Source organism: Oryctolagus cuniculus, chromosome 7, assembly GCF_051225735.1.
Source record: "Oryctolagus cuniculus isolate XC-2025 breed Fujian yellow rabbit chromosome 7, ASM5122573v1, whole genome shotgun sequence".
Taxonomy (NCBI): Eukaryota; Metazoa; Chordata; class Mammalia; order Lagomorpha; family Leporidae; genus Oryctolagus; species Oryctolagus cuniculus.
In genome coordinates, this window is record NC_142873.1 from 58,877,915 (window position 1) to 59,381,268 (window position 503,354).

The window sequence follows — 503,354 nt, forward strand, 5'->3', positions numbered from 1 at the left end:
CTTTGGGTGGACATGTGAAGCCATTTCTCACAAGGGAAAGACAATAATAGCAATAATTACCAAGGGACATGTCTGCCAAGCACCTTCCTAAACCTTGCTTTATTACAGAGAACCCAAGCAAGATCTTGGAGGTGCTGGAATTATTTTACTTCTCATGCTGAATGTTGGTTGCAGAATTGTGTTCAATTTATTAAAATCCATTTCACGCAGACATGAAACTTTTCTCTCTACATATTTGAGGGTACTTCAAGAAGCTCATGGGAAAAGGAGATTTAAAAATAAGTTTATTTTGGTTATAATAATTTTTTGAAATAAAATTTACCAAATTTTATTTAATTTGTTTGAAATCTATTTAATGAAGTTTTCATGATACTCATTTTTCTGTGAACTTTTTGAAGACCCTTCATGTATTATTTCAACAGATTCTTTTTGTGAAAAGGTGACTTTATATAATCCTCCCAAGCATCTCAGTGCAGGTGCTACTCTCCTCATTTCGCAAAGCATGCCCTTGAGGCCTAGGAAGGTCAGGAACCAGTTCGAAGGTACCCACCTAGGAGTGGCAGCACCAGCCCTGCAACTGAGGTCTATTTGCCTTCAAAGCCACACCCCATACTGCCTCCTATTCCTCACTCCAGACTGTGCACAGGAGGGCTAATTCCCCGAGCACTCCCACCCTGGGGCACACTAGTGTGCACAAAGCTAGTACTAAGCCAGAGAAGAGCCAGGGGAGTAGGAGCAGGTTCTGGGTGGTCACAAAGATCCAAGGCACAACCCTGTCCCCCAGAGAAGCTTCCAGTCTTACGGGGGAGGGGTGTGTGCCACAAGAACGCAGAAATGTGTGTGCTGGGCATGGGCTGCTAGGCATGGAAGCTGTCACTTTGGCATTCCGGGTGCTCGGAGGATGACCTATTAGCACAGCCCTCTGGTGGAGGGAGGCTGGATCTGGGGTAGGGCTCTTTCAGCTCCTCTCTGCTCAGGGGTGCTGCGAGGTGGTCCATAGGCTCTGCTTCCTGAAGGCACAGCAGGGTGGCCTGCCTGGATAAATTAGGCTTTCTTAACAGGCAAGCACGTCATGATGTATAATTAAGCATACATGCATCTGGTGGCGATGGTGGCTGAGGGCGGGAAGATGTGGTTCTGGGAGGCATGGAAGCACCATCCAACAGCAACACCTCAGTGCAGGGTCCAGCGAGAACCTAGCTCAGGGGCCATCGGCAAACAGCCTGCCAAGTGCCCTAGTGATATCAGCAGTGATGTCTGAAGTTTACTACATGCTCTGCTCTCTGAGGGAGACAGAGCTGCAGGCAAGGGTGCAGAGGGTGGAATGGACCACTTGTCCAGATGTCTCAGGAAGCGAGGGGGAAGCCAGTGCTGTGGTGTGGAGGGCAAAGCCAAAGGTTGCGACACTGGCATCCAGATCTGAGTGCCAGGTTGTGTCCCAGCTGCTCTGCTTCCATCCCAACTCCCTGATAATGTGCCTGGGGAAGCAGCAGGTACCAGCTCAACTGCCTGGGCCCCTGTCATCCATGTGGGAGACCTGGATGGAGTTCCAGGATCCTGGCCTTGGCCTGGCCCGCTGGCTGTTGTGAGAATTTAAGGAGTGAACCACTGGGTAGAAGATATTCTCTCTCTCTGTCTCTCTGTCTCTGTCTCTCTCTCTCTCTCTCTCTGTCACTCTGCTTTTCAAATAAATAAATCCTTTAAAAAAAGGAGACAAGAATATGATAAGGTTGCTGTAGGGGTAGGGACAGAAGCTTGTAGCAACTGCATAAAAGAGCTGCCTCTTAGGGGTTGCCCTTGGTGTGGTGGTTAACTTGCTGCCGAGGACACCACATCCCAAATTGGAGTGCCTTGTTCAAGTTCCAGCTCCTCTACTCTGGTCCAACTTTCTGCCCCTGTACACCCTGCGAGACAGCCAACAATGGCTCAAGATCTTGGGTCCCTGATACCTACATTGTAGATCTGGATGGAATTCTAGGTTCCTGGCTTTGGCTTGGCCCAGCCCTGGCTGTTGCAAGCATTTGGGGATTGACCAATCAGATGGAAGACCTCTCTCTTTCTCTCTCTCTCTGCTTTTCAAATATGAAAATAAAGAAATTTAAAAATTAAAACATTTTTAAAAAAGGACTGCTTTTTAAATCAGTGAATTTCTTCCTGTCCTACCTCCTGCCTGCCCCCACCCTTGTCCTTTCTCTCCCCCCTCCCCTTCTCTGCTTGGCATTTGGATGCCTCAGGGCCAGGGCAGCCTGACCTCCAGAGATGAAAAAAGACTGAGCCAGGCAAGAGATCTTTTTGTACCAAGGGGCTCCAAGGGCCACCCCAGCAGACAGCTGCAGAGGCCAGAACAGACACAGTTGGAAGCAAGCCAAAACCCCACACAGGGTGCAGCCAGGGAGATGGAAAAGACAGGTCGCTCGGCAGTGAGAGGAGCCTGGAACCAAGTGTTTAGACAGGAGAAGGCATATTTAGCTTATGGAAAAACAGAGTGCAGAATGATAAAGTGGATGATGGAAAAAGAGGTCTGAACAGAGAAAGCCTCCGTGTCGCTCGTAGCCCTGACAGCATGACAGATGCCGAGGATAAACTTCCATCTGGCCTTTGCTCAACCCGTCCTGATTTTCCATTTGGTCTCAGAGAAATATCCCAGAATCGCTCTTTGCCCTTTGGAGTTTTAGGATGTTTGCAATGTACCTCCCTTCTGCCTTGCAAACGCATTTTCCTCTGCACCCTGCGACATAGCATGCCAAATGAGGCTACCTATGGGCTAGTCTCTGCACCTGCCTATGGGCTAGTCTCTGCACCTGCCTATGGGCTAGTCTCTGCACCTGCCATCCCGGGCTTTGGTCATGCTGCCCCATCATCCTGACATGCTCTGTGGAGCTCAGTTCACAGTAACCCCCTTGGAGGAGCTGTCCCTGGACCTGCCAGTCCTGCTGAGCTACAGACAGCTGCTTCTGCTTTCCTGGGCTGCAAAGGGGAGAACCCTTTGCATTGAAGGCATAGGTTCAAGTCTCGGGTCTGTTCTTCGGACAATAGCTCTTAGCCTTGGTTTTCCAATCTGCCAGATGGGAACAAGGATAGCCCCTTTCCCAGAGGATAGCAAAAATGAAATTAGATGGGGTGTTTGTGAGAAAGCCCGATAAATGGAGAAGCCCATGTCCACATAAGAGCCCACGTAACACTTTGTATTATTGATGACTTGTCTTTCTTTTCCACTTGGCAGGAAGTCCCCCCTCTTACTTCTCTGTGTCCCCAGCACCTAGTCTAGCAGCAGGGGCTCATTGTTTGGTAGTTGCATGAAGAAATGGATGAATGAGGTGGAAGATCCACGCTTCCAGTTAGCTGGTTATGCCTGTGGTTTCTTTCTGTAGGGTCTTGGGGGCCTGTGTCTGGGCCAGGCAGTCACCCAGACAGAGACAGAGCGAAATGAAATGTTTGGGGTGGCACGGATGTGTGTGCCAACCTCGAAGACCCATGTGTTTTAATTAGTGTAATTAATGATGGCACCAACTGGCTCATTACCTGATGGAATTAATGGGGCTCATTTGTCTGCCTAAAACAGCCATTCGGCGTGGTGGAAGCCGTGGAGGGACGGCGAGATCCGCCCATTCTCTGCCCTGGGGTGGACTCCTGATCCTCAGCTGGGACCCCCCTGCTCTCAGACCTCGTGCCTGGTTTTTCCCCACAGAAGCCCCCAGCTCAGGGCTTTTGCCACAGTTCCTTAGCCTTGACTTGCTATTCTTTAGGCTAAGTGATTGCTGTCTAAGCACAGTGTGTACAGGGATTTACAATACCATCGCTGCAAGACCACCAGCTCTTCCCTAAATCTTTCCTTTTCTCCCCCCTCTGCCAGCCAGTGACCAAGGGCACACACCTGCCCATGGTCAGCCTGAGCCGGCCAGGTCTGCACAGCCCTCTGGGAACTCCTAAGGACTCACCTGAAGGACATCCGGTCCCCTGACACCAAGGCCACGGTAGGGTTAAGTCTGAGGCAAAGCACCAGAGCTCGGGGATGCCAGATTCCATGTGGAGATGCATGGGCTGTCTCTTCGACTCTACAATTGCACGCCTCAGTTCCAAGCCCTTCTCGCCTTCAGCCGCGAAGAATTACCTTCTGCAGCCAGGGCCTGGATTCTGAGAACAGAATCCTTATCTGTGAACAGAATCAGAGTTCCTGGGCCTATCTCCTTTCTGAGAAGCCCAGAACACACATTCTGGGCAAAAGAAAATATGTTCTGCCCACGATCCCTCGGCCCCTGGAGCACACAAGTTGCACGCAGCCGTTTGTAAGATCCTGAAACTGCTGACCCCTTGCAGGGAATGTGATGGGCAGATAGGAGCTGGGGCCCCTGTGGGGAGTCAGGCAAAGTCCCATAAATCACCCTCCAAAAGCTCTCCACGGCCCTGCATGTTTCTAGCAAAAAAAAAAAAAAAAAAAGTGTCAGCAGGCCACCCAGAAAGGAATGCCTGCTGCAGAGCTGGACCCAAAAGCGATGGTGATAAAATGATGGAATAAACTTTCTAGCACATTCTAGGGCACATTTACAGCCCCAGATTGTTGGCCATGTGGCTGGGTCCCTATAGCTGCCTTTCTAGGTTTACATATGGATGTGTGCCTGTGAGACATCAGGGCGTGCTTTGTGGGTTTTGCATGGCATCGTTTGTGCCTGGCAGAGGGTCCCTGTCCAGGGTTGATTGCCTCCGAGAAGGTAAGTGTGCCCATGGGTGCTGCATTTTCTGCCTCGGGAGCTGCCTCTGTCTTGTGGGTAGATATGCATAGCTTTCAGTCTATGCGTGTGTGACAATGAAAATCGTGACAGCAAAACTTCTGCGGAGCAGAGAACAAACTCTCTGTTTTCCCTTCATTAGATCTTAGAATTCAGGAGATTGAATACTGGCTGGATTCATGCACTCACACTGCGTGGAGCTGTAGTCTGGAGTGGTGGGTACCAGGCATGGCATTATGATGGCGGAGGTAACCCAGGGGGACATTCATGTTGTGTGTGTGCTATGATGAGCTCGGGAATCGTATGCTGTGGTGCTTATTAGAGCAGAAGTTGTCCTGGTGGGCCGTTTCATGCATGAATGCCCCCAACAGCAGACAGCCTGGGGCCTGGAAGGGCCAGAGCAGCTCTGGGAGAAGGCAGAGGCGCAGGGTGTGCCTGTGTGACATCAGGGCCACCACGTTGCCCAACTCCAGGGGTGCCATTTGCTGTGTCTTCTCTGGAATTCCAGGAGGCATTGTGCATGCTGACTACAGCATGAATGGCACCCCCTGGAGTTGTGCACCACAGAGGCTGTGAACAGGAGCACAGATGCAGGGTTCCTTCTCACCGAGCTCCTGTTGCTAGTCCTTGCAGCTCTCGCCCTGAGCCAGGGCTGCCACCCCAGGCCCTTTCTGGTTAAAGCTCTCAGATCTGAGGTTGGTGCAGAGGAAGACCAGAGACCCCTGCTCACTGGCCTGGTTCCCCAGAGTATGGGAGCCAGCTCGTAACCAAGGCCTCTGCCCTCGGAAGACTGCAGTGACTCGTCAGAAAAAAGGCTTTTACTGCTCAATGGGGATGGAAATCAGATGGAAAAGATGGAGAAGAATGCAGAAAACAACTGAAAATGGGAGTCTTGCTTTGGAAAGGTGGGCAGCAGGAACCTGTCTCCTCACCAGCACAGAGCCGGGGCCGGTACCCGGCAGTTCGTCCCTAATCGATGCAACACACTGATCATCCCGTAAGCCGGTGTGGAGGCACCAGGGGCCAGGATAGACGCTGCTTGAGGGAACTGTGCCTGCCACCAGCACAGAGCTCCCTGGCGAGGACTGCTGGCTGAGCCCACATGGCCAGCCTGCCCTGCCCCCATCTCTCCTGCCACCCCTTAATAGCCAAAGACGGCCCACTGCCCATTTCCCAGGGTGCTACTCCACGGAAAGCTGTGCTTGCTTGTCCTTGTGACTTTGACAGCATGCTTCCTTGGGTGGCCTTGGCCTCTGTGCTCGGGCACCCCTCTGAGGCTTCCAAGGCTCAGACCACTGCTGAGCAAGGTGGATGGGACCCAGGTAGCCCCCAAGAAGGCTGGAACTCCAGAGGGAGAGGCAGGGCCTTTTTCCATTGATTAGTGGAGCCACTTGCAAATTCTATTATTTTTCCATAAGTGGCAGAGGTGGAGTTGAGGGATAGAGATGTTGGGAGGGGGCCAGGAGGAAGCAGTGACCTTCATTCCAGGAAACGGCATAGGCTTGGCCTGCACGCGGGCCATCTGGTAAACCCTGCACCCTCCGAGGGTGCCCGGCATTGACATCTTCAGCCATAAGGCACAGTGCAGAAGAGTCCACAGGCTTGGAGGCGTGAGGGGCAGGAAAGGGAGACAGTGACACTTTCAAAGAATGGAAGATGCTGTTAACATGTCAGTCCAATTATGGTAATGTGCTGGGGTAATTGGCCCTCCAAGGGCGCAGGGGGTGCACATGAGTACAGTAATTGTAGGTTCACTTTGCTCCGCATTCTTTTTCCTGCTCCGGTGACTAATTATTAGTATTTAGCAAGTGGATATTGTCATCGTCAAAGCAGGTGCAGCTGTGGCTCAGGCACTGGCGCTGGGGCCAGTGAAAGGTCAGCTTCTGCTTGGGGATAATTAATTTGTCTTTTATGGATCTGAGATGTGTTCCACGCTTGTCTCTCCTTCTTCTTCTTCTTTTTCATTTTTTTTTTTTTTGCTTCCCAACAAACAAACACACCAAAGGGAAGGGTAGTATACCTTGCAGTTTATTTCTGTGCACTTTTCATTAAAAAGCCAGAATGAACAAATCTGGGAAAATGACTAGAGAGGGTCACCTGTGAACCTCCAGCCTCTCTAGGGGAGGAGTCAGACATTCATCTTGCAGCTGGGACCACCCACACGGGTAGGGAGGCCTAATGGTCAGGGCTGACTATCAACAGGTGAGTATGGTCTACAAGCTCTTGATAGCCTATGTGTTTGCTTGCTTATTTCCACTGTATATTGGACACTAGGACACTGTTCCTAAAAGGATTAATGTCTTGGAATTCTAGAAAGAAAGGGAGTAACCACTGAGTACCTACTATTCATCAGATACTGTTCATGCCCTCAAAGTACTTACTTGGTTGCATCTTCACAACATCTCTAGGAAGCAGGTACTTTTGCAAGGTACTCATTTTATCCCCATTTTATAGTTGATTAACTGAGGCTAAGAGAATTTAAATATGTTGTTCAAAGCTGGGGGAAGGGAACAGACACTCATTCCCAGGCTGTCACATGTCTAAGAAAGCCCCTTCACTTGGTGCGGTACTGTGCTTAGCTCTCTGCAAGGGCAGTGCTCACTAACTGTCTTCATGGAAGACCAAGGACACTAAAATCTTTTTTTTTTTCCTGCATCAGCAGGGCCTCTGGTATACCTCAGGAAGCCCAAAGTATGAACTGAGCTTTATCCCATCGGAATGATGCTCAACAGAGTTGTAGCAGAGACAACTAGAAATCAGAGCAGATGGAGAAAATAGGAAAGGAAATCGTCCCATCCTAAGTCCTGCCTGCTTTTTGAGTCTCCTGGACTACACTGGGCCACGAAGCCCTTGCCCTCCCTGTCTCTGCTCCTCGTGTCCCACCACTTAGAGCCCTGCCTGTTCTCGTGAACTGTCTGGCACGGTTCTCTAACGCTGTCGTATGCATTTGTCTCTCCATCAGGGACCCAAATGCATTCAAGGTCAGGGAACTGGCCCACAGGTAGGTGTCTTGGTTTTTGTTATTGTTTTGCTCCTGGGGCAGGTGCTCGTTAACTCCTGATTGAATCACACTGAGGTGGAGAGGGATGGTGGACAAGACTCCTTCTCTGATACTTGGTTTGCATCCACGATTTCTTGTTGGCTGGACAAGGAGGGGATGGTTTATGAGAGGAATGTGTGTCAGAAGACTGTATTAGAGGGGCTGGCACTGTGGCATAGCAGGTAAAGCTGCCACCTGCAGTGCTGACATCCCATATGGATACCAGTTTGAGTCCCGGCTGCTCCACTTCTAATCTAGCTCTCTGCTATGGCCTGGGAAAGCAGTGGAAGATGGCCCAAGTCCTTGGGCTCCTGGACCCATGGGAGACTCGAAAGAAGCTCTTGGTTTCGGATTGGCGCAGCTCCAGCTGTTGCAGCCATTTGGAGAGTAAACAGCGGATGGAAGATTTTGTCTCTCTCTCTCTAGGCCTCTGCCTATCTGTAACTCTGCCTTTCAAATAAATAAATCTTTTTTTAAAGACTGTATTGGCCGGCGCCGCGGCTCACTAGGCTAATCCTCCACCTTGCGGCGCCGGCACACCGGGTTCTAGTCCCAGTCGGGGCACCCGATTCTGTCTCGGTTGCCCCTCTTCCAGGCCAGCTCTCTGCTGTGGCCCGGGAGGGCAGTGGAGGATGGCCCAAGTGCTTGGGCCCTGCACCCCATGGGAGACCAGGAGAAGCACCTGGCTCCTGCCATCGGATCAGTGCGGTGCGCCAGCCGCAGTGCGCCGGCCATGGCGGCCACTGGAGGGTGAACCAATGGCAAAGGAAGACCTTTCTCTCTGTCTCTCTCTCTCACTATCCACTCTGCCTGTCAAATAAATAAATAAATAAATAAATAAATAAAAGACTGTATTAGAGACTTTGGAAAGTTTCTTAGGACTCCCCCTGCATTCCAGAACGGAATCCTGATCTTACAGTGTCATTCGAAGGCGTAGCTGGCAAGGCAAGAGAAATGAGTGTACAGAGGGACTTGCAGATACCCAGGGCTGGCTCTGATGGCAGGGCAGCAAAATCCCAGCCTGTGGTTTTGCTGCAGCCTACATATTGATGCAGCCAAATGAATTCTCCTCCTTGCAACCTGACCTCCTTCTTACTGTGAAGTGATCTCATTTCAAGGCTAACCACAAGAGGTTTGGCTGGGCACCCAGCATGCCAGTGTGCCTCGCATTTGCAAATCTTCATGCAAAGTGCAAAGTTTTTTTTTAAGACAGTAAATAATCCTGTTCAGGGAAATCTTGGGAAAGTCTGGGCCTAACCACGAGGTGAAAAGCAAAGCAATCGCTCTCCCCACCCTCACAGCCATTATCTGCCGCTCTTCTTGAATACGAAGGCTTAAGTCGCTTTTAATTTTAGATCAGGAACAATCTGATTTGGGGCCAAGGTCTTTTTTCACTGTCCTTCAAAATGTATTAAGCTGTAGTGTTTTTCCACCTCCAGTCTGTTCTGTTTCAGTTTTTTTGGAGTGCCAAAAGCTGAAGCTCCACCAAGAATTCCACCTGCAGCCGGGATGCATTGAGACTGCGCTCTGCAGAGAGCATCCCCCTCCTGCCTCCAGCAGGAAGCCCAGCAATCCGGGGAGACGGGGCTGTCACCTGGCTGGGTTGGGGATACTCATCACCTCCTTGGCTAAGCATACTCATGTTCACGTCATCACCCAGGCACATGCTACAGACTTGGCAAGGAGGAGGAGTTCCCAGAATCTCAGGCCATTCCTGCCCACTTCTTGCACATCTTACCTCTCTGGGTCTCCTTCCTTAATCCCAAGCATTACCATAGAAAAGAGTGGGCCTTTCTCAGACCAGGCTGTTGGCAAGCCAGTGCTGTCTCACTCGAAGTCTCCCATGCCATCACTGGACCGTGAGTCACACACAGGCACCAGGCCTGGGCTAGATGCCGAGTTGTGTGTACTGAGGCCCTGCTGCCCACTCGGCCTGGTCTGTGAACCCTTAGCTCTGTCTCCTGGAGTGTTAGGCTTGCAGCCTGGACCTCCTTCCAGGGTGAGATGGGCACAGACACGCTGGGGGCTGAGGCCCAGAGCCTCACTTTCCCTCTGCTGACTCCGCCTTATGGAGGACACCAACATTCAGCTGCCTCTGGTTGGGTTCCTTCAAGGTCCTCCCCACCCAGAGAGTGGATCTGGTTCATGAGACTTTGACTCATTCCAGACTCCCCCAGTGGTGTTCCTAGGCCAGGCCCCAAGGCGTGATCCTGGAGGGGGCTCCTGTTCTTCATGGCCTGGGCCCTGCCTGGACCTCACGCCTGTCGGGGTCTCCCTGACAGCAGAGCTGAATCTGGAGCAAGGCTCCTGAAGCTTAGGGAAACCAGCTGCCATTTTTGCTGGAACCAGGGTGCCCTCCCCCAGCCTCCTGCAGGGGGAGCATGCCACAGGGAGCAAGGAGTTGAGGAAAGGAGGTGGAGTTAACGGAGAAGACAGAAGCAGGAAGAGCTTCTCTCTGACACTGCCAGGCCCCTCGGGATCCCAGGCTCTGAAGAGCCCAAGGGGGCGACAGATATTTTTGCTTTCCACTTCCTGCAGCACAGAGTTCCTTGGAAACATCAGACAAGGTTGTGGGATGCAGCCGGCAGGGCGGGCAGGGCGCTAGGAAGAGCAGCCGAGGCTGCCACAGCACCCATGTGTGGGGCCACGCTGCCTACCCCTGGGCCAGCCAGCCTCTGCAAGGAGAACTGCACTAAGAAAACACCCTGACCCCAGTCTGAAGGCTGCTTGGGTAAGGGTGGGGCGGGGTCAGGATGGGACTGATCCAGGCAGGAGACCCGCCTTCCCAGTGTTAGATTTGGCAGGATTTGGGTTTGAGGGGATGAAACTCGGTCTTTGGCAGGACCTCAGGAGCCCTCCGTTGCAGAAAGGTGATTAAAGATTCGAAGGCTGGGAAGCCTTGCTCCCATGGCGGATGCGTGCCCGCAGCCCTGGCTCCATGCGGGCACTGTGGGGAGTGAAGCAAGGCGAGATTCCCTGGGCTGATCTTCATTTGAACTGACATGCCGTCCCACACACGGCCCTGCCTCTCCTCCCCATCAGCCTTTGTTAGACTCAACGAGGAGTAGAGGACAGGGCAGCGGGACAGAAGAAGGAAGGATGTGGACGTGGTCCCCTCCCCACCTGGACAGCGGCTCTTGACAAGCAGCTGCCCTCCGCTGTGCTGCATCTCTGTTTCTGTCTCCTGGTTCCCTGCTCCCAAGACTCAGAGCCCGGATCTCGTTGCCTGCCTCCCCGTTGGTCAATATGGTAGGAGGGTGCTTCAGAAGGGAGGTGGGGAAATGATGCTCGGCGCTAATGCTCCTTTCCCACGAACTGTCTGAAGACCCCAGGTATTTCCTAGAAACATCTCCTTTGTCTGGAGTCCAGAGCTCCAGTTAGGGCACCTTAAATACTGGTGTGTTTTGGGGGTGGGAGAATTTGAAGTTCTCCCCTAGGTGACTAAACTCTGTCTTGAGTCTTTTTTTGGGTGGGGGGCATTTTTTTTTAAATTTTTGACAGGCAGAGTGGACAGTGAGAGAGACAGAGAGAAAGGTCTTCCTTTGCCATTGGTTCACCCTCCAATGGCCACCGTGGCCGGCACACTGCGGCTGGCGCACCGCACTGATCCGAAGGCAGGAGCCAGGTGCTTCTCCTGGTCTCCCATGGGGTGCAGGGCCCAAGTACTTGGGCCATCCTCCACTGCCCTCCCTGGCCACAGCAGAGAGCTGGCCTGGAAGAGGGGCAACCGGGACAGAATCCGGCGCCCCGACCGGGACTAGAACCCGGTGTGCTGGCGCCGCAAGGCGGAGGATTAGCCTAGTGAGCCGCGGCGCCGGCCGGGGGTAGGGGGCATTTTAAAAAACTATTATTTATTTGTTTGTTTCAGAGAGAGAGAGAAAGAGAGGGAGAGAGAGAGAGGGAGAGAGAGAGAGAGGCAGCTGCCATCCTGTGGTTCACTCCCCAGGAGGTGCCCATGGTGATCAGGACTGGGCCAGGCTGAAGGCAGGAGCCTGGAGTTCAATCCGAGTCTCACACATGGATGGGAGACTCAAGGACTGAATTTCTTGGGTAATCATTTGCTGCCTTCTAGGGTGCCCATTCGTAGGAAGCTGGAATAGGGGGCAAAGCTGAGACTCAAACCCAGGAATTCCATTATGGGGTGTGGGTGACCTAATCCACGTCTTCCCTGCTGTGCTACATGCACATCACTAGCATGTGTCCGTAAGGCTCTCTGGGCTCTTCCTTCCTGCTACACTTTCCCTGGCTCACCACTTCCTTTTTTCCTGGCCTATCAGCTTCCAAAGTGCCCAAGAGATACCCTGTGCACGCTCCAGCTTTTGACTCCTAACAAAGGAAAGTGTTTCTTGTATTCATTCCAAGTGTTCACAGCGTGCCTGCCCATTTCTCCTGTTGGCCCATGTAGCAGTCAGCTGTTGCCATTGCAATGCTAAGTAAGAAACTACCCCCAAAGTTTCAGTGACTGCCAACGGCATGCACGTGTTCTTCCTTCTCTCGGAGCCACAGGCTGGCTGGGATGGCTCCTCTTCAGGGTTCGGGTCTGCTGCTTCTGCTTTCTTGCCGGCCTTGGGAGGAAGGACCCACAGCTATGTGGGGAAGCTCTTCTCATGGCAAAGAGAAGTCTTTCCCAGACTTGAAGCCAAACCCTGCAAGCAAGCCTGATGCCTCTGGTCGGATGTAGTGCACTTCCCTTCTGCTAACACACCATTGGCCAAGGCAAGTCACAGAGCCAAGCTGAAAGTCAGTGAGCTGGGGGAGAATACTCGGCCCTGCTGCTAAGCCGCGCAAGTGCAGGAACAAAAGGGAAGTTGTGACCCAATGGTGCAATATGGTATGGAAAATTTCCACTTTGATAAAGTGGGAGATAGATATTAAACTTGCAAACAAATTAATATACTCATACAATAAACTGGAATGAGTGTGATGAAGAAATGAATAACATGAGAGACCTAATGAGTAGTCTGAGACATTCTCCATGAGATGGTGCCGATCAAGCCAAGGTTGGAAGGATGAAGAGAAGTGAGGTATGCAGACAGGGGCAAAGAGCTTTGCAGCCAGTAGGAGCCACTTATGCAAAGGCCCTGGGGAAGCAATAACCTTGTTGTGATTAAAGAACTGGAATAAGAACTCCTGTGGCTTGAGTGTAATAAGAGAGGATAAGAGTGTGAGGTAAGATTGATGAGGCCTGTAGACGCTAAAGCATGTAAAACCCAACTTGTTACTGTTTTCCCTCAAATCTACCAACTATTGCTCTTCCATTTATTCAGCTGCTTACAGCACACACATACACACACACATACATACACACACACCTCCACCTTGAAGCCTCCTGAGGCTGATCAATGTGTTGAAGTCATTTTATATTTCCCTAAACCAAAACACCCTTCAATCTGGCAAGAGCTTATGTTGGGCCAGGATTCAAATTATCTGGGTATTGGTTCAGAGGTTCCTGCCCTGAAGTAGCGATGATGGGAGGAGAGGACTCTCCTGGCTAGGGGTCTGCCCCGGCACGTTTTGGAGTGATGGGAATGGCCTTTGTCTTGATTAGGGTGGTGTTACATAGGTTTGCACTTCCCAAGAATCATCATCAAGCTATATACTTAAATGGGATGTATTTTATTGTAAGTAAATTATACCTAAATAAAGTTAACTTTTAGGTGAACAATAAAACAAAAAGCAAATCAAACAAAGCAAAGTAAAAACTTGACACCATGTTTTCTTGCAGAAGTGGTAGTAAATAAAAAAAAAGAATAAAGAAAGAAAAACTTTCAATGTACCCTAGGATACTCAACCATAGACACTTTCTGAGACCCTCTGAACAGGAGCCCAACTAGGGAAGGCGGGTGCTCCATCCCCTCTTGCTTAGGGCGATGGGCTACTTCGAGACTCCGAGGACTCAAGGGTGCTGGTGGTACCAGGTGGGGGTCGAGGGCGCTGCAGAGGGTTTGGTGGTTGGGCCTGGTGAATGGCCAAGGGTACAGAGACCCTATCTGGGAGAAGTGGCAATGGCGCCCAGCGTTTGGAAATGCATAGCAGCACACAGGTGCACAGGCCTAGTAGAACACAGGAGAAAGGGCAGCAACCAGCCACAGTGCACACCCAGATGTTACTGCAGGTGCTCTACTAGCCTTGTGCCCATGTGCAAATTGAAATTAATTCAACTCGGTATCCAGAATACTCCCGTGTCAGCATGTAGCCAATGTTTCTAAAAAGGATAGTACATTTTTTGTATGAAGTCTTTGAAACTCAGCAAGCATTTTACACTCTGATGTGTCTCAACTCAGATGGGCTGCATTGCTACTAAGGCATGTGGCTACTGGCCATCATTCCAGGACTGTGAGAACAGCAGCGTGCAGGTGACCAAACTGATTACATTTGAAGGTTCTCCCTCACTCCTCTCCACTCAAGAAAAAAAGCCAACAACCTGAGGGTCTCTGGGCGGTGGCAGGGAGTAAGAAGTCTGCAGGGTGCTGAGTCACGGGGAGGCAGGGTGAGGCGACAGCACAGAAACAGGAGCCACTACCGTGAGTGAGAGAGCCAGGGGCTGGCTGGGCCGAGGGGCTCAGTTTCCATGTGTATGGTTAAAAGCCAACTGTAGGTTTAAATCTCCTTTTAACTCAGGACATCACAGGAGAAAAATCAGTTGTATCTTGTCAACCGCTGGCCCTTTTGCTTCTATTCACCTGTAGTATGAATGCTGCATTTGGGGACCTCATTTTCATTCAAACCACCTATAATTCTCTCTTATTCCATTTTTTTTCATCACAGTCCAACTAGCAAAGCAGAGTATTTTAAAGCTCAACATCTGTTACTTGTATTGTAAAAGCAATTGGCATATTGAATCTGTTCCAAACTACGCGTACCCTCCCCTTCTTCTTCCAGCCCTTCTCCCTCCTATATGGTGCTGGTGACCAGTTTCATCGGCTTGGGAACCACTCGTAAAATCAGAAGGTAGCATTTCACAGCTTTAACTCTCAGCAAACGGAGTTCATCTCATCTCCAGAAGCCGAGGCACATGCCAGGGACAGAGTGTGTGCTCACAGAAATGTCAGTTCCAGCTTGTCTATGACCTCAGTAACTGAACAGGTCAGCTCAGCAGGTGTTTCCTAGGTGGCTGCTCCATGCCGGGCACTGCTGTAGGTGCTTGGCAACAGAAGGGATCAAAACTGGATCCCTGTTCCTTGGGCAGTTGCCATCCTTGCTGGGAAGATAGACAGCAGACCCCCACCACAAGTAGGTAGATTTGATAGAATGTTAGAAGTGGGTAGAGGAGTGTATGGTGAGGGGAGGAGGGATACTAGAGCAACTTAAAGGGATTGAGTACAGGGGAGGGGGCAGGGGGTATGTTCCACAGGATGCCCATGGCGCTCTGTCACCACTGAGACAGTATGATTTGAGCAAAGGCTTGAAGGAACGGAGGGGACTGGCAGAGAGGCCCTGCGCTGGGACGTCTGGAGGGGTTGCACACCAGTGCCCTGCTCTGCTGGGGCTGCTGCAACAAAATGCTGCAGACTGGAGCTTCCAAACAGCAGAAACGCATTCCTCACCGCAGTCCAAGGTGGAGGCTCCAGAAGACCCAGTCTCTGGTGAGGGCTCGCATCCGTCTTCCCGGCAGCCTCCTTCCTAAGGGCACAACCCTATCCATGAGGGTTGTGCCCTCGGGGCTTAATCAGCTCCCCCAAGTCACACTTCCAAATACCGTGACACTGGGCATTAGGACTCCACATAGCAATTCTGGGGAGGAAGAGAATACCCCCCTGTCCCCGCCACAGCAAATAGCAGAGGGAGCACCGAGGGGGAGGGCAGAGGAATGATTTATAGAGATGAATATCAGCCAATGTGCAAAGCCAGAGGAGCAGGGCTAAGTGAGCACCACAGAGGAGCTCCAGGCCGGTGGAAAGACGTGGATTCCTCCAGGGCAGGTGTTGTGGTGCAGTGGGTTAAGCCTCCGCTTGGGATGCTCACTGTATGGGAGTGCCTGGGATTGAGTCCCTCCTCCTGCCTCTGCTTCCCATCGTGCTTCCCGCTAATGCACAGCCTATTGAGAGGCAGAGGTGCATGGGTCCTGCCATCTGCATGGGAGATCCTTTTGGAGTTCCTGTCTTCTGTCACCCGCTGTTGTGGACATTTAGGGAGTGAACGAGCGGATGGAAGATATTTCTCTGTCTCTCTCTCTGTTTCTCTCTGCCTCTCTTCTATTACTCTGCCTTTCAAATAAATTTGTAAAAAAATTAGAAAGATTTTGGCTCTCACTCTGAGGATGGGAGACATTGCTGGGGAACTGGGGCTGAGAAGCGACAAGGTCTGCATTTCATTGCAAATGGACCCCGTGGGCTGCTGTGCTGGGAATCCATGGTGGGGCATACAGACAAGGAGGGAGCAGGGAGACCGGCAGCAATGAGGCTCTTCAGTCATTCGGACAGCAGCTGGAGTGGCTCAGCCCAGAGGGGTGAGAAGTGGCATTCCCATCCCTGATCCGGCAAGCAACTCTCCATGACTGCATGTCCCCATGGGACTGCCCGTCAGGCAGACAGTGGTGTCTCCTCCCTCTGGGCGCTCCTCGGTGAAAGGCATCCATCCGCTGGTATCTAACCCAAGTTGGAGATGCATCTCTAAGGACACGTCCCTGAGAAAACCGATGGGTTGTGTTTGAATTGCCAGTGAATATAGAGCAAAATCGGCCCCATCAATAGCAGAAGTGTTCATGAAGCAGGCGGAAACTTGGGAGAAGGCAGATAAGGAGAGTCTCTGCAGAACAGGAGCATTGGAAGAGGGGGAGGGGCAGAGAGCAGAGCACGTGGTTTTTAATTGCAAGCTCCAGCAGCCCAGGAGAGAGATGACCTCTCTGTGTCTGAGAGGAGCCAGGAGCTAAGTCAGCAAGCCGAGTAGAAGTGGAAATCTCAGGCCAGGTTCAAGATCACAAAGCTGAGAAATAAGGATCAAGATGAGCAGAAAGAAACCTTCCACTGAAGCTTGAGGGAAAGAAATCAGGTTGGGTTAAAATCCGTAGTTAAGGGCCGGCGCTGTGGCATAGTATGTTAAGCCTCACCTGCAATGCCAGCATCCCACATGGGTGTTAGTTCGAGTCCCAGGTGCTCCACTTCCAAGCCCGATCCCTGCTAATCCACCTGGGAAAGCAGTAGAGGATGGCCCAAGTGCTTGGGCACCACGTGGGAGACCCAGAAGAACCTCCTGGTTCCTGGCTTTGGATCAGCCTAGCTCTGGCTGTTGCGGCCACTGGGGGAATGAACCAGTGGATGGAAGTTATCTCTCTCTCTCTGTCTCTGCCACTCTCTGTCTGTAACTCTGCTTCCCCAATAAATAAGTAAATAAATAAATAAATAAATATTTTTTTAAAAATCCATAGTTAAGGGTTAATTAACATAATAAATTGTACTTAGATGACATTTTTTAGGTTTACATTTTAATGCACCCTCTTAATTCTTAATGTTATTTTAAGCATTTTTTAAAGAAGTATTATTTCAGTGAAAGAAGGAAAAAAACATGTTGATGGCATAGTGGAAAGAGCAAGTGTTGACGGCAGGGTGTGGGGGTCCTTAGCTTCACTCTGTCGTTGATCATCAGTGTGACCCTCAGGAAGTTGTTTCTACTCGCTGAGCCGCAGTTTCTGAGACTATAGAGTTAAATGATTTCTTCTGGCTCTAAAATTGTGTGGATTTTTAGCTGAGTGGTAAATGCATTCATTAATACCCTTGGCTCAAGGTCAAGGGTGAAAGCAAGGTTCTCCGAAATTGTCAGTGGACCCTGACTGCAGGCAAGCAGAGCTCTCTGAAGAGCTGGATTTGCACCCTGAACCCATACCGTGATGAGTGGCTCACTCAGAGGGGGTAGGGGTCACACATACACCCAGGCTGCCTCTCAGGGCTCAGGGTGAGCCTGGCCTTGGCCCCTCCTGGGAACAATGTCCATCCCCCATTTCTATATTCAACTACTGTTTGTGGATGCCTGCTGTGCGACGCTATGGTGAGATCTCACCACGTATTTAAGCTTTAATGGGACACTTAAATCCCATGTTCTCGCAATTGTCAGCTGCTCCTCACCCAGCATGCATGCACGCGTGCCGAACCATGTGCTGTGTCCAGGAACCCAGCGGTAAGGAAAGATGAAGGCAGTCCCTGCCCAGTGACATTCACAGCCTGGTGGGGAAAATAGACATTAGACAATCGCTATGAGTGATTTATTGTAGAATTGTGAGCGTGCGAAGTGCTACGAAAAGGAATACCCGGAACTATAGACGCATGTAACAGAAGAACCTAATTTAGTCCCCTTGGCTGCAGAAGCGATATTTAAATGACCCCTCAAGGAGGGGTTGCTAGATGAAGAGAGAGAGTATTCTGGACTAAGAGTGGCTGTGAAAGGGAGAAGATAGGACCTCGCTCTGGGACTTCCCTCCCGTTAGGCCACTGTGCTCACATGAAGCCCCAGGCAGCAGCTGAGGCTTAGAGGGATCAGGGAACCCTTCCACGTGTCCGCCCACTCGTGGTCATTGTGCCCCTAGTATATGCAGGGGTGTGGCAGTGAGCAGGCAGGCTCCACACCCCAAATGCTGCCTGATTAGAATTTATATTCTAGTGGAGAAGGCAGACAAATGTACAAATAAAATGCGATTGCAATAATTATGGAAAAGAGAAGGCAGGGAATGGGTATAGGGAGCGTCACTTCTGGGGGTGGGGGGATTCACTAGTTGAGGTGCTCAGGGAAGGACTTGGAGAAAGACCTAAAAGCGTTTAGGGTGTCAACTTTGCCATACTCAGGGGAAAAGCATGCCCTGCAATGGGAACAGCAAGTGCAAAGGCCCTGAGGCAGGAGTGTGCCTGGCAGATTGAGGAAAAGCAAGCAGACCAGGGTAACTAAAACCAAGAGAGCAAGGGAGGATGAAAAGACGAGGCCAAGAAAGCCACTGGGGTTGGGTTTTGTGCTACCTTGGAGGCCACTGAAGGACACAGGGCTTTCCTTGAGTGAGGAGTTTGAGCAAGGTTATGACATGATCACCCACATATTTTCAAAGGATCCCTCTGACTGGCCACTGAGGACCAATGGTAGGAGTTGGGACAAGTGTGGACACGATCAAGTAGAAGACTGGTGACTGAGGTCCTGAGAGTGCTGGTTGCTGATGTATTCTGAGTGTGGAGCCAGAGAGACCGGTTGGTGGACTGGAGGTGGAGCATGAAAGAGAGTGCCAAGATTATGGTCATGAGTATCTGGCAAAGCAGAGTTGCCACCTGCTGAGATGGGAAAGTGTGGGGAGCAACTCGGACTAGACTAAGTTACTGGAATTAAGACTTATTCTATGCATCTGCTCTCCCACAATATGGCGCTGAGAAGGGAGAAACAGCTTCTACACAGCTGCCTCCAGTTCAACCAATAAACTGTAGGACCTGCTCCTGATTGGAGGAGAGCAGCGTACTCGGCGTGTGGGTAGCAGAGTTGGGATTGGTGGAAGAGGACTATAAAGGAGGAGAGAGACAACATGCACCGGGAACATCTATCTGAAGGAACACCTGTGCAGCCCCCGAGAGAGCCGGCCGGCGGTGTGCCGCTCACCCGCGGAAGTGAGGAAAGTGGCAGGGGGAACCACCCTTCCACGGAGGTGGAAGGGACGGTAGCCAACCCGGGAAGAACCAGCAGCAAACCCGGGGAGGGCCGAGCAGACAAAAGAACAGCGCAGGGTCCTGTGTCATTCCTCCACGAAGAGGGGGAGCGACAGGAAAGGATGTAGGAGGAGCAGGGCTAGCATGGGGACATGTTTCACTGGAGAGTCCCACTGACGCCCAATGGAGATGAGAGCCATAGATGGCAGGTTTGAGGTCTGGAAGGAAGCATCAGAGCTGTCAGGGATTTGGAGCCAGAAATGAGATGAAGTCATCTCAATGGTGGGGGAACAGAGGCGCTACTTCCACCCCCAGCACCTGGGGGGAGCCCGGGGGGACGACCTCAAAAGAAGCCCTGGCCAAAGCTCCCTTGAGCAGACCGTGTTTTGTTCCATATCAGCTCTTCCCCGCCTCCCCTCTCCATGCCCAGCCTCCTCTACATCCCATGTGCTTGAGTACACACACTCAATGCAATTTCCTGTCGCCTTTGGCCTCTGTGCCTCCGAGAAGAGCTGGAGGAGTGTGGAGCACCTTCCCCAGCCGTGGGCAGGGCCAGGAAAGCCGGCTCCCCAGAGATCAGCTCCCTGCAGTGCTATTTTCATATCCTTTTCTATTGTTGATTCTACTGATCACAGATAACAGTGCTGTCCTCACAGAAGAATTACAGAGAAGCGGTTTCCTATATAAATCCAGAACAATGCAAACTTGAAAAATACTATTTGGTCTTGAATACCGTAAAAATGCCAGAACTCTCACTCCAAAGAAATAAGTCACCTCATCCAACTCCGGACCTCTGAGGAAGGACACCCGGGCCTGTCTCAGGTGATCAGGTGCTGTCATGTCTGTTTCTAGGATCTCAAGGTGGGGTTAGACAAGAGGCCCTGGTGACCTTGACCACCTGCCACGTACTAGCTCTTGACCACAGCCATAACCACTTTCATTCTCACACAGTTCCTCCTATCTTTTTTTTTAAGATTGATTTTATTTATTTGAAAGACAGAGTTACAGAGAGAGGTAGAGACAGAGAGAAAGGTCCTCCATCCGCTGGTTCACTCCCCAGATTGCCGCAACGGCCAGAGCTGTGCTGATCCGAAGCCAGGAGCCAGGAGCTTCTTCCGGGTCTCCCATGAGGGTACAGGGGCCCAAGCACTTGGGCCATCTTCCACTGCTATCCCAGGCCATAGTAGAAAGCTGGATTGGAACAGGAACAGCCAGGACTAGAACTGGTGCCCATATGGGATGCTGGCGCTTAACACCAGGGCTTTAACCCACTGCACCACAGCACCGGCCCCCCTCCTATCTTTCAATGAAGGTTCTCCTGTTGTGGGCTCAAGCCTCCTTGTCTAATAAAAGAGCCTGTTGGATGATGACTGGCCATGCTATCATCCTGCGGCCTGGCAGGCTGGCCATCCATGAAGGAGCACCATCCTGGACATCACCTGCTCTCCTGTGTACCAGTATCCCCAGTTCCCAGCAACACACAAAATGAACACGTGAGGGCTACCAACAATTTTGCATTCAAAAATCTTTTCTTGAAGAGCACAGCAGTGCTTTCACAGGGACATCGACAAGTGGAAAGGGACACAGGAGTGGCTTGATTTGCTGACAAGTTGAGGGCTGCCCAGCATTAAGAGCTAAAGGTGCCATTCCTGGAGAAAGCTGCGGGGGAGTGGCAGACAGCCTGGGCCTCTCCTCTCTGCAGAGAAGCGACCAACACATGCCCTCCAAATGAAGCCCCAGGGGAGGGAGAGCCCAAACTCCATCAAGTCAGACAGAGTGAACATGAGCCGCCAAGGAGCCCAGATGCTTGTCCCGACATGCCATGGGAGCCCCCATTTAGTTTTTGTATCACCACCATGTGCCCATAAAACACGGGGTTTGGAAAGCAGGGAACAGCTGACAAAGGTGTCAATAAGCCAATTTGTGGCTTGTTAGAGTGTTACACTTGTTTATCGGCATTTAACTAGACAAGACATTGATGTTAACACAGTGGGAGGGAACTTGCCTGGACCAATAGTATCCCTTGCTGAAAATTAATTTAAACCGTCTTTTCTTTGTGCCAGCAATGGTAGAGCTAATTCATTACCAAAGTGTTGAAATGCCACTGAAAATGAGTTAGGGTAATAACAAAGAGTCGGCAGCCGCTGAACAAAATCCCAATTTAGCTTTCTTTTGGTAACCTCCAGCAAATGAGACCTCGTGAAATAATATGCTTTATGTCCGGGAACACAACAGCAAAAGTCTGTTGAACTTGGGAGATGGGGAGGGTTGCAGTGGGGAGGGGAAGGTTCAGGTGCAGATTTTCAGCTGCTGTCACCACAGGCACATTTGCAGTCACTCCATGCTGATGGAAACTCAATGGTCTGCATTTTGGACCTGTTGGCTTGAAGGGCCCAGGGTTTTAGCAAGGCCAAACTCGTTGATCCAAATTCTGTGAAACCTCGGTCTGGTCTATTTGCAAGATCTGGGCTCCACACAGGGTCTCTGGTTGGGGTTGGGCACAGCCTCAGTTGCTCAGTCCTGCAGCCCAGACTCACGGTGCAGCGGTGATGTGGTCACATGACACAAGATGCTCATGGTTCTTGTTTCTTGCTCCTTGCTGTGGGTTCCTTCAGCTGCTTTATTTTCTCAGGGAAATTTCAGAGGCAGAAACTACAGCTCATCAGGACCTAACCACGAATGAGGTTGAAATTGTTGCTGGGCTCAGCATAAGTTCTCTGTTCTCCCATTCTTCACGAGCCCCCATTGTAACCGGCACAGGAGAGACAGGGAAGGAGTCCCAAGGCTGAGGGACTGCTGGATGACTGGGTCTTCCTTCAGTGGCTTCCCCACCTCTCGTTCATCCCAGGCCACAGGGGTGGAGAGAGGGAGAGCAGAGCTCCAAGCAAGGCATAGGATGCCGACATCTTTCTGGATTGTGAAGGCTTGTGTCGTTAGCCCAAATTCTTCATCCCTCTGTCTTTACACCCTTTACTTATGACATTGCAATTCCTCCCATAGTGGAATGGAGTATCTTTCCCTACCTTTTGGTTTGGTCTTTGGCTATGTGATAGTGAGACAGTTCTGAGGCTGGGTTTCAAGAGGCATTGCATAGTACTTTCAGGGGCCTAGGCCATCCCCACTGGTCCCAGAGGAGAATGAGAGAGACTTGGTGCAGATCTGTGGCCCCAACCATCCAGCTAAGTCTGGCCAAGGTCAGCTAATGGATTGCAGGTGGCCCAGAAACCCTGTGGGCTAAATGAATGCTTCCTCTTGTTCACTTCTGAGTTCTGGTGTGGTCTGTGACACAGCAATAGCAAATGACAGTGCCCCATTCAAACCAGGAAAGAGATGTCTTTTTTTTTCCCTTTGAGAGACAGAGAAAGAGAGAAGGAGCTCCCCGAATTCTCTAAACAGCTAGGGCTGGGCCAGGCAGAAGCTGGGAGCTGGAAGCTCAGTCTAGGTCTCCCACGTGGGTGGCAGGAACCCAATCATTTTAGCCCTCACCAGTGCTTCCCAGGGTCTGCATTAGCAGGAAGCTTGAGTGAGGAACTGAGCCAGGAACTGAACCCCATATGGGATGCAGGCATCTTTTTAAATTAAAGATTTATTTTTTCATTTGAGAGGCTGAATTACAGATAGAGAGAGGGAGAAAAAGAGAGGTCTTCCATCTGCCGATTCACTTCCCAAATGGTTGTAATGGCCAGAGCTGGGCCAATTGGAAGCCAGGAGCCAGGATCCAGGAGCTTCTTCTGGGTATCCCATGCAGGTTCAGGGGCCCAAGCACTTGGGCCATCTTCTACTGCTCTCCCAAGCCGTAGCAGAGAGCTGGATCGGAAGAGCTGGGACTTAAACTAGTGCCCATGTGGGATTCCAGCACTGCGGGCAGAGGCTTAACTTACTGTGCCACAGTGCTGGGCCCTGCAGGCAGGCAGGGGTCTTAACCAGCATCTTAACTGCTAGGTCACATGCTGGCCCCAGAAGGAAGACAAGACTGGTGTGCATGTGGGGAATTCTTTAAAATTAAGAGAGTTGGGGTTTTCCCTTCTTAGCATGGACTGAGGACTGAGCCCCTGCACAGTCACTAAGGGCTCCTCTCAACCTCTGCCACGGGGCCTACTGGTTAGAAGCCTCAGTTTCACACAGAGATGCTCTGGAAGCATTCCCCCCCTCCCTCTATGGTCCTAGTACCTGTTTGTCCCATCTTCCTGTTAGGTAGGAAGTCAGTTATGAGCTTATGTGTGTGTGACATAAAGGCCTAAAGAGAAGACATCTATGTCCAGCATATGCATCTGCATCTCAAAGTCATCCTGACAATGTTTCAGGGGCAGCCCGGTATTCACATCCTGCCCTGCCCCCTTCTACCTGATAACCTGCCAGGTGGAGGTCCCCCCACTTCTGCCTGACAAATCTTCCACAATCTCCCAGGTGCAGCCCAGTATCTGCATTTCAAACACCCTGCTCCTGGATCCCTATTCTCCAGGGGTCTTGTGCACCATCCCTCTAAACTCAGGATGGCGCCAGCTAGGCTTCCTCCTGTCTGATACCTTCAGGTATAGAAATTTTTCTATTTATATCCAAAAAGCCCTTTGTTCCAAGAGGAGCAGAGGTGGGGAAGCAAGACCCATCTCCTTAACACGCTCCCCCCGCCCCCAGCCCCGGCCTCAACTGGACTGTGCGTGCTCAGCCCTCTGCCTCTATGCTGAGTCACCCGCCTGGTCTGGCCAGGTGTAATCTCTCCACCCAGCCATGCAACCTCGCTCCTTCCCCCCACCCCCAGTCCGAGCGACTGGGCCCTCTCAGGCTTGTCTGGAGAGGTGCCCATCCATCCTTACGGATGTCCCTTCCCTAATAAACCTTGCTATTTTACCTCCCACTACTCTCTGTCTCATGCCTGAATTCTTTCTTGCACAAAGACAAGAACCCTGCAATTTCTCCGGTAACATTCCCACGATCTCAAAAGAAAAAAGAATCCACCGTGTATCCGTTAGGGACTCATTCCAAGCAATGGTCTTGGAACCTGTCAGACCCCTTACCCCACTCATGGCAGGCAAATAGGTCTCTGGACCACTACTTCCAAGTTCCAAGGGCAAGAGACGTGGGGGAATCTTCTCAGGGCAGTCAGCTGCCCAGAGGTCCTGTCCTTCCACGCCTTCCAGCCCACTGCGTGCTCCATGAGCTCAGACCAGCATCCCCACTGGCTCCAGAAGGGTGACATGTCTTTGTGAAAATCTTCACAATGTGTGCACACGTCCCAGGAGCTTGGATATGAGTGTTTGGGAATAAATACCTCAGCTACTCATTTTCTGGTTTACGAAAGGCTGGTGATTCCTAGGTCTCCACAAAATGTAGCTGCCATATAGCACAGAGCTGCCTTCTTCCTGCGGTTTATACAAATGCACTCACCCTGCCCAGGCTTCCCGCTGCAAATGTGTGATTAAAGGATTACAAAGGTGATGGAAATAGTAACCACATCTGTTTTCAGGCGGAACCTTCCCCCAAGGGACCCCAAATGGCTGTGCTCTTATTCTTGTCTGCAAAGGAAGGGAACCTAGGAGGCCCTAGCCCAGAGGGGCCAATAGGGTCTCCAATAGGGTGGCAATGTGCTCCAGGCTACCCAGCCCATCAGCTTCCAGCTTTGATGGAAGGCAGCAAGAGGAAGCTATCAAAACAGATTTTGTATCTTGCATACAAGCAGACCAGCAAGACCACTCAGACCACACAGCCTGGAGTTGCAACTTTACCCATTGTAGGGGGTTGAGCAGCTTAGATGCAAGCCTAGCAGTAATAGGAGTGGTTCAGGGCGGCCTTAGAGTAGGGGTCTAGAGCAGGACTGGGTTCCCAGAGAGGAAGGATCTGGAAGAGCAAGGCCAGGCCCGGGCTCTGAGGAGCGAGGGGCTGAGGCAGGCTGTCGTGACCTCAAGGTTCAGCCTGATTGCAGCTTAGCCAAAGGCTGAAGTGGTCCAGCAGGTGGATCAATTGGCAGTGAGTCGCGAAGCCCACCTCGTAGACTCCTTCAGTGGACACAAAGGTCTGGCGCCAGCACTCAGGGGAGGGTGTATTATGCTTCTGGGAGGTTGGTGAGGGGGGTGGGGCTGGCAGCACACAGGCCATTGCAGCGCAGCCTTCTGGGGGACGTGGGGATGCTAGATTGCTCCCCACCAGAATTAAGCCTTCCATATGGAGCCAGAGTTACATAGGGCAAAATCCCAGATCCGGCTCAGACTGTGCCATTGCCTCACCAAGGCATTTAGGCTGAGTAGCCCACCATGGCTCTGCTGCTGCTTCCTGACTCCAGCAGAGACTAGGACCTCCCCACTGCCCTCTCCACAGCGCCGTTGAGGAGCCCATGAGCTCATCTGTGACACCACTGTGGAAACAATGTGCCAGTAAGTTGCTGTCAGTATTGTCCTGTATGTGACGTTAGCAGAATCTTCTCTCAACAGCACAATTTCCAAGGCTGATTTGCTAGTCTGAGAACCGTCTGCTTTCCCTTGGTTCCCTTTATCCCCAGCAAAGGCTTAGAGATCTCAGAAAGAAAAGGGGTCATGGTGTGTGACAACTGGCTGGAGCTGGGAGTCATCTGGTCAACCGTTCTGTTTCAGTAGTAGGCATATCACATACTTTCAAGATGTTACCCATGTAAGGTCACACCACTGGGGAATGGCTGAGCAAGAAGGCACAACACCAGACACATGGAGGGAGCTCCGTATATGGCAGCCTTTATGATGGTTATTCCAATTTTACCATGCTTTCAGCAAGCAATTAACTCTGCCGCTTATTAATAATTTTGATAAAACATTTGGGGAGGGAAGTAGTGAGGGCTGAAGAAGAAGTAATTCATAATGAATGCTACAAAGGACATTTTCAAAAAAGGTTTATTTATTTATGTGAAAGAGTTACAGAGAGAGAGAAGGAGAGACAGAGGGAGAGAAATCTATTTACTGGCTCACTCCCCAGATGGCTGCTGGGCCAGGCGGAAGCCAGGAGCCAGGAGCTTCATCTGGATCTCCTATGTAGATGGCAGAGACCTAAACACTGGGCCATCTTCCACTGCTTCTCCCAGGACATTAGCAGGGAGCTGGATCGGAAGTGGAGCAACAGGGTATGCACCAGTGCCCAAATGGGATGTTGGCATCACAGGCAGCAGGTTTACCGGCTATACCACAACGCTGGTCCCACAAAGGACATTTTTAGATGAGCTAAGGTTGTTTTAAATTCCTCCTCTTCCAGAAAGCCAAGGGTGACTGTGGTCTTGTTGAATCTCCTTGTGTCTTGTCACCATGTTTAATGGAAATTGCTTCTTGAGTTGAGTCCTTTTCCTTCTAGGCTGCAGCTTCCTTGAGAGCAGTGATTGTGCCCTTTTCCGAGTTGAATCCGCTGTGCTCACTGTCGATTCTTCTGCAATAGTATAGTTCAGTCATCTGTACGGTGCTTTCTTTGATGCTCCCGATTTCTTTGGGCCAAGAACCAAAAGACCTCAGTTTTCATCCCAGTTGCTTTACTTACAATTTTTGCAACTTTAGTCAAGTCACTTACCCTCTCTAAGCTCCAGTTTTGTCATCGAGAGAGAGAGAGAGAGCAAGCTATGCATGGAAGGCAATTTTTTGATAACTATCAAATATAAAAGCAGATAAAGTCTTGAATCCAATGATTCCTCTTCTAGATATTTACTTTCAGAGACAATCACACATCCCACAGTTATGCTTACCCATGGGTTATTGTCACAGCTTTATTTGTAAAAATTAACTATTAGAGACAATTTAAATGGGATTGCTAAATAAACTAATATCTATAATACAATACCATTGTGGCTACCAAAAAGAATGAAGTAATTCTATATATACTGATATAGAATAAGTTCCAAAATAAATTACTGAAAAAAAAAGTAAGGTGCATATCAGTCTATAAAGCAGCCTTCCACTTGTGTAGAGAACGGAGAGAATATACGCGTGTGTTTGCCTGTATTTGCATAAAATAGCTCTGGAAGGTTACTCAGGGAAGTGGGGACATTTGGTTGGACCGTGTGAAAATAAGGAATATATTTTCAAAGAATGCTGAAAAAGCGAAGGAGGGAAGGAATGAAGGAAGAGGATTAAGGGTCCCACCCCACCCGCTCATGGGAAGCACGTGGGATGACAGCTGTGCACGAGGGCCTCCGTCAGTGGCAGGGCTCAGCACCAGTCAGGGACTTGCAGCCCTTGGTTCACTGAGGTTCACTCTAAACTCGAAAGGAATAACAGGTTTCCAATCCAGATTCTCTCCTGATCCCCACAGTGGATTCATCGCACAACCATCCAGTGATATTCGGATGTAATATTTCCGTCCTCCACTCCCTGGAGTCTCTGGTGTGGTGTAGAAGGAGTCACGGTTCCCCCAAGACAGCCGAGGACCTGGGGCTGAAGGTGCCTCCTTAGGACAGGCTCAGAGGCGGACTGCCTGTCGTCCAGAGTGAGCTCGACACAAATACAGACTGTAGGGACTGGGACTGCAGGAAGGACCCAGGAAACGCTGTCTGTATTGCCAGTCTCCGTTGTCAACTTTATCTTCTGGCAGGCACTCTTGCTGAGCTTTTATTGCTTTAAGAGCTCAGAGGGAGATCCCACCTGGGGAACATAGCTGTGAGCCCTGGCTGACTGACCGACTGTGTTTCTAGAAGTGACTGTCACAAAGGATGCTGACTCTCCATCCCTTCCCCGTAGATGCCTAAACCATTCCACTAGCATTTGTGTGCAAGCTTTATGTCATCATCAATATGGACATCCTCTCTTGAAATTTTCTTTGGAAGAATGAGCTTAAAAGAGCATCCATTCACTCAATAATTGAGTATTTATTCATGCTACATATTCTGCCAAGTACCCTGACATATAGGCAAATAGGACAATTATGAACTTTAAAAATCTATTTATTTATTTATTAGAGAGACAGAACAGAGAGAGCTCCCATCTGCCGATTCACTCTCTAAATGCCTACAATGGCCAGGACGGGGCCGAAGCTGGGAGCTGGTACTCACTCCAGGTCTCCCATGTGTGGAAGCCAGAAGCCAATCACTTGAGCTATCGCTGCTGCCTCCTGGAGTCTGCCCCAGCAGGAAGCTGGAGTCTGGAGCTGGAGCCAGGGATCACAGTCAGGCACGCCTCTGTGGGAGGTGTGTATCTGGTCTCAACCAGAGGCTTAAAGGCTAGGCTAAATTCTTGTCCTGATAATTGACTTTAGTGATATATATCATAGCAGTAACAACCATAGCTAACAAGTTCTGAGTCTGTATTGTGCGGCAGGCACTCTTCCAAGCTTTTGGCATGCATTGAATGTGATTTTTTTTTTTTTTTTTTTTTTTTGACAGGCAGAGTGGACAGTGAGAGAGAGAGACAGAGAGAAAGGTCTTCCTTTGCCGTTGGTTCACCCTCCAATGGCCGCCGTGGCCGGCGCGCTGCGGCCGGCGCACCGCGCTGATCCGATGGCAGGAGCCAGGAGCCAGGTGCTTTTCCTGGTCTCCCATGGGGTGCAGGGCCCAAGCACCTGGGCCATCCTCCACTGCACTCCCTGGCCACAGCAGAGGGCTGGCCTGGAAGAGGGGCAACCGGGACAGAATCCGGCGCCCCGACCGGGACTAGAATCCGGTGTGCCGGCGCCGCTAGGCGGAGGATTAGCCTATTGAGCCGCGGCGCCGGCTGATTTTTTTTTTTTTTTTTTGGTCAAAAACCTGAGGCAGATAATGGTATCTTCATTCATCAGATGAGAAAACCAACGCACAGAGAAGTTAAATAACTGGACCAAGTAGGGCGCTGAGCTGGCCCACACATTTTTTATCTAACTGACATTTTTCTAGGAAGTGCAGTGCCCGGGAATGGTGGGCCTGGCTGCTGTCTCCCTGTGGTGTGGAGCGGGGAGAGGTGGTCCAGGATGACATCACAGCTGATCCTCAGGCCCTGCCCTGGAGCTGCGGAGCTGCGCTCATGGCTGCATCAGGATTTGAGGAGCCAAGAGGGACTGACAAAGCCAAGAGGAGAGTGCGCACAAAGCAGCCAAGGTCACTGCAGGGCCGGGAAGCAGGCGAGGCCAGCCGAGGAAAAGGCCTGAACAGGGATCCTTGGGACTGCGAAGAAAGCAGTTTTCACCCAAACCAGCAGGAGTCTCGGGGCCTGGGAACCCCAGGGTGAAAGGGCAATGAGAGAAACCAGTCTGTGGTTGACGGCAGTGTGGAAGTCGAGCAAGCGGGCAAGGCAGGACACGGTGCCCGAGAGGATCGAGCTCCGCGCGGACTCAGCCACGCAGGGAGTGAGACAGGGCTGGCCGCCACATCCTCAGCCCGGCTGCTCAGCCAAGCTCAGCCAAGTGGGAAGGGACTGAGAACACACGGCTTGGGCCTGGCTGGGTGTCCCCCAGCCACGAGTCTTAAGTGGTTTGCAACTTTTGGAGCTGGATTGACTTACAGGCCAGAGACTCAGACAACACCCGGAGCTCAGGCTGGCCAAGGGATGCTTCTCTGGCCTCCTTCCCGCCTCGTAAAATTCGGGGTACGCTACGGCGAGGGGAGATAGTGCTTTCCTAACGTGCTCTCTGGGACGGGGACTCGAGCCCTGGCTAATCTCTTCATTCACGTTCCAAGTTCCCTGCCAGTTCTCCTTGGCTGCAGCAGAAGCTGTGTGCTCACAAGGCACAGCCAGCCTCCGTCCCCGTGGGCTGGAACTTCTAGGAACTGGGCGTTTGGAACAGTGGAAGTGTGGAGAGGCTGGGAGGGGGCCAGAGTGGTGCCACCCGCCCCCCTCACACTCAGGCCCCGGGCTTGTGGCCCGCATTGTGGGGCTGGGAAAGGAGGAAGACGAGATGAGCTTTAGCCTGTTCTAGAAGAAAATGAAGCCTGTTTTTTTTTCCCTCCCTGATTAGCATTTTTATTGCGTCCCCCCTATTTGCTCTGCCTGCTCATAATTAAATACTGCCCATGGTGTCTCGTCTATCTTGGTAATGTTCTCTTGGACACCGATGAATTGGATTTTCTTTATGGACTCGCTCCACTGATAGAAAATAAGGTTCAAGCTCCGTGTGTCCCCTGGCAAGCCGGTCCGCCTAGGAGGGTGGCTAGCACTGAGGTCAGCAGGCTTCGCCCAGCACTGTCAGGGTCTCAGCTGAGGTCTTGGCAGGAGAAGGAAGACAGTAGCAGGTCTCTGTGTCCTCGGAGCCTCTCCAGGATACAGGGTGGCTGCCTGGGAAGACCACGAGGCCCGGAGGTTGGCAATGACCCTGATAGGGTAGGAGAGAGAGCTGAGATTTGCTGGGGCAGGGAGACTCCAGACTTCCAGCCAGGACTTGAGCCCTGAGGCTGGTGCCAGGTCTCAGGCTGCTATCTGCCTAGTGCACCGTCCTCCTGTCCATGTGATCCATAGGCCCAGCCACTGCCCTTCCTGTGTCACCACAGCCCCCGCCAGGCCTCCTTCCACCCCACCTGTGCTCCCTCCCTGTGTTGTCAGCGGCATCCGTTCCCTTCCTCACAGCGGCCTCCCCTGTACCTTCTCATCCAGCTGCGCTCTTTCACCAGCGCTCAGCTGTCTCCCCTCATCGTGTCCAACCTGGGCCGTGAGAAGGAGTAAATGAATTTGAATTTGAACCCCCATCAGTGATTCACACAGTAGGATGCAAAAATCAGTAGCATCAACTTGCACCTGGGAATCTGTCACCACAGCAAATCCCTGGGCTCCACCCCAGACCTGGTCAATTTAGCAGCTCTGGAAGAGGGGACGGGCGGGGGGGGGGGGTCTGCATTTTGATGAGACCCTCCCCCCTCCTGCAGCGATTTAGACGCTCACAGTTAAGAACCACTGCGTCTACCCAGCTCCCCAGACTTTCCCTGGGCGGCATCCTCCCCGAAGCCCATACCCTGTGTGTGCTTGCCTTTTCCTCCCAGCCACCCCCGCCTCCTCTCACACCCTCCTCTGTGCCTCTCCCCTCGCTTCAGCTGTCACCACTGCACTGGGGATGCTCTCCAACGAGTAGCTCCCTCCCAACTTCCAGAATTATGCTTTCTTCTGCCCATCAGACACTGAGTACAGCGGATACCCCAAACAGGACTCCCGCAAGCTTATGACTGGGTTCATGCTGTCCCCCCACCCCTTGCCTAGAGACTTCTCTCTCTCTCTCTGGTTCTTCTGTTTCCTTCGCCTCTTGCTCCCCCTCCAGCACAGGCACTCCCGCAGCAAGCGCCAGGGATCCTGCACTTTGTTGAGTCTTCACCGCTATTCCACAGCCCCGGCTCAGTGCCCCGCCCCCACCTCCCGCCACTGCCCACCCTTCCCACTTCTGCCACGGTTGTTTTGCTAAAACATGGTTCTGCCCATGACAGATTCTCATGGCCTACAGAGCAAATTGCGCTCTCCGTCACCTGGCCTTTGCTGCTTTGCTCCCCGCCACCGCCTCGCTCAGCCGGCACTCTGGCCACTAGCCACGCCATCCACTCCCCCACCCCTGCGCATTTGCTGGGCTCTCATCTTTGCAGAGAAAGGCTTTCTGCCTCGAGAACTCCTTCCTAGCCCTGGTAAAGCAGCTCAAAGCACCTGCCTGGCCTGGCCGGACACCCCTTCCCTCTTCTCCCACCTCTGGCTGCCCTCCCTACAGGACACGCCCCTTTGTCCTGCTCATCCGTTCTCCTTCCTGAATTGCGAGCCTTTCAAAGACTCTGCTGTGCCTCAGTCGTGAGGATGGTCAGGTCTTCCTAGCCCGTAGCATGACTCCTGGCACGTGGTTGAAGCCGTGTGCATTCGTTTGCTTGCTGCATCCAGCTACCACTAAAAGACTGTCACCTGCAGACTCGCAGTTACCCGTGATCTACCGTAACCTTCTTATCCCCTCTGTCTCATGACCCAAGCAGAGCAGGGTGATCGGGCCAGGCTTGGTCCCTCCTGCACACCCTCGCCAGCTCTTCACATTGGCTTCCACCTCCACTGTTGTTGTCAAGCTTTGTCCCGCACCGTGGCAGCGGGGGATTGAACACAATTTGTCCATCAAGTTCCCTGTAGGGGTTGCCCATTCCTCTGCAGCTTAGTCTTGAGAAACCCCTCTTGCTCTCTGCAAGCTCTGGGCTGCATGGATCTCCCTCCAGGTGGGTAAGGAGGAAAAGAATTTCCCACAGTCCCTAAACTCTCTGTCAAGACCTGAGCCTGGCTGCCTTTCTCCGGAAATCTCAGAATGGAAATGTGTGGTCAGGGGACCTTGTCCTGCGGCTCTAAAGCTTGAGCTGCTCCCGAGAGACCTCCACCTCCAGAGGCAAGCAACAGTGCCAAGAAGAGTCAGCTCTCAAGAAGTGTTTGTTGAATGAGTAACAAAATGCTGAGGAATGGTGGGTGTCCTCGGCAGGCCCTTCCATGATGGCCAGTCCCTGCCGTGCCAGCCTTGTTCCAGAGTCTCTGTGCAGAAGGGAATTGAGGCAGCTCAGAGGAAGGAGGAAAGGACATTTCTCTGTGAATCGCTCTTCTGTGTGCCTCTGGGGAGGACTCTGAATCAGGAAAAGGCAGCAGGCTTCCCAGGACACCATCCCTCCTCCTTCTTGTCCTCGGTCCTAGGCCTGTGCCCTGCCAGGCTGCAGGCAGAAAGAGGTAGACAGACCAGCTTAGACACAACCTTAAGTGATTCAATTACCATAGCAACCAAAACCACCAAATGGAGATGAGGCCCCTGCAGCAGCTATCCAGGCATCCAAGAGAGGCAGCCAGCCAGGGGCCAGCACCTCCCAGTCCACCTGTGCTGTCCGGGACCCGCAGAGCTCAAACCAAGCAAGGAGCCGGCACCCATCCCGAGAGAGCCTGGCAAGGGTGTGAGGTTAGAACAACAAGCAGCTACGGGCCTCTTGTTCTCCAGAGTGTCCCTCTGTGAGTGGTCAGGAGACCGGCCTGACTCCTCCCCCTCCCCCTCCTCCCCCTCCCGCAGTGTAATATTTAAGAGTGGGGGCTCTGGCTTCAGAATGTTTGGTTTCAAATCCCAATTTGTTGAAATCTCTTGCTTCCAGTTTTTCATCTGATAAATGGGGATGATCATCCGTGCTTTGTAGAGTGATGTGAGGATAACAAAAGAGAACACACAGGAAGCTGCAGCTCAGCGTGAGACACACAGCAAATGCCAGGGAAGGACTCGTGTCGCTCTTGCTGCCGTTGCTGTTCATTTCATCATGATGTTGCCAACGCCACACACTGGCTCCCCCCCGCCCCCCCGCCCTTGTCTGCTGCTGTGCTGTGCTCACGACCAGCCTCTGTCAGGGAAGGTTCCTGAGGGGCTGACACAGTGGTTCAGAGTGGTCAGCCCCCTCCACTTCCGGAAGCCAGTCAGAAACCCAGAGATCTGCCCGGGTCACCCGCCAAACAGCCAAAGGCCTTGCTGTCTGGATGGCTTCCTCTGGGTCCTCCAGCTGGGCTCATCCTGGGATTCTCGGCAAGGACAGGACCCCAGGTGGCCCACGGTTTCCGTCAGCTCCTCGTTCTCCTCTGGGGGTGTTAAACAAATCTGTGATCACGCGTGCACGAAAGAGCGGAAGGTGGAACCCTCCCCTGTGAATGTGGAGAGAGGAATCAAGATTTAGAGAACTCACATAGAAGTGAGCATGGGAGTAGGCGTGGCCATCACGGGCCTCGCCTCCAGGGTGGGCAGGCTTTATTTCCCAAGTGGTGCGTGAGCCTCCGGAGAGCAAAGATGCCCCTCGTCAATCAAGCCAAGCCCCCTCGTGGGGGAGTGCTCATTCATTCCTATAGCAACACAGCGATGGCCTTCTGGGCTAGCGGCTTGGGGTATGCCAGTGCAAACAACAACTTCAGGAGTTCAGCTTGGCAGTAAAGAGAGAAACACAATACAATGTGCCACACGAAGGGGAGGACACTGGGAGCGGAACCGCTAAGCCCATAACGGGCAGCGGGGCTGGACATCAGAAGGGTCAGGTGTCCGGACTGGCTTGTAAAGAAGACAACGTTGCCTGGTGGAGAACTCAGAGGAAGGACTGCAGGCCGGGGGAACAGCAGGTGCCAAGAGGAAGTGTGAAAGGCCTGGTGTGTCCATCTGGGAGAAGGTGAGAAGTTTAGGGCCAATAAAGCACGCAGACACGCGCGTGTGCATGTGCACACACGTCCGTGCCTGCTGGGGGATGATAAGGGGGTGGGAAGAAGAACGGCAGGGGATGAGACCCGAGAGTTAATCTCTCCTCTTATCTCTCAAACGATCAGCAGTTCTATAAGCCTCTAGATACCGTGGCCTGCTATGCTGGGATTTGTTCAGCTTTATTTTGAAAATTCATTTCCCTATAGCCAAAGGAGTTGCTGAGCTGTTTCGGGTTAACCCCAGACTCTTTCTGTAGGCTGGCCTTGCTCTCAGGTCTTGAATGTCTCCAGCTGCCAGCTTCCTCCATCCCGGCAAGAATAGCTCTGGCTAGAAAGGACCAGAGAGAGAGAGAGAAAGGGGGGGTGGACTCAGCCCCTTCTTCGTGCGCCGACACCCCCAGCCAGCCCTGCCTTGTGCCCCAGACTGGCATTGTGACCTGCCCCATCAGCACAGCCCGACCTGGCCCCTCCCGTGCTGCTCCATGGCCAGCCAAGCAGAGTCCTGAGCATCTTGGCCTCCGATTTATTTCTCTCATGCCCCTCCTGTCCCTGCCCAGTGCCGCTGCCTCGCGGAGGCCTCCTCGTCTCTTCCCTGGAATACCGCACTAGCCTGCTAATTGGTCCCCCTGCTTCCCATCTGCTCCTCTCGAATCCATCCTCCACTCTGCTGGGCCAGAGCAGCTTTTCAGACATAGGGCTGGCTGCACCATGCGTCTGCCTGAAGCCCCTGTGACCTGCAGCTTAGAGCCCAGCTCCTGAGCTTGCCACTGGGGCCTCTGGGGGCAGGCTTCCCACTGCGAGCACACGCTGAGCTGTTCAGTGCCCTGGTGCTTTTGCTCTGTCTGCTGCTCACGCCATCTCCACACTCATTTCCCCGATCCTGCATTCTTTCCAGATACAGCTCAGCGGTGGGCACCTCCAGGGCACCTTCCCTGACTGCTCAGGATGAACCAGGCGCCTTCTCCCGACGCTGCCCCAGGACACACACACGCCCCATGCTCCGACGGGCAGATGGGGCCTGTGTCTGTCTTGCCTCCTACCCCATGCCCAGCACAGCAATTAGTGTGAAATGAATGAAGCGACTGCTTCATAAATGTGTGCTGAACTAGTGTGAGTGGAAAAAGACACAGGGAATGACAGCTCTCCTGTTAACAAGCAGGCGGGGCAAGGGACACAGACAGGAAGAGGTGCAGCCACTTGGCCAGGCTCAACAGCACCTGGAGCTGGGGCTGAAAGTCAAGTCAGCAACATTTGAAGAGGCAGGAATGGGAAGCCAAAGGACTCTCCCGGGGAGGGAGGGTAGTGGGGTGAGGGGCGGGGATGGGGGGAGCTGTACAGCCAGCCTATAACTCACTCCCTTCCTTGTCCTCACCACCATCCCACCCATGCAGGCAGACAGCCCTGCTGGAACTCACCAAGGAGGTAAGGAGGCTGCTTTGTGTTTCCTTTTTTGTCCACTTCAGAATCAGGAGCAAAGAGGCAGCCTGCTAACACTGAACGTGTATTTGCAAAATTCCTTACTTAAGACGTTGCCAGTCTGGGGACTCCAATCTGGGCGGGAGGAGCACACCTCCATAGAGGTATCAGAGAGGGTATTCACTCTCTCATCAACAAAAGACAAAGAATTCTCTAACTTCTTGAAGCATGTGGGGTTTTTTTGTTGTGTGTGTGGTATTTTTTTTTTTTTTCACACTGAAGCTGGCTGTCTCCAATCTTTACGACTCTGGGCATGATTTAACACATACACTTAAAAAATGGAAGAACAACTTCTTAAATTTGCAGTAAATGTATTGTTCAATAGATTTGATTTACTACTTATGAGCCATGGAAGAGCCGCCATGGCGATTTATCGTGATGTTGTCTCCGGCGTTGGAGTCACTGCCTCTATCTGCTCTGATGCCCATAAAAATCATCCAACGGGGAGGGCCACAGCGCATCTTGGCACTAGCCTGGACTGTAGGGCTACACCTTGTCCTGTCCATCAGAAGGTGGGTGGAAGGGAAGGGGCGTGGCCCAGGAACTCGGTGGCACTTGTTTCTAAGTTGCTGGGTTGGGTCCAGGAGCAGAGGTTTCGGGGCATCCCAGTTTGTGAGAGCCTTGCAGGGCTCCACTTGCCTCCCTGGTGGCCATGCGGAGAAATTAAGTAGGTGGAAAAACGTGAGTGTGTGCAGGGGAGAGAGGGACCAACAGGCATGAAGTGGAGGAATTCAGGAGGGTCAGGTTCTTGAGACAAACCCCCAAAAAGATAGTCTCTGCTTTTGCTTCCTGCACTGAAGCCATCTGCTGTTCCCTGGGAAGCGTGGCAAAGTCTCTAGCGGGTAAGGGAGTGGGGGTGGGGAAGACGTGTTTCCAAGCTGAGCCCTACATGTAGGTGTTAGCTAAACAGAGTGGGCAAGAGGATAGAGTTCCTGTGAAGGAACAGCCTGAGCCAACTCTCGGGGGTAAAAGGAAACCCAGAGATGCGAGAGCTGCAGCTCTTTCAATATGGCAGGAACATCAAGTGCAAGGCCCAGGAGCAGAAAGTGGCAAAGCAGAAGCCAGCAAGTATCCACACGAGACAAGACATGTGGAGGTGTGTTTACTCAACACCCAGGCCTACCGGGACTTGCAGGGTTTCAACCAGGAGGTGATAGGGTTGGGCTCGTGTTTTGAAAAATGGCTCTGCCTGCTGCATGGAGAATGGATCGGAGTGGTCACCGACTTCATTACATTTTCTTTTCTGGAGAAATGTTTCTCTGCCTACTTCCAAGCCCAGGCCAGGGAGCACAGCCCTGGGTCCTTTCTTGGTGTCTGACGCTCAGCACCTGCACAGGTGCTAAGGTAGGGATGAGAGGCTGGCTCTGCCCTCAGGAGGCACAGTCATTGTGATTGAGGAAGTCATAGCCAAAGCATGTTACCAGTGAGTGCAGGAAAGCCACAAGATTATAGCCAGAGGACTATCTAGGGATGGCAGGAGCAAAGACCTAGGGTTTGGGTCAAAGGAGAGGCCTTTACGCCTGTGGCAACCTGCGTGCTGGCTAGACCATGCCCCGTCTCCTTGCAAGCAGCATCCAGCTTTTCTGTGGGGATCTGTGAACACCGGGCTAAGACCTGGAGTCCAGTAGAGCTTTCTGATGGTGGCAGTGTTCTCCATCTGCATCGTCCAAGGTGGTGGCTGAGAGCTACGTGTGGCTACTGAGCACTTGAAATGTGACCACTGCAATTAAGATATTGAAGTTTAAAAATTAATTCAAAGTAATTTAGCATTTAAACAGCCCCGTGTGGCTAGTGGCTATCATATCAGCACAAGTATAACCTGTGAGGTCCTTGGAGACAGTTCTAGTGAATGCTGAGTATGTAGGAGATTCTATACACAACTCTTCTTTATTGTGCCTGGAGGCTGTGTGGTGCTAGAGAAGATTTTGAACGTTGTCACAGTCAGGCTCAAGGTTTAAATCCTATCAGTGACTTGGTATTGGGCAGGGTAGGTTTATACTTTAATATGTCGCCCAAATTTCAACAGCTTAACATTAAAAAGTTTAGTTTTTGCTCACTGCACAGTTGCACGAAAGTTCAGAAGGATCTCTGCTCCACAAAGTCATCCAGGGATCCAGGCCTTGGTCCCAAGGAGCCTGAGAAATGTGATCAAGGTGTGTCCATGGAAACGAGGCCCTGAGTTTGATTAGCATCCAATCTCTCATCACAGGTACCTACTAGCTGTGGGACTCAAGGTCTTGGTTTTCTTATCTGTAAAATGGGAATAAAATAAGACTTGGTGAAAGCTAAATGCAGTAGCACATTTGAAGAGTGAGCAGTCCCGTTGAGATTCATGACTACAAGTCTTTCCTCTCAGTGGGGGCCACATCACAGCTGTGGGACAGCAGCCCGGTTGCCACCTAAGCACTCGCACACCAGGCACCCCTGCTGGGCCTTAGCTGCATGCCCCCCTCTTCCCGAGGATCAGGACAGACTGGGTAGAATTCAGTGAGCCCTTGAGCTTGCCTAAGCCAGGGACTGCTCAGGAACACAGATGCACGGACTAGATAAGCATTTTCAGCCTCCCAGGAGCAGTGGAGAAGGACTTCTCCCCTGCAGAGATGGCTTTTGTTGGCTACCATAGGGCGCAATTACTGACATAATACAGGTGAAATTACGGGCTGGGTGGAATTTGCCTCAAAGTTATGGGCGGGGTGAGTAGGGTATAGAAGAACCACGATTGGCCATGAATTGGTAACGATGAAAGCTACGTGAGAGTTCATGGGGGTATATTATATAATTCTCTCATCTTCTGTCTATGTTTGAAATTTTCCACAATAAAGGCTTTTCTAAGAGCCACGAGGACTCATCTCTAACGAGGATTTTGTGGAGAGGTCCAGAAACCTCTTGTGACCTTGCAGCAGGAGGACTGCAGCCAGATCGGCTTTGTTTACTTGTTGACTCACCAAAGCACTAAATGGTTTTTGCAGCTGGGTCTCCCACAAACCTGGTGAGGCAAAACAAAACAAAACAAAACAAAACCAACCACCCAACCTGAGCCTCGAGCTCTGAATTTAAAAATACACTTGAGTACCATAGATGTGCAGTGCAGGCAGGGGCCTTGGCGCTTGGGAGCTGCATCTGTGTCTCAAGCGGAGGTTGGCATATAACATGGGTGCACAAATCCCCCCCTCATTATAATCCTTTTGCAAAAGCTGGTGGCTTGATTTTTCCAGCTGCAGAATTCAGAAGCAGCTCGCCATTTTGCTTATAATCACATCGGTGGGGAGAGCCTCTGGGGACCCTTAATCCTTAAGTAATGGGGATCCTTTCTCCATTACTCTGATGGACGCCTCAAATCCTAGCCACCCTGTCGTTTAAAAGGTGAATGCTGTGTCTCTGCTCGAGGTAGTCACTTACACATGAGTCTAAATGATCTGCTGGGTTCTTGCTGATGAGGAGGAAATGGGGAGAAGTGGGCTCCTGAAGCCTTCTCTCAAGGCTGCAGAAACGGGGTGCCACGGGAGAGGTGAGAAGCCAATGGAAAAAGAGTCTCAAGGCAGAGTTCTCTGACTTCACACATTCCCAATGTGAACACCTCATGGCAAGAACTCAGCTGGCCTGTCTAAACTTCTTCACAAACCAGCGCTGCTTAAAGTTTAAGATTTGAAAGAGTGAGTTTGGGACACATGTAGACTCAGCTACAATATTCTCACTGCCAACAGTTTTTATTATTGTATGTGCAACCTGTCATATGCCGTATCTAATGGCATCCTCCTGAATCCTATGAGTTGATGCCATTTTTATAACCCAATTTCTAGGAGAGGGAACTGAGCATTAGAGAAAGTAAGGCAGCTTCCCCGACATCACAGAACTGGTAAATGACAGAGCCAAGATTTGAAGTCAGGTCTATTCAGAACCCATGTTCTTGTCACTGAGCCTCCACAGTCCCCAGATTTGCTCTTGTGACTTCTGCACAATTTTAGGCTTCAAGCCCTCCTGCCCCCAAGCCTTTGGCGTTGCCGGCTCCTGCCAGGATTTTGGCTCAGGGCAGTGTGGCTGGCTCCCATGCCAGTTTGGGTGATGAGCACAGTCACAGTACCAGCAACCAGGGACGTTTCCAGCTGACTGTGTCCTGGCTGTTCCCAAGGAGGTGATATTCTGGAGACGTGATTGACATCCCGCCAGGAAGGAGAGAAAAAGAGTTCCCTGAAAACCAGTCTGGTTCAAGAGAAGAGCACTGGCCAGGTCCCTGCAGGCAGCATCGACTGAAGCTCACTTTGTAGATCCGAAAAGCCTCTCCTCCCCTCCCACTGGGGCAGGGGGCTCCGGGGCTCTTTTCATCTGGGCTCAGGCAAAAATCAAACACCTCTGTCCTTTCCCTCCGTCCTCACGCTAGCGCTCAAGATCAATCAGATAGCACCCGCAGACTGACCAGCTGGCGGATCTACCACCTATTCTCAGTCACACACGACCTAGGAGTCGCGTGCACGAAGGTTAAAATAAATTCATAATGCAAACGGACTGAACATCCGCACTGTGCCCAGCACTGAGCCGGGATGCAGAAAGGACTCAGATGGGGTCCTCGTCTTAAACAGGGGCCAGCGAGGGATTCCCCCCATGCACACAGCCAAGGGAGCCCTGTGGAAGACAAAGGTAGGGGGCGGTTAGCTCTTCTTGGGGTGCGGGGAAGACTTGACTAGTGCTTCGTAAGGGACCCTGGTGCCGGCGCTGAGTGGAAGTCCACGAGGAAGACAGAGGGAAGCAGGAAGTCGTGGAGAGCATTTCTGGAAGGAGGTTCAGCAGGTACAAAGGCATGAAGAGGGGCGAGGGTGAGGTCTTGCCAGGTAACAGAAAATGTCCGTGTGCCAGGAAGAAAGGCGTGGGTGAGGAGGTGGAAGGGAAGTGAGGGAGGCATGACCAGAACGGGGTGCTTCAGAGGAAGCAGTCACTTTCAGAAGATGGACGGCAGGAGGGTGGTGAGCTGAAGCGTGGAGACACCTGGGTACCAGGGCAGATGCAAGGGGTGGTGAGGCGTCAAGGAGCAAACAGGAAGACCTGACACCATGAACTCTCCAGGGAAAAGGGCAGAAGGAGAAGCACGGAGGCCAGCAACATGACCCTGGGAAACACTGGCACGCGGGCCAAAGGAGCCACAGAAGGGGAGAACAGTCACTGTGCATGAGGCTTTGAGGGGCACTTCAAATAGTTTCTTGGAAAGTGGAACTCCAAGACAGGTTTATTTGGGTGCAAAAAAATTTTGAAATCTATGCATAGGAAGATCTTCCAAAAGTTCATGGAAAATGCATATTATGAAAAAAAAAAAACTATTCAGAATTTTTTTTTTTTTTTTTTTGCACCAAAACAAGTATCTTTGAGTTCCATCTTCCATGGACTTTTTCTTCCTTTCTTCCTTCCGGTCCCTCTTCTTCCTTCCCTGGCTTTTCCCACCCCCCCAGGGCATGCCTAGCCCAGAATCTGCCTAGGCTCAGCTGTCAGGGCCACCAGCCTTGGATGGCACATCCTGGCCTGCCCAAGCTGGGCAACGTGGAACAACACCCAGCAAACTTGCTCTTGACCTTCCAGGACTGAGGCAATGGTCCTCAGCACCAATGACACCACGGCCTACTTCACCTTGGAAAACTAGGGAGCGCTGAGTCACCACCAAGCTTTGGAATTCCTCAGGCAGACTTTGCCCAGAAGAAAACCCAGAGGGTGCAACCTCTAAGCCCCCCACTCCACACCCAGCCCTTCGAAGACCAACACAGCCAGGTCCATAGTGTACCTCAGGGGCAGCCCCTCCACTCTGCTCTGGAAACTGGGAAGAACCAGCATCCTGGGATGGGCTGCGAGCTCAGAGGGAGAACTCAAATCCAGCTGTGCAGCCTCTGGAGCCTCCTTCTCCACCCAATACCCTCTGACTTCTAATCTGTAAGATGGGCGTATCTACAGTGCAAGCTTATGGAAGGTCTAGCAGGGAGCCCAGCCAAGGACGGCTCCTTCAGTAAGGCTGAGGTAGTTGAAGGATTACCGTGCTGCTCTGGACCCCCTGGGCAGCCTTCCTGGTTTCAGTCCTTCGGGCTCCTCCTCCTATTGGTGGTCTCCTGGGTTCCCGTCCTCTTTGTCCTCTTTTCCATCATGGTCACAGAGTAAGGTGCAATGAACTCTGCTGAGTAAATGCGCATGTGCCCAGCTGCAGGAATAAGGGCTGGGGCAGCAATGGCAGGATCAAAGGGAGAGGATCCTGAGCCCTGGAGGAGACTCGGGGCCGCCCTTCCTGAGTGCCTCACTGTGACTCCACGTTCAGAGAGCCTTGCCTTGTGTGGTTAGGAAATCCGGGCGGTTGGGACCATATGGACAGTGAGGGTCCGGTGGGGAGGGGGGGACTTACTCTTCCAGCATAAAACTGGCCCCAGGGACATTTCCCATGGGCTGCAGACATGGCCCAGCGCCCTCCTCTGTGCCTTCACCAGAAATCTCCTTCTTCTGGGGCTTATGGAATCAGCTACCTCCTCCAGGGGAACTTGACTCATTGTGAGCTATGCCTGGCACTTTTGCTGCTACTTGAACGAATGTGTGCATGTGCATGTGTGTGTGCAACCCACAAGTTCTACCTCCCTCCCCAGGCATCTCTCTTTGCACCTCCTGCCTGTATCATTCCTACCTTGAATGGTCACCACCAATAATTACATGAAACTCCCCAGGGTCTAAGCACTCTTGTAAGTGCTAGATCTATGACAGCTCATTTAATGTTCATAACAACCCAGATGGTGGATAGTGCTAGTGATTGCCCTTTAAGAGATGGGGAAATCATGGCCCAGAGATGTTAAGCAACTTCCCCAAGATCACACAGCTTGTTAACAGCAGAGGCAGTTTCTGACCTAGGCAGTCTGACCTCAAAATCTGTGCTGTTTACCCCCAAGGTACCCAGCATCCTGAAACAGAAGGCCTGTCACCCTCAGAGTGCAGCCCCGCCTCCCAAACTCCCAGCCCAGCATGGGACATTTCACCAAAATAGGATAGCCACACATAGTGAGGGTGGGAGCCATCCATAAGGACACAGCCAGGTGCAGCTTCCTGGAGCAAGCCTGAATGGAGCCACCGTAGGAAACAGCCGTGCAGTCACAGCAGCTGGCATGTCAGCAAAGAGGCAGCCGGCTTGGAGCGAGGCTGCCTCTTCCCCTCACAGTCAGCACGGGGACAAGCTCTGCAAATAGTGGCCAGAGCCACGGGACTGGAGAAGAATCCTCATGTGCACAGCTTGGAGCGGACACACGCGCACACACACACACACACAGAGAACAGTCATCCATAGGAGCACTGTCTTTAAATAGAAAAGATAGCCTGAAATACACTCGGAGCGCGCGGGCGCTCACGCACACAGGCACACAAGGCCAGGGCCAGCGGAGCCACCGAGCGAAGGCTTCAGCTGTGCTGGTGGCAAGGGGAGGAAATCCAGTGCCCTGGCAGCTCCTGACTTTCAGTTCCTATTTAAAATGTCTGAATTGGGAGCATCGACAAGCTCCCAAATTAGCTTTTTAAATAGAAGCTGAGAGTTAAAGGAAAAGCGGCCGTGTCATGGGGGAAAAGCAAGCAAAATCCCGGCCAGGGCTGGGCCACAGACAGAGGTGGGGGAAGGTGGTGCGGACAGGCGGTGCTGGAAAGATGGGATGCGCAGCGGATGGGGAACGGGGTGGGGGGCAACTCCTGGGCAGAGGCTCCTCCAGCTGCCCCAGGAAGGGCCTTCCCTCTCCCCATCATTGACTGCTATTTGCTGGGTCACCTGGCAGAAGGGGAGGACTGAGAAACCAAAGCTGTGATGGTATAGACCAGAAGCCAGGGGTTTCATATTTTCCTTTGGATCTTCCAGACCCAAAGGAGGGAGCCATCTAGGGACTTCAATGAAACTACGGGACAAGATTCTGGGGGGATGGGGCAGGGAGAAATGGGGGGGGGTGAGGTCTGAATGGTGTCCTGGCTTCAAACAGGGCATCTGCAGCCCAAGAGGCCACAGTGGTCCTATTAGTTGACCCCTCCAGGGGAGAGAAGATGGCTCCAGTGAGACAGACCCAGCCCTTGAGCTACCTGCCAAGACTCAGAGCAATGGTGGGAATGTATAGTTCAAACCCCGGCAGAAATAAAACGTTTTAAAACTCTCAAGTTTGATGTGGAGTAGAGGGCACAAGAATAGGGCCCTCCTGCCACCTGCCCACCCAGAGTCCCAGGTGCCTTCTCCCAGGGGTCGGGTCTGCTGAGACTAGCAACTGTGTGAAAATCAGCCCTTGCCCAGAGGGGAAGGAGGAGGACGGTGGGAGAAGCGCCAGGGCCTTCCCTGAATTCTTCCCCTGTCTGCCAGGGAGTGGCAGTGTTGTTAATCATTATTACTGTATGCAAATCAGTATGCAAATCCCACACAGCTCTGGGACTCCTGGCAAATGCTAATGGGGCCCACGCCCACCTCCTGAAAGGCCAATTGTGCACCTTTCAGACTGATGGGCTCAAGGGGACTCTGGGGAGAACAAGAGAGCAGATGGTTGAGGGGCTCCAAGCTGCCAGGGGTCCTCAAGGGCTCAGATCACCAGGCTTGCGCAGGAAACGGGGCTAGGAGTTCTCGCATGCCAGAAGTGCCTCTGGATCCCTAGAAGCTAGAAGCACCCTTGCCAGTTCATCCGGGCCGGCACCGCACTCTTGGGCTTGCCCAGCTCTCTGCCTCCACAGCACACACCTCTCCACAACCAGAGCCGGGATCGCTCAAGCCAAGCGTCCGGTCCCTGCTGAGGCACGCTGCTGCCTCGCCTCCAGAGCGCCGGGCTGAGACATTGGAAAAGCCGGAGCCAGAGTCTGGACCAGGACTGCGCCCTCCACGCGCCGCCGAGCTGAGGGTGGGAGTCTTGGCCGGAGAGCCGCACCTGTGGGCACAGGTCCACCTCCCTCTCCCTATCCCGGGTCGAAGCACCAGGCACTAGGGATTTCTGAACATCAGGGAGGGTCCGAGGGGCAGGACCTACTCCAGGGAGAAAGGGGTCGGTTCCGGTGTGACGGCTTACGCTCCCAGGTCCAGACTCTTGGTTCTGGGCACTGGGTACACGTGGCGGGATAGGAGGGCGAGTCCCGACATCCCGGTGGTGCCCTGGGAGGGGAGCGCGGCTCTTACGTGGGGTAAAAGGTTGTGTGTCCCCTCCTTGGACCTCCGCAGCCTTGGCACTGGCAGTTGAGAGCCCAGGGTAAGCCGGGAACCTTGCGCGGTGGCAAGGTCCACCGAGCCAGGTGGCCCGTCTTGGCCTCCAGCAGGTGCTGCTGCCGCGTGGACAGCGGATGCGAAAGACACCCAGCTAGATGCACACACAACCTATGAGCACACTCGCCAGCGCTCCCTGCCACCACTCCCCGGGTCCCCAGCCACACACGCCCCCGAACTCACGCGCACGCCGCACTCCCCGCTGCTCGCCCAGCCCCCAGCCGAGCTCACCTTGCCACGCTCACCCCCGTGCCCACCCTCTCCGGCACACGCGCTCACACCCGCGTCGGCACACTCCGCCACCTCCAGGCACACCCTAGGATTCCTCCACTCGCCGGGGAGACGCGCCGGGCTCGGCCTCGTCTCCCCGCCCCCCCCCCGGCCCCCGCTCACGCGCGTGCCCCTCTACACACACACACACACACACACACACACACACACCCGCGCCCAGTCACTCCCCCTCGCACGCCCTCGCCCCAGGCACCCTCCCACGGCCAGGCTCCGGGTCCTCCTCCTCGCTTCCTCCGCGGCCAGGCGGCTCGGCGCTCTCCGGCGGGGCCTGGGGCCGCTCGGCCGGCGGGGATCGGAGGGAGCCGAGGGCGCAGCCTCGCCGCCTCCGCCGGACTCCGCTCTCCGCCCCGCCCGCGCCGCGCCCCCACCGCCTCCTCTGGAGAGGGGCCTGGGGAAAAGCAGCCCTCGGCCGGCCGGGCTCCGCTCCGCGCGGCGCCGGTGGTGGCGGCGGCTGCAGGGAGCGAGCGAGGGAGCCCGCGAGCCCGCGAGCCCGCGAGCGGAGTGGCGAAGCGGGGAGGGGACGCGCTGCCAAGCGGGGCTGGAGCGGCGGCGGCGGCGGCGGCGGCGGCGCGGGAGGGAGGGCCCCACGGACGGACGGACGCACGAACCGATCGAGCGAGGGAGGGCGCGAGCAAGACTTCGCCGGCGAGGAGGAGCTCTGCGAGCGGCGGCTGCTGGGCGCTTCCCCGCGCGCCTGGGCGCTCGGCGCCTCCGCGGCCCCCAGCTCGCGGCCGCAGCTCCCTCGCGCGCGCGGGGCGCGGGGCCTGGGGCTGGCTTCGCCGAAGGTAAGAAGGACGCGACCGAGCTCTCTGGAGCCAGCAAGTGCGAGGAGCGCGTCTCCCACGCCTGTTGCTCCAGCTGCCCACGCGGCACCCTCCCACTCCCGCGCCCGGGTGGGTGGGCGCTGGGTCGCCGGAAGGATTGGGGGTGGGGCCGGGGCCGTGGGGCGCAGGCAGCCGGCCCGGGGGTGTCGGTTCGCTCCGGCTGAGAAGCCACCTCCAGGCGGCGGAGGGGCTCTGAGAGGTTTGGGGGTGGGGGTGTGAACCCCTGTCCTCTTTCCATTGGCCGACCTGGCCTCGGGGTGCCCGCGGCGGTGCCCTGGGCTCTGCTGCAGGTGGCGGCGGCGGCTTGCTCCAGCCCCGCTGTTCCGGAGAGGAGAAGGAGAGCAATGGCTGAGTGGAAGGAAGCCGGGGGCGGTTTGGGGCGCTTCGCAAAGTTCTCCAGCCCGGCGAGCTTGGCCGTGTGCCTCCCAGAGGCTGGGGCCGGCGCCTGCGGTCCTCCCCGACGCCGCGTGCACGCCGGCCAGTTCTGGGGCAGGTCTCCAAGGGACCCCGGAGGCCGCTTCGGCCCTGGGGAGGGGGTTTCAAAGACAACTTTGCGAGGTGCTTACACTTGGGGCGGCGGACAGAAAGGTTTGGACAGAGAAGTTACCTGGAATCAACTAAATTCCTGCGCTTGCTTAGTGTGGACGTTGGAGACAAGTCCACGGTGCTCTTTCTCCCGGGCAGCCCCTGATGATAAGGCAGCAACAGGCTGAGGTTGCAGACCCCAGGATCTTAGAGCAGAGGGAGGGCGCTGCGTCTTTCCTAAGAGAGCACGAGGTGAACTTTCTCGGGGCCCTAGGCACAACGTGATGTTGCTAAGCCCCAGCTTGCGCGGCCGTGTTTTGCATGAATGTACGTGATGGTTTAATTCATGCCTTCTTGACCGTTACTTCAAGGGAGCCTGGATGTTTGATGTCTATAGAAAGGCTGCTGGGCGTGCGTGAATTCCACGCAAAGCGTGTGTACATCTCCCCATGTGGACATCCTGGCGCTGGGAGGGGAGTCAATGTTTCTCTTTTTCCTTGTCACTGTTTGAACGCAACAAGATGCAATACTCAAGGGACCCTCAGCAGAAGGTTAGCAGCATGTACCCAGCTGTAGGAAAGGAGTTTGGGAAAGTGTGTGTGTGTGTGTGTGTGTGTCCCGGGCCTGTGACCCACCGATCCACAACTTGCTTCATGATGTCAATGTTATGCCTGCTACCCAAATCCTGTGGACACAGAAGAAACCCCCAGGGCCATGGGAAGCCTCTGCTGCCCCCAGACCAGCCCCTTTCTGGGATAAGGGACGCCGTGCAATGTGAGATTGTGGGGAGTCTGTTTCCAGATGCTCTCCCCTGAGGTCATTGAAGGGCAGACCTTGGTGACGTGACACTTTTGCTGCGTGTGACACTTTTCCTGCCTCGCGTCCGTGCTCAGGGTAGGTGTCCGACCCCAGGACGGGCTGTCTGATCACTTTTTGGTCCTCTGCTCCCCAAACAGAAGCTCTTTAATAGTTGACTCGCTGCAGCAGAGCAAGATGGACTTCCCACTTGCAGTACTGTTTGCCTCTGTCATTTCGGAGCTCACCTGTTTGGGATGTCTCTTCCTCGGCTTCCCTCCCCCCTCCTCTTTCCCACTGTCAAACTCTTCTGCCAAAAACAAAAATAGCTTCTGATTTTTCATTTGTAAGGCGTCCACGTCCTAGTAAAACCTTGGCATCTGAGGCATGTGCAGTGCCATTGGCTGGAAATGGGGCCGCACTGTTGTGCCTGTTGCAGGAATTCACAGTCAGGCCGGCTCCGGGAGGTGTCGGTGCCTGTCAGGGCCGAGTGCTGTGACAGGAGCCATGGAGAAGCCCTACTTGAACCAGGTCAGGCCTGTGTGGTTGTGTGGTGGGCACGGCCAGTGTGGCCTTGGGCATGGTATCCCATTCAAACTCCAGGTGCTCTCTTTCTCTCACATGCACACATACACACAGAATCTTGATGGGGCAGTTGCCCTGCTTTGGGAACCTTTTCCAAGGGGGACAGGTTCTGAGCCTCTGGAGACAGCCTGGTGCCTGCTTGGCCCTCTTTAGAGAGATTGTGCTAGCTGGCACCGTGGCTCACTTGGCTAATCCTCTGCCATGCGGCGCCGGCACACCAGGTTCTAGTCCCGATTGGGGCGCCGGATTCTGTCTCGGTTGCCCCTCTTCCAGGCCAGCTCTCTGCTGTGGCCAGGGAGTGCAGTGGAGGATGGCCCAAGTGCTTGGGCCCTGCACCCCATGGGAGACCAGGAGAAGCACCTGGCTCCAGGCCTCGGATCAGCGCGGTGCGCCAGCTGCAGCGCGCCAGCCGCAGCGGCCATTGGAGGGTGAACCAACGGTAAAGGAAGACCTTTCTCTCTCTCTCTCTCTCTCTCTCTCTCTCTCACTGTCCACTCTGCCTGTCAAAAAATAAAAAAATTAAAAAAAGAGATTGTGCTGGATTAATGCATGAGGCAAAGCTTTGGCCTTGAGACCAGAGAACTTGACGATAAAGAAGAGATTTCTTTTGCCTTCTCCTTGTGTTCTCAAGTATCCCTATGTCAGTCGTGTGTTAAACACTCAGGGCCCTTGGAGAGAAGGAGATTGGTGGAGAGGAGAGGCTGGGGCCCAGCTTGGCAGGGGTAGGTCATGGCATTGAGACGGGACTCAGGGTGGAGCAGCCCCCGAGAATGGCCTGGGAAGGGCATCCTCCGGTTGGGGCACAGGGTGCCTGTTGAGTCAGCAGTCTTTTGCTCTTTGCCACTTGACACCTTCAAGATGTGTGACTCTGGGCCCCATTCCCGGACACCGCAGGGTTGTAAAGGCAGAGGTCCAGGGCCCAGCATCTGGGAGCCTGGCCCCCTCAACTCCCCAGAAGGGTAGGGTTCTGTGGTTTGGACAAGGCCTTGGATTGCCCTGGGTTCCAAGTGGTGCAGGTAACATTCCCAGTTCCGCAATGCCCAGAATTCCCTTTGCTGAGAAGAGGTGCAGGCTGACTATATCCGCACAACAACCAGCCCAGATACTGCCCACCTTGCATAGGCAACTGTCATGACAAGGGCTCCATGAGACCGGAGCTATAGCCTTGATGTCTTGGATCCAGCAGAATCAGGGATCATTTGAACCAGAAGATTCCTTGCCACTTTCTTGTCCAGTTCCCTCATTTTACAGTTGATGGCCCAAGGCCCAGAGGGTGACAATGATTTGCTTTCACAAGTTCAGGATCGATTGGAAACTGGAATGCAAGGCCTCCTGAGCCCTTGCTCCTGGCTGCCTGGGGAAGGCGGGAAGGGGAGTCTCTGCAGCCTGCTCTGTTTTGTCCGGAACATCAGTACTTGGCTATACATAGATCAGAAGAGCCATTTGGCAGGGAGCCAATCGGTGGTCTCTTTGAAAATCATCAGCTGCTGAATCCCAATGGAGGTAGCCACTTGGAAGGAAGCTCTCCGAGTCTCCCTCTCCTTACCTGTAACCTGTGTGCAGGAATGCCTGCATCATAGGGTTCTTACGGAAGTACATTAAATGTGCGTAAAAGGTACCTAGGACAGTGCCCAGAGTATTGTCAGTGCTTACTAAACATTAACTACACCCGAATTGCAATCATTGGTGACAGATGTTCAAATTGGGAGCTTGCTTTCCCGATTTCCCTTGCCCCGTGAAAATTCAAGCTGAGTGTGTGCTGAGGCACTATAACATCTCCTGGTCCTAAAGAGGCATAATTAGCTATAAGGGTAAATTTATTTTTCCGCCAGGCAGAGTTAGACAGTGAGAGAGAGAGACAGACAGAAAGGTCTTCCTTCTGTTGGTTCACTCCCCTAATGGCTGCTACAGCCGGTGCTGCACTGATCTGAAGCCAGGTGCTGGGTACTTCCTCCCGGTCTCCCATGCAGGTGCAGGGCCCAAGCACTTGGGCCATCATCCACTGCCCTCCCAGGCCACAGCAGAGAGCTGGACTGGAAGAGGAGCAACCGGGACTAGTACCCGGCGCCCCGATCGGGACTAGAACCTGGGGTGCGGGCACCGCAGGCGGAAGATTAGCCAAGTAAGCCACTGCACCGGCTGGGTAAATTTCTTAAAGATAACATGCAAGACATGTTACACGCACCATGGACTCCATTCTTTCCCCAGTCCCCTTGGTTCCCGGAATCAAGAAGTTGATCAGGTCTGTGTTTTTCTATTCTCTGAGTGGCGACACTTACGGGAAATGTCACTGTCATTTCTGCTGTCTCTGTGGCATCTAAATCAACCTTCCCTCATCAGATCAGAGGGACCTGTAGAGCATTTCCTGCCGCAAATGGAGGATACTCAGGCAGAGATCAACTCCCCGGGAACACCTGAGGATACAGAGTCAGAGCAGACACTCGGATGGGAGTCTTCTGATTCAGACTCGTCTTCAGAGGTTACTGTCTTTTCGGAGTGAGAAGGTTCACCCTTGACAGCCCCCGAAATACATGACCATAGCACGGATTAAAGTTCATGGGATTCAAATAGTACCATTAAGCTGGGGTTCCCGGTCAGAGCACCCCCTGATGAAATACCTTGTGCTACCTTGGAGGTCATGAGACAGAAGTTGAGGCCTCATGGCCTTTGCTCTTTTTTTGGTCATTTTTAACGATTTATTTTATTTATTTGAAAGGCAGAGTTACAGAAAGAGAGAGACGTATATAACTTCCATCTGCTGCTTCACTCCCTAAGTGGCTGCAACAGCCAAGGGTGGCTTAGGCCAAAGCCAGAAGCCAGGATCAATTTCCAGGCTCCAACATGGGTGCAGAAGCCCAAGCACTTGGGTCGTCCTCCGCTGCTTTCCCAGGCGCGTTAGCAGGGAGCTGGATCAGAAGTGGAGCAGCGGGGACTTGAATAGCACCCATATGTGGCTTATCCCGCTACGCCACAACACCGGCCCCATGGCCTTTGCTCTTAAAGAGCTTAGTCTAGGATGGGGACAAGCCAGGGAGTGGCTGGTTGCATTCTTGAATCCTCAGTGAGACTGCCTGGGTTTGCATCTCTTACAACACCATCATTACAATGCCTCATGCTGCAAAGCCAGACCGCCAGTGGTGTGTAGCCACAGGACTGCATGTCGGGTCCGCTGGGATGCTCCACGGAGCCTGCAGCACCGGGCCTGACATACAGTCAGTCCTCAGGAAGCTGCCTGAGGCAGAAGCCTTGCTCTGCTGCTTTGGAGTATTCAGATGGCTACATGTCACCTTACTTTTCCTTATCCACGAAATGGGGCACACAATGCACTCTTCTTTCTAGGGCTGCTGTGAGGATTAAATGAGATATCTGTGGTGGACGGCGGCATGCCTGGCAGAGTAAGTGTTCTGCAGTTGTTAGCCATTGTTGCTGATACACTGTGGATGGAGCATTTGTAATCCTGGACAGAGGGTGGCAGGGGCTAGAGCAGAGAGGCTGCCCACAGGGAGGAGACGGTCTCACAGTGAGGAGAGGAAGAGGCATGCCTCGAAAGGAGACCCCGCCAGGAAGGGTTAAAGGGGAGCATAGTCCTAGCAGGAGGAGGAATGGTCCAGAGGCATACACCCCACGGGCTGTCATTGAGCCAGTCCTTGGCCCTGCATTGGAGGCCGGGATGCATGCATGGGATCCTGGGCTGGCATGTTAGGCCAGGATCCATTTGTGGACCAAAGGAGTACGGACTTTGTTTTGTAGGCGGTGGGGCAAAACACAACCTGAACCTTGCTCTGGGGAAGGTTTCAGGGGATAAGGAAAAACTAGGTGGCAAGTGAGTGTTGGGGTCCAGCAGGCCAGTGGGAAGGGGCCCTGAGGGAGTCTGGGCCCTCACGGAGGCAGTAAGAGTGACCGTTCCCTTACTTGAAAGCTCTGTGGCTGGAACAGTGAAAAGACTGATCAAGGTGACGGGCCTGGGGTTAGGGATGCTGTGAGCCAAAAATGAAGAACAGCTTTTTGCAAGGAGATAGCTTCTGTGTAAGCCTGTCTGGCTTCAGAGGCATCAAGGTGGAAAAGTCCAGTGGCAGCTCAGGAGCCAGAGGAGGCAGAGATCTGGAAACCCTGAAAACTGGGAGTCGGGGACCGTGAAGCAGGGTTACAGGGTGAGATGAAGCTCAAATCCTGTTACAAGTTTTTGTGTAACAGAGGAGGAAATGCCAAGACTCACCTCTGTCTTATTTATTTAAACCCAGACTCAGGCCAACTGGATTCCAGAGGATCCCAGTAATTCCCAGTTGGGATTTGTTCTGTGTGATCCCTTTAGGATGAGTGAGAGGAGCGTGCCAGCCCCAGACTATTTCCCATTGCTGTTGCGTGTGTTTCTGTGTCTCTGCATGCCTTCCCACAGATGGCACACATTTGGGGAGTGTAGAGTCATTTCACTACCACCTTTAAAACGTTAACTCTGTTTCCCAAAGCCAAATATAATTCTCTGTGCCATTGTGCCTTGCATCCATGCAGGGCGTGGCGAAATGTAGACACAGTGTGGTTCAGAGAGCTGTGGGGGAAGGGACAAGGTGGTCCGGCTCTGGAGGAATGTCCCCAGGGTGGAGTGGGGACTAGGTGAGAGGCTGGCATGGCAAGGAGTAGTGTTGCATAACCACAGGGGGCCATGGCTGGTGGGCAAATGGTGGTGGGCGAGGACTCTATGGATGGCAATGTGGATCAGTTCCTTTTGGGGAGGGAGAGACAACGTGTGGACGGCAGTGAATCCAGACCCTGAGACCCTCTTCACCAATGGGAAGAGACCCTTCCTAGCCTTAGTCTTTCCCATGTCTTCCCACCATGGCTCGGAGAGGTGCACTTGGACATCTGGTGGACTCTTTGTGGGAGTTGGGGACAGAGCATCGCTATGCCCCAAGCCTCCTGTGGTCACCTGCAGTCTCAAGGAATGTTCCAGACAAGGGCCACTCCCTCCTCATCAGGGTAGAATGAAAGGAACGCACTTACCTGATCTCCCTCATCCACACCCCATTACTGATTACCCTGGTGGATGAAGAGTGAAATAAAAATTAGCATGTTTACCCCACTTTTAAATTCGTTTAATGAGAACTCATTTACCCACTCCCAATTTAAATCCATAATAACTCCATAACCTTTCAGAGCTGATGATTACCCGCGTCTTCCCAGGTCTTCCTGCGAAAGCGGCTTTCGCTGTGCACGCTCCTGAGCCCCTCGGAACTTGGCAATTTGTCAGCCTGTGGGCAACATTTGGCGGCCCCGCCTCCTTGCCGCTTGCTAGGCGCCCTCCCCATGCGGAGCTGGACGCGGATGAACTCGGCGCCCTCTCCACGGTGGTGGTGGTGGTTGCGCGCGCTGCTGCTGCACTGGCCTCGGGCACTTGGCACACGAGCCTGGCCTGTGCTGTCCCGTTTTGGTGGCCGCGGCAGCAGAACTGACCCCTTTCTCTGCTCTCTCCTCCCGCCCCCCAGGGGTCGCTGGACTGACTCCAAGCTGGTGTGCCGAGCGTCCGCGCAGCTGCTGGCGGCCGGAGCGCGGGAGTCAGCATGGCGGCCGGCGTCGCGGCCTGGCTGCCCTTTGCCCGGGCGGCGGCCATCGGGTGGATGCCGGTGGCTAACTGCCCCATGCCCCTGGCCCCGGCCGACAAGAGCAAGCGACAGGATGAGCTGATCGTGCTGAACGTGAGCGGGCGCCGCTTCCAGACGTGGAGGACCACACTGGAGCGCTACCCGGACACGCTGCTGGGCAGCACGGAGAAGGAGTTCTTCTTCAACGAGGACACCAAGGAGTACTTCTTCGACCGCGACCCCGAGGTCTTCCGCTGCGTGCTCAACTTCTACCGCACCGGCAAGCTGCACTACCCGCGCTACGAGTGCATCTCGGCCTACGACGACGAGCTGGCCTTCTACGGCATCCTGCCCGAGATCATTGGCGACTGCTGCTACGAGGAGTACAAGGACCGCAAGAGGGAGAACGCCGAGCGCCTCATGGACGACAACGACTCGGAGAACAACCAGGAGTCCATGCCGTCGCTCAGCTTCCGCCAGACCATGTGGCGCGCCTTCGAGAACCCCCACACCAGCACCCTGGCCCTGGTCTTCTACTACGTCACGGGCTTCTTCATCGCCGTCTCGGTCATCACCAACGTGGTGGAGACGGTGCCGTGCGGCACGGTGCCCGGGAGCAAGGAGCTGCCGTGCGGCGAGCGCTACTCGGTGGCCTTCTTCTGCCTGGACACGGCCTGCGTCATGATCTTCACCGTGGAATACCTGCTGCGGCTCTTCGCCGCGCCCAGCCGCTACCGCTTCATCCGCAGCGTCATGAGCATCATAGACGTGGTGGCCATCATGCCCTATTACATAGGTCTGGTCATGACCAACAACGAGGACGTGTCCGGGGCGTTCGTCACGCTGCGCGTCTTCCGCGTCTTCCGCATCTTCAAGTTCTCCCGCCACTCGCAGGGCCTGCGCATCCTGGGCTACACGCTCAAGAGCTGCGCCTCGGAGCTCGGCTTCCTCCTCTTCTCCCTCACCATGGCCATCATCATCTTCGCCACTGTGATGTTTTACGCCGAGAAGGGCTCCTCCGCCAGCAAGTTCACGAGCATCCCGGCCTCCTTTTGGTACACCATCGTCACCATGACCACCCTGGGGTAAGTCAGCGCCTGCGCGGTGCACCTGGGAGGTTGCAGGTGAGCCCGGGATGGGGAGGGAGTTAGGGATTCCAGGTAGGTTGCTGCAAAAGGAGAAAGCCCAGGAGGGATGGATCAGGGGCCTGAGGCTTTGAATCGAGTGTTTCTCTTTGGGGCAGGGCCTTGTGTGTTGTAGAACTTGACAACTGTGACCGCTCCTTCTTCCAGCCGCGCTCTGCTTGGGGCTGTGAAGTACCGGGGCAGGCGGCTGCATCATAACCTGCAGTGTGTATCCGGTGACCATGGGGAGGAAGAGGGCTGTGGGGAGAAGGGAGAGTGCTGTGAGGAGTGTGCAGGTGTCCACGGGCAGGGGATGCTTGCTTCGCGATTCTTCTCCGTATTGCATCCGAAGGCTGTTGTCTCTTTGGCCCGACTTTTCTCCTCTGCCTTGCCCGCAGAGGCTCCAGGGTTCCGTGGCTCTGAGCAGGCTTCCTCTAAGTGACTCTGCAACTGGGCTTTCTGCAGAGCAAGGCGCCTGGTTGGGTTTTTTCTCACCGCAGGGGGAGCAGGCTCCATCTCTCAGCCCGAGTTGGTGATTTAGTGACCCGGCCGACCTGGGTGACTGTGAGAAGGTCTGAGTGCAGTCAGACACAGGAGCAGGTGACAGGTGCTCAGAGCGGGGACGGGGGCCTCTGCCGGGTCCCTCGCTTCCAGGCCCCCTCTCCGGCGGAGGTCCCAGACCCCTATGCTTGGCCCCCCGGGTGAGGCAGGAGTCTCAGGAGGGGAGATGACAGCCTTCACCCTAACAGGGTCAGAGCCCATCAAAGCAGCTCGATGGAGACGTAGACTTCCTCGGGGTTGCTGCTTCCACCGCTGGGCGCCATCACGGCTGATGTAAAACCCTCTACAATTCACGAACTGGGCCTGTGTTTGCTTAGACCAGGAAGCGTTATATGGTGGATGGGGAATTCATGAAGCTTTTTATTTGGTCTTTGACAATTCAGTTGGTGGCATCCTGGTGATTAGATTTTTCCCTGGCCGCAGCCCCGTGGCGGTGGTGTCGGTTTTTCCATGGTGCTGTGTGCGCTTATTGAGAGTGACTGAGCAGGTGACAGGACCTTTTAAAATGATGGCATTTGTCATTCTGCCACACAGGAGGGGGAGGGAGGGACGGCGGTGTCCACATCATTTCCGAAGGCCACGCTTGCTCCCTTTGCCTCTCAGCTGTCTGACAACACGCGTCCTGCCCCTCCCTCCCACTGCAACACTTCCAGTAGCTGCTCACCCAGAGTCGGAGGAATGTGATTCTGACTCCCCGGTGCTTTCAGGTGCCCCTGGAAGGGACACACGACAGCAGAGGGACACCTCTGGCCTGCTGTGGGGAGAAAAACAGGGCACGTTGATGGCTATCAGCGTTAAACTGGGATCATCTCAGGAGATCAATGGGAACCTCGCTGGCCAGCTGCCCGTTACTTTTTATTATTAGTATAACAGCATATGGGTGTCTACTATGTGTCAGCAGTGTGCTAAGCACGTTGCATATATTATATCTTTAAGTCTTCACAGAACAGCCCTGCAAGGTAAGAAAAAGTCTGTACCCTTTAAACACGCAGAAGCAAGGCTCAGAGAGGGTAAGTACATTTTCTGTCATCACACAGCTGATAAGAGGCACGGCTGGTTTTCAGATAACAGTCTGGCTGCCTCCAGTGTCCTTACTGCTTTCATTCAGCCAGCCAACTTGATCCCACGCCTTCAGGAACCCTAGACAGAAGTCAGACTTCAGGGCTGTAACTTTTTTATTATGGCCTCTGGGTGTGATGTTCTGTCCTGGTCATTTTGCGAGTCAAGACAGCATCAGGCCAGGGAGTACAGCCTGCTGTGCTCTGTGCTAGGCACACAGCGTGTTATGAACAAAACACTTCCTTATGGCAGATACTGCCTTAGAAATGAGTGGTTGCTCAGAGCCAGAATCCGTGTTTTACTGCCACTGACGAAGCTGCTGTCTTCCTTTGGCATTCGTTCAAGAAGCGAGTCTGACACCAAGGGGCAGTCGGTCTTGACCTCAAACTTACTTTCTTGGAGATGGGGACAGGCTGAGCATGGCGAGGAAGCGCAGGCTGCCTGCGCTGGGGATGGCCATGCTCCCCTGGACCATGAGCCCCTAGCCTCCACCCTGGGCCAGAAACGAGCTTGCTTCCCCTTCCCTGCGCATCAGAAGGCCTGTGGGAGCACGACCAAATGGACAAGAAAGGGACCCTGAGCAGTGACTTCCCTGAGTTCAGAGGAGTAATAGGAAGGCAGCCTTTCTCTCCCCTTCCACCCCAGTGCTGCAGCTCCGTGCCGGATCAGGCTGCTTTGACTCTGACCTGAGTTGGCAGTCGGCACCATTACCAGGCTCGTTGCTTGGCTATACATAGCAGGTGCTTGGCAAAATGCTTTTTAATGGATGGGTCAGTGTAAATGGGGCGCCTTCTCCATTTGCTCGGCCTGATGCTGTTTTCGGTCCCCTCTAGACCTGCCCTCTCTCGGGGCTGGATCCAGGATTTGAGCCTGCAGCCCCTGCAGCCCCTGGAGCCCCCTTGGCCCTTGTGTTCTGCCCTTGCCTGGGCCCTTCGGAGAGAAGCGAGTGGCTTCTACTTGCTGTCTGATCCATCACCAGGCGTAACCTGCAGGACTGTGGGAATCTTCCAGCCTTTACTGGAGGTCTTGCTGGCCTGACCCTGCAAACCTTTCCCTCTCCCCTGGCTGGTTTCTGTTCTGACCGCATCACTGGCTGGTTGGAGACTTGTTCTACCGTTGCAGAAAGCCTTCTTTCTTTCTTACTGTTACACTGGCATTTGAGACACGGTCCAGCTGCCTCCAGCAGCTCCCCACAGACCCCCACCTCTTCCTCTCCGCAGACCCTCCCTGCCCTGCACTTTCCCTGAATTCCCACTTCTGGTGCGCAGAGAGGTTGCCCTCTGCTCATTGTAGAGCAAGACTGGCCGGCCGGCCGAGAGCCCATGTGCCCCGTGAAGGCATTTGCTCTTCCCGGCTCTGGTTGCCATCTCTGCTTTCCCGGCACCTTGCTGATGAGTTACTCAGGTATCCTCCAGCGAGGGATCTCCCAGAGCCAATTATTACCGTTTATTTAATATCTCAAAATACCTTAAGCACGGAAGAGCGGTAGCAGCCCGACCGCTGTCAGGGCTGGATGATGGCTTTCCCGCATGTTCTCCGACGCTGGTGGGCCCCGTGCTTCCCACCCAGGTTTCCCGGGTGCCCCGTTGACAATTGTGTTCCCAACTGCACCATTCAGGATTAATTTCTGTGCTTGTAATTGATACTATAAATAAAATAAATCCGCAATTATCTCAGTTAACAGAGGGAAGGGCTAACACAGAAACTTCCAGTATTAAGTAACACCAACGGAACTGTATGGAGATGTGTTCTATGATGTAAACGACTCGAAGCAGACTTTCCTGTGTGGTTTTCCTTGGGATCACAGTGGGCCCCGACTGCATAAGTCGGGCTGGGGAGGAAGCTCCGGTGGGGGCGTGGGAAGCATGAGTGAGGAGAGCCTTAGGAGCCCGTGGCCAAGGAGCGCCAGCTGCGATGTGGATGCCCCTTGGTCCTCTGGGCTTGGGGAAGTCACAGGGCAGTGCCAGCTGCTGCCCTGTCGGCTCAGTGACAGAGTTGAGACCAGCAGCCCAAGTGTCACCTCGTGCTCTGAGATGAGAGAGTTTGACAGTGCCCCAAATCACTTTCAACAAAAACAGAATCTATTTTCCCTTCTTCCAAGCACGAAGCAGCCTCCAGGTGATTTGCATTTCCCTTTAAAATATAATCCTGGAAGGGCCTGCCTGAGGTTCCAGGAGGCCTGGAGCCTGGCCTGCGAGATCAATACAGGCAGCCACAGAATGGGGCATTGGGGCTCCCCCCAGGGCCCCAGCCTGGTTTTTGTTAACCCTTCAGTTCCCAAAGTCTCTGCCCTCATCCACTGCCTCCAGGACTCATCAGCTCCCCTCCCAACACCCAAGTATCTTGTCCTGAGACATTGGCCAGCAGTTCCTCCTGCATGGTGGGTCTCCTGCCCACGGGACTCTGATCGTGGGATACTTAACTGGGAACAAGTGACATCCAAGTTTTTTCTTTGTGGACATTTCCTAACTGACAATTCTCTGATGCCAAAATTCCCGAGAGAGGATGCAGACCTGTGTTCCTTTGTTTGTTCAACATTTACTGAGTGCCTACTGTGTGCCTGGCAGTGCAGAAGGCTCTGTGGGTCCACAGACACTGTGATCACACATCAGCCCAACATAAGGCACCTGCTCAGTTCTTCTCTTTTGAACCGGAGCACGCTTCCCACTGTTCCTGAGAACACCCCCTGCCCCACATAATCTCATCCAGGAACTGGGTACCCCCTCCTGCCTCCCATCACAGCCCTTGCATTCCTCTTTCTTGCCATTGCCACATCTTGTTAGCCTGAGCTGCTTGTGGTTCTCTCCTGCAGGTTGTGAGCCCTCTGATGGCAGATCTCCAATCCAGAGATCATTGCACGTTTCATGCCTAGCCCAGGGCTGGGCTGTGGTGGGCCTCAGTAAACATTCATCCAGCCACTCGGCTTGGTTGGCACCCTGGCTTCCCCAGCTTCAGTTATAGCCACACTGTCATGTCGGAGGGCATTTGTGGGCAGGGAAGGAGTAAGGAGGCCAAGCAGGGTGTGTGGCAGTTCTGACTTCAGCTGTAGCAGGCTGGGGGCCTCTTCTCTTCTCCTCTCTTCTTTTTTTTAAGATTATTTATTTGAGAGGCAGAGTTACAGAGAGAGAGAGAGGAAGAGTCAGAGACAGGTCTTCCATCCACTGGTTCATTCCCCAAATGGCTGCAACGGCCAGAGCTGGGCTGATCCGAAGCCAGGAGCCAGGAGCTTCTTCCAGGTCTCCAACGTGGGTGCAGGGACCCAAGCACTTGGGCCATCTTCTGCTGTTTTCCCAGGCCACAGCAGAGAGCTGGATTGGAAGAGGAGTAGCCGGGACTCGAACTAGTGCCCATATGGGAAGCTGGCACTGCAGGCGGAAGCTTAGCCCACTGTGCCACTGTGCTGGCCCCATGGGGGCTTTCTTGCGGAGGATCTTTGTCACTGCTTTTGGCTATTTGACCATGCGGCTCCCCTCCCCATGACGCTCCCCTTCATTCAGCAGATAGCTGCTGAGTCCCCAGTAGGCGTTGGGACTACAGGGCTGAAGAAAGCACTCTCTGATCTTGTGGAGCTTTTGCCCTGGTGGATGGGACCAGACAGTGAACAGATCAACAAGCAGGTGCATCAAGCCAGACTACAGAGAACAGTGAAGCCTAATGTGACAGATAGGGAGTGCTGAGTGTGGGGGCCGAGCGGACCAAGGGACACCAAGCGCACGGGGAGGGCCTCTTAGAACAGGTGGAATTTGGGCAGAGTCCTGAGGGAAACTGGTGAGCTTGGGGGAACAGCGTTCCAGGAAGAGAACACACAGAGGCCTTCAGGCAGCAGGGCCTGGGGGTACTGTTCTGGGAACAGCAAGAGTCCCAGTGATTGAGCCCCGTGAGCGGGGGCAGAGGAGAACTGGGAGGCCAGAGAGGTAACGGAGGGAGCCACTCATGCAGACTCTGCCGTAGGAAGGGTTTTAGGGCTCCGGAGCTGTCCAAGGAGCACCTAGCTGCTGGGTAGTATCCGTGTTACTCACGGGAGCTGAGGGTGGCGGCAGGGGAGGTGGGAGAAGGGTGAGACTCTGCACATACTGGAGGGTTGGGGTGTCAGGAGCTTTCCCAGGAAGCTCTGGCTGGTCCTGCTCCCGCCCAGCAGGCTGAGAACTTCCGTGGCTCCGCCAGCAGCAGGGCACGGCATTGAAGGCACAGCCAGGAGGGCCTTCTCCACCAGGCACTGGGAGAGGCTTCCAGGCAGCCGAGAGCTCACTGAGCAGTGAGCGAGCCCAGAGAGCCTGAGCTGCAGCACGGGCACCTCACAGAAGGCCTGGCGCTGGGAGCTGGGAGCAGACGAGGAGCACCGCACCTGCCTGGAACTTGCCTTTCACCGCAGGCACCGAGATGGGCACCTGGCGAGGGGTGGGGCTTGTGCTCACTGCCATGAGCGGGACCCAGGCGCCACGCTAACCGTCTGACACAGGGGTGGACAGGGCTTCTGGGCTGCGGGGGAGGGGAAGAGGAACTCCCACAGTGTGTATGTGTGTGTGTGGATGTGGGAGCGTGAGCCTTCTGGGGGCTTCACACCGGGACCCTCACGTTGGCTGTGTCTTCCCATCCGGCAGTGAGTTCCAACGGCTGCAACTTCTGGAAGGAGATGTTGAGAGCGGCACCCGCTTCCCCACTCTCTTCTGGAATCTCTCAAAGTCAATCTCAGTGCTCCCCACCCAGCCCCAGCTCTCTCCTTTTGTGGGCTTTTGTTTGGGTTTCCCTCTGGAAACACACCAGTAAACACAGAGTTCTTCCCCAGGAGCAGCAATTGTTCTGCCTCACCTTGGTGTAAACAGAAGGCAGGAGAGGAGGAGCCCCAGCCCCTCCGTCTCCCTCACCTGCCCCAGGGCTCTGGCCCCTGCTCCATCCTGGCTGGGAGCTCTTCCTGGCCAGGGAGAGGAGCAGAGCCTCTCTCTCCGCCTGTGCCCGTCCTGGGGCAGGCGGACCTGCACACAGCTGACCTCCTCCCGGAAGCTGATGCCCTACGTGTTCCTCCCACCTGTCTCTGGCGATGTCCAGGGCACTTTTGCTTTTCTGGGAAGTGGGGACTGGGTCTCCGCCAGTCGCTTTCGGAAGCAGTGTACAGGATTGACTTCAACCCAGCTTTCTAACAGGAACCTGGGCGTGACAAGGACGAAGGAGTTCCCACTGTGCTTTTAGGCATCCTAAGTTCTCTGCGCAGAGCCTCAGCCCTCACGGCCTCCAGGTTGTGTCCAGCCTGCTTTTCTCCCTACCTCCACCTGCCTCTGCTGGGCCCCATGAGAATGAGGGGGGTTTGGCAAGGTGGGGGACTGGGGAGAGAGGACAGCTCAGTCGTTGCCGACCACGGCTGCCTGGAAGAAGATTGCATTTAGCTCGTGTAATCGTATTCCGGGTGTCAGGACTCGAATGAGTGTCATTAAACAGAATCAGAAAAATCGTTTTAATATAAGTGCCACCTCACACTCAGGCTAGTTGATGGAGAGATGGATGAGGCTGGAGACGCCTCCTTTGTAATGTGATGCTGTAAAACCCCATCACCTTCATTATTTCCTACCGAGCCAGCGCATCATAATACCCGTGAGCGGCAGAACAGCTTGAATTTAATATACAGAAAGTCCAATCAAACAATAAATGGATGGAACTATATAAAGAAACCATTTTCTGGGAGGCTGGCTCCATTCTCTGGGATTCAGCTCCCTGACACATGAAATGTGCATCAATTTTCCCCAACTAATGCAGCTGCCGAATCTCCATGTGTGATATTTGTTTGCTTCCGAAGTGGGAAAGGGGAGCTTCTTCCCCCTCCCCCCTACATTATCTGGCTATCAGTGCAAAGTTGCAAATCTCATTTCCTTTGATTTGCATCCAGTGGCTCTGGGTGACACAGCAGGGCAGCCTCAAATGCCAGGACTAGAGGCAGGGCCCGCCTGCCCGACCGCCCTCCCTCCCTCCCTCCGTTCCAGAACCTCAGCGGTTTCGGCAGCACTTTGTCGTCCTCTTTAAGGGAATCAAGTGCTGGCCACCAGAGCGGGTTGGGTAGGGGGTCTGGAAGTCTACCATTGGCAGTCCCTGGAGCGGGAAGGCCACACCATAGGGCTGGCTGCCGTACCCCGCCCCCCCGCCCGCAACCCCGTGCCTGTGAGGTTGTGATGGTGCAGAAGCTTCATCCCGCATTGGGTTCCTCCCGCCAGTGAAGTCACCCCTTCCCCTTCCGTCCCCATGCTCAGCCTGCTATTGAGACGTGGTGAACCCAGACACCAGCTGATCAGCCAAACAATTAAAAAGGCAAATGCTTAAAAATGGCACATGTCAAAGGCTCCTGGAGGTACTGTTTTTCTGCTTCTGATGTGGGACTGTTTCCTGTGCTATTTTTCCAGTGCCGTGGATAACTGAGAGTTAAGCATAATTACAGGCTTATAGCTGCTGAGAAGTATCATTGGTTTATTTTTACTTCTTTCTGGACATGCTTACTTAGAAAAAGATAGGAGAGTTAAACTGAACAAGATAAAAAAACCATGGCCAGCATACATCTTGATTCAATTCAGCAAACACGGAACACCCAGCATTTGCAAGGAACATTATTAGACAATGTGGAGGATATAGAAACAAATAAGGTACTAGCCAGGTCCCTAAGAAGTTTGCAATATAGTGAGTGAGCAGAGTATGGTCATGAGAGTGGATGAGAGAGAACGGGGCATTCGCCGAAATGGTCAGGAGGTGCTGATACAGCCTAAATGCTTAATAAATATTTGCTGCTGGATGCATGACGAGGTGACATTTCGGCTAGACCAGCAACGGCAAGTAGGATTTTAATATGTGAAAATGGGAAGTCCAAGTAAATGGCAAAAGGGCATGGTGTTTAGGGAGCTTAACTAATATGCTGGTTTTCTAGTGTTTAGGGTTTATGAAGACAAAAATAGCTCTAGATGAGCAGGAATAAAACATTTGCTACAGATGTACAAGGTCTAAAATATTAGGCTAAAGAATTTGTTTGGTAGGCACGAGGGAGCCTGATGCATTGATTAGGCAGATTTATTTGGCATCTGTCTAATGCATGAATGTTAGAAGGGAGCCCTTGGACACAGGGTAGTTGGCCAGAAGATGGATCCAAGTAAAAGGTAAAGAAGGCCTGACCTGGGATGGTGGCAGTGGAAAAGGAGAGGAAGGAGTGGAGTGGAGAGAGCAACAAGAGGCGGCGGAGTCAGAAGCATGCAGGAGTGATCAGCCTGGGTGATTAGAGGTATGGAGTTGGCAAACACTTGAGGAGGAACAGGTGGGCAGGAGGACAGCCGATGCACTTGGCTTTGGATCCATGGTGTTTACAGTTAACCCTGGGTGTCCTTGAGGTGGCCGGCAGCCAGATGGCAAGACGGCCCTGGAGCCCAGCAGGAAGAACAGGGCTCAGAGGCACTTTCCAAAGCCCTCGGCCGAGGCAGGACAAATAGATGTGAGCAGCCAAGGAAACACGAAGGGAAGGCAAGGAGCGAGGGCCCTGCAGAACACTTCCTGCCCCATGTGCTGGTGCTTGGGCCGTGGCCCCCGCTAGGAACGTTGCTGCCACCTGCAAACAGCCGTGCCAAAGCTTCCAGCCAAGGCCTGTGCCGGTTCCCTTTCATGCTGTGTTTCTGCTGGAACTAAAAGGGAAGATTGGTTTTCTGAGGAAAACAAGAGGGTGTTTTTTTTTTTTTTTTTTTTTTTTTTTTTGTAGTCTCCTACAATGATAATTAACCAGCACCCGCTCAGGAAAGCAGAATTTGTTTATTGGCTTTGCTAAATGTAAACAGACACAGGGCCACTTGCAATGACACGTGGGTGGGAGATGGGGTCTGAATGATCACAGACCAAGAGCCGACCCCGCCTGGCCTGGAATGGGGCTGACTGAGCGTGGTGCAGCCTCCGTGGGCCTCTTGGGGCCGGATCCTTAAGTAGAGTTCCAGAGGCTCAAGAGGCTGTTCCTCTCCTTGGAGAAAAGGGTGCACCCTTGGCATCACTGGGAGCACCCTCTGATCCATCACCCCTAGGAGACTTCTGGGGCCCCTGGTGAGCAACTAGGGCAGGCGACGGTTCAATGATTCAGTAAACATGCGTGGAGCTGCAGCTGGCACTGTGAACAAGACACAGACCTAGTTGGCGGTGAGGGGCTCCAAAAGAGAGAGCAGATGGGGACTGAATCCTTGGAGGCAGGCGTGAGGTTCACGTTCTGCAGATGAGAAGATAGACAGCATGCCCAAGCTCCCACATTATAGTAGCAATTACTAGACTCATGCTGAGGTCCTTTGCCTCCATTGGAGTCCGGTAGCTTTATAAGGAGCCCCAGTGCAACAACAGACTTACCGTGAGCTATGTTCCTAGGCTCAGGAAAGTAAGAGATGAATAAAAGACTGGAAAGTGTGAGAAGAATGTGGAGCTGGCAGGAACCAGGGAAGGCTTCTTGGAGGAGGTGGCATTTCAGCTGACCCTTGAAAGAAGATGGTGGGAAAATTAGATGCCTCCATTCATTTGATCATTTTCTCAACAACTGTTGTTCTGCTGGAGGCTGAGGGTGTGTCTGTTAAGTGAACAGACAGATGCTCTGGAGCTGACATTATAGTGGGAGTCGCAGACAATAAACAAATGAGCGCACACAATGAAATGAATAGTTGATCTAAAAGCTGTGAAAAAAAAGAGGCGAGACTGGCGAGGGGAGGGGAATGAAGGCCATTAGCCTGACCTGTGCTGAGAGCTGAGGGTCGCAGCCCCCTGAGGATGCGAACAGCCGGTCCTCCTGCTGTCCCTGAGCAGAAGCATGGTGGGCACAGTTGGTTAGCCTCAGAGGGAGGCCGTCTCCAGGCCGGAAGTGACGCACTTGAGTCTCTTCAGGGCAGCTCCCCAAAAGGTGGGGAAGCGGCTGTTTGCTGTATCTGCTGAGGATGAGTGAGTAGAAGTGGGTTCACCCTGACACAGGAGACTCCTGTCGCTGTCCTTATCAGCAACCATGGCAATACCACGACACAGTTGGGGATGGGTCAGGTGGAAGCCAGGAGCCTGGGACTCTACCTGGGCTTCTACAAGGGTGCAGAGGCCCGATTGGGCCGTCTTCTGCTGCCTTCCCAGGTACACTAGCAGGGAGCTGAATCAGAGTGGAGCAGTGGGAAACTCTAACTGGCACTTGTATGGGATGCTGGCATTGCAGATGGCAACTTAACCCACAGTGCCGCCACGCTGGTCCCTTAAGTATAAATTGCTGATATGCACTTAATCCTGCTGCTAATCATGCAAGAGAGGCATTGCTGATCTCTGTAGACGAGGAAACGGAGGCCTGCTCAGAGCCTGCTGCTGGTGCCTGGAGGTGCTGGAGTCCGCGGGGCACTGGTTGGAGCAGGGTCTGCTCTTGTCCCCGCACTAAGCCGCCAGATTTCCCTGGGAGAGTTTGGGAGGCTGAAGTGTGCTCCCTGGGAGACGAAGGAAGCTCCTTCTGCAGCTTCTGCCTTGCACAGAGGAGAGGAAGACCCAGTGCCCCACTCAGGAGATGGGGACTTTTCAGGGTGCTAAAAACTAGTGGAGGGGGCCAGCGTTGTGGTGCAGTGGGTAAAGCTGCCACCTGCCACTCCGGCATCCCACAAGGGCGCCGGTTTGAGTCTCGGCCGCTCCACTTTTTTTTTTTTTTTTTTTTTTTTTTTTTTTTTTTTTGACAGGCAGAGTTAGACAGTGAGAGACAGAGAGAGACAGAGAGAAAGGTCTTCCTTTGCCGTTGGTTCACCCCACAAGTGGCTGCTACGGCCGGCGCATTGTGGCTAGCGTACTGCGCTGATCCGAAGCCAGGAGCCAGGTGCTTTCTCCTGGTCTCCCATGCGGGTGCAGAGCCCAAGGACCGGGGCCATCCTCCACTGCCTTCCTGGGCCACAGCAGAGAGCTGGACTGGAAGAGGAGCAACTGGGACAGAATCCGGCGCCCCGACCGGGACTAGAACCTGGGGTGTCGGCGCCACAGGCGGAGGATTAGCCTAGTGAGCCACAGCGCCGGCCTGCTCCACTTTTAATCCTGCTGCCTGCCAATGGCCTGGGAAAAGCAGCAGAAGATGGTCCAAGTGTTTGGGCCCCTGCACCCACGTGGGAGGCCCAGATGAAGCTCCTAGCTCCTGGCTCTTTACTTCAGCCTGGTCCAGCCCTAATGGTGTGGCAGTCTGGGAAGGAGTGAACCAGCAGATGGAAGATCCCCCCCCCACTTCCTCTCTGTAACTCTTTAAAACAAAACCAGCAGGGTTTGTGGTCTCTTCTCCGCCCCCCCCCCCCAAATGTAAGGAAGAGGGGAAATGGTACATCTGCATATTCTGTGAATATCCAACGCGGATGTCTCCGAAAACTTTTGGAAATCTCATGCTATCTCCTTCGCTGGAGAGCTGGTCCCAGGTGCCCTTGTTGCTAGCATCCTAGTCTGGGTGCCCATGGCACCTGCCCCGTGCCACAGCCAGCACAGAGCTTCAGGGCTGGTCGCCACAGCTTTGGAATCGAGGAAGGGAGCCCCCCTCGCCGGGTGGGGTTCTGACAGGCCTTGAAGTGATCTGGGACCGCTGCAGGAGATGGCGTAGGCAGGGGAGGCGGCCTCCTGGGGAGTGTGGACCCCAGGTGTCAAAGGCGTGCCCCGCCCCCTCCCAGAGGAAGGCATCCTAGGCGCCAGGTGCCGACCTCTCTCCCCCTTTGCCCCTCTAGTGGCCACTCTGTGCTGTGGCTGTTGGGCTCACGGTGCCCAGAGAGGTGAAGGGGAGCAGTGTACCACACGTGAGCCCAAACACGTGCTCTTTTCTCAGCCCCCCCACCCCCGCCGGCCTGTTGCTCTCCTGCCTCCAGGAACTGCTGAGCCAAAGCCCCTTGCCTCCCCTCTCCCCACGCCCACAGACGCCTGTCTCAAGCCAGCAAAGGGCGTTGTGCTGATTAATAAAACATTTTCCTGCAGCCTGGCTGGCAGGCTCAGGGTCTGGGCAGGGCTTAGAGAGAGATGCTGAAGCGAGCGTTGTGCCCCCTCCTCTGCCCCCACCCCCACACACCATGCTCGACTTTCTCAATATTTCCATGTAAGGTCAGCTTCTCCTCGGAGGCACACAGGCTGCTGTGTCCCCGCTCTGAGCTGGGTGCTTTGTGCCTGGGCTGGCTTACGTGTGCTGACCTAGTGCTTTGCTGGAGTAGGGCCAGGAAGGACCCCTGGATTGGGGGTCAGGAGAGCTGGGTGTGGGGCCCGCTTTCACAGGCTGCGTGGCCTCAGGCAGGCCACTGCCTCTCTCTGGTCCTCGGTAGCCTTAGCTGAATGATCAGGGATTGGGCTGAGTGAGCTCCTGCCTCCTAGCCAGTCGCGCAAGCCTTGTGTCTCTGGCTCTTCCAGGGAAAGGAGGTCATTAGCCTAGTAGCCTGGATACTCTGCAGCCTAGAGAACCAGCCACGGATGGTAGGGCGCCGGGGACCTTCCCATTCCCGTTTCCTCTTCTCCCCAAAGACAGAAGTTAAAAGAGTCCTTGGCCAAAGCGGCCGTCGGAAACGCGGGTCCGTGGAGAGGCCCCTGGAGGTGCTGCTCGCAGGAACCTCCGGAGGTCTTCAGGGTACTTGATGGGGACCCGGGAATCCAGAGCAGGTCAGCAACCTCCGGCCCCGCAGGGCTGGGGCCCTGTGCTGAGAGACGCCAGGGCACTGCGAATTCGGCTCTCTGGGCCCCTCTGGCTGGGCCAGGTGAGAGGGAAGCATAAGATATCATCAGCCCTAGAGTTGGTGCTGTGGCTCAGTGGGTTAAGCTACCACCTGCTACGCCGGCATCCCATAGGGCACCAGTTCAAATTCTGGCTGCTCTACTTCTGATCCAGCTCCCTGCTAACATACCCAGGAAAGCAGCAGAAGATGGCCCAAGTGCTTGGACTCCTGCACCCACGTGGGAGGCTTGGATAGAATTCCAGGCTCCTGGTTTTGGCCTGGCCCAACCCCAGCCATTGTGACCATTTGGGGAGTGAACCAGCAGATGGAAGTCTCTCTCTCTCTCGCTCTCGCTGTTGCTCTCTCTCTCTCTCTCTCTGTAATTCTACCCTTCAAATAAAATAAATGTTGAAAATAAGAAAGATGCTGGTCCAGGGACCAAGAAGAGTCTTTGAGGATGAGGGCAGGGATGGATGTCAGCCTGGTGGAGTCTGAATTTACTCTGGTTTGCTGTCCCCCTTGGGACTGGTCCCCTTCAGCTGTCTCCCCAGCAGATGGCAACGGGTCTGCCTGAGCTTTTCTGGGGGTGAGGGCCGTACCCGCCTTGATGCAGTCTGTTCTGTTGCTGGAGAGGCTTGGCGATCACACCCCTCCCCTTTGTATCGGACCCAGGTCCACTTCCACAAGGACGAGGGCTTTGAGAACCCGGCAGGTACTGCTAGGATGTGGCTCTGGAAGGCAGGGATTGTTACAATCAGAGAAGTCCCTGGTGGACTCAGTGTCACGAACATTTCCAGGGTATCTGTCCTGGCTCTGACTTAGCGCAACCCATGCACAGCCCTGGCAGATCCAAGCCCATCGCGGGGTGGAGCCACCACCAGGAGAACAGTGGGGACCTGTGTGAGATGGACGGGTGGGCTCTGGGACTGCATGGAGCCCTCACCCATGCTGATGCTTCCATCAGGAGCTGGCTTCCTCCAAGCCCCACCCATCACCAATTTACATTTCTCCCCTGTTGTCCTGTTGGTCTGTAAATGGCCCTTCCCTTCTCCATCCCCATTATTTTATTACCTGAGTTCCCCACAGGAGTGCAGGGGGATCTGTAGATTGCTATTAGCATCCATGTGGGCAGCCTGGCTTGCATTACCTTGAATTATGTGAATGAAACCAACCATTAAATGATCACAGAGGACCGGGGAGAGGGTAGACGTGTAGGCTCTCTCAGGCTGAGAGTCTCCCTGGCTTTCTTTCTAAGAGGCAGAGGGGATGAGGACCAAAGGAGCCGTGGGATGGTGCCTGGGAAGGGTCAGACGAGAGAGTTTCTCCTGGGGAGGCCCTCTCGCCGGCTCAGCCTCTGGAAGCTGGAGTCCACAGCCCCAGCCCGCACAGGCAGCCCTGCTCCTCAGTCAGGGCCTCCAGTCCGCACCCCAGCTCCTTACAGAATGTTTGGCTCTGGGGCTACCCACTGGCCTGTCGCCGCCTCCTGGTGGTCTTGCAGGCTCTCTCCAGAGTGAGAAGCACCTGTATGGGTCAGTCACACTGAAGGACAAAACTGTGAGACAGACAGGAGTGGGCAGTGAGTCAAGTGCAAGGTTTGTGTATTTCATGGCAAACAGTGAGGTGGGGATGAGTCCAGACAGGATGGGGTCCGTAACTCTGGGATGCTACCTGTCCAGACAGGGCGGGCTCAGGGGAATGGTCAGATCTGCCCCTCCTGGAGGAATCACAGAAGAGGCAGGACTTGGAGGAGTATGCAAATCACAGAACATTGTGGGTAGGAAGGGACAGTGCTGTGGGGATAAGGTGCAGGAGGGACTTAGAACAGGCCCTGTGCTCGTGTGTGTGTGTGTGTGTGTGTGTCCGAGTGTGAGTGTGTGAGACAGCCTGGGGAGGGGGAGCCTCAGGTCACCTGGGCCGTTGTTGACACTGAAGAACTTCTAGGTACTTATTCTCTGTTTGCTACCACCAGGCCCTTCGCTCTTGGGAGATTTGTGTGCTGAGAGGTGACCCTGACCCAGGGCAGTGTCTTCTGCCCCTTAGATAGGCCCTCACCCATCCGCTCCTTTTTCCAGAAAGTGACCTGGTGGGAGAATCCAGGCAGGATTGCTGGGGAATCTTTCCCAAACCAGAGCAATCTAGCAATTCTTGGATCAATCCTGTTTGCACACACATACACACATACCTGCATGCATGCATGCACACCACACATGTGCACACCCATACACAATATACACCACACACATGAACACATACCCACATGCATACACACACCACACCATGCACACACACATGAATGTACACCACACACATGCACACACAGACACATACGTACATGCACGGCACCACACATGTGCATGCACACACATCATACATGTGCATGCATGTATATAGTGCACACCACACATATGCATGCACACACATATACACAGCACACAGGCGTACACACACATTGTTGGGGTGGGGGCAGGGAGCAACAAAATTTCCTGCTGCAGGCGCCCACTTGAGTCTGCTGTTGCCCGTTTCCAATATTCATTCAGCAAACATTCCTGGTGTGCTGACCGTGGTCCCAGCCCCCTAGCGTGAGGAGCAGCTCCCCAGGTGTGGTTTGGAGCAGGACGCCTCCAGTGGGGCTCCCTGGAGAGTGAAAGGCTTCAGTCTAGGGGCTGGGGAGGAAGCTGAAGGGCGCAGCCGTCCCAGCAGCCCAGCCTGCAGGAACCCTCTGCCTCGGCAGGGAGGATCAGATCCCCGCCTTTTTCTGACTCTGGAAGAGGGAGAGAGCCTGTTCCGCTGTCTGTGCCCTTCTTGTGTTTACCTCCAAGTGCAGCTAGAATTTTTAAAACACAAACTTTGTGTTGCAAAGAGGCACCCTCTGTATTGTGCCACCCTCCCCTGTTTCAAGTTTACTGATATTTTCCCTTTGAGCTCCACAGTGTGGTACCCTGGCTGCACCTTTGACCTTGCTCTGTGGCCTGGGGCTGGCCTTGAGGCAGATGGTCACCTACCAGGTGCTCTGCCTACAAGACCACCTGGGGAACCGTGGGGCTCTGCATCTGTCTGCCTGCCTGGAGCCCATTCTAGTGCACCTGTGCTCTGGCCACAGATTGGGGAGCTCTGCCTTGGCATCTTGGGTTTGGGCTGCCCAGGAGCCACCCCTACTCACCTGCTGCTCTCACAGTCCCATCTGGGCCCTCCTCTGTGAAGTCTGCTTTAGTCCAGCACCACGTGCCAACCCAGGGAAGACAGAAGGATCAGAGCCTGGTACTGGGGCCCAGGAGGAGGCTTGGCCCTTCTTCCTGCCCTGCCTTGCCCCAGCCGGGAGCCAGGCTACCATGCAGCTATGTAAGTGTCTGTTTCACTGCTTCTGCTGAGTTGCAATAGAGTTATAACCAGGAGGCAATTCAGAGACCCTGGCCAGTGGTTGGGATTAAGGAGTGGGATAAAGGATGCCTCTCCTCTTCCTTTCTGTGGAGAACTGATTCCCTCTGAATGCCGAGGGAGGCAGAGAAGCTGAGGCCTTGCTTAAGCAGGAAACCTCGGGAAAGGGAGGAAGTCCCTGTGTGTGTGGGTGCAGCGACAGGAGAGGCCATCTGGCTGGAAGCAGTGCTCCCTGGCAGGAAGTTTTTCCTGAGGTCTGTCTGCCATCCCTCCCGGCGGCCTCAGTTCCCTGCCTCAGGTCGGCTCTCACTGGAGCTGGAGATGTGCTGGTCAGCCCCCTCTCCTCCACGTGAGAACTCTGACACTTGGGGCTTTGGCCAGGCTGTTTATCTGAGTAGCAGTGGTAGGAAAGCCCCCATAGAGCCCCCTAGTGCTCTCAAATGGGGTTATTCTCCCCACTTTACAGATGAGCAGACTGAGGCACAGTGAGGGTGAGGAACTCGGCGAAGGTCACATCACTACTCAGCATCAGGAAAGGGCTTCAAGGTCAAGCTCTGGCTGCAGAATCCCCTGCACCACAGCACTAGATGGACCCCTCTGTTCACTACACTCCTTCGGACTCAGTTTCCCACAGCTTCTTCACTTCCTCCGTGGGGCTCCGAGTCAGTTAGCTTTTACCGCGTAACAGATGACTCCGACAGCCAAAGATGCAAAGCATAAACATTGGTCATTTCCCACGATTCTGCAGGCTGGCGTGGCCTGGGCGGTCGGGGCTGGCTCGGCGGGCCCTGCAGCACGCTGTGACCAGCAGGGGTGGCCTCACTCGCACATCTGTGGATGGGCCTGCCCTGGGGCAGCACAGGTGGATGGCCTGGCGGTCGTCCCTCATCGTCCAGCAGGCAAGCACAGACCCTGTCAATAGTGGCAGGTGCCGGGTTTGAGGGCACAGCAGGAGGCGTGGTCAGAACCTAATGTGCAAGTGCTCTCCGAGCCTCTGCTCAGGTCATATTTGCTAATGTCCCAATCACTGCCGGAATCACACGGCCAGCCTCAGATTCAGAGCGGAGAGGAAGGGACTCCGGCTTTTGCTGGAAGGAGCTGCCACATCCCATTGCGTGGGAATACAAAAAGGACGGAAATAATCGGGGGTGGATTTTGCAACCTCCCCCAGGCTCTTCACCGTGAACCACATGGACTGAATTGCATAGTGGGAAATGGTAGGGGGGTGTCCCTCAGCCTGGGGAAAAGTCCAAGCAGCTCCCACCAACGTCTTGCGTGTGGGATGGAATGCAATGGAGTGGCCGTTTGGGTCAGGCTTGGGGCAGGCAGTGAACCGGCAGAGAATGGGTTTTCTTCTCTGGCACACTACCTTCCTCCCATCCCTATGTTTCTACCACTTGCCCCAGGACAAAGGGGACGAAGCCACAGGCTCGTTCACTGCCGTGATTGCGGTCGGAGCCTGTGCAGAGTACCCCAGGCCTGGCTCCTCCCAGGGGCCCCTGCTGTGGAGTGGGGGTGAATCAGGGCCCGGGATTCTGTGGGCAGACACACCTGTGTTCCCTTGGCAGCTCTGCCACTTCCCTGCAGTGGAACCACGCGGAAGTCCATCTGGGACCCTCAGTTTCTCCTTTGGCAGTGGGCATGCACGATGATGTTGTCATAAAGTGCCTAGGCCAGGACCTGGAGCGTGTGAGCACCCAGTATTAGCCATCCTTGGGCCTTGGCCGAGCTCTGCTGCCCTGGTGCATGGGCGGCAATGGCCAGATGACAGAGCCGTCCCTGGTAAATAACTCTTGGCTCACCCAGGATCACCAGATGGTGTGCCAGCAACTTGGGCCAGGGAAGCACGGGGCAGAAGCTGCAGGGGGAGCAGAAGTGGGACTGGAGCCGCCCAAGGGCTGGGCTCTGTGGGCATTGCTCAGCTAGGCACACAAGAATCTAGCGAGGCTGTTGTCTTCCACATGCAGAAGCTGGGATGACGGCACCAGTGTCAGCCTGGGACCCCCATCTTCTCTTCTCAGGGCCTCCTGCAGGCCCCCCTAGAATACAGAACAGTCCCCCTCCGGCTCCCATTTCACATCCCATCTCGAGATGCCCATCTTTGCATACGGGAGGGCATGAGAGGGTGTTCCTACTGTAGGTGAGGAAGGAGGTAGAGAGGGAGGGGCTTGGTAAATGCTGGCAGCCGCCATGGGAGCAAGCTGTGACCCCTGCACTAAGCGGAAGTCGACCTTGGCTTTCAGACACCAAGAAAAAGGAAGGATAGTCCCCCCCCCACCACCCAGCATCTACCCTTCCTCTCATGGAGCTGCCCAGGGTATATCAGGAACGAGTTGGTCAGGAAATTGGACACATTCAACAAAGGCCAGCAAACGCCACACCACGCAGGTCTGGCGCGGGCGAGGAGGCTGCAGGGGCACGGTGGCCTCACTGGCGCCGGTGCTTGCTCTCTGAGGGACAGCTGAGGATGTCCAGCGCATATGTGATGAGCGCAGGTGGGCAGGCCCCTGTGTGGCCAGCCGGAATCCTGGCTGCTGGGCCAGGCAGGAGCAAAGTGGGCCAAACAGAGAGAGCTTTGCCCCTGAACTGTGCCTCCCTCCTCCTGGACAGGAGCCCGGGCAAGGCCACCCCTGGCTGGGCTTCTCCCCACGGCTGTGGCAGGGATGCCAGACGGCACGACTGCCCAAAGCAGGGCTTTGGTGGTATGGAAAGTGGTGTTCAGATGCGGCTCCTGGCTGCTCCCCAGCGCTGGGCTGCCCTCAGGCTCCTCCTTAGGAACAGAACTATGGAAACAGCCAGCTCTGCTTTACTTCCCCCTACCCCCACCGCAGGACTGAAGCTCATTCCCATCTTAGCAGGAGACCAGGTTAGAGAGAAAACATCCTCCCAGCCCCCGGCCCCCCAGAGTGAGGCAGGTATGCCTCCATCCAGCTCCTCTGCGTCTCAGCCTGGGTATTCAACCTGAGCTCCCCACTCCCATTCCGCCTCTGTCCCCCAGTTTTCCAAGGATCCTCCCTGGCCACTTTCTGGGTTGGTGGCAGGTGCTACAGAGGCTGTGATCTTGGGAACCCCGCTGGGTCTGGCCCTTGCCGTGGGGAGGGGAGGGGAAGAGAGGGAGGGCCCCCAGCCCTGGCTGCTAGCGTCCCCTACCCCCAGGGGGCCACCCTGTTTCCTGGTTTGGAGGGTGACTGAGGGCTGTGAGCCGTCCTCAGTGTTGCTAAGTTGCTAAGGCTCCTTGAGTAATCACGGCAAAGGTGGCTGAGGGTTTTGTGGAGTGCAGAGGGAGCGGGCAAGCTTTCGAAGGTCTTGGGGAAGCAGGGGCCGAGCTCCCGCCCCCTGCTGCGTCGCTGCGACACGCAGAGGCAGTAGCAATGAGCCCAGCCTGGCGCCCAGGCTGTTTGAGCACGTGGACAGAGTCCAGCTCTTGGAATCTCAGAACAGTTCCCTTGCTGGCCGCCGTGCAGCCTGGCTTGCTCTGGAAGTGTGTGTGTGTGTGTGTGTGTGCGCGCGCGCATGTGTGTGTGTCTCCCTTCTCCTGTATGGATCTGTCACCGGGTGATAAAATAGAACATGATGAGTGTCATTCTAAAGTAATTACCAGCAAGATGCATAATGGCAGAGCTGGAGAACACGGCATATGGCCTCCGGCAGCCTCCGTGTGACAACTAATCGGGAGATTTTGTTCCCCCTCAGCACCACCACCTATCCCGGCCACCGCCCTGCAAACCAGCTCCGGCGTCCTGGGGAGGAAAAGATAACCAACGCCCCTGCTCCCGTACCTTCCAGGAGGACGCTGGGGCCCCTGGTGGAGAGGCGGGGCTGTCGAGTGATGCTCTCTGCCAGGACGGATGTTCAATGGGGGGGACCCAGCAGCTGCAGAGCGGGGAGAGACGGGAGCAGCGGAGCAGCCCGCCCAAGCCTGGAGAGCCTTGGGGGAGTGGAGGCTGCAGCGAAGTGTTTTCATTTGATTTCATCAGCTCAGACTCTGCTTAGCGTCTCTGTCGTCCCACTCCCGCAGCTTCCGGCTCCCGGCTCCCGGGCAGCTCCTCTGCCCTGCTCAGACGTCAGGGAGCGAAGCGAAGCTCCCAGGGCCTCCACTCTGCTGTCTGTCAGGGACCAACTTCTCCAGCTCTTCCCGGAGGACGGCTCTGCTTCTGAGCACTGAGGCTCTCTCCTACCCTGGCGTTGGGGACCAGGGCTGTTTTCTGGAGTAGATGAATGGGGGGACCTGCAGAAGTGAGCCCAGCCTGGTCAGGACAGGCACCCTTTATGTAAAAGTTAAATCAGGACCTTCCGTCTCTCACACTTAGGGTGAAAACACCTCTTTGCTGCACCCTACCCTGGCTGTGTGTGTGTGCGTGTGCGTGCACATGCCTCTGTCTCAGCATGTGTATGTCAGGTGGGTTGGGGACAGATTGTCTGTAGGCTGCCAGGTCACCCAGCACAGTGCCCAGGGGCCTACAGGTTTTACCCATGTCTTCTGGAGGCCTGCCAGTGACCCTGTTATGCCCTGATTGGCAGGACAGACACTAGGCAGTCTGCCCTTTGCAGGATCCCGCTCCACCCCCTTCCGCAAGTTGGCCCTCAGCTGGGAGAGTCCTTCCCTACCCCCTCCACTGACGTGCTCCCCTGGGCGTTGGCAGACTTGCTTTGTAAAGACCCAGAGAGTGAACGGTTTAGGCGTCAGGGGCCGTAGATTCTCTGCCGTTGTGGCACAGAATCAACCACGGACAACAGGTCAACGAATGAGCCTGCTGCTTACAACAACTGGAGGTGGGACAGAGCTGGCCAAGGGCACAGCTGTAGATGCCCTCCTTCGAGGCCACAGCAGCATCTTGCTTTAAAATCAAAGTGGAGTGAGGCTCCTCCATGCTCCCTTCCTGGCACATGCACGCATGGGCTTTTTTTTTTTTTTTAACCTGGCATCACACCCTTGTAGAACATGGTACTGAATGAACTTTAAAGGCACTTTCACTTGACTCACTTATATAGGGGGAAAATTGAGGCCTTCAGCAGGGAAGCTATTGGCCTAGGCCCACACTGCTGATCGGAGGCAGAGGTGGGATCTTACCAAGCCTGGCAACTTTAGGGCAGACCCCTTCTCTCTGCCACTTTGCCTTGTGCCCAGCCATTCTTGTCCCTGGGGTAGACAGAGAGATACAGAACCAACCACCAAGATGTCACAGGTTGGGCTACGGTGTGTGTCTGTGTGTGGTTGTGTGCATGTGTGTGGTGTTAGGGAGCTCTAAGGAACTGGAGGGTTTCCCCCAAGAAAGGGAATTGCCCCCTCCCATTGTGGTCCTGGGCCTTGTAGGCCCCAGGCCCCTGCTCTCATTCTCTCGTAGACGCGGCATTGAGGACAGCAAAGCAAGACGGTAACACTTCTGGTAAGGAAGAGAAAGAGCAAGGGACCCCAGTTGCAGGCTGGCTTCTTCCCCAGACTTCTGAACAAGACCATCATTTGCCCAGCCTGTTTTCCCTATTAGTCTAACAGGGAGCTGTCCAGGCACAGTTGGGAGAATAGGCATTTTGTCCTCATTGGCGGAGAGAGGGAAAGCTCGGGTCCTGAGTGGGCCTGAGAGGAGAGGCCGGTGCTTGGTCTCTGTGGAGCTAACCTTGGAGTGACTTGTGGGGCTGGGGGAGGGTTGGGAGAAGGAGCTGAACCCCAGCCTGGTGCTCAGCTGCACCTGACCTTGAGATGAGGAACATGGCCTATCAGGAAGAGAAAAAGTGGGCCTCGAGAGCCCCGGCCAGGCCTGGAAGGGCTCCCGGAGGGTGCTGAGCTCACAGCCCAGACCCTCCAATCAATAGGGCATGGCTATTTTTAGCATCAGCCGGAGAGAAACTTAATTATGATCAAAAGGAGCTATTTAATACCGTGCTTGCCGAAGACGCAACCTCTTGTCAGTGGAAATTAATCAGCGGCTGCTGTGGGCTCCTGCCCCCTCGGGCTCCGGAACTGGGGAGGCGCCCGGCAGGAGTGCTGATGACGCGGGCGCCCTCTGCAAGGCGCGCGGTGGGCAGTGGGCTCCCCAGGGTGGCAGGGAGGAGAAGGCTGCACCAGGGGCTCCTGGCTCAGCTCAAGCCCCGCCTCTCCCTGGAGCGAGCCCTGGCTGTTCCACCCTCCCGCGTCGCCCAGCACCTGCAGTGTGTCCCTCGTGCTCCCTGCTCTGGCTGGGGCTCCGCATGCCACTTGCTGGCTGGGTGGCTTGAAGCCTCACTTTGCTTATCTGTAAATTAGGGACAGTAACCGCACACTCCTTCCGGGATGGTTGTGAGGATTGAAATGAGCTGCCTGGCGCGTGGCGAGCCCCCCATCCTGCAGACCGCTGTTACAAGGGGGTCTGCAACAAGGTCTTGGGAAATGCACCTTAGGAGGAAACGATGCATGGATGTTTCCTTGAATTCCATTTCCTGTAAACTGTTTGGAGTCCCCTCGTGCCCCTGCCGCCACCACCATTCCCTGTGTGTCACCTCTGTCTGCCCTCAGACCTCACGTTTCTCTCACTTGGGGTGACCCCTCAGCGCCTAGCACATGCTGCTGTGAACAGGGTGTGCAATAAACATTGGTCCTTTAGTCTCTGATTCAAAAGCTGAAAGACTGATGATGTCACTGATTCATTTATTAATTTTTTTCTAAAAGCCCTCTGTTAAGCCCTCATGTGTCAGGTGGTGAACCAGGCAGACATTGAAGGTACAGAAACCATTCAGTGTAGGTGAACTATGTGCCAAGCTGCTCCCTGCCTGGTGATGAGTGACACGTGTGTAAGTGGACCATTATGATGCCACATGAGAGCAGTAATCCATGTGTGGCCAAGGTGAACAGAGGCACACAGGCACCAAGGATGGTGACAAATGCCGCCAGAGACTTCCTGGAGGAGGTGGTATTTAGAGTAGCACTTGGATGAAGACTGCCAGAGCTGAGGGCAATACAGAGTTGGAGGAAGAGTGATGAGCACATGCAGAGAAAGGCCTGGGGTTGTGAAGGTTAGTGTTCTGATCGCTCGTGAACATCTTTGCCGGAAGCCAAGGACAACCCGCCCCAGGGCCACCAGCAGGCACGGCCGTCTAGACTGGCAGCACAGGAATAGCCGGGGCATGAGCTGTGAGAGAGGAGGCTCCTGTCACAAGGTGCCCTCTGAGTGCTTCCAATTCCCTCCCTAGAGAAAGCCAAGGAGATGCCCCGGTGATGGGTTTAAGTTAGAAATGCAGAGGACGGGGGTGGACTTCTGAATGAAGCCTGGGGTCTCCTTGGAACCCACCCTGAGGATCAGAGGGACTTTCACCTTTCAGATTGCCTGGGCAGGAGCCCCAGCTCCGGCGTGTAGGAGCCCTGAGCCAGTGCAGCTCCTCATGTAACCAGAAAACAGCTTTACTTTCATCTCCCAGTGTCCCCAGGAATTTCTTGGGTGGAGCCATTCCTGCTGCCCTGGGTGAGATCCGGGCCAAGTCCCGTGACTTGCCAGGTCACTTTCCTGTGGCACAGTCGCAGTTCCGGACATCCAGATCGATAATCACAGCTCTGAGCTCCACTTTCTGTCCCTGGCTCTGCTGATGCAGACAGAGGGGGCAGGGACACGGGGAGAGGGGGAGCGCCCTCGGTTCCTCTTCTCTTCCCCTTCTGTGTCCATCAGGGTCCCCCCAGGAAGCAAATGACCCACAAAACCTGGACAGTGAGGAGAGATCCACTCAAGGACTGCCCACGCAGGTGTGAACACAGTCAGAGCTGAGAGCATGCCAGGCCTGCAGGTGCGAGGGGAAGGAGAAATTGCTGGAGCCAGGAGAGGGGAGACAAGAAGAGATGGATCCCCCAAGGGCTGCTGTCGGGCAGAGCAGAGGAAGCACTTCCTCCCAGGCTTGCAGGGCGGGGGCCTGTTCATGGGGGCCACAGTCAGGGGTCAGCCCCACTGTGCTCAGGGCTGGGGAGGGAGAGCACACCCTGGATGAGGCCCTCCTCCTCTCCTGGTTTGCTCACCCTGGACTCCCTGCAGCAGTGGGGGAGGGGGCAGAGAGGAGAGCAGGATGTGGAAGTTGTCACTCCAGTGACGGTGTCTTTAGTGTGCTGCGGAGCTCTCTGGGCCTGGCAGAGGGGCAGAGCTGAGCCCTCCCCTCTCCTGGAATTCCTTCACCAGGAAGCCCCTGCAGTGGCCTGGGTGCCTGACGCCCTCTGCCTAGGGCAGGCTCCCCACTCTGTTGGCAGTCCCTAGCGTTGAGCAGACTCTAAACTTCCTTCTGGGGACCGCCACCTGTCAGGCAGCCTGGTAGGCGTGCTGGCTGCCGTGCGAAGTTCAACTCGGGTTCACAGGAAGCAGATCTTTGCCCGAGAAACCAAGCTTACCCGGGGAGGCCGCATGTGTGTGCCCTGTCATCCCAGCCACCTGTGAGCACGTACGTCCCTTCCCTGTTAAATATTTCGGGCCAGAATCAGACTGGTATCTGCCTTTCAATGCGGGGACCCACATACAACTCGGGGTTGGGGGGCTTCCTGAAGGCGGCTCGTTCTCAGCCTGAGCTGCAAAGAGTTCGACTCACAGTGCAGTAGTCTTCCTCCGGATCCGGGGGGGGGGATGGTGCAGACCCCCTTCAAGTACCCAAATCTGCAGATGCTCAAGTCTCTCAGGTTGAATGGCGTACGTAGTATTTGCACACAGGCCACATGCACCCTCCCAGATCCTTTAAGTCATCTCATAATACAATGTGTTTGCCAATGCAAACAGCTGTTACCCTGCATGTTAGGGAGTAATGACAAGGAAAAAGTCTGCATGTTCAGTAGAGATGCAGTCTTTCCCTGATATTCTTCGGGTGGCTGAATCCACGGAAGCAGATCCTCTGTGTGCGAGGGATGCCTGCTCACCAGTCTTTCTCCCTCTCCCTGTCTTCGACCACCTTTTCTTGGCTCTGTCCAAGCTCACCGATGGGTGGCAGTGGGTGGGCAGCTGTGATCCTGCACGGGGGCCTCGCGCCTCCCTGGAGAGTGCTATGGTTAGTGATACAAACCCTCAACTGAAACATGAAAGTGAAATGACAGAAGTCTAAGAAGTAGTCATACTGGCTGTGCGATGTTGAGTAGGTTGTTTAACCTCTCTGTGCCTTGCTTTCTTTGCCTGGGTAGAAAGGTCATGACAGGCACCTGATCCAGTGAGACCATTCAGAGAAAGTGTGTAGGATAATGCCCAGAATAGAGTCAAGTGCTCAAGCAAATGTTGTGGATATCGGCGTTATTTCCTTTATCTGATTAGGAAATGGTTTGGGGTGAGGGTCTCCTGCTCCGCACCCCCCCCCCCCGTCTCTCTGTAACTCTGCCTTTCAAATCAATCAATCAATCAGAAAAAAAAAAAAGGTAGGAATCAGATGTTCTGGGTTCTCTCGTGTTTAGTACTAAGGGTGACCTGGGGCACGTTTCTGTCCAGCCATCAGCATCTCCCTCACCTCCCCTTTGCGCTGGCCATGTGGGCAGTTGTCACTGTGGGTCTTTACCAAGCTGTACTGGGTGGGCAGACACAGGCTGTCTGTCACAGAGGACATTCTGCCTCCAGGCCAGAGATGCGGGCTCCTCTTGGCCACTCATTCTCTGCCCTCTGGAGCCCTCTGCTCTAAAGTCAGATCACCTCTCCCTTCTAATGGCCTCCAGGAAGGGCCTTTCCTCTTGGCTACTGCAGCCAGTGCCCAGGGCCAGGTCTTTCTCCTCTGCTACCCGGGATGCTGCCCCGGCCCTCACATGCTCTCATTAAACCCACTGCACCTGCCTGTTTCGCAAGGCCCTTCTCCGGCTATCCCACTCTTATTTCATACTCTCGGCTCCAGCCGGACACCCGCCACTCAGTGGTTGCTGTACTCTTCTGTCCGAGCACCTGCTGGCCACCAGGCATGGTGCTGGGGGTGGAGCTTGGGGAGAGTTCCAGGTGGGGGAGGGGGAGTCTGCTGGCCTGTGTACCAGGCAGACACATGCCTGGAGCCCCAGCGTCGGGAGTGCGACAACTGGGGTAAGCAGAAGGCAGTGTTGTCAAACAGCAGGTTAGCAGCCCATTAGTGGGTCATGAAATTAACTTAGTGGGTCACGACCAGCATTTAAAAACATTAAGTAGAGCAGAATAGAAATACCACAGAATGCATCGCATTTATAATAAGGGAAAATGTTCTTTCTTCAAAACTTGTGTTTCCATTTGATGTATTGATTGTGTGTGTGTGTGTGTATGTCTGGTTTTGAGTCAGAGTGACAATATTTGGAAAGCACTGACATAAGGCATCTGGGAGCACCATGCTTGGGAACCAGGAAAAGCTGGAATGCAGAAGTGGCATCCAAGCAAGACCTGCACTGCTGGAGAAAGTACATCCAACAGGAGGGGGGGATGGAGCCTGCTTTTAGGCAGAGGAGTCACATACAAAGGCCAGGGCTGGGGCAAGGGGAGAGAGAGCGAGCAAAGGAACAACAGAGAGGATTCTTTGATTGTCCAAAACCAAATCAGCCTTTCTAGCTTCCATGTTTTGTTTTTTTTTTTTTTTTCTTGCTATATGTCCCCCCCCCCCTTGACTGCCCTCTCCTCCTCCTTGTTCCTTCTGACGCTCATCTTGCCCAGCCCGACCCTCAGGCCTGTCCCCTGGGACTTCCCTAGGCTCTGCTCCTCCCTCCAAACCCTTCTGAGTGGTTAGCCCTCGCTTGCTTGCTGTTCCCTGCATTTCTGCCAGGTTCTAGAATTCACAGTGTGTGTTCACCCACTGGCCAGGTAAGGTCTGCAGGGCGTGCTGTATTACCTCTGTTTTATGGAAGGGAAACTGAGGCCAAGGGCAGGCCATTGTAGGTGCAGGCTCACCCAGCCCCAAGTGACGAAGTCAGAACCACCACTGTCCCTTGCACTCCAGCAGAAGCATCTCCTCTGCGTCACAGCGGACTTGGGCGTGCTATGCTTGTGTCAGCCCTCCAGACCCTGTCACAGGCCTTTTGGGAATGACAGCTACATCTCAGATGAGCAAGTCTGTGGAAGCTGGCACTAGAAGATGTGCTTATTTAGGTACAAATATGTTTGAAGGCCATGCATATGAGGGATGTTCAGAAAGTTCATGAAAAAATGATTTCAAAGCTTCTGCGCTCCAATAAGCTTAATCTTTTAATTCCACTTTCCCATGAACAATGCCCCAGACTTGGACGTCTCCCACAAGGCTCTACACCCAAGTGAGAGCCGAGTTGTGACCTTGTGCCCACAAAGAAGGAGCACTGTAATGTCAGACCCCTCTCCTTTCTGGATTCTTCTCCATTGGCACATGCCCTCTCTTTTCTGCTGCTTCCTCCTCCTCCTCCGCTCCCCTTCTAGAAGCCCTCTCCCCTCTCCCCTGCTGCCCCCTCATCTCTTCCCCTGGCCCTCTTCTTCCCGCTCTCCTCCTCACCTTGTCCCTCACGCTTCTGTCTGCACGGTCAGCTGCTTGCTGCTGGGACCAGGGGACCTTGCCTTGACCCTCCATCCAGCAGTGGGAGGGCTGCGCTGGATCCATTCCCCAGAGAGGGGCAGCAGGGCAGCGGGCTGAGGTGCGAGAGCAGAAGGATTGGTCCAAGGGTCCCCATGCCTTTCTGTGGAAGAGCCCTTTATGGCTGCAATGGACATGGTTTCCAGCCCTGTGGGAGGAGTAGACAACAAGGCAGAATAGCCCTACAGCTGGGGTAAGAGAAGAAACCGATCTTGTCCGGCAGCATGTGCACAGTGGGCCGGAGTCCTGAGCACCCCCGGCCGCCGCCCAGGGCTGCTGCCTCCCTGTGCCGCCTCGAGAGGCTGGCGCTCTGCCCTGTGCATCTCGGGCTCTGCAGGGACTGCTCTGTTTGCTTCTGAGCACTCGTCTGTGGCTGCTTTTCCAGGAGCTGGAGCCACTTACAGAGGGGAACCGCATCCTCTCTGGTGGGGAAGCCCCATGTCCAGCCCGAGCCCAGTGGTTTGAAACATATCTTTCTGTAGAGGCTGGGCTGGGCAGGAGCATGGATGAGGCCCTGCAGAGTCCACACCATTTGTCCAATGGCCATGGGCAGGCAGCCTCTCCCCAGCCAGTGGACAGGGCATGCCTTGGCCTTCCTTGAACCCCAGCTACCCTAGAGACTCACTAGATGTGATTGGAAAGTGGAGGAACAGGGTTCTGGGCCTTCTGCTGTTCCTTCCTGGGGCTGCAGGTCTTGAACAGTGGACAAGAAGTCTGGCTGCTTCCTTCCAAGAAAGACATGGAAGGCACTGTCCTTCCTCCCCATCCCTGTCTGCTTACTTCCTTCCTCTCTCTCTCTCTCTCTCTCTCTCTCTGTCTCTCTCTCACACACACACACACACACACACACACACACACACATACAGAGTCCCCATTGGAATAGTGTCATTGTATCAAAGTCAAGAGTGACAAAGCAAAGCAAAATAATGCCAGCAAATAAACAAGCACCAAATCAAACAGCAATTACTATCCCACCCAGATTGTATAGGTCCTGCTGACAGCTATGGCGTCCCGGGGTCAGCCAAGCCCAGACGTCCCTCTCACAGGCCCAGGGCAGAGGAAGGAGGGTACCCCCCGCCCCAGCCGCACACCCCTGCCCCCACGAACTGCTCAGCTGGCTGTGGTCCATGACCTCATGTGTCTGAGACCTGGGCTTCGAGCCCCGGTCTCCCTGGTTACCAGCTGTGTGATTTTGGTGACGCCCTTTGGCCTCTCCGCACCTGGATTTCTTCCTCTGTGAAATGGAATCGGCAGAGATGTAAGGATGGCGGGCGGGGCATGAAACCAGAGATGGTGGCTGAGAAGGCACGTCACTGCCTCGTGCTCCCTGGCCTGGAAGCAGGCCCTGTGGGGGCGGGACCCTGGCCTCTGTTCACGCCATGTTTCCAGCCCCTGTCTCACACGGTGAGTAAGCTGACACGCGGATGGCGAGTTATCCCGAACACAGGAACTGGGGACGTTACTTCACCTGTGTGGCATCAGCCTCATCACCCTCTGGGGAGAGAGGGCCTAGTCCCACAGCCAGAAACCCACTCACACAGAGGCACCCCTAAGTCCTTAGCGGTCAGTAGTGACCTTGAAGGCAAATAGATGAAATTCCCCAAAGGACAGAGAGGGATTGGATGAATGAAAAATGTAGAAGACCCAACTCTGTGTTGCCTACAGGAGACACCACATCACCTAGAGAGCACTCATAGGTGGAAAAAGATACTGCAGGCACGTGGAGACCCCAAGGGAGCTGAGACAGGGGCTGGTTGTGAGCCCACCCCTTCTGTGTAGCACTTAGCTGGGTTCCTGACCTGTCCAAGCCCCTCTGCGCATTCATTACCTGCACCCGTGGTGGTGGGCACGCTGTGTGCATTCTCCTGCCTGTGCCATGGCTCTCTCCCTGGCCTTGCCCAGCCAGCAGGGCCCCTGTGCAGTTGAGTGGGGAGGGAGGAGGATATGGACGAGTCCTTCGCAAACAGGGAGAGCACGCTGACCTTCCTAGTTCTCCCTTCTCAGTCTCTCCTAATACTCTGCCAGTCTCTGGGGGAGGGTCACAAGGAGGACGTGTTGGTTCTCAGTGCCCTGAGGTCAGAGGAAGAGGAGGGAGGCACAGGCTGTGGGAGAGGGCCTGGAGAGGTGGGAGTGAGCGGGCCCTGGGGCTGGAAGCCTTCAATGGTGGGCTGGACAGCTGGCTGCCCCCTTGCAGGGATGGCGCCAAGGGCTGGGTCAGTGCTCCCAATCCCATGCAGGGCGCCCAGGAGCAGGTGGGGCGCTCTGCCTGCCACACCATCTGCCCATGCTGCTGCCTTTCCTCTCTCCACCAGGGGCCCATGTATGCCAGAGGGTGGGGCTCCTACAGTTCAGGGCTGAGCCTGGGCCCTGCCCCCTGCCCTGGGTACATCCACAAGCACCTATGACATGGGGCATGGCCACTATTGGGTCCCCGCCCTGTCATCACAGAGCCCGTAGCTGCAGGACAGAGGCAGGACACAGACAGCTGCAATGAGGCATAGTGTGGGCCTGGGGCAGGCTGGGCCCGGGCTCAGTGCCGGCAACACTGCCTGACTCACCTCAGGCCTCCTATAAAGGTGATGACTGCCATAGCCTCCCCTCGGAGTATCCCTACCTCCAGGGACTGTATTCACATGTGGGAGAAGGAACATTGACTGCGTTCCTTGTATGTGCCAGGTGCCACAGGGGATACACAAAGGCCAGTGGAGCTAGTGTCGTGGCAACAGAGGGCAGTGGGAAGTGGTCCATGAGCAGATCCATGGCAGGGCAGCCATGGACATGACCTCACAGACCGCAGGCAGGTGTCCAGGAGGGGTGGCTGGGCTCACCCTGTGCGTGGGGGGCAGGGCCGGCTGGACTCCAGCCCAGAGAGGGCCCAGGGAGGGTCCTACTAGGCTACTCTCCCGTTGTCGCAATCAAGAGTACCACTTGGCTCTGGAATTGTGTCCCAGGGGTTCATTAACTGCAGGTGGAATGACAATGGCCGATCCATAGGCTGTGCTGCGCAACCCTTGCTGGCTCTGAGCAGTCTGGCAGGGCCCGTACCCCACGGCTCCCAGGCTCCCACACAGTCAGGCCTCCCAGATGGGCCTCCACGCGGGACAGAGGATCCAGGCCAGCCACCTCCTTCCCTGCCATCTTGCCCCCGCGCACATCCACACACAGGGCCAGCCCACCTGATTGGATTTTTAATGCAGCTTTCCCCACCTCTTCCGTATTTACATAATAATAAGTCTAATAAATAGATGTCAAGAAGATGGATGAGGGCCCTGTCTTCCCCTCTTCCTGACAGATTTAGTTCTTTATGAAACTCACCAAAGCAGGGCTTCTCGGAAGCTAATGAGAGGTAATCACTGCAAGGCCCCGGCCGGGCTTAGCTTGGAGTCACTGGAAAGAACATGAAACTGGGAATTGGAGTTTCTGGCTTTGGGTCCTAGCCATGTTACTCCTGGGCTGCTTTATGAGCCTCAGTCTCATCCCCCTGTAAAATAGGTGAGCAATGCCTGCCCTGCTCGCTGCACAGGGCACAGTTCACAAAGTGCTTTATTGGGAATCCGCACCAGATTCCCAAGAAAGCACTTTGTGAACTTGACCGAGTGCTGAATGCTGTGAGGGCCTCTGGATGACCACTAGCTGTCACTGGCTTGTTCGCTTCCAAACTCTGGCCTGTCTGGTAATGCCCAGGAGGCACAAGCAGAAAACATACTGCAAAAATAACCCCTCTTCTGGGAAAAAAAATAAAAAAAGCAGGCCTGGGGCCTGGCCTCAGTTTTGTGCCTGTCTCGCTGTGCAGCTTGGCACTAGTCACTTGCTATCTCTGGACCTCTGCCTCCTCCCCTGTACAATGAGAGTATTCCCGGAGACAGCGGAGGTTCCCTCCAGCCTGAGGAGCAGGGGAGGGGACGCGGTGCTGTAGGTCCCACGCGGTGTTGGGGCTGCACCTGTGGGCTAGGGGAGGCCGGGCCTGCTCCCTTCCATGGAGAAAGAGCCACAAGGAAGCAGAGGCGGTTGGGGCTCCTCTGCCCTGTCTGCAGCCTGCTCCGACAGCCAGGAGTTGGCCAGGGCCTGTGGCTGCACCTAAGCTCACACTGGGGTGTGGCTTTCTCACTACTCCCTTCTCCAACAGAATGGTCTCCCCTGCAGCTGGCCTGAAATGTGGGCTCCCTGTGCCCACACTGACATCTACACAGGTGTCCCTGCTCTCCACAGCCTGCCCTTCCCTGCCCTTACCCGCTCCAGAACTCACCCTCCAGGCACGCCAGCATGCGCCTCAGCCCTGGTTCTTAGGCCAGATGCGAGAGCATTTTCCACCTTGGGGTTAGAAGCAAGGCAGGAATGTCCGAGTTCTGTCCCTCACCAGCTGACCTTGAGATAGACATTTCATTCCAATAGCATCAGAGGCCCGTCTCCTCGTCCGGCACCTGGAAGCGTAGTTTCTGCCTGACTTAAAATGGAATCTCTACCTGTCATGCATCACCTGTGTCTTAGGATGCTGAGGCCACAACTTGGGCCTGGTGATCCCAGGTGGCAGGAGTGAGCGAGACCAGACCAGAAGGCCGGCAGTGGGGGCCTCATGACGGCCAGCAGGGGCTCAGCTTTGAGGAGCTAGGTGGGCTTGTCTCAAACTGTCCCCAAAGGACGCAGGGCCTGGAATGCCTGACCCCTCACCTGCCAGCTGCTCCCTGTTTTTTTGTTTGTTTGTTTGTTTTACTCGCTCTACCATCCATCATCCTCCCCCACCGCACACAGCATCAACCCCGCAAAGGCAGGGATTTGTAGCTGTTCACTGCTCTGCTGGGACTGTGCCTGGGACATAGTAGGCAGTCAGTGTGTGTGGATGAATGGAGTTGCAGATGAAAAGCAAAGATACACTTGAAATTCTTGCAGGTTCTGGCTCAAGGTCAGTGCACAGAGAGTATTCACCTGTTTCCACAGTCACATTTCTTGCTGTGGCTTGTACCCCTCCCCCACCCCCGGGGGGTTGGGGACAGGGGCGACCAGGCAGGCAAAGGGCCAGAGAGCGTCTTCTTGCATACTCTCGAGTTCCTGGGGCAGGGTAAGCTGACAGATTGCAGCAGGCCTGCACCAAACCAGGTGATCTGATGGCTACTGGCAGCAGGTCAGAGCTCCATGACTGGCCGGGCCTCCGTCTGCATGGCCCCTGATAGACTGACTGATGGGGTCTCCCGGGTGCAGCCCCAGGGAACACTTGTCCTTGGTAATCGTGTGTCACGGAAGAGCCATTCTTGTGTCAAAGGCACTTCCTGTTCTGTCTGAAACCCGAGCACCGCTTCCCAGGAGCAAGCAGGGGGACAGCGTGCCTGGAGGTCTCCGGACCAGAACCAGGGCTGCAGGGTCCCCCACAACGCTGGTCAGCACCCCGAGGCGCTGACGGAGCAGGCCCGCCCTGGCTGCCTGTCTTCTGCTGGGGACAGCGATGCCATTTGTTCTGATTCTTGTTGACATTTCATTTCACACACTATTAGATGAACGTCTCCAGAAGGGATGGGAGAGAGAAGTTGGCTTTTGCCAAAGAGCAAAAGTCATGTGTTCTGTGGGGGAAAGCAGGGCCCTGGTTTATTTCAGTGGTCAAAACCCCAGCAGATGTGGAGCAGGGCACCCCAGGCCCCAGGGGGAACTTGGGCACAGGGTTCTGGGCAGGGTTGTCCCGCACGTGTTTCCCCGAGGACCTGCTCAGCTCTGTGGTGTGCATAGGAGGTCAGGGCAGGACTGGGGCCACGAGCAGGGTAGACAGGAAGCACTAGACCTCCTCCCCTGCAGACTTGATGCTAGCCACTCCCTCTGGGCAGCCGCAGAGCCGAGCCCTGCCATGCTGTCGGCCCTCCTGAGCCCGGCACGGCGGTGAGAAGAAGCAGAAAATGTCAGGTTTTACGTGCGAAGCTGGGCAGTAGCGTTGCAGGGCCCCTCATCTTCTTGTTAACCCTGAAGGAGCAGTGCCCAACATGAGAGCAGGACACCCTTCCCCTGCTACTTCCTAGCTTGTCTTTAAAAAGAAAAAAAGGGGAATTTTTATTTATTTACTTGGCAGGCAGAGCAGCAGAGAGAGAGAGGGAGAGACAGAGAGAGATAAAAGTGTCTTCCATCTTCTGGGTCACTTCCCAAATGGCCACAACAGCTGAGCCAGGAGCCAGGAGCTCCAGCCAGGTCTCCCATGTAAGTAACAGGGGTCCAAGTACCCAGCCCATGGTCTGCTGCCTTCCCTGAACATTAGCAGGGAGTTATATCAGAGCAGGAACAGCCGGGACTCACATCGGCCCTGATCAGGGGATGCAGGCATCCCATTCGCCTGCTGTGCCACAGTGCCTGGCTTGCCTTGGAGAGGTACTCATGGAGCACCTGCTTTGTGCCAGGAGCTGTTTGGGAAGCCGAGAGCAGCAGTGCAGGAGGCGAACACACGCCTGCCCTGTGAGACTTGGGCAAAGAAGGGAGGCATGAAGCCTTCGGCGACCGCAGGTGCATTCGTTGGGTGGAGGAAGGGGGAGGCAGAGCATGCACATCCTGAGACCCGGCCCCCGGGGTGCTGACGCCATCAGGGAGGGGATTGCAAGTTGCAGGCATTCTGAGAGAGACCGCATGACCGCGCGGTGGATGCTGGGAAGGAAGAGTCACGGTGGCTTTAATTTTTTTTTGACAGGCAGAGTGGACAGTGAGAGAGAGACAGAGAGAAAGGTCTTCCTTTGCCGTTGGTTCACCCTCCAATGGCCGCCGCGGCCGGCGTGCTGCAGCTGGTGCACCGCGCTGATCTGAAGGCAGGAGCCAGGTGCTTCTCCTGGTCTCCCATGGGGTGCAGGGCCCAAGCACTTGGGCCATCTCCACTGCACTCCTTGGCCACAGCAGAGAGCTGGCTTGGAAGAGGGGCAACCGGGACCGAATCCGGTGCCCTGACCGGGACTAGAACCCGGTGTGCCGGTGCTGCAAGGCGGAGGATTAGCCTAATGATCCGTGGCACCGGCCCACAGTGGCTTTAAGACCTTGTGCATGGGGGGCTCAGGGAAGGATTTTTGAAGTGGTGTTAGGCCAGAGACCAAGAACCAGACTTTGCGAATTTTATTTTTCTTGTATTTTGAAAGATTAATTTATTTGAAAGGCAGAGTTGCAGAGAGGGAGAAGAGGAGATGGAGAGAGAGAGAGAGAGAAATCTTCCCTCCCCTGGTTCTTTCCCAAATGGCTATGATGGTCAAGACTGGGCCAGGCTAAAGCCAGGAGCCTAGAACTCCATCTGGGTCTCCCATGTGGGCAGCAGGGGCCATCTTCCACTGCTTTCCCAGGCGCATGAGCAGGGAGCTGGATCGGAAGTGGAGCAGCTGGGACTTGAACCTGCAACTATTTGGGGATACCAGTGCAGCAGGTGGTGGCTTCACCCACTGTAGCCATAACACAGCCTTAGGCTTCATGGATGTGAGTGGTTTTGCCATAAACCTGAGAGTTGTGCTCAGAGGAAGGCTCTGACTTGACTCAGCAGCTCCGGAGGACAGAGGCCTGTGGTTCTGCTAATAAGCCCATGGCGATGCCAGTTTCATTGGACTGGCAGTCATCCTTGGAGTTGCCATGATCTGGGAAGGGATTAGACATTTCTGAGGCTGTTGGGGTATGGGGCAGCATCGGGACCTGCAGGGGATTGGCTGGCCCCACCCTGTCACTCCCCAGGGATGACGTGTGACCCTGTCAGTCGGCACATGGCACTCTGATGCTTCCCTCGACTTGGGCTGTCCTGTTCAGGGAGAGAGGCCATGTCGGTGCCCTCTGCTCTGTGTGCCTGCCCAGCCCCATGCCCTCTCGGGCCCCCTGCTTTCCCTGGAGCACTTGCACTCTGAGCTGCCAATGCTGCAGGGTGGTTGGAGGTACATATTCTGGGGCCTGACTGCTTCTTGTGCCAGCTCTGTTACCACTAGGAGAGTGGTCCAGCAAGCTGCTTAGCCTCTCTGTGCCTCAGTTTCTCCTTTTGCTAAGTGAGAGAGTGGAATCTGAGTTCATGCCTGTAAAACATTTAGCACAGTTCCTGGCATATACCACGTCCTCAGTCAATGTTGGGTATTCTTTTTAGCTTTATTCTCTTCTCCTTTCCTTCTCACCTCACACACACTCACAGGTGCATGTGCACACACACACACTTCTCTCTCCTGCCCATTCACCTCCAGTTACCTAGTTGGGGTGAGTTCCCTGATCCCATCCCATGTGACCCACCATGACCCACACACTCTACTGTGTCTGCCTGGCTCTCTCCTCCTTTGTGGAAATCAGTCACGTACGTCCTCTGCTCAGGACCCAGCGGTGCCTCGTCTCACTTGGAATAAAAGCCCAGGTCCTTACCCCTTCTGGAATGTTCCTCTCTGACATCATTGACATCATGCATGCTTGCTCCACTCAGTTCCAGTGGCCTCCCTGCTGCTCTCATCTGCTAAGCAAGTTCCTGCCCCAGGACCTTTGAAGCTGCTCCATCTTTCAAGCTTCTGCTCAAATGCCCACTCAGCAAAGAGGCCTTCCTTTAGCACCTGTCTCCCGTTGCTCTGCCCGCACCCCTGTCCTGCGTTCCCCGTGTCCTGCACTCGTCACTGCCTGGTGTGCCTCTTCTCCACTGCCCAGCTGCCCACCCCTCCACAACCCAGGGACTTCCTGTTGCATCCTGACTCTCGGCCTGGCATACAGAACATGCTTAATAAAAATATTCAGTAAGTGACTAAGGACCGGTTCCCTGTTCTTAGGTGAACTTGGATAGCGTCCGGCAGGAATCAGGCGTTTACCGCATGTTCAGTGAGTGAATGAAGGAAGGAAGGAAGGAATGAACATCCCCTAGCCTCACTCGGACACTGGCTGAAGCAGCGCTCACCTCCCCGGGCCTGGCGCCCCGTCCGCACAGCACAGGGTCCCGTTTGATCTGTAGTTCCTTTCCTCCCCAGCCGTCAGTGAGTCTGTGTTTTCACGAGGACGATGTCCCTGAGTCCTTTCTGGCAGGTGGGAGACGGCTTCAGGGTGGAGAGTGAGCTCAGCTGTGGGAAGACAGGTTGGGGTCACGTAAATGGAGCTTTCCCAATGCTGGGGCTTTGGACTTTGGCTTCATTCCAAAGGCATTAGGGAGCCAGTGAAGGGTGTGGAGGGGGAGAGTGGCGTGATGAGTGTGGTGCATTAGAGTCCATTTTGAGCAGCGCCACCTGGGTGGAGGAGTTGGGCCCTGACTCTAGACCTGTGTCCAGCCCCACTCTGTCCCAGCCGGCCTTCTGCCCCAAGTGTGTTTGCGGGCCTGCCCAGGACGTGGAGGGAGGGGCGGCTCAAGCTGCTTGTAGGCTGGAGACGAACCCCAGTGGAGGCCTGTTCTTTGTCCCTGAACTTTCCCCGTCCCGGGGAAGCGCCGCCCTGCTGCTGCTGGGCTCCTGTTGTTGGATGGCTGCACAGCCAGCCTCGGCTCCTGCCTCCAGGTACAGGCTTGTCAGAGAGCCGGGAGGTGCTGGGGCTCCATGTGGACAGCACGCACGCTGTACGTCGTACTGGTCGGACCAGCAGCCTTGGTCAGCCCTGCCTCCTGGGCCGCCTCCGGGGAGTCTGCTGGGTGGAAGGGGAAAGCACGGGGGGCAGGGGCTGCTCTGTCTCCCGCGGGTCAGCGCCGGGGCTCCTGCTGCCTGTGGCTCGGGTCTGCAGCCGGCCAGGGCTCACTGTGCTGCTTACACGAAGGGGGGGTCCTGAGCCTCTGGGAACTTGGACTCCAGCTCGCGCTGTCCCTCCCTGCCCCCTCCCCGAAACCTCGTGCCCCAGGGGTGGGGCTCTCTCCCCACACCAGCCCAGCTGGGCCTCAGGCACTGCCTGCTCTCCGTCAGACCCTTCCCATCTCGTGGCCACTGGCCTTTCCCAGCCATCCCAGCCCCCAGGCTCGCCCCATCCAGCCTTCATGATGAGCTGCGAGAGCCCTTCATTAGCGGGTCATTCATTCATTCATTCATTCAGCTGTCAAAGGTACCGGGAACTGTGCGAGGTGCTGGAGACATAGCAAGTGTACAAGCAGAATGGGGAAGCCCCCGGGGTCCCTGATCTCACGGAGGAGGTTGGGATCGTGGTGAGGTTAGACCTGCCATGACATGAAGGGAAGGAACACCCTCCCCCCCGGGTGTTCTAATCTGATTGGTGCAGGGAGCAGGGAAGGTCTCCTTGAGTGACACCTCAACAGGCCACAGGGCTATAGAACCTTCTGTGGCTCCTCCCTTCCTCGCCCAGAGAAGCAGCCACATTCCTTGGTGGGATGGTCAGGGTCTGCCCTTCTGTGGCTGCTGTTCACGCCCCAGCCTCAGTGCGTGCCTGCCCCCACTGCATGCCTCGGTGATGCCAGACCAACCCTGTCCACCTTCCCCATGCCTGGAGCCCACCCTTCCTCCGCTGGCCACTGTCCTTGTACTCCTTCTCCTTTAAGATTCAGACCCCTCCTCCTGGAAGCCCACCTGAACCTCCAGCTCAGCATTGTGATCCCACCGCCTTCTCCCATTATCTGCTCAGGGGTCTGATTCCTCTCGGGTACCCTTACTCTTCCCTGGGAGCCCTTTGCTCCCAAGGCCCAGTGCATGGCAACGACTTGGTTAAATGCAATGCTGTCCAAGCCCGCACGGGGATCAGCTCCTGGAATGCACAGCCCGTCTTCAGCCTTGGGCTCCCCGCCTCGCTTCACTGAAATGCCGGCTGCGTTACCCAAATACAGGGGGGCCTCAGAGCGTTCGTGGAAAACATGCATTGTCTTTTAATTCTGTGTTTCTACATTTTGGCGCCACCCCTCTCTGTACTGGCAAGGGCAGTCTGTGGAAGCAGGTGTGTGTGTGTGCGCGCGCGCATGTACGAGTGTATATTCAGCAAGTTCGTGGGAACCACAAAAAGCGCAGTTTATCGGGATGAGATGTTTCCATGTTTTCTGCATGAATTATCCAGAACAGCCCTGTGCTGTGCATTGTGCTATTTTTGTAAGCCAGTCTTGCAGAGTTTATTTCCCTTTAGCACATTTGTTGGGATAATTACACAAGGGGCATGTGTGTGCGTGTGTGTGTGTGTGTGTGTAATTGAAAAGTGGATTGAGAGTGTTGTGTGCTCCCTGTGGATTGCAATGGGGCCAGGATTCCAGGAAGCTGCTCTCCCACCCGGACCTGCAGCTGGGGCAGGCTTACTGCCCCCGGGAACAGCGGCCATTCCGCTCTGGTGCCAAGATGAGATGAACTGGCACCTGTATGGACGTAGCCCAGCTGCTGGTGCACAGAAGTGCTCAGCACGAGACGGGGCTGTCACCGTCTTCATCCTTATTATGCTTAGTGTTGCTGCCACTTTCATTATTTAATAGTTGGTTATTACTGTCCCCAAGTATATTGCCAAAATACTGACCATGTGCATCTCCCGGGGGGAAAGGACACGCTTTTCTCTCTCTGAGCAATTAGAGCCGAATACGGATAAGAGGTTACAGTGATTTCATTTATGAAGCTATCTCTCTATGTAGCCAAGTAAAACCAGGCGATTCAATTATCTGGGAGTGAGGGAAGCAAGCGGTTACACAGCAAACCCCGAATCTAGGCTGTGAGAAGTGTTCAGCAAGCCCTCAGCAGTCAGGTCAGAGCGTGGTGGGTGTTGGACTGGACCTGTCCTTACGGTCTTGGGCGATGCAGTATCAGAGCGACCTTGTGAGGGGGGTGGGTGGACAAAGGATCCCAGTGGCGTAGACCCCAGGGATGACATTTCAGTGAAGGCTCTCTTCATAAATTTGGGGATCTACTTTTTCTTTTTTTTTAAAGATTTTTGATTTATTTATTTGACAGGTAAAACAGACAGTGTGAGAGAGAGACAGAGAGAAAGGTCTTCCTTCCGTTGGTTCAGCCCTGAAATGGCCACTATGGCCAGTGCTGTGCTGATCCAAAGCCAGGAACCAGTGCTTCCTCCTGGTCTCCCATGCGGGTGCAGTGCCCAAGCACTTGGGTCATCCTCTACTGCCTTCCCGGGCCACAGCAGAGAGCTGGACTGGAAGAGGAGCAACCGGGACAGAACCCGGCACCCATATGGGATGCCAGTGCTGCAGGTGGAGGATTAACCAAATGAGCCACGGCGCCAGGCCCTGGGGATCTACTTTTAAAAGCGTAGGACTTAAAATCCATGCATATGAGGGAGGTCTTCAAAATGTTCATGGAAAATACACATAATGACAAAAACTGCATGGATTTCAAAGTGTTTGGGCACCAGAGTAAACTTACCTTTTCATGCCATTGTCTGTGAACTTTTTGAAGTACTGTTGTGTTCCCTGTTCGAGATGGATTTGGCTTCAAGGCCAGCAACCTCCAGTGATCCCATTGTGCCTCCATTTAGAGTCAAACGGAGATGGCAACCACCAGCCAACAGATCCAGATCAATAAGCAAAGAAGAACAGCTGGCAGTTACTGGGTGTGGCCCACACGCCAAGCATGAATCTAAATGCCTGACAGTACTCTTGCTGTAGTCACAGGGGCTGCCTCAGAAGACCCCCGAGAGTTTCTGAGTAGTACCGAGGTGGCTATGTGCCGGGTTTTATCCTCTACATGTGTGTCGTTGAGCAAGCTTAGTTTAGAAGTTAGGCACAGCCAGTGATGAGCAGCAACTGCTCATAAGGAAATAGGACACCTAGAATAATCTATGTGCTGGGAGTTCCGTGCATGGGGTCTCTCTCCCTCTGCACGTGCTCTGCTGTGCTGCGCTCGCCTTCTCCTTGTGACATGAGATGATACGGTGCCTTCGTGAGTGTGATGTAGCATTAGGCCTCCGAGTGAGGGCCACCTGAACACAAGCCCTGCTGCTCTGATGAGCGAGACAGCCACTAAGTGACTCACGGGGGAGTAGAGTATACCTAGAGGATCCCCGGGGACAAAGGAAGGATTTGCACCCTGGGCTGGGTGGAGCAGAACAGCACGCGATTGCATCGTGTCACTCAGAGTGGCACGCAGTTTGAAATGCGAATTGTTTATTTCTGGAATTTTCTACCACATTTATTTTCCAACCACATTTAACCACAGGTAACTACAGACTTGGAAAGTGATCCTTCCACTAAAGGTGAACTATTGTATACACATCAACTTGTTGAATAATCCTGGCAATCTCATGCATTAGGTACGGTCAGTGTCTCCATTTTATGGGCAAAGAAACTAGGACACAGCAGGTTGGAGCACCTGCCCCAAATGGCCCAACTGGTAGATGGCCAAACCAGAATACAGACGGAACCACAGAGCCTATGCATCCAAGCCTTCCTATCTACAGCACTGCCGGCCGGCACTGTCCACGCACAGGCGCAGGGCGACGCACACAGCACATGCCCACACACAGGTGCACAACCTACCCTCACACGCACACCTGGGGCCATGTTTACATCTCTTGATGGTATCGGCCTTTCCAGAACACACACAAGTCTGGCAGAGTGGTGGCCTGGGATTAGTTTGCAAATTCCCTTGGGCTGCCTAGGACCAGTGCTCCTTGCTGTGGATGGCGTCTCCTAGCTCTGGTGTCTCTGGCCCTTTTGGTCATCTGCCCTGCTCCTCTAGCAGGCAAGAGTTGTTGAGGGATGTGAACCTCGTGCTTGGGCTGAGCCTTAGGCACACGCCCCTCATCAGGCCAGAGATGGAATGGGCTGGGGGCTGGGGGCCAGGGGGTCTGGAGGATGAGTGGCAGTGGGCTCCCTTGGGCGGGCTGTGAAATTGGAGCCTCCACTTCCAGCCCTTCGGAAGCCAAGCCCACCTTGGGTGCTCCTGGCATCGCTTCCAAGCCATCCTCCTACCCAGCAGTGGCCCAATTAAAGGGCCAGGCAGTGCTGGCTACTGGAGAAGATGGCTATGATTATGTTACGTTCCCACCAGCACATAGATGATGTCCACTTGGGCAGAGTGTGCCCCGGGGTCCCGAACACACACTGCTGTTATCACAGCTGCACGGCCTTGCCTGCCTCTGGGTGCCAGAGAAGGGGAGTGGTCCCAAGGGGACAGCTGAGGGGCTCCCCACATGCTGCTCCCCACCCAGGACCTGCCTGGGATGAACCAGGGCAGCCTTGACCTCGCCCTAGCAGTTGTCCCCCCTCCCACCCACTCTGCCCTTTGCCCTTGCCAACTCTCTGCTGCCACAGGGAGGGTATTCCCAGCCGTTTAGTCCCAGCCAGCTCCCTATACTCACAGCAGCGGCATGTGGGCTCAGAGAATGAAAACCCACCTTAATAGCCACCTTCAGACACACGGAATCAGGAGGGTGTGCCTGCCACTATGACATCATCGGGTGTCGTGCACATCAGAGCCACATGGAAGGGCATTCGGGTGGTGACAGCCTCCAGTGACGTGGATCCCTGAGAGCTGGCCATGTTTTCTAAGCCTGGCGCTCCCTAGCCTCAGGTGCTGCAGACAGCTGCCTCCTGTCGCCTGGAGGGAAGTCGGCTGCATGACCTCTGCTCTCCTCGGAGCCGCTGAGCAGCGGGGACAGGTCGTTTGTCTTTCCCTGTCTTTGTGTCTCCCTCGGTAGTGGAGGAGAGACCACTCTGGGATTCTCATGATGGTCCGTGAAAATTTTTTTAAAGATTTTTTATTTATTTATTTGAAAGGTAGAGTTACAGACAGAGAGAGGGAGAGACAGTGAGAAAGATCTTCCATCCGCTGCTTCACTCCCCAAATGACCGCAACGGCCCAAGCTGCGCTGATCCAAAACCAGGAGCCAGGAGCTCCCTCCAGGTCTCCCATGTGAGTGCAGGGGCCCAAGCACTTGGGCCATCCTCCACTGCTTTTCCAGGCCATAGCAGAGAGCTGGATCGGAAGAGGAGCAGCCAGAACTTGAACCAGGGCCCATATGCGTTGCCAGCTCTGGAGGCAAATGCTTAGCCTACTGTGCCACAGTGCCCGCCCTGGTCCATGAAGTTAAACAAAGAGATGGCTGCATTCCATCACAGTGCACCAGGCCTTGCAAGAGCAGCAACACACAAACATGGAGTGAGGGGCTTACGTCTCACATCCCTGAGCCTGGGAGAGCTACGGAGGGGCATGCACAGTGAAGGCTTGTCTGTAATCATGCCAATTTGTTTCTGCGTTCCTGCTGGGGAGTGTGTTGGCAGCCTGATTCCCATTCTGCAGAAGGGTAGGCAGAGGCCTAGGCTGGAAAATGTGGTCAGCTTGCTACAGCCTCAGCGCAGGGCCCAGCTAAGGACACCCAGTAGCTAGACTGGCCTAAATGTTCCTAGAACATTCACCTCTGGACCATGTCAGGGCATCCCAGAAAGATCATGGAAAATGAAATTCTAAGATCAGTTTATTTTGGTGCAAAAACATTTTAAAATTCTGTGCATGTGAGGGTTCTTCAAAACATTCATGGAGTGGCCAGTTTGTGGTGCAGTGGGTAAAGCCACCACCTATGACACTGACATTCATATGCATGCCCATTTGATTCATGGCTGCTCCACTTCTGATCCAGCTCCCTGCTAATGTGCCTGGGAAAGCAGTGGGGGATGGTCCAAGTGCATGGGTCCCTGACACCCTCCTGGGAGACCCAGATAGAGTTCCAGGCTCCTGGCTTTGGCCTGGCCCAGCCCTTGCCATTGTGGCCATTTGAGGAGTGAACCAGTGGATGAAAAATTCTCTCTCTCTCTCTAACTCTGCCTTTCAAATAAAGAAATAAATCTTTTAAAAATTCATAGAAAATGCATATGATGAAAATATCTATGCATGGATTTCATTTTTTCACACAAATAAACCCTCTATTCTTTTTAAGGATTTATTTGAAAGTCAGAGTTACAGAGAGAGAGGGAGACAGAGAGAGAGAGAGAGATCTTCCATCCACTGATTCTCACCAAAATGAGAGCCAGGCCAGGACAAAACCAGGAGCCTGGAACTCCATCCAGGTCTTCTGTGTGGGTGGCAGGGGCCCAAGGGCCATCTTCCACTGCTTTCCCAGGCACATTAGCAGGGATTGGAACTAGAGCAGCCAGGACGCAAACCAGCACTCCTATGGGATGCCAGTGCCACAGGTGATGGGCTTAACCTGCTGCACCACAACACTGAGCCCTGCACAGACTTTCTGAAGCACCCATGCACTTGGGGAAAAGGATCAGAGGGAAGGAGGGAGGAGTTTGCCAGATGCCAGGCTAGAGAGGGTGGAGAAGCATGGCACTGTGGCCGTCACCTCTGGAGGGCCCCAGAATAGCAGCAGGGGCCCTGGGAGCTGGGCCAGCTCCCTGTGCCGTGATGGCTGGCCTGCTACCCACACTATGTCCTTGTCCCTTGGTTGTAATATTTCCCTCGGGCACAGCCTAGGCCTCTGCTGTGAATGTTCCAGCAATGGTGCAGGTAGGTTCAGCACAGAGGGGACTCCACACAGAGCCCAAAGACACTCTAGGTGAGTTCCAGGACCCCCTGTGACGCTGGACCCCCCACTGGACATGACAGTACTTGGAGCAGCAGCTGGCCGTGCCTGGGCACCCATGCTGAGACTGGGCTGTACCTACGACAGGGTGCATTTCCTTTAACCTTTGTGCAGACCCTGTGAGGTCAGGCCCTGAGGAGATGAAGTGTACTGCAGGCTCACAGGCTAGCAAGGTCAAGTGTAGGTGGCTCTGATCACACCCTGGGGTCTCCCTGGAACCCTGGCTGGGAGTGAGGGTGGGCAGCATTCTCTAGGGGGAAGAGCCCTAACCCAGGTCTCCAAGCCCCACTGAGCCATGCAACCAAGCAGTGCTCCTGCCCTCGGCACACCTCTTTGTGCAATTGAAAACCAGAAGCTAAAAATGGAGGAGATTCAACTTGGCAGCCTGGACACCAGAAATGACTTACCAGGGCCACAGAAGGGGAAGCCTGGCTGCCACCCACTTGAACTTGAACTTGAACCTGCCCAGGCCTTGCGCGCCCTTTCCTGAGTCCTCCGGCTGACAAGATAGTGGAAGGGGATAGGAGGAGCAGTGACTCATGTTCAGGGCCATGCACAATTTCAGGGCCTCCAGCCAGAACACAACATCTGGGCTGGGGTCAGTGACGCTGCCGAACTGTGCAGGCGGGTCAGACTCTTCCATCCAGATGACCTGAGTGCCTGTCTGCCATGACTGAAAAACAAGTGCATTTCCCTAGAGCCAGGGTGGGGACTGTCCGGCCTGAAACCCGCGACATCATTTGGTCTGGCCCTGCCAAGGCAGCCTCCAGTGGGGCTTGCAACTCAGTAAATCTGCTGCAGGCTGATTTTTAAGCGGCTCACTTTGTTTGGCCTGCAGATGACGTTGTAGATGTCCAAATGGTCCTTGGCAGAGCAAAGGTTCCCAACCCCTGCCCTGGAGAGATGTAACGGGAATGTCTCAGAAAAGTCACTAGAATTCTGTGGGTTTGAGGCTGCCTGAGGGAGGAGATTTAGAACCAAGGTCAGGAAAACCCATCTGCTTTGAAAGGTGCACCTTGGGCTTGCTGCCTCCCTTCCCACAGGCACCTGCTCTTGACTTGGTCCTGTTCCCCGCGTGCAGCCCCCGTCAGAGGCCCGGCCCCAGAGCGGCCTCCCCTGGCAGCTGATGAAACACCGCTGTCATTCTGTGCCTGCTCGCGGGCCGGGAGTCAGAGCTCCCAACCAGGGCTCCCGAGGCTCCTACAGGAAGCGCCTGTGGACGCTAGGGGGAGGTTTTCCTCCTCTCTCTGCCCCCACCTCTGGGTGACTGAAGACCGGGCCCTGTGCTGGGCAGATCCTGTGCCTCTTATGCCTCCCGCGGGGATGGTGGCACATCCTCATGTCTGCAGGTGCTTGGTGAGGTGTGAAAGTCACCCAGCTAGGAGACGGCTGGGCCCCCAGAGCTGCTCTGAACCCCAGCCCCCACCCCCATCACGCCACTGGTCAGCCTGAAATGCCATTCCCAACGGTGCTGCGGTGGGGGGACGGGGTTGGGGCTGCTCCTCCTGCAGGGCCAGTGGGACGCTTGGAAAACCAGGAGACCACGTGCTGCAGCACAGGTGAGCTTTGTGGCCACTGCCAGGTGAATCAGGCAGTCACTGGGACGGACCCTGGGTTATTCCAGGTACATGTGGTACTAGAGGAGCTGGATTCACAGAGACCAGGCAGACACGGGGGAGTTGGAGGATGGTGGGCACAGAGTCCCGGAGGTGGGCGGTGGCAATGGCTGTGCCAGTGTGAATGCTCTCAGTGCCACTGAGCTGTACGTTTAAGAACAGGTTAAAATGCTAAACCACAGTGGCGGGTTAAGCTGCTGCCTGTGGCACTGGCATCCTGTATCTAAGCACTGGTTCCAGTCCTGCCTGCTCCTCTTCAGGTCGCTGCAGCTCCCTGCCAATGCATCTAGGAAAGCAGAGGAAGATGGCCCAAGTACTGGGGCCCCCACTGCCCATATAGGAGACCAGGATGGAGTCCCAGGCTCCTGGCTTTAGCTTGGCCCAGCTCCAGCCATTGGGAGTGACCCAATGGATGGAAAATATCTTTGTCTCTCCTCTCTGCTACTCTACCTTTCAAATAAATAAAATTAAATAATCTTTAAAGAAAATAATAAATGGTAAAACAAACAGAACTCAAGAAACCATGCCCTGAGCAGAAGTGAAGAAGGAAGAGCAGATCAAGAGTTTACGGTGTAGCAGGTACAGCATCCACCTATGATGTTGGCATCCCGTATGGGTACCAGGTCGTGTCCCGGCTGCTCCACTTTCTTTGTGGTTTTTTTTTTTAAGATTTATTTATTTATTTGAAAGTCAGAGTTACACAGAGAGGAAAGACAGAGAAAGAGAGAGAGAGAGAGAGAGAGAGAGAGAGAGGTCTTCCATCCGCTGGTTCACTTCCTAGTCGGCTTCAATGGCCGGAGCTGTGCCGATCCAAAGTCAGGAGCCAGGAGCTTCCTCTGGGTCTTCCCTGTGGGTGCAGGGCCTTGGGCCATCTTCCACTGCTTTCCCAGGCCATAGAAGAGAGCTGAATCAGAAGTGGAGCAGCCAGGACTCAAACCCGAGGCCATATGGGATGCCAGCGCTTCAGGCCAAGGTGTTAACCCGCTGCGCCACAGCACCAGCCCCCAGCTGCTCCACTTTCAATCCAACTCCCTGCTAATGGCCTGGGAAAAGCAGCAGAAGATGGCCCAAGTACTGGAGCCCCTCCTCCCACAGGGGAGACGTGAAGCTCCTGGCCCCTGGATTTGGCCTGGCCTAACCCCAGCTGTTATGGCCATTTGGGGAATGAACCAGTAGATAGAGGATCTGTTGTCCGCTCCGTGTCTCCCTCTCTCTCTGTAACTCTGACTTTCAAACAAACAGAAAACACAGGATTGACCCTCATGGGAGGCAGAACCATGTCCCCTGGTGATGTCCACACCCTGACGCCCAGAGCCTGTGACTGTACCCTCCCCTGGCACAGGGCACAGGGAACAGGGCAGCAGGTGGTGTTACGGTCGCAGATCAGCCCACTTCAAGAGAGGCCCTTTCAGGAAGAAGCGGGAGGGGGAAGTAGACAGAGAGGGCTGGGATGTGACAAGACCTGTGCTTGCCTGCTGTGGGGACAGAGGAGGGGCCGCAAGCCCGGGGCTGATCTGGGTGAGACCCACCTGAGACCACAGGAGAATTCACTTGGGCTATCAGCCCCTGCATTTGTGGTCATTGTTACCCGATCACTGAGCAGGGCCTTGGGGACACATGAGGGATGTCCTGGGGAAGAGGGGAGCTTTCCTCCAGGGGATAGAAGGCCACTTGCCACACAGGCCCCAGCCCTAGAGAAGGGGTGCCCAGCCCCCCTCAGCCCTCGCCCTGCACTCCCTGAAGCTGCGCGTGGTTACCGTGTGAGGCGGTCACTGTGCGACTCCCCTTACAGATAGGGAAACCGGGTCCCAGAGAGGGTGAGCCACTCGTTCAGAGTCACACAGGCCTGGGAAAGAATGGGCTCTCCCTTCCAGGGGACCGACTGCCTGAGCAGGAGAGTCTGTCTCCAGGAGGAGCTCTGTGGGGTGTCTGGGGGAAGGGGACCCCCCCACACACACACATCCTCTTGGTGTCTGTTTATTTGGGGCTTATGAAGGGTCTGTGAACATTGTGTGTTAAGGTTTTTCAAGTCAAAGCAACACTGAAAGATAATTTCAGATGAGTGTCCTCCCCATTTTCCTCCACCTGCCTCTGTCCCTCCTCTCTTTGACCTCTTTCTCACCTACCTCTTTTGGACAACCAGTCTGAAGTTTCTGGTTTATCCTTTTTGTATTCATTTTGCACATGTGAGCAACCTACCTGTATACTTTCTTGTATCTTTTTTTTTAGAGTTATCTATTTATTTGATTGACAGAGATACAGAGAGAGGGAGAAGTCAAGAGAGGTCTTCCATCAGCTGGTTCACTCCCTAAATGGCCACAAGGGCCAGAGGTGGACTGTTCTGAAGCCAGAAGCCAGGAGCTTTTTCCAGGGCTTCCACGTGGGTACAGGGGCCCAAACACTTGGGCCATCTTTAGCTGCTTTCCCAGGCTATTACCAGTGAGCCAGACCAGAAGAGGAGCAGCTGGGACTCAAACCAGTGTCCATATGGGATACAGGTGCTGCAGGCAGAGGCTTAGCACACTGCACCACAGCACCAGCCCCCATCCCTCTCTTTTGTACGTGGCAGGATAGGACTCTCCTGCACTTTGCCTTTGAACTTCACAGTTTGTGCTGGGATCAGCTTTCTTAAAGAAAAAAAAAAAAAAAAAAAGATTTATTTATTTGAAAGGCAGAGTGATGGAGACAGGGAGAAAGAGAGAAAGCGAGCTTCCATCCTCTGGTTACCTCCCTAAATGGCCACAACGGCCAGGGCTGTACCAGGCCAAAGCCAGGGACTAGGAACTCCATCCAGGTCTCTCGTGTGGGTGGCAGGGACTCAAGCACTTGGGCTATTCCCCTGCTGCCTTCCCAGGTGCATGAGCAGGGAGCTGGATCGGAAGCAGAGCAGCCGGTACGTCAGCTGTCCCTCCACTATGGGATGGCAGCTCAACCTGCTGCACCACAACACCCGTGCCTGGCTCAGCTTTCTTTGTTAAAAAGACAGGGCTGGGGCCCTGGGTAAAGAGCCCACCCTGGGGTTTAAAACAACATAGACTTGCAGTAGTATCAAGACCTTTCTCGTTGCAGTGCTGAGCTGTGCCGGGTGTGTGCCCTGCAGAAGCTGCAGCCTCTCCAGCATTCCCAGCAGGCCACGACTGTCTCGTCATGTCCTTGCCACCCTCATAGCAAAGGCCAGAGCAGGATCCCCTTAGTGCTGGAGTAGAAACTGAGGTTCAGAGGGACTTGTGAGTTGTTCTTCCAGTTACGCGATGGTGCAGCCCAGTTAAGCCATGCCCACTCCTTTCTGTTACACTTGGGTGCACTCCGTGGTGCTTTAAGGAGCTGAGTTTCCTGAGAAAGGGGTGGGCAGAACCCAGCCAGAACCCAGGGCCCAGGGCAGGCTGGGGCCCCGGGGAAAAGGTGGCTAGGAGCCAGCAGCCGCTTGTCTGGCCTGGGGTGCTGGCCAGTTTCCTGGTTCACTTGCTCTGCCCTGTGGTCTAGTCACCCACCCAGGCCACTCCAGTCAGGAGTAGGCTGCGCCTTCCTGCAGAGTGAGAATCTGAACAAACACCTCCCCGTTGCAGGGGCAGGGCTGCCAGCCCAGGGCGGGGTAAGAGGGTGTCTGAATTCAGCAGGCTGTGCAGGGAGGGAGTGGATGAGACCCTCTTTAGGGTTCGTTGACTGTTCACGGGAGACATTCTGTTCACAGGAGACATCTCCATTCATTGTCATCTCACTTTTCAAGCATTTTGCTGGGGGTATGAAACCCAGGCCCAAAACAACTTACTGCTTAACGAAACAAACAAACAAACAAACAAATCACACAACAGCAAATTGTATCCACTCACCTCATGCTGTCCGGCATTCCGTCAGCCTTTTTAAACCTGCCTTCCTAATTAGCTGCTTCTCCTAACCCAAAATATGATTAAATCTGTATTAAAAATATCTGTGCAGAATAGGATCAGACATACCTGAGCGTTTTCTAAATTTAGCAGAAGGCCAAAAGGCTCTGGGTTACTTTGATTGGGCACGGGATGGCTGCAGGAGTACACTTCAATTTGGGTTTCTCTGTTTTCTGCCTTTATATTGCATAGCAGAGGAAGAGGGAGCAAACAGGATCCGTTCATGACCGCAGTCCCTCCCGGCTTGTCTCGAAGCTGAAGGAAGGAGGCACCCTGGCTGGGGAGGGGGCCTCAGTTGTTCCATCTGCTCCAGGCTCCAGGCTCCGGGCTCAGAGCACCGCTTTGACAGGTAGCAAGGCCCAAGCAGGGGGTGGGTGAGGCAGCTGTGGGACCCCCACCACCTCTCGTTATCAGCCAGCTTTTGCTGGGGCCCCCAGTTGTCCCTGTCTTTCTGATGCTGGGGGCTGGGGCGAGGGTGCACTTGCTCAGAGCTGAGAAGCAGCTGTCACTGCACAGGCACGAAGGCTGGGAGGTGCATGTCCACGGCTCTCTGTCAGCTCCTTTACTGGAAGATGGACGGGCACTGCTCTGCAGAGCCATGGATGATAATGGTAGCCCCCCAGGAGGCACCAAGGTGGGCTTCTCACGAGGTGCTGGAATGACTTCCCTGATGGTGCCAGTCACCTTCCAGTGCGGGGAATGAAGCGGCTGGGAGTGTCAGCCTCGGGAAACCACTTGGGTGCACTCAGCAGCTGAGACCCAAGGAGCTGGCCTGGCTGCCCACGCACCAGAGGTGGGATGAGGGGGGCAAGGCCCCCAGGGTCGGGTTCTGGTTCCCCTCAGGGGTCCCAGCTTGCTACTGGAATTATTACACCAGGTGCTTGCAACTGATTTTCAATTTGCAAAGCAAAACGAATTTGCATTAATCAGAAAGATCCACAGGAAAGACTGTTTAGGTTTTCATGCAGCTGCCAGAGCCATTTGGATTCCAAGCGTGCAGGAGGCTCTGCTACCCTGATGCCATCATGGGCTCGTTATCTCTCCAAGGACCCGGTCACGTCTGCAGGCAGAGACTTCCTCCCTGGTCTCAGGTGGCCTCCTCCCCCTGAACACTGGAAGACTCGACAGGGAAGTTGGGATGGAGGCCCTGTTGCATCCCAAGTGGCACTGCTCCCTGTAAGGGCAGTGTCAGGAATGTGTCTTGTCTACATGGGACTTACTGGAGGCCAGGACACTGTGACCCACACTCAGTTCCTCTCTTGGGCACTTGGTCCCACAGTGACTTTTTTTTTTTTTTTTTTTTTTTTTTTTTTATAAGATTCATTTTATTTCTTTGAAAGGCAGAGTTACAGAGAGAGAGGGAGAGACAGAGAGAAAGAGAGATCTTCCATCTGGTGATTCAGTCTCCAGATGACTGCAACAGCCAGTGCTGGGCCAGGCCAAAGCATAGGTTCCACTGGGAGTTGATCACCTAGAGGTGCGGAAGCAGAAGTTGTGTCCAGAGTGGTACGTTGCCATATGAAAAAATGGCAGTAGCGTTAGAGAGTGGGAAGTGACAGGCATGGCGGTTTTTCCATGCAGTGGGTAGGGAAGGCCCCTTTGGGAGGTGATCAGCGAGCAACTCACAGGTCAAGGAAGAGGAAATTCCAGATAGAGGGAGCAGAAGGGCCAGTGGGAGCAGACCTGGGATGTCTGAGGACCATCAGGAAGGGAAGGGGTCCCTGGGAGGCCACCGTAGGCCCCGGGGTCTGTCCCAGCCCTCCTGCTGTGATGTTCCTGCCTTACTTTTCTGCTGAGCTTGTGCCCAGGGCTAAGGCTGCGTCATCATTGGTATCTGTGTCTCTAATGCCCAGTACAGTGCCTGGCGGACAGTCAGAGACCCTGTGGCCACCTCGGGTGAATGAAAGGAGGAAGATGAGGGAGGGGAGGAGGAAGAGCAGGAAGGACAAAGAGAGCAGGCATGAGTGTGAGGAGCAGCATATTGCATCCTGGGAAGCCCACCCTGGGGTTCTGTCCCTTCTCCCACAGGGGACGCAGTGGATGACCCTGCCCTTTAATGGACTCAGCCACATAGAATTCCTTCTCTTGGTAATTTGAAGCACAAGGAAGGAGGTGTGCCCAATCGGGAGCAGTTTCGGCTCTTCTGTACCTGCAGGTAGGCACGCCAGCTCAGGGGAAGTCAGAGTCAGCAGATGGTGTGCTTGGGGGCAGCCCTGCCCAGCCTCCTGGCCTGTGTGTCCCCCCTGCCCCCAGTGCACAGCTGCCACATCTCGTTGGTCCTTCCTGATCTCTGCAGAGGGGACACTCTTGGAAGGGTCAGTAGCTGACCATGGGAAGTGGGGAGGGCCCTGCTGTCAGGCCCACACTCAGGTCACATGACCCGAGAGATGAGAGGTGCTATCTTAGAATGGAGAATGTTCCAGACTCTCATGGAAATGCTGTTGGAAGCCGGCGCCGCGGCTCACTAGGCTAATCCTCCACCTTGTGGCGCCGGCACACCGGGTTCTAGTCCCAGTCGGGGCACCGGATTCTGTCCCGGTTGCCCCTCTTCCAAGCCAGCTCTCTGCTGTGGCCAGGGAGTGCAGTGGAGGATGGCCCAAGTGCTTGGGCCCAGCACCCCATGGGAGACCAGGAGAAGCACCTGGCTCCCGGCTTCGGATCAGCGCGGTGCGCCGGCCGCAGCGCGCCGGCTGCAGCGGCCATTGGAGGGTGAACCAACGGCAAAGGAAGACCTTTCTCTCTGTCTCTCTCTCTCACTGTCCACTCTGCCTGTCAAAAAAAAAAAAAAAAAAAAAAAAAGAAATGCTGTTGGCATGCTCTTCTTCCTGGCCTGCCGATAATTCTAACAGTGAGGAGGAGCAACAGGAAAGTTCTCGGCCGGGGAGCTCTATCTCCTGGTACACAGAGCTGGCACCAGGGCCAGAGGGCCCGCATGTATCTCACAGAAGCACTCCTAGAATCTGACGTGGTCCCCAAAGCATCCACATGGCTGATGAGGTCCAGAGGTTTGGATTGGGCAAGATGCCAGCTGTGGAGCTGCTTTCAATCTTTGAGTTCAATACACTTATACTTGGGTGCCTAGCAAAGTAAAAAAAAAAAAAATGCAAGGGGGGCCGGCTCTGTGGCATGGTGGGTAAAGCCACCGCCTTGGTGCCAGCATCCTATATAGGCACTGGTTCAAATCCCAGCTGCTCCACTTCAATCCAGCTCTCTGCTATGGCCTGGGAAAGCAGTAGAAGATGGCCCAAGTCAGGGCCCAAACAGGTTGCAAGATGGCCCCTAAACCCATGTGGGAGACCCAGAGGAAGCGCCTGACTCCTGGCCTCGGATTGGCCCAGCTCCAGCTGTTTGCGGCCATTTGGGGAGTGAACCAGCAGATGGGAGACCCGTCTCTCTCTCTCTCTCTCTCTCTCTCTCTCTCTCTCTCTTTCTTTCTCTGTAACTGCCTTTTAAATAAATAAATAAATCTTAAAAAAGAAATAAAGAGAAATAAAAAGAAAAAGGAAGGAAGGAAGGAGTGAGGGAGGGAGGGAGGGAGGAAGGAAGGAGGGAAGGAGGGAAGGAAGAAAGAAAGGAAGAAAAAAGAAAGAGAAAGGTAGGTAGGTAAGGGTAGTTGGCCAGCCAGTGAAGTGGTGCAACGACAATTCTGCTGCAGGTTGACCTAGGAGAGCAGGCTCTGTAGCCAGGCGCACGCGGGCCTGTGCTTGGCCCTCACTGGCTGTGCGGCCTGGGGCTTGTCACTGAGCCTCGCTGAGCCTCAGAGTCTTCAGATGGAAAATGGGGAGGCTGGTGCCGCGACTCACTAGGCTAATCCTCTGTCTGTGGCGCCAGCACCCTGGGTTCTAGTCCCGGTCGGGGCGCCGGATTCTGTCCCGGTTGGGGCGCCGGATTCTGTCCTGGTTGTCCCTCTTCCAGTCCAGCTCTCTGCTGTGGCCCGGGAATGCAGTGGAGGATGGCCCAGGTCCTCGGGCCCTGCACCCGCATGGGAAACCAGGAGGAAGCACTTGGCTCCTGGCTTCCGATCAGCGCAGCGCGCCGGCCGCAGTGGCCACTTGGGGAGTGAACCAACGGAAAAGGAAGGCCTTTCTCTCTGTCTCTCTCTCTCTCTCACTGTCCACTCTGCCTGTCAAAAAAAAAATGAAAGAAAATGGGGAGCCAGTGACAGTTCCTACCTCAGAGGTGCTGTGCAGAAGAAGTGGGAAACAGATGTGAAGCCTTGAGCTTAGGAATCGGCCCATAAACACTCAGCAGGTGCTAGCTGGCTGTGGTGCCCAGCCTAGCCTGGGCAGGCCACTTCCCAGCTCTGCTTCCATTTCACTTAGAATAGGAGGAGTGGACTAGATGCCCACCCAGGTGCCCCATGGGTTTGCCTTGTACCTTCCCATGGGGCAGGCACCTATGAGGCAGGGAAGGGGTCAGGCTCACGACTCAGATATATCTGGGTTTGAACCCTAGACCTGCTGGTTCCTAGCTGGATGACCTTGCATGCACTTGGCTACTGCACCCCACTTGCTTCATCTGTAATAACAGGATGATCGTGAATTTCGAATGATATAACATATATATGTGTAGGCGTCTATATCTATATCTATTTCTATATCTATCTATCTATATTCTTAACCTTGTGTCTGGCACATAACTGTAACTCTTTTTAAAAAAAAAAAAAGTTTTACTTATTTATTTGAAAGGCAGAGTTACACAGAGAGAGAGAGTTCTTCTATCTGCTGGTTCACTCCCCAACTGGCTGCCATGGCTGGAGCTGCACCAATCCAAAGCCAGGAGCCAGGAGCTTCTTCCAGGTATCCCACACAGGTGCAGGGGCCCAAGGACCTGAGATATCTTCCACTGCCCTTCAAAGCAACAGCAGAGAGCCAGATCAGAAGCAGAGCAGCCGGGACTGGAACCGGTGCCCATATGGGATGCTGGCACTGCAGGCGGTGGCCCCACCCACTGTACCACAGCGCCAGTCCCAAACTGCTGCCTCTGCTGCCGCCGTTCTTGTTATCATTCTCATGCAGCATCCCAGAGCTGTGTGACCCACCCTGATGGCCCCTCCAGCTCCGCATAGGGAGCTACTCTGCCATGGGAGCCACAGACTGTGGGGATGAACCACGCACGGGCCATTTGGTATGGAAGTTAAATAAAATTCACTGCACACTTACCCTCGTACGTCCTTAATGGTATGCATAATTGTTTCGGAGCTGCACAATAATTAGACATAAATGGTAAGCTAGGCATGTAAATGAAAATAATTAGTGTATGTAATAATTAGGCAAAGAAGGCATTTTTGTGATCAGCAGGGAAGAGAGAGGCTAATGGGCTGGAGAAGAGGCTAGGGTAGGGGCAAGGGTGCCTTGGCCCGATGCATCGTACGGAAGCCCATAGCTTACCCCACATGGGAGAAGGGAGGGCTGGTCCCTCCTCCAGGTTACGGCAGGCCCAGACATTGGGCTTGTGACAGAGAACACCTGGGAGCTTCAACATGCCGAGGTGGGGAGGACTTCTTCCCCCGGAAGGGACCGTCAGCGCCTGAAGTGGCGCATGGCACCGAGACAGCCCCCAGCACGTGTCCGTCAAGTGAGTGACTGGGTGGATGGGAATGTCTCTGGCTGAGGAGCAGCAGGAAGACAGCGAAGTTCCCAGGGGGGCGCACAGGCGACATTCATGAAGCCATGGAACAAAGCCCGTTAGGGGAGCGTAGGTTCTGGCACCACCCGGTGGTTAGCCATTTGGGGCCTGTGTTCCCTGCCCTTTAAATTGGAAACAGTTAGGTTGCGATGAGGACGAAATGAGTGAACGTGGTGAGTACATGTGCCATGCTCAGGCCTGCACAGAGTGCAGTCAGGGCTGAGGAAAGCCGTTCTTAGCCAGAAACGTCTGGGGTCTGGGGAAGCGACTTAGATGCAGAGAAACGGGCGGCAGGGAGGGAGTGGCGGGAGACGGTTCTGACGCCCGGAGACCTTTGTGGAGAAGCTGGATGGGAGCTCTGAGGTCTGTCCGTCATTCACTGAGCACCTCGGTGCTGGGAATTCAGCAGTGACCAAGACAAGCAAGGCCCCACCTCTTGGAGCTCAAGTCTGGCTGGGGAGATGGCTAATGGACGGGCTAGCCATATGCAGGGGGCAGTTGGGGATAAATGTTGTGGAGAGGAAAATAACTGGTGACGGGGTGGGAGAGGATGGATATGAGATCCTGGGTTTGGAGGAGGAGACCATGTTGGCCCAAGAAGAAGCTGAGAGGTCCCAGTCTCTATGCATGCATGTGTGTGTGTGTGTGTGTGTGTGTGTGTGTCTGTACACATATGTTTGGTTTGTGGCTTCTCTGTGACGAAGTTGTAAATCCCAGCTGGAAGCCGCCTCCCTGCTGCCCACCTGGGTTTGCTAGGAAATGTGTTGCCCCACGTCTCCCTTGTTTTACTGGTGGCATGGCCTAGCCGGCGGCACATGGCGGGGATTGGAGCAGTGGCCACGGACACACACTTGGGGGATGGTAACTGCTGACGTTTGGGGGGTGTGTCTCAGCGAAAGACACAGAACTAAGGATGTGATTAGGACTTAGACTCCTGAAAGCAGGTATTCTTAGTCCTTTTCACAGATGAAGCAGCTGAGGCCCAGGGAGATCCAGGGAGCTTCCCAAGGCCACATGGTTAGAACCCAGATCTGCTCCGGTCATAGGCCGTGTCCAGAACCTGCCCTGTTAACCATGAAACAGCCGTGTTATAGAGATGCTGGCGATCCCAGGGTTGAGTGAGGGCTTCGTGCCAGGGCGGAGAAGTGGGTAGGAGCTTGGGCTCTAACTTTGCGTGCCTGGGGATTGAGACAGTGGCCCGGCCTCCCCCTTGCTGAGTGACTGCAAGCAGGTCCTGTGGCTCTCGGTGCCTGCCTGTACAGTGGGAGTGGTACCTGCAGCCTTTGTTGTTGTGAGGAGTGAAGGAGCTACCCAGGGTACAGCACTTAGCCTGGTGCCTGATGCAGCACTCATATAGGACAGGGGCTCTTCGAAAAGTCCATGAAAATGTGCATCGCCTTTTATAAAACTTCTGTTTGTTTGAGAGACAAGGAGAGACACAGGGCGGGTGGTGGTTGGGGTTGGGGGGATCCCATTCACTGGTTTACAAATACCTGCAACAGCCAAGGAGAGGCGGGCAATCCTGGGACCCAGGAACTCAAACTGCCTCTCCCATGTGGGTGACAGGAGCCTGATCACCTGAACCATTGCCGCTGCCTCCTGGCTTCCACGGCATCGGGAAGCTGGGATCAGAAGCCGGAGCTGAGAGCTGCACCCAGGCGCCTCAGCGTGAGACATGGGCATCTCACTCGGCTAGATGTAGGCCGGTGCCGCGGCTCGCTAGGCTAATCCTCCGCCTTGCGGCGCCAGCACACCGGGTTCTAGTTCCGGGCGGGGCGCCGGATTCTGTCCTGGTTGCCCCTCTTCCAGGCCAGCTCTCTGCTGTGGCCTGGGAGTGCAGTGGAGGATGGCCCAAGTGCTTGGGCCCTGCACCCCATGGGAGACCAGGAGAAGTACCTGGCTCCTGCCATCGGATCAGTGCAGTGCGCCGGCCGTGGCGGCCATTGGAGGGTGAACCAACGGCAAAGGAAGACCTTTCTCTCTGTCTCTCTCTCTCACTGTCCACTCTGCCTGTCAAAAAAAAAAAAAAATTGGCTAGATGCCCACCCCCTACCCCTGCATCAGCTTTTAGCTCAGCATTTCCGTGAGCTTCTCAAAGTACCCCTATCAGTGTCGGCTGTAGTTATCAAGAAATGTGCCTGGCCCAGGTGAGGGAAGGATGGCATGGTTGGGATTTTCTGTGTCTGGGGCCCAGCCCTCCCACCGCCGTGGCCGGCTCCCCATCTCCCTCGCAGTAGCCTGTGGGACCCGGCTGGCTGGCTGAAGGCGTGAGGGCAATACCCAAGGCCAAGGCCATCTCTGTGGCTGTTCTGCAGCACGCTGCCTGCCACACTGTGGACACACGTGCCGGGGGTGCTGAAGGCCGGTGCAGCCCAGACCAGGCCCTTGTTGCCTGGGCAGCCCTGGAAGCGCCAGGTGGGGATGGAGGCTGTGAGCCCCTCCCTGGCCCTGCCTGTGGTTCCCTGCCAGCCAGCGGCCCACAGAGGCCTGGGGGGGGGCATTTGAGCTGAGGCCTGAAGCATCCCCTGAACCTTCTTTGATGCTGCTCCCTGGCCGTGTGATGTGGATATGGGAACAGGAACGGAGAGGCCTCTGTTTCTAGACACCTGGGCTGGCCCCACGGCTCCCTGCGTGTGCAGTGCTCTCTTGCAGAGCCTCGGTGTAGGGCTCTGTGCAGGTCTGGCTCTCCTCCCAGGCGGCCGACGTGGTCAGAAAGGAGGATGCCCTGTCCTGCTCAGGGTCGTAGAGAATTAAGGAACCAGGTGCTGGGGAGCCTGTGTCTGAGGGAAGAAGGGCCGGGCTGTCATTTCTAACCCGTGCCATGTTCTGAAGTCTCCCCAAGCTGCGGCAGCCATGATCTCTGCTCCTCCTAGGCTCAGGCCACGCAAGGGCATCCTTGCCCCGGCCCTCCAGGCTGACAAAGTCCTGGTGGGGAGGCCTTGGGCCGCGCAGCGGGAATGGCTCCACCTTGCCGTGGCCCTGCAAAGGCCCCAGGCCCATGCATCCAGTCTGTGCGTGGTCTTGTGCATGTCTGCAGCCACAACAGAAAAACTCCACTGGCTGGAGCACCGACTGGAAATGCTGTTTGGACCATCTGCGCAGGCCTAATGCAACCCCAGTCCCTGCCTCTATTAACCGAGTGTTCTGCAGGGCCTAATGTTCTCCAGAACCTTCTGAGCTCCCCAAGCATCAAGCGTACTGCTTTATTATAGCCCTCGCGGCCCACTCTTGTAATTATCGTTGGTGTGCCCGCACTCTGCCCTTCCAGACTGAGACCTCGCCCGCCGGAGGGTGCGTGTGCTGTCTACCTGTCTGTGCTTCTGCATGCTCAGTGCCTGGCACCCAGGTGCACGTTGACTCTGGGGTAGACGTGCACACTGGAGCGGGCGCAGTGCCCCGTGGCCAGTGCCTCCAGGAGCCATATCTGCTTGTGGCTGCTTGCGTATGAAGAACCAGCCAGTTAGAGTCGTGCGGCTGGTCCTTGCCCAGCCTGTGGGCATGTCTGAGGCCAGTTCACCAATGCTGCTGTGATTTGAAACGCCAGACCATGTCACCTGCCCAACAACCCGACACCCCCATGTCCTCTGCCCAGCCGCTCCCCGCAGTGGTAAGACGTGGTCGTCTACCCCCCAGTGCAGTGGGCCCAGGTCTTCTGACCATGTGCAACCCGAGCACCAAGCTCCCTGCATTTCCACCAAGGAGGTTAGTGTTTCAGAGGAGAGAGTCGGGAACTACTGGTTTTTTTCATTGACACAGAAACATGTGCAGCCTCCTTAACGGGTGGTACAGAAATAAATTGCCAAGATGTTGACCCAGGTGTTTTAGCACCGGAGCTCGGAATCCTGGAGATGGAAGGGAAAGGGCATGCACACGCTGCCGCTTGGTGGCCCAGCTGCCCCGGGGTTGGATCCCTCCCCAGCTTAGACACGACTGCGTCTGCAGGCCCTGAGCCCGGAAGCCTGCCTGCCGCGGTGCCCTGAGCTTGTCAGGGTCCTGGAGGAAGTCGCTTCGGGAGAGGTGGGGCCACAGAAGATAGAAAGGGCATGGGACGATCTGGAGGCACGGCTCAGTTTTTCAGGCTCAGCCCTGTGTGGGGGAAGCCGGCGGCAGTGACGGTGCTGGGCACGGGCTGTGTGCTTGGCACAGTGCTAGGGCGTCACAAGCCCAGGTCGTCCTACTGAGTGGGGCCCGCTCTACTCACCACACTGGTTCTCCAGACTGGGTGGGAGCGGGCGACCCTCTGGGTCCAGACAGTGTTCCTTAACTCTTGGGATGGCGGAGCTGTAGGGGGCCTCAAAGATCATGTGTTTTGACCCTCCCATTTTGCTAGTGGTCAAACTGAGGCCGGGCAGTCCATCAGTTGTCATATGAGCTCATAGACTCTAAGGACAGAACCAGGATGGAGCCAGGTTTCCTGACCGGTGGTCCAGGGTTCAGTCAGAGGCAGCAAGGCTCTGCGTGTATGTGCCTGGCTCGTGCCCTGCCAGAAACCTTAAGGGCAATGTCATCAACAAAGAGGCAGCACTCTGTAAACACTGATCCGGTGCCACACGTTTCTCATTGCCGTCTCAACACCACCCTATAGAACAGGGACTGCTCTCCTGCTGTAGACAAGAAACTGTCTCAGAAAGGTCAGGTAACTTACCTGAGGGCACACAGCTCCTGCCTGCCGGAGCCAGAACTCGAATCCAGACCTGGCTTCTGAGCCCACGTGCATCTAGCAATCTAGCGGGGTCTCAGGATGCTTCCTATATGCTGGGCAGTGCTCCAGTCTCGTACACGGATTGATGTAAGTAATCCTCCTAAACAGCCTGTGAGATAAATGCTGTTATTAGCCCCATTTAAAAGGGAGGAACAGAGAAGGTAAGTAGGTTTTCCAAAGTCACACAGCCAAGCAAGGAGCAGAAACTGAGATTTGGGCCTAGGCTTTGAGACTCGGAAGAGCTCACTCTTAGTCCTGTCCTACAGAGAAAATATAGGAGTGTCTGTTGCATCTCCCACAGTGCTCTTAGCACTCTTGGCGGGGGGGGGGCTGTCTGACGTGGAGACAGAATCCGCCCTCTGCTGACCACAGCCGAGGTACCTGTCCACGCACACAGACAGGAACCCGCTTAGCTGGGCTGGCGTCTCAGGCCTACCTTGAGCTAGAGGCAGAGACTCCAGGCCGTTCCCCTCAATGTCTCGCTCACCTCCCCGCTGCGACGCCGCCCTGCTCATGAATTAAAGATGCTGCCTGTGGCTGTGGGTCAGAGCTGCTTTGCGGCTTCTGTGTGCATCTTGGGCAAATGAAGCCCTCTGGGGCTTCCAGGCAACAAAGAGTTGGAGACAGAAATGTCTCGGAGTGAGGGTCTCCGCCGCCACCTCGAGAGCACTCATGGCCATGGCCAAGTTTAAATTTCATTTTTAATTGCTGCTCACCCATAAGCATTTCCCTGCCATCGCCACCACTGTAATGCCTGGTTCATCCTCTGATCTTCCCAATGGTGCTGGGAGGGGCGAGGCTGGATGCCCCTCTCAACTCCAACACAAGGAGAAATGTTCACTGTGAAAATAAACAGCGATTCTTGTTCTCAGAGGCCTGGAGAGATCAGGTGGCTGATGGTACTAACAAGGACAAATCACTGGGAACAGCTGGGATGCTTGTATACTGGTACCCTCTCCTCTGCCACCAACTGGCTGTGTAACCTCAGCCAAGTCACTCACCCTCTCTGGGCCTCAACAAAATGAGAAGTTAGGGCCAAGATGATTTCTGACTTAAGATGCAGCAGGTGAAAGCAGTGAGGGGCCCTTTATTCAGAGAGCTGGGCTGGAGTTCTAACTGTGCCCTATGCTGCTTGTGCTGTGGCGGGTCTTCTGCACATGGCTTTTTTTTTTTTTTTTTAAGATTTTATTTATTTGAAAGACAGAGTTACAGAGATAGAGACAGAGAGAGAGAGATCTTCCATCTACTGGTTCACTCCCCAGGTGGCCACAATGGCCAGAGCTACGCCGATCGGAAGCCAGGAGCTTCTTCCGGGTCTCCCACGTGGGATGTGGGCCATTTTCTACAGCTTTCCCAGGCCATAGCAGAGAGCTGGATCGGAAGAGGAGCAGCCGGGAGTAGAACCAGCACCCATATGGGATGGCTATGCTTCAGGCCAGGGCTTTATTTTTTATTTATTTATTTTGACAGGCAGAGTGGACAGTGAGAGAGAGACACAGAGAGAAAGGTCTTCCTTTGCTGTTGGTTCACCCTCCAATGGCCACCGCGGCCGGCGCGCTGCGGCCGGCGCACCGCACTGATCCGATGGCAGGAGCCAGGAGCCAGGTCAGGCCAGGGCTTTAACCCACTGCGCCACAGCGCCGGCCCCTACGCATGGCTGTTTTAAAAGGCCGAGTTCAGACTGGGGAGATGGAGGGGACTCATGCAGGGAATCACTGACCAGGTGACGGATGAGTGAGAAGACAGATGGGGGGAAGGGTGGAGACAAGAAGAGGTCAGCAGGAAACCACTACCCCCAGGACCCTTGCCATGGACATCACGCAACAGAAGCTTAAATCATGGTGGCCTTTCTGGAGGAGACACCACACACACACAGCAAAGAAAGGAGAGAGAAACACGCTGGCCTCTCCCTTCTGCCCTTTGTTCTGCTGGTGAGTCCCTCTGCTGAATGTGGCTGGAAGCTGCTGATCTGGGAACCTGGGCATTGCAGAGTGGGAAGAGAGGCCAGGCACCGGTTTGAAGGCCTGGGGATGCAGGACCAGCATACCTATCTTTGCTTGTCCCAATGTGTTGACACGAGCACTGTATGAGATAACAGTGCAGTGTTTGTTACCCATGGACTGATAAGGGCACTCGTTCCTGCGTGCCTCTGCTTCGGCTGTTTGTAGGTGACCAGCTGCGTGTGGACGGTGCTGCCCCTCCTATGGGGAGAGGTCTGTGTTCTCAGAACCAAGTGAGAAAGCCAGCATTGAAAAAGGTCTTTCACTCATTCAACAAGCAGTGAGTGCACACCCCTAAGTAAGACATAAGTTCTGTGCCAGGCCCCAGGGGCACAGGGCTGCAGGAAATGTGATCCTGGCAGAGGCTGAACAGTAGTTTCTGCCGCTGACTGATGTTTAAAACTATTTTTAAGTGATCTGCAAGATTGAGGGTTTCGCCCAAAGGGGCTCCCCAGCCTCGAATACGTATTTCCCAGCTTTCCTGTCCCCCTCCTCTTCCTCGCCCCCCCCCCATTTAGTTGGCGCATCCTTGTAGCCCTGACCCCTGCCTTATCTTGGCCGTGGCTGAATGAGCTCTGAGCATCAGCAGTGATTTTGGCCTGAGCCGTCTGCACATCTGACTTCTTCCAGGTACCGGTCATTCTGTCCACGCCCTCCGTCCTCAGCTGCCCTCAGCTGCTGTGTGCCCTGGGTAGCCTCCCCAGTGCTCGCCTGCCGGCCTAGCATCCACTCGAGTTCACCCAGGGGAAGGCAGCAACAGGAGGCCTGAGGGTGGGAAGCAAGAGGGCCCGGGTCTCCCTTCCTCACCTCCTCAGTGCTCTGGGCATTACTCAGCCCCGACCCAGATCTCCCCATTCCTCCCCTGCCCGCCAAGACTGGGGCAGTCCCAGCTGCCTGCCACCCCGCAGCCCCGGTGCCTGTGCAAGCCTTGTAACGGTCCTTCCCCTCTGGCCTCTGGTGTGTCTCAGGCAGGCTCTGCTGGCCCCTTGGCCCCGGAGAGCCAGCTGCTTGGGCTGGGGTCTGAGGGCCGAGAGGCCACAGAGCAGTGCAAGCTCTCCCAGCCACAGCTGTGCATGAATTACTCCACGCCTCCGAGCCGCTGTCCTCACCTGGCGAACAGGGTGAGAACGAGAGACAAGAAAATGCTGAGAGAGAAGGCTCTCTCCAGGGTGGGGTGCTTGTGGAGGTTGCCTGGGAGGTGAGACAGCGTGCAAGGATCAATTAGCCAAGTGACAGGCATACAGTCAGAGCTTAATCCTGCTAGTGTGTCGCATGCTTTCAGGCCAACGGACCGGAAGCCCCATGCCGGGTGTGCCACCCAACACAGAGCCTGGCCCAGCATCAGCACCAGGCAGATGCAGGGTTCAGGGGGTGCCAAGGAGGGGCGGTGAGAAAGATGCTTCCCGCGTCGCCCTCCTGGGGCCAGGGCGGGAGGCCAGTAAGGCAAGGTCAAGGCTGCGACACACGCTGGGAGAAGGGAAGCGGTTGGTTGCTGGGCTTATCCTGGCACGTGCGGAGCTGCTGGGTGGCCTGGTGGGGGCGAGTGTGGAGCCTCAGCGGGTGGGCGAGAAGAGGAGCAGGCGGGGCAGGAGTGGGGCAGCAGCCTGGGCAGGACCCACGGTGGGGGGCTCCAGCGGCCCCTCCAGCTCACACTTGGCCTGGGCTGTTCAACAACAAGAGACTGTTTCAGAAACAGGGGAGGGAAGAGGAGGAAGCGCCCGGCGCTGGGGGGCTCGAGCGCTGCCAGGCAAGCTGGTGCTGGAATTATTTGCAGTCCATATGCCAATTTGCTTTGTCATTGCCGGGCTATTTTTAGAAGCCTCTGGCGTCTCTAGGAAACCAGAATCTGTTGACTGTGTTTCTTCGGTGCGGGGAGTGTGACTATTTCCCAGAGATGCTGAAGGAATGTGTGAGGTCGGCAGGTGGGAGGGCGACCTGTGCCCCCCGCCCTCCCCCAGCCAGGACTCACATGCAGCAGCGCCCACACCCACACACCTCGCTCTCCTGGTTGGCTGGGAGGTGGGGTCTGGGGGACAGCTCCCAGGTGGGACATCAGCAGTGCGTGGAGGCCTCCAGTTTGGCCTTCTCCCTCCTCCACGCTTCCCAGGACATCAGGTGGACCTTTGTCCTGAGGCCTGGGGGCAGAGCCATCCTGGGAATAGGAGAGGAGAGAGCAGGAGGGGAGACAGGAGACGCAGTTTGAGCCATAGCAGGGGCCCTGGGCTCTCCCCGCTCCTCACTCCGCGCAGGTTGGCTCCCTGGAGAGCAGTGCCTTTCATTCAGATGCTGCCCCGTGCCCCAGAGGAGCAGGGGGCACTTGTTTCCCACCAGTTCAAGTCCTGGCAGTCCAAAGTGGTGTCTTGGGGAGGAGCGGGCGCCAGCTTTGGCCCAGGACTGCTGGGGAGGGAAACTGGAGTTAGGGTCCGAGCAGAAGAACGTGGAGCTGTGAGATTTTGCACTTGTTCCTGTGTGATGAGCCCAGCCTGCATAGGGGTCTGGATTGGTGCCCCTTTGGGAAGGGATGAAAAGAGACACTTGAGTCAAACCCAAAGTCTTTACCAAGACGTCTGCCTCCTCTCCTGACCCGTCTCAGCATGCCCCGCCCCACCCCACCCCCGCCGTGCCCTCTGACTTGTCCTCGCACAGCCGATCTGCTGCCGTCCTCAGGACAGTCATGCTGGCTGTCCTTCCCGCTTTCTGTGGATCTTCATGGAGCTGCCTCTTCTAACTCAGAGGACTCAGGGAAATGGCACCTCCTTGGAGAGGCCCTCCGTGAACACCGTATGTGAAGTTGTCACGCACTCCCACCGTACGCCCACCGTCAGCCTCTCTTGGGTCCTGTTCCTTTCCTCGACTGTTCTCCCAGCACCACTCATGACCTGTGTTTATCTTGCTCGTTTGTTTGCATCCTTGTCTGTTGCACTCGGCTGTCACCAGAGTGAGGACAAGGATTCTCTCTTTACTGCTGTCCTCCCTGCACCTGCAACAGTGCCAGCCGCTTGGGAGGAGCTCAGTAGAGTTCTCTTGACTGCCCAGGGAGAACGGAGCTCCGAACTCGTACATCTGGCCCACCAGTGCCTGGCGCACAGGAGGTGCTCAAGGAAGTCTTAATGACTGAATGACTGACTGAATGAATGAAGCCGTGTGGTGTCAAATGGTCCCTGCGCCAGGTGTGCTCAGGTGGCGGTGACCCCTGTCTTCTGCCACCCCTGGAACAGCCTCCTTCTTCCCTTTTCCTCGGCTACCTTCTCCCCACAGTGCTTTCTGCGCACACAGCCATTTAAAATGCAAGAGGCATTTTGTTAGGTGGCGTGGCAAAATCTTGAGGCTGTAGCCCGTACACAGAAAAATAATCTCATGACTCAGAGAAAGCTGCTCCAGCGTCTCTGGTTGTACTTCTTGGCTCATCGTCGCCTGCCTCCAGCCTGGAAAAGTACTTCCTTTTATTAGTTCCTTGAAACAAGCTGCTGTTTTTGTTTTCATTGGGGTCCCCACCAGCCCCTGCCGCTACTTCCCGGTGATCTCTGCTTAGTGGCTTTGTTCCCCCCACCAGGCTTGTCTGCCCCCCGCCCACCCTCCCAGCGCTCGATTCCCAAGTACAAGGGCCCTTCAGATGGTGTATAGGGAAATGGAATGAAAAGATTGGTGTGTATGGGGGAGGGGTGGGAATCGCTTTGGCTCTCTGCGTGGTCTTTTCGTGGTATGCATTTTCCATGAACAAACAAGACCTCTGGAGGCCATGAGCTACTTAGTGCTGGTACTCTGTCTCGTCTTTTTTTTTTTTTTTTTTTAAGATTCATTTATTTATTTATTTGAAAGGCAGAGTTACAGAGAGAGAGAGAGAGAGAAAAAGAGAGAGAGAGAGAGAGATCTATCTATCTTTCATCCACTGGTTCACTCCCCAAATGGTTGCAATGGCCAGAGCTGGGCCAGTCCACAGTCAGGAGCCAGGAGCTTCTTCTGGGTCTCCCACATGGATCCAGGGGCCCAAGAACTTGGGCCATCTTCCACTGCTTTCCCAGGCCATTAGCAGAGAGCTGGATTGGAAGTGGAGCAACCAGGACTCAAACTAACGGCCATGTGGGATGCCGGCACTGCAGGTTGAGACTGGCCCCTGGGACTGTGTCTTGTTCCTCTGTCTCCCCAGCACTTGGCATGGTACCTCAAGACATGTTAGAGAGACCCTCTCCCCAGGCCCCACCCTGTTCTTCCCTTTATGACATGCTTTCTCACTCCTGTGTTTCTGAACGTTTTCAAGTCTCTGCCCAACTCAGCTCCTACATGCACCCAAACGACAGTTGGCTCGGGCCTCCCTGTTGAGGTCGCAGAGGATTGCTGGCATGAGCAGCAGCATCAGTCCAGCACTTTGCAGTGTACAGAGCAGCTTTTTTGCACATGATCGTTGCGTCAGGATGGAAGCCACTCGTCTTCCCTGTGGGCTGCAGTCAGATTCGAGCTTCTAGGTAAACATTTGCTGAGCACTTACTGTGTGCCGTGATTGGATTTGGGTATTTTTAGTCTTCTAGGAACCTCATCGTGCAAACACTGCCAAGTATGCAGGGTGGGACAGCCTGGAAAAGCAGGGAGGTGAGTAGTCCCCATAGTCCCATTGCCTCGCCCTACCACTTCACACACAGGACCCACACGGTCCTGGCCAGCGGCCTTCTCATCAGGGAGCCACCCAGGTTCATCAGAGCTCAATGCTACTGCTGCAGAAATGGAAAAGCAGGGGCTGGTATTGTGGTGTAGTGGCTAAAGTCACTGCCAGCAATGCTGGCATCCCGTATGAGCACCAGTTTGAATCCTGGTTGCTCTACTTCTGATTCAGCTCCCTGCTGCTGTGCCTGGAAGAGCAACACAAGATGGTCCAAGTGCTTGGGCCCCTGCACCCACATGGGAGATCTCGAAGAAGCTCCTGGCTCCAGCTTGGCCCAGCCCTGGCCTTTATGGCCATTTGGGGAGTGAGCCAGCAGTTGGAAGATCTCTCTTTGTCTCTGTGTCTCCCTCTGTCTGTCTGTAATTCTGCTTTCCAAATAAATAAATCTCTTCATTAAAAAAAGAAAGAAAGAAAGAAAAAGAACAAGAAAGAAATGGGAAAGCAGCCTGAGTGGTGACTCATCCGGGAGAGCAAGGATGGTGGAGTGGGCGGGGCAGCGGTCTGGGCTGGAGCCCTCGGGGCTCACGCTGGGTTTCCCCCTGCCTCAGTCTCCCCATCCTTAGGCTGAGGATGATTGTACCTGCCTTCTCGAGGTCATTAAAGAATTGGTAAGATTTCCAGTCCCAGGGACCCTTGTAAGGAGATATCCAAATGTGAGGGCTTGGTTTTTTCTTGTCCCACCCTGTCTCCATGTGTGAGCGAGCATCTGTCGCCTCCTAGGCAAGCAGGCGTTTCTCACACCGCGTCTCCTGCAGCCAGGCTACCCCCCTATTACGTGGTCCCAGTGCTGTTCTGTAATCATCTGAATTCATAACAATAGCGAATCTTTAATGAGCACTTGTTAGGTGCCAGGAACTATTCTAAGCATCCTGCATACTTGTAGCTCAAGCCTCACAATGCAATCATTGCAGCTTCCCTGGGATGTGGCTACTTTTACAGAAATGAGCGGGGAGCTGCAAATAAAGACAGGGTTATTGCTTCATTTCCAATCAGTACGCTTTTCTATTTCTTTCTCTTACCTTCTTGTACTGGCGGGACTCTCCGTACAATACTGAATGAGGTGCTGAATAGAAATGGTGAAAGCAGGCATCCTTGCCTTGTGAGCCATCCAAGGGGGAGCACAGCCGGTCGTCCTGCTGAGCGTGACGGTGGCTGTAAGGTTTCTGTATAGATCTTCTTTCCAGTTGAAGAAGTTCTCTGGGAGTTTTTTTTTTTTTAACTCATAAATGGGTATCACGTTTTGTTAAAAGCTTTTTATGTGTCTACTGAGGTGATCATAGTGGCTTTATTTTTTACTCTTATCAATATGGTGGATTATGTGGAAGAGTTTGGATTGAATTGGTATCATTTCCTCACTAAATATTTGGTGGAATTTATCAATGAAGCCACGTGTGCCTGCAGTTTCATTTGTGGTGAGGTTTTTATGATCGATATAAGGCTACTCTTGAATAGATACATATACATGCATATACAGATAGTATATACATATACATTCATATACATACATATACAGATAGTACATATACAAGGCTACTCTATGACCCCTTTTTTCTGCCTGAGTGAGTTTTGGTGCTTCGGCAGTTGGTGTCCTTCATGCAGTTTCTCCACTTTGTCTGAATTTTAGCACTAATTGGCATAAGTTGTTGACGATGGCCTCTGTTGCCTTTCTGAGGTGTGTAGAGCTTGCGTGACTGTCATCTTCTTTATATGATATTGTTGGTTTTGTCTTTTTGTTTTCTTGTCCAGTTGGCAATTTTTCAGTTTCACTGATCTTTTTTTAGTAAAGGAGATTTTGGTTTTCTTGAATTTTTCTTTGCTTTTCTGTTTTCTGTTCCATCAACTTCTCTTTTCTTTTTTAGTTCTTTCCTTCTACTTTGGTTTAAAGTCTCTTCCTAGTTTCTGAGGTAGAAACTTAGATCGCTGACTTGAGACTGCTCTTCCTTTCTAGTTTGAACATTTAATGCTATAAACTCCTCTCTGCGGTCTGCCATAGCTACTATAAACTGCTAGGTTTAGTGTGTTATGTTCATTTTTTCCAGTTCAAAATATTTTCTAATTTGTGATTTTTTTTTCTTTTACCCAGGGGTTATTTAGAAGTGTATTATTTAATCTCCTCATATTTGAGGATTTTCCAGATATCTTTTTATATTTTATTTAAATTCCATTATGGTCAAACAAGAGCCTTTTTCTTATTTCATTCCATTATATGAACCGTTTTGAGAATTGTTGATAGCCTAGAAATAGTCTGTCTTCCTTAGTGCTTTATGGGTACTTGAGAGAATGTGTATTGTGCTATGGTTGGGGAGAGGGCCCTGAGAGTACAGAATAGGGCACAAAGGTTAGTGGACTTTTTATGTTTCTACCAATGTTTGGTCTACTTTCTATCAATCACTGAGGGAAGCATGTTTGAATTTCCAGCTATAGTTTTTCATTTAGTCTATTTCTCCTTTCATTCCTCTCAGTTTTTGCTTCAAGTATTTTAAATTTCTGCTATTTAGGGTTGTTGTATCCGTTTCATGAGTGGGCCCTTTTATCACTATAAAGTATCCCTCTTTGTCCCTGAGAATGTCTGCTGTGTCTGTTATAGTCACTGCAGCTTTGTTTTGATCCGTGTTTTCTTGGTGTATCTCCTTCCACCCCCTAGTGTTAACCTACTTGTGTCTTCAACATGTTTTGAGTGCATTTCTTGTAGTCAGCGTACACTTAGGTCTTGTACTTATTTTAATTTGAGGTGACGATCTTAGCCTTTTTCAAAAGGTTTATTTATTTGAAAATCAGAGTTAGAGGAGGGAGGAGAGAGAGAGAGAGAGAAAGTCTTCCATCTGCTGGTTCACTCCCCAGATGGCCACAACAGCCAGGGCTGGGCCGGGCTGAAACCATGAGCCAGGAACTTCTTCTGCGTCTCCCATGAGGGTGGCAGGGGCCCATACACTTGAGCCATCTTCTGCTGCTTTCCCCAGACCATTATCAAGGAACTAGATTGGAAGTGGAGCATCTGGGACTCAAACAGGTGCCCATATGGGATGCCCGGCATTGCAGGCAGCTTAACCTATTATGCCACAACATCAGCCCCCAATCTTTGCATTTTAATTGACGCTTTTAAGCCATTTATATTTCATGTAATTATTGTTGTGGATGAGTTTAAGTCTACTGTCTTTCTATTTATTTTCTATTTGGCCCATATTTACTTTGTTCTTTTCCTCTCGGTTATTTATTTATTTATTTTGTGAGGCAGGGAGAGACTAGGGGTGGGGAGGGTGCTACTATCCTCTGATTTGTTCCCCAAATACCTTTGATGATTGGAGCTAGGCCAGGCCAAAATCAGGAGATGGGAACCCATCCAGTTCCCTCATGTGAATGACAGGGATGCTGCTGCTTCCGTCATCACCTGCTGCCTCCCAGGGTATGCACCAGCAAGAAGTTTATTAGCCACGTATCTTTGTTGTTTGTTTTTTTTTTTTAGCAGTTTCTCCGTGGCTTGCAATATACATCCTAACCTATTAAAGCTTACATTCAAGTAACATTATATCACTTTATATATGGTGTAAAAAATCTTATCCTATATAGTCCGTTTTTAATCTCCTGTCCCTCGTGATGTAGTTGCCATACATGTTATCACTATATTTTGTAAATTACGCAATACTGTGAAATTTTTTGCTCTAAATAGTCAACATTTTTTAAAAGATTTCAAAGTGAGTAAAAATAGATCTACTATTCCCAGGGGTTTTTATTCCTTTGTACAACTCCAGAATTCCATGTAGTGTCATTTTCCTTCTTCCTAAAGAACTTTAATATTTCCTACAGTCAGCAGCAATGAGTTATCTCAGCTTAATGCAGAAAAAGTATTTATTCTGCTTTCACTTTTGAATGATATTTTTGCTGGGTCTAGAATTCTAGGTTGATGGCTTTTCCCTTCAGAGCTTAAAGTTGTCACTGTCTTCTGGTTTGCATAGAGTATGACATACTATGCTGCTTTCCCAGGCACATTAGCAGAGAATTGTATCAGAAGTGGAGCAGCCAGGACTTGAACTGGTACTCATATGAGATGCCGGTGTTGCAGGCAGTAGCTTAACCCACTACACCACACGTGGCAGTTTTAACATTCTTACATGTGAATTCCATCATCATCTCTGCCATTTCTGGATCACTTTTTCTTTTCTTATTTTTTAAGATTTATTTATTTGAAAGGCAGAGTGACAGAGCAAGAAACACACACGGGGAACCATACTACAATGCTGGCCCCTGGATAATTTTCCATTGATTAATTCTCTTCCTGATTATTGCTCTGTTTGTTGCTTCTTTTTCTTATTAGATGCCAGACGTTGTGAATTTCACTTTGTTGGTGGTGAGGTGTTTGTTCTGTTTGTATCCTTTCCAGAACTTTGGAATTTGTTCCGGCATACATAGTCCTTTAGGGTCATTTGGATTCTCTCCAGGCTTGTTGTAAGATTTTTTGGATTCATCGTGCCACCCAGACTAAGATGGCATCTTTCTGAGGCCCCTGCCTGCTGTTTTGGATATTTACTATGAAGTCTGGTTGCTCTAGCTCCTGGGCACACGAGCTCTCCCCAGCCCTGTTTTACTTCTGGCAGTCATTTGGCCTAGGCTTCTGTAGGGGCTCCTCCTCCAGCCTTAGGAAGTTTTGTTCCTTGAATGTGCAGATCAGCATTTAGCTGAACACTTAAAGGGGTCCTTTACAGATGTCCAAAGCTCTGCATTCTGTCGTGATCACTCTAGAACGCCAGTTTTCTTGAACTCTGCTTAGGTTCCTCACCTGTGCTGCACCCTGGAAATTAGATCCTGACAGCAAAGAGGAGAAACTGCAGGGGGTCCTTCCTTGTTGGGTCCCCCTCTCTCAGGTATCATAGCCCCATTCTTCCTACTGTTCAATGTTTGCAAATGTTAGTTCCAGATATTTTGTATGATTCTTCTCATTGTTTAAGAAAGGAAAGTAAATCCAATCTTTGCCTCTGTATCATGACTGGAAGCAGAAGGCAGTATGTACTTTTGTTTAAGATTTATTTATTTATTTAAGAGTCTATTTATTTATTTATCTATTTAAGATGGAAGGGTGTCTTCCATCTGCTGGTTCACTCCACAAATGGCTGCAATGGCCAGAGCTGGGCTGATCCAAAGCCAGGAACCAGGAGCTTCTTCCGGGTCTCCCACGTGGGTGCAGGGACCCAAGGACTTGGACCATCTTCTACTGCTTTCCCCAGCCACAGCAGAGAGCTGGATGGAAGTGGAGCAGCTCAGGCTCGAACTGGTACCCATATGGGATACTGGTGCTGCAGATGGCGGCTTAAGCCTGTGTGCCACAGTGCCAGCCCCAGTATGTACTTTTATTATCCTCATTTTAGAGATGACAAAACTGGAGCCAGTGTTGTGGCAGAGCAGGTTAAGCCTCTGCCTATGCAACCAGCACCCCATATGGGTGCTGGTTCACTTCCTGGCTGCTCCACTTATAATCCAGCTCCCTGCTAATATCCCTGGTAAAGCAGCAGAAGGTAGCCCAAATCCCTGGGCCCCTGCACCCATATGAGAGACTCAGATGGAGTTCTAGACTCCTGGCTTTGGCCTGGCTCAACCCCAGCCATTGCATACATTTTAAGGAGTCAACTCCAATGGATGGAAGATCTCTGTCTCTCCCCTTCTGTGTAGTCCGCCTTTTAAGTAGATCAATCTTTTTAAAAAATGACAAAACTGAGGCACAGAGAGATTAGGCACAGAGTCCAGATCTGAGCTAGGTCAGTGGTCTCCACTAAATTATTAGCTCTACAGGTCAAGGACCTTACCTACCACGTTCACTGCTGTATACAAGTAACAGGCACATAGCATACCACTTGGTACGTGCAGATGGTACACAGTAAATGTTCTGGAGTGAATGGATGAATGATGAATGATTGATTGATCCGTCTGGGACCAATTGGAGATCTTCCCAGGGAGGAGTGAGAGGGGCCTCAGCCTTTCTTATCCCATGCATAGCTTGTATTTAGGTTTACATCGTCCTGCTGGAGTGGTCCACACTGATTAGCAAGTGTGGGGTTTCAGGGCCAACTGATGCTGCTTTACTCTCTCACGCACGCACCTTGCAGACATCCCTGTGTGTAAGCAGCAGCTGCTGCTTTCTAATACCAAACCTGCTGTCTGGCTCCCACATTGAAACATATCATTTTAATCATGTACTTTCAAGTCAGGAAGCCAATCTGCATTACAAAAGTCAGATTCCTTCCCTAGTGGCAGCCAGGCATAAAAGATTTGGCCTCTTTCTCAGCTGTTGTCCGGGGTGGAAGTTCTGGACAAACAGGAGCCCGTCTTGGTCCGAGGCATGGCCACGTGGAAGGAGAAGGGTCATCTGGTACAGCACTTGACCCTCCCAGCCGCCCTGCTCCCAAGCTGCAGGCTTTGGGGTGGAGGAGGAAAGAGAGCCAGAATGTCCTCCCCGTGGTCCCCTTATCCAGAACCACGGGTCTATTGAAGATGATGCCAGAGCCATTGGTTGGAAATTATATGGCCATTTCCTCATCTGCATAATTTTGCATATTGATTTAATGGCCAAATCAACTCATTTGGATGCTCTCATTGTTTCTCTTTCCCTCCTGCTTTTGATATATCATTAGGTCTGGCTCAGCCTGGAAAAATGACTAGTTCCTCTGGTCTCTGTTGCTACAGAGTAAGTGGTCTCTGCTCAGGAGACCTCTACAGCTATCCTGGTCCAGCCTCTCAGAGCTCACTCCCTTGCCACATACCCCAGGTGCTGTGAGCTGGACCATGTCCCTGTGCCTAGCTGGACTGTGTGGCCAGGTGCTGGGGTGGGGTGGGGGAGCTTGTCGGGAAGGTTTCAAGCAGACAGGTTGTCAGGACGCCTTGCCAATGAGTGTCTCCCTGGGGACGAAGCTGCTGTCACCGTGGGTAATTGGATTCCTGCTCCCCAGCAGGACAGACTCCGGTAACCTTTAGGATTAATTACTCCGGTCGACCTCCGCTGCCTGTTCTGGCTGCTGTCTTCCCTGCTGTTGATCAGGAGTCCCCAGGGGCTCCGTGTCGGGCACTGGGTGTTGGGACAGGAGGGTGAGCTGGAGACGTCCTGATCTACGGTCTCAAGAGAGTGCAGAGGCGCCTGTGGATGCTTCTTTCCCATGGAGGAGGTAGAGTGCACTCCATATCACAGACCTTCCCCAGCGCGGGTAAAGGAACCCCTCAGTGGACAGTGGTGTGAAGTCAGTGGCCTCATAGCTGTGGCTACCTGGCCACGACAATGCATTCCCCAGAAGATAGAACCTAAGGTAGGATGCCAGGGAGCCAAGGCAGTGACCCCACCCTCGACAGCACTGAGTACCTGTGCCTGGCGCCAACTGAACGCTCACTCCCAGCCTAGGAGGGAGATGCTGTCATGATCCCCGTCTCATACAGGACATGGAGGCTGAAAGGGGTTAATAGCAGAGGGACCGCGTAGCTGCCAGCTAGCAGGTCCTTCCAGCATGCCGTGGCTGGCCTCACTGCCCTCTGTCCTCAGAGGTCTGGACGGTAGGACTTTCCCTCACCTGTCTCTGGACTGGGGCAGGGGAAGGGCAGTGACCATGGTGACACTGAGTTCTGTAATCTTGGATCTGCGTGGCTATAGAAGAGAACTTGCCCCACCCCCACACCATGTGTCTTTCATGCGAATCATGTGACAGTGACAACCCTGAAGGGCCTTTGCTTTCCATGTTGCCATTTGCTGATCGCACCTCCCTTCTCATTCTCATGCTGATCGATAATCTGCCCGTCAGCACTGACAGCACCTCCCTGTGCCGAGGTCCTTTGGTCACCTTGGCAGCAGGGTCATCACGGTGCCCCATGAGCAGGGTCCTCCCACACTCACCTTCGTTCCGCACAGCACGGCAGTTGGCAGTGAGTGAGCGTGTGTCATGATAAGACTTTCCTGGAAAGCCTGATTGGCCACTCATTTGTTTCCGCTGCCACCTCCCCGCCCCCAGATGGCAATGGGAGTTGCCATGACAACATAATGGGAAGCAATCACACCTATTGTGGGGCAGGAACGTTGACTTGCATGAGAGAGCACGTGTGGGGCTGGGGAGGAGAGGCAAGAAGCTTAGACCCTGTTGTGGCCAGAAAGAAAGTGAATTCAGAACTGGGGAGCTTGCCTTCTGAATGCTAAATTCCCACTGATGCCTTTGGAAACTTGATACTTGCCAGCTCACATCATCCTCCTGCTGTCCAAAAGGAAAGGGGAGAAAAAAATAAAAAGCAGCAGCACGGGACCAGGGCTTTAGACTTCTTTTGAATCAAAACTTAACCTCTTCCATGAAAAACTCCTTGTTGCTCTAGGGCATTTGCATTCTGTGCGAGTGGTTCCTCCTTCCTGTCCTTTTGTTCACTTACATCTCCCCAACCACAGGAAATCCAAAAGTTAGGGAGGAAGGGGTGGGGGCATTTCCATGAGAACCTGGGAGAAGAGTTTCAGCGCTCATTCTTAGATAAAAAGATGTTGAAGCATGAAACGACAAAAACTGGAGAGAAGTGACTCCGTGGTCAAACTGGAAAGTCACTGGCACATGGGGAGTAGTTAGGTGGGTGGATGAGGGGGCAGGGGCAGGGCAGCTCTGGCGGTGGCGGGGGGCGGGGGGCAGGGGAGGGGACCTTAAGCCCTGACTGCAAGTCTCAGTGCTGCTACAACCAGGAGTGTGGGTTACAGTTCTGCAGTCAGACCGTGGGGTTCTGCTGCCCTGCCGCCTGTTAGCTCACGGGTGTCAACCTGGGCAGGTTCCCTGAGAGTTCGCGCTTCAGTCTGGTCCGGAGGGGCAATCAGTGAGCTAATGCAGAGCACGCCACAAGTGTTAGCCCTTGCTAGGCACCTGGAGCAAGTTGTTTTACCTCTCTGAGCCTTGATTTACTTCCTTTTGAACTGGGAATCATATTTGCCTCACCAGCAAATATCTGTGAGGATTAACTAAGCTTGCACCTGGGACAAGTGCTCTGGTGCTTTCTGAACATTCAATGCGTGTTAAATAAACGTCCAGCAAATCCTGAGCCATCCCAAGGGGAGAAGGGACGAGGGTGGGTCTCTCTTCCTCAGTCATTGAGTGTTTGCTGAACACGCCTGGGTTTCGTGGGGAGTCTGACCCCTACCTTAATGTGTTTGCAAGGAAGCTGAGAGGAGAAGAAAGGTGTAGGTGAAATACACGAGTCTACGTTGTGCACTGCAGGATCCCCTGCGCTGTGAGCACACCCAGGGCCACAGGAGGTGCCCTGCAAATGATAGCTGAATTAGCCAATGCGTGAATTTCAAGACATGAGATACCAAGATATCAGTGTGTTCTGGAGATGTCACCCAGAGGCGGAATCCAGTGAGTACTGAAATGGCTAAAAAGATGAATAGAGAAGCCGGGATTCAAGCAGACTTTCATTTATTTATTTTATTTACTTGAAAGGCAGAGAAACAGACAGGCAGAGCTGCCATCCATTGGTTCACTCCCCCGATGCCCACAACAGTCAGGGCTGGGCTGGACCAGGCCAAAGTTAGGATCTAGAAGCTCAGTTTGTGCCTCCCGCGTGAGTGGCAGGGACCCAACCACTTGAGCCGTCATCTGCTGCCTCCTGAAAAGTGCATTAGTAAGTAGCCAGAATTGGGAACAGAGTCAGGACTTGAACCCAGGCACTTTGATATGGCATGCAGGGGTCCCAAGTGGTGTCTTTTCTGCTGTACCAAATGTCCATCCCTCAAATGTGCTTTTTTAAAAAAAAAAAAATTATTTTATTTATTTGAAAGAATTACAGAGAGAGAGAGAGAGAAAGGTGTTCTGTCTTCTGGTTCACTCCCCAAATGGCCTCAACAACCAGAGCTAGGCCAGCCTGAAGCCAGGAGTGGGGAGCTTTCTCCAGATCTTCCACATGGGTGCTGGGGCCAAAATATTTAGACCATCTTCCACTCCTCCCCACCCCAAGCACAATAGCAGGGAGCTGGGTCAGAAGTGGAGCAGCCGGAACTGAAACTGGCACCCATATGGGATGCCGGCCCCATAGGCAGTGGCTTAACCTGCTACGTCACAGCGCCAGCCCCTGAAGTGTGCCCTTAAAGGCACGAGGTCTTCATCCAGGCTCTGCTACTTAGCCCAGAGCTTCCAAAGAGCAGGAGCCACAGTTCCCCCAGCCACTGCCCTGCCCTGGGCCCCAGTCGGTGCCGCTGACCCTTGCCCGTGCCTTGTCTGCCTTGTGCACATAGGTTAGTCAGTCATCTATTGATGCCTAAGAGAGTTTAGACACTTAAACATTTATTACGTCACAGCTTCTGTGAGTCAACAGTCCAGATATGGCTTAGCCAGGTGCCTCTGGCTCAAGAACTCTCAAGGGGTTGAAGGCAAAAATATCAACGGGAGCACAGTTGTGTAAAGGCTTGCCTCGTCGGCTGCCGGCTGCTCTCCATCCCTCTCCACGTGGCCTGCCTCCTGTCATGGCAGCTGGCGGGTGATGCCAGGGCCATTGATCCGAGAGAGCGAGAGAGCCCCAGGATGCATGCCGCTGCCATTTATAATCTCAGAAATGAAATGCCAACATTTCTGCCACATTCAGAGAGTTAGAAGCAAGTCAACACACCCTGCCCACACACGACAGGCAGGACACAAGATAGGAATCCCAGGAGGACCACAGTGCCCTGGGCTGGGCGTTCTTTTCCCTTTGTTAACTTGTACCTACCTAAAGAAAACAGGGTCTTCTGGGCCCCTGGGTCTGGACACAGCACCCAGAACCACAAAGCACACCCCAGCAACAAGCCTGTTCTCACCGAGAACTGTGCCCTGTGAACTGGGGCAGTGCCTGGGCAGATGGCTGAACCTGGGGACCAGGAGCCTAGTGGAGGAGGGGAGAGCTGGGAGAAGCGAATCCAGGGAGGTCATCCCATTGAGCGGATTCTGAGTCCACCCTGACAAGTGAGGAGCTGTGAGTCGGAAGTGAAGAGAAGGTGTTCTGGTCATCAGTGGGGACAAGGAAAGCCTAGTTCAGAGAGGAGATGGGCACCACCTGGGGGGATGACAAGGGCCTCGGGGTGGACAGAGGAGTATGGAATGCTCTGGCGGCACACTGATTCTCTGGTTCCCTTGGGACCCATGCTGATGGCCTTGGCCAGACTGGGTTCAGGAATAAGCCATCAGCACTGGAACCGAGGGGATGTCTCTGAGCACAGGGTGAAGAGAAGCAAGTGAGAAGCAGTGTCCTGAGAGAGAACTAGGTCCAGGCTAGAGTGACATTCAGAACTCAAGTCAGTGGTTTGGTAAGACCAGAGAAGAGTTACTTTTATTTTTTTTAAGATTTATTTTATTTGAAAGGCAGAATTATGGAGAAAGAAAGGGACACAGGGAGAGATAGAGACTGATTTTTTCCATCCACTAGTTCACCCCCTCAAATGGCCACAACAGTTGGAACTGGACCAGACCAAAGGCAGGAGGCAGGAGCTTCTTCCAGGTCTCCCACGTGGGTGCAGGGGCCCAAGCACTTGGGTCATCCTCCACTGCTTTTGCAGGCACATTAGCAGGGAGCTGGATCAGGAGGAGAGCAGCCAGGAATCCAGCTGGCGCCCATATTGGATATCAGTGTCTCAGGCAGCAGCCACAGCATTGGCCCCAGAGTTGAGTTTGTTTGATTGATTGGTTGATTGATTTATAATACCGTGAGGGACTGGCACTCTGGCTTGGGAGTAAGCCCCCACTGGTGATACTGGCATCCCATATGAGCCCAAGTGCTTGGGCCCCATCACCGTGTGAAAGATCCAGATGGAGTTCTGGGCTCCTCTCTTCGACTTGGACTAAGCCCCAGGCATTGCAGCCGGTTAGGGAGTGAACCAGTGGAGAGAAGATCTCTCTCTCTCTCTCTCTCTCTCTCTCTCTCTCTCTCTCTCCTCCCACTCTGCTTTCCAAACAAATAAGTCTTTAAAAAGAAAATAAACTCATACATTGATGTGCCAGGTGTATGTGCCACAGTAAATGACCAGCTGCCAAGTGACTGATGCTGACACTAAATGGCAGATCCCAGAGCTGAAAACTGCTCCTCCTAGAGGCTGTACCACGGGCAGGCTGCTCGCTGTGCTGTTCCCTTGCGAATGTTGAAAGCTGTTTGTGGTCCTGGCTGCTGACCTCAGTGGCCAAGCATCAGATGAACTGATAGGTGGGATCTCTGTCCCCCACGTGCACATTGGGTCTGTCTCTACCCCCTCTCATAGCCTGGTAGCTCTTTCTTCAAACTTAGGATTCTCAAAAAGGAAAATTAACATATCCTCTCCCCTGCCCCTCCCTGTCACACCACCCGTCTGATGATGTGACTGCCAGAGCTGCTCCTGGGCTCACAGTGGAAGCCAAGACACTGGGTGCTCCTCCAGGGAGGGGTGTCCTACAACCTCCTCCCCTCGCAGAGCTGCAGGGTCTCATCCGCAGAGCGGAGCCTAGAGAGCCAGCCACACTAGCTGCACAGTGGGGTCTCCCAAGGAGCTCCCTAACATTGTGACCCAGGCCCCAGCGTGAGGGACTCCACTGAGAACTCCTGGACCACGTGCTCACCCACCAAAGCCACTGAGGAATTGGCCCCCAGAGAGGCTGCACAGGGTGCCCTGGGCGCTGATTAACACCTGCCCTGACTTCCTGAAGCAAACTCCCAGGTGGGCCTGTTGCTGCAGCTCATGGTCCAATGTTGGAGAAACACCCGGTGGCCTTGCCCGAGTACTGGAACCGGGAGACTTGAGGGTGCCCACTGTGCACCCCTTACTGGGGGTCCCCTGTTCTCATATTCGAGTGAGAGCAGTTGCTCCGAGGGCTGCTACAAATGGTGTTCCTGCTTCAGCCCTTCCCCGCTACCGGCGTCTCCCATCGGTGTACCTGCGCCAAGCCTCCTGGGGCACCCAGCACCCGGTGCTGCGCGGTCACGGGTGCCCGATCCAAGGGGTGCGCACGCAGTTCTTGAAGTCCTGGGCCACTCCGGTGCGCGCCTCAGAAATCCGCTCTGAGAACAAGACCACGCAGTTTCTAAATCAGTCATCTGGGCCGCGCTAGCATGAAAGGCTCTGATGAGCCGGGACTGATTCATCCATTCTCGGTGTTCTGGGGAGGCACACAGAAGAGCTCCCTGCGAACGTCGCGGACTTCCGGCGAGAACAACGAGAAAAACGCAGCCTGCCTGCCGCCGCCCCCGCCGGCCGCTCAGAGTGGCCGGGCCAGAGGGATGGACCCCTGCCTGGCCCGCCTGGGCTTGCGTCCTGAGGCCACCTCGCTCAGCTCTGCGCTCCCCGCTGTGCGGGTCGCCATGGTGACCTCCTGTCCTAGGCGCGTCAGGGCTCTGCTGGAGCCAATGGGTGGCAGGTGCCCACAAGGGTCCCTAAGCAGGGGCAGCTGCTTGTACCCGCGCCGCGGGCAGAGGACAGGCAAAGCTGAAGGGGGTTGGGGGTAGAGCACCTTCTATATTTAGCTCGCTCACTGGGGACGTCCCGGTGGACAGCTTCGAAAGGAGCTGCCTTCCTGTCCTGCGTGTGAAGGTTTGACATTGCTCAGATGGGCACACACGGGGCTGTTTTGCCCATGGAGAGGGTTAAAAGCAACTATAGAAACTGCCCCTGAATGGCCCTGCCCGACACGCCCCCACCCCCACCCCCAGACCCCGGAGACAATGGAGTGGGGTAGATGGGTAGCCTTGGAAAGGACAACCGGATATGGGCATGGGGGATCCTCCGGAGAGTTAAGCACTTGGCTGGGTCCCTGCAGTTTGTCCCCCAGAATTTGTCTCCCAGCCCTAAAGTCATGGCCTTTTGGGTGGCTCTACCTTTGCAAGGGTGCAGCAGGGACTTGAGCACTGGAAGTGAAGGTTAATGGCCAGGCAGCCCAGGGATTTGCTGCAAGTGCCACCCCCACCCCTTGGAAGACACAGGAAAGGCTGTGTCCCACACACCGGGTGGGACAAATTGTTTATTTGCCTGAATTCACCAGGTAATTGCCTGTCCCTCTGCTTGCTTCTGCTGCCCAGACTGTGGCCCGTCCAGTGGCCTGGACTGATGCCCCGAGCCTGGGGCACTGTAGAGAGAAGCCAAGGAGAAATTGAAGTTCTTTAAGCTCCAAGGAACGCGGGCAGCAGAGGAGACCGAAGGACAGATGCAGAGTGGCTGGTGCGAATGAGCATGACATGAGCTGGCAGAGGGGCTGTGGCAGGAGCCGCCAAGGGGCCTGGGGGGCCCTGCCCTAGCCAGTCTGTGTGGGCGGTGCCCAGCTGGCCTGGCCTGCTTCAGGGAGACCAGCCATGCCAGGTGAGGGGCTGAGTGCTGAGACTAATGTCATTGCTCAAATTTTGCTCAAATGTGGCAGAAGATGCAAATGACCCTGTTGTTTACCAAGCGAGGTAAAAGATCAGAAACCAATGGCGCCTCCCCTGGATCCTTCCCTCCGCGGCACAGTCGGCTGCGATGCACAGGCGGATGCCATCTCCAGGCTGCTGGGCTCCACGTTAGCAGGCACATGTAGGAAAATCCTCTCCCCACCCACTGCATTCACGGTGAATGTGTCACAACCCCCACCACACCCCCACCCACCTGGCCAGACTTTCCTGCCCTAAATCTTACCTGGCACCAAGGAAGGCCACAGAAAACAGCCAGGTGCTGGGACTGGCACCTCCCTTCTGCTCCACCTGCTGTGGTGGTCACCAAGTTCTCAGGGAACAGTGAGCCAGGCTAAGTCTCTCCCAGGCTGGAGTCAGCAAGGACGGGTCTCACTTCCCTCCCTGGACAACTCAGTGCTGCTCCAGAACTTCCTGGATGAAAGAATTCCTCCTGGCCCTTGGGGTCTCCTTTTAGTCTCCTGCAGCCTGTGTTTGTGCATGTGTGTAAGCTTTTACACGTATATGTGTGTATGTTGTATAACCTTATGTCTGCACATGTGTAAATACATCTATTTCAAAATATGCATCAAAGGCCTCCTGTGAGCAAGGCATACTCAGGTGCACTGAGGATGGGCAGGGGCATCTATGAAGCCCACGATCGTGTGATTTAGTGAGCAGCTAGTGTATCCCAGGCATTATAATAGGTGTTTGACACCCAGTGCATCTCATTAACGCCTCACAACAACCTTGAGGTAGATAGTGTTCCCATATTGCAAATGAGAAAGCTAAGGATCGGTGAGGTTAAGTGTGCCCAGGAGCACAGTGCTAGAAAGTAGCCAGCAAAAGCTCAGACTTGAATCCAAGAGATCTGGTACCAGAGCTGGGAACCTGTAGCTTTGACATTGGTGAGCCGTGAGCCCACGAGACAGGCGTGGTGGTCCCCAGCTGCTGTTACCAAGCAGTGAGGGGCAGGTGGGAGCCCAGTGTTCGAGCGTGTGGTATTGGGGGCCCATCTTACCAGGCTTCCTGCGTCTCCCACCCACACTTTCCCTTGCCCCGGGATGCCTCTTCTCTGTCACCCCAGGTCCTGTTGGTGGCTCTTGGGAGCAGGCGTCCCGCTGAGTTCTTGTTCTCCTTCTTCTGTCCCTCCAGGCCCTGCATGCTGGATTCTCTGGCTTGCTGTACAGAGGGCCCCACACCTGAGTTCCCCAAATGCCTGGGCTCCCTGTGGGATTAGCTTTCGCCTCACTGTTGGCCTCAGCCCCGTACCTGTCTCTGGGCCCCTGTCCAGGTGCTGAGCACCAGGCCTGCCCCCTTCCCTTCACCTTCGGACTCCCGGGTGAGGCTGGGGGGCTCTGAGAGATTCTGAATCCTCAGGCATTTTCTTTTCTTTCTTTCTTTCTTTTTTTTTTTTTTTTGAGGTTTATTTATTTATTTATTTGAAAGGCAGAGTTACAGAGAGGCAGAGAGAGAGAGAGAGAGGTCTTCCATCCACTGGTTCACTCCCCAGATGGCCACAATGGCCAGAGCTGGGCCAATCTGAAGGCAGGAACCAGAAGCTTCTTCCAGGTCTCCCACGTGAGTGCAGGGGCCCAAGGACTTGGGCCATCTTCTACTGATATCCCAGGCCAGAGCAGAGAGCTGAATCGGAAGAGGAGCAGCTGGGACTCAAACCAGCGCCCATATGGGATGCCAGCACTGTGGCGCAGTGGGTTAAAGCCGCCGCCTGCAGTGCCGGCATCCCATATGGGCACTGGTTCAAGTCCCAGTTGCTGCTCCTCAGGCATTTTCATGCTTTAGTAACTACAGCACGGGCCAGAGTCAGAGCCCACGGGCTCTTATTAGTCTGTGTTGCTGCCTAGTGGAGTAGCTCGGGGTCCTGCACTTCCTCAGGCCTTAGTCCTGGCTACAGAACGAGGCTCCACCTGCATTCAGATAGGCTTAGGGCTGCCTTCCGATCAGCGCCAGTGTCCTAGGTTCTTGGAAGGTGCAGGGTTCCTGGGATCCTTGGGGCCGGGGAGCACTGTGGGAGATGCTTTCAGGGCTGGGCGCTGGGGAGAGTGCTGAGGTCCATGTGCTCTCTGAACCTCCAGGAAGGTGTAGGTGAGGCTGGCACTTTGGGGCCCCACCCCTCCCAGAAGAGACAAAGCATTTCTCCTGAGCGCTGTGCCCAGAGCGTCCGGAAGGAGCTTCCGCCCAGTGCAGAGGTAGTACCCTGAGCTCACACCCCGCTTTGGCATTTATTGTCCTGACCCATTTTCAGGAGGGCTCACTCCTGGTCTGAGCAGCTCATTGAAAAATCCATCTTGTTTATCTCAGGGCTGCGGTGCCTAGCTAGGGGGGATTTGTGCAGGAGAAGACCAAAAGAGATACCCTGGCTCTTGGCATGCAGGCTGAGTCCCTGGCTCCAGCAGGAGGGGAGTTAGGCTAACGAGTGTTGCTCTCGCCTCTGCACCTGCAAAAGCGGCTCCTTTGGGACAGTAGTTGGGCTTCATTCTGCTGCTTCTCGCTTAAAATCTCTCCAGTTCTGGGCACATGGGCGTGCCCAGTATAAACTTGTTAGTAGAAGTGGAATAGAATACAGCATATCCCCCTCTGGACTTCAGGGGCAACTGTGCAGGTTCTTTGGGCCGTGTCACTGTTTAGCTTTAATTGCCTGATTTTATATTAGTTCTGGGAACCAATCTGACTGAATGATAAGATTTCGCTCCTGGATAATAACTAGCAATAACTACCTTATAGCCAGTGCTTAATAGGAGACATCGCTGTGATAAACGCGCTACTTTCCACATCTCAGCTAATCCCAATAACAATCCTTCTGCGTTCATTTATCCCCCATTCAGCCAATATATTTTGAGCATTCACTGTCTGCCAGGCGCTGGGTGCACAAGATAAACACAGTTCTGTTTTCCCTGTTTCTCAGATGAGGAAATGAACTTGGGGAGTCTCAGGAACTTGCCTGCCAGGCTGCGTCTAGGTGATCTCTTCTCCTCCTGAGTCAGGGTGAGGGTGTCCCCTTCAGCAGCACAAGTCTGTGGCTGGCTTGCAGGGAACAGGGTGCTACGTGGGTCCCCTGGGAACGACCAGTGATTCACACATGTGGGCGTGTGGCAGGTGAACGCACTTGGTCCCCGACCTTGCCCGCTTGCGTCTCAGGGGCCTGGAAGTTGGGGCAGGGAACTCTGCACCCTGACACAGCAGCAGCATGGGGGCTTTCAAGGGGGAGTAAGGAGGCTCTCTCGCCTGCCGCAGGTAGGGCAGAGCAGGGGGAAAATGCAAGCCGGAGGTTGGGCTTGGCTGGGGAGTCTCCAGAGAGAGACTTGAGAGACCCGGAGCAGTAGGAATGGGGTGGCCATCAGCACTTGTGGCCCTAATGGCTGTTCTTGCTCCATCCTGTTTGAGAGAGTCCCTGGGAGGTGTTCTGTGGATACAATGGTCTCCACCCCACCACATTCCCCTGCCCCACCAGGGACTCCCAGAGGCCCAGTGAAGGTGCCTCAGGTTGCTCCTCTGTGTCACTCCCTGCCCTTCCCCATCCCCCACACCCAAGTGCACCCAGAGGGGCAGGCAGGGCTCACCTGGAGGCGCCCGGCTCTTCCACCACTGCCCCACACTCACATGTATACCTGTGTGCTCACACACATCCCAAGGGGAAATTAGAAAGAAATTCCAAGCCTGAGCAGAAGGGCTTGTCTGTGTCCTTGCCACGTAGACCCGCCGTGGTTGGCCGAGGGAGCAGGAACCACAGAAATTGTCACCTGGACGTGTGGCCAGTGTGGAGCTCAGTGGGCCTTCTTTCACCTAATGCCAGAGGCAGAAGGCCAGGGCCACAGTGTCCTCCCGACCCGGGTCCCAGCCTCAGGCCAAGACACAAACCATAAAACCCTTTCCAGGGTGATGCTGACGGAGAAGGAAGCAACACCCAGGAGGGAAAGGGAAAAGGACTCGCATTTGCAGAGGGCTGGCTGTGGACAAGACCTTGGGTGCTTTGTGTTGTGTGTGCCCTTGAGTCTTTCCAAGAACCACCTGCCGGGTTCCGCAGCGGAGGCTCTCGGGGCTCTGGGGAGTCCCTTGTGGGAACAGCAATGAGAAGGGACTGAGCAGAGCAGACACTGGACAGAGCCTTTGCAGCCACCCCTGCGGTCACTGCAGGGCTGCGCCGCGGACAGATCGTTAGCTTCAGGTGGGTTAAGTGTGAAGCCCTGAGCTATGAGGCTGGTGCCTCGGAGGCAGGTCTGGGGAGTACTCCTGCCACAGCGCTGAGCCCTGGCAAAGCCTGGTCCCTCAATAAGAGCACACAGGGTTGCCAGGGAAGGCTGCTCCGTGGCCCTGCAGCTGAGGGCTGGAGCAGCTGTGTCACAGAAGCATATCCTCTGCCCACTGCCCTTCTGTTTGCATGGCCTCTGCTGCCCAAGCATCTTCCAGGAAGCCGCCCAGGCCCACGCTGTGTGGCCTCTGCTGCTTGCCTCTCTGTTCTCCTCTGGCACCTCCCCTCAGACTCTGAGCCCCTGGCCTGTGTTTGCTTACAGCTGAACACTCTGCAAATCCCAGAGGAACGCACGTGCGCACTGTTCACCAGAGTTTCCATCGGGCCAGGGCCCCAGTGCTTCCCAGGGCGGGCAGCCACGGGCAGCCGCAGCTGTAGTTGTGTGCAGTCACCGTCCAGCAGGGCTCAGACGCTCACTTTCATGTCCCGCCCAGGGGTGTAATCGAGGCACAGAAAGGCCAAGATAATAACGGCTAAAATGAATGGGCCCTTCAGCCATCAGCATTACACATAGATGACTTTCGCAGCCCCCTGAGAAGTGTTAAGGCTCCAATCAAATGGGCGAGAAAGCCAAAACAGACAGTCTAGAGTCACGGGTGAGGCATGAAGCCGGGAGACACAGCAGGGCAGTCCAGCCCCATGGACTGCTCCTGGAAGGAGGCCCACGCACGGATGGGGCTGGGTGGAGAGAGAGCGTGATGGAAGGTGGGTTGTACACGGAGGTGGGAGGGCTCAGCTGTCCCAAGGCGATTAGTGGTTGAGGCGTATTTGGAAGTGAAAAGTGTTTTCTCCTTTAGGGCCGGCCTGTATTTATCCATCCTCCAGCTTCCTTATGGAAATAAAATATGAGGTGCCTCGCTCTGTTTTACCACCTCCCCATATGACATACATGCATGCAGCCCTACAAAACCTGCACCTGCAGCTACACCTGACCACCCCTCACCCAAGCATGGAAGGTCTCGCCTTCTCCCACCCCCTGGCCTCCTGCACACGGACCGTATGCCTTCCACTCGTCCCTGTCCCATCTGCCCAGACCTGAACGCATAGCCCTGCCCAGTCCCACCCAGGCCCCCAGGCCTCACCTGCCCAGCACCTGGCACTCACAGATGAGGCCTGTGTGCCTGACTGCCCCACACGCAGGCATGAGCAGCCACACTCACACCCTCCACAGGGGTAGGAGAAAGCCACAGAATCAGGTGCAGGACTGAGAGGCAGGCCCCTGCCAAGGGCTCAGGGAGGCTCAGCAGTCTTGTGGGGTGAGGAGACAGGAAAGAGAACCCCTTCTCCCCTCTGGGCTGTGAGGACCACCAGGGGGTAGGTAGGAGCCAGACTGGGGGCTTCAGGGTAGTGACCCTATTAGTGTCATAGCAACCGCAGGAAATCCCGCCAATACCAAATGCCGGCCAGGACTTACCAAAGCTTCCTGGAGCGGCAGGGCAGGGCAGGGCAAGTCCCCTGGGGGGGGGGGGGGGTGCTGGTGTGCCTCTTTCACTGAACCAAGTGCCAAGCACTGGGGATGCAGCAAGGGACCAGGCAGACCACAGGCTGCCTCGGAGCCTTGCAGGCTGGTGGTCATCTCCAGGCATTCACTCTGCAGCACGCTCACGACTTACACAGGTATTCCTGTGTCTGATCCTCACGTGACCCCTGAGGGTGGACCACATGGCATTCCCACTTCACAGATGGCTCAACTGTGGCTCAGAAAGGTTCAGTCACTTGTCTAAGGTCTCACAGGTAATAAATGAAGTTGCCAGTATTTGAACCCAGGCAGTCTGAGAGCCCATGGTGTCCACCAGTATTTGAGGGTGATAAGAATAATGAGGATAACTTTAATTGCAGGTGCTTGCTGTGGGCCTCGCACTCCGTGAAGGAGAAAGATGCCGCTTCCCGCTCTTGCATGATGCTCACAAAGCTTTTACAGCTTACTTTCTGTAGCTCTCTTGGAACCTATCAGCAGTCCTGTAGAAAGGGTCACTTTGGGGCCAGCGCTGTGGCGCAGTGGGTTAAAGCCTTGTCCTGAAGCGCTAGCATCCCGTATGGGCGCCAGTTCCAGTCCCGGCTGCTCCTCCTTCCGATCCAGCTCTTCGCTATGGCCTGGGAAAAGCAATAGAAGATGGCCCAAGTTCTTGGGCCCCTGCACCCACGCGAGAGACCTGGAGGAAGTTCCTGGCTCCTGGCTTCGGATTGGCTCAGCTCTGGCCATTGCGGTCATCTGGGGAGTGAACCAGCAGATGGAAGATCTCTCTCTCTGTCTCTACTTCTCTCTGTAACTCTTTCTTTCAAACAAATATATAAATCTTAAAAAGAAAAGAAAAGAAAAGAAAAGAAAAGGGTCACCTCACTCCCATTTTGCAGATGAGGCAAAGAGAGGCAAACATTTGTCGTAACGTGGTATCTACTAGACAGCTGATAGACAACAGAGGAAGGACTCTAGCCCGGCTCTTTCAGGCCCAGGGGGCATCGTGCAGTTGCTGTCAATACCAGATCCCCCCCTCGTCTTTCTGGGCCTCAGTTTCCCCATGGATAAAACAGAAAGACCGTGTCTGCTTGCTTGTGGCTGCCAGAGAATGTGCACCCTGGTGTGCACCAGTGAAGCAGCAGCTGAAGCGAGGTGGGGTCTCCGGGTGGAGGGCCGGCAGCAGGGAGCAGGCCCTCCTGGTGCTTTTCCCACCTGCACCTCAGATACCTAAACCGCCAGGCCTGGAAGCAAGGCGAATAGAGCCTGGACGCCCGCCAGCCTGGGCTCCAGCCTGGCTCCCTATCGTGTTCACTGCCCGCCCTGGAAAGCTGCTTCACGGTGGAGCCACTGCCTCCCCGCCCCGGGCTGGCCACACCTGCTTCCGAGGCCCGCAGCGAGCGCTGGCATCCTGGCAGCTTTATTTTTATCTGTAGTCCTGGAAGTGCTCGCCCGGAGGGGATGGCAGAGCTGCTTCCTGCACTTCCTCCTCTTGGCGCCTACCCAAGCCGTCTTCGAAGAAATTCCTCTTCACTGTGGCACAGCCAGGACGGGAGGAGCGCCTGACCCCTAGGAGGAGGCAGCCCCCACAGGGACGCAGCAGTGAGCCTTCCCGCCCCTCCCCAGCTTCCTGCCCACCCGCTGGGCCCCCCGGGGCCTGTTCCCCAGCCGGCCGCCCCCACGGAGGGTGCAGGAAGGCTTCCTGAGCATATGGAGAAGGGGTTAGTGGACACCCCCTGACTCATCCCGCGCTGAATAATCCGAGAAGGTGACTGATTTAGGGAACATGCCAATCTGATATCAGGGCCTGATCACTGGAACGCAGCTCCCTGGGGAAGAGAAATGAAAAATATGACTAAACTGTCCTCCCACGCGGGCTGTCATTAAAACGGTGTGCGCTATGTCACAGATATTTTTGCTTCACCTCCAAATAATTTGTTCTTCCAACTTAAAAAATTTTTTTAATTTAATTTTTATTACTCCTTCCTCCACCTCCCCATTTGGGTGTGTACTGGGCTCTGCCGGGCCAAGGGAACTCCAAGATGTGTGCTGATGTGGCCCGGGCTGGTCCCCTGCGGCTCCGTCCCCTTCCTACCCCCACCCCCACTCCTTCTCCATCGCCCTTCCCTCCCTTCCTTCTTCCTCTGCCCCTCCTCCCTCTACTTCCTGCTTCCTCTCTCCCCTTCCTCTTCCTTCCTCTCTCCTCCCCAAGCCCCTCTCCCCCCTCCTGCTGCTGCTGCTCTGCCTACAGCTGAGGAGGAGGGGCCGGTGAATCCTCCCGCATGGAGCCAGAGCCCCAGCACCCAGGCGGGGTGTCCCAGCCAGGGAAGGGTCTCCATCGCCACCCACTTGGGACCTGGGTGCTTCCCAGCCCTTGCCAGGGCAGTCAGCACCAGCCCCAGCTGGGAGCTTCCCACTTGCACCGTGCAGCTCCGTCTGCTTACTCCTTCGTGCCGGTCACTTCTGTGGAGTGTAAGGGGCAGAGTGGGCGAGTGGGGCAGTGAGGAGGTGCCAGTGAGCAAACCACAGGGCCTTTGCCGGGAGGCTGGGTCCCCCATGGAGACCCTAACAGGGTGAGTGCGGTGCAGTCTTCTAGCTTTGCTTTACTGTAGAAGTGACTTTGTTTACATTAAGGACTCATCCCACCCCTGCCACAACACACACACACACACACGCACACACACACACACGTACACACACACCCCTCATTGCTCTTGTCTCTCCTCTACTGCCTGCCCCCAGCACTCAGCAGTCCAAGCTCCTTGCCATGGCTCTCATTCCTCAGGTCTTCCTCCATGCCTGCCTCCCCCTCACCCCAGGCCCTTGAACACCCCTTGGCACTCCCCCAGTACCCACCAAACTCCGAGTCATCCTTCAGACCCACCTCACCTTCTCTACCAAGCATCCACAGACCCACATGTCCTCCTCCATCCCATCCCCGACCCTGCCTTCTACCCAGGCAGCATTCAGAGCTACCCGGCGCTCATCTGCAGCCCTCGTGTGTGCATGCTGCAGTATTGTTTATTACAATGATCTGTCCGCCTGTGTCTGCCACACAGAGCCACAAGCCCTTGGAGGGCAAGACTGATTTCTTTCTCCATCTCCCTGTCCCCAGCTAGCTCCCCACAGAGCCTTCCCTAAAAGCCAAGCTGTCAGATCACATTTGCGCATCAAAGGGGAGCAAATCTCACCCCTTTGGGGAAGTCCTCTTAGGTTTTAAAGGATGCACTCTGCTTAAATTCCATACTTCCTGCCCTTTGGGTCAGTGGCTGGTCTGCTAGGTGGTTGCCTTCTAGTCTCAGCTGACTTGTGCACGTGCTTCCCCTGGTTTCCAGTTTCGGGGAGCCCTATCCCTCCCAGCCGCTTTTCTCTATCACATTATCGTTGATGTCCTCCCGTAGCACTAGATTGTCTTCCACTCATGTGCTCATTGGCTTGTGTATTCTTCTCACAAGATCGTAGTTCCAGGGAGTGGAGCCTCATCTTGCCCATGGCTGCTCCCCACTGCCCAGAGCACTCGGGCTCTCCTTTTGCAGAAGTTGTTGCTAAAGGTGACTTGGTCCCATTTGGAGAAGGCAAGCTGTCTGCCTGAGGTGTCCAGACTCATGCCTCAGATAGTTGGCACACAGCCTGGGTGTAACCAGTATGTGATGAATCAGGGCCTGATAGGGTCTGAGCAGAGACAGACAGACAGACAGACAGAGAGTCTGGGGGGCAGCCAGACTTGTGGAAGGCGTAGACTGCAGGTGTGGTCTGGACACCTACCTGGCCCCTGCTGGTGTAGCTCTGCCACCTCATGCACCCTGCTCCACCTGCTTCTCCCACTTTGGCCTCTCTGGCTTGTTCTGGTGCCCTTGTCTAGGAAGCATTTCCCTGTCCCACATGCTCAAGACCTTACCCTCCCCTACACACACACACACACACACACACACACACACACACACTTCATGAGGGCAAGGACGGTATCTGATGCATTTCCAGTTCCAGAACCTACTGCACTTCCTAGGACATAGGACACACTCCAAGAGTGAGTGTGGAATAAATGAAGAAGGGAGCTTGCCTTCCCCGGCAGGCAGGAGACTCCCTGAGAACAGACAGCAAGCCCTGTGTTTACTCAGCAAATGTTTACTGAGCCCTGACCATGTCCCAGGCACTGGCCTGGCCCCTGGAGAAACAGCTGTCAACAAGGCAGACAGAAAGCCCTGCATGGAAGGAGCTTACGCACTAGTGAGGGACAGACAGGACAAGAAATGCGTTAGCCAGTGACCAGAGTGACAGAGCACGGTAAAGCAGAGGAAGGGGGTGGGGAGTGGCGGCTGGTGTCTCGCTGAGCACATAGGGGTGGGGGGTGCCCAAGGCAGGTGAGGGGACACAAGGGAAGCTTGTGCATTTGGGCAGTGGGTCCCAGTGTCACTCCGGCAAGTCGCCCCTCTTGTTTCTGCACCGTGGGATTCTCCCGCCTGTTACCCCGACACTCAGATGCTATGTTATTTCTTTCTTCTTTTTTTTTTCTTTTAATATTTTGAGAGGCAGAGTTAGAGACAGAGAGACAGAGAGAGGTCTTCCATCCACTGGTTCATTCCCCAAATGACCAGGAGCCAGGAGCTTCTTCCAGGTCTTCCATGCAGCTGCAGGGGCCCAAACACTTGGGTCATCTTCCACTGCTTTCCCAGGCCATCAGCAGGGATACTGGATTGGAAGTGGAGTATCCAGGACTTGAACCAGTGTTCATATGGGATGCTGGCGCTGCAGGCAGGGACTTAGCCTTCTACACCACAGGGCTGGCCCCTTCCTCCTTCTTAACATACCTGCCTCTTACCCCTCTCGCGCGTACAAACCCTCCCATGCCTTTGCTTCTGTCTGCAGCACAGAAGGAGTTGGAAGAGCAGCCTGAGTCCTTGCTTCCCCTTCTCCTTCTTGTCTTTAGCTTGATCATCATCCATTGTGTGGCCCATGTGCCTGGCACTTGCCGAACACTTGGTGATTTCATCCCCGAAAGCCCTATGGAGTAGACGGCCCCAGATTAGGAAGGAGAGTGAAGAAGCATTGCATGTCTTGCTGGCAGTCACACGGGTGAGTGGCAGAGCTGGGATTTGAACCCTGCAGCCTGGGGCCCAGGCCTCTGCTCCTAAGCAACCCACTAACAGCCTGTTCTGTGCCTGACCACCCACCCCACTCGGGGTTTGCCCCGCACTGCTCTCCTGAAACTTCTATTTGTGACAATCCCTGTGAACTCTGTGCTACTGGGTCCTACAGGCGGGTCTCCTCCCCCGCCTGCCTGTTAGTGTCAGCAGTTGGTCACTCACTCCTTCAAAACGTGTCCCATTTCCTTCCCTAGGCTCTAGGACACCACACTATCGTGGTCCCGGATCACTCCCCATCATTCAGTCTCCTGCTAGTTTCTCCTCTTTCTCCCCAACCTGTGGGTGCAAGAGAGCCCTGGACTGGTCCCGGCTCCTTTTCCCCATGGCCACTCACTCCTTGGCCACGTCTTCTAGTCTCCTGGCTTTCAATCCTCTGCACACTAACCCTCCAGCCTGTATGACTGCAGCACAGCCTCTTTCCCAGACTCCACACTTGTAGGCGTGGCTGGGTGCTCTGCTTCTCGCTCAGGTGTCTAATAGGCATCTCGAGCTCAATGGATCTAAAACTGAACTTGCACTTTCCCTCCCCGACCTCGTCTGACCCAAACCTGTTCCACCCAGATCTCTTTATGGGTGGAAAACTCCTTCCTTCTGGGGGCTCAAGCCAGAAGCTTAGATCATCCTTGACCCAAACTGTCTGTCTCATGCCCCACATCCAGCCACTGAAGAAGTCCGTGTGCTCCTCCTCCAGAGCACAGACTGACCACATCTCACCGTCTCCTCCCGTCACGCCTGTGCCAGCCACCATCACCCCTGGGTTGCTGTCCTGTCCTCCTACCCAGTCTCCCACTTGCATCCTTAGCCACCTATCTGTCGGTTACAGCAGCTGCAGTGAACCGTGCAAACGCACCTCACGGTGTTTTCCTCCGCTCAGGACCCTCCAAGGGCTCCGCACCTGATCCGGAAGTGCAGGTGACTTCTCTGCAGCGTCCTCCGAGGTCCCGACCCGGTCCGCACAGCCTCCCTCACCATCTGCTCTCCCTGCTGGTATTCTGTCTGCGGTCGCTCGACATTCCAGGGATGCCTCCTCCCCCAAAGTCTTCCTTTGGCTCTTCCCAATCCCTGGAGTGCTCCCCTACCCTCCAGAGCTCCTCACAGCCAACTCCCTCACCTGTCGCTTTCTGCTTGAAGCCCACCCTGGCCTCACCCAGCCTCCCTCCCCCGGCATGTTTCGCTTCCAACACAAGGCCTGGTTCACTCTAGAATACGAGCACTTAGGGAGCAGGACTCTTGCTTTGGGCAGTGATGATCTAAGCACCTGGGATAGAAACAGTACCCTCACTGCCTGCACAAGGCCTGGGTGAGGGCGTCCAGGCAGTGGGACGCAGTGGGGCGCCTGGTCCTCTCCTTCCTCCGGGCTTGAGCAGGGGCAGGGTCTCCATCAGTTGGCACGTGGGGCAGATCCAGCAGCAAGGCTGGGGCACCGGAGCCCCGCATGTCTGGAGCAGGCCTCACTTGTGCTGGGGGTGGCTGTGGTTTGCAGCTTGGTCCAGGGAAGAGCAGCAGCAGCTGCACACACAGTGCAGTGCACGCCAGGCCTGCAGCTGCGTCCCCTGCAGTCACCCAGATGGACTCCTCACATGGTGATAGACACGCAGCCCCGGTCTCAACGGGTCCCAGTGCTAAGCTGACCTTCACCACCTCCCGTTTCCCTGGCAGGCGCAGTGAGGCTGCTGCCAGTGACAACAGGACGCTGGGCTGGAGGGGCCTCCAGGAGGGGCTCCCGTCCCCCTGTCAGCCCCCAGCGGCCAGACCCCCAGGACTCTCCTTTGGTCTCTCTGCTGCTTTCTTCTCCCAATTTGCCACTTCCTGTTCCTCTCCTATAATTGCCCCTCCCCAGCTCCCCTGGCTTCTTTCCTTGGTCTGTGGCCTTTGAGGGCAACACCCTGCCTCCTTGACTCGGTGTCCACAGCAGAGTCCTGCACCTGTACCCCCCTCCACAGCTAGGATTCTGTCCCCCTGCCCACCTAGCTCCTCTGCCCTCTGAGCCCAGTAAATAACTCGGGTGTCCACCAAGCCAGGATGACTGTGACCTTGGCCCACCGTGCTGGTTTGTCTGGAGGCCCAGGGCCTTTGCTGGGACCTGGGGCTTTCCCTGTTGCTCTGGGCTGATCCTGCAGTTGGGGCCAAGGCCCAGGGTTATTCTTCAAGACTTCATCTTCATGCTGGTTTCTCTGGGTCTCCTGTGTAAATGGTACCTGGAGAAGCCCCCTCCCTCTTGCTGGGTCCCTCCAAGGCCCCAAGCGTGAATTCCCCCTTCTTGGAGGCTGCAGAGCGACCCCCTCTGTGCAGGTCCTGCCATCTTGCTCTTTTACAGCAGCAGGACCTCCGAGAGGGGATTGACCTGCCTCCACTCAGCCCGTTGTCAGTCTGGCTTCCTGGCTGGCTCTCTCCTTTTCCAACTGGTTCACACCCACCCCGGCTGCTCCACTGTGGAGGACTCGGAGGATGCGTGCCCTTGCAGAGTTTGGTTGGGAGCCATTGTCCAGTGCTCGAAGGCTGAGCCCCCAGATGAGGGTGGCAGAGTTTCATGGGCTTGTGTCCCCTCTCCTCGACCCCCTTCATCCCCATCCAATCTGATGGACATTTGCTGCCCTTTGCTGCGCTTGCCTTCCAGGTCTGGAGACAATTCTCCCACCCAGCCTCAGGGGTATTTTCCTACAGAGTTATTGATCACATTGGTGAGACGATGACCACATTGGTGAGTCCACGGATGGACTTTGTGAATTGGAGAGTATAGTAAGCAGTGTCCCCTTCCCCGCAGGGATACGCGCCAGGACCCCCAGTGGAGGCCTGAAACCAAGGATAGGACCAGATCCTGGGAACGGTTTTCCCTGTACGCACAGGCACACGTTCTAATGCCTTCTCCATTGTAGCTAAGCACCTGTCGTACACCATACAGTAACTTCTGCAGTTTGGGATGTGACAGCCAAACTTGCACAAATGTGTTTTTCCTTCGTCACAGTTTCGCAGGTAGAAAATTCATCCCTACCATCCATCTTAGCAGCCTCAGCTTATGATGATCCTCCTTCCTTATTGAGGTGAAAGCTCACTTTTCACTTAAACGAAGCACCTTACAGCTTTTCTTTGGCATATCCAAACTGTCAGCATTCACTGCTCCTGTGCTTGAGGCCATTGTTTTGTAAAATAAAGGTTCTGTGAGTGCAAGTGCTGAGATGCTGAGATGGTGATCTGATAACCAAGCTGCCTATGAGTGAGTAAGGAGTGGGCAGTGTATACAGCGTGGATACACTGCGTAAGGGAGGATTCCTGTTCTGGAGGAACAGATGGGATGCTTGGAGATTTCATCTCACTACTCAGAACAGCTTACAGTTTAAAACTTATAAAGTGTTTCTTTCTAGGGTTTTCCACACAACACTTTGGAGCCACAGTTGACTGTGGTAACTGAAACCAGGGAAATTGCAACCACACGTACGAGAGGCACCACTGCACAGGAAGGCTTCCCAGTGCTTTCACGAGCCTCCTTGGACAGAAGGGGCAGCTCGCCAGCTCTGGGGCACTGCTTCTCAGTGGCTGTCCCTCTTGGGCTTTTTACTGATCACTGCTCCCCCTGTAAACTCCACTGTTATCCCCAGGTAAACTGGGCAGGAGCCCGCCTGCCTCTCTCCCCATTGCCTTGCTTCATGCCTGCTGTTCACATACACACACACACAGACACACAGACACATACACACACACATACACACACACACAGCTTCTCTTCTCAGAGGAGTGCTTTGCATTAGGCTTGAAACAGGTGTCTGCCCCCTGCAGGAGTTTGCTGATAGCACTATGACCAGGCAGCAGTCACCTCTCTGTTGAATGCTGGTGGTGGTGGAGAACTCACTACCCTTAGGTAGTAGGGTTAGTGGTGGAGAACATGTGTCCTGAGGTCGCACTCACCCACCTTTGCTGGCTGTGTCACCCCAGGCATGTTGAATGAATCTCTCTGAGTCTGGGTCTTCCCTTTTGGTAGAAGTGACAAGGAAGGAAGCACTTTTGTCAGGGAGTTGTGAGAAGTCAGCGAGATAACGCAAGGAAAGTGCTCATCACAGTGCCTGATGCTATTTTATCATCATCTCACAAGACAGCCTGTGCATGGGTCTGAAGTGAAATTGGCCTCCCAGGAAATGGAAGAGGCCTTGGTCTACAGGCTGGGGCTACACAGAGAGCCGCTAATCCCTCTTGCACAGGACAGGCCTTCAAATGTTTGAAGACAGCTGTCTGTCCCTTCTAGCTCTTCTCTTCTCCAGTTTAAGCCTCCGTGGTTTCAGCACCTGTACTCAGACTTTTCGCGGTCCCCAGGCCCTGTGCCATCTAGGTCACTGTCCTCTGTACTACACAACTTGGCAATGCAGACAGAAGTGAAGGCTGGACTGTGAGTTGGATCTGGCCTGTCTGGCGTGTAATGGGATGCTGCCCCTGTCCTGGATACCGTGATCAGTCTGATCTTCAATTAGCATGTGTTGGTGTGACTGTTGAGTGCTTGGTGTCGTGACCTGTGGCCAACTGAAAACCCTTACCTGATCGTCACATGAACCTCACACGCTTGATCTCATCATGCTTACGAAATAATTTCTTTCAATGAATGCAGGATTGATGTACATCTGGTCAGTTGCATTGTACTTATCTTGACCACTACTGTGAGTTGAGAACTTTTTAAATTCGTGTTGATTTATCTATCTGAGAGGCAGAGAGACAGACAACAGACAGAGAGAATGCCAATCTGCTGCTTCAGATTGGTTCAGTCCTCAAGTGCCCACAACAGTCTGGGTTAGATCTAGTCAAAGCCAGGAGGTAGGAACTCAATGCGCGTCTCCCATCCAAGCCATCGCCCACTGTCTCCCAAGATGCAGGAGACTGGAAACAGGAGCTGATCTGAGATTCGAACCGAGGCATTCTGGTATGGGGTACAGGCATCCCAGTGAGCCACGCAACTGCTAGGCAAATTACCCACCTCTGAGATATGTTTCTCATTTCACCAAATGAAAAGATAATGCACATATGTACTTGGAAATGTTTTAAATGTACCAGAGCAAACTGTGTGAATTCCCACATCATTGTTCTCATCTCTCCAGCCTCCTTCTCCCCCACACAAGTCCTGACCGGGTGGTTCTGAGTTTCTTACGTGTGCTTCTAGAGTTTCCTGATGCAAGTATGAGCAGATAGCAGTCTTGCTTCTTGTATTTCACCCACTTTTTACAAAAAGGCAGCCTATTAGCTGTGTACATAGAGTACACACTGCTCTAAAACTTGATTTTTCCCATCAATGTCGGAGACCCTTTTGAATCTTCGGTCTCCCATCTGACATGGTCTACCAGTCTTGTGACATTTGCACATAGGGTAAGCATGTCATCAGTGTCTCTATGCAAATGAATAGTGCCTGGAGGCCTGTGACCAGGGACATGGGCCAGGCTGCTGTCCATCCACACATCAACACTGCCGTGCACACTGTTCTGCCAGCGATTGGTACAGCTAACGAAGCCGATTCTCAGCACACCTTTCTTCTTCTGATTCACAAGGATAATGCTCATATCCATCAAATAGCTCCCTAAAGAACGAGGCATATAGATGCTTTCTGATTTATCAGTCTAGTGCAGTAGTTTTCAACTAGGGAAGATATGTCCCCAAGGGGACATTTGGCAATGTCTGGAGATATTTTGGTTGTCACACATCTGAGCAAGTGTCAAGGGAGGCTACTGACGTCTATCAGGGAGAGGGGACTGCTAAACATTTGCATAATGTACAGTAAAGCCTCCCCCCAACACACACACACACACACACACACACACACACACTCATCAGGCCCTGTCACCGGTGCCGAGGCTGAGGAATCCTAGTTTAGAACCTCACCAAATGTTTCTAGTTGAAGGATTGATTTGATGTCACCTGCCCTTAAAGAATCCATGCTGGTGCTTGATAATCACTCTTTGGCAAGAGTGAATCCCCTGATTTAATTAAACTCTAGACTCCCTGGTCTCATGCAGAGTCTTCAGATACTCCACTCATGGGGAATAAGTCCCTGCAGGGGTGCCCTGCTCCATGGAGACATCTCAGGGTGCAGGTATCTTTTCTAGCATTTTCTCCCCTGCTTCTCAGGACTGCTCACATCCCTGGTGAGGCCTTCCCCTCAGCCCCCACCCCCGCCAGGAATGTCACGGAGAAACATGAGTAACAAGGGGACAGGTCCAGTAGGGGCGCTCTCCTTCCCTCTGTAAACCTGCCCATCTCCCTCTTAGTGTCCCCAATGTGGCATCTCAAGCATCTTGACAAATGGAAAAACAGAGCAACTTTCCACACCTCTTTAGAAGACAGACTCTAAGAGAATTGAGTTGAAACCTGAACGAAGAAGCCATTAGTCTCCAGCAGAACTCAGATCCCCGGGGTCCCCAAGGAGACTGTGGTGGCCAGTGCTCCCAGCCAGGAATGGCTTGTTTCATATTCACTGAGCTCCTGCCCGCTCTGAAATGCTGTTAGGGTCTTACTCATTCAGGGATAAATAAAGCATGGGCCCAGCTGGTGAAGAGTCTCTAAAAGGCAGCCTGTGTAATGGGAAAAGCGTGAGCTTGGGACAGCTCTGCATCGGAATCCCATGAAGGTGATGAGGTGTGTTAGCCAGATACAATTCTCAATGCTTTGAAGAGTTGTTTCTCATCTGTAAGAATGGTGATGGAAATGCTTACCTCGTGGTCGCCAAAACAAAAAGAATAAGTGTCTGCAATGCCTCGTGCATGTAGTAAGCGGTCAGTGTTGTCATTTCTGGGCACTGTAATATCCTAGTACAGATACTGCACACACAGAGCGTGCTAAGCACTGAACAAAGGCTCCAACAGAGGACAGTGGACACATACAGGAAGGGTCACTGGGAACATTGAAAATGCTCTGCAGAACGATGGCCTCGGCCATCTGGAATCGTGGCTTTGCATCCTTTCGTGTCACACGGTGGCTGTGTGAACACAGACACTTTGCTTCCTTTCTCTGTGCCTCTGTTTTCTTATCTATAAAATGGAGATACCAGGGCCTACCTCAACAGCAGTGAGTAGTAAATGAATGCTTGTTGAGTCTGTGGGCTAATGCCAATCCGGGCGGTGTCTTGAAGTAGGTGGCATTCGAGCTGAGCCCTAAAGAGTGAGGAGGGTGCTCAGAGGGGCAGAGGGGAAAGAGGAGAGCTCTCGAGTGAGTGGAAAGCAAAGCAGAGGTTGATGACTGCCTCTGGACCTCACCAGGAAGCTCAGAACAGAAGCTTGTTATCAGGCAGATCTTCGTCACCGTATCTAACGTTTCTAAGCCTCTGTAGCAGGTTACCTGCACGTGATGTGAAGATCCAATAAAGTCACATAAAAAAGCATTATCCTTGCGGCGCCGGCACACCGGGTTCTAGTCCCGGTCGGGGCACCGGATTCTGTCCCGGTTGCCTCTCTTCCAGGCCAGCTCTCTGCTGTGGCCTGGGAGTGCAGTGGAGGATGGCCCAAGTGCTTGGGCCCTGCACCCCATGGGAGACCAGGAGAAGCACCTGCCTCCTGCCATCGGATCAGCGTGGTGTGCCGGCCATTGGAGGGTGAACCAACGGCAAAGGAAGACCTTTCTTTCTGTCTCTCTCTCTCTCACTGTCCACTCTGCCTGTAAAAAAAGAAAAAAAAAAAGCATTAGCTTGGGGCCAGCATTGTGGCATGGTGGGTAAAGCTGCAGCCTGTGACACCTGCATGCCAGACGGGTGCTGGTTCTTGTCCCAATCCAGCTCCCTGCTGATGGCTTGGGAAAGCAGCAGAGGATGGCCCAAGTGCTTGGGCCTCTGCCACCCACATGGGAGACCTGGACAAAGCTCTCGGCTCCTGGCTTTGGCCTGGCCCAGCCCTGGCTGTTGCAGCCATCTGGGGAATGAACCAGTGGATGGAAGGCCCCTCTCTCTGTCCCTCCCTCTCTCTGTAACTCTGACTTTCAAATATAAAGAAATCTTCAAAATAAAAGAGGCATTAACTCTGTGCCAGGTGCATGTGAGTGCTTAGAAGACAATCGCTGCTGTACCTGTGGTTCAGGGCTGGAGCTTGGGGCTGGAAGGTCCATTGGGCCAATTGTCCAGGGCCTTATATGCCAGGCCAAGGAAGAGGCCAGTCGTTTGGGCAATAGGACGCCAGTGCCAGCTTTTGAGAGGAGTGACTTAATCCAAACTGTTTTGGGCTTGGGCTGACTCTTGGCAATAGTGGAAGGTAGACTACTGAGCAGGACAGTAGGAGGCAGGGAGACCAGTTGGCCCAGAAAACCCAGCCACCTTTGAATTTTACCATGTCTTCCCTCGGGAGTCTGGAGCAGGCCCCAGAGATTCCTCAAGGCCCCCAGGCTCACAGCTGGCCTGGCCAAGGTCCTGGGGTGGGAGTGAAGAGTTCTGGTCCCTCCCCCCTACCCCCACTCTGCTGGACTGTCTTCCCCCACCCTCACCCAGCCTCCCTGTGACAGCTGCGGCTCCCACCCCCAGGCCCTGTTTGGAGCAGTGATTAATACAGGTTTAAAATAATCTTTGTCTTCTCCCTTTGTCCGCCCCCAGCACAGCCCGGCTCTCCTCCCATCCCCCCTCGCCACACCTCAGAAAGCAGCCTCAGGACAACTCCGGGCCTCCTTCCCACCCGCAGACTCCGCCCACACAGCCACCCGCAGGTGCACCTGGGCCAGAGTAGACAACAGTGTCCCTTCCTTGGGCCTCAGCTCTGCAGCCATGTCTGCCTCAGAGGTTCTGGGCCCCGGGCAGGGGACACCAGCTGTGGACCCTGTCCCCTCACTAACACTGACCTGGGGAGGAGCCAGGACCCTGACAAAACATCCAAACCTCAACCCAGAGCGGAGCTGTGGTCAGGACTTTAGCACCCCGCACCTTGTCTCCTCATTGGTCCTCTGGCTTCTCTTCCTTCCCAAAGAAAATTGTTTTCACTTCCTCATTCATATTCATGAGTTGGGAACGTGGGAAATATCACCCCATGAAACAGGCGGAGGAAATCAAAGCCAAGAGAGGTTGAGTAGCCTCCCCCAGAGGTCAGAGCAGAAACTGAGTACAGGGCCTCAGCTCCCAGAGCCAGCGGCCAGTGCATCCTGGAGAGGCCGCCCACCTGCCTGCCTCCCGGCTGTGCCTCTCCGTTCCCGTTTCCTCGGTCCACCAGGGCACCACCGCATGCCCCACTCTCCCTGTCCCGGGAGTAAACACCACACCAACAGAGAGTTGTCACGCAGGAATGTGTGACTGTGAGCCCCGCAGAGTGCTTTTGCTGGGCTCCTGCTGTGGGCATGGGGAAGGCAATGCTGCAGATGGTGGTGGGTTGAACTGGCAGGTCATGGGGCATTAGCGTTTAAAGGATTACAAAGAGGGGCAGATGTAGTGGTCAGGGGTTAAGCCACTGCTTGGGACACTCACATCCCACATTGGAGTGCCTGGAATGGAGTCCCACTCTGCTTCTGATCCAGCTTCCTGATGATGGACACCCGGGGAGGCAGCAGGTGATGGAGCAGGTCCTTGGGTCCCTGATACCCACATAGGAAACCTCAGTGGAGTTCCAGTCTCCTTGCTTCAGCCTGTCCCGCCTTAGCCTATTGGGGGATTTGGGAAGGGAACCAGCAATAGAAGGTCTCGCTCTCTCTCTCTCTCTCTCTCTCTATATATATATATATATATATCTTCCCCTACCCCATCACTCTGCCTTTCAAATAAAATCTAAAAAGGAGGAAACCCTGACCTTTACAAAAAGTTGAATTATCCAAATAAAGAGGGAAACTGAGGCAGAGAAAGGGGAAGGAAGAGCCACCCAGCTGCAGAAGGGTGGGCTGACCACCGGCACAGTTATCTGCCCCACCTCCCCGGAGGCTGCCTGGACTGTCTCTGTGTCACATGTAAAACACCGGCCGCCACCACAACTTCTCCTTCCTGGTGACATCGGCAGTGACATAGCAGAAAGAGAATTGGTAGTCAGAGGCAGAGGGCGTTAGGGAAGAAAGAACTGTGCCAGGTGACAGGGGAGGGTGGCCCACGGTTAGACCTGAGCAACCAGGAGAGCTTGCAAAGCCAGCTGTGGGCAGCTGCAGGGGATTTGGGCCGGTCCGCCTCGGGCAGGTACTCGCTGGCTACCCCGCGCAGCTGTACCCCTGAGAGCATGAAGACGCTGTTTCTGAGGCCTCTGGGGGAGAGACGCCGAGCCCGCGCCAGGCTCTGACAGAGCTGACAAATGCCAAGGAAATCCTGAATAGCTTGCTTGGGATTAAAAAAAAAAAAAAGATGGAGGTGGGGAAATGTGTCACTTTGGGTAGGAAGGGAGACAGGAGTGTGTTTGATGGCCTGGATGGAGTCAGGCTAAATATTTAATGTTCTTGACAGAGACCTGGAGGGGCCGCCTCTCTCTCTAAACAGCGACACACAAGGCTCCCGGGCTGGGAGACAGAGGAGCCAGCAGCAGAGGCCAGCGAGCTGCTTCCAGCTGCTTCTGGGAGGGGCGGCGGGAAGCAGAGGAGGCCGCATTGGGGAGTGTGACGGAGGACCAGTGCAGGCTGAGGCTGGGGTCCCAGGCGCTGGGACCAACCGAGAGCTCCCTCTTTTTTTTTTTTTTTTTTTTTTTTTTAAAAAAAAAGGACCGGTTCATTCTTTACATTTGGAATAAAAACCTGTTGTAATTACCTAGCAGTGGGAAAGCAATTTCCGGGCAGCTTTATTGTTCTGCTCCCCAGCCCAACGTGTGGCGAGGCATCCGCCAGGGAATGGCAGGAGGAGGCGCGCTGCAGTAACTATGATATTTGAATGTTTCCACAGCAGAAACTTCAATAAGGTTTAAATGAGCCATAAGTTGATTTCTCTCTGGATTATTTTTTTCCTCCTCCTCCTTTATTACTGAAGCCATTGTACTCCTAAGCTGTATTTATCTGGCACTAGCAAAGAAGTCCCAGCAGGAAACTTCAGAACTTTGTGTGTTGCCATCCGCAGTGCCCGTCTCCACATCCGGGCCCCAGAGGCCGCAGCACCACTGTCCACTGAACTTTCCGAGGCCCTGGAGGCCTCAGCCCGCATCTCCAGAGTGCCACGGGGAGGTCTCACCTCCGCTGGCTATGCGCTTCTCGGCCCCCGCATTCTGCACCGTCCCTCCTGCAGGAGAAGCCGCCAGCTTACGACCCAGGGAGAGGAGATAACTCAGTTTCAAGTCCTTGAGAACCAACACAGCAGATCTCAGGTGTTCTGCTGGGTGTCAGTTGGCTCCGGAGCCTGGAGAGCTCGCGTCAGAAATCAGAACACTTCACCTCCCCTTATATTGTTATTAGTATGTAATTCTTAAAATAGCAGGCAGATTCTAGCCTAAGAGGGGCAACACACAGGACAAACCAAACCATCAACCTGTAAACATATAATAATAGCTTTATTCACAGCTGAAATAGATGTGCTGTGTCCATAGCTGCCGTGTCGACAGACTCAACCGAAACTATGGACAAAAAAAAAAAAAAAACTGCACCTGTATTGAACATCTCATTATTCCCTAAACAATACAGCAGAGCAACTATTTACATACCCTTGACATTGCAGAAGGTACTGTAAGTAGCCTAGAGATGATTGGAAGTGTGTGGGAGGATGTGTGTAGATCATTACAGGTAAGGGACTGAGCAGGGCGTCCTGGAACCAATCCCTTGCAGATATTGAGGGATGGCTGTCCCTCTGTATAACGTGCCATTTAATCCTTGCAGTAACCCTAAGGAGGTGATTACCACTATAATAATCCCATTTTTTTCAGATGAGAAGGTGCTTAAGTAACTTTCCCAAGCTGTCGTGAGTGGTAAGTGTTGGAGCTAGGACTGAACCCAGACACCACTACTGAACCTCCCTGCCCACTGCACCCTCAGCCTGCCTCTGGATTCACTTCCTCAAGTGTACATTGCAGAAAGCAGCTCCCCTTAGAAATCAAGTGTTTGAGATCCAGACGCGTCCACACTGAGATGGATGAATGGGGAAGCTTGGAGTGGTCCCTGCCTTGGAGACCCTGAGGAACTGCAGAGACCACATGTCTGGATGACAGCGCCTGCTTCTTGCAGGCAGGAAACGAGTAAAGACAGTCCCCACTGTCCTCTCACACCCAAGTGAGCGTCTCTGTGCAAGGCTGAGATAAAGCATGTCCAACCTTGCCTACCATATGGTTCTTTTCAGCCTCATAGCACACAGAGAGCTGGGGAAGAATGACCAAACATGGACCTCAAGCTTGGGAAAGCGGGTCCTAGCTGGGAGAGTTTGGCCCGAGAAGCGCCTTCAAGCTGAGCTTCCTGCTCAAAGCTGTTTCTCAGGGACTGTTTGAGCCACGCCTGGAAGCCGAGAGGCGAGCGTGTAAGTGCATCCACCCCGCAGAAGCCCAGAAATGCAGCCCTCCCCGCTCCCAGCCAGTTTCCCACCAATGAATGTTTATGGTGCTTGTGTGAGTCAGGGTGCCCCCAGAGAAACAGAACCAATAGGAGGTATCTGTGGATGAAAAGGTTTGTGATGAGGAATTTGCTCCCATGATTAAGGAGCCAGCAGGCTCGAGGCCCAAGGGGAGCTGGGGTTTGAGTCGAAGGCCAGACAAGATTCACATCCCAGCTCGAAGCAGTCAGGCAGGAAGAGTTTCCTCTTCTTCGCTAGAGAGCCAGCCCTTTTGTCCAGCTTAGGGCTTCAGCTGAACAGACGAGGGCCCTCCGCCCCGGCAAGAGCCATCGGCCTACTCACTGCGCCAGTTCATCCGGAAGCACCCGCACAGGCACACCCAGAATCGTGCTTGACCAAATATCTGGGCACCCTGTGGCCCAGGCAGGTTCACCCCTGAAACGAGCCATCACAGTGCCCTGCCTGGCACAGCTCACTCTGTTCTCTCTGCCCCTTGCCCCTAGGCAGGAATTTGGGGAGAGTACTGAGAGCACCCCATTAGCTCCACTAATGAGGTTGGCCTTCCCCTTGGCCTCCCGCATCTGTCAGCTTCAGCAGCCAGCTGTGCAGGGTAAAGCACCAGCACACAACGGCAAGAGGGCCTCCGTCCAACCCTTACCCCCACACTACCAGGGGAAGCCAGGAATGGAGAGATAGGGCCCCACCTGGGTGCTGCCTGGCCTGCAGCCTCAGGCTCCAGCCCTGGGAACTCTGGACTGGGGGAGGCTAGGGTGGAAGCAGAGTCCCCACATCTCCCCTTTGCTCAGCAACTGAGCTCCTGCTGACTGGAAGCCAGTGTCTCATTAGGCATAACGAAGCCATATTGTGGCTGGCGGGAGGGAAGTACATTTCACACTCTGGAAAATGGGAATCAGCAGAAAGACAGGAAGAGGTTTCATGTTCGTGCTTCTCTGCCTGCTAGTCTCGAAGTCAGCGGTGGTATCAAGCCAGGGGTGGCCTTCCTGGTGCCCAGAGGCCAGGCAGCATGGAGGGGCAAGGCAGGGCTTCTGTTCCCAGTGCACGTCATCCTCCGTCTGCCGCTCTGTGACCTTGGCCGTGTCACTTCACCTTTCCCCATCTGGAAAAATGAGAGCGCTAACACACCAACTCTGTGGGATTGTTTTTGTGCACATTGGCTGGATTAGTATGTATGAAGTGCTTAACGAAATGCCTGGCACACAGAAGGCCCCAGTAAAGAGTGGCTTAATTGTTGCATGGCAGCCTCCTCCTTTTGCATCCTGGTATTTGGAGGTTTGGTTCTGTGCTGGTGGAATATCCACAGGAGCTTTCAAGTCCAAGGTTGGCTCCCACGAGCAACCAAATGAAGTGTGCCCTGGGGTGCACTCACTTCCAGACGAAGGCAAGGACTCCTTCCCCTCTGCCCCTGCCATGTACATGAGGTTTACGATTGACCATCAGGGGCTTGGGGGATTGAGGACAGTACAGAAGACCCTCTGTTTCTCATGCCTCTCTCTGTATAGACAGTGGCTGCACACCCTAGATGCATGAAGATAGATAATTGTGTCTGCACCATCCTCCTAATTCCCTGTGCCCTCCTCACCCTCCCCAGCGCTGCAGCCCCTGCACCTGCATGGTCCCTGGTTCTGAGCAGGTCAGAAGTGAGTGGACCTCTACTCCCCTCCTACCAGCAGCTCAACGTGTCCTCTCTCTGCCTCTGCAGCCCCAGCCACGCTCCTCAGGTTGTGTGCACACAAAGTGTGGAGGAATCTGGTTTAATGGCGTCTTGAGCGTTTGTAGCTACCGACAAATCCAAGACATAGAGAAAGCTCCTTCTGGCTCCACCATAGGTCGTTGGCATTGCTAACAAGGATTTCCCAAGTGCTTGGTGCTTAGTGGGCTGATCAATATGATTTCCCTGAATAAATGAGCTTTAGGTTCTTTAACAGAATTGACCAGGATAACTGTCTCTCTCCGGATACACAGCGTCTCCAAGATGTCAGTTTCCTGAGAACAGCACCCAGTGTCTTACATCCCCAAGAGCTTTTAGCACCGTGCTTGGCACATAGTAGGCACTTTTCTAAATGTGTTTGAGTAAACAAGAGAGAGGATGAATGACGATGCGCTGAGACAGGATTCTGGTCTGTCTGGATGTGGAGCCATCCTTCCTGGAGGGAAGATAGGCAGGGGCAGGGTCCCCTCAACCCCGGGCCAGTCTTAGTGGGGAGAAAGGACCAGGGACTTGGTCTCATCATCTTTAAGGGGCTCCTCATCTCCTCCCTTTCCGGACAGGAGCCAGCTGCAGCTCCTCCGTCCTTCTTAGCCCTGTAAATTCTCCCCTTTGTCCCCCTTCTCTGCTCTCCTTGCCTTGTCTATCTTGGGGAGTTGGTCAGCAGAAGGGAGAGAGCAAAATCTTTCTCTTGCCCCACCCCAAGGTCATCTGACAATAGTAACTGATTCCAAAATCACTCTTTTTTAGCCTTAGAATAAGTCCTGGGAGTGATTCAGAGCAGATTGAACCTGCCTGGTGTTTTGTTTTGGTTGGGCTGGAGTTAAAATCCACTCACAATTCCTGGGCTGCCACCAGCTAACGTTGGAGTAGGCAGCTTGGGAGCAGAGGTGACAGATTTGGTGGGGCAGGGGGGCTGCATCGGGGCATTGAGATTTGCCTAAAGAGGACCTAGTGAGAGGATTAGCTGCACAGAGGGTGCAGGTCCAGAACAGACACCTGGCAGTGAGAGTCCTTCATAGTCACTTAGTAAATGTGTGCCATTGGGTGGCCCTGGACCTCTGCCTGCCCAAACCAATAGGCTTTGTCTTGTGTCAGTTCCAGATATTGTTTGAAATAGAGAATGTCACAGCTGAAAACAAACTTTTACAGGCATGGAAACTGAGGCAGGGGCATTGACACAGACTAAGAGGGAGGAAGAGGTCCAGGCGCCCGGGTCATTCCAAAGTTTCAGCTTGGTGAACTTGGCCCATGTGCTGTACACTTGACCTCAGGAGGACACGGACACATTAGGGCTGGTTTCCCTGCCGGTTGAAAAGTGAATTCCCCAGGCCTGCGTGTTTCTGATACCTGCAGAGAAGGCCAACAGCAAACTTGCGGGCCCTGTTTGCTGCTGCCTCGGTGAACATCCATCAGCCGCTGTTTCATGCTGAATGGGGCTGTGAGGAGCTTCAAGGCCGTGATTATTACATTTTGTACATTACACTTCTGCCAGAGAGCTAAAAATACCTTCCTGGTGGTTGCTAAGTGCAGGTCTAATGGTTTTCCTTAGAGGAAAGAATGGAATTCTAGTTTCTCTGAATCTGGAGGCCCTGTGTCCAGGGAACTGAAGACAAGGAAATTGTTGGAGCTGACTGTGGAGTGTCCCTGGGGATGGAGAAGCTAAGGAACAGCCCAGAGCTCACTTCTCCCTGGCGTCAGGGGGAATCTCCAGGGATGGGTGTCCTCAGAGACTCTGGGGCTCCAGAAGGAAGGCAGAAGGGGTTTCAGTTCCCACAACAGAGATTCCCCTCCCCCCGCCACCGCCCCACTTTCAGACTCCTGCCCTTCAGGGATTTGGTTTTCTGAACTTTCGTTCCTGGAAATCTCACTCTTCGGTTCACACCAAAAGGCCAGTCTCCACGGTCACAACTCCATCCTAGGTATTTTAAGGGAGAGAAATGGCTTCAGGGAAATTGAAGAGGGTCCTGGGGCACTCCTCTGCCTTCCTAGAGACTTGAAAATGGACCTAGGGTGTCTCTTCCTTGGTAAATTAAGAACAGATTTACCAAACACGTAGCGCTTCAGACACTGCGTACTGCCTCTCCTCCAGACTGCAAGCAAAAACATTTATTATTTAATCAAAACATCCGGAAACTGCCCCCCCACCTACCCACCCAGTGAGCAGTCTTGGTCTCCCTGTGAGGTCCTGGCTGGGGGACCCACGCGAGCCAACCACTGCCATGTCTCAACACCCTTCCTTTGGAAACTCATTCAGCCCCAGGTCACCGCAGTCCACGTCGCACCCCCACCCCCGCCGGAACCAGAATGTCTCCTGGGGACACTTGATTCATCTCCTGGAGGCTGTTGCCATGGTTTCATCCCTGATTACCTTGGACATTGACATTCGTGTGAGTTTGGCTTCCCAGGCTCAGGCTGATCAGTGGCCCCGGGAGGTGGGTGAGGACGGGGCTGGGTGGCAGAGAGCGCTAGCCTGGAGCAAGACAACTGAAGCCAGGTTGTTTCAGCAGCTCCACAGAGAGCCCCCAGGGGCTGGTTAGACACTGCTGTGCCCATGTGGCTGTCCGCGGATTCCAGACAGAGAGCTGCGTACTCGGAGGAAGAAAAGGCACATGTGTCGTTGTTGGGGGGAGCTGGTTTTCTCTTGCTCATTTTGATCAGCGGAACACTGATGAGCTCGGTCCCTGGCTTAGGCTGTGCTAACAGAGTTCGCCTTAAACAGCTTTCCTGGAAAAAGAAAAAGGAGAAAGTAGCAAAACAAATCCTTGTGAGTAAGAAGTATAAGATTGTACTTGACTCATTACGCCCGGCACCAGCACGCTGTGTGCTGTCAACACAGTCAGCCCTGCCGCCTTGCAGACCACCGACACTTTAAAGAATGAACGAGAGGCTGCAAAGGCAGTTTCCAAAAACCAGGCGGAACCTCCAGAAATGTCGCAAGCAAGGCAGCGGCTCAGTCCCAAGGTGACTGTTTTTGAAAGAGCAACACATTCGGATGTGCATGTTCTCCGATGTTTGTTAAAGCAGCCTCCGGGGCTGTGGCTGCTTCTCATTGGTTCATGCTAACAGGGGAGAGCAGAGAGGTGATTAATTCAAAACGGTGGATAATCAAAGAGCTCAGTGTTGTCTGACTTCAAGTGTGTGGGGGGAAATATAGATATTGTACGTATCTTACAGCGTGTTTGCCTTCCTAATTATGTTTGGCTTCAGCCACTATGGAAATGAGCTGCCCGGCTGTGTGCGCGCACCAATTAATGGCTGGGTCAGGCTGTTTGGAAGCTTTCTGAGCATGTGGAGCAAGGGGGGAAATCTCCCGGGACTGAGCGTCTTCCAGACAATTCCTCCAGTACGCAGTCCACCTGAGCATAATTGAGCGTTGGCTGCGATCAGATTCATTAGCCACCCAAGGATCAAACCCACCCCCGACCCCGGCAGCTCCGTCCTCCTCTGCTGGTGCCAGATAGCTCATGAATCTCCAGTACCGGAGGCTGCCAAGCGGGCAGCTTTGCAACAGTAGCAAGGGGGCTGGCTAATCTATATTCGCATATTAACCATACTTCCCAGTGAATTTCAATAACTTGGAAATGGGCATTCAGCAGCTGGGAGGGAGCAGGCATGGTAAGTGCGCAGAACAAGTCTATAATAAGCGTGTGCTGGAGAGAGACCCTCTCCACCAGATGCCCAGGGCCTGACAGGGCCCCCGGCTGGGGCTGCAGCTGCACAGGAAAACACAGTTAGCCCACTTAGCCTGCCTTTCCGGGGAAGAGCGAGCCGTGTGTCCATTCCTGTGGAACAGACCTGGCCCAAGCAGGCCCTCGCTTACTCAGGAATAGAACTTCCGAGCCAGACTTCCTCCAGCCCGTAATCCCCAGCCAGCCCTCCCCCCTCCCACCCCACCCCAGCGGGGCTACTGGTTTAAGACCCCCTCCTTCGGAAGTCTTTGCCCACTGCTGTGGATTGCGTGTGTCATGGTGTCATGCCACACGCCACACTTAGATGACTTGCTCACATGCCGCCAGGCAGTGGTCCTACAGAGAGCCTGTGCCACCTGTGCCCTGGCTAGACCTGTCTCCTAGAGGACCAGGTCCCTTCTTGTCTCCCCACCCCCACCCCTGACACACACATGCACACACACACATGCACACACGCACAGTGCACACCAGTAGAGACCATTCAAGGCCACAGAGACTGGAACTTCACACGACGGGCCTGTGTCAGGGGTGAATGTGGATGACCCAGGCCAAGACTGGATCTGCAGTCTTGTTTGAAGCTTTTCGGGGCATGGAGAGCCAAACAGACATCAGCCAGAAGCTAGTGGGGAAACGGGTCTTCAGCTTGGGAGGCCCAAGCAAAACTTCAAGTCCAGAGCATCAGAGGCCAGAAGGAATCCCAAGGCTGCAGACCCAAGAGTTGAGAGTTGACAAAAGACAGCATCAGAGAGCAAGCAAAGCAATGCCTGACACTGTTGCTGGCTCAGTGTGAGCGCCCAACCTGTGTTTGTTTAATTAATAATTAATGAGGGAGAAGATCTGAATAATCCACTTACTCCCTGAAGCCAGGGGCCATTTGCCTCTGTGAGACCGGCAAGTGTTCTCACCAGGCCCCTGGGAATGGACAGACCAGGGTAAAGAGCCTGGAGTGGGACTGGTGATCATTTTCTCTCTCTGGGTCCCTTTTCCAAGAAAACCAGCTCAGAGCCCTGTTGGTGTGCTGTAGACTCGTCATCTGGCATGAAAATGCTGGCTTCCCATCGCCTCTCACTGTCACCTCCTTTAACTCACCTAAAATCTTACTCCTCTACTATAAAAAAACAAATGCTGTTTCCTCCCAGGGAAGAAGCTGCAGAGCCCCCGTGGCCGCCTCCCACCCCTGTCCACGACTGTATGCAGGAGTCCTTGCCAGCATGTCCCACGCTGTGCCCTGTAGAATGCTACTCCATAGAATAGTCACGATTAAAAAGGTTCACAGGCCAAATAAACTTCAAAAACAATGGATTTAACAAAATTAAACAAGTGTCTTCAGCGTAGGATTTCTCAGTCATCCATCAACTTCCCTGTATCCCAAGCAGGGGAAATGACAGGTTTTCTTAAACCAGGGTCCTTTCATGGGGCGCTTCGGCTTCCAACTGGATTAGGGTTCCGCTGGGCAAGCTTTGGAAATCTGCCATCTTGCTTCCCCCTTACTGTCTCTCATGCCCTGGTTCCTTTTCTGGAAAAATGGGGACAGCAATAGCACTCACCTCAAAGGGTCATCAATGATTTCTGGCGTGTGAAGCGTTTAGAATGTGCCGGTACTTAGTGAGCCTCGAATATGAAGTTGTACTGTTTTTATTGCTGTCCATTATTATTCCTGGTGCTTCTTAGTCTACCTCTGGCCCTCGCCCATCTGCTGGACTTGCTGTGTCACAGCACTGCTCACCTCCCAGGCCCCACATCCTGCAGCCAGTCCTCCTCCCTTCTCCCCTCTGCAGCGGTTAAGTTCCTTCTCGCCTTTCCCTAATGCTTTACCTTCTCTCTGTGCACTTCGTCCACCTGCTCCCTCCTCTTTTTTTTAAAGATTTATTTTTATTTATTTGAAATTCAGAGTTAGAGAGAGAGAGGTCTTCCACCTGCTGGTTCACTCCCCAGATGGCTGCAATGGCCGAAGCTACGCTGATCCGAAGCCAGGAGCCAGGAGCTTCTTCCGGGTCTCCCATGTGGGTGCAGGAGCCCAAGGACTTGGGCCATCCTCTACTGCTTTCCCAGGCCATAGCAGAGAGCTGGATCAGAAAAGGAGGAGCCGGGTCTCGAACTGGTGCCCACATGGGATGCGGCACTTCAGGCTAGGGCTTTAACCCGCTGCGCCACAGCGCCCCCCACTCCCTCTTCTTGTCTCTGCACCTTGACCATTGCTCCTCCGAGTCCTGGTCTTCTCTAGTTGGCACACTCAGGCTTTATCCAAGAACCAACTTCTGGCTCCTTTTCGGCCTTTCTCAGTACTTTCTCCTCTGGAAATCAAGTCTGAGTTCAGAGTGTCATCTGCTAACCTTGGTGAAGGCAGATGGTACCCGAGTTACTCTCCCCATGCCAGCTTCTCTCCTAAACCCCTTGCTGCCCCTGCATGACAGCTGTGTGCTGGCCATCCGCCTCCTCATCTCTTGCAACCCCTCAAACTCTGCGTGTCCAGAGCAGAGCTTGCAGCTTCCCCCTATAACTTTGCTCTTCCCTCCGGCTCTCTGCTCCCCTGAGTGGCATGGCCGTCCCCCACATCACCCAGTCTTTCCTCCCTGCCATTCATCAGGTCCTGCTGACGGTGGTGTTATCACCTGGCTCAGAACCCCATCTCCATGGCCGCGTTTTCCCTCTGCCTCTTCCACAATTCACCCCGTCGTCAGCCCTGTGTTGCCCTGACCATCGTAAGTTTCCCCACTGATGTCCGCAGCACAGTCCATTTTCCACCGTCCTCCTAGAACACTCTCCCAAAAGACATTCCCTGCTTGAAACATTCCATCACTCTACTTTGTACAGAACAGAGTTGCTGCTCAAGGCTGTTGTCGGGCTGGTCTCAATCTGCAGTGTCTTTCTACTCTTCCCCCTCGTTACTTCTCCTCACACACCTTGTGCCACAACCCGCTGAGTTTCTCCGTGTGTTCCCCGGATGCCTCCTAATCCCCCCACCTCTGCCATTTCCACAACAGCTTTCTTCACGGAGTCACAGGATGGCCCCAGCTGAAGGGTGCCTTTTCCTCTTGTTATCTCCCATTGCACGTGTGGGTAAGTGTGTCTCCATGTGACACACTGTCCCCCTGCTGGGACCAGGTCGGGATCCCAGACAAATCTGTCTCCTGTCCCTGTCCCTCATCCACTTTGCACCAGATAGTAGCTCAGTACAAACTTGTTAAATGAATGAATAAATTCCTAAACTGATGGTTGCATGGATGGACAGGTGGTTGGAGGGAGGCCACCTCTTTCTTCTTGTGGTATCTTTTTCTTCTTTCACGACTGCAGTCTCCTGTACTGCCCTACAGAGAGACCCTGCAGCACCCACCTCATTGGCTCCTATGACTGCCACTCCAAACACTGGGCTTGGTGCTCCCCTGCCTGGATCCAAGCCCTCTTCACCAGGTACCCTGCTGAGAGCTCTTCAAGCAACGGCCCCCCACCCCACCCACTTTCACCCTCGATGTTCATGTCTTCAAAATAGTCCTGGCGTCAGCTGACCTGCTAATTAAAGCCGTAAGCCTTTATTATCCCCAATAATTTCCCTCCGTGTCAGAGGGATCATCTGTCCTCTTAATTGAGGTTCAGTCAGTCCCTGTGGCAGAGTGACTGGTGCTCAGCATCAGCAGAACAGTCAAGGTCAGACTGGCGCTCGGCGTCCAGCATGCCCAGGGCCCCTGCCTGAGGACTCCCATAGCTGAAAACACGGCCAGCACCCATGGCCTGCTCAGGAATTGTGAATGTGTATTTATGAGAAGTTAACTCAGTGCTGGGGTGGTACGGGGGGTGAGGGGAAGGCACCTGAAATAATTAATGCCTGCTGGGGTTGGAATTCACGGAGAAGTACGCACGACCCTAGGGCTTAGATGTGCTGTGGACACGAGCTCCGTGTGCTGCAGTAGTCAGGGGATACTCAGATGGGAAACAGGAGCCACCCCAGGTATTCGGCAGAGATTTAAACAGGCAGGTGGCTACACAGCGTGGGGCGGGGGGCACGTGGAGGAGCTGAAAGGGAGCATTGGAGATGCCCAGAGATGACAGATACAAGGGACAGCAACCATCTGAGTGTGAGTGACAGGGAGGACTGGAGAGTGGGGCTTTCAGAACCCAGCACTCTGGGAAGCCTTTGCTGACGTGGGGGAGGTGCTTCCACCCGGCTGCTGCCAGTGCTCTGAGGAGCACAGGGGCTGGTTCTGGGATGCCCAGGAGAGCTCGCGGCTGGGGCCCGAGAGCCACTGCTAGAGCCACAGGGACAGAAACCAGAGAGACATCCCCTTCCCCTGCCTCCTGCTTTGCAGTCTCCTGCAAAGCCTGATAGAAAGTCATTTCTCCAGGGAACCCGCAAGTCCCAGCTCAGAATAGAGGACAGAAATGGGTACTAGGTACAACTTTTATATGTCTGTTAAAATCTTTCTAATAAAAAAAATTGTAAAGAAGGTGTTTGGGGCTGTGGCAGAGACAGGTAACCAGTACAGGCATTGGCTGGGGCTGGAACCTCCTCTGTGCTCCCACTTTCTCATCTTTCCGTGGGACTGATGGTCGCGCCTCCTTCACTGGTTCATCGTGAGGCTTTACCGAGGTAACACGAGCGCTCCATCAATCCTGCCTGTTGTCATTCTACCTGGATGCATCTCCAGGGTGTCTTCGCTTCCCTCCCCACTCCCTCAGAGTACACACAGCATGCACAGTTGATCTCAATGCCTATTTGATAGAAACATTGGTTTCAGTGCCTAACTGTGTGCAAGTGTGCACGTGTTCACACATACATGCAAAAGTAGACTGTATCAGATTTGAGTGCCACACCTGGATCTCACTGGCTGCAAATCAACCTTTGCAAATTCCAATTTTGTCATCTGTAGAAGCAAGCTAATAATATTATGAAATGATACAATGCACATGAAACTGTCTGGCACAGGGTCTGGGCCACACTGGGTGTTCCCTGGGTGGACTTTGCTCCTCTCTTCCTTCCTGACTGAGCACAGAGGGCAGCTGTCTGCTCAAAACCTTGTCTTGAGAGCACCCTGTGGCTTTCCCTGTTCAGTGTCCAGCCCGGCCAACACTGATGCCAGTGGGCCCTCACCAGGGTCATCATGCAGACTATGGGCAGGGATAAAAGAGATCTCAGAGCAGTCCAGGACAGGGCTGAGCTGAGCAGAATTCAGGCTCTGACCCCAGCCCTACCTGCTGCGTGTTCAGTGATCTTCATTCAGTTGCCATCTTAGCTTCTGTTTCACTAGAGGCGTATGTAGACTAGGAGATAGGATGGGGCTGTAGTGCCAACTCATTCAGGATCCAGAGGGTGAGGTGATGCTGGGACCAAAGGAGGGGCACTGGCTGGTGACAACATTTGGAATGAGGACAAGGACAAGGCTCGTGTCCAGGATTCCTGGGAAGTTCTAGGGGCTGGGGTGTGGATCCCCTAGGAGCTCTGTTTCTGTCTCATTTTAACCACTTGTATATTTTTTTAAAAAAAGATTTATTATTTACTTTGAAATAGTGACAAATAGCAGAGAAGAGAGAGAGAGAGAGAGAATATCTTCCATCTGCTGGTCCACTTCCCAGATGGCCGTGACAGCCAGTGCTGGGCCAGGCAGAAGCCAGGAGCCAGGAGTTTCTTCTGGGTCTCCCACCTGGGTGGCAGGGTCCCCAGCTGTGTCTCATGAGCTTTTTTAATGGCCTAAAGTCTGAAAGGCAGAGGTTTTGAGAGGAAGCATTCTAACAAGGAGATGGGAAAGGGTAAGGCGGGCTCTGGTTTCAGGCAAGTGCTGCTGGCATCCCTGTGGAAGGTGGCACAGCACTGAGCTTAGGAACACAGGCACACCAGGTTCAAATCCTGCCCCACTACTTACTGTTTGTATGATTCTAAGCAAGGTAAAGCCACTATAATTTCCTGGCCTCAGTGTCTTCAACTATAAGATAAAAGTGATCCTTCAGAGAGTTGTTGTGGGCTCAAAAAACCATACATGCATTAAGCACTGTGTCAAGATATCTAGTATACACTAAGTGCCTAATAAACGCTAGCGATTTCTGTAGCCCACAGCTTAATATCACAGTGTCGACCAGGTACAAGCGCAGGGTGTGCTGGGTACTCTTAAGTGCTGTGTGGGGCTTACGTCACTGAACTCTCACAGCAGCCCTAAGAGGTCGATGCTAGGATTATCGCCCTTTGGCAGAGGAGGTGCTGCGGTCCTGGCAGCTTCCTCCAGATCACCCAGTCTGAGTGTGTGGAGGTCTGTGTGACACCCTGGCCTGTGCTCTTACCCAACTAAAGCACTACTGTGCCGTACACAGTGCTGGTGTCCTCTCTGTGCCCACACGAGTTTCTCCAGAGATCCTTCTCCTGTTCACGTCTGTCAAGGTGCCTGCTATACCCTAACTGGCAAATCCACTCTTGGAGAGGGGGCATGAAGTCTCATAAATAAACACTTCAGCAAGATCTACTCTCCAGTGTGGGCAGACAAACTCAGAACCCAACCCTACCTCGCCCCCACTGCAGGGCCAGAGCAGTGAGAAGTGTTCTTGGATGGCAAAGAGGAGCCCCAACAGGATCCTCAGGCAGGTGTTTCCTTCCAGCCTCACCCAGACAGACCCTGGGGTACTCCATCCGCATAACAGAAAATATCCAAAATGTATTGGTCTTGGGAATCAACCCATTTTCAGTAAATCCTAGTGCAAGGCCTCCAGCTCCTAAAAGAACCATGTTTTATTCTGTTTGGGTCAACACCTATCTGATGAGCACCTGTCTGATGTCAGGCCTTAACCATCTTGATTTCCCACCCAGGGCTGTGCCTCAAAGATGAAGGGCAAGAGTGTGTATAGCATGAGCAATGCAAGTGACCATCAGCTGAGGGCCTCCGATGGGCTATGCATTGTTCTGAGCACATTTGATTTCTGTCACCTCATTAGCGACGATTGTTATCCTGTTTCTGCAGATGAAGGAACAGAGGCACAGAAAAGTTAGGTAATTTGGCCAAGGTCATAGAGGTGACTGAGCAGCAAAACCAGGGCTTTGAAGCAATGCCATTTTTTTAAATTAGCATATGCAGGATTCTTTCCATTGCTTGCACTTAAAAGATTGCAGTGTACTTCCAAGGACTTCCCTGGGAGGCTGCGTATTTAATCCAATGGTGCTAGCATTGCTGATTGGTTGTGGGATGCCTCTCTGAAAATGGCCATTAGAGTCGATTTAGGAATCAAATAGGATAGTCAGCCTTAACACATAACAGTCATACCTTGGTTTTGACCAAAAATAGCATTGCTCAGCTTCTCAGCTGAGGGGTGTGTGTGTGTGTGTGTGTGTGTATGGATGTGTTTAAAGAAACAAACCCAATCAGAGAAACAAGGACAGGAAAATAAGACTGTGTCTAAGTTTTGCTGGGAACCTAAAAGTGCTCTAAAAATGTCTATTTTTAAAAAATCTAAAACTGGTCAGAAATATTTTATTTAAAAAAGTTTGTGCCCACGAAATGAAAAAATGTTCACGATTGAAAAATATGTAAGTAAATGTCTTTAGGGGAACACCAAAAGAGGACTCCAAAACTGTTTTTGAGCAAGAGCAGCGTAATTGGAATGGATGGGGTTACTGGGTGGTGCACATTCCTGACAAGATCCACGCTGGCTCACTCTGTAGCCGTGACTCCTCTGTTATCATCTCAGCGTAACCAGGGGCCAGCTCTCTCCTCTCTGCCCTTGCTCTTTAAAAGATCTTCATAAAATAAAGTGTCTTCAGTCAGGGCCTACCCCTACTACAACTTGGTGTGGGTAATGAACCTAAGACCTCTGGCAATTCCTTGATTATTATGTTAGGAAGTTATTGCATGATTAAAGAAGACAATATGTGTGCAAGCAGGTAGTTCAGTACCGGGCTTACAGTGGATATGCAACAGCCGTGCTGCAGAACCTGGAGAATGTAACCATCTAAAGCCATGGTGGGCTCACACACCTCGCCCTTAGAGTTCAGCACCATGGCCAAGGACACTTTCAGGCTAACTGGGCACTGGGTTGTTGAATTCCTGGCTGTTCCTAGTCCTTGGCTTCTCCTACCACCTTTGCCCCATGTCTGTTTCCCGTTCACTGTTTCCCATCTTTTTCCATGCCTCCCTTGTATGTGAGCATTGTCTCTGTTGCTATGAAACTGGCTTTTCATCTATGTCTTCTCTCCCTTTCCTCCCCCCACCACACACATGGCATGGACACAACACACACACACACACACACACACATACACACAAATGCTATCCTTTGTGCCTTGCAAAGTCCTGATGTGCCCTTCTATGAGGGCAAGGCTAGGAAGAGCATAGTTTGGGTAACTGCTTGATTTTGCTGCATCAGCAGCTCCTCTGGTGATGCCTGCTATGGTCCCAAGAAATGTCCTAGCAAAGGGCAAAGGATGATTGGGATCTGGAGGGGATGGGGACGGTTGGGAAATATTTTCAAGCGACATGAAAGGAAGGCTGGGTCCAAGGAAGTCCTTTTTTTGTTCATCATCTTCATCCCTGCAGCCTTCAAAAAGCCAGCATAATTAACAGGATTTACATTGTACTGAAATTTGTTTTAAAAAAATGAATCTGAAAGTGGTTCACACCAAACTTAGGTTCCTGAGAAGAGGAAATTCTCATCCATGGTCTTCTCCTTGGTCCCTCCCCTAAAGCAAATGCAGAGCAGACAGTGGCCCTGTCATGGTCCCCCCAAAGTTGGTGCCCCAGGTCTGATGGGTAGGCCGTTTCTCAGTTGTGCCTGGGGATACACAGCAGGTGAGAGAAAGCGTGTCCTCTCCCCACCCCACCCCTCTTCCCAGCCATCCCCAGCAGCCCAAGGCCAGACTCACTGGGTATACCCCTGCTCCCCTCCCCCTCCACTCCCCGTGGCATTCCAAGCTGCCCTGGGTTTCTCATCACCCACGGCAAGCCCCAAGCCATCCTGGGCTCCATCCTTTCCTCTCTCCATCACCCTGGGTGGCAGTCGTCACCAGGTAAACAGCACCTGGCAGACCAGCCTGCTCCTCGGTATCCTGCCACTTCCTGCCCTGGGTGTCTCCACTGCCTTTCAGGCAGTCCCCCTGCAGCCTGCCTCACTCCCCTTCCAGTCCAGACCCCATTTCCAATTTCTAAAACACACTCGGTTCTCTTGCTACCCAGTTTATAGCCTCTGAATGTCTCCCTGGCACCTGGAGGATCAAAGCCTTCATCGTGGCCGTGAAGGGCCCCCTGGACCTGCCTCTGCACCCTCACTGCCCTCTGCTTGTCCTGGCAACCCTCCCAGAGCGAATGGATGACTGTTTTGGAAAGCATGGTGTTACTTAATGCCTCTGCGTGTCTGCTTGTGATGCTGCTTCTCCTTGGACTGCCTTCTCATCACTCCCGTGTTCTCCCAGTAGACTCAGGCATCCTCAAGACTCAGACTAAGTGTCTCCTCCTTCCTGCTTCCCCAAACTTTCCATTGTAACTGTGCCTTAATGGTTGTTTACATTCTCATGGCCCCCATGTAGATCGCCTAGACCGTGAGCTGGTCTTCTCTTGCTGCTTCATAAACATGTAGGATAGTTAATTTCTGACACATAATTGGTGAAAAGGAAAATATTTGATGAAAGAATGAACTTGCCACTGGGCAATCTGGATGACCTTGAACATGTCATATAACCTCTCAGACTTAAATTTCTTTGGCCACAAAATGAGAATGAGAATAAGAAGATCTGCTTTGCAGGATTGTTGTATGATTTTATGAAATAAAATATCCAGAGCCCTTAGCCCTGCCCAGCCCATTATAAAAACTCAGTCAATCCATCCTCCTTGTCTTATCTGTTTGCTGTAATTAGTTCAGTTCCTATTGCAATCAAAGTGGGCATAGGTAAAGGAAAAATCACAAAAGCCACAGCCAAGGTGCCTACATGGGAATGGCCCACCTGCTGCCCATCTGGTCAGAGTAGAATGACCTCTCACCCCAATGTCTGACATCACCCAAGGTCAGCCAGCAAGGTCAGTGTTTACTGAAGGTTCACTGAGGTCTGGCTGTGGCTGGGTGTGAGTACTGAGCACGCACCAGGCACCCTGCCAAATGCTTCACTTCTAATAACTCAAATTCAGTTCCATGGTAACCCTGTACAAGTAAACTGTTATCGTTCCCATTATACAGATGAGAAAACTGAAACAAGGGAGGCCAGGCACTGAGCTGGTAAGCAGTAGAGTAAGGAAAGATCAGACTCAGATAATACTAGGGTTCTTCAAAGAGTTCATGAAAAAATTGAATTAAAAAGTAAGTTTATTTTGGTGCAAAAAATTTTGACATCCATGCATGGTTTTTTCTTGTTATACATTTTCCATGAATCTTTTTAAGATCACTCACACACATTGATTTCAAGATTGTTTTTGCACGAAAATAAACTTACTTTGTAACTTCATTTCTCGGGAATTTCTTCAAGTGTCCTTGCGTGTGTGTGATGGCAGAGCCTACATTCTGAGCTCCCACGTACTTCTGTCCACTCCTGACCGAGGATGTTGTGAGAACCAATGGCTCTAGACCCACGAAAGAGCAGGTCTCTTGGTTTCTGAGGCTCAACCATAAAACTGACAGACTCACCATGCTGGCTTTAGGGTAGACTCTGATGGCCCCATTGCAGAATTACCATTATTATTATTAACTGATAAATCTGGTGAAGCGGGTGAATGGCCTCCAAATTCCCAAGGATGTTGGGTCATTAGCATTCAGCCTCTGGACCATTCACCTGTTATGGGTTTTTGGTTTTTTTGTAAATAAAGTTTTATTGGAACATGGCTGTGCCCATTCATTTATTACACATGGCTGTCTTTGCTCTACCACGGCAGAGCTGAGTAGTGTCCTGCAGGCCTATACAGTGTACTCTGGCCCTTTGTAGGAGAAGTTTGTCAGCCTCTTCAGCTAATATTGTGCTTGTAACCAACACCTTCTTGTCAAAACAGGTGGGACACTCCCAGTGACCCCGGCTATCTGGACAGAGTCTGCAGGTGCCACTCCCTTCCCAGCCATCGCCAGGCACTTGGGAAGGCCCGGCTTCTGCCGCTGTGAGCAGATGCACTCTCTCCTCCAGGGAGTCTGTGCAGCCCAGGGGAAGAGAAGGGGTTGCAGCTCTGTGGATCGCTTTGGGTGGCGTTCCTTCTACAGGTCTGGGTGTCTCTGGCATGACTGAAGCCCGAGGAGGGCCCCGAGGGAAGTGGCAGAGCAGTGCCATCCAGACGAATTCCCTGGCCCCACGGAGGCTGCTGGAGGCGGCCCCCTGATGGATGGCGTGAGGAAGAATTTCTCGGTTGCCGTCTAATCTGTGCCTGGGAAATAAATTGCTCTTGTCACTGGTGTCTGCCCTGGCCCTGCAGGACCCCCCTTCCCGCAGAGCGCTCCCTGCCTCCCCATCCCTGCGCTGCCGCCTCAGGCCTCAGAGTCCTGGGGAAGGCAAGGACGAGGGAGGGACCAGAACACATCCTGTCCCCTCCTGGCGCCCCCTCACCCCGCCTCCGGCTCCCCGCCAGGAGCACCACACATGGAGCAGAGCCCTGCAGTGAACTGAGGCCAAGTCTTGCATCTCCAGTTTTCTTCTCTGCAAGTGGAGAAGGCTTTTAAAGCGATGGCAAAACCCTTATTGCTCCAAGTCCCTGGGACTGGGCTGGGGGAACAGAGGGAGGCGAGGGAGCTATGCAGCTGACATCTGGAAGGATCCCCAGATCAAAGCACACAGAGCCTCTGGGTGCCCACATCTCTGAGCCTGGGGTCAGAGTCCATCTTTGCTGAGACCCAAGAAGAGGCTCGGCTTCCTATGGGCCAGCCAGGGCTGCTCATTCTCGCAGGGCCTCCCCTGGAAATGCACCCTTGCCATCTACCCCTCCCCCAGCTCTCTGGGCCACCCCCCTGCTTGTTCTGGCCCGTGGCTCTCCGCGAGCCACCTCCTAAGAGCCGGTGGGTCTGTCCTGTGAGCGCTTTGGGAGTGGAAGCTAGGGAGATGGGCTCTGGCACACAGCTCCTGCTCAAGAGAAGGCTTCCCCTTGAACCTACTGGGGGCTTCCCTGCTGGGAGCTGAATCTTCACAGCAATGTCGCATCAGTAATCCTATAGGACAGGGACAGGCACTGACGGATCTGGGCTCAAAGCTTTCTCTCTCTGGATGGGAGAAACTGATCCGCCGACAGCTGACATTTGGTCAATCCAGGAGGGCTTAATGGAGGAGATGGTGTGTCAGGAGCTACCTGGTTGATAGAGGAGAGCTCGCTTGTCATGGTGCAAGGACAGGACTGGGGTCATCTCCGTGCAAGGCAAACATAATCACAGGCTGAGCCTGGCAACGAGACCGGGTCTGTCACTACGATTTCACAGCCACAGCTCACGGATGGATGTGGCTGAGGAAGAAGCTGGGGCGCAGGTCATGCATTAGCAGCGTGGACAGGGATAACTCCCAAGCGAGGCCGGTGGGGGTGGGGAAGTCCCAGAGCAGTAGCCAGGCTCCACTCCTCTCCTGCTCCCAGGATACCTCTCCCCTGGGGGCTGTGGGCATGGCGTTGGTGTTGTCATGCCAGGTAGCACCACCAGCCACCTGGCGTGCACCTAGTCAAGCTCCTGACCTGGGACCACATCCCAGCCTCAGCTCTTTTTATTTGTGTAGCTGTGGTTAAACCACTTAGGCTCATTGAGTCACTGTTTCCTTCTCTGCTCAGTGGAATTTGCAGGAGTTTTGTGGGACTTAAATGAGACAAGGTGTGTACATGGTCTCTTAGAGCAGTGGCACTAAGTAGATGCTCAGTGAATTAATTTAGTCACCGCAAGGCACTGCTCAGCTTGTTGCTGGAGCCAAAGACGGAGGAACGTGTGTCGGCTTCAGCTGTGTGTGTGTGTCAGAGGGTGCCTTTGCAGTCATCTGGCCTCCTGACATCATCAGTGGGATGTACAGGAGACAGAAGCTGCAGACTCGCACCGCATCAAGCAGCACCCAGCCCCGCGGCCATGGCGAGGAAAAAGTGACGACATGTGGAGAGCACTCAGGACAGCGGCTGCCACACGATGCTGATGCATCTTCATTTTTTTATTCCAGTAGAAACGAGGGTCAGGGTGGGGCAGGCCACCCTGGCTCTCCTTTTCCACAAGGAGTGAAGTTGGAGCAGGGTAGGCACAAGGAAGTACTTCCTACTGGATCCTCCAAATCCCACCAACTCAGGCTTCTGGAGGGCCCCGTCCAGGCTCAGGCAGCGCCCGAGGGAAAAGAAGGCAAGGATTCCAGGCAGCTTCCTGGCACCACTTCCCTTGCTGGCTGGGCCCAACATCCGTCAGGGTCTCCCTAGCACTTGGAGCCAGGCTCAGGGACAGAGGGAAGCTCCAGCCTTGTGGCGCCGAGCCGAGTCACCCCAGCCACCCCCTCCTTGCCTTGCTGCCAATCCCAGCCCTGCCTGGCTCGCTGAGATCTCTCCCCTCCCTGGAGGAGGAGGTGCCAAGGCTTGGATGGCCTAGAGAGCTGCTCACGAGGCGGCTGGTGCAGGCCATGCCCTGGGACAGCCGGGAGAAGATGGACTTCCAAAGGGTCAGCAACACAGCTCACCACCAGAGCAGGCTCCCAGCCGGAGCCTGAAGTACCACCTGCACCCTCCAGGCCTTGGGTCCTGCTGGGGAGTTTTGCTCTCCTGTGAGAGCATTGGGGATGGAGAAACATTTTTCAATTGGAGACAGGCGCGATCAGATTTGCTTTTTGAAAGGTCACTCTGGCTGCTGTGGGGAGAAGGGACCAGATCTCAGTAGGAGGGAGGGAGAGAAGCCAGTGAGAAAGCCTCTGCCCTGGTGGTCACACAGAAAGTGACACTGACCAAGTACGTTTGAGCGAAGATCTGAATGAAGTTAGCCAAGTGTTTATGGCAGGCAGCAGGAGGAGCCCATGCAAGTGTCCTGAGGCAGGGGCATTGTCGTTGGCCCAAGGACCAGTAAGGGGTGTCTAGGAGAGGAAAGGAGTAAGCCATGGGGAGCCAGGTCATGGGAGCCCCTGTGGTGGAGACTGGTGCCCCAGCCGGAGGGCTCACCTAGGGTATGACACTGTCTGTGCTGGGACCAGCGGAGCCAACCTGTCCACCAGGCATAGAAGACAGTGCTCAGGGCTCACAGGGCTTTTAGGGGCCCCTGAGAATGTTGTAATATTTTTAAATCAGAAGGAAAACTGAATGTAACAAGAATATATGATGATGTATCCACGTTGGAATGGTTTTGTCTTGTTACCGGTGCAGCTGTGACGTCGGGTTCTAATAACTTTTTACAGATGGAGGCTGCTGTGAAAACAAAGGGCCCCCAAACAGTGCCCTGCAGCCCTGGAAAGGGGACAGCAGGGGGCCCACATGGGGGCCTTTCAAGGGCATGTGGCCCAGGCTTGCTTGGACTTCTCCCATTGTACAGGGAAAAAGATAGAGCCATCGAGAGAAGGCAGCCCCTGAGAGACGATGGTGGGAGATCTAAGAGAAGGCGGGGCACACAGGGTTTAGACGGGGTCTGGACATACTCCAGCAGTGGACTGCTGTTCCCTGGGGTGGCTCCAGGCAGGGAGGGCGGAGACCTCGGCCGCTCCAGGCACAGGCATGTGTGTGAAGCCGCCGCTGGCAGAGCTGTGGATTGTGGCAGCCACCAGCCCTGGACACATCTTGGAACTCTGTGAGCTTCGGCTTCCTAATCTCCAAAACAGGTGTGCCAGGCACTACTCGCAGCAGCATTGTAAGGATCAGAAGGTTATTGGAAACAACCCCAGAAAAAGTACCCGGTCCAGAGTAGGAGCTTATCCAGTAGGAGCTGGACCTGCCCAAAGGCCAGGGATGTTTCCTGAGGCACATTCAGCCATTGGGTGCCCTCCCCTCATGGGACTTGTGTTCTTGTAGGAGGGGCAGGCAGGCAGGAAGGAAATCATATATTACCAGGCTTCCTACGTGCTGCTAAGAGAATCCTAGACACAGTCATGGAGGGGAAGGGGTGACCTCTTTAGAAAGGGTGATCTGAGGGGCTGGTGCTGTGGCTCCAACATCATGTATAAATCCCAGCTCCACTTCTGATCCAGCTCCCTGCTAATTTACCTGGGAAAGCAGCAGAGGATGGCCCAAGTACTTGGGCCCCTGCACCCACATGAGAGACGTAGAGGAAGCTCCTGGCTTCAGCCTGGCCTAGCCACAGCCATTGTGGCCATTTGGGGAATGAACCAGCGGATAGGAAACCTCTCTCTGTGTCTCTCCCTCCTGGCTCTCTGTAATGCTGCCTTTCAAATAAAAAGAAAAAAGGTGATCCAAGAAAGCTTCCCTGTGGCACTTGTGGCCAGGTGGATTCTCCTGTAGCCAAGGGAGGCCCCCCAACAAGGAAGGGGCCTTGTCTGGGAGTGCCCTGGTGCCTGCAGCAGGAGCAGAGAGAAGCTGATGGGAGCTCTTTGAGGGCCCAGGCTGGGCAGTTGTCACAGGCGTTGATGTGCAGTGGAGGCAACAGCACCCAACCTATTCTTCCCATGAGAGGTGCCAGCTCCCCCTGAGCCATAAAGCCATGAGTACCACCCAGGGATGCCCCCCACCCTAAGCTGCCCCCGCTTGGAGGGCTGTGGAGCTGGCAGCATCTGTAACATGGGGCTCCCAATCCTGGGAACTGAACAGCATTGCTGGCAGATCTCCCCCCCCTCAAAGCAATGGATGTGTGAAGTGCTTTGTAACCTGTAAGACCTTCTATGGATGTGCCTTGGTGATTTGCAAATGAGTGCATGTGAGAAGGCATCCCCAGGAGCTGGGTGGAGGCAGAGAAAGTTACAGGAGGAGGAGCAGCCACAAAGTGCCCCCAGGGACTGTGAGCACAAGAAGACAGCGTGTCAGGGGGACATCAATGAGCATGAGGTGCCCCCCCTCCCTCCTGACTGCCTGCACTGTGCTCCAGTTCCCGACCTGGACAGGCAGCTGCTGGCGTCCCCCAGCCAGGAAGGGCCCTCCTTTCTCTTCCTGCCATGCTCAGCTGCTTGCAGTGGGGTTGGGGGAGCATGGCCCCCCAGGTGGGTGCACCCCACCTCCCCAGTTTTCCCTCTTCCTCCCCAGTCTGGCCCCCAGCCCCTTGCTGCCGCCTTGGCACCCAGCAATGCAGTCACCTGGGGGCATGGAGCCAGTGACAGAAGCAAAACTGGCCACATACTGGGAAGGCTCAGTGCTGGCAAGTGTCACCCTTGGCAGGTGGGGCTGGCAGCTGTCTTCCTGGAGCTGCCCCAGGCTGGGCAGAGGTGCTGGAACCCTCAGGGAAGCAGAGAGACAGCAGGCAGCAAGCAAGCAGCAAGCCTGAGACAGGAAGAGAAGCTGAAGTCAGCAGACAGGTGGTGGTTGTTGTACACCTCCTGTGCACCCTGCCCTGTGCTGCGAGCGGTCACTGATAGTAGCCCCGGAGTGGTCAGTATCAGCATTGCCACTTTATTTTTTTAAGATTTAGTTATTTTTATTAAGAGGCAGCTACAGAGAGAGGGAGAGAAAGAGAGGTCTTCCATCAGCTGGTTCACCCCACAAATGGCTGCAACTGCCAGAGCTGGGCAGATCTGAAGCCAGGAGCCAGGAGCTTCTTCGGAATCTCCTGTGTGGGTGCAGTGGCTCAAGCACTTGGGCCATGTTCTGCTGCTTTCTCAGACCATTAGCGGGGAGCTGGATCAGAAATGGAGCAGCCAGGACTCGAACCAGCACCCATGTGGGATGCCAGCACTGCAGGTGCAGGCTTAACTCACTTAACCACAGCCCTGTCCCCAGCAGTGCCACTTCAGAGATAAGAACGCTGAGTCTAAGAGGGTGAGCAGCTCCGCCCAGGTCACACACACAGGGCAAAGTCCCAAGGCTCCCGAGACCAAGTTGTGCTCCTTTTCCGGAGCTCCTCCAGGCAGGTACCCACACCCGTGGCTCCCAGACTCCCAGGGAAAGCAGAAACCCCTGCAACTCTCTCTCCTGAGGCAGGTGCAGAGCACAGGAAGGATCCCTTGTTATCCACCAGGGAGGGTTCGGAGAGGAGGAGCCAGAGGGCCTCCCTTCCCTGCCTGGCTTCTGCTTGTGTTCAAGGGCGTGGGGGGAGGGGGAGAGGCAGGAGTGTGAGGTCAGGGTGTTCCCTGGGCTGCCGCCCTGGGGGTCACCTGGACCTGGCTCTGTCCCACAGCTGAAGGCCGTGGCTCCCCTCCAGGGGCCCCTTCTACCTGAGTCTCTTGTCCTGGGCTTGGCTGCCGCCACCCACCGCTTTGGCTCTGGTGGACCCTCTGCCCCTTGTGGTTCCTGCAGGTGGCCTATTTGGAGCCCTGTCGCCCTGCTTGGAGTGTGCCATCTGTCTGGAGTTGAGGGCTGCAGCACGGACTAGAGGAAAGGTCCTGGGCCTCCCCCAGCTCTCATGGCTGCAAGTACACTGTGTCCTGTTCCACAGGGATGTGCACTTCTAAACGTCCCAAATTCCAGTGGTCTGGAAGAAGGCTCCAAAGACCCCACACCAGCCAGGGAAGTGGTCATTTGCATAGGGCACACACACAAGGACCATCAAGATGTCACCAAGGTTTGGGAATTGATTATAGGCTGGTGACTAGAGTCCCCTGGGTTCACTGGCTGGGCCATGCCCCCCTGGCCCCTGGAGGCAGTGAGAGAGTTAAGCTTTGGATATCAGGCACCAAGAACTCTAATAATCAGGAGGGGGGTGGGCCTTGTGGTACAGTGGGTTAAGCTGCTGGCCTGGGGACTCCACATCCCATTGGGAGGGCCTGGGTTCAAGTCCTAGCTCCATTTCACTCCCCAGTTGGCCACAATGGCTGGAGCTGCGCAGATCCAAAGCTAGGAGTCAGGAGCCTCCTCTGGGTCTTCCCACAAGGCCACAGTGGCCCAAGGACTTGGGCCATCTTCTAGTGCTTTCCCAGGCCATAGCAGAGAGCTGGATCAGAAGTGGAACAGCCATATGGAATGCCGGTACTGCAGGCAGCAGCCTCACCCGCTACCCCACAGCGCCGGCCCCCGGCTCCACTTCTGATCCAGCTCCCTGAGTACTACTGCACATCCTGGGAGACAGCAGGTGATGAATCAAGGACTTGGGAGACCTGAATTGGGTTCCAGGCTCCTGGCTTCAGCCTGACTCAGCCGACATCTGGGAAATGAGCCAGCAGATGGAAGATTGTGTGTGTGTGTGTGTGTGTGTGTGTGTGTGAGAGAGAGAGAGAGAGAGAGAGAGAGAGAGAGAGAGAGATGGGGGGATTAATTCTGGGAAGGCCTGGAGGCTGCTGGACTTCATCCCTGCTTCTGATGTCTCAGTCAGGTTTGGACCTCAGCCTGTCTTCCCCCATGTGCGCAAGGATCCCAGCTTCTCACAGTAGCCCCCAGAGGTGGTGAGAGCGGCCTGCCAGGCCGGGGGTGGGGACTGGGGTCAGCTAGTGAGCACAGGTGCAGCAGCACTGGCCGAGCCACAGAGGTACCGGCGCCCACTCTGCCTGCCACCCCGTGCCAGGGGCGGTGAGGCCCCGAGGACTGTTAGTGGGATTCTCCAGGTGCTTCGCAGGTCACCAGTGACAAAGGCTAGGCAGTAGGGCTGAGGCTCACGCCCGTCAAGTGGGAATCCTGAAGCAGCAGGCCAGGCTTCGAGCCCCAGCTCCACAGCTAACCAGCTGGTAAGACAGGCAGTGCTTTTGGTAATTTAAGGCCTTAATCTGTTCATCTCTCAAATGGAAAGGACACCCACCCTGAGATTAAGGATGAGGCATTTGCAAGTGTGGGAGGTGTTTTAGTAACAGCCACTGAGGGCTGGGATGTCTGATGCTCTGAACTCTCACCCTTTTCCACCCACTCCCCAGACAACCAGCATCTCATCCAGTGTCAGCCTTTCTGTGCCCCATGACCACTGCACTGGACAAGGAACAGTCCACCCATACACGCATGCACGCATGCACATACACATGCATGCACACATATACACACATACATATACATGCATGCACACATGCACACATATACAAACATGCACATCACATGAACATACATATACATATGCACGTGCACATACACATACACACATACACATGCACGCACACATACACATACACCCACATACATGTATGCAAACATATACACATGCACACATATACAAACACGCACATCACATGAACACACATATACATGCATACATATACATATGCACGTGCACACACACATACACACATACACATGCATGCACACATATACACACATACACCCATATACATGCATGCAAACATATACACATGCACATATATACAAACATGCACATCACATGAACACATATACACGCATACATATACATATGCACGTGCACATACGTGCATACATATACATGTATGTGCATACACACATGCACAAACACATACACACATACACATGCATGCACACATATACACACATACACATACACCCACATACATGCATGCAAACATATACACATGCACACATATACAAACATGCACATCACATGAACACACATATACACATACATATACATATGCACGTGCACATACGTGCACACATATACATGCACATACACTCACACACATACATGCATACACATGTGTGCACATACACATGCATGCACACATATACACGTGAGCACATACACACATACACATTCATACACATGTACACACATGAAGATATACTTACACAAACATACACGTGTGCACATACACACATTCACACACATACATGCATGCACATGCATTCATACACATGCACACACATATACATGTGTGCACATATACACATACACATGCATGCACACATACACACATGCACTCACATACATATGTACACACATATACACATGCACATGCGCATGCACGCATTACACAAGCACACATGCACACATATACATGTGTGCACACATATACACTCGTGCATATACACACATACACATGTACTCACACATACACATGCTTATACACACATGCATGCACACATGTGCAAATACACATGCATGCACACATATACACTCATGCATATACACACATACACATGTACTCACACATATATACACGTGCTCATACACACATACACATGTGCACACATGCATGCACACATATGCACGTGTGCAAATACACATGCATGCACACATATACACACGTGCACATACACACACTCACACACACCCTGGCTTCTTCTGTGTCTCCCTGCCTCTGAGCGCCCCCAGCCATAGCAGAGGGGAGACGTGCTTGCAGCCCACGGGGTCTTCCCAAAGCTTGCACTGTCTCAGCATGCCTCAAAAACATCCACAGCTCGGGTGCCAGGTTTGTTTTTTAAGATTATTTATTTGAAAGGCAGAGTTACAGAAAGAGAGGGGAAAAAAACAGAAAGATTTTACATACACTGGCCTGATGCTCAGAACGTTTTGGATTTGGGATTTTTAGATGAGGGATGTTCAGCTGCTGACGTCTGTGCTACTACTCCAAAATCAAGAGAACTCTGACGTTTGGAACACTTCTGCTCCTATGCATTCAGAAAAGGGATACTCGACCTGCACGCATATGTCGCAAAAATCTTCACGTTTATCTGAAATTTGCATTTAACGGGGCGTCCTGTGTTCCCTCTGGCTTCCCTGCCCCCAAGAAGGTTCCCAGATAGTCAGCTGCCCAGGGCCTGAGCTACCGCATGGTCCGGGGTGAACAAGGCAGCTTACCCTGCAGTGAGCAGCCCTTGGCTAAAAGCCATCCCAAGGGCAGGACCATCAGGGGTCTCCGGCTGTAACAGGTCTTCTGTGCCTTTCCAGATTCACCAAACTGTCAAACAATGCGCTTAGCAGGTAGTTACTGAACTTCAGCCTTCTGCCAGTCACTGCCCTGAGCCCTGGAGTTAGGAGGGGATACAGAAGCAAAGTCCCCTCTCGTAACCATCATGTTTGGAGCAAGTACCAAATGCCAGCCACTTTAAGCACTTAAGAAGCTATTTCATGTCATCCTCACGAGAAATCAAGAAGGTAGCATTTTGCAGGTGCGGAAACTGACGTTTATTGACGTTAACCAGTTGTTTGTTCACACAACACTTTCAAAAATTTGTTCATTTTATTTTAAAGGCAGAGAGATGTAGGGAGAGAATCTTCCATCTGCTAGTTCACTCCCCTAAATGACAGTAATAGCTGGGACTGGGCCAGGCCAAAGCCAGGAGCCTGGAACTCCATCTGGGTTTCCCATGTGGGAGGTAGGAACCCAAGTACTGGAATCCTCACCTGCTGCCTCCCAGGGTGTGCAGAAAGCTGGAATTGCAAGTGGAGATGGAACTTGAACCCAGGCACTCCAGTATGGAATGCTAGCACCCCCAGTGGCAGCTTAACCGCTGTGCCAAAGACCAGCCTCTGTGCAACGAATATTGATGGAGTGTCCAGTGGGAGCCAGGCACTGCCCTCAGTGCTGGGAACACAGTAGTGAAGACTCACCCCTGCCTGCGTGGTGTTGACACTCGGGTGAGAGGCAGGGGAGACGGGAATAAAGACATAGTAACATGGGCGGTGTGGGGAAGGTGATGAGCGCCAGGAGAGACGGGGAGCAAAGCAGGCAAGATGCTGTGGTGTGCCAGCGTGCACGTTGTGACTCGAACTGGGAGTCAGGGAAGGCCTTGGCAAGGTGGCGTTTGAGCAGAGCGGAGGGAGGGTCGGCTCGGGGCGCCGAGAGCAGCATCATCCCCAGGTGGTTCCCAGTCCCTATGCATTTCTACCTGCCTGACCTTGACTGAGGCTGCACCTCTGCATATCCCTTTCAGGTTCATGATTGCACTTCATCCCCACATCGGAGCAACCTGGGGGTGGGTTTTATTATCGCACTTTCCCCGGACACGGAAGATGAACAACATAAAAAATTAAATGACTTGCCTGAGTGGTTCCATTTCCAGGTGCCATGAGTGCAATGTGGGGGGGGGGGGATCTGGGTCAGACTCTGGGCGGCCTTGCACAGCCTACTGAACTTCCTGAGCCTCAATTTCCCCACCCGAAAAGCGGGTTCATAGGTAGGACGTACCTCGTGGCATTGCTGTGAGGATTGGTAGATAACAGGTAAAGTGCCAGGCTCCTGGTTCCTGTTATTCTGAGAATAATGCCCTCCTCATCAGATCACTTGGGAGGATCAGAGGTAAGCAGTACAGTGCTCAGAAGGGAAAGGAGGAGCAGGGGACCGGGAAATGGAGGAAACCCAGGCAGAAGGAGGCAGGAAAGACAGGCACAGCCAGGTGAGCCCACCTGCGGGAGAGCAGATGAGTAGCTGTTGCTTAAACCTAAGGGCCGTGAATCAGTGATTATAATTACACGGGCGTGAGGTTATGGCTTTGGCAATTTCATTTTTCTTTTGGAGGCGCTGGCTCATTCTCTATGCATGCTCAGGAACTAATTGCATCCCGGGGAAGGCTCTCGCCTATTGGTCCGGAGGTGCTCGGTGCCGCCATGTGCTCGGTGCGTGCGTCATTAACCCAGTGCAGCGGCGCTCCCCTCTGTGTGGATTATGGATTTCATTTCAGTTTTGCTCGCAGGCAAGAGTCCCACAATTCGTATTTATTAAAATGATCACCCCCTTCAATGAGGTGCTGGCAACAGAGCCCAGCACCAGGCTGGAAGCCTCCTGGGCAGCCTTCTGACAATGACGCCCACTGCTGGCTGAGCGGCCGCGGCTCAGGCTGGGGCTCGGGCTGCATGGCTGCTGGCTCCAGGAAGGGCCTCCAGCCTGCATGGCCCGTTGCTCAGCAGGCTCCCACGGAGGCCTTGCTGCCTTGGAGGTGCTAAGTTTGTTTCCTGGCCTCTATAATTCATCCCTGAACTTGCTTTGCTTGTCCAGGCAGCCCCTAGCACCACCACCACGACCACCATCTCCTTCCTTTAAACCATGAGAGCCACTGCCCACTCAGCCTCTCTGGCCAGGAAAGGGCATTCAGCACCTGGAGGACGGATTTGGCCATAGCAGGTCCCTGGTTAATATGGAGTCAGGGATGGTTAGGCTGCCAAGAAGACGGGACAGTGCTCCATTGGTCCTACGACAGTGGCCTCCACAAGCTGCCAGCAGGTCAGACAGCCAGGGAGGTTGATGGACAGGGACGAGAGGAAGCCATAGGGAGCTCAGTCGAGGAGCTGGCCATGCTTATTGGATTCCCTAACACTTTGCTGCCCTCAGCAAGCAGGTGATGGCTCTGGTAAGACTCTCCCATGAGACTCTAGAACCACATCAGGCTCACTTCAGGGTCCCACAGCTGGGAGCCACCGTTAGTCCCATAGCCACTGCCTCCGTCCTGGTGGTGACTCACTCCACACACAAGCACTGAGCACCCGATCTTGCCAGGTACCCTGCTAGGTGCTGGGATGGAGAGTGCAAAGAACAATGAGAAGCAGGTGTGGTCCCTGGGAGGCGCCGCTCTCATGGGGAAGACAGATACGTACACCAGTGGCCGTGATGCAGGCGGATAAATTCTGGACTGTGGGCATGGTTGCAGAGAGATGAACTCAGAGGAGGAAGCGACTTGATCTGCCAGGAGGAGTCAGCGACATGATTGCTGAGATGTCCACTGAGTGCAGATGAGCTTAGGGCAGAGAGGAAGCAATGGCATTTCATTCACTCGCAGTAATGCTGTGCTGCGCATCAGGCTGGCTTTTAGAAGACATACGGTACCTTAGACTCAAGGAGCCTGCATTCTAGGTAGGAAGACTTACCTTGCCCTCATTTACTCCCAAGCATTTATTGAGCACCTCTTGTATGCCAGGCACTGTGCTGGACTCAGAAGATACAAAGATGATTAGATGCAGTCGCTGCTCTGGTCTACAGGAGAGACAGACAGGATGCATTGCAAACCACTGGGGTATGTCCAACACAAGAAGAGCCTTCTTAGGGTGCAGCGAGAAAGGAACAATGACGTATGTGTAGTGGGATAGTAGCAGCCCAGGGAAGACTTCCTAGGGATGGCTATGTCCAGAATGGGTTTTGAAGGATGGCTGGGGGTTTTCAGATGAAACGTGGAAGGGGTGAGCATTGCAAGGTCAGTGGGCATGAGCATAAAGATAGAAACATTTGGCAACAGGAGCTCAGTAATATTGACACAAAGGAGAGAGACATAGGTACCATTCACTGTGAAGGAGAATTCAACCTGCACAGGGTTGCCCTGTGTGTGACTGACATGCTCAGTTCAGGCCTGGCTGCTATGGTGCATAGGAACATGGAGACAGCCTTCCATGCCCCCACCAGTGTTGTGGGTCAGTCTCCCAACACCTGGGCTCCAGATACTCAGGGACCAGGCCCTGGGCCTCCTGTTAGCTGAAGACACACACGAGAAGGTCGCTTGGTGGGGTGACAGCCCATGCGAAGCAGCCCTTTGAGAATCGTCAGAGGGCCTTCCTAGCACAGGGCTCTTTGCCAGGCCTCCTGGAGTTTCCCCTGGGCCTGGATGTCAGAGCTCCCCAGAGTGATTGCGATGGACCCCCATGTTGACTGCTCTTCCTCCGACAAGGAAAGGAGAGTGGATGACGGGTGTGTTCCACGGGGTGGCGAGGCCGGTCCACTGCCAGGGGGCCACAGGTGATGCTGCTGCATCCTTCCCAGAATTCCCTAGGGAGCACGCCGGGCGGGGAGCTGCGCTGTCAGGCTGTTGAGTCACTGATGATGCTATTCTTAGCATCAGGCAATTTGGGCTTCTCTAATCAGGGAGCAGGCCAGGAGATTTGAAATTCTATGCGGGGCCTGTTAGGGCTGGGCCAGAGAAGAGCAGGTTCTTGGGGTTGGTTGGAGAAGAATCAACTGTTCTCCAGTTTTGCAGAGAGGAGGACCTGGCACGAACAAGCACTAAGACGCAGTGGGCAGGAACGCTATGGCATGGCCATCGCACAGGGCCTCTCGGGTGGGTTGCCTTGCAAAAAGGGGGCCTCCCCTTCGCCTTTAGAATGTCAAAAGCCAAAGCAGGCAGGGGACCTGATGGAAGAACCTCCTGAGCAGGCTGCAGCTCAGGTCAGGGCTCCTCTAACAAGGAGCCTTGAGCACAAGACAGCGAAGTGGGTCCCTAAAGGAAGGGACGGAGGGGCAAGGGGTGGAGCCCAGACACGGAGGAAGTTAGTCCACACAGCACATGGGCCACCAGGCTCTGAGGAGAGCCAGCAAGCAGGGCGGCTGGAGGTTGAGCAGGCTCCATGGCATCTTGTGTGGCTCAGGAAAGTTGCTTCTCTGCAGCCCCATGGGCCTGCTCCCACATGGCTGTGCACAGTGGCCTGGGGGCTGAGCCTCTACGTGGCTGCCCTTGGACTTCCTCTGCTCCCCGCCCCCTTCTAGAGCAGGACTGTTCCCAGAGCTTGGCCCAGGCTTGCTCCTGCAGATAGCACTGCCCACAGGGGAGAAGGGGCTCAGGGACACTGAGCTAAGACTGAAGCCACAGGTGTCCCCTGCAAAGAGCTGGGGCTCCATGACTTGTGCAGGAGCAGAAGGCCTCCAGCAGGGGTAAGGGGAGAAGACTGGGCTGGGGCAGAGGCCCCCAGCCAGGTCGTCTGGGAGCACTGGTTCACAGAGGCCAGGCGCTGGTGCTGGGTGCTGCGGCACAGCCATGGCTCAACAGGTCACGACCTCTGCCTTCAGCTTGCCAGGGAAAAGGGAAATAATTGAGGAGCTTCGGGTGATGTGGTAACGAGCGCCCATTTCGAGGGGTTTGCCTGTCTAGACAGTGTTCGGGTCCAATCAATATGATGCCAGTCTCCAGGGCTGCGTGTGCCTGGCCAGGCAGAGACAAGTGCGCTGCCTGCCCTCCCGTGCCCCTGTCTGGAAGACGGGGGAGTTGCAGAGAACAGGAGGAGGCCAGACCAGAGACTGGAAAACGGGAAAGGGGAGGGCCGGGGGGGCACTTTGGAGCTGCTGAAGAAAGGACGTCCCATGTCCCTTGTCCCCTGTCCTGCATGCCCTCCCCAACCTCTTACAGACAGGAGTGGAAGCAGGAGAGGTGAAGTGATGACCCCAGGCCTCAAGGCTGAGAAGGCAAGGCCAGCACGTACCACGGGGTAGGGGAGCCTGGGTGGCCATGTGCTTACACAGTGCCACAGGTGAGCCAAACTTCGCAGCTGTGCAGACCGGGAGGCACTGCAGGGCAGAGAGCAACACCCGGAGGTGGGCAGGAAGGGAGACGGGCATCAGGCGATGCACCGCTGAAACCCTCGGAGCTCTCCCTCTGTGCCATTTCCACTGGGCTTTCTGGAACATACAAGACACTAGGGAGACCCCCACCCACAACCACAGTGCTCCGAGGACGATCGGGGGCCCCCGTCAGGAACCCCAGCCCTGCGCAGGGCAGACTGCACAGACAAGCACTCCGATGTCAGGGTTGCGTTGCAGATGGACACCGCTGTGCCCCTGGATAGCGTCCCTTTGTGTCCGTGAGAAGCTTCTGCCAGGAGACTGAGTCCCCGGAGCACGCTGAGTGTGCAGCTTGAGCCAGGCATGCGCCCCATGCACCCCTTGGTGCAGGACACAGCAGGCGCTCAGGAAACCCAGGCTGCACTGGAAGGCTGTGCGGAGGCACGCGGCAGAGTTGCTACTTAGCCCCCTGGGTACCTTTTCCTCACGGGTGGCCTGAGGAAGGGCCCAGAGGAGGGCAGGGCCCGCGAGTACAGGAGGGGTTGTGAGTCCAGCAGCCGGGGCCCAGCCCAGTCAGCCTGGGGCGGACAACACGAGCTTGTCCTTGCCCTGCTTTTCCTCCAGCGTTCCCCTTCACCCTCTGGGGTCCCTGCGTGCAAGGGGGAAGCTGGGGTATTCGGTTCCCTCGCCTTCCCTCCCCAGCTGCTGTGTGCAAACAATTAAGTCCAGGATGGCCATTAGCTAGTGCTGAAGGGCCTGTATTGATTAAGGATAATTATATTTACTCTTTAGCAGTGTGAGGCCTGGTAGGAATATTTTTGGTTAATTTGCTGCTGCTTAGCCTCACGAATGGGGACTGATATGCTGATCCCCCCCCCAGTTCACCCCCTCTGTGCATGTGCGCACACACACACATATATATACACATACACACCTATCCACCCATACATACACATTCACATCTACCCACACCCACACTGCACACATATACACATACAGAGACATACATGTGTGCCCTCCCACACATTTACATACACATGCACCCACACCAACACATACACACATGTATATATACCCATGCACGCACATACATGCACACATCCAAACATGCATACACACATCTGCACACACACAGCTAGATGCACATGCATACGCACACTCATGCGTGTGTGCATGCGTATATGCATGCATGTACACACATATATGCACACATGCATACACACCCATCATATATTTACATACATGCACATGTACCCACACCAACACATATATACATGCACACAAATACACACACATCCACATCGACATGTCCATGCACACACATACACATGTACATACATACACCCATATATACATACACACATATACATACCCACAATACACTAATGCGTGCACATCCATACATGCACACACCCACAGTACACAAGTGCACACACACATATATATATACATGCATGCACATACACATGCCTACACACATGTACACACACATGTGCACACACATGCATCTTCATGGTTGTCAAATGACCATCTGAGTGCTCATCTGAGGCCCTTGGCCTCTCTGCTGCCGGTCCTGCCTCTTTTAGTCCAGAAAAGAACGTGGAAATGGCTGAAGGAGGTTTATTTTGTTTCAGCTATTTTTGTCTTGGATAAGAGGCTTAGGGGAGCCCAACTTGCAGCAAAACACACATACTCACTCTCTTTTCCTCCCTCCTCCCCAGGAAATGTATTTTTAAAAATCCGAATTCTGGGAGGCAAGACAAGTCAGAAGTGTATTTGGGCTCTGTCTCTGCGCTGCCAAGCCCAGCCCCAGGGAAAGGCACCCAGAGCCCCACCTGGCCTGGTAGGGGGCCCCGCCCACCTCTCGCCTCTCACTCCTGGCCATACCCGTCTTGTCGGGGTTGGGTGGGAGCCAGCCTTCTCCAGCGGCCAGCTTGTCAGCACCTACCTTCATCCTGGAAGCATTTGCCACAACTGGGCCAGGCACCGGGCTTGGGCTGAGGATGAGGAGGCTGAGAGGCCACCTGTGCCCTGAGGCGGCTCACAGTCTAGGGAGGGAGACCCAGTAGGGAAACAGAGGGCCACTCGTGTTCAGGCCGCCGAGCCTGGGCTCCAGCTGCTGGCCAGCCTTATCCCCCACAGCGGGTGGCTCCTCTAAGACTCGCGGTTCTCCAATTGTAAAGGTGAGGTGATGATGACAATAATAACAGCTACTTCCCAGAAGTGTGCGAGCACCGGGACGTGAGATGGGGCATTGAAGAGCTCGCCCTGCGTGCAGTAAATGCTCAGTAAACCACAGCAGAGGAGGCGGGTGAACTCAGTGTAGACTGTGGCCTCCTTGTGGAACCCTCATGAGGACCTGGTAAGGAAGCAGAGGTGCACAGAGGCTGTCGTGTCACCTCGGCCTGCGGGAAGTGGAGGTTCAGTGCTGGGTGGTCTGACTCCATTGCCCGCGTGTTTCCGCACTTTGCCTTTCTGTCCCCTGGGCCACTCCCACCCCAATGTAACATTGGCTGTGGCACCTGCACAGAGTGTCCTGGGCGTACCTAGGAAAGGTACCTTACATAACCTGGGCAAGTGACAGCAGGAAAGAGCTCCTGGGAAAGCATAAATGGGCTTTTTCTGGCAAGAAAGGAGAACTGTGTGTACAGAGGCCCAGAGGTGAAAGAACACAGCATGTTAGCAGCGCAGCAGGTATGTCCGTCTGAGTGCATGCTAGTTAGGGTGACCATGTATCCTAGTTTGCCCAGGTCTGTCCCAGTTTACTGCTGCCGGCCCAGCTCCATTATAAATAGTGCTCTGTTTGCTCTCAGGTGCTCCCAGTGAGGATGAGAAATTGTACAGTCACCAGGATTCTGGTGTACCGGCAGGTAACAGGGAACGGCGAGGAGTGAGGCTGCAGAGGTGAGAACGGACCTTTGTTTACCTGCTAAGGGCTCTCATTTCAAGGCTCCGGGCATCCTGGGAGGAATGGATACAGGCAGGCGAGGTTGAAGCAGGGGTCTGGGGCATGATGCTAAAGGCATATTACGGAGGAGGAATCCACAGGTTGTTGGTACCAAGAGGCGGTGGGCTGTGTGGGGAAGAGCATGGGCTCTTTGTGTTCCGTGTCCTGGGGTCAGATTCTAGGTGACTCGCTTATGAACAGCATGACCTTGGGTCAATTATTTGATCTCTCTGGGTCTTTCTTTGTGAGTAAGACCTAACATCACAGGGCTGTTGCCAGTGTCCTGCAGGGGTAGGGGTGACACACAGGTACGTGGAGCAATAACAAGTGAGGGATGGTGCCTGGGTCCTGGGCTCCGTAACTGGAATGGAAGCTGGAGACCAGCAGGAGACCCAGGATGGACGCAAGTTGGGTGGGAGATGCTGCATTGGAGGTGTCAAAAGCGAGTAGAGACGCGGGAGAAGGAGCTGGACATGCCACACCTGGCATCTGTGGAAGTTCTTGCAGATGATTGCAACGCTGGCACCATTTACATGGCACTGGGGATGGATGGGGAGCGCCCGCCTTGAGGTTTTCAGTAGAGAAGAGGAGCCTAGGAGCCATCTGAGGTGTGACCTCAGAGGCAGGAGAGGATTATGCCCCAGAAGCTGAAAGGGCAGTGAGTTCTGCACGTGCCAGAGGCCGGGTCGAGACTTTGCTCTTCAAGGGCTGGAGACACCTGCAGGGTTTCTCAGCAGAGGCCCTGGGGGGCTTGGGGGTGGGGGTGGATCGCAGCATTGCGCATGGAGCCAGGGCTTGGAGGAGGAGGTGGGAGGGGATGAGACACAGGGCGGCCCACGAGGATCAGCCCTGGCCCAGGAGGGCTGCCTTCTCTCGAGACAGAGGGGGAGAGATGAGGATGAATGGGGACTCAGAGAACATTACGGGTCGTGTGCCTGCCCAGCACCCTTTTCTCTGGACCCTCAGAGGCCAGTTCTGATGTTTGAAGTGCAGGGATAGGAGTGAGAGGGGCTAGCATGCAAAAAAGCTGTCTGCAGAACAGAAGCCGTGTGTCCTGGGGCAGCCAGGGGATGGCAAAGGAGCAGGTTGGGGAGGGGGACTGTTGTTGGGTGGCCCAAATGGATCCTGTGGTCACCAGACGCGGGTGGCGGGGCTTGGCATGGAGTGACATTAAATGCTGTGGCTTTGAGGGAGCAGAAAGCTGATAAATGACAGAGACCACAAAAAAGGAGCGGATGGCTGGCGTCACAGAAGCAGGGATGTTTTAAAATTTGACGACAGCAGAGTCATCGTGACGTGGCGTTGACCAACAAGGAGGGGCCTCACCCACACGCACACACTCAAGAGAGGCCTACAGGGACCCCAGAAACCCAGAGGCAGAGTCTGGGTCCACTCTGCCTTCTCCTCGTTTTCTTACCCTCCTGACACTCCCAGCACGTGTAACAGGTCGTTTTAACAAGTCGAGTGGCTCAGTGAGGCGAGGGCAGGCCTCCCTCCCATCCTGACAGGTGCTGCCATCTGTGTCTCCTGCTCTGGACCTTGTCCCTTCCTGTCCCCGAGATGTGTCCACCGAGCCTCTGCCACGTGCAGTCCCCTTCTGTTCTCAGAGGAAGGCAGAGAGAGGGGAAGAAGCCACCTTTACTGTCACTCCCAGCATGAGCCGAAGCCCCAGAGAGCCCGAAACCTGCCCACCCCCCCAGCCCCCACTTGTTGCCAACATAAAATGAATGGCTGTGTTATGTGCCAGCCCTCAGGGTGTCATCACCCCAACAGCACTTCTGCACAGAGGCAAAGAAGCAGAGGCAGAGCAGAGGAGGGGAGGCGCGGGTCTGACGCCAGGAGCCCAGGCTCTTGCCCCTGTGACTGCTGTTTCTCCCCTGGACTTAATTCGTCCCTCTCACTCTCTGCCTCCTTGCTTCCCAGCCTCGCTCCGCAGGCTCCAAGCAGAGAGCCTGAAATGCAGACAGAAGGGGCTGTCCGGGCTAAGGGATGCAAACTGAAGCAGCATGTCCCCCCAGGCAAGGGGCACCGCAGCTCTTCTGTCCCCAGGGGCCACCAGACTCCCCCTGAGGAGCAACAACAGACGGCCTTTATTTTTAGTTCCCTAGTGGGCCCCTGAGTCCTGCCCCACTTTCTGGAAACAGAGCTGGGGGCTCACACCATCTGGCCCTGATGGAGGGGCTGGAGGGGCTTTGCCTTCTTTGCCACTCGTGATGGAAGCCAGAGGAACGCAGCCCTCTCCACGTCCACCACTTGCAGGCTGGGAAATCCGTGAGCTGGGGCCTCCACTGGCCTGGAATGGTTCAGCATCACACAGCTCACACCCATGCCTGAGGCTCTGTCTCTGTCTAGGATTCCAGGGGCCTTGCTATGAGAACTCCAAACTCCAAGGACCCTTCGGACTCTATGGTCCCCTTCCAGGAGCCCAGCTAGCGTTTCTTCTGAGCTCAGCTTGAGCTTCCTATAGGACTGGGGACAAATCTATAATGCAGAGGAGAAAGGACAATGAAAGTAAACAAACAAATAAACAAAAGAGAGAGAGAGAGAGACTCCCAGTAGAGCTTCGCCCAGACGGAGCAATAAAGATCATCAGGCATTCGTTCACTCATTCACTCACTAGGAACTCGTGCGTGCAAAGATGCAAAGAGGAACACACATATTCTGGTTCTCTGTCTGATAACTGATTGCAGGGACTGCCATGGTCCGAGGACCCAAAGCAGAGTGGGTAGGGAGTAGAAGAAGCCCTGGGCTTGTTGTTTCTCCTGCATCTGCCCTTCTCGGGCAGTTCCCTGTGGTCCATCCTGACTGCCACACGTTCTCAGCTCATAATCACAACTGAACTGGGAGGCCACCTGCCATATGGACATTGTCCTGCAGGCCAAGTGAGTGCCCCTCGCCTGGGTGGAGTCGCAGCACTATTTGGATGCTCTGTGGAGCCCCTGATGGTCGCTGTCCAAAGTGAAATTCCACTCACTGGTAGCCCAGGCTGCAGCTGAAATCAGAGTGTGCATCCCTTGCACACTCCTCTGGATTGTTTGCAGCCTGGATCCCACTCAGTGACCTTCGCTCCCTGTCAGAGCCTTGCTGCCGCTCCCATGGGCAGTGGCACCCAGTTTCCCACTCTTGGATGTTTGTACAGGGTCCTTCTGCCCCCATGACTGCTCCTCACAGGGGCGCTAAAGTAGAGCAGCTGGGCTGCAGGGCAAGCAGGCATCTTGGTACAAGGGCTTTGGGGAGAGGGGGAGGGAGGAGTCCAGACACCTGGGGCCTATTTGGAGCCCAGGCTGATTCATCCTCCCCTCTCCACTTCTGCCAGGATCCCCGTGAGTCCTGTGTCCCCTGTGAGTGCCCAGCGTGCCAGGAGCAGTCCTGCATTCAGAACACCTGATTCTCCTCCCAGCTGGCACATGGGGCCCAGACCTGGGTCTCCTCCCGGCTGGCAAATGGGACCCACACAGACGCCCACATGGCCGCTCAGGAGCTTTGCTTCCCAGCTGCCCTCCTTCTCTGCAGGAAGTCCCCACGCTGCAGAACCCCAGTGCACCCTGGCTTAGGCAGGGGCTGAGAGTCAAGACTGGAAATGGCATGTCTGGGCAAAGGGTTTTCCCCAGACCCCAGAAACCCTAATCCCAGGGCACCTTGGGCTTAGCCTTCTGCTACCCTGATGTTTGAGGATGTACATCTACGTTCTTTCTCCTCTCCTGAAGAGACCCCAAACAAGCAGACCCTGACATACAACTTTAACGGGAAAGTTTGGGGCCAGTGCTGTGGCAGAGTGGGTGAAACCGCCGCCTGCAGTCCCGGCATCCCATATGGGTGCCGGTTCCAGTCCCAGCTGCTCCACTTCTGATCCAGCTCTCTGCTATGGCCTGGGAAAGCAATAGAGGATGGCCCAAGTCCTTGGGCCCCTGTACCTGTGTGGGAGACCCGGAGGAAGCTCCTGGCTGCTGGCTTCAGATCGACCCAGCCCCAGCCTCAACCGCTGCAGCCATTCGGGGAATGAACCAGTAGATGGAAGACTCTCTCCCTCTTTCTCTTTCTGCGTCTGCCTTTCAAATAAATAAATACATCTTTAAAATAAATAAATAAAGTGAAAGTTTAAGCACAGGAGGTAAAATGCACACAAAAAGCCGAGACCCTAGAGGAAGACAGGAATGACAGAAGGGCAGGTCAGGCGCTGATAGGGATGTACCTGTGGGTGGTGGCCTCGCCGTACAACCAGCACTTCTGCTACGTATCCTCTCTTCATTCCTTCTTCACACCGACCCTTTTTGGCTGAATATTAGGGCCCTCGTTACAGAAATGAAGACACATCTGGGAATTTGCTGTGCCCAAAGTTGTGTAGGGGCAGTGATTCCAGAAATGGAAGGACTTTTCCAGAAGAGGTTTCTGGGAAGCCTCAGGAAGTAGCTGGTGAGGGTCAAGGGCAAAGGAGAGCTCTGTTGGCCACCTGCTGACCAGCAGAGAGTGGGGAAGCAAGCTGCCTTGTCATCTCGAGGGCCCTCCTGCCTGTTGGGTGAAACTCAGGCCTGGACTGCGCAGCAAGGGACGTTCTCCCTGCACACGGAGAGAGCAGCACTACACGGCTGGAAGGTGCGTGTGTGTCTGTACTTGTGCATCAGAGGGGCGGCCCAGGTGAAGGGACCTGACGGGGAGAAGGCCGCAGACTGCGAGCCAGCGGGGGCCTAGGAGTGATGTGATGTCCCAACAGCATGAGACAGCGGGGACTAGCGATGGGCCTCTGACTAATTAGACGACTGCAAATATCATTCTGCTAAAAGCGGAGGAGCTGATAAATTTTTTACTTGACCCACTAATAATTCCATCCCTTAAAAGGTGGAACAGACAAATAGAGGAATTACGTCTAGACTTCCTTGTGAGCCCCCAAAAAGGATGAGTCGTTGATAGCAGGGAAAAAGAAGGGCCTTGCTCAGTTCACTGCAGCCTGCCCTCTGCCTGGAGCACTGCCTGGCCTACTGCACTTGCTGACTGACTTGTGCATGAGCAGGTAGAGCAGAGATGGGAACCTGGCAGAGATGAGCGTGTCGTTGGAGCGTGACTCCCAGCCAGGGAGGGGACACTGAGCATCTGCAGGTGTAAACCCAAAGACGCCTAAGGGGGGACCCTAGAGAGTGCAATGGAACAGCAAGTCCACTTCCATGGACAAAAGGAGCCAACAGGGAACACGATGTGGTCTGGTCAGGGGGATCATAAAAATGAAATGTCTACATTAGACCATCCCTGTCTAAGAATAAAGAGAGATGTCAAAAACAGTGACAAATTTTGCCTGGGGCAAGGGCAGTGGATGATAGATCCCTTTGATGATCTGGTGAAAATTATACACCCTTTGTCCGGGAGGGAGGAGGGGAGCACACATATATACAATACTTTGTGTGTAATTTTTGGAGGGGTTGGAGAGTTCCAAAGTTCTAATATAAAGGAACCAGTGAAGGTACAAAGAACGCGTATGAGACCCTCCGGCTTGGAAGGCATGCAGGGCACGGCAGGGTATGGGAGGGTCCCGAAACAGAAGAAGTGTAGTGGAGGACCCCACACTCTGTAAGAAGGATCTGGAGGTCTGAGCCCAGCTTTGTGTCCCTCCAAATTCCTATGCTAAAACCTCATCACCAAGGCTATCGTGTTTGGTAAGGCATTACATCGTGAGGGCACAGCCTTCGTAAACAGGATGAAGTCCCCTTGAAAGAGGCCCAAGGTCCCTTCCAACCACCATGCGAGGCCTCAGTGAGAAAGCCATGGGTGAGGACTCCTCACAAAGCCTTGTGTTAAGCATGGCCCTCACAGACACCAAGTCCGCTGACTCCTTGATCTAGGACTTCCTAATGTCCAGAACTGTGAGAAGCAGATGTTGGGTGCTTATGCACCACTCAGTCTCAGGTGTTTTGTATAAAACCAGCCCAGACAGATGGAGACACCCAGAACAAGCCATGTTTTTAAAAAAATAATCCCAGTTAAACATGACAATAGGTCTGATCTAATTTCATCATCATTTAAAAAATCATCTATTATTTTTCACTTTATGTTTCTGTGTGGGAGCAAACTGTTGAAATCTTTACTTAATGTATACTAAACTGATCTTCTGTATATTAAGTGAATCGAAAATGAGTCTTGATGTGAATGGAAGGGGAGAGGGAGTGGGAAAGGGGAGGGTTGCGGGTGGGAGGGACAGTATGGGGGGGAAGCCATTGTAATCCATAAATCGTACTTTGGAAATTTATATTCATTAAATAAAAGTTAAAAAAAAATAGAAAAAAAAAACAATCCCAGGGGCTGGCACTGTGGCGTAGTGGGTAAAGCCACCACTTGCAGTGCCGGCATCCCATATGGGCACCAGTTCGAGTCCCAGCTGCTCCATTTCTGATCTGACTCTCTGCTATGGCCTGGGAGAGCAGTGGAAGATGGCCCAAGTCCTTGGGCCCCTGCACCCACGTGGGAGACCCAGAAGAAGCTCCTGGCTCCTGGCTTCAAATCAGTGCAGCTCCGGCCCCAGCCATTGCAGCCATCTGGAGAGTGAACCAGCAGATGGAAGACTGAACTCTCTCTCTCTCTCTCTCTCTCTCTCTCTAACTCTTACTTGCAAGTAAAATAAATAAATCTTTAAAAAAAAAAATCCTAGGGTCTGGCGCTGTGGCACAGTGGGTTAATGCCCTGGCCTGAAGCACTAGCATCCCATATGGGCACTGGTTCAAGACCTGGCTATTCCACTTCTGATCCAGCTCTCTGCTATGGCCTGGGAAAGCATTAGAGGATGGCCCAAGTCCTTGAGCCCCTGCACCCGCTTTGGGGGCCCAGAAGAAGCTGCTGGCTCCTGGCTTCAGATCAGCACAGCTCCGGCCATTGCAGCCAGTTGGGGAGTGAACCATCGAATGAAAGACCTCTCTCTCTCTCTCTCTCTCTCTCTGCCTCTCCTCTCTCTATGTAACTCTTTCAAATAAATAAATAAATAAAAATCTCAAAAAATCCCAGACAGCAAAAAAGCACTTTCCAATTTGGAACTGGACTCAAAGCCGGACTCACCTGGTTTGAATCTCAGCTTTGTTACCTTGGGCAAGCTCTGTACCCTTGCCAAGCCTTAGTTTCCATGTCTCTAAAATGGGGACAATGCCTATTCTCCAAAGGTTATTGTCAAAAATAAAACCAGACAATGTTTGTGAAGTGCTTGGCCCGGTGCCGGGCACATTTGGTTCAGGACCTATTAGCCATCATTGCAGCCATTATCTCCTGCCTGCAGTGCCCTCGCTCTCCTCTTCTATCAAAGCCTCAAATAAAGGTTAGCTTTTAGTGGTTTTGTTATTTTTTAAGTAATGCCTGAAGCAGGAAAGTGGACAAAGTAAAGGACTGTTCCCTGGGGAAGATGATGTAATGTTAGGCTTGTTCAAAAGAAGTATCTGACGAAAGGGAGTTAGGAGAGTGCTGGGGTGGGAACAGAATAATGCACATCCACCTGCGTGTGACCCAAGACCCGTGATTCATAGAGGGGTGGGCGGAGCAGAGCCACCTGTCTGCTCGGCCCCCTCTTCTTCACCAGAGTGAAAGCCTGTTGATCAGTGTGCCCGAGGGTGTGCATCCATCACCTGCTGATGAGGTCAGGACTCCAGACCTGAGGCTTGAAAGAATTTGCAGGTGCAATGGCTACTGACTATTAAGAAGCCATGTGGGACAGAGGAGATGCCCAAAGGTTAGGAATGGCTCTCTCGCCTAAAATCAGGATTCTGGAAGTTCTGGGTGGATCAGCTTGATGTCAAACTGACGAGACTCTGAAAAGATAGGATGTAAATAGATTTATGTGCTTGGAAAACAAATAGATACCTGGGAGCCAGCAAGGGCTCACTCAAAGTAAATCATACAGAATCCAAGTGATTTCCCTTTCTTAATAGGGTACTTTTTCTAGAATATCGAGGGATACAATTAGCATTGATTCAGAGAACCATTTAATGAAGTCATTCCTTATTCCATTGTGGGTAACATGGAGAAATGTGATCTGGGCCATGATAAAATTACAGCTTCCAAGACAGCCCCCCTGAAAGCACTGACTGTTCTCCCCAAGTGTCAGTGGGATCTCTTCAACGGTGGTCTTGGCACAGGTCTCTGTGTGTGGCCTTGGCTGTTCAGTGTTTTTATTGTAAGTGACACAGTTAGAGACAGAAGCCTTGCTTATAGGTGCATAGATACCCCACACTCAGGGAAGCTAAATTACCAGATGGTTACGGCGACAGGATTGGAACAGGCCTCCACCACCTGGGATGTGAGCTTACACTGAATGCACCAGAGTGGGCATGCCGGAGAACTTCCAGTCGCTCATGTCGATGTCCCACCCTCAGCAAGGAGGGGCACAATGCCCCGTGCCTTCCTGGGCACGGCACCCAGTGCCTCCCTTCTGGAGAGGACAGTGTGGAGAGGGTAAGAAGCCTGACACACACAGCCTCCGCCCGGTGACCCAGGTTAGTGGCCCTAACGTGAGCCGTGCTGACGGTTTGCACCCTGGATAGGAAAGCCCAAGAACGGCACCCCTGCAGTGTTCAGTCTCATTATGAGAAAAAAACATGAGACAGATCGCAGCCGAGGGGCATTCTACAGAAGACCTGACTGGTACTCCTCCAAGCTGGCAAGGTCATCCAAAACAAGGCAGGTCTAAGAAATTGTCACAGTCTAGGGGAGTCTAAGAGATGTGACAACCAAATGTCACATAGTCCCTTAGCCAGCCCCTAAGCAAAAACTAAGAAAATCTGAGTGCAGCATGGACTCTGGTTTTTTTTTAAGATTTATTGAAAGAAAAGTTACACAGAGAAAAGGAGAGGACAAAAAAAAATATCTTCCATCCAATGATTCACTCCCCAAATAGCCACAACAGTCAAGGCTGGGCCAGGGCAGAACCAGGAGCCAGGAGCTTCATCTGCATCTCCCACGTGGGTGCAGGGGCCCAAGCACTTGGGCCATCTTCTGCTGCTTTCCCAGGCACATTAGCAGGGAACTGGATTGGAAGTAGAGCACCTGGGACTCAAACCGGTGCCCAGGTGGGATGTGGCTTACTGTGCCACAGCACCAGCTCTGCAGTGTGGACTTTAACATCACCATGGTCCATTAATGATGAAAAGAATGTATCGCACTATAATGAAAGATGTTAATCAGAGGGAAACTAGATGTGGACTCTGGGAATTCTCTACCGTCCTCACAATGTGTCTGTAAATATAAAACTATTCTAAAACCAGCCGGCGCCGCGGCTCACTAGGCTAATCCTCCACCTAGTGGCGCCAGCACACCGGGTTCTAGTCCTGGTTGGGGCGCCGGATTCTGTCCCGGTTGCCCCTCTTCCAGGCCAGCTCTCTGCTGTGGCCAGGGAGTGCAGTGGAGGATGGCCCAAGTACTTGGGCCCTGCACCCCATGGGAGACCAGGATAAGTACCTGGCTCCTGCCATCGGATCAGCGCCGTGCGCCGGCTGCAGCGGCCATTGGAGGGTGAACCAACGGCAAAAGGAAGACCTTTCTCTCTGTCTCTCTCTCTCACTGTCCACTCTGCCTGTCAAAAAAAATGATTCTAAAACCAAAGGTTCTTTGTAACTATAGTAGATATAAGGAGAAACTCCTGCATGCAACACACAAAATGACTTATTCTATATTTCTTCCGGGGCATCTAAAGTCAGCAGAGCTTATGGGAAAGGCGTTTAACTGACCACTAGCTCCATACACAATACTGCTTGTGAAAGAGCCGGTGTAATCCCACTCTACATCAGTGATGTCTCAGTCCAGACCGTGCAACTTGGTGGGACCCCTGTGAGGGGTCTGGGCTCTGGAGTCCTAACTGCTGTGTGCGCGCTGTCTGAATCTGGTCACAGCACAGCCTCCCTGAGTCTGCCCTTTTGCAAACGAGGCTGATGATGGTGACAACCACCTCAGAGACCCAATGGACAGAGCAAGGCCCCTGACCCATGGTGGCTACTCGGTGAAGTGGGTGTAGACCATGGGCTGACTGGAACAGGGCAGGCCCTCTGCCTTCTTTCACGGAGTGAAAGAGCTCAAAGAATAACATCAGATCAGGGAGTGATGAAGACCTCATGATGTTTATCTTGAAGAAAAGACAGGACTGGAGGAAGTCTGGCAAAGTGAGGGCCAGCAGGTGGAAGTGACTTGGTCTTGGTCATTCATTTACTGAAGCCTTAAGGATGTCACTAAGACTGCCTAGGCCTTTGCTTCTTTATCTTTAAAATACAAAGAACAGCTTTTGGTCAATGCTACCAAGCGACAGGATAAAATGAGTTGGAAACATGGGGATGTACTGAGTGAAAAGCACCACCTGTGATTAAGAAGCAGGTGTTGTTGTAAAACCACCCGAAATGCATCTTTCCCTTGTAGGCAGAGGTAGCAGAAAGAATGGGAGACTGCATTTGAAATGCTTACTTTTAAAACCTACAGAGCCACTAGGGCCAAGCCAAGGACACAGGCTTCTCTTCAGGGGTGGAGTTGGGTGTCTTGAGCCCATAGGGAAGTAGAAGTCATACAGGACAGAGTGCACAGGCCTTTGGGATTAAGAGACAGGATCTTGAGGAATTGAGCCTCAGTTTCCCTGTTTGTAAAATGGGATCGCAGGGTTCGTAAGATCAGAGCCCATAGGGAAGCATGCTGCTGGAAGGCAAGGAATTGGGCTGAAGGTAGAGTGGGGAGCCATTTACTGGGGAACTACCTAATGGTGACCATGGTGTGGAAAGAAACCTGGGACGCCCCAAGAAGGCAAGGGACCAAAACCTGCAGTGCACATGCCCAGCACAGCAACAGGGACCCAGCAGAGGGAGCACCAGTGAGCACATCCCCCTGGACTCCGTGCACTGGTGGGGTGTCTCAGGTGAATGGCAGCTCTTGTCCAACTGCCACCCATGTGCTTGACAGCAGCACTCAGAGCTGAGGGCCACACAGTCTGCCCAAATCTGCAGACTCCAGGGGTGCCTTTGAGAAAAGCACAAGGGCAGTGTATTCAGGGAAAATTTACAGAGTCTGGAGTACTGTAGACAGTGACAGATGGATCTGGATTTATGTAAAATGACATAGACACTGATTCTCTGAATATTTGTTGATAAATCAACAACAGCTAAAGTGGATCTTCACCCAACCATTGCCAAGCAACAGAGGTTCCCAGCAGGGAGCAGGGGCTCCTGGGAGCTAAACCCTCTGTAGGTTTGTCTGGTTCCCATCACAGCCCCCTGCCAGCACAGCCTCCAACCCCAAACATTGGGAGGATGGTCAGCCTGTAGTTCCTTTGAGAAACAGCTCTCAGCTTAACCCTTCAATGGACTGAGCAACCCATAAGCCACAGGGATCCAGGCTGCTGCCTGACCTTCCACGTTGGTCCAAACTCATTGGATGCAGATGAGTTGGTTCATCTGTACTCAAATCGAAAGATGCCCACATCTGAGCACACTGGCTACTGAGAGGCATGGGCTGTGTCCTCCTGGGAACGTTGAAAGAAGCCTGCTCTTGTCTTCAGCTACCTGCAGACTTGTCGTACAAAAGAAGTGACAGCCTTCTCTGTGTCCTCAGAAGGCAGAGTTAGGTCAGGTTTGCAGGTTAAAGTGGGGGGGAAGACTTGGGCTCTATTCTGAGGAAGATGTTCTCATTGTTGCTCTCTCTGATAGTCTGATTGCGTGGAAAAATAATTAGTTCTTCGTTCTTGCAAGGGTTTAAAGACGAGATGGTCTGCTGTTCAGATTACTGGTAATACAACCTTTGTGTGAAAGATTGGATTAGAAGATCTCTGTGTTCTCCTCCAAGCTTCAGATTATATGAGAGGGCTTCAAAGCATTCACGGGAAAATGGAGTAAAAAATAATGCAAATCTGCCATGAACTATTTGAAGCCCCTCGTGTGTTTCTACGTTCTCAATAAGTAGAGAGAACAGAGATTAATGATCACGTCTAGCCGGAAACAACTGAGATGGGTATGTAGTATGGAGAGAAAATCTGCAGTTTAGTGAGATCTTGCATTTTATTTTTTAATCTTTTTTACAGAAGGAGCAGCAAATGTAAACCTGAGCCCCGGGACCAGATTTGGCTCCTATTTTTGGTGTTTAAAGATGTCTGTTCCCCATGAGAAAGTTCCCTCTCCCAAATCCCAGGAGGCATCAGGAGATATTTTCACTCCCTGGATCTTAACTTGTTTTTTAGTTTTAGGGAGAGAACCGGATACAGATGCCTATCCTCCTTCATGGGCCAAATTCTTGATCTGATCCCATCTTAAATGGCAGAGTAGACAAATGGAATTAGTCCCATCCAAGTGCCATCTCTGATGATCCAAAGCCCTGCTTCCCAAGGATACACCCATAACTAACTTGGTGACCACTCTTCCTCCTACTCCAGGGCTGCGTGCTCTGGGCCCTCCATCCAGACCCTGGACAATCCAATCCCTTTCTATGATGAACTTGTTTGTTGCCACTACTTGTTATGTTTTCTTTACTCTTTTGTTTTCAGCCCATTTATATTGTTTTGTTCTCACTAAAGATTTCCCAAACCACCACTACCTACCACCATCTTCCCTGAATACTCACCCTTTATCAGCTGTCTATTTGGGGAGACACACCCATATTAAGAAATTGATCCAGGCCGTGATGTTGAGAAAGTCTGTTTTAGACTTCCTGTACTTTGTAAGTGGGCAGCAGAAGGCAGGGTAATTGTGCCAGAATTCAGCACCACCAATGTCTGGACAGCGTCCTCCTTAATTTGTTCTTTTACTTGTCCAGCAAATTCTAACAGGCTTGCTGCTCTTGCCCTGACCTACCTGAATTTCTTATTTTGATCATGACTTCTAAGGAACTGAAGACTTGTTTCTAGCTTGCAGTATAATTTCAAGCAAGTCACCTTTCCTTTCAGGGCCTCCAGCTCCTTGTCATTGAGCCTTTGCCCCTATGGGCTACATTGGGAAAGGCCATTCATTAAGGATATATTTGATGCTGACAAAACAGGTGCAAGAGTTCCAAGCTGTTTGCAAGCAAGGGAAAGGTCTACACTAATCATCCCAGGGTCCAAAAGGTTCCCGGCATCTGTCAAGATCCAAGTGTAAACTAGGTTCCATAATTGGGCCCTTAGCATCTCCAGCAAGTTTACTTGACACACTCTGCAGAGCAGTGGATGGATCAGACATGGTGTCAAGCCATGAGCCTGTGCAAAGCACAAAGGTGTCAAAAGTGGCTAAAAGCAAAGCCTGCAGTCCTCAGTCTCCATAAAAACAAGTGAATGCAGATGCTCAGCTGTCACCAGGAATCGAGGACCAAGGCTAGTTTGGCCACACTGCCAATGAATGGCCCTGCTGCTTTTATGGCTCTCTCCCCCTTGCCTCCCACTTGCCCCTGAGGTGTTCATTGCCTCCTGGATCCAGTGTGATGTCTGCTTGCTGGTAGTGAGCTGCAGGAGGGAGGAGAGATGCTCCCAGAGAAATACAAAAACCCATCAGCCTCCCCGAGAGCCATGGGGAATAGAGTGGCTGATTTTAGTTATAAAGACATCTCGGTGGGAAGATTTACCAAAGATATATTTATACCATTAAAATGACACCTTCCTCTGGCCTCATTATCTCTAGCACCACATTTCACTCTGCCACTGCCTTCTGGGGGGCCACAGAGAGACACTCTGTTGCCTTGAAGCTCTGGGCTCTCAGATGCAGCCACTGTGACTTCAAGAAAGGCAGGATCTGAGGCCTCTTCCATGATCCCTGCACTGGTGGCGTAGCTCCAGCCACCATGGCCTTTAGGGAAGGGTTGTGGAGTTGGAGACCTTTTCAGAAAAGAGAGAGAGAATGGGGAAATCTATGAATATAAATTGTTGAAGTGATGACTGGAGAATTACATTAATGTTTCCAAAGAGGCCTTTGGTTGCCAAAACCCTGCTTGGAAGCCTTCATGGATTTTTTTTGACAGGCAGAGTGGACAGTGAGAGAGAGAGACAGAGAGAAAGGTCTTCCTTTGCCGTTGGTTCACCCTCCAATGGCCGCCGCGGCCGGCGCACTGCAGCCGGCGCACCGCGCTGATCCGATGGCAGGAGCCAGGTACTTCTCCTGGTCTCCCATGGGGTGCAGGGCCCAAGCACTTGGGCCATCCTCCACTGCACTCCCTGGCCACAGCATAGAGCTGGCCTGGAAGAGGGGCAACCGGGACAGAATCTGGCGCCCTGACCAGGACTAGAACCTGGTGTGCCGGCGCTGCAAGGTGGAGGATTAACCTAGTGAGCTGTGGCGCCAGCCTCCTTCATGGATCTTAATCTCCAGAAAAAGAATGAAAGAAGAATTGCCAGGCTTGATCCTCAGTGTCTCTCAGTGTCCCAGGCTCACCTAAGAGTGTAATACCATGAGCTCTGCCTCTTTGTGTCTGTGTGCTTGCACAAGCTGTGGGCACACAGCCTTGGCATGAGCTTCCTGACCATGAACTTGGGAGGACTTGACTTGGCAGTGTGAGTTTGTGTAGAGCATACCGTGTGTCTGTGCTGGTGGCTCCCAGAACACTGCATGAGTAAAGGGAGGCCTGTGGAGTGGCTTTGGGAGGGGCCCAGTAGAGAGGCTGCTCCAACTGGAGCTATGAGTAGAGGAGTGTGTCTTCTGTAATCATGCTTGAAGCTTCATGCCAGCTCTGTCTATGTTCATTGTTCTGGAGATGCAAAAGACAGAAAACATCCTAATTCCTGTGCTCCAGGAGATTCCAACCTGTGGAAGAGAAAGTGTACAACCTGTTGTCTTTCCTTCTGGCTGCAGGGGCCTCCCAGAGAGAATTTTAAAAGTATGTATCCCATCACTTCTTGGCCTTTGGGCTAAGATCAAGTGTAAAAGTACATATGCCCGGGTCTCATAAATCAGTATCTCGGGAGTGGGTTGCACTTGGAGAACCTGTAAGTGTCATGGGGCACCCAGCTGATTCTCAGGGGGCCAGCCCCGTGCAGATCTGTGGGCCCACATTCAGGATCAATGGACTCAGAACAGTGAATACTGCCTGGAGTAGGTGAGACCTGTGCTGTACCTTGAAGGGAAAATAGAATGGGGTGTGTGGTGAGGAGGAAGTGAATAGACAGAGCACAACGTGAGCAAAATGGACCAAGGACGAATGATCCAGTACATTCAGGGCAAGGGATTGGAGCCTGTGGGAGGAAGAAAGCTCCACTGGTTTCCTTCCTCCCTGAGGGTGAAGTGGGGAGTTAGCCTGCCCAGGTCACAGGAAGTGAGCATCAAAACCTTGAGGCCAGTGGGGAGCTGCCTGAGGCAGTCACCACCATCTCCCTTAAGCCCTACTTAATCCTTAAACTCCATGCGAACCATGCTTATTCTAATAGAAACACAAAAATGTGTTCCCACATCTAGCGTAACACAGCAGTTCTCCTACTTTCTGGTCTCAGTAAAGTTACTGAGGACTCCAATGGGCTTTTCTTTTTGTGGGATAAATATGAGGGGTCTTCAGAAAGTGCATGGAAAATGTGCTTTGTCACCAGATGAGTTTCTTGTGTGAGAAAACTATGTGTGAATTTCAAAACTTTTTTTGCACCAAACTAAACTTTATCTTTTAATTCCATTTCCCTTGAACTCATGGTGAGGTTTTAAAACATTTTAAAAATATTTATTAATTTGTTTTAAAGTAACAAATCCCTTGCATGTTAACAAATTTTATAAACAATAACTGTATTTCCAAAATTTAATAAACTTAGAAGAATAGCAATGTTTTACATTTTTGCAAATCTCGTCAACATCTAGCTGAATAGAAACAGCTGGATTCTCACAACTGCAGACAAATGCAATGTGTTGCCTTCTGTGGCTTCGCTGAAGGATGTGGTGGGAAGCCCAGCAGGAAAGGTGGGACAAGTAGCCCAGAATGCAAGGAGGCACCCACTCTAGGGTTGTGTGAGCACAGGACTAGCCCTGAGAGTGAGTGCCTCCTTCAGTCGTGTGCTCTAGGGTGCTCAATTGCCCACTTGCTCAGCTCAAAGATAAGTCCTTTAAAAAGCCAGGAGTCCTTTCCTCGCCTGGCAGGTAGTGCTAGCTATCCTCCCTCTCCCTCCCTCTCCCTCTCTCTCTCTCTTTGCCAAAGAAATCATTTATCTAATGAGTACAATTTTCGTAAGAATAACTTTAGGAATATAGTGATTCTTCCCACCCCACCTCCCCTGTTCTTTGAGAGTCAAGACAAGGGCTGATCAAGTCATTGCTTCTCAAAGTGTCAATTTCACTTCTACAGCTTTCCTTTTAGGTGCTCTATTAGTTATCACAGATCAGTTAGAACATATGTCCCTTTGGGACTGGCTTATTTCACGAGTATGATGTTTTCCAGATTCATCCACTTTGTTGCAAATGACTGCATTCCATTTTTTGACCTCTGTATAGTATTCCATAGAGTACATATGCCATAATTTCTTTACTCAGTCCTCAGTTGATAGGCATGTAGGTTGATTCCATGTCTTAATCATTGTGAATCGGGCTGCAAGAAACATGAGGGTGCAGATAACTCTTTTATTTGATGATTTCATTTCCCTTGGGTAAATTCCCAGAAGTGGGATGGCTGGGTCATATGGTAGGCCTGTATTCAGATTTCTGAGGTATCTCCGAACTGATCTCCATTTTGGTTTTACCAGTTTACATTCTCACCAACAGTGAATTAAGGTACCTGTTTCTCCACATCCTCGCCAGCATTCGTTGTTTGTTGATTTCTGCATGAAAGTCATTCTAACGGGGGTGAGGTAAAACCTCATTGTGGTTTGATTTGCATTTCCCTGACGGCTAGTGATCCTGAGCATTTTTTCATGTGTCTGTTGGTCATTTGGATTTCCTCTTTTGGAAAATGTCTGTTTAAGTCCTTGGCCCATTTCTTAATTGGGTTGTTTGTTTTGTTGTTGTGGAGTTTCTTGATCTCTTTATGTATTCTGGTTATTAATCCTTTATCAGTTGCATTGTTTGAAAATAATTTCTCCCATTCTATCGGTTGCCTTTTCACTTTCCTGAGTGTTTCTTTTTCCTTGCAGAAGCCTCTCAATTTGATGTAATTTCGTTTGTTGATTTTGGCTTTGATTGCCTGTTCCTCTAGAGTCTTTTCCAAGAAATCTTTGCCTGTGGCAATGCCCTGCAAGGTTTCCCCAATATTCTCTAGAAATTTGATGGTATCAGGTTGTAGATTTAGGTCTTTAATACATTTTGAATGGATTTTTGTGTAAGGTGTAAGGTAGGGGTCCTGCTTCATACTCCTGCATGTGGAAATCCATTTTTCCCAGCACCATTTGTTGAAGAGACTGTCCTTGCCCCAGGGTTGGTTTTAGCTCCTTTGTCAAATATAAGTTGGTTGCAGATGTTTGGATTGATTTCTGCTGTTTCTATTCTGTTCCACTGGTCTATCCATCTGTTTTTGTACCAGTACCAGGCTGTTTTCATTATAACTGCCTTGTAGTATGTCTTGAAATCTGGTATTGTGATGCCTGCAGCTTTATTTTGGTTGTATATGATTGCTTTAACCATTCGAGGTCTCCTGTGTTTCCATATGAATTTCAGCATTATTTTTTCTAGATCTAAGAAGAATGTCTTAGGGGCTGGTGCCATGGCTCACTTAGTTAATCCTCTGCTTGCGGCGCCGGCACCCAATATGGGCACCAGGTTCTAGTCCCAGTTGCTCCTCTTCCAGTCCAGCTCTCTGCTGTGGCCCAGGAGGGCAGTGGAGGATGGCCCAAGTGTTTGGGCCCCTGCATCCACATGAGAGACCAGGAAGAAGCACCTGGCTCCTGGCTTCAGATAGGTGCAGTGCCAGCCATACTGGCCATTTGGGGAGTGAACCAACAGAAGGAAGACCTTTCTCTCTGTCTCTCTCCCTCATTGTCTATAACTCTACCTGTCAAATAAGTAAAATAAAATTTTAAAAATATTGTCTGAGTATGTCTGGGAAGATGTATTTTAAAAAAAGAAGAATGTCTGGTATTTTGATTGGTATTGTATTGAATCTGTAAATTGCTTTTGGAAGTATGGACATTTTGATATTGATTCTTCTAATCCATGAACATGGAAGATTTTTCCATTTTCTTATCTTCTTCTATTGCTTTCTTTAATGTTTTGTAATTCTCATCATAGAGATCTTAGACATCCTTGGTTAAATTTATTTCAAGGTATTTGATTTTTTTGTAGCTATGTGAATGGGATTGATCTTATTTCTTTTTCAGCTATGGCATTGTCTGTGTAAGCAAAGGCTATTGATTTTTGTGGATTGATTTTATAACCTACTACTTTACCAAACTCTTCTATGAGTTCCAATAGTCTCTTGGTGAGGTCTTTTGGATTCCCTATATATAGACTCATGTCATCTGCAAATAGGGATAGTTTGACTTCCTTTTTCCCAATTCGAATCCCTTTGATTTCTTTTTCTTGTCTAATGGCTCTAGTTAAAGCTTCCAGGACTATATTGAATAGCAATTGTGAGAGTGGGCATCCTTGTCTGTTTCTGGATCTCAGTTGGAATGCTTCCAACTTTTCCCCATTTAATAGGACACTGGCCATGGGTTTGTCATAAATTGCCTTGATTGTGTTGAGGGAATGTTCCTTTTATACTCAGTTTGCTTAGAGTTTTCATCATGAAAGGGTGTTGTATTTTATCAAATGCTTTCTCTGCATCTATTGAGATAATCGCATAGTTTTTGTTCTTCAGTTTGTTAATGTGGTGTATCACATTGATTGATTTGATAATGTTGAACCAACTTTGCAGGGATAAATCCTACTTGGTCTGGGTGAATGATCTTTCTGATGTGTTATTGGATTCAATTGGCCAGAGTTATGCTGAGGATTTTTGCATCTATTTATCAGGGAAATTGGTATGTAGTTCTCTTACTCTGTTGTATCTTTTTCAGGTTTAGGAATTAAGGTGATGTTGGCTTCATAGAAAGAATTTGGGAGAATTCCATCCCTTTCAATTGTTTTGAATAATTTGAGAAGAAGTGGAGTTAGTTCTTTAAATGTCTGGTAGAATTCAGCAGTGAAGCCATCTGGTCCTGGGCTTTTCTTTATTGGGAGGATCTTTATTACTGATTCAGTTTCCATCTTGGTAATGGGTCTATTTAGGTTTTCTGTGTCTTCATGGCTCAATGTAGGTAGGTTGTATGTGTCCAGGAATCTATCCATTTCTTCTAAATTCCCCAGTTTGTTTGCATACAGCCCTTTGTAGTAATTTCTGATGATTCTTTTTATTTCTGTGGTGTCTGTTGTTACGTTTCATTTTTCATCTCTAATTTTATTGATTTGAGTGTTCTCTCTCCTTGTTTTGGTTAGTTGGGCCAATGGTGTGTCAATTTTTTTTTTTTTTTCAAAAAAACAGCTCTTTACTTTGCTGATCTTTTCTATTTCTTTGTTTCAATTTTGTTGATTTCTTCTCTAATTTTGATTATTTCTTTTCTCCTACTAGTTTTGGGTTTGGTTTGCTGTTGTTTTTCTAGATCCTTAAGATGCATTGAAAGATCATTTATTTGGTGCATTGCCAATTTCTTGATGTAGGCACCAATTACTATAAACTTTCTCTTAATGCTGCTTTTGCTATATCCCATACGTTTTTATATGTTGTATTGTCATATTCATTTGTTTCCAGAAATTTTTTGATTTCTATTTTGAAATCTTCTATGATCCACTGTTCATTCAGGAGCATGTTGTTAAGTCTCTATATGTTTACATATGTTCTAGAGATTCCTGAGTTGCTGATTTCCAGCTCATTGTGTTGTGGTCCAAGAAGATGCATGGTATGGTTTCAGTTTTTTTCAATTTGCTGAGACTTGTTTTATGGCTTAGCATGTGGTCAATCCTAGAGAAGGTTCCATGCACAGGTGAGAAGAATGTGTATTCGGCAACTGTAGGATGAAATGTTCTGTAGATATCTGTTAGGTCCATTTGGTCTATAGAGTTGATTAACTCTGCTGTTCCCTTGCTGATTTTCTGTCTGGTTGGTCTGTCCATTGCTGAAAGTGGAGTATTGAAGTCCCCCATTACTATTGTATTTGAGTCTACATCTCCCTTTAGATCCCTTAACATTTCTTTTAAATATCCAGGTGCTCTCTAATTAGGTGCATATACATTTATAATAGTCACATCTTCCAATTGAATTGATCCTTTAATCATTACATAGTGCCCTTCTTTGTCTCTTTTTAACAGTTTTTATATTAAAGTCTATTTTGTCTGATATTAGGATGGCTACACAAGCTTTTTTTTGTTTCTACTAGCATGGAATATCTTTTTCCATCCTTTCATTTTCAGTCTGCATGCATCTTTGTTAGTGAGATGTGTTTCTTGTAGGCAGCAAATAGATAGGTTTTGTTTTTAACCCATTCAGCCAGTTTGTGTCTTTTAATTGAAGAGTTAGGCCATTTACATTTAAGGTGACTTTTGATAAGCAATGACTTTTCCCTGCCATTTTTCCATAAATATTCCTATTTTTTACTTTGGATTTCCTTTGTACTTTTACTGGGAGCTTTCTTTCCTTTACCTTCTTCCCTAGTGATGACCATGTTTCTGTGTTTCTATGTGCAGCACATCCTTAAGCATCTTCTGCAGGGCTGGACAGGTGATAACAAACTCTTTCAGTTTCTTTTTGTCATGAAAGGTCTTTATTTCACCTTCATTCATAAATGAGAGGTTTGCAAGGTATAGTATTCTGGGTTGACAGTTTTTTTCTCTTAAGACTTAGAATATATCTTGCCATTCTCTCCTAGTCTGTAGGGTTTCTGATGAGAAGTCTGCTGTGAGTATAATTGGAGATCCTCTGAAAGTAATCTGGCATTTCTCCCATGTACATTTTAGAATCTTTCCTATATGTTTTACTGTGGAGAGTTTGATTACAATGTATCATGGCAAAGATCTTTCCTGGTCATCTCTACTAGGAGTTCTATGTGCTTTCTATATTTGGATGCCTCTTTTTTTCTCCAAATTGGCTAAATTTTCTGTTATTAGTTTACTAAAAAGTCCTTCTAATCCCTTCTCTCTTTCCATGCCTTCAGGAACTCCTTGAACCAGTATGTTGGGTTGTTTGATAGTATCCTGTAGATTCCCAACAGTGTTTTTTTAATTTTCTAATTTCTTCTTCTTGTGTGTGGTCTGATTGTAATTTCCTGTGCTTTGTCTTCTAAGTCAGTTATTCTTTTTTCTGCTTCACCAATTCTGTTGTTTAGGCTCTCCACTGTATTTTTTATTTGTTCTATTGAATTCTTCATTTCCAAGATTTCATTTTGACTTCTCTATAAGATCTCAACTTCATGGGGGAAATTTTCTTTCATGTCATGTATGGATTTCATTAGTTCATGCATTTGCTTCTGATTACTTTTAAGTAATTCTATGATCAATTTTTTTTTTATTTTTTGACAGGCAGAGTGGACAGTGAGAGAGAGAGACAGAGAGAAAGGTCTTCCTTTGCCGTTGGTTCACCCTCCAATGGCCGCCGCGGCTGGCGCACTGCGGCCGGCGCACCGGGCTGATCCGATGGCAGGAGCCAGGAGCCAGGTGCTTTTCCTGGTCTCCCATGGGGTGCAGGGCCCAAGCACTTGGGCCATCCTCCACTGCACTCCCTGGCCACAGCATAGAGCTGGCCTGGAAGAGGGGCAACCGGGACAGAATCCGGCGCCCCAACCGGGACTAGAACCCGGTGTGCTGGCGCCGCTAGGTGGAGGGTTAGCCTAGTGAGCCATGGCACCGGCCTATGATCAATTTTTTTAATTCCACTTCTGACATTTCTTCAATCTCACCATCTTTACAAGTAGTATTGAGGTGTTATGTTCCTTTGGGGGTATCATATTGTCTTCCTTGTTTTTGTTTCTTGGATTGGTACATTTGTTATTTGGCATTTGTGGGGATACTTATTGGTTTCTTTGATTTTTTGCTGTGGCAGGTTTTATCTTTGGACTATGATTGGATTAGTGGAGTGTCTGCTTTCAGGGAATAACTAGAGGCGTGTGATGGGAGTGGCCAGGGAACTCTGTTCAGTGCTCCAGAGTGAAGGGTGTGTCTGAGGTGATACACCCAGATTTGGCATAGTAAATCTTTTTTTTTTTTTTTTTTTTTGTCAGAGGAGAGGTTTCTTCTTGTCTGTTGGTGTAGACTCAGGTGAGCTCCTCTCCTCAAAGGAGACCAGTGTCTGGGCACTAGCCCCAGTGAGTATATTATTGGTCCATTCTGCCCCAAGGACCACACAAAGGATCTGTGCAGTCCTCAGTGTAAGCTCAGATTCCCCAGCAATGTCCCTCACCAGGTAACCAGGGAGCCCTGATGGTGTGGAGCCTCCCACAGTGATTGCCCAGTGTCTCAGCCACACCCTGAGTCCTCCCATGCAGCCTCAGTGTTTTCACAGTCCAGGCACACAAGCCTCCCACAGTCACGAGCACCCAGACCCCTGTATGTTCTCCCCACCAGACTCAGGAGTCTCTACTTGGCTCATTGCGGGGCACAGGCACAAGGGGGTACAGCTGTTATATATGTCCAAAATGGCACCTGCTGTCTGTCAGCTTGTTACAGGATGCCTTTGCAGGACAACTGGGGAGAGAGAAAACGTGCTCCCCCTTTGTTTTTTTCTCCTCTAGTCTGAGGGTACGCTATCCCCCATGGAGCTCCAAGCTAGATTCCCTCTCGGCTCTTTCTGCAGCTTTTTCAGTGGTGGCTTGGGCTGCTGCGGTCTGGTCTCACCTTGCTCTCCACTGCTGGTGCGGAGGCTCTCGGCTGATGGGGTCCTAAGTTGTGCACGTCTTTGCCTCCGTGTAGGTTCACTGTGTTCCTCTAATTTACGTAGTTTCCTCTGCTGTTTTCTCCCTCTTTGCTGAGACTGCACTATCTCCACTTTTTTTACACTATCTTCTCCTAGACTGGAGCAGCAAGTCCTCTCCCTGCTCCGCCATCTTAATCCAATCCTGCTATTCTCTTTTGCTATCACATCAGAGCACAGCAAGTAGTGGGTTAATTGTATTGTGAAGTCTGAACCACACCCTGGGACATTAGTCTGCTGCTTAGTTTGGAGGATCGAGTGCAGTGGCACTGGGAAGAGAGGCTCTGTAACAGGTGATCAGGCCAGGAGGACTCGTGCTGTGAGAGGACTGACCTCATGAGACACGGGTGTCACCAGCACCTGGGCGTTGGGGGGTCCACTCAAACCACACTCAGGAACCTCACTCAGAGTGAGGCAAGGGACGCCAACAGGTGTCCACCCTGCTGCAAATCCAACACATCCACCAGATGTGCTGTCTTCCCCTGACCCTGAAGACCGTTCCCTATCTTGGTTAACAATCCCAATAACCATGTTGCCTCCAGAGCTGGCGACCTGAAGTTCATCCCAGGTGCTTGCTCTCACTCAGCCCCATTCACTGAAGCCTCAGGGTCTGCCCAGTTCTCCCTCCCTTGTCCTGGAAACCCCTACACTGCTGCTCTCCAGGCCTAATCTCTGTGTCTGAGAAGCCCATTTGCACCACCCCCATCACCACTCTCATTGGAAATGCATCCTCTGGGAGAATTCCTACTCCGGAGTCCCCTTTCCCTCCAGGTCCTTCCTGGCCCCACCCCAACTATCCACGCCCTCATCCCATCCAGCACAGGTGGTCATTGCACTCTTTAGATTGCTGCCTGCTTCTGTGACTGTGCCTCTGTCTTAGCACTCCGCCCATGCCTGTGGCTGTGCCTCGCCGTGACTCTGTCCTAGCACTCCACCATGGCTGTGCCTCACCGTGACTCTGTCCTAGCACTCTGTCCATGGCTGTGCCTCGCCGTAACTGTGTCCTAGCACTCCACCATGGCTGTGCCTCGCCGTGACTCTGTCCTAGCACTCCACCATAGCTGTGCCTCACTGTGACTGTGTCCTAGCACTCCACCATGGCTGTGCCTCACCGAGACTCCGTCCTAGCACACCATCATGGCTGTGTCTCGCCGTGACTGTGTCCTAGCACTCCATCATGGCTGTGCCTCGCCGTGACTGTGTCCTAGCACTCCACCATGGCTGTGCCTCGCCGTGACTGTGTCCTAGCACTCCACCATGGCTGTGCCTCGCCGTGACTGTGTCCTAGCACTCCACCATGGCTGTGCCTCACCATGACTCTGTCCTAGCACTCTGCCCATGGCTGTGCCTCGCCGTGACTGTGTCCTAGCACTCCACCATGGCTGTGCCTCGCCGTGACTGTGTCCTAGCACTCCACCATGGCTGTGCCTCACCGTGACTCTGTCCTAGCACTCCACCATGGCTGTGCCTCGCCGTGACTGTGTCCTAGCACTCCACCATGGCTGTACCTCACCGTGACTCTGTCCTAGCACTCCATCATGGCTGTGTCTCGCCGTGACTGTGTCCTAGCACTCTGCCCGTGGCTGTGCCTCGCCGTGACTCTGTCCTAGCACTCCGCCATGGCTGTGTCTTGCCATGACTGTGTCCTAGCACTCCACCATGGCTGTGCCTCACCGTGACTCTGTCCTAGCACTCTGCCCATGGCTGTGCCTCACTGTGACTCTGTCCTAGCACTCCACCATGGCTGTGCCTCACTGTGACTCTGTCCTAGCACTCTGCCCATGGTTGTGCCTCGCTGTGACTGTGTCCTAGCACTCCACCATGGCTGTGCCTCACCGTGACTCTGTCCTAGCACTCCACCATGGCTGTGCCTCACTATGACTCTGTCCTAGCACTCCACCATGGCTGTGCCTCAACATGACTCTACCTAGCACTCTGCCCATGGCTGTGTCTCACCGTGACTCTGTCCTAGCACTCTGCCCATGGCTGTGTCTCACCGTGACTCTGTCCTAGCACTCCACCATGGCTGTGCCTCACCGTGACGGTGTCCTAGCACTCCATCATGGCTGTGCCTCACCGTGACTCTGTCCTAGCACTCCACCATGGCTGTGTCTCGCCGTGACTGTGTCCTAGCACTCCACCATGGCTGTGCCTCACCGTGACTCTGTCCTAGCACTCCACCATGGCTGTGCCTCAACATGACTCTGTCCTAGCACTCCACCATGGCTGTGCCTCACCGTGACTCTGTCCTAGCACTCTGTCCATGGCTGTGCCTCGCCTAACTGTGTCCTAGCACTCCACCATGGCTGTGCCTCGCCGTGACTGTGTCCTAGCACTCCACCATGGCTGTGACTGTGTCCTGGCACTCCACCATGGCTGTGTATCGCTGTGACTCTGTCCTAGCACTCACCCATGCCTGTGCCTCGCCGTGACTGTGTCCTAGCACTCCACCATGGCTGTGCCTCGCCGTGACTGTGTCCTAGCACTCCACCATGGCTGTGCCTCACTATGACTCTGTCCTAGCACTCCACCATGGCTGTGCCTCACCGAGACTCCGTCCTAGCACTCCATCATGGCTGTGTCTCGCCGTGACTGTGTCCTAGCACTCCATCATGGCTGTGTCTCGCTGTGACTGTGTCCTAGCACTCCACCATGGCTGTGCCTCGCCGTGACTCTGTCCTAGCACTCCACCATGGCTGTGCCTCACTATGACTGTGTCCTAGCACTCCACCATGGCTGTGCCTCACCGAGACTCTGTCCTAGCACTCCACCATGGCTGTGCCTCAACATGACTCTGTCCTAGCACTCTGCCCATGGTTGTGCCTCGCCGTGACTGTGTCCTAGCACTCCACCATGGCTGTGCCTCACCGTGACTCTGTCCTAGCACTCCACCATGGCTGTGCCTCACCGTGACTGTGTCCTAGCACTCCACCATGGCTGTGCCTTGCCGTGACTCTGTCCTAGCACTCCACCATGGCTGTGCCTTGCCATGACTGTGTCCTAGCACTCCACCATGGCTGTGCCTCACCGTGACTCTGTCCTAGCACTCTGCCCGTGGCTTTGCCTCACTGTGACTGTGTCCTAGCACTCTGCCCGTGGCTGTGCCTCGCCGTGACTCTGTCCTTGCACTGCACCATGGCTGTGTAGCTTCTGTTCCCCTGATTTTATCCCTGGCCGCCAGGAGGCCAGGTACTAGCAGAAAGGTGCTGAGTCATCTTTGCTGTCCCAGTTTGGTTTCTGTGCTGGTTCTGGGCTGAATGTAAAGATCTCAGTCCAATGTGCTTTATGAGAAAGAACGAAAGCAAGGACTGATGCTAGGGAGGTGGCTGCAGACAGCAGTGTACCCAGCCTCGGGGTCCAGGGGAGCCCAGTCTGAGGTGCAAACAAGCCTGCGGAGGGCTGTGCACATCAAGAAACCGGAGGGCAGTGAGGAAGATGTCTTGGTTCCATGTGCCTCATTGACTCAGAGCAGGAACCCAGAAGTAGCCAGGGTGGCCAAGGTGGAGGGCGGACAGGGAGCTGCGCAGTGTGCGAGTGCTCTCTCTCCATACTCCTGCACATTGGGAGCTGTTTTTCGAGTGTGCCCCCCAATTCATGTGTTAGAAACTCAATCCCCCAATGTATATGTTGATGGTGTTTAGAGGTAGGGCCAACAGGAGGTCATCAGAGTTGCATGAGGTCACAGGGGTGCCCCCTGATGGCACTAGTGGCTTTATAAGGACAGGAAGAGGGGCCCAGGCTGGCACACCTGCTCCGTCTCGCCACATGATGCCATCCCTGTTATGGTGCAGCAGGAGGGCCGTGGCCAGCTGAGGCCCCTTGATCCTGGACCTCCAAGCCACCAGAACTGTAGGAAATAAATTTCTTCAGAAATTGCCCAGCCTGTGGTTTTCAGTTATGGCAAACACACAATGGACTGAGACCCCAAGCTTGTGACACACGACTGATCCCAGAGCTCACCTGGCATAGCAGTCAAACAGGCGCTGCACAAGGGAAGCCTCATCCTAGGGACTGCTGAGCCCTCAGGAGGGACCCTGGCTCAGAGCCCTCCAGGCAGAAGGGACTGTCAAGGCAGCAGCTGGCCACACCTATGGCACACAGGTGGCGATTGTTGTTTTGGGGGACAGTGAGGGAGCTGGCCCAGCCAGGGCAGAGGGTTTGCATCAGTGACTAATGCAAGATGGAATTGAAAAAGCCTAAACACACTCTTGTCTGTTCAGACAGGACAAGTTACAAGCAGAGAGGTTGCGAGAACCCTGTAAAGTGAGACAGTTCCTCTGAGAGGGAGACAGAAGTAGAGACTGGGCCCTATCTTTGTTCACATCGCCACAGGGAAATTGTGTGTGTGCCAGGCTCTGGGAGGAAAGGGAAAGCCTTTGTCAGATCTCACTGCCAGGACCGGGTGTGTGTGGCTGCAGCCGAGGTCACCGGGACAGTCGCCCCACTAGTGCCCACTGCTCGAGCAGAGGAGCGAGCCTCAGGCTCCCAAATGCTGCCCCCAGGAGCCCCTAGGCAGAAGGCAGCTGCCTGCTCCTCTCTTCTGGAATCCTTAGCAGGCAGCGGTTTTCATTACTGGGAAGGAAATGGAATAGAGCAGCCTTGAGATTGCAAATATTTCTTCTTACTTGTTCTCTAGCCCAGGAGTCTCGAGAAGGGAGGGCAGGAATCCTGCTCAGGCTCTTGGAGCCCCATTTCTTCTCCATCTGCTCAGCCCTGGGCCACCCAGAACTGGGCCAACAGAGGAATCTGAAATGAAGCCAATGTACAGACGTGGGAGCCGCACAGGCCCTGCCGTGAGAACTGTGTGACCCTTCTAAGCTTCATAGATAAAATGAGGATTGTAGTAGGGTCAGCCTCGTAGGATTTGTGAGGAGTGCAGAAGATAATGCATATGAAGTACTTGGCATGTACTTCATGCTCATTATCAGTTAGCTGTTGCCAGTGTAATCATTATCTATCCTTTGCCTTCACTGGGTTCGGGAATCCCAGTGCTTAACTTGCATTGTAAGCAGATATCAAAATTCTAGCCACTCAGTGTCCTGGGGTCCCTGGAAATAGCCCTGATTCCTGTGCAAGTGAGTTCCTGCAGTGTGAACCCACTGAGGGCCCAAGCACCAAATGCTGGGTCACAGGATACCAGTCAGGGGCAGGTGGAGTAGAGGTGGGAGGGAGCTCACTCCAGCTAAGCCCCCAGGCCAGCACCTGCTGCTTCCTTCTGCACTCTGCACTTCCCGCTTCCTGCCTTGGTTTTCATCCACTGGGAACTTCCAGGTGTGGTCTGCACACACACGCATTCTCTGAGCAGCACACACTGTGTGTGCAAACCTCCCGGCAAATCACTTTGCTGCCCTGTGCTTTAGTTTTCATATCTGAAAACTGGGAATAATCCTGGAGCCAGCCTCATCGGCTCACCAGAGCTTGAACCCAGTGATTCATGAGAAGCACTTGGAAGAATGACTGGAATATTTTAAGTGGCCCCTGGGTGTTAGCAGTTGTCATAGCTGTCATCATTGTTACAGAAGGCCCGGGTGCTCCATGAGCAGGGTTCTTTCTCTGAGATGCCACTGTCCTGCAAAGACCCTGAAAGAACTCCCCAAGCCTTAAGAACCTTCCAGAAACTGTGAACTCCTTGATCCAATAAATCACCTGTGAGCAGCCTTCTGACTCAAGCATTAAAAATAGAAGCAAACCTGAGGGCCTGAGGCCTGAATGTCTCTGTGTGTCCCCAACAGGAGACAGTGGCTGTGTGCACATGCAGAGGAAGAACACATGGAGTGAGAGCAGGCAGGTCCTAGACTTGGAAGTTGAAAGAGAAGCTGGGGTGGGCATTCTGGTATAGCAGGTAAAGCTGCTGCCTACGATGCTGGCATCCCATATGGACGCCGGTTCAAATCCCGGCTGCTCCACTTCTGATCCATTTCACTGCTAATTCGCCTGGGAAAATAGCAGAAGATGACCCAAGTCCTTCGGCCCCTACACTCACGTGGGAGACCCAGAACAAGCTCCTGGCTCTTGACTTTGGTCTGGCCCAGCCCTAGCCATTGTGAAGCAGTCTCTCTTTGACTCTCCATCTCTCTCTGTAACTCTGCCTTTCAAATAAGTAAATAAATCTTTAAAAAAAAAAGAGAGAGAGAGAGAAGTTTTTATGGTCCCAAGGCTGCAATAGAAAAATAAAACATAGCTCATAAGGATTGACAGGCTCTAAAAGTGAAATTACAACTATAAAAATCACAAATAATCCCAATGAGGAAGAGAAAGGGCCACCTGAAGGGATCCGTGTGGCTACCTGGGAAAACTCTGGTGAACCTGGATTTTAAAAGCCAAACTGGGAGACATATATTTGCCGTAAATACTAGGTAAATAGTTAACAGCTTGAACATATAAAGAGCTCATTCAGATCAATAATAAACCCCTACAGCACACTAGAGGAGTGAGCCACGCATGTGACAAAGCAGTCCCTGAAGAAGAAATAAAGCTGGCTTCCCAGCAGATAGGAATCTCCGTCTTACAGGCATCAAGGTGAAAATTCAGAACAGCCAGAGAGCTCTGTTTGCTTTGTAAATCAGCAAAATTTTCAATGTTCATTTTTAATGAGCACCTGATGCTGGCAAGGGTGCAGCAACACGGTCCCGCTGAAGCACTGCAGAGGGCGTACAGTACCCGGGAGAGTCGCTTCCCGACTCCCTCCTAAGGAAACGGTGTTCCTTCTGAACTGCTGTTATTAATAATACTATTTGTACAAGCAAAAATTAGAGGGACTCAAAATGCAGCCGTGATCAATGTTTATGACGGTTTCATGGTAGTGTGGAGAAAAGCAGGAGGCAGAATTGTGCAGATAATATGTTAATAGCTATGATCTTAAAACACAGTAAGACCAGAAGGAAACAAAATACTAATAGTGGTATTTTTGGATTGTAGAATGCCCAGAGATTTGTTTAGTTCTTTCTGTTTGGTGTTTATATTTTTTGCAATGAGTATGAATTACTTTTATTGTGGGAAAAATAAGCTTTATTTATTTCAATGTACTAGAGAGGCCAGCCGTGTGGCTCTGCAGGTTAAGCCACTGCTCGTGATGCTGGTAATCCAAATCAGAGTGCAAGTTCAAGTCCCAGCTGCTCCACTTCCAGTCCACCTTCCTGCTAATGCACCTGGGGAGGCAGCATAAGATGGCCCAAGTACTTAGGTTTCTGCCACCAAGTGGGAGACCAGGATGGAGTTCTTGGCTGCTGTCTCTGGCCTGTCCCAGACCTGACCATTGTGGCCATTTGGGGAGTGAGCCAGTAGATGGAAGATTTCTCTCTCTCTCTCTCTCTCTCCCTCTCTCTCTCTCTCTCTTCCTTTCAAATAAATAAATCTTTAAAATAAAATAAGATGAAAGTGCTAGAAATGTGAGAGGACAGGAAGAAGGCTTACGTAGTGGAGGAAGACTCAACAGAAGAGCATGAACCTACGGCCGACGTCACCCTTCAGGGGGGCCTGGCTGTGGGTCCTGCTATCCTGAGCAGTGTGAGGGACCTGTGCCGTGTTCTCCCCGAGGACGTGAACATGGCAGGAATGGAAGTCAGCATCTACAGGAAATTGAGCAGGGTCAAGCGAGAAGAACCCTGGACACCAGGCCCAAGAATCCTGACGGTGGGGGAGACCTCATTGTTCACCTGTGTGAACAGTTTCCCAGAGCGTGGGCCTTGGGCCCATGGAAGCCCTCAGCATGACTCCAGAGCAGGCTTGAGGTGACTTAGATAGTGTCATGGAATTTTTTTTAAGTTTTTTTTTTCCTTTTCAGTTTTCTTTCAGTATTTCCAGTGATACAAAGAGAACTCCCTCATTTGATGCTAGGACATCGAAGCGGCTCTGCCCCTTGTGAATCTCCCCTCTGATCAAGCAGGAGCGAGCCTCAGCCTCCTGGGGGAGGTTATTTGTGCCTGTGTAGCCAGAATTTCTGCTCTGTGTCTCTGGATGTGAGCCCCTACCCCACACCACCCCACCCCTCCCCACTCCCAGCTCTTGCCTGGCCTTGTCAGGGACCTTGTACAAGCCACTGCAGCTGACAACACTGCCCTGAGGTACTTAGGGATGGGGTTACAGTGAGGGCCAGGGGAGCCGGGTCACAGAAATACTGTGCCCAGCATGATGCCCCCACAGTGACGCATGGTGTCCACCTCCTGTTTCTCTTGCACTCTCCCCATCAAGGAGGATGCTGTTCAAATGGGAAAGAGTAGAACCTGCATCATTACCAAGAGAATTAAAGCTCAAATTAGCAACAAAGAGAAAGGATAGTTCTCTGTTTAGGCCTGGGTGCCTTTGAGCCATCAGGCCTGACCTGCAGGGCTGTGATGTGATTGTCAGGCTATGTCGCGTGGGGGCCAGAGTAGTTCAGTGGCAGGAGACAGTGAGGGTTGCAGCCCCTGTCGTATGTGAGAAACCACTGAGAGAAACTGGGAGGTTCAGAGTGAGAAAAGACTCCAAGGATGGCACACACACTATTGCCTGCTTACAAATTCTAGAACATCTTTGCCCCCTCCAGCCCCGCCCCATGCCTAGCCCCTGGGGCCCTCCCCAGGATCCTCAGGGAAGACCGCCACCTGGCAGTCCTGGGAGGAAGTGGAGAGACCACATTGCCATAAGGACCTCCCCACACTTCTGTGACTGCATCTGGAGCTCAGGCCCCCTCCCACCATCTGGGATCTCCCCACGTACAAACTGCATGACCTTGGGGAGGGGCTGTGGCTTGGCTTCCCCATCTGTGAAGCAGGAATGCTCACGGGCATGTTGCAAAGTCTATACAATTTCACATAAAATTCTCAGCACAGAGTACATGCTCAAGATGTTAGGGGCTTTTTGCCCTCTCTGGTTCCTATACTCCTATTTCTGATGATGAAAAGAGGGACGGTTCCATTAACAAAACAAACCTAAGAGCCAACAATTCCACTGCCAGGTATATACCCCAAAGAACAGGAAGTCGGGGCCCCGGCAGGTGTTAGCTCACCTGTGTTCACGGCAGCCTTACTCACCAGAAGCACGGCTGGCTGGGTGGGAGAGCCAGGTGTGGGCTCTTCACGCTGCATGTTGCCTGTCAGCCTTGCACAGGGAGGAAGTCCTGACACAAGCTACAGCACAGACGAACCTTGACGACATTACGCTAGGTGCAAAGGCCAAATACTGTATGACACTGAAAGGGACCTGGTGTCATCAGACCCTTGGAGGCGGGGGGCAGCATGCTGGCTGCTGGGGGCCGGTGGCAGGGGAGGACCGGGACTTGCAGCAAGCACAGCGTTTCGATCTGGGGCAGATGAGAAAGTTCTAAAGATCATCACCACGTCCTCACTTTTGTACCTTCTGTAACCGGCACATGCTATTGCCACCATCCTCTCCTGGGTGCTCCAGGTCCCGGGGACTGCTGGGAGTCGGGCTCAGCCCCTGCTTCCCTGCACCCTTCCCTGCTGGCAGAGGTGACAGGTGACCAGACTGCAGGACACCTGGCTGTTGCTGCTGCAGGAGCAGAGGACGGGGTGTAGGGGAGAAGCTCACCCCCGGGTGCTACCACAAGGAGTCCTGAGCCCCACAACACGCCTGGAAAACCCAAATCCCCAAGCAACACTCACCCAGGGCACCGAGTCCTCTCTCCAGCACCGCCATGGACCCAGGACAGTTTAAATGGTTCACGGTTGAAGGTGCCTCCATGTGCTTTGAAATCAGCCCAGCTCTTGACATGGCCCCTTGTCCAGGGCACAAGAGAGACCAGACCATAGAGGGAGGTCTCAGAGTGTGACACCCACAACGGAGGCCACACCGGCTGTGTTCCCAGGTGCCACATTGCCTTGCTGCTGAGACCTGGGGATGCCACCCAGGACCAGCTCCGCTGCCAGCCAGCTGTAAGATCACCCACCTTTCTGGGCCTCCAGCATCTGTCTCTAAAACACCAGCTCCTCTTTGCTCCCAGGCCTGTGCCCTTGGACAATGTGAGCTCTGTTGCCCTCCGCAGGGGTAAACTGAGCAGCTCCCACGTGAAGACGGCGTGCCAGCCTCTCAATCGGGTAATGATCTCAATTGGGTAACGATCTAAAAACAGATCCCAAAGGGGAACACGTTTATTTCCTGGGGCTGCTCTAACCAAGTCCCACAAACTGGACAGCTCCAAATAACACATATATTTTCACGGTCCCGGAGGCCAGAGTCCAAGATCAAGGTGCTGGGAGAGTTGGTCCCTTTTGGGAGGCCCCGAGGGAAGATCTGTTCCGTGCCTCTCCCCTGGCTTCCGGTGGCTCCTAGCAACCCTTGATGTTCCTTGGCCTGCAGGTACATCCTTCCTGGGCTCTACCTCTGTCTCCGTGTGGCCATTCCTCCGGTGGCAGCATCCAAACTTTCCTTATCTTTTTTTAAAATATTTATTTCATTTATTTGAAAGAGTTATGGAGAGGAGGGGACAGACATACATGAGAGAAAGATCTTCCATCCACTGGTTCACTTCCCAAATGGCCACAATGGCTGGGCCCTGGGCCAGGCCAAAGCCAGGAGCCTGGAATTCCATCCAGGTCTCTCACGTGTGTGCAAGGGCCACCTTCCACTGCTTTTCCAGGCACATTTGCAAAGCAGCCGGGACTTGAACCAGCACCCATATGGGATGCCAGTGCACGGGCAGCAGCTTAACCCGCTGCGCCACAACACCAGCTACCACCCTTTTCTTATAAGGACACTGACTAGTCCTTAGGGCCCACCCTGCTTCAGGCTGTGCATATCTTAATCCAACTGCATCCCCAAAGAATTGCTCCACCTGGGTAGTAGGATGTCTGTGAATCCTTTGATTTAACACTGTTCAACCCAGGGAGCTTCCGAACCAAGAGTGAAAAGAATGTAACAAGAAAAGTTTTTGCAACACAGAGTTTGGCTTTTGACCTCTCAAAATCTCCATGTTGTTCACTGTCAAACGGAGTAACAAGGTGTAATATATGTGAGACTTGGCTGGGAAGAATCACTACGTTCCTAAAGTTGTATCTGTGAAATGCATTGTATTCCTTAAGTAAAAGGTTTCTGGAAGTAAGTAAGTAAATAAATAAACACCCTCCCATGATTGATCCTTCTTAGCTTAAGGAGGCACCAGCGCTGCCTGTGAGCTGCTTTCCCAGGGCTTCTTGTGGGGTGCAGAGCAGGGTCTTCTGCTCAACCCTTTGCCCCGCGCTTGCTCCCCTCCCTGCACCCCTGGGGGCCGGGGCATCAAGATCTCTTGGGGAGGCGAGAGCCAGGTCAGGCTGCTGTGAGCTGTGAGCAGTCTTAATTGTTCCACATTAGCTTAACGTTCACCTCGATCCTACTTTAGAATTCTGTGAATATTTATGAGCGAGCTCTTGCTTAATGAGGAGGGGAACAGAGGCATTAATGAGCTTTCTTTGCCGGTTGGATTGGAGCTTTTGGGTTTCACGTCTCTGATCTGAATTCCAGCTGCGCCAGCCCTTTGCTCCTCCTGGCTCCTCGGAGGTGAAAGGGCCGCGGGAGGTAACCTTTCCTGCCGCTCGCCACCACGCTCACTGTTGAGGCGTCTGAGCACGCACGTGTGCACATGAGAGGCTGTGCGTGCACCTGCAAGGCCATGCGTGAGCTCTCCCAAAAGCAAGAAGTCCTGACTGGGTTCTGATGCCAGCGGAAAGCTGCTGCTGTCTCGGAGAGGTCCCTCTCTCTTTCCTCGAGTCTCATCTTCACAGGAAAGAGCGCAGAGGGTGGGGTGGAGCCTCCTCTGGGCCCTGTGCCTCTGGGCTCAACCCGAGATCCCCCACAGTGTGTCAGAGCTGACGCTTGTGTCCTGCCAGTGGGAGCCAGGGCAAGGCTCTGAGAGGCTGAGACCCTGTCCCGACCCTTGACCACGAGTTAAGCGAGGCAGCTCTTTGGCCAGGCCAGCCCAGCGCTTTGAACAAGAACAGCAAGCTGGGGGGCCCCTACACAGGCGTCACCTGTGTCCTGGGAGTTGTGAGGACATCAGCAGTTCCCTCCCACCCACGTTCACCTTAGTCCCCACCCCCACTCCACCCCCAGGTCCCCGGACCCTGTCTCTCAGGGGCTTTAGAAAAACCTGGCAATGATGCAACTGGCCAATTAATAAGAAAGAAGCAGAGGAGGCTCTCGGAAGGGTGGAAGTCCCTCCCTGGTACAGCGTGAGGTCATTTCTCCCTGCCTCCTGCCAGCCTTCAGCCACGGGGGACCCTCCAGCCCTCTCTGCCTGACTCCCATCTGCTCTGGCCTCTGGTCCGCCTGGCGTTAGTCACGTTGCCCTTGGGTGTACATTTGGCCAGAGCCAGTGGGAATTCATTCCCAAGGATGCCAGCTGGCGAGAAGCAGACACAGCTTCAGGTCCCAGCACAGGCAGATCCACTTCCGCCTCCCAGCCCTTGGTCCCCACTCCTGTGCCAGAGGCTGCCCTCACCCCACGTCTTCTCCCATCCCAACTGCATCATCACCTGCAGCAGCTTCACTGGTTGCTTCCCCAGCCCTGCATCCTGGCTACCAAGACAGCTGTTTCAGAATGTATGTGTGTGTGTGTACATGTACACATGAGCATGTGCACACATATGTCTGCAGGAGGACCTCACACCTACCTTTAGGCAATCCATCAGCCCCGGCACACTTAGCAGATGCAGAAGAACTAACCATAGAGAGAAAAACTAGGACGTGACTTCAGGGTGTAAAAGTCATGCTGCTGACAGCTCTTTATGAGCACACTTCACTGTTTATGTCCGACCACATGGGCACGGGGCTGTTGTGCACACCTCTGATGCGATCCATCATTTCTATTGTGGGTTTCGCTGGATTACAGCCCTGCAGTCTGGGTCCACGTATTCCGCTCTCTGTCATTGTGGAGTGTTTGCTCCCAAACTTTTCATAAAGTTTAGTTTTATGAGACATGTGAGGTATGGTCCTTAAAAACACATGAATATTTGCCAGCGCCGCAGCTCACTAGGCTAATCCTCCACCTTGCGGCGCCGGCACACCGGGTTCTAGTCCCGGTCAGGGTGCCGGATTCTGTCCCGGTTGCCCCTCTTCCAGGCCAGCTCTCTGCTGTGGCCAGGGAGTGCAATGAAGAATGGCCCAAGTACTTGGGCCCTGCACCCCATGGGAGACCAGGAGAAGTACCTGGCTCCTGCCATCGGATCAGCGCGGTGCGCCGGCCGCAGCGCGCCAGCCATTGGAGGGTGAACCAACGGCAAAAAGGAAGACTTTTCTGTCTCTCTCACTGTCCACTCTGCCTGTCAAAAAAAAATGAATATTTATTTATTTATTTGATGGATTTGAAAAGTAGAAGGACAGAGAGGTCCTCTGTTTCCTGATTCATTCCCCAAATGCCCTCAGCAGTCAGGGTTGGACCAGGCTGAAGCCAGGAGCTCAGAACTCAATTGAGTCTCCTACAGTAGCAGGACCTGCATGCTTGAGCCATCACCTGTTGCTTCCCAGAGTGGGCAGCAGCAGGAAGCTGGAACCAGAAGTGGAGCTGGGACTTAAACCCAGGCACCCTGACCTGGGATCGCGGGATGTAGGCATCTTAAACAACATCTCTCTTTTTTTTTTTTTTTTTTTGAAGATTTATTTATTTATTTGAAAGTCAGAATTTTACAGAGAGACAGGGAGAGGCAAAGAGAGAGGGAGAGGTCTTCTATCTGGTGGTTCACTCCCCAATTGGCCTCAATGGCCAGAGCTGCGCCAATCTAAAGCCAGGAGCCAGGAGCTTCTTCAGGGTCTCCCATGTGGGTATAGGAGCCCAAGGACTTGGGACATCTTTACTGCATTTCCAGGCCATAGCAGAGAGCTGGATCAGAGGTGGAACAGCCAGGACTCAAACCAGTGCCCATATGAGATGCTGGCACTGCAGGCAGTGGCTTTACCCACTATGCCACAGCGCCAGCCCCTAAACAACATCTTAACCACTGTGACAGACTACACCACTCTAGCAGGATATTTTTCCATTGAAAAATACAGGATGGGGAGAGAGTTTTACCTAGTGATTTAAGCCCACATGTCCCGCATACAACTGCTCAGATTTGGAACCTGGCTCTAGTTCATGATAGTATCCTGGCTCCTGGCTTTGGCTACCCAGTCCTACCCATTGTAGGCATTTGATGAACGAACTAGCTGATGTAAGATCCTCCCTCCCTCCCTCCCTCCCTCCCTCTTTCTCTCTCTCTCTCTCTTCCTCCCTCTCTCCCTCCCTCCCTCCCTCCCTCTCAAATTAAAAACAAACCAAAGGAAAAGGCTGGGAAATAAGAAGGAAGAAAATGCGTAGAGTGGGAGGAGAAAATCAGGCATGGTCTGATCACTCATACCCAGCCACAGTTAACACTGTGCTTCTGTGTTTGTCTTCATTTCTCCTCTGTGTCATTTGCTGACCCTCACCTTCTAGTAGAAGTCATTCAGGTCAATGTGCAGGTGCGGCAGCTGCCAACAATGCCATGTTGAGCACTTTCATACATTTACCTCTGCTAACACTCAGGTGAAATTACTGGGGCCAACAGCCCGGTAATGTTGACACCTCTCAATGAAGCTTGCCAAGTGAGAGCTGTCCCAACCAGCAGCGCCAGAGCACGCTCCTAACAGTGCCTCCTCACCACCGTTCTGTCCTCGTTTGTTTCCCAATTCTGGCTACTTTTGTGGGCCAAAATGACAGGACTTCCTTGCTGCCTTGATTCTCATCGTTTTGCACATAGTGGGGTTGGATACTTTTCCATAAGCTTGTTGACTAGTGGCAGTGCTCTCCACATGTGAAAGTTACACCATCCATCTGTGCAGAGACACACGTGTGCAGGCTGTGTGCATGTGTGACTGCACAGGTCGAGGCCTGCCGTGGAGATTGGATACTTCGATTTGTATGTGTGCAGGTGTGAGCATACGTCGCTGTGACACGTGGCTTTGGACGCAATGAGTCCTTCAGAGTCAAGTTCAATGTTAGCAAGTTAGCAGTTGCATGACTCGGGGCAAGTTACTGCCCTTCCTCTTTCGACCTTTGCTTCCACAGTTGACAGCAGTACCTATGACAGCGACAGGCAGTTGCCTAGTGATTAGGCTAGTTGGGACCCCCAGTCCCACACACTCCCACATCTGGGTGCCATGGCTTCAACTCCTGACGGCAGCTTCCTGCTGATCCTGGAAGGCAGCAGTGATTGGCTCAAGCCATCGCTTGGGCCCTGCCACCTGGATGGGTCTCTGTGGGAGACCTGGACGGAGTTCCCAGCTCCTGGCTCCTGCCTGGCTCAGTCCTGGCCATGGCGGGCATTTGGAGGTGACACAGAGGACGAGAGCTCTGTGGGTGTGCATGTCTTTCACTTTGTCTGCTTCTTGAATAAATAAATTTTTGAAAAATGTAAACACCTGTGACAGAATGGGTATAGTAGACACCGAGCATGGAAGTTCCCCTCTCGCCTCCCTGTTTGGGGAATAAGGTGGCATGTCTGGTGTTGGTGAGGCCTCCCTAAGGGGTCCCTCCTGAGGGCCACGCCGCCTCTCCTGCTCCTAGAGTTCGTCCTTCATGTTGTCCAGTGCTTGGAGAGTCGAGCCAGTGGCCCTGTGGCAATGTGAAGGGGGTGGGGGTGGGGTCTCACAGAAGACCGCATCTGAGGCCGTCCCACTGCACGCCCCCTCGTCCCCAGGCACCTGGGCGTGTGCCAGGCCTGGGTGCCCTTTGCAATGCCACCGTTCCAGCTCCTTTCGTGGAATGAGACTCACACGCACACCTGAGAGAGTGGGAGGAGACCAGGCAGGCAGGAGGGCACCAGGAGAGCCGCTGGGGCCCCACCCTTGGCCGGGAGGCAGCGTGGCTGTGTGCAGGCCCGGGGGCCAGGGTTTGTCTCCTGGGCCACCCTTCCAAGCACACAGCCCAGGCAGGTCATGTCACCTCTCTGTGCCTCAGCTTTCTCATCTATCCAATGGGCGCCCCGGTAACACCTGCCTCACTGACCACTGTGGGGACCCAGGGAGGCCTGGCCCAGCCTCCCTCTGTCTCCCTCTCAATTCCTCCCCAGGGTCCCGGGAGTCACTGCTGGGGGCGAGCTGGGGGCTGGCATCCTCTCATGGGGAAGCTTTTTGTGTGGGAACATCCAGGAAAACCTTGAATGCCTTCTCACCTGGCCCCCTGCTGAGCAGTGCCCATGAGCTGCTGGTGTCCATGTCAGAGACAGTGGCATGGACCAATGCTAACGCTGTAGAAACAGCCTGGATTCCAGAACACTGTAGTCAGGGCAGACTGTGGTATAGACCTGGGCACAGCCAAGAAGTGGAAATGCAGTATAACCCTGGGTTGGAGTGGGGTCAGGATGGAAAACCTCCAAGGGAAAACATGGGGTAGGGGGTTCTGGCTTCACTCACCTACGAGGACTCTGGCTGAAGGCAGCCAGGGGTCATCAGACGTCCTCCAGGGGTAAGGAGCGATCCCGTTCCGAGGGTGATGGGCAGCACTTGGCAGGAGTCTTACCAGCGCCCCGGCAATGGCGCAGACAGACAGAGAAGGCCAATGCCTTGGTGCAGCTAGGACAGTGATTCAAAGGAGACACTCTGTTGCATGCAGGAAAATGACCACCCGCTAGGAAGGAGAGGCAGGAGAGGGGAGGGAAGGCAGCATTCCGTGCGATTTGAAAGGAAACCTACTAAGGGCAAAGGGGGTGGTCTGGCCCGCGGGGAGCTGGGGGCGGCCCACGGAGGGCAGGACTTGGGTGCCCTGGATGCGGCCTGGCACCTCGCTGCTCCAGGCTCCAGTGCAGGCTCAGCCACTCACAGGAGCCACTCCCCTCCCTGGACCTCCCCTGCCCTTGTCCAGGGAGGGAGCCTGCTGTTCCTCTCAAGCCAGGAGGCAGCCACACTGACCCAAGGTCTGCCTTTTGCTTTATGTTCTTTGCAACAAAGAGACAGAGGTGAACAGGCATTCGGAGGAAATGTTAGGGTGCTGGGCCCCCCTCACGTGGCTCTGCAGACACATCCTGGGGACTCAGGCAGGGAAGACCAAGGGCCCTGTGGCCGGTAGCAAGCTGAGGGCTGGGAGATAGGTGTCAGTGGAGGGAAGCTGCCCACCACCGCAGCGGCGGGACATCTGGGGAGGTGGGGTGTGGGGGAGTTCTGTTCACGTCAGTTCTCCAGCAATAACTTCCAGGATCCTAAAGCAGATCTTTATCCCAGCGATCGCAGTTTCTCTAGTAATAAGGTTTCTGCTTTAAGCATTTGTTAAAACCAGATTAATCTGAGCGATAAGGAAATAAGAAGATGACAGAGGCACCTCAATTACTCCTCGCTCAGCTAATCCAGCTGCAGCGTGTATCTAGTGAGCGTGGATCACGCCAGACACTGCTGCTGGCCTCACGGCACAGCCCGGCCTCGTGCACGTGGGTGTCCACAGCGGTGCCTGGCATGTGCTGTGCTCTGTCACTGTGTGGAGTCTGCAGGGTTTTCCCCTCCAAGGTCGCCCCTCCCGCACTGTGCCCCAGTTGAGTTTGTGGCTGCCTCTCTTAGGGAGCTGCCCATGCTGCTTCCTAAGCTATCAAGTTGATATGCTGGGCTCCTGCACCAGTCTGCACCTTCCTAGAATAAGCACCATGTCTTGTTGTCCATCTTTCTATGTCCATGGCCCAGCCCGGGGCCTGACACTAGCCTATGTGAATAGGCTCTCTTTGTGTCTGACGGTAACATGTCTGTCTGGGAGTGTGCTCCCTGTGTACCTGGAGACCTACCCCAGCATCCAGCACAGAACACTGTTCTTTATTTGGTCAGAGACTGGTGCTTTGTGCAAGCTGTGTAAAAACCTGGAGAGGTTGGCACTGTGTTGGGGGTAGGGCCCCTCCACAGAGGGAAACAGTGTGTAGAAACTGCTTAGCATGGTGCCTGCAGAAAACAGGCTATCACTGAATACTATTATCACTACCCTGGGCAATCATTAAGTGCCTTTGGGCCTCAGTTTATTCATCCATAAAATGGGAGTGGAGTCCAAGTCCCAGCTGCCCTAAGTTCCTCATGGGAACAAAGGATGGAAAGGTGAGGCCTGCCTGGCCCCTAGCAGATCAGAGTCAGTGTCAGCAGATCCTGTTCAGCCCCTTTGACCCAGCTGGAGAGCCAGCACCTGACCAGGGGAGACACTCAGAGCAGAGCCTGTCCACCTGGTGCAGGTGCACGAGACAGAGCCCTTGGCCCAGCTGTTGCTTGGCAAGCCTGAGACAGCCGGAGCCTTGAGCCGCCACCTCTGGTGCCCCTGCGTCCTGGGTAGCATCGCCACTTCCTGTGTACTGTGACTTGCAGAGAGCCCGGAGGCCCTGACCCAGATGAGCACAGGGGCCTCGCTAAGGGGAAGGAGGCTTGGCTCTGCCTCTGATGCTCAGCCTCCTCGTTGCCATGGCTCCCTTCTGACTCTTCATGTATTTTTTAAAAATGCGTAATTTCCTAAAAGGAAATTAACTTGCATTGTGCATTAATTTGAGGGACAGGATGGAGCCCGCAGGGGCTGACACCTTGAACTGCTGGCTTCTGATGCTTGCTAGGGTTCCTGGGGGTGATGTGGGGGCCCCTGTGGGAACCCATTTGACCTTGTCCCACCACACACATATTCACATACACACACCCACTGGGACACATGTGCCTGTCGGACCCCCAAGTAGCTTCTGCCTGCTCCTCTGCAGCTGGGCATAAGGAGGGCAGTGGTTGGAGCCCCAAAAGCTGAGTTTCCTTCACTCACATGAAGGAGCCACTCCCACGTGCTCCTCCACCTTGCATCTGAGCAGACTGCCCCTGCTCTGCCAGTGTGAGATGGCAGGCCCCACCTTAGTGGGGGTGAGGCAGAGCTTCTGGGAATCGTCTCTCCGGATGCCTCCGGAGCTGAGTAAGAGAAATCAGAGGGATGGAACAACAGGCATGAGGTTCTTGGCCTTCCTGTGCCCAGCACCCAGCTTACAAGGCTCAGATCCTGTGTGAAGCAGGACTGGGCTCGAGGTCTGGTTCTGCTGCCTGCAAGCTGGCTGACTCCAGTTCAGCAAAATGAGTCCTCGTTTCACCCCATTTCATCTGTGAAATGGGGATGATGAGAGAAGTATCTTCACTGGGCTCTGTACAGATTGCAGTGTAACAGGTCCAAGTGAAGAAAGTACTTCGGGCATTGCTAGGTGTGCAGTTGGCACTCACAGAATATGCACACCCCTTCTATTCACCCGGTGCCTACTTGGTGCAGGGGATTTGAACCCTGCCCATCCTGGAGGAAACCACATCACCACGCTCAGCATTTCTACCCTCTCATCGTGCCATGTTACTCATGGTGGGTGCCCAGGGGCCCTACCGCCAAACTGCATTTCCCCTAATAATGCCCAGGGCAGGGTGTGCCACCGGGAAAAGGGGAAAAAGCAACTGAGTTCCTGCCCCTCGCGGTGTGAAAGCCAGCTCCTCCAGCATGACCCATGGATCCAGGGAGGAGGCCAGGTCCACGTCTGCCATGTCTGCCCTCCTCATCAGCAGAGTTGGTAAAGGCCAGGTGATGAGCCCTTCCCTTCACAGCAGTCTCTGCTGCCCACTGAGCCCTGCCAGGTGGGAGGCCCAGCACTTTGTGGGCACCCCTCTCACCCCATCCCCGTTTCCCTGCATAACCCAGAGGTGCAGAATCAACATCATCTCCAGTTGCCAGGTGAGGAAAGTGGAATTCAGGGACGCTGACCTGCCCAGCATGACACTGCGAGCGGCAGGGCCAGGAGTGTCCTCACCTATTCCTGATCACCACTCTGCACTGCCTGGAAGTCCTGGAATCACCTGAGTACTGGGCCAAGGAAGCAGGCAGGTGGGAAAAAAGAGAAAACAATGTCTAAGACGAAATTCTGTAGGCCCCAAACTCTCAAAGAAAAATGCTAATGCTACTCACCTATTGCCAGTGAGTAACATCTCTCCAGGAGAAGTTTAAAATAGAACTTTAGTCATACCTTAATGGAGCCAGTAGATTTTTTTTTAAATAATTAAGGCTTTGTCTTATGCAGCCAAGTCTGACTCTGGGCACTAGTGGGAGAGAGCAGAGGCACAGGTAGTCAATGGCTTAAGAGCAGATGATCCTAAGGACACATTTGACTCAGGAACTCAGCAAGTGACATTGACGCAGGGACCCAGAAGCACATACCCGACCCATATGCAATGACTCCCACTTCCACCCCTTAGCCAGTCCCACTGGCTGAGCCCATTACCCAGGTGAGGGAGGGAAGCACACTCGCCAATCACTGAGCATTCATTCATTCAACTTAGTTCTTTAGTCGTGCAATGTCAGGGTCTCCTGGGTTAGGGAAGCAAGCCTCAGAAATACACCCACTTTCAAACTTGTGTCTTGATTTCTGTTTTTGTGAAGATTCCTTGACCTTTCTTGTTCCATTTGGTCCTCACTGTTAACACTGTTCACTGAGGCAGAGTGGATAAATGAACACCCAGCCCAGGGCCAGGCATAAACCTATTTCTCTTCCCTCGCACAGGGCTCACCAAAGCTATAGAGCAAGTGAGGAAGGAAAGCAGAGAGAAGGGAGGGGTGCTGAGGCACACGTGTCAGCACCCCCTCCCAAGTCACACTGGCCAGACCCTCTCCCCTCACTCAACGTGGGACAAGATGAACAGCTGACTGGCCCAGCAGCTGGTGTGTGCGACAGCCTGCCAAGGCCCGCAGCTGGAGGGGGTGACAGGCAGAGGCGCGAGGGAGCGCACATCCTGAGACCAATTATTTCATCCCCCCTGTCATTGGTTTGCCTGCTTCCACAGCTGCCACAGCCTCTCTCAGCAAACACCCCAATTTGTTGGACCTCAGGGATAGAGCCTGCTCTTTGCACACATACACACACACACACACACACGTAAAAAATAGACCCAGACAGACTCTGGAAGATATGGCTTCTTTTAGGCTACTTAGTGGAGGATTCCTGTGCCTTTTCTGTTATTAAAGCCTTGGGCTGACAGCCGCGAACCAGCTTCCTGGGTCCCCATGGGATGCACCCTACCCTCACCCTTCACCAGGGACGTCTGTGAGAAACACTGAATTTGCTGTTAGCTCCAGGGCTGGAGATAGGCTTTTTCCCTGGGCTCAGCTAATTGGCTGTAGAATCTCACCAAGAAGGGAAGGAATCCTTCCCAGACACCCGCTGTCTCCCCAGCCAGGGTGAGGGACGTGGCAGTAAGGGCAGGATGTGTCAGCTCATTCTTAGGCAGCCTTTGGTGCCACCTGTGGGCAAATGGGGCAGGTGGAGCAGAGAGCACAGCTTCGTACTCTGCCCTCAGAGACCCCAGAGTAGGGCAGCCAGGAGGCTGTGCTCCCACGGTGTCCTGTCCCAGCACCAGGGACCTGCCCTCCTTAGCTAGGCAAAGGCCCTTTCTGCCAGGGCCAAGAATTGGAAGAGACTAAATGGCCACTAAATGAGTCAGGGCGCCTAATCCAGCCCCACATCAGGAGGAAAACAAAAGTAGGAAGGGGCAAGAGACACAGCCACCCATCCAATTTCTTCAAGGTAGAGCCACCCTCACACACTGACCCCCTTGGTCATCTCCTGCCCGGGATCAGCACAGAAGCTGCAAGCAAGATCTGGAAGAAGTCATCCGTCTTTGACCTCAGTAATATCCTGTCCGTGCTGGATGGTGCTAGACCCGGAAGTGGCTTCTTGTTTGAAATTTCCTGTGCTGCCTTTGGGGCCCTGAAGAGGGCTTTGAAAAACCATGTGACTGGTCCAGATCCCAGTCCATGGATGCAGGGAGCCCTGGGCAGGCTGGGCACGGCCAGCAGCAAGCGCACATGCCTGGAGCCCCCTGGACATCCTGCCAGCAGGGCAGGCTGAGGACCTTGTCTTGATCGTTTTTGTGTCCCCAGAACTCAGCCCAGTGCCCGCTACACAAACATCATCCATTCACGTTGTTTTCATCTTTGAGCATATGAGTCAGTTGGTGCACATGCATGCAAACAGGTGCATGTGACACAGAGGAAATGTGACAGAGTTTCCCCAAGTCCAGAAAAATAATTGTCTGCAGTTCAAACCAAGCTGGTGAGGCTGAAGCATTGGATTCTGTAGTCCCCTTGGGCTCTCACTAATCAAAACACAACAACCGACCAACGACCCGGCGACTGGCATTTCTCTTTGTGACCAGCACAAAACCACCTCCCTGGCCTCAGCCCCCATCTCATTGCCCTGCTTAGCCCCTCCATCAGCTTTCCTCAAACCTAGGCCAGCAGCCAAGCTTCCAAAGCTTCGATCTGCTGTCTTTCTTTCCCAGAGCCAATTCCATTTCTTATCCTTTTCCTTCAACCTGTTGAGGGGAGACAGGCCATTCATAGGCCCTAGTTCAGGCCCGGGTCTGAGATGACTAAGATTGGGGGTAGAAGATGTGGTTGTTCAGAGCATCTCTCTCTCTCTGTCTCTCTCTCTGTCTCTCTGTCTCTGTCTCTCTCTCTCTGTCTCTCTCTCTCTCTCTCTCTCTCTCTCTCTCTCCAGTGCTTGGAAATGAAGAGCAGACCAGGAGGCATCCCTGACAAGCCCTGCCTGGGATTCTCAAGTCCTTGGCCAGCTAGGACCTGCAGACTGTTGCTAGCGTCCTCCTTGGGGCTGGTAATTTTGTTGGTCTCATTAGTGGCAGGCACTAGCCACTCCCAGCTTTGCACATCATCAGAATTTGCAGGATGAGCTGAGATGACAAGCTCTGACAAGGGAGGACAGCACAGCCTAACACAGCTCATAGCTCAACAGCTGGGCACCCTGAGCCCAGGAGCACTTAGGGACACCCATGCCTTGACTCAGCGTTGATGGGAGATCAGGGTCAGGAAGCACACTGCATTTTGGAATTCAGCCGACCTCTTTTCCTTGACGTAATACCGCTAATAAGAAAACCTTTGCATTTATGCAACATCATGGCCCAGAGGAGGAATGGGTTTGTGGACCAGAAGGCATTTGACCAAGAGTGACTTTAGCTCTTTCATTCATTGCTCTCAGGAAACAAATGAGATGTCAATGTGAATAAACCAGGTGCAGAGATGCTGAGAAAATCCAGAGTGATGGAATGCTATCAGGCCAAATGAATCCAAAGGGGTTTTCTGGGGGAAAAAATCACTTTTAAAATGTGAAAGAGGAAAAGAAACAGAAGTAACATTTACTGAGTTCCTACATCCAGGCATTTCATAAGACATGTGAGCTCTCGTGTTTTTCTGTGCTCTGCATTCTGGATTGCTCCTTCTAAGATGCAGTGCACTGATTTTCTCTTCAGCTATGTTTAATTCATATTTAAATCCTCCATTGAAGACTTGGTTTTGGTTGTGCTTTTTAGTTCTAGAATGCCTGAATTTTTTCAAAAAATTTTGGGTCACTTTTTAGTTTTTATTCCCTAACAAAATTTGCAAGCTTACCTTTTATTTCTTTGAATTATAAACATTGTCACCTATTTTGATATTCCAATATTTAAAATCTTTGTGGGTTTCTCTTTATTTCATATATTCTTGTTTTCATTCATAGTGTCTTCCTTTCTGTGTGTCTGGTTATCTTTGACTCTGTTCTACTCAATGTATTTGAAAATAATTTGAAGGAATCATTTGTGGCTTAAGAATGAGCTTCCCTCCTCCAGAAAAAAAATTTTAAAAAAAGTTTTATTTACTTATTTGAAAAGTCAGAGTTACAGAGAGAGCAATGGAGACAGAGAGAGACACAGATCTTCATCCCTGAATGGCCACAACAGCCAGGGCTGGGCCAGGCTGAAGCCAGGAGCCAGGAATTCCATCCAGGTCTCCCATGTGGGTACAGGGGCCCAAGCACTTGGCTACCTTCCTCTGCTTTCCAGGTGCGTGGGAAGCAGAGCAGCCAGAACTCAGAAAGTGCTCATATGGGATGCCAGCAACAGAGGCAGCAGCTTAGCCCTCTGTGCCACAATACCAGTCCCCTGAAAAGGGCTTTAGTTTGCTTCTGCCAGACACCTGAGGATGCTATGTGTCCAGGATAATCTTCACCCGAATTCCTTCAATCCAAATCCAAAGTCCACAGAATGGAATAAATGGGATATTTATTTCTAGTTCATCAGTTCCCTGAGAGAGAAACACACAAGACCCCAACTTTGAGTAGGGTGGGGGCTGTTGATTGAGTCTTCCCACCTGGAAGAGAGCTGAGGAATCTGAAAACATCAAAGCTTCCTTTGTCACTGCTACTTCTGGATTAATTTTTTTTAAGACCAGCGTGGTGCTGAGTCCTGGACATACCTCTCTTGAGTTCTTACTTCCTAAGAGATTATGGCCCATGATTCCTCCTGCTTTGTTAACTCTTGGATGATTTTAATAAAATATTCATTGTACTTCACCCAGCTTTCTAAATTGTCCTCAGCAGAAGGTTTATTCAAATGGCTTTGCTTCCAGTTATTGGAAATGAATGCCCCTTCTCTCACTTTTCTCAGAATAACTGTTATGAAGTGAGTAGATATGAATATTCCCATTTTAAAGGTGAGAAAAAAAGAGCATTAGAAATGTTACTCAAGTGGTCCCCCAAAGTGAAAACCTGAAACTTGAATCAAGATTGTTCTGGCCGGCACCACGGCTCACTTGGCTAATCCTCCGTCTGCAGCGCTGGCACCCCGGGTTCTAGTCCCGGTCGGGGCACCAGATTCTGTCCCAGTTGCTCCTCTTCCAATCCAGCTCTCTGCTGTGGCCCGGGAGTGCAGTGGAGGATGGCCCAAGTGCTTGGGCCCTGCATACCATGGGAGACCAGGAGGAAGCACCTGGCTCCTGGCTTCGGATTGGCGCAGCGCACTGGCCGTAGCAGCCATTTGGGGGGTGAACCAACAGAAAAAGAAAGACCTTTCTTTCTCTCTGTCTCTCTCTCTCTCTCTCTCTCTCACTAACTCCGTCAAAAATAAATAAATAAATAAATAAATAAGATTGTTCTGATGGCTTGAGCATCTTTCACATAGCTAAGACACTGCCTGGGACACGAGGAACCCCTAGCAGAGTACCTGGGTTCAAGTTCCAAGTCTGCTTCCAATTCCAGCTTCTTGCGAAAGCACTTCCCAGCAGGCAGCAGATGATGGCTCACATACTTGGGTTTCCAGCTTTAGCCAGGGCCAGGCCAGCCCTGTCCATTGTAGGAACTTGGAAAGTGAACCGGTAGATGAGATTCAATCTCAATCTCTCTCTCTCTCTCTCTCTCTCTCTCTCTCTCTCTCTCTCTCTCTCTCCCTTCCAGATAACAAATTACTAAGAAGATTGTTCTGAGCCCTAGCTCATAGCCTTCCCACTGTACCAGGCCTGGGGGTGGGAAGGCAGAGCAGACAAGCTGTTTGAAGTGTCCACAAAGAGTCAGTGTGAAATCTCCGAGAACAGCAGAGCTGGGCCGTGAGAGCTATGAGTAGGTGCAGGCACGAGAGCAGAAGGAGCTCCTAGAATGGAAGTGGCTGAGCAGATACACTCCCTGGCTTGGAGAGCTCCTGTTGAGAGAGATGTGCCCTTCTTGAGCAACCCTGTTCCTGGGGAGACAAGCATCCCTCTGAGTGCGGAGCCCAGCTTGGAGCAGGGGTGCCCACCAGGACCCATAAGGCGGTTGCTTGGTGGGAGGACCTGGGAGGAAGGCCAGACAGGGCTTAAGAATCAGCGTGATGGGAACTGCTCATGTTTCTCTGTGTCCTTCCCACCTCCTTGTCCTCTTCCTGCCACCAGGAAATGACCCAGCAGCCTTGCCTGAACACCTTGGCCCCAGACCTCTCCCTTTATGGCAACATCAACACATTCTGTGGTTGCTTCTCCCACCCAAGCCACCTGCTGCCTCTTCCATGCAGTAGCAGAGGCTTTCCCCGGTGCCCAGCAAACAACAGACCCCAGTGCTCCATAGTCCCTCCCTCCCCTCCCACTCTAATCTTGTTCTCAAGTTCAGATTTTCCTTCACGTTTAAGGCCTCAGCTGAGCCAAGCTCTTGATTTACTACACCCCTCTAGGAATTTCCTTTGGGGCTTGGTAATATTCCTAAGATTAATTTCCATACCATCCCCACAGGAGGTCCTTTCAAATGCAGAGCGCGTGTTAGTCTGACTGTGGCGGGTCCAGGAACTGGAAGACAGAGAGCAAGCATAGTCAGGGTAGGGATGAGGACAGGGGGGCGAGGCTGGCCCTGGTGACCCCGGTTGTGGTGGCGCATCTCTGGCAGGCTCTGGAAGAGGTCCTCTACACAGCGTCCCCACGCGCCCTGGGCAGCAGACTGGGCCGAGATGGATGCGTCCTCTTCCCGCGCATTCTCTTACTTTTCTTTTCCTATTGGGGTTGATGTTCCACTGAGATTAAGTCAATCGAGTCATTTTAAAAGGGCTCTTTGACAAAGAAAAATCAAATAGATAAGCCCTGCCTGCCAGCTTCAGCCGCCCTTTCCTCCATGCCACCCGCTTCTGCTTTGTCACCTAGAAGCCCTCTGCCTTTTATTCCACCTGCCCATCCCCCTGCAGCAGGCTGAAGGGTCTCCCCACGCCTCACCTGTCCCATCAGCCCCATGCACGCACAGGGGGAAGTGGAGGGGAGGGGAGGGGGGGAGGAGCCCGGGGGAGGCAGTGGCGCTTTCTGGGATGCTGGGGTCACCTGCCCTTGTCTGTCCTGGGTATGGCCCTTCTTTCTCACAGGAGGAGGTAGTCAAGTGCAGAAGCTCTGGACTGAAACCACCTGGGCTCAAGTCCAGCTCCACTGTTAATTAGTTGGGTGATTTTTGGCAATTATTACTTAATCTCTCAGAGCCTTGATTTCCTAATGTGCAAAACGGGGATAATCTTAGGACCTGTCTCCTGGGCTTGCTGGAGGGATTAAATAAAGTAGCACTCACAAAATCCTTGGCTCAGTGCCTGCCTTGTACTAAGTGGTCACCTGTTGGGTACCTCACATTCTTCCCTGCCTGGGAGGGGAGCGGAGCACTCCTGCCCATCACCCCCTATTGGGAGCACCAGTTGTACGTGGGCTTCTGAAAGTTAGTGGAAAAGTGGAATTAAAAGATAAGTCTGTTTTTTAAGTTATTTATTTATTGAAAAGGAAGAGTTACGGGGTTGGGGGAGAAAAAGGGAGAGGCAGAGAGAGAGAGAGAGGAAGAGAGAGGTCTTCTATCCTACTGGTTCACTCCTCAAATGGCCATAATGGTCAGGGCTGGGCCAATCTGAAGCCTGGAGCCAGGAGCTTCTTCAGGCCTGCCAAGCTGGAGCAGGAACCCAAACACTTGGGCCATCTTCTACTGCTTTCCCAGGTACATTAGCAGGGAGCTGGATCGGAAGTGGAGCAGCTGGGACTTGAACCAGCGCCCATATGGGATGCCAGCACTACAGGCAGTGCTTTACCCACTATGCCACAGCTCTAGTCCTGATAAGTCTATTTTGGTGCAAAATAAATTGAAATGCACATGTGGTTTTTTTCCACAACTTGCATTTTCTATGAACTTTTTGCCGAGCTCTTGTCTTTCCCATGGAGGCTGCTGGGAAGCCACTCTGAGCCCTGAACCTGACAGGGGCAATGCAATGCTCCACACTGTAGCCATGTCTAGGCCAGCACATGGAAAGTTAACTGAAGGCAGGGGGCAGAGCTGTCAGAAAGGAGGGTTCCTTCACAACATAATATGTGCACGGTCACATGCAGACCAGGGGCAGCCTGGGTGTGGGGCCTCTGCTGACCCTGCAGCCACCTCCAAGCCCACCTGCCTCCGACTCACTGAAATCCAGATTAAGTTAAATACTGACCAACCAGGAGAGCACGCTCTCAGGGCTGAAGGCAGGCTCTGATCGCCAAGGAGACAAGAAAGTCGTTGGCAGAGCCAGGGAGGCTCTGGGAGTCAGATGCAACAGCATAGACACTAGAAAAGAGGCATCTGTCATCGGAGGGCAGGCTGGACAGTGCCCATCAGAGATTCCTAGATGACAAGACTTATTTCAAGCTGTTGTTATAAAAAGGATTTAGGAACAGGAGTGGGGGGTAGGAGGGTGGGTATGGGGTGGGGGACCACTATATTTCTAAAGTAGTACCTGTGAAATTTGCATTCATTAAATAAAAGGGAGCTGGCGCTGGGACGCAGTGATTAATCCGCTGCCTGCAGCATCCCATGTGGGTGCCAGTTCGAGTCCTGGCTATTCTGCTCCTCTTCTGATCCAGCTGCCTGCTAATGTGCCTGAGAAAGTAGTAGAAGATGACCCAGGTGCTTGGGCCCCTGCACCCACGTGGGAGGCCCGGAAGAAGCTTCTGGCTCCTGGCTTCAGACCTGCCCAGTTCCAGCTCACCCTCTCCCTCTCCCTCTCTCTCTCTCCCTCTCCCTCTCCTTCTCCCTCTCCCTCTCCCTCTCCCTCTCCCTCTCCCTCTCCCTCTCCCTCTCCCTCTCCCTCTCCCTCTCTCACTCTCTGTAACTCTGCCTTTCAAGTAAATGAATGAATGTTTTAAAAAGGATCTAAAGTGGCATGACACCTCCCAGCCTTCATGAAGCTGGAATCTGGCTGGTGAGAGGAGCCCCACGTACATGCAAACATTTAAAAGCAACTAGGGCTTTTGCAGGGCTGTTTGTCATCCTTGCAAAATGAGCAATAGCCTCAGGTGTCTGAAAAATGAGAGGATCAGCTTTGGGTGGTATTTTTTTTTTAAGATTTATTTTATTTGAAAGGCAGAGTTACAAAGAGAGAGAGAGAGAGAGATCTGTAATCTACTGGTTCACTCCCCAAATGGCTGCAACAGCCAGGACTGGGACAGACAGAAGGCAGGAGCCAAGAGCTTCTTCCAGGTCTCCCGTGTGGGTGCAGGGGCCCAAGCACTTGGGCCATCCTCTGCTGCTTTCCCAGATGCATTAGCAGGGAGCTAGATAGGAAATGGAACAGCCTAGACTCAAACCAGCACCCACATGGGATGCTGTAGATGGTGGCTTTACCTGCTATGCCACAACACCAGCCTTAACTTTAGAGTTTTTGGTTCACTTTTTATTATGGAACATTTCAAGCATGTGTAACAGTAGAGAGGGTAATAGCTGAAACTCCGTGTACCCACCCACCTGGCTTCAGAGTGTTGTTCTTCCTTACTTGTCTTTTCTTTTTTCCTAGAATATATTTTTTAAAGATTTATCTATCTATCTATCTATCTATTTATCTGAAAGGCAGAGTTACAGAGGGAGAGAGAGAGAGATCTTCCATCCGCTGGTTCACTCCCCCAAATGACTGCAGTGTTCAGGGATAGGCCAGGCCACTAGTAGCCTGGAACTCAATCCCAGTCTCCCACGACAGTGATAGGAGCCCAAGGACCAGGGCCATCCTCTGCTGCTTTCCCAAGCGCATTATTAGGGAGCTGGATGGGAAGTGGAGCAGTCAGGACTCAAACCAGTGCCCATATGGGATACAGGCATCACAGGCAGCCGCTTTACCCTCTACACTACAACACCAGTCCCTTCCTGCAGTATTTTCAAGCAAATTCCAGAATTGTGTCATTTCACCCACAATATTTTACATGCATGGAACCAGTGAATTTTAAGCTGTCTTCCGGCTCAGACCTGGCATCAATGAATGTGTGATACAGGATGCCAGAGGAGTCTCGGAACAGCTTGAGAAAGGATGTGTCCATTTGGGGGCTTGGTGTACCTGTGGACTTTTTCACACACAAATCACACACACCAGAGAACGCCTCCGGTCATCCCAGCAACTGACCTTACCAAGTCCTCTCAGATGCCCCCGGGCCCAGCTGGCTGGGACCACTTGGCCATGTGGAGCTGAGAGCTCAGTGCCTGGGCGAGAATCAGGTCAGCGTCCGCTTATTCATACAATGATGTCGGAAAACCCTCCTGCCTGCGTCCTCTGTGCTGCGCATTGGAGAAGCAGAGGCGACCCAGGCAGACAGAAACCTGCTGTTCCCAGCTCATAGTGGGGGCAGGTGAGTCTAGAGGGAGGGAGCTGTGCTCGAGTGTCACACCAGCGAGCGTGGCACCGGGACCAGAGGGCAAGAGACGGAAAGTGTGCCAAAGGCCCGATTCCAGGGGCAGATGCTAATGGTGGGAGCCCAAGAGTCCCAGGCTTCTGGGCCTTGCAGGCCGGGTCCCTGCTGCAGACTATGGAAGCAACCTCCTCACCCCACCCAGGCCTCGGGTGAGGCTGCACAAGCCGGAGTCTAGCATATGACCGATTTCCACCATCCAAGAGAGAGGAAAAAAAAAAAAAAAAAAAAGTCCAGGAGAGTGATCAAGTCTCCGTCACATGTACTGGGCTGAATCCAACCCAACCCAGGAGCCCTGAGCCCGAGGCGGGAAGCTTGTAGGCTGTGATAGGATTCAGCTGGGTTTTCCCAGCTCCGTGGAAACATTAAATTGGCCCCAGGCCCTGCAGCGGGATTTCCGAAGCCTGATTTCCGAAGCCTGATTCGCCTGACTCGAGGTGAGAGATAATAGTCTTGGGGACTCAGGAACTGGTTCTTCTGCAGGCTCAAGGCAAAGCTTGCTATAAAAGGAAGAACAGAATTTAGTCCCCTACCTTGAAAGTGCTCTTTTAATAGCCCCCTGTGTGTCCAGGACAGCTAAAGTCAGGCAGAAGTAGAGACCCTGTCTTCAGAATGCTGAGTTCGATTTATGATGCACCTGCTATGCGCCAGGCCTGTGCTCCCAGATGTTACCATCCGGTGGGCGGAGAGCCGGGATGCCGCCGCTGTGTAGCTGCTCACTCGCCGCTCGCAGTCAGCCAGGCTTTGCGAATCTAAGTCAGTGCCACCGCAGCCCCACAGCTGGACCAACAGCAAAGCAGCCCAGCCACCCAGGTCTGCAGACCCCCAAAGCCCACTCTCTGCTGCCCCTGCCTTGTGCTGAACCTGCAGGGGAGGCAGAAGAGGGAGGTGTGAAGCAAGCACCAGCCGTGCAGGCATCGGGAGATGAGGAGCCAGGCACTGCCTCGGGAGCTGGCAGGAGGGTTGTGTGGCCAGGGGGACAGGTGTGCTCCTTACAGGTGCGAGTTACAGGTAAACTGGCAATGGGGGCAGCCCCCCGTGGCCTGAGTCACCACACGCAGAAGAGTGGCTAAGCTCTTTCTGCTCCCTCACAGTCCACAGAGCGCATGTGCAGACCTCACCCTCCTGGTGAGCAGGTCATTGCTGCTCCATTTCTCAGAGGAGCCGACTGCGGGCTCTTACCTGGTAGTGCGAGAGCAAAGTCTTGAGTGCGAGTCAGGCTGGCTCCAAGGCCTGGGCCCACTGAGTCCACCGGGAGGGTAGAGCAGAGGCTGAAAGGCCGCCGGGAGAAGGATTCTTGTACTTGCTGCCCTCTTAGACACCCTGCATGGGTCTGTCAGGGTCGGGGACACACGTGGCTTATTGGCACAAGGACAGGAGAAGAGGGGCAGGGAGAAGCCCTGAGGTGGTGGGGGATAGTACTGGGGCAGTACGAGGCAGAGGGGAGGGAAGATGGTAGGATTTAGGAAGGGCCCTTGGAGGGGCCTAGTGTCCCTGCAGGCAGCAGATGAGAAGAGCAGAGACCCCTGGTGGCCAAATCACTTCGGCCTCTCATCCCAACCAGCAAGCCTCTTGTCCACTTCTACCTCCTGTCCCTCACTGCGTCTGCCACCGTCCCAGCCGCAGCTACCCAAGACAGAACCGCAGGGGTGCCAACAGAGGTGAGACCGGATCTCAGAGACGAGGGGCCTCGGTCCAGGAGAGCTGATCCAGTGAACCTCGTGCCCAGCACAGCTTCTGTGCCCTGTTCCCCATCACCTTCACGGACACTGATGGTGACGCGTCACCCTCCTTGGGAGTGCCCTAGAGGTCTGACCGTGGCCACATCCTGCCTCTGCCACACAGACTTTGTGGAGCCCTCCCTTCTGCGGTGCATGCCCACACTGGCTCTCACCAAAGGCCTGCTTGCCATGGGTCTCGCTGCACGGTATTCTAGTGGACGAAGCTCACCCTGCTCTGAGAAGTGCTTGCTAGCCCAGGGTGGCAGAAGGCTGAGAAGCTGCCCCAGGGAGAAGCGCTGTTGGGAACATATGGAGAAAGAGCAGCAGATGGTGCAGGCCTGCAGGACGAGGGCTCTGAGGGAGCCGTGTGGTTTGACCAGACACGTGTGCTGTTCCTCGTGGCTCTTTCTTGTGTACCCCGGCTCCCTAGAGTCTGAGCCTGGGGAGGAACTGCACAAGGCCCTGTTTCCAGGAGAACGTGCCTGTCAATGCGGCTCCCAGCCCAGGACACAGATGCCCTGAGTCGGGGCAGATACCCTCCCCATATGTGACAGAGAACTGCCCCATGCCAAGGCTGGGTGGCTTCACAGCCTCTGGGGCCTGAGCCCTTCTGCTTCCTTCCAAAGCACAGGGGTCTTTGCAAACCACACTCTGAGCAGGCACTTCCGGAGGACAGGGGTGTTTCGGGTGTGTTGCTGTAAATCACCAAATCCCAGTTTTCTCCCACTGACAGAACAGGAGTGAACTTGAGTCCATTGCTTTCCTGGTTTCCACCTGCAGGCAGCCAGCCAGCCCTTGCCACTCCATCCCTGTGTGGTTTTCACGTGGGTTTGTTGTCTTTATTGTGCTGTCTGCTTACCCTCTGTGGGCTCCTCCATGTCCGTGTATCTTTCCTGCGAGCCGTGGGAGCCGAAGGGAGTGTGCCAGGGCAGGAGCTAAGCCCCATTCAGCTGATGTGGCTGTCAGCCCTTGGCAGGGCCAGGCTGGTGCAGGCAGCCCCCTGGTCTTGACTGCCCTCCCCTTAGTCACGACTGGAATAGACAGGTACAAGGACTTTGGGCACCAAATGGCAACATGAGGGTCCGCACGGATTAGGTGGGGAGAGGAAGCTGAAATGAAGTACAGATAGCCAGTTGGTTTACGGCTTTCTGCGCAATCATAATGAATGTTTGCGTTGGAATTTTTCCCGTCTAGAAAGTGCATTTGTTTCTGGTGTTTCTGGTCGTGTTCTATTACTTTCCCTCCTTGTTGAGCCCATCCTTTGTTTGGAAAACGTTTTCCATAACTGCTCTATCAGTGCTGGTATTTACGATTCTTAGTGGGCATCTATTGTTTGTCTTCTCTGTTGATTCTCACTCCTGGTTGTGTGCTTCCTGTGGGTTTTTTTTTTTTTCACTTGATCTTGATCTGTGGCTATCAGAAGGCCTAGGTTAAGGATGTTTCTCTCTGACAGGGTTTAAATATGGTTTGCAGGTGAGCCAGGTAGAAACTCCCAGCTTGGGACTACTTCCGCAGACTTCTATGGCCAAAAATTAGCAAGTCAGCCCAGGGTTCAGTTCCAGAAATCACAGACCACTAGGCTATTGTCAGCCCAGACCTCATAGCCACGTGGCTGCCCCTCTGCCTTCTGCTTACACCTCCCACCCAGGGTCGTCTGTGTGGGGGGTGGGGGTGGGGGGTAAACATGATGGACAAGCAGGCAGGCTGCCCCTCCAGTGTCTGACATCGCTCATGTGCAGTGACTGGTCTGAGGCCGGTTGCTCCAGCCTCTCTCCCTGACATCCTGTGCCTGAGATCAGTGACCTGTGCAGAGAGGAAGGTTCTGAGCAGTGTTCCTCCAAGCGGGAGTCCAGATCTCCCAGAATGCAGATTCTCAAGTCTCACTCCCGATCTGCAGAACCAGGAATCTGAGCCATCTATGTTGTGGCAAGCCTTCCAGACAGTTCTGATGCATACTCACTGATTCAGAAGAGAAGCTTTGTCACTCACCACAGCCGCCTTTGGGATGGCAAGACAAGGAGATGATTGCCGTGGACCAAGGGCGGTGCAGAGCTCTTGGCCGGCAGCCTGCAGCTCTGACTGGCTCTGACCCTGGCTGACACAGCCATGGCCTGGAAGGGCTGCACTCTCGCTTCTCCCAGGCCTGTTTTGGCACAGCCCAGAAGCACCCCTGCAGGGCAGAAGGGCCCCCGGCAGGGTTTCTGGGCTCGGACTACTTGGAAACTTTCTCCGCCGCCTTGGGGCTCTTCTTTCTGCCGTGACTGTGCCCCGTCCTTCTGCTCATCCTGCTGCGGTTGAACATGGTAGGAAGTGGGGCCGTGGATCAGCAAGCCAGGCTTGGAGTGCTAGTGCGGCTGAGTGCGTGACGCTCACCTCTCTGAGCTCTCGTTTCCTCAGCTCAACAATGGAGCTCACAACCCCTTGGGAAGTTATTATAAAGACTGGCCTGTGGTGACACTAAGTGAAAAATGAGCTATTCCTGAATTGTCACCGTGACAGCACTGCCTGCTCTGAGCCCCGCCTCCCCCTTCCTGATCCACCCCAGGTGGGGTCTTTAGAGGAACTTCAGGGTTCCCAAATGGCAGCCCATCATTTTGGCCCCTGGTGCACTGCTGGGACTGCAGGTGATCCCAGGAGAGCACCTGGCTTCAGGGACCTGAGCAGAGTGGGGTGGAGGGGGCAGCTTTCTTTAATCTCCCAACTCCTGCATCTTGAAGACCCACAGCATAAGGCTGCAGCTGTCTGTAGAATGACAGTGAGCTGGTCCCCTCCGCGTTTTCTCCCTTTGCTTCCTAACAGGGGCTGCTACCTACGATGCTTGGTGCACAGCGGCCACGGCTTGGGGCCAGAGTAACTGGCAACTATGCAAGGGGACTTTGGAATCAAAGAGACTTGGTCCACATCCCACTTCTGCAGTGGGTGGGCCAAGAGACCTTGGGCATGTGAGCCAACCACTCTGCCTCAGTTTCGTCCTCCATAAGATACAGATAATAATACTATCTGCTTCTTGCAGGAGCAAATGTGGTAATGCATGTGTGGTACCTGACACTATGTGAGTGTTTCAAAGTTACAGTGGTGCTGCTCCATCAGGGGAGACTGGGACACACAGAGAGGCTGCCCCGGGGTTTGTCCTGGGGTGAATGCAGCAGCCCAGGCTCCTCCAGGTGGACCACCATTGTCCTTTGTCCCTGAACAGGGTGGTGACCACAGAGGTCTAAGTCCCTGTGACTCAATATGGTGGCCTTCTCACCCTGACCCCACCCAACAGGACAACTTCTGCCTCCCCGCCATTCCCAACACCGGGGTCTCCAGGAAGCCAGGTTCAAGGGCATCTCAGCAGAGACAGTGGAAGTGGGAATGGGTGTGGCAATGAGGCCAAGACATCCTCCTTGCTGACTCACCGAGGTCTTGTCTTGTTGGTTGTGCTCCCGGCGGGTGGGCCCTAAACAGGCAGGGTCCTGGCCTCCGGGAAGGAATGGACCCCTCACCCTACCCCCAAGACAGGCAGCCGTGCCCCTGCCTGAGAGGCAGACAGCGTCAGTTGAGGCGCTTGGCTTGCATTTATCTCGTGGAACCTGGAGGAGGAAATGAAGGCAGCAATTAATTGTACAAGGCGGGTGGTTTGTGCAGCTTAAGTTCAGATAAAAAGTTTAATTATCCCTAAGCCCTAATACAAATTAATTAGCCTTCCTTATTTAGAGGGTAAGCTTCCCCGCTCTGGCACAGCCCAGACATCACTGTGGATTACCGAGGATGTGCTGGGAGCAGGAGGCAGGCAGAGGAGTCTGCAGTCCCTGAGCTCCGCCTGCTCCAGGGCGGACAGCTGCCCCCACGTCGGCCCCGGGTGGGGTCTGGGTGAGTCCTAAGTCTATGGGGCCACCTTACCTCACCTCCAGGAGGGGCTGTCCCCACCAGCAAAGTTAGTATGGGGCAGGGAGGGGGATCCTTACTTGCATGAGGGGAGAAAGACAAAAAAGCAAATAAGCTGTAGGTTTAATTGTTTTTTTCTAGGCTAAGGACTTTTTCTTTTCTTTCCCTCTTCTGCCTTCAAAACTGCACAGAGAAAGCGAAAGCCTGTAGGCCTCCTTTGAGAATCCCTGTCTGTGCCCCCACCTCCGTGTGCCTGCCCAGGGGGGGCCCCAGCAGGGCCCCAGGGTGAAGGACGCTGCCTGCCCATGGTGGTCATCACCGCCGCCGTAACTCGCCACAGTCTGATGAGGGTTGATTGTGCAGCAGGCATTGTCGTCTGCACAGCCTTGCCAAGGCAGGTTTTGCTCATTAGCTCGAACGTGCACCAAACCTCGAAGTGCATTGAGCAGGGATGACATGCTCCAATCTGCATTTTAAGAATGTGCTTCACGGCCGGCGCCACGGCTCACTAGGCTAATCCTCCGCCTTGTGGCGCCGGCACACCGGGTTCTAGTCCTGGTCGGGGCGGGGTTCTAGTCCCGGTCGGGGCGCCGGATTCTGTCCCGGTTGCCCCTCTTCCAGGCCAGCTCTCTGCTGTGGCCAGGGAGTGCAGTGGAGGATGGCCCAAGTGCTTGGGCCCTGCACCCCATGGGAGACCAGGAGAAGTACCTGGCTCCTGCCATCGGATCAGCGCGGTGCACCGGCCACGGCGGCCATTGGAGGGTGAACCAACAGCAAAGGAAGACCTTTCTCTCTGTCTCTCTCTCTCACTGTCCACTCTGCCTGTTAAAAAAAAAAAAAATGTGCTTCTCTGTGAATTAAAGGGGCAAGACGTGCCCGCGAGAAGTTGGGGTATGGGAGAGGCTTTTGTAGAATTCCAGCCTAGAAACAATGGTGGTCTGGGTCCAGGGTTTGTTGACGAAGCACTCATTAAACTTTCACTATGTTGCCAGGTGGAGCCCTTGTACAAGTAGTCACTCATGTAATCCCTCACAACAGCCCTGTGCAGTAGGGACTACTATTTCATCCATGCCAGGAAACCCAGGACAGAGAAAGGAAGCAGCCAGCCCGGAGTCGCCCAGCCCTGGTAGTTCGGAGCTCAGAGTCCATACTTGTGACGGCTAAGCTGCACTACTGCCTCGGAGCACACGGGGGTGGCTCCCAGGGCCCTGTTCCAGGCCAGTTCTCTCCCCTGGCCCCACCACCTCCCCAGGAGATACTGGTTGTGAGGGATGGAGCAGGGGCCGCAGAATGCAGACCGACCTGGGCTATAACCCAATGGTTCTCCCTCTTAGGGTGGCCTTGAACAAGTGCCTGTCCCTCTGCACTTCAGCTCCTCCCAAATTTGGGTTAGCCCCGCCTGATGGTATGAGCTTCCCTTACACCTGCTGATAGGGAGGACGCTTCTTCTGCTGCTGCTGCTTCTTCTTCTCCTTCTTCTTCTTTGAGAATTATGTTATTTATTTGAAAGACAGAGTTACAGAGAGAGAGGTAGAGCCAGAGAGAGAGAGGTCTTCCATCTGCTGGTTCACTCTCCAAATGATCGCAGTGGCCAGAGCTGAGCTGATCCAAAGCCAGGAGCCAGGAGTTTCTTCCAGGTCTCCCACACAGGTGCAGGGGCCCAAGGGGTTGAGCCATCTCCTACTGCTTTCCCAGGCCGTAGCAGAGAGCTGGATGGGAAGAGGAGCAGCCAGGACTCGAACCAGCGCCCATATGGGATGCCGGTGCTGCAGGCGGGGGCTTTAACCCACTGCACCGGCCCCGGGAGGAAGCCTCTAGCGTAGGTTCCAGCACATTGGTCTCTTCGGGCTTTGCATGCCCTGTCCCCTCTTCCTCAGGCCGAGCAGTTCCATATCCTGGATTGTTTCCCTTGGGAGGATTTCCAGCTCGCTCACCATCCCAGCCTCCCTCTGTGATCCAGGTGTCCCAGAGGATAGACAGTGTCAGACCCCAGCAGGGCTGCAGTGGAGAATGGAGGTGACCACTCACTCGCTTTTCCTGGACACTGGCCTCCCAGCAACCCTACCTAAGACAGCACCAGGATTTTAGCAGCCGTGCTATGGTCTTTGCTGCAGTTAAATTTCCTGGTGCTTTTGAACATAGACTCCTTTTAAGCCAGGTCTCTCCCACTGGTTCTTTGGGTCAAAATTAATCAGGTTGGCTTCCCCTGTGATTACAGCCTGATAAAAATCCTTTTGACTCCTGAAGACCCCAAATCATCGTGCCTCTGTCATTCAAAACTTTGAAGAACTTACCTTATTTTTTATAGAAAGTTTTTATTCAATAAATATAAATTTCATAAGTACAACTTTTGGATTAAAGCAGTTCTCCCCCCTCATACCCGCCCTCCCACCCCCAAACCATCCCTCCTCCTACTCCCTCTCCCATCCCATTCTTCATTAAGATTCATTTTTAGTTAGAAGAACTTACTTTAAAACAAGTGGCACCAGCAGCTCCCTCATCCTCATCTTCATAGGATCCAAATGGAAGGTCAAGCAAAACTGATCAGTTGTTAAGCAGTCAATGCTTATTTTTTAAAGATTGAATTTTATTTGAAAGAGTTATACAGAGAGAGAAAGGGAGGCAGAGAGAAAGAGAGAGAGAGGTCTTCCATCTGCTGGTTCACTCCCCAATTGGCTGCAATGGCCAGAGCTGAGCTGATCTGAAGCCAGGAGCCAGGAGCTTCTTCTGGGTCTCCCATGTGGGTGCAGGGGCCCAAGGACTTGGGCCATCTTCTACTGCTTTCCCAGGCCACAGCACAGAGCTGGATCGGAAGTGGAGCAGCCGGGACTCAGAACAGTGCCCATATGGGATGCTGGCACTGCAGGCGGCGGTTTTACCCGCTACTCCACAGCGCCAGCCCCAACTCAATGCTTATTGAATGATGCCACAGCTAAGCCACGGGCAAAGCAGGGGTGAGAGTTACAGCAAGAACTCCATGTCTTTCAGTCTTCTGCCACCTCTCACCTTTCTCCTTGTAAGACTTCTTCTCTCGCTACAGCCTGGTTTTTTTTCCCATGGCAGAATGCAGGCTACCAACAGCTCCAAACCTTAACCTGTTGTAGCTTCAACTTCTCTGAAACAGAGTGAACTGTCCCAAATCCAGGGAAAGGGAAAAGGCACCAACATGACTGGCCATCTGGAAACTGCAAATGCAAACCACAGTGAGATACCTCTTCACACCCGCCCGGGTGGGCATCATCAAAGAGACACAGTGACAGCTGTGGTCTCGGACGGGCGAAGTCAGACCCTTCCTGGCTGTGGGAATGCAAAGTGGTATGGCCACTTTGGAAAACAAACAGGTGGTTCCACAAATATTAAACACTGTATGACCCCTACCAAGAGGAGAACATATGTGCATACAAAAATTTGTACATGAAAGTTATGTAACATTATCCTAATAGCCAAAAAGTGAAAACAGCTAAAAAAATCCATCAACTGGCCGGAGCTGTCACTGTGGAGTAGTAGGCTAAGCCTCCTCCTGCCATGCCAGCATCCCATATGGGCACTGGTTTGTGTCCTAGCTGTTTCTCTCTGATCCAGCTCTCTGCTTATGGCCTGGGGAAGCAGTGGAAGATGACCCAAGTGCTTGGACCTCTGCACCTGCATGAGAAACCTGGAAGAAGCCTCTGGCTCCTGGCTTCAGATTGGCCTACCTCCAGCCATTACAGCCATTTGGGGAGTGAACCAGCGGATGGAAGACCTTTCTCTCTCTCCCTCCCTCTCTCTGCAACTCTACCTCTCAAATAATAAATAAAATATTTTAAAAAAGACCTAGAGGAAAGTGAATCAAAAGATACTTATTAAAAATATCCGTCAACTGATGAAAGAAATAACAAAATGTGGTATATCCATACGATGAAGTACTATTAAACCATAAAAAGGAATGAAGTTCTGATACTATACCATGGATGAACCCTGAAAACATCATGCTAAGTGGATGCAGTCAGATGCAAAAAAATCACATCGAATTCCATTTCTGTGCAGTGTCCAAATGGGGAAACCCACAGAGAGTAGAGTAATAGTTGCCCAGATGGAGAGGTGAGGTGTGGAATTTGTCACTGGCTGCCCAGCAGTGTGTTGTGAACATATTCTGTGCAACTGTGATTGGACTGTGGTGATGAAGCACAGCTCTGCAGTGTGCAAGTTACATGGGTTAACTGTCCAGCATACTGTCGCTCCCCCTCTTCATGGAGGAACGACACAGGACCCTGCGCTGTTCTTTTGTCTGCTCGGCCCTCCCCGGGTTTGCTGCTGGTTCTTTCCGGGTTGGCTACCGACCCTTCCACCTCCGTGGAAGGGCGGTTCCCCCTGCCACTTTCCCCACTTCCGCGGGGGAGCAGCACACCGCCGGCCGGCTCTCTCGGGGGCTGCTCAGGTGTTCCTTCAGATAGATGTTCCTGGTGCATGTTGTCTCTCTCCTCCTTTATAGTCCTCTTCCACCAATCCCAACTCTGCTACCCACACACCGAGTACGCTGCTCTCCTCCAATCAGGAGCAGGATCAGCTCCTGCAGGTCATCACTCAAGTTGGTGAGAGGCAGCTGCATAGAAGCTGTTTACTCCTCTCCCAGCGCCATATTGTGGGAGAGCAGATGTATAGAATAAGTCTTAATTCCAGTAACAGTCTAGTCCGAGTTGCTCCCCACAGCATACAAACTGTCTCTCAGTGAGGTTGTTAAAAAATAAATCCAGGAAAGGGACTCATTGGCCCAGCTTGGGTCAAATGTCCTATTTTTTTTTTGAAGGTTTATTTATTTATTTGAAAGGTAGAGTTACAGATAGAGAGAGAGAAGGAAAGAGAGAGATCTTCCATCCACTGGTTCACCCCCAAAATGTCTGCAATGGCTTGGGATGGACCAGGCTGCAGCCAGAAGCCAAGAGCTTCATCCAGGTTCCCCGCGTGGGTAGCAGGGCCCAAGCACTTGGGTCATCTGCTGCTGCTTTCCCAGATGCATTAGCAGGGAGCTGGAGTAGAAGTGGAGCAGCTGGACTCACACTGGCGCCCACATGGAATGCCAGTGCTGCAACAGTGGCTTAAACCACTGCACCACAGCTCTGGCCCCAGATATCCTATTTTGAACTTGCTGTGCCAAGTAGGGATAGGGACAGAGGGAGGGTTTGTAAGAGTGTGACAGCTCCCCTGGGCAGAGTTTTTGTCTCATTGGTAGGGGAAGGTGATGGCTCCGAGATGGGGGAGGGTATTAGCAGACAGAATACCAGGTGCCTGCGCTGATGGTAACTGAGAGAGTTTGTGGTTACCCAAACACTGAATGTTTCCTCTGAATGACCTCAGTAGTTATCACAACAACCCCGGGCATAGAAAACCTGTTTTCTAGGAGGTAGAGGCTCAGGTTAAATGAATTACCCCAGGTCACTTCACGCGTTACGAAGTGATGTGGGGGTAGGGTTCAAACCCAGCTCTGATGGCAGCCTCCTCACTCAAGTATGAGGCCATGCTGCCTCCCTCTGGCTTTAGACAAGTTGTTAAAAAATGCTGGAACACCCCACTGTAGACTTAACTTCAGGTCCATCCTTTATTACGTTTACTTATTACTTTACTGTAAAAGAGACCCTTTGTCTGATGTGAAGCCCCTGGTCTTCCCTTTGCCGCTGGTGTGGGACTATCCGTCGTCAACTCTGAGGGTCCCAGGAGACTGGAGATGATTGTGCAACCTCTGCTAACCACGGTGCCCTCCACCCCACATTCCCGCTGCCTGTCACGGGGATGGAGAGCAGGAACACGACCACGTCTTGCTGAAATCATGATGCAGGAGGTCCGAGGCAGTCTCCGGATCCACCAGCCGGTTACCGTTTGCTCTCAGAACCAGAATGAGGGTTCATTTGGCAAGATGTGCGCATCGCGAAGCAATACAGCTTATTTCCCAAGTATTCACAAGCTGTCCACTTAATCATCCGCTCTCAAATGCTGCCAGAGATCTGAAGGCAAAATCGATGGGTGCCAAGCCTGCAGGTCTGCAGCTTCTCAGACCTCGGTATTTCTCTGCGGCGCCATGGTTTCTCCAGTCATGAACCGGGGTTCCACAGCCCCACCAGCACATTCCTCCCGTCTCCCAGGGTGGGGTCCATGCGTGCCTGGGAGGTAAAGTCAGCATCCAGTGAATTCAGCTGGGCGCCTGCCTGCATGCGCCTCCCCTCTGTGGAGCTACGGATCCTTCTTATCCGTGTTTGCCGTGGCCTCTCCAGGACGAAGCGTGCTCTCCTGGGTGGAGAAGGCAGTGAGAATGTGGGAGCGGAGCGGCCACTCTGCTTCCTCTCTGTCCTCTGCTGCTCACGGACCAGCCACCCCGGCAGGAAGCAAAGCATCCCTCCTGGTCCTTCAGATGTATACAGCCGCCTTTCCATTGTCCTTGGCGCTCGTCACCTGCCGGCTCCCCGACACAGTTCATCCCTATCCCAACCGTGCCTCATTTCAGCCACGGCTATGTGCGCACTGGCCACCTTTCAGTTGTGTCGTCTGAAAGTCCCAGCTAACGTGACACATCTCAGGGGCCACCTCCTTGTTCCCAGCGTTGATTGTTTGAACTTAGGACAACCTGTTATATTCTCAGAGACTGTGCTTTCCAGGAGGCCAGAAGGAATAGCATTCATTGCTTGTGCACTGGAAATGTCACAGCTATGACATAGATTTATGTCATAGAATTGTGATGTGGGTTATCATTGTGTCCATTTGATAGATGAGGAAAACTGAGGCCCAAGTAACATTTCCCCAAGATTACACAGTTATTTTATGGTGCAGCTGGGTAGGTCTTGACCACAGGCCATCTAATCTTGAAATCCAAGTTGTCACCCAGGAGTCTTATGGATGAGGAGGTAGACCCTGCCACAGGGACCCAGAGGGTACTCTCTCAGGTCTTATGTTTGTGCATACCTGTATCAACTGAGCCAAAACAGAGCCCTGGGCAGGAGTACAGTTCTCAAAACGGGCCTGGGGCAGGCATTTGGCACAGTGGTTAAGGTGCTGCTTGGGATGCCTGCATCCCATTTCAGAGTATGGGGATCAAGTCCCAGCTCCACTCCTGATTCCAGCTTCCTGCTAAGGTGCACCCTGGGAAGCAGCAATGATGGCTCAAGTAGTTGGGTTCCTGCCACCCACATAGGAGACCTAGATTGAGTTCTGGGCTCCTAGCTTTGGCCTGACCCAGCCCTGGATGTTGTAGGCACTTGGGGAGTGACTCAGGGGATGGAAGATCTCTCGGTGTCTATCTGTCTGTCTCTCTCTGCCTGGTCTCTCTGTCTCTCTGCCTTGCAAGTAATTAATTTTTTAAAACAGGAGCTTGTGTCATAGGGTGTTGAGAGACTCCCATGAGCTCATTCATTCGTTCACCAAATACCTGTCAGTCACTGCCCTGTGCTCTTCACAGCCCTGGGTGTTCAGGAGGCAAAGGCCTCCTGTTTCCAAAACAGCTTTCCCCATCTGCCATGGGGACCACATGACATGGTCTTAGGGGCACGTGACGTGGCTCTGGGGCTCACTTCTAGTCACCCTGAGCCTGTTCCTGCTGCAGGCACCTGGGGGCACAGGGGTGGAAGAGGTGCTGCTTCTGGCTTTGGCCAAAGCAGTTATCACCACTCTTGGCTTAATGAGACCTTTAGATAATCTCCATAAAGAGGAGGCTGTGGAAGGTGTCTTGCTGATTGGAGGGGAGAGCGTCGGGCCTGCCTGCCTGGGCCTGAGCATGGGCCAGGCCACGGCAGTCCCAGGGGCAGCTGCTGGGATGTGAAGTACTTGAGAGAGGAGCTGCCCCATCCCAGCTTGGCTGTGGGGCTGAGTGTCACAGCTTACGGTCTCCTCGGTACCCTTGGGATTGGTAGGAAAGAGAGAAAACCCAGAGGAATGGGTTATGGCCCCAGGTCAGAAACAAGGGCAGCCAGGTGGTGTCCTGAGACTCAGCTTCTGCCTCCGTTCAGTGGGGATAAGCTGTGAGCGAGTCTGGGAGGTGCTTTGTGAATGCCAGAGCCCCATGTGAACAGAAGTGGGTTTACCGTCATTTTTTTTTATCTTTTATTTAATGAATATAAATTTCCAAAGTACGACTTATGGGTTACAATGGCTTCCCCCCCCATACCGTCCCTCCCACCCACAACCCTCCCCTTTCCCACTCCCTCTCCCCTTCCATTCACATCAAGATTCATTTTCGATTATCTTAATATACAGAAGATCAGCTTAGTATACCTTAAGTAAGGATTTCAACAGTTTGCTCCCACATAGAAACATAAAGTGAAAAATAATAGATGATTTTTTTTAAATGATGATGAAATCAGATCAGACCTATTGTCATGTTTAATCCCAGTGAGAGTCAAGTTGGGAATTGATAATTTCTTTTTTTTTTTTTTTTTTACAGAAGATCAGTTTAGTGTACATTAAGTAAAGATTTCAATCGTTTGCACCCCCATAGAAACACAAAGTGAAATATACTGTTTGAGTACTCGTTATAGCATTAAGCCTCAGTGTACAGCACATTAAGGACAGAGATCCTACATGAGGAGTAAGTGCACAGTGACTCCTGTTGTTGACTTTACAAATTGACACTCCTGTTTATGGCATCAGTAATCTCCCTATGCACCAGTCATGAGTTTCCAAGGCTATGGAAGCCCCTTGAGTTCTCCGACTCTTATCTTGTTTAGACACGGTCATAGTCAAAGTGGAGGTTCTCTCCTCCCTTCAGAGAAAGGCACCTCCCTCTTTGAAGACCTGTTCTTTCCACTGGGATCTCACTCACAGAGATCTTTTTGCCAGAGTGTCTTGGCTTTCCATGCCTGAAATACTCTCATGGGCTTTTCAGCCAGATCCGAGTGCCTTTAGGGTTGATTCTGAGGCCAGAGTGCTATTTAGGACATCCGCCATTCTATGAGTCTGCTGAGTATCTCACTTCCCATGTTGGATCACTCTCCCCTTTATTTATTCTATCTGTTAGTGTTAGCAGATACTAGACTTGTTTATGTGCTCCCTTTGACTCTTAGTCCTTTCATTATGATCAATTGTGAACTGAAATTGATCACTTGGAATAGTGAGATGGCATTGGCACATGCCACCTTGATGGGATTGAATTGGAATCCCCTGGGTTTACCGTCATTTTTAATCTCCTAAATGAGGCCCTGTGGCTCTTCTGCTTAGCTCACCCCTGCCCCTCACTGGAATCCACATTCCCCACCATGGCGTACCAGACACCACATGGTCTGGCCCCTTCCTGCCTCCTCGGCCCCCTGTAGCATAGTTCCTCCCCCTCTCACCAAACCCCTTCCTGCTGGCCCTCTGACAGCTCCCAAAACAGGCTGAGATCCTCCCTACCACCCCGGCCTCTGTGTGTTCCGCTCCACCACCTGGAGGTGTGCCGTGGCCAGGTCCTTCACCTTCATTCAGGTCTCAGGGTCAATGTTAGCTCCTCACAGAGCCCTTTCCTGACCATCCTCCTGACACCTGGTTGTTTCTCTTCCTAGAAACAACTCTAAGGCATGGTTTCTATGTAGTCCCTGACTTGTTATGGTCTTTCCCTTGTAGGAGGTTGGATCCATTAACATAAGGATTTTGTCTCTTGTTTACTATCAGGTTGTATCACAGTACCTGGCACATCACAGGCACTGATATCGGATGGATGGATGGATGGATGGGTTGGTGGGTGAATGGATGGATGGGTGGATAGATGGGTTGGTGGGTGGGTGGGTGGGTGGATGGTTTGGTGGGTGAATGGATGGATGGGTTGGTGGGTGGAGGTATAGGTGGGTGGGTGGGTTGGTGGATGGATGGATGAATGGATGGATGGATGGATGAGTGGCTGGGTGGATGGGTGGGCGGGTTGGTGGGTAGAGGTATGGGTAGACTGGTTGGTGAGTGGAAGGATGGATGGGATAGGTGGATAGATAGATGGATAAAGTGGATGGATGAATAACTGGATGGGTGAACGAGTGGATGAATGGACAGGTGGATGTGTAGCTAGACGGATGGCTAGATGGATGGACGGATGATAGGCTGGGAAGCCTGGCTTGTTTCCCGAATGGCCCCTCTCTTCCTTACTGCCTGCTTCTCTCCCTCAGATATGGAGACATGGTGCCCAAGACAATTGCAGGGAAGATCTTCGGCTCCATCTGCTCCCTGAGTGGCGTCCTGGTCATTGCCCTGCCAGTCCCCGTGATTGTTTCCAACTTCAGCCGGATTTACCACCAGAACCAGAGAGCTGATAAACGCAGGGCACAAAAGGTAAGCCTCCCACCCAGGGACGGGGAGCTGAGGGGCCGCCCCAGGGGAAGGCCTGCATCTTGGCCTGGTGCAGCTGGGGCGCAGTCAGGTGGCCAGACCTGGAGTCCTCGGAGGCTCATTGCAAGGGCAGTCTCTGGTCATGGAAGGTAAGGCAGCTTCATGTCCCTTCCTACCCACCAGTGTCCTGAACTCTGGCTCCCGGCCAGCTGCAGAAAGCCACAAACCCTCAGTTATCTGAAAGTGGCCCTTTGGAATATCCTATGGCAACTCCCTTGGTCCCTGGCTCCACCACTGGTCCCTCAGCCATGGCCACTCGGCAGTTCCTGGATGCCTCCCTCCCCCAACCAAGAGCTCACCAGGGAACAGACTCTCTGTTTAAAATCCTGTGACAGCCTACACAAAGCCTAGTGACACAAACAAATGTGCTGGAAAGAAAAATGAACGCTGTGGGAGGAGACTACTAGGAGGCCTTTGATTCCGGGGACAGAGCACACACAGGCTTTCGTCACCTCCGGGGTACATCGGGAGGGACACAGAACGCAGCTGCTGTCAGGAGTGCCCCGCAGTCCAGAGAGGTTTTCTGGTGATGCCCAGCATGTACCAGGACGAGGGCTGGCAGGGGGAATACTGTCATCTGCGGGGTTGGAAGGCCATGGTGCCCAGAAGGAAGCCCCCTCCTCCCGGGAGCCCTCAGCCTTCTCTACAGAACAGCTCCACCACTCAGCCAGCTCCTCTTCGGCTGAGTGTCTCAGGCACATGCCAAGTGAAGGCTCTGGGATACTGACATTGACCAGGGCTCCTATCAGCAAAGGGATGTCTGAGCAGGAGTTTTCCACGCCTCTTCTGATCCAGGCTGAAGTGCGGCACCCCTGGAGCAGCAGCTCGGCTTCCAGGGGCGTGGTCAGAGCCCTTCCAGGTGGCCTGGGCAGGAGGGAGCCTTACTGACAGATCAGCGTACGGAGGCTTGGGGTTTTGTCTCCTTATTTTATTCTCTGTGTGTGTGTGTACGCGCGTGTGTGCATTTATTCCACTAGAATTTGCTGAGCACCTGCCGTGCGCAGGCCCTCTGCGTGGCAGCTGGATTATTTCCTTGCCACATGGTCCCTGCTACCGGCCTTCCACTTGCAGGAACACCCCAGGGAGCAGGGCTTCACTCTGGCTCAAAGGCATCCAGAATTTCAGAATGGATCTGGGAGTGCTGAGTAGGTGAAAGCCAGATGCAAAATGTCTGAGGATTCTTTTTTTTTTTTTTTTAATTTATTTATTTGTTTGAAAGTCAGAGTTACACGGAGAGAGAAGGAGAGGCAGGGAGAGGTCTTCCATTCACTGGTTCACTCCCCAGTTGGCTGCAATGGCCAGAGCTGCGCCAATCCGAAGCCAGGATCCAGGAGCTTCCTCCAGGTCTCCCACACAGGTGCAGGGGCCCAAGGACTTGGGCCATCTTCCACTGCTTTCCCAGACCATAGCAGAGAGCTGGATCAGAAGTGGAGCAGCCGGGTCTCAAAACAGCACCCAAATGGGATGCTGGCACTGCAGGCGGCGGCTTTACCCACCACACCACAGGACTGGCCCCTGAGGATTCTTTTATAAAACTCTACAGCATGCCTTCAGATCCATGGGTCCTGTGTCTGTGGACACAGCCAGCCACGGATGGAAAATGTGGGGCGGGGGAGTGGGGTGGAACGCGTCTGTACCAAACCGGTACAGACTTTCCTTCTGACCATTGTTCCCTAAACAACACGGTATGCCCACTACTTACATAGCACTGACATGGCATTGGGTATTATAAGTAATCCAGAGAGGACTAAGAGTGTGCAGGAAGATTGTGTAGGTTGCATGCAAATACCATGGCATTTTATGCCAGAGCCTTCAGCTTCTGTGGATTTGGGGAACCTTGGAGGAGCCTGAGGCCAGTCCCCCACAGACACCAAGGGATGGCCATGTTGCAGTCGTTTGCCTATACAAGGATGTAATTATGTCCTAGATGCAGTTGTTTCCTCCCTGAGCGTATCACCTGGCCTGTGCCCTGTGGCCAGCCCCTCCATGCCCCTCTGCTCCCCTCTGCCTGTGCTGAACCAGGTTTGTGCTGACCTTGACCTGGTCTAACAGCACAGCCTTCACACTCATCTTCTGGCTCCTCTCCGGCACCTGCCTCCTCCCTCTTCACTCAAGGTCCCAGCCTCCTTGCCCCCCTCCTCCCACCCTCTCACCCGCTATCAGCCACCCAGAAGTAGAAGGCTTCTGTCTCCACGGTCAAGTCAGCTGGCAAATCTGAGCAACATCGAAGTCAATTATGCAGTCCTAGTAAAGGGGCGAGAACACGCTGGGGTCTCCTTTCCAGTACCAGGAGCCTGAGGCCCTGAAGGTCCAAGGACCCTGCAGCACCCCTGCCCCACTGTCTCCCAGGAGACAGGGCTGACCCCGGTCTTGGCAGAGAGCAGAGAGTCACGGGAGTCCTTGGCTGGCCTGTGGCTGAGCTGGCACCTGTGAGCCACCCCAGCTGTGCTCCAGGCAGCTCCTGCAGCGCCTTTGCTTCCCCTTCATGCCCGAGCCTCACCCACTCCTTAGAGCTTTCTGTCCCGGGAAGAACGTAACAGCAGCCATTTCCCCGGGCACTGTATAAGCTCATCCGGTGTGACTGCATCCAGAAGGAGTATCTTCAGCTTACTCCTCCCTCTAGCTGCTGAAGAGGAGCCTCCCTCCTGGCTGCCTCCACACCCTCTCTCTCTCTCTCTCTCTCTCTCTCTCTGAAATCAGAGTAAATATCTACAGTGTTTTCACCTAGCTTGGATACTGTTTCTCCTCAAGGTTGCTCTGCTGTCTCTTTCACCTTGGGCTTCCTGCAAAAGGGGAAAACTAACAATGCCTGCTTCAGGGGCGGGGGCGGGGGGTTGTCTGTCACCATGAAGCCAGGCAGGCAGGTCCAGGGGACTGCGTGGGGGCTGGGGAGATGGGTCGGGAGGAAGTCAGGGGAAGCTGATGATGGTTCTCAGCCCAGGCAGCAGCCCTGAAGCTGCAGTAGCCACAAAGGTTAAGCTCTAGCCGCTACCCCCCACCCCCACCGCCCCGTGCTTTGAGCGTCAAGGCTCGCAAAGCAGTTAACGTCGGCATCCACTCCCCGGCATGACTGATGGGTGTGCGATTATGTCAGAGACTGTGTCCTCTGAGCTAAGTGAATGGGAACTCCTGCGGGAAGTGTCATAGTGGACAGAGAGAGAAGAACACCCAGAATGGGCATTTGGTGCCCGTCTCCAGTTCTGGTCCATGCCCATGTTCTTTGTTATGGAATGTTTTCATTGAGTCCATTGTAGATCTGCATGTAGTTGTAAGAAATAATACAGAGAGATCCTTTGTATGGTTTTCCCAGTTTCTCCCAATGGTAACATTTTACAAAACTACATACAAGAGTATCACAGCTAGGATAGGGATACAACTCACCAATCCTATCCGTATTGCCCCACTTCTACTGTGTGTATGTGTGTGTGTGTGTGTGTGTTACAGTTTTATCATCCACAGTTTCATTTCTCCACCAGCACAACCTGATGACTGTGATAGTGAACAGTGCAGGGCCACAGAGTACCCTGTGCTGCTCCTCTATTATAAACACATCCCCCACCCTGCCTCCACCCCAGCCCTAATGTGGGGCAACCAGGTATCTGTCCTCCATTCATAAAACATTTTCACTTCAAAATTGGGCTCACACAGCAGCTAACCTGTGGGGAGTGGCCGTTTTCGCTCCAGCTACCTCCTGGAGAGCCTTCCAGGTGGCGGCCGAGTGACTTGTGGGTCTGTCCGTGCCTCTTGCTGAGCACTGCTGCACGGCGTGCCTACACCAGTGTGTTTACTTGCCCGCTGAACAGCGTCTGGGATGATTCCATTTTGGAGTCGTCACAGATGAAGCTGCTGTGAGCATCCGAGTCAGGTGTTTATGTAAGCAGAAGCTTTACTGATGCGGGGGTAAATGCCTGAGAATACAATTGCCCGTGTGCTCTTTCGGCCTTCCCATTTCTCCCACTTTCTCCCTCGTCTGCCTCTCCCAGGGCGAGAGAGAGAAAAACGCTCATGGCCAAAGGGCAACTGCCAGCCAGACCACTAGGATGGGCTTAATGGTGAAAGCCCCCCGAGGGTGTCCTCAACACAGAGCACCTGGAACCACGCTAGGGTCCTCCGCCAAGCCCGACATCTCCACACCTGTTGAAAATGCCACTTCCGGGGCGTGCCTCATCAGCTTGAGAAACTTGTGCAACAGGAGTTGCCATTCAGGAGCAGGAATCAGCAGCAGGGGCTAGGGAAGCAGCATTCGGCCTGACAGTTGAAGACCAGAGCTGAAGTCCACTGTCTTGCCCTGGAGAAGTCTCTTCTCCCACAGACTGCATTTGCTTGTCTTTGAAATGGCCCCCATGACCTCTTCGTGACTTTCCTCCCATTGTCCTCACATCACAGAAGTGAGTGAGTGAGGCTGACCAATCCACACAAGGATTGGGCCCATTGCAAAGCCTTCAGAAGCATGGGCTTCCAACCATCTGTGTGTGGTTGTTTTCCTCGGCCATGACAGGTGTTAGTTGAGCACCTGCTCAGTGCAAAGCCCTGCCTTGTGTGCTGGAGATAAAAGTATGCATAGGACACAGGACCTGGGTCTCAGGAGCGCAAAGCCAAGCCAAAGAGCACCCCCTCCCCAAATTTCATGTGCTGGGTTTGCTTCTGTAAACACGCCAGAAACCTCTTTATCCTGCGTGGGACGTGATTAAACGATCTGGTGCATTTGATATGACAGTCTGTTGCCTTAATGGAGCCCAGGGAAAGATAAGTTTAAAAGAAGTGCCACAAAGGAGAACAGGAGAATCTTTCATCTCTAGAAAGTAATGAAGACAGACCCCAGATACGAGAAAGGTTGGCTCTAAGTGGTGCGATCAGATTATATAAGGCTGTAATGAGCTTGACACAATTGGATTTCCATATGCACCTCTCAGCACTGAGCACTCGCGCAAAGCAATCACAGCCACGTTCTCAAATGATGAGGGACTTGCCTGAGCATAAACAGGGCCGGAGCAGGATTCTCAGGGAGGAGGATTGCCCCGGACCTTGAAACGGTGTTCTTTGCTCAGAGAGGACAAAGGATGGGCGGGGGGGGGGGGGGGTGCTGGCTTGCTTAGCTTTCCTTCCCAGGTTCCCTTTTCATCCTCTCCTTCCTCCGATGTATAGGAAGATCTTCCAGGCACAAGGCCTGGCCTCTTTCCCATTTCAGAAGCTAGGGAGGAACTGTCCCTGCAAGGTGATAATGGCCAATGTTGGCCATCCCAGGAAATGGCAGATACCATGTGACCTCGGTGCCTTCCGTAGACACCTACGTGGGTGATGAACCAGTGCAGCGGGACAAGTCATGGAAATTGCCACAATTTCCCACGGGTTCTCCCCTGACTCCGAGCCCATGCTGACGTTATGTGAGGACCTGCGCTGGGGCAGGAGGAGCCACCTGTCTCTTCCAGGATGTGTGTGTAACCCATAAGAGCACTCCTGCTTCGCCCACGAGCTGGGCCTGGACCTACAGAGTCCATGCCTCAAGCTTTATTTTCTTAGACCAGTGGGAGCTCTTCCACTCATTCCTCCTCCCTCTCTTCCAAAAAAAATAAAAACTCCCCTCTTAGTCCTCTGCCTGGTTGTGCTGCTGTTACGGCGACACTGATTATGGTCATTAGGAAGGAGAAGAGCAGCCAGCATGTGCAGTGTCTCCTGCTTCTGCAAGCGAGAGAGATGAGCTCCTACCAAGATCCCATTCAGCCTCCTGCAGGGCCTTCTCTGCAGAGGGCTTCCCAGGGTGGAGCTGGAGAGAGCTCCTGTTGTCCTACTTAAAGCCAAAGTGGCATGGAGAACCGTGTCCCTCCCCCCACCCCGGCCCTCTCTGGGTCTTCTCTCTTGCAGCCACACCAATTCCACAAACAAGCACAGCAAAGTAGGCATTTGTGGCCACTCCCGGGCATGCATCCACTCCCACAGACACACATGCAATTGCAAACACTTACTAATTTAAAAAAAAAAAAAAAAAACTGAGAACCTGCTGTGGTCCAGGCACTGGGTACTGTGTGAATACCTGCCCTCCAGGTGTTTATCTTCTAGTGAGCGAGTGGCAGTAGCAAAATAAATCTGAGCGGGTCTTTAAAAAGTCTGTGGCAAATTCTATTATGAAAAATAAAACCGTGCATGGATTTCAGTTTTTCTGCACTTGTCCTTTAACTCCATTGGCCATGAACTTTAAAAGTGACCTTCATATATAAAATGTTGGCTGCCTTAATCATAAGTGCTAAGCCAAAAATAGAGCATAGAGAAGGAGTTAAGAAGTGCTAGAGGCACAAACCCACACTCCTTGCTTTTAATCACAGCTCACTGTTACTCAGGGACCTGCCCTATGCAGGGAGCTGCACTGGACCCTAGGGGAGAATCAGGGCAGCCATCCACAGACTCCTCTAAGGAGAAAGTGGAAACGCTCCAGTAGACGAGTGCGTGGCATTGCGCACAAACACAAGAAGGTCCTGAAACCCTGGGGAGGAAAGACCCTGGGTGAGTCCCATCTCTCCTACTAGGATGGCACCCAAGCCTGAGTGGAAGCCTCAGAATTCTTGCCACAGAGGGACTCCATAGCATCTCGGACCCAGCTCCAGGATCTATGACCAGGGCTGCACGAGGCAGGGAAGAGGCAACCAGTTCATCAGGCAGTCCCTGGGAAGCCAGCCTCGCTTGGGGCACCCACTCTCGTGGCTGCCTGTTTGTATCCCTGATCTCCGGTCTCCCTCACTCTTGTGTTATCTCTGCCCGTCACAGAAAGCCCGCCTTGCCAGGATCCGCGTGGCCAAAACGGGCAGCTCCAATGCCTACCTGCACAGCAAGCGCAACGGGCTCCTCAACGAGGCGCTGGAGCTGACGGTAGGTGCCCAGAGGGCCTGGGCAGGGAAGGAGCCAGCGGAGGACGGGCTGCTTCTCTCTCCGGGGCACCAGCACCTCTGCCACCCTGAGCCGCAGTCTGAGCCCTGGGCAGCATATGTTTCCAACTCTCTCCAGGGCACGGCCCCTGCCACCCTCATACCTCTTCCTAGGAGTCTCACCGTGACCCCCAAACTAGCCCCTAGACCACAGCCCAACACATTCTGTGCTGGCCCTAACGTTTGGTTCCCCCAGGTGCTTCTGGTGCCCTCCTACCTTCCGTGGAGAACCGAGAGAGTTGCCAAGGGGCGGGGCCGCCTGCCTCCTGCTCAGTCTCCCTTTCTTTCTGACTAGGGCACCCCTGAGGAGGAGCACATGGGCAAGACCGCCTCACTCATCGAGAGCCAGCACCATCACCTGCTGCACTGCCTGGAGAAAACCACTGTGAGTGCCAGCCCATTGCCGCCTCCCGTGTCATCCCTGACCCCTGCCCTATCCAAAGACTGGACCCATATGTTCACCCTGGGCCAAGGTCAAAGTGTGTAGCTTCAAGATCCAACAGGTAGAGATGAGGGCTGTCCATCAGCCTTCACGTGAAAGATCCTAAGGAGCAGGGCCAGGTCACAGTGGGTGGTGGGGCCGTGGTGGGGGCTGGGGAAGGGTGGCTCTGTCCAGCAGCAGCATAGAGGCCACGCCCCCAGCCCTCCCCCACACCCCTGGGCCAATCCCCTCAGTCCATCTCTTGATTACTGAGGACCAAGGGCCCCTGCCTGTCTGCTTCTCAATTCTGATAGGCACCACCCTCCAAAAAAGGTAGGGCTGTGTTTTGTGCCCACCTCTCCCCTCCCCCACTTCGCTCCCAGGCTAGGCTGATGCACTCTGTGGATCCCTTTGCTCCCTGCCTTCCTCTGGAAGCCAGAGGCAGTGAGTGCAGGAGGCAGTGCCTAGATTTCTGCAGGCAGGGTTTAACCAGTACCGCTCCCTCAGTCACCCTGAGCTTCCCAGGAGTTCAGCGCGGAAAGGCTGACTGTTACAGCGTGGGTTAGGGTGCCGCGGCTGGAATGTGGAATGATGCTTGTGCCTCACCAGCAGGCTGAAAGGAAGGGCAATGGGCTCAGCCCCGGACCCTTGGCAGAAGGCTGAGGAGTAGCACGGATGCGGGGGAGGAGGGGCAGACAAGCTGAAGAGGACCAAGCGAAGCCTTTCTCGGCTCCTTTCTGGGTTCTCCCTCCCCAGAGAGCCTTCAGGCAGGGCTCAGCCTACAAGGAAGGGACTCTGATCCTGTCCCGATTGTTCCATAGCCTGGTCTCCCAGTGTCGGGGGGAGTGGATATTAGATGACTCTGGATCTGGAACAAATGTAGGCACCAGAGCATTTGAGCCCAGGAAGGACTTGGACAACAGGAAGGTCCTCTACAAAACCCGAGCTTCTGGATTTGTCATCAAGAAATGTACATGCATGCCCAGACTTTCTCTCGGAGGCTCGGAGCCTGCCAAAGGGATAGGCCTGGACCCCCTGCCCTCTCCAAGTCGCATGTGCTGGTGGAATGTGTACATTGAAAGGGAATGGGTGAAAAAAATCTGAGTTTGAAAGGCTGGAATGTTGACATTGAAGAAATGAGATGTTGGAACTAAGAGATGGAATGCTGGCATTGCAGGGATGGAATGCTGAATGTGAGGGAAAGAATGTTGGATTGTGGGTGGAATGCTGGATTTCAGGGGAGGAATGTTGGGGTGGGAGGAGTGAATGTTGGGTTTGAGCAGGCTCCTGGGGCAGCCAAGGGGTGGAATGCTGGGATTGAGAGGTTGAATGTCAGAACTGGCTTGGGAATGCTGGAATGTACAATCAATGGTGTTTTTATCTTCTGTTGGCATGTTGTCCTGTAGGGGTTGTCCTATCTTGTGGATGATCCCCTGTTATCTGTACGAACCTCCACCATCAAGGTATCACTTTTTACAAATTCAATTGATGTCTTTCTCTCTGATTCTTCTGAGTCTGTGGATCCTCCTCTTCTCACCCCTGCTCTGGCTCTCTCTGCATGTGCTGCTGATTCTCCCAGGGCTCGTCCTGCCTCTGCCGTCACCCTAGTACCAGCTCAGGCTTCCAGGTTTTTGTGCTGAGCTACCCAACTGCCTTTCTCATTCCCAATCTTGACCTCCCCAGGGGCTTGGAAGGCTGGTGGAACATGGCGCCAGTGTTGGCATCCTCTTTCCACAAGCCGCATCTGTCAGGGCCACCTCCCCAGCCCCGAGGGGACTCCTGGGACTGGTTGTCAGGGTTGGTCTCTCTCTGAACTCTATTCACACGCTACTTCCGACTTTCTGCTCACTCTGGCAGCCTTGGCCAGACCACTCATGCCATTGATTTTTAGTCACCTTGACCAAACAGCCATTTTTCACTTTTCCTGGGTTCAGCTACACCTCATGCCCGTGGCCTCCAGTCAGGAGACTGTTAGCATACCCTGCGCATGGTTGCAGTTGACTTAGGGCACCCTGAGTCTCCAGGTACATTAAAGAGCCGTATTCCACAATCAGGTGAAAAAGAGACAGTACTTACAGCATATTCCCGATAGTTTGACCCAATTGGCCTGCAAGAGCAATGCTCTCCCAGTTCTATGACTAACTCAGCCCCTTGAAAAGCTTACATCACACCCTTCAGGTTCCCAAGGATCTTACTCATTAAACTCAGAAAAGACGACCCAAATCCCCACTACCCATAGTCAGTGACTCCCTAGCTGCCACCCCTGCCAGATCTTGTACAAAGCCTATAAAACGAAGTCTGTGCTTTCATCTCTGACCATGGCACCAAATCCCGTGTCCTCTGTACTCCTTCAGCTCAAAGCTGTGGGCGGGGTGTGTCTCACTCCAGGGTGTAACAGCCGCAGCCCCCACCCTTCAGTCTGATGGCCAGGGCTGCCACTATGATTCTCTTCCTTTCCCCTTTGGCTGCCTGTGGGACACCACCCCCTCCTGAATGCTTATCTGGGATCCAGGCAAGGGGGAGCCCTTCCTTCAAGGCCCAGAACAGAGACAGGCAGCCCTGCAGAGTCTGGGAGCTCAGCCCCCTCCTCCCCACCGCCTTTTCCTACTTCTCCTCCTCCTGCCTCCCACAGAACCACGAGTTCATTGATGAGCAGATGTTCGAGCAGAACTGCATGGAGAGCTCGATGCAGAACTACCCGTCCACCAGGAGTCCCTCGCTGTCCAGCCACGCGGGCCTCACCACCACCTGCTGCTCCCGCCGCAGTAAGAAGACCACACACCTGCCCAACTCCAACCTGCCAGCCACTCGGCTGCGCAGCATGCAGGAGCTCAGCACCATCCACATCCAGGGCAGCGAGCAGCCCTCCCTCACCACCAGGTGAGCCGCGCCGTCCCCGTCCCACTGCCCGCAGAGGCCTCAGACTTCAGAATCCAACCATGCGGGGGTGCCAGAGCCTCGGGATGCCTCTAGCCACGCCCCCTTATGAGTCCCCTCTGCCTGCCCTCCCCCACCTTCCTCCTCATCCTTGCAATTTCCCCCAAAGGCCTTTTCTAGGCTGTTGGGGGATACCCTAGCAGATTTAGGTTAAAATCCCAAATCCAAAAATGTCTTGCCCTGGTGCAAAGAATGGATTAATCATTTTCTCAAGAAATGAATCTGCACAGTTGCATTACACACGGCTTATCCGGGGTCAATTTTGAATTTCTTTTTTTTTTTTTTTTTTTTTTTTTTTTTTTTTTTTGACAGGCAGAGTGGACAGTGAGAGAGAGAGAGAGAGAGACAGAGAGAAAGATCTTCCTTTGCCATTGGTTCACCCTCCAATGGCTGCCACGGCCAGCGCACCGCTGCTGATCCGAAGCCAGGAGCCAGGTACTTATCCTGGTCTCCCATGGGGTGCAGGGCCCAAGAACTTGGGCCATCCTCCACTGCACTCCCAGGCCACAGCAGAGAGCTGGCCTGGAAGAGGGGCAACCGGGACAGAATCCGGCGCCCTGACCGGGACTAGAACCCGGTGTGCCGGCGCCACTAGGCGGAGGATTAGCCTGTTGAGCCGCGGCGCCGGCTTCAATTTTGAATTTCTATGTATGTTTAGGCAGCCTCTAAATGAGTTGCAGAGAAATGGGGCAAGCCAATGCCCAACGTCACGGATGACAAACCACCGGGGAGAAAATGTCTACCCGCAAAGCCCAGTGTGCAGGGACGCTGCAAAAAGTTCATGGAAAGAAAATGGAATAAAAGATCATGCCAATTTTAAAATCTCAAAAACACTAAGTATTTTTTTATAAGCTGAATCATTTTTCCTGTGAACTCTTTGAAGACCTGCTGACTGCGACTTTGGGATTGTTAGTAGACTAGGCTAAGAGTTAGAATGGTTAGTGACATGCCGGTCAGCAGAGGCAAAGAGAAGAGGGACAGCACAGTGTCCTCCCGGCTTTTATCAGTGGGGGCCCAGGTGGCTTGGGGTGCTGGCAAGCAGGAGCCGTCACCATCTCCCTCTTTTCTATCCCAGTCGCTCCAGCCTTAATCTGAAAGCAGACGACGGACTGAGACCAAACTGCAAAACATCCCAGATCACCACCGCCATCATCAGCATCCCTGCTCCCCCAGCGCTAACCCCAGAGGGCGAGACTCGGCCACCCCCTGCCAGCCCAGGCCCCAACACGAACATTCCTTCCATAGCCAGCAATGTTGTCAAGGTCTCTGCCTTGTAAAAACCACTGGACAGTGGGCCAGAGGGGGTAGCGGGGAGTGAAGGGGGCTGGCACGTGGGCGGGTGGCCGCTGGGACCACTCCCTCCCCCTTTCTCCACCATTTCTGCCTGCCCCCGTTACACCCCTAGCACTGAGACTCGTGCCTGGAAGGAAGCGGCAGCAGCGAAAGGGGCACCTGAGGTCCATGCTGCTGGCGTGGACACAGCCCTGTGACTGCGTCTCACTGGGGCCGGAGGACGGGACGGGGGGAGGTAGGGGACGGGCTGCTGGGGGCTGTCAGCTGCGTGCCCGGGCGGGGCCTGGAGGAGGAAGCCTCATACCAAATAGCAGTTGTTTCTGGAGACCCCAGTGAGGAAAACGCAAGGCCAAGAGTAGCACAGAGGCCAAGCTGTCACATGCAAAACGGGAAGCAAATATAACACTGTGTATTTAAGCACCTTTTTCAAGGCTCTTAATGGATAATATTTATTCATGGGAAAAGGTGGAAAACAAAAACACCAACGAATTTTTGTGAAATGTTTTTCTCCATGGACCCAACACCTTTAAACCAAAACAATGCATTTTGTGAGGGTTTTTTTTTTTCTCCTTTTATAGCGAAAGCGTTTAGGCTAAGAAGACCGTTCTTATTGAGTTCCCTCTCCATTCCCCCAGGAGGGTGAGGTCAGCTGAGCCTGGGCCCTCGCTGCCCAGCTGACGTGCACAGAGCTGCCAAGTGACCACGTGGCAACCCGTCTGCTCCGTCTGTCCCTGTCCCTTTTGTCTCTGTACCTCTCTGCTTGCCCCGGCTGTTTCTCTCTCCCAGCCATCTCTCTCTCCACGGTCCCTACTGATCCCGAGACGCGCTCGCAAAGCCTTCTCCGTCACTGGCAAGTGTGACAGACTCATGCCTGGGAGCCGCATCTGTGTGAATGCCATTGCAGAAGAGGAAAGAATGAAGCAGAACCGGGGCGAGTTGAGGAGCGAGAAGATGCTTCCCTGGTGATCAGAACCGCTGGTATCGTAGATCCATTTCCAGGGAAGAAAGGGAATGATCAGATTTATCTCTGGAGTCTTGAAAAAGGAAAAAAGCCGATGCCGGAGAAGCGGCCAGCTCGGGCATGTGCCAGTGAAGGGAACATGAGACCCCGGGCGTGGGGCCGCGCTCAGCCCTGTGGTCCCTTGCTACGTCCCCTTGTTTTGGGACCCACCATACAGCCCATCCGGAGCTCTGCCCAAAGGCCCCAGGAGCACTTTACTCCAAGGAGGACAATGGTCCAAGACCAGGAACCTTCTGACTACCGCATGCCTGGGGCTGCTCCCAGATGGAGGCTGCCGAAGCTGAAGCCCCTGTGTCCCGTGAAAGATGCTCCAAAAACGTCCAAGCAAGCAGGGGACTCTCACTGACTCCCGCCTGGTCCGGAAGATGCCTTGAGGTCTGAAGAGTCTTCGGGCCTGGTCTCTGAAGATGCCTGGAGTGTGGGAGAAGCGGGAGACCCTCCATTCAAGAGAGGGAGTGCAGATGATTTCTAGAAGACCCAAACAGCACTTCTGTCCAAGTGGCTTGCACTCTGGTGGGGCTGGGAACAACGTTGCCGGAATTCTCCAAACCGTTTTCACTGCTTAAAGCAGAGCAGGTGGGCCTCAGGGTTAGTGACAAATTCTCCCTGCCCTCCCAACCCTCATGATCCTATTGCAACCTGTGTGCCAGGGCTCTGAGTTCCAGGTGTTTATCAAGAGCTCCTGAGCCATTCTGCAGCCTAGTGAGTAGCAGCTGCTTTGCAGGCCAGGACTGCCTCTGCCCACCCCAGCCATCTAGATGAGGTCCACCGGCCAGGAACTTAACCACCCCATAGGGCTTCCCCATGACCTCAGCTCCATTGACCCTGGACGCAGGCAAGGTCAAAGGGTTCCGAGGTGGCACCTAAGCAGGCAAGGGCAGAGAAGAGGGAGCCTTCTTTCCATCTTGATCTCTCATGCTTATCCTCACTGACCACTGGCTGATGCCTCTCTCTCTGAGTGTGGCCTCAAGGATTCCCCTTACTACCATGAGAATGGGGTGCATCCTGCCCTCTGAGCTTATCATGATCTGACAAAGCAGAGACGCTTTACCATACAACAGCAGAGGAGTGCACAGGTGTCCACACAACCAACCTGAACATATCCAAGAGTAAGCACTTAAATCCATTCCCTCGGTACACGTGTCACCAGGGAAGGGAGAGGACCAGGCTCCATTTGAAGGGCAGGCAAAGGACTAGAAAAGGAATGGCTGATCCTCTAAGTTATACCTCCAAAGAGCTGAGTAGCCGAAGGCATGAAGGGGTGATAGGGACATGGTTGTAAACACATACAATTGCCTTGCTTAATTTGAAAACAAGTCCTCACAGGGTTAGGGTAATGACTGATAGAGTACACCAAGGGAGCACGCGAGTAGTTCCCACGAGAATAAATGTCGAAAGTCGTGTCGCAAAAAGATTTCCTATGTGTTTATTGAACTGAATGTTTTGTGTTCCTTCAGTTTCATTCCCCAAACCCACATCATGCCAGTTCCTAAAAGACTGTTAGACCATCCCTTCATCTCCATCCCCCATGGTAGCCTTAGCTGAAGACAAAGGGCCCAGTTCACTTCTGGTCCAACAGACATCAACCCAGGAAAATGCCTCATCTATACAACAGCATACCACCAAACTACACTCCTAAAGGTTATTCATAAGTAAACACAGGTCCAAAGTGTGCTGCGTCTAAGCCTACTAGCCAGTGACTGAAGAACCGGGATATCAGGATTTTCTGGGGGCCAACAGTTGTCTGGGGTGATGATGACTCTTGAGCTTCATGGTCCAGGAACTACTTCAGCATAATAGAAGTTTCTCAAAACCACTTATCCCATTCACGAAGCATCAGTGGGAAACAAGAAGCCAGCAAACAAAAAACCTGAGAGCTAACATTCAAATGTCCAATGAATGGCTACTTGGGAAATATAGTATTGAGTGTATCCGAATTAGAAGAGACTTAAGATCGAATTCATTTCACATTATAGGAAGCTGAGGCCCAGAGAAATTGACTTACTCAAGGTCATGCAGTGATTTAATGAAAGAGCTGGCACCAGAATACTAGAGGAGTCCCTTGGCTGTTAGTCTAATACCTTTCCCACCACATCCTCTGCCTTTCAGAGCAGTGATGCATTGGAGAAGACTCTTCAAAGAATTCACGCTATAATTACAGACATAGCCGGGTGTTAATGTTGGTACTACTTGGCCACACCTGGCTGGACTAACATAAACCATATTTCAGAAGCCATCATGCCCTGGGTAGAACCAGCTGTGGCCCATCAATTCTGTCAGAAGGTGAACAGATGAGCAGTCAAGTTTCTTTCCATCACATGCTGACTGTTCACCGTGGAGAGGCAGCCAGGGCAATGGCATTTCAAAGCATGCCTTCTGAAGTCCTTTTGATCCTTACTACAGTCTGATGGTAGTAGGTCAAGTCGCTAAATCTTCGATTCAAAGAGAGCAAAACACGTGTGAAGAAGCTGACTGGCTTATCCGAGTTCACATGGCAAGTTAGTGGCAGAACTGACTGCAACCCAGGACTTAAGTCATCTTGCCCTGGGGTTTTTGCCCCCACACCATGTTACATTGCTCTGGGGCTTGCTTATTCCATCTTTAATGCCTGGAGGAGGTAGCATTCTTGAAGAACCAGGAACTGCAGAAGCTATTTCTTTCCTCCATCCTCTGCTTTCCTAATTAGTGTCCAGCTCAGAACTAATTGCATAGAATCCCTTCCAAAAGTTCAAGTTATTCTGAATGCCAGTTGAAGACATTACTCTACAGTATCATAGAATTTAAACAAATTAGACAGCTACCATTGATCCATAGAAACAAAAAAGGCAGCACTGACTTCAGGATTTGCTGAGGACCTTATTCACCTTCCAAAGTAAGATTCCTACAATTCAGGATTAGATCATTTGTTAGAATATAGACAGGGAAAGTGTACTGTGAGACATTAGGTGTCTAGATTTTTGTCTCTTTTAATTTTGCAGAAGTAGTGGTTGAAATTGAGCTAACGCTAGACTCTGAAGTTATTAGTGGAGTCTGGTCACCCAGGTTCCCGCTTCAAATCACCAGGCAGCGACGAGGCAGAAGCATCGCAGCACTGTTCATGTAAGACTGTTAGTGCCCCTTCCACACTGGTTGGCGTGGTAACCCTGACCATTAGGAACCTGAAAGACCTTTACTTTCCCTCTCCTATTTCCTAATGAAATCTCATTATTTGCAAAGCTTGAGTGGCGGATGAAGGAAAAACATGATTAGGACCCGTGACCCTTGGAGCCCAAACAGCATCATGAAGAACATTGATAAAATTGAGAGAAAGTGGCTATCAGAAAATGAAACAGCTTCCAAGGGGTTCTTTTGAGTCTTGTTTTCTATTCAGAACGTTCTGTGTTCTTTCTCATCAAGTGTAGGGATGACATCCATCTTAGCAGGTTACTTAATACACTGGCACTGACCCAAGTCCTGGGGTGGGGACGGGGCACCTGGACCAATGGACTATTTTACAAACCTGGGAGGTGGGAGGGATGGTATATTTTTGATAACCAGACATTCCAGTATGTTTTCCTTAGAGGTCACCCCCCCATTAATGTTATCGTGAGAAACATCAAGTGTGTTCTTTTCTATTTTCATATAATAAATGGGCTTAAAGGCTTACCAACATCACAATGGCAAAGAAATATTCTGTACAAAACTGCAGGAAGATAAATGTGAAAACTTTGTATGGGAAAAAAAAAAAAACTCTTTGAGTTTCCTGTTGTCTTCTTTTGAAACTGTAGTGCATATGTTAAACCATGTATATCATTTACAGTATTGAGTCGTGTGCCACTGCTGTACCCAATGTATCCAATCTGGATTAAACAAACTATGTGCCACAAACCCTAAAATGACTAAGGATGATTCTGTTAGCACCAGTTCTTCCCTTCTAAAGGTATGGCTGTACACTAGAAAATAATGGTCATCTGAACAAAGGTTTCTACCTTGCTAGAGAAGACTTGTAGAATCTTAGGTGGGTACTTAAAGGCCTACCCGTCCCTTTCTCCTTCTCTGCGGCCCCCAGCGGTTCTTGTCGCGTAAAGCTGTACTTCCGGATGCTCCCCAAATTGGCAGATATTTAAAAGATAAGCACGTGATTCCATTTGTCTATAGCTGTTTTTTGAGGCCCAATCCAGCAGTACAGAAAGAAAATCTGCTTTTACCTATCAGTACTGGTTCTGCTGAGGCGTTTAAATCCCACTTAAATCAAAAGCAAAACTCAAAAGTAAACGCTGTATGGAGTCTGGAACAAAGCCTGAAAATCAGCAAAGGTTGAAGCTCTACCACTTCCTGTGACCACACCATTTGCTTTTTCTTGTTTTCTCATCTTAAAGCTGGAGGGACTGGATGGGTATCTTGAAGGTCTGCTCTAACTCTAGCAGTTCTGACTTAGGTGGTGGAGCAGGCATTTCCATGTTCACCATGTGGCAACAATAATGCAAATCCTTTCCCTTTTCCCACAACAGCCAGATGCCCCTCAATGACAGTAACAGAAATCGAACACTAAGGCAAATGCAGGATGACCTCAGCTCCTACCTGTTTCAATCCCTGATGCTCACGTTCTCATCTCCCACTAGGTGTCACTACAGGGCCACAGCGCAAATAATCTGGTGGCAAGCAACTGGAAACTAGACGTGTGCTGAGCAATTCATGTGCTTTTTCATTGAAAAGACAGAGGTGCTTGCTCAGAGGCATAATAAAATTCTGCCGAAACAAGAGAATAACCTTGTGATGGATTTCCAATATCTAGAACTTCAAAATACAATCTCATTTTCAGAGATTAACTAAGATTTACAATTAAGGGGAAGGGGGAAAAACAACTGCAAACTACTCTACAAGCATTATAATTCATGCTCAATTATTTTTAGTATTCAGAGACTGAAGTTCACCTTCAAACTACATGTTTCTAAAAGGTTAGTAAATGTTACTGTTTAAGTGCTTCTGAAACTTTTAATTACCTAAAGAATGACTGATGTCCTAAGTCAGAATTGTACAAAGTGGTTTCCCAAAGATCTCTACATGTTAATACCACAAGCCCAATCCAAGTTAAAGCTTAATATAAATCATTGAAAGTGTATTGATATAAAAATGTTTGAAAATTCAGATATTTAATCAATGTATACTTGCCCTCAACGATATTACCTGGATTTATAAAGCCTCTCTATATTAATAGATTTGATTATCCTTTTTCTTGAACAGAGGATCTTTCTTCTTCAGAGTCATATAATCATTAAATCTTGAAAGTAGAAGGGACCCTAAAATTCTTACAGTCCAGTGCCTCATCTCACTGATGAAAAACTGGGTCCTGAGAGCTCAAATAACCAGCATAAGGTTAAAACACAGACAGTGGGGCAGGCGTTTACACAAGCTAATGCACCACTTGGGACCCCCGCATCCCGCATCAGAGTTGCAGTCCTGGCTAACTCCTCTCCTGCTCCAGTTTTCTCCTAATGCCTACTCTGGGAAGAAATAAATGATGATGGTTCAAGTACTTGGGTCCCTGCCACCCATGTAGAAAACCCAGACTTTGTTTTGGGCCCCTGGCTTCAGCCTGGCCCAGTCCTGGCTGTTAGGAGCATTTGGCAAATATCAGCAGATAGAAGATCTCTGTCTCTGCCTGTCAAATTTAAATTTTAAAAAGTGAGGAAAAAAAGTAGATATTAGCAGGGTCTCAGCCAGGACAAGTACTCTTGACTACACAACAGAGTATTTTCAAGTGAATCTTTCTTCAGCCTATCTATGGTTCCTAACAAGATCATGTGGACGTGCACCCTGACAATGCCAAATAAAAAATCTTTTCCACATGAAGCTAAATCACCCCCAAGTAGCAGCAGATTCTTCCCATACCCACCACTATAACTGCTTCTCTTACTTGGGAAGGTTAACAGTTAAAATTTCCCTGGTAAATGGTTACAGAAACTGAAGCAATTAGTATTTTCATATGTTATGCATATGCTCACCTCTAGCTTATTTTTCTATAGAGAAAAAAAGAAAATACAAAATAAGGCAAACCTAGAGAGAGAATTCAATTAATTTCAAGACTACTATGTAACCTCAAATCTAATGAAGATGTGGCGGTGTCCTAATTAAAATCTCCTAGCAATGACAAACTGTGAACTTGGCTATATTGTGGGGGAAAGGGTACAAAGACAGTCCAATCACACAGCAATGACAGGATCTTTATTTAAATGTGCAATTAAAATCTCTACTTCTTAATGAGATACTGAACCTAATTATGGATTTGCTATCTAGTGTTAATTCAAACCATACACACACACACACACACACAGTACTGATACATGAGGATACTACAAAGAAGTCATGGAACATGAAATTCAAAGACATTTATTTTGGTGCAAAAAAGTTTTGAAATCCATGCATAATTTTTTAATAAGACATCTTTCATGCAGTTCTTAAAACCTCCTCATAGGTATGGATTTAGAAATTTTTGCACCAAAATAAACTTATCGTTTAATTCCAATTTCCATGAACTTTTGGAAGTACCTTCCTATGAGTAAAAGTAACCATCTACCAGTCAAAGACAGGAACCCAAGTTAGAAAGGAGTTTAGGATTGTGTTCACTGGGAGTTGGACAGTAAATGACCAGGGCTGTATTTGCTGATACCTGGGTGTTTATACTATCTAGGCAAATATGTACACAGGAAAGAGCGTTCCTTCTCATCTCAACACAGAAAGGGGCCTCGCACCAAAAATCCAATTTATAGAAGACATTTGGAAACCAAAAGCCTAACCATAAAAACACTATCAGAGAAAAAAGGAAAGAATATAGAGATTCCAATCTCAATTTTGTTAAATTCTAATTTATACAGATGCACCATCTCTGAACAGGCTCTTTCTATCTGGATGCAAGAATTAGAAAACCTGGGGGGAAATTTCTAGAAAACACAAGATTAGGACATTCTTTGAGAAGAGCCTGAACAAAAGAGAATGAATTCCAGCTTCTACAAAACAGCCTACCAACAGACTAAGTCAGATCTTAACTGGGTCCCATGGGTCTATGAACTTTGTAATTATCTTCATAATTCTGTTTATGGCATTAGAAATTTTCTGGGGCCAACCTATAATTTTCATTGGATTCATAGAATGATCCAGCAACCAAGAAAGATGAAGAGTGCTGCTCTCCCTGAGCACTATAACCAACATCACCACCTCAGCACTATAAATAATCACCACCTAAGAGCACTATAACTGTCACCACCTGAGCACTATAACCAACATCACCATCTGAGAGCACTATAACCAACAGCCACCACCTGAGCACTATGACCAACAGTCACCACCTGAGAGCACTCTAACAGCTACCACCTGAGAGCGCTATAACCAACAGCCACCACCTGCGCACTATGACCAACAGCCACCACCTGAGCACTATGACAAGTCACCACCTGAGAGCGCTATAACCAAGTCACCACCTGAGCACTAACCAACAGTCACTGAGGACCTTGAGCTATTAATACACAGTAAAAGTATGGACAGCTTTCACAATGTCATAAACAAAAGACATTCAAAAGATGAACAGTAAAAATGTTCACATGTGTAGCTAAAATTGTTTTACTAGAATCAAATATTTTACTAGAAGCAAGTCACATCAAGTCAAGTACCTTTGGGAAAATCTCAAGCAATGCTTCCATGCCTTCCTGCCTAAATCTAAAAGAACTGGGGATTTTCTGATCTACCATGCTACAAATTTCTGTAAGAATGTACCTCAGTGAGAAGGCTGTCCAGGTGTTTTGTAAAGAAGTCCACAGCATAAACTAACATTGCTTTCCAAATCTTCACTGTTTTTATTTAAAGTAAGCAGTGGCATGTATATCCCCTTTTTAACTGTTTCTTTTGGAAACAGCTTTTAGAAAATAGAACCTTGGGACCTTGAGCTCTGTGTCCCAAAAATTCTCTTTGAAGAATCTGATGAAATTTCTTTAAAAACGAAAAGGATTATATTACATATCTGGCCTAAACCATCTGAAAACAGATGTCTCCTGGTGTACAGACTCAAGTCTTTTCAAGTTCCTCAAAAATGCCAACAAATGCCACTCTACCATAGGTGACGGAAGATGTACATCCAAAAGTATCACTTGTCCACAGTGCCTGCTGGTCTCAGGTCTGTCGTACAATCACTGGTTACTACGCATCATTTCTTGTAGATACACGGTATTCATGTGATAGGCTGCCATCCAACTTGGATGTCTCTGAGAATTCCAGTAGTACGACTGAGAGGCAGCAGCGTAATACTCTTGCCATGCTCTGTAGTAGGCTCTCCAGTACTCTTCATAATCCTGGTAGGTGTCAGAGTAACTGGGATGTGTTTCCTGACGGCTGTCATACCAACCATCTTCCTGGGGCTCAGTCTGCAGTCGATAGGAAGAGCGCCGGGGCAGGTTCCTCCGGCTCTGCTTAACTCTCTGATGAGCTCCCTCTTTATGCCTTGTTCTCACTGGGATTTCAGGCGATTCCTGATATTCCTCTAGATGGGGAGCATCATTTCCATTCAGAGGTTGTTCCAAAGAGATCTGGTCATCTACAGGCGGAGGTTCAGAGCCTTTCACCTGAGTATCCAAAGAGACTTCCAAATGAGACTTATTTCCTTTGCTCTGGGAAGAAGTCACTGAGCTGAAGGAATCGCTGTCACTCTCAGAGTCTCCAGATTGGCTGCTGCCTGCCAGTATGTGCACTCTCTCTTCAGTGACTCCATTTCTCACAAAGCCATTTTGAGGGTTCACAGTCTGATCCCCAAGACCTGTGTAGTGCCTGATAATTTCCACAGGCTTCTCCAACCCCTCTTTAATGTAGTGTTCGTAGTCCTCTACCAATTCTGCAAAAGTCAAAGTGCGTGGCTGCTGGATTTTAAAGGAAGACAGACAAGGAATTTTGGGGAGTGTCACTGGTAAAGCTTCTTTGACCTGGTGCTGATGGTTGGTGGAGTTTTCAACAGGGGTCTGAACAGAATTCTTCATTTGCTCTTCGGATTGCACGGCACACCCCAGCTCTTTTGGTGCTGCTGCCTTTTCTATGATTCCACACTCTGAGTGGCTTTTCACAGGAAGCTTTTGTTTGGTGTTAGTTTTTGATTTGACTGATACTGCAGACACAGAAGTATTTCTAGAGGAAGCCATGTGGCTACCATGAGCTTTCTGAGTTTGAAAGGTTCTCTCTATTTTTTGAATTTGTTTTTTTAGGGGTTGGGTAGGTACGCTTGCTAAGCCATAAGTATGTATAGCAGCTTTAACCTCCACATCCCAATCCAAACATTCTTCCATCAGACCAGAAGGAATGGGATCTATGTAAAAAGGAAGAAAAAAGTATTAAAATTCTCAAGCTACCCAAGACCTGTATTTTCTGAGTAACTTCATAACATTTTCCATGGTCAAATAAGTTTAAGAAATAAAATATGTAAACGATCCTTGACACTAAGAGGCTTAAAATTAGTATTTTTAAAGACCTGAGCAATTCTGCTATAAAGATGTTGCCTAAGAAACATATTAACACCTATCCTGTACTCCAAGCAGTATCTTCCCCCACCCCCACTTGGAAAGAGCTTATTCTAGGAGTGATGTTCAAATATGGAACAATACTCCCATCTTTACTTTTTGTTTGTTTGTTTTTAAAGATTTTATTTATTTAAGAAGCAGAGTTACTGATAGAGAAGGGGGAGAGACAGAGAAAGGTCTTCCATCTGCTGGTTCACTACCGAAATGGCTGCAATGGCCGGAGCTGAGCCGATCCGAAGCCAGGAGCCAGGAACTTCTTCGCCATCTATCTCCCGTGTGGATGCAGGGGCCCAAGCACTTGGGCCATCTTCCACTGTTTTCCCAGGCCATAGCAGAGAACTGGATTGGAACAAGAGCAGCCAAGACTCGAACCAGTGCCCATATGGGATTCCAGCCCTGTAAGTGGAGGCTTAGCCTACTATGCCACAATGCCGGCCCCTCCTATCTTTCCTCTACTCCTTCTCCAGCCCCTCAGCCTTTTTCTTACTATTGCTGACAGCAAAACAAGATATTAGAAAGTGTCTTGTGGGGGCTGGCGCTGTGGCACAACAGATTAAAGCCCTGGCCTGAAGTGCCGGCATCCCACATGGGCACTGGTTCAAGTCCAGACTGCTCTTCTTCTGATCCAGCTCTCTGCTATGGCCTGGGAAAGCAGTAGAAGATGGCCCAAGTCCTCGGGCCCCTGCACCCACATGGGAGACCCCAAGAAGCTCCTGGCTGCCTTCGGATCGGCACAGCTCCAGCCATTGTGGCCACCCAGGGAGTGAACCTGCGGATCGCAGACCTCTCTGCCTTGACCTCTCTCTCTAACTCTGTCTTTCATATAAAAAAAAATAAATCTTTAAAAAAAGAAAAAAAGAAAGTGGATATTGCTCCCCAAAACTTATCAACTAGGAAATACTAGAACTGCAACTCCAAACCCAACTAAATCTGCCACCCTATATTCCAGCAGGGAGAAGTCACTCCCCTACCAGCAGAGAGAAAATATTTACAGGGAAAAAGATGCTATCAGATGAACATGAAAGGATATGCAGTACAGACACTTTAATTTTTTTAAAACTTGTCAGTTTTCACTCTAAATGTCCAACTCCATCCAGGTTTGACAATTTGCTTCTGCCATGTGCTCAATTTTCATGTTCATCAGGTAAGATATACCACGCTCCCTACTGACAAAGATCTTGCCTGTGTGCTACGGCTGTTTATGCTCCATGCCTGTGTACCACTAAACCCCTCAAGCCTGCATTTTTCAGTGGAGGCTCCTGATCCTTTGCAGAACAGACTCTATTGACTAAAACTCTGATGCCTCCTTTGCTTACCTTGCAGAGGTCAGGTTCCCTCCTAGTCCTACTGCCTGGGGTAGGGCTAGGAACAGTCTATTGTCATACAAGTTCCCAGTCCAGCACAGATCTAACAGCATGAAATAGTTCTCTCACAATCTCAGGGCTCTGTTAACATCATATGAAGACCCAAATCTACCATTTTCCAATATCCAAAGGCAAGTATTCTTTCTTCACTAGATACTATGATACTGAATCCTACATGAAGTATCAACTCTCTCCTACCAATTTTCATTTTTCCATGACACACTACCAACAGACTTATACATAGAGAGAACTGGAAGTGATAGAACTAATATAGAACTTGAAGACCATATACTCTAAAATATACTTTGTAAATCAGCACATTAAGCTTAGAGCAATTAGATATATGAAATATCACAAAATGAGTTATTAGCAAGACAAAACTACTAGACTCCACAGGACTCCCAAGATCTGTGATAAACCTAGCTTTGTAGGATAACTCAAAAAAATCAAATATAAAATTATACTCAATTATATTAACTACATATCTCATATAGTCAATAATATACAATGTAATACATTCATTCATGTATGTATCTATATATGATATATACACCATAGTATAGCATATATCAAATAAACCACGTTCCCGCCCAATAGGTTTTAGGGTTTTTTGTTTTCAAGAGATCATTAACAGTTCTGAACATACATTGTTTCCATTATGTCACTTCAAAAGTAGAATGACAAATGATTCACTAGAAAGAAGAACATTTCACTCACATTTTTAAAATGGCATTAAAATTAAGGACACTATTCCTTTCCCATGGTTACAAAGGAGAACATAACAAGAATTACCTCACAGCAACTTGAAGGAGTTAAAATATTCTCCCTTATATCAAAGAATAAAATAAAATTTCAAGGTCACTAACTAAAATGGAGCTAATATAGTACGTAGTAGAATATTTTTCATTTTCCAGGTACCAGAAGTTAGCTTGCAGTCCTCTCCCTGGTCCATATTAGCTGCAACACGTTTATTTAACCTCCACACCTAAATGTCCTTGACTACAAAAGGTAGGTAACGACAGCACATACTTAATAGGACTATGGTGAGAATAAAATGAGTTAACATTTACACAGTCCTGGGAGCAATACCCAACACATCAGAGCACTCTGAGTTACCCATTATTTTTAGTATGCCTATCATCACTACAGTGATTGTTTTGACAGCAAAATGAAACAGATAAAATACCTGGTAAAAGAAGAAGGTTGATATTACATTTCTGGGCAATTTTCATCATCATATTTTCTTCTTCTCCCCGGCAGCAGTAGGTCACTGTCAATCCCAATGTACCTAAAGAAGAAGGAATGTTAAGCAGTAAATCATTTCTGCAAAAATGACAATCCAAGTCCACCTGTCACATTTGAGGTTCTCTTTTTACCAAAACGCCCAGCTCTGCCAATCCGATGCATGTACGTCTCCCAATCCACTGGTACATCCAGATTTACAACCAAATTCACCTTCTCAGCATCAATCCCACGGGAAGTCTGAAATTGAAGAATTCAACAACTGCAATTTTTTTTTCATTAACTGTGACATGGCTACCAATGCACACTCTATTCTTCTTGTATAACCAAGTGCCAAATTTAGGAGCAAAGGAAAAAAAAATTCATTCCTAATGATTGACTAATTTCAAGAACAAAGATCAAAGGGTGGGCACTGGGTACAGCAGCTAGGACACTGTTTGGGATGCTGGCATTCTAAATCAGAGTGCCTAGGATCGGGTCCCAGCTCCTCTGCTGGCAATCCTGCTTCCTCCAAATGTGACCCTGGAAGACGCAGAAGATGGCTCAAGTACTGAATTCCCACCACACATGTGAGAGACCCAGATTGAGCTCCTGGCTTCCTGGCTTCCTGGCTACAGCCTAGCCCAGCCCTGGCTGTTGTGGGCATTTGCGGAATGAATCAGCAGACCAAAGATAAGTCTTGTCTCTGTCTCTCCCTCTCAATTAAAGGGAAAATAAATAAATGTTTTTAAAAAGAACAAATATCAAAATATCAAAGACATTTTTAAGAAAGTTGTTTTTTTTTTTTTTTTTTTTGACAGGCAGAGTGGACAGTGAGAGAGAGAGACAGAGAGAAAGGTCTTCCTTTTGCCGTTGGTTCACCCTCCAATGGCCGCCACGGCCGGCGCACCGCGCTGATCCGATGGCAGGAGCCAGGTGCTTCTCCTGGTCTCCCATGGGGTGCAGGGCCCAAGCACTTGGGCCATCCTCCACTGCACTCCTGGCCACAGCAGAGAGCTGGCCTGGAAGAGGGGCAACCAGGACAGAATCTGGCGCCCTGACCGGGACTAGAACCCGGTGTGCCGGCGCCGCAAGGCGGAGGATTAGCCTAGTGAGCTGCGGCACCGGCCTTAAGAAAGTACTTTCACTAGCACTGGAAAAATAAATTATCTTCTGGTATTCTTGTTCCATATACCCACATAAAATAATAGATGAAATCTGTATATCTGATAATAGAACATGCGTCAAGAGGGATTAGTCACCCAAACTGAACAGGAAGTTTACCAAATCTGTAGAAATGAGGACTCTACAATGAAACTGCTTCAGTTTAGCCATAGCATCAAGACGTTGATTCTGATTCATGTTGCCTAAAAGGACCAAAAAAAGAAAATCATACAAAAACAACTCAGCTAATACATATTTATCAGAAGTCATAACTCCCAGTCTTAACATTCTAAACATACCAACCACAGTTAATTCCATTCTTCTATGCAAATTTGGGTTAAAATCCAAAGTCAGAATCTTTTAAAATATTATTTAGAAAAAATAAATATGGTGTAGGCAATCAACTTGAAATTCAAAAATCAATTTTAAATGGTGAGTAAGCTAAGCCTTTAGAAATACAATATTGTATATGAAGGCTAACATGTAATTCTCAGAAAAACTACCCCTGGGACACATGTATCCCGCTTGGAGTGCCAGTTCAAGTCCCAGCTACTCTGATTTTGATCTAGCTTCTTTTTTTAATTTTTTTATTATTTTTTAAAAATTTATTTGACAGGTAGAGTTACAGACAGTGAGAGAGACAGAGAGAAAAGTCTTCCTTCTGTTGGTTCACTCCCCAAATAGCCGCTACAGCCGGCACTGTACCAATCCAAAGCCAGGAGCCAGATGCTTCCTCCTGGTCTCCCATGCAGGTGCAGGGGCCCAAATACTTGGGCCAGCTTGCACTGCCCTCCCAGGCCACAGCAGAGAGCTGGACTGGAAGAGGAGCAACCGGGATAGAACCCGGCGCCCATGTGGGATGCCGGTGCCACAGGCAGAGGATTAACCAAGAAAGGATATCAGCCACGGCACTGGCCCCTTGATCTAGCTTCTTAATACACCCTGGGAGGTAGCAGATGCCTCAAGTACTTGGGTCTCTGCTACCCAAGTGGGAGACTACCCACATGGAGCTCCTGGCTCCTGGCTTTAGCCTAGCCTAGCCCTGGCTATTATGGGCATTTGGGGAGTGAACCAGTGGATAAAAAATACCCTCCCACACTGTTAGTCTACTAGCCTTTCAAATAGCTAAATAAACATTTTTTTAAATTAAGAACAAAAAATAATTTTTAAAAACTGGTCGGTCCATTTTGAAAAAATTTCCCTTGTATGTTATCATAAACCATGACTACCCAAGCTCAATGTAACAGTTCAGACACTAAAGGGAGGGCATTTGGTGCAGCAGTTAGGATGCCGCTTGGGACGTCTGTATCCCGCGACTGAGGGCCTGGGCTTGTGCCCCAGCTATACTTCCAATTCCAGCGTCCCACTAATGTGCACCCTGGCTGGCAGAAGGTGATGGCCTAAATCATGTGGGTCCCTCCCACACAGGAAACCAGGATTGAGTTCTGGGTTCCTGGCTCTGGCCGTTCCAGCCCTGGCTGTCTGAGCATTTGCAGAGTGAACCAGTGGATAGAATACCTCTGTATTCCAAATTTAAAAATAAATAAATAGAAACAGCAAACAAAACTTTAGAAAGGATCTCGCAGATCAAAAATTTCTTTGCATCTTTCATTCCTATTAGGCTAGCAGTAATAATTTAACTTTGTGGCAAGAACTCAATTTTGCCTTCTACCCCACAGAACGGTCAATTCAGTTAGCAATTCTTAGTATTTTAAAAATGACTGTGTAAAGAAAATATTTTTCAGGGCCTCGCTGTGGCGTAGTGGGTAAAGCCACCACCTGCAGTGTCAACATCCCATATGGGTTCCAGTTTGAGTTCCAGCTGCTCCACTTCCGATCCAGCTCTCTGCTATGGCCTGGGAAAGCAATGAAGATGGCCCAAGTCTTTGGGCTCCTGAGTCTGCGTGGCAGACCCAGAAGAAGCTCCTGGCTCCTGACATCAGATTGGCTGTTAAGGCCATCTGGGGAGTGAACCAGCAGATGGAAGACCTGTTTCTCTTTCTCTCTCTCTCTCTGCCTCTCTGTAACTCTGCCTTTCAAATAAATATATCAATCTTTTAAAAATATATATATATATTTCTTGTAAGACAACAAAGAAACTGTTTCATACAATTAAGTTCTTGATAGAAATAACTCAGACTCTAATAAAGTATATCTCTTTGGATACTAATTTTCTAATTTTTACTACATACCAGGTTACTCTTTACTAAAACAAGGATATTGCTTAAATTACAATGAGAAATAAACACAGTTTTCTTTATTCAGAAAGCTCAGTGTAACCTCAGACTTGGAAGACAACTCATAAAGTGGTATTTCCTCCTCCAGACTTTGAAGGCTTCAAGTCTGTGTTCTGAACGAACAACTTTAAGGTAAAAGATGAACTTGCCTGAAATGCACTCAGCAGGAAAGCCTTTAGAAGAAAGGATATCAGCCAAATGCTGTGCTCTATAAAAAAATAACACAGGGTTATAATTTTACAAATGTTGCCCCACACCTATCTTTCTATGTCACAAGCTCTCTCGATGATCTTTTAAGTATATTACCTGCTATGCAAATTCGAAAAGACTAAGGCTTGATTAAATGGAATTCTGCTGAACAGTTCCTGCAAATGCTGAGCCTTTTCCTCAAAAATCTTATGGGCCAAAGGGTAAGAATTGACAACTTTGTAATACTGCTTCAAACCTACAAAGAAATCAAGAGACAACAATTAAATATATTTGTTCTATCCTAACAGCAACCATGAAACCACAAAGTGGCAGAACATCACCAACAAAACAATAATGTACAGCAGCACTGTAGAGCAGCGGGCTAAACCACACTTGGGGTACCCACATCACATATCGGGCGCCAGACTGAGTCCCAGCTACTCTGCGCCCCATCCAAATTCCTGCTGATGCACCTGGGAAACAACAGGTGATGTTTCAAGTACCTGCGTCCCTTGCCACCCACGTGGAAGACCAGATGGAGTTCCAGGCTCCTAGCTTCCGCCTAGCCCAGTCCCGGCTATTGTAGCCATTTGGGGAAGGAACCAGCAGATAGAAGATCTCTGTCTCTCACTCTTTCAAATAAATTAATTAAAAAAAAAAAAAAAAAAAACAGTAAGTACTCAAAACATGTACACACCTATAAGACTTGGATCACTGGAATTCAATCTTACAAAAGTGGGATCTCTCATGTACTTTGTCAAAGCATTAGCCAAAAATTCAGGGTAAGTAGCTGATACAGCTAACATCTGTTTACTGGCAGGCAACGAAGAATAAATCCAACTACAAAACAGAAGAAACACATTCACCACAGAAATTATTTAATAGTAGCCACACTTGCATACCTGTTGGTACCACTTCAATTGTTAAGTTGGTTCTATCTTTTTCTTACTTTATTTGTTCCTGGAAGCTGCCTTCTTCTAAAAGTTTATCTGCTTCATCAAGAATAAAGAGACGTATACTGCCCGGATTCAAGTAGTCCAGTTCAATGAGTTGCTTAATTCTGCCTAAATTTCAGAAAAAGCACATTGAAATATTCACGATGTACCAAGTCTGCACGAATCCCAGCCCATGTTTCACTCTAGTTTTTCACAGGTTATACTGCTAAATCTCCTGAATGAACTTTTATTATGCATTCAACACCAAACCACAAATTAGAAACCTTGAGATTTGATCTTTTTTTTTTTTTTTTTTTTTTTTTTGACAGGCAGAGTGGACAGTGAGAGAGAGAGACAGAGAGAAAGGTCTTCCTTTGCCGTTGGTTCACCCTCCAATGGCCGCCGCGGCCGGCGCGCTGCGGCCGGCGCACCGTGCTGATCCGATGGCAGGAGCCAGGAGCCAGGTGCTTTTCCTGGTCTCCCATGGGGTGCAGGGCCCAAGCACCTGGGCCATCCTCCACTGCACTCCCTGGCCACAGCAGAGGGCTGGCCTGGAAGAGGGGCAACCGGGACAGAATCCGGCGCCCCAACCGGGACTAGAACCCGGTGTGCCGGCGCCGCTAGGCGGAGGATTAGCCTAGTGAGCCGCGGCGCCGGCTTTTGAGATTTGATCTTATCTAAACCATTATTTTTCTGTCATGCCTCATCAAAAGTAAGGATGGAAAATAGACACCAGTCCTATCAAAGACTGAGCACTGAGTGCTAGATTCTGACTCCGAGTAACTCATGACCAAATGATTAGGAGGCTAGCCCATGTGTGTTCTCAAACACTCTTAGAATGGAGATTTCATACATCCTGTTAATTCAGTCACATGTCTATAACTCACTACTATAATGTTCTTTAATTCTAAACAAAATAATTAGAACAATTATCAAAGACTAGTATATCAATGTTATATTAAAAATGTTCAATTCCTTAAAAGCTTCAATTACCATTAGACATAGATATCTTACCAGGAGATCCGACAGCAATATGACACTTCTTAAGTCTGGTTTTGTCTTGTGATAATGGAGTCCCTCCAATAAAGACATGACATTCTAACCCTTCCATTTTTATTCCAATGGCCGTGATAACGGAATGTATCTGTACAGCAATTTCTCTTGTAGGAGCCAAGATCAAAATCTAAAAAAAATATAAAATATACCTTTAACAAATCTGAGGAAAAATATATATTATCAGCAAATTAATTATACGATGAACTTATTTTTCTTTTTTTTTTTTAATTAATTTTTTTTATTTTTTATTTTTTGACAGGCAGAGTGGACAGTGAGAGAGAGAGACAGAGAGAAAGGTCTTCCTTTGCCGTTGGTTCACCCTCCAATGGCCGCCACGGCCAGCGCGCTGCGCCGGCGCACCGTGCTGATCCGATGGCAGGAGCCAGGTACTTATCCTGGTATCCCATGGGGTGCAGGGTCCAAGGACCTGGGCCATCCTCCACTGCACTCCCTGGCCACAGCAGAGAGCTGGCCTGGAAGAGGGGCAACCGGGACAGAATCCGGCGCCCCGACCGGGACTAGAACCCGGTGTGCCGGCGCCGCAAGGCGGAGGATTAGCCTAGTGAGCCGCGGCACCGGCCAATGATGAACTTATTTTTAATTTAAATGATTATTTTAAAAAATCATGAATTTGGGGGCTGGTGTTGTGGCAGAGGGTTAAGCTGCCATCTGCAATGCAGGCATCCCATAGGGGCGCTGGTTTGAGTCCCAGCTACTCCCCTTCCCATCCAGCTCCCTGCTAATGTACCTAGGAAAGCAGCATGTGCTTGGGGCACTGCACCCATGTGGAAGACCTGGATAAAACTCCTGGCTCCTAGCTTGGGTCTGGCCCGGGACTGGCCCAGCTCTGTCTATTGCAGCCATTTGGGGAATGAACCAGTGGATGAAAGATCTGTGCCTCTCCTTCTCTCTTTGTAACTCTGCCTTTCAAATAATAAATAAATCTTTTCTTTTTATAAAAGGGAGTTTTTAATGGCATGGGAAACTCCATTCATTCACTAATTAACAAACATTAAGATCCTATCATGTGCTAAGTAACACCCTAGTTGCTAGAGAACAATCAACAGTACAAAGTCCTTGCTCTTGGCACTTTCATTCTTGGATAGTAAGATCTACAACAAACATTTGTAAATAATGGCAAGTAATGAAAAGAACAGGGAAAAGAAAAAACAGTTAAAGGAAAATTTACAGTTAGAGAGGAAGGCAGGGAGATATTCCATCCTCCAGTTCACTCCCCAAGTAGCCTCAAGGGCTAAGACTGGGCCAGGTCAAAGCCAGGAAATAGGAACTCCATCCAGGTCCTACTCAGGTGCAAGGATCCAAGCACACGGGCCATCTTCTGCTACTTCCCCAGGCGTGTTAGCAGGGAGCTGGATCGGAAGTGGAGCAGCCGGGACTCATGGGCTGTCAGTCGGCATTGCAGGTGGCAGTTCAACGCACTGCGCCACAACGCCGCCCCTCACTACACACACCGTTTTCAAAAATGAATATATATTACATACACAAGAATAAAATGCTCAAGTCAGATCTTACATCAAAAATATGAATTTTACTTATGGAACTGTTTTAGACTTTTGGCATTTGACCTGCTGCCAAATCAACAGCAGCCAAAATCTCAAATGCATCTTAATGGATGTAGACCAGCCCAGGACCTTGGAGGCAGGAGGATTTCTTACTTCCTGCTCACAAGCATCCCGGCAGAGAACCACCCAGGACTCACTAGATCTAAGACAGGACTCAAAACGCTCAGTTACGTGACCAGTCGGGACGGCCACCTTCCACTTCCAGAGCACCAGAGTTTAAGTCCCAGCTCGGGCTCTCGAGTCCAGCTCACAGCTAATGTACACTCTGGGAGGAAACAGGGATGGCACAGGTAACTGGGTCCCTGTCATCCACTCTCGATTGAGTTTCTGGCTCTGAGCTTTGGCCTAGCCCAGCTCAGGACTTTGCGGGCATCTGAGAAGTGAACAAGCAGAGGCAAGCACTCTCTCCTCCTCTCTCCTCCTCTCTCCTCCTCTCTCTCTCTCTCTCATGCATATGCTCTCTCTGCCATTTAAAGAAAAAGACTTCCTGATGATGAATACAGGTCTCCTGGGTGAGAAACCTCTTGGGATGATTCAACATGAGACACACATGACCTGAGATTAGGTCTGTCATAACTACTACCGAGCAAGGCTGAGGAGCACAACCAATTCCTCTCTGAGTGCTCAACTAATCTTTGCGGAAGAAATTAAGTAAACTGAAAACAGATCATTGGGAATGTGAGAGGGAGGAGGAGGAAGGGTTGGAGCAGGGGCGGGGGGGGGGGTGTCACTATGTTCCTAAATCTGTAAATATGAAATACATGATACTTGTACAACTTAAACACAATTTTTTAAAAAGCAAGCAAGGATTCCCCATACCCAATCTCCTGCTAATTTGGGTAAGGCAATCTTACAAATATTTCCAGACAACTTAGAAGATGGGCGATCAAGAAGAGATTTTCACAGGGCTTTAGGAGCCCCCTGCAGTCACAGCACCCATCACCCTGAATCAAGCCAGAGGCTGTCGCACCACAATCTAGACAGCAGGTAAAAGATATTCTCAAGTAATGGCAGCGCGATGCTTGTAATGGCTTTCTTCTGTAATAACTGAAAATTCCAGACTTCGAATACTAATCCCCCATCCTCAGTCGCTAACGTTGTGCAAGTTACCCACAGGCCTTTCGCGTGGAGTAGCTCAACCATTCGTCGGATCCACTGGCGTTACATCTGGCCTGCGATCAACGCCCTCTTCCCGTCCTCTGAACCGAACTCACCTGGGTGCTTAAGTTTTCAAGAATCAGCGAGTCCAAAGCAATGGTGGAGAACACACAGGTTTTCCCAGTGCCAGACTTAGCCTGAACAATTAAATCTGACAAAGAACGGAAAGACATTAGCAGCAGCCGGTACAGCCTGACGCAGCTTCCCGTCCCCGGGAGGAATCCCGGCGGCAAGGGTCTAACGTGGCGGCACCCTCGGTGCGGGCCGACTCGCGGAAACGCACGAGGCCGTTGTCCAGAAACACATCTGCTCCCCGGACCTTCACCGCCGACCTCAAGCAGGCCGCCCGCCAGCGCTGTGCGCCTGAGCTTTACAAAAGGGAGACCGGCTGCCGATCGGGACCGCCGCCGCCGCGTCTCGACCCCCTCCCCGGCCCCGCCCGCCTCTCCCGGGCGCCCACCCTCACCGAGCCCGCAGCGCCCCAGCGGGATGGCCTTGAGCTGCACGGGCGAGGGTCTCTCGAAGCCCGCCGCCCGCAGCCCCTCCAGCACGGGCCGCGACAGCAGCAGCGACTCGAAGTCCGCCGGCTCGGCCAACAGCACGTCCCCCGTGCGGGTCCGCGGGCCGCCGATGTCGTGAGCAGTCCGCAGGCTCCGCACGGGCCCAGGACTCGGCTCCGGGGCTGAGGCCGGCGCGGCCACGGGCTCCACCGCCGCCGGCATAACGGTCTCTGCGGTGGCCGAAGCCGCCGCGGCTTCAAACGCCGCCGCCATGGCTGCCGCGCCGTCAGATCTCGCGGTACTTGGAGCGAGGCGGGGTTCCTGGAAGCGAGAAGAGAAAAAACTTTATTGGCAGCCTTCCCGCGAGGACACCGAACACAACCACCAAAAAAAAAAAAAAGTGACCCGCGGAAGGCGGGAAGGGGAAGGAGGCTACCAATGTATGGCCGCCTGCGGCCTGCAGAGGGCGCCGCGTGCCCACGAAGCGGGCGGCGCCCGCCTCCCGCCCTCTGGCGGACGGTGGCGGCGCGGCCTCCGCAGGCTCTTTGTGATGCGCCCGAGGCGTCACTGCCGGCGCCAGCCCCCCAGCCTCGCTGCCGCGCGCGCCGCCCTCCGCATCCCAGCCCGCCGTCTCTCCGCGCGGCGTGGGGCGGTCTTTACCGCTTTTCCTTCCTGTAGCTGCTTATTTTCATTGTGGCTTTCACTTCAAAGGCATAGAGACGGAAACAGATCTTCCATCCGCTGGTTCACTCCCCAAATGCCCCGCACCCGCCCCGGCCGGGCCGGTCTTTTGGAAGCCAGGAGCCCGAGGCCCCAGCCGTGTGTCCCACGTGGGTGGCAAGGGCTCGTGAGTGTGAGCCACCCCCTGCTGCCTCCCAGGGTGCCCGTTAGCAGGGAGCTACGTGGGACGCAGAGCCCGGACGCGCACCCAGGCCGAACACCTGCTCCAACTACCGCGTTTTCCAAGAGGTCCTTCTTGAACTCGCAGAGAGAGCTCCCCCGTCCTGCCTGCTCCCTGGCCTTTCCCACTGCTCTCTAAAGCCTTGTTCTGCTTGATTTTTCTGCCCACTTAGAACTGCCTGACGTTGTATGTGCTTGGTGTGGGTCTCTGATCTGTTCCACCTTGCCCTCCGCCATATCCCTCGTGGGAATAGCAGGATGCGACATACTGAATGCTAATAGGCATCGAATGAGCTGCTAGAACAAAGCCTTAGTCAAAATTCCAAATTTAAATATTTCTAGGCCCGCGCTGCAGCTCACTAGGCTAATCCTCCGCCTGCGGTGCCGGCACACCGGGTTCTAGTCCCGGTCGGGGTGCCAGATTCTGTCCCGGTTGCCCCTCTTCCAGTCCAGCTCTCTGCTGTGGCCAGGGAGTGCAGTGGAGGATGGCCCAAGTACTTGGGCCCTGCACCCGCATGGGAGACCAGGAGGAAGCACCTGGCTCCTGGCTTCAGATCGACACAGCGCGCCAGCCATAGCAGCCATTTGAGGGGTGAACCAATGGAAGGAAAACCTTTCTCTCTGTCTCACTCACTGTCTAACTCTGCCTGTCAAAAAAAAATATATATTTCTAGAGACCCAGAGAAATATCCTGGCTCCTGCCTTAGATTTTGGCAGAGCTCCAGCTGTTGAGGGCATTTGGGGAGTGAACCAGCAGATGGAAGATCTCTGTGTCTCTTCCTCTCTCTGCCTGTAGCTCAGCATCTCAAATAAATGAATAAACTATAAAGATTTTTCTGGAACCTAATCATATTCACAATTGCATCCACCCAAAACTTTGTTCTTAGATTATAATCCTGGTCATTGTCTCCCACCCCCTTCTCTCTCTCTCTCAAATACACACACACACAACCAACCACAGGGGTGGGCTGGGTTCCAAATGATGTAAGAGGGGCTCTGGCATGATAATTCCATGGAAAGGGGGTCCTGAAGACGTGTTTTGCTTAGCAGTTCACAAAATATTCAGAAAATGTCGACTGTCCCCATAAAGTTAAGGAGACGGATGGGGAGCTGGCTCCGTGGGTCCCCGGCTTCCTCTCGGTAACCCCCTCTGCTATTTCACTGACATAATCGTAGCGAGGACTTGCTCCTGGCTGCATCCTCCATCCTTCCTGCTCCTAACAATTCACTCAGCAGGTGATTTTGCCTCCAAATGTTTCCTCTATTCCTCTTCTTCCGTCTCCATGGCATTGCTCTATTTTCGGCCCTTTGTCATCCTAACAATTATGAAAAATCCCTGAGTGGTCTCCCTGCCCAGAGCTGCTTCTCCATCCCGGCCACACACACCACCACCAGCAGCACCACCTAGCAGCACCACCAGAGTGGAGCGACCTTTCTCCAGCGGTGTCTTAGCTGCTGGAATCCAGCTTCAGATCCTGCTCCTTTTGCCACCCTGATTCGTTCCCTTCCCAGGCTCCCACTTTGCACGAGAAACAATCCCAATCCAGCTCTTACTTGTTTACGCGTCTTCGAGCTTCTTCCAGGACAGGAGTGTTGTCCCCTGGGCTCTGCAGCCCTGCGCCAGGTGTTGTCGGAACCTGGGAGCACTGGCTGATGGACTTGCTGGAAAACCTGTGCTGGTCCAGCAGGGTGCACCGCAGTGGTTCTCTAGAACCCACACCAGTGGCTGCCAAAGAAGCGGTTCTCATCCTGAGCAAAACAGACAGCGCTTTTCCAGAAAGGAACACTTCTGGTTTCATACGCATTCTGTCACTGCATTTATAATTGCTGATATTTTACAGGCACAAATATTGCAGTAATGTTATACTATTGTAGCTAAAAACACAAATTGATAGCAAATTTTTCTCTGTAGTTAAAAATTGAGGCAGTGTCATTACCATAATTTTTCAGTGCCACAAAGATGAAACACAGACAAGAGGTCATTTAGTACCTGGGTAAGATGGGAAAGTAGCAAATGCAGAAATTGGCTGGCCTGGGGCTGTTATTGGCTTCTCCCCAGGTAGAGCACAATGGGACCCCAGCCTCCCACCACCTCTTCCCCCCACACCAGACTATACCAGTTCCTGAATGCCCCGCGGCCTGTGGTATCTCCGTACCTTTTTTTAAAAAAAGATTTATTTATTTTATTTGAAAGTCAGAGTTACACAGAGAGAGAAGAGGCAGAGAGAGAGAGAGAGGTCTTTCATCTGTTGGTTCACTCCCCAACTGGCCACAACGGCCCAAGCTGTGCTGATCCGAAGTCAGGAGCCAGGACCTTCTTCTGGGTCTCCCACATGGGTGCAGGGTCCCAAGGACTTGGGCCATCTTCTACTGCTTTCCCAGGCCACAGCAGAGAGCTGGATCAGAAGTGGAGCAGCCAGGACTCGAACCGGTGCCCATATGGGATGCCGGTGCTGCAGGCGGTGGCTTTACCCGCTGCCTCACAGCGCTGGCGCTGCCTCCAGACCTTTGGTCATGCTGTTCCATCCATCTAGAAAGCCGTGCCAGGGAGCTCAAGGAGGGAGAGTCTCCTGCGGACTGAAGGAGTCAGAATGGACACTGAGATGCAAATGGTCCCAGCCACGTTGCAGTGCAGGCTTCTGAGCCCAGAGGGAAGGGAAGCGACGTGAATGAGGACGGCTGCAAGGGGGCGGGGAAGGAAGGAAATGCTGTTAGAGGCGATTTCTCTCATCTGACCCTCAGAGCAGTGACAGAAGGCAGACAATGCTATTTGTAGCCGATCCACAAACATCTGTTTAGTCACTCTTTCAACACAAAGCTTCTGAACACCTACTATAAGCCAATCAAATGCTGACAATAAGGGGGGGGGGCAGAATCAACATATCCCTGTCCTCAATGAGAAATGCACACAAAGGGTGAGCTCCTGGGCTGTGAGGTGCAGGCGGCTGCTGAAGCCAAGCAGAGCCTGCTAAGCCCGGTGTGGGGGCGGGGCAGGGCTTAGAGGGTGGGACCAGATTTGATTGACAATAAGACCTCCAAATAGAAGTTCGCTTTCCCTGGCGGAGAAGTCTAGAGGCAGGACTGACGTAACAGCACTTGGCACACCTCCAAGTGTCTATCCCAGTGCCCAAGTAGCTGCTGTAGTTCCAGCCATCATGTCTGCAATCCAACCAAAAAGGAGGAAGACTAAAATAGAAAGTGGAAAGGGTGGAGGTCCTAATGTCAGGAGCCTTTTTTTTTTCTTTTTAAGATTTATTTATTTATTTGAAAGGCAGAGTTACAGGCAGGCAGAGACAGAGAGAGAGGTCTTCCATCCACTGGTTCACGCCCCAAATGGCCATAATGGCTGGAGCTGAACTGACCTGAAGCCAGAAGCCAGGAGCTTCTTCCAGTTCTCCCCAAGGGTGCAGGGTCCCAAGCACTTGGGCCATCATTCGCAGCTTTCCCAGGCCATAGCAGAGAGCTGGATCAGAACTGGAACAGCTGGGACTCGAACCGGCACCCATATGGGATGCTGGCACTGCAGGTGGCGGCTTTACTTGCTGTGCCACAGTGCTGCCCCTCAGGCACCTTTTTAAGGAAGTTCTTGGGGCTGACACTGTGGCATAGTGGGCTGGGCCTCCACCTGCGCTGCCAGAATCCCATATGGGGCACCAGGTCGAGTCCCAGCTGCTCCTGTTCTGATCCAGCTCTCTGCGATGGCCTGTGAAAGCAGTAGAAGATAGTGCAAGTGTTTGGGCCCCTGCACTCGTGTAGGAGACCTAGAAGAAGCTCCTGGCTCTGGTTTCAGATTGGCTCAGCTCTGGCCATTGTGGCCATTTGAGTAGTGAACCAGTGGACGGAAGATATTTCTCTCTGCCTCTCTCTCTCTCTCTTTCTCTCTCTCTCTCTCCTTCTCCGCCCATAACTCCACCCCTGAAATAAATAAAGAAAATCTTTTTAAAAAACAAAGGAAGACCTTTCTCTCTGTCTCTCTCTCTCTCACTGTCCTCTCTGCCTGTCAAAAAAAAAAAAAAAAAAAGGAAGGAAGGAAGGAAGGAAGGGAAGGAGGAAGGAAGGAAGGGGCCCGGCGCTGTGGTGTAGTGGGTAAAGCCACCGCCTGCAGCGCCAGTATCCCATATGGGCGCCGGTTCGAGTCCCAGCTGCTCCACTTCCTATCCAGCTCTCTGCTATGGCCTGGGAAAGCAGTAGAAGATGACCCAAGTCCTTGGTCCTTGGACTTGGGAAGAAGCTCCTGGCTCCTGGCTTCAGATCGGTGCAGCTCTGGCTGTTGTGGCCAATTGGGGAGTGAACCAGCAAAAGGAAGACCTCATTCTCTCTCCTGCTATCCCTTTCTCTGTAACTCTTTCAAATAAATCAAATAACTATTAAAAAAGAAAAAAAGGTTCTCAAAATCCACCACACTACTACTTGGCATTTACCCTTGGAGTCCTAGCTACCTATAAGGAACTTGGCAAAGCCCAGTCATTTTCCCAGACAATTAAGTGTCCAGATAAACACTGGCTGGAGGAGAGGAGGAAGAAAAGGACACTGGCGGCAGCCAACAGCCTGCCCATCTCCCCAGAGCTAGCGAGGGCCCAACGGACACCTGAGGAGGCGTAGAAGTCAGCCTTGTGCCAGGCAAAGGAACTGGAGCTGAGGAGGCTCTGAGCATGTTCTCCAAGAGCTCGGCGTGCAGGAGGCGACACGCACGCTGCTAAGGCAGCAGTGATGAGCTGAAGGCCGGGCCCATCCCAGCAGCCTTCCACAAGGCACGCTGGAGGAGGTGCTGCCCTCGGTGGAAGCTAGCAGGATCTGCTCAGAGCCACAGAGCTCACAAATGGGCTCCGGCTCAGCTCTGTCTGACAGCTAAGCCCAGGCTCTTTCTCAGGGAAATGATGGGGCCTGAAATATGCAAGTAGTTCAAGCTGGCATAGGCTCACGGGCAGTTCTGACATTTCTCAGGGCTGTAGTTGCTCAAAGTGTGGCTGTCATGTGGGAGTGCGAGACCTTCTGAGAAACTGGGAACACGGCTTTTGGTACTCAGAGAAGAGCTTTCTTCTCTATACCCTTCTCTCTTTAAAAAAAAAAAAAAAAGCATTTATTTGAATGGCAGAGTGACAGAGAGAGGAAGAGACAGAGAGAAGCTCTTCCATCCACTGGTTCACTCCCCCAAATGGCCACAATGCCCAGTGCTGGGCCAAGCTGAAGTCAGCACTCTGGGACTCCATCTGGGTCTCCCACGTGGGTGACAGGGCCCCAAGCACTTGGGTCATCCACTGTTGTTTTCCCTGAGTCATGAGCAGGGAGCTGGATCAGAAGCAGAGCAGCTGGAACCTGAATCAGCTCTTGCATGGGATGCCTGCCTCATAAGCAGCAGCTTAAACCATGGCGCCAAAACACCTCTATATCCGTCTTTTAACATTATTTATTTGAAAGAGAGAGAGAGAGAGAGAGAGAGAGAGAGGTCTTCCATCCACTGGTTCACTCCCCAGTTGGCCGCAATGGCTGGAGCTGTGCTGATCCAAAGCCAGAAGCTTCTTCCAGGTCTCCCACGTGGGTGCAGGAGCCCAAGGACTTGAGCCATCTTCTACTGCAGAGAGCTGGATCGGAAGTGGAGCAGCCGGGACTCGAACCAGCACCCATATGGGATGCCGGCACTGCAGGCGGCAGCTTTTACTCACTGCGCCACAGCGCAGGCCCTCTATATCCTTATCTGTACTCACAATCAAAGTGGTTTAAAGTATGTGTGGAACTGCGAGGCACACCGTAAGCACAAGGTCGTCCTTCTCCTCATTCTGGAGTCCAGCCCTCTGCCAGGACAGCAGCACCAGGAGACAAAGCTCAAGTCCCTGGAAGCAGTGGGGGCTGATAGTCTGAGCTTGTCCCAAACTTCAGTGGCCGTGGGGGTGGCAAGAGAGCCCAGCCGGCAGACATATCTCAGGAAGATATTCTGGGCCCAGGGAACAGTTTGTGCAGAGGCGTGGAAGCATGAGAACCCATAATAGCTCGGAGAAGGTAAGCGCTCCGGCGCGAGAGGAGGCGAGCATGGCGCGTGTGCAGGAAACGAGGCTGCAGGGATATTTTGGCTCCCTTTATGGAGCGCCTCATCTGCCACCACAAGGCACACAAAGTGAGGGTGCCATGCTCTCCCAGAGAGGGTAGTGTTACACAACAGCCAAGAGACATCCAGCTGGAAATGCACATGGGCTCTTGATTCACAGTAAAGCTGAGGAGTTGGGATTTTAACTTGTAGGCCTAAGTTTGGGGTTTTTGTTGTTGTTGTTTATTTTATTTTAATTTTTTAGAGGTAGATGAGAGAGAGAGAGAGAGAGTGAGCGAACTCCCAGCCCGTCTACTGGTCCACTCCCTAAATGCCCTCTATCACCCACACTGGTCTGGGGCCATAGCCAGGACCAGGAACTCTCTCCAGGTCTCCCGTGTGGGTGGCAGTATCTCAATCACCTGGGCCATCGCCCCTGCCTCCCAGGGTCTCAGTAGCAGGAAGCTGAGTCAGGAGGTGAGCTGGGAATCGAAGCCAGGCACTCCAATGGCGGACACTGGCATTTTAACAAGGAGGACAATGTGCACCCCTGGGGTCCACATGGAGGCCAGTAATGGCATGGCCCTCTGTGCACAGTGTCTCTCACCCTGACAGCCATGGGGCTGGGACATGTTGATACGCTGTCATCAGAGGGCCTTCCTACCTGCCTGCCACTCACCCAGCAAACTGTGACTGAGCACAGAGGCCTGGACACAGGGACTTTCCCTCCTAGGTTCCCCACTTGGTGTAGCACCAGCCATAAAGTTGTGTCAAGTTTGTCAAGAAATAACATCTGGGGCTGGTGTTGTGGCAAAGCGGGTTAAGCCGCCACCTGTGATGCCAACATCCCATATGGGCGGCAATGTGAGTCCTGACTGCTTGGCTTTCCAATCCAGCTCCTTGCTAATGGCCTGGGAAAGCAGCGGAGGATGGTTCAAGTGCTTGGGCCTCTGCACCTGCGCAGTCTCCTGGCTCCTGGCTCCTGGTTTTGGTCTGGCCCAAGCAGGGCTGTTGCAGCCATTTGGGGAGAGAACTAGTGGATGGAAGACCTCTTTCTGTTTCTCTCCCTTCCTCTCTGTAATGTGCCTTTCAAATAAATAAATCTTTAAAAAGGAAATGACACCTGTGCTCCCGGACAGACATTATTCTGTGACCCCTCCCAACATCATGGAGACTGACCATCCTTGCATGCTGTCCTGTGGCCTGGGCAGTGACCACATCAGCAGCACACTTTCAGACAGGAATTAGGGTTGCGAGAGGAGCAGCAAAGGCCTGAGCCCCCTGCCCTCGACCCAGGCACCTCCAGCCACTGGGATCTGTCTGGTTCTTTGGGAAAAGATCCCCAGGCAACCCTCCCTCCAGCTCCAGACCAGACTCCCCTCTGCCCAGACCCACAGTGACTCGGTCTCTGGGGAGGAAGGTGTCATGCTTGCTTCTCTCCTTGAGAGAAAGGAGCCCAATTCATTCTTGTCCAGGCAGCATAATAAATAACCTGCCCCTTTTGGCAGGGAGTTTATTAGAGACTGATAGGACATTTAACAATAACTGGGGGGCTGTGATTTATTAGGTAGGGAGGTTCATGGCGTCTCTGAAGACAGAGAACATGGAATTTAATTGATAAAGTGGCTGTCGCAGCAACGAGAAGCACTCAATAGAATATGCATTTGAGGGATTCTCTTCTGAGCTGTCAGGGAGGGTGTCGGTTCATCACGTTCTGCTCCCAAGGCTGGTGCTGACTGCTGGATATCCGGTGGGGAGGGGCACACCTGTCAGCTGTCTGGCCCCATGGAAGAACTGGAAGAACGCAACACAAAGGGTTGCACCGCCCTCAGCGCCCAGGTCTCCGCTGGAAGCCTTTGTCTGCTGAGGGAGCAAGAGTCGCTGAGCACCCCATTTCCTGAAAAGGGAGAGAGACGAAAGGGTTAAATGGCCTGGAAGGGGGATTTGTTCTGGGATTCAAAACTTACTAACCCTCTGCGCCAGGGGCCACCCCACCCCTAGCCCCCACCGCCGCCGCCGCTACGCCCTCCAGCCGCTGACCTGCACGCGGACACGCACCACGGCGCGGTGACCCGCGCACCCACACAGCCTACCGCCTGCCCGCAACGCCTGGCTCGGGAGGCAGCTCTTCCTGTCACTGAGCAGAGCCACAGAAGCCCAGATACACAGAGCCTTACCCTGTTACTCTCGCGGTCCCTCAGATCTGGCGACCCCAGAGTCCGGGCTGAAAGCGCGGCCGTGAACGCCTGCGGTCCGCACCCCCTCCCCGGGGTTTATCTCCCAGGGTCATCGGCGAGGGCTCGGCTCTGTCCTCGGGCAGCCTCGAGCTCTCACAAGGCAGCTTTCGTTTCTGTGCAGCCCGCGGCCCGGCTCAGCCTTCCCCAGAGCCATGTAAGGCGTGGTGCAGAGGGGCCGAGCTGCCTCCCTCCTTTGATCCTCCCGTATCTATTCTTAGGTCCCGGGAGACTGGTCTCTGCCTCCTGGTTCCCTCCGGGGAGAGAGAAAGGGAGGGGGCAGGCCACAAGAAGTAATTGTCACTGCCTAATCTGAGCCTCCGAGGTGACACTGAGGCACCCCTGAGCGGGATGGAGACAGCAACTGGTTTGATTAAATCAAACCTCTCCTGCAACCTTGTTAAATTAAACTGACAGGCCCAGAGCTCGGGAGGGAGGGCTGCGAGCTCACAGGCTGGGGTGGGGGTGGGGAGGAGGGCTCCGTAAGAAGATCAGCCTGTGGCGCATCAGCCTGCCCTGTCCCTATTTGCTGCCTACTCCAACTGAGATGAGATTTATGGATGCGAGATGCTTAAGGACCTGTCTGCTGCCTCCCCAGGAGGCTTGGCAAATTCGCCCTGGCCCTGCACTGGCCTCCCTCGCTTTTGGAACTGAGCTCTTGACATTTCAAAGGGCCTGCAGTGCACGGAAGGCTGGTCTCGGCCAGAGAAGCCGAGGCACTAGACGGTGCAGGGCCCCGTGTAGTCAGTGCAAGAAGCCAGGTCTCAGGCATCGCAGGTCTGGCACTCCCCACCTCCGACATTACACCATATGGCACAACTGCCTAGATTCAGTCCCTGGAGAGCTGTCTCGGCTTCCACTCCCTGGAAATGTAAACCACACAGCTTGCGTCACGGGCCATCAGCAAAACGCCAATTCCCGAGCGGCTCGGGGCAGCCCAGCTGCAAAGCACACAGCTAGAAAGTTCTCGAGGCCACGCTCATGTCCTCCTGTCACTCTCCCACAGTCCCTTGCCCTTCCAACTCATTTCCACTGTGCCTAGTTACAGTGAGGGGTGGGGAGAGGTGGGAGGGAGATTGCCAGCAACACCAGCAAACGGCAACAGGAGAAGAACACCGATACCCTGCTGGCTCGCTCACCTGTCACCCAGTTCCTCACCTGCCAAAGCTAATTTTCCACTCAGCAGTGGGTGAGAGCTCATCTCAGAGTGTCTGAGCCACACACGCACGCACACACAATGACACGCAGGGCCATTGTGAATAGCACGCCTTTCATGAGATGCTGTTCCCACTTTGGACACAGGCCAGTGACGTGCTTATTGACACAGCCACCCACTTTATTTATTTATTTATTTATTTATTTATTTATTTATTTGACAGGTAGAGTTACAGACAGTGAGAGAGACAGAGAGAAAGGTCTTCCTTCCATTGGTTCACCCCCCAAATGGCTGCCACGGCCAGTGCTGTGCTAATCCAAAGTCAGGAGCCAGGTGCTTATTCCTGTCTCCCATGTGGGTGTAGGGGCTCAAGCACTTGGGCCATCCTCCACTGCCCTCCGGGCCACAGCAGAGAGGTGGACTGGAAGAGGAACAACCGGGACTAGAACCTGGCGCCCACATGGGATGCCAGAGCTGCAGGTAGAGGATTAACCAAGTGAGCCATGTGCCGCCCCCCCCCTTTTTTTTTTAAAGATTTATTTGAAAGGCAGAGTTACAGAGAGAGAGAGAGAGAGAGAGAGAGAGAGAGAGAAAATCTTGCATCCACTGGTTCACTTCCCAAATGGCCACAATGGCCAGGAACTTCTTCCAGGCCTCCCACGTGGGTGCAGGGGCCCAAGCACTTGGGCCATACTCCTCTGCCTTCTCAGGCACATTAGCAGGGAGCTGGACTAGAAGTGGAGCAGCCAGGCCTCAAACACACACCCATATGGGATGCCAGTGGTGCAGGCAGCAGTTAACCCATTACATGACAGAGCCAGCCCCCAACCATTCTGAATCTCTTTTCCTGTAGAGGGGACACTGGGTTGGGGACATAGATAACAGGGGTGCACACCAATTACTAGAGCACAGCTGGGAACTTGCTGGACCCTGCGTGCTCTCAAGGCACACGCATCACACTCAGTTAATGGCCGGAGCCTGGAGGCAGGGAGCAGAAGATGGTGGGAAGGAGGAGAGAGAAGCCAGAGGCTGGGGAAGAGGGCTGGCGGGAAGAGGATAAAGAACTGGAAATCCCACCAGGGAGAGGATACGGATGAGGGGTCTCTAAAGACTCCGTGGGAAATGCGTGATATGAAAGAACATGCATTGATTCCACAAGTGTTTTTGTAGCAAGATAAACTTGTCTTTGAATTCCATTTTCCATGAAATTTCTGAAGTAGCCTCATACACGTGCCAAAGCCGTATCATTATGCACGCTCCTGTGGTTACCGTGCAGGGTGTGATCCTCGCTCATGACCTGAAAAGCAGAGGTCAGTGGCAGTTAGACAACCACCATTGGTCCCCTAAACCCACCCTTGCACCCAAACTCGACCTCTTGACTCCGTCTACCCGGAATCAACTCCGGCCAACGTGGGGAGGACGGGATGGAGGTCTCTCAGCCTGGGTCCCTGCTGCTAGGTCTGACCTGGAGAAATCCACTTAGAATTTCTCTGCTCTATACTGTCCGCACCTGGGCAGGAAATGCAGACTGTTAGAGTGCTGAGACCTGAAGAGGACGAATGACTTGTTCAAGGCGACACAGTGACGGGGCGGGAGGGGAATAATTCAGCGGGGGTGGGGTGGGGTGGGGGGTGGGGCTAAAGTCAGAGACAGTCCCATGCCGCGGCTCCAACACACCCCTCCATGTGACCCCAAGAGAGTTACTGGTCCCTCTCTCCTTCCCCACTGCAGAAAAGAGGAACTGGAGCAGCATTTGGCCAGGATTTGGGGAGAAAGAGTGGCTGACGCGAGGAAAGCCTTCGGTATATGTTAGGTCAGGACTATTTTTAGTGCTAGACTGGAGGTTCAAACGCCTGTCTTCTCTTCTGGTCTGTCCTTGAGGCCACGTGTACTGATTATCTACAACGTTCTTTTCAGCTGCAAAATTCTATGATTCTAAGAAAAATTAAAATGCAAGTTATTTCCAAAAACCCTCCAGGCAGACACACAAGACCATTTAGGGGATTTATTATTCTCCCTCCATTGCACCAGTCACTTTGTATGGATGGTGATTCATGGGGAGTTATCACATCAAAGCAAACCTGGCCAACGCTGGGGAGGTGGTGGTGGGTGCAGAAACCCCAAGTCCTTCGCCTGCACAGCCCCTGTTCTGCAGTGGGCGTCTTCATCTGCTCAGCAGTGACAGGGTGTCCTCGATGTCTGGGGACCTGAGGCTTTCTCCTGGTGCAGACCCGCCACAGCCCCACCCTCAGAAACCCCAGGCAAAGGGTCCCACCCTTCCAGACAAGCAAAAGCCCTCCTGGGCTGTCACCTTTGGCACCAGCTGCTCTGCAGGTCTCCACCGTGCCCCCGGCTGACACCCGAGCAAGGCGACGAGAGTTCTGGAAGAGTCTCAGGAGCCATACTGATGAGCGCAACTGTGCAGCGAGGCAAACCTGACCCGGAGCCTCTTTCCCCTCACTGCCTGGCCTCAGGAGAAGGAGCAGGTAGCCTTTCTTTCCCTCATGCTAACAGGTCTCTGGCAGGCTGCCAGGCCCTGGGACTTGCTTGCAGGTGCGGAGATTGCCGAGTGGTTTGTGACAAAGTGAGCTTGTGCTCGGAGCTGCAGGCCTTGGGGAGGCTCCCGGGAGGCCCACGTGGGGCCCCTAGGGAGTCAGGCAGAGCAAGCCGCTGTCACCCTCAGTGCAGTTGGCATTTACCAGCAGCAGTTTGCCCAGATCCCATAAATATTTCCCTTTGCTCTGCCCTGACATTCTTCAGGTGTGCATTGGGGTTGAAAAATATTTGCTTTTCCAACAAATGTCTGCAAAATGGAACTATTTGCGTCCCAAATAGCAATGAGGCCATTGGTTACACACCACATGTACCAAGCCCATTGCTGCAAATCACTCCATGTAGGGATGAGTATCAGAACATAGACCAACTGTTAACTGTCTTGAATAATGCAAGTTTTCACTTAAAATTCTCACTAAATTGGTAGGTGAGCTAGCCTGGAAATCATTCATACATGAAGTTTACTCAAAATATAATGCTTTTTCTTCCCCCACTAACTCCCTCTGTCCTGCTCCTCAAAGTTCCAGCACCTGCGTAACTGGTAACCTGACCTTGACGCCCAGTGACTTTGGAGAGTGCTGGTCCAGGTCCACACGATGGGAGAAAGCGATAGCAGCTGTGTGGCTGTGGAGCTGCCAGATCGCCCTCCCTCCATGGCTCTTATCTCCTCGGTGATGTGCCAGCTCAGGGGCACATGGCTCCTGCTTCTTGCAGAGCAGGAGTGGGAGCAACGTGCCATTCTGGAAACTGCAAGCTCCTATTCCACTGCCACCCAGCCCGACCTCGTGGCCTCACTTGCTCCATCCATAAGAAGGGAGAATGACACTCTTTGTTTGAGGACACTCAAAGCTCAGGGACACTTTGACGACGAGAGCCTTTAATTCTTCCAAAGGGTTTCTGGTTCAAACCCAGAGTGGATCATCCTTTTGGAGCCTCGAGGCCTCCCCGCACACGCACACACACACACACACACACACATCCACTTCATCCTCTCTGCTGTCTCTCCTGGGGGCTGGAATCCAGGCCCCCCTCTAAGGTGGCCGGAGGAAGGTGTCCAGAGAGCTAGGAGTTGGATTCTTCTGAGAATATCTAAGTTTCAATCCAGCTCCTCCCCCACCATCCCAGTGTGTTTGTGTTTGTGTGTGTGTACGTGTGCACGCACGCACACACACACACACACACACACCCTGGCTCTGCTCGGCACCCCTGGGCCAGCCCATCAGGCACGGTCCTCTCCCTGGAGAGAAACAGTTCCGCACTGGTATCTGAACACATTCCAACAGCACGTGTTTATCTCTAGGGTCAGCCTTTCCTGTTGATGCTCAGGAGGCGTGGTGGGAGTGGGGAGGGGGAGGGGGATGCTGATGGCTGGCAGCTGCGGCCGGTGAGGGAGGAGGCCAGTGGGGACATGGCCCCGTGTCCCTGGGAAGGTGCTGCTACGATGCCGCTTCCAGGCAGTGTGTGGCTGTGCATCTCTTTCCTCACTCCAGCAGGAGCTCCCTGGCTCTCCTGTTGCTGGTGGAGTTGAGAAGTTGGGCACTGCTTCCCCCAGAGCTGACCAGGACCAGGTGGATGGGGGCCTGCAGGTGGGAGGTGTCGGTCTAGAGCCAGGAGAATGGCAATGTTTCCACCTTTGAGTCTGGGACACAACAGGTTCTGCCTCTCCCTTTGAGCTTCTTCATCTGCTGCCAGCACTTCAGCCTCTGGCCCTGGGACCAAGGGGGCCACCCTCCCTGACTTGGCACCCTCAGGAAAAGTGCCCGCCACACACTTACCCCGCCAGCTGGGGGCAGGTGTCCAGGGGCCTTCTGGGGGTTCTACCCCAGCTCTGGGCCCCTTTGAGAAAGTCTGTTCACTCCCAACCTCAGGACCTGTGAGTCCTTCATTATTTATTTTCAGCTAGATAATCTCAGCCTCCCTCCAGGCTGTTTCAGGGGGTGGGAGGGAAGAGGCTGAGCCATCTGATGCCTCTTCAGCAAAAATGAATCACTTCTCCCCAACCCCCACACCGAGCCAGGAATATTTACCCATGTTTATGTCACCATGGCAACAGGCTTTATTCTCTATCACTTAAACCCTTAAAAAGAAAAGTCAGGAGGTGGTTCTTTCTCCTACTCCTGTCTCCTGTCCTGCCCAGATGAGAGCCACCTCTTCAGGAAAAAGATGACAGAGAGGCAGAGACTGAGACACACACACACACACACAAACACACACACACACACACACGGAGCCACCGCACCTTCTCAGGAGCAAGGGAGCCAGCAGTGAGCTGCATCGTGAGGGGACTGCAGCGTGTGACAGTAATTGTCGCCTGTGGTCCTACGGGACCACAGCAGTGGCCCTCAGACTCATCCAGCGCTCTTCTGAGCTCTGCACTGCGATCACGATGCTTGGTTTCCCTCTGCTTGCCATCTCCTGCACTCAAAAGTGGGCAGAACGAGAGCTGCCTTTGCTAACACAGACACACGCCTGTTTCTCAGGTGGCATAAATACCTCCCTGGTCCTGACTACTCCACAAATGGTTGTAAGGAATGTAAGAATGCTAAATTCACATAGGTTAAAACATGAGGCGGGGGCCGGCACTGTGGTACAACAGGTTAAAGCCCTGGCCTGAAGCGCCGGTATCCCATATGGACACCGGTTCAAGTCCCGGCTGCTCCACTTCTGATCCAGTTCTCTGCTATGGCCTGGGAAAGCAGTAGAGGATGGCCCAAGTCCCTGGGCCCCTGTACCCACGTGGGAGACCCGGAAGAAGCTCCTGGCTCCTGGCTTTGGGTCAGCACAGCTCCAGTCATTGCTGCCAGCTGGGGAGTGAACCAGCGGATGGAAGACCTCTCTCTCTGTCTCTACCTCTCTCTGTTACTCTGTCTTGCAAATAAATAAAAATAAATATTTTTTAAAAAAAGAAACATGAGGCTATGGGCTGGTGTTGTGGCACTGTGGGTTAATCTGCTGCCTGAGACACTGGAGTCCCATATGGGTGCCCATTGGAGACCTGGCTGTTCCACTTCCAACCCAGCTCCCTGCTAATGAACCTGCGAAATTAGCAGAAGGTGGCTCAAATGCTTAGGTTCCTGCCACCCACGTGAGAGACTTGAGTGGAGTTCTAGGCTTCTGGCTTCAACCTGGCCCAGCACCAGCCACTGAGGCCATTTGGGGAATGAACCAGAGGACAGAGCATCTCTGTCTCTGTAACTCTGCCTTTCAAATAAATAGAGAAATCTTTAAAAAATAACAACAAGTCTAGGCTGGGAAAACAGGCCTAATGAAAGGCAAGCACATGTGTGGTATGGAAGACCTAAGTAGCCAGTCCTGCCCCGGAAAGACCACCTTCCCTGAGGATTGGGGGCTGGGGTCTCAGGAGTGGAGAAAACCAGTTACACTCGGCTCTAATGTGCCTCTCAACCTCAGATCCTCAAAGTTCGTTCAGTTTCTTGCAATTGACCATGGCGCTGGAGGCTGGAGATCTAACAGCCAGCAAAGTAAGGCCCTTCAGGCTTTCCCCCCACCTAAGGGTCCCTCTGTGGACCATATGCCAATAGCCAGGTCCTCCTTGCTATCTGAATGCCGCATAATTCAGCTTCCAAACTGGCTGCCCAGGGCTGGAACCTGCGGCTCAGGCCTCGGAGGTGGCTCCCACTGCGAGCACCCCGCGGGTCCAATAGAAAGGGGGCTCTGGGAGACTTTTTGCTCACGGCGGGGCTGGAACCCCACGGCCGGCGCAGAGACCAAAAGAAAAGGAGCTCTCAGACTCTCCTAGCCGGCTTGGGAAAGACCCCCGCAGCTGCCCCCTGCGGCTGTCGAATTTTCCAACCTGTGCAGTGGCCCAAGCATCGAGCGACCCCGAGGAAGAGCGAGGGGCCAGAGGGGAGCGCAGCGCCTGCACCTCGGCTCAACGAGCGGCCCCCGAGGCGCAGGCTTCGGACCGCGTCACCTGAGCCACCTGCGCCTCCTCTTCCTTTACCCGTCGGCTGCTGCCCCACTGCCTGGCCTGCGGTAACAGGTCAAGTGGGCGTTCAGCAGGACCGCGCAGAGTCCTGCTTCTAAAGATCTCGCTCTCTCCCCTCCCCATCTCCCACTTGCCCCCCCCCCCCCCGCTAGCACCAGTGACGCCTTCGCCGGACACGGATCGCAGTACCCACAGCGCCCGCAGCGCCTGCCTTCTCCCTCCGTTCCATCCCTCGCGTCCTCACGGCTCGGTTCCTCGCCCGGCCCCCAATCCTGTCCCAGGCAAACTTTCCCCTCGGTTAATTACCTCGAAACAACGCGTCGCTAATTGCCCTCGCTACTCTCCAGTTCCGCGACACCGCCCCGGGCGGGCTCGGCCGGGTGCTGCGGAGCCTCGGATCCAGGAGGGGTCGGCGGCCCCGGCCGGCGTCGCGAGTCCCGAGCCCGACTGCCCTGTGCGTCCCGCCGGAGTCCGCCCGTCGAAGCCCACGCCCAGCGCCCGGCTGCAGCTCCCGCACCTCGTGTGCTCCACCGGGCTGTTGAATGGCATCGGAGCATCTTGCGTCCCGCTGGTCTCCCGGCCTCGTGAGCGCTTGGCCCAGGGCCCGAGCGTCCGCTAGAACGGAGGACGCCCGGGCCCCGGGGAGGGCAAGGCTCCCGCACACGCTGCCCGCCCGGTGGAAGCTGCTCCGTCCCACGACCCGCCTAAATAACCGCTGCCTGAAACCGCCGTGCTGACCCTTTGACCTGTCTCCTCTTCCCGCGGGCCCCCACGCGCCGGCCTCCACCCGGGACCCACAGCCCTGCCCCACAGCCCTGCCCCGCACCGCCGCAGACCGGCCATGGCTTTGCGTTCAATGAGCCGCTGGGCCGAGGCGCCTCTCCGCTCCGTGGGTGCGGAGCGGGCTGGCAGGACCCTACACTTAGCGGCTGAGGAGGCGCCACACTCGCAGACCCTCTTCGGAAAGAAAAGAGCTCCGTGGGGAGGGGGCTTTCCTGGCCGAAGTTGGTTAACAGGTCGGCCACTCTGGCACGGCCCGCTTAGCGCTATGGTAAAACTCTGCTCTCCGTATAGCCAAACTGGGACTCGCGCGCCTGCCGTCTCACGCCCCACGCCGCGCCGGCCCGGCCCGCGTGCCCCCAGCAGCCCCCCGCCCTCCCCGGTGGCCGCGCCTGGGGCCCTGTGCAAACACCCAGGCCGGGTCCACCCGCCGCCCCCCCCCCCGGAGCGCTCTTCTCATTGGCCAGAGACCTCTCCTCCGAAAGCTCATTGGCTGCCCCACTTTTCCCTCCGCCCCCGGCCCCGACCGCGCGCAGCGAGCGGCAGGGGCAGCTGCTCCGAGTCGCCGGCGGGGAGCTGAGGCTCGCCTCGGCGCTGCGAGAGGCGCGGCGCGCGAGGGCCGGGAGCCGGCAGGGCGCGGAGGGCTCCGGGGCGCCGGTGTGGACTCTCTCGAGCAACCAAGCCCGGCAGATGGGCGCGTGAGAAGGAGAGCGGGGAGATGGACTGCTATCTGCGTCGCCTCAAACAGGAGCTGGTAAGAGCGGGGCTGGCCCGGGCACGGGCGGGGCTGCTCCGCCCGCCCCGACGGGTACTTGGCCCGGGTCCCAGCCCCCCGGGAGCAGGAGGGCCGAGGGGAGGTTAGGACGCCCTCCAGCCTGCGAACGGGAAGGCTTGGCCTCGGAGAGAGGCCACGCAGAAACTTTGAAGCGAAGATTGTGGAGAGGCAGGAACAAGTGACAGAGAAGGCAGGGAGCAGCACCTAGGCTGAAACGAGGGAGGAGAGAGGGCCCACGCGGAGACCGTCAGACCCGCCCACGAGTGACACTCGGGCGCCGCCGACGGCGCCAGCGCCGCACGCCGGTGCCCCGTGCCGAGGCTGTGCCGGACACCGGCGGGGAGCGCTGGCTCGAGGGGAGTGGCACTGCCCCGGGCCCCCAGCTCTGCCGGGCCTGGCAGAGCTGGCGCGGCTGCGGGGGCAGGCTTGGCCGGCTGTCTGCCCGGGCTTGCCTGCCAGCAGGGAGGGGGCTGGCAGCTGTGATGCCGGGGAGGGCCCCTGCGCGGGAGGAGGGGCGCCGCCTGGCAGGTCGCGAGCGGGAGCTGCGGAGGCCCAGCCAGATGTCGGGTCTGGGCTCGCGGAGTGTGCAGGGAGCGTGCGGAGGCCCCGGGGTGCGGGCGCCGGGCCGGGCGGGGGAGGAGCGCCTGCTGAAGCCACGCAGGGATGGGGGGGGGGGCGGGTGCCCTCGCACCGACACCGCAAGCCCCAGCGGCCGCGTTTCTTATTCTTTCAACCAGCTGAGCCCCAGGCAGGTACCCTGCACGTGCACCCCTGTCTCTGCCCTGGCGGTCGCTCCTCAACCCCCGGCTCCTGCCTTTGCCTCTGCCTGTCTCTTTCGGTTTGTCCGTCTTGGCGTTGACTCTCCTCACTTCCCTGCCCTTCTTTTCAGAGCGAGGGGCATCTAGGCGCGCAGCAGCAGAGAGGGATCCCCAAAGTGTGAGCTCCTGGCTTTCCGGATTACATCACAGCCGCTCTCACCCCTGCCTGCTAAGGCTGCAGGCTTCCTGCTTGGGAAGGGAACTTGGCAGTGCCCTGGAGCAGGGTGGGGGGAGGGGGCAGCGCTCGAAGCCGCAGGTGTTCTCCCTGATACTTCCTGACCTGGCACGCCTGCCTCCAGACAGCCCCGTCCAGGCTCTGTGGGCTCCACGATCCTTTCCCTAGCTCTTCCTCCTGCAAGGTGACACTTTCTGTGTGATGGAAGTTCCTGAGTTAGAGAACTGCCTCTTCCGCAAGACACCGAGTGCCGGCAGCTTCTCTTCTGAACCTGTAGGACGCCCCTTCCCACACTGGCCTGCACGTGTTTCTCAAGGCATGGTGGCCCCAGCCCACACACACACTGTTCTTATTTTTCCCATTCATGTGTCCACCACCAGAAAGAAAGGTCAAGGTCATCACATACAAATGTCTGAGGTCCACAGTCCATGCTGAGACAGGAACCTAACAGAATCCTTCCCTTTGTGTTTGCAATCAGGGACCATGCCACCCACCTCAGGATCTGCCTTCATCCAGGGTTTGTGGGTGTTCCTGGCATGGGCTTGAATTTTAAAATCCTACTGATTTACATTTTTTTGCAGCACCCTAGGTGGGAGGTGGTGAGGGGAGGAAGACAGAGTTTGTGGATGCCAGGAGACTAGAAAAGACAAATAGGAATCTGCACTGAGCCGAGCTCCAGAGCTTGATTTGCACCCTCTCCTGCCAAGGACTTGAGCCCCCTGTGCCTGGGAGGAGGAAGGGGAGAGGCTGAAGTCACTGAACTCCCCGTTAGCTTTCATTTGGCCCTTTGTCTGAGCAGTTTCAGCCTTTGACTCCCTTGGAGAGGAAGCCAAACGCCTGGCCTGGGGCCCAGAATGACACTCAGATGGGAGAGCTCTGCACACCACCACCCCCATGGTGCTCCACCCCCTCCCCAGTGCCAGCCTGCTGGAAGATGAGACAGTACAGAGTGACAATCGGCTCTTAAGAGACTCACGCACTCTCTGATGCCGTGGCTCCATGCTTAAGGGCCACTGGGCCGAATCTCCCTGCCTCAGTACCCCCGGTGGGAGCAAAGGGGAAAGAACAGAGTTAGCCTGGGTCAACCGCTTGGCTGCCTTCCTCTGCTGACTGTTGGGACTGAATTCAGGGCAGCCTGGTTGTGGCTAGGCGAGGAAGGTGTTGGTTGGTTCATACCCCAAGTGTGCACTGGGGTGAGAAAGGTTTACAGTTGGTTTGTGTTGTGAGCTGGGAGGTCTTTGCAACCGCAGATGGTTCATCCCAGGTGGGCTCTCCCTTGCCACCCAGGAGGACAGTGTGCCGCCTGGCTTGGAACTAATTCTGTAACTGCCTAGGGGTTGCCTCATGGAATACTGGTGAGGCTCTGCACTCACTTGCTTCCCTAAATTCCCTATAAGAAGTGGACTTCCTGCAGACGCCGAGGAAAAACCTGCTGGAAAAGGAGGCACAAGCAGGTTTGAGAAATCATCTTTGCCCAAGGCATTCTGTGCTCCCCTCCTGCATCCTGGCCCAGAAAATTTGGACAAGAAGGGTTAGTTCCCAACAGCCTGAAGAGTAGAATTCCTCAACTCTCTCAAACAGAAAATGTGCATTGCAGAAGGGGGATCCTGGCTCAGTTAGATAGATGTCAAGAGTCACCCCTTTCCCACTTCCCGAAAGGGAAAAGGATTGGGTTTCAGGGGTGAAATATGGCGGGAGAAGCAGCAGCAGCTGACACACTTCTGCATGAGGTTGAGGAGGGCGAGGCTGCCACGACTCAGCAGGGAACGCGTCGTTTCCCGCTCTGGCCGCCAAAGAGAAGCCCTGCCTGAACACGAGGCCTTGGGACCAGCTGTTCCTTACATGGGCTCCCTGTGGGCTTCCAGCCAATGGGGTAGACACAGGCACACAGAGAAGCAGATGTGAGACACTCACAGGGCGTTCCACGTGAGTCCGGGCAAGTGGAGCACAAATAGAAGGCGCAAAGGCTGGGTGAGGTCAGCCAGGCTGGCCAGGCTTTCTGGGGGCCGCGGGGGCTGCAGGAGGCCATCTCCTGAGGCACAGGGGCCTCTCTCAGGCAGGGGAGGTCTTCCTAGGACAGCCTGGTGTTCCAAGAAGGCTCTAGAAGCTCTCTAGTCTCCAGTGGCTTCAAGTTCAGGAGATTATGGTACCTAGGCAAAGAGGAGGGCCCAGATGCAAAATAAGGAGGAGATACAACGGGAACAGCCTTCAGGTCTTGGGTGGGGCAGAAGAGCACATTTCTTGAGGCAGCAGGAAGCTTTTGCACAAGACCTCCTTATGCAGTCTCTCTCAATGTGTGAAGCCGAGGGAAGAGGGTTTTGAGATTATTTAGTGTTATCAATGGGCAGAGCATCAGGCATAGGATTTGGGATTAGGTGAACTTGAACTCAAATCCTGGCTCTGTGTGACCCTTGTGTATTACTTAACCACTCATCTCTACAATTGGGGTTTTAAAAACCTACTTTATGTAGCTAAAGATTAAAGAAGGACCTCCACAAGTGTATGTCCTGAGCATGTAACACAATGCCTGTTGGCTTGTAGGTGCATGGTAAGTTGATTGCCTTGATTGGATTGGTTCGTGAAAGAGTCATTCATTCACAGGTCACATTTGTTGAGTTCATACTATGTTTAGAGTATTTGCTAGGCACCAGCACTGTGGTTACAAATACAGGCAGACACAGAGCTTGTCTTCAGGGAACTCATGATTTAATATAAGAGATAATAGCAATAACATTTGCTGGTGTGAACACCAAAATGCCAGGCATATAATGTATTATCTCACTTAACTGCCAACGCAACTTGAACAAGTTTTACTTTTGTTACTTCTCTTTTATAAATGAGAACGTAGAGATGTGGGGAGGTTGAATACCCAGGCCAAGGTCGTCAAGCTGATAGGCAGCAGAACTAGGATCCCAACCCAGCCAGTGTGACTGCAGAGCTCATGTTCTTAAACTACTGCATGCATGCACACTTCTTGTCCAGAATAGAAGATGCGTGCTCTAGACGAGGTGCAGGATCACTGCCCTGAGCGGTGGGTAAGGAGCTCTCAGTGGAGATCAGGGAAAGCCTCCCTTGTGGAGGAGGCAGCATTTGAGCTAGACCTTGAAGGATAAATAGGGGCATGCACAGAAGAAAAATAGCATTCCAGGCAGATAATGAAACAGGGGCAGAAGTCCAGAGGCTGAAGTGCTGGGGACATTTGAAGACCAACTTGAATTTGGCTAGAACTCAGGGTAGGTACAGAGTCACAGCAGGCAACAGAACCAAAAGAGGTGTTGAGAGCAGACTGCAGGCCCTCGGATGTCAGGTAAAGGGTTGGACGTCCTCTGTTTGCCCTGGAGAGCAGCACCATCAGCGCGGTGCCCTGGGACTTAGGAGGTGGTGTGGGGTGGAGGTGGAGGGAGGGAGGAGATTGAGTTCAGAGGTCAGGTTATTACAAGAGTACAGGCAAGAGTTCATGAGGGTCTGGACCAGAGAGAACAGGGAGGTGACTTGTTGAGGGCCCTCGGATGCCCAGGGAATCAGCTGCAGAGGAGGTGAGCTCAAGCTGGTCAGAGGGAGGCTGAAAGGCAAGCCTCTCGCGGAGGCAACCTTGGGCCACTCTGTCCTTCTGGCTGCCTCCTGCCTGAGCATGTGACCCCAATAGTGGTTCAGTTGGGAAAGTAGTCTCATCCATTTCACATCCCTCACTTCCTCCTTTCTTTACTCTCCTCCATCCTCCAGTGCTTGGCACAGCTTCCACGTTACCTTCCTGTTGAGAGTTCCAGCCAAAAGCAGGACTGTGAAGGTCCCTATTCACTGGGCTGGAGAATGGGCCACTTGGCAAAAGCAGGGCTTTTCCCATTTCCGGCCCAGAGCCTCCTCCTAGCTTCCCCAGCGGCTGAAAGGAACTGTGTTGGGGATCTTGTGAGTAATGGGGGTGGGGGAAGTAAGGCAGGGCACATTGCCAGGTCCATGGGCAAAGCTGGAGCCTGTGTCAAAGGGTTCTGGCTGGGCCGGGGAAAGGCGTTCGATGGATGGATGCAGGGCACAGCTGCGGGAGCGTCAGGGCCCCGGGGGAGGGCTTGGGAAGGGAGCCGAGGAGGATGCTGCTGTCACATTTTCCCATCCCCACTCCTCCCACACCACAAAGGGCCCAGCAGGTGCCAAGGGGGCGGCTGCCTGGGCAGCTGACCCACACCACCCCCTCCAGGGCTCAGGGCTGGAGGCCCAGGATAGCAGGATCCGGCTTCCCAGTGGCTTCTCCTTCAGTCCCCTGCAGGCAGCTCCCTTCGCTCTTCCCACGATTCAGTGACAAGGAGCCTTCATAGAAAGGAACTGGACTGGGCTTGGAGTCCCTCAAGAGGATGGCTTCATGCTCTTCCTCCACATATGGTGCTGACTGCCCTGCTGTCCTCTCACAACAACCCGGAGCTCAGAGGCCAGGGACTGTGATGGCCAGGAAGCCCGGAGCTCGGAGGAAGAAGGCCAGCAGTGGGGACTTGGGTCCCCCTAATAAGCCTCGAGACCTCGGTGAACCGGCCAGTGCTGCCCTGGTGGCGCTCAGTGGGTCTATAACGCAGCAACCGGCAGTCCGTGGCAAGTGAGGACCATTTCACAGCTTCCTGTTACAAATACGTTATTCACAGAAGCAGCTCGTAGAGTTAAATAAAATATCATCTGGGAGACCAGGTCATCAGTGGCCACAGCGGGGGTCAGGAAGGAGGCCTGGGCGAGACTGGGAAGCACTAGGGGAGACGATGATATGAGAGGACTCCTGAGTCCCTAATCTGTAGCATGGGTCAGTCTTATGTGTCCCCGCCTAGTGATCATGGGGGTCAGGCCATGTGGACGAGGGGGCTGTCATTCCTCAGATGAAGAACCCAAGACACAAAAGGCTGGCAGATCTGCCCAGCGTCACATGGCCCTGTGGCTTGGCGGCCAGAGCGCCAGGCCAGTGCCCTGGACCTTGGTGGGAGGCTCTTTGCTGACAGCAAGAAGGCGCCGGCGGGGGTGGCTGTGCCCCTCAGACACAGGAGGAGACTGGGGACTGTTTCAGCCGCAACAAGAGAGCAAAGCTGGTCATACAGAGCATGTGTAGTAGGAAGCGCACGAGGCCCAGCAGCCGCAGGAGGTGGGAGATGGACGGGGGACGGGGCATGGAGGCAGGCGGGCGCTGGGAAGGAGTCTGGGGCCTCTCTCCAGAGGCATCCCATGGCCCTCACTGCAGAAGTGCCCTGAGGGCTTCTCCTTGGAGGGGCAGGGCAGCTGTGCGCGTGCAGGCACCTGTGTGTGTGTGTGTGTGTGTGTGTGTGTAGACATAGACAGATGGGGGTGCAAGAAAGGGAGGTTTCTGTTAGGTCCATCCCCACCCAGCCCACTCACAGTCACCTAGACCCTCTTGTGACTTCTCCAGCTGACCCCTGAGAGTGAGCCTGGTGTGGCTGGGTCCCTGTGTTGAGCAACAGCCAGAGGCTCAGAGACACTGGGAAGCTGGAGAGGCCCCAGGGCCCCCTCCGCGCAGCCTGGAGATGGGCACTCAGAGCTGTCCGTTTCCGGCTCAGGACTTTGTCTGCCCTGGTCTCTCTCCTTAGCTCCCCACCCCACACTGCTCTCTTCTGCCTCTCCTGTTCCTCAGCCGAGAACAGCCCTGGGATCTGGGAAGGTCCCACGCTCCAGAGGACAGCAGCTTGGCCTCTGGCCCTTTCACTGGGTGACATCATCCCCTTGGGGTCTGCTGGGAAAAGACCATCAAGACCCAGCTGATGTGTGCGGCCCGGGTTCCCACAGCTTGCCCCTCCTTCCCGTCTCACCCCTCTCACAGCTGCCTCCCCCCTCCAGTGTTAGCACCCTGCCTGTGGCTGGGCTGACTGAGGTCGGCCCTTTCCCCTGCATTGGGCAGCGTTGGTGGGAAAAGGGACAGGACAGACGTGATGAATGGAATCCCGGGCAGCTTCGCGGAGGAGGAGACATTCTGGAAGTACATGGGATGAGCACCCGAGCTTTCCTGTGCCGTGGGGAGATGCACGTTACTTCACTTCCCCTGCGCAATAGCTGTGCAAGGCGCTGTACAGTTTCCATTTTAAAGAATGGAGAAGTTGAAAAGCAGAGACGCTCAGTAACCAGCCCGGGTCACACAGCTGCCATGGATGTGCCAGAGCTGGGATCTGAACTCATCCCATTCGTCTCCAGAACCCAAGTTCTAAGCCAATACAGAATATTATGTTCCATATGGGTGTGATTGTAGCCCACATGTACTTAAATGGGTCCTCTGTTTATGGATAGCCCTGAATTCATGCACACCCACACGTTCATTCTCGCTGGAAAATGTCAGCGTTCTTTCCTATGGATTTTTCCACCCTGGACGGGACTGAATGGGGTCATTTCATTCCTCCGCTGCCTCGGACCTGGGCCGTACTCAGCCCTCGGGAGGGAAGCCTGCCAGTTCACTCTCCTTCCTCTGGGGGAGACGAAGCCTTGGGAATGGCCCTGGCTCGCTCTCCCCGTGTGAGTTACTGTCTGAAGGGAGCAAGCCATCTGGAGGGATGCTGTGGGGGAGTCCATGCTGCTCGGTGTCTGTGGTGACACAGGGAGGTGTGGAGCTGAGCCCCTGCCCTCCAGCCACAGATGCTTAGTGAATATTCCGTGGGGGACTGAGCACTAGAATCAGAGGACAGAGGCGCTGCCTAAGTAGCAGGACTACAGGGAACAGCAGATGAAGCATCACAGAAGAGCTTTTTTTTTAAAAAAAAAATTATTCATTTGAAAGGCAGAGTTACAGAGAGAGAGAGAGAGGTCTTCCATTTGTTGGTTCTTTCCCCCAAATGGCCGCAACAGCCGGAGATGAGCTGATCCTGAGCTGATCCGAAGCCAGGAGCTTCTTCCAGGTTTCCTACATGGGTGCAGGGGCCCAAGCACTTGCGCCATTCTCTGCTGCTTTCCCAGGCTATAGCAGAGAGCTGGATTGGAAGTGGAGCAGTCGGGACTTGAACTGGTACCCATATGGGATGCCGGCACTGCAGGCGGGGACCTTAACCTGTTGCGCCACAGCGCGGGCCCCTGCTGCAGTTTCCAAGGGATGGGAACTACCTAAGGTTGGACCAGGGCAGGGTGGCTGAACAGAGAAGCCGTGACTCCGGGTCCCAGGTAGGGGTAACGTGGAAGGTGGCGCTGAGGGAGGAGGAGGAATAGGGCAGTGGGAGGGAGAAGCACTGTGGCAGGAAGGAAACGAGCTCACTTTGGGGCCCTGATTCTCCTCCAGCTCTGCCTCTGGGTCTTACCAGCTGCTTCTGAAAGGAAGGAAGGAAGGGCTCCGGAAGGTAGGAGCCGAGAGGTCAGGGCAAAGGGCTGTCAGCTACACACGGAGCCAGCCCACCACGGCCTCTGTGTCTCTGGCTGCCGCCACTGCCACCATCACCGCCACCGCCACCGCTACCAAGCGGCATTGACCTGCCTCAGCAAGCCCCAGACCTCTTGGGGCCTCGAACCATGGCTTCTTGCCCCATGTCGGGGAAGGTGCACAAAGCGTGGATATGGGCCTCCTGCACCCTCAGAGGCAGTCTGTCCTCCACCATCCCATAGTGCTGCTAGCTCCTTGGGAGCCTGGCCCACCAGGGCCAGGGGTGGCAGGGGAGGACTCCCCCCAGAAGCCTGCAGGGGTCAGCTGCCAGCCCGGCCTAGCCCAGCACACAGCGCCTCTGTGCCTGCCCTTCCTCCCCCACCCCTCCTTCTGGGTTTAGCCCTGAGCATTAAGACAAGCCTGGGAGGAAAGATGATCCCGCAGGTCCCTGGGCAGGAGGTGAGGGGGGCTTAAGAAACAGATGGTCCCCGCACATGAGGCTTGCTGTGGGTAACTTGATCAGGACCTGGGGAGGGGGCTGGGGGGCCGGGGACCAGGAGCCCTGTGAGTGCCATCAGTCCGGGCCTCTCCTCCCCTGCCTGCAGATTCGGCCCTCACCCAAGCCAGGCTCTCAGCCCATCCCAGCTGGCACCTGGGACTTGGGACTCAGACACCCAAAACATGGCTGGGAGGACCGGCTCTGTGGTGTGGCCAGGGCAGCAAGGCCAACAGGCCGAGCAAGCAGGAAGGGCACTGGCGCCAAGTGTGAGAGCAGCTGAGGGAGGACAGGTGTTGGGCCGGGAGAGAGGCGGGAGAAACTGGGCCCAGTTCCCAGCCAGCAGGCGCTCCCCGGCCTCTTAGGTTTTTCTAACCAGTAGCAAGGAAAGGACCCCCGGGCCCACACTTTCTCCTGGGGACTCTGAACCCCTCCTCAGCCCCTAGTGCCCCTTTCACCCCTGCCCCACTGCCTGCAGAGGGCAAAGTAGCCTTAAGGCCCAGCTCCACCGGCCAGTCAGCCCTCCAGCTTCTGCAGTGAGATGGCCCTGTGTCTGAGTCCCACCCTAGGAGCTGTGTGCGCTTAGGGAAGCTGCTTCATCGCTCCTGCGGCTCACTCATTTGTTACCAGGACAGTAGAATAGCAGCCTCATAGGGTTTATCCCAGTGTGCCTTGAGAAGTGAGGGGGAAATGGAATGAAAAGAAGTGCTGTGGCATGTTTTTTGTTTTTTTTTTGGGGGGGGTGGAGTGTGCAAACATTTTTTGAAATCCATGCATAGTTTTTTCATAAAACACATCTTCCATGATGTTTTAAAAGGATTTTATTAATTTATTTGAGAGGCAGAGCTACAGAGAGAGAGAGAGGGACAGGGAGAAAGGTCTTCCATCTGCTCCTTCACTCCCTAAGTGGCCACAGTGGCCAGAGCTGAACTGATCCAAAGCCAGGAACCAAGAGCCTTTCTGAGTCTTCCATGGGGGTGCAGGGGCCCAAGCACGTGGGCCATTTTCTACTGCTTTCCCAGGCCATAGCAGAGAGCTGGATCAGAAGACAGGCAGCTGGGACACCAACCAGTGCCCGTATGGGATGCCGGCACTGCAGGTGGAGGCCTAGCCCACTACGCCAAAGTGCCGGCCCCTCTGTGAATTTTTGACAGCTCCTCATATGCGTGGCTTTCAAAATATTTTTGCACCAAATAAATTCCTTTTAGTTCCGCTTGAAGGACCTCTATATAAAGCTTAAATGAGGTAATGTTAGCACAGGTCCTGACACAGTATATGCTCACAAACTGCTGCCTCCGTCAGACCCCAGTGTGGACGGGATGACCACCCCAACTTAGTTCACCCTCACTCTGCTCTCAGCTTCATCTTGGCCAAGTGAGTGATGCGCCTCAGTTTCCTTATCTGTCAGATGTGACACATCACAGTCACTGCTGCACAGGGTAGTTGGGGACATTCAGCAGACAGATTTTCACATGCAGGCGGTCCCCAACCTGACAACAGTGTGAAGCAGACCCTTGTCTTTCACTGTGAGTGAAAGCACTCTATTAGAAAGTAGCCTTTGGGGCTGGCGCTGTGGCATAGTGGGTAAAGCCGCTGCCTGCAGTGTGGCATCCCATATGGGTGCCGGTTCGAGTCCCAGCTGCTCCACGTCTGATCCAGCTCTCTGCTATGGCCTGGGAAAGCAGTAGAAGATGGCCCAAGTCCTTGGGCCCCTGCACCTGCATGGGAGACCCAGAAGAAGCTCCTGGCTCCTGGCTTCGGATCAGCTCAGCTCTGGCTGTCTCAGCCAATTGGGGAGTAAACCAGCAGATGGAAGCGTGCTCTCTCTCTCTTTCTCTCTCTCTCTCTGCCTCTGCCTCTCTGTAACTCTGCCTTTCAAATAAATAAATAAATCTTAAAAAAAGAAAAGAAAAGAAAAAACAAAGTAGGCTTTGTGTGGGATGACCGCACTCCACTGGAAGACGGACGTGTGTCTGTCACAGCTGAGGCAGGCTGAGCTAAGCTGTGATGGTCGGGAGCTCAGGTGCATTTCACACAATTTTTTACTTCCGACATTTCCACTTGGGATGGGCTCAGCAGGATGTGGCCCCATTGGAAGTGGAGTTGCATCTGTACAGCATAGGACAGTGCCTGCCTTAAGTAGTTAGCCACTATTCTTGTTGTTTCCTCCATCTAGCCATATCTGCTTTAAAACTCCTCCTCTGGGGGCCGGCGCTGTGGCATAGTGGGTAAAACCACCACCTGCAGTGCCAGAATCCCATGTGTGTGCCGGTTCGAGTCCTGGCTACTCCACTTCTGATGCAGCTCTTTGCTAATGTGCCTGGGTAGAGCAATAGAAGATGGCCCAAGCGCTTGGGCCCCTGCACCCACGTGGGAGACCCAGAAGAAGCTCCTGGCTCCTGGTTTCAGCCAATCTTTGTGGCTATTTGGGTTGTGAACCAGAGGATGGAAGATCTCTCTCTCTCTCTCTCTCTCTCTCTCTCTCTCTAACTGCCTTTCAAATAAACAAATCTTTTTAAAAACCACACACACAAACTCCTCTGCTAGCACGGAGCTGCGCTGGGCCAGACTGTAGAGAGGTGAGTTAGAGGCGGGTGGCAGGACGCTGGAGTGTGTGTTAGGCAGGGGCTCTGGTCTGCCCTCCTAGCCCTGTGGCTCATTGGCCCTGTGCTTTCTCTGTCCCCTGTAGATGTCCATGAAGGAGGTGGGTGATGGCTTACAGGACCAGATGAACTGCATGATGGGTGCACTGCAAGAACTGAAGCTCCTCCAGGTGCAGACAGCATTGGAACAGCTGGATATTTCTGGAGGGCATCCTGCCCCAGGCAACCCTGAAAGTCCCCGGACCCAGCCCGAGCACCCGCCATGGGAGGGTGGCAGAGCACCTGCCAGGCCTGCAGCCTGCTCCCTCTCCAGCCAGCCCCCTCTTGGCTGCAGCCCCAAGGTTCCACCCCACGGGAATGTCTGTGGCAGGGATACAGCCCCCCTGCCCAGGACACAGCCGCCGGATCGCCAGAGCCGCGGCCAGCAGGGGTCGGAGCAGGTGGAACCCGATGACTGGACCTCCACACTGATGTCCCGGGGCCGGAACCGACAGCCTCTCGTGTTAGGGGACAATGTTTTTGCGGACCTGGTGGGCAACTGGCTGGACTTACCAGAACTGGAGAAGTCTGGGGAGAAGGGCGAGCCTCGGGGGGCAGGGGAGCCCCAGGCAGAGAAAGGCCAGCCCCGCGAGCTGGGCCGCAAGTTTGCCTTGACCGCCAACATCTTTAGGAAGTTCCTGAGAAGTGTGCGGCCTGACCGGGACCGGCTGCTGAAGGAGAAGCCAGGCTGGGTGACGCCCACGGCCTCTGAGCCCCGGGCCGGGCGCTCCCAGAAGGTCAAGAAGCGCAGCCATTCCAAGGGCTCCAGCCGCTGCGCCTTCCCAGGCACCGGGGAGCCCCGGGGAGCGGACAGTCCTGCCGCAAGGTGCCCCAAGGCCCTAGAGGCCTCACCCTCCGGCTTTGATGTGAACTCAGCTGTTTGGGTCTGAATCCCCGAGACGGGAAGTTGACTGAACCTGACCAGGTCCCAAGGCTGGGCCGCGGGGAGGAGAGGGCGGGCCAACTCCAAGTTCTCAGCACGGGGAGGAGGGGAGTGCGACAGGGAGAGGCAGGGAGGGGCTGGCTGGCGCGGGGGAGGTGAGTTCCTGGGGAGAGAGAGAGAGAGAGCGCGCGAGCAAGCGAGCGCGAGCTCCTTTGGGGGCTGGAGGGGACCACAGGGGAGGAGAGAGGCAGCGGGAGACCAGGAAATCCCTCTGACATTCCTCTGATGCCCCCAGAGACCCCGGCGGCATATTCTGTAAGGAAAAGGGCACTGCAGCCTCGGGTTCCCCACAGGCCCTCCGCAATGACCCGAGTCTGGAGCCCCAAGCCTTGTAACTGCTCCGCTGGGCCAGCAGCGCTGGGCCGCAGGGAGGCAAGCCCCCACCGCTCTTGTTTCTTTGAGGTCCCAGCCGCACCTGGCTCCTGAGAAGCGAGCTGAATAGGGCCATGTCTACGGGGGAGTTGGGGGGACCCCAGACCGCCTCCCGCCTCCCTAGCAGCCCCGCCCACGTCCACGCGCCTATTTGCACGAGGGCAACGAGGCAGGCATGACGCCGTTTCTCGGATGAGGATGCAAACTGTCCTAGGCTGCCTGTCCGGGAACGCGCAGCTAACAGCGGGCCGCAGAGTAGACGGCGGACGGGGAGGGGACGCACTGCCCCGCCCACGGGACGCCCCGCCTGCGGCCCTCAGCTGTCACTCCGGCAGTCGCGCGGCCCCTCCTACGCGTCCCGGCTTGCCCGGAGCCGGCCTAGGTGCAGTGGGCAGGGTCCAGGCCGCCGCGGCCCGCCCACCTCGGCGGGGGACGACCCCTCGCTGCGAGAGGCTCGTGTGGGTCCGCTTGTAGGCCGCGCCCTCGCCCCGCCCCGGTTCCCCGGCGGCGGATAGCCACTCGGCCTGATGAGCTGTGACAGCTGCAATTAGAGGCAAGACGCTTCCTGCCCTCAGCGCGGTAGTAGCAAATCGGTGGAGAAAAATAACAGGACACCGTACTGCTGCAGCCTGCACCATGGAACGCCCGGGTGGGGGCGGGGCGCAGCGGCCGGAGTCGGGGTCACCCGCAGAGTCCCGCTCAGTCACGTGGCAGGTGTGTAGTGTTTGATGGGGGAAGCTACGCGCCCCCCGCTGTTTGGTTTTGAGAGCTGGCTCTTTGCCAGGCAGCCTGCGCATGGCTTGCACACTCAGCGTGCCCCTAAGATACAGGCTGCTCCACATAGCTCAGTGGAGGCCCCCGGGTCATGCGAACTGCCCAGATGGGCTGCTAGCCAAGGAAAGAACCAAGGTGGGAGCACAGGGGTATCTGCCTCCCAAACTCCTGCTCTCTCTCTCTCTCTCTCCCCCTCCCTCCCTCCCTGGAGCCAGTTCTCCCATGGGGGAGCCAGCCCTCTCCACCTGACATTTCAGGCTCTGGCTGCCTTTGGTGCCAGTGATTGTGTGTGTGCATGTGTGTGTGTGTGTGTGTCTGTCTGTCTGTCTGTCAAGGTGCATGTGAAGATTCCACCCATGAAATTGTAAGTGGAGGGAGCTGAGCAGCAAGGTATTACAGGATGGCACCCACTTCGGGTCTGCAATGACTCTAGGAAACCAAGCCACCTCTTGGCCATTCACCTGCAACTCGGGTTTTATGGGCTGGTCACAGATCAGTCGCACGGAATTTCTCCAACACTTCCCATTGCCAGACATTGCGATGTGGACTAAGCTGCTTCTGACCTCCAGGGGATCCAACAGAAGAGGAAGCAGCTCTTCAGCCAGAAGGGATTCAGGGACTGGACACTCATTTTGACTTGGACCAGCACAAAGCCATGAGGAAGAGACCTTGGCTTTCAGCATCATGGCAGGTGCCAGGCACCGTCCCCTCTGTGCTGGTGCCCTGCTATTACTATTACTTTATAGGCCCAGAAAAGTCACTCATCCAAGGCCCTATAGTGGCAGAGCTGGGACTGAAACTGTTCCCACTGACTCCCAATGGCACACTGTCGCCAGACGCACGAGTTGTCCGCATCTGCTCCAAAGCCACATCAAGGGGAGCAGCAACAATCTGCCCTCCCGCATTAGCTGTTCCTGGATAGGAAGTGGCCCACCGACTGTCCCCGGATGAGCCCTGCCTGGGTCTTAGGCGGCAGAGGTAACGCCCCAAATGCTATGTCAGGCTTTGCTAAGGAAAGATTCTGCTAATCTGTTCACTCTCCTGTAGTTTTTCCTTTTCCTTCCCCTTCTGGGCTCCTGCCTTGACCCTGACAGAGACCCCCTGCAGCCAAGGGCAGGGGTGAGTGGGAAGGCCAGGGCCCAAGCCCAGAGGAGAGTGTAGGGAGGAGGAGCCCATAGTATGGGGAGGAGACAGGATGTCATCGAGAGACAGCTTAATTCTGCCTCCGGGGCTCATTTTATGGTTAATTAGGACATGCAAATGAGCTGGAAGCTCCCACACACATGCAGCCCCACCCCACCCCGGCCCACTTCCTTGGCAGGTACAGGGCCCCCTGACCAGCCCAGGCATTTGATGGGGCTCCACTTGCTTCCCCACGGTCCTGCAGCTGGAATGTGTCTGCAGGCGACTGAGCAGAAGCAGGAACTAGAGAAGCCCCCGCTGGGCATGGCCCGGGGCCTGCCCGCCCTCCTGCCTTTCTCTCTGCAGCCTTTCCGATCTGGGGCCTCTCCCCTTGTTGCCTCTGGCCCTTTCCTGGCACCCACCATCAGGGTGGTTGGTTGCTGAACCCACACTTGCCCTGAGGACTGCTGTGGTTCACCTCCCTGCCAGCTCTCCAGGGCCTCATGGAACAGGGGCTCCTTGTCTCTCCCAGGTCACACCAACGATTCCTGCAGGGCCTGAGTAAAAGCTGAGGGCAGCCGGCCTCTCTGGCACACAGCAGGCGCCTGTCCCCAGCCCCAGTTCTCCAGAGCAGGAGTCAACACCCCTTGCGTGCCCTGCGCGCTCAACATCACCGTGTGAGCCCTGAATCTGGGCTCAGATTCTGTCTTGCTGTGTAAACTTGTGTCCGACCTCGCTGTGTCACCTCCTCTGTGTCGCAGGGCTGCAGGGGGAGTTGAAGGCCAGAAGGCTCCTGGGGGCCCAGCACAGCAGAGGCCCAACCAGCCCGAGTGCAGGCGCCACCCCCGTGACCCAAAGCAAGCCCGTAATTAACGAAAAGCGCTGTCCCTGAGTCGGGCCTCCTGGTCTCTGATAAACCCTTGGGAGCAACCTCCTGGGGCTGAAGCAAGCGTCGGAGACGAGAACGGGGTGAACACGTTTCTGTGCACTGCCCCCAGTGGCAGAGCTCCCCACTTCTGTGACTGGGTGATAATCAGCTGGGGAGCGGTGGGCTGAGCTGCAGGGGTGCTGTTTGGGACTCCCTGACCTGCCCTCCCTCACAGTCACGTTCTCAGCCAGGCAGGGAGTGAAGAGCTGAATGAGCCCCATCCTGACCTGATGGCCTGGTCAGGCCTCTGCTGGGCTCTCCCTGCCATTCAAGGCCTTAAGGGCTGGAGTCCCTGCCAGGCCCCAAGTCTCCCTCACTCTCTCCTCCCACCTAGGGCCAAGGGCCTCCTAAGTGCATTTCCTCTTGTGTGAAGTTTGTCCTGCAGGAGGAGGGGTCTCAGTGCAGGATGGCACTGCAGAGGAAGGGCAGTGGGCTGCAAAGGCCCTGGGGTAGGAACTGCAGGCCCCGGCACCACCACCCTCCCAACCCCCATCGCGCCCTGGGGCATTCGGCTGTCTCCAGCCTTCCCTTTGCTGCCTCTGCCGGACCCTGACAGCACACGGGGCGGTGCAACCTCTACCCCAGATCTCTGAATCCCACAGGGGACTTAACTTCCTGCACCTTCCTGTCCCTGTCCCCGCCCATCAGCCCTGACACAGCACAGATATAAATGCTCCTGATTTCTGGAGCACACGTGCCCGCACGGCAGCTAAAGCGCCTGGAACAAAGCCACACTCTGACCTCCTTATTCCCCTGCCCCAGAGCTCCTGGAAAGTCTGGGATAGAGGCCTCTGCGGGAGCAGGGTGTCGGGGCACAGCGGGGGAGGGGGTGCCAAGCGAGACTACCCTGTTGGGAAGCCAGGGCAGCCACCTGGGCCTTCCTTTCCCCTGCTGCTTGCTCAGGCCCTGGGCAGAGAGAAAGCAGGGGGGCGCTGGCCCGGTTCTCCCCACAGCATGCTTTGGGCCCCAGTGGCCCACACTCCCTGCTCGTACCCACAGCCCCTGGCCTCCGATCAGTGCCCAGAACCAGCTACCGCTGGCTCCCCCGCTGCCGCCCTCCCTCCCTGGGGTACACGGGGCTCTGGACAGCTGCCCCGCCTCTCTCTGAACCCTCTTCCTGCTGACCAAGAGGCCCAGTCCCTCCCGCAGGCCAGGGGGATGTGGCTGCGCACTGTGCAGGGGAGGCGGCCTGCCCCCACGGGGGGGGGGGGGGCTCAGGCTGTCTCCTCTCCCTCTGCTCCCTGCTGCTGAGCCTCCTCTCAGCCTCTTCCTCCCAGCCTCTCGTCTGGAGGCTGCAGCCCCCAGCCGCCGGGAAACTGCAGGCCCCTGGTTTGGAAGGACGCCAGGGAGGGGTGCAGGGTCTGTCTGCGAACTCCTGGGGACGTCGGCCTTGTCCTCTTCCCGTGTTGCCGTGTGCCCAGAGACCCAGCCCTGCCCAACGAGCCCGGGGCAGGTGGGCTCAGCCTTGTTTCTGGGCACCTCTCCTGTCCTCCGGGGAGGTGGGCTGCCTCGGCTGCTCCAAGCTCAGGCTGTGCCTGAGGAAGCCAGGGCTTCTCCTCCCCCGTTCCCCAGCAGCAGTGCAGGTTAAAGGGCACCGCCTCCTGGAACCCCCCCCCCCCAAAGGTCTTCTCTGTGCTGCTCCCCAGGCAGCCCTTATTTAGGAATCACTTGCCTCTGGAGCGTGAGCACTTGCAGGCCAGCAACCACTCTGCCCTTATTTCTCCATCTCTAGGACCCTGGGCTCCCAAAGCCCCGAGCCACGCCCAGCTCCTGCTTTTCCGCACCTCCCAGGATGACCCCCCCCCCCCCCCCCCGCCTCCCTCTGACTCTGCCCCTCAGCCCATTCCCCAGGAGAGACGGAAGCTGTGGCCAGAGCTCCAGAGAGCATGAAGTGCTCCACCCGCAGCCCCTCTTGAGCCCCTCTTGAGCTGCCTGGCTGTGCGCGGAGCCTGGTCCTCACCCCTTCCTGCCTGTGTTGCTGTGCTGCCACGGGGCTGCCCTCAGCCTCTCCACTCCCCCTCCTGCTCAACCCCAGGTGGTTCCCACCAGCGGCCCAGAGGTGACCCCGGTCTCCAGGTGCGTCTCCACACTTTCCTGACTTGGCTCATCCCTTGTCCTATTTGGCAACAACTTGTGGTCCCAGCCTTCCCCTCCCTAGGGTTTTTCCTAACTCGCTATGCTGGAGGACCCCACCCGTGCTGGGGACACTGAGTCTGCTCGGTTCTCCTCCTCTCATTGTGGCTGCTGAGGGAGGGGCAGGAAGTTGGGAGGTGGGCGTTGAGCGCCTGCCCTACCTCCAGCTCCCTCCTGGCCACACTCCAGGCATTGTGTCCCTCCCAGGGGCTGCGCTGCCAGCAGGGCAGCGGGTAGAGCCATTTGTGTAGAAATGGTGGGAAAGGGGAAGGTATTGGGCATTCTATTAAAAAAAATAAAAAGCAAGTGAGGGCCTTCCACATGGGGTAAGTGCACAGACTCGGCCCCGCGAGCAGAGGACTCCACACGACTGCCTCATGGAGCTTGCTCATTATCCCAGTGAGCACTGGGCCAGATAGACTTTGGCAGGTGAAACCCTGAACTGAGGTTTCAAGCACCTGTTCAGCCAAGTCAGTTCACATCCCAGAAAACCAGCGCTGACTTCAAGGGCCTGCACTTCAGGATCCTGCCGAAAGTGCATGGATCAAATATCTTCTTTAAACTTTCCCACGGGGCTGGCGCTGTGGCGTAGTGGGTGAAGCCACCGCTTGCAGTGCCGGCATCCCATATGGGCGCCAGTTTGAGTCTCAGCTGCTCCATTTCTGATCTAACTCTCTGCTATGGCCTGGGAAAGCAATGGAAGATGGCCCAAGTCCTTGGGCCCCTGCACCCACATGGGAGATCTGGAGGAAGTTCCTGGCTCCTGGCTTCGGATTGGTGCAGCTCTGGCCATTTCGGTCAATTGGGGAGTGAACCAGCAGATGGAAGACCTCTCTCTCTCCCTCTCTCTCTGCCTCTCCTCTCTCTGTGTAACTCTTTCAAATAAATAAATAAATCTTCAAAAAAAAAAAAAAAAGCCTTCTGTTTTCCATCAGTGCATCCCTTCCCCAAGGGAGAGGGGCAGGGCCCAGTGCCACAGCTTAGTCCCACTAGTCCAAGTCCTGCTCTCCAGACTGGGAAGACTGCACGCTTAGCATCCCCTTGATCCTGGTGGCTCCTTCAAGCTCCCTAACCCTTCCATCTGGACAGACACAGTTGTGACGCTATGGGCAGGGCTGACGGGACAGACAAGGATGGCCACGCCACACGGGGCGGTCTGAAGATGGGATCCTGACAGGCGTGGACTAAGGCAAAGCGCCCTGGGAGGAGCCAGAGAAGCTGCTGTCCCAGGCTGGAAGGGAAGGATGGAGAGGAAAGCCTGGAGGACACGAGGCTGGGAACTCAGCTTCACTGTGTGCCCTATGGGCGCTCGGCACTCTGCCAAGATGTCCGAGGGGCACAGACTTGTGTCCGGTGAAGCAGAGGGACAAAGAACACGAAAGGGAGGTTTTACTTTTCTCCAGTTGCTAACAGCTCTGCGAGTCGCCTATCAGTGTGGGTTCCCTTCTGAACTCAAACACTGGTCTGGGAGTGATGACAACCACATGCCTCAGAGGCCCCCTCTACTAGAGAACGGGGGAAAAGAGGGGAGAACGAAGCGTGGGCAGATCATGGGAATCGGGGTCACCCTACAGCAGGACCTTCCACCCTGATCTGCTCAGCAGTGTCACCAGCCCTGCTGCCCTCCCCTAGACTGCTGTGCCCTCGTTATGCACCCAATTCAACCTCCCAGATCATCAACGTCTTGTTCAAGGCTTGCCATGCTGTGGCCTCAATCTACTTTTCTAGCTCATTCCTTCCACATTATCTTAACATAATCTTAGCATTCCAACCAGAGAACTGCCCGTTCCTGCTTTTTTCCTAATACCTGCCTTTAATAATCTTTCCCACTCTTACTTGCTGAAACCCTCACCTTTCGCTAAAGGTCTAGTTAAAACCCTCTTCCCTAAAGCATTCACAGTAAGCACTTGTCCCTTCTGCCTCACACGACTTTGCTTGAAACTTCTTTATGGGACTTACCAGCTGCTTTTGGGCTACAGAGCATCTTCCCCTGCTGTGTCTGCCCGTGCTCTTCTCAGGGTCAGCTTTTTAGTTTCCCGCCAGAGTGCACCCACTTGGCTTGCTTGTCTTCCCTCTCCATGGGTCCCTCCCGTTGGCACACAAGCGTGCTGACTCACCCATCTGAACGGGGCAGCCTATGCTGCTCGATGTCGCCATTCTTCCCACTTTCTCTACATCTGCTTCACACTGTCCTCCCCATCCCATCAAGGCCACCTGTCGCCTCTTTTGGTTTTCCTTTAGTAACTCACATTCCATCCTTGTGGTGAAGTATCAGGGACCTGTTCTCTATCTGCGGTCAACCCTGACGATCCTATCCCATGTCAGGTTTATAAATATTAAATGTCAGTTTGTCAAGACTGCTTCCTCTGGATTCCATTTGTATCCAGCTGCCTATAATACTCACCATTAGTGTATTCAAAATTGACCTCCTGATGTACAACCCTCCTGTCCTGATCTTTCCTTGTTCTGATTATTGGCCAACAATTTGAGTCATTCTTGACCCCTAACACTGTATGTGCCAGTAAATCCTGCAGGCTCCACGTTCAAACTACTAGAACGCAGCCACTCTCCCCTGTCCCCGTGGTCCATCACTTCTCACTTGATTCAGTCTTCCTGGTCTCTGCTTCCACATTTGCCCCATCCAGGCTGCTCTGAAGTCAACAGAGTATTTCTGATGGTACACTCGGGGTGAGTCAGGTCAGCGAGACCCTTGCTGGGAACCCTTTCCCTAGACTCCACTCCCAGGAAACGCTGCAGGAAACTCCCTACTACCTAACCCCATTACTTCTGCTGTCTTCCGCTATTCTTTCTGTTGTTCACTCTACTCCAGCCAGTTTGGCCTCCTTGCTAGTTTTCCAACCCCCACATCCGCCTTATCTGCACAGGCTCTTTCCATTGCGATGATTGCTCTTCTTTCCCCCACGCAGTAGGAAGGGCCGCATTCTTCACACACTCAAACCTCAACCCAGCAAGACAGAAGCCTTCACCCACACCCCTACCTTCTCTGCCCCGCACTCCTGCACCTTTAAACCCCTTGACTATTCTTCATAGCACTCACCACCACCACCCCACCCCCGCACCTTTCCCTTTTCCTAGAGACAACAGCTCCACAGGGAAAGTATTGGGGTCTGAATTGTTTAGCATGTATTTCCAGCATGCACATCAGCACCTGGAACATGGCAGAAACCCAGAAGTATTTATTGACAGGTCCATAAGGATCACGTCCTACTCTGCTTTGCATGTCTAATAACACAAACTTGAACACAATTAAGGATAAACAAAATTCATTGAAAACAACAGCTCTAAGAAAGAGTCTCACCACTGTTCAAAATAGGAAGATTTATTAAGGTTTTTCCTCAAGAGGAACAACCAATCTCGTTCTTTGTAGGAGAAGCAATTACTGGGGAATGGGTATCACACCTCGGGCTCAGAACCACAGGGGTCATTTCTTAAGAAGTCCAAAGAACGTGTATTCCGCCCTCTGTCACCTTCATTTTAAAGCTCATGGATGCCTACAAAACAGATTCCGTGATGCCTTCCCTGTAACCAGAACTAGGCACCCAATTCCGAGCCTCTGGATGTTCACAACAAGAGTAACTTAAGACAGGCAAGAGGTGGACTGCACAGTCAACAAACCCGAGACAAAGCTGCGTAACCTCTACACCACATCTTCCAGAGTGCCTTACAATTTCTACATTTTGGGGCAAAATAAATGCTCAAAGCTGGGCGGTGAGACTGCCTCAAAGCTCACATTCATTCCCTCTGTGAGACAGCTCTTTCCAGATCTGGGACAGGCACCCACACAACTCTGCCCTTTTAAGTTTGGAGCAGATTCAAGAGGGCTATTTTAACACATATTTAGCTCCTTAAATAAGTACAAGATCCAAATAAAAGGTTACCCTACAAATCATTTCCCTCCTCCAAATACCTGACAATTTCTTGATGCTTTGGTTTCAACATACATGTATTATATATGAGAGCACATTTTATGTTTTCTAACATTCTACTATGACTGCTTACAAAGGAAAACACCATCGTATTCCTTATTCCTTTCAGTCCTAAAGCAAAATTCAGCGACATGAATTGATAAATACCTGTGTACCTACAAGGTTAAGAAGGTAAATATTTAAAACTGGCTAGGTTCAAAAAATGCAGAATGTTTTATCACTATTCGTTTGTGGATAAAAATGACCCCCAAACTAACCTCTTTTAATTTTAAAAGTTGGTAATGGCTGGTGCCGTGGCTCAACAGGCTAATCCTCCACCTGCGGCCGGCACCCCGGGTTCTAGTCCCGGTCGCTCCTCTTCCAGTCCAGCTCTCTGCTGTGGCCCGGGAGTGCAGTGGAGGACGGCCCAAGTGCTTGGGCCCTGCACCCGCATGGGAGACCAGGAGAAGCACCTGGCTCCTGGCGCTGGATCAGCGCGGTGTGCCGGCCGCAGCGGTCATTGGAGGGTGAAACAACAGTAAAGGAAGACCTTTCTCTCTGTCTCTCTCTCTCATTGTCCACTCTGCCTGTCAAAATAAATAAATATTTAAAAAATAAAAGTTGGTAATGAAATAAAGATCAGTATTTTCTCTAAGGATTAACTTTCCCAAGTACATTATGACTTCAAAGCAGTAGATTGCTTCACCGAGTAGTAAAAGGTGATAAAGAGAACTACCCAAATGGCCACAGTCCAGTCCAGTGTTATTGTTCATACTGCTGTGTGTGAGTGCGTCTTCACTGCCCCATTAGACTGTGAACTCTGGGGGGAAAGCGCATCCATGCCTCTTTGTGAGGAATGCAGTGTTTAGAGTAAATGGTCTAAACAGGTAGTGTCTGTAGAAGTATTAGCTGATCCTGAAGCTCCCCCTGCTGGAGGGCAAGATTATAGTTAGACTATCCTTGACTGATTTATAAACTACATTGCTTGGGGGCACTAACAAGCCTTTCAAGTCTTTGTGTTTTACTTGGAAAAAAGCCAACACTCACACTATCAACTATCAATTTAAAGCTTTCCTTTAATTATGTTATTCACACAACTGAAGCCATTATACTTTAAATAGACAGACGCGGTCCGGTTATGGTTTCAGTTCCTGGGTATTTATCAAATGGAGATCCGTTGACATTTCCTTTCGGACACCCTTCCCCCCAGCAGTTCCCACGGGGCCAGCACAGAGCCACGCCCACTCACTCTGCAGGACCCCTTTCCATCTTACCAGCAGCCACAGACTTTCTTGAGATGGTGACCCAAGGTCCTGCTGCTCTGCATGCCACTGTGTGCCCAAAGGCATTTTCTTCTTGAAAGTCCCACCTTTAACTCAAGTGAACTACACCTAGGAATCCAACGACTTTCACTTTCTCCACTACGTTCTAAGGGAGGACAGAGTTTATGCTATTAGTTATTAAGTGCACTGAAACTGTAGTCTTCCTGATTGACTTCTACAGAATCTGGCAAGCAGTCACTCGGTCTGAAGAGCAAGGTTATATTCCGATAGTTTTACTGGTTGGGGGATGTCTGTGATTCTGAGTCTGAAGAAATGTTTGAGAGCTGTTTGAAAGCTGACAGCCTTCAGAGAATGACCTTAAAATACAGCACACCACCTGAGCTGGACAGACTGCCCTGGCGCTCCACTTACTCCCTGAAGTTTATTCAATGCAGTTGTGTTTTCGGCCCCTCAATCCCACACATATTGCATAACCGGATCAGTAGAAGGGAAGTGTTAGGTAATTAAGTTTATTAGAAACTCAAAAGAATACAATTTCACTTTTTAAAAACATTGTAACATTTCTCAGGTTGGTCAGAGCTTACATTTGAGAGCTTGAATTTTAAATTGCGATTCAGTAACTGATAGGCTGAACCCATTCCTGGAAAATCTCAGCAAGGCATGAACACTTCTTCACACCCGGTTGCAACGAGACAGTATCTGAATCCCTGAGCAATGGTTTAGATTTCCCAGGACTGGTCTCCTCCTGAACAAGGGGGGGGGGGGGGCAAGGCACAGGGTTTCCCAGGCTTGTTCGCTTTCCTTCTCCACACTCAGCTGGCTAACAAGCTGTTTGCTCTACCTGGCTTCATGGAGCACGCACAAGTAACATCAACTTGGGTCCATGACCTACTTCTCTTTTCTAAGTATGGAAATAACTGGGAAGAAAAAGAAAAGCACCACTATAGAGTCAGCTAAAATTTTAATTTAGCAATCTCTTCCCATATCACTACTACTATACTACACACACAGTCAAAGCAAAAGGAACTTGACACATCCCTTTTATGTGTTTTATCTTTCACTCCTCTCAAATTCTTCCACCTATTATAAAGCAAGTTTGAAAATTTTCACATAACACCTCATTGGTGGACTCATACCCAACAAATTAACAACGGCAAAAGGATTCCCTTGATGAGATTACAAGCTGTGGAAGATTTGAAATAGTAAAAGTTAAACCTTGATACAGTATTAAACTTATCTTTTTACATATAAAAATAATACACAGTGGGATTTTTATTCAATAGGATACAGTCTTTAAGATCAGGAGATGATATACAAAACTATTCTGTGTAGTCTGATGTACTGTATAGTAGGAATAAATATATCTAGAACAGAGTGCGAGGCTTGTTCCTAGAGAAATCACCAGTTAGCATCGCTTAAAGTCAGGTGTTCTGCAGACACCAGGCAGAAAGGAGCCACTGTCGCATTTAAAACAATGTGGTCGTTATCAGATAAAAGCTCTAAATCTATAAACAACAAAAACACACAAACCAAATGAAAATGTACTAAAATTTAATCATCCATAAAAGCTGTAATTTAATCTGACAGTAAAACACAAGAAGCAATATTAGAGTTGGTTTAGTATATTATATATTTTAGCTTTGAAAGCCATAGAAATCAGTTATCCCAGTTTTTTCCTATAAAAGACCCATTTTTCCAAAGCATTATGCACAAACAATTTTAATTAGAATATAATGACAGATGATATTTCATAATTTTTAAATATAAAATGAAGTCAATGACTCAAAAAAGTTATCTGCTGCAGTGAGTTTGAGGGGGAATTTCATAATCTATATCATTACAGATATAAAGTATAATGGTTCAACTTTTTAGTGCTTGATAGGGGGAATCATGATAAAAAGGGCAATATGAAATCATTTGATTATAGTAGCAATATCTAACATTTGAAATGCATCCATGCTCGTTTGTATAATCATATTAGAGTCAAGTATATTTATTTTCACATCTGTTATAACTGCTATTGCAAAGGAGAAATACTATTGTCTTATTTTCCAAGAGATATACACAGAGCAATTTTTTTCTCCAGGGAACTTGTGCAAACCAATATAGGATCTAAATTCTTCACATAATATATAAAACAGGAGAAGCCTCTTCAGATTTATTTTTTGAAGTCTGGAATGCTGGCACTTCCCAATTAGGCAACAGTTCTTCATTCCTGTAATCTAGAACATTGAACAGACACAAATAAACATGTTACGGTTAATCTCCTGATGTCAGAAGACGGTAGTAAACAAGCAGATATCCAGTAACACAGAAAGAAACAATGGTTTTGGATGATCATTACTAGAGAACTAAATTGTACTAAACACTTACAGTAACAGGGCTATTTTAAATTCCCCTTAAAAATGCTGAAAATGAAATCAAATATAGAAAGTTGAGTTCACAGGAGGAGAGTCTGCAACTGACCAGCTTCAGCCACCCTGTTTTATACTACTTAATATTTCACATTGCATGACAGTCTTACTTGTAGAGAAAAAAAAGTGATATTTCACTTCTATCCTTTTTGAAAGTTGCTTGTCCACTAAGGAAATGACACTTGCCTGCATAAGGTTTCCATGGAAATTCGTTATTAAACCACTTTCTGATTGTATACATTAGGATCATGACCTTTAATACAGGTAAGACAAGAGATGATACAGAAAACTGAATGAAAAGAATCAAAGTTAGTCTAAGTGCTCAGGAGAGAAGGAGAATACAGGAAGAATTCCTATGGGTGAACTTCTCTCAGAGGCCATTAAAAGCAGGACACACAAAAAGAGACAAACATATTTCAACACAATCTTGTCTCAAGGCTGTAAGCTGTCCTCAAGACTCGTGCACTCTCACTGAAAATGTTTATAACTGCTACTTAAATCAATCTCATATCTCAGTACTTTTTAATTTTTTTACTTTTTAATTTTTTGACAGGCAGAGTGGACAGTGAAAGAGAGAGAGAAAGGTCTTCCTTTTTCTGTTGGTTCATCCCCCAAGCAGCCACTATGGCCGGCGTGCTGCGCCAATCTGAAGCCAGGAGCCAGGTACTTCCTCCTAGTCTCCCTTGCGGGTGCAGGGCCCAAGGACCTGGGCCATCCTCCACTGCACTCCCAGGCCACAGCAGAGAGCTGGACTGGAAGAGGAGCGACCGGGACAGAATCCGGCACCCCGACTGGGACTAGAATCCGGTGTGCTGGCGCCCCAGGCGGAGGATTAATTTAGTGAGCCGCAGTGCCGGCCCATATCTCAGTACTTTCAGAAGTACAGAAACTACATGGCACTTCAAGTTTACACCCACAAGAAAATGTATTGCCAAATATTCCAATGGCTAAATTACCTATTACTTGGGATTATCAAACATCCACTGAGATCTGAATGACTTACTCAGTAAGTTCATTACAAGACGGATTACAAACCAGAGTCCAAGAATTCACGCAACCAGGATGAGAGTCGTATCACTAGATCTAGGCGAAGATTTCTCTCCTCTAAGGTAAAGCTCACAATATGCCATCACACTGCTGGGTGTGTATGAATAAATCTTAAAAATCACAATAGACCAGGAGGTGGCACCCTTTCCTTTTAACATAAGCTAAAAGGACATTTTCTGAGATTGGGAAATTAAACTAGGGTTGGCTACGGTAACAGCATCATAAGTAGTCAACTGTAAGAGAATGAAATAATATACTTAAGAAATGGAACTGGAGCCCTCATTTTCTCTACCTTTGCACTCTTACCTAAACACACACACACCAGCCATCTTAATAATCACTTTCATGGAACTAATGATTAAAGTTCCTGAATCAAGGCTTCGCGAAAAGCTTAAGTTAGCAACCATTTGGCCAGAAGCCTTTCGAGGCCACACCCATGCCCTTTTCTCCTGCCCGCCCATTTTCTCTCTGCTCTCACCTACAATTACCCAACAAAGATATTCGCTCATATGTCTCAGCAAGCCCAATGTGGAGCTCCGGGCAGAGGTAATCCACTAAGTCTTACCAGAGCTTAGAAGAGCTCATGTAACCAACTCTCAAGTGTCAAGAGTTTATGTTCTTCTAACCCAAACAAGTTTACTAATATTCACATAATTAGCATCAAATTACATCACAAATTCACTTCATGAAAATATTCTTTTATAGTTATTTACAAAATTGTTGACTTAGAAACTGTTTAGGGAATGTAAATACATAATTAAAACAGATGTCCCACAGGGCCAGATTTCACTTGATAAGCACCTTAAATGCTGCCATTAATTTCTTTCCAATGAGTCAGTACAATTAATGAAAACTTAAACGGTACTTAAAGTCAACTACCTCTCGGAAGCCTACAGATGAAATGGTTTCTCGAAAGAAGTCAATCTATACCTGATAGAAAATCACTACCAGGTAAACTAGAACATGACGACAGCACATATTGTTCATTAAAAAGATACACACCATTGGCCGGTGCTGTGGCTCTCCTGGCTAATCTTCCGCCTGTGGCGCCGGCACCCAGGGTCCTAGTCCTGGTTGGGGCGCTGGGTGCTAGTCCCGGTTGCTCCTCTTCCAGTCCAGTTCTCTGCTGTGGCCCTGGAGGGCAGTGGAGGATGGCCCAAGTCTTTGGGCCCTGCACCCGCATGGGAGACCAGGAGAAGCACCTGGCTCCTGGCTTCGGATCGGCACAGTGCCGGCCGTAGCGGCCATTAGGGGAGTGAACCAACAGAAGGAAGACCTTTCTCTCTATCTCTCACTGTCTATAACTCTCTCTCTGTCTCTCTCTCTAACTCTGCCTGTCAAAAAAAAAAAAAAAAAAAGGATATACACCACCAATTTTGGGGAGGATGTAAAACTTATGAACTGGTCTGATCACTTTGAGAAACTTTGTAGCAGCTGTTTATATGCTTAGCATATTACCCAGTCATTCCCTTCCTAGATATACAGCCATCAGAAATGTATGCACATGCGCACATACATACGCGAGTATGCCCAGTATAATTGTTTTTTTTTTTGGACAGGCAGAGTTAGACAGTGAGAGAGACAGAAAAGTCTTTCTTCCGTTGGTTTACTCCCCAAATGGCTGCGCTTCCTCCGGGTTCCCATGCGGGTGCAGGGCCCAAAGACTTGGGCCATCCTCCACTGCCCTCCCAAGCCACAGCCGAGAGCTGGACTGGAAGAGGAGCAGCCGGGACAGAATCCAACACCCCGACTCGGACTAGAACCCAGGGTGCCGGTGCAGCAGGCAGAGGATTAGCCAAGTGAGCCGCGGCGCCGGCTCAGTATAATTCTTAAAAATGTATTTTTGAGTGAAAGAAGCCAGACATAAAATAACATAGTACATATAAAGTTCATAGGCAAAACTAACCCATGGTGTTAGAAATCAGGATGAGGTTCATTTGGGGAGAAATAACTACTATTGATATATATGGGTGTATTCACTTTGATATAATTCACCAAATGTGCACTTACGCCTTTTTGTTGCAAAAGGAATCACTGTTTTGCTTCAATTCAGCATGTATTTGGGAATTATCTAGGTAGGCATCTATTTACTCAAGCCATATTTTGAGCACCCATTCTGCAGCAGGCACTGGGGACACAATGTGAGTAAAACAGACATGGTCCTTGCTCCACACACCCTTTAGAATCTCCTGACCAGAAGGCAAATTATTCAAGAGATGAGCATATCTACAAGTAGGTATCCCATATACAAATTACGAAAGTCCAGAAATACTCTAATAGGTAAAATGGGAAGGGGTTAAAATTGGGACAAATCCAAACTATGAAGATAAGAAAGGCATCTGGCTCTGCTTTTAGCATCTTACCTGGCTCAGAGCTGCTGCTGACTCCGGGTCTAGAGCAGCAGACATGATTTCTTTTTAGGCTTCTTCTTTTCCACTGGTGTTTTCCTATTTATCTGTCTGACCAGGTCATAAAATATCTAAGTTAAAGAAAAATGAAAAATCAGTTTTAGTCAACCAACATTTCAGATTGTGCTCCAAAGAACAACTTTGGTTCTGTTAAGTATTATTCTGATCTATATTTTGCTACTCTTTTTATTTTTATTTTTTTGACAGGCAGAGTGGACAGTGAGAGAGAGAAAGAAAGGTCTTCCTTTGCCGTTGGTTCACCCTCCAATGGCTGCCGCGGCTGGCGCGCTACGGCCGGCACACCGCGCTGATCCGATGGCAAGAGCCAGGTACTTCTCCTGGTCTCCCATGGGGTGCAGGGCCCAAGCACTTGGGCCACCCTCCACTGCACTCCCTGGCCACAGCAGAGAGCTGGCCTGGAAGAGGGGCAACTGGGACAGAATTCGGTGCCCCGACCAGGACTAGAACCCGGTGTGCCGGCGCCGCAAGGCAGAGGATTAGCCTAGTGAGCGGCAGTGCCAGCCAGAATCCAGTTTTAAGTCTGATGGTATTAACTTTTTTTTTTTTTTTTTTTTTGTGACAGGCAGAGTTAGAGAGAGAGAGAGAGAGAGAGAGAGAAAGGTCTTCCTTTTCTGTTGGTTCACCCCCGAAATGGCCACTACGGCTGGTGACCTGCGCCAATCTGAAGCCAGGAGCCAGGTGCTTCCTCCTGGTCTCCCATGCAGGTGCAGGGCCCAAGGACCTGGGCCATCCTGTGCCTTCCCGGGCCACAGCAGAGAGCTAGACTGGAAGAGGAGCAACCAGGACAGAATCCGTCGTCCCAACCGGGACTAGAACCCAGTGTGCTGGTGCTGTAGGCGGAGGATTAGACTAGTGAGCTGCGGCGCTGGCCCATTTTGCCACTTTTATTTTCTCTCTCTCTCTCTCTCTCTCTCTCACACACACACACACACACACATACACACACACACCCTTATTTTCTGGACCATTTGAGAGTAGTTGACTATGTATTTCCTAAGAACAAGGATGTGCTCTTACATAACCATATTAAATTTATTAGATTCAAGACATTTAGGCATTAATACATTATTTGGCATTGCCTGACAGTGAAAATCCCATTTTTGTCAACTGTCCCAGAAATATCTTTTATAGTAATTTCCCTCATAGGGAGAGGATCCAACCAGGACCACACACTGATTTTCATTTCCTGTCACCTTAGTCTCCTTCAATCTGAACAGTTCCTTGGCCTTTGTCTTTCAGGATACTGTCATATCTGAGAAACAAAGGCTAGCGGTGTTACAGAAGTCTCCTCACCTTGTCTGAGGTTATACATTTTTAGTTGGAACAGGACAAAAATGATAGTTGTACCCCTTCTGAGGTGTCACATGTAGACCAGGCCCTTGATTTTTTGCTTGCCCTATTTTAGTGATATTAATTTGGTTTGGTTAAAGCTAAAAATAGCAAAAGTCTACTGCTCCTTGAAGTAACAAAGGTTATCTGCTAATAAATCATTTGGATGAAAAGTGTAAAGTATCAGATAAAAATATAATGCTATTTATTTCCCAAAAGCAGATTATTTTAATTCTGAGATGTTTATATAGTTTCATAGCACTGGGTATGCCAAAGTGTTGAGACATAAAATGTATCAGTTGAACTTGGCTTTTTGCTATGAAATGCAAACACTCATTTACTAGTGACTTGGAATAAAATCAAATATCACAGACACCCTTTACTCATCTAGAATAAACAGTGCTTTTGCAGAAGTGGATTTTGGAAATGTACTGGCTCTAAGGGGCATAAGGACAACTGGCAAACTCTGAATATGCTTGTATACCAAACACAGATCGGGTCAATGTCAATTTCCCTCATTCAATAATTGTTTTGTAGTTATATAAGAGAAGATTTTGATCTGAGGATATACTTTTTAAAATATTTAAGGAGTAAATGTGTGTGATTTCTAGCAATGTGGCAAAATTTTAACAACTGGTGAACCTGGATGAAGGGTAAACAAACTTTTAATTATGCTTAAGTCTTTTGAGTAAAACTTAAAAGTACCATTTAACTCCTAATTATCTTATTTCTAAGAAAAGGCTGAAAACAAAAAATATACAAGCAAAATGGTAGTTTGTTTTTCAACTCTGATGCTTGCATCAATTTACTGTGTAGAGGCCATGAATGGAATCTCATCGGTTTCCTAGGCTCAATGTATAAACTATAATATGAAAAATAATAAAAAGACAAACTAAAACAGTTAATAAAAAAAGCACATATAGTTTCTATTTTGGTTTCTTTATGCTACTCAGTTTCCAGTCTGGTATATACTATAACAGAGAGGTAACTAATTTTTGTAGTATTATTCTAAATGATTTCTTTGGGAAACATTGCCTACCTCACAGCAGCAGATGGTTCAGTGATGAGAGCAAGTTGGAACTATAATATCTGGTTAGAAATGCTGAAAGTCCCCAGCCTACGTTCTTCCTCATCTCTCTGAACTACAGAAAAATCTGAAGGGAACACAGAATAGAGTTTCTCAATCCCTATCCCACTCCTAAATTGGGATGTCTTGATTCCAATTACTATTCCTATAGCAAAGAACAATTAATTCTTGATTAAGACTGATGTGACTCTGTTATAACTTTTTTAGAACATACTTAAGTGGTATGGTTAAAACACACATCTCTCAGAATTAGAGGGCTTTTTGGCAAAGCAGTATGTCCTGCCTATTTTCCAATCTGAGGCCAGGACTGGAATCTTGGGAAAGTATAAATCCCTCTAGCTTCAGGCATTTAGAAATCACATAAACATTTACAATGCTTAAACTAAGGAACTCTTAATTATCAAAGGAATCCAATAGCTGGATTATCAGGCTATAAAGAGAAAAACATTTAAAAAATCAAATTATTATACTCAAGAATTTCTATCTTGAAGCTGGTGTGTTTTCTAAAACAGTAAAGATTCTTAAGATGGTTAATATATTTCATTTTATTATTTTCCATCTATTTTCATAAAAACTCGTCATGTCAAAGGTCAACTTTAACAAGACTGCTATGAAAAAACAGCTGTGCTGTATTGGCAATTGCAATTCAGAGGAGGGTTAGTGGCATGCAGGCTTCTACAAACACGGGACACTACAAGGTGAGGAAAAGTTCCTCTCCGTGGTGTTCTGCCTACCAAGGGAGAGGTCCCAGGTGCAGAGCCTGCATCAACCTAGTAAGGAACCGATTCCTGCAGCCAATCATCCTGTAGCGTGTCCTCACACGACTGCTCCAAAACCCAAGCACGTTCTACCAATCTCAATGCATTCTTTAATAAAGTTAAAATTTAAAAAAAAATATTAAAAATTAAAACTTTATTATTAACCACATCTTTCAAAATAAGCTGTAGCAAACTGTAATCCTACAAAAGAGAAAATGGAGGTGGAAGCATATTCCGTATTTCCTTTCATCTGCTTGGCAGTGGCAGGTCTCGTTCTCCCTATTAGGATGTAAACCTCCTGGGGGCAGGGGCGTATCTGTCCGGATGAATATCACCTGTTACCTGGGTGTCTAATACAGTACCATATGCATAGTATGTACTCAGTAAGTATTTCCTGAAGAAGTTAAATCTGTTAATTTCTTATTTTTATGTAGTTTTTAAAAATGGTTTTGTAAAACATATGATTTGTATCTAGCATGTTTAAGTGTTTTCTATCAGGCACCTAAGGTAACCTGGCCATTTTAAAAGTCAGGTAATAGTCTACAATTATCAATGAAGGAAAAGGGATCTACAAAATCACAGATCAGAGAGGACAGCAAGAAAATCACAGAACTCTGATAACCAAATCTGCTCTTCTCTCACCTGTGCCCTAAATAATATGAACTCTGGCCCATTCTAATGATGCCACAAATGACAAGCACACAGGCAACAGAAAAGGAAAGAAAAAACCCAGTCTGTTTTGTTTTTAAACAAGGTGCACAGTAAAGTTAACAAAAGGAAAAGGACCCTTGATTGATGGGGGCAGTTAAGAACTGCACTAAATTTTAGGACCCCAGAAAACAGGCCGTTTACACCCAGACGTGCAGCTTACTTGCTAAGCATTTCTGTCTATAGCTACGCTGTCAAGATAGTGGAGTGTTTAACTCAGGGACGGATGGATACACACAGACACACGGACACACACAGAGTTTATGCAGCTGCTCTATCAGCTCTAATGGTCTGAGTGGATTCCAGTTACATGTCCACACTCTCACAAATTCCTTTTCTTTGCATCACGCACCAAAGGCACGGCAAGATTCAGAACACCAAATCTTGTGATTCCAAAGGTAGCAACATCATTTTGTGCAACAAAAACTTCTTATAATAAACTACTTTGCTTGCTGTGTTTCTTTACTTGACTTTAGAACCCATTTACATGCATCTAGACAGATAATTACTACAATACAGGGTGATATGACAGTTCTGAAACACCACCTTCTGGCAAATCATTTAGAGGCTTATCAGGATTTTATACAAATTCTTTAACTTTCTTGACAAAAAAATTGAAGTGTCCTCATTATAGCCATCAAAATGATCCTATGCAAGTTTAAGAATAAGGTTTCTAGAAATAATTAGTGTTTTGTACAAAGTGACAGAAACACAATTGCTTAGAAGAACAAAACGTTTTCTTAAAAAATTTTTAGGTGTTAATTAAAGCCAAGGAAAATAAAAAGGCACTTATTTGTGCTGCCCAGCAGCTGTAGGTTACCTCATTAACATTGATCTTTGACTTTGCAGAAGATTCTAAAAAGGCACAGTTACACCATTGTCTTGCTAAATTCTGGCCCTGTTCCTTGCCAACTACTCGCTCATCTTCCAGGTCACATTTATTGCCAACCAAAATCATTGGAACCTATGGGAAAGAAGAAACATAAAATGAGCAATGAAATACTTATTACTTGCTCTCTTCTTACAAATAACCAATTATCTGCCACTAACTGAAATTTATTAGGATTATTAGGTTTGCCAAGTACCCTCATAAAAAGGTGTTGTGTGTGTATGTATGCATATATATATATTGTATTGTAGTAATTATATATATGTATGTTGGGGGGAAAGGGTAAATATCAAAAAACATGGAAGAGATCCTATCGCAGTCATATGCTAAATTATTTTAGGAATATAATCCCCAAATTCTCATGCTGACTATTTGTGATAGATGAATACCAAGTAGAAAACTCTGAAAAGGAAAGAAACTTCTTGCAATACAGAGAATGTGTTCATTGGACCTGACTTAAGTGCTTCATCTCACAGACAAAACAAACGCTCAAGCAATGCCAAGACCAACATAGAAACAGGTCCTATATCTATCTACATTTAACATCTATTCTAGACGTAGATTTGAAGACCTGTCTATAATTGAGGAGTTAAAAAAGATGAACAATAAAAATAAAGCCAGAAAGCAGTTATGTATTCCTTTTTTACTCCGTATCACAGATGCTCAGCTACATGTAGTTATGACTTCCTATTTCCAGTAAAATAGGCAGCCAAAACAAAGTTTATTAACTTTCTTAGTAAAAGGGTGTCAAGAAAACAAAGTCATTTGTTTGTAAGGTGATGAACACTATACAAAGGAAAGAATTTAGGAGAGACCTGGTGGAATGGGCAATTGTCACAAATTAGACTAAACCCATCAGACATCTTCAAATCCATCTTTTTTAGTTTATCATACAGGATAGAGGGATTAACATAACTAGGGCTCAGTGACTTGCAAATAATTGCCTATGAAAACAACTTTCTTAGTCATGGAAAGGAAGAAAAGTACTCATTAGGTCACAGTTGGTTATGAGTCAATGGTGTAAAGCCCTTCCACCAACAATATTACTAAGTCAAGGTCATGAGCATATGTATATGCTCTCATTAATAATTGGAGAGAAGACACAAAAACAGCTGAAACTGTATATCCTAATTTGTACAACCGAAAAGAAAATTCTTTGCTGTTCAAAACTGAGGTAAACATGAATTATATATTTCATCTTGGCAAAAATGTTATTTTTAATTTAGACAAAATTTCCAAAGCAAAATTAAATTTTAAAAAATCCAGCTGCTCTCTTTGCCGCATCTACTGCGAGAATGAAGACCATTCTCAGCAATCAGACGGTCGACATCCCAGAAAATGTCGACATCAGTCTGAAGGGGCGCACAGTCATTGTGAAGGGGCCCAGAGGAACCCTGCGGAAGGACTTCAACCACATCAATGTGGAACTCAGTCTCCTGGGAAAGAAAAAGAAGAGGCTCCGGGTTGACAAATGGTGGGGAAATAGAAAGGAACTGGCAACTGTTCGCACGATCTGTAGTCACGTACAGAATATGATCAAGGGGGTTACACTGGGCTTCCGATACAAGATGAGGTCAGTGTATGCTCACTTCCCCATCAACGTGGTTATTCAAGAGAATGGGTCTCTTGTTGAAATTAGAAATTTCTTGGGTGAAAAGTACATCCGAAGGGTTCGGATGAGGCCAGGTGTTGCCTGTTCAGTGTCTCAAGCCCAGAAAGATGAATTAGTGCTTGAAGGAAATGACATTGAACTTGTTTCAAATTCAGCTGCTTTGATTCAGCAGGCAACAACAGTTAAAAATAAAGATATCAGAAAATTTTTGGATGGTATCTATGTCTCTGAAAAAGGAACAGTTCAACAGGCTGATGAATAAGACCTAAAAGTTATCCGGCTGCAGAAACAAGAATCCAGATTGTGTCTTGTGGTATTTTAATAATGCAATAAAAGATTATTGATTTGGAAAAAAAAAAAAAATCCAGCTAATTAAATGCTTTCACATAATTACAAGGGGAAAAATCTGCATGTAAGCAAAAACTCTATCAATAGAATAGAAATAGAAAGAATATACCATTACGGCTCTTAATACTGTTCAGTGTTCTTTGACCACTGTTTCTTTTTTTGACAGGCAGAGTTAGACAGTGAGAGAGACAGAAAGGTCTTCCTTTTCCATTGGTTCACCCCCCAAAATGGCCACTGCGCTGATCCAAAGCCAGGAGCCAGGTGCTTCTCTTGGTCTCCCATGCAGGTGCAGGGCCCAAGCACTTGGGCCATCCTCCACTGCCTTCCCGGGCCACAGCAGAGGGCTGGACTGGAAGAGGAGCAACCGGGACAGAATCTGTCGCCCGAACTGGGACTAGAACCCGGGGTGCCAGCGCCACAGGCGGAGGATTAGCCTATTGAGCTGCGGCGCTGGCCTGACCACTGTTTCTGCCGTAACTAGCAGCTTCCAAAGCTCAAGTCCTACTTTTTTTTTTTTTTCTGCAGTGAGCAAGTTTACCATTTTATTGAAGTCACGTAAATGATTTGACAAATACACAATTGAATGACATCACTGGTTTGTTGTAATTCACAGTGAATTACTAGAATACATTAAGGTGGCTCCTTTACACGTAGGACTGCAGAGTGGAGTCTCACTTCTTACTCAAAGTACTTTTATTAAGATTTGCTTATTTATTTGAAAGGCAGAGTTAGAGAGAGAGAGAGAGAGAGAGAGAGAGAGAGAGAGAGAGATAGATAGATCCTCCATCTGCTGGTTCACTCCCCAGATAGGACTACAATGGCTGGGGTTGGGCCAGGCTGAAGTCAGGAGCCTGGAATTCTATCCAGGTCTCCCTATGTCGGTGGCAAGATCCCAAGCACTTGGGCCATCTTTTGCTGTTTTCCCAGGCACAGTAGCAGGGAACTGGATGGGAAGTGGAGCAGCCGGGACCCAAACCAGCACTCATAAGGGATGCCAGCACTGCAGGCAGAGGTTTAACCTGCTGTGCTCTGTGAAATACTCTTTTTCTTTCTTTATTGTATGTTTTACCTACATGGCATAATGAGCACTTAATCATATATCTCCTCATTTTACAAACACCTTAGCATATAATTTGCAAGTTAATTCTGGAAGCTTTATGAATTTTGTTTGCTTCAGGGACCTTTTGGCATGTGGAAGATACCTTCCAAATCCCCTACTGATAGAGTAAACAGAAAAATTTTTATTTCGCTGAAGAAAAATAGCACTATGTTTCTTAGAGAAAAAAATACTTACATCTTCTGTGTCTTTAACCCGTAAAATCTGTTCCCTCAGGTCCTGTAAGTCATTAAACGTGGACTGAGCTGTGATTGAATATACCAGTGCAAACCCTTGGCCATTCTTCATATACAAATCCCTCATTGCTGTAAATTGTTCCTATAAGAAAACATGCGTAATTATAAAAGTATAAAGCTCTTGAATATAACAGAATAATCAAAAGTAAGCTAGTTATTTTTCCCTTTTAAATCACATGCTATTATGACAGAAACACAAAATGGAATACATAGTTTCTAGTAATTGAGGTCAATGTTCCTGTTCCCTACCAAGGTGAACAGAAACAGTGATAACAAAACTATAGGATTAAAAGGAATTTCCATCTTAATCTGCTTTCTGTGACTTAGAAGAACTGTAGCTAATTCTTTTTTTATATATACATATCTTAATTTTGCTTGGAAGCTCATGACATAACCACGGCCCAAGTGAAAACAATCGGAAGCATAAACTCAGTCCTCAACTGTGACTTAATCATCCAGCACAGGCAATCTCGAACACTTATTGGCAAACCGATTCTTCTGGTAAGAATGTGTTCATGTATTCTCAGTTTTAAAACTTCGAGAAAGTGAGAACACTGCAAGGACTATCCATGTCCTTCAGTCAGATTCACTACTGTTAACATTTAGTCCCGGAGCTACAGTCACATCAAATTAGAGTGCTGTTTTAAGTCTATTTCTTCTTATTTGGCAATTATCACTACTATATAATTATAAATATTAGTATAAAACAGAATTGCATAAACTGGATACTTTATACAAAGCATTAAGAAAGCAAATATGGTAACATATTTAAAACATATACAAGTATATTTTGGGTATTTGTAACTCTATGTTTTATACCGTCACATCTTTGGGAGTCCTGCATATAAAAGAAGGCCTTACTCCACAATGTTTCTGAAGGGTTTCCTGCCTTGGCTTTCTGGCTTCCCATCATCATTACCTCTATTTTGTATACAACATCTGAAATAGTTAGTTGTTCTACCCTGGCTGATGCAGTCACTGTGGATTTCAGGAAGTCTGCTACACTACCACTCGTTATCCTGAGTCTTAGGTGTGCCAAAGGACTATGCTAAGTATTCTACGCTATTGGCAGTGCATTTTCTGAGAAAGGTATTAAAACTGGGGGTTTCCTGGAATTTTCATTTATAAACTATGTTCCAGGATAGCATCATTACAGTAACTAAATAAATTGTGCCATCATCTAAATACTTAAATACGTAATAAACGACAAAATATATAAAACACAAATAGAATTGTTACAAATACTAGCATCAATATTCCTATGTACTCTTGATAGAATATTTTCTGTTATTTATTTTTAAAAGAATAAATACATATAGGCAACTTAGTTCTGAAAATCCAATTTTAAAAAAGGCCTTACGGTACCAACATGGTTGGTGTTACCCCCTACTGAGAATGCCCACCTCTTCCTTAAGGACATTTTTTTTTTATTAAATATTTATTTGTTTATTTGAAAGGCAGCGATACAAAGAAAGAAGGAGGGAGACACAGAGGTATTTTCCATCCACTGGTTCATTCCCCAAATGGCTGTAAGGGCTGGGGCTAGGCCAGGCTGAAGTCAAGAGCCAGGAGCTTTTTCTGGGTCCCCTAAGTGGGTATGGGGGCCCAGACACTTGGGCCATCCTCTGATCCTTTCCCAGGTACATTAGCAGGGAGCGGGATGGGAAGTGGAGCAGCAGGGACTTGAACCAGCACCCATTTGTTAGGATGCCGGCACTGCAGGCAGAGGCTTAACCTTCTCTGCCATAGTGCCGGCCTCACCCTAAGGACATTCTATGAGATTCATCCATTAAATAAATATCCAGAGGCCCCTGTATGTGCCAGACACTGCTGTAGCACTAGAGAAAGGATGGTGAACGAGAGAGGTAAAAATCTCTGAATAGCAACAAAAACAAAGTATAAAAATATGCAGGATGGTTGTACAAATACTACACGGAAAAATAAAGCATGGGAGGAGGAGACGAGTCTCTTTGGCAAGAGGGAACATCAGGTCATAGTTTAGAAGACCATGATCAGAGAAGGCCTCACAGGTAATAGCTGAGGAGGATCTGAAGGAGGCGAAGGAGAGAGCTCTGTGGCGTGCAGAGAAGAGCCTCCCAGGCACAGGGAACAGCAAGCGAAAATGCCTGAGGGGAAACAGGCAGAGCATCTGAGAAGCTGCAGGGACACAGGCCTCTCTGAGAAACCAGGGGACTACAGGTGGTGGGGGCTGAGGGAGGGAGACAGAGACGACTGACATTCACAGAAGTGCCTATCTTAACTAACACTCTAGATGTAAAATAACTATATTCTAAAGCATTGATGATCACACTCTCTACTCCAATAGGAAGAGAAGAAACCAACACAGATTCTACAGGTGAACTCAATATGTGGCACTGAATACATCACAGCGAATTTCATACACACAGAATTTAAGATGACCTACATTCACAAAATTTGTTCATAATCAGAATTATTATTTTTACTGGGAATTATTCAGCAATTCTGAAAAAACCTGTTCACAAATTAACAGCTATCAAAGAAAGACAGAACATCCTTACCGTCCCTGCTGTGTCCAGGATTTCGAGCATACACTGTTGGCAGTCTACTTCAACTTGCTGTGAGTAGAAAAAAAGACAACATGAAAATGGAACATCAGAAACTCATTCTTTTTGCTCCCACCTCTTCATTCAAAATATCTGACAATGACAAAGCCTTTCTTGAGCACTCTGCTGTACAGGCTGGGATGAACATGGTACTATAATAAACAGGGGGCTCAACAACATTCTATTAATATTATAGAAGCCAGGATAGTTACTGTTGGGTGTAGCTATTTTCCCACCACTGTAATGATTCTCATTTGTTGTTATTAAAAAGTAAATGATTGGCCGGCACCGCGGCTCAATAGGCTAATCCTCCACCTAGTGGCGCCAGCACACCAGGTTCTAGTCCCGGTCGGGGCGCTGGATTCTGTCCCGGTTGCCCCTCTTCCAGGCCAGCTCTCTGCTGTGGCCAGGGAGTGCAGTGGAGGATGGCCCAGGTGCTTGGGCCCTGCACCCGCACGAGAGACCAGGAGAAGCACCTGGCTCCTGCCATCGGATCAGCGCGGTGCGCCGGCCGCAGCGCGCTAGCCATGGCAGCAATTGGAGGGTGAACCAACAGCAAAAGGAAGACCTTTCTGTCTGTCTCTCACTATCCTCCACTCTGTCCAAAAAAAAAAAAAAAAAAGAAGTAAATGATCATTCTTTGGAATTTAAGAAAAACGGCAAGAAACAGATACAGTTCTAACAGGAAAAAAGTATACAAATATGTATATTTATAACTTCTCCACAGAATACAATATTAAAAACTCACTAAATGGCTCAAAAGGCACACAAGAAGCAAGAAGCTTTTTTTTTTTTTTTTTAAAGATTTATTTTATTTATTTGAAAGACAGAGTTACAGAGAGAGGTAGAGACAGAGAGAGAAGTCTTCCATCTGCTGGTTCACTCCCCAGATGGCTGCAATGGCCAGAGCTGTGCCGATCCGAAGCCAGGAGCCAGGAGCTTCTTCTGGGTTTCCCATATGGGTGCAGGGGCCCAAGGACTTGGGCCATCCTCTACTGCTTTCCCAGGCCATAGCAGAGAGCTGAATTGGAAGAGGAGCAGCAGGGACTAGAAATGGCACCCATATGGGATGCCGGTGCTTCAGGCCAGGGCTGTGCCACAGCACTGGCCCCAAGAAGAGAGAGACACACACACACACACACACAGATATCTTCCATCTGCTGGTTCATTCCCCAAATGGCCACAACAGCAAGGGCTGGGTCAGGTGTAAGTCAGGAGCTTCTTCCAGCTCTCCCACAAGTGTGCATGGGCCCAATCACATAGGCCATATTCCACTGCTTTCCAGGGGCATTAGCAAGGGAGCTGGATCGGAAGTAGAGCAATGGAGACTCAAACCAGTGCCCATATGGGATACTGGCATCGCAGGTGACGGCTTAACTCACTATGTCACAATGCCAGGCTCCACACAAGACAATTTTGAAGTAAAAAAAATTTGCCAACTCACCACATTCAAGTTAAAATTTTACTAAAGCATGCACAAAATCTAATTCATATGAAACTCTGACTTTAAAAGGGAACAGAAAATATAAACTAATCAACACAATCTAAACATTCTTTAAGACTAAGAAAAAGGCATCTCTTTAGAAAAACCCTGTGTAAAGGTGAAACTTTATACACAGTATTGCACTTTCCTCGTCTTATAAAAAAGAAGGTTGGCCTAAAAAAGATCAACTTTCGACCATGTGAAAAACTTTTAATAAAGAAGGGATTAAGAAAAGTTAGTCCTTTAGTATTTTAGGTACAGATCTTGCTTTGTAGGTAGAAATTTAACCAGCAACTTACTATTGGGAAAATTCCAGAAAAACAACCCTGTCTTCTAAAAATAAATGTATTAATCTACAGGCTATTTTAAACTCTGCCTCTGTACCAGAGGACTGGTGAGCAGTGCCACTGGTGTATGGTGCAAGTGTTTTTTTGTGACCTGCAAAATCTGTAACTGGACACAGTCAATGACTAACGAATCAGTTCAGTACTTTCTCAATGAAACTACAGCACAATTCTGTTTCCAATTTGAAGACAGTAAAACTGCTTAGTCAGCACTGCTTGATGAATTTAATTTAACAAAAGGTATAGCACTAATAAAAATACACTCTAAAAACACCTAACAAAGCAATCCTTCCCTATTTGTTGAAATGCAGGTTTAATCTATTTACTTACTTATCGTATATTCTTGGCTATTAGTCTTTCATTAACATGGTTTTTTCTACCACTCATGCTTAGAAATAAAATTAAGATTTTCCACAATTCTAGACTGCCTTACAATAAAATATTATTTTTTGTCAAAATCAATTATCTATGTTTTTTCTTTCAGAGACTTATTTTATTTAATTTTAATTTTATTTATTTGACAGATAGACAGTGAGAGACAGAAACAGACAGAGAGAAAGATCTTCCTTCTGTTGGTTCACCCTCCAAATGGCTGCCACGGCCGGAGCTACACCAATCTGAAGCCAGGAGCCAGGCGCTTCCTCCTGGTCTCCCACGCAGGTGCAGGCACCTAGCCCATCCTCCACCGCCCTCCTGGGCCACAGCAGAGAGCTGGACTGGAAGAGGAGCAACCGGGATTAGAACTGGCGCCCACATGGGATGCCAGCACCGCAGGTGGAGGATTAACCTAGTGCGCCACGGCACCAGCCCCAGAGACTATTTTCTTTTCTTTTTCTTTTTTTTTTTTTAAGATTTATTTATGCCGGCGCCGCGGCTCACTAGGCTAATCCTCCACCTTGCAGCGCTGGCACACCGGGTTCTAGTCCCGGTCGGGGCGCCGGATTCTGTCCCGGTTGCCCATCTTCCAGGCCAGCTCTCTGCTGTGGCCAGGGAGTGCAGTGGAGGATGGCCCAAGTACGTGGGCCCTGCACCCCATGGAAGACCAGGAGAAGTACCTGGCTCCTGCTATGGGATCAGCGCGGTGCGCCGGCCGCAGCGGCCATTGGAGGGTGAACCAACGACAAAGGAAGACCTTTCTCTCTGTCTCTCTCTCTCTGTCCACTCTGCCTGTCAAAAAAAAAAAAAAAAAAAAAAAGATTTATTTATTTGAAAGGCAGAGTTACAGAGAGGCAGAGGCAGAGAGAGAGAGAGCTTCCATTCGCTGGTTCACTCCCCAAATGGCTGCAACGGCCAGAGCTGGGCTGCTCTGAAGACAGGGGCCAGGCGCTTCTTCCAGGTCTCCCACGTGGGTCCAAGGGTCCAAGGACTTGGGATACCTTTTACTGCTTTCCCAGGCCATAGCAGAGAGCTGGATCAGAAGTGGAGCAGCCAGGACTCAAATGGTGCCCATATGGGATGTAAGCACCTCAGGTGGTCGTTTAACCCACTACGCCACAGCACCAGCCCCAAGAGACCATTTTTGACAGCAGATTTTGGGTCACAGCAATATTGAGGGGAAAGTAGAGATTTCTTGTGTATATACTACCTGGACACACACACAGCTCCCCCACTGTTAACAACCTGTGCTGAGTAGCACATTTGTCACCACTGAGGCACCCACATCTACACATCATTATCAAGAGAAGCCCACAGCTTACATTGAGGTTTTCTTTTGATATTGTATATATTCTGTGCATTTTGACAAAACTTTTTTTTTTTTTTGACAGGCAGAGTTAGACAGTGAGAGAAGAGAGAGACAGAGAGAGAAAGGTCTTCCTTTTCCATTGGTTCACCCCCCAAATGGCTGCTACGGCTGGTGACCTGCAGCTGGCGTGCTGTGCTGATCTGAAGCCAGGAGCCAGGGGCCAGTTGCTTCTCCTGGTCTCCCGTGCAGGTGCAGGGCCCAAGCACTTGGGCCATCCTCCACTGCCTTCCTGGGCCACAGCAGAGAGCAGGACTGGAAGAGGAGCAACCGGGACAGAATCCGGCGCCCCAACTGGGACTAGAACCCGGGGTACCAGTGCTGCAGGCAGAGGATTAGCCTAGTGAGCTGTGGTGCCGGCCTTGACAAAACTTTCACTCACTGACTGGATAACTTCAAGCATAAAAATGATCTTGATTTTTGTTAACAACTAGTTGTCAAAAATTTATGTACTAAAGTTAATTGAAAATGAATCTTAATGGAGAATGGGACTGGCAAGGGGAGAGGGAGGAGGAAGAGGGGTGTGAGTGTGGGTGGGAGGGTGGGTATAGCAGGAAGACTAACTACATTCCTAAAGTTGTACTTATGAAATTTGTATTTCTTCAAAAATAAATTTAAAAAATGAACCATGCTTTATAGTCAGAGAAAAAATGGTAAATTAATTCACAAATAAATGCAGAACTGCTTGGTATCTAAACAAACCAAATTTACATTTTATGTACAAGAATTTTTTACACTGTGGTTAATTTTCTTCAGATTAACTTTTATGAAATGGCTGAGTGAGAGGCAAACAAAAGCATACATAAACCACCTGGATGAACTAGACAGCACACTTAGCAAATCTGAAAATCCCTCACATTTGTTTCTTATGTAGTCTACCTTTAGGAGTGTTTTAATCTGTCTGACATCTTGGTAACGGTAAATAAATCAATATCCAGAAAAAAAAAAATGTACCATTTATATGTAACTAGAAATGCTGACATTAAAGAACAAATTACTAATAAGTAATAGAACATGGAGTTATTTAACTAGCATTCCTTAATATTTTGTCTAGGTGCAACTTAAAATGGATATAGAATATCTGTATCATTTCTCAAGACGTTTTTAAAAAGCAGCTCCATGGATCAAGTTTTAAGTCATAAGAAACTACTGTACTGTAAACGTGTATACAAGTTTCACTTTTACCTTTCTGTAGGAATCTTCTATCGTTGGGTCATATTTTTCAACGAAAATTCCCTGAACAAACTGAACTGTCTGGGGAGAAAAGAGAAAAAAAGTTAAGGACTTACAAGAAAAGCCCTTTGAATGTTACTTAATCTCACAAAACTGCAAAAATTAAATGAAATTATACTAAACACACACATGTAAAATCACTTATTTTTTTTTTTTAAGATTTATTTCTTTATTTGAGAGGCAGAGTTACAGAGGGAGAGTCACAGAGAAAAAGAAGTCTTCCATCCACTGGTTCACTACCCAAATGGCTGCCAACAGCCAGAGCTGGGCCAATCTGAAGCCAGGAGCCAGGAACTTCTTCTGGGTCTCCCACGAGGGTGCAGGAGTCCAAGCACTTGGGCCATCTTCCACTGCTTTCCAAGGTCACAGCAGGGAGCTAGATCCAAAGTGAAGCAACTCTAACCGGTACCCATATGGGATGCTGGCACTGCAGGTGCTATACCATAGAGCCAATTCCAAAGGTTCTAAATTTTAAAGTTTAGCCAGAGGGGGGAGTGGGATTTAAATTTATTTAATGCCTATTTTATTCTGGAGACTGAACCAATCATTTTTCATTTATAATCACATTCAAATTTCATACTCAGAAATAGAATACTGTTCTTAACCTTTCTCTGTGTCTAATTTATAAATTAACCTTTATCAAATGCATGTATATAGGGGAAGAAACAGAAAAAAATGGAATTGGGTCTACTCCTGGTTCCAGGTGTCCACTGGGGGTCTTGGAATATCTCCCCCAAGGATAAGGCGGAACTACTATACTTTTATCTCTAAGATTTATGTAGGCACACAGTAGAAACTATATCACTCAGTAAATGAAAAGAAGTCACAAAGTAACTGTGAGACATTTCATAAACAGCTTTAAAACAAAGTCTGGTACAGTACTGACTAAAAGCAAAGGTAAGAACATGGACTAAGTTTATCTAAAGTTAAATTACTCAGAGGAATATTCTATACACTATTTGAGCTTGAGCTAAATAGATTAACTTGAAGGCAGTAAACTCCAAACTTCCTTCTCTTACTGAGTTCCTAATGCTGAAAGCAAAGAATCACATCAAAAACATAATTTTTATCAAGGATTCAAATCACTGTATCTTCTTAGTATAGCCCATAATTTAAATACGGAAAGTTAGTCTACAATAGCTTCCTAATATGTTATAGATTTGAGCAGAAGTTCTCAAAATATAGTCCAGGAAGAGGGTCCCTGAGGTCAAGCAATTTCTCTAATAATACTAACATACACTCATTAAGTTAACAGTCGAGTTTTCTAAAGGGCACAGAACATGGTGCTAACCCAAGAAGAATGAAGAAGCAGAACTCAAGTTTAAGTCAGCCATTAAGGAGCCTTGCAAAAATGAACAGTCATGCTTGTCTTGTTTCTTACTAATAGTAAGCATTTCACTACTCCTCTTTATTCTGGATTGTGATTTTACTTTCATACTGGATGCCCTCCTTCTTCTTCCTATATCATCACTAAATTATTGCCTCCAGCATACAAATGCACTCTAGCATCTCTAATACCAAAACAAAAACATAACAACCTCGTGGATTCCTCCACCATCTGCTGTCTTTTCTGTTCTCGCTTACAATCAAATGTCTTCAACTGTTTAGTAGTACTTCCAATTCCTCAGTTCTTTATTCTTCAGCCCACTCCAGTATGATTATGGCACCATCATCTGAATGAAGCTGCTGCCTTTATTAGGTCCATCTCTCTCCCCATTTCCCAGTCGTCTCTCTACTGAGAATTCAAATAAATATGTATCTTTGACACTCAAGTACAGTACAAGATACCTTCTCTGCTGGATCTTGCAACCCTACCTAGTCTCTTAACGGTTGAGAGGTAATCGGAGCTCAGCCTTGGACTCTTCTCCCTCTTGATTCTCCCTAGACAATCTCATTCATTCCCACAGATAACGAAAATTGTCTCATTTACTTTTGAAAAGGTAATTCATGGACATAGCTCCAAATTTAAAAGGTTATGTGGTGGTAACTATACCAACTCGCTACCCTTGTCCCAGCTACTCAAGCTAACTCCCAAGAAAGCAATCGGCATTCTTGATAGCTTACTTAACCTTGCAGAGATAGTGTACCTATTTTATGGGTAGCACCCCTCAGCCCCCACCTTAAAGAAAAAAAAAAGACACAAATGGTAGTCTCACTGGTAGTTTTTCTCTCTTTAAATAATACATCTTGGATTTCATTACCTGTAAGTATATATATGTAGAGCTTTTGTATTCTTTTTTTTTTTTTTTGACAGGCAGAGTGGACAGTGAGAGAGAGAGACAGAGAGAGAAAGGTCTTCCTTTGCCGTTGGTTCACCCTCCAATGGCCGCCGCTGCAGCCGGCGCACCGCACTGATCCGATGGCAGGAGCCAGGATCCAGGTGCTTTTCCTGGTCTCCCATGGGGTGCAGGGCCCAAGCACCTGGGCCATCCTCCACTGCACTCCCTGGCCATAGCAGAGAGCTGGCCTGGAAGAGGGGCAACCGGGACAGAATCCGGCGCCCCGACCAGGACTAGAACCCGGTGTGCCGGCGCCGCAAGGTGGAGGATTAGCCTATTGAGCCACGGCGCCGGCAGTATTCTTAATAATGGCTATATTGTATTTTACCATGAATTATCAATTAAATGAGTTTAATTAGTCCCTTATGGTAGGCATTTAGGTTGTTTCCAAACTCTTGTCATTATCCTTGACCATTATCAATTTGCACATATGAACTTGTACGCAGAGTAAATTTCCCAAAAGGGAATTGTTAAGTTGAAATTTATATGCATTTCAAAAAGACATCCTCAATCAATCTCTACAGAGACACTAGTTTAAATTCCTAACAGCAATATAATTCTCATGCAATTAAATGCCATCAACAAATTGATGGTATCCAAAATTCTATCACAGGCTTCTCTTTAGGCTCTTATCTTGAAGAACCATTTTTTAATTTGATGCATTTACTTGAAAATCTCACAAGTACACAAAATTGGACACGACTCTGATTTTTGCCTCTTTAATGTCTTCATTTTCTAGTGTTTACCTTCTTTTTCTCAATCCATTCATACAATGAGTACCTCAAACTAGAAACCAGGGAATCATCTCTTAGGGCTTCCTCTCTTCTAGCCTCTATTTCAATCCATCACTAGGTTTTATCACCTCTACCACCTATTAACCCTCAAATCACCTACATCTATCTTGTTCACCACCATGACCTTCATCTAGGCTTCCATAACAATAATCTGGTGTGCTGTGTTAACTCTCAATCTGTCACCCACATCAACTTTACCTTTCTCCCCTAGATTACTCAACACAGAACAAAGTGATCTCTTTAAAAACAAATATCCAGCTCTGTTATCACCATCCACCCCCCAAAAAAACTCTACCTTTAACGTCTTCTCACTGTTATGTGGAATGAGTCTGAAGTTCTTACATGGCTTTCAGGTTATGCTCTGGACCCTGTTTCTCCCTCTCCTCATTTCCTTCCACTCTACTCTGTTCCCTCCGGTCCCAGCTTTACACTGACCTTTTACTCAGTTGTTCAAATACTAATTTAGGCCCACTTGTCACAGTTCTCTCTGAATGATCTGTATTTTTCTTTCAGCGTATCCTTCGCACAATTATAACCAAGTAGTCCTTTGTGTATTTATTACATCTCCTCCACTATAATGTAAGCCCCATAAGAGACTGGATGTTTTTGTTCACTGTTGTGACCCTGCAGTCTGACACTGTAGAAACTCAGTAATTATTTACTGAATGAATACAGCATGTGTGCACAAAATAACTTTCATACCACTTAAGTCGGAGGTGGAGGCAGGGGAGTACTTATTCCACTAGAATCTGAAATAATATGTTCCCCAACTGCAATGTTAATTCCTTAAAAATGAGAACAATCTCATTCCTCTTTGAAGCACGATCACTGGCGCTCAACATATAAGGTGGACAATAAATATGTGGTAAGTGAAAGAATAAATGAGCCACCACCACAGGACTACCCATCTGTGCTTGCTGATTGACTCCCTGTCCTTTGTGGGCCAAACACCACCCAATGAAAATAATGCCACCTTTTCTCTTTAGTGACTAGACTAGAAAGCAAGCAAATGTGAGCATTCTTCTTGTATTATACAAATTAGTTACAGTTAGTGGGCTAACTTACCAGAGCAGACTTTCCCACGCCTCCTGAACCAAGGACCACTAGCTTGTACTCACGCATGGTGTGGTCTGTTTAAATACTGACAATCTGAAAAACAAAAAAGAAAGAGCAAAAATTAACAAGCATGATAAAAACAGCCTATGGATGTAGGACTATTACACCAAGTGTTGTATTTTGGTTTTTGTTTTCTTTTCCATTAAGACGATTAAGGGAACAACAGAGGCTACACAGCAAAAATCATGTAGATTTCAACCTAAGTCTATAGGACTACTTGACTTTGTCTAAAGAAAGATTTAATTATTAATTAATTAATTAATTTAGTCGGAGTTACAGAGAGGAAGTGAGAGAGAGAGATCTTCTATCCACTGGTTCACTCCCCAGATGGCTGCCAATGGTCAGGGCTGGGCAAGGCTGAAGCCAGGAGTTTCTTCCAGGTCTCCCATGTAGGTGCAGGAGTTCAAACACTTGGGCCATCCTCTGCTGCTTTTCCAAGGCTATTAGCAGGGAGCTGGATCACAAGTGGAGCAGCTGACACATGAACTGATGCCCATAAGGGATGCCAGCATCCCAAATGGTGACTTTTACCCACTACACCACAGTTTATAGACTACCGCCAAACATTTTATTTTACTGAAGATCATCTTTCACTAGGCATCAATCATTAGTCTGTTCATGTTATTTCTAAGAGTGTTTGAAAACAAGATGATTATAACCAATAGTTGTCTTATAACTATAATCATGAACTCTATGCTTTGCAAAACTGTAATTTAAATAACATGTATTTTTTGAAGTGTTCACTCACAAGTTTAATATCATGTAAATGTTATTTTACTTGCCAAAAAATCACATCATAATTCTATACTATTTTGTGTATTATTGTATTATAGTTGAATTATGTAAATTGTCACCTTGAAAATTATTAGGATACAGGGGTTGGTACTGTGGCGTGGTGAGTTAACCCGCTGCCTGCAATATCGGCGTCCCTTATGGGCACTGGTTCAAGTCCTGGCAGCTCCACTTCTGTTCCAGCTCCATGCTACTGCACCTGGGAAAGCAGTAGAAGATGGCACAAGTCCCTGCCACCCACTTGGGAGACATAGATGAAGCTCCCAGCTGTTGTGGCCCTTTGAGAGTGAACCAGCAGATGGAGGATTCTCTTTCTACCTCTCCCCCCTTCTCTGTCTCTGTCTCTCTGCCTTTCAAACAAATAAATAAATATTAAAAAATAAAATAAAATAATTAGCATACAGGTAGTTGAATGAAAGTGTTAAATTTAACAGGCAGGCATTAGTAATACACTCTGTAAGGATCAACTTGCTAGAGAAAATAAATGGAATACAAACTTTGTTTTTTAATCTCCATGGTTATTTTAAAAGGTTAAAAATAAAACCTATGAAATAAGGCCAGTGTTGCAGCTCAGTAGGCTAATCCTCCGCCTGTGGCGCCGGCACACCGGGTTCTAGTCCTGGTTGGGGTGCCGGATTCTGTCCCGGTTGCTCCTCTTCCAGTCCAGCTCTCTGCTGTGGCCCAGGAGTGCAGTGGAGGATGGTCCAAGTGCTTGGGCCCTGCACCTGCACGGGAGACCAGGAGAAGCACCTGGCTCCTGGCTTCGGATCAGCGTGGTGTGCCGGCCGCAGCGGCCATTGGGGGTGGGGGGGTGAACCAGTGGAAAAGGAAGACTGGCCGGCTCACTAGCTAATCCTATGCCTTGCAGCACCAGCACACCGAGTTCTAGTCCTGGTCGGGGCGCCGGATTCTTTCCCGGTTGCCCCTCTTCCAGGCCAGCTCTCTGCTGTGGCCAGGGAGTGCAGTGGAGGATGGCCCAAGTGCTTGGGCCCTGCACCCCATGGGAGACCAGGAGAAGTACCTGGCTCCTGCTATGGGATCAGCGCGGTGCGCCGGCCGCAGCACACCGGCCACAGCGGCCATTGGAGGGTGAACCAATGGAAAAGGAAGACCTTTCTCTCTGTCTGTCTCTCTCACTGTCCACTCTGCCTGTCAAAAAAAACAAAACAAAACAAAACAAAAAAAGCAAGGAAAAAAATAAAACCTAAGAAATAAGTTTCAATGGCCTAATTAACTAGTTATGGACTTTTTATCCTACAGTAAAGAGCTATAGCACCAGACAAAACATATGAAACAACTATTTTCAGACATGGGACAACAGGCAGTGGTAGGACTGTGGTTTCCAAAAGATGCAAAAGAAATGAAGTAAGACCTGAACTCCCCTGGCTTTCTGCCTGGAGGCACTTTTCAGACTGGTGCAGGGAGGAAAATTCAAAAAGCGCCTGCAAGGACACCAGAGAAGCGGGAGTAACACATGTAAACTTGCAGAAATCTGTATTTGGATCCATTTGAGTCTGTGGCCAAGCACTAAGCTGGACATGCAGGTTTCAACTCCACAAGGTAAAGCAAAGAATATATGGATATCTGTAAGCTGAACAATTCCCAGAGTTCACATGGTACTAGGAAAGATGACTCTGACTAGAAAAGTCTTTTTCATTGAAATACCAGGAATTGACTGAAACTTCAGAAAATTCATGCCTTAGTAATAAATCTAAACAAGCCCTAAAGCAAATGATACTCTAGATGTTTCCTAATAAAATTTAAAACAAACTTCAAAAGGATGGAATTGATCTACATGTAATGCAACTGCCTATTAGAAGTCCAAAATTCTTTAAAATAAACAGAAAACAAATTCCATCACTCAACAATACAAAATTAACAATGTCTACCATCTAATCAAAAACTAATATATATATTAAGAAAAAAGAAAATGTGACCTGAAATCAGAGTGAAATAAGTTAATTAAAACAGTCTTAAAAAAGAAGAGATAATGGAATTAACCATGAGGACTTTAAAACTGCTATTTTTTTTTTTTTTTTTTGACAGGCAGAGTTAGACAGTGAGAGAGAGAGAGACAGACAGACAGAAAGGTCTTCCTTTTTTCCCACTGGTTCACCCCCAAAGTGGCCGCTACAGCTAGGGCCGGTGTGTTACGGCCAGCTCGCTGCGCCGATCCGAAGCCAGGAGCCAGGTGCCAGGTGCTTCCTCCTGGTCTCCTGTGCGGGTGCAGGGCCCAAGGACCTGGGCCATCCTCCACTGCCTTCCCAGGCCACAGCAGAGAGCTGGACTGGAAGAGGAGCAACTGGGACAGAATCCAGCACCCCAACCGGGACTAGAACCTGGAATGTCGGCGCCACAGGCGGAGGATTAGCCTAGTGAGCCGTGACACTGGCCTAAAACTGCTATTAAAAATAGGTTCAGGGGCTGGCACTGTGGCTCAGTGGGTTAAAGCCCCAGCCTGAAGCACTGGCATCCCATATAGGCACTGATTCTAGTCCCGGCTGCTCCTCTTCCGATCCAGCTCTCTGCTGTGGCCTGGGAAAGCAGTGGAGATGGCCCAAGTCCCTGGGCCCCTGCACCCACATGGGAGACCCGGAAGAAGTTGCTGGCTCCTGGCTTCGGATCAGCTCAGCTCTGGCTGTTGCGGCCATCTGGGGAATGAACCAGTTGATGGAAGACCTCTTTCTGTCTCTACCTCTCTCTGTAACTCTTTCAAATAAATAAAATAAATCTTTAAAAAAAATTAATAGGTTCAAGCATTTAAAGAGAACCATATAAAGAGAGAAGCATAAACATAAGAAAAAGAACAACTAGTATTAAAAAATAATATCTGAAATGGAAATATCACAGGATGGGATTAATAGTGTATTTAATACTGCAGAAGAAAAGTTCAAAATCCAAAGGCACAGCAATAAAATTACTCAAAAGGGGGCTGGTGATGTGGTATAGAGAGTTTAAGCTGCCACCTGCAGTGCAGGTATCCCATATGGGCGCCGGTTACAGTACTGGTCATTCTGCTTATTCTACTTCTCTAGCTCCCTGCTAATATGACTTGGAAAGCAGTGGGGGATGATCCAAGTACTTGGGCCACTGCCACTCAATGTGGGAGATCCAGATGGAATTTCAGGCTCCTGCCTTTAGCCTAGCACAGCTCCAGCTATTGTGGCCATTTGGGGAGCAAACCAGCAGATGGAAGATCTCTTTGTTTCTCCCTCTCTCTGTAACTATGCCTTTCAAATAAACAAATCTTTAAAAGTACTCAAATAAATACAGTAAAGAGGTGACAGGATGAGAGGAAGGGAGAAAGAGAAAAGAGAAGGGCATGGGGAAAGAAAAAAAAGAAAAAGGAGAACAGAATCACAGGACAATAATTGTACTATCAGCCTAACAATTGCATAACTGGAATGGGGAAGGGGGTGAGTGACAAAACATTTTCCAGATCTAATAAAAAAACAGACTCAAGATATTCAGTGAGCCCCCTTTTCAAGTATATAAACACAAAGAAAATCACAGCAAGGAACAATAATCAAATTCCTGAAAAGCCTGTCAGAGAACATCTCACAAGAAACCACTGGAAGAGAGTTTAGACAGGAACAAAGTTAAGAACATACAGATCTCTGAGTAAATGTCAAAAAGAAAGGTCAGGCTGGGCTTTAGGGTGCAGATCATGGAGCCACCACTTGAGATGCTCACACACATTGCTGGAGTGTCTGGTCTGAGTCCAGCTACTCTGTTTCCAATCCAGTTTTCTTTTAATGCACATCATGGGAGGCAGCAGATGATGCCTCAAGTCCTTGGGCCCCTGCCACCCGCATGTGAGACCTGGATGGTGTTCTGGGCTCCTGGCTTCAGCCTGGCCCAGCTTTGGCTGTTGCAGACATTTCAGGAGTAAACCAGTGATGGAAGGCCTCTTTTTCTTTGTCCCCCTTGTTGTTCTGCTTTTTAAATAATAAAGAAAAGGTACACAGCTGCTACCAATCCTCTGGTAATTCTTTGTTCTCACACACAGGTAAAAAAAGAAGAAACTTTAAAATGTTTTTACAATATCAGCTATATATATAGAACCTCTCTGAAGGCAAGGCAGAATCAGATCTCCTGATGAAGCTGCAGAATTCCTTGCCCCAGACAGGAGGCACAGTTCTATGCTGCACTGCAATGAATGTATAGCAGCTTATTGCAGCAAACAGGGCAGCTGAATCAACGGCCTGTGCAACTGACCTTTCTGGAGTATCCAGTCGAGGTTCAAAGCAAGCTGGCTTAGTATCACCTGTTTTTATCAGTTCTCATCCTTCTGCTCATTCACTGGGAAAGCATAAAACAATGAAATGCAGAACGTATCTCTTTGACCTTAAAAATGAGTCTCAGAGGGGGCAAGTGTTTGGCACAGCAGTAAAGATGCCACTTGGGACACAACATCCTATGTAGAGTGCTTGGGTTCAAGTCCATTGCTTCTGATCCAGCTTAGTGCAAACATGCACTTTAGGAGAAAGCAAATGACAGCTCATTGGGTCCTTGACAGCCAAGCGGGAGACCAGGACTGAGTTCTGAGTTCCTGGCTCTAGTCTGGCCGAGCCACATGGTTGCGGGCATTTGGGGAGTAAACCAGAGGTTGGAGGATCTCTCTTTGTCTCTTTTTGCCTTTCAGAAAGTTTTTCAGAAATCAAAGCCTTGCAAGTAGGTAAGATAGATATGCTAATTTAGTTTGACTTAGTCATTCCAACATCTATACACATATCAAAATATCAATGATCATTACATCAATTAAAAAAACTGAAATAAAAAAATATATAGACGCTTTTTGAGAAGTATGTAAGACAGAAGAAAATGGGGCATCTTTAAGACGCTTACAGAGGGGCCGGCGTTGTGGTGCAGCAGGTTAAAGCCCTGGCCTGAAGCACCGGCATCCCACACGGGCACTGGTTTTAGTCTCGGCTACTCCTCCTCCGATCCAGCTCTCTGTTATGGCCTGGGATAGTAGGACAAGATGGCCCAAGTCCTTGGGCCCCTGAACCCATGTTGGGGACCCAGAGGAAGCTCCTGGTTCCTGGCTTCGGATCAGAGCAGCTCCGGCCGTTGTGGCCATCTGGGGAGTGAACCAGCGAATAGAAGACTTCTCTCTCTGTCTCTACCTCTCTGTATAACTCTTTCAAATAAATAAAATAAATCTTAAAGAAACAAAAGATGCTAACAGAAAAAAAAAGTCAACATAGAATGCTAAAAACAATGCATATATCATTCAGACATGAAAGTAAAAGATTGTACCCAGGCCAACAATCTCCCAAAAAAAGGCTGAACGAAAAAAGATCACTAATATACCTTTAAACAGTGAATGAGAGTAAATCTAAAAGGTATTTTTGATCACTTCAAGTAAAATTAATAACATGCCACAGGGTTTACAGCACATGTGAAAATAAAACATATTATAATAATACAAGAAAAGAGAGAAATGAAGTACATTGCTGGAGATTCTTACAATATATATGAAATAATATATTGTTTGAAAGTATACTGTCACGTTAAAAATGCATTTGTTAAAGTCCCAGAGCAATCAATAAAACATAAGAGGTACAGGTAAATAAACCAATAGCTGAGATAGAATGAAACACTAAAGAAAATTCGACTTATTAAAGAGCACAACAAATGCAAACAGGTAAACAACAGCAGCAAAAAAAGATGAAACTAATACAAAACAATATAAAGATGGTAAAATTAAAATACAACCACATTGGCTGGTGCTATGGCTCACTTGGCTAATCCTCTGCCTGCAGTGCCGGCACCCCAGGTTCTAGTCCTGGTTGCTCCTCTTCCAATCTAGCTCTCTGCTGTGGCCTGGGAAAGCAGTAGAGGATGGCCCAATTGCTTGGGCCCCCGCACACATGTGGGAGACCTGGAAGAAGCTCCTGGCTCCTGGCTTCGATTCAGCGCAGCTCTGACCGTTGCGGCCATTTGGGGAGTGAACCAACGGAAGGAAGACCTTTCTCTCTGTCTTTCCCTCTCACTGCCTGTAACTCTACCTCTCAAATAAATAAATAAAATCTTAAAAAAAAAAAAAAAAAACACGAAGAAAATACTAATTTTTTTCAGAGGTCAGTGGAAAACATCCCCCCCCCCCTTTACAAGTGTTGGGGATCCTAAGTTAAGGTCCTACCTATTCGAAGCAGTTAGAATTTTAGGCTATTAAAATCCAGCTATTTTTTTTTTTTTTTTGACAGAGTGGACAGTGAGAGAGAGAGAGAGAGAGACAGAGAGAAAGGTCTTCCTTTTGCTGTTGCTTCACCCTCCAATGGCTGCCGTGGCCGGTGTGCTGCGGCTGCCGCACCATGCTGATCCAATGGCAGGAGCCAGGTGCTTCTCCTGGTCTCCCATGGGGTGCAGGGCCCAAGGACTTGGGCCATCCTCCACTGCACTCCCGGGCCGGGCCATAGCAGAGAGCTGGCCTGGAAGAGGGGCAACTGGGACAGAATCCAGCGCCCCGACTGGGACTAGAACCCGATTAGCCTGTTGAGCCACGGCGCTGGCCAACATCCAGCTTTTTTCAAACTTGGTTCGGGTCTTCTTTATTCATATTCTTTTACATTCTAAAGAGCTTCTATCTATATAGGTTCTCAGGAATGTAGTGCTGGATTTTTTTTTTTTTTTCAAAGACTTTTTCTGCATTAACTGGTATTTTATGGTTGTTTAAAAAAAATTATTTGTGAGGCCAGCACTATGGGCATAGGTGGATAAAGCTGCTGCCTGCAGCACCAGCATCCCATATGGGCACTGGTTCAAGTCCCAGCTGCTCCAATTCTGATCCAGCTCTCTGCTATTGCCTGGGAAAGCAGTGGTAGATGTCCCAAGTCCTTGGGCCCCTGCACCCAAGTGGGAGAACCAGAGGAAACTCGTGGATCTGGCTTCAGATGGGCTCAACTTCATCCGTTGTGTCTATTTGGGAAGTGAACCAGTGTATGGAAGACCTCTCTCCCTCTGTGCCTCTCTGTAACCCTGCCTTTCAAGTAATAGATCTTTAAATAAATAAAAAAATGTATTTATCTGAAAGGCAGATGACAGAAATGGACAAAAACATCTCCATCTGCTGGTTAACTTCCCAAATGACTGAAGTCAAGGGCTAGGAACTCCATCTGTATCTTCCATGTGGGTGGCAGAAATTCAGGTACTTGAGCCATCATCTGCTGCCTCGCAGCTGCATTATCAGGAAGCTGGATCAGAAGTGCAGAATAGTCAGCGTCTGAAGCAGGTGCTCCGACCTGGGATGCAGGCACCTCAAGTGGCAGTTTAGCTCACTGCACCACAATGCCCACCTCTGGTTTTTCTTTGTATTCTATCAATATGCCCACATTCTTTGCCACATCTGTTCAACACTTTAGGAACTGAAAAATAAAACAAAAAATAATATAATTTACACAAACATCCAATAAGAAATGAACTACTTAACAAAATATGTATAAGACATACAATAATACATATAAGACCTGAAACTAAACATGGTTGAGACAAATTAAAGACCACTAGAGAGCTATTCTATTAAAATATACCCAATATTCTTTTTTAAAGAGAATTTAACATATGTATATTTATTCATAATTGATACGTGACGATACATTCCAATATATATTTTTTTGACAGGCAGAGTGGACAGTGAGAGAGAGAGAGACAGAGAGAAAGGTCTTCCTTTTGCCATTGGTTCACCCTCCAATGGCTGCCGCGGCTGGCGCACTGCGGCCGGCACACCGCACTGATCCGATGGCAGAAGCCAGGTACTTATGCTGGTCTCCCATGGGGTGCAGGGCCCAAGTACTTGGGCCATCCTCCACTGCACTCCCTGGCCACAGCAGAGAGCTGGCCTGGAAGAGGGGCAGCCGGGACAGAATCCGGCGCCCAGACCGGGACTAGAACCCCGTGTGCCGGCGCCACAAGGCGGAGGATTAGCCTAGTGAGCCGCGGCACCGGCCCAATATTGTTTTAAGATGTCAATCCTCTTCATGTTGAGCTACAGTTCCAATGCAAATCCAACAGCACGTTTCTTTTTGTAAAAGCTGAAGATGATTTTAACATTTATACAAAAATGGAAACTGCTCAATAACTAATATGGTACTGAAAAAGAATAAAATCTTACACTATGCGATCTCAAAATTTATTATAAATCTGCAGCAATACACAGAATGGCTAAGCACAACCAATAGATCAGTGGAACAAAATTAATTCCAGAATATAGAGCCCCTCACAAAAGAGGGCACTTTTAAAAAGTTTGTGGAAAACAGAATTAAAATATAATTTGATCTTGGTGCAAACAATTCTGTAATCCATGCATGCAAAGAGGTCTTCAAAGAGTTCACACAGCAGACTCACAGAATAACAATGCTTTAAGTAGCATTCTGACCTCAAAATTAGCCCTTAAGGCATCCTGGTCTGGCTGAAAAGACCAAGAGAGCATTTCAGGCAAGGAAAGTTGGCACTGTGGCAAAAAATGTCTGACATGAAGGACCTAGGTGGATGAGACCCCAGTGGAAAGAAGTGGTATCAAAGGATGTACTTTTCTCTGAAGAGAGGAGAGAACTTCGACTTTGCTTATTGGCTTTGTCTAAATACTGATGGAGTTTGTGGATTCAAAAGGCTTCCATAGCCTAGGGAGCTCATGACAAGAGCCTTGGGTGATCACTGACATCATACATAAGAGTGTTGTTAAATTAACAACAGGAGGCCGGCGCCGCGGCTCACTAGGCTAATCCTCCACCTAGTGGCGCCGGCACACCGGGTTCTAGTCCCGGTCGGGGCGCCAGATTCTGTCCCGGTTGCCCCTCTTCCAGGCCAGCTCTCTGCTGTGGCCAGGGAATGCAGTGGAGGATGGCCCAAGTGCTTGGGCCCCGCACCCCATGGGAGACCAGGAGAAGCACCTGGCTCCTTGCTTCGGATCGGCATGGTGCGCCAGCCACAGCGCGCCAGCTGAGGCAGCCATTGGAGGGTGAACCAACGGCAAAGGAAGACCTTTCTCTCTGTCTCTCTCTCTCTCACTGTCCACTCTGTCAAAAAAAAAAAAAAAAAAAATTAACAACAGGAGTCACTGTGCACTAACTTCCCATGCAGAACCCCTGTCTTCAATGAGTTGCATTATAATTATGTCTAAGTGCTCACAAAGATGTATCATTCTTAAAAAAAAAAAAAAGTTCATGGGAGATGCTTATTTGGAAAAAACTGCACAGATCTCAAAATTTTTATATCAAAATAAACTTACTTTTAAAATCCATTTTCTCATGAACTTTTTGAAATACCCTTATATGTTCATGCATTTTTTGATAAAGACCTAGTGGTACTCATCCTCCAAGATGGTCCCCAATGATCTTGGCCTACTGGAATTCACACCAATAGTTCTTGCCCATGCCAAATCAAGATTGGCTATGTGACCAATAGAATATGGCAGAAGTAAAGTGAAAACACTACACAACTTTCAATGGTGGCTCCTAAATGGTACTGCATTTAGTGGTGTGATATTTGGGTTTCTTTTTTTTTTTTTTTAAAGATTTATTTATTTATTTGAACAAGTTACACACAGAGAGAAGGAGAGGGAAAGGGAGAGGGAAAGAGAGAGAGAGAGGGAGAGGAAAAGAGAGAGAGAAAGGAAGGGGAGGAAGGGAGGGACGGGAGAAGAGAGAGGTCTTCCATCCGCTGGTTCACTCTCCAATCGGCCACAATGGCCAGAGCTGTGCTGATCCAAATGCAGCCAGGAGCTTCTTCTGGGTCTCCCATGTGGGTGCAGGGGCCCAAGGATTTGGGCCATCTTCTACTGCTTTCCCAGGCCATAGCAGAGAGCTGGATGGGAATTGGAGCAGTTGGGACTCGAACTGGCGCCCATATGGGATGCTGGCACTGCAGGCACCGGCTTTACCTGCTGCGCCATAGCGCTGGCCTCGAGTCTCTTTTTTAAGACTTGTTTATTTATTTGAAAGTCAGAGTGACAGAGAGGGAGAGACAGAAGGAGAGAGAGTTCTTCAATTCTCTGGTTCAACCTCCAAATGGCCACAATGGCCAGGGCTGGGCCAGGCTGAAGCTTGGAACACCATCCAGGTCTCCCACATGGGTGGCAGGGTCCCAGTCACTAGGGGGCACCTTCCACTGCTTTCCCAAGTGCATTAGCAGAGACCTAGATAAAGTTAAGTAGCTGAGACTTGAACCAGGACTCATAGGGGTGCCAGTTATCACAGCAGTTTAACCCACTATACTGCAATGTTGGCCTTGGGGCAGTTCTTTTCTGAAGGTGGAATTGACAGTAGTTCATAATCAGTTAGGAATTATTAAGTAAAATTTAGAAGAATCAAGGGTAACTCCTAGATATCCTAGCTTGAGCAAATAAGTGGCTGATGACACACCTACAAAAGGAGGTTTTAAAAGAAAAACAGTATTTTCCTGCAAAAAAAAAAAAAGTTTGGGATTCATCTGGGAAAGTGGTAGAGATAGCTGACAAATATTTAAGACTCCAAGTCTGGAAGCTTGGGAGAAACCCATGGATTAGAGGTACAGATTCAGTAGCCATTGCTAAAAAAGCAGCAGCAGTTGAACCCATAGCAAAAGATGAGATCAGCCAAGGAGAACTTAACAGAAAGAAAAAAAACTAAGAATTGACTCCTGGGGCCAGCGTTGTGGCATAGTGGGTAAAGCCGCTGCACACAGTGCTGGAATCCCATAGGGGCGCCAGTTCGAGACCTGGCTGCTCCACTTCCAATCCAATAGCTCTCTGCTATGACCTGGGAAAGCACTAGAAGATGGCCCAAGTCCTTGGGCCCCTGCACCCCTGTGGGAGACCCAGAAGAAGCTCCTGGCTCCTGGCTTCGGACCGGTGCAGCTCCGGTTGTAATGGCCAATTGGGGAGTGAACCAGAGGATGGAAGACCTCTCTCTCTTTTTCTCTGCCTCTCCTTCTCTCTGTGTGTAACTCTGGCTTTCAAGTAAAATAAACAATAAATCTTAAAAAAAAAAAAAAAAAAGAATTGACTCCTCAAAAAACACATCTTACTGTGAAGATGTAAAAATAGGGAAAGGATAAGATAGAAGTTTATGCTGGACTTTTGGCATCCTAAATCTCTTATCTGTATTAGGTTGGTCTCCCATTTCCATGGGGGGAAGGGGAATACTGACAGTTAAATCCAAGAGCATATATTTTATTCAGAAAGACCTTTACCCCCCTTCCAGGCCTCTTAGTCTGGGGATTGCTGTCATTTTAACAAGATGTGAATTCATCATTTCTTTAATCCAAAAATGTGTATCTTCCAAGAGGGGTCCTAATATAGCAAGGTTCATTTATATCCCCAAATGCCTTTAGCTTTTCTAGGTCAACAGAAACTGGGGAAAGAACTCAGAGATGATCAAATTATTTTGGGTGTTTTGCAAAAAAGAGAAGTATTTGACCCTTGTTCTTCAACTCAAGTAGTCAGATATTCAAGTTCCAAAATCACTTTTTACATACTGTGAGTACAGAAAATTATTTTTTTTACAGCTAGCAAATGCCACGGGCTATGAATGTATAAACATAGGCACATTTTCAAATACAAGAGTAAAATAGCTCAAACAAGAAAACACACACACACACACACACATACACATTCTCAGTAAGAATAATTTGAATTAATGTTTTCTTTCTAAAGGGAGTCAGTCCTAACTCATTACTGCCAAGTTAGAAAACCACTATGTTCTTCTAAGCAAATCCTATGCCTTTTTATGGAAATCTCTTGTGCCCTGCACTCCCATCACAGCAACAGAAAATTTCTTACTCTGGTTAAGATTCCCTGACAAATACGGAGGACAAGAATAAACATTGCACTATGTTTAAATTTTAAGTCAACCTTGATTCCCTAACATTATGTTCTAAGTTATAACAATTTTTCATTTCTACCTTCAGCAAAACTACTTTTAACTTTCAGAAAATAATATACCTTGTCTTTGTGAAGCGAATTATCCCAACTTGGTTGTTTCTATATTTAAAAAAATATAAAGTAATGAAATAAAAGACAAAAATTTCTTCTGTACAACTGAACCTATGCAGAGAAATTTATTAAAGGAAATTGAGATGTGATAGGAAATTCTGGAGAAAAAATTTGGCTAGGTTAGCCCAGGCCAGGAACCTGGGACGCCACCTGGGTCTCCCACATGGGTGGCATGCACCCAAGCACTTGGGCGATCTTCTGTTGCTTTCCCAAGCAGGGAGCCAGATCAGAAGGGAAGCAGCCGGGACTCAGACCAGCACTTATATGGGATGCCAGTGTTGCAGGGGACAGCTTAACCTGCTGCAACACAATGCCATCCCCTAATGGGGGGTTCTTAATCAGCAGTTATACTGTTGGTTATTCTCCCATAAGAGATGCTGGCACTGCAGATAGCAGCTTAACCCACTGTGCCACAGCACCAGCCCCAAAATTTAACTTTCTAAAACAAAGAAAAATGCTCTTCATTCAACTTTTTTTTTTTTTTTTTGCAATATGAAAACATAAATATTAGCTCTATGGGGCCAGTGCCCTGGCTCACTTGATTAATCCTTCGCCTGCAGCGCCAGCATCCCATATGAGTGCTGGGTTCTAGTCCCGGCTGCTCCTCTTCCAGTCCAGCTCTCTGCTGTGGCCCGGGAAGGCAGTGAAGGATGGCCCAAGTGCTTGGGCTGCTGCACCCACATGGGAGACCAGGAAGAAGCACCTGGCTCCTGGCTTCGGATCAGAGCAGCTCTGGCTGTAGTGGCCATTTGAGGGGTGAACCAATGGAAGGAAGACCTCTCTCTGTCTCTCTCTCTCACTGTCTGTAACTCTACCTGTCAAATAAAAAAAAAAATATTAGCTCTATGAAAGACTCCACCTTGGTAATTTCACTTCTTGTTATTCCTAACCCTCTCAGACAAGTTCTTTGGGGTAAGGGTATATATGGAGAGAGAGAAAGACAAGGTGGAGGGAGAGAGAGAGCTGCTAAGATAAGATATAATACATAGTTGTCCCTTGGTATCCATGGGGATTGGTTCCAGGACCCCATGCAACTATTAAAACCTATGAATGGGGATGGACACTGTAGTACAGTGGGTTAAGTCACTGCCATAAATGCCTGCATCCCATATTGGAATGCCTGGTTCAAGTCCCAGCTACTCCACTTCACAACTCACTTCCTACTAGTACACACCTTGGGAAGCATAAGTGAAGGCAAGTACTCAAGTTCCTGTCACCTACATGTGAGACCTGGATCGAGTTCCAGGCTGCTGTCAGCCTGGTCCAGGCTCCACCTGTTGTAACCACTTAGGCAGTCAACCAGTATAAGGAAGCTCTCTCTTCTCCATCTCTCCTTCTCACTCTTCACACACACACACACAGTGTAAACACACACATAAATTCACACACACACACTTTTTTAAAAATCCCTGGATGCTCAAGTCCCTTATATAAAAATGGTACAGTGTTTGCATATAACTTGTAACACACATCATAACACCATAAATCATTTCGAGGTTCCCTATAACACCTAAAACAATGTGACTGCTGAGTAAGTAGTTGTTACAGGATATTTTAAGGGAATAATAAGAAAAAAAGCTTGTGCATGTTTAGTACTGGAACTTCTTCCCCGAATATTTTCATTCCAAGGTTGGCTGAATCCTTGGACGCTGAACCCATGGATATGGAAGGGCCACCCTACTTGTGAGTGAATTTTATATCTTAGTCTTCACATTCTAAAATCAGACATGCCCAGTCAAACGGTACTTTCTACTCCTTTCCATAATGAAGGAAGACAAGCTACTGTAAAGAGGAAAGACCTGCAGAGCAATGAAGCAGAACAGATAATCACAGATTTGAGGAAAACAATGACAGAAGCAATAAATTCAACAAATAGAACACAATACACAGAGAAAAACACTGAAGAGGACCTACAGAAGATTGTAAAAAAAACACACAATATCATGAAAGAAATTCTTGAAATTGTCATGTCTATGAAAGACATATTACAGACTTAAGATGAAAATATGACAATCAAAATAAAAGTTCAGTTAATGGGCTAAAGAGAAAAAAAAATGGATACAGCTAAAGATCCAATTATTAAATCAATAATGAACCAAGAGAACACACACACACACACAAAATTTTTTTTAAGATTTATTTTTAATTTGAAAGGCAGAGTTACAGACAGGGAGGAAGACACAGAGAGAGAATCTTCCAGTTGCTGGTTCACTGCCCAAAAAGCTGCAACAGGTAGGGCTGGGAATGGGCTAGGTCAAAGCCAGGAGCCTGAAAGTCCATCTGAGTTTCCTACATGGGTGTCAGGGGCCCAAGTACTTGGGCTATTCTCTGCTGCTTTTCCAGGTGCACCAGCAGGGAGCTAGACAGGAAGCAAAACAGCCCAGACTTGAATCAGTACTATGATATGGGATGCTGGCATTACAGTTGTTGGCTTAACCTGCTGAACCACAATGCCAGCCCCTAACAATTTTGTGCCAGTCTCTAAAGACCTCTTTAGACATGGTCATCTGGCCCTGTGAACTCTACCCTCACTTAAATAACCCATTTCATCTCTGGGTAATCTAACTGTTAAAGCTTCTTATGTTGCTCTGCTTCTTTGTAGTGCCACTTGCTGGGTTTCATTTCCGCCCACTGATGTAAACAGAGTAAAGAGAATTCTTCTATTCTTCATTCCTTCAAACATTTGAAGTATTTTCTTTTATAATAAAGTCTTCTTTTTCAAATAATACTCAAAGCTTCAAATTATGCCATCATTCTGGTCTCTACGGCAAAAGCTTCAGTTCGCTCATAAAATAAAATACATGTTTGATGAGCATTAGGAGGTATTACTAAAGGCTTGTACCAACAAAAGAGCAATCACAGTATCTCCTTAATCTACAACAGTTATTTCAAACTTCCAGCCAATTCTTTAGTATTCCCTCAATATTTCTAAACAATATTTATACTGTTATCTTTTGATTTGTGGTTTTAGATATTACTATCATGTGAGATGAGAATTTTGGCTCTCTTAACCACAGAGCAATGTGGTATATTAAGATTACATTTTGGGGCTAGTGCTGTGGCATAACAAGTTAAGCTGCCTCTTGTGGTGCTGGCATCCCATATGAGTGCAGGTTCGAGTCCTGGCTGCTCCACTTCCCATTCAGCTCTCTGCTTTGGCCTGGGAAAGCAGAAGATGCCCCAAGTCCTTGGGCCCCTGCACCGGCGTGGGAAGAACAGGAGGAAGCTCCTGGCTCCTGATCGGTGCAGCTCCAGCAGTTGCAGCCGTCTGGGGAGTGAACCAGTCAGTGGGTGGAAGACCTCTCTCTCTCTCTTTGCCTCTCCTTCCCACTCCGTGTAACTCTAACTTTCAAATAAATAAATCTTTTTCTTAAAAAAGGTTACATTTCTGGGGTGGGCATTTGGTGCAGCATGTAAGACGCACTTGGGACACTCACATGTCATATCAGAGTGCCTAGGTTTCAGACCTGGGTCCACTTCTGATCCAGTTTCCTGCTGATGCATACCCTGGGAGGCAGCAGGTGATGGTTCAAATTCTTGAGTCTCTGCCACCCACAAGGGAGACTCAGGCTGAGTTTGGGACTCTCAGCTTTGATCTGGCCCAGGCCCTGCTGGTACTAGCATCTGGGGAGTGAATCAGCAGATGGAAGATCTCTGCCTTTCAAATAAATAAAAACAAAAAAATTAAATTGTGTCAACATATATATATATATGTATATATATTGTATGTATTTGTGTATGTGAAAATGTATAATTGACCATTTAAAAATATTCCATTTCCTTTTTCATGTAATGTATGATTTCCTGGAATTAGCAAAACAACTTTCCACCTAGTCAAACTGTGCAGATAATCTATCAGTTTCATTTCCTTCAACTCCTTCCCTCCAATTCTGCTCCCTAAATCCTTCCTATATCTTGTTATAATGTCTTAGTTGCTCTCTGGGCCTCAAAATGGATGTAAAACTAAGGTGTGCTTCAAAGTGCCTGCCTCTAAACTACTACAAGTTAGGTAACCCTTATTTGAAATGATTAGAACCAGAAGGTCAACATTTTGGGCACGGAAAATTCTAAAATACCTTATTGGTTAAGTATCCCTAATGCAAAAATCTGAAATCCTAAATGCTCCATAACTGAAACGTTTTGAGCATCATATTAGTGTTGAAAATGATTCAGATTTTGGAGCACTGCAGGTTTTCAGATCAAGCATATTCACCCGTTAGCACTATCTGGTAAAGTCGATAGAAAATGAGTTGCTCCATAACCTCTACAACTTCCCTAAGCACACTGTTTAGTTCAGCTGAATGGAGTAATGATATAATATAGTGCTAGGGATGGTACTTTTTAAGAGAAAGAAAACACTAAATTGTAGATCAATATTAATATTGTGCCATTAAGCCGGCGCCATGGCTCAATAGGCTAATCCTCCACCTTGCGGCGCCGGCACACCGGGTTCTAGTCCCAGTCGGGGCGCCGGATTCTGTCCCGGTTGCCCCTCTTCCAGGCCAGCTCTCTGCTATGGCCAGGGAGTGCAGTGGAGGATGGCCCAGGTGCTTGGGCCCTGCACCCCATGGGAGACCAGGAAAAGCACCTGGATCCTGGCTCCTGCCATCGGATCAGTGCGGTGCGCCGGCTGCAGCGGCGGCCATTGGAGGGTGAACCAACGGCAAAGGAAGACCTTTCTCTCTCTGTCTCTCTCTCTCACTGTCCACTCTGCCTATCAAAAAAAAAAAAAAATATATATTGTGCCATCATTTTTTGGTATAATCATGAAATTTATTTATAACACTTCTTTAAAAAAAAAAACTTGTGTACAAACTTTCCACAATTTCTGAGGTTCACATCTTCTTTATATATTTAAAAGGAGGTGCCGGTTCGAGTCCTGGCTGCTCCACTTTCCATCTCGATCCCTGCTAATGTGCCTGGGAAAGGAGTGGAGAATGGCCCAACTGGTGTGGCCCCTGCATCCACATGGGTACTCCTGGCTCGTGGCTCCAGGCTTGGGATTGGCTCAGCTCTGGCCATAGTGTACCAGTGGATGGAAGACCTCTCTTTCTTTGTCCCTACCTCTTTCTGTAACGGTTTTTTTTTCTTTTTCTTTCCTTTTTTTTTTTTTTTTTTTTTTTTTGACAAGCAGAGTGGACAGTGAGAGACACAAAGAGAAAGGTCTTCCCTTGCCATTGGACTCTCCAATGGCCACCGCAGCCGGTGCACCGTGCTGATCCGAAGGCAGGAGCCAGGTACTTATCCTGGTCTCCCATGGGGTGCAGGGCCCAAGCACTTGGGCCATCCTCCACTGCACTCCCTGGCCACAGCAGAGAGCTGGCCTGGAAGAGGGGCAACCGGGACAGAATCCGGTGCCCCGACTGGGACTAGAACCCGGTGTGCTGGCGCCGCAAGGCAGAGGATTAGCCTAGTGAGCCGCGGCACCGGCCCGTAACTGTCTTTCAAATACATAAATATTTTTTAAATGAAGGAATACAAATTCTTCTATTTTAAATAAATTCATTTGTTACACTGCCAAACAAGTCTTCACCAAAATCGTTACTGAAGTATGGCTGACTCAGCTATCCCATTCATGACACTCTTGGAACTCTCCAAATAATCAAGTAAAGAATTATAATAGACCATTCAACCCTATTACTTATTTGGGAGTAAAACTTTTGGCAAGTTTGATAAGTGGTCTTAAAATATTCACTATACTACTATGACAAAAGATTTCACAATTTACCCTTTTTAAAGATTTATTTTATTTATTTGAAAGAGTTACAGAGAGAGGCAGAGACAAGGAAAGAGGTCTTCCATCCACTGGTTCACTCCCCAGATGGCTGCAATGGCCAGAGCTACGCCAATCTGAAGTCAGGAGCCGGGAGCTTCTTCCGGGTCTCCCACACAGGTGCAGGGACCATCTTCTACTGCTATCCCAGGCCACAACAGAGAGCTGGAGAGGAAATGGAGCAGCTGGGACTAGAACCGGCGCCCATGTGGGATGTTGGCGCTTCAGGCCAGGGCTTTAACCTGCTGCGCCACAGCACTGGCCCGCACAATTTACTTCTTAAAATTATTCCCTGATCACTAGGCTAATCCTCCGCCTAGCGGCGCCGGCACACCGGGTTCTAGTCCCGGTCGGGGCGCCGGATTCTGTCCCGGTTGCCCCTCTTCCAGGCCAGCCCTCTGCTGTGGCCAGGGAGTGCAGTGGAGGATGGCCCAGGTGCTTGGGCCCTGCACCCCATGGGAGACCAGGAAAAGCACCTGGCTCCTGGCTCCTGCCATCGGATCAGCGCGGTGCGCCGGCCGCAGCGCGCCAGCCGCGGCGGCCATTGGAGGGTGAACCAACGGCAAAAGGAAGACCTTTCTCTCTGTCTCTCTCTCTCTCACTGTCCACTCTGCCTGTCACAAAAAAAAAAAAAAAAAAAAAAAAAAAAAAAAAAATTATTCCCTGAATGGTAGTCTATGCATTTTCCTTTTATAATAATTTCTATAGTATATTTATATCTCCTTCTTCATTTTGACTATTTCTACCTTTTCTCTTTTCTTATTGGTCAATTTTTACCAGGATTATTAATTTTCTTAGTCTTTTTCTAAGAACCAGTTTTGGCTTTGTTGATGTTTCATTGTAAGCCTCTTATATTTCTCTATATTTTCTTTTTTTCTCTTTTGTTTGCTCTACTTACTTTTTCAACTTAAATTGGATATTTGATCCATTAATTTATGCCTTTTTCTTCCCTAATTAGTATCTCAGCTGATTAGGGATCACTTTCTTTCCACCTAAAGGACATATTTTTTAATTTTTCTTAGTGATGTCCAATTAGTGGTAAGAACTCCAGGTTTTCATTTGTCTGAAAACTGTAACCTTCGATCTGAGAAGATACTTTAATTTTAATAGTTACTTACTCTCACTACTCTGTAGCAACTACTCTACGATCTTCATGGTTCTGTTTGCCTTTCAATAAATCAGCTGTTAGTCTCATCTTAGCTGTAGAGTCTTTGGAAGTAATCTGTCTTCTCCTGGGTATTGTTCAGATCTCTGTCTGTAAATTTAACTATAAGGTGTTTATACTTCTATTTATCCTAATCAGGATTTGACTTCCTTTTAAAAAATTAATTACTTTTTATTTATTTATTTGAAAGGTAGAGAGAACTCCCATCTCCTGAATCACTTCCTAAAGGCCCACAACAGCTGGGGCTGGGTCAAGCTTAAGCCAGGATGGGGCACTCAATCTGGGTCTCCTGTGGGGTGGCAGGTACCCAACTAACTCTTGAGCCATCACCTGCTGCTTCCCAGGATTTGGACAACCAGGAAGCTGGAACCCGGAATACAGCGGGGACATCTACCCAAAAATAGACAAAGACTTGTTACAGTTTGGTAAACTGTGAATCGTAATCTCTACTTGATTTTTCTTTAGATCTGGATTTCGGATTAGACAACTGTTAAGACTTTTTCTTCTTGTATTAATTAGGATGCAATCTAGGATGCTGAAATAAGAAACTACACAGAGGCTTAACCAATATTTAAGGTCTTGTCACATGACAGAGCAGATAGTTCAGGGCTTGTTTGGCAACTTAGCAGTCTGAGAACCAAGGTCTCATATCTTACTGCTCAGTCATCCTTAGAATTCTATTTCCCTTTTCTACACACACAGAGAGAGATCCCCACCACATCTATATTCTAGTTCATGGTAAAGAAGAAAGAGGAAGGAAAAGACATACCCATTTCCTCTGATAGGCATGATCTAGAAACTGCACACATCCCAAACAGCCAAAACCTTGTCAACACAGTCAAACCCTACTATAAGGAAAGTACTAAAATGGAAGTTTTATCTGGGCAGCAAAGCAGCCAACTAATGCATCCATTACTTATTAGGAGAACTAGTATCAGGGAAAACCAGCAATTTCTGCCACAATTTTCTAGTTTTCTTTTATTCTCTTAATGTATTTTGCATTTTTGCCTCTTTATTAACTTAAATTTTTTTCATATATCTCAATTCACTAATTCTCTAGTATACTCTATTGTTAAACCTGTTCATTGACCTTTAAATTTTTTATTTATAAATTTTATTTCTAGAAGTTCTTCTCCCCTTCCCCAAATCTAACTGTAATGTTTTAGTTCCATTCTCTTTCTTATAAGCAGTATAGTAACATGGTTTAAAGCTTTCATTTTGGATCCTTATTTCCTAGCTAGGATTCTGGCTCTACCACCTACTAACTTTGTCAAGTTACTTCCATATTCTGTGCTTCAGTTTCTTTTCCTTTTATCTTTATTTTTTAAACATGTATTCATTTATTTGAAAGAGAGAGAGAGAGAGAGAGAAATTGTCCATCCACTGGTTTACTCCCCAAATGGCTACAACAGCCAGGGCTGGGCCAGGTCAAAGCCAAGAACCTGGAACTTCAACTAGAACTTTCACTTGGGTGGCAGGGGTCTAGGTACCTGGGCCATCTTCCACTGCTTTCCTAGAGCATTAACAGTGAGCTGGATTGGAAGCAAACAGCTGAGACTTGAGCCAACGTTCATATGGGATGCTGGCATTGCAGGCAGCGGTTTAACCGTCTGTGCCTCAATTCCAGCTCCTGTGCTTCCGTTTCTTCACTTGTAAAATGGAAATAATTGTCTCTATTTCACAGGGTTATTGAGGATTAACTACATTCATATAAAGAATTAGAACAGTCCAAGGTTCAGAGGAAGCACCACAAAATGTTGGCTATCATAATCCTATCATTAAATATATATATATATATATTAAAAAAGATTTATTCGTTTAAAAGTCGGTTACAGAGAGAGGGAGAGAGATTTTCCATCCACTGGTTCACAACAGACAGAGCTGGATCAGGTTGAAGCCAGGTGCTTCATCTGGGTCTCTCGTGTGGGTGGCAGTGGTCTAAACACTTGGGTCATCTTCTACTGCTTTTTCCAGGCCCTTAGCAGGGAGCAGGATGGGAAATGGAGTAGTTAGGACTTGAACCAGTGTGCATATTGGACACTGGCATCACAGGCAGTAGTTTTACTTGCTAAACCACAATATAAGTTCCCATTCTTATACTTTTAATCCTTTTTTCCTGCTATATATTCTCATTTAAAATTCTATATCTAATAATTACAATCTGTGAAGCCAATGGGGGTCCAGTTCTGCTGTCCACTATTTTTTATCTAGTACTTTATCAAAAAAAGTTAAGACAACTGTTTGAATAATTCTAGACTTTAGTTACAGAAACTACTAACTACATGTGGCATGGCTGAGTGTTAGCAACAGAATCATAAAATAACACCAAATGACAATTTTTCTATTTATCAGTATCAAATAATGCAAACAACTAACTTGAGATTCATCGTTCTGATATTTTTCTAGAATATAATTAAAAGTAGACACTTTTATCAAACAAATATGTTGAGTGGCTCCTCCTACCACAAGCTTTCATACCATGAGGCAAACATGCTGACAATCTCAAAAACACTTATACTGCTTTGGAGACTCAAAAAAATTTTACAAATTATATAATTTCCTTATACTTTATCTCAAAGTATTTAAAAATATACTTATTTTACTAACGGTATAAGTTTAAACTGCCAATGAACAAGGTTATATATGAAACAACTTATCATCAGATGGATTCATTTCCTTCCTTCAGAGAAACAAATATTTTTTCTTTTTTTTTAAATTTTTTTGACAGGCAGAGTGGACAGTGAGATAGAGAGAGACAGAGAGAAAGGTCTTCCTTTTGCCGTTGCTTCACCCTCCAATGGCCGCCGCGGCCGGTGCGCTGCGACCGGCGCACCGCGCTGATCCGATGGCAGGAGCCAGGTGCTTCTCCTGGTCTCCCATGGGGTGCAGGGCCCAAGCACTTGGGCCATCCTCCACTGCACTCCCTGGCCACAGCAGAGAGCTGGCCTGGAAGAGGGGCAACCGGGACAGAATCTGGCGCCCCAACCGGGACTAGAACCCGGTGTGCCGGCGCCCCGCGAGGTGGAAGACTAGCCTAGTAAGCCGCGGCGCCGGCCCAGAAACAAATATTTTAAAAATACAAAGAAACAAAATTTCTTAAGGGCCAGGGTTAAACCAGATTTTGGTTTTAGTTCCAGCTGCTCTGTTTTTTCTTTTTTTAAAGATTTATTTATTTATTTGAAAGTCAGAGTTACACAGAGAGGGAGAGGTAGAGAGAGGTAGAGAGGCAGGGAGAGAGAGAGAGAGAAAAGTCTTCCATCTGCTGGTTCACTCCCCAACTGGCCGCAACTGCCGGAACTGCACCAATCCGAAGCCAGGAGCCAGGTGCTTCTTCTGTGTCTCCCACAGGGGTGCAGGGGCCCAAGGACTTGGGCCATCTTCTACTGCTTTCCCAGGCAATAGCGGAGAGCTAGATCAGAAGAGGAGCAGCGGGGACTCGAACCAGCACTCATATGGGATGCCCACACTGCAGGCGACAGCTTTATCTGCTAGGCCACAGTGCCAACCCCTGCTCCGCTTCTAATCAAGCTCCCAGCTAACGACCCTGGGAAAGCAGCAGAAGATGGCCCAAGTGCTTGGGTCCCTGCCACTCACAGGGGATACTTGGATACAGTTTCTGGCTCTTGGCTTCAGCCTGGCTCAACCAGGTCACTTTGGCCATTTCAGGAGGAACCAGAGGATGGAAGGTACCTCTGGCCTCTCTCCACCTTTCAAATAAATCTTTAAAAAAATTTCTTTCTAGGGGCCGGTGCTGTGGTATAGCAGGTAAAGCTGTTACCTGCAGTATCAGAATCCCATATGGGTGCTGGTTCGGGTCCCGGCTGCTCCACTTCCGATCCAGCTCTCTGCTACAGCTTGGGAAAGCAGCAGAAGATGGCCCAAGTCCTTGGGCCCCTGCACCCGCATGGGAGACCTGGAAGAAGCTCCTGGCTCCTGGCTTCGGACTGGCGCAGCTCCGGCCGTTGTGGCCATCGGGGAGTGAACCAGCGATGGAAGACCTCACCCTCTCTCTGCCTCTCCTTCTCTATCTGTGTAACTCTTTCAAATAAAATAATAAATCTTTTTTAAAAATTTCTTTCTAGATAAACCTAAAATTTACTAAAATTACTATAAATTAAACCTCCAAAATAAAAGTCTTCATATTGAAACAAGAGAGAAAGAGAGAGAGAGAGAGAGAGAGAGAGAGAGAGGCCGACCTCCTTTTATCATGTATCAAGGCCCTCTAACCATAACATTTCCTCCTAATGTTGAATACTGGGAATGCCTCTAATTAACATAAGAGAGAATATCATTGTGCATACAAAAATATCCCATACTCTGCCTTTGGGAACGACATGTGCTCTTGGATCCATGAGCTGTCAAAAAACAGTGAATAACGTATCCTGTTTTAGCAACATAGTAAACCATCAAAAAGTGCATCACTAATAAATATCTGACTAAAGAAAACACTGCTTCTCAGCTGTGTTACTATCTGCTTAGTAAAAGAAATATTATTCAGTAACTATTACCATGATAGGCAAACCAAACATTTGTTAATCATGAAAACAAATTTTAAGACAGTAACTAATACTAACAAGTTGACCAAAACATCTTTTTCCTTAAAAGATACAAAATGACCAGGCTTATTAAATTATGCTAAGTATTGTTAAGTATATCAATTCTGAAGCCTTGATATATTTCCATACATGTACTTATTATAACTTTATTTTCTTGACAGTACTGTAACATAACCTCTATGTCATAACCTTGAAATAAAAAAGTAATAAATTTAGAATAATTTCTACAGCAAAAGGCTTAAGTGTCATAGGTTTCTGATATCTTTATTTTTTTGACAGGCAGAGTTAGACAGTGAGAGAGAGAGACAGAGAGAAAGGTCTTCCTTCCGTAGGTTCAGCCCCCAAAATGGCTGCTACAGCCAGTGCCCTGCGCTGATCCAAAGCCAGGAGCCAAGTGCTTCTTCCTGGTCTCCCATGCAGGTGCAGGGCCCAAGCACTTGGGCCATCCTCCACTGCCTTCCCGGGCCACAGCAGAGAGCTGGACTGGAAGAGGAGTAACCGGGACAGAACCCGGGGTACCGGCATCACAGGCAGAGGATTAGCCAAGTGAGCCGTGGCACCGGCCAATCTTTATTTTTTAAAATAAAGACTACTTAGGGGCTGGTATTGTGGCATGGCAGGTTAAGTCTCCACCTGTGATGCTGGCATCCCATATGGACAGTGGTTCGAGATCTGGCTGTTCCACTTCCAACCCAGCTCCCTGCTAATGTGCATGGGAAAGCAGAAGATGCTCCAAGTCCCTGGGCTCCCACACTCATGTAGGAGACCAGAAGGAAACTCTGGGCTCCTGGCTTCAACCTGGCCCCGCCCCAGCCATTGCGGCCATTTGGACAGTGAACCAGTGGATGGAAGTGCTCTCTTTCCCCTCCGCTCCCTGTTCCTTCTTTTCCTGCAACTGTGCCTTTCAAATAAATAAAAAAATAAAATCTTTAAAATAAAAAAGACTGTTTCACTTCTATCCAGCTAAAATGTTGTGACCCTTTCTGAAAACCAAAGTAAAACAGTGTGACCACCAACTACACTTTATAGCTTTCTGCACTTCCAAAGCTCTCTCTTTTATTTACTTTTTAAAGATTTATTTATTTATTATTTGAAGGGCAGAGCTACACAGAGGCAGAGAGAGAGAGAGAGAGATGTGCACCATCTGCTGGTTCACTCCCAAATTGGCTGCAATGGTCAGAGCTGGGAAGATCTGAAGCCAGGAGCCAGACACTTCTTCCGGGTCTCTCATGCAGGTGCGGGGGCCCAAGTACTTGGGACATCTTCTACTGCTTTCCCAGGCCATAGCAGAGAGCTAGATTGGAAGTGGAGCAGCCAGGACTTGAACCTGCGCCCATACTGGGACAGCAGCACTGCAGTTGGTAGCTTTATCAACTATGCCACAGCGCCGGCTCCTCTCCTTTATATTATATATATATATATATATATATATATATATATTTTTTTTTTTTGACAGGCAGAGTGGACAGTGAGAGAGAGAGAAAGGTCTTCCTTTGCCGTTGGTTCACCCTCCAATGGCCGCCGCGGCTGGTGCGCTGCGGCCGGCGCACAGCGCTGATCCCAAGGCAGGAGCCAGGTGCTTCTCCTGGTCTCCCATGGGGTGCAGGGCCCAAGGACTTGGGCCATCCTCCACTGCACTCCCAGGCCACAGCAGAGAGCTGGCCTGGAAGAGGGGCAACCGGGACAGAATCTGGCACCCCGACCGGGACTAGAACCCAGTGTGCTGGTGCCGCAAGGCGGAGGATTAGCCTAGTGAGCCGCGGCGCCGGCCTCTCCTTTATATTTTTAAGGTAATAAACATCAAAATTTTATGTCACTACCCCATTATAAAGATAAGAAACTATAACAAGTTTAGTCTTATTTTTTTAAAGATGTATTTATTTATTTGAAAACCAGGGTGATAAGGAAAGAGGGAGAGGTATCTTCTACCCACTGGTTCACTCCTCAAATGGCCAGGCCAAAGAAAGAAGCCTGGAACTACATCTGGGTTTCCCATGTGGATATGGCAGGGGCCCAAGTACTTTGGGAATGCTCTGCTGCCTTCCCAGGCACATTAGTCAAAGCTGGATTGGAAACAGATGCAGGACTCACCCTAGGTACTCCAATACGGGATTTTGGCGTCACAAACAGCAGCTGTGCCACAACACCATCCTCAGAAATTTGAGTCTTTAGCAACCCTTCCAGGTTTTTTCCCCTGAAAATGTACAGAAAGATGCCATTCCTAGTGCCTAAAACAGTACTTGGGAAACAGGAGATGTTTAATATTTACTGAATCAAAGAAGTGGCTGAGTCTGGATTCAAAGTTGGGTTTTGTCTAACATTAATGCCTCCAGCCTATTCCAGTACAGTCAATAGTTCCCTTACTCAGTAATCCTGGTAATCTTTGAAAATCTGGAGGAATGGGACTGGGACTTGAGATAGAAAGAGCAGTAATCTTAAAGTAAAGAATACAGCTCTGGCCAGTGCCACGGCTCAATAGGCTAATCCTCCGTCTACGGCGCCGGCACCCCGGGTTCTAGTCCCAGTCGGGGCACCGGATTCTGTCCCGGTTACTCCTCTTCCAGGCCAGCTCTCTGCTGTGGCCCAGGAGTGTAATGGAGGATGGCCCAAGTGCTTGGGCCCTGCACCCCATGGGAGACCAGGAGAAGCACCTGACTCCTGCCTTTGGATCAGCGCGGTGCACTGGCCGCAGCGGCCATTAGAGAGTGAACCAACGGCAAAAGGAAGACCTTTCTCTCCGTCTGTCTCTCTCACTGTCCACTCTGCCTGTCAAAAACAAAACAAAACCAAAAAAAAAAAAAAAAAAAAAAAAAAAAAAACCACAAAAAACAGCTCAGCAACATTGCTATGCACATAAAACGGGATAATGTAGAGTATGAGAGTGGGCATGCATTTCAGGTTTTATCTTGTAATTTCATTTTACATCATTTTTTATAAATACTCACCTGCAGCACTTAGCACAAAGACTGCTAACTATAATCCACTGAAAATATAACTACTACTATCACTACTTTACTGCTGTAACCAGAGTTTTACTGGCACTTTGAGAAGAATTTTGGAGAGATAATGCAAAGCAAGAACAGACAGACAAGGAACGTCAAATCAGGAGGAAGCACAATAAAATTTATTGATTTTTTTTAAAAAAATTTATTTATTTGAAAGGCAGAGTTACACAGAGACAGACATATCTCCATCCACTGATTCACTCCCCATATGGTTGGGACTGAACCAGGACGAAGGAGGAACCTGAAACTCCACTGGGTTTTCTACATAAGTAGCAGGGGCCCAATCACTTGGGCCATTTTCAGTTACTTTCCAGGTGCATTAACAGGGAGCTGGATCAGAAGCAGAGAATCCAGGCCTGAAATTGGCACTTGTATGGGATGCTGCTATTGCAGGTAGTGGCTTAACCTGCTGTGCCACAAAACAGGCCACAAATTTATTGATTCCTAACCTTACTGAACTGAAGTGACCATAGTTCTCTGAAAAGCATATACACATCAGAGGAAGCTGGTAGAAGATGGAGACCAACAAAGCCAAATTAACAACCCATGACCACAAGGAAAGAGCTTATAGGCCTATCTGGATCCAAAACCAGGATGGAAAACGTGTGAGAACCCAGGCAGGTCACTTATCCTCATTAATATCAAATTTCCTTATTAACAAATCAAAGCCAGACTAAGGCATTTCACTAGTTTCAAATAACCATTAATAAGCACTATTAACATTTTAGGTACAGAAGCTCAACACTCTTTGCTTTCCAAACCACAGTGAAAAGAGAAGATCAATGTTTTAGTTGATAAAAAACCATTACCACACCAGAAAACTATTACTAGACTCCTAGTTTGAGTCTGTTTGCTTTAAGACCTTCAGATCTGTGTTAGTACGGCCAGAATGTTGTAGGTTTCTTATTAAGTTCTGTAATTTTACACAAGTTCCTGTCTCCAGGCAGTATGAAAAGAAGTAACAGCACAGACACCCATGTCTTAAAAAAAAATCCTGCTAAGGAATAAATAATCTGAGTCTTATTTTCTTGAGAAGTGAGTGGGAAAAAAAAAAAAAAAACCTATACACTAAAACTATATACTAAAAACTAATACTAGGCCGGCGCTGCAGCTCACTTGGCTAATCCTCGGCCTGCGGCATCGGCACCCCGGATTCTAGTCCCAGTTGGGGCACCGGATTCTGTCCCGGTTGCTCCTCTTCCAGTCCAGCTCTCTGCTGTGGCCTGGGAGGGCAGTGGAGGATGGCCCAAGTGCTTGGGCCCTGCACTCGCATGGTGACGAGGAGGAAGAACCTGATCCTGGCTTTGGATTGGCATAGCGCGCCGGCCACAGTGCGCCGGCTGTAGCGGGAGAGTGAACCAATGGAAGGAAGACCTTTCTCTCTGTTTGTCTCACTAACTCTGCCGTCCAAAACAACAACAACAACAACAACAACAACAAAAACACTAATACTAAAATATTAGTTAAAGCCTTGCTTTTAAGAGAGATGAATCCATTTGAACAGGTTATAAAAACGGCTATTAAATAAGAATAATTAACTTAATTAGGAATCTTTGATTTTTGTGCCTGATGGTAATACATACACAAAAAGGCACACACCATCTGACTTACAGAATTTTCTAGTATTCTGAAGAAATACATTAGGTAAGCTTTTTTACTTTCTCAAGATAGAATCAAACAGAGGGCCTAAATTGGAGATATTAATCTGGTAACCAGGAATTGCCGAATACAGATGTTTACAAATGCACTTCTTAAAACAGTTTCAAACATAATTTTGTATGGCCATCAACCCTGGAGACTAAGTAAGCTATACCAGTTTATACCTAGATCACTGCAGTAGCTTCTCTTCCAAATCCAATCTTTTCCCTCTGATCTACTCTCCACAAGGAAGCTAGAATGATCTTTATGAAATGATAAATTTAATTTATATTAGTGATCTCCTCAATCCCTCCAGCTGCAATACTTCAGTGAGCTCCCATTGCCCTTGAGGATAAAAACCACAAATGTTAACAGGGCCTACAAGGGTCTGCATAATTTGGTACCTAGCTCCCACAGAGCTTCATTTCACAATGTGCTCCAGCTAAACTGACATTCTTTCATTTTTTCCAGTGTGCCATGCTCTTTCCTGCCAAACAGGTAAGTCAGTCAGTAAAGTGTTCTGGAGAAAAATAAAGCAGAAAAAGGGGATAGGGAATCCAATCAGGCACACAGGTTTATAATTTGAAAATGAGTGACATTAGAACAAACACTTAAAGTATGGGAAGTTAGAGAACAATTATGAAAACATGCAACAGAAGTGGAAAAGCCTTGAGATGCCCAGACTTCCATAAAGAATGAGGAGGACACAATAACAACAGAGAGAAGAGGGGATAATTAGTAGGAGATAAGAAAGAAGTGAAACAGAGCTAAATGCCAGCTTGCAGGACATGCGAGGTCAAGGGCAGAGAAGAAAGATCAAATTGAAGGCAACTGCAAGCAACTTGCAAGACAGGAGCATGTATTAAAAAAAAAAAAAAAAACAAACAAAAAAAACAAAAAAACCCCAAACCACAGATCCAGGAGGTTCAGTGAACAATACCAAGCAGAATAAATACCAAAACATTTAATCCTTAGCATATTTTCAAACTGCAGAAAACCAAAAACAAAGAGAAAACACTGAAAGAAAAGAAAGAGAAACTTATCATGGAGGAGCAAGAGTAAGAATTAACATTTGACTTCTCGTCAGAAATAAGGCAAGCAAGAAGACAATGAAGTGAAATATTTAGTGTTTAAAAAACCTGTGTCCAGTAAAATTGTCCTTCAAAAAGAAGAAGAGGAAGGAGACTTTCTTGAACAAAAATTGAGGGAATGTGTCATAAGTAGACATGCTTTACAGGAAATGTGAAAAGTTCTTTAGAAAGAAGGGAAATGAGTTAGATCAGAAATGTCTATTTTTCTTACCCTTAACAGTTTGATGACCCTTTGTATGTTTCAAATTCCTTTAAATTTATTGAGATTTTATATCTAGAATATGGTCCATCTTAGTTAATGTTCCATGTGCACTTGAATTTATACAGTAGGGTGCTAACTTAAACATAGGGCAAGAGCTAGCTGACACCGAATTAAGCAATATTTTTTTTTTGGTATGGCACTAAGAAAACACAAGCAACAAAATAAACTGGACTACATCAAAATGTAAAACCATTTTTATATCAAAGGACACATCAACAGAGTAAAGAAGCAACCCAGAGAACATGAGAAAGTATTTGCAATTCATATATCTGTTAAGAATCAACATCCAGAATATATAGTGGACTCCTATAACTCAACAAAAAAGAGAGAATCCGATTTTTAAAAAGGCAAAGGACTAGAATAGACGTTTCCCCAGAGACTGCCAATAAATACCACTTTCTATTATGAAAATGTAGATCAAAACCACAATGAGATACTACTTCACAGCCATTAGGATGACTTTTTATTTAAAAAAAAAAAAAACGGAAAACAGTGTCAGTGAAATTATGGAGATTTTTTAAAAAGATTTATTTATTTGACAGGTAGAGTCACAGTTAGTGAGAGAGAGAGAGAGAAAGGTCTTCCTTCCATTGGTTCACTCCCCAGATGGCCACCACGGCTGGCGCTGTGCCGATTGGAAGCCAGGAGCCAGGCGCCTTCTCCTGGTCTCCCAAGCGGGTGCAGGCGCCCAAGCACCTGGGCCATCTTCCACTGCCTTCCCGGGCCACAGCAGAGAGCTGGACTGGAAGAGGAGCAACCGGGACTAGAACCAGCGCCCATATGGGATGCCGGCACCGCAGGCAGAGGATTAACTAAGTGAGCCATGGCGCCGGCCCCAAATTATGGAGATTTTGAAACCATGGTACACTGCTGGCAGGAATGGGAAATGGAATCTTGGTTATACTGCTGGGTACGTGAAAAGGTGCTGCTGCTATGGAAAACAACACAGTGGTTCCTCAAATAATTGCGAACAGAATTACTATATGATCCATCAATTCTACTTCTGGGTAGAAAAGCATCAAAGAATTCAAAAGAATTGAAAGCAGGTACTCAAATGAATATCTGCACACCGATGTTCATAGCAACTTTATTCACAATGAACCAAAGGTGGAAGGAGCCCAAGTGTCATCGACACATGAATGGATAACCAAAATATGGTGTCTGAATATATAACATATACAGATGTTTCTAGACTTATGATAGGGCTACAACATGATAAATCCATTGCAAGTTGAAGATATCCTAAGTCAAAAATACACTTAATATGCCTACATCCAACCTACCAAATATCACAGCTTAGCAACACAGTACCAATAAAGTATCAGCTGTTTGCCTTCAGGTGGCAGGGCTGGTGGAAGCTGCAGCTCCTGCTGTGACCCAGCATCATGGGAAGAGTACTCTACTACAGCTGTAGCCTGGGAAAAGATCAAAATTCAAAGTATGGTTTCTACAGAATGTGTATTGTTTGTGCACCCCTATAAAGTAAAAAATCATTAAGCTGAACCATTGTTAAATTAGAAGATTATTCAATCTTTAAAAAGAAGCAAATTATGACATATATTATATACTATGGATGAACCTTGAGGACATCCTGTGTGAAACAAGCCAGTCACAAAAGACAAATAATTCATGACTCCACTCATATGAGATACAGAGAGTAGTCAAATCCATACAAACAAAAGCAGAAAGGTGGTTTGCCAAGGGGCTGGGAGAGAGGAGAATGGGTTACTGCGCAATGGGTACAGGGTCTCAGGGAGGCAAAATAAAAAGTTCTCTGAAGATGGACAGTGGTCAGAGCTGGCGCTGTAGCACAAGGGTTTAAAGCCCCAGCCTGCAGCTCCAGTATCCCACATGGGTGCCAGTTCGAGTCCCAGCTGCTCCTCTTCCGATTCGGCTCACTTCTATGGCTTGGGAAAGCAGTACAAGATGGTTCAAACCCTTTGGGCCCCTGCACCTGCATCAGAGACCAGGAAGAAGCTCCTGGCTCCTGGTTCCTGGCTTTGGATCAGCTCAGTTCTGGCTGTTGCCATCATTTGGGAAGTGAAACAGTGGAATGGAAGACCTCACTCTCTCTTTGGCTCTCTCTGTAACTTTGGCTCTCTCTGTAACACCTCTCTCTGTAACTCTTTCAAATAAAAATAAAATAATTCTTTAAAAAAAAAACACAGAGTGATGATATTTTTACAATAATGTGAATGAATTTAATATTACTGTCACACATTTAAAACGATTATAATGGGGAAACTCCAAGTTGTATGCATTTTATTGCAATAATTTAAAAAATACAATGCAGTTCACCATATTAAATAAAACAACTAAATATCATAGGTAAAGGAACAATCAAAGGAGGGTAAGAAGGAGAACCAATGAGGTAGGAGGGAAACCATATCGTGTTTTCTTGGAATACAGAGAAGAAAATAGTTCAAAGAATAGGAAGTGATTAACTGTCAAATGCTATTGACAAGCCAGAGGAGAACTGTGTAGCTTCACCCCTGGAGATCACTAGAGACTTGATAAACTAATTTCAGCTGAATAACTCAGAGACCAAAGCCTGATTAGGTTCAGAAAAGACTGGGAAGCAAGAAATTGGAGCATTACAGGCAATTTTTTGGAGGAGTATGCTAAAAGAAGAAACAGAAATGGGGTGGTCACTACTACAAAGGAAAGGGGAATTAGAGGTTCAAAGGGGGTCTTGATTATTTTTATAGTAGGTAGACAGTATATCAAATATTAAAGAGCTACTGAGGAAACATTTGTCCAGAATGGACTATTCTTGGGTAGGTTTACTGTTTGACATATGCAAAATAGGCCTTGCTTCTGTCAGGTGATCTCTCCCATTTCACCATTTGCCTTGTGTTCCCTACCAATGTGCACTTTGTAGAAAGCAAGGTAAGGACTATTTTGTATTCTCTGAGATTTGCATGGAGCCACTGACACAACAGCAGATTCTAAAAATACTTAGGATGAATTTATTTTAACTTTTTATTTGAAAGGAAGGAGGGAAATGAAGGGGAGGGAGGGGGAGAGAAAAGAGGCAGGTAGAAGAAACAGAAACAGAGGTCTTCCTTAGACTGGTTCACTCCCCTAATGCCTGCCAACAGCTGGGGCTAGACCAGGATGAAGCCAGGGGCCTGGGACTCTATCCAGGTCACCCACCTGGGTAGCATGGATCTGGTACTTGGGCAATCATTTACTGTCCAAGGGTACATATTAGCAGGAACCTAGATTAGAAGCAGAGGGGGGACTTGATACCAAGGCACTCTGATATGGGATATCAGTGTCCCAAGTGGTAGTTTAACTTGCAGCATCACAACCATCACCCTAAACTGAATTCTTGCAAAGTATGTCCTCAATGTAAAAAAAAAAAAAAAAAGAAGTGTACCTCCCCACTAGCATTACACAATGCATACTAGTGTTGTAAACGATTACAAAAAGTACAAAGTCATTTTTCTATTTGAAATTGGGCAGTCCAAGAATATAGTTAAGAGGGGCCAGCGCTATGGCACAGCAGGTAAAGCTGCCACCTGCAGTGCCTGCATCCCATTTGGATGCAGGTTGGAGTCCCAGCTGCTGCACTTCTGATCCAGCTCTCTGCTACGGCCTGGAAAAGCAGTAGAAGATGGCCCAAGTCCTTGGGCCCCTGCACCCTACATGGGAGACCCAGAAGAAGCACCTGGCTCCTAGCTTTGGATTGGCACAGCTACAACTGTTGCGGCCATCTGGGGAGTGAACCAGTGGATGGAATACCTCTCTCTCTGCCTCTGCCTCTCTATAACTCGGCCTTTTGAATAAATAAATCAATATTTTAAAAAAGAGGAAAAAAAAGAATATAGTAAGAACCAGAGAAGCAATCTTTCACAATGCTCTCTGAATCAAAATTATATTTAGAATCAATTAACTGAGAAAAGTAACTTTCTAGCATCAGATGTATTTTGAGCACATATTCCTGAATCAAATATTTCTAAATCCCAACGCTACAAGTAAGATTAAAATTACAGGAGCCGGTATTAGGCAAAGCAGTTCAGAGGCTGCCTGGGATGCCTGCATCCCATATCAGAGTGTCTGGGTAAGTCCCAGCTCTGCTCCCCATTCCAGCTTCCCTAATGCATATTCTGGGAGGCAACAGGTAGATGGCTCAAGCAATTGCATGCCTGGCACCCACATGGGAGCCTTGAATTAAGTTCTTAGATCCTGGTTTCAGCTTGGTCCAACACCAGCTCTTTCAAGTACTTGGGAATTGAACCAGCAGACGGGAGTCAGTCTCTCTGCCTTCAAAATAAGTTTAAAAAATTTGGAAAAGATTAAAATTATACTAATACAATGGGGCAAACCTGTTAGTCTATTCTTTCTTGATATACAGCCAAAACAAAGGAAAAGCAGAGGATTTTTCTGGCAGCAAAACTACTCTGGGGAATGGGCATATGGCACAGTGGTTAAGTTGCCACCTGGGATCTTCACATCACACATTGGAGTGCCTGGGCTGGAATACTGTATTCGTTTGTGATTCCAGGAGCCAGATTAGTGGTGTAGAAGGTAAGGCTGCTACCTACAACGCTAGCATCCCATATGGGCACCAGTTCATGCCCTGTCTGCTCCACTTCCAATCCAGATCCCTGTTAATGGCCAGGGAAAAGCAGTGGAAAATGGCCCAAGTGTTTGGGCCACTGCCATCCATGTGGGAGACTGGAATGGCGTTCCAAGCTCCTGGCTTTGGCCTGGCACAGTGCTGGGGGCTGCAGCCATCTGGGGAGTGAATCAGCAGACGGGAGACCTTTGTCTCTCTTTCTTTAACTCTGACTTTCAAATAAATAAATACTTATTTATTTTAAGAAGTCATTTATAACTCCAGCTTCTTGCTAAGGTGCTCCCTGGGAAGTAGCAGGTGATGGTTCAAGTGATTGGGTCCACCTGAGCCACACAGGAAACTCATACTGAGTTCCAGGGTCCTGGCTTCAGCCTAGTCCAGCACTGGCTGCTACAGGAATTTGGATAAGATTGAACCAGTAGACGGAAGATCTCTGTCTTTGCCTTTCAAATAAAATGAAAATAAATTTTTAAACCAAAAACACTACTATGTATAATATACTTTAATGTGGATATATACATTTGTCCAAACCCACAGATTGTAGAACACCAAGAGTAAACCCTAATGTAAACTGTAGACTCTGAGTGATAATTACATGCGAGCTCATCAGTTGTTACAAAGTTACCACTCTGGCAACTGTTGATAGGGAGGTTATGAATTGTGGTGGTAACAGGTATGGGGGAAATCTCCATCCCTTCTGCTCAATTTTGCTTTCAAACTAAAACAGCACTAAAAAATTATTTTCTTAAATGGCACATACTTGCGGCAAATGTGAAAAAGCCAGCAATTTCAACAATCTGTTTTCATTTTGGAAGGTACATGGCTACTTCAAAATGTAGAAATTAAAAGCTGTGGATGGGCCAGAGCTGTTTTGCAGTGGGTTAACAACCTGGCCTGAAGCACCGGCATCCCATATGGGTGCCAGTTCAAGACCTGGCTGCTCCACTTCCGATCCAGCTCTCTGCTTTGGCCTGGGAAAGCAGTAGAAGATGCCCAAGTCCTTGGGCCCCTGAACCTTCGTGGGAGACCTGGAAGAAGCTCCAGGCTTCAGATCGGCACAGTTCCAGCGGTTGCGGCCATCCTGGGGGAGAACCAGCTGATGGAAGACTCTCTCTCTGTCTGCCTCTCCTTCTCTCTCTGTGTAACTCTGACATTCAAATAAATAATCTTTTTTTTTAAAGAATGTATTGTCTTTAAAAAAATCTGTGGAATTAAAAATTTATTTTGATGTAAAAATTTTTTGAAACCCATTCACATCACATTCACACAAGGATCTTCAAAAAGTTAACAAAAAGTGTTGATTATGAAAAAACTATGCACAGATTTAAAAAACAATTTACACCAAAATAAATTCATTTTAATTTTATGTTTCCATGAATTTTTGGAAGTATCCTTTTACAAGTGGATCATGTAAAAAGGATATGACTGGGGCTGGCGCTGTGGCTTAACGGGTAAAGCCACCACCTACAGTGCCGGTATCCCATATGGGTGCTGGTTCGAGTTCCAGCTGCTCCACTTCTGATCCAGCTCTCTGCTGTGGTCTGGGAAAGCAGTAGAATATGGCCCAGGCCCTTGGGCCCCTGCATCCACGTGGGAATCCCAAAGGAAGCTCCTGGCTCCTGACTTTGGATAGATGCAGCTGTAGCCGTTGCGGCCAATGGAGGCGTGAACCATCGGATGGAAGTTCTCTCTCTCTTTCTCTCTCTGCCTCTCTTCCTCTCTCTGTGTAATTCTGATTTTCAAATAAATAAATAAAAATCTTAAAAAAATAAAAAAGGGGAAATTACTCCAAATGGAAGCTGTTTGATATAGAATGAAAAGTAATCTAAGAGACATTATACAAAACTAGGTTTTAAATCACTGGGTAAGTCACTGAACTTTGAAGCCAGATTTTTCATCTTTAAAAGTAAAAGTTTTACCATCTGTCCTACCTTTTTCACAAAGCTGTAAAAATCAAATGAGACAAAGTTTGTTAAAAGCACTCTGCAAATAATATTACTCATAATATCAACTCATATTTGCTGTTAAGAGAATTATAAATCAAAGTTTTTATTACAAACATATTAGGGCAGGCAGTTTGGTCTAGCATTTAAGATGCCAGTTAGGATGCCCATGTCTCCTATCCAGTGTCTGGCTTCAATTTCACAGCTACAGCTCCTGAGTCTGTCTAGGTTCCTGCTAATGAGGATTCTGGGAGACAGCGGTGATGGCTCAAGAAGTTGGGTTCTGCCACCCGTGTAAAGACCTGGATTTAGTTCCCAGCTCCTGGCTTTAGCTGTGTCTTTGTAGGCATTTGAGAAATAAACCAGCTGATGGGCTCTCTGTCTTTAATGAAAACATTTAAGAAAAAATGTTAATAAGAGAGCCAGCGCTGTGGCACAGCAGATTAAAGCCCTGGCCTGAAGCTCTGGCATCCCATATGGGTGCCAGTTCTAGTCCCAGCTGCTCCTCTTTTGATTCAGCTCTCAGCTATGGCCTGGGGAAGCAGTAGAAGATGGTCCAAGCCCTTGGTCCCCTGCACCCAAGTGGGAGACCTGGAAGAAGCTCCTGGCTCCTGGCTTCGGACTGGCACAGCTCTGGCCATTGCGGCCATCTGGGGAGTGAACCAGCAGATGGACGACCTCTCTCTCTGTCTCTACCTCTCTCTGTAACTCTGTATTTCAAATAAATAAAATAAATCTTAAAAAAAAAAGTTAATAAGGGTTCTCTTGGTGTCCACACTGAAAGCAAGTACTTTTCCTGATAGTTCTAATGGTATCAATAAACAATATGGTGATTTCTTTTTGTCTAACAGGTATGGAAACAGCACAAATCGATCTCACATTCTAAATGACATAAAGGTTAAAGAAGTGCATAAAAGCATTCAGACCGGTTCTCCAGGTCTTAACAATCTAAGACAACATTTAGTCTATTGCACTTTCAGCTTATTCCAGCTGAAAGAAATAATGTATTAAATAATCCTTTAAATTCCAAACTGCATACAAAAAATTCTATGGAACTCAAGCAGTAACTTCAAAAATCAAGGCAGACCCAGTAATAAAGTTCTGACCATCAATCACAACAAATGAAGACAGGCATGATAAAGCAATGACATAATTTGGTATTCTGTGTAAGTACTTCATGTGGACCAAAATATCTGATTTTCACATCTATAAGCTAGGGGTACTATTAATTCATTCATATTTTATAGCCAAAGAAAGTGAGACTAGGAAAAGTTACCTTTGGGCCGGCATTGTGGCATAGTGGGTATACCTATTGCTGAGAGGCTGGTAAGCCATATGGGTGCTGGTATGTGTCCTACCTGCTCTACTTCCCTGCTAATGCCCTAAGAAAAGCAGCAGAAGATGGCCCAAGTGTTTGGGCCCCTGCTACCCATGTGGGAGACCTAGAAGAAGCTTGTGGCTCCTGGCTTTGGACTGGTTCAGCCCTGGCCATGGGGGACATTGCGGAGTAAACCAGTGGATGGAAGATCTCTCTCTCTCTAGTAAGTAAGTAAGTAAGTAAGTAAATATTTTTAAAAAAGAAAAGGATCTTACCCAAGGTCATGGATTGTAATTTGTAGGGCCAGATTCTGAATCAGGCAACAAAACCTCATTGCTCACACTTTTTTATAAATAAAATTTTATTTACTTGAAAGGCTAAAAACAGAGATAGCAATCTTAACAGACCAAGCCAGGCTGAAACCAGACACCTGGAACTCAAGTTGGGTCTTTCACATTGGTTAGCAGAGACCTAAATATCTGAACCATCACCTACTGCCTCTTAGGATGCACATTAGGAGGAAAGTGGAGTTGGGACTTGAACCCAGGCATTCTCATATCAGATGCAAGTGGCATCTTAACCAGTACGCCAAACACTTGCCCCTCCGGGCTCATAAACTCTATGCAGTTTTCTCTATATACTGGCTAAGTTGTATGTTTATTAGATTTCATTTTCTGCACTAAAAATAAAACAAAAACAAAACCTCCTCAAAGGGCAAAATAGTCACCAGATGTGTGCTTTCATCTATTTTCTTTTTTTTTTCATATCCAATCCTGGAGAAATGACAAGCAGTGATGACCACATTACACGGCAGAACAGGGTGATGAACGAAGGGCTAAGGCAATACTTCCCACATGTACACACTGGAATAGCCAGTTGTATTAAATTTTTAAGTTCAAAATTAAGCTTTGTTTTAGTAGATTTCTTTATTCACAGTGGCTGACTTTTTTTTTTTTTTTCAGGCAGAGTGGACAGTGAGAGAGAGAGAGAGAGAAAGGTCTTCCTTTTTCCGTTGGTTCACCCCCTCAATGGCTGCTGCGGCCGGCGCACTGCAGCCAGCGCACTGTACTGATCTGAAGCCAGGCGCCAGTAAGTGCTTCTCCTGGTCTCCCATGCGGGTGCAGGGTGCTTGGGCCATCTTCCACTGCACTCCCGGGCCACAGCAGAGAGCTGGACAGGAAGAGGAGCGACCGGGACAGAATCCAGCGCCCCGACCAGGACTAGAACCTGGGGTGCCGGCACCACAGGTGGAGGATAGGCTAGCCTATTGAACTGCGGCACCGGCCAACAGTGGCTGACTTTTAAAAAAGCCCAATCCGGCTGGCGCTGCGGCTCACTAGGCTAATCCTCCGCCTTGCGGCGCCAGCACACCGGGTTCTAGTCCTTGGGCCCTGCACCCCATGGGAGACCAGGAGAAGTACCTGGCTCCTGCCTTCGGATCAGCGCAGTGCGCCGGCTGCAGCGCTGGCCGCGGCGGCCATTGGAGGGTGAACCAACGGCAAAAGGAAGACCTTTCTCTCTGTCTCTCTCTCTCTCTCACTGTCCACTCTGCCTGTCAAAACAAACAAACAAACAAAACAAAACAAAAATAAAAAAGCCCAATCCAATGACTTTAAGTCTGCAGTCACTGTGGCTGACAATGTACTACATTACTTGCAACATAGTGCAGTAATACTTGAAACAGTGTTTGTTGGTAGAAATAGTACCAGAAAATATTTGTAATCATGCAGTTCCACCTACTTTGCATCAACATAACCAACTACCCCCACCTCTACTTTCCCTCTTCCCATGATTATTTATGTATACCTCAATACAAAGTCTAGTATATAAGCAAAGAAATACAAGTCTGCAAAAATGCAATTCTGATCAAAGCTTTAAGATAATCTTTAAAAAGATTTATTTATTTATTTGAAAGGCAGAGTTGCAGAGTGAAAGAAAGGAAGCAAGGATAGGAGGGAGGAAGAGGGAAGGGAAAGAGGGAGAGACAGAGAGACAGAGATATCTTCAATAGGCTGGTTCATTCCCCAAATGGCAGCAATGGCTGGGTCTGCAGCTGGGCTGGGCCAGGCCAAAACCAGGGCTAGGAGCTTTATCCCAGTCTCCTGATAAAGGTACAGGAGTCCAAGTACTTGGGCCATCTTTCTCTGCTTCCCCAGATGCCTCAACAGGGAGCTAGATTGGAAGTGGAGCAGCTGGGTCTCAAACTGGCACTCAGAGGCTGGTTCTGTGGTGCAGTGGGTTAAGCTCTGGCATGCAGTACCAGCATCCCATGTGGACACTGGTTCAAGTCCTGGCTGCTCTACTGATCCAGCTCCCTGCTAATGTGCCTGGAAAAGCAGCAGTAGACGGCCCAAGTCCCTGCCCCCGCATCCATGTGGGAGACCTGGAAGAAGCTCCTGGCTTCGACCTAGTCTGCTTCGGCTTGGTCTAGCCCAGCCTCAGGTGTTATGGCCATTTGGGGAGTAAACCACCAGATGGAAGATCTCTTGGTCTCCCCTCGCTCTGTAACACTTTCAAATAAAGAAATAAATCATTTTTTTTAAAGATTTATTTTTTATTTGAGAGTCAGAGTTACAAGTTACAAAAAGAGAGAGCGAGAGTGAGAGAGAGAGAGAGAGAGGTCTTCCATCCGATGGTTCACTCCCCAATTGGCTGCGACAGCTGGAACTGTGCCGATCCGAAGCCAGGAGCCAGGAGCTTCTTCCTGATCTCCCACACAGGTGCAGGGGCCCAAGGACCTGGACCATCTTCTACTGCTTTCCCAGGCCACAGCAGAGAGCTGGATCGGAAGTGGAGCAGCCAGGACTAGAACAAGCACCCATTTGGGATGCCGGCGCTTCAGGTCAGGGCATTAACCCACTGTGCCACAGCGCTGGCCGCAGAAATAAATCTTTTAAAACAACCCCCCGCACCCCCCCCAAAAAAAACACCTAGTGCCCACATGAGATGTCAGTGTCGCAAGTGGCAACTTATACCACCACAATGCCAGCCCCTAAAATACTTTTAACCAAGAAAACTACTTTGAGTACAACATCTCTGCTGGGGAAATTTCTAACTAGAAAGAACATTAATCTTGGAAAATATCGGCTTACTTGTGTCTAATTCTGTTTTTTTCAAGTTATGGCTGAATGAACTGTGTATTTTTTTTTACCTAAAGAATACTGTATAGGCAAACAGAAAATAAAACTTTGCAGCCAATGTCAATATGTTGAGGGCAGTGATCAAGGATCACAAACATGCAAATACTTATGGATTTTAGAAGAGCTGAAAAAGAGTTAACATTTAATGAAATAATTAATTAAAATTACAAATATATGTGGAGATAGGAGAATGCTTAAATTCAAAAAAGAAATATTCCTATAATGATAAAACTTCCAAGTAACCACATAGGCCAAAAAGAGCCCTCAACTAAACAGAAACTGTATCACAGTTAAGCAGTGACCATATACAAGTGAAAATATAATGATTACAGAGGAATTTCTGTGTAGAATTATTTCTGAATACCAACTGCACTAGCTATCTTCACTCAAGAGTTGAATTCTCGGGGCCAGCACTGTGGTGTAGCAGGTAAAGCCCGGCTGCTCCACTTCTGACCCAGCTCTCTGCTATGGCCTGGGAAAGCAGAAGATGGCCCAAGTCCTTGGGCCCCTGCAACCGTTTGAGAGACCCAGAAGAAGCTTCTGGCTCCTGGCTTCGGAGTGGCTAACTCCAACCGTTGTGGCCATTTGGGAGTGAACCAGTAAAAAATAAATAAATCTTAAAAAAAAAAAAAAAAAAAAAGGAGTAGAATTCTCAGAACAGCATAGACTGGAAAGGACTGAAAATATTATCTACATTTACACACACACATTGATAAGGAGAAATTTCTCAGTAGCTAGATCTATTAGACCTTTGACATTTAAACAAACAAATGATGAAATGATCAGCTCATAATGCTCTGTTGGAGTCTAATTCTTTGGGTCTCACATAATTCTCAAGATTCCTCAAAAATGAGTTACAGGGGCTGGCACTGTGGTGTAGTAGATACAGCTGCCACCTGCGACACCAGCATCCCACACACCATACACACCAGTTCAAGTCCTGGCTGTTCCAATTCTGATCCAGCTCCCTGCTAACGTACCTGGGAAAACAGAAGAGAATGGCCCATGTGCTTGGGCCCCTACACCCACCCAGGAGACCTGGAAGAAGTTCCTGGCTTTGTTATGGCCCCAGCCTAGAATCTGTGGCCATTTAGTGAATGACTAATGGATGGAAGATCTGTCTCTCCCTCTCTCTCTTTGTAACTCTTCCTTTCAAATAAATAAATAGAAGTCTTTCTATAATTATTTACCAATATAAATAAATTCACATTAGTTAAGAAGTATCAATTAGAAATAAGAACTGAAATTCTCTAAGAGTACAAGTAGCATGCTTTGTTTGAGATACAGTTTTGGACTAAGAATGTTAACTAGAAAATATTTATAGCCAAATCAGAAACTTCTCAAACACAGGAAACACCTTTATTACTAAGAACATTCGAATCCAGGGATCAAAAGAAGAAGCTACAACTAAGCACATATGATTTAATTTTCTAGAAGGTAAAAATCTTAATATTTATTACATCTAGAGCTCTGATTCTAATATTGCCTTATACTGGAAAGAAGTAAATAATTGAAATATAGGCCTATAATCTGTAAAACATATACCAAGCACAGCAAACATCTCAAGACTTACCTCAATATTAGATTAATTCAGAAAAAAATAGTACTATAATGGTCCCCCAAATCTCCCAGGGTTATTTTGAGTAAATGGATTAATATTTACAAAGTACACTTATCCATATGCTCAGCACAGAGTAGAGGTTCTGTGTTAGTTACCACATCACCATTTTGGTCTTTGTTCAGACTCTTCTACTCAACGTGTTCCTATGTTTCACCTTCAAATCAGCTAGTACATCAACTCTAAACAAACCTTAAAAATGTCTCTTCATTGCTAGGGAAAATGTCATTGTGTAACCGATGTCACTACTACAGATCCTGTTGTGAAATCTCACCAGGGCCTTCAGGACTGGGTGTCAATCTTTTTATCAATGTTTGCTCCACTTTGTAGCTCATTCTCTCCCCTTCTTGATAAATGTACCAAGTCCAGTCATTATATTTTTTTCCTCAAGTCCCACTCAAAGGTTGAGTTTGTCCCTCATATTTAAGAACAGCCTTTCTATCTGCCCTCTACTATTACCCCTGCAATTCCACAAGCCAGAAACCTACAAGCCATATATCTGCTGCCTGTATACAACTGACAACCAAGCTAGTTCTCTGGATTTCATCTCCTAAATATTTCTTTAAATTCTGTATGTTTTAACATTCCTATTTCCACTGTTGATTCCTCCAAGAGAAATACAGCAATTAAGGAGAATCATGAGAGGGTAAATTATCAGAAGCGAGTGAGATCTGATATTGTATTTAAAGAGAGAAAAGGAGACAGACAGGTCTTCCATCTGCGAGTCACTCCCCAGATACCTACAACAGCTGGGGATGGGCCAGGGCAAAGTCAGGAATGAGGAAGTACTTGAGCCATCATCTGCTACCTCCAAGGGTGCACTTTAAGGAAGCTGGAATCAGAAGTACAGCCATCCAACTGAGACACTCCAATATAGGATGTGGATGTTAACAATTTTGCCAAATGTCTGCTTCTGATATATATTTTTTAAGTTTCATTTTTATTTATTTATTTGGAAGGCAGAGCTATAGGAAGGAAGAAGTAGGAGAAGAGGAGAGGAAGACAGCAGGAAGGAGAGGGAGAGAAAGCTCTTTTGCCCACTGGTTCACTTCCCAAATGCCCATAATAGCTGCGGCTGGGCCAGGCCAAAGAGAGGAACCAGGAACACCATCCTGATCTCCCACATGGGTGTCAGGAACCCAAGTGCTTGGCCCATCATCTGCTGTCTCCCAGGCACATGGGCAGGAAGCTGGATCAGAAGCAGAAGTAGGACTCAATCCTAGGCGCTCAAACATGGGATGCAGGCATCCCAGAGGGTGGCTGAACCTACTATGCCACAACGCTGACCTCTAGCCCTTGATACTTTATTCTTCAGAGTTCAGTCTTACATCCTTCAAATCTATCATTCAACATGAGTCAAACAATTTACTGAAATTCAGTAACCCTGGCTACTGCACTTCACCTGTCTAAAAATATTCCACCTTCTTCCTGTGAGTTGGTAACCTTTCAGGGTAAGAGACTAGATTCTTTTCCACCAAACATGGATGTACTTTAGGAAGCACAAGAACCTTTTCAAACACTATGCAAAACAAAACAAAAACAAACCTTTTCCAAAAACACAGGTATGATTTTCTGTAGAGAGAAAATGGCCCCAAATTTGGTACCCAAATTTAAATTATCAAGGGTCTATTTCAATTATCAAGGGTCTATGACCCCTAGATAAGGCATGAGCTCATTATCAGGGCTTGTAAAAGTTCTCAGCTCTGGCCTTGATCCATGTCTGTTTCACCAGCTGTCCTTCCAAGTGGGATGATGGTGTAGTAGACATCTGTTATTTTTGTATCTCTAGTATCCCTTCCTCCTTTTGGAAACAGCAGCCTAACTCTCTATTGGGAAACAACCCTCATCTCCCTGAATATTTCGATGGAAATGTTAATCAAGGTGTCCCACCTTCCACTGGGCAAGGGCTATACGTGTGACCTAAACTCAGGTTAGGCCAAACAGGCTGTTTCCCAGGAAGATGTATCTTGAGCAGAATGAAGTAAGGCTGCAAAATGGTTCGAGCCAATTCATTACTCCTATGGTGCATTAAAGCCACTGTTTCTTACCTGGAACTTGACCCCTGCAAAATGCTCTTGTTTTTCTTAGGGCTTCCCGAGAACTAGCTGCTCACTTCTTAAATTCTGTTACTCAATATCCATAAAACCAACATTTTTCTCCTTAAACCAATCATGTTAGTCATTTATTCATCCTTTTAGACACTATTTATTGAACTCTATTATGGTCAGCTCTATGTGTCAACTTGTTAAGTCTTAGTACCCAGTTATTCAGAAAACAGACATGGCTGTCGCTGTAAAATTATGTAAATGTGGCTAGCATTTATAATCAGCTGGTTTTAAGTAAAGAAGATTATCCTCAATAATGTGGGTAGGCCTCATCCAATCAGCTGAAAGGCCATAAAAAAAAAAGCTTCCTTAAAGAAGAAATTTGCTGCTGGTAAGCTCTAGATGGAAAGTGTACAGTCTCCTGGCCTCAATTTGCCAGTTCCCACATCATGCAAGCCAATTCTTTGAAACAAAATCTATTTCTATAATGCGCGCATGCCTACATGTTTGGTTCCCTAACTAGGACAAGAACCAGTGAACAAGACAACACAGTGATGTTTCTGTTGCCTACAACCAAAGAACCCTAAATATAGTTAAATTCAAGGATTCTTCAAAAAGTTCAGAGAAGCAGGTGGCCTAGTACTTAGGGTGCCTGTATCCCATATCAGAATATCTGGGTTCAATAAGTGGCTCAGCTACCGATTAGAGGCTCTTGTGAACACAGGAAGGGAGCTATAGTAATGGCTCAAGTAATTGGGCTTGTCACCATGTGGGTCATCTGGACTAGGTTCCTGGCTCCTGGTCTACCCACGGTTATTTCAGGAAGCTGGAGAGTGAACCAACAAGTGAAAATTCTCTCTCTTTGCTCTCTCATTCTGACCCTCAAATAAATAAATAAGTTCCCAGAAAACACAAATTACCTTTTAATTCCATTTTTGCATGAACTTTTTTTTTTTTTTTTTTTTTTTGACAGGCAGAGTGGTCAGTGAGAGAGAGACAGAGAGAAAGGTCTTCCTTTGCCGTTGGTTCTCCCCCTCAATGGCCACTGCAGCCGGCGCACTGCGCTGATCTGAAGCCAGGAGCCAGGTGCTTCTCCTGGTCTCCCATGCGGGTGCAGGGCCCAAGACTTGGGCCATCCTCTACTGTACTCCTGGGCCACAGCAGAGAGCTGGTCTGGAAGAGGAGCAACCGGGACAGAATCCGGTACCCCAACCGGGACTAGAACCCGGGGTGCTGGCGCCGCAGGCGGAGAATTAGCCTATTGAGCTGCGGCGCCAGCCACATGAACCTTTTAAAGCGCCCTTATATGTCACTGTTTGCAGGTTTAGAACGTTTCATTATTTATGTGTTAATAAATAGTTTAAAAGTTCAATGCTGTGAGCAGAATTTTAAAATTCTGAAGTGATACCAAAAAGTTAATTTTCTAAATTCCTTCCAAAGTACAGGGAAATTAAAGAATGAAGGCATGGCCGGCGCCGTGGCTCAATAGGCTAATTCTCCGCCTGCGGCGCCAGCACCCCGGGTTCTAGTCCCGGTCGGGGCGCCGGATTCTGTCCCGGTTGCCCCCCTTCCAGGCCAGCTCTCTGCTATGGCCCGGGAGTACAGTGGAGGATGGCCCAAGTCCTTGGGCCCTGCGCCCGCATGGGAGACCAGGAGAAGCACCTGGCTCCTGCCTTCAGATCAGCGCCGTGCGCTGGCTGCAGCGCGCCAGCCGTGGCGACCACTGGAGGGTGAACCAATGGAAAAGGAAGACCTTTCTCTCTGTCTCTCTCTCTCACTGTCCACTTTGCCTGTTTAAAAAAAAAAAAAAAAAAAAAAAAAAAAGAATGAAGGCATACTTAAGAAAGAAAAGGTTTCTAAAACAGTTTTCAGAATGCAAATTCCCTTATTCTACTTCAGGGGTCAGCAGTAAACTGACCAACAGGCCAAATCTAGATTACTACTACTTTTTTGTGTGTGGCCTGCGAGCTAAAAATGATTTTTGATTTACAAATTTTTTTTCAAAACAGTAATACTCTGACATGTGAAACTTTTGTGAAATTCAAATGTCAGTGTCCATAGACAGCCACACACATTTGTTTACATACAGTTTATGGCTGCCTGCACCCAACAGCAGCAGAGTTGAATAGTCACCCCTTGTGTTCTGTCCCTCAGTATCTAAGGGGAATTGGTTCCAGAACCCCTTCTCCAGATTCCAAAGTCATGAACACACAAGTCTCTTACATAAAATGATATAGCAATCACATCTAACCAAACCCAAACCCTCCCATACACTTTACACCATCTATAGATTACTTCTAATACATAATACAATATAAATGTCATGAAAATAGTTTTTACACTGTACTATTTAGGGAATAATCAGGAAAAAGAGCCTGTACATTTTCATTACAGATGCAACTGTTCCTAACAGTGGTTACTGAATCCACAGATGCAGAAGCCAAGGATATGGAGTGACAATTGTGTTTGCAACAGAGAATATGTGGCCTTAAAAATCTAACATTTTATCTAGCCCTATTAGAAAAATTTTGCTAAACCCTGCTCTAATTATTTAGAGGAAGTATTAACTTAATGTCAAGGGGAATGGGCAAGCAAAGGTTAAGAAATGTCTTAGAGGATACAAGAAAAGGAATCAATTAGTCTTTTTTTTTTTTTTTTTTTGACAGGCAGAGTGGATAGTGAGAGAGAGAAGCAGAGAGAAAGGTCTTCCTTTGCTGTTGGTTCACCCTCCAATGGCCGCCGCGGCCGGCGCATCGCGCTGATCCGAAGGCAGGAGCCAGGTACTTATCCTGGTCTCCCATGGGGTGCAGGGCCCAAGGACTTGGGCCATCCTCCACTGCACTCCTGGGCCACAGCAGAGAGCTGGCCTGGAAGAGGGGCAACTGGGATAGAATCCGGCGCCCCGACCGGGACTAGAACCCGGTATGCCGGCGCCGCAAGGCAGAGGATTAGCCTATTGAGCCACGGCGCCGGCCTAATTAGTCTTAACATTGTGCACTTGCAGTGTACAAAGTGATGTTTTGAACAGTTTACATATATGAAGATTTTTAATATTCACATTGCTATGAGGTGGGGACTATTATCCTCATTTTATAGCTGAGGCAGACAGGCTAAAACTAAATTGTCCAGCTCAACAGACATAAATTATAAAACCAGGATTGCAACCAAGGCAGTTCGGCTCTAGCATGTGTGTGGTTAACCGCAACACCATATTGCCTTATCAGTCATCTTTTCTACCTAATCTGCAGTGCACAAATGATGTTGCTTTCCTAAGATTAAAGTACAGTCATGCACAACTTAATAGAGATATGTTATGAGAAATGCTTTGTTAGACAATTCTGTAGAGTACAAACATCAGAGTTCACAAATCTAGATGGTATAGCCTACTACACACACACACACACACACACACACAAACACAGAGTATCCTAGTGCTCACAGGGCCATGCCCACAAAATAACAAAGAATGATGTAACCAAGAGAGTCAGTAAACACAGCATCTATGATGCTGACATCAATGAAATACATCATACCATTTTTCAGTAAAAATGTTTTATGAGTAGGAGTAGGCTCTAAAGTAATGATAAAAGTATAATAAATACATAAACTAGTAGTCATTCACTACCTTTATCAAGTATTACATAGTATATGTATAATTACATGTACTATATTTTTACACAACTGGCAACATGGTAGGTATGTTTACACCAGAATCACCAGACAAATGAGTAATGCATTAGGCTATACCATTAGGAAGGCTACAGTATCACTAGATTATAGGAATTTTTCAGCTCCATTATCATCTTATGGACCATCTCCATACGTGCAGCCTGATCAAAACTATGCAGTGGAGCCAGCATTATGGAGTAGTGGGTAAGCTGCCACCTGTGATACTGGCATTACATATGGGTGCCAATTCGAGTCCTGGTTGCTCTACTTCCAATCCAGCTCCTTGCTAATGGGCCTGGGAAAACAGTGGAAGATGGCCCGAGTGCTTCCTCGTAACTACCTTTCAAATAAATAAATCTTTTCTTAAAACAATTATTTATTTATTTGAATAGCAGAGTTACAGAAAGGGAGAGGGAGGAGGGGAGGAGCAGAGGGGGAGGGGGAGGGGGAGAGGGAGAGGTGTCTTCCACCCACTGGTTCACTCCCCAGATGGCCGCGACGGCTGGAGCTGCACCAATCTGAAGCCAGGAGCCTCCTCTGGGTCTTCTACATGGGTGCAGGGGCCCAAGGACTTGGGGCATCTTCTACTTTTTTCCCAGGCTATAGCAGAGAGCTGAATCAGAAGTGGAGCAGCCGGGACTCGAACTGGCACCCCATATGGGATGCTGGAACTGCAAGTGGAGGCTTAACCTGCTACGCTGCAGCGCCGGCCCCAATAAACCTTAAAAACAACAACAACAACAAAAACCACTAGGGGCCAGTGCTGTGGCAGGTAAGGCCGCCCCCTGCAGCACCAGCATCCCACTTAGGTACCGGTTCAAGCCCTGGCTGCTCCACTTTGGATCCAGCTCCCTGATAATGCTCCTGGGAAAGCAGAGGAAGATGGCCCAATTCCTTGGTCCCTGCACCCACATGGGAGATGGGGATGAACCTGACTCTTGGCTTCAGCCTGACCCAGCCTTGGCAGTTGTGGCCATTTGGGAAGTGAACCAATGAATGGAAGCACTCTCTGCCTCTTGTTCTCTGTTACTCTTTTTTTCAAATAAATAAATCTTTAAAAAAATGAAAAATACTATATAGCGCATAATCAAATTACAAACCCTGTAGTTTAACCAACACTGGCCTAAGTTCAAAGTTTGTGGTAGTGTATTTCTTAGAGAATTTGAGAGATTAAAAAGACCTATACCTATGTTAAGAACACCTCAAGAAGTTTCATGGAAAATGGAATTAAAAGATAAGGCTATTTTGGTACAAAAATTTTTTGAAATCCATGCATCTTTTCATAATCTAAACAAATTTTTTTAAAGACTCATTGTATGCACGCATTTCAAATTTTTTTGCACCAAAATAAACTTATCTTTTGCAGTCAGCATTGTGGTACCACTGGTGAAACTGTCACCTGTGATACTTGATGCCAGCATTTCACCTGAACGCAGCTTGATGTCCCGGTTGTTCCACTTCTGACCACCTCCCTACTAATGTGCCTAATGTGCGTTTGCTAATGTGCCTAGGAAAGCAGAAGATGGCCCAAGTTCCTGGCCCACTGCCACGAATGCAAGAGACCAGCATGGAGTTCCTGGCTCTTGGCTTCCACTTGACCCAGCCCTGGCCATTATGGCCATTTAGGGAGTGAAACCACAGATGGGAGATCTCTCCATCTGTAACTCTGCCTTCCAAAAGTGAGTAAATTTTCAAAAATAACAATAAATAAGCTTTTTCAAGTATCTTTATGTATATACACACACATTCATATGTACATACACATAGATTAAAGGCAGGAAAACTGGGGAATAAAGTCCCTTGGATTCAACCATGTCTTCCTGTCACTCCCCCTCTTCGTGGAGGAACGACACAGGACCCTGCACTGTTCTTTGGTCTGCTCGGCCCTCCCCGGGTTTGCTGCTGGTTCTTCCCGGGTTGGCTACCGACCCTTCCACCTCTGTGGAAGGGCGGTTCCCCCTGCCACTTTCCCCACTTCCGCGGGGGAGCGGCACACCGCCGGCCGGCTCTCTTGGGGGCTGCTCAGATGTTCCTCAGGTGTTCCTTCAGATAGATGTTCCTGGTGCATGTTGTCTCTCTCCTCCTTTATAATCCTCTTCCACCAATCCCAACTCTGCTACCCACACGCTGAGCACGCTGCTCTCCTCCAATCAGAAGCAGCTCCTGCAGCTTGTCAAGTTGGTGAGAGGCAGCTGGGTAGAAGCTGTTTGCTCCTCTCCCAGCGCCATATTGTGGGACAGCAGATGCATAGAATAAGTCTTAATTCCAGTAACAGTATAGTCCGAGTTGCTCCCCACATCTTCCATACTTAAACTCAGAAGCTCAGATCTTTATGCAGGCTAAGATAAGTATGTTCTCCTCCAATACGCCTTCCCTCTTTATGACCAATGAAATAACATACTTTTTTATTTATTTTTTTTGTTTTTTTTTTAATCTTTTTTCCTTTTCTTATTTTTTATCTTTTTAAAATTTTGTTCTCCTATGCTTTTTTTTTTTTTTAAAGATGTATTTATTTATTTCAAAGGCAGAGTTACAAAGAGGCAGAGGCAGAGAGAGAGGTCTTCTATCCGCTGGTTCACTCCACAAATGGCCGCAATGGCTAGAGCTGCGCCAACCCAAAGCAGGAGCCAGGAGCTTCTTCTGGGTCCCCCATGTAGGTGCAGGGGCCCAAGGACTTGTGCCATCTTCTACTGCTTTCCCAGGCCACAGCAGAGAGCTGGATTGGAAGGAAGTGGAGCAGCTGGGTCTTGAACCGGCACTCATATGGGATGCTGGCAATGCAGATCGAAGGTTTACCCACTAAGCCACAGTGCCAGCCCCTGTTCTGTTTTTCTTAAAAAAAAAAAAAAAAAAAAGAACAAAAAGTAAAAATAACAATCTCTTATCTCTTGATGGCAGAGTCAGAATCAGGTTATTTCTCAAAGCTCCCCATTTAAATCTAATGTACAACCTTAATCAGGGTGGAGATCTGCTACACTAAATGGTGTCTTTTCAAGAAAAAGAATGATAATTAACAGAAAAGAATAAGTAGAGACACCTGGGTAGAGATGAGGACCAGCCCCCCCAACAAAATTTGTCTCTGAAGAATGAAATTTTTATCTACTTGCATGCTAGTATATAATATTTCCAGTCTACATGTGAAATTTTTTAAAAAGGTGTGAAAGCAAAACTAATATTTCTATGTATATAGGTACAAATGTATGTTTTTACAGGAATATCTCTAAGGATACATAACTGATAACCATTACTTTTGTCTTATTTATACTTTTTCTTGATATGCATAGTTTGCATTATCTGAATTTATTCCTTCTAAAATGTATTACTTAATAAAAATAATAAACTTTTTAAAAAGTATGACTGAAATTATGTCTAAAGATTACTTTAATAAAACTTTGAGTAGGAAAACAATTATAAAAAGGGCTAGCAAGAATTACTTGATGTTTTCCTGAAAGGCAACTTACTATTTAATCAACACAAAACAAAAATAATATCTTCCAACTTCTAGGTGCTATGGACATGCATATCCTGATAACCTATTTTCACTGGATGGCTATTACTAATTAAAGTCTCACAATATACAGTATGAGGAAAAACACTTTAATGATAAAATGGAAGTATCTGAAATTTTATAAAACACAAGCTTCTCTTTTATATTCGTTTTTGTAACCATTTATAATAATCTCATGCAACATTTAGTTACAATCAAGTATCCTCCTTATATGAAGCATTTATTTAAATGGCTATGAAGTTTTTATATGGTTCTAGCCTATAGAAAAAAAAAGTAGGCAATAGAAGTGGATAGGGCTATATCTAAGCAATCACATAGGTTTCACCGAAAGTCCAAAGTCATAAAAATTAGTGCTCAAGCATGAGTTGTCATCTGTTTGTGGCTGTGGATCTTGAAACACAGAACTCAGTTTCAAATACATTCTCACAGAACACTGAAGTTACATTTTGCACCTAAGAATAAACCTTGTAACCTGGCTAAATGGTAAGCCTCCATAGATATATCAGTTGACATGTTAACTTTTATAAAAAAATGAAAAAGCAACAACAATTATGTACTGAAGTGATTAAAAAAAAATCTAGGGAACAGCACCGTGGTGTAGTGGGTAAAGCTGCCACCTGCAAGTCAGCATCCCTTATGAGTGCTGGTTCGAGTTCCAGCTGCTCCACTTCCAATCCAGCTCTTGCTATTGCCTGGGAAAGCAGTAGAAAAAGGCCCAAGTCCTTGGGCCCGTGCACCCATGTGGGAGACCCAGAAGAAGCTCCTGGCTCCTGGCTTAGGCCCAGCTCAGTTCTGGCCATTGTGACCATTTGTGGAGTGAACCAGTGGGTGGAAAACTCTCCATCCCCGCTGTAACTCTGCCTTTCAAAAAATAAATAAATCTTTTAAAAAAAGAGAGAGAGAGAAAAATCTAAGAGCCCAGAAATCTAGGAATCCCCACTAAATTCCCTTTCTTTTAATGCCTTTTTTCCCTCCTTTTATGAACTAAAAAAAAAGATTTATTTTACCTATTTGAAAGTCAGAACTACAGAAAGAGAAGGAGAGAAAGACACAGATCTTCCATCTGTTGGTTCATGCCCCAAATGGTCACAACAACTGAAGCTGGGCAAGGCTGAAGCTAGGAGCCAGGAGCTTCTTCTAGGTCTCCCGTGTGGGTGCAGGGGCCCAAGCACTTGGATCATCTTCCAAGCTTTCCCAGGTGCATTAGCAGGGAGCTGGATTGGAAGTGGAGTAGCTGGGACTCAAATCAGAGCTCATATGGGACACCAGTGCTGCAGACTGGGGCTTAACCCACTGTACCACAATGCTGGCCCCCTTTGATGATCTTAAAGATTCAAATTTCTTCACAAATTACTAAATATATCTTATTATTCCTCAGCTCTACTGGGCACAAGGCATTATGAAGAATTTAGAAGAAATAAGATGCATTCATAAATTACCATTAAAATAAAGTTACTTCATAACCACAGTGACAGAAAAACAAAAAAAAGAGGTTATCTAAATCTGTGAAAATCAGCACTAACCACTGGCCTTCTCTGGTCACCATTATTCACAAAGAAAATGTTCTGAATCCTACGATGAACATTAAACATACAGAGAACAAAAATTACTAAGGGGTAATAAAAACTTGAGATGTTCTCAGTTACACTCAATTCTCCAGTTAATAGACTCATTTGACACATCAGCTTTTAAAAATGCAGGATTCAAAATTCTACCTATATCATATTATGAACTTCCCATGTTAAATGCTTTAGGTCTAAAATGTTCAGCTGTAACTAGCACAGATTTACTGAGCAGACAAAAAAGGAAGCTACCTAAACACTCGGCTAATGGTCTAATTTAACTAATGTGGAAAACACAAAGTTAATCAAAATAGGGGACACAACACCCAAGACACTGTTCCAGTCACCAGGATGTTTTACTCCAGTTTCCCAGAGACATCAATGCTGACTTTTTGATAATAAACATAATAGCAGCAATAATACGTAAGTGTTTTTGTATGCCAGGAATATTTATCCTCAAAAAAGCCAAAGAAATATACTTGTTTTTTATACATGAGAAAACTGAGAACTAAAAAGTTAAGGAACAGCTAATAGGTACCATGTATGTGCAAACTGTCTGCTGATCACAAATACTCACATATTCTTAAATGGCATATTTAAATCACATATTTAAAGTGAGATTTAGCATACTATTTATATAAATAGGTTTAAATCCTATAATTAACCACTTATTCATAACATATATATGAATGAAAAGAAATGAGGCAAACCTGATTTAAAACAAATTTTCCAAATCACCGTATCAACTGCATAAAACTTTTCCCACTTCTCTCACTCCCCACACTCAGAAAATAGTAAAAATATTTTTACCATAACATGGAATTCTATTCCAAAAATTCTATTTAATTTCTTTTTAAACACTTTAATTCATTCAGTCTCCTCAGAATCTTCATCTTTAGAAGTTTTATTAAGTTTAATTTCATACTATATAATGAATTCACTTTGGAACTTTTGTGCTTATGAAATATATGTGCAGTGTGTGAAATTCAGAAAATAAAAGTCTAAAGAGGAAAATTAAAATGTCCCGGAATCCTACAACCTGGCAATAAACAACTATTTAGGTTCTTTTGGTGTATTTCCTTTCAGCCTGTATTCTACACATGAATAGACATTTTATAAAAATAAGTACTGAAATCATACTATGTAAACACTGGTACTCTGCTTTTATCTCCTTAACAATGGGACACTTTTTAAAAACTATACAGACAAAAGCAATTTTATGATTGTCTGTAAAACACTTTGGCTGGGGCCGGCACCATGGCACAGTGGGTTAATCTTCCGCCTGCATCCCATAGGAGCGCCGGTTCTATTTCCCGGCTGCTGCTCTTCCGATCCAGCTCTATGCTGTGGCCTGGGCAAGCAGTAGAAGATGGCCCAAGTGCTCGGGCCCCTGCACACATGTGGGAGACCGGGAAGAAGCACCTGGCTCCTGGCTTTGGATCAGCACAGCTTCAGCAGTTGCGGCCATCTGGGGAGTGAAACAACGAAAGGAAGACCTTTCTCTCTCTCTGTCCCTCTCACTGTCTGTAACTCTACCTCTCAAATAAATAAATAAATCTTAAAAAAACCCTTTGGCTTATAAACTAAAAAAACAGTTTATTATACTGTGAAAACCACAGGGTGGGGAAGAGATGGTTCTTTATATAAAGAACACTCTTTTACAAGTATCTGAATGTTTTGATAAATAATTTTTAACTTTTAATAATTAATAGTATTTTCTTTGCCCTATTAAAAAGCTTCCTATGTCCATCTTCAACATATCAACAACACACAGAAGACATTAAATACATGATTATGGAAGTATTATTGTTGCAGAAGATCAAAACTGGGACAATTCACTGTAAGACACAAGCTTAGCCCAGCATACTAGAACCTAAGTAGAGCCAGCTAAGGAAAACCACAAAGCAAAGATTGTTTATACACAGTATCTAAGGCCTTCTATTGCTTACACACACATGTGGGCAGATGGCACTGAGTGGCAACAAGATCTCAAGCTTGTTCCATTCATGACAGGGGCCCAAGTCGGAAGCATCAGGAGAATAAAAGAATGAGCACATCATCTAAAACCCTCTTGCCCCCGGTTTCAGCTACAGATTTTAGCTGATTACTGAATTAAAATACTATCATATTCCGGCTGGCACTGTGGCTCGCTTGGCTAATCCTCCGCCTGCGGCGCCGGCATCCCATATGGGTGCCAGGTTCTAGTCCCAGCTGCTCCTCTTCCAGTCCAGCTCTCTGCTGTGGCCCGGGAAGGCAGTGGAGGATGGCCCAAGTGCTTGGGCCCTGCACCCACGTGGGAGACTGGGAGGAAGCACCTGGCTCCTGGCTTCAGTTTGGTGTAGCTCCGGCCATAGCGGCCATTTGAGGGGTGAACCAATGAAAGGAGGACCTTCTTCTCTCTCTCACTGTCTAACTCTGTCAAAAAAAAAAATGCTATCATATTCCAAGATAAAAAAATACTAATTTGAGAGAAATACTAGTCAGAAGTTACTTAACACTTATTTAAAATTCAAAGAGACATTTTACACTAAAGTTTGTCCCATGTGTGAATGAAACTCAGTTTTCTAAATTTACAAGTTTTTTTTTTTAGATTTTTATTTATTTATTTGACAGAATTACAGACAGTGAGAGAGAGAGAGAGAGAGACAGAGAGAAAGGTCTTCCTTCCATTGGTTCACTCCCCAAATAACTGCAACAGACAGTGTTGCGCTGATCCGAAGCCAGGAGCCAGGTGCTTCCTCCTGGTCTCCCATGCGGGTGCAGGGCCCAAGCACCTGGGCCATCCTCCACTGCCTTCCCAGGCCACAGCAGAGAGCTGGACTGGAAGAGGAGCAACCGGGACTAGAACCCAGTGCCCATATGGGATGCTGGCACCGCAGGTGGAGGATTAGCCTAGTACACCATGGCGCAGGCCCCGGTACAAGAAGTTTTAATGAATACAGGGAATGTCACCAATTTTGAATTACTAACGTACTAAATTCTCATACTTTTTATCATCTGAATGTGAAAGAATCACCACTAAAATAATCCAGGCATACATGAAAGAATGCATAAGATTCACTTTCCTACATCACTTCCCTGAGGTTTAAGTTAATCTGATATTAAATCATTAAATTTATAAAAGTACCACTTACATCAATTTTTTGATATATACATGGGAAACTGATACTTGTACTGTGGATTCAAAACAACTTTCTGAAGTATGAAATCTTCATCCTGGGGATTGTGTATGTCATTATTAAATGATCAGAATGGAGAGCAGCAGGATACAAGAGTAGGGCAGGTTTAAAGGCAACCTACAGAAATCTAGCAAGAGAAAAAAAACTAACATGTTAAGAATATGAAGAACCAAAATACCACATAAAGTTATTTTTTATAAACCTGTCATATTTTAAGCAGTCTCAGACAACTAAAAACTAACTTTTAAAATACATTCCTTCCGGCCGGCGCCGCGGCTCACTAGGCTAATCCTCCGCCTAGCGGCGCCGGCACACCGGGTTCTAGTCCCGGTCGGGGCGCCGGATTCTGTCCCGGTTGCCCCTCTTCCAGGCCAGCCCTCTGCTGTGGCTAGGGAGTGCAGTGGAGGATGGCCCAGGTGCTTGGGCCCTGCACCCCATGGGAGACCAGGAAAAGCACCTGGCTCCTGGCTCCTGCCATCGGATCAGCGCGGTGCGCCGGCCGCGGCGGCCATTGGAGGGTGAACCAACGGCAAAGGAAGACCTTTCTCTCTGTCTCTCTCTCTCTCTCACTGTCCACTCTGCCTGTCAAAAATAAAAAAAATAAATTAAAAAAAAAAATACATTCCTTCCTCCCAGAAACAATGATCTTCATTTTGTCTAGGTTTACTGTACTCCCAACTCAAACCAACAAGACAGATGATGTGTGTTTTGTGAAGCAGTCATCAGCATGCCGCCACAAATGGTGACAGATTCATTATGTCCTCTCTGAAGGCCCGGTAGGCTGCAATATCTAGTCAGAAGTATTCTGTCCCTCAATATCAACTTATCTCCTCACAGCCTTCATTTCATCACTTTCACTTTTCTTCTTTGTGAAAATAAATCTTTTTCACAGTATAGCCCAACAACATTCATGTGTCACCCATTCCCCTGAGGCAAATCCTATATCATAATCCCTTCCCTGTCTCCAATCTTTCTCTAATAGAATTTCCTTCAATTTCTCAATTGTCTTCATTTACTTTCATCCCTTATGTATCTTATCCTGTAACACATTCAAAAAGAACTTTAAACTTAACTCATTAAGACATTAATTAATTTGAAGGATAAGAAATTTTAAGGGGGCCAGCATTGTGGTGTAGTAGGTAAAGCTCCCGTCTGTAGTGTGGGCATCCCTTATGAGTGCCAGTTCGATTCCCCACTGTTCCACTTCCGATCCAGCTCCTGGGAAAGCAGCAGAAGATAGCCCAAGTGCTTGGCCTGATGCACCCACCTGGGAGACCCAGAAGAAGCTCCTGGCTTCAGACAGGCTTAGCTTTGGCCATTGCAGACATCTGGGGAGTGAACTAGTGGATGGAAGAGCACTCTGTCCCTTCCCCTATCTCTGTAACTCTGACCTTCAAATAAATAAACAAATCTTTAAAAAAAAAAAAAAAGAAATTTCATAAACATGGGAGTTTAAAGATCTCATATTATGATTCTAGCTGGGAATAGACATCAATTGAAAAAACAACCCTACCTTAACACTATATAAATATACAGAGTTAAAACTCTACTAGCCATTAAGTACCCCAGAATTGCCAGTTCATACTTCTGATACAGAAGGCAGAAACGATCACAAGTCCATCCATGTGCCCTCCCACTACACAAACAGAACTATAAAAGTTAGACCTCAGTAGGTTAACTAATGTTGGCTACAGAAACATTTCAAATGCTATTGTTATTCCTCACCTCATTTCAGAATACTACAATAAAATTTGATTTTTTCCTTTCCTTTTTTTTTATTATTTATTTTAAAGGCAGCAAGAGATCTTCCATTTATTGGTTCACTCCAAATGCCTGCAATGGCTAGGGCTGAGCTAGGATGAAGCCAGGAACCTGGAACTTAATCCAATTCTCCTACATGGGTGGCAGGGACCTCACTTGAGCCATCACCAGCTGCCTCCCAAGGTGTGCGTTAGCAGGAAGCTGGAATGGAGAGCAGAGCTGGAACCTGAATCCAGGCACTCTGAAATGGGATGCAGATGTACCAAGCGACATCTTAACCACTACATCAAATGCCAGTCTCAGAACACTAGAGTAAAATTTAAAATGGTTACAAAATATTTATTAAGAGATTCAAACAGAACCAAAAGATGGTATGCTGACTGTGAATACAAGGATTTAAAGCAGATTTTAAAAAAAGAAAAAAGAAAAAAAAAACTTGGTTAACAAAACCTAAGAGAAAATTGTATTTTCTAAGTATCTGGCCTTTATTTCCCTCCTCAGGAAAGCTCCTGGCTCCTGCCTTCAGATTGGCACAGCTCCAGCCAATGCGGCCATCTGGGTAGTGAACCAGCGGATGGAAGACCTCTCTCTGTCTCTACCTCTTTCTGTCATTCTTTCAAATAAATAAATCTTTTAAAAAAACCACACACACAAAATTGCTGATTCTAAAGGAGTGAGGAAAGAAACTTCCCTTAATAAAAGAGAGTAAGAAAAACACACAATATTCTATTCAACCAGTGAGTTTCTTTTTCTTTCATTTTAATCCTTCAAGATAAAGATATAAAAGTCTATTCATGTTTAATATACTTCTTATATCATCTCATGTAAAAATTGTATGAACCAGAATGGCCCAAACTAGGAAAGAACCTGTTCTCTTAGCTATAGTTTGGAGGGTAAAGAAGGGGAGAGATAGGTATTAATCCTGGGAGAGTAACTGTAGCTCTTGATTTCTGTTGACAAACAGGAGGCAGAAATAGTTTCAAAACTATTCAAAATACACAATTGGAATTTTATAGTCTGTGACATTAAATCACTGTTTTGAATATCTGAGATTCCTTGAGTAAATGAAGTATCATTCATTTGATAGCTCTATAGTATCACATAAGAAGAAACAATATTTATGGGGTGGGCATTTGGCACAGGGTTAAGATGCCACCTGGGATGTCTGCACTCATATCACAGTGCTTGGTTCATGTCCTGGCTCCTCCACTTCTGGTCCAGCTTCCTGCTTATGTGCACCTCCGGAGGCAGAAGTGATGGCTCAAGCAGTTGAGTCTCTGCCACCCATGTAGGAGACCTGGATTAAGTTCCTGGCTCTTTGATTTGTCCTGGCCCAGGGCCAGCTGTTGTGGGTATTTCGGGAATAAATGAGCATATGGAAGATCTATGTCTGCACTTTTCAAAGAAATAAAAACAAAAAACAAACAAACAATTTATAAAATTAAGTGTGCACACACACACATCCCTAACAATATGTGCTACAAATGATTATTATTAAAAGTATTTTCAAGGGTACTTTAAAGAGATTTGAATAAAAATAAATAGTAATAAGAGCTTTATTTCTAAATTTAGAAAATATCTGAACACTAAATGAAACATTAGAAAGGCATGACATCTTGGAAGTTTAAAAATGCAAACATCTTGGAAATAAAACAAGTCTGTACTTTTTAAAAATTGGGAATTGCAGGGCCGGCACTGTGGCTCACTTGGCTAATCTACTGCCTGCGGCGCCGGCATCCCATATGAGCACTGGGTTCTAGTCCCGGTTGCTCCTCTTCCAGTCCAGCTCTCTGCTGTGACCTGGGAGGGCAGTGGAGGATGGCCCAAGTGCTTGGGTTCCTGCACCCACGTGGGAGACTGGGAGGAAGCACCTGGCTCCTGGCTTCAGATCAGCTCAGCTCTGGCTGTTGCGGCCATTTTAGGGGTGAACCAATGGAAGGAAGACCTTTGTCTCTGTCTCTCTCTCACTGTCTGTAACTCTACCTGTCAAATAAATAAATAAATTGGGAATTGCTTCTTTTCTGAACTGGAAGGTAGTGATCTCAGGTAAGTTTACTTCTCAAATGAAATATTGTATCAATCATGAAGCTAACTTGTTGACATATTATATAACAAGTGGGAAGTATGAATACAGCTAGAGTCAGATACTAGAATGACTAAAAATGGTACCTGCAAACTCATCTTGTGAAATCAGGAAAATTGGGAGTGGTGGATGGAGAATGGGAATATTAAAAATAATTTTTTCCAAAGATCATATACTCAATTTTCTATTTTGTTGCTCCACATTTCACTGCCTTCAACATTCTAAGCTGCTTAACATGTCTATTTTACTTACCACTGCTCACGCAACTGATGTTCTATAAGTCCCCAGCATTCGTGAATGCTGCAAAAACCACAAGCAGAATTTCACCTTACAGTGAACTTTTAAGATAACATTTACAGAAATAAAGTCTAAAAATGAGGATCCTCTGTTAATTAAGAACTCAAAATACTACATAAATAAAATGTCTACAGAAGACTACGCATATATAAATATATTTATAAGGCACCAACAGGCACCTTCCACTGATAACAGGAATCTTCATCCTTCAACTTTTTTTAAAGGTAGTAACAACCGAAGTATTCTTGGTCCTATCATCTCTGGAAGGCTGCCTGACTCCATGTGGCCTAGTCCTTAAAACTCAGATTTTCTTTTGAATTTTATTCTCACAACGGATAGAGATCACAATAACAACTCCCCCAAAACCAGCCCTTTTATTTCCTGTAATTTCCTTAGCTATTATTAAACCAGCCCCCCTCCTTACAGGTCTTCCTTTCTCAATTTATATACTACATACCCAGATTGATGAATGCTCTTACCATTTTCCTCAAACCAAAAGTTCTTATGTTCTTGAATATGGTCTACACTTAATCTAGTACTCAAGATGGACAAATACCAACTCCAATCAATCCGTATAGTGGTGCCTCCATATTTTCTAACTATACAAAAGCTTGGGCTTCTTTCAAACCAACCTCCTTTCCTCCAACTTCTGAACTAGATTCCCAAGTTGGCACATGCCATTCCTACCACAAAGAATGTCCATCACTTCCACCTCATTGCCCCTGCTCACTACAGGTCATCTGCAGCTCTATTTCTTCATATTAAACAAAGACTCAAAAAATGACATGTTTCTACCCTCCATGAGATTGGCAGAAACTTAATTTAGCAAAATTAGAGGGCTTTCATTATATATCTACTATGTGCTTAGTAATTTTATACATTATTTTTTCTAATCTTCTCAACAATCTTATGAAGTAAGTATTATTATTATTATTCTCTTTTTACCAACAGTAGTTTCCTCCTTTTTAAGGTCTTTTATTCTCTTTTTAAGAAAAAGGCCAAGGTACAGAAATATCAAATAATACACTCCTATTTAGTAAGTTCCCTTAAATCACATACTTAGCAAATGACAAGGCAAAGATGTGAACCCAGACTGCCTTACTCCAGGGCCACTGGTCTAAACACTACTAGGTTTTGTTTTTTTAAATCAGAACCATGAAAATACCTCCCCTCATTTATCTGAAATAATTTAGTCTTATATAATATTTCCACTTGTTACATACTATAAACAAACTTCCTGTTTTTGATTTTGACAAAAGAATGGTTTTAAAATTCCATTTCTCTCTCTGAAAAAAAAAAATGTTCACATTGCAACTTCAATCAATCTCTTTTTTGTCATACAGATAACTTAAGCCTAAAATATTTTTGAAGAAACTCATTCCAATCAACTTTTTGGAATAAAGCTACAAATTATTACTTACACATGATGATGGTTTTATAGATTATTAATAATATACTTTGGAATTATCATTCATGAATTTAACAGATATCTATCAGATTGGTAAAGATTTTAAAAACTGATCTACTCAATACCATTGAAGGTGCAATGAGACACACACTCTTATAACAGGGTAACCACCTTCTGATTCAGTTATCCCACTTCTGGGAATCTATCCTAAAGGAAGGAAACACACACACACACACACTAAAAAGATGCAATCAAAGACAAAAGTACAAAAATCTTTGTCCCAGTATTATTTAAAATAGTAATAATATAATGAATCAAACTCAAAGTCCCACTCTGGGAGACGAACACCTCAAGTAGGGAAAAAAAGTAGGAACAAAAGTCTATACATAAAAATATAATTTCAACTTCTGTACAAGTAAAACATTTGTACATGCAAGGGAAGAACTGGGAAAATATACATTAAAAGTTTAGCAGTAATTTTCTCTGGATGATAGGATCAAGGGTGATTTTCAATTTTTTCTTTACACTTAACATTCTTTTCAAAAGTTGTCACAATGTAACATGAATTCTTTTAAACAAACAAACAAAAATTTAAGCAAATGATCCTGAACCACGTTACTCAGCACAAGATAGACGTCACACTTGTTTTGTTCCCAGGTTCCACTATGCTCAGGTTAACTTATACATTGTGTAAAGGAGGCCATCCAAAACTCGGTAATGTTTATGGAACTGCATAAGGCCCACTACCTAAGTCAATCAATGTACCAAAATAAAGCACCAGAGCTAAATGGACTGTTTCACGGTATACGTCTGTTGAGAATAAATGTCCAATGAATCCTCTAATTCAAAATACACAAAATGGAAAAACCAGAAAAAGCTTCTCCTTCTGCAATACTAAATACACTATTGTTGCCTTATAAGCGCAACACCATTAGGTCTAAAAAGAGGAGAAACTTGAAAATAAAATTGGCAAGCTACCAACAGTCACTAAAAAAATGCACATTGGTGCATTTTACCTATTCACACATTTCTGTCCCAGCAGATAATTAACTTTAGCGGTACAGGAGGATTTTAATCAGTGTAGAAAAAATATTAAGCTACTCTTTAAACATCTTCTGACATTAGGCAGATAATTAAAATATCTAGCTGAACAAAGGAAAAAACTTGCCCACAGTGTGGGTTATATATAAATGCATGTATATATACATTTATGTGTGTGTGAGTACACCTGAATATACATGCTGAAAATGAATCCACCAGAGTCTTAATGCCTGAGGAGACAAATATGCTCACCTGCTTACACATATATCAAAACATCAGATGGTACCCAAAAACATGTGTACTTTTTATATGTCAATTAAAAATTTTAAATTTCTAATTAAATATTCAAAAAAATCTCACAATAGGTAGTAGGATAAATGACCATTATACTATGCAACACACACTGAAAATTTAAAATAGTCACATTGATTTTACTGAAAAGGAATATCATTCTATTTTTTACCATGAAATACACATTTCTTTATAAAACATGTCTGGCTCTGACATACATCACCTTCACATCTCAGTGACCATTCAAAGAGCCTAACTGTGAGTCACTCAAACGTGTTCAATGACTGAATCTGATCTGAAATCTATTGAGGAAATTATACAACATTCTCACATGCATACAATAAATTTAAAGGGCAGTTTCAAAGATATCAAGATTTGGGTTTGGGGCCAGCACTGTGGTGTAGCAGGTAAAGCCACCGCCTGCAGTGCCAGCATCCCAAATGGGTGCCGGTTCGAGTCCCTGCTGCTCCACTTCCTATCCAGCTCTCTGCTATGGCAGTAGAAGACGACCCAAGTCCTTCGGCCCCTGCACCCATGTGGGAGACCAGGAAGAAGCTCCTGGATTTCGGGGAGTGAACCTGAGGATGGAAGACTTATTCTCTCTCTCTTTGCCTCTTCCTTTGCCTCTCTGTAACTCTGTCTTTCAAATACATAAATAAATAAATCTTTAAAAAAGATTTGGGCTATATTGTAAACTAAATAAATTTCAAAGATTCGTATTAGATTTCACCTGCCACACTAATTAACTTAGCAGTTGCTTGCTTAATATTCTATAATAGAGTCTACTTGTCTAGAACAGAATGATCCTATTCATAAATGAATTTTAAGACATCACTGAAAATACAGTGAATGAATTTACTCTCCAGAGCACACATTTGACAGATCTGAAATACTGGATCTAAAATAAGACTCCCTACAACTCTTGTTGTATAAACTACACTTGTGATTTGTGCAAACAACTATATCCAGTTTTTTGTAACTTTTTTTAGTTTTGTTTTTGATAGCTAAACCTATCCTGAGCAAAATCATTGTACATCCAGAATAAGTGGATAAGCATTACAAAAAGTCTTCAGTACATAATGTATTATAGGTGTATATACCTGAGTTGAAAGTATGCTGTCAGTTTTAATTAATCCAACAGTGTCTTTTAACTGCGGTTTAGTATTTCCTATTCTTATGAAATACTGTCTAATTTAAATATATTCTGAAGCTAAATGTGGAGTTAAATATTTAATTTTAAATTTGGCTAGCTTTACCATTCTGCACTTAGGACCATTCTCTATCAATGTGTATTAAATAGGCAAGAGGTAGAAACACTGGGAAAACTGCAGGCATTTATAAAGAAAATTTTTAAGATTTAACCAAACTAAATTTATACAGCCCAAATAAATAAGTCAGTAGTGCTTTGGGAAAAGACCATTAAGTTGTCTAATGATTGAAGTTTATTTCACAAAACATTTTATCTTCCATGTGTCAATCATGTATTTCTGAAAATTATATTAAAAGGATTATGTTTGGACCACTTATAAAAGTACATCATTTCCTGTTTCAACTCTACCTTAATAATCACACACAATTTCCTTTTTTTATTGGTGTGTGTGTGTCTGTGTGTATGTTGGTACCTTCTACCTCTAAAAGGCCTAGTTTGAAGCAGAAATGAGAGCATGGCACAGTTCTGTTAAACTGCTTTGCTGATCAGAAGAACATCATGATAATGAACAAAGCTAAGCTTAGAGGTCCAATACTTATCTGGCTTATTTAATTTTCAAACAAATTGTCCTCTTAACCACTCATCTCAAAACTGTGAGCCAAGGGGACTGAGAGTGTGTGAAACATTCACTGCAAACCCATCACCATTATAACAAAAAATTCAAAAATTATTGCTTGTAATCCCCAAATTTCAAGCACACAAAAGAAAAAATGGACATTTCCCCTATCTCATATGAAAAGCTTAAATATGAAAACACATGAAAGCTTAAATAGTTTTGTTTAATGCAAACCTTTTCCATAAGATATGAATCTGGCATTAAGTCATGCAGCAATTATGACATCAAAACAAGCTGAAACTCCTTGGAAATATGCCACTAACTCTCTTTACAATTGATTAGTTTAATTTGAAGAGGAACACTAGGATGAAGCAAGTTTGTGTTCACAATGTTAAAAGCACTGCAATTTTACAATATAAATGCCCTTTATATGAGCTATTTTGAATGAAAATAGGAGAATTTTGGAAGCATGACCTTAGAAAGGTTCAATGAACATTTACTGGGCCCCAAGCACGTGGGTGACACAGTGCTAGGTGTTTTCCGGTTACTCAGTCCAATTCACTCCCTTCCTAGATATCAAACTTCCTCACTCATGCCAAATCTAATCAACTAGAAATGCTCAGCAAAGCCATCTCAGTGGTATAATTTTCTACTAAAACAGACTGGTATCATTCTCCTCTATACACTAAATAAAACTGCAAATGATGCAATGCTGACCTTATTTAACAAAAACAGTAGTGTAACTATTTTTTGGACTATCAAGAATTACAACAATTTAAAAAATCAACTGTGAGAATCCTCGACTAAGTACTAGTTGCATAATTTACTGCAAAGAACAAATCTTTAAAAAAGACATGGGGCTGTCAAAGTGATAAGATTCTAAAAGCATAGTAAAAAATAGAAATTTATCATTTAAATGTTATCACTTTTTAAAAAACCCTTTGTAAGAAAAATTAAGTCATTATAAAATATTAAGTCATTATAAAACATCATCAATCATATACTAACAATGTTCATAAGTAACAGTAAACACTAGCAAGATCTAGAGTTATTTAACTACCAGATTATAAATTATAACAGAATGGAAAAATGCCCTGAGGGCAGAGACCCTGTCTAATTCATCTGAGTATTTCCAACAATTAGCACCCTGTTGTTAATTGTTAAAGAGCTAAATTCAACCTAATAATCTAAAAGATCTTTTTATGACTGAAACGATTCTTTAAGTGTTAATAATACCCAAAGCAAGTGATATGCCATGTAACTTATACTCAAAATGCTGACTGTCAAAACTAACAAAAGTTACTCTTTGAAAGCAATTCAGATACACACCAGGAGACAAGAATATCCATAAACTTTAATCTGTTAGTCCTTCTGGAAAGGAATCTCGAAGAAAAAATCAATTCTTGCATATGCAAGAATTGATTTCATTGTGGCTGGTGCTGCAGCTCAATAGGCTAATCCTCCGCCTGCGGCGCTGGCACACCGGGTTCTAGTCCCGGTCAGGGAGCCGGATTCTGTCCGGGTTGCCCCTCTTCCAGGCCAGCTCTCTGCTGTGGCCCGGGAGTGCAGTGGAGGATGGCCCAAGTGCTTGGGCCCTGAGCCCGCATGGGAGACCAGGAGAAGCACCTGGCTCCTGGCTTCAGATCAGCGCAGCGCACTGGCCACAGCAGCCATTGCCGGGGTATCTGTGTGTGTGAGTGTGTGTGTGAACCAATGGAAAAGGAAGACCTTTCTCTCTGTCTCTCTCTCTCTCACTGTCCACTCTGCCTGTCAAAAAAATAAAAAAATAAAAAAGAATTGATTTCATTGTTATTTTAACGAGATGGGGGGAGGGAACAGACTACCTATATGTCCAACAGCAGGAAGATAGATTACTTTGCAATCACTGAAACAGGTCGAAAAGGAAGATGATTTAATCTCCTAAATGGTCTTACAATTCCACTTTTGCTTCCCCAACCCCAAGATGATTTCCACACAGCAGCCAAAATGATGCTCACAAACTTGAGTCAGAACAGGTCTCTTCTCAAAATCCTCTATTGGCTTTGTATCTTATTCAACGTAAAATCTGAAGTTCTTGCTACGGCCCATAAGGTCATACAGTGGTGTCCACTACCTTTCAACCTCAAGCTGTCCCACTTTCCCTCCTTATTGTCCTCCAACCACAAGGACCTCCTAGCTGTTCTCAAAAAGGTGAAAGCACACTCAGGAATCTTGCACTTAAAGCCCTGCCTGCTATAACCTTTACCCCTACTTCCTTCAGCTCTCAGGTTCAGTCTTCCCTGTCAATGTTTCTAACCCTTCATCCAACTGTATTCTCCCTTCCCCGTAGCTCATATCACCTGATATATTCTACAGCCATCTGGTTATGGCTTGTCTTACCTGTTTAGAATATAAGCTCTGTGACAGTAAGAACTTTGTTTTATTTACAAAGTAGGAATTTAATAGCTACCTGTTGAATTAATTTTGAAGGATGATAATTATTAACTACATAAAAACCATGCTCATGAATAAGCTTGAATGAGTACAGGAGAAATGAATAGTTTGATCTGTGAACATTTTAAGTGCTGATCATATTGCTAAAAAGTAAAGTGGGAGCCGGCGCCACGGCTCACTAGGCTAATCCTCCGCCTTGCGGCGCCGGCACACGGGGTTCTAGTCCCGGTCGGGGTGCCGGATTCTTTCCCGGTTGCCCCTCTTCCAGGCCACCTCTCTGCAATGGCCCAGGTGTGCAGTGGAGGATGGCCCAAGTGCTTGGGCCCTACACCCCATGGGAGACCAGGAAAAGCGCCTGGCTCCTGGCTCCTGCCATCGGATCAGCGCGGTGCGCCGGCCGCGGCAGCCATTGGAGGGTGAACCAACGGCAAAGGAAGACCTTTCTGTCTCTCTCTCTCACTGTCCACTCTGCCTGTGGAAAAAAAAAAAAAAAAGTAAAGTGGGGACCAGCGCTGTGGCAGTGGGTAAAGCCACCACCTGCCGGTGCTGGCATCCCATATGGGCACCAGTATGAATCCTGGCTGCTACACTTCCGATCCAGCTCTCTGCTAAGGTCTGGGAAAAAGCAGTAGAAGATGGCCCAAGTCCTTGGGTTCTTGCACCTGAGTGGGAGACCCGGAAGAAACTCCTGGCTCCTGGCTTCATATCGGCGCAGCTCTGGCCGTTGGGGCCATTTGTGCAGTGGACCAGTGGATGGAAGACCTTTCTCTCTGCTTCTCTGTTAACACTCTTTCAAATAAATAAATCAATCTTTTTAAAAAATTAGATAATAATGCAAACAATACAAATCAGGGTCTCTTATAATGATTTTTAAGGTGTCAAAGTGTCTAGAAGGGGCCAGCACTGTGGCACAGTGGGTTAACGCCCTGGCCTGAAGCGCCGGCATCCCATGTGTGCACCAGTTCGAGTCCCGGCTGCTCCTCTTCCGATCTAGCTCTCTGCTATGGCCTAGGAAAGCAGTAGAAGATGGTCCAAGTCCTTGGGCCCCTGCACCCACGTGGGAGACCTGGAAGAAGCTCCTGGCTCCTGGCTTCGGATTAGCGCAGCTCCAGCCTTTGCGGCCATCTGGGGAGTGAACCAGCAGATGGAAGACCTTTTTCTCTCTCTCTACCTCTCTCTGTAACTCTGTCTTTCCAATAAAATAAAATAAATCTTTTTTAAAAAGTGTCTAGAATAATTCTATACTTTAGAAGCAGTCAGCATATTAATTTAAAACTAACCAGTAATAGTTACAAATGTGGACTAACTTTTCCCCATAAAATTTTAACAGTAATCAGTCTTATATCTTGTTGCCAGAGACCCAACGTCTGGAATGCAAGTGTACACACCATCATTCCTGAGGCCACACAAAGAGGCAACAAGGCTTCTGAACATTTTTGATACGAAATTGAATACTACTCAAGGATTCCAAGATAGGTGTCAATGGTTGGTTTCAGAGGGCCCCTGAGACTGAACGCAGTTTTTTTTTTTTTTTTTTTTTTTTTTTTTTTTTTTTGACAGGCAGAGTGGACAGTGAGAGAGAGAGACAGAGAGAGAAAGGTCTTCCTTTTGCCGTTGGTTCACCCTCCAATGGCCGCCGCTGCAGCCGGCGCACCGCGCTGATCCTGGCAGGAGCCAGGAGCCAGGTGCTTTTCCTGGTCTCCCATGGGGTGCAGGGCCCAAGCACCTGGGCCATCCTCCACTGCACTCCCTGGCCATAGCAGAGAGCTGGCCTGGAAGAGGGGCAACCGGGACAGAATCCGGCGCCCCAACCGGGACTAGAACCCGGTGTGCCGGCGCCGCAAGGTGGAGGATTAGCCTATTGAGCCACGGCGCCGGCCTTGAACGCAGTTTTATGCGTAATGTCTGTTACTTTTTTTCTCGGGACAGTGTCCACATATTTCATTATATTCTGGAAGGTGTCAGCAGCCTAGAAAAGGTTAAAAATTATTTCATTTATTCCATGTCAAATATAAAATCCTAACATAAGGTACCTCAAAAATGACAGAAGATAAATAATAGCTAGACACATCTTTGTAATCATTCAGTTCATTCAATGAATAGCGAACATGTGTGACTCTCAACACCTAAGCATATTTAAAGAAGGCAATTCAAAATACCAAGGAATCAACAGAAGATTCACTGAAACACCACATTAAAAAATAATATCAGAAAGAATTTCAGAAAAAAAGCACTACAGGAAAGCATAATAAAGACAGAGGAGGAGTCTGGGGCCTAATTCAGGGCTTATTGTGTCAAAGTATCACATAAATCAACTACATCAAAAGAAAAGCAACACTACACACCGGCATGCCCACCCCCACACATTCAGACAGGAAACCCAAAGAAAGTTTCCAAATCCTGTTTCCAACAGCATCTTTTCTGAGACTGCCCTTCGGCATGTTTTTGAAGGTAGGAGTCCTTCAAAAAAGTTAAGTGCAAGCGCTGATACTTCATTCTTACTGTAAAAAACCAAACCCACACAGAATCACCATCTGTCACCCCCAAATCGGAAAACAGTGGCTACCTGTGGCCCATGAACCTACTGCCTTGTTGGTGCACTTTATTTCTTACACCCTCCTCCTTTCAAAGCAGTACCAAAACGATTTTCCCTCCCCAAAAGGAATACATCACTCCTAAGCACAGTTCTTTTTTCAAGAGGTCAAAGGTCTCCTGCACCCTGGATTTTAGCCCGGTGATGATATCCTCCTATTCTAGGGGGGCGGGGGTGGGGTACACTGTGTCCTCTTCTCCTAGCAGTACAGAAGTGGGTTTCACAATTCAGCTGAAGACACCGTCCTAACTTCCTGAGTGAGGGGGCAAGTAACAGTGCTACCAACCCGACACTCCTGCAGAGCCTCCTCGGAAGGGAGGCGACAACCACACCGCGACCTCCCCACTAACGACATCGGGGCCAGAAGCCGAGACCCAGGCGAAGCCAAGGCTGACAAGAAGAACACATGGCACGCTACAGGAGACAGGGGTGAAAGAGGGCGGGAAAGGGGCTGGGAGGCGCCCTGGGACGTAGAAACGTCAGCCCCATCCACTTGGGGTGGTGGTGAGGGGAGATCGAGGAAGGAAAGGCAGTCCCTGAACCCCTGACAAGTGGACAGGAGCGGGGCAGAACGCCCGTAAGTCTCCGGCAGGGGACGGACGACAGAAAATGTGCCCGAGCCTCCAAGTGCCTCCTCGCGTGCGCCTCCGAGGGGAGCCGGGTCTGCAAGGAAGCCCTAACCCTAGTCAGAGAACATGCAAGAGAAGGAAGAAGGCAGCGAAGTGCAATCTTCCGCACCTCTCAGCAGCGAGGGGCGAGGACACCATGTCCGGGGAGACGCGCGAGGGAAATGGGTTTGTGCCATGACACCTCGGGGAGTTGGAGGGTGGGGGACACAATGTCCTCTTTCTCTCCCACACCCGGCCCGGGCCCCTCCCGTCCGTCTCCCGCAGGCCCAGCCACAGTCGACCGGCTCGGTCCGCGGGCGTGGTTGGCTCTGGCCCTGGCGGCGGCGGCCGGGCCTCCCGAGCTCCGGCCCCTCCCGCCGGCCAGGCCCCCGGGCCGCCGCCCCGGACACGGAGCGAACGCTGAGCAGGAAGGGGGAGCCAGGGACTGACCGGCGACATGAGCCGCCCCTGCCCCGGCCCGGCCGACCCGCGCCCCCTGCTCCCTCAAGGGCTCGCTGGGGCTCCCCGCCCCTCACTCACCCCCCCGGTCCGGCGCCTCCTCCACCTCCTCCTCCTCCTCCTCCCTCCTCTCGGCCGTGGCTCCGGCTCTGCGCGGCGACGGCGGCGGCGGCCTCGGGAGCGGCGGCGGCGGCGCCTCCAGAACGCGCACGCACGCAGGACGCATGTCCCGCCCCCTTAGTTCCGCCCCGCCTCTCCGGGTCGGCGTCGGCCAGGCTTTGGTCCCGCCTTCCCTGGTGGGAGGGGGGAAATCCGGAGTCCGCTTAAAGGAGCCGCTGCTCAGGAAAGGGTAGGGAGAGCGGACGACTGCTGGGAAAGCGCGCGGAGTTTCACATTTGCAGAGGAGCCGGATATGAAATGAGGACGGCTGTAAAGGTTCAGGAGGAACAGAAATTGGAGAGAACGCAACCATGCCACAAGTACTAACTGAGCAGCAGTTAGATGCCGGGCAGTGCCCTAGGCGGAGCGGATAAAGCAAAGGCTGGCTTGGAGCTTGCCGTCTAGTGGATTGGGAGAGGGAGACAGAAGACACAGCAGTGACCGCAACTGCAGGCAGTCTTAAGTGGTGTGGGGCAAGTGGAGCAGCGGGTAGGGTGGATGTTGGGTCAGATACTGCCTCTCTTGGGAGACCTCTGAGCACATACAGACTTGATGGAATGAACCCTGCAAACCTGAGTTGGGGGATGGCCGGGGGTGGAGCACCTGGGGCTTAAATAAGGCAATCAGCCACACTTGCAGAGGTAGGATGTGCCTGCCCTGTGGGCAGGAGCAGTTAGAAGCCAGCAGCGAGGCTCAGTGCAGTGGGCAAGGGGCCAGACCCTGCGGGGCAACGGGAAGCCATGGAGGAGGGTGAGCTACGGTTCGGATTTTTAAAAGTTAATCTTGCTGATGTGTGTAAAGCACACAACAGAGAACACGAAAGTCTGCAGGAGGCTACCGAGGAAGTGAGGTGGTTGGTGGTAGCTTGCCCTAGGATGGCCTTAGTGGGTGTGGTGAGAACAGCGCTATTTATTTTTTAAAATAATTTTGTGTTTTTAAAAATGTGCTAGTTGCTTATTTTATTTGAAAGGCAGAATGAAAGAGACAGAGAGAGATCTTCCACCCACTGATTTACTCCCCAAATGCCTGCAACAGATTCTCCTGAGCCAGGCCTCCAAGTTAGGAGTCTGGAGCTCAATTTAGGTCACCCACATGAGTGACAGGGACTCGAGCACTTGAGCCATCGCCTGCTTCTGCAGGATGTGCATTAGAGGAAGCTGGAGTTGGGACTGGCGCTGAGACTTGAACCCAGGCTCTCCTCCCAATATGGGATGCAGGTGTCCCAAAGTGTCATGAGAAACGCCCACCCAAATCTTACTTAGGCACACACTTTCACGGGCATTGACTTGGACTTGGGGGACAGTGTGTGAGGAAGCAAAACGATCGTGGATGGTTCTTAGGTTTAGGGCCTGGTGGCTGGTAATCCTGGAGCCGTTTAATGAGATGGGGAAGGCACAAAGGGGAGAAAGTTAGGGGTGGGAGAAATCTAGATACCTGCTTTGCAGGTGTTCTGCTTAAGGTTCAAGTGGAGATTTTGGGTAAACACTTGGATAGGGGAGTCTGCATATAAGCATTTGGGATTCATCAGTACATAGATGCCTTTATAACCTTCTGTCTACTTAGAGTCACTAGAGGAGGGGGAGGTGGTAGAGGAGAGGACCGAGTGTCACTCCTGAGCAGAAGGGAGGGAGCCCCCAGTAAAGCAGGCAGGTGGAAGATAAGAGAATTGTTTCAGGCAGAAGGGAGTGATGAATCGTATCAGATAACTGTCAAAATAAGTAAGATGAAGACTGAGAACTTAAACACTGATGTTGGCCTGATGAAGCTTGCTGATGACCTTGACGAGAACAGCTTCAGAGGAGTCACAGTGGAAAAAGTCTGCTGAGAGTGTGTGGGGAGGATGGGAGGCGAGGAAGAGAAAGCGCTTTAAGGAGCTTTGCTTGGGGCCTAGGGAGGGCATTTTAAGGTGAGAGATGCCTTGGCTGGAGCGATCCTTGAGGGAGAGGTGAAGCTAATGATGCAAAAGACAAGAGGAGACAACTGGGGAAAGACTGGCTTGAAGTGGCTGAGAAGCAATGGGCCCCAGCCTAGGAATGAAGGGGCATTAAGAGAGAGGCAAGGCCATGCATTCGCAGACTCCCCTGGGAGAGGAGGCAGAGTGTCTGGGTGCATGTGCAGGTGAGCAGGCAGGACATCTGGCAACGGCAAGCTCGGGCCACTGCAGGATGGAGCAGACAGGTGAGAGCTCAGCTCACTGCCTGGTGGGGCCACATCAACCTGGAGGAAGGCGAACTTGTCTAATTGCTCCACCCAGAGGGGTGAGGCTTTTAGTAGCCACACACACACAACAATGCACACGCACACTAGGTGTATGCACCTCCTCCCCAGTTTGCACTGAGTGCTGCAAGTGCTGGCTGCCCAGCTGGGATTGAAGAGGTAAGAGCTAGTCAGTATGTTTTCCTTTGCTCTGTGCAATGAAAAGTGGGCAGGGGCTGTTGGCTATGTAAGCAGATAGAAGGAGGTGGGAATCAACCCCCTTGCAGTGTAGGCGAGTGGCCCGAGGAGCATGGACAGCACTGAGGGCCCTCTTGAGCTGGTGGCTGCACGTTTCAAGTGAGCCCACTCAGGTTGTGGGATGCATTCGGCAGCCATACTGCCCTGCTGGGGCTGGAGGAGACCTGGACTTGAACGGGGCTGTGTTTTGCAAGTGAAACTCCAGGAAAGTGAGAGAAGGGTACTGCCAGGGAGTGATTACACTAGTGGGCCTTGGGATTTGATCCGGGAGGGAAGAAAGCACAAGTTTAAACAGTGGTGGTCCCTGTGAGAAGGAGGAGTTCAAGAGGAAGCAGTAAAGGAAGTCAGGGCGTGGGGACTTTCCAAGGATCAAACCGGAGGCACTGAGGGCACAGGAAGTGCAAGCGATCTGTGAGAGTAAAGAGCTCAGGCCACAAGGCGACACCTCGGAGCTAGGCAGGCGGCCTAGCCCACGCGCACCTGTGCTTGCCTCGGTTTGGGGGGGGGGTGCATTGGCCAGGGAAAGGCTGAGGGGCTGAGGTGCCCAGACTGGGGGCAACAGCCCAGGAGGGGGTAAGCCAACTAGAAATTGGCTCCCTCCCCCACTTTAAGATACCCCGTGGGGCACTTGGCCTTCCCCACCCTCTCTTTTCACCATGACCTTGGCGCAGTTGTGTAGACCCTCCTGTCTCCTGGTGTCTGACAGAAACTAAACATCTGTCTCCCTAAACCCAGCTCCTCCTCCTCCCGGAGTCCCCTTTTCTGCTCACAGTGCTACTGTTCCAGACCTCCTTACCCTTAAGCACAGCTGGTCCCCAAAACGTAGCAATCTGCTCGGTCTGGTAGAAGATTCTACCCAGCTGCACATGTTTTTTTTCTGCGTAGTCCACTACAGCAGTCCCTCATCAGCTTGAAATGAGCCTGATGTGGCCAGGGAACTGAATTTTACACCTTGCTTAATTTTGGTTAAGTTTAGATGTAAATTGCTGCCTGTAGCTAGAGGCTACTCTATGAGTGTCCTTCATAAAGATAATTTTATTTTGGTGCAAAGCAATATTTTTTATATTTATTTATTTGGAAGACAGAGTTACGGAGAGAAGGAGAGGCTGAGAGGGAGCGAGGGATCTTCCATCTGCTGGTTCACTCCCCACATGGCTGCAGCGGTCAGGGCTGGGCCAGGCTGAAGCCACATGGATGGGAGAGACCCAAGTACTTGGGCCATCATCCATTGCCTCCCCACGTGCATTAATAGGAAGCTAGATAAGAAGTGGAACAGCTGGGAATCAAACTGGTGCTCATATGGAATGCCAGCATCTTAGGCAGCAGCTCAACGTGCTGTGCTACAGCATGGGCCCTGCAAAACACTTTTGAAATCCGTACCTTGGGGCCGGCACTGTGGCATAGCGGGTAGAGCTGCCGCCTGCAGTGCTGGCGTCCCGTATGGGTACTAGTTCAAGTCCTGGCTGCTGCACTTCTGATCCAGCTCTCTTCTGTGGCCTGAGAAAGCCGTAGAAGATGGTCCAAGTCCTTGGGCCCCTACACCTGCACGGGAGACCTGGAAGAAGCTCCTGGCTCCTGGCTTTGGATTGGTACAGCTCCGACCATTGCGGTCAAGTGGGGGAGTGAACCAGGAGATGGAAGACCTCTCTGCCTCTCCTTTTCTCTGTGTGTAACTCTTTCAAATAAATAAATAAATCTTTGGGAAAAAATTGTGTGCCTACCTATAAGGGGTCTTCAAAAATTCATGGAAAATATGTACTTGAAAAAACTATGCTTGGGGGCCGGCGATGTGACGTAGCAAGTAAAGCTGCCGCCTGCAGTGCCAGCACCCCGTATGGGCACAGGTTCGAGTCCTGGCTGTTCCACTTCTGATCCAGCTTTCTGCTATGGCCTGGGAAAGCAGTAGAAGATGGCCCAAGTCCTTGAGTCCCTGCACCCATGTGGGAGACCCAGAAGAAGCTCCTGGCTCCTGGCTTTGGATGGGTCCAGCTCCTGCCATTGCAGCCAATTGGGGAGTGAACTAGCAGATGGAAGACTCTCTCTCTCTCTCTGCCTCTCCTTCTCTCTGTGAAACTCTGACTTCAAATAAAAATAAATCAATTGTCGCTCCCCCTCTTCATGGAGGAACGACACTAAACCCTGCCTAGGCTTCATATCCGAGTCACAGCACCATTATGTCGCTCCCCGTCTTCGTGGAGGAACGACACAGGACCCTTCGCTGTTCTTTTGTCTGCTCGGCCCTTCTCGGGTTTGCTGCTGGTTCTTCCTGGGTTGGCTACCGACCCTTCCACCTCCGTGGAAGGGCGGTTCCCCCTAGCCACTTTCCCCACTTCCGCGGGGGAGCGGCACACCGCCGGCCGGCTCTCTCGGGGGCTGCACAGGTGTTCCTTCAGATAGATGTTCCTGGTGCATGTTGTCTCTCTTCTCCTTTATAGTCCTCTTCCACCAATCCCAACTCTGCTACCCACACGCCGAGTACGCTGCTCTCCTCCAATCAGGAGCAGGTCCTACAGTTTATTGGTTGAACTGGAGGCAGCTGTGTAGAAGCTGTTTCCTCCTCTCCCAGCACCATATTGTGGGAGAGCAGATGCATAGAATAAGTCTTAATTCCAGTAACTTAGTCTAGTCCGAGTTGCTCCCAGTTGCTCCCCACAATCAATCTTTAAAAAAAATAAAAAACTACGCATGGATTTCAAAAGTTTTTGGACCAAAACAAACTTATCTTTCAAATCTTTTTTTTTTTTTTTGCGGAACTTTCTGAAGTACTCTCATATTGGATAGCACAAGTACAGACGTATAGGTACTTCCCACACAATAGATCTTCAATCTGCCCCTCCTCCTCCCCTCTTTCTCTTTTAAAATTTATTTGAAAGGTAGAGTTACAGAGAGAAGGGGAGAGGCAGAGAGCAAGAGATCTTCCATCTGCTGGTTCACTCCCCTAAATGACCGCAGTTGCCAGGGTTGGGCCACTCTGAAGCCAAGATCCAGAGCTTCTTCCAGGTCTTCCACATGGGTGGCAGGGTCCCAAGGACTTGGGCCATCTTTTGCTTCCTTCCCAGGCACATTAGCAGGGAGTTGGATTGAACAGGTGCGCATACGGCATGCACTGCTTAACCGGCTTTGCGAGAACTCTGGGCCCCTGTTCCCCTCTTCTCTTATCTCCATTGCACTACCCTAGATCAGGAATTGATTACCTCCAGTCTAGATTTTTACTGTTCTTTCCTATTTGGTCTCATCCTTAGTTCTTTCCCCTCGTTCCTTCTTGTTTTATTGTCACAAACATCTTCCCAAAGCAGTGGCCAGATCATGAGTGGTTCCACTATTGAGGAACTACTCAATCTGACATTGGCCAAGTTTTGTATCTCCAGCTCCCGTTTCTAGCCTTAGCTCTCACTACACCCTTACATATATAGCAACCACTGGCTATAATTCCTACCACCTTTCTACAAAAGAACCAGCTCATTCAGCCATCCTCCTGCCTGTGGCAAATGCCTCCCATCCCACTACGAGCCCCGACATCTGTTGAAATCCTTGAAGACCTGTCTCATATTGCAGCTCCTACCTAGAGCCTTTCCTGATTTTTCCATACCACTGAAGTCCCGCCATGCCTGTGTGTGCCTCCCCCATGGCACTGATATGCTGGCTTGCAGTATATTTTGTGTATTCATTTTATTCCCATTACTAGGCATTTCTGCTTGCAGATCACTGTGTTTTCATTATGTTAGTGCCCCGTGCAGCATCTATCTTGCACCTCATAAAAATAGCCACTGGATGAGCTGTACACCTTTATGATGTCTGAAAATCATTCATGCCCCTACCTCTAATAGTGACATCGCTCATCTTCAAAGAGGATGCCTTTGCACCCTGGAAGAGGCATACCTAAAGTCAAGCTTTTGAAGAGAAATAGGCTAATTACATTTCTTTTCATGTTATTGTTGACTGAGAATTCCTTCCAAATGCTTCCCCTCCTTAGGGGACTTTTACAGCTCAGCTATAGCTTGTTACCCTAGATAGCATGGGGGGGGGGACCAGAACTGGCAGGACCAGCATACTACTTCTAGGATCAATGCACGAAAAAGGCCTTTTAAAAGGCAGATTGTGACACCAATCAATAAAATAGGCTTCTATCTAATAAATGTTTAGAAAGTGTATTTTTAGAGCTTGAACTCTTGCAAACCTATGATCCAAGAATAGGATTACAGATACCGTGCCCTAGAATAACTCCATGTATTTTTCCTGGAAGTACACTGAATTTGAAGCAGTTGATGAACAGGTATGTAGTATTTTAAGCAGTTAGTGTACCTTGCACATAGGACCTTATGAACATTTATTCAACCAACCCTAACGGAGGCTTGCTACTTTCCAAGTACTTAAGCTTGTCACTAAGGACACAGAGACAGAAAAGCTGTGGTCTTCCTTCACTCTCAGGAAGCACACATGGTGAAAGTATGACTTGGCATTGGTATGCCATTCTGTGCCTTTCAGCGTGATTCCATGATATCTAATCCTAACGACACACCACTAAAGTTGGTATGAATGGCCTCATTTTGCAGAGTGGAAAACTTGCTCAGAGGGATCGAATGAATTGCACAGAAGCATAGAGCTATGAATTGGCAAGGCCTCAGACTGGTACCCAGATTCCGGGGTCTCAAAATGGATTTGGTTGGATTAGAATGTAGCTTTTCTGAGAAAAGAGATTTGGCCCATCTTGTTCATTATTGTATTCTGAGGACCTAGAAAATTACCAGGAATGTAGTAGGTTTTTAATAAACATGTCAGCATTAGTCAGCAGTGTGTGTGTGTGTGTGTGTGTGTCTGACAGACAGGAAAAGATAGAGAAGGAAAAGAGAGAGAGAGAAAAAAAAAAAAAAAACAGGGAAGAGAATATAAACCAGCCATCTAATTCATTAGTCATTTATGTATTTTAATTAATTGTGTGCTAAGCTGATCTTATCTATATTAGTGCTACTCAAAATGTGTTCCACAGACTGGTGCTCATCCACAAGTTGTTTATTACCAGTTGACCTTGAGATAAGTACAGAGAATGAGAATAAGCATTTCGACTCTCCTTTGGCAACTTGCCATGGCTGTGATAGCTGAGGAAGTGATTAGTGAACTTGTCTGGTTGAACCAGGCCATAGACCAGCTGAGGTGCTGTCCAGCCTGGGCGGTGAGTCACACGGGGATAAGCTGTCTACTAATCTTGCAGCACCTAATTTAATCGTACCATTTAGGCTGTCTACCACCCACCTTCTCCTCCTCCTGGACATTCTTTACTACTTAACATAGAGAACAAGCACTTTTGCCTTGGAAGCAAGAGTCAGTAACAGATTTGAAAATTTTAAAAATAACTTCTTTACCACAGAGGTTCTATCTCCAGCTCCTATGATGTAGAAGCATTGCTGTGCAGTAATTAAGTGTGTGGTCTATGCAGGGAGACTCTAGAGGGTTAAGTGCAAGTTTCTGCTACTTATCAACTGTGCAACTTTGGGCAGCTTCAGTTTCTTTATCTGTAATATGGTCCTAAAAATGTGCCGCATTTCATAGGGCTTTAGTAAAAATGAATAATGTATGTAAAGTGCTTTTCCTAGATTTTGGCACATAATGACAAAACCCCGGGTTCTAGTCCTGGTTGGGGTGCTGGATTCTGTCCCGGTTGCTCCTCTTCCAGTCCAGTTCTCTGCTGTGGCCAGGGAGTGCAGTGGAGAATGGCCCAAGTGCTTGGGCCCTGCACCCGCATGGGAAACCAGGAGGAAGCACCTGGCTCCGGGCTTTGGATCAGCGCAGTGGGCCGGCTGTAGCGGCCATTTGAGGGGTGAACCAATGGAAAAGGAAGACCTTTCTCTCTGTCTCTCTCTCTGACTAACTCTGCCTGTCAAAAAAAATATTGTAACTAACATTATATTTCATTCTGCATACATGACAATTCATGCTATTAACAATATTTTAAATATTGACATAGAGGTAATTCTACAAATATCCAGGCTCGTAAATAGACAGTCACTTTTCAGTTACCCACTAACAAAGATGAGCTCCTTCCAAAGTCCTTGGCATTTGTTTTGTAATGTGTTGTGTGATCCGAGGGACAATGCATGGCTTCCAGGTGGTCATTAAAAGCAGGTTCCACTTCTTCAGCTCAGTTGTCTAGGTGGTCAAAGAAGGCAGCTAGCAGGTGCACGTTTGCACTGCAGACAATGACATCAGAATGAAGAGTACACACAGATAATCTAGAGTGGCTTGTTTGGTGATTAGCCATTGCCTACTTACATGTTTCACACAGCAGACCTGATATGAGGGTCCATTTCTGCCACACTCCAGCCAGCTCATTCTTTGCCATCACCTTCTGTGACCCTTGTCACGAGGAAGGAAGCAGCTCCTCAGCCATGCAAGCTCTCCAGCTCCTAGAAAGAGTCAAGGATTCCTGCAGCAATGTTGGATAATGTTGAGTGTCAGGCAGACCACAGCGGACCACTGAGGAGAGCCCAGGGTAGGCAGGAGGCCTGAAGGTGCTGACAGGCAGCGAACCTGGAAGGAAAGAGCTTGCACTCAGCTGTGCTACCAGGGAGAAGACTGTCGTCAGACGCCCAGCCCTCAGTAAGTGGAAGGAAAAGGCATCCATGAGGGTTTGCCTTGCTTTGTGGAAGCCAAGTAACATTATTTACTCAGTTAGGAACTCAAGCCCTATAACGTACACATTAAGCAACCCCACTACCTTAATCTATAGCAGGCCTCTGCAGTTAGGATTGTGAGATTTGGATGCTTGGTGCAATTTGAATTTCAGATAAACAACAAATGCCTTTTCAGTATAAATATGTCCCATGTAATAGTTAGGATTTGTTTATCTGAGATTCAGATGTAACTGGGCGTCCTGTATTTTATGCAACAGTGCTTCGGGGGGCCAAACAAGTAGGCTCTGGAGTCACGCTCTGTGAGTCATTTCGGATCCTGTACCAGGCCCAGTGTCCCTGTGTGTAAAGTTAGGATAACATTTACCTCGCAAACTCGTGTGAAGATTAAATAATACATGTGAAAATGATCAAAAAGACATGTAAAATTTTAGAATGGTAACTGACGCAGATAGGAAAGATGTTTATTTACAAACCTAATTACTTTTTAAAAATTGACATTATGATTCTGTTAAAAATATAGTTTTTTTCTTATGTCCATGATATTGTGCTTTCAATTGTGTTTCCAATAAACTAAACTGACCACAACTTTCAGACTTTCTATCCATGGAACAGGAATATACACAGCTACCGTCTTAGAGTGGCATCAGGCTTCTTACTCCTTGCCTTGATGATTAAGAGTTAAACCCAATTTGAAGATGTCCTAAGCCTTAAAGTTTCAGAGAGAAATTTGGGTAAACGTTTACAAAACATCCCTTGAGTGTTTACTGGATGGAAGACAAAAGCCAAAGATGGTTCTAGAGTTGGGTTTTGTTAACAAGAAGTTTTATTCTTTACAATGGTATTTGTTGTGACAGGATTGCTGTACTCTGTAGATGATAGAATTCAGGTTCTCTTTTTAAAAAAAAAAAAAGATTTATTTTATTTATCTGAAAGACAGAGTTACAGAAGGTGGGGGGAGGAGAGACAGAAAGAGAAAGATCTTCCATCCACTGGTTCACTCCCCAAATGGCTGCAATGGTCGGGACTGGGCCACGCTGAAGCCAGGAGCTGGGAGCTTCTTCTGGGTCTCTCATGTGGGCGGCAGGGCCCAAGCACTTGGGCCATCTTCTGCTACTCTCCCAGACACCCTAGCAGGGAGCTGGATTGGAAGTGGAGCAGGCAGGGCACAAATTCCCTTAAGGAATACTGGTGTCTTCGCAGGCAGCGTTTTTACCAGCTATACCCCCATGCCAGCCCCTGCTTCTTCATTTATTAGATGAGAATACTAATACCTGCTTTAAAGAGAAAGAGTGGAGTTTAAAAAAAAAAAAAACAACAAAGAATATGAAGAAAGAAATTTGAGACAGTACAAGGGACAATAATTATAGTATTGGGTACCAAGTCAGCACTCCGTACATGCTTGTTAATATGAATCTGCTTATTCCCCTCAGGGAAGACCGAATGCCAGAGCAGCCTTAGAGGAAGAGGAAAGCCTGGGTTTGTGCCACTTTATATGGCTGAGCAAAAGCCCTTAACTCTGTCCACGTCTGCTTCTGCCTGAGAACTAGTAATTTCAAACAATGAGACATCCTAAGTGAAATGCAAGGAACAGCTCTATCCTCCTGACCTTCAGTGACTCGTATGCCTGTGTGTGTGTGTGTGTGTGTGTGTGTGTGTGTGTGTCCAAAGGTGGGCTGAGGGGTGGGGAACAGTAGTGGGGTAGAGGAAAGACCAGGAAAGGAGCTGGAAATGTCCTTTTCCTTTCACTAATGAGTTAAGCCAGATACCAAATTTGTGTAGACAATGCTAGTTCAGGTCCAGAAAGTGGAAAGCATTCTCCCAGCAAATTTACAATATTAATTTTGAGCTGAAAGACCAAATCGCAAACTCAAACCAGATTCACAAATTATGACCTCAGTTTTTCCAGTTTCTGATGATTGGACTGGTTCTAGATTAACCAGAGGTAGAATGTGTTAAGGGGATGGCTAAGAGAGAAAAATAGAATTCATGAGAATACTCCAACTCGGAGAATGAAGTTTTCTGCAGTAGCATTTGCTGCTAATAACTGAGGCTCAAGCAAGGGAGTGTCATGTTTTTTAAAGAGGAGCAAGGGGTGAGTCCTAGGGTTTTGCCGAGAAGGTTCCCGAGGGACTCAGCTTTGGTTGGAAGGACATAAGGAGGGCCTAGTTTTTTGGGGGCAGTATAGGGATGGTGAGGTTAACCAGAGGAATAGAGCTGGTGGTTGTAGAATGTGCTAGAAGACTATTTTGAAAGTCAATGAATTAACTTCATATATCGAGTATCAACCATGTGTGCAACAGCTTCATGTGTTCAAGGGTACCAGGACATATAAAGCAGAGCACTGGCTCCCTGTATGTTCAGTTTAGGGGAAAATAACCAGAGGTTTAAGAAACCTTGCATGGCTAACATTTGAGTGAAAACAAAACAAAAAAAATAAAATAAATAAAAAGGGCTGAATTCTAAAACAGAAGAGAAATAGAATTTGCTACCAAACAGGAGGGGTCATGCCCCCCCATCATGATAATTAATGAAGTGTCAGGTATGCAGGGGGTGTGATGAAAGACCCCTCTTGGGCTTTGAACTTGGCAAAGGGCAGAGGTGAAGCATTTCTCAAGGGCTTCCCTTGCCTTCTGCACTGGGGGTGCATGGGTGTGAAGGAAGAAAAGCCAGGGCAGGAGCCTCTCTCTCCACAGACATCTGAAAGGATGGTAATCCTGCTGGGAGCTGGAAGCCTTCTCACCGCCCCGCTCTTCACCCCCTGAGCGCTAATTGCCGAATTGGACAGATGATCCCCATTTCAGTCCAAGCAAGTATCTCACTGATGCTCATTTGCTGACTCTAATGAGTTCCAGAACCCATTTGTGATCTTATAATCAGCTCAGGTTTATCACCGAAAGAAAGCCTGCGAGTCCCGTGCGTGCGGGAGGAAGACAGCAGCGAGACATTGAAATGAAAATGAATTCAAATGAATTCTTGGGGGGCTCAGAAAGGCCTCACCACACTCTAACACCACTGAACACAAAAATAGTAGGTGTCGGACGTCCTGAGGAGCTGGCTCCAGGATAGTACCTGTCTCTCCGACTGTGGGGAGTGTCCTTTTGTTCGCTCTTTGAATTTCACAGCTTCCTCTACTCTGCCTAAAAAGGAAAACTCACTTCTTCGAGCTGTTACAATAAAACTATTGGCAGCCTGTAAAGTGAGAACAGAGCCTTGCCTTAATTTACTGCACCACGCAGATTTATTACACATCAGGGTAATAATAACAACACTGATTGCTGCCTGATAATCTCCCTCCTTGCTCCGGTAGGGGTGTGGCGGAGGGGGCTTGCAGGCTCCCACAGACTCCCTGTACAGTGCTGAGTGCTGCTGGGCACACTCTGGCTCAGAGCCAGGAGATGATGCTGTACTACTGGGCCCTGCCGTGCCGGGAAGGGACACAGAGCTGGTGAGGAGATGTGGTCTGAGAATAGAAAACCCTGGAAACCATTTGCCAGGCCTTTGAGACCAGTGCTCCCGCAGTGGCTCATTGCCAGGGGGATAAGCATGCCCCAGCAGCCTGCTTTCCAAAAAAATGTCCCCTGAAATAGGATGACGAGAACCCAGTTTTTGAGCCAGACAAGTGAGGGCGTCCTTTAGGGAATCTGGGACTCTGAAAGTTAAATATATTCAGGGAGAGTTTCTGTGGAACAACCCACCAAACCCAGAGTTGAAGGCAGTCACCCTGCAGACCCAGGGTCTCCCTGGGAGCCAGCCTGGCCCCTGGCCCGTGTCTCTGTCTTTCCATCGCGGCTTTTGAGTCCTGGGGAGCCTGGGATGCTGTCCCCAGGCACTCGGGCACTCAGCCTGTGCATGCTGATGGCCGTGACATCCTCACAGGACAGGGTGCATCAGGGGTGCTCTCCTACTGCTCAGCTCATCCTGGAAGCCTCTCATTAGAGTTTCTAATTTTCAAGATAATGGGAGCTTAATGGGGATTATTTTGATTTTCTCTTACCAGCCAGCACTTTTATATCCGAAGCCCTGCTGCCCCCAGCTGCACTGCCTGAACAAATTGCATCCTGAGCGAGAGAAAGCTGTGGCCCAGGGAATTGCTGATGTGACCTCAGAAAAGCACTGCTCTGATCCTCCTGCCCAGGTCCGTCCCTTAGGCCAAGATTTTAGCCTGTTTCTGGCTATTTTGGTGACCACTTTGGACCCTCTTTTCTTCCCTCCTCTCTTTCTAGAAAGAAACATTTTAAACAGATCCTCAGCGGACCAATCAGTGAGTGACAAGCATTTGAGGGACTCAGCCGACTGCTGCTCCTTCCGTGTCATGTGTCGTGAAAATGCGCAAGGGGACAGGCATTGGCTTAGCTGTGGAGAAACCAAGGAGGAGGCCCCCGACCCGTACCTGAGCCCCTGGGTTCAACACCTGGCTTCTGACTCTGGCTTCGTGGTGATGCGGACTCTGGAGAGCGGCAGCGAGGGCTCAGGTACTTGGGATTCTGCTACCCACGTGGGACATCCTAGCTCCTGGCTTCTGTCAGAGCCAGGGACCACAGAGGGCATTTGGAGACTGGGCCAGCAGTTGGGAGCTTGTGCATTCTTTCTGTCTCTGTCTTGCAAATAAAAAAAATTGTTTTTAAAAGATGTAGAAGGGGCCGGTGTTGTGGTGTAGCGTGTATAGCCACTGATGGCGACTTCAGCATCCCATAGCCCAGCTGCTCCACTTCTGATCCAGCTCCCTGCCAATGTGCCTGGGAAAGCAGCAGAAGATGGCCCGAGTGTTTGGACTCCTGCTACCCATGTGGGAGACCCAGAAGAAGCTTCTGGATTCTGGCTTCAGCCTGGCCCAGCCATGGCTTCTGCAGCCATTTGGGGAATAAACCAGCGGATAGAATCTCTCTCTCTCTCTCTCTCTCTCTCTCTCTCTCTCTCTCTGTAACTCTGCCTTTCAAATAAATAAGTCTTAAAAAAAAAAAGATGGAGAAGTCTGGAGCGGGTATTTGGTCTAGTGGTTAAGATACCAGTTAAGATACCAGTTAAGATGCCCACATCCTATACCATAGTACCTGGGTTCTAGTCCTGGCTCTGGCATCCTGATTCCAGCTTCCTGCTAATGCAGTCCCTGGTGGGCAGCAGGTGATGGCTCAAGTACTTGGGTCCAGTCCAGATGGGAGACCTAGACTGAGTTTCTGTCTCCTGGCTTTGGACTGGCTTAACTCCATATTGCATGCATTTTGGGAATAAATCAGCAGAATTCGGGAATAAGTCAGCTTTCTCTCTCTCTTTTCAAATAAAGAAAAATTAATAAACACTAAGATAATAATATTAATAAGGAGAAGTTAGTCTGCCCACAGTCATCTGACTGTACTTAAGGTAGAGATTTATTCTCCAAGCACAGCATAGCACCAAGACTGAAATCATTGGAAAATTGCTTATCATTAGACCCTCCGAGAAATAAAATGACCTCAATAAATATTTTTTGAGAACTTAGGCCCTGAGGATCCAAACAAATCAGCCCTATCCTCTGTAAAAGCTTTGTTTTTTATTCTCAATTTTTTTTTTTTTTTTACACTGGCAAGTGACAGTCCATGGGGTAAATTGCTCCTTAGGGATTTTTATCCTGCCAAAATGATTGGCAAACTACAAACATGGGAAAACCACCATTGTTAGCAGACCATCTATGCCCAACACCTCACAGGGGAAGCTGTTTCTGTCTCCCCTACCTTTGCTGGCTGTTATTAGAATTAAGCAGGCAAACCCGAAGTTTAGAGACCACCTTAGCCCTAGCTGGTCACTAATTACTGGCCACAAGAAAATGTGTCAATCATCTGAATTCAATGGAGAATTATTATTACTAAGTTGAACTTCCAGTGGTAGGTCTTCATCTCACGACTGACCCCAAAGCAGTATACAGCATGGCGCCCAGGGGGTGCTGAGTCACAGAAGTGGAAATAAACACAGTGCCAGGTGCCCTCAGGGTGCGTCAAAGCACATTGCTAGGGGCCGGTGCTGTGGCGTAGCGGGTGAAAACCGCCGTCTTCTACTGCTTTCCCAGGCCATAGCAGAGAGCTGGATTGGAAGTGGAGCAGCCAGGACTTGAACCAGCACCCACATGGGACGCCAGCACTGCAGGCAGCGGTTTTTATCCACTACGCCACAGCACCGGCCCCATAAATAAAATCTTTAAAAAAAAAAACAAACAAAGCATATTGCTGATCACCTGTTGTTGTTGTTTTTCCTAAGATTTATTTATTTGAAATGCAGAGTGACAGAGAAAGATCCTCCATCCACTGGTTCATTCCCCAAATGCCTACAGTAGCCAGGGCTGGGACAGGCTATAGCCAGAAACCAGGAACTCGATCCAGGTCTCCAACATGAGTGGCAGGAAACTAAGTAATTGGGCCATCATCTGCTGCCTCCCAGGCTCTTTAGCAGGAAGCTGGATCGGAGGCAGAGTAGCCAGGACTAGAACCAGACACTGATATGGGATGCAGGCATCCCAAGTGGCAGCCTAACTCACTGTGCCACAACGCCTGCCCCTGCTGATCACTTTTGATGGGGGACTGTGACTTTTCATTGTTTTCAGGATAAACATGAAAGAAAGGGATTTCATTCTCCAACCATATCGTGGGATAAAGGTGGTCGATAGGTTGGTACAAAAGGAAGAACAAGGAAGAGGACACCAAGCAAGGCAAATGAAAATACAAAATAGGAATTGGGTAAAAACGATAGCACTGTCAGCAATCAAAACCAAGACCACCGAGGTGGGGGTGGGGGTGGGGAAATATTTTTGTTAATTACTTGGATGATGATGATGAGTTTAATTGTTTTGTTTTAAGCCCAAGTGTGAACATCCTGCCATCGGGAATTCCATTTCAAGTAGCACTAGAGAGTGTTGACGCCTCCCTCTGGCCCCAAAGTACTTGAACATTGAGAAGGTGAGAAGGAGAGACAGGCTTGAGTCCTTCAAGAAACAGTTGGCCAACTTCAAAGCATGCCTGTGTCACCGCCAGCGCCCGGGGGGTGCGGACAGTGTGCAGAGACTTGGCCCACGAGCCCTGCTGATGTGGAGATAGGGCGGCTTCAGTGCAGAGCACTGCTCGGCTCCGTGCTGCCTTCCTCGGGCTGGAGGTGCTGACTTTGCGGATGGAGTCACCGCCGCAGCCACAAGGCCCCTTCTCGCTCACCCACTTCCTCCTGTTCACGCTGCTTCTCAGAAGAGCAGCCAAGGCTGACTCCAGCCCACTTTGCATCTCTTACAACGGAGGTTTGGGACAGCACATCACGAATGATCTTTGTAAGTGTGTTCCTCTCGTGCTCCTGGGGCTGTGCAGAGGAGCAAATAAATGTCTACGTGTCTTAAGTGATCTGAAACAACGCTCCTCGGAGCGTGCAGCAGGAGGCAAAGACAACCCTTGGGTTCAAGAGGGGCAGGATCTCACAGAGTTGCAGTCCAGCAAATTTTACTTGCATTTGTTAAAAAAGAGAAGGAAATAAAACAACAACAAAAAGCTAGTTACAACCCACCTTGTTGGCATGATAGGAAGAACAGACTAAAAGATATTCACTACTTTTAAAATTGTATTCATTTATTTATTTTTGTTTATGTGAAAGGCAGAGAGAGAGAGAGAGAGAGAGGGAGAGAGAGTGATCATCCTCTTTCACTCCCCAAATGCTGAAGCAAGAAGCCTGGAACTTCATATAGGAGTTCTGTATGGGTGGTAGGGACCCAAGTACTTGAGCCATCACCTGCTGCCTCTTAGAGTATGCATTAGCAGGAAGCAGGAATCTGCAGCCCAGAGTCAGGACTAGAACCCAGGTACTCCAATATGGAATGTGCACGTGCCTGGTGGTGCCTTAACTGCTGCACCAGCAACCGCCCCCGTTTACCTCTTTTTAAACTGCCGTCCTGAGCGTCTCAGCTGGGAGCAGTGGCTTTGTATTTCAGCACAGCTGTTGATGCCCAAATTGGAAGGAGAAAGGAAGAAAGTGTTTTGCAAAGGAAAAAAAAATTAAACAATTGTTACCTAATCCTTTCTACCTTGACAAAAATGAAAGGCTAACTTAGAAACTAAAGAAATATTCTGTTGAAACTTTACTGCACAACATGAACTCATTACAAGCTGCCTCAGCTCTCCGTCCTCTGGGAATCTTTCAACTCAGAGTACACAGTAAGTACTAATTACCTCTCACAGCTTTCTGAAGTTGGTCAAGTCAGTCACACTTAGAATGATGACAGGTTGGGCAATGGGTAGCAATTTTCCAAGGTGGTCATTACCCTGTCCACATACTGGGAAACTGAGGCATAGAAGGACACAGGGCTGAGATGCGGGTTTCAAGGTCCTGGACTAGATTGGTGGTGTCCCAGGAAACCAACCTATAGTCCTCCCCTCATCTCTGGGAAGTGGCTTTTTGATTCCACCACGGTACTTTCCCGCACCAGCACTCCTGTGTGTCAGCAGCTCAGTCTCCCATGGTGGGAGGGCACATCCTCAGCCTCTGCTTCAACTCAGGAAGGCTCTTTGGCAGCTGAAGGGAGTGGGTTGTGTAGGGAAGCAGAGCGAGGCCCCACGGAGCTGCGTGGTTGGGCGCTTGAATGGAAACCAGAGAGAAAGCAGAGGGGCTGTGTTTTTGTGAATAAACACAGGATTGGTGATGAGCTTGGAGACTCAGTTTCATCCTGACAGCTCTGCTAGGGAGCCAGCAGGACTTCCACTGCCTCCTCCTTGGTGACGAGATAGCACAGGGCCATGGCCAACCTGTCTGCACCCCTCCCTTGGTGTTGGGTTCAAGTTCAGGGGCTGGAGGGAGCAGATTCTCCTGAGGCCTTCTTTGTCTCCACCTTCAATAGAGAGTAGTGGGATGCCTATTCCCAGGTTGTTGAAGATCATCCAGTATCGGCTGGATTTTGATCATCTTTTTAAGTGCTAGAAGAAGAGGGTCAACAGGTAGGAAAAGCTAAACCAATTGGTTGCTCATTTCCTCTCATCCTCTTGCCTTAGAAAAATGGGAAGAAATTAAGTTGCTGCACCATTTGATACATGTGCCTTGCCCACTGAGCAGCCCAACTCTGGGTCTTAGCAGGAATGGGAGGAAGAGGCAGAGGGAACCGACGTTTATTAAGTGCCAACTCTGTGTTCAAGAATTGCATTGAATCCTCCCCTACGAGACCCTACTAGGTAGGTATTATTATCCCCATTTGTAAGGATAATTCTTTTGGGTTTATGTGGTTCATAAGCTATGAAGCCCTAATTTTTTTTAATATTTATTTAGTTATTTATTTATTTGAAAGTCAGAGTTACACACAGAGAGAAGAAGAGGCAGAGAGAGAGAGAGAGGTCTTCCATCCGTGGGTTCACTCTCCAGTTGGCCACATTGGTCAGAGGTCGGAGCTGCGCTGATTTGAAGCCAGCTAGCCAGGAGCCAGGAGCTTCTTCCGGGTCTCCCACGTGGATGCAGGGGCCCAAGGTCTTGGGCTATTTTCTACTGCTTTCCCAGGTCATAGCAGAGAGCTGGATCAGAAGTGGAGCAGCCAGGACTCAAACCAACGCCCATATGCGGGTGCCGGCACTACAGGTGGTGGCTTTACCCACTACACCACAGCGCTGGCCCCTGAAGTCCCAATTTAAAACCCAAGGCTCTCTGATTCCAAAGCCCGGTTTCTTGCCTGTCACTCTGTAGAACTGCCCATCTAGAGTGAAGATGGACTTGGTCCTGAACTCAGCCTGCGGGAGGAAATGGTGTACTGTCTTCTTTTTCTTCTTTTAAATTTATTTGACAGGCAGAGTAAGAGAGAGAGAGCAAAGGGAGAGAGAGAGAGAGAGAGAGAGAGCGAGCAAGCTACCTTCCATCTGTTGGTTCACTCTCCAAATGGCTGCAACCTCAGCAAAAAAACATGAGTCTGGAACTCCATCCTGATTGCCCACCTGGGTGACAGGGGCCAAAGTACTGGGACCATCTTCTGCTGCTTTCCCAGGCAGGTTAGCGGGGAGCTGGATCGGAAGCAGAGCAGCTGGGACTCCAATCAGCCTTTTGCATACGGGATTCGACTGTCTTCTTATTCAACACGGTCGCCAGAGCATCTTCCTTGACAGCAAAGGCCATGGCGCCAGTGGTTGTCCAAAAGCCTTGTTAGGCCAGGGACCTGCCTCACTGCATGAACGCATTTGTTCCCAGGATGTGGGGTACATGTCCCAGCAAAGGGTGACGGCTTATGGAGGGAGACGCTCTGTGACTCCTTTACTGAAACTTCCATTAGAATTTACCCTTAATCATTTATCAATAAATTTAGGGGTGCCCTAAACTAGAGGAACCTGAAAATTCATACTATTCTTACCTTTGTCATAAAAATAATAATAGCCAAATGGATTGAGGGCTCACACGCAGGCATTATTCAATAGGCTTCATATATATTATTTAACCCTCCAACAACCCTGTAAGAGAGATATTATTTTCTCCATTTTACAGATGAAAGGCACAGAGAGGTTAAGAAACTTGCCCAAGATTACACAGGAAGGAGGTTGTAAAAGTGGGATTTGAACTTCAAACCTGGATGCCTACCAATGACCTTTTCTGTTACCCGCCATCAAGGAAGCTTGCCTGAAGGTAGGAGGGTTGTTTCTGTACTTGGAAAATAATGTTCTGTTCTCATTTTCTATTTCTAGAGTGCCACAACCTTTTGCCACATAGAGCACAAAGGCTCTCTCACAAATACACATTGACTTGCTGGATGAGTCTGTGGCTTTAAGTCCTGAGTGCTTCATTACATAGCGTTCTTCCTCCCTTTCCTGCTCCTCGGCTGGCCGTCAGCACCTTCCTCTTAGGGTAGGTGACCACCGTCTGGTGGGGTCACTGTCCTGGACACCCACAGGTACTGGGGAGTGGCTGGAATCTCACTCCTTGGACACCAGAAACCTTAGCAGCATCACAGGTCTAACCCAAGAAACGCAGGTGGCTGACCCGTGCCGAACGTTGTGGTGAAGATTAGCATATGTGTTCCTGTACTGTCTGAGTATAGGAACCAGGGCCCCGCTGGGGAGAGAAGAGACCCTCAAAGACAGGTCTGCCAGGATCCCGCCCCCCGCCGTCTGGGGAGGGGGGTGAGACCGCTGCAGCCTCAGCTCTTGATTTTGGCTACTGAAACTCACATCTGCCAGCCCTTCGTGTGCAAGCCAGGGTCGCAAAATTACTCACTCTGCTCTGATGTGTAAAGAAAATAGTTTCATTTTTTCTCTAAATCACTCTGATGTCCTTTATGAGCCCTCACCTGCTGGGGAGCAAGAGGGAAAAACTAAGTTTAGCTCATAGAGTTTTTTTTTTTCATTGTGACTCAATGATTTAAACAGTTTCTTGAGGCTTAACTTGTGTATCTTTGGGATAAGGTGCCATCTTTCAGACTCCCTGCTGCTTCTGCTTGCTTCTCCCTAAGTGGCACTTGGGGTTCTGAGACTGGGTCTCCTGGCCCCTCCCCTCCGTGCTCTGCCCTCTTAAACTGAGTAGTGTGGAGCCACCACAGCAAGTCTCCCAGGAGGAACGAGGAAGGAACTCTGGCACCTTTGATATTCTCTAGTTTATTTCGTTCTTCAAGGAGGAGGCTGGAGAGGGCATGGGGCTGCCCTACAGGGCATATGGCCATGCCCGAGTTCTCCTAGCATCAGCTGGGTGAGGAAGCCTGCTAGCCTCCATCATGGGAAGTGGAGAAATCATCTCTTGACTCTAAGGCAGAACCTTAAGGACCAAGTTCAGGAGACTTTATTCTTGAACTTTGGAAGAATATAGAATACCCAGTTTTTGTTTTTCTTTCTTTTTTTTTAGAGATTTATTTATTTAGTTGAAAGAAAAAGAGAGAAGAGAGAGGCAGAGAGAGAGAGAGAGAGAAAGGTCTTCTACCCGCTGGTTCACTCTCCAGTTGGCCGCAACGGCCGGAGCTGCACAGATCCGAAGCCAGGAGCCAGGAGCTTCTTCTGGGTCTCCCACGCAGGTGCAAGTGCCCAAGGGCTTGGGCCATCTCCTTCTGCTTTCTCAGGCCACAGCAGAGAGCTGTATTGGAAGTGGAGCAGCCAGGACTCAAACCAGCGCCCATATGTGATGCTGGCACTGCAGGTGGCAGCTTTACCTACTGCACCACAGTGCTGGCCTCCCCAGTTTGTTTTTCAAGCTGTCCTCAGTAACAACCCTGACCTGCTGAGGCATTATGTCTACAGGTGAGGCACTCTAGGGTGCAGGCTGAAAAAGAGGAATTGTAAAAGGAATGGAAACACTGTGTTTGCTGAGAATTGTCCCTATTATTGCAATGTGGGCTTGGGATCATTGAAGAGGGTATGTGTAGTGGAATGTGCTTAAAAGTTCTCCTCCACTCTGCTGTCATGCCTGGGGAAGCCGTGGAAATGGTCCAAATACTTGGGCCCCTGCCACCCACGTGGAAGACCTGGGTGGAGCTCCTGACTCCTGGCTTCAGCCTGGCCCAGGCCTGACCATTGTGGCCATTTGGGGAGCGAATAAGTAGACGGAAGATCTCTCTCTCTCACTCTCTCTCCCTCTCTGTAACTCTGCCTTTCAAACAAACAAATAAATAAATAAATCCTTGACAAAAGGAACTCCTTCAAAAAGAGATAGCATAGTGTGTGAGTAACTATATGAACCCTGGATCTAAGACTAGGCCCTGATATTTCCTTGTGATTCAGACAATGTGACTTGTAGGTAAACTTAGCTTCCTCAGCCTTAAAATGGGATAATAGCAGTACTTTCTTCTAGTGTGGTTATAAAGCTCAAGGTCATTTTTCAAGAACTTAGACTTTTCCCTGTCTCAGAGTAGGCATTCATCAAATGTTAGCTGTAGAAACATGTATAATTTCAGATTTTAAACCTTAGAAACTTCTTGTGTGTAATATAGGAGAAAGAGCATGAATTTGCAAAACAACCTAAGGTATATAACCTTGAAAGCAAAGCATATGGCCACCACGGGGCTTGGTCTGAAAAATGAAGACAACAACCTTGTAGGATAATTGAAATAATGTATGTGGAACACTTAGCAAAGGGTGGTACCTAACTGAGGGTCGGCTTTTTTATGTCTGTAGCATGCCATCGCATAATTATCTCCTGTTGTGTTCTCAACTGGAAATCTTAAGCTTTTAAGATCCCCAAACTGGTGAGCACACACTAGAGGCTCGAGACGCATTCATTGACAGACTCCAGCGAGCCTTCAGATCTGGGGTTCCCATCCCAGCGGTTCTCCCCTGCCGAGCGAGGCTGGTCCTTGGCCACAGCATCAGATGTTCTAGGTGTGTATCTTCCCTTCTCTTTATTACTCGGTGGCCTGTCAGAGACATTTGTGTCTGCTTTACTCACATCGCTCAACCCACACTTGGAGAGCAATGTGTTTGCATAAATACGAGCAGATGAATTTCTAAAATATCACTTTTCCTCTCCTGGCACCGCATAAGAGAAATGAGCAAATATAAACAGAGGAGTAGCACACCAGAAATACAGCAGATGGGCTTCTGCTGGGGATCTGGACTTTCCCGGGGCTTACACATTTGGGAGATATGGGATTATGACAAAATCCACTTGTAACGTTCGTCCTTTTTACTTCTTGAGCACATTATTAATTGCTTAAAGACTGGGCTTAATGCACACTTTCAGCCCAAATTGTCCCTTTGGGAAACAAGCAGGAAGCTGTAAACGCTCACAGGAGGGCTTGTCTTCCTAAGCCTAGCATAAATCCGATTTGATTAAGGAATCCAGGAGAAGAGAGAGGAACAAAAGTTTATCTTCACTCCATGTTGCCAGGCAGGGCAGGGGAGAAAAGGAAACTCTTCACTTCTCATTTCAGATGGCTTCACGCTGATAACCAGTCTTATTGTGAATACTACAAGAAGTGGAAACTGATTCTACACACTCCCTGACCTCTCTCGATTTGGGCCTTGGGCCATCTCAACTCAGACTGTGTATTCTGAGAAATACATCTATGCAAGGGGAATTGATCATGAGTCATCCTTAACTCCAGCCTACGCATTTGGCCCAGATACTTTTCATTCATTCGACAGACTTTCTTGGCCATCTATATTGGAGGCTGCATGTGCTCCCAGGTTCATGTGTTGGAACCCAGTCCCTGCTGTGATGGTAATTGGAGGTAGAATCCTGATGAACAGGACCAGTGTCCCTATAGGAGAGACCCCAGGGGTGATCGTTTGGCCTAATGGTTAAGACGTTGATTAAGATGCCTCCTGGATTCGACGCCCTGTTCTGGCTCCTGACTTCTGCTAGTGCAGACCCCGGGAGGCAGTAGTGATGGCTCAGATGATCGGGTTCATGCCATCCACAGTGGGTTGAGTTCTTGGCTTCTGGCTCTGGCCCCTGCCCAGTCCTAGCCATTGTGGGAATTTGGGGAGTAAGCCAGTGGCTAAGAGCTCTCTTCTCCACCCCCTCACCCTCCCCTCCCCTGCACATAGCCATTTCTCAAATACATAGTTTTTTTTTGTTGTTGTTAAAGATAAAAGAGACCCCAGAGAGCTCCCTTTCCCCTTCTGCCACACAAGGACACAGGGAGAAGGCTGCTGTCCGTGGACCAGGAAGCTGGTCTTCAACAGACACTGAGTTCCCCAACACCTTGACCTTGACCTTTCTAGCCTCCAGAGCTGCAACAAGTATCTGTGATACTATTTAGTCTATGATACTCTGTAACAGCAGCCTTAAGACATTCTACTATGGACCCAGTACAGTACTTGGAGTGGGGATATAGCAAAGAACAAGATGGACATGGTCCCTGGCATTAAAAACTCAAGCCTAGTGGGAAAACAGGCACTTACCATATGGTCTAACCATTCATTAAATTATTCTGAGGAGAGGCCAGTGCTGTGGCATTGCAGGTAATGCCACTGCCTGCAGTGCTGGCATCCTGCGTGGGCTCCGGTTCTCATCCTGGCTGCTCCACTTCCGATCTAGGTTTCTGTTATGGCCTACAAAAGCAGTAGAAGATGGCCCAAGTCCTTGTGCCCCTGCAGCTGCGTGGGATACCCGGAAGAAATTCCTGGCTCCTGGCTTCAGATTGGCACAACTCCGGCTGTTGCAGCCATTTCAGGAGTGAACCAGAGGATGGAAGATCTTTCTCTCTGTCTCTCTCTGTAACTCTGCCTCTTAAATAAATAAATAAAAATCTTTAAAAAAAGTTCTGTAAAAGTAATAATGTCCATTTCTACCAAAAATCACATGTCTCAAGGTCTAGCCTTGGAGAAAATGGGAGGTAGAAGCTGTTCTGATTCTCAGAGCCTCCTTGGGGTCTTTAGGAGCTCCATAGAAGGGTTCTTCATCAATAGTCGACTTGACTGACCTCTTGTCTCCATGGGTCATCTCTAAGGGCCCCTTGATGGAGAACAGGGAGAGAGACAGAGAACTTCCATCCACTGGTTCACTCTCCAGATGGTCACAGCAGCCGACACTAGGTCAGACTGAAATGAGGAACCAGGAGCTCCAGCTAGGTCTCCCACATGGGTGGCAGGGGCCCAAACACTTGGCTCATCTCCCGCAGCTTTTCCCAGACCATTATGAGGGAGCTGGATCAGAAATGGAGCAGTCAGGCTGTGAACCAGTTCATCTGGGGATGCTGGGTTTGCAGAAGTGGCTTTTCTCGTGAAGCCACAATGCTGAATCCAACCCCACTTCCAATCAATATGTATTAACTCAGTTTTTACTGCAAGCATGTTTATCTGTTAAGATTAACAAAAGAGGTGGCATGATAGAGTGCAAGGACCACAAGTTTTGTGTTTTGTTTTTGTTTTTTTTTTTTTTAAGATAGATTTGGCCGGCGCCGCGGCTCACTAGGCTAATCCTCCGCCTAGCGGCGCTGGCACACCGGGTTCTAGTCCCGGTCGGGGCACCGGATTCTGTCCTGGTTGCCCCTCTTCCAGGCCAGCCCTCTGCTGTGGCCAGGGAGTGCAGTGGAGGATGGCCCAGGTGCTTGGGCCCTGCACCCCATGGGAGACCAGGAAAAGCACCTGGCTCCTGGCTCCTGCCATCGGATCAGCGCGGTGCGCCGGCCGCAGCGCGCCGGCCGCGGCGGCCATTGGAGGGTGAACCAACGGCAAAGGAAGACCTTTCTCTCTGTCTCTCTCTCTCACTGTCCACTCTGCCTGTCAAAAAAAAAAAAAAAAAAAAAGATAGATTTATTTATTTATTTGAAAGTCGGAATTACACAGAGAGAGAAGGAGAGCCAGAGAGAGGTCTTCCATCCGATGGTTCACTCCCCAGATGGCCCCAACAGCCAAAGCTGCACTGATCTGAAGCCAGGAGCCAGGAGCTTCTTCTGGGTCTCCCACATGGGTGTTGGGGCCCAAGGATTTGGGCCATCTTCTACTGCCATAGCAGAGAGCTGGATCGGAAGTGGAGCAGCCAGGATTCAAACCGGCACCCATATGGGATGCCAGCACTGCAGGCAGTGGCTTTACCTGCTACCCCACAGTGCTAGCCCCAAGACCACGAGTTTTGAAGTCAGCCCTGGGATCCAGTCTTCACTCAAACATTTATTAGCCACTTCCCCTGTGAGTTATTTTGTTTATTTTACTTATTTATTTATTTTCCCTTGCTCCTGTTTAATGATCTTGTACACAAAATGGAGAAAAGAATCCAACTCTGGTTTACTGAGATTCTAAGTGAAAGAATCACTAGAAAGGGCTTATGACAGAGCACACTCTCTAATTGCTCAGGAACTGTATTCTGTATGATGTAGGACTTGGCTTTGAAAGAAAACAGCGTTTGCAAGAATTCAAGCATGCAGCTGTGAACTATCTGACAAATGATAAACTTTATCTGCAGCCGGCTACCCATCTTGACGGATGCCATGTCTGTCTGCTTCTGCTGCCCTAACTCTGCAGCTCAAAGCACACCTCTCCAGCAAGTAACCTAACCAGGGGAGCCCAAGAGAATTCAGAATAACGGGGCAGGCATTTAGCCTAGGGATTAACACACCCATGTCCCACGTCCAAGTGCTTGTGTTTGATTCCCAGCCTTGGCTCTGCTCCAGCTTCCTGAGAAGGCAGACTCTGGGAACAGTGGTGATGACTTAGGTAATTAGGTTCCTGCCACCCATGTTGGAGACCTGGTTTGCATTCCCATCTCTTATGTTGGCCCTAACTACTTCCAGCATTTTGGGAATGAAAATGTGGTTGAGGATTTTCTCTCCGCTTCTCAGATAATATACATTTTTTTCTTCTAACAAAGAAACCAGAATGAGAGCTACTATTGTATTTTCTTCTTAAAAATAAGATTTGGGGTGGGGGGGAGCTGTCACTGTGGCATAACGGGTAAAAGCTGCTTCCTGACAGCACCAGCATCCCATATAGGAGCTAATTCAAGTCCCGGCTGTTTCCCTTCTAACCCAGCTCCTTGCTAATGGGTCTGGGACAGTAGCAGAAGATGGCTCAAGTGCTTGGGTCCCTGCACCCACATGGAAGACCCTGACAAAGCTCCTGGCTCCTGGCCTCTGCCTGGCCCAGCCCTGGTTGGTTGTAGCCATTTGGGGAGTGAACCAGAGGATGAAAAACCTCTCCCTCTCTCTGCCTTTGCCTCTGCCTCTCTTTCTCTGTAATGCTTTCAAATAAATAAATAAATCTTTAAAAAAACATATTTGGGAGGAGTTGTTTGTGGTAGGTGATTAGGATGCCTCGGAACACCTGCATCCCACAACAGAGTGCCTGGGTTGGAGTCCTGGCTCTGCTCCTGATTCCAGCTTCCTGCTAATGTGCACCCTGGGAGACAGCAGTGAGGGCCTCTGCCACTCATGTGGGAGGCCCAGATTGAGTTCCTGCCCCTCAGCTTTGGCCTGGCCCAGCCCCAGATGTTGCAGGCATTTGGTGAGTGAACCAGTGGATGTATGATTTGTCTCTTTCTCTGTGTATTTCTCTGCCTCTAAAATATACAAGATAAATACATTTTAAAAATTAAAAAATAAGATTTTCAATTTGTCATGTATTGTCCCTATTCTTTGCTTTACTTTTTTTTTTTTTTTTTTGTAAAAAGACTTTATTTATTTCTTTAAAAGGCAGAGTCACAGAAAGAGAGGCAGAGACAAAGAGAGAAAGGTCTTCCATCTGTTGGTTTACTTTGCAAATGGCCACAACTGCTAGGACTGGGCCAGGCTGAAGCCAGGAACCTAGAACTCCATGTGGGTCTCCCATGTGAGTGCAAGAGCCTGAGGACTTGAGCCATCTTCTGCTGCTTTCCTGGGCACATTTTTTTTTTTTTTTTTTGACAGGCAGAGTGGACAGTGAGAGAGAGAGAGACAGAGAGAAAGGTCTTCCTTTGCCATTGGTTCACCCTTCAATGGCCGCCGCGGCCGGCACGCTACAGCCGGCACACTGCACTGATCCGATGGCAGGAGCCAGGAGCCAGGTGCTTTTCCTGGTCTCCTATGGGGTGCAGGGTCCAAGCACCTGGGCCATCCTCCACTACACTCCCTGGCCACAGCAGAGAGCTGGCCTGGAAGAGGGGCAACCGGGACAGAATCCGGCGCCCCAACCGGGACTAGAACCCGGTGTGCCGGCGCCGCAAGGTGGAGGATTAGCCTAGTGAGCTGCGGCGCCAGCCTCCTGGGCACATTCTCAGGGATCTGGATCAGATCTGGATCTGGATCGAATCAGTACCCATACGGGATGTCGGGATTGCAGGTGGCGGCTCAACCTGCTATGTTACAATGGGAACCCTTTTACTTTTGTTTTTATTCACTGGAAATATGATCTCTTTTCTCCAAGGAGATTGGAAATGCTGCACTGAAGATGGGATTCTTCGGTCATGTTTGACAGGGAGACGCACAGCAAGAAGGCTGGTTACATTCTTCAATACCCTCGAACTGGGAATCCATGAGTCTTGTAGCTCAAGAGAGGCTAGATTCCCCCAAGGAGGCTGCAGTGACAGCTCCCACTGACCGTCCTGCACATTCCTCCTGAAACCTTCATGCCACTGATCCACACATTGGTAGGATTTGTCACATGGTTGAGTGGTGGGGCTGGTGCAAAAATCTCCAAATGGAGTATGTTAACTAAATAAAGACTTACAGTTTTAAAACCTGGAAACAAATTTACTGTCCCAAACATAGGGTTGCTCCATGAGCAATCCATAGCTCTATGGATTGCTAGGCAACCATTAATAATTGTAGTTGCAGGGCTGGTGTTGTGGTTCAGCGGGTTAAGCCTTGCCTTTATCATAGGTATCCCATATTGGAGTGTTGGTTATAGTCCTGGCTACTTTGCTTCTAATCCAGCTCCCTGCTGATGCCCCTGGGAAGCAGTAGAAGATGCCCCAAGTCCTTGAGCCCCTGCCATCCACATGGGAGACCTTGATGGAGTTCCTGGATCCTGGCTTTGGTGGGGCCCAGCCCTGGCTTTTGTGACCATTTGGGGAGTGACTCAGTGAACCAGCAGATAGAAGATCTCCCTCTCCCTCTCCCTCCCTCCTTCCCTCCCTGTCTCTCTTTCCCAATTGTTCTGCCTTTCAAATAAACAAATCATTTAAAAAAAGTATTTACAGTTGCATAATTGTCCATAGAATGACAGGGAAAATGAATAAGATAAATTTAGCAAAAGTAGCATGCATGATTCTAAGCCTGGAACAGGAGTGCAGCTGGGTTAAAAGAAGGTCCATAAAGTGACAGGAAGGAAACACCCTAAACTGTTAGCCGCTGAGGGTTGAAATGATGGCTAATTTCTTGTTTGTAATTTTATTTTTATAACAAACACGTATTATTTACATAGTTTTAAAAAGCAATTTGAGGGGCTGGCGCCGTGGCTCACTAGGTTAATCCTCCGCCTGTGGCACCGGCATCCCATATGGGCGCCGGGTTCTAGTCCTGGTTGCTCCTCTTCCAGGCCAGCTCTCTGCTGTGGCCCAGGAGGGCAGTGGAGGATGGCCCAAGTGCTTGGGCCCTGCACCCGCATGGGAGGACCAGGAGAAGCACCTGGCTCCTGGCTTCGGATCGGTGCAGCGCAGGACGTGGCGGCCATTTGGGGAGTGAACCAGTGGAAGGAAGACCTTTCTCTCTGTCTCTCTCAATGTCTATAACTCTACCTGTAACATAAATAAAAAAATAGATAGAAAAATAAAAAGCAATTTGAAATCAAGTCTTCTGAGGTCAAGGACATGGACCTCCTGAGAAGATTTTCGTGTATCCTTTCCAGAGAGGACTTTTCACTATTCACCCACGGACTCAGCCGAGCCGAAGCGGAAGCGAGCAGAGGCAGTGCTCTGAGGGAACTTCACGGGGACCGGAGCATTCACCTTTATCAAGGCGTGAATCTGGTCTCTTCCCAGGGCTAGAGCCGTTTTCTTTGTAGCTGCCAAAGCCTCGCCTCTTGAGGTAGAGCTTTGCTTTTTGCAAGTCATGGCATCTGGTTTTCTGCTTATGCGGGATAGGGGTGGGGAGCTGCAGCAGATAAACCCAGAGGTTGACGGCAGCCCCCACTGCAGGCTCCAGTGAAGCGGAACGAGGCTAGCGGCTTGAAAATCCAAATCAACTGGGTTTTTTTTATTTCTTCTGGTTTTAAGCACGTGCCTGAACTTCCTGGTTTGAACCTAAGAGAGAACCAGATGACTTGTGATCAAACCGTGTCACCCTCGGGATCCAAAACAGCCTATCTCAGGGGACGGTTTATCATTTTTTTCCTCCAAAAAATTCCCCTGGCAGTCGTGTGACATTCTCGGGCCTGATGCCTTGTAACCTGTGTTCCTTGCACGTGTGGTTTATCTTCCTGTTCTCTTGTGACAGCTTCGACTGTGGGCTGGTGAGGCAGAGCCCTACGAAATCAGCTCAGCAGGTGTGTTCCGGGTACTAAGATCACTTTACTCCTTTTTTACTTAGAAAACTGTGAAAAGTAGGAGTCACGTCCTCAGCACCTAGGACATATACCCTCTGGGTTCTGAGCAAAGCTGGCCCTGACCGGGCAGCCTCCAGGATCCCTCAGCAGAAGCACGGCCTCTCAGTCACTCGTCATGGTCACCTCCAGGGCTGCCTGCAGCCTTGGGCTCAGGGAGGTCAACCGGATCCGCTGTTACACTTCAAGATAAGGTTTTGGGAAAACGAGGCAGGCATTCTAGAAACAAGAAAAAAGTTTAGATTCTGCCCTGACTCTTGTCACCCAGCTACACGTAAGCAGGAAAGGAATGGCCCCGGAGGACTGTCACTGCAGGCTCTGTAAGTCACTTGAACAAAGAATTCCAAGCCCTAGGACTCAGCGCTTTGTAAACACGAGCGGACTGCAGTAAGCGATGGGTCCAGCTGAGTTCTCCTAGGCAGCCGAGTGTTCGCAGGTCCTGAGGGGCCCGGGCTTAGCCTGAGTCAGCCAGGGTGTGACAAGCTGAGGCGCTGATCTCACCTTTGCAAGCCAACCAAGTTCCCCGCCCCTCCACCCCCTCAGCGGCTCTAAGCTACCTCTGCCAACTTGTTCACTTGGTTTCTATTTTTCTCCCTCCCTCCCTCCCTCTCTCTCTCTCTCTCTCTCTCTGGGCAGCCACCTCCTCTGCTGTTTACCCCCAACACATCCGTTGATCAGCAGAGCTCTGCTGTGCGAGCGAGCGTGGTGACTCATTTGTTACTTAGGTATTTTGGGTTCGTTACTCTTCAGCTGCACAGAGCTGACACACAGAAGAGAGGAAATGGGGGTGTGCCGGTGAGAGGGCGTGGGGCCGAATCTCAAGGCCTCTGTGGAAAAGTTCAGCAGAGGGGCTATCCTCAAAGCTCAGAGGCAGAGAACGAGGCCGTTCCAAAAGCAACTTCGGGAAGGAAACAGTGCTTTGCTGAACCCTCCGCTGAGCGGCCTGGACACACGCCGCAGAGATGATGTGACCGGGAATCCACAGGAACCCTGTCATTGCTCTTTGGGAATAGGTCTGAGCAACCCCGCCCAAGCTGTGCTGACTTGGCTACAGCAAGGTGGAAGGGTGCAGATCAGGGACAATCAAGCATCGTGCATATCATCCACCCAGAACTTCAACTCCGGCCTCACCAATACGCATGCGCATTGGCTCCCTAATCGGGATTTGCTTTGTGGACAGTATCTGGTGTGGAGTGGCTGCTATCCCCAGTAGACAGTGCCGCTCAGGCTGCGAACCATAGATACCATGTGCAACAGAGCAGGCAGAAGATTTAGGAATATGTACATTTAAGAGTCTTCCAAAAAAATTTTTTTTAATAAATTAACGTTCCTTAAATAAACAATGCTCATGCTTGTATTGTAAGCCTGCCTTGTCTTAGTCCTGATCTCTTTAGAGAGAGTATTGAATTACTGTTTGTGACATCTGCCATCCATTTCCAGCGTGGGACTTGTAAGATCAGCATGCTGGGAGTTAGTTACTCGTTCTTTTCCAACTATGCATTCTTTAACCCAGCACATATTCCCCCCAAATGCTTCATGTTGGAGTCAGCTCTGCAGGTCCAGAGCTGGGGAATGGGCTAGAATCCACAGACTTTTGATGAGCAATTCCAGAATGGGATTCTGAACTCTGAATTTTGAGGGAATAAAGCTGATGAGAATGATTCACGATAAAACTTGTGAATATTGACTTTGGATTGTTAATTTCTTCTTATGTATCATGATATATTCAAATAGTAGGGTGTACCTTAGAGCTGTTACTTACAAACTGTTCTAATAGAAACAGCGAGAACTTTTTTTTGCAACAGCTTTTTTTTTTTTTTTTTTTTTGACAGGCAGAGTGGACAGTGAGAGAGAGAGACAGAGAGAAAGGTCTTCCTTTTTACCGTTGGTTCACCCTCCAATGGCTGCTGCGGCCGGCGTGCTGTGGCCGGCGTACCACGCTTATCTGAAGCCAGGAGCCAGGTGCCTCTCCTGGTCTCCCAGGCGGGTGCAGGGCCCAAGGACTTGAGCCATCCACCACTGCACTCCCAGGCCACAGCAGAGAGCTGGTCAGGAAGAGGAGCAACCAGGACAGAATCCGGCGCCCTGACCGGGACTAGAACCCGCTGTGCCGGCGCTGTAGGCAGAGGATTAGCCTATTGAGCTGCGGCGCCGGCCTTTTTTTTTTTTAAAGAGTGATGGAAGCCATGAATTATGCTAACAGAACAGAAAGAGACCCAGGTCTCTGAAAGCATCGGGCCACCATCTCTGCCTAGACAGCAGCACATCAGTATCAGACAAATCACATTCTCAAAAGAAAAATTAGTAACACCATACATTTGGAAATTTAAAAAGTGGTGTTGTGGTTAGTGGGTTAAGCCACTGCCTGTGATGCTGGCATCGCAGGTGGGTGCTGGTTGGTGTCCTGTCTGCTCCACTTCCGATCCAGCTCTCTGCTATGGACTGGGAAAAGCAATGAAAGATGGCCCAAGTGCTTGGGCCCCTGCACCCGCGTGGGGGACCTGGAGGAAGCTCCTGGCTCCTGGCTTCAGATCGGCACCGTTCCAGCCATTGCAGCCATTTGGGGAGTGAGCCAGTGGATGGAAGATCTCTTCCTGCCCCCCCAACTCTGCAATTCTTTCAAATAAATAAATAAGTAAATCTTAAATAAATTTTAAAAACCACACTAGAAAAGGGAACAATAGCCTGCACTTAAGAAAGTGAAAGTAAGGAAATAGTAGAGTAGAAATATATAAAATTAAAAACAAGGTTACGATAGGAAAAAAATCAAGGAAACAAACGGGTAGTGCTTTGAAAAGACTTAATGCTAACAAGAATTAGAATTAGGGAAACAATTACTGCATTTATAGCATTTTTTTTAAAAAAAGAATGTTATAAACTTCATGCAACTAAATTTGCAAACTTCACAGTTCTCTAGAAAAATGAAACTTACCAAAACTGACTCAAAAAGAAATAGAAAATCTAATTAGAGAGCTGTAGCTATTTTTAAAATGTTGAATTGGTAGCTTACAGTCTACCTATAAAACAAAACACACCAGAGCCTGAGGGCTTCATAAGCAAGTTCTGCTGAACACTTCAGAGAAAGAAAATCATAAAAATAACTATGCATCAGGGTGGGTGTTTAGCCCCGTGGGCCAAACACTGTTTATGACACCCACATCTCACAATGGAGGTCTGGGTGTGATACCCGGGTCCAGCTTCTGACACCAGTTTCCTCTCAAATAAATAATCTTTTTTAAAATAAAAAAATCATGTATAATTTTATACCTAACAGGTTAGTAAAATGTGAAAGCTGAGTGCTGGAGAGGCTGTTGAGCTTGCATGCATAGAGTTGATTTGCTTTCCTGCCACCAGCTGCAGAACACAAGTTCCATGAGAGAAGAGACTTCCTTGTATTCACAGGCCTCATCTTCAGTGCCCAGCACGGAGGGATGTGTAGGCAAGATTGGTAAAGTCAAAACTGTGATAAGGTAGCTCTCCAATAACAAGAAATGATTCACAGGAAGATGCCCTGGAAGAACTTGTCACGTGTGTGCAAGAGATCACATCCAAATGTGCTGATTGTGTCAAAGCAGCAGCAAGCTGGAAGTAGGAGAATGGCCAGACTGGGAAATATTCATCCAATAGAGTCATATGTACTTATGCCAATTAAAAATGAATGATTCAAACACATTGAAGGATTCAGAGCTAGAGGTATCAATACGAATAAAGCATTGGTTATTGCTATGATAAGAGGTACAGAATGATACGAGAGTCCTAAAAGGGAAGAAATTAATCCCTCCTGAAGAATCAGCGGAGTGCTCATGCATGAAGTTGTGCTTCATATTTAAACAGGTGGAAAGGGAGCAGAGAGTCTCAAGGGAGGCAGCTGAGTCCCAGGTAGAGGCATAAAACCTAGGGGGAATGTGGAGCATTCTCAGCGAATGTTTGGAAGTTCAATTTTACTGGAACATAGATTGCATATAGGATAATGTGGAAGGTATGTTGGGACAAAATTTTGGAGACTCTATTTTATGGGGAGTTCAGAGTAAGATATTTCCCTAATAAGTTTTTTCACTTAAAAAAAATAGAATATGGTATTAGCAGTTTTTTAAGGGGAATGATACAATTTAGAGACTCATATTAGTAAATGTAGATATCTGACTACAATAAAGTGTTTTATCAGGCTGGCTCTGTGGCATAGCGGGTTAAGCTGCCGTCTGCAGCCCATATGGGTGCCAATCTGAGTCCCGGCTGCTCCACTTCTGATCCAGCTCTCTGCTAATGTGCCTGGGAAAAGCAGCAGAAAATGGCTTAAGTTCTTGTACCCCTGCAAGGCCTGTGGGCAACCTGGATGAAGCTCCTGGCTCCTGGCTTTGGATTGGCCCAGCACCAGGTATTGCTGCCATTTGGGGAGTGAACCAGAAGATGGAAGATCTCTCTCTGTCTGTAGCTCTGGCTTTCAAATAAATAAATAAATAAATCTTTTTTAAAAAGTGCTTTTTCACACTTCTTCCACTGTTACTACTGTTTAGTTTACTCGCAATTTTTACTCAATTTTGAATACCAAGCAAAATATTTTGAAAAATACTTACTTGAGAGCAGAAAGAAAGAGAGCTTCCATCTGACAGCTCACTCCTCAAAGGTCCACAATAGCCAAAGCTGGGCAGACTGAAGCCAGGGGTCAGGAACCCAATCCAGGTCTCCCACATGGATGGCAAAGACCCAACTACTTGAGCCATCATCTGCTTCATTCTCAGGGTGTGCATTAGCAGGAAGCTGGAACTGGCAGTGGAGCCAGGAATTGAACCTAGGCACCTAACAAAGGTCTTGACTGCTAGGCCAAATGCCTGTCCCTAAAACAACCTGTATTTTACTAGACCTAGTTTTTAGGCTCAAAAATTCAGTGATTGGGCCAGCACCATGGCACAGAGGGTTAAGCTGTTATTTGCAGTGCCAGCATCCCATATGGGTGCCAGTTCAAGTTCTGGCTGCTCCACTTCTGATCCATCTCCCTGCTAATGTGCCTGGGGAAGCAGCAGAAGATGGTCCAAGTGCTGGGGCCCCTGAACCCACGTGGGAGACCTAAATGAAACCCCTGGCTCCTGGCTTTGGCTTTGCGCAGCCCTGGCCGTTGTGGTCATCTGGGGAGTGAACCAGCAGATGAAATATTCTCTCTCTCTCTCTTTAACTCTTTCAAATAATAAATAAAGCTTAAAAAAAACCCTCAGTGATCCATTTGTTCATTCATTTCATTCTACTATTATGTATAACATTGTAAGCCAAATATCATACAGTCCTTGCTTTCACAGAGCATATCTTTATATAAATAAAATAAGCATTTTTATTTTTGTGATAGAAGAGTGTTCAGTTGTTCTTGCAGGACAGATGAGAGACTCCGAGTCAGGCTGAGGGAGGTAAGGAAGGCCTCCTACAGGAAGCCATGTCTGAGGAAGACACTTAGCAGTTAGCTGGATCAAGGATGAGAAGGTACGAGAGTATCCTAGGAGGAGGCTCAGAGGCGTGAGCCATGTATAAACAGAAAAAAGGGCAGTGCTGGGAGCACTTGATGGAATAGGGGCTATTATAGGGGCTATACACGTCATGTAGGGCTTTGTGTAAGATGTTCTAATTCTACCCCGAAAGCTACAGGGGAGCCAATGACGGTTTTAAGCAGAGAAATCACATGATCAAATTAGATCTGGGTTTTAGAAGGATTATTCTGGCACTAGGGTGGTAGCTGGCAGTAGAGTGGCAGGTAGATTGGAGAAGAAGCAATTAGCAGACCACTATGAAGATCCAAGTGAGGGATGCAAAGGCATCAGCTAGGGTAGAAGCAGTAGAAATGGATTCCAGAGATGACAAGTTACAGACTCTAAAAGCAGAGGTAACTGATCAGATGCATGGGGGAGGGAGGGGCGAGTTCAAGGGAATGGACACACTTCCAGCTTGGCACCTGTGCAGAAGCTGATGCTGAGAAGTTTAATTTGAGACCTGTTATCATCCACGTGGAGAAAACTTTAGCAGGATGCACAGATTTGAGGCTGCGGACTCACATACGTGAAACATGGGCTAGTAAGTATGTTTGATTGAGGACCACCAAAGAAAGTGCCTAAGTAAACTGGGGAGAGCAGAAGGCTAGACACACAGCTGCCTCTATTTGAGCAAAGGATAAAAGAAATACATGAAAAAGGAGGAACGAACAGTGTTACAAATACCAGAGGAAAGAAATGTCAAGTAGGGAATATTCCATGATAATAGACACTCTTCAGAGTTCATGCAAGGTAAGGGTAGGCCATATGGAGATAATTAGTAACCAGAGAGAGTCATTGTACTGGCGTGGGGAGCATGTTTGTCAGATTGCAGTGGGGTTTTCAAGTGAATGGGAGGTGAGGGTGGAGACCACAATAATAGATAGACTTTAAAAACTTGGCTTGGAAGGAGAGAGAAAGAGCTAGAGCTGGAAGAATGGAAGGAGGAAGTTTTTAAAGAGGCCAGAGATAGGAATATTTATATGCTGTTGGGAAAGATCAAGAAGGGGAATCTGGGATCAAAGGGGATAAAGAGGATGATGCATAGAGTATGAGTTTGCTGAGTCACAGCCAGAGACCAGATAGGAGAGATTAGCCTTGAATTGGAGAAAAGTTCCCTGAGACAGAAGAGAAAGAGGAAAGGGAAGAAGTCGATGAGTTTTTGGCAATGGAGTTCAGGATGTCTCAATCTGATGGATTTAATATTTTCATAAAGTAGTAAGATGATTTGCTGAAAGTGAAGGTGATGGTGTTGAGGGTCTGAAGAAGAAAAGGCATGAGTGAGACAGATGTTTGGACAATCGGCAGAAGGCACAGGTTAGTAGTGGCTTGAACACCTGAAGTTGGAGTAAATGAATCTGCATCATGGATTATAGCAACCAGGTGCAGGTGTGTAGAAGATAGGACGTCAGCACACCAAGACGGGACATTGCAGAACAATTGAAAAGCAAGGAGAAGGAGAGGGGTCTGGGAGCAGCTGGCCAGAGAGTATAGGAAGGCAAGACCCCTGGCACCAAGAGTCAGGAAATGTAAGCTCTTGCATTGCACGGAGTCAGCCAGCCTCCCTCCCTCCCTCCCTTATTCCTCCCTCCCTCCCTCCCTTCTCCCTCCCTCCTTCCTTCCTTCTTTCTTTCTTTCCTTCCTTCCTTCTTTTCTCATATTTATTTAATTGAATTTTCAATGTGGATCTTGAAGTTTCACGGTCTGATAGAGGCATAGGAGTTAGAAGAAGGGGAAGCAAAAAGGAATGTGACGTAGATGCCAAAGTCCTAGATGGAGACTGGGGGCCAGGCTTCCAGCCAGCCCTGGTGATGCAAGATTGCAGGGCTGTTGCCATCACGTATGAGACAATCTGAAAGAAGGCAGTGAGGGGTCTTTTCAGAATTCCCAATTAGCTACTCATTTGCTTGTTCTTTAATCCTCTCATCCACCCTCTCATCCAGTCCTTCAACAACCGAAAACTGCTTTTTGAACACTTACTCTATGCCAGAACTCCATCTCTAGACGTCAACAAGACACCTCGATCCATCACTTCTAAAGCACGCATTCATCTCCCCTACCTGGTATTTTGAACACTCTGAGGTCAACTGGGATACTGCGCACACTGATGTCAGTCAGTCTGTAGTCATGAGGTAATTGTCACAGTCTACCCAGGCTTAAACTTAGTCATAGCTGCTTGTGTTGTCCTGACTTCAACTGAGTTAAGTACACTGTTGGTAATAACAGTTGAGCTTAGTTGATGTTTAAATTACCAAAAATTACACTATGATCTGGCACTGAATTGCAAAGTTAGCATATTTGCAGAAGACATGGAAATACTGGGATGTGAGTCTGATATTGGTGAAGCAAATATTTTTCATTGGATACATGATGGCAGTTCCATTCGTTATCACAACAGACAAACAGGGATCAAGTGTTTCATGGTTTTCAAAAAGAAAGATGTAAACAAATAAAATTGGGCTATGTTTTGCTACTGAGATATACACTAAAGAATTGCCCAGGATAAGCCAGGCAACATATTCAGGCTGGAGGGATTGTCCTGTAATTTACAAAGCACAAGAGGTTGGTGTGACTGATTCCTGGGTCACAGGGCTATAGCTAAGACGCTGTAGGTCATAGTTTAGTTGGCAGACTAAAAAGTGTTTTACAACTAAGTGTGTCTCAGAGTCAATGATATGCTATAATTCCCTTCCCAGAAAATGTTACACATTTTCTTTTAGGGAAACACAGAATATCACGGCCATAAGAATCAATTCTCCTCCTTAGTAAATGAGGAAAGTCAGTCTCAGGAGGTAGGTGGCTGGCCAGGGATCACACCTCCCAGCACATTAGAGGGAGAGGAAATTTATTTACTACAGAGGAAATTGTCTTGCCTTGTGGTGAAAGAAGTAAGAATAGGTAAAAATTACATAATGGCTCAGCGGCCCAGACTGCCACTAAAAATCCGATGATTGCTCTCTTTTCCCTATTGGAAGGACAATAAACAGCTTTAGTACCTGCTAATCTCTGACAGCAGGCTTCTGAGCTGTGTCCATCACCTGCATCTATTTAACCTCCTTTGTCACTGGCCTTGCCGGCCTTGTAGCTTAAGTATTTCATAAAGCATATGCTCTCAATGCCCCTTTTTGTTTTTTTACACAACATTTTTAAGACATGTGGGACAGTTTTAAGTAGATGTGGAGAGCAATTCATTATTTGATAAGATTTTTGGGGCAATATCTAAAGAACTAAGTTGTATGGCTGTGAGTCCTCTCCTGGAGCTGGGATAGTGTAGGGAAGCAGGTGTCCACACTTGAAAGGGCAGGATTAAGCCAAAAACAGAGGCGACATCCATCCTGCTCAATAGCTGAAGCCACCACGAATTAACTAGAGCAGGCTTAGCTCTTCCTATCTCATTCCTTCTGGCTCACCTTATCATGGAAGCCGCCTCTGGTTAGCATCCACAGCGCCTAATATGAGTAAGAACATATGGTAGAAGGTGTAACATAAAGATGAAAGACACTTAATTTTCTACTTGAGCAGTGGATAGCTGCAGACACTCAGTGAGAGATTTAGAGCCAGCAGTTGGAGTTCATCCTCTTAGGTTTAACATTTTAACTGAATAACATTAAAAGTTGTGGGTTTTTGTTCTGATTCTAACCACTGTTGCTTTTTCTTTACCTATCTATCTAGCTACCTATGAGGCAAAGAGACAGACAGACAGACACACCCAAATGCCTGCAATGGCTGGGGCTGGGCTGGGGCCAAAACCAGACGCCAGAAACACAATCTATGCCTCCCACATGGGGATGGCAGAAACACAATAGCTTGAGTCATCATTGCTGCCTTCTAGGGTCTGCACAGCAGGAAGCCAGAGTGAGGAGCCAAAGGCAGACATTGAATCCAGACCCTCCAGCGTGGGACATGGGCATCCTAACTGCTGGGCTAAATACCTGCCCCCATTTTTTTCTACTCTTACTAAATAATGACATTCTGGTCACCAGCCACACTGGTTCTTGTGAATTATACTCTATTTGGGAATGAAGATGTAAAAGGTAGGGTGGGAGATCCTAATACTTTCTTTAGCTCCTTTTATTTTTAAGCATATCTCTCTTTTTTGGATCTATTTATTTATTTATTTGAAAGATAGAGTTTATATATATATATATATATAAGAGAGAGAGAGAGAGACAGGGAGAGAGAATCTTCCACCTGTTGGTTTACTCCCCAAATGGTTGTAATGGCCAGGACAAAGCCAGGAGCCAGAAATTCCATCTGGGTCGCCGGTGTGGGTGGCAGAGTACCAAGCACTTGGGCCATCTCCACTGTCCTCCCAGGAGCATTAGCAGGAAGCTGGATCAGAAACAGAGCAGTCAGGACTCCCGGCACTCATGTGGGATGCTGGCATTGCAGTGTGTCAGTTAACATGCAATAGTTTGAATGCTGGTTATTCCCCAAAATTCATATGCTGGAATCTAATATTAATGTGACGGTATTAAGAGGTGGGAGCTGGGGCCAGCACTGTGGCATAGTGGGTAAAGCTGGCACCTGCAGTGCCGGCATCCCATATAGGCACTGATTCTAGTTCTGGCTGCTCCACTTCTGATCCAGCTCTTTGCTTTGCCTGGGAAAGCAGTGGATGATGGGCCAGGTCCTTGGGTCCCTGCACCCATGTGGGAGACTCAGAAGAAGCCCCTGGCTTCAGATTGGCTCAGCTCTGCCATTACTGCTATTTGGGAAGTGAACCAGTGGATGGAAGACCTCTCTCTCTCTCTCTGCTTCTGCCTCTCTGTAACTCTGCCTTCCAACTAAATAAATAAATCTCTTTTTTTTTTTTTTTTAAAAAAAAGAGGCTTGGGGAGGAGCCTTGGCCCTTCTGCCTTCCGAGGACAGGTAGAAGGCACCATCTCTGAAGAATGGCCCTTACCTGTTTGAGTCTAATGGCACCTCCAGCTTGGACTTTCCAGCTTCCAGAACTGTGAGCCATAAACCCTCTTGTTTATCAATTACCTAGGCTAAAACATGTTAACACCCCAAATGAACTAAAAACAGAGAATTTTTCTCTTCTCTGATGGTAAAATTAATCCAAGTACATTTTGTATATCTTTCCAAACATTTTTATGTATAATTTTCATAGTTAAAATGTCCATTGTACATTCATGTGTGTCTTGTTTGCTTACCCAGCTGTATTATGTGGTTGTTTCCTTGTTGTTAATACTCCTTAAGTATAACTAGTAATAACCACATAATACCTTGCTTTTCATGTACCGTAATTTTTTTTTTTTTTTTTTTTTTTGACAGGCAGAGTGGACAGTGAGAGAGAGAGACAGAGAGAGAAAGGTCTTCCTTTTGCCGTTGGTTCACCCTCCAATGGCCGCCGCTGCAGCCGGCGCACCGCGCTGATCCTGGCAGGAGCCAGGAGCCAGGTGCTTTTCCTGGTCTCCCATGGGGTGCAGGGCCCAAGCACCTGGGCCATCCTCCACTGCACTCCCTGGCCATAGCAGAGAGCTGGCCTGGAAGAGGGGCAACCGGGACAGAATCCGGCGCCCCAACCGGGACTAGAACCCGGTGTGCCGGAGCCGCAAGGTGGAGGATTAGCCTATTGAGCCACGGCGCCGGCTTTCATGTACCGTAATTTTAACATCCTTTTATAATTGTAAATTTATGTATAATTTTTCCTACCTTTTTATCTGTTGCTTTTTCTTTTCATGTTTTTGCTATTGTAAATAATCCCAAAATGAACATATTTATGCATTAATCTTTTTCTGAATGAGATGAGATCCACACAGGAATTATGAAAATATGGTTGATATATTTTTTAAAGTATTAAAGTGGGAATTAATGATTTAGTGGTCTGAAAGTAACAAGTCATGTTTAAATTGACTGTATCTAAAAAGAATTTTTTTTTGAAAATAAGTGTGAACATTTATCTATCACCATCAGGGTGGATTCCTTGTCCCAGAGAATAATTGGGCATGTGTCCTGCTCTCTGGGACATATCCTGCCGCTTTGCATGTTCCAAGGCAGGGAAAGACATTCAAGGTGTGGAAGAGGAGTTGAGGGGTTTGGCCGTGATCGGTGCCTGGCAACCTCTGGTCTGTGACCAGGATAGCTAGGAACCGCTGCAAGGTAATGTGTGGAAAGCATTCTTTCTAAGGAAATGACAGGTTACACGAAGGTGGAGTGACTTCCAGACCCTGCATGTGCCCTTGTTTCTCTTGCCGTTGTTGTGGCTCAAGCAGCCTGGGACTTGGAAGAGCCAAGTGTAGCCAGAAGAGCAGGCTGTGGCCTGGGTGGGAGTAATCCCCTAGCTTGACACCCAGGTCTTCAAAGGACAAACAATTTGGTCCGAAAGCTCTTCGGTCTCACTTTCTAACACAGCTGTTAGAACACCCTCCCTGTAAACAGGAAATGTCTTAGGAAATACAGCTGGGTACCTGTTATTTTTATTTTGTAAGAAACTATTAAAGAACCTGAGCAGAGGGTGGTATTTATCTGGAACATTGCGGTTAATAAGCTAGAACGGTTCCCTGGTGGTCCTGGCTTGTGTTCTGGGCAATCGTGTGCCCACTGCTGCTCAAATAGGAGCTTGAATATTCCCTAGTTAAAGTCTAACTCATTTTACCTTTCCAAGTGAGTGTCTCAGTCAAGGCACTTTAAGTTACGTAGCTCATTTTGGCAACCATAGGAAAGGAAAAGATTATTAAACCCTCCAATATCAAGACATTGCTGTGTTTGAAATTTGGAAAATGTGGAACCAGGCAAAAGGAAACCATGTCAAGCCGAGGATGGGGAGGCTCTGGGTGATTGAACAGCATCAGGGAAGGGTAGCATTAAGAACTGCTGACTTCGGGGGCTGGTGCTGTGGTGCAGCGGGTTAAAGCCCCTGTTTGCAGTGCCAGCATCCCATAGGGGCGCCAGTTCAGGTCCCGGCTGCTTCACTTCTGATCCAGCTATCTGCTATGGCCTGGGAAGGGAGTGAAGGATGGCCCAAGTCCTTGGACCCCTGCACCTATGGGGGAATCAGGAAGAAGCTCCTGGCTCCTGGTTTCGTATAGGCCCAGCTCCAGCCATTGTGGAGTGAACCAGCAGATGGAAGACCTCTCTCTCACCCACTCGCTCACTCTCTCTCTCTGCCGCCTTTCTGTAACTCTGCCTTTCAAGTAAATAAATAAATCTTAAAAAAAAAAAAAAAAGAACTGCTGACTTTGGCCGGCGCTACGACTCACTAGGCTAATCCTCCGTCTGTGGCGCCGGCACCCCAGGTTCTAGTCCCGGTTGGGGCGCCGGATTCTGTCCCGCTGCTCCTTTTCCAGTCCAGCTCTCTGCTGTGGCCTGGAAAGGCAGTGGAGGATGGCCCAAGTCCTTGGGCCCTGCACCTGCATGGGAGACCAGGAGAAGCACTTGGCTCCTGGCTTCGGATTGGCGCAGCGCCGGCCGTGGAGGCTATTTGGGAGGTGAACCAAAGGAAGACCTTTCTCTCTCTCTCTCTCTCTCTCTCTCTCTCTCTCTCTCACTGTCTAACTCTGCCTGTCTAAATAAATAAATGACTGCTGACTTCTAGAAAACACTTAGCTGCATGGCAGCCATGAACTTCCTCCATCCCTGGGATGCACCCCTGTCCCCTCTTTCCCATCCCTGCCATGTACTGTTTCAGTCACAAAGCCTTGCCAAGCAGGCTGTTTCACATCTCATGGCTGAGACAGCCTTTGTATTGCTGCACAGCCCCTGGAATGCCTCCTTCCCCCTCTTCCTTTGGCAAATTCCTACTTATCCTTCCAGGCTGAGATAATATTGACTTAGTTGTTGCATTAAGTTAGCATAATGTGGGGCTGGCCTTGTGGCGCAGTGGGCTAACCTGCCACCTGCAGTGCCAGCATCCCATATGTGTGTGGTTCAAGTCCCAGCCAGTCCACTTCTGCTCCAGCTCCGGAAGAAGCACCTGGCTCCTGGCTTCCGCCTGGCCCAGCCCAAGTTGTTGTGGCCATTTGGAGAGTGAGCCAGCAGATGGAAGATATCTTTTTCTCTCTCCTTCTCTCTCTCTCTGTAACTCTACATTTAAATAAATAAAATAAATATTTAAAAATATAACATAATGCAAAGAAAAGAAGCTGGATTTTCGGGAGAGACATACTAGAGTTCAAATCTTGGTTTTATTTCTCAGTAGATGAGAGACCCTGAACAACTGAAAGGACGTATGTGGGTCTGTCCCTTCTCAGTTAATGGAACTAACACCCTACTCACTGGAGTGTGGTAAGCATTAAGTCACACAACTATACAAAGAGCTTATATTAAAAACATATGTAGACACTCGATCAATGTCAGTTTCTGTCCTCCATCCCCATCTTCCTCGCCTGCCCTGAATTCTCTAGGCAGCATCATTTTATTAAAGACCCAGAAGTGTGATGAGCCTCCGTCTTATTGCTGAGTCTGTAGTATCCACATACTATTCCAATCCTTCATGCCTCGCTTACATTATGGGGGTTCCCACTGGAAAGAGATAGGATGGAATATATTTCTGGAATTTTCAGCTATTTATTCAACAAATATTTATTTATTTTAAATTTTAATTTATTATTTTATGTATTTGAAGGGCAGAGAGACAGACGGAGATCTTCCACCCACTGGTCGAATACTCAAATGCTCTCAGTAGCCAGGGCTGAGCCAAGCCGGAACCAGGAGCCTGGATCTCAAATCAGGGTTTCCCATGTGGGTGGCAGGGGCCCAAGTACATGAACCATCACGTGCTGCCTCCCTGGGTGCATATTATCAGGAAACAGAGCTGGTGCTTAATCAGGCGCTCCAGTACGGGGTAAGAGTATCCTCAGCAGTGTCTTAACTGTTATGCTAAAGCTTGTCCCAGATATCACCCAATGTTTATCGGATGACATCAGATGGCAGCTCATCCTACCCCTGTGTTCTTGATCTGCTTTTTCTTCTTTTAGAATAGGGTTTCCAGAAGGGTTTCTAAATAGGGTTTTGACCTCGAAACTATGGACATTTGGGTGGAGGACTATCCTGTGCTTTGGCAGACAGAGCATCCTGGGCCCCTACACACTACACAGTGCTGACAATCAGAAACCTCCAGATATGGGCTGCCTCTGGCTGGGAAACATTGCGTTAGAACTTTCCTCCCTTGGCTGTTCGCTCTCCAGCTTCCACATTTGGCCTCTATTGGCTCCTGTCCCCTGTAAAAATAAGCTATTCTCTCCCGTCTCTCAAACAAAAGCAAATCAGTCAGCCATGAAGAGGGTTTCATTCTTCATGGTCAAGCTCTCCAAAAGCAGAACCTACATTTACTGTGACTTTTCTTCCACCTTTGCACCTGCTGTGGCGAGGATCCTTCCACCCCTCTTCAGGAAACTCTCTGGCAAAGCCCCTGCTGAGGGCAGCAAACCCCATGATCTCTTTGCACAGCTGTCCTTGAGAGGCCTCCATGACAGGTGACATGGGACTCGTATTCATAAACCCTGTAGGAACTCCATTGCTCTGCCTCTGAAATCCTGGCATTCCCTGGGGCTTTCTTCTCAGTCTCCTTTCTTTCTTTCCTTTTATTTTTTTAAGATTTATTTATTTATTTGCAAGTCAGAGTTACAAAGAGAAAGAGAGAGAGAGGTGTCTTCCGTCCTCTGGCTCACTCTCTAATTGGCCACAACGGCCCAAGCTGTGCCACTCCAAAGCCAGGAGCCAGGAGCTTCTTCGGGCTCTCCCACGTGGGTGCAGGGGCCCAAGGACTTGTGCCATCTTCTACTGCTTTCCCAGGCTATAGCAGAGAGCTGGATCGGATGTAGAGCAGCCGGGTCTCGAACCAGCGCCCATATGGGATGCCGGCACTCCAGGTCAGGGCGTTAACCCGTTGGCGCCACAGCGCCGGCCCCCTTAGTCTCCTTTCTTATCCTTTCCTGGGGCAGATTCAGTTATTCTTATGTCTTTAATTCTTATTTTTAAAAATTTATTTTATTTATTTGTATTTTATCTGAAAGAGAGCTTCTGTTCACTGGTTCACTCTTCAAACGCCTGCAACAGCCAGGGCTGGACCTGGCAAATCCATCAGGGTCTCCAAAGTGGGTGGAAGCACTTGAGTCATCATTTGCCGCCTCCCATGGTGTGTAGGAACAGGAACCTGAATTGGAAATGGAGCCAAGACTCAAATTCAGGCACTTCAATATGGCATACCCACATCCCAAGTGGCAACTTAACCCCTGTGACAAACCCCTGCTTTAATTTTTTTTTAAAGATTTATTTGTTTATTTGAAAAGCAGAGCTACAGAGAGGCAGAGGGGGAGAGAGAAAGAGAGAGAGAGGTCTTTCATTCACTGGTTCATTCCCCAGATGGCTGCAGTGGCCAGAGCTGAGCTGATCTGAAGCTTGGATTGTCTTCCAGGTTTCCCATGCAGGTGCAGGGGCCCAAGGACTTGGGCCATCTTCTACTGCTTTCCCAGGCCACAGCAGAGAGCTGGATCGGAAGTGGAACAGCCGGGTCTCAAACCAGCACCCATATGGTATGCTGGCACTGCAGGTAGCAGTTTTACCTGCCATGCCACAGCACTGGCCCCACCTGTTTTAAGTTTAATGTAAGTGTCAACTCTGAACTTTTTCCTTCCAGCCTAGATGTCTCTCTCCAGTACCAAGCCTGTGTAGACAATTGTGTCTCACAAACATCACAAAGAGAACAAACCTTCCTCCTCTCCTCTTCCCGAAGTTGTTTCTCCTTCCTCCATCCCTGCCCCATCTCAGGTGCGCAGAGGAGTGCAGTGAGAGTGTGTGGCTCTGGTGATGCAGATTTGGCACTCCAGTGACAGTGCTGATGCCAGGCTGAGCCCACGCTGGACCCTCCACAGGTGCTCTGTGTAGCTCTGGGGCTGTGGAACCACATCACGCAGTCTTAGTATCACATTTATTAAAACAAAGAGTTTGGTGCCAAGAGATCTATGAAATTAAAGGATGGTTGTTGGGGCAAATTCCCTAAGCCACCGCCAGCATGGTCATTAGCATTTGGGGAAAACCCATCCACTGCCTTTAGAGAGCCAGGGTATTTTATAATGCAAATTTTGGGAGAAGAAAACATAAATTGCTCACATTGAAACTTTGTTGGCTACAGAGCAGAAAGGGTGGTGCATCAGGAACAGGAAAAGCCCTGGTGCAGGAGGGCCGTCCGGGAAGAGAAGTGCGTACTGCTTCCCGGTGCTTGGTTCTTTGTGCAGGATGCAGGCCCTGCTGATGGCTAATCTTCAACATACAGGAAAGGAATGTGGAGCCGTTTCCTTCTGTTTTCCCTTTGTTGCCATTGCCCTCTTAAACCCCTCTTATCTCTTTATTCCTCCATCCTTCTGTCCTCTGGCCTCTAACTTAATCTGTGGCATCCCAGAATTCTTCCCTTCTCACAGTAAGGTAAATGAGATACATTCCATAAAGTACTTCACATATACTAGGTGCTCAGTACATGTGAGTTCCCTTTCCCTGTGTGGTCTTTGTCCCCAGGTTCCCATTGTGGAACCTTACCTAAAACTCACTGGCTGTCCTGAGTGGTAGGCTTATCTTCTGTTTTTATAATGAGCCCCTTTGATAATTCCTGATTTTGTGCTGATGAGATGATTGAAGGTGGGGCCCCGTAGATAGCCTCGGGGTGGGGCCATTCCTCAGAAAGACCCCGTGATTAGAGGATTAGAGGTTGGATTAGAGGTTGGAACTTGCTGGCCCACCCCCTGACCTCTGGGAAGGAGGATCACTGGGGCTGGAGATTAAGTTCCCTGAAGACTCTTGAACAAGATTTGGTGAGTTTCCTGACTGCCAAGCATGTGGAGGGGCTGGGAAGATGTGGTCCCGGAGAAGCCCTCCACCATGCCCCCCCCCCCAAACCTCATCACATCTCTCCCTGCACCTTGTTGATCATTTTTATCCTTAAAGATCATTGGCCAGCGCCGCGGCTCACTAGGCTAATCCTCGACCTGCGGTGCTGGCACCCTGGGTTCTAGTCCAGGTCAGGGCGCCGGATTCTGTCCCAGTTGCCCCTCTTCCAGGCCAGCTCTCTGCTGTGGCCCGGGAAGGCAGTGGAGGATGGCCCAAGTGCTTGGGCCCTGCACCCCATGGGAGACCAGGATAAGTACCTGGCTCCTGCCATCGGATCAGCGCGGTGTGCCGGCCGCAGCGCGCTGGCCGCGGCGGCCATTGGAGGGAGGGTGAACCAACAGCAAAGGAAGACCTTTCTCTCTGTCTCTCTCTTGCTGTCCACTTTGCCTGTCCAAAAAAAAAAAAAAAAAAAATCATTGAAAATTAACTGGCAAAGTAAATGTTTCCCTGAGTTCTGTGAGCTCCCCTAGCAAATTAATTATACCCAAGGAGGGGAGGAATCCCGGTTTATAACTAGAAATATGAGGGGCCCAGACTTGGGATTGGCATCTAAATGGTGACCCGGGGCTGGGGGCCAGTCTCATGAGACCGAGCCCTCAGCCTGTGGGATCTGACGCTGCCTCCTGGTAGACAGTGTGGAATCGAATCATCAGATAACCAGTTGGCTGGAGATTGTTTGGTGGGTGGGGTAACCTCCCCCACAAAACACACACACACATCTGGTTACAGGACTGTTCTGTGCTAAGAGTAGAGAGTAGGAAAAAAGTTTGCTTTTTCCCTATATGCTGAATTATTCTCTCTAGAAGATGCAGTATTGAGCATTAAGAGGTGTGTTTGGGGGGGGGGGGTTAGGCATTGTAGTATAGCAGGTAAAGCCTCCGCCTACAATGCTATCATCCCACATAGGAACCGGCTCAAGTCCCAGCTGTTCCATTTCTGATCCAGCCCTCTGCTAATGACCTGGTAAAAGCAGTGGAAGATGACTCAAGTCCTTGGACCCCTGTACCCACATGGGAGACCCAAATAGAGGTCCTGGCTTCTGGCGACACCTGGCCCTGCTCTGGCAGTTGTGGCCATCTGGTAAGTGAATCTGTAGATGGAAGATGTCTCTGTTTCTCTGTCTCTCCCACTTTTTGTAACTGAGTTTCAGATAAAAATTTTTTTTAAAAGGTTGTATGTTGATAGTAGGTTTACAGTGATTTTTTTCTCTTGTTCTCTATTTTTTTTTCTATTGAAAAGAAACTATTTGTACAACTAGAGAAAAAAGTTCATCAAAGCACTCTTACACACCCACCTGCCCATGACACTCGCTTCTGTTGGCTATTCACTGCCCTCATGGTCAAGTCCAAATCTCTTAAGTATGGCTCACAAGAGCTCCGGTGAGTTGCCTGGATCTAGTTATGAAACCTTATCTCCTGCACTACCACCTCACCCACACACCCCACACTCTGGCAGCTCTGAACCTCCTCCAGCACCCTGAGCAAACCACGCTGTTGCCTGATTCAGTGTTGGACTCTTGGCTCTGAAACTTCCACTCCTGCTCTTCCATCCAGTGCCCACGCACAGGTCCACACTCAGACACACACTCTGGGTTACCTGGCCAATTGCCATGGCTCAGAACTCAGTCCAAACACATCCTCTCTGAACCCGCTTCTTATCGAAGTTTCCCAACGCAAAGCAAACATGCTATGCTTTGTTGCCCTTTGCCCAGGTAGAAGTTTGTCAGAGTGCCTTGATGCTTGATTGCATTTGCTTATGGATTCATCTTGTCTCCCTCCTTAAGGGCAAGGACTATGGCTTTTATTTGGCATATCGGAGATGTTCAATTAACTAGTAACTAACTGGGAAGCTCTGTAGCAAATGTCAGAGTGGGAGGAGAGAAGGGACTACAACCTCTACCTGCTTTTACGGGGCCTGCCACTGCATCCTGGAAAGGAATGTTATTAAAGACAGGAGAAATTTTAATAATGAAAATCAAGCACTGGGGCCAGCACTGGGGCATAGCGGGTAAAGCCACCGCCTGCATGTTGGCATCCCATATGGGTACCGGTTCGAATCCTGACTGCTCCACTTCCGATCCAGCGCTCTGCTATGGCTTGGGAACGCAGTAGAAGATGGCCCAAGTCCTTGGGCCCCTGTACCTGTGTGAGAGACCCAGAAGAAGCTCCTGGCTCCTGGCTTTGGATCAGCACAGCTCTGGCTGCTGCGGTCATCTGGGGAGTGAACCAGCAGATGAAAGACCTCTCTCTCATCTCTGCCTCTCCTTCTCTCTGTGTAACTCTGATTTTCAAGAAAATAAATAAATCTTTTAAAAAATAGAAAAAAATCAAGCACCGTGTATGCTTTGCCTCTCATTTAACCCATGATTCACTTGCAAAGAAATAGTACTGTATTTTTGAAATATGGGAAATGGAGACTTCAGAAATGTAAAGTGACTTTCCCAAGGTGCAAGAGCTAGTCAGCTTCCCAAGTACAAACTCCTAATCTAAACACGATAATGTATTTGATCCAGCAGCTTGAATGAAGCCCTCAAAAATCTGCCCAGGAAGTAATCACCTCAGCCATCATCTTGACCACTTTTTATTTTTTTTTATTTTTTACTTGGTAACAGAGAACCAAGTGATGTCTTTTTTTTTTTTTTTTTTTTTTTTGACAGGTAGAGTGGATAGTGAGAGAGAGAGAGACAGAGAGAAAGGTCTTCCTTTGCTGTTGGTTCACCCTCCAATGGCCACCGCGGCCGGAGCGCTGCGGCTGGCGCACCGCGCTGATCCGAAGGCAGGAGCCAGGTACTTCTCCTGGTCTTCCATGCGGGTGCAGGGCCCAAGCACTTGGGCCATCCTCCACTGCACACCTGGGCCACAGCAGAGAGCTGGCCTGGAAGAGGGGCAACCGGGAAAGAATTGGCGCCCCGACCGGGACTAGAACCCGGTGTGCCGGCGCCGCAAGGCGGAGGATTAGCCTAGTGAGCCGCGGCGCCTGCCCATCTTGGCCACTTAACACACAAGAAACTTGGTTTCTTGCAAGAGAAAATCCTGATGTCAACTGATTAATCCAAGTTTTAATGAGCTGAAGTTTCTTCCATTTCTTCTGGATCCATTCTCCACCTCCAATTCTAGAAAAACACTAAAAACATAACTGGGTCCACATCTGGTCTCCCTATGGGATTTCCTGTTTCAGGGGACAAGGAAAATGTGACCTGTGTGGGGTCAGCAACGTGGAAGGGACCTCTTCTTGGATCATAGTGAGAGCCTTGTGATGCAGATTTGGGGATGTCAGTGAAGATGTCCAATTTAGGTTACCCAGGGTTGAGCCTGTTTGCTTCCTCCATGCCCCCTCTAACCAAAGTGCTGGTTGCAAGCCTTCAGGGAGGCCCTCCTCCTGGCAGTTTCACTAATGACACTGGAGTCTGACTGAGATCAGGTGGCCTCGCAGCTGGCACCAACACCCATTACACTCTCCAAAGATAAGGAAACCAAACATTAGCTAGCTGGAGCAAACAGCACCATAAACACACCCACATCTTCCTCCCTTCCCCTAAGGCCTAAGCCCTCCAAAGGAGCAGAAGAACGCCACTTCGGATTCTATTTGGACAGCGAAATAAGGAACTGAATAGAGCCCGGTTTGGACGCTGTAAGGTTGCTTTAGCCCAGAGGGTGTTTTCGTTTACCCTCGGCTAACTCAAGTGCCTTCCTTTCTTCTTTCAGGAATTCTGCTCTAAATACCTTCAGCTGCCTGAACCTCTTCATCCTACGGCCCTGAATTATAGAATTATAATTCAAACACACACACACATGCATTCTTAAGGGGAATGTGAAACCCTAATCACTATATATACATGCATAAAAGATCCAGCTTAGAGAGGATTTTCCAGACACTTGATGCATTTGGTTTTGTGTCTTGTGTATTCAGCTGGTTTAAAACTTCTCTTGGGGCTCAACAACTCATTTCTTCAACGCCGCCTGGTGTGGTGCTCTGAGCAGCAGCATGGGAGCCAGCTGGGAGCTTGTTAGAAACGCAGACCCTTTGGCCCCACCCCAGACTCACTGAATCAGAACCTGTATTTTCGCAGGATCCGCTGGTGATTCATATGCACCTTTACATTCTAGCCCTGGGCTAGAGTGCTGCTGACTGATACCCAGCCCTTCTGTGTTCCCAGTGTGGTGGAGAGTACAGGGCAGGTTCCGTTTGCTCTATTCCTCAGGGTCCTCAGGTGTAGAAAATAACTAAATACCGACCCCTTTTGCATGTTTTTGTAGATACTGCATATGGTTTCAGTGCCCTGCTCTGATATATTCTCTGGGTAGAATGGCCTGTCGCAAAATCCAAAAGTCCTTCATCATCCTTCTCATTTCTTTCTTTTTTTTTTTTTAAAGATTTATTTATTTGTTTATTTGAAAGTCAGAGTTACACAGAGAGTGAAGGAGAGGCAGAGAGAGTGAGAGAGAGGTCTTCCATTTGCTGGTTCACTCCCCAAATGGCCACAATGGCCAGAGCTGAGGCAATCTGAAGCCAGGAGCTTCTTCCAGGTCTCCCACATGGGTGCAGGGACCCAAACACTTGGACCATCTTCCACTGCTTTCCCAGGCCATAGGAGAGAGCTGGATCAGAAATAGAGCATCTGGGACTCGAACCAGGGCCCATATAGGATGCCGGTACTGTAGGCAGCGGCTTTACCCACCATGCCACAGCGCCGGTCCCCATCCTTCTCGTTTCAAAGAGGGCATTCCTTAGCAATTGTCAGTCCCTCATTGTGCTTCTTGTGTTCCACATTCATCAAGGAGTTACCACAGTTAAATCAGAATCTACAGTGTGCAGCAAGTGTGGCCCAAGAACACGTATAATTGGCTCTGTAAGGCACAAAGTCCCTAAACCCCTGATATAGCAATAAATAAAAGGGAAGTAATAGCAATAAAAACAAGAAATAGCTACTGAGTACCCGTGTGCTAGGTGATTTATATGCATTATTTCTTTTAATCACCATTGTATTAGTTTGCTTGGGAGAACGTCACAAAATGCCACCCACTGGGTGGTTTAAACCACAGAAATTGATTTTCTCACACTCTGAAAGCAAGAAGTGCAAGATCAAGGTGTTGGCAGCTTTGGTTTCCCTGAGGCTTCTCTCTCTGGCTTGCAGATGCCAACTTTGTCTCTGGATCCTTATGTGGTCCTTCCCTCGTGTGCGTGAGTCCAAATGCCCAGTGCTTGCAAGGACAATGTGGGGTACTAGAGGTTAACTTTATCACATGACTTTTGTTGGTTGGGGCACAATTCAGCTCACGACAACTGTGAAGAGGTGACCTATTATCACCGCCACTTTATAGATGAAGAACCAGGCTTAAAGAACGCCAATAATTTGATTAATGTCATACAATTAATAAAAGAACCAGAACTGGAATTTATTTTCCTGCTTTTATAAGAAATTAATCCTACGTATTTGTTTTTGTTTGTTTGAAATGGAGAGGGGAGAGGGGAGAGGAGAGGAGAAAAAGAGAGCGAGAGAGAGAGATCTTTTATCCCCTGGTTCACTCCCCAAATGCCCACAGTTTCAAGGGCTAGGCCAGGCTGAAACTGGGAGTCAGAAATTCAATCTGGGTCTCCCACATGGGTGACAGGGGTGCAAGTACTTGGGCCATCAGCTGCTGCCTCCCAAGGTGCACCTTAGCAGGAGGCTGGAATGGAAAGCAGAGCTGGGACTTGAACCCAGGCTTTCCAATTGGGAAAGCAGGCATCCTAAGTGGCATCTTAACCCCTGGTCCAAGCACCTGCCCCAGGGAATTTGTTTACTCTTTTTTTTTTTTCAAATATTTATTAGATACCTACTGTATGCCATACATTGCAGTATGTAAGAAGTGCAGAAACTTTCACTTTTGTGGGTTACTTTTTATTTTGGAGTTCATATGCTTATCTCACTCATTGCTATAGGGATCCATTTTTGTGTAGCCATACATCATTATGTCTATACTTTTCAGGAGAATAGTATAGCAGGGTCACCTTCCAAGCAAAACTAGGCTCTGAATCTGGCTTCACAGAAATCTCTGTGGGTTGTATGATTCCAGGTGAGTCCTGGCTGTGTCTTACGGTGACCAGCTCATCCTATCTCTGGCATGAAGGTTCTGTGTCCTGGGTCAACTGTGATAGCTGGTCCCACTACTCCTTCCTCACGTGAGCCTATATAGCACAGAAGATGTGGAAGCAGCAAACATCCCAGGAAGAGAGCCTCTTTTCAGAATCTGCATGGATTGCCAGGGTGGTAAAATTCCGGCTTCATCCAGGACTCTCTCTACTGTTGAAGTAGATATAGTCTGGCTAAGCCTATTGCCTGCAAATACAGGGAGTGAACTAGGGGATAAGGGGGACATCGCAAGCATTGCTCATTCTCAACATCATCATGAACAAGGTGATCTCTGGAGATGCCTCAACCTGAGAATTCAGGGACTCCCGAGTTCCAAATATCCAACTGTGCTTCCTAAAATAATCCCAGCCGCACTGAAGAGCATGAGAGAAGCTCTGCTAGGGGGAAGGGGTGGGGCAGCCCAGGCAGTCCTCTGAGTTTGCCATCTTGGAGAGAACAGGGAGCTGTGTGCTCTTTAATGCAAGAGCACTTGGACTTGGTGAGAGGAGCTTGTGAAAGGCAGCCAGATCCCATTGCATAATTGATGACCGCGGCGTAACCCTGCTGACCTGCTCTGACACTTTCCCAGTGCCGATGCGTCGCAACACTGCTGCTGTCTCTGTGCAGCCCGCTCCAGCGCAGTGTCCGGCAAGCTCCTGCACCAGGACATGGCTGGGTTCAGCCTCACAGGTGCCACTGCCCCAACGCCAGCCTCTGCTCTTTGTCCTTCTGTTTGCTCACAAGGCTTCTGAGAAGAGGCCAGGGAATCAGCACTTGTCAGGGAGCCTCAGAATTCACTACATCCACGAAGACTCACACATAAGGAATTTAGTTTTTTCACAAATAGCAACCATGGATTCCGTTTTATCCATTCTTTTCCTAAACTCAGTTACGTATGGAATTGACCATGTATTCTCTGGGTAGAACGGCCTGTCGCAAAATCAAGAGTCCTCCATGATCTTCCTCATTTTAAAGAGAGGGCATTCCTTAGCAATTGTCAGTCCCTCATTGTGCTTCTTATGTTCCACGTTCATCAAGGAGTTACCACAGTTAAATCAGCATCTACAGTGTGCAACTGTGGCCCAAGAACACGTATAATTGGTTCTGTTAGGCACAGAGTTCCTAAGCCCCTGGGATCTCCTAAGTGAAGGATTATCTTCTGTTATTCATAAGGACCACTTTCCACCATCCCTGCTTATGCGAATGAGGTGACTCAGGTTGGAGTCCCTAGGTAGCTTCAGGATGGGCACTGGTCGCCAGAAAGACTCAATTTCCCCACCCGCTGTTGGGGGGGGGGGGCAATAGAAACGAATTATAAAAACTCCCGTACAATGGGACCAGAGTACTTCCGGATCCGTGAACACATTGCTATGCTGGGAGGGCGGGGCATGTGCAGAGAGTGAGCAGACTCTGCCCTGGCCCTGGCCCCAGTGCCGTGCATCTCTTCCAACTGGCTGTTTCTGAGTTGAATGTTCCCAAGGTAAACTGATAAATGCAAGCAAAACACTTTCCTGAGTATTATGAGTCATTCTAGAAAGTTATTGCGCTTAAGAGGGAGTCCCAGGAACCCTTGAATTCACAGTCCACCAGGTAGAAGTACAAGTGGTCTAGATACCTAGAATGGGGCAGTCTTGAGAGACAGAGACCCTCACCTGTGGGGTCTGTGCCCTACTCCTGTAGTCCACAGTTGAACTGAATTGGTGGACCCTTCATTGGTGTTGGAGTCTTGGAAATTTGATGTGAAAATTGCTCCCCACATTTGGTGTCAGGATACATCCCCCAGTCATGAACGGCCTACTAAGTACCAAGGGGAGACTCAAAAGTAAGACATGGTCACTCACAGAGTTTACCATCAATTGACAGTTCAGATGCACATGAAAATACTCCTAACTCAGAACCATTTTGATAGGTACCCATGAAGCGAGGCACCTCATGAGGGCTCCACTTGACCTTGAAGTCCCTTTCAGTTTCAATATGGTTTCGCTCTAGGATCTGAGGCAGGTGGAGAGAGGAACTGTAAGAGAAGGTCAAGAGTGAGGGTGGGTTCCTTGCCTCTGCTGTGGCATCTGAGGCTTGGTCCAGAAGGAGGGTCTGCCCAGCATTCACTCACAAAGCTGGCACAGCGGCAGGAGCCGGTGGTGCTTGTGGTTTGCACACGAAGCATTTGAGGTCCTGCACCAAAATGCAAGATAAGTCGGCACTCGTTTTCATGGCTCCTGGGAAATCAGGAAGTCTCAGGACACAGTGCTCAGCAGAGTCCTCCCTGACATCTTTCATTCTTCTTTTCTCTTTTCTTCCTGTCCAAGTGGAATGCAGAAGCACCATGGAGGCGCCTCCTCTAACTGGGGAGACTTTTAAACCTTTATTGCTAATCAGAAGCTGCCAGTGAGAGCCCTGGGTTCCCATTCGCGGCTCCCCAAATGCTAAGAAGCAGAGGATGATGAGCCTTCCGAGCAGGAGTATCACTGCTTGCACATCTAAAGGCGATTTGAAGGCTTCTGGGAAGACATCCTGGCCACAGGTGCCTCCTGTCTTAGAGAATGAGTCCTTCCTGTTGGACCTGGGGACCGTCAGGCCTCTGAAGCCCGTGACAGTGAGACAGGAAAGATGACAGCTCCAGATTTTAGTGTTACTCAGGTAAGAAAGAAGCTTAAGAATAATATAACCCATCCCTTTTTACAGTTCAGAAACAGGACTTGATTTGCCCAGGATGTTGTGCCGAGGACCGAGGCTGAGCTAAGCTATTTTTAAGGATCACCAAGTACTCTTTCAGCATTGTTAAGTTATTGCCTTAATCCATGAGCAGAGAATCGCTTGCTAGTTGTAAATATGACCCTCAGGGGATGACCCTAAGAGTAGCCCTGAGATGCTAAGGTGTGAAAAAGACTGAGGAGGGCCTGAGAGAGTGAGAGGATGCCAGCCACAGTCCCTGCATTTTCCTGGAAATAGGAAAGAGGAGGCGCAGCAATGTCCTCCCCCGCTGGGTATTCTGCCAGGCCAGGCATGGTGAGAGATTGACCGTGCTTGTCCTGATGTCTGTATTAATCTGTTTGGGCTGCCGTAACAAAATACCAGACTCAGTGGCTTAAACAACAGAAATGTATTTTCTCAAGATGAATTTCTGAAGAGGAGATGTCCGAGATATAAGTGCCAGAAAATTCAATTTCTGGTGAGGATTCTCTTCCTGGCTGGCCGACAGCCTTTGCCTTCTTGGTCTGTCCTTATGTGGCCTTTAGGCTGTGCCCTGCGGAGGGAGAGGGGAGGGAGGCAGGAGGAGGGCAGAGAACCAGAGAGAGTGAGAGAGAACAAGAGAGAGCTACAGAGATGGAGAGAGATGTCTCTGGTGTCTGTTCTGGTAAGGACACCAGTCCTTTCAGATCAGGGACCCACCCTTATGACCTCATTACCTTTAATGACCTTGAAGGCCCTGTCTGTAAATGGACACAGGCGAGATCAGGGCTCAACACAAGAATCTGGGGATGGGCAAGGGGACACAATTCAGTCCATGATAGGGTTGTCACTTTTCTTTATGGCTTTACCATTCAGAGTTCTACTTTTGGCTGAAAAACTGCACACCTTCAGGGAACACAAAATATTATCCTGAAGATGTTTTCTACATAGTGTTTAAGTAATCAGCACATCTTACACACACACCCCCCCCCAACACACACACCCCGCCGCACTAGGAAGATGCCCTTAGGTGGGTGTGTGGAGTGTCTCTTTTCTCTGCACCCGTATCCTCTGGGGGCGGAGCTCTCTCATCCTTGCACTGGTAATGTAACTTCACAGTGACCTGTCTGCCTGCCTCCTCCTCTAAGGGGGCTTTCTCGAGGGCAGGACCAAGTCTGCTTTCATTCCTGTTTTTTCCCGGTGCCCTTCTCAGTTTCCGTCCGTAAGCCGTTGCATAGTTGGTACATGTTTGATGGATGGAGACAATGGCCTCCTGAAACTACTGATACTAAGCAGATCTAACATAAAGATAACGAAGCTTCAATATCAGGGTGCCTCACTTGCATGAGGACCTGTTTAGTAATTTTGATCTTCAAAATTTGGTATTCTTTTTCTTAAAGAGATCCTCCCCACCCCCTCTCAAAGTAACAACCAACAACTGCATAAATCATAAGCTGGCTATGCCTCCAGGCTGCTGAGATGGAGCCTGGCTTTCTCCCGTATTTCATATTCCTTTCCTGTGTGCGCTGTAGGGAGGGAAGCACCTCAAACACATTGCTCCTTCCCTGAGACTATTTTGGAGAGATATCGTCTTGTCACTCAGCCATCCTTTGAGCGGAAGAGCTGGGTGTCTGACAGCAGGGAACACACCGACTTCCAAAAACTCATGGTGATGAAGACAAAACAAGATGCTCTAGCGTGATTCCGGGGGGGTTTTCTTCCCGGCGTCTCTGACTGGTAATCTTTACAGAGAGCGGAAGCATGGCCGCTTGGGTCAGTCCTTGGAGCCCCTGTTTCTTCAGGAGCTCAGTGGTTCACCCAAGCACTCCGCTCTGGGGGTGGGGGTGGGGCAGTGGTTTCTGCCCCGCCAGGGCCTGCAGCAGCAGGGCTGATGGGAAGCCCTCCTTTCGCCCTTGCCCTGCTCTCCTGCTCAGTACTAAGGCTGCCAGCCTGTGCACTTGGTAAAGTCTCTCATGAGCCCACTCCCCTCGTCCACTGCCGCTGGACGCCCGCCTCCTGTCTTTGCAGCCAGGGCTCACTGGTGCTCCTTCTTCTTTCCTGCTGTGCTCAGCTCTTGCCGAACACAGTAGCCAGAGCAACCTTTCCAACAGTTCCAGCTGACCAGGTAGCTCCCTGGCTTGGATCCCGCAGTAGCTCCTCATCTACGCATGAGAAAGCTCAGTGCGTGGTGTTCTACCCGAGGCCCTCACATCTGGCTGCGGTTTGCCTTTCCTTCTCCTCTCCTCTGGCCCATGTTTGCTTCCGGACTCACCACACTGAGTAACTTGTGATTCCTTGAAGCTCTCTCTATGACCCGAGTTCTCGCTCGTGCAGCTCCCTCTGCCCAGATGCCTCCTGTGCTTCCCATCTCTTCCACCTTTGGCTTAGGGCAGTGCTGTCTAATAGGAAGGTACGAGACACACACCTGTGAGTCTTCTAGTGGCCACATAAAAAGACACAAAACACTCGAATATCACAAAACAACGACAAAATCTTACATGACACAAAGGCAAAAGGACATGTAGTCTTACCAAAATGGTAGGCTTGTGTTTAATGGAAAACTGTTTTATATTTAAATTAATTAATTTTAAACATTTGGTTCCACAGTCAGACTGGTCACATTTCACACCCTTAGTAACACCATTAAACTAGTGACCACCCTATTAAATAGCACAGGTTTGGAGAGAGAGAGAGCGAGAGAGAGAGAGAGAGAGAGAGCTCCCCCTCTTGCCAGTTTACTCCTCACATGCCTGCAACGGCCGGGCTGGAGCTGGGAGCTGGGAACCTGATCCAGGCCTCCCCTGTGGGTGGCAGGGACTCAACCAATTGAGCTACGACCTGCTGCCTCCCAGGGTCCACACCAGCAGGAAGCTGAAATCAGGAGCTATGGCAAGGACTCCATCCCAGGCACTCTGATACGGAACACAGGCATCACAAGTGGCATCTTAACTGCTAGGCCGAGCACTTCTGCTGGATAGCAGTTCTTGGACCTCCTCTGACTGCATTGAGTACCCTCTGTTACGTCGCTACACTGTTCTGGGCTTAACCTAATCCCAGTACTTAGTACTGTGTGATACAGCTGCCTGCTTATTTGCTTCTGATCTTTGTTAGACTCTGAGTTTCTCGATCATGAAGGCTTGTTCTTATTCATCTCTGCTGTCAGTGCCCAATGATTCTAGCCTAAAACAGTTTCTTGGTTTGTTTGGATGAGGTTGCAAGCCTGAACAGCAACAATCCTCTATGGGCCTACAAGGCACACAAGATCGGCTCAGCTCCTCACTGTCTCTGATCTTATCTCCTATCACCCTTCCCCTTGTTAACTCTGCTCTAGCCACACAGCTTTCCTTCCTATTCCTTAAATAGCCTGAACCACAGCTAACCTCAGGGCCTTTGCACTATGTTCTTCTTTTTTTTTTTTTTTAACCATTTCATTTGAGAGGTAGAATTACAGACAGAGAGAGGGAGAAACAGAGAGAAAGGTCTTCCATCTGCTGGTTCACTCCCTATATGGCTGTGGCCAGAGCTGGGCCAATTCAAAGCCAGGAACCAGGAGCTTTTTCCACTTGGGTGCAGGGGCCTAAACATTTGGGCCATCTTCCATTGCTTTCCCATGTCATAGCAGAGAGCTGGATTGGAGGAGGAAGAGTCAGGACTGGAACTGGTGCCCATATGGGATGCAGGCACCGTAGGCAGAGGCTTAGCCCACTATACCACAGTGCCAGCCCCACACTATGTTCTCTGTGTCCAGAAAGCCCTTGGCTTGGAGAGCCAATTGGCTTTGTTTGATCTTTCATTGCCTTTTGATACTTAATTAAGCTTCCGTCTCAGGTCAACCTTTCTAAAACAGACCCCTAACTTACCCCTTAACTTTTTCACAGAGTGCCTATCACCATTTGGCAAGCTATTTATTTATTGTGACTCCGCCCACCAAGATGCAAGATTCATGACAGCGAGCACTTCTGCAGAGTTCAGTGACATATACTCTGTATTCAGCATCATCCCCAACACCTAACAGGTGCTCAATATTTATTGCCTGCAAGAAAGTTAGACTAACTTAGAGAAGGGGAAAAAGCCGGCGCTGCGGCTCACTAGGCTAATCCTCCGCCTAGCGGCGCCGGCACACCGGGTTCTAGTCCCGGTCAGGGCGCCGGATTCTGTCCCGGTTGCCCCTCTTCCAGGCCAGCTCTCTGCTGTGGCCAGGGAGTGCAGTGGAGGATGGCCCAAGTGCTTGGGCCCTGCACCCCATGGGAGACCAGGAGAAGCACCTGGCTCCTGCCTTCAGATCAGCGCAGTGCGCCGGCCGCAGCTCGCTCGCCGGCCGCGGCGGCCATTGGAGGGTGAACCAACGGCAAAGGAAGACCTTTCTCTCTGTGTCTCTCTCTCACTGTCCTCTCTGCCTGTAAAAATAAAAAAAAATAAAGTAAAATAAAAAAAATAAATAAAAAGAGAAGGGGAAAAGACACCCAGATACTCAGAAGCAAAGTTCCAAAAATTTCAGCATTTACCCCATTTAGAGTTCCACCATGTCTACATAGCTTGGAAAGTCACCCAATGACCAGCTTTTCTCAGTTTATGGTGCATACGTTGCTGCAGGAGAGAAATAGTAACCATGAGTTTCAGGAGCTTGAGGCTTCATGAGTCCATCCAATTCTGTGCCCCAGAACTACAGGATGCCTGATTTTCTCAAGGTAGGAGGATGGGGGAGGGGTGGAATGCGGCTCCTGGAAGCTTCCATGGCAGTTGGTAAAGGCACCAGTTGGACTGATGGCAGAGACTCCAGCAGGACCTACTGAACAGAAGGGACCAGGTAGGGAAGCTCCTGGGAAGAGCAGCCAGACTGGACGCTAGGCTGCTTGAGTTCAGAGTGTAGGGAGTCACCGAAGGCAGTGTAGGGGCTGGGAGGCAGAGACCCCGGCCTGAGTCTGTCTGCTGATCACTTTGCAACATCACCTGGTGATGCAGGCCCAGTTACTTAGTCAAAGCTTTGTCCTCACTTATAAAACAGTATTTTGTATTTGTATTTCCCAGGGATGTTGTGAAGATGTCATGACATATATACGTGTACCAAGAAGTGTTTGACAAACACAAGTTATTAGCTCTGGAGGCATTTTCCCATGAGTTTTCTTGTCTGCCCACCCTACACCTTCAATCATTGAATTTATTGATTACATACACCTCAGGACTCTGGTAACTTCTGTTTCATTATAAAACTCAGGTTCATTCTTTCTAAATATCCCTCAGGCTTCAGGAAAACAAATCTCATTCTGACTTTGGAGAACCACCATAATTTGTGGCTTAATGATCCACATCTTGGCATCTCAATGAATACTGTTTTCTGATTAGTTCATACATGAGTCTTATCTCCACGGACAGTAAACATCTTGTTGTCGAGAGCACAGACTCCTGAGTCATTTAGTACTGGGTTTAAAGCTTGGCTTTGATGCTTACTTACTAGCTGTGTGGGAGTTTGGGTAGGTGACTTAATCTCTTTAAGCATTAGTCTTCTCATCCACAATATTGACATCATAATAATATCATCTGTAAAGGGCTATGAGAATTAAGAGACAATTCGTCCGACATTCATAAGCTAGGACCTGGTCCTTCGTAAGACACTAGCCAATTGTACCTTCTTAACAATAGTTGCCAGTGCAAGGGTAGACATACACCAGTCTTGGTTTTCCCAAGACACTTGAATGATTGAGCACTGGGAATAAAGCAAAGAAGGCAGAGCAAATCCAGCCCAATTCTGGTTTCAGTCTCCAAGCCTACCAGTAGGCATTGAAAGGTTTATGGCTTGCTGACCCAAGCAGAGACTTGAACAGCAATATAAAAGCAATCTGTTTCATTGTCTTGACAGCTGACAAATATCATTTAGAAATATGGCAGCAGGGTTAGGTAGAGCAAGGGGATATTGGCAATATTAATCCTGAAAGGTCGATGGTGTGGTGTGGGACACAGGTCTGGGGCAAGCACGACACATTTTCTAGGACATTTCCCAGTTTCAAATTCTCTGCCCCACTTCCAAACCACATATTGATTTTTGCTCAGAACATTTGACACGAATATAGGTGTACTCTTATGCAACGCTAAGCTTGAGCAGCATCCTATTTATTTAGTTAGTTAATTTATTCACATAGTCAGCAATTTTTAAACTCATGCTAGGCTCCGTGCTAGGTTCCAGGGGTCAAAGATAAGGCACAGTTCTTGATTTCAAGCTCTGACTGTAGAGACAGACGCATCAACAACTGTACTGAAATGCTGACTGTGCTACTGGTATACAAAGTAATGTGGAGTGTGGCATATGGGGAAGGCAGAGAAGGCATGGCGAAGTCGGGACAGACTTCCCAGAAGAAATGGCCAACGTGAAGAGTCGCCAAATTTTGTCATGTTTCCAGGAGGCAAAGACAAGCTCATTGGGAGGAGCTGGTACCAGCAGAGGCTCATGGGATGCTGTTGAATCTCAGGGTGGGTAGGTTGTTGGGAAAGAAGACCAAAAAGTTAATTTGAGTTCAGAATGTAGAGGGTCTTGAATTCCATCCCAGGCAGAACTCGACTCAGAAGGCAACGTGAAACTGTTGGTGGATTTTAAACTGGGGATGGCCAGTTGCCAAAGGAGGTGTTGGGAGTAGTGAAGAGAAATGGGGTGGGAAAGGCAGGTGCAGGGAGTGTATAGGGGGAATGGGAAATGTCGAGGCCAAGGAGCGCTGGCTCTGAGTGAGGACTGTGTGTATCCATGGGATGGAGACAGGGAGTCAATTTCAAGACATCTTTCTGATAGAATCAACCTAACTCAGGGTCCCTTTCAAATTATGTACATATAGACACACACCCGACACCCCACACATGAGAACAAGTCCACTCAGAAAGAATTCTGTAACAATGAGAAGCAGAAACCACAGAAATTGCAGCGGTAGTGAGTGGTAGGAAAGAATAGTAGCGGTCTATGGTCTATGATTGAATGCAACTCCCCGAGCATCTGTTCTGTCTTTGACCTGAACACAGTGGCCTTGATAGGGAGCCCATAACCTCTATTTCCCTCTCTCCCACCCCCAGCACACTCACAATCTGCTTCTCTGCCAGATAGGAAATTAATAATAGCAGCCAGCTGCTCACCAGATCGTCCATCTAAAATTAACGATAGGGTAGGGAGGAGCTCTGAACAGGGGAAGTCCTGTCATTTTCTCCTTTGAGGGTGTGGTCCTCTTCCAAGTCAGCTTTGTACGCCGTACACAAGGCAAAGCTCAGCCTAGTATGGGATGGGTGTTTAGAGGCTGACAGAGCTCTGTTCATGTGGCTTCTGGACCAGTCTGGGACCCAGTGCTGATCTGACAGGGGGAGCACAGGGGAGATAATGGGGCCAAGGGTCCTGAGATAGGAGAGGGAGGCCTGGCAAGAGTTTGGTAGGGTGGAGGGAAGCTGGCTACATTCAATATGTCTTCTTTGGTCTCCAAGGCAAGCAGTGTTTACCAGGAATTGTGTTCCTGCTACCAGGGCCTTCTTTCATTATGATCTGCATGACCCATGTATGCATTTGCTTAGCAAGTATTTGTTAAGAACCTGCGGAGCAGCAGACCTGCGCAGGCTTTAGGAACATGGCAACAGTAAATGAAACAGCACTGTCTCCATCTGCCCTGCTTCTCTTTGTTAGTTCTACTCCCAGTCTGGTAAACTTGTGCGAGAGAGCGAGAGAATGCTGTGGGGCTTGATCAGCCTCGCCCACGAAATTGTCATCTCTGAGCTTCCGCTGCTTAGATTATTGCCTAGCACTAAGAAATGCTCAGCACGGGCAGGTGTTGTGGCCCAGCAGGTTCAGCCATTGCCTGGGACACCTGCAGCCTGAATGGGGGTCCTGGGATGGAGTCCTGGCTACTCTGGCTTCTGATCCAGCTTCCTAATAATGCACCTGGGAGGTAGTGGATGATGGCCCAAGTACTTGGGTTCCTGTCACCCATGTGGGAGATTCAGATGGAGTCCCTGGCTTCTGGCTTTGTCCTGGCCCAGCCCTGGCTGTTTCAGGCATTTGGGAAGTGAATCAGATGGAGATACCTCTTTCTTTCTCTTTTATTTTGCCTTAAAAATAAATGAAAAATCTTTTAAAAAAGAAGTGCTCAGTGAAAGAATGCCAAATCAAAAAATTTACATTTTCTGAGAGGTATTTTTTAACCCAGTGCTTCATGTACCAAGAATCTTTGATCTTGAAGTGAGGGACAGGGCAATTGACAAGTGTGTTGTAGAGCTGGGAGAATCACGCTGGTCAGAGTCGAGGACATAGGCGGCACACGTGAGAGCAGATTTGGTCATTTATGCTGTGTCTTTGATTCTGCAGCATCAGGTAGCCAAGCACCCAGTCTCTCCCAGCATCATATTTAAAGATGTAATTATTTATTTGAAAGGCAGAGTCACACAGAGACAGACAAACAGACAGAGACAGAGATCTTTCATCTGCTGGTTCACTCCCCAAATGTCTGCAGTGGGCAGGGCTGGGCCAGGCTGAAGCCAGAAACCAGGAGCTCTATTTGGGTCTCCCATGTTGGGGCAGGGCCCAAGCACTTGAGCCATCTTCCACTGCTCTCCCAGGTGCATTAGCAGGGAGCTGGATCAGAATTGGAGGAGCTAGGTCTTGCACTGGTGCCCATGGGGGATGCTGGCACTGCAGGGGTGGCTTAACCCACTGGCCACAAGATGGACCTCTCCTAGCATAAGGATTTGCTGAGAGACCGCTTTGTACAAAGACCCATTTCATGGCCTTAGCCAACAAAGAAAGGAGAATTTTAAATCAAGCTGGCATTGTATTTCTCCAAGACCAAGAAGACATTGATAGCAAATGGAATGTGGATGTTTTAAATATAAAAAATAATCATTTTATATGTGTACTTTTGTATATATAAATTGTATATTCATTATATTTATATTTATGCTTATACTTTTCCAAAGCATATGGTTATGGATAGGATAGATATTATGATCTCCTTTCTAGATAAGGAAAGGGAGGCTAAGTGAGAATAAGTGATTTACCGAAGCTGCACAGCTGTTTGCTGGGGAAGTGGAGACATAATCCCTTGGCCAATATTATGCTCATTCCCACATTTAGTGACAAAGATTCTCGTTTAGGTCACTGCTACGTCTACAAAGCCTAACGTTACATGGCCAGTAAACATCAGCTTAATTAACTGATAAATTATTTCCTTCTGGCCGGCGCCGCAGCTCACTAGGCTAATCCTCCGCCTAGCGGCGCCGGCACCCCGGGTTCTAGTCCTGGTCGGGGCGCCGGATTCTGTCCCGGTTGCCCCTCTTCCAGGCCAGCTCTCTGCTGTGGCCAGGGAGTGCAGTGGAGGATGGCCCAAGTGCTTGGGCCCTGCACCCCATGGGAGACCAGGAAAAGCACCTGGCTCCTGGCTCCTGCCATCAGATCAGCGCGGTGCGCCGGCCGCAGCGCGCCGGCCGTGGCAGCCATTGGAGGGTGAACCAACGGCAAAGGAAGACCTTTCTCTGTGTCTCTCTCTCTCACTGTCCACTCTGCCTGTTAAAAAAAAAAATTATTTCCTTCTGACTCTTTGAATCTATTTTAATTGCTGTGTTTCTAACTTCTTAAAGTAGTTGACTAGCTCATTAACTTTTGCCTTTTTCCCTCGATAATCTGGGCAATTAAACTGTACATATCCTGCTAAATATTGATTTAGTTGAATCTAACAAATATTGTTTATGTTTTCATTGTTAGTTTTATGTATCATTCTAGTTTAAACATTTTCAAATTCAAAACTTCAAATACATGATTAAAAAAAATTTATGTGTGATTAAATCATATTATGTTCAGAGAATTTGGTCTGTATAATATTGATTATGTAAAATACATTAGTACCTAATTTATGATCTAGCAAGCAAATGCTCAATTTTTATAAAACTATAATCTTTATTTACTGGGGCTGTTTTTAAATATATAATAATTTGTTTAAGCTTATTGAGTTGTTTGAATAATCCCTTATTGGTATTTTAGTCAGCTGTTCTATTGGTTACTGTAAAAAGTGTATTAGGGGCTGGCGCTGTGGCGTAGTGGGTAAGACCTGCAGTGCTGGCATCCCATATGGGCACCAGTTTGGGTCCTGGCTGCAACACCAGATTCCCTATGGGTGCTGTTTGTGTCCCGGCTGCTCCACTTCCGATCCAGCTCTGTGCCATGGCCTGGGAAGGCACTCAAAGATGGCCCAAGTCCTTGGTCCTCTGCATCGGCGTAGGAGAACTGGAGGAAGCTCTTGGCTCCTGGCTTTGGATCTGCCCAGCTCCGGCCACTTGTGGCCAATTAGGGGTGAGCCAGCAGATGGAAGACCTCTCTCTCTCTCTCTTTCTTTCTCTCCCTGCCTCTCCTTCTCTCTCTGCGTAACGCTGACTTTCAAATAAATAAATCAACTTTTTTTTTAAAGATTTATTTTATTTATTTGAAAGACAGAGTTACAGAGAGAGGTGGAGACAGAGAGAGAGGGAGAGAGAGAGAGAGGTCTTCCATCTGCTGGTTCACTCTCTAGATGGTTGCCAACAGCCAGAGCTGCGCCGATCCTAAGCCAGGAGCCAGGAGTTTCTTCCTGGTCTCCCATGCAGGTGCAGGGGCCCAAGGGCTTGGGCCATCTTCAATTGCTTTCCCAGGCCATAGCAGAGAGCTGAATCAGAAGTGGAGCAGCCGGGATTAGAACCAGTGCCCATATGGGATGCCGGCGCCTCAGACCATGGCTTTAACTCGCTGCGCCACAACGCTGGCCCCAATAAATCGATCTTTGGGAAAAAAAAAAAAAAAGTGTTCTAGACTCTGTCACTAGTGGCTTTGTCCAGGGTGTTTTTTTTTTTTTTCTTTATATAGTTAGAAGTGATGTTGTTAGGTACATAGAGTTTAGAAGTTTATATCTGGCTGGCGCCGCGGCTCACTAGGCTAATCCTCCGCCTTGCGGCGCCGGCACCCCGGGTTCTAGTCCTGGTCGGGGCGCCGGATTCTGTCCCGGTTGCCCCTCTTCCAGGCCAGCTCTCTGCTGTGGCCAGGGAGTGCAGTGGAGGATGGCCCAAGTGCTTGGGCCCTGCACCCCATGGGAGACCAGGAAAAGCACCTGGCTCCTGGCTCCTGCCATCGGATCAGCGCGGTGCGCCGGCCGCAGCGCGCCAGCCGCGGCGGCCATTGGAGGGTGAACCAACGGCAAAGGAAGACCTTTCTCTGTGTCTCTCTCTCTCACTGTCCACTCTGCCTGTCAAAAAAAAAGTTTATATCTTTCTGAGAAATGGAAATATTGATGATTTGGTAGTGATTCCATTTATTTTGGTGGTGTTTTGTCCTCTGATAGTACAGCTACACCAGCTTTTTTTAAGTTTCAACCTTTCATTGTCTCTGTGTTTCAAGCATTTACCTTATAAACAACAAATAAGTGGGTTTTAAAAAATACTTGAAAAAATTCCTTTCATATTGACTTTTAACCTACAGAGTTTGGTCTGTTTATTGGAATTACTGTTATTTTTAGATTCATTTTTACTTATGCTGCTTTTTCTGTTTCCTTATTCCCACTCAATTCTTGCTTTTCTTTGAATTGAGCCTCTCTCCCCACTGCATTTTTCTCCCTTTAGTGGAAGTTCAATTCTAGACCTGCATTTTTACATGCATAATTTACTTGATACAGATTAAAACTAATTAATAGGTTTCTCCTCCCATCTAAATATAAAAAAGCTTAGAGTGTTGTTACTTCAAATCAGTCTCCCTTACTCATGCTATGAGTTTACATTTCTGTTTAATTGTTTTATCTCATAAAAATTCTCTTTATTATTGTTTTATAGGGTCAATTGTTGTTAGACTTACCTACATATATGTCCGGTTCTTTTGCTTATCATATCTTCTGGCATCTCAAATCTATTTTTCTGATATTCTACTTGTTTTCAAAGTGTGTATGTGTGTGTGTGTTTTTTTTTCCCAAAGATTTATTTGTTTGAAAAGCAGTGTAGCAGAAAGAGAGCAAGACAGAGAGAGAGAGAGAGAGAGAGAGACAGAGATCTTCTATCCACTACTTCACTCCCCAAATGCCCACAACAGATAAGGCTGGGCCAGGCAGAGGCCAGGAGCCAGCAACTTCATCTAGATCTCCCACGTGGGTGGCAGGGGCCCAGGGACTTGGGTCATCATCTGCTATATCCCAGGTGTATTAGCAGGAAACTGGACCAGCAGCGTAGAGTTGCCAGAACGCAACCTCAGGCACTGATACAGGATGCAGCATCCCACGCTGTGGCTTAACATCTATGCCACGACATCTGCCCTCAGAATGTGTTATTCAAAAGTTCACTTGGTGCTTGTGGGTACATTTCCAGTGTTTGACTACCTGAAATTTTCTTTATTCCCCCTTATTTCTGTTAAGTCTTTTTTTTTAACAAGATATACATTTTTGGATAGACTTGTTTTTCATTCAGTCTTTTTTTTTCTTAAGATTCTTATTTATTTGTTTGAAAGTCAGAGTTATATATATATATATGTGTGTGTGTGTGTGTGCATATATATGTATATATATATAGAGAGAGAGAGAGTGAGAGAGAGAGATTTTACATCCTCTGGGTCACTCCCCAGATGGCTGTGACAGCCCAGGCTGGGCCAGGCTGGGCCAGGCTAAAGCCAAGAGCCAGGAGCTTCATCCAGATCCCTGACATGGGTAGCAGGGCCCTCAGCAATTGGGCCATCCTCCGCTGCCTGCGCAGTCCATTAAGAGGGAGCTGGATTGGTCGTGGAGCAGCTGGGACATGAACCAGAGCCCATATGGAATGCCAGCAGTGCGGGTAGTGGATTAACCCACTAGGTCACAATACCAGCACCCATTAAGCCTTTTTTTTTAAACTTTTACTTAATG

At 50.1% G+C, this 503,354-nt stretch overlaps 4 protein-coding genes, 3 long non-coding RNA genes and 1 pseudogene across 30 annotated transcripts; 5 read left to right on the forward strand and 3 right to left on the reverse strand.

Moving 5' to 3' along the window:
• The first annotated feature begins 46,058 nt into the window (after positions 1-46,058).
• KCND3 (potassium voltage-gated channel subfamily D member 3) lies at positions 46,059-278,812 on the forward strand. 3 transcript variants are annotated; one of them, XM_070076669.2, is made up of 8 exons: positions 46,059-46,198; positions 53,623-54,803; positions 262,129-262,291; positions 269,108-269,209; positions 269,561-269,650; positions 271,093-271,149; positions 272,319-272,566; positions 273,699-278,812. In XM_070076669.2, exons 2-8 carry the CDS (start codon positions 53,698-53,700, stop codon positions 273,898-273,900), a joined length of 1,968 nt encoding a protein of 655 aa, XP_069932770.1. In that variant the 5' UTR covers positions 46,059-46,198; positions 53,623-53,697; the 3' UTR covers positions 273,901-278,812.
• Positions 278,813-282,742: 3,930 nt separating this feature from the next.
• On the reverse strand, positions 282,743-296,172 carry DDX20 (DEAD-box helicase 20). The gene is made up of 11 exons (XM_051856157.3): positions 295,844-296,172; positions 295,434-295,528; positions 292,595-292,763; positions 291,595-291,709; positions 291,343-291,485; positions 290,763-290,901; positions 290,606-290,664; positions 288,340-288,422; positions 287,211-287,316; positions 287,021-287,122; positions 282,743-284,259 (listed from the first exon to the last, which is right to left on the reverse strand). The coding sequence occupies exons 1-11, from the start codon at positions 296,148-296,150 to the stop codon at positions 283,097-283,099; spliced, it is 2,481 nt and encodes an 826-aa protein (XP_051712117.1). The 5' UTR covers positions 296,151-296,172; the 3' UTR covers positions 282,743-283,096.
• An 8,108-nt stretch (positions 296,173-304,280) lies between these two features.
• LOC149125586 (uncharacterized) lies at positions 304,281-312,801 on the reverse strand. The gene is made up of 3 exons (XR_016210797.1): positions 308,501-312,801; positions 304,977-307,486; positions 304,281-304,696 (listed from the first exon to the last, which is right to left on the reverse strand). It is a non-coding gene; the product is annotated as an uncharacterized LOC149125586 (long non-coding RNA).
• A 1,189-nt stretch (positions 312,802-313,990) lies between these two features.
• Positions 313,991-339,229, forward strand: INKA2 (inka box actin regulator 2). The gene is made up of 2 exons (XM_051856158.3): positions 313,991-314,225; positions 325,743-339,229. Exons 1-2 carry the CDS (start codon positions 314,190-314,192, stop codon positions 326,583-326,585), a joined length of 879 nt encoding a protein of 292 aa, XP_051712118.1. The 5' UTR covers positions 313,991-314,189; the 3' UTR covers positions 326,586-339,229.
• RAP1A (RAP1A, member of RAS oncogene family) lies at positions 338,711-434,464 on the reverse strand. 7 transcript variants are annotated; one of them, XM_089300148.1, is made up of 10 exons: positions 434,370-434,464; positions 423,645-423,692; positions 370,819-370,887; positions 362,675-362,758; positions 358,489-358,557; positions 353,691-353,747; positions 351,092-351,232; positions 347,769-347,912; positions 343,001-343,116; positions 338,711-339,398 (listed from the first exon to the last, which is right to left on the reverse strand). In XM_089300148.1, exons 4-9 carry the CDS (start codon positions 362,729-362,731, stop codon positions 343,030-343,032), a joined length of 555 nt encoding a protein of 184 aa, XP_089156274.1. In that variant the 5' UTR covers positions 362,732-362,758; positions 370,819-370,887; positions 423,645-423,692; positions 434,370-434,464; the 3' UTR covers positions 338,711-339,398; positions 343,001-343,029. The 7 variants fall into 7 exon arrangements, with proteins under 7 accessions (XP_089156274.1, XP_089156277.1, XP_089156276.1 ...); XM_089300151.1 differs by lacking the exon at positions 370,819-370,887 and adding an exon at positions 378,929-379,149; XM_089300150.1 differs by lacking the exon at positions 370,819-370,887 and adding an exon at positions 389,077-389,179.
• On the forward strand, positions 347,911-349,812 carry LOC100351336 (large ribosomal subunit protein uL6 pseudogene; annotated as a pseudogene). The gene has a single exon (XR_016210782.1). The product of XR_016210782.1 is annotated as a large ribosomal subunit protein uL6 pseudogene (transcript).
• A 37-nt stretch (positions 434,465-434,501) lies between the features above and the next one.
• On the forward strand, positions 434,502-463,023 carry LOC108177689 (uncharacterized). Of its 15 annotated transcripts, XR_016210793.1 has the most exons (11): positions 434,774-435,197; positions 446,224-446,340; positions 447,532-447,665; positions 447,754-448,002; positions 450,355-451,686; positions 452,518-452,694; positions 453,983-454,120; positions 456,592-456,795; positions 457,347-457,636; positions 462,259-462,481; positions 462,768-463,023. It is a non-coding gene; the product is annotated as an uncharacterized LOC108177689 (long non-coding RNA). The 15 variants fall into 15 exon arrangements; XR_016210791.1 differs by lacking the exons at positions 434,774-435,197; positions 446,224-446,340 and adding an exon at positions 434,502-434,637 and having other exon boundaries at positions 447,528-447,665; XR_016210795.1 differs by lacking the exons at positions 434,774-435,197; positions 446,224-446,340 and adding an exon at positions 434,633-434,767 and having other exon boundaries at positions 447,528-447,665.
• Positions 463,024-481,290: 18,267 nt separating this feature from the next.
• On the forward strand, positions 481,291-484,022 carry LOC149125587 (uncharacterized). The gene is made up of 3 exons (XR_016210798.1): positions 481,291-481,636; positions 482,619-482,792; positions 483,795-484,022. It is a non-coding gene; the product is annotated as an uncharacterized LOC149125587 (long non-coding RNA).
• Positions 484,023-503,354: the final 19,332 nt, after the last annotated feature.

Excerpts from the sequence above, each read along its gene's own strand:
- KCND3 (XM_070076669.2), top strand. The coding sequence starts at position 53,698 with ATGGCGGCCGGCGTCGCGGCCTGGCTGCCCTTTGCCCGGGCGGCGGCC. Across the intron at positions 269,651-271,092 it reads ACTGCCTGGAGAAAACCACT|GGGTTGTCCTATCTTGTGGA; the intron begins GTGAGTGCCAGC and ends GTTGTCCTGTAG. Across the intron at positions 272,567-273,698 it reads CAGCCCTCCCTCACCACCAG|TCGCTCCAGCCTTAATCTGA; the intron begins GTGAGCCGCGCC and ends TTTCTATCCCAG.
- DDX20 (XM_051856157.3), bottom strand. The coding sequence starts at position 296,150 with ATGGCGGCGGCGTTTGAAGCCGCGGCGGCTTCGGCCACCGCAGAGACC. Across the intron at positions 287,317-288,339 it reads TCCTCATTTCTACAGATTTG|ACTTCCCGTGGGATTGATGC; the intron begins GTAAACTTCCTG and ends CTTCAATTTCAG. Across the intron at positions 287,123-287,210 it reads TGGCAGAGCTGGGCGTTTTG|GTACATTGGGATTGACAGTG; the intron begins GTAAAAAGAGAA and ends CTTCTTCTTTAG.
- INKA2 (XM_051856158.3), top strand. The coding sequence starts at position 314,190 with ATGGACTGCTATCTGCGTCGCCTCAAACAGGAGCTG. Across the intron at positions 314,226-325,742 it reads GTCGCCTCAAACAGGAGCTG|ATGTCCATGAAGGAGGTGGG; the intron begins GTAAGAGCGGGG and ends TGTCCCCTGTAG.
- RAP1A (XM_002715775.6), bottom strand. The coding sequence starts at position 362,731 with ATGCGTGAGTACAAGCTAGTGGTCCTTGGTTCAGGAGGCGTGGGAAAG. Across the intron at positions 353,748-358,488 it reads TAGAAGATTCCTACAGAAAG|CAAGTTGAAGTAGACTGCCA; the intron begins GTAAAAGTGAAA and ends TTCTACTCACAG. Across the intron at positions 343,117-347,768 it reads CAAAGATCAATGTTAATGAG|ATATTTTATGACCTGGTCAG; the intron begins GTAACCTACAGC and ends TCTTTAACTTAG.